The sequence below is a fragment of the Epinephelus lanceolatus genome, chromosome 18 (genome assembly GCF_041903045.1).
Source record: "Epinephelus lanceolatus isolate andai-2023 chromosome 18, ASM4190304v1, whole genome shotgun sequence".
NCBI lineage: Eukaryota > Metazoa > Chordata > Actinopteri > Perciformes > Serranidae > Epinephelus > Epinephelus lanceolatus.
The window spans coordinates 19,612,543-20,084,101 of record NC_135751.1 but is presented as its reverse complement, the minus strand read 5'-3'; the positions used below and the strand labels follow the sequence as shown (position 1 = coordinate 20,084,101).

The 471,559-nt window shown below is 41.1% G+C and overlaps 19 protein-coding genes and 2 long non-coding RNA genes across 49 annotated transcripts; 17 read left to right on the top strand and 4 right to left on the bottom strand.

Annotated features, from left to right (window-relative positions):
- Positions 1-18,423: 18,423 nt before the first annotated feature.
- On the top strand, positions 18,424-27,522 carry LOC144458688 (uncharacterized). Its single transcript, XR_013488069.1, has 4 exons — positions 18,424-18,907; positions 19,004-19,091; positions 24,931-25,057; positions 25,245-27,522. It is a non-coding gene; the product is annotated as an uncharacterized LOC144458688 (long non-coding RNA).
- A 28,606-nt stretch (positions 27,523-56,128) lies between these two features.
- ttyh2l (tweety homolog 2, like) lies at positions 56,129-92,915 on the top strand. Of its 2 annotated transcripts, XM_033643943.2 has the most exons (15): positions 56,129-56,707; positions 60,676-60,848; positions 67,236-67,347; positions 75,470-75,690; positions 79,818-79,913; positions 81,452-81,524; positions 83,770-83,839; positions 83,949-84,004; positions 85,564-85,656; positions 85,752-85,844; positions 87,724-87,866; positions 88,023-88,208; positions 88,289-88,367; positions 90,639-90,651; positions 91,795-92,915. In XM_033643943.2, the coding sequence occupies exons 1-15, from the start codon at positions 56,531-56,533 to the stop codon at positions 91,833-91,835; spliced, it is 1,626 nt and encodes a 541-aa protein (XP_033499834.1). In that variant the 5' UTR covers positions 56,129-56,530; the 3' UTR covers positions 91,836-92,915. The 2 variants fall into 2 exon arrangements, with proteins under 2 accessions (XP_033499834.1, XP_033499832.1); XM_033643941.2 differs by lacking the exon at positions 90,639-90,651 and having other exon boundaries at positions 56,130-56,707.
- Positions 92,916-94,843: 1,928 nt separating this feature from the next.
- LOC117268147 (charged multivesicular body protein 6-like) lies at positions 94,844-100,261 on the top strand. Its single transcript, XM_033644350.2, has 8 exons — positions 94,844-95,051; positions 95,584-95,693; positions 96,111-96,198; positions 96,611-96,697; positions 97,108-97,173; positions 98,739-98,819; positions 99,702-99,777; positions 99,882-100,261. Exons 1-8 carry the CDS (start codon positions 94,986-94,988, stop codon positions 99,929-99,931), a joined length of 624 nt encoding a protein of 207 aa, XP_033500241.1. The 5' UTR covers positions 94,844-94,985; the 3' UTR covers positions 99,932-100,261.
- A 2,394-nt stretch (positions 100,262-102,655) lies between these two features.
- Positions 102,656-177,585, top strand: baiap2a (BAR/IMD domain containing adaptor protein 2a). 7 transcript variants are annotated; one of them, XM_078161681.1, is made up of 15 exons: positions 102,656-102,910; positions 124,865-124,940; positions 128,931-129,017; positions 148,653-148,714; positions 150,744-150,815; positions 153,861-153,998; positions 162,838-162,990; positions 166,495-166,737; positions 168,381-168,612; positions 169,840-170,041; positions 170,168-170,236; positions 170,317-170,470; positions 170,724-170,761; positions 175,404-175,446; positions 175,991-177,585. In XM_078161681.1, the coding sequence occupies exons 1-14, from the start codon at positions 102,839-102,841 to the stop codon at positions 175,429-175,431; spliced, it is 1,626 nt and encodes a 541-aa protein (XP_078017807.1). In that variant the 5' UTR covers positions 102,656-102,838; the 3' UTR covers positions 175,432-175,446; positions 175,991-177,585. The 7 variants fall into 7 exon arrangements, with proteins under 7 accessions (XP_078017807.1, XP_033501475.1, XP_078017805.1 ...); XM_033645584.2 differs by lacking the exon at positions 175,404-175,446; XM_078161679.1 differs by lacking the exons at positions 175,404-175,446; positions 175,991-177,585 and adding an exon at positions 173,588-174,750.
- Positions 177,586-177,692: 107 nt separating this feature from the next.
- Positions 177,693-222,477, bottom strand: aatka (apoptosis-associated tyrosine kinase a). 3 transcript variants are annotated; one of them, XM_033645577.2, is made up of 15 exons: positions 222,339-222,477; positions 222,113-222,228; positions 203,733-203,866; positions 192,779-192,920; positions 189,467-189,546; positions 188,955-189,073; positions 188,716-188,803; positions 188,470-188,603; positions 187,449-187,533; positions 187,228-187,349; positions 186,188-186,337; positions 182,046-185,454; positions 181,763-181,943; positions 181,469-181,672; positions 177,693-179,817 (listed from the first exon to the last, which is right to left on the bottom strand). In XM_033645577.2, the coding sequence occupies exons 2-15, from the start codon at positions 222,192-222,194 to the stop codon at positions 179,789-179,791; spliced, it is 4,959 nt and encodes a 1,652-aa protein (XP_033501468.2). In that variant the 5' UTR covers positions 222,195-222,228; positions 222,339-222,477; the 3' UTR covers positions 177,693-179,788. The 3 variants fall into 3 exon arrangements, with proteins under 3 accessions (XP_033501468.2, XP_033501469.2, XP_033501470.2); XM_033645578.2 differs by having other exon boundaries at positions 222,296-222,413; XM_033645579.2 differs by lacking the exons at positions 192,779-192,920; positions 203,733-203,866; positions 222,113-222,228; positions 222,339-222,477 and adding an exon at positions 189,920-190,073.
- Positions 222,478-225,779: 3,302 nt separating this feature from the next.
- On the top strand, positions 225,780-232,968 carry LOC117267800 (immunoglobulin lambda-1 light chain-like). Its single transcript, XM_078161503.1, has 4 exons — positions 225,780-225,892; positions 227,827-228,153; positions 231,541-231,570; positions 232,439-232,968. Exons 1-4 carry the CDS (start codon positions 225,853-225,855, stop codon positions 232,765-232,767), a joined length of 726 nt encoding a protein of 241 aa, XP_078017629.1. The 5' UTR covers positions 225,780-225,852; the 3' UTR covers positions 232,768-232,968.
- A 4,099-nt stretch (positions 232,969-237,067) lies between these two features.
- Positions 237,068-249,317, top strand: LOC144458634 (immunoglobulin lambda-1 light chain-like). 5 transcript variants are annotated; one of them, XM_078161507.1, is made up of 3 exons: positions 237,068-237,394; positions 247,890-247,919; positions 248,788-249,317. In XM_078161507.1, exons 1-3 carry the CDS (start codon positions 237,136-237,138, stop codon positions 249,114-249,116), a joined length of 618 nt encoding a protein of 205 aa, XP_078017633.1. In that variant the 5' UTR covers positions 237,068-237,135; the 3' UTR covers positions 249,117-249,317. The 5 variants fall into 5 exon arrangements, 1 of the variants encoding a protein (XP_078017633.1); XR_013488026.1 differs by lacking the exon at positions 237,068-237,394 and adding an exon at positions 240,894-240,976 and having other exon boundaries at positions 247,253-247,919; positions 248,788-248,906; XR_013488027.1 differs by lacking the exon at positions 237,068-237,394 and adding an exon at positions 244,202-244,335 and having other exon boundaries at positions 247,253-247,919; positions 248,788-248,906.
- Positions 249,318-250,215: 898 nt separating this feature from the next.
- Positions 250,216-264,217, top strand: LOC144458701 (immunoglobulin lambda-1 light chain-like). Of its 3 annotated transcripts, none has more exons than XM_078161803.1 (4): positions 250,216-250,335; positions 253,429-253,758; positions 262,798-262,827; positions 263,688-264,217. In XM_078161803.1, the coding sequence occupies exons 1-4, from the start codon at positions 250,296-250,298 to the stop codon at positions 264,014-264,016; spliced, it is 729 nt and encodes a 242-aa protein (XP_078017929.1). In that variant the 5' UTR covers positions 250,216-250,295; the 3' UTR covers positions 264,017-264,217. The 3 variants fall into 3 exon arrangements, with proteins under 3 accessions (XP_078017929.1, XP_078017928.1, XP_078017927.1); XM_078161802.1 differs by lacking the exon at positions 253,429-253,758 and adding an exon at positions 250,428-250,757; XM_078161801.1 differs by lacking the exons at positions 250,216-250,335; positions 253,429-253,758 and adding exons at positions 261,971-262,063; positions 262,149-262,481.
- A 3,949-nt stretch (positions 264,218-268,166) lies between these two features.
- LOC144458703 (immunoglobulin lambda-1 light chain-like) lies at positions 268,167-274,377 on the top strand. Its single transcript, XM_078161807.1, has 4 exons — positions 268,167-268,221; positions 268,314-268,643; positions 272,959-272,988; positions 273,848-274,377. The coding sequence occupies exons 1-4, from the start codon at positions 268,182-268,184 to the stop codon at positions 274,174-274,176; spliced, it is 729 nt and encodes a 242-aa protein (XP_078017933.1). The 5' UTR covers positions 268,167-268,181; the 3' UTR covers positions 274,177-274,377.
- Positions 274,378-275,266: 889 nt separating this feature from the next.
- On the top strand, positions 275,267-284,547 carry LOC117268323 (immunoglobulin lambda-1 light chain-like). 3 transcript variants are annotated; one of them, XM_078161798.1, is made up of 4 exons: positions 275,267-275,394; positions 275,487-275,813; positions 283,127-283,156; positions 284,019-284,547. In XM_078161798.1, the coding sequence occupies exons 1-4, from the start codon at positions 275,355-275,357 to the stop codon at positions 284,345-284,347; spliced, it is 726 nt and encodes a 241-aa protein (XP_078017924.1). In that variant the 5' UTR covers positions 275,267-275,354; the 3' UTR covers positions 284,348-284,547. The 3 variants fall into 3 exon arrangements, with proteins under 3 accessions (XP_078017924.1, XP_078017922.1, XP_078017923.1); XM_078161796.1 differs by lacking the exons at positions 275,267-275,394; positions 275,487-275,813 and adding exons at positions 282,246-282,392; positions 282,478-282,806 and having other exon boundaries at positions 283,123-283,156; XM_078161797.1 differs by lacking the exons at positions 275,267-275,394; positions 275,487-275,813 and adding exons at positions 282,246-282,392; positions 282,478-282,810.
- An 830-nt stretch (positions 284,548-285,377) lies between these two features.
- Positions 285,378-295,431, top strand: LOC144458699 (immunoglobulin lambda-1 light chain-like). Of its 4 annotated transcripts, none has more exons than XM_078161792.1 (4): positions 285,378-285,545; positions 288,173-288,502; positions 294,008-294,037; positions 294,893-295,431. In XM_078161792.1, exons 1-4 carry the CDS (start codon positions 285,506-285,508, stop codon positions 295,228-295,230), a joined length of 738 nt encoding a protein of 245 aa, XP_078017918.1. In that variant the 5' UTR covers positions 285,378-285,505; the 3' UTR covers positions 295,231-295,431. The 4 variants fall into 4 exon arrangements, with proteins under 4 accessions (XP_078017918.1, XP_078017917.1, XP_078017919.1 ...); XM_078161791.1 differs by lacking the exon at positions 288,173-288,502 and adding an exon at positions 285,638-285,967 and having other exon boundaries at positions 285,379-285,545; XM_078161793.1 differs by lacking the exons at positions 285,378-285,545; positions 288,173-288,502 and adding exons at positions 290,912-291,005; positions 291,098-291,418.
- An 8,046-nt stretch (positions 295,432-303,477) lies between these two features.
- Positions 303,478-305,706, top strand: LOC144458700 (immunoglobulin lambda-1 light chain-like). 2 transcript variants are annotated; one of them, XM_078161799.1, is made up of 4 exons: positions 303,478-303,564; positions 303,650-303,978; positions 304,282-304,315; positions 305,178-305,706. In XM_078161799.1, the coding sequence occupies exons 1-4, from the start codon at positions 303,525-303,527 to the stop codon at positions 305,504-305,506; spliced, it is 732 nt and encodes a 243-aa protein (XP_078017925.1). In that variant the 5' UTR covers positions 303,478-303,524; the 3' UTR covers positions 305,507-305,706. The 2 variants fall into 2 exon arrangements, with proteins under 2 accessions (XP_078017925.1, XP_078017926.1); XM_078161800.1 differs by having other exon boundaries at positions 303,650-303,982; positions 304,286-304,315.
- Positions 305,707-306,603: 897 nt separating this feature from the next.
- Positions 306,604-313,710, top strand: LOC144458702 (immunoglobulin lambda-1 light chain-like). 3 transcript variants are annotated; one of them, XM_078161806.1, is made up of 4 exons: positions 306,604-306,717; positions 306,810-307,139; positions 312,561-312,590; positions 313,381-313,710. In XM_078161806.1, the coding sequence occupies exons 1-4, from the start codon at positions 306,678-306,680 to the stop codon at positions 313,707-313,709; spliced, it is 729 nt and encodes a 242-aa protein (XP_078017932.1). In that variant the 5' UTR covers positions 306,604-306,677; the 3' UTR covers position 313,710. The 3 variants fall into 3 exon arrangements, with proteins under 3 accessions (XP_078017932.1, XP_078017931.1, XP_078017930.1); XM_078161805.1 differs by lacking the exons at positions 306,604-306,717; positions 306,810-307,139 and adding exons at positions 309,658-309,712; positions 309,805-310,134; XM_078161804.1 differs by lacking the exons at positions 306,604-306,717; positions 306,810-307,139 and adding exons at positions 311,751-311,838; positions 311,924-312,256.
- Positions 313,711-314,845: 1,135 nt separating this feature from the next.
- LOC117268164 (immunoglobulin lambda-1 light chain-like) lies at positions 314,846-324,423 on the top strand. Of its 2 annotated transcripts, none has more exons than XM_078161795.1 (4): positions 314,846-314,900; positions 314,993-315,322; positions 323,030-323,059; positions 323,884-324,423. In XM_078161795.1, exons 1-4 carry the CDS (start codon positions 314,861-314,863, stop codon positions 324,219-324,221), a joined length of 738 nt encoding a protein of 245 aa, XP_078017921.1. In that variant the 5' UTR covers positions 314,846-314,860; the 3' UTR covers positions 324,222-324,423. The 2 variants fall into 2 exon arrangements, with proteins under 2 accessions (XP_078017921.1, XP_078017920.1); XM_078161794.1 differs by lacking the exons at positions 314,846-314,900; positions 314,993-315,322 and adding exons at positions 322,208-322,308; positions 322,394-322,726.
- Positions 324,424-325,997: 1,574 nt separating this feature from the next.
- cdip1 (cell death-inducing p53 target 1) lies at positions 325,998-335,417 on the top strand. 3 transcript variants are annotated; one of them, XM_033645316.2, is made up of 6 exons: positions 326,006-326,080; positions 327,036-327,076; positions 328,274-328,423; positions 330,186-330,326; positions 330,604-330,877; positions 333,753-335,417. In XM_033645316.2, the coding sequence occupies exons 3-6, from the start codon at positions 328,348-328,350 to the stop codon at positions 333,862-333,864; spliced, it is 603 nt and encodes a 200-aa protein (XP_033501207.1). In that variant the 5' UTR covers positions 326,006-326,080; positions 327,036-327,076; positions 328,274-328,347; the 3' UTR covers positions 333,865-335,417. The 3 variants fall into 3 exon arrangements, with proteins under 3 accessions (XP_033501206.1, XP_033501207.1, XP_033501205.1); XM_033645314.2 differs by having other exon boundaries at positions 330,601-330,877; XM_033645315.2 differs by lacking the exon at positions 327,036-327,076 and having other exon boundaries at positions 325,998-326,080; positions 330,601-330,877.
- Positions 335,418-335,449: 32 nt separating this feature from the next.
- On the bottom strand, positions 335,450-339,059 carry polr3k (polymerase (RNA) III (DNA directed) polypeptide K). Its single transcript, XM_033645317.2, has 3 exons — positions 338,799-339,059; positions 338,549-338,636; positions 335,450-335,829 (listed from the first exon to the last, which is right to left on the bottom strand). The coding sequence occupies exons 1-3, from the start codon at positions 338,907-338,909 to the stop codon at positions 335,702-335,704; spliced, it is 327 nt and encodes a 108-aa protein (XP_033501208.2). The 5' UTR covers positions 338,910-339,059; the 3' UTR covers positions 335,450-335,701.
- A 213-nt stretch (positions 339,060-339,272) lies between these two features.
- Positions 339,273-341,273, top strand: snrnp25 (small nuclear ribonucleoprotein 25). Its single transcript, XM_033645589.2, has 5 exons — positions 339,273-339,692; positions 340,410-340,500; positions 340,587-340,692; positions 340,780-340,854; positions 340,958-341,273. The coding sequence occupies exons 1-5, from the start codon at positions 339,477-339,479 to the stop codon at positions 341,013-341,015; spliced, it is 546 nt and encodes a 181-aa protein (XP_033501480.2). The 5' UTR covers positions 339,273-339,476; the 3' UTR covers positions 341,016-341,273.
- A 113-nt stretch (positions 341,274-341,386) lies between these two features.
- On the top strand, positions 341,387-346,934 carry LOC144458585 (uncharacterized). The gene is made up of 6 exons (XM_078161157.1): positions 341,387-341,470; positions 344,047-344,196; positions 344,341-344,475; positions 344,558-344,644; positions 345,963-346,110; positions 346,261-346,934. The coding sequence occupies exons 2-6, from the start codon at positions 344,055-344,057 to the stop codon at positions 346,367-346,369; spliced, it is 621 nt and encodes a 206-aa protein (XP_078017283.1). The 5' UTR covers positions 341,387-341,470; positions 344,047-344,054; the 3' UTR covers positions 346,370-346,934.
- Positions 346,935-348,467: 1,533 nt separating this feature from the next.
- Positions 348,468-366,096, bottom strand: mrtfbb (myocardin related transcription factor Bb). Of its 2 annotated transcripts, none has more exons than XM_033643983.2 (14): positions 365,867-366,096; positions 361,318-361,383; positions 357,936-357,991; positions 357,764-357,839; positions 357,350-357,508; positions 355,133-355,314; positions 354,620-354,760; positions 353,432-353,709; positions 352,962-353,097; positions 351,960-352,856; positions 351,034-351,144; positions 350,721-350,846; positions 350,568-350,628; positions 348,468-350,474 (listed from the first exon to the last, which is right to left on the bottom strand). In XM_033643983.2, the coding sequence occupies exons 1-14, from the start codon at positions 365,964-365,966 to the stop codon at positions 350,008-350,010; spliced, it is 2,856 nt and encodes a 951-aa protein (XP_033499874.2). In that variant the 5' UTR covers positions 365,967-366,096; the 3' UTR covers positions 348,468-350,007. The 2 variants fall into 2 exon arrangements, with proteins under 2 accessions (XP_033499874.2, XP_078017282.1); XM_078161156.1 differs by having other exon boundaries at positions 365,882-366,096.
- A 55,228-nt stretch (positions 366,097-421,324) lies between these two features.
- LOC144458623 (uncharacterized) lies at positions 421,325-424,542 on the bottom strand. The gene is made up of 2 exons (XR_013488016.1): positions 423,509-424,542; positions 421,325-423,416 (listed from the first exon to the last, which is right to left on the bottom strand). It is a non-coding gene; the product is annotated as an uncharacterized LOC144458623 (long non-coding RNA).
- A 6,744-nt stretch (positions 424,543-431,286) lies between these two features.
- On the top strand, positions 431,287-458,327 carry shisa9b (shisa family member 9b). Of its 2 annotated transcripts, none has more exons than XM_078161466.1 (4): positions 431,287-432,085; positions 435,925-436,031; positions 448,509-448,649; positions 452,446-458,327. In XM_078161466.1, exons 1-4 carry the CDS (start codon positions 431,577-431,579, stop codon positions 452,823-452,825), a joined length of 1,137 nt encoding a protein of 378 aa, XP_078017592.1. In that variant the 5' UTR covers positions 431,287-431,576; the 3' UTR covers positions 452,826-458,327. The 2 variants fall into 2 exon arrangements, with proteins under 2 accessions (XP_078017592.1, XP_033501586.2); XM_033645695.2 differs by having other exon boundaries at positions 452,443-458,327.
- The last annotated feature ends 13,232 nt before the right edge of the window (positions 458,328-471,559 follow it).

Sequence of the window (471,559 nt, the reverse complement as noted above, 5' to 3'; positions counted from 1 at the left end):
TGCACAAACACCGTTTTTCCTTTGCCCTGTTGTGTAGCCAAAAGTCTGACTTGATGTTTTCCACACCTATTATAACTACCACTGCTGCTACAACAGTGAGAACTGAACGCTGATGTGTACTGTGCCAGCAGTCCCTGGGAGTCAACTTATAGGCTGCAGCCTCTTACCTGCTGAAGGAATGGGACCATGTTATCAACAACAATATGACAGTGGGGAGTAGAGAGGTGGAAGGACGCTGAACTGGGGATTTAAAACCTGCATTTAAGTTCAACTAATAATGTTCTGTCAGGTCCGGGGTGGTTCACATCATTGCCTTTGGATCTTCACCTCATTTGTCAGTTCTCAGTAGGATCTATATCAGCAACGCTTGCACATTATAGATCAGTAAAGGCTATTTTATGTGTTCAGTGTCAATAATATTAATGCTCCATTCACCTGTAGTACCTCCATTAGAGGAGTTTTACACCTTAAAAGTAAATAAATAAATAATATGACTCATGTTGATAAGTTAAAAGAGGGCTGTGATTGAATACCTTTCCTCTTTAGTCTTATTCAGTACAAATTAGCTTTCCCAATCACCTACCTTTTTTTTTTAAATCAAGGACCTGCTCATTTCTCATTCATTTTTCAGTCCCTCTCCACCTCTCTGTTGTTCCAATTTCCTGTTTCCCCCCGTCTTCAATTTTCTCTCACATTCTCTATTTCAAATGTCAAGTAGCAGCTGCCAGTGCCTTGCCATTGCGGTCTGTGCTCATAAATCTGGGCTAATTCTCCACCTCTCTTCTATGCTGTATAAATCTTCTCACTCACAAGAGCACTGGTCATTTTGATGAATGAGCTCGAGCAAGAGCTGGATGCCAAAGCGAGCTTCAGTAATGTGCATAGTCCACACAAACAAAGACAGTGAAGTGTTAAAGTTAGCAGTAACGTGTCTGTTCGTCAATTTATGTGACAATTCTTAATACCTCTATTGTAGAAAACACTACAGAGGTGTTCACCTGCTGGAAAAGCTTTGCTTGTTTTATTTTTGGTTTGCTCTTTTGTAAGATGCTTTTTGTAATGTATCCCCTAACACCTGCATTATTTGACCCAATCACCAAAATAAATGTTGGCATTCAATCTGGGGTTGGCTTTCACTTGTACTTTTGCTGGCGATACTGTTTACAAAGATTAACCGACAATTCCAGCATAGTACCTTTACCAAGAGCTTTTTTTTCAATCAAAATGTTTTTCCACCCTTAACTAAGTGCTTATTATAAAGTAAGTCATTCCTTTCCCTAACCCTAAACCAAGTCATCCAAGTCGTCTTTCTGCTCAAGGATGGCCAAAGTTACTATATTTCATCTTCGTTGTGGAATTAATGTCTCTACCAAATGTCATGACAATTTATCCAATAGTTGCTGATCAGTTTCACTAAAAGGCAAAAATGTCAACTTCATCGCTGCTCTTTTTATAACTGTTTTTTTTTTTTGCAATTTATCCCCTAACACCTGCAATATTCAACACTGATCACCTGAATAAATGTTGGCTTTGTACATTTCTGCAAACCAAGGGCGGATATGCAACACTTGTGTGTCATTATGTAGTGGATATGTTGAGGTTAACATGTGGATATATTTAGGCACAAAAAACAAAATAATGGTGGCTAGAAATGTCGCCTATATCTTGCTAAAAACAACAACCGGTTTTGTTGTTTGCTGGTCTCCAACAGTGGTCTGCAGCTTGGCAGCCATCTAGGTGTCACACCATCAAGCATCCTCTGTTGTGGCAGTTCAACTCAGGACCCAAAATGCAAACATAACCAGGAAATGGAAAATGGCCAAAGGCAGTTCATTGCGGTTTGAAGAAGTAGAGCTGAAGACTTGAATGAAATGATGGCTGAGGTGGACAGGGAATGGCGAAGCAGAGCAGGCCAAATCTGGAGGCAGAAGATGAGAACGAGGCTGGACGTGGCGGGTTATAGTTGAAGCTGGCGTGGTGAACATAAGTGTGAATGAATGTTCAAAGTAAAAAAAAAGGACAAAGTGTCAAAGAAAAAAAACAGAAGTTGGACTTGAAGCATAGGAGACTGAATGATCTGGCAAAGTCTGTATGTCTGAGCTGGGGTTTTATACTGCATTGGCTTGATTGTAGATGTGGTTCATGTGTGCAGATTCAGCAGCTGAGGGAACCAGAAGGCCACGCCCAGTAAATACACAGACTGAATCCAAATGTCCGCACTTTATTGCACTTGAAGACTCACGGACTTTGCGGGCACATTCCCAGGAAATCTAGGAGTGCGTAGAGCTGTCCAAATCCACAATTCAACCAGTCCACCAGGGGCCTCAAGCAGATTTACTGCAGGCTACCAGAGAGTCCGCTTGGGGTGCAGACTTCACTGATTTATTAACCCACACTTCATTGCAATATGGACGTGATGTTGTGGGTTTTTCCCAAAAAAAACCTTAATGTGTAAAATAGCTATTGACAGTTACATCTATTAAAATGTTGCTTGAATTGTGTAGGCCAGAAATAATAACCACATCATGATACAGAGATATATAGAAGTATAGGCTGTAGAGGGACTGAAAATTATTTTTATTATTGCGACCTATCAAGCTTTGTAGCATAAAAGGATAAAAAATTGGCCAAAAAAACAATATGACAACAGCAATAGTTGAACAAGTAAAACAGTCTCGAGGGCTGTCTATGCAGTCTCTGCCCTCGCAGACTTTACGTGATGACAGTAAATACATCGCACTATGTACAACTGAACTGTCCACGAGGGCTCAGTCTGCAAGTCCACAGGCTGGACATTTGGACTATAAACAAACATGAGACATTAGGAAGGGGAAACAGGAAACACAAGGGAGAGGACAAGCTCAAACCCTAACATCCTCTCCACCTCCCGATGACAAAGTCAGCTCATATACATGTAATTAGAATTACTTCACTTTAGAAAACGTCGTATAATATGCATGAAACATACAAATGCAACATATCTGTGGTTTGCAGAGCTGGGCTTGATTATTGTATTGTGAATGTAAAAAAAAAAAAAAAGCTAGAATGTTGTGTTAAGAAGAGCCATTAAAGCTCATTTCAAGTAATTCACTGACTAAAAGAAGAAAAGAAGACAATGCTCTGAAGAACCAGCTCCTCAGAGAAGTGTTGAGGGTAGCATTCAAAGTCACAATCAGAGGCTGATGCTTGACTAAGCGTGACACTGGATCCTCTAATTGCTATAACAAAACGTGAGTCAGCGCTAGTTTGGTACAGGGGACTAGCTGGTTGCCACACAAGACACAGCCCTGAGTGGGTGTTATGCTTAATGAGAGGGAATAAGGATTTGCGCAGCCACTAGCTAACAAACAGTTGTTATTTTGTGCTTCATTAATGCCAGCTGCTCGAGTAGGCTCAGCTGATCTCCATGTCAACACATATTACCAAGTCAATCTTGCAGCTTGACTACTTGCTGAGAAACCAACCATAATCGATCTCCTTGCCTCACCATGGGCAAGAAAGAGATAGAAACACCCTGCGAGCTTGTCAAGTGCCAGAAACACTTCTTCAAAAAGACATCTTGATGACACGGTCCCTTGACACACTCTGGGCATTTGTCCATCACTTTGAACAGTAAATGAAAGTGCGACAGATGACATCAGTCATTATGAAAAGCCTGTCATGGCACCTTTCCATTGCAGCTCAGTATCAACTCCACCTGATACTTCACAGGTGATGATGGAAATGCTGTAGTCAGTCTCCAGCTGGCAAACATGGAGAGAAGTTTTTGCCTGAGCTGAGCTGATAAATGATGCATTAATGCACTGTATGCTTAAAAAGATATATGACTGTCTTAAACATTTGAAGTGCAAACACTCCCTGGTCAACAGACACTAAATTATCTTATCAGCAACTGCAGGATGAGTTCTGAAAAAAGATCCAAAGTCATGATGTCACACGTTGCAGCAGGGGTATCTGGAAAGCCTTCTTAGACATATAAGAATCTTAGATATAATATTTGTATTTTCCATGCTTTGTGATATTTCAATTAAAAAGCATAGTCATATCAACGTACCAGAGTAAAGGTGACAGTGAGGAAAGATGTGGCTCCAGAGATGGTGTAAATTGTTGACCTCTTGACACACACACCTCTGTGGACCCAATGGTCCAGTCTAAATCAGGATAGCCAAACAGAATGGGCCGTTTCATTTTTTCATATTAGTGGTGCTAGAGTCGCCACTGGCCCACAGGTCCTCCACAAATCCAGATGGCCAGTCTGTCCTTGAGTGGCAGGAGCATAAAAGTTAAAGAAGCAGCCCTCTGGATAGGCTGCTCATTCAAATCTAGGTCTACACGGGGAAGTAAATGAGAATATCACTCAACGACTTCCAAAAGGCACCATTTAATGAGGCACTTTACCCTCACCTGGTCTAATGTAGCTGCTCAGTGGTTGAAAAAGGCCAGAGAGGCTCATCTGCACGAAGGTGAGCGGTGTTTAAAATTGTGTTGATACTCAAAAAAGGCTAACCCCTGGATTCCACCAGGCGTGGTTGTGGCGCTTCCAGCAGTTCGAGGCCACCGGAGCTTATCGCGGCCACTACAGACAATGTTTGTTATTCCACCAGACACACTGCAGCACATTTCAGAAGCATCCTACTGTAGAAACAGCTCCACTCTGCTGTGCTAAACAAGGGTGTAGAATTTAAAAGGGATGGTAGGGATATGTCCCTACCAATATTCAGCGCCTACTGAATTGTCCCCAATGATTTTGATAAGAAAACTGGTACCAAATATCATGAATATGTATCCAGTAGTTGCACTTGAACGCAAAAATGTCAAATCAGATCAAAACAAATCAAATGTGATTGAGTGGAAGGCTATTCCAGAGCTTTGGAACAGCTACCGCAAAGGCACGATCTCCCTCATTAGCCAGCCTCGATCATGGGACACTTAAAAGACATTGCTCTGAAAGTTCGGGAGTTGAAGTAGCAGCAGAGAAGTTCAGCAATATCCTGGGGTGCCAGCCCATGTATGGCTTTAAAAACAAATAAAAGAAGCTTAAAATCAATCCTGTATTTAATAGGTAGCCAGTGCAGGGATGCTAGCACTGGTGTCAACCTCATCAAAGTCATTAGGAAATGTGGAACCATGAATGTCTATACAAAAAAAATTGTGCCAATCCATCAAGTAGAAAAACCTAGAGAAAACTTACCTGCTGGTGACACTAGACAAAAAATATGGATACCGTGGATATCTGTACAAAACCAAGTGGCAGTACACCTCTAACAGTAGTTCTAAGAATAACTAGAATAAATTCAGACATTGCTTTAACGATACCTACCAAGGCTCCTTCCTGCTAACATCTTTCCCCTCCTCTTTCCCTCTTTTTCTTTTCTCTGTCACCTCTGAATGTGACATGCTACCTGCCAATTAGATCTTGCTTCCCATCCAGTTGATAGGAGTGATGTAGAGATGCCGGGTGCTGGAGCAGAGCCCTTGGGTGATGGCTGGGGTAAAATATGAGTGTCTTGCCAATCCTGATGAAATGCTGGAGTTGCCCGTTATGCGGTATGCCCTCTCCGCCACCATATATCACGCAGCACTGCCATATCTTCTCTGACAGGTTCAGTAAATCTCTCAGTGTTTTTACTGTTTAAACTGTTACTCATTGCTTATCTTGAGTCATCCTCCGAAGGCAGGTTGTGGAGGAACACTGTGGTCATCATGACTGGTGCTGATGGGTGTAGTGCTGAAGTGATGGAACTTTAATTACAGCTCTCCAATGTGTGATTTCAAATGATACCCCTCATTCTGTAGAATATACAGATATGGATGATGGAACATAGCAAAGGTTTATTGAGAATGACTGCTTTCATACATATTTCAAATGTATGCATTTGTGCTGTGAGTAGCATTAAACTGACAGCAGAGTGTGAATTGCATTTACAGAGTGCTCGTGCACATGAATCCGCATCTTTATGCACGTGCATGCTTCAAATAATAAAATGGGGATCCACTCATAAAGACCTGGCTCCCCAGCAGTAAGTCTACTAGTGGTCAAAAACTCCATCTTAAAGGTCCAGTGTGAAGGATTTAGGAGGATAAATTGGCAGAGAAAATGTAATATTCATTACTATGTTTTCATTTGTGCATAATCACAATCAACTGTTATATTTTTGTTACCACAGAATAAGTCATTTATTTCTACATATGGAGTGGGTCCCAGGCCCCCACTAAGCACGCCAGGCTCTGAAGCCAATTTTTGGAGTGGACAATCTGTGAAATTACATCACTTTACATGATGCCATTGGGCCCAAAAAGACTTTTCCCCATAGACTTACATTGTGAAGAAGATAAATCGGTGTAAATCAGTGGATACATTTATTTGAGAGTCACAACCCCCCATAGTCTCACCACCAGACAGTCAGAGATCTCCGCCTTCTGATAGTCTGGGGACACTCCTTTCTTTTTTAAGATATTTTTTTGGGCATTTTAGCCTTTAATCGACAGGACAGACAAGTGTGAAGGGGGGAGAGAGAGGGGGAGTGACATGCAGGAAATGGCCACAGGCTGGAGTCGAACCCGGGCCCCTGCGGCAACAGCCTGCTCTATCCACTAAGCCACCGATGCCCCGGGACATTCCTTTCTAAAGTGTGTTTAACACACCGGAGAAAACGGCCAGCAACAAAGCAACGCCTCTTGCATTTTTGAAAATGACACGCCCTCCCAGAAATATACGCTCCCCCTTTTCTCGTCCACAAGGAAACAAACACACAGAGATCTTGAAAATGGATGCCGAGAGATTTAACTCCATTTTATCAAACGTGTGCTCAGCCCACGAGATTGTGGAAATGAAGGATTTACAGTGACTTGAGCCATTTTGTATCGCTGCACGTGTTTCTAGTCGGACTATGTTTACGAGCACAAGAGTTCAGCGAGCCACCGAAGCACCGCCCTGCGGATTTACTATTGGTTCTGCAACATAGGGAGTTTTTTTAAACTCTGAAATAGCTGGCTAGGCTGGTGGGAGTCTGTAGTGTGCTTGCGCCATGACCAATCATTTAGGTAATTGTAACCAAATTAGTTTTTGGCTTCATGTGCCACTGAGCAACGTACACAGGAAAGAATGGGGTCCTGCCTCCAATGCTATATCGAGTTCTTTTCATACATCCATGGCATGTCCTTTTTCCATTGAGTTTGCTATGTTATTTCTACAGTAGCCCAGAATGGACAAACCTAAAATTGGCTCTAGATTTTATTATAGATATTAGGGCCCATACACACGCTGCGTCTGTAACTGCCTGGAAGACGTGAGGTCAGACACTGGGCGCTATTTTGTGCCTTTTTTGAGCCAGCTTTCAAGAGCGTGGTGGCAGGTTGCTTCTGCGGTTGCTAAGCAACCTTAACAAGCACCATATCATAGCCTATTTACCTGAAATCCTGAGTGCAGAGCTGATCTTCTTCCAGGTGCTGTTTATAAGTGTGTGGGCCTAGCGTCCATGGGATGTATGAAAAGCTCTGGCATCACTGCACCTAAATGGTCAACTTTTCCGTAGTAACAACAGACTGATATTTACGGAAGAAGATTGAGATATCTGTCGGCTGTGATTGGTTGTTCCTCATCACATGACTTACGATGCATGCTGCTGCATTCCAAAAGTTGAACTTGGTTTATCTCGCGACAGCTGCGCCCTAAAAAGTAGGCGCTTGGGAATACATGCGCGCCATGACGGCATCACTTGGATGTTTGAGCACACCTGCATTGAAAAGAATGAATTTAAGGGCGCAAAAAACGTAGCATGTGTACGGCCCCCTTACTCAAGTGGCCCCGCATTTCAGTATGCATAATTTTAAGCCTTAATAAAATGTAAACCAGTGAGTTATAAAAATTCACCCCTGTACAGCATGAATGTTGGACATAGACCAAAACCATCTTTTGTACCAGGCTGTAAACATTAATTTCTGCTGTAAAGTCAGGCATTTTAACATGGGGGCCTATGGGAACTGTCTCGCTTCCAGAGCCAGCCTCTCAAGTGGCCATTCAAAGAACTGCGGTTCCTGCCACTGCGATGTTGGCTCCATTTTTCAGCTCCACAGGTTTTGTTTTTTTTTTTTTTTTTTTATCTTTATTTCGAACATAGATAAAATAGAACAAAATGTAGGTGATCAATAAGGTAATCAGTCATACAAGAAAAACAAAAAACAAACAAACAAAAAAAAACAATCATAGTAACAGTGGTAAATATTTAGCGTTCGAAAAGGAGTAGGTAGAAGTGATGCACTTATCTTGACCTACCCCTTATTTCAAGTAATGTTGCTACAAATAAATATAGATTCAGAGATGCATGTTAGTATGCATACATACATAATCAAAGAAATACAATCACAAATGCGAGTTGGAATACTTCTGGTTCTAACTATATGTAAGTGATATAAGAAAACCGAGTTGTAATGTGGATTGGATACCCATGGAAGGAAGGTACTTACTATGCCCGCTGTGCTTCATATTCATGCAATCTACTGTTTTTGAACATTCATTCATACATTCATTCATCTTCTAACCGCTTCATCCTCTTGAGGAGCCTCAAGAGGAGCCTTGAGGAGCCTATCCCAGCTGACATCGGGCGAGAGGCAGGGTACACCCTGGACAGGTCGCCAGACTATCGCAGGGCTGACACATAGAGACAGACAACCATTCACGCTCACATTCACACCTACGGACAATTTAGAGTTATCAGTTAACCTAGTCCCCAATCTGCATGTCTTTGGACTGTGGGAGGAAGCCGGAGTGCCTGTAAAGAACCCACGCTGACACGGGGAGAACATGCAAACTCCACACAGAAGGGCTCCCACACCTGGGATCGAACCGGCAGCCCTCTTGCTGTGAGGCGACAGTGCTAACCACCACCCTACCGTGCTGCCCTGTTTTTGAACAATCTTTTAAATTTGTTTAAAGTGTGGCTGTTTTTCATTTCGTCTGTACATTCATTCCATGTTTTGACTCCTTTGACTGTGATACTGTGATATTTGGAATTAGTTCTTACCAGGGGTTTATTGAACATGTCAGATCCTCTCAAGTTATGGTGCTTGTCTCTTGCTCGGAACAAATTCTGAATATTTTGTGGCAATGACTGATTTTTAGCTTTATACATAATCTGTGCAGTTTTGAGGTCGACTAAATCCTTAAATTTGAGTGTTTTTAGTTTGATAAAGAGTGGGTTTGACGGTTCACTGTAGGTAGTTTTGTTTACTATTCTTATCGCTTTTTTTTTGTAGTTGGTTGCCGCTTGTCCTGCACACTTGACAAATGGAAGAAGTTTTAGTTGGTTGCAATCTGCAACCTCACCACTAGATGCCACTAAATCATGCACACTAGACCTTTAAGTCAATAAAATGACATAATTTTATCAACATTTCTTAATTGTATTTAAACTAGTCTCACTTGTGTACCATTTATACAGTATGTCCATACATTTAAATGTATTGACAAGTCCCTTACACTGGCACAGTGTATGTTTGTGTGTGTATGTCAGCATGAGAGTGTATCTACAAGCTGGTGTCTGTGAGAAAAAAAGGTATCAGCAGCAGTAATCTAATTATCCTGACACTAAGTGAAGGGCACAAAGGGATTATGGAGGTTAAGTACTGCATTCCATTAGTGGTCTGACACTTATCACCCCTATCAATTCATTATCTATAATTATCCCCAATATCAGTTGAAAAGACCATCGAATTCTGCTGGAGTGTAAGAACCCGAAATTGTGCCGTGCTTTTAGCGTGTTGAATAGAAGATGCTCAAATCCTTGAAATAGCCTCATTTTCACACTTACAACAATTCACTAACAAGATGCACTGCAGCAGGAGAAGCTGGGGATTAAGCTGAATTGTCACCAGGGTTTGTATCATAGTGTGATCCGGGTATGAGAGTCAGAGTGAGTGGGAGGTGAAAAAAATGCAAGTCGCCCTCAGGTGCAGAGGGGTCTACTTAGCACATGAATAATGTAATGAAATAGCTGGTGATTTATTCTACAGTAAACACAAGGTTTTGACAGAATGTCTTCAGACGGCGAATGTTTGTAGGTTGTGTGTTTTGACACCTCCGTACATTACTTGCATGCCTGTGTGCACATCAGTGTCTGGATTCAGCCGTCTGGTTGCCACCGAATGCATGTTTAAGTGTGAACCCTGTGCGAGGTGCTGGCTGGGCTCATCACAGGTGAGGGCCGTGTGTGGGCTGCTGTCACCTGTCCTCCATCATTCCTCCTCCCCTACCTGTCCCCGAATCTCACCGCTGTTTCATGTCATTCATTAATAGATGCCCCAGGGCCAACAATAGCTCACTACCGCCTTTTATTACTGTCACTTCACTCTCAGAGCCGTCAAGGTCAAATCTGCTTCACTGTCGTTCACCTGTCACACTCAGCATGCTGACATTTGTGTTATGGGGAGCAAGAAGGAATGCGTGTGTGTCTTGAAAAGAGTGAGAGTGTGAAAGAGAGAAAGAGACAGAATGACGGAGAGGAGAAGGAAGGGATATAACAAACCGTCAGGAGAGCTGCCATGTGAACAGATGTAGTCTGTTCTCTGTCCTTGATTAACCGTGATGAGTATAGCTCCTGTGAGAATACAATATGTAAGTAAAAATATAAAGGCAATCTGTTTTCTAGGGAGATTTTTTAATCACAGGATCATTGGTTTTTGGAAAGAAGTGATCAGTTTTCAAAGACAGTTGAAGACTTAATAAAATTAAATGCTGCATCTGCCACAAACTGAAGGAGAGGTATTCTAACTTTGATCAATCAACTCCAGTATAATTTCCTGCAGGACGCATTTTGCATTGTAAATACTATAGAGAGCACTATACAATACTGAAGATGGATGTGTTCTATATGTTTTAATGATTCGAGGATTTAAAGCTTTATTTGTGATGTACACAAGCTATATGAGATATAAAATGCAATATGGTGTGCTCCTGAGGCTCTGCTCGAGGACTAGTGTGAATAATAAGAATTAGAAAAGAGAAATATGAAGGATAAAATGGAATATAAAAAGATCATTAACATTTGTAAAATAGTAAAATGTACATATGTTGAAAATTTAGTGTCCAATGTGTCGGATTTAGGGGCATAGAATATTCATTTACATTAGTTTATAATACCATGAAAATAAGAATTGTTGTGTTTTTGTAACCTACATACAGAGTCCACCATGTTGTTCTACAGTAGCCCAGAACGGACAAATCAAATGCTGGCTCTACTGTAGGTAGGGACATTCGCATTTTTCGCATTTTTGCATCAGCCACCATAGTTTCCCTACACGCTTTGCATACGGGAGAAGTTTCAGTTCACAAACACTAGATGCCACTAAATCCTACACACTGGACACCAAGCCGATGGTTGGCCTTCGGTCAAAGAAATACGTGAAATGACCACGACCTCTTAACACTGCATTCCGTGGTGGCAGCACGTAATGGGTTGAAATTACGTGCTGCCACCACGAAAACAATGCCAATGTAAAGTCAATTAGGGTCCTCTCCCGTGGTAGACACACGGATTCCCTGATTCAATCACGTCACGTCAACCTCGTTTTCCTCAATGATATCTTTAACATTCCTGTATACACACAAAAACGCGGAAGTGTTCTAGATATTAAAACGGCAAATACATTCCCCTGTTATAATTTCCCACCAATAATAATAATAATGATAATAACGTGATAGTTCTGCTGTTCTAGATATTTGTTATAGCCTATTCAAATATTCAATCACAAAAACGCCGTTTCTAGAGAACTTGCTAAAATATCTGAAATGAACCATCGTGCCTACTTTTTCTTAACATAATTCATCTAGGTGCAGTGTCATTACTAGTTCAGCTTTACTAGACATTTGATATACTCGGTAGATGTATCTTTTTACGACCCTGTTTTACAACAAGCCGCAAAAAACCTACCGTCCCAAAAACGCCGTTTTTAGAGTACTATCTAAAATAACTACGGTTAGCCAATATCCTTGCTTTTTTTCTTAACATTGTCCATTGTCCAGGTGCAGTGTAATAACTACTTCGGCTTTACTAGATATTAGATTTATTCAGTAGATCTAGCTTTTTACAACCCTATTTTACATGCCGCAAACGAACCTACTGTCCCAAAAACGCTGTTTCTAGTGTATTAGCTAAAATATCGAAAATTAGCGGACATCTTTACTTTTTCTTACCATAGTTCATCTAGGTGGAGTGTAATAACTCGTTCGGCTTTACTTGATATTAGATATATTCAGTAGATATATCTTTTTACAACCCTATTTAGAGCCCTACTTTGCAAATCAGAAGAACTACAACTATGTTGCTGATATGTATCAAACTGCATGGCGCGGTCCCAGGGAATTGTAGTTTTTTAAAAATCTAAGTGTTTTTCCCAGATTTGGAAGTTGTAAATATTGAATTGAGAGTACACTGTGGACTTTAAGGGGATGGTAAACACATTTGTGAAATCAGATTTTAAATATCTAATTTCTAAATGGGTGAAAATTAATTTTATCCATATTTTATCCATATCTGACAGCACCCACAGTTGTTGACTACACTCACATGATAGCTGAGGTCAAGAGCTCTCTATAACAGTTGGTCCCATGTCTGTACCCCCTTTAGTTGCTGAGTTATAAGCCCTCAAACATGCACTGAGGTCAAGGTTCAAAGGTCAATGGCTGAAAGCAGGAGCCATGTAGAATCTTCATACTGACATATGTCACTCTCCAGGTTGAGACCTTTCCAATGATGTATTTGGTTTAGCTCTACGACGAAGTTTAGATTTTTTCATTTTTTGGGCACAAGCCATGCCAGGTGTAGTTTCAGAGAGCATTTTGAAGGCCCCGTGTATAAAATGAGTTTTGTTTGTTTCTTTGCTTGTTTTTATCTTTTTTACTGTAGATAGTTACTAAAATGAGTCATCCTCAGACAATACAATACTACTAAAAAGTAAAACCAATAATAACAATAATGAAATAAGCAAAAATAATATTAAAATTATATTGAAATGTTAAAATCTATTTACAGAGTGGAATGGTAGCCTCATAGATAACTTAGATAATATTTATTATTGTTTAGACACTTTATTATTGCTTAGATACTATTTAGCCTATTACTGTATTTACTTTTAGCATGTTCTACTTTTGAGTAATTTCCGAGAAGTTATGATAAAAAAAATAAAAAATTACAGACTATAGGAGACAACCTCTTCAATGTCTCACGTCAATTAATTAACACGATTTGTCGGCTTTTTATAATGCCTTTTTTTTTTTTTTTTTGCTGCTGTCTCCAGTTGAGAGTGGTGATTTGCTAAATACATTCTACAATAATAATTAGATTAACATTTGGTCTATAATATTGTTGGCTATATTACGCATTTTAATTAAAAAAACGGAAGAATAAAAGAAATAAACACCGAAATAATTACTTTTTTTTATTGATACTCCTCTCTGACACACACACACACACACACACACACACACACACTGAAAACGCGATTGAATGAATGAATGAATGAATGAACATTGGAAGTGGTCCAGCCGCAGTCCCGCCGGCTGGCTCACATTGAGATTACATTTGTTTTTTATTACTAACAAAATGTTTTATATTGACCGTATGAATGGTTTCGTTTTCAAATAAATATTTGGAAACGAAAATATGCTTTGGTGTACTTTTACAGAGTTTTGCAATATGTATATAGCCTACCTGTATCAAAATGTATAATTTTCAGCAGCGGTTTGTGTGACAGCTGCCACGGTCGGACGTATAACCAGCGGGGCAGCCGCTGGTTCTGTGGCGCTAGCTTGGGGTCCACTCTCCCCTGGTGGAGTGGAGGGTGGCCGGGTTGCCAGGGGCAGACGGCTCCATGTGATGGTGTTTCCTCTCTGGTTCTTCCGTGCTCAGCCTTATTTTTATCTTCTTATTTATTTATTTATTACTGGCGTTTGGATTCAGTTACGGCAGACGGATGGCAATCTGAAATGGAATGAAGCCCACAGACGGCGGACAGCAGCTACAAAACAGTAGTGGAACGCGCCCCATCCGCCCACAGCACAATGCTCTTAAAGCCCTACACTATCAAAAGCTGGCAAAATACATTTATTTTATTTTATGGCCTTGACATTAACCTGTCATATTGTTGAGTTATCAAGGACACTTCCGCGTTTTTGTGTGTATACAGGAATGTTAAAGATATCATTGAGGAAAACGAGGTTGACGTGACGTGATTGAATCAGGGAATCCGTGTGTCCACCACGGGAGAGGACCCTAATTGACTTTACATTGGCATTGTTTTCGTGGTGGCAGCACGTAATTTCAACCCATTACGTGCTGCCACCACGGAATGCAGTGTTAAGAGGTCGTGGTCATTTCACGTATTTCTGTGAGATCAGGTTGCCTTCGGTCAATGTGAGGCTGTTGGTGAGCATCTGTTGCTCTAGTTTTTACAGCTCTTCCCATACCGTTGGCACAAGGCGGCCCTTGTCTGCACTTGTTGGCTTTTTTTGAGGCCAATTCTGGATGGTGAATCAGTGTCAGACCCTCAGAGCTTCTTGGTGAGTGAAATCACTGTAATTGGCAGTTCAGCTCAGTGCAGGAGGAAAAAGTGAGGGATGCAAACAACACCTAAGTCAAAAGGTGTGAGATTGAAACAAACTTTTCAAATTAGGTTTTTAGCCATTGAGCTAAGCAAAAACAGTTTGGAATTCTTTGTGTTATTGTTCACTACTTGTTTTGTTCCGTCAACAGCAGGTTGTGCTGTAAATGTGCTAACTGGCTAACTAGCATCTTGAATCTGTCATGTCTTCCAGTTTCCCTTTTTGAATGATGAATAGTTTATCATCACCTGCTGGTATAGGAAGTTATTTCCTCTCTTGCTGGCACAGAACGTATGTGCTAGTTGGCTATTGGCTGTTTTGCAGTATGGCCAAGACACAGGTGACATGGGGCTACGCAACCTTCGGCCTTTGTTTCTACAAGTTCTTTGATTAGGGTTTGGCATATTTGGGCCTTGAAGCAAGCTATAGACCCTTTTTAGTGATGACGTATTTGTGGGCGGAGCCAACTGGTGGCAGAAAGGAACAGTAGTGGTAAAAGGAATTAATAAGCAGACAGCGTTTGCTAGCTAGTTAAAAAGTTGTCTGTTACTTCCACATTCAATTATATCATATGGTGACGTTTTAAGTTTTAACCAAGGACATTAAGCCAAATCCATGCTTGACAAATGTGAGCTCTTACAATTCCTGATGATGATGAATTATCTTTCACCACGTCAGTTATTCTGTTTTTGTAAGCCAAACACACACTACTCTATGGAGTATCCAGCAGTATCCTGAATATCAAGGTTATAATTAACTAGAGACCAAGCTTTATTTTCTACCACAGTGTCCTCTGCGGTGGTTTTCTATAAAAATGAAGGTTATCTTAATCTGTATTCCTGTTCTGACATCCAACGGCTCAAGAGGACATTTTTATTCCAGGTGTGGCAACTGTGTCTCTCCGATGTCCACTGTTTTTCTGCAACCAGTATGCTGTGACGTAACTGATGTCCACTCAAAATTGGTCTATACAATTCAATTCTGAACATGCTTAATGTAACAACAGAACGCCTTTACTTGTTGTATTTATCCTTGTGATAAGAGGATAAATTAAGTGATGAATTATAGTGGTAAATTGAAATTGTAAGTAATTTGAAAACACACATTTGGTGTGCATTGAATTAAAAGGAATGCACACAGTATTTTTTCTGAAAGGTCTATTGGGTTAATTGTATTCTTGTGCGTTGGTTACCGTTTCTTTGTGTTGCAGTTTGTGAGCACATGGCTGTTCCACCTCAGTGTTCACCTGTGAATAGAAGTAGAATATGCACTGATTACTAATTCATTATAGCAGTAAATTATGTAGTTCAAAGGATAACGAGACTCGGCATGAGCAAACTGTTTTTGTATTAATTGTAGTTTCTTTATGAGCACAAACATACTGTAGCTCTGCCTGTCTTCCGGGGGGGGGACATACCAAGTAGGATGCAGGTAGAGGGGAGTTTCAGTTTCGTGTACATGTGTATATATTTAGGGTTTTTTATGTAATTGGATTTTGGTTTGTATATATTTATTGATAATGCATTTATGGTTCGGTAATGGTTTTATATAAATATTTACTGTATATTTATTCAGATGTGTTTCATTGTTAACCTTATTTTTGGTACATGCCAGAAAGGGATTATGGAGGCTCTGGTATAAAAGCTTGTCAGTCTATATCCACCTTGTTCCTGAGGGCACTACTGTAGAAATGATTATGTGCGCAACTCCCAGTGAGATAGCGGAAGTAGCAGTAAGCTAGTTTGTCCCATAGACTGTCTGTGGTTAGTCCCAGTGGCTACTCTTGGTGGCTAGTAAATGAATGAATGAATGAATTAATTAATTAATTTGGCAAATACTGATTTATTTTTTAACAAATATTTAACTGATGTTAACTTAACATTTTCTAAAATGTCTTTGCGGAGCTCTGCTACCTGTCTACCTGTCAGTGACTAACAACCAGTCGAAGCTAAATTTTTGTCTTCAGCAACTGTGTGTTGAACATGTAACCAGAACAAAAAGGGATTCTTCCTGTTGCCAAAGGCACCATTGATATGAGAAATAAAACCACAAGAGTTTCAAGAGACATAGCAAAAAAGTATTAAATCAGAATTTGCAGAAGAGAATGACACCTGGAATGACAGGTCCGTCACTCACATCAGTACATGATATCCCTCTCTTTCCCCATCTGACTTCATTCTCAACCTACATTAGAAAATTGCTTGTGATAAAATAAACTCAGCAACATACCTTGAAATATGTATTTAGTCATTAGGGCTGAGAATGTGTTACTGATTTACCGTACTGTATTTATATCATGTAAAAAAAAAATGAATGCCAAAAGTTATTTCTTTTAGTACTACTGTATATTACTATTACTGAAGTCTGCTGCTAAATTCAGCATCATGTTTCGCTCAGAACAGCTTTTAATATGTGACAAGAGGAGGATTAGCTAGGAGCCACAGTTAATACTGAATTATGTTAAATGTCTGCCGAATGTGTATCTCTTAATAAGTCATCATAAATCATCTATAGAAGGAGCAGATGTTTACCTTAAGCTAGCTTGGGCCATGTTAAAGTTAACAATATTTTAACGGAGCAAGGCAAGATAATAGCTAGCGTGCTCGGTTGAGAAGGAAAAACAAACAAACAATGTTTTGAGATGGCTGTCAGAGATGGCAGAGTTATGATCACATAATCCCGTTTGAGCTGCAACAGGTGGTGTGTTCCACGTTTTATTTCCCAGTTGCTCTTGGAAAGAAGAATATAGTACTGTTAACAAACTGTTACCATTGGAAATCACTGGTTTCAGTTCAACACCGGAAGTTGCACCCATAATTCACGCAAGGTGTCATGGGGGCTAGGAATATGGTGATTAGTATGGTGTGGTTGTTGGTGCTTGAGAACATGGAGCAGGAAAAATAAAGAAAAGACTTGCTGCATGTCACCTCCACTACTCGAGCCAGTTCACATTTAAGCACAAAAAATGCATATGTATATGTGTAGGACAGCTGACGGTACATCTGCATTGCTTTTCAAACTGTGGTTTCTTTACTTGTGCAGCACCGGCCTGTATACATCTTGCCAGCCATATGTTCTGGCATGAATGTGACTAGCTTCAGACTGATTGTTGTAGCAAATGATGATCATGTGCGATCAATGTGACATTGAGGTATGTGTTTTGCATGCACTGGGACGTTCAGGATTTCTTACCAGACTTCAGTGTGGAAAGTATGTGCTCTGTCTCTTCTTATTTTACGTCTCGTCTCTCCCAGTCTTTATTTGATGTAAAATGAGAATCATTACAATAAATCTGCACATTGTTTTCTCCCTTAAACATGTTTCTGAGAAAAAACAAAAAGCAATTTATAGCTTCAAATGGTTTCAAACATCTGGTATACTATTAGTATCTTTATTTTGTAACGAAACTTGGGTGGTTAGTGCTGTTTGAATTAAATAAGTTTCCCCTCATTCATGCTGCATAGCTCATTATCCTTGCTTTCCACCATCTCTGTTTTGAAGGCCCCATGACAAGTCGGCTTTAGAAAGAGCGTCTCTGTTGAATTTCATGCCAGGAACAGAAAAAAAAAAGATTACTTATTCGCTGTTATGAGCATGGGTTTGTGTTAACAGAGAATAACTCTGTTGGTAGTGATGTTTGAGGTTGTCACGGTTTTTTTTCCAGAGGGCAGATTTACTCTTCAGGCTGAGTTCACTCCTTGTCTCATGAACGGGGGAGTTAATGGGGCAGACTGGATTTAGGCCTCAGGGGGCAAAGTATGACATCAATCGTTATATCTAAAAGTTGGTCAAATTTGTTTGCATAGAACATCAGCAAATACTGCCAGAACTTTGGACTTAACTGGAGTTAACAGGGAACTTGTACAATGCTCAGGACAGGCTGACAGTCAATTATCAGCATCTTTCTCTCCGCAGAGCTCCTTTTTTGTATCTACATCCTCAATTCCAATTCCGGACTTGAAAGGGAGACCATTTTTCCAGACAGTGATTTCCTCCAATATCTCATCTCCCCGTGTCTGTGTGTGTTTTTAACAGGCAGACCCATGGGGTTACAGTCTTGCAAGCCTTGCAACTCCTGCCTGCAAAGTAAGGAGGAATGCAGACCGGCTGGTGGCTGCTCGTGTGTGTGTGACGACTGGAGATATTGCTCTGAACACTGCTGTGACATCTGCTGCCAGATGTGTGTGGACGTGTTCTCTGGCTTGTGTTCAGGAGACTGCAGCTACACCTTCTGTACCCTCTGCCTCAGCCTGGCACAGAACTGTGTCTCATTTTTTACCACCCAACAAACTGAAACATCACAGGCACAGTGTAAGTCTACTACTCATAATGCAACTATTATACTTATTACCTGCGCAATTACTTTAGCTAAACTAAATATAACCTGATTGTTTTTATCTGTTTTAGAGGCTATGATGGTCCCAAACCGGCGTACCAAGTGAGCATGAGACACACGTGACAAAACCCTGAAGATGCACTGATGTAAAGACACCAGGTAAATTTTGCCACGCAATATTTGTTGCATTAGCTCCAGAGTCTTCACATATGCTGTGGGATTTCAGTGAAACTGAGTCCTTTGTTTCAGCAAAGACGAGATTAATGCCAATTTCAGCTGCACTGTAACTAAATGAGAAGATTTTTCATTTTGAGCTATTTAATCCACACTGACCTCTAAAATTCCTGCCAAGCGTACTATGGAATAGATCCAGCCATTTGTATTGTTCGCTTCCAAGTGAATTTCAGTGATAGTATAAGTGCTAAAGAGCTCTTTGATCCCGGGACATGTTGGCAATACCAAAAGTCTCAATGCGTTTAACTAGAAAACAATAATCACCCTCTATCTTAAGGGTCAGAACCGCCCTGTGTGTATAAGTTATCATGAGCTGACCCATCGGTGGTAAATCTAATTTTCAACAAACAGGATTTTAAACCTTTCTATTACATTGCCAAGCGGAGGTGGGTTTTCTTTTCTTTCTTTCTTTTTATCCCATTTGCATTAAGTGCAAAATTGGTTTTGGTCTGATGGTGTGCCTGTTACTTTTTTTTTTTTTTTTTTTCCTCATACCTCTGGCAGAAAGAAAACCCAAATGCACATCTTGCTTGGTCTTGGAGTGCTTGTTAAAAGCCTGCAAATAGATTTTCTGGAGAAGTAAATACAAAATGGAATGGACGGAAGACAAATACTTAGGTGAAAAACCTGGAGAAGCCTCTGTTGCCGTGAAAGTAGGAGAAGTCTCAAATACTGAGAGCACCACAGTGAAGGAAACGGAAATAAATTCTGTACTATTTGTGACCATGAGCATGTTTGTCATGAGCTGTGCACTCGTCTAATGTACAGCAGAGCTTTTATGTTTTATTATTATAGTACTGGGTAAAGAAACAAGAGGAGACAGGTGGAGGTGGAGTACGTAGGTTCAAAGAGGGAAAGGTCTTGACCAGAACCATTAAAAGGGCAGAATGAACATCCCTTTAGATTTCTTAAAATGATGGTCTGGGGAGTGTTTGTGTTAACTGAGAACAAAATTCCAAGTAGAGAGGAATGGCACTGTGGTGTGAGATGGGGATGCAGAGGTCAGAGGGACGGAATGGATGCAGAGTGGATGTGGATCCGAGGGTGTGACCCTCTGCTGTGGCATGGGAAAGTAGACATGCCATGTGATGTTAGGACTGTAGTTGCTAACTTTTACATAAAGTAACTTCTGTTGTATTTGCTGAAACTGTCACTACAACAACTAAATGAGATGGATAACCTGTGAAAAAAATCACATACCTCTGCCTGGATGGGGTTACCACATGTATACTAAAACAGCCAATCATAGTGGATGAGTCTCTGATTCATCTATCATTTATGTCACTCACTGCTTGTGAACTGCAGTCAAACTGTCAAACTAAGCAGGTCTAATTAAATATAAATCAAGATTATGTTACTGCATTGCCCATTTCTCACCTCAGATGTTTTTAGAAACATATTTTAATGGACTCTTAACTATAAAATGAGAAGCTTGTCCAACCGGTGGGCGGTGCTGGTTCATGAACTTTCTCATTTTACAGCTAAACAGTACACTAAAATATGTTGCAGTAACAGAATCCTGATTTATATTTGATCAGCGCTGCCTAGTTTGGTAGTCTGACTGCAGTTCATGAGCTGTGAGTGACCTGATTGAACTGTGTTAGAGACTTCTCTTCTCAGCACTCATTGGTTGTTTTAGGTACCCCAAGGTCGACTCTAGTGAATGCCAGAAGAAGCAGTTAGAAGTGGAGGAGGGACATTTTTTTCACAAATTATCTGTGTCATGTACTTATTTTAGAACATAGTAATTGTGTCTGAAATCACTCACTACTCACTACATATGTAACCAGTGGACTCTAGTGTTGTCTGCGTTGTGTAGATATAAAGAGGCCCAGACTGTGGATATCTTCGCAGGCGATCTCCGTTTATTCCTTTCCTGACAGTGGCAAAACAAAATCCTTTGTCATACACAACCATACAAACTCCAGCCCCTACACAAATTAAGCAACACAAGATTATGTTAGCATACTTACTTACCTCTCCCATGGAGTACAACAGCAAAAGGGGAGAGGTAAGGCAGGAGACACCTCTTTATATATACCCCCAATATATACCCAGAAAAGTGTACGTATAGGTACAAAAACTTAGGATCAAACATTTCACATATTGAGTAGAGAGGCTTTAGCATGTCAGGTAATAACAACTGAATTACATTTTGTGGAATTATAGTAGCCTACTCAACAAATGTACATTTGACTTGTCACACATATTACTGCAGTATAACTGAACCTGTTACATATAGTCCACTATACAGTGAGTTCGCCATTTTGTAGTGCTGTCCGAATGTGTAGTGAGAATCATTATACCCTATATAGTGGACTCAAAGTATCCCACAATGCATCGGGAAAAGTAGTGCACAACTAATGGCCACTCACCAAGTAGGCTAATATATCCCATCATGCATTGCTTAAAAGGAACAGACGGACTATGTGGGATGGACACCGTGACGGATGAGGGAAAAGAGAGGAGCTCGATTACAACCTGCTGTACATGTTTAAATAATGACATGTTGTAGTTTGTACTACCAGTTTGCCATGTAATAAAATGTCTATTTAATGTGTAGTCGTCAGTCCCTGAAGAGATAAAAATAAATCAGCAACTAATTTTCTGTAGTGTTTATCAGTTACTGTACAGAGTAGAACTACAAAATGCAAGCTAATGTTAGCAAGCTAGGTCGCTACTAGCTCTAATTTGTGCAATAATGTCATAATGCATAATGTTATACAGTAAATTCCCAAATTATTTCGTGACTGACTGGTAAGACAAACTTTAACACAACCAAGATTAAACAGAAAGTTACTTACAATAGTAGGACAGGCTGAAATCGTGCTGCTCCATCTCCTCTTGCCTTCTGGAGTATAACATTATTAATATCTTTAATATGAGCAGAGCAGCGTATCTTAACACAACACAAACGGCAAATGTTATTTATTAATTTGGGGGGAATACGCTCAGTATAATTTCATGTTTGTATCACTAATATGCATGTCAGTATTTCTTATGGATGGTCCACCAGATGACGTTGATGTGACATGTTTTAATTGTGCAACAGAAATTATGTAATTAATAGTGCAGAGAAAATAACCTGAGTAGTGGCCAAAAGTGTTTTCTCATGTTGCTGGTGAGCTCGCATTGAACTCCCTACATAGTGAGTAGGGTAACGAATAAGTGAATGTTTCAGCAAACATGACACAAGGTTATTTTCATAAAAGTTACCAACTGCAGCTTTAAGTGAATAAGCCTTAGTCACCAAACCAGAAGCCAGCTGAGTGTTTAAGTGTGCTGAATGCTGAAGCCAACAAAAAGGTTTGTGATGTATTGCTGTTAAAGGGGCAATGCACACTGATATATGCTCCAGACATTCAGCAGAATTAGCAACCATAAATTAAAGTGTGCAATATAGAAACATGTAACGTATAAATCAGGCAAGTCATAGAGTACATGTAAAACAAGACATGCATTTAACTGAATTAATGTAACAATAAAACAAAGACTACAGTGAACAACACATGCAATTACAGCAGTGGTGGAACCAAAAGTCAGCACAGACAGGTCAGTGAGAAATGATGAGCATATGGCAGATCAATTAAGTTGAGGAAGCAGATTGGAGCCGCAAGGCAATTTAACAAGAGCAGAGTCGAAAAACGGAGGGCAGAGCTGACTGAAATGATGGTGATCAAACAGGCTGATGCAATGGATATGAATCAAACCCCAGTCTTCCAAGTGGCAGGTGAGAAATCTATAATTTTAATAAAAACCATAATTATTTCCCGTTTTTTATATTTATTTGATGACCGCCTTTTCTAAAACGGAAAATTATGTTGTGTGGTGGACCATGTTGGGGATTTTTTTTTCACTAGGTGACAACACATGCTATTTTTGGACTAGTTTGGTCTTGTGCCGCCTGTATGTCATGGCTGAGAAGACAGTTGGAATCCATGCTCCCCCTAGAGGCGTGGGGTCATAGTGCATATGGACACTGCCCATATGGGCAGATTATGAGACAAAGGGCCCCTGGGCACAGAGATGCAAAAGGCACCGCCACCAATCCTACATAGGAGCAACACACACTGACTTTGCAGTGGTCTTTTGCTTTTCTTAGTAGTTGTTATGTTTGTCTTTGAGGTAATTTGTGTATTGTTTTAGTCGTTCTGTGTGTCTTTGAGGTCATTTTGCGTATTTTTTTGGTCATTTTGTGTCCCTTTGAGGTCATTCTGTGTCTCTTTGAGGTCATCTCTAGTCTCTTTGAGGTCATTCTGTATAACTTTGAGGTCATTCTGTATATCTTTGAGGTCATCTTGTGTCTCTTTGAGGTCATTCTGTGTCTCGTGGAGGTCATTCTGAGTTTCTTTGATGTCATTTTGTGTCACTTTGAGGTCATTTTGCGATTATTTGAGGTAATTCTGTGTCTCATTGATGTCATTTTGTGTCACTTTGAGGTCGTTTTGTGGTTCTTTGAGGTCATTCTGTGTCTCTTTGAGGTCATTTTGTGTCACTTTGAGGTCGTTTTGTGGTTCTTTGAGGTCATCTTGTGTCTCTTTGAGATCATTCTGTGTCTCTTTGAGGTCATTCTGTGTCTCTTTGAGGTCGTTTTGTGTCTCTTTGAGGCCATTCTGTGTCTCTTTGAGGTCATTTTGTGTCTCTTTGAGGTCATTTTGTCTCTTTGAGGTTGTTTTGTTTTGTGGTTCTTTAAAGTCATTCTGTGTCTCTTTGAGGTAATTCTGTGTCTCTTTGAGGTCATTTTGTGTCTCTTTGAGGTAGTTTTGTGTCTCTTTGAGGTCGTTTTGTCTCTTTGAGGTTGTTTTGTTTTGTGGTTCTTTAAAGTCATTCTGTGTCTCTTTGAGGTAATTCTGTGTCTCTTTGAGGTCATTTTGTGTCTCTTTGAGGTCGTTTTGTGTCTCTTTGAGGTCGTTTTGTCTCTTTGAGGTTGTTTTGTTTTGTGGTTCTTTAAGGTCATTCTGTGTCTCTTTGTGGGCATTTTGTGTCTCTTTGAGGTCATTTTGTCTCTTTGAGCTCATTCTGTCTCTCTGAGGTCATTCTTTGTCTCTTTGAGGTCAGTTTGTGTTTCTTTGAGGTCATTCTGTGTCTCTTTTTGGTCTCTTTGTGTCTTTGTAGTCATTTTGACTATTATTACTATTAAATTAGAGTGACATTTTACAGGTGAGGGTCAAGCTTGTGCCCATCAGGCCCATCTAGTAATCCATTCATAACAGCTTTTGTTGTCACTGACTCACCAGGAACTTAATCTGCGGCAGTCCAGTTCAACAGCAGCACTAACCTAACCTCAGCAATGACCATAGAGTGATTAATAAAGGTCATTAACAAATATATGATTCATTGCAGGACTGTGCTATTGGATTTTATTGGACTGTACAGGTGTACCTAATAAATTGATGACTCACTATATGAACTGCCATGAATCTAACAAAGCCCTTTAAGTGATATGTTCCTTTATGCCCCAGATCATTTTGCTCTGTCACACAGGGCTTATATTCATTATCCAAGCATCATGCACCGCTTCACCACATTCATATACCCATGTTGTCTCAACAAAATATTGGCTGTTTTCTACAGGCAAAATAAAACACCTTTTATAGGGTGAATTTCAACTTACAAACAATAAGAGGGGCAGCATGAAATTCCACGGAGCTAGTCTGACCCACAGCACAACCTGCAGACAACAGCATGGTCAGAGAAATCTTGATATCTCCCAGATTGATTGACAAGTGAGTTTTGAAGAGAGTCTGGCTGCTTCCTTCCACAGCGGCTATGGAGCCAAGCTATATGCTGCTGTCTAATGAGGACGGAGATGAGAAGCACTCAGACTTTGACAACGGGTGTGAAAGAAGCTTGTCTGCAGAGCGGCAGTGTGTGCGTGCACATGTGGATTTGTAAGTTCAAAAAAGTCCATGCAATCTTTTGTGTGTGAAGACAAATAATGTATAATCGCTAATAGGGTATTGCAGAATAGGATATATGGAGTTTTGAGCGGAGTCATAAATAATGTATAAACATGATATTATGCTGATGGACTGCCAGAGGTGTTACAAGTTGTATTTGTATGTTTTCTATTTCCAGAACAATAATCTCAAGCTTATCGCCGCTATCGTGGCTGAGCAAAAGCTCTGTGAACAAAACAAGCCATCCTGGGTGACGACAGGGACTGCACCCTACTTAACCCTCGTGTCGCCACCTTTCCAGCCCAATGGTGCATCCTATTTCATGTGGATGGATTTCTTCCCTGTGCATCTGGATGTTTGTTTACAAGATGGACAGCTACTTTATTTGTGTTTTCCAGTACAGGACTCTTAAAGAGACAAACAGGATTCCCGAACATCAACCAGCGAAAGCATTGCACTTTTCACATCTGGAAGATTAAACTCAAGTGTAGAAATGGCCTCATCCCAGCATACAAGCAGTACTTCAAAGCACTCGTTAGATGTCTGCAAGATTGTTTTGCACTTTGAGGCAAACAAAAATATAATTTGGTTGCGTGCACAGTGTACAATCTGATATCTTTTTGTGAGATAAGGGTGCCCGAGGACACAAGGTGCTATTTGCTCCCACTGAATTAGACCTTTTTTATTATCCTCCATAAAATTGCAAGTTTATGGAAATTTTAATGATTGAGTGAGCCATGTCCCCGCATCAAAAGGCGCTTGGAATGAGGTCTTACGAGGAAAATCTAACAACACGGAGAGTGTGATGGGCTGCATTGTGCTCCCTGACTGTACCCATCTCTGCTACTGTTTTTTCCTCCTCTCAATCCCTCTGGACTCTGCGGAGCATTCAGTCTGTCTCAAATTCGAATCCCTTTCAAACTCAGAGGATACGCGTGGCCTAGTTCACTCCTTTAACTGACCTCATCCTCCCAGAAGTTTGTGTCTATATTTACTGTATCTGCAGTAAATCCTGGAGTGCAGAACTATTTGAATAAATTTCACACACCCCAATTGAGCGACTGAGTGTGGTTTCACTGTATAGATTTTTCAGCTTATTTGCTTGAAATATAAAAGAGTAGAGGATTGAAACTGTGAAGTCTAATCTCAGAGGTTCAGGAGGATCTCTGATGTGAATTGAAATACTGTCTACAAGTGTTGCAATAAGATGAGTAAAGATCAGGTATAATCGAATGACTGCACTATGAGTCAACATTGCTCCTGAACTGTTGGGTATGTGTACCTTTTTCCCTTCTGGGGATAAGAAAAGCACTCTTCGTATTTATTACTCAATACACACCATGGTGTTGACCTAATGTTGGTCTTTCTTTACTGTAGAAAGTTATGTGAGTTACTTCAGAGTGGCACGTAGCCTTACAGAGAACACATTAACAAAGGGACATTAGATTTGATCTTCTCTGGCAAACGATTATTCATGTCATTTTAAAAAGATGTCAACAACCAACCTAACCTATCTCTTTTTATTGTTACCAAGGATATAAGCAGGAAGCAACACAGATGTAACATTAGGCTACCCCCCTTTCGATGTGGCTATACATAAGCTAGCTAGGTAGCTTACATTTTGCTAACATTAGCTAACTTAAGATGTCATTATGTAGACTGAATCACCACGACATTGTCCTCACAAATGTCACTTCTGGGTGAAAAACAAAACAAAACTGGCAAATGTTTTGAATTGCGGAGACATGTGAAATCGGCAACTTGTTCATTCCTGTTATCATTTTCAGCTGTAACTGTAACTTTTAAAGATATACGGGGTGGTCCAACCTACTGCATTGCTTTATCATCATGTTCGATAAACCAAACCTACCAGCATGGAAGCTTAGTAATGTCATGCTGTGGGGGCAGCAGCAAAACGTGGTTTAGTCCCCTGAAAATATCAATATCGGTCTAAGTGTATACTGTGTTTGGAATATTTTCACTGCTTTTGTTTGCACAATAGCTCATTGAGGCATTGGTAGACTGGCAACTCCCTCGTTCTGTGAAGTAAAATAACTGTCAATAGAGTGTGGCGGCTTTGAGATAACGGCTTCAGTTCCCCTTCAAGAAGGGCCGTCTGACAACAAGGTAAAGCAGTGAAAATAGTCTATATACATTCTCGGAACCTATCGGCTGTATCGCCGTCTGACTTCTGGCAGACGGCGATACAGCCTCTGGGGGCAGACCCCCGATTTTTTGCCATTCCGGTTTGATTTGGGCGGAGGAGGCGAATTTCCGTTTCCGACTTCCGTTTATATATAAGTAAATATGCTGAACCACTGCGATGGATTCAGAGTTTGCAGTGACGCCAATTATGTTCCGCCTCGTTAGTTCACTGCACGGAGCGCTTAACCTGGCAACAACTGCAGCCGGCTCAAACATGATTGGTCAATATCACGCGGACTACAAACAGCCTACAACCGGAAACCAGGGCTCTTCTGCTCTTCTTCCGGAGGCCAGATCTCCGGGGTTTGTGAATGTAGAGTCTGTTTATAGAGACTAGTCTATACATAACATACAATAAGGGGCCTTTCACACCTGCACTGTTTGGTTCGGTTCAATTGAACTCAAGTTTGTTTGCCCCGAAGTGTGGTTTGTTTGGATAGGTGTGAACACAGCAATCGCACTGGGGTGCACACCAAAACAACCGGACCGAGACCGTCTTCAAGAGGTGGTCTCAGTCCAGTTACAAACAAACTCTAGTGCAGCTTGTTTGTGGTGAGAATGTGTTCCAACTGCAGTCCCATTACACATTGTTTGGGTTAATTAGTTTAGTTTATTAAGATCAATTAAACATGAGCATGTTACAGTCCTGGAGGATTATTAATGTGCACCTCCTCATGTACTGCCTTCCTATGCACATTCATCACATCCAATGCATCAAAACATTGTTTTCTAGTTGGAGCCGCGCCTCGTTTTCAAACTGTATGGTTTGACTAAAATGAACAATGACAGCAATATAGTCCACGATGAGCAGCACTAAAGTCAACCTGCGTAGTTGTCCCTCCGTTATGACATTAGAAAGTGTCGCATTTATCTTGCAAGTGTACTCTTCTTCAACATTTTGTTTACTTCCTGGATTTTTCCCACATGGAAATTCTGACCAATCAACAGCAGCTTTCTCATGCAAGGCATTTGATCTGGTCCGCTTGTAAATGCTGATGTGAGAACACGAACCAACTCTAGGCAGTTATACAACTTTGTAACAAATTAGTCCCTGATTCGGACCAAAGCAAGCAAACTCTAGGTCTGAAAGCACCCTTAAACTGGTTTTGATTTTTATAAATGGGCTTTTTGTAGGTGGCTTAATACTAACCAGTCGAGGCAGCATTTGTTCAGCACCATTTGATATTATGTACATGATGTGGGGGGTTTCTACCTAGAAGTTAGTGTAAATAAGCATTCTGATTCAGTCTAATGAATGAATGTATAAATGTTTCTATGAAGATTGTGACAGTCCCTCCGCCACATCCTTTAACCATCTTTGAATTTTGTTTTTCCTTTCAACATAGACGAGCCTGGCACATAGCATATCTATGTATAACAGTCAGTGGGGAAAGTCAAGGAGGTTCTGCTATGTTCCAAGTTCCTTAAGTGTTATTGGAGAACAGAGTGAGAAAGGGCGGGACTTATGAAGGGCTAATTGCTGCAAAAATGCTGTTGTATTTTGCTTCAGAAAACAGTGTGTAGTGAGTGTATGTATGAATGTATTTTTTTAACACTGAGTTGAGTTGTCTTCTTGTTCCGTGTGGACTTTCACAAATCAGTGACACCATCTTTAAATACTTTGTCTCATGGGGCTTGTCTTGAAAGATGTGTTCATTTACAACCAGCACAATGTGGGCACACACCATGGCAACAGTAATAGAAAGTCAGGGCGAAGTCCCAAATGACTTAGGATCTACCTCAAAAATGTGTAGTAAGAAGAACAAAATTTAAGATCTTGTGAGGATTTTTTTTCCCACCTTTGCTGTCTTTCATCTCCTTCCCTCTTTCTTATCTCTTTGTGGCTGAGTGCATTTCTCTCACCTCGCTCGCTGTCTGTGTTCTCCTCTCATGAATTGCATTGCTTTTACTGAATGTCTTCTGGTTAGGTGTGGAGAGAGGCATTGTGTGCTGCTGTCACTCAACTAGATTACAGCTCTGGAGGATCCTTATTGCTCACCCTCCAAAAATAAGTAGATGCCTCCTGACTTCGCCGGCCAGAAATATCTGAGGATGTCTGTTTTTCCAATTTCGGGAGGCTGTGTTACAAAAAACTCAACATGAGAGACAGAAATGGAAGACTAAATCTGAATTTGATTTAACAAAGCTGCTATCAGCGAATGCTCACACACTGCGTAACCCTGTCGATGCAAAGATCTAAAAAAGGCAGAAGACACGTATTATGCAAACGTTTAATCCTGTTTTTCATTGTATTTGTTTTGCAGCTATGTGTTTTTTTTTCCAACACCAGTTCCCTGTTCACCTGTCAACATTCCCACTGAGCTGTCAGCCTAGTTAGCTGTGGCCTTGTGAGGTTTATAGTGTTTTGATGGCTAAGAGATGCCTATTACTGCTGTGAGAGGCTTTGCTCCATCATTAGCACTACGGACACACAATGCTTACTGCATGGAAAGTGATCTCAGTGGACAGAGAGCGTGTTATTCCTCATCTGTCCAATTCAACCTGCTCGCCATCACAGAGCACGGTCTAAAAAAACACCCAGCATGAAGCCTCTTGAAGTGCCTTCCTCCTTTCTCTCCTAAAATTGTTTAGACCTTTTAAAAGTCTGGACTTGCAACTTTGAGCATTAGAAATTCTTTGGAGCACGGCTTCACCTGGTCCACTCTATCTATTATGATACGAAGCAAGCATTGGCTTTTAAAGTTAAGAAGAAAAAAAAAGGGCAATAATGCGTGTCCAATCTCAGCCGTGAGAGAGTTGGGGTGGGTTGGCGCGTGGTCCGTCTATTTTTGCCCTCCTGCTGCATGTCAGGTTTTGAGATTCTGGAGATGTGCAGGTGAGACCTGCAGAAGATGGGCAGGGACAGCTAGGAGGGCTGCGGTTTGGGGAGGTGGGGGGCAATTAGTTTTTTTGGTCGAAATTGGATTTTATTTTTGTCCACTCTGAGACCTCCATCTTATCCTGCAACCCAGTCCTCCCACTCAATTTCCATCTCACTGTGCGAAAATTGGAGTGATATAAAGATGTGAGTTTGAGATGGAGAAGACAGTCAGGGATGGTGAGAAAGGAGGGCAAGGGAATGGTAAAAGATGCAGACAGCGAGATATAGGGGAGAGGAGAGAGTGAGATGGAGGGCGGACAAGGTGGCAGCACACAGATTTCAGCGTTTCCAGAGCAGAGCAGCAAATGTCTTGACCAGATTTCTCATGATAGCTTTTACTCATGTGGAGAAACAAACTATGTAGCTATCACACCCCAGTAAATTACTTTCTTTAAACTGTTTCCTTCTAGTATCACAATATAAACTGCTAAAAACGAATGCATAAGAAACCAGCAGTTTGTAAAACTGGTATACAGGGTATTTGAGAGAAAATATTATAATCATAATATTGTAAATATATGAAACAATCATGTACCTAATATTTCTTTGGCCACTTAGTATTCAAAACGTGGGTGAAATGAAACAAAGTCAGCACTGCCCACTCTCCTCTCAGGTGGAAAGACAGAGACACTCATACATACATACATATAAATAGTGACAAAGACATTGCTCATCTTGGATGCATTACACATTATGATTTGATAACAGGGCGGTCAAACATAAACCTCTGTACTTCAAATGCATTCCAAATCCTCCTTTTTTGTCGAGTCTACAATGGAAAGTATTTAACAGATTCACCAGCGTGCATAAAAAGAGGAGAAAATCATTAGCTAAAAGTAAAAAGAGAAATCAATGAATAGAAAAAGGCTTTAATAGCGATTGTGGGATGGGTTGTGTTCAGTTGGTTTGCATTCATAATGTATAGGTCGACAGGCCATTAGACAGCGTTAAAAGGGAATCAGATTCTGGCCTTCCTCCAAAGCCATTAGGCGATGGGGTCAGACTGAAGACAAAGTGGTAATTGACCAATAGATTCAGGTAAATTGCAGGTAAATTGTCGGTCCCTGTGGGGAACAACAATTTTGTTAATTGCATTTTTAACAGTGGGTGAGGGGATCTTGGATTGCAGGTGTATAAAGGCAATGACAGGGCTGCAATGGGCCCAGCAATCCAACAGTTTTATTACTTCCAGTTCTGTAAACACATGTCCACCCAGCTCACAGTAATGCAGAATAAGTATGGTGCATCCAGGGATGTTGCATTGGGGGAAATTGAGAGCCAAGAAAGATATAAATAAAATCCCAGAGATATAGGTTTGTGCATGATTTGTAAGATAGAGAACAGGCGGTTATATGTTCTGCATGAATGAAGAGTCAGAGTTTGTTCAGCTAGACATAAACCAAAGTCCACCGAATACTAACACAACCTCAGGAGCCACCTATCAGTCACATAAATGGATGGTAACAATAGTAAGGTCAATGCTTTTTTTTTTTTTAAAGGTATGTATTTGTGTATAAGAATTTTAAAATTGTGTCTGCTACTAACTTGTTAAGTCTGAAATGATAGACATGCTCAACCACGAGGTCAAGCTTCCAGCAGATCATTTGATCGCATGTCAGTGATCAAGTGACATTCATTATCTTGCAAATGCATAGTCAAATAATATTCTTAGTATCAGCGTGCTTGTAAACAAATCATCTCTGTGAGTGTGGTGATTAATAAGCATTTTCTGCTAAACCCTTACAGGAAGAGAAAATCAAAATGACTGTAATTATAGATCTGAACAAACATGTCAATCAATGACGGGAAGTCTATAAGAGCTTCTATAGGAAAGTATAGGTGGGGTACCTCATTTACATGAACCATAACAAAGGATAAAGGGCTGTGTTTATTATAAGTTGGTAGATATTTAGCAATGCATTGTTTGTACATGCATCCACAAAAAGTGACCCACCAGAATTCGTACATCACCCACGTAATTGGGGAGGCTGTGATCATGTGACCAATGCGCTGACAGGATTAAAGAAAGAGAGTAGTATAAAAAGAGAAAGTCTGCATCAGGAGGTAGGTTCATGTGGTGGATGGTTCAAACAAACACATGACTTTCCCCCAACTCTCTCCCCTTTGAGTTAATTTAAGGTATATCACCATTTGGTGACGCCCAGGAAAGTTTGTTTCCATAACCTAACCTATGAAACTTTACTTGCCTAAAGCTAACCTACGTAACTTTACATTAAGTATGTAATGTGACGATGCCCCACCATGATTGTTTTCTGAAAAATAACCTATGTCACTTTACTTGCTTAAAGCTCACCTATGTAACTTTACATTAAGTACGTAACATGACACACCCCACCATGGTTGTTTTCCTAAACCTAATCTACATAGCTGTACTTGCCTTAACCGAACCCCTATAACTTAACGTTAAGTATGTAACCTGATGACACCCAACCATGATTTTTTTCTGAAACCTAACCTATGTAACTTTACGTACCTTAACTGAACCTATGTAGCTTTACATTAAGTATGTAACATAATGATGCCCGACCATAATTGTTTTCCTAAACCTAACCAATGTAACTTTACTGGCCTAAAACCAACCTAAGAAATTTTACATTAAGTACATAACATGATGATGCCCAATCATGATTGTTTTCTGAAACCTAACCTATGTAACTGTAATTACTACGTAACTTTACTTGCCTAAACTGAACCTATAGAACTTTACGTTGAGTATGTAACATGATGATACCCAACCATGATTGTTTTCCAATAACTCACCTACGAAACAGTACTTACCTAAACTTAACATATGTAACTATATGTACCTAAACTTAACATACTGTATGTAACTGTATGTACCTAAACCTAACCTATGTAAGTTTATATTATGTAACATAATGATGCCCAGCCATGATTGTTTTCCTTAACCTAACGTAAGCTAACTTAACTTGCCTAAAGCTAACCTACATAACTTTACGAAAGTAAGTACAAAACGTGATGATGCCCAACGTAATTGTTTTCCTATACCTAGCCTACATAACTGTACTTACCTAAACCTAATCTATATAACAAGTACGTAAAATGATGACGGCCAACCATGATTGTTTTCTGAAACCTAACCTATGTAACTGTACTTACCAAAACCGAACCTATATAACTTTATGTTGAGTATGTAACATGATGACACCCAAACCATGACTGTTTTCCGATAACTCACCGACGTAACTGTACTTACCTAATCTTAACATATGTAATTGTGCGTACCTAAACCTGACCTATGTAAGCTTACTTTATGTAACACAATGATGCCCAACCATGATTATTTTCCTTAACCTAATTTAAACTAACTTGCCTAAAGCTAACCTACATAACTTCACGAAAGTAAGTACGAAATGTGATGATGCCCAGCGTAATTGTTTTCCTAAACCTAACCTACCTACACCTAATCTATATAACAAGTATGTAACGTGATGGCTGCCATCCATGATTGTTTTCTGAAACCTGACCTATGTAACTGTACTTACCTAAACCAAACCTTTGTAAATTCACTTGCTTAAAGCTAACCTACATAATTCTATTTTGAGTATGTAACGTAATGATGCCCAACCATGATTGTTTTCCTTAACCTAACCTGTGTAGATTTACTTGACTAAAGCTAATCTATGTAACTTTATGTTAAGCACTTAACGTGATGATGCCCAACATAATTCTGTTTTCCTAAACCTAGCCGACATAACTGTACTTACCTGTTGCGTGCCAGACAAGGAAGCCAGGACCCAGTTGCAGAGTTAAGTTCAAAAACAGTTTATTTACCAAGTAGCAACAAAAAATCAGTTCACAGAAAAATACGAGCAAACAAAGTATCAACCAAAAACTCTTTCTGAGGGAAAAGTAACAACAGAAAAGGCTAAACAGAAAATCACCATTAACATGGGAAAAAGAGCAAGAACAAAAGTGCAACAAAAAGAGTGACAGGGCACAAAAACTCACTAAACCTGGAGACCAACACTGGAGTATAAACACGTGGCGGGAGGCAGGAGATCACTGAGAGCACGAGCGTAATGCTAGAGCAAAGAGAATAATCCAGCACTGGAGACAAAGAGAGTGTGGCTTAAGAAGCCGGCTAATTAGGCAGAACGAGCTGCAGGTGTGCCGGGAGCCCAGTGCTCCCGGAGATCGCCCCGCCCCTCAGCATTCACTCTGCAGGGAGAGGGAGAGAAGGATCAGATAGGAGCAAACACAATTGCACAGAAAATCAGGACCACAACACTTACCTAAACCTGATCTATATAACCAGTATGTAACATGATTGTTTTTTGAAACCTAACCTATGTAACTGTTCTTATATGGGGAAGCACCAACTCCCTCACTAACTATTGCTAAACCCCTTATTGTTAGGAAAGGTGGACAGACTCTCACACACATTTGTTTTTGTTTTCTTTATTTAATTTATGGCATTTTAATATTAATTGAGAAACTCAAACAATTGTACTAAGCATTAGAATCTTTAGATGCAAGTTTTGTGAGAATGCACTAAAGACATGCTGTAATCTATGCCATAACCTGTCGGAGCTTGGGTCCTTTGTGGAGGAGGAAATGTGCTTCAACAATAGCCCTTTTATAAGGTGTAGGAGTAGGCTCAGATTTGATTGGTCAAAGGATGTGTGATGATAATGACAGCTAATTAAGATAAATACTAACTGATGTACAAATGATTTGCTTACTTTGAATGTATAGCATTTATAATTACACATTGAAGAATGACATGAGGCTTTGTTGGTATGAGCAAACTAAGAAAAACACTGTATATTTGTTGTTAGCCTTGTCAACCCTCCATTCTACAGTGCTGACCTGATCGGCCAGTTTGAACTGGCAAGGCAGGCTCTGATGCTATATATGTGCATGCAATGAGTGAGAAAATGGACTGGTTAAAGAGGAGCAGCACCAGCACTGTTTGAGCTGTGTAATGAGCACAAAGTGTTCTTACTTAGTCATTCTTTTGTTTCATTTTGTTTTGGAGTCTGAAAATAAAAGTCTACATATATTTTCAGCATAACTCCCTGCCAGTGTGACATTTTTGTCCTAAAGTCTCACCATGCCTCCCTGCACCTCACCTTGCAACAACTTGCTTAAAGCTAACCTAACTTTATGTTAAGTACGTAATGTGATGATGACCAACCGTGATTGTTTTTTGAAACCTTATCTACATAACTTTAGTTGCCCAAACTTAACATACAGTACAGGCCAAAAGTTTGGACACACCTTCTCATTCAATGCGTTTTCTTTATTTTCATGACTATTTACATTGTAGATTCTCACTGAAGGCATCAAAACTATGAATGAACACATGTGGAGTTATGTACTTAACAAAAAAAGGTGAAATAACTGAAAACATGTTTTATATTCTAGTTTCTTCAAAATAGCCACCCTTTGCTCTGATTACTGCTTTGCACACTCTTGGCATTCTCTCCATGAGCTTCAAGAGGTAGTCACCTGAAATGGTTTTCCAACAGTCTTGAAGGAGTTCCCAGAGGTGTTTAGCACTTGTTGGCCCCTTTGCCTTCACTCTGTGGTCCAGCTCACCCCAAACCATCTCGATTGGGTTCAGGTCCGGTGACTGTGGAGGCCAGGTCATCTGCCGCAGCACTCCATCACTCTCCTTCTTGGTCAAATAGCCCTTACACAGCCTGGAGATGTGTTTGGGGTCATTGTCCTGTTGAAAAATAAATGATCGTCCAACTAAACGCAAACCGGATGGGATGGCATGTCGCTGCAGGATGCTGTGGTAGCCATGCTGGTTCAGTGTGCCTTCAATTTTGAATAAATCCCCAACAGTGTCACCAGCAAAACACCCCCACACCATCACACCTCCTCCTCCATGCTTCACAGTGGGAACCAGGCATGTGGAATCCATCCGTTCACCTTTTGTGCGTCTCACAAAGACGTTGGAGGCGGTTGGAACCAAAGATCTCAAATTTGGACTCATCAGACCAAAGCACAGATTTCCACTGGTCTAATGTCCATTCCTTGTGTTTCTTGGCCCAAACAAATCTCTTCTGCTTGTTGCCTCTCCTTAGCAGTGGTTTCCTAGCAGCTATTTGACCATGAAGGCCTGATTCGCACAGTCTCCTCTTAACAGTTGTTCTAGAGATGGGTCTGCTGCTAGAACTCTGTGTGGCATTCATCTGGTCTCTGATCTGAGCTGCTGTTAACTTGCGATTTCTGAGGCCGGTGCCTCGGATGAACTTATCCTCAGAAGCAGAGGTGACTCTTGGTCTTCCTTTCCTGGGTCGGTCCTCATGTGTGCCAGTTTCGTTGTAGCGCTTGATGGTTTTTGCGACTCCACTTGGGGACACATTTAAAGTTTTTGCAATTTTCCGGACTGACTGACCTTCATTTCTTAAAGTAATGATGGCCACTCGTTTTTCTTTAGTTAGCTGATTGGTTCTTGCCATAATATGAATTTTAACAGTTGTCCAATAGGGCTGTCGGCTGTGTATTAACCTGACTTCTGCACAACACAACTGATGGTCCCAACCCCATTGATAAAGCAAGAAATTCCACTAATTAACCCTGATAAGGCACACCTGTGAAGTGGAAACCATTTCAGGTGACTACCTCTTGAAGCTCATGGAGAGAATGCCAAGAGTGTGCAAAGCAGTAATCAGAGCAAAGGGTGGCTATTTTGAAGAAACTAGAATATAAAACATGTTTTCAGTTATTTCACCTTTTTTGTTAAGTACATAACTCCACATGTGTTCATTCATAGTTTTGATGCCTTCAGTGAGAATCTACAATGTAAATAGTCATGAAAATAAAGAAAACGCATTGAATGAGAAGGTGTGTCCAAACTTTTGGCCTGTACTGTATGTAATTGTATGGACCTAAATCTAACCTACGTAACTTTACATTACTGTATGGGATGACACCCAACCATGATTGTTTTCCGAAACCGAACCATCGTAACAGTACTTACCTAAACCTAACCTATGTAACTTCACTTGCTTAAAACTTACCTACGTAACTGTACATAAAGTATGTAATGTGACAACTAACTAACTGCACCTGCCCAAACCTAACCTATGTAACTTTTACATTAAGTACATACCTTTACTTTAAGTACATAATGTGTCGATGCAATTTGTGGGGCACTAATTTGTTAGATGTCAATACAAACCTTTGTATGAGGATATAAATGAGCAATAAAATTGCACAGGTTTCAATGAAATGGAAATACTGTAGCTTTCTTTCAGTCTGTGAAGGACAGTTAATATGCCGAACACATCCACTAACAGTTAGGGACAATGGTTGGCTGTTCACAACACAGTATCAGTCATGTTGCAAAGACTAAGTGAATTCCAGGCTTGGTGCCACAGAATTGAGTAGGAACTTGAGCTCTCAGTAAGATGCAGGCTTCAATTTGGTCAAGGTAAGAGAGCCCAGGCTAAACAATTACCGTGGGGAAATCTGATTCGCTGATAACGCACAGGCCTGTCTCCACCTCTCTGACCCTCTGTAGACAGACCCTCCTGGTCAAACATGAGGCAGCAGCCTGGTTGACGGGGGGGAAGAGGCGGAGGACGTGGGGGATGTGGACGTATAGACCCCTCGCCCTGCAGGTGTGACGTTCGACAGTTGGAAGAGACCCGCTGCTCAGTTACAGTGATGAACGACTTTGCCTACCCTCTGATAATTGCTCACTCAGGGGCAGAGAGAGGTCCATTAATCAAAATGAGCTGAGGTACTGCAGGACTCCTCCACCTATGGCAGACTCCAGCATGCCTCAACAACCCCGGGGCAGACCCGGAGGCATCGGCTTCAAAAGAATCTGGCTGGTCAGGACACTGTCATTCTGCGGTGACAGTCGGCGCATCCACCTGACGGGCTGCAATCTAACCTGCTGAACAGAACAGACACGGGTAGAAGAAGGGAGGGGTCTCCATTAAGTGGCTGCCAAATAGAACAGCCTCTCAAGCTAAACTTGAAGCAAACTGCACAATGCACCTATGGGATCGTCACACAGACTTTGTTGGCACATCTGAGAGGGAGAGAGACAAATGAATGTGAGAAAAAGACTAAGAGAAAAAAAAGAAGGAGATGGGGTGCACTCTTCCTTCTGCAATGACAAATTGAGGAAATACAGTGAGAGTAAAGGTCTGCGATTGATTTTTTGCAATAAGGCATCAGTTGGGATGTCTGTTCGTGGGTGGTGACAGAGTGTTTATGTTTTATATAAATAACAGAACGGATGCAGCCACATCACTTTGTCTCAAGAGTCAGATCCATTAGATCAAAGTAAAGTAATCTTGTTAAGGGATGATTCTGCTCCTTCAGTTAGATTGATGGGAAATCACAATCAAAGTCACAGTCTCATCTGGTTTGAAGTGTTTGCTGGTGAGCTATGATTTAACTGTTTTCCAAAAGGAAAACAATATGTCGGGCTTCAACAAATCCTCATACAAGAGTTGTTATGATATCGTAGAAAAATGCACACACAGTAGTTCATATGATATCACCCCCCGAATGTTTAACATAAAGTTATGTATTTAGGGTGAAGTTACCAAGGTCAGGTTTAAGCAAGTAAGATGACTTAGAATTAGGAAGAGGATCATAGCCGGATGTCTGTAGGTTAAGGTAAGTTAAAGGGAAATTTCGGAAGTAGTCTGTGTGATGAGGCAGGTTAGGGTGGTGGATGGGTCACAAAACACAGGACTTTCCCCTACGAGACCAGTGTTTGAAACCATTTCCATGTTTTTTTTTACCCCTAAACCTAACCTTCTTTACTTAAAGGGAAATTTCGGTTTATTTCAACCTGTCTCCTATCGTCCTAAATTTGTTTCAAGTGACTAGTGACATAAAAATAATAGTTAGCATGTTAGCCGTTAGCCTAGATACAGCCGGGGAGCATAGTAGCGTCAGACCTGTTAAAACGTTAAGTGAAAGGGCAACCTTCAAGTGCAAAGTTAGTCCACTAAACAAGCTTTTTTTCCACAAAGACCGCCTCATATCATTAGGATAAATGTCAGAGAACATATAGAAAACGACATGTAAACGTGTTGTCTTACCTTACCGGTGTGCTGCCATGTTTGTTTACCATTTAGCTCTGCTTTCCAAATCACGGTCGAAATATCGCGAGAACAAGCAGCGATCTCATAGCGTGTCTGAAATCTCGCGAGAACAAGCAGCAACAGCTGGAAGGCAGAACCGGACAGTAGCCTGAAAAGTTCATTGATTTATTTTATTAAAGATTTATAGAATAATGGCTGACTTTTTGCCAGACTTCGACTTTGTGGAGGAGGAATTTGATTTTGCAGAGTTTGATGGCCGCCCTCATTTATTTGAGCCAGAATACACTGATGAAGAGCTTCGTGAAATTGAAGAACAGAGGAGGAGAGAGAGGTGCAACAGGTAGAGGACGAGAGGGGAGGAATGGCTGCTGCAAGGCTGCATAGCTCTGGAGATTGGTGGTGTACCTGTGAATGCTATGCCCCAGTGCCCACAGAAAAGGAATGCCTATGTTGCAAGGAATGGGACCGGTTGCAGCCTTATTTTCAAGGTCTGGATGTGACCGAGGACGAGACACCTCTACCTGAAGTAGTATCCAGATGGTCTTTATCTAGAGCTCACGATATTTTGGCCGCGCTTTGGAAAGCAGCGCTAAATGGTAAACAAACATGGCAGCACACTGGTTAGGTAAGACAACACGTTTACATGTCATTTTCTATATGTTCTCTGACATTTATCCTAACGATATGACCCAGATAGCACACATACATCTGGCCGATGTCGGCCCGATGTATCAAGTTTAGATCGTTAAGACGTAGCAGGGAGAGCGTTTGCTCATTGCCAAGACGTCGCTGAGACGTCGGCCTTTAATTGAAAATGACCACCACGCGACGTTCAAACGATCAATAAAATAAGCTGCGCTCAGTAGGCGTTCCTTCATTAATATTCATATGCTTCGGTAACTACGACCTTTATTCATTTAGGTCGGACCTTTCAAACTACAAATATTTCACCATCCAATGTGAGAAATCAGTGCTAACATTCAAAAATAGCTGACTGTTACCCTATTTCATGTGTAAGTGTGCACAATGAAGAGACAAAAGTCAATTTGACAAACTTTATTTTCAAATTTCCACAAACAATATCTGACGGCCAGTCCGCTTCTCCTGGCAGCCTGCAAGACACAGAAAAGACGATGAGCACATAACTTCAAGAAACAAATCCCAACTTCACCACTGTATTTTTTTTTTTAGCATTTCAGCTGTCTTTTAGCCAGATTGAAGGCTTTGGGTCCGTCACTCTGATTAATTTAGTGTTGAAACGGTTAAATAACGGGATCCGTTAACTCCGTTAACTGTTAACAGCAGCTCAACAATCAGTCCTTCATCTCGGAAAAACTGTGGTTTCAAAAATGCTCTATTACCTGTAGCCACCGGGGCGGTTTGCTTTGCAGAGGAGGAGACCTTGACTGATAAATTGCCCATAAAATCACATTAACAACATACTGAAGGCATCCTTAAACTTCACTATTTCACCTCCGCGCTCCTGTCTGCTGGTCTCACCAACACTTCAGCACCCGTTCTGGGATACACAGTGTCGGCCCGCCCCGCCTGACCTCCATGCTCCTCTCCGCTCCTCTCCCAGACACTTGAGCACACGTCCAGGGCCCCGGAGGTCAGGCCGGGGGGCCGCGGGACCACGGGTGGCAGCTCCGGGCACTTCCACTTTAACCCAAAACGAGTGCTCACAACAACCAGATGAGCAGATAACGTCAACTAGGGAAAATAAAATGAAAACACCACAGTTGTAGCCTGTTAGCATAACATGAGCTAAACCGCTAAACTAGCTAACAGCTAATGAAAGATAATGTTAGTTGGTGGGGACATGTGCTAAGCTATATACACCCAGTCGTGCCTCGCCACTCACCAGGAACCTCTTTTAACGGTCACAGAAGAAACAACAAAGCTATTTTCTGCCAGTTTATTCCAGTTAGCTTACCTGAAACCAACTGCGATGAGATGCTGTGTGCTGCGAGCTCAGTTCCGAACAAACATCGCAGAGATGAAATCCCGCCTCTGTGGCGACTTCCGTATGTGGGCAGACATTTTACGGCACTGGGCCGACCCAAAGCCGACGTAACAGAGACGTTTGATGAGCTGGGACAAAAGAGTATTAAATTTAAAGATATCTGCCCATGTGGCCGACGCTTGTCAGACGTTATAAATTCAGGGCCGATGTGTCGTCCTCAGGCCGACGTCGGCCAGATGTATGTGTGCTATCTGGAGAGGCGGTCTTTGTGGAAAAAAAGCTTGTTTAGTGGACTAACTTTGCACTTGAAGGTTGCCCTTTCACTTAACGTTTTAACAGGTCTGACGCTACTATGCTCCCCGGCTGTATCTAGGCTAACGGCTAACATGCTAACTATTATTTTTATGTCACTAGTCACTTGAAACAAATTTAGGACGATAGGAGACAGGTTGAAATAAACCGAAATTTCCCTTTAAGTAAAGAAGGTTAGGTTTAGGGGTAAAAAAAAACATGGAAATGGTTTCAAACACTGGTCTCATAGGGAAAAGTCCTGTGTTTTGTGACCCATCCACCACCCTAACCTGCCTCATCACACAGACTACTTCCTTCTTTAATCCCATCAGAGCATTGGTCAGGTGACAGAAATTACTGGATCATATGTGAGATAACGTGAATTTTGGTGCATTACATTTTGTAGGTATATATATGAATAGAGCATGAGAACAGCCTGCAAGCATTGATGTCGATATTAATATGTGAACTATCCCATTAATGTTAATTTCTGCCATGACTTTATACTATTTCAATGGCAAATATGTTTCTTTAGGTGTGTTGGTTTTCATAGCAACTCTTCAATGCAAGGCAATGTCAGCAGAGATAAAAAATCCCAATCAGTTGTGTTACTGTATCAGTGGACCATTAATGAGCTCTTAAAAATATTATTATTAACATATTGACTAGTGATTGCCAGGCATGCTGTGCCTAGTAAGTTCAAGGATGTGTGAGTCTTTTGTGCCTTTTTTTATTATTATCATTTCAGTACACATCCTTGAGGGAAACATTTGCATTTCTGACTTCTGGGACTGTCTGACTATTTAGAATATTTAATACTGTCATGAGAAGCTACAATTTAGGAAATCTTTGTACTCCAGCATATTTATATCGCACCAGTGGACCATGGCTCTTAGGATTTTATTTAGGCAATGTAGAAAAAGACTGTAACCCCAGCCTCGACTTAAACCTTTAATGTTTTATATACAATAAAACCATGATGCGTCACACAAGAAGATTCAAAATTGCATTCTGAGCAATGCAGAAACCATTATTACAGTGAATTAATTGTTTCAATTGCAGGAGTTCAGTGGATGAAAAATAAGAAGGTCAGAATCATAATTAATGTCATTAAGCTGAAAATGATGAAAGTAAAATGCAGATTTAATGGAGAGTAATTCAATTGATTTTACTCGGAGTCGATTTGACCCTGTTGGAGAGTCTAAGACGTGCGAGGTCACACACAAGGTTAAAGGCATTTTAGGTTTAAAAAACAAAACAATTTCTACGTTAATCAGTTAGTGGCAGAATGGGTACAGAATCGCTGCACAATTATTTAACAGTTGGCATCAACATTTTTACAACAACGTGTCAAATGACAAGGTGAAAAACGTGGAACAATGTGAAAGGTGTCGGTTGTGGTGATGAGTCTAGACAGAGTTATCTGGTGCTCCCCTCGGCTTTACACAGCTTTAGAGTGAGTTTGCAGCCTATTGTCGTTATCAAGTCATCAAATACCACAGCTTTGTCAGTGAATTTGTGTTAGACACTGAACAAAAGTACTTTTTCAAAGCCAAACCCTGACATTTTTTCTAAACCTAACCACCGAGTTTTGCTGCCAAAATCTAACCACAAAGTTTTATAGTCTAGTAAAAGTGTTTCATAATGCTAAGGCTGTTTTTAAAACTGTGACTGTCATGCAACAACGTCATCATACAGAAACCTACGCCGGGTCATGTGGTAAAACATTGTCAGACAGACGGTAAAACACACATACTAGCCAAATATGAATGTTCAGATTTGAATGCATAAGCAACACAGAATAATAAAACAACCTCAAAATAATAGTACACGTCTTGTTTCTGCTGTCCCCAAGCGGCCAAACAAATCAGTCATCGCAGGTTTGATGAAAGACCAACACTGTATACTGATACCGTCGACATATGATGCCATAGTCTTTATAATATGCTGAGGGCTCATATATTGTGAATACATGGCGAGTTTGAATGGGAGCAGCAGATTTAAGGCCATCTATCAGCGGTGTGAGATCACTTCTTCACATGAAAGGCAGCTCCCACCAGTCTTCAGTGACAAATCTTACCATTCAAGTCAGCGGGAGCCAAATCTTATTATCCTTTCCCAGCTGAAGGTAGGCATACTGATCCTGGACCCTTTTTTTTTTTCTCTCCCCTCAGTGTGTGGATGCCTATGTTTTTAGATGGGTCTGTAGGAGTCCACATCACACAGCTGGTCATTAAATGAAAATCAGTTCCTCCAATCTCATCCTCACACACAATAAACTACCGTTCCTAGCCAACCTGCAGGCACCCCGTCTATTTCACGGTCCAGTTTATGTGCTGTGTGTGTCACTCCGGTCCTGTTCTGTCCCTCTATTCCACACATCTGCTATAATGAGAGGCAGGAGAGTGAGCCTTGGCTTCAGGGACTCACATGGGAGCCCACATTATTGTCCTTGCATTATATAGCCTATAGTGGTTTATCTCTGTATTAGCTCTGCCCATCACATTAGATTGGACATCAGCAGGGTGACTGAGACCTACGGAGTAAATGAGCAGTTATGGGCACCATGTTGAACGCTGAGAGAAATATACGGTGCTGATGTCACACTGCTGTGGAGACAGATCATACATATTGCTCCCAACTTTCATAAAAAAAGTATTCATTCCCCAGCTGTGCTTTCAGCCTATCCGTTGACACAGCTGTAAAGATGGAAGAACTGCATGCTCGCTCACATCACGAGCTCATCTTCCAGACAGTTGCATGGATTAATAGCAGACCTGGGGCTCACAGTGCCACCTGCTCTTCACTCAGAGTGGATACATGTACTGTTAGGCTGCTGGCACTCCAGGTCGAGGCTGTCTTCCCCCACCGGACATCATCAAGAAACTTCCACCAGGCATGTCCATCCAGCCTCTCCTGTGCTTTGAAGTCATTATATGAATCATACACTTCATCTCTCAAAGAGGAATTAAATCAGTGCCTTGTCAGCATCTGATTCAGCTGTTCCTTAAAGGGGAAGATCTCCCTTTAACAGCTCCAATTATCTATTTTTATTTCGATTTTGCCATCGTCACAATGATAATTCCACCCCAAGCTCTGCTTGACGCTGTGTTTGATGCTCCCCGGGATTGTAGAATCCAAATCAGTGATAGATCTTTTAGTAGTCTGCCAGATATGCCATGTGCTTCTCTGTCAGGCAGCAGTGCTTTGACCGGATGTACAGCCTGAACCTGAGAATTAGTCAAGAAGAGTGATGGCGTGTTCAAGGTGAAAACTAACTCTTTAGTGTATGCTCATCTATCTTGCTTCTCTCATTCACAGGATTGTGGCTCTCGGTGAAAACATGTTCTGCACTAACAGTGCCCGCCAAAAAAACAGCCGTGTAGTTTAAAACTAATGAAGATCCAGCTGGCTCAACTGTCCTCAAGCTGTAATAAAGCATTCAGTGGAACTCTCTGAAAAACCTCCTTTGTGCTGTACAGGGGCAAATGTTCAGGCTAACAAACTGCACAAACCCCTCATTATTCAGTGACAAAGGGACTCCATTAGGCAACACCAAGTGTTAACAGGTAGGTGTTGCTATTATTGACGATACAGAAAACACATTGTTGTTTTGTTTTTATTGTGTCTCGCTCTTTCTCTTGTTTATATATACACATACATATATACGTACATACAGTACAGGCCAAAAGTTTGGACACACCTTCTCATTCAATGCGTTTTCTTTATTTTCATGACTATTTACATTGTAGATTCTGACTGAAGGCATCAAAACTATGAATGAACACATGTGGAGTTATGTACTTAACAAAAAAAGGTGAAATAACTGAAAACATGTTTTATATTCTAGTTTCTTCAAAATAGCCACCCTTTGCTCTGATTACTGCTTTGCACACTCTTGGCATTCTCTCCATGAGCTTCAAGAGGTAGTCACCTGAAATGGTTTCCACTTCACAGGTGTGCCTTATCAGGGTTAATTAGTGGAATTTCTTGCTTTATCAATGGGGTTGGGACCATCAGTTGTGTTGTGCAGAAGTCAGGTTAATACACAGCCGACAGCCCTATTGGACAACTGTTAAAATTCATATTATGGCAAGAACCAATCAGCTAACTAAAGAAAAACCAGTGGCCATCATTACTTTAAGAAATGAAGGTCAGTCAGTCCGGAAAATTGCAAAAACTTTAAATGTGTCCCCAAGTGGAGTCGCAAAAACCATCAAGCGCTACAACCAAACTGGCACACATGAGGACCGACCCAGGAAAGGAAGACCAAGAGTCACCTCTGCTTCTGAGGATAAGTTCATCCGAGTCACCAGCCTCAGAAATCGCAAGTTAACAGCAGCTCAGATCAGAGACCAGATGAATGCCACACAGAGTTCTAGCAGCAGACCCATCTCTAGAACAACTGTTAAGAGGAGACTGCGCTAATCAGGCCTTCATGGTCAAATAGCTGCTAGGAAACCACTGCTAAGGAGAGGCAACAAGCAGAAGAGATTTGTTTGGGCCAAGAAACACAAGGAATGGACATTAGACCAGTGGAAATCTGTGCTTTGGTCTGATGAGTCCAAATTTGAGATCTTTGGTTCCAACCGCCGTGTCTTTGTGAGACGCAGAAAAGGTGAACGGATGGATTCCACATGCCTGGTTCCCACTGTGAAGCATGGAGGAGGAGGTGTGATGGTGTGGGGGTGTTTTGCTGGTGACACTGTTGGGGATTTATTCAAAATTGAAGGCACACTGAACCAGCATGGCTACCACAGCATCCTGCAGCGACATGCCATCCCATCCGGTTTGCGTTTAGTTGGACGATCATTTATTTTTCAACAGGACAATGACCCCAAACACACCTCCAGGCTGTGTAAGGGCTATTTGACCAAGAAGGAGAGTGATGGAGTGCTGCGGCAGATGACCTGGCCTCCACAGTCACCGGACCTGAACCCAATCGAGATGGTTTGGGGTGAGCTGGACCGCAGAGTGAAGGCAAAGGGGCCAACAAGTGCTAAACACCTCTGGGAACTCCTTCAAGACTGTTGGAAAAGCATTTCAGGTGACTACCTCTTGAAGCTCATGGAGAGAATGCCAAGAGTGTGCAAAGCAGTAATCAGAGCAAAGGGTAGCTATTTTGAAGAAACTAGAATATAAAACATGTTTTCAGTTATTTCACCTTTTTTTGTTAAGTACATAACTCCACATGTGTTCATTCATAGTTTTGATGCCTTCAGTGAGAATCTACAATGTAAATAGTCATGAAAATAAAGAAAACGCATTGAATGAGAAGGTGTGTCCAAACTTTTGGCCTGTACTGTATATATGGCCAGTATCTGCACATCAGTGAGGAAAGCAGAATGGTTATCATTACAGGCTCCTCTCATTTGCCACTGGCCGTGGATCTGTTCTCTGCAGCTGCTGTTTACAAGCACAACACACACATACACTCACACACACATATATACGTGTACATGCACACACCCGTGCACACATAAACAAGAAAAATTGATTACCACCTCTTCCTGATTGCAGCCCCTCTGTCTTCTAAATCTAAATTGCAACTCCAGACACAAAGGCAGCCCATGTAGCTGAAGCACACTAAATCAATCTCTCCTACTCTCCAGCTCCTTCACCGCCAAATAAAAAGTACAACCTTTGCAGAGAAGTGAAAAGCCCCAGAATGTAAAATATGCTATGTAGGACAACGCTGTCTGCTTTTTGTGACCTTGCACTTCATGTCTGATATCTTGACTAGTCGTCAAGATGTGCAGGGAGATTGAAATTACAGCTTTCACTGAATGCTCTTTGTTTATTGTCCTCGAATAAATTGGCATTTACTGTATTGTCTGCATACAGTGTTTAATTTCCCCAACCGTGGCTCCATATATTCCCTTCACATCCTAGAAACAATTGGACATTATTCCACCAGGAGCCCTATCTGTCTAATTACCCACTGACTTTACACTCCATTGATTTGCATTCTTAGCTATTCAAATGGTACAATACGGTGCATTTTAAACACTGACACAACTACTTAAAATTCAGTGATTAAACTCATTGAAGTATATCAGCAGTTTTGAGAGTACATATCTACCATGAAATACTTTGGATGCACACCACCAGCTTGTGGTACAGACTCAAGAGCTCCCACCAGCATCACCACTCCCTCCATTTATTACATTTATCTGGGATCAGCACCTTCACTTTCGCACTGCATTTCCTACTCTCAGTCCACTGGTATTGTTTGTTGCATGTATCGCAAACCAGTCTTTAATGAGTCCTTATCCGTCACTCAGACAAGGCACTTAACATGAGAATGAATCTGAGACCTTGTCCTTAGCAGGGGCCATTATGTGTAATGGTTGTCAGCTGTTTGGAATGCATTACCCATGTGCCACTGAAATGCTCTCATTTGTACCCTTGTCTAGTTAGGCATTCAAATGTACGAATGAGCACTCTTGGTTTTTCAATAGCAGATACTGAATAAGTCGGCCACCCAGTTGAGTCTCTGAAATTTTGCCAGTTCTTTAAAAAAAAATTAAAATACTCGCATTAAATGACTAAGGCTGAGAGGTGCCATTGACAGAAAGATAATTTTATTGTATGTGATAGCCCTCTCCAGTTAGCCTTGAATGAATTTGGCTAGGTTCCTTCTTGGAGGAGGACTCGTTGTCAGCGTCAACAAGGACAGAGCTTCTACCAGCAATCTAACATCACGTCCTCCGCCTACATAAAGTGGCAATTTCCACCTTTTTTTTTTTTTTTTTAATTAGCACACAACTCAACAAGCTGCGCCGAGAATGTGCTCTCATAAACAACATCAACCACATACATAAGACTCTTAGTACGTATCAATGTGGTATGAAGTCAATTTCGGTAACACTTTACAACAGGGTACACAGGCTCATGAGCAGTTAACTAATGAGCAAGGAGCTATGTGTAATGAATTAAGATGGATAAATCCTAACGCTGCTGCCCACTTGATATGCAGCATCAGGCCGAGACACATCAGCTATGCAGCAGATAATTATGAACTTAAGCATATTAAACTTACAAAAATTCGTAGCTCGGAGCAGATAATCTCTCTCTATGAAATGTTAAGTAGCATTGCTAAGCAGCAGATGACCATCAGTTCGTGGAAATAAGCTTAAGGTTTGCAATGAGTGCGGCTAAGAGTAGCAGTAGCTTAAACTGTAGAACAGGATCTCAGAACAGTTTAGATGTAATTATGATAGGAGGAATAGTAAAGCAAGCTGTCACATATTGCTTTGAATTGAAATAGTATGTCTCCAGTGCTTTGCTGAGTGTAAAGCGTGTGGAGAAAAGGTGAATGTGATCCAGTGGTGACAAAAGCCATTTATTAGCTGATATTAGAGGGAAATAATTATGCAAATGTGAAGAGTGCAAGATTTCCCTAGGGCCTGTGTACAATATAACCCTCTACGCCAGTTTGCAGGGATCCCTCTCAGTTGACTTCTGTATAAATCAACAATATCAAAGTATTATGTCAAACAACATAGGCATGCTGTGCGGGCCCACAGCGTGCCCACTGGGTGCCCACGTGGGGGCACACAGCTTCCGTTCCTCTGGTACTCTGTGGTGACACCTAGGAAAAAAATCTGTCAAATATCATGGTGCCTCTCGTACTCTGTTGTGACAAACTGGAATCAAACCAAGGACATCGCAATCACATAATCAGTCGGCTACCCAGACGCCGCACCCAAAGATTGTTGTGCTTCTGGTATTCTGGTAGATTTTTGCAGATGAAATCTCAATTGGTATTTTTTCTAAATCTTTAGTTGAGATGTTGCTGGATGCTGGCCTGGTCTCAGTAGAGACAGTACTAAGGCTTATTTATACTCCCTTTATGTCCGAAAAGAGATGCTTTCATTTTAAACCTTGTAAATGTCACTGCCCACATACTTATATGTGTCCTTTACGTTGGCATTAATACATCCACCTGATGGCACAGAAGGGCAGAGTCAAAAGTTTTTGACAACAACAAATAAGGCGACAGTAGAGGAAGTCATAATAACATACTTTTTAATGGAGGTAGTGCTGTAGACACCGGTGCACTGTGAGGACTTTAAATGCATCGCAACATGTGAGCGGATAATTCTTTTCACTATATCACCACTAAATGTCTTTTATATGTCCTACGGTTGTGTCTCACTTGGACCACACTACACTGCCCCAATGATTTCTTGTGGTACTACTCTGTTTCCTATGTAAGCTTTCAGAAAATGTGCACAAATAGGGACAAAATGAACCCAGAGTATGGACAGAAGGCTGCATACACATATCTAATGTTGAACATAAATGAGCCCTTAGGGGTCAGAGGTGAGGGTTAGGGGCCCTGGAGTTTGTTGGAGGGTGTTCCAGTGCTGTAGACAAAGTATCAGAGTTATTGGGTGAGGGTTAGAGGGCATGGGGCGGGGCCATTTATTTACTTTAACTGCACAGGGTAGCACCCTCTCCTTTTCCATGTGTGCTTTGTTTGTTTCCACTCTATGGAGCCACTATCAATACAATGCTGTTGCAATTATTACCATCAGCAACCATTCGGAATGATTGGATTTGCTCCAAAGGCTGAAAAATAGACTTAGGCTGTATCATACGGTCGACTTCGCACTGCTGTAAATCCGTAATTGGATAAATTGCATGCTAAGAAAGCCATTTTCCTGCAGGGGAATAAAAAAAGGGACAAATGTGCCAATGTCAGTTTAGTTTTTTCTCCTTACAAAAATCATTACTGCATGAAATAGCCCTTATAGCACCGGGCAGCTGTATGAAATAATAGTATAATCATGACATCAAAACTGCTGTCTCACACAGCTCCAATGTCTGAGTTCCTAATTTTAAATGCCTAACCACACAGAGAGTGGAAAACCCAAAATAATGGAGCAGATAGTCAACATGTGTGCGTCACTGGAGGGATACATCTCGGGGGGGGGGACATGCTGAATGCTTTGCACACCAAAGGTTTCCTTGGGCCCCAAGCATTCACACACTGAACAAGAATTTTACCCAGCAGAAAAAAATAAAGAGGCTAAGATTCAAGGCTGTCTTCTTGTCAGAAAGGAATTGAAGAAATGTACAGTAAGTAATAAACAATGTACATGTGATGGCCTTTGCAAAGCTGTAATATCACTGAGGAATTTACTTCCTCTCTTTCTTTACACCATCTTCTAATGTTCTGAGGTTACTAGTGGTTGTAGGTGTTTAAATTTAGCTGAAGGAGAGCACCTCCACACAAAGTGCTCACTGAGCCTTGGTCAGTTTATCACAGTTTGGAGATAGCAATCCATGTCAACAAGTAATCGCTGCAATTTTGCAAGCTATTGGAACAATAAAGTATGTTTATGATGTCTACAGGAGGTGAGACATTAAAATAAATAAAAGGAGTTTGTTTTGCAATGCTAACAGTCTTTAGGAAATAAATTCCAGGGTCTGTGTTCTATTTAATTTACTGTACGGACAAAGACAAATTGTATTCTGGTTATTCCCCTTGCTTTTATTTGTTTATTTTTAGGTCACCTGCACCGCTTTCACATTTCATTTTTTCCTCTCCGTCCAATCATTGATCAAATGAATTAAACATGGTGGCCGACTTTTCATTAATTTACCGCAGCAATCTCTCATATGAAACATTACTTAGACAAATCCCCTTGATCATAACATGCGGCTATAGCATCAGGGGGACACTGGGTGTTTCAAAGTGGCAATATCCCGAGGATTGCTGCATTGATATTACACTTTAATGCAATCTCAGGAGCCACTGAGCAGCCCAGTTTGATTGGATAATACCGGCACATTGAGCTCTCAGGCATGAATCTTCATTCCTATGTATAAATCACTCAAAATAGAGCAAGAGGATTTGAGTCACAAATCCAAAAAAAGCAATAACCATGAAGGAGGAAAAGTCCAATACAACACATTTTTACATTCCACTGAGCAGTAACTGTTATGGCTTGGAAGGAGCCCAGTAGTACATATAGGAAGAGGACATGAGGCACTTCAAAACAGTTTTAAATGAACCAATCATCCCTGTGATTGTTATGGAGACAGTCAATCAGGAGGTAAATCCAGCGCTTGTTGAGGACACTTGAGCACATGATGAGGAAGAAGCAACAACTGTATGACTACAAGGAGTGTGAAGAGTGTTTTTTCCTGCCTCCTTTTTTTTTTTTTCTTTTCCCATGAAAACAGCGCCTGCAAACCAATGCACACGGCCAAGTTGTGTCTGGGTGTGTCAAGGCATCTCATACATTTCTTATGAAAAAAGCAGGTTTATCGGAAAGTCCAATAGCACTTCTCTGTAATTCAAGTCAGGGCTGTGACATTATTCTCAAGGCAGTTCCAGTCAGCTCAGGGTGAAATGTGGCTGCCCATAGAAATCAAGGTCGGAGTATCACCTGCTCCTAAAGGAATATTTGGCCCAAGATTTAAAATTCAGCAGGTTTTTTTTCCCCACGTTCTGTAAAACATTCCAATAGAGCTGTTGGAGCAATACTGACCTTGAGACTTGTCGCTCAGTATATGACTTTATTCCTTCACTGCCCACTTTGAGGTGCGGTCTAAGTTACTTGACTTCAAAGTCCTCTTTGATATGTATTTCCTGTAACATCAATGCCCATACTGCTGCCCCCAGAGACTGTTCCAAGGGAGCAGTGGGTCTGATCTATCAGCCAGAGTTCATTAAGATAAGATCTCACTTTATGGACGGTATTATGCATAAAGGAGCTCTGCACAATGACGGGTTGAGATTGAGTTCGTCACAGATACACAACCAGAGGACACCACTTGGACAGTGTACAGTAGAAGCTCCAGGTTCAGCATTACTGAAAAGAGCTGGGCTGCCACCTAATGGCTCAGCGTCACTTTCTGCGTACTGTAGGGAAGTGTTGCATGAACATTTGAACCATTTCCCAAGAGGTGGTGGCTTTTATCCGAAGCACTTTAAGTTACCGCAACTGCGTACATTTATAGTAAATCCTCTACAGGAACCGAGCCCCAGCAGAGCTGCTGAAATATGTTGCACACTGATTTACAAAGGTGCACTCACACAGTTGGGTTTAATCAGACTCAAAACATGAACAGACCTGACTGCAAACAAGTATTAAGAAACAAAAGTACAGTGGTCTTTGTGGCTGAATTGCATACATCCTTAAAGTTCACACTGGCATCAGTGTGATTTGTGGGTCTGACATGTTTTGTCTGCCTTGAGACAACACGAATAAATGAACAGCAGGCAGGGAGGCTTGATACATGTGGCCTGTATTAAAGAGACACAGACAGAAGTGCTTTTATTCACGTCATTCCCTTTCTCCACATTGGTCCCTCGGTTTAAACACTGAAAGTGATTGGCACCGCAATCACCGGAGAGTTTCCTGGCACCAAATCCGGCTGTTTGTAAATGCAGAGCACAGTCAAGAATTCATATTCATACAGTGTATTTCAAGTGTCACCTACTCAGGGTGTTCAGACTCAGAGCACACTCTCTTGGCACTCTGGCTGTGGAGGTGCATCAAAGCATCCAAATAATTACAGCAGTAGCCATATGACATCAAGATGGTTAAGCTTGCAAGGAAAGTGCTCTGTACTCCGTGTAGATAAAACAACTCTACCTCGGGGCAAAATGTAAATGACATATTTTCGTCTTCCCTTTTATCTGCCAATGGAGATTTTTCTGCCAATGGACTTTTATTTCGTTTTATTTGGTTGATTATCCAAGGCTTGCTATCTACATTACTGAGTGATGGTACTGTAGCGGTCCGTTCTGTCTGTAACTATACATTGATTCTGCTGTATTTGCCGTGGGTCTCCTTTGTAAATAAGATTTAGAATCTCAATGTGGTTAAACAAAAGACAAGTACCATATACATAGTATATCTAATGCAGATATGCTGTAGGCAACTCTAGATGTATTGAACCTTTTCTTTTAAATAAATAAACAGAAAAATAAAGAGACCTACAGGAAATGCAGCATGAGTCAAAGCCAGAGGTAATGTCATCACACAGAAGCTGCCTACAGTCCTGGTCGCAAATGTGACTACTCATCCCCAAGCAATAGAAGGAACAGTCTTAAAATAAAATAAAATAAAATAAAATAAAATGGAATTAAATTAAATTAAATTAAATTAAATTAAAATGAATTAAATATTTACAGGAAGTTGGCAAAAATAGTGTTAAAATACAATTAATGTCTTCTGCAAATTTCTTTAAATAAAAGTCATAAAAAAAGAAAATTATTACAAAACTCACTGTCTCTTTTTATATAAAATACTGACATTAAAACTTCTCTGAATTGGACTAAAACAGGACAGAGTACATTACAGGACAGTCATGCATTACTTTCAAATGTCAAACATGCTTTATGAATTTGACTTTTGTTTGACAAACATTGTACTGTATTTGTAGAGATGGAAGGAGTACCAATATTTTAGGAAGGGAAAGGGTGTTTTGGAGCGGGGGATGGGGGGTACACACGAGTGGAACAAAATCAGCAGCATGACTCTTTATGTCCAAACCAACAGTAAATTCCATAGATGGCACTTTGCAGCCTGTACATACACGTGATTATCAATCAGATTTGTCTAACTAATTAGCAATGAGACAAAACTCGGACCAACATGACTGACAATGAATAAAAAGTCTATGAACTTAGGTGCAAAGAGCAATATAAAGACACACTAACTGAATATTTTTACACTTCTAATGGAATCAACAGCGGGATCCCAACAGGGTTCCAGGCGGCCTTCCAATTAGGCCTGCACAATCCAAATCACAATAAAGCCAAATGCAACATCCAAATCACAGGAGCTGCACTTTTTATTTTTTTTCATAAACGTAAAATGTGCCACAACAAAGCATTGTGGTGCTACAGAGATGCCCCGGTCTACAAATTATAGGTGAGGGGACAGGCTTGTTTGGTACAGACTTCAGCTAAAATCACATCATTAGCATTTTTTTTTTCAGTGAAAATGCAATGCAAAAATGACCAAATTGTCAATATAAACGGCATAGTGGTACAGTGGTTAGCATTGTCACTTCACAGCAAGAGGGTTCCTGGTTTGAACCCTTGGGTGGGGGAACCCCTTTTTCTCCCCGTGTCAGCGTGGGTTTTCTGCAGGTACTCCAGCTTCCTCCCGCAGTCCAAAGTCATGCAGGTTAATTGGTGACTCTAAATTGCTCGTAGGTGTGAATGTGAGTGTGAATGGTTGTCTGTCTCTATGTGTCAGCCCTGTGATAGTCTGGCGACCTGTCCAGGGTGTATCCTGCCTCTCGCCCAATGTCAGCTGGGATAGGCTCCAGCTAACAGGATAAACGCTTATGGAAAATGTATGAAGGAACTACAATTGCAACTCATATTAAAATTGTGATATCTGTATATCATTTTTTTGTACTTTTATATACACAAGGTGCCAGAGTGCATAAATCCCCAGGGACCCCTGATGGTGGCTAAGACCTAAACGTCCTCAAATCCTAGAAACAACCCTGCATTCATATGCTGGCTGCTGCGACTGGCCCCTGGCCTCCGGTCATTTTGCCAAAGAGGCCCCCGGGCAAAGCAAATTGAGTATTCCTGCTGTAGCTGCTGATTCATTGACTTTCTTTTGTTCCATTCTCACAATTTATCAGCACTTTTTTTATGCGACTTTTGTTTTTGTTCGACCTAAATTGTAGCAAAGTACAACATTTGTGATAAAAAGTACTTAAGTGAAAGGAAAATTCCTGATTATTATTTTGTTTGTTTTCTGAATTGAAAAAACACTGGTATCCATTGCCAGTTAAGGTCCATATAACCTAACTCCTATGCATTTCCCATGTATTACAGCATACCCAGTGCAGCTCTCTCATGCTGCAGTGTTAGGATCTCCACAGCTATAACCATCTGTATGTCTCACTGCCTGAATGGCCATAGTAATAAAATCATTTATTCATGCCCTTTAGTCATTTCCTGAGTTATTCTGTGACTCAATTGGGAGACATTTTCCAAAAGGGCTTTCTACTAGAAAGGGATCTCTTGGTTAAGATTAGGGGGAAAAGTCGTGGTTTGGGGTTTAAATTAATATATTTCTGTCAGAAAGGTCTTTCTAAGAGAAAACCTACAAGGACAACTTCTCCCATGTGCCTCTGTGACTCACCATGTGGCTATCCAAGTAGAACATGTCCTTGTCTCTCTGTTCAAGATAGTAAAATTAATTCCTGCACATTTACTACAGTTATTGTGGTGATTCTGATGCAGGTGTGAATACTGTACAACTTCTGCTGAATGAAAAAAGCCTCTCTCTGTAAATAAAAGCACAAAAAAGCCAATATGCTGCACCGCAGGCTGCAGCCTCTCATTACCATGCTCATTACTGTTCACCTCAGTGCGCCTCATTGTCCACAAGAGGTCAGACATTAACAGCACAAGTCATAAATAGTGCACTAAATACCCGTGCCTCTTTATGCCAAACACAGCGGCTGCAAGTGGAGGCCAGAGTGTAGAGCTTTTGCATGTTTTTATGCTGCTCAGTTTTATTGTGTAATCAACACTTTGAGCTGCCTCGTTAAAAACAGACAGATAATGTGGAGGAGTGGGCGCAGGCCACTGACATCCATCCGGAGCTGAGACCTGCAGGTGTCCTCGGTGTTTGATATTTTTTCTTTATGCTTGCAATCAACTTGAGAGATTCGCCTCCAATATTGTGCAGAAGGTGCGCGTATTAATGTTTACTTTTCATAATTTAAAGCACAGTGTTCACCATGGCCTGGCCCACTTAACTGAGAAGTGCTTGTCACGCCTTCTCTGTTTAAGGAGGCAGGTTTACATCGTCACTCGATCCCGTGTCTCGGATACAAACGCTCGGCCTGAATTGAGGCTGTATTTTTTAGTAGTGGCGCAACTCTAACAGTTCACACAGAACTATGGGAGCCGATGTGGGAAGTATTGATGTTGTGCCCTGCTCTGGAGATGTAATAGCAAAAGAAGAACTTCCTCTTTAGTGCTCTGTGGTGACTGTAACCTCCACTGAAGTGGCGTTTATTTATTTATTTTTGGGAATATCCGGGTGTTAATGTCAGAGAAGGACGCGTGGTTCGCCGGACTGACTTTTCAAGCAGGAATGGCCACAGCAAGACTCGAATACGTCGCTCCGTGGTGGACATACTGGCTGCACAATTTCCCTCACCTCAATTTCTTTTTCCAGTCAGTCGACAACACTTTCAAACCGGACGAGGCGAGCTATCAGCAGGTTGGTAACTGTACGTGTGCGTAAAAGCGCACGTAGTTTCAAAAGAATCTCAACAGAGAAAAGAAAATCAGAGCTGTGTTGGACAAAACAACAGATTTAAATGTGCATTTAAACAAAAAGTTGTTTTAGGCAAACTGCTGTGTTGAGTGATGAAGGCTATTTTTCTTCCATTTGTCACTGTGATGCATCAGTCACGCTCCCTGACGTGCTGGAAAGTGTTGGGTCCAAACTCAGTGAGAGCCCATACTGTACTGCAGCTCTCACATGATGACACATGACCTGTATTAGCTGGGCTATGAACTATTTCAGGTAGTAAACAAGATGTACTGTAACTATGTAGGCTAAAGTATGTCTATATCCCTGTGAGTTTGCACACACTGCTTAGACAGACAACAAATCCCAAACTGTAATTTGCAGGCAGTCTTGTTAGTATCAATAGCTAAGTAAAAAAATGAAGTGAATGACTGCCCATTCTCACACAATATACACACCCACTGTAAGAGATGGTTGTGTTCTCCTCTTTTCCCCAAAAACATAATTTTATTGTGAGAGAAATGGGATTGTATGGATATATATTTTCCCAGTGTAAAAAGATTATTTCTCAAATTAAGTATTTCAATTTCCCCACAGTACATTTATGGCCATTTGAGGCCATGTAAATGTCCCAAACTGTCATGTTTAGTGATGGCGACTGACTGTGGGCAGCAGGACCAGAGTCATTATGGACCAAATAGGCTGTGTGATGGAAAAAACAAATATGGGATGCTCATGCTCAGTTGTTGCCGTAGTTTTCCATCTGCACTCCATCACTTCATCATTACCGTTATGGACTTCAATCTCTTCTCTCTTTGTCTGTCCGACTCCATCGACAGTCTAGACTTGATTTGTTATTTGTCTGCAAATAACTTGGATTTACTCTCTCGCAGTGCATCACAATGCAAATAAGTCACATGATGTCACAACAGTGTTGTTTGACAGGCATGAATTTAATTAACAATCACTAATGAAGTTCATTTGAGCTAAACAATCAGCACTGCATTATTTGATTTATTCCGACAAAATAAAAGCCTTGTGTTAATTTGTTGCGTGACTGATAATACTGTTTCCAAATCTAATTTAAGAGAATGTGGACGTATTGGTTTACTGTACATGGATAACACTGCATACTGATCTCATTTTCAGCTTGGAAGGCCTTACAACACCCATTATTTCAAAAACACATCAACAACCCAGCGTATTCCCAAGAAATGTGAATGAATTTACAAGTGTGTGTCTGTGTGTAAGTGCACATCCATGTGGCACCTTTTTGCTCCAGGTCATTTATGAATATAGACGCCATTACAGAGAACCTCCCAGCTCTGACTTGTGTAATTCACTGTACTTCTCTCGTCGTGTACCGAGGTCCATGTGGGTCATTGAATCCCAGCAGTGTCACACTGGCTCAGCTGAGCTCCAGTCAGCGAGGAGTGAAGAGTGCCATGGTGGTGACACAGAGGCTGTTGGCAGTCTATGGGGCTCACACAGCCCCTCAAGCCTGAAAATAACTCATGTTCCTCATTTGACATGCTCGTCTGTTGTCTTTTGAGGAAAGCAGAGCAGCCACAGACACATTTTCCTAAGGCGCCTTGTTTACTGTTGAATTAAATTTGACATGCATACATACTGAAGCCTACTTCATACAAGCATCCTTTTGGGGAGATAAAAGATCAATGACCTTCCTGTCAATGACCGCAGACCTTGTAGTTGTTTTCTGTCTCTCTTTCTTCCTCCCTCGCATGCATCCTTCGCCTTGTTATGGCATTGCAGCCGCTGGAAATTGAAGTGCCTGCATGTCTAATTACAAAACAATGGAGTGGAAAATTAGAGGAGAGAGTGGAACTAGCAGTATTGTGCGTATGAAGGGCCTGAACTGAGTTATAGTGACAGGAAATCTAACCAGGGTTGAAGCCACCCTGAGACACTACACATTGTGATTCTTGGCTCATCAATGGTGTCCTCAGAAACCAATGATTAGCAAATCATTGGATTAAGGTTTTGGCCTGGGTGCCAGACAGTTAAGGCAGGGCATCTCCACTGGCACCGTTTCCGTATCGACCTATTTCATTTAAGGCCCGATTGTTGTTACATCACAGGGTGTAAGGTCTACTGTATTTTATTTTTTATTATTTGCAGTAAAAACTTTCCAGTTAAGCACAATTGGCATTTTTCTAAGGCCTCTTGGCTTGAAAAGCAATGTGCATCAGCATCCCAGAGATAAAGTGTTTATCACTGTGTGCTTGTTTTTATCCTGAGCGCTGTTTTATGTCAGTCTACCTCCGCCTGAATCGCTGATGGTCTCACATCTAATTGGAATATATTAATTACCAACCTACCTGATTAGTGAAACTAAGGGCAAAATACGCCTCGGCTCGACGTAACTTGAAACAGGGTTTGAACAATGAATGACTACGCACCGAATATGCAAAAGAATATCATTTAAATTCAGCCGCAGTGTCAATGTCATCCAAATGGAATAATTAGTCACAGACATTGTAGTCGAGGAAAAGCTCTGCTTAGTCAGCCAGACCCAGACTTTTTGAACTTGCGGGCACTAAAACTTGAGCGCTAATTATTTGCAAGTAAAATCAAGGTCAAGGTCTCTAAACAAACCGAGAGCTCAATGTTTTGAGTTTGAGCCCACTAAATTTAATGTTCCTAGAGATGATCAACGCCAGGGGGGCCCCAGATGGGATTTTGTAGTTTCAAAAACCAAACAGAAAGTATCAGCCAATACTAATGTTTGTGCAGCAGTGTAAACACTTTTTAAACGGTCGGGGATTTGCTTTATAATGCTGCTGTAAAGACAAACATATCAATTAGTGTGTCTCCAGCCTTTAGATAGCTAATGCAGTGGGAAATAAGGCACTGAAAAGTATAACTAAACGGCCATATGACGTGAAAACAAACAGGATTATAAACTGATTGGTGTAAAGCAAGAAAATATTCCCCCAAGTATAATCTGCTGCAGACATACACGATGCCATTTTTGTCTTCCCTGGAGCAAGCTGCCAATTCTGTATATATTTACTCACTATCTAGTGATAAATGTAACAGCTTTGCAGGACCGTGAGGATTTATCATGAAATAGTCTGAGTAAAAAAATGTTTTGTGTACAGAGTGTCCATTTACAGAGTGTTCCAATACAGTATTTCCTTCCTACCCTACAGTATTTCTCTCCATCCTTCAGGCTTGGAATATTTTGTACACTCAGAAATCACAAGACTGAACGAAAGCCATTGTGTCACATGATCCTCCCCTCCCACAGCCCTTGGATCATTTCTGTTTTCCTCTTAGCCACAGTCTGCAGCTGCAGAAAATCAACATTCTCCGTGGGCTGTCTTCACCCCCAAGACCTCAAACTTCTATGGTTCTATCCCCTTTGCTGCAGGCAGCAGCCAATAGTGATGATAGTGATCAATGGATGAGGTAGCTACACGCTAACCTCGAAAATATCTTTACGCGTGAGTGTTGTTAGATAGCGGTGGGTTGTTTTCACTCAAGCTGTCAACCTTTCAGGTGTCGGGTTCATCCAGCCTGACATTTCAGACCTCACAACAGTTGCCTGCCTCTTTAAAAATGTACTATGCAGGACTTTCCTAAAAATCAATGTATAGACTCAAACAGAAGTAATCTCTCCCCAATCGTGGCAGGTAGAGACAGACCTCTACCTGCAGTTTCTTATTTTCTCCTTAGTTTCTGTGTTTGGGATATTTATGGGCCACAGTGCTCAGGTGAGTTCAAGGCTTTGTAAAAAAAGTAGCAACTAAATGCCAGGCATCCAAGAGAGACAGCGCCAAAAAAACACAATTATAGTGAGGTGAAACGTCAAATGAGTGAATCTGTGGTTGACTTTAAAGATATTTTAGGATAATCTTTAACTAATATCATTTTAAATTTTTAAAAATCTGTTCTCCACTCTTTTGCCCCAGTCTCTGATATTTCTAGCATGTGTTGGTGCGGTGGGTCTGGGTCTGAGCCTGCTGGTTCTGGCATTATGTCTGGTCTGCCTGTGTTGCTGCCGAAGGGACATAGATGAAGACACCAAAAGACCTGAAACCTGCTGTCTCACCTGGTCTGCTGTCATCACGGGGCTCGTGATATGGTGAGTGCGAATGTCATTGTGTTTCTTGTTGTGCCACTAAACTCACAGACACACAGCGAGGGTAACTCTTCAACAGAGCAGGGGACTTTCAAAGGAAATGATGCTTAATTACAATTATGAGTCCAATGACTTGGCTCTAGCTGCTGTTTATTGCATGCAAAGTTTTACAGTATTTAAGGCTATAAAAGAGTGCTAATGTACAGCCTCATTGCTTGTAACCAAGATTTAACTCTCTCTTTCCAAAGAGCACATAATAAGGCAGGCTAAGCTTGTGTAACTCTGACAGGCCCCATCATCAACAGGGCCCCCGATCAGCTGACAGCTAGGTTATCCGACTGCTAAACCCCTCAGCTGACCGTTCAGCTGACCACACCCGCCAAAACTTTGATTGCTCAACTTGATTCATTTGCTCTCCCAGCTATAATGTTGCAGCCTTAGATTTGGGCTTTGAACATTGTGCTTTTAAAATATATTATCTTGTTAATTCCATGTACCAAAATCTGAAATGGCCCCAGGTTGTTTCCTCTAAGTGCCTTGGTTGCACTGCCAATTTATGCAAGCATGAGCAAGCAGTAAGCCTCCTTAAAAAAAACAACTTCCAGAGCCATGTTGCCAACCACAATTGTATTTTTGTTTATGATTTAATATACTTTGACAAAGATGATCCTGCCAAAAATTAAAGGGAACTAATTAGTCTCCAAAAACGGCTTGATTAAATTTGCGCACAGATCCGCTCAAACTTGTGACATTTATCTCAGTGTTGGTTTTTAACTTTGTTAGCTCTCTGTGCCCATACCAAAGTACTGCTCCAGCACACAAGGCCTGTTGTGTTGTTAAGTGACTGGGCATGATGCTATTTAGCAAAGAACTTCTTATGTCTAGTCTTTACTCAGAGCTCTCATCTCTCCCTGCTCAAGCTTGTTCCAAAGGACATTAATATATTCAGCTCAACAAATTAAAAAAAGAAACTATTGCTTTCAGCATCCACTTAGATCATCTTGCCATAAAGTAAATTAGAAGAAAATCTCAACAGGTTAGATTTTTAAGTATTGCCTGCTCCCTCTACATACGTGTACAAGTTTACCTAACAGCATTTTGTCTTTGGCTTGAGATTGTGAACATGTTTTTAATGTTTGGTATTAATTCCATGCATGGGCGGATTATGAGACAATGGACCCCTGGGCACAGATATGCAAAGAGCCCCACCACCTCTCCTACAAATGAATATGACACACAGACTTTGTGGTGGTTTTGAGTCTCTTTGTAGTTGTTATGCTCCTTTTGGTTTTGTGTCTCTTTGTGGTTGTTTTGTGTCTGTTTGAGGTAATTGTGTCATTTTGTGTCTGTTTGTAGTCGTTTTATGTCTCTTTGTTGTTGTTTTGTGTCTCTTCGAAGTGATTTTGTGTCTCTTTGAGGTAATTTTGTATTTGTTTGTAGTCATTTTTTGTCTCTGTGGTTGTTTTGTTTCTCTTTGATGTAATTTTGCATTTCTTGTTAGTCATTTTGTGTCTCTTTGAGGTAATTTTGTATTTGTTTGTAGTCATTTTTGTCTCTTTGTGGTTGTTTTGTTTCCCTTTAATGTAATTTTGCATTTCTTGTTAGTCATTTTGTGTCTCTTCGAAGCAATTTTGTGTCTCTTTGAGGTAATTTTGTATTTGTTTGTAGTCATTTTTGTCTCTTTGTGGTTGTTTTGTTTCTCTTTGATGTAATTTTGCATTTCTTTATGGTCATTTTGTGTCTCTTTGTGGCTGTTTTGTGTCTCTGAGGTCATTTTTTTGTCTCTTTGTGGCTGTTTTGTGTCTCTTTGATGTAATTTGTTTCTCTTTGAAGTAACATTGTGTTTCTTTGTTGTCATTTTGTGTCTCTGTAGTTGTTTTGTTTCTCTTTGATGTAATTTTGTGTCTCTTTGTTGTAATTTTGTGTCTCTTTGTGGTTGTTTTGTTTTTCTGATGTAATTTTGTATATTTTTTAGTAGTTTTGTGTTTCTTTCCAGTTGTTTTTCTGTCTCTTTGGGTTGTTTTGTGTTGTTTTGTAGTCATTTGCGTCTTTTTGAGGTAATTTTTTGTCTCTTTGAGGTTATTTTGTGTTTCTTTGCAGTCATTTTGTTTCTCTTTTTGGTTGTTTTAATTCTTTTTGATGTCATTTTGTGTTTCTTTGAAGTCATTTTGTGTCTCTTTGATGTAATTTGTGTTTCTTTGTAGGCATTTTGTTTCTCTTTGTGGTTGTTTTGTGTTTGTTTGAGGTGATTTTGTATCTTTTTAGTGGATTTGTGTTTCGTTGCAGTCATTTTGTGTCCCTTTGAGGTTACTTAATGTTGCTTTGTAGTCATTTTGTGGTTGTTTTGTGTGTCTTTGTAGTCATTTTTTGTCTCTTTGCAGTTGCTTTGCGCCTCTTTGTGGTCTTTTTGTTCCTCTTTGTGATCATTTTGAGTTTCTTCACGGTCGATCCTTGTTAATTTGAGCGACAATTTGCAAGTGAAGGCCAGGAGTCTCTCTGTCAATTTGGGCCCCTGGGCCTGTGCCCGGTAGGCTCACTCAGTAATCCATCCTTGATTCAATAGTGTTGCTATTGATGGGATTCTTGAGCTGTAGCAGCTTAATTGAAAATGTGCTTATTACTCATTTCTGATATATGCCAGACTGGAACAAAGAAGGCTTGTACAGAACACAAAGACATGCATATAAAGCAGAAATTATCATATATAATACAGCACTCAACTGTACATATTTTTTATTCTTTTATTGTGCTGGATCATGGGATTGCTATTAGCTAGAATAAGTAGAAGCATACTTTCATGTCATTTAAGAAAGACAGAATTATTTATCATGATCACCCCATCCACTTTTCCCAGCTTTTCATTCAGCATGATACTCAAGAAGAATTACAGCTCAGACGCACTGCAGAACCCAAATAGAAAAAAGGATTTAAGAGCCGCTGCACCTCTCCGGATGATTATTTCTGACCCCAGGAGAGTGAATGGGGGTAAATTAAGGTTAAAGACAGCAAACAAATCTAATATTCTAAAAATCCTTCCTGCCGGTGTCACTCTGTGTTAACCCTGATACGATTTATTATAGGAGCAATACACTGGTTTCCACCGAATCAAGGCATTTATCTGTTAATACTTGTTCATCCAGTGTGGCCATTTGTTCTGCTCACAACATGTTTTGAATACTAAGATGCAATTGTCCAGCCATTACGCAGTCTGTGAAGTGATTCATCCTCGGAGGAACACAGGCATCTTGGAGTGCACATATGCTCTAGCCCTATAGTTCATTGTATTGCTGCAGCCTTTTTCAAACCCAGAACAATACTATTGCTTCCCCGGAGGCTAAACCCGTGATGTCCTGTGTCATTACTGTTTCATTAGCGGGTCTTCCTTATCACTGACATGTCACTAGGTTGGCCACAGGGGTTAATGAAGAGCTCATTGTCCAGGTCGCTGCAGATCAACTGAAACAAAAATGTCTTGAAAAGCAAGATTGTTTAGTTTCCTCTAACCAGCTGGATGTAGTCATTTTCAAAAACCCCATCCATGCATTTGTGGTTGTGAGGATTTCTGTAATTGTATCTTTTATTTTCTTTTCTCAGGCATAATTGCATAAAGACTGCCCCCGGTGCTCCTAATCATAACCAGAGGGATCTAGTTTGATAGATGAGACGCAGGCAGTGGTTTTCATTATGCTTACAAGGTTACAGTGACAGGATGCAAATGGACACAAAACAAACACACACCTGTGCAAATAAGCCCTCACAGTGACATATTGCACACACCTTGACAGGATGTATTAAATTCTAAAATAAAACTCCACATCTTCTCTTTTCACATAACTAACCTTCTTCGTTGTCTTTGTCTCGCTGCAGAGGATGATGGTTTTAACCCAGCCATGTGTCTACCTGGCTGTTATGCATGATTTCTGTGGTTTTGCAGCACAGATGGTTTGAAAGTCCTCAACATATGAGTCACTGTGAGAATAAACAAGGATTTTAGTTTTCCTTTTTTCTCTCTGTTTGTCTGTACACGTGTTGTGCCGGAATCAACAATCCCGCTCTGACTTCCTGCTATCTGAAGCTTGATTGATGAGCTCCCTCGTCTAGCTTTGGAGAACGCAGTTGAAAGTGTTACTAACCTCTGACCTTCAGGGAGAGTGACCTTACTGCAATCAAGTATGATGAAATTGTATCATTGCTCATGTCACTGTAGGCTGCTAGCAGCAGGGGTGCACTGGCTCTAGGGACACTAATCCTCCCTATTACAGAGGCTCAGCACAATCTCAGGCTGCAGGAAGGTGAGGATCCCCTGAACTCCACTCAGATACATTTTCAGAAGTCAGACAGACTTCTGATGTGGTTTTAGCCATGAATGGGATAAGAAAATCAAAGATACTGCTGGAAATAGAGGTTTTGATAGCTCAGAATCTGTGTGTGAAAGAAATGGGTAAAACAGATGGAAGTAACAAAGGGTGGAGGAAGGAAGAAATATGACTACTATAAAATGTTTTCTATCATCACAGGTTTAGATGCAGCCCATGTGGGCATAGACTGTATTAAATAATGTGTACATTGCCACCATAACATTGCCCATTGGTTCGTGAACTCCCATTTTGAAACCTTGAGTTTGGCATTTTGGCTGTCACCATCTTGGATATTTGGAGCCAGAAGGGTGGAGCTAACCTTAACGCTAGCTGCAAGCTTGGTTAGCATGGTGCATTTACAACTTTGATTAACAGTGTTAATGTTAAAGCTGATGCTAAATTTCGGTAGTGAGAAACAGGCTTAAAACCATTACAACAAAATTTACTTACTGGAAAAACTAAACATCAGACACCTCAGAGGGTCTTGTAGTACAGCTAATGTGGGATTTATACTTTGGGATTTATCCTGGCTTCATATGAGAGGAGGAAATCTCTGCTTGCCGCTAGGCTAATTTATACAATGTTAAATGCCATAGGCTTGTGCTAATAATGTTAGCATGTTGTACTTGTTTGGAAAACGCGTTTATTATAAGACACTTGTTTTGCTCGTGAACCCTGTGACTTGTAATGGAGCTGAATTTAGTAACGTTACCTTTGTTAAATGTTGCTGTTGTCCCAGGTTTCATATGAGCAGAGGAAAAGTCTGTTAGCATGCATGCTAATTTAGACCATGTAAAATGCCTTTGGCTTGTGCTAAAAACATTGTCCAGCAAAAGAAAAACGCTTTGTCTGTGAACGCTGCGAGTTATAGTGAAGTCGATATGTGTATCTGTGTGTTAAAATGATGCTATTAAGCCATGTTTAACGTGTGTTTTGGGCATGTTTTGAATCAACTGAACTTCACAGCACTTCACAGAAACCCAGCCACTGACTAGTGTATTGGAGGTGTAACTGCAGCGTGACACAGACACACTACCGCACAAGTATAATTGCTCACAATGGCATAGGCCATGTGCATAGGCAAAAGCTTAGGCTTTGCATAGAAGTGACGCACAAGTACAAAAGCTTTCATGCTACTGAAAACACACTGAAATAGCATCAGTTATAACTACGCCTGTACTCTGTAAATCAGGGCTAACACCATGGTTACTTAACCAAAGTCTTTGCCATGGTAGCGACTTGTCAACTCACCCACTGGTTACTTACGGCAGCCACACCCTTAATTATGCATTACGTTAAGCCTTATAACATCTGAATGGGCGAGTTATATAAAAGTTCTCCCCCCCCCCCCCATACAGTTGTCATGTATGTTAGAATTAGCTATAGAAACCCAAACTGATTTTATGCCAGGCTGTAAACAGCTGTATTTCTGCTTTAAAGTTGAACATTTTCACATGGGAGTCTATGGAGATTGACTCGCTTCTGGAGCCAGCCTCAAGTGGCCATTTGAGGAACTGTAGTTTATGGTACTTTATCATTGGCTGCATATACACATATGGCAGCTAGGAGGAAGAGATGAGAAGAGGAAGCAGGTCAAAAGATGCTTTAAGGCTGCAAAATTAATATTAAATCTAATTAAGACATCCGAAGAATACAAAAGTAGGAGTAAAATGACTCTGAATCTTTTCTTTTTTTTTAATGACAACTCAGTGTATGTCTCACCAAACATGTCTTCATTTAGCCCTGAACTTGTTTAACATTTTTCAGTTCCCAGTAGCTTGTTTCAGTCCATGAATAAATAATAATAAGAGTAAGAAGAAGATTATTAAAAACAATACATAGCCTTCACTGGTATGATACATATTACCCCTAAAGCCACTACGCCTCCCCCTTTGGCAAATTATGAAGAATATGTCTTTATCATACTTGTCCTCTCATAACCTCATCAACAAGTACCAAGATGAAACAAACAGGGCATTAATTATGTTATTTATTTATTCATTAAATCTGACTCTGTCCTTTTTTTCCACAGTTCTGCTGTAGGAGTGGGTTTCTATGGAAACAGCGAGACCAATGATGGGGTGTACCAGCTGACCTACTCGCTCTACAATGCCAATCACACATTGGGTGGCATCAACAATCTGGTGAGAGACGCATGCCAAGCTCTCTTCAATCTGCAATCCTATCAGCGTCATAAATATTACATGTGGCCATTGAAATGATTTTTATTCATATCAGTCTCAATTTAATTATTTTTCGGTTGAATTACGGCGAGTTGACCAAGCAAGAAATATGTCAACGTTGTAAATAACATGGACATTCATCTTGCTGTGAACAATGTCTTGTCCCTTGCTGCGTATGTTGTGCCTTTTTTCAACATTTTTGATTGGCTGTGATGAAACAAAGCACCATATTTTCATGGCTCGCTTTACTTCAAAACAGTGATTCGCTAATAGACACCAGCACCCCTCCCCTGTTAATGGGATGTGCATCTGTGTCAAAGCTAGCACCTCGCTGCGGGGGGTCTGTATCCGCTTTTTGTCACAGTGAAGGAATTGAGGTGACTGCTGCCTCAGGATTTGTAAATGGGGATTCTTTCCATACAACTCCTGACCTGCATTCAGGGAAGTTATTTGGGAGGCTTATAGGGAGGGAGGGAGAGATAGGGAAGAGGAAGGAGAGCAACGGAGTCAGAACAAGGCCCTGAAAGAAGCAATAATCTCAATGAGGAAGAAGAGGATTAACTCCATCTGCAGTGCATTAATGGATGTTAAGCCTCTACTCTTTCCATCTATCTCAGCCTTACTATCTGGACTGTGTGTGTGTGTGGGTGTGTGTGTCTGCATGGCCATGACAGTATCGCATGGCCACATAAAGGCCTTGTATGTGCACATATTGTATTAATGTATGGACACAAACAGCTTTGTGTGTCATTGTGTATGCTTAAATTTAGATTTAATCCATTTGTAGCTCACACATTGATTTGTGTGACACGACAATTTGGGTCATGATGGATAAAGGGATACTGATGCAGTATACACGTATACACATACGCACCCCAGTTTATTAACACCCTGCAGTAAACACTACAGTCTAGGCTGTGTTTATAATAATACATATTCAGTATATCGATAAAAAAAATGTAAACAACGGCACAAAGAGGGCATTGGAAGGAGGAGATTCTTTGCTTTCCAATTATGTCAGTACTAGTCCATACCCATTGGTAGCTTTGTCACCTTCTACCTATGCCAATCCTCAATGCCTATGTGCAGTTTCACATAGATTGACCACGTCAGTGAGTAGAAAAACGTGGGACTGACAGAATGACTGACTGACAGAATGACACACTAACAGTTTCCGTGATTATGTACAGCATACCATACCATGACTAAGTCATACCAAATATTAGAAAAATATTCAAACATTGGGCCACAGGGGGAGCCACAGCGATCGGTCGCATTTTAGCCATTTTTAAGCATTTTTCTGTTGTTATAGCGCCACCCAGTTGCCAATTAGAGTTACATTTCTCCAGTCACCTTGAGGCATCCTGTTCTACATATCTACCAAGTTTAGTAAAAATCCATATGGCGGTTAGGAAATTAGCTCTCTAGCGCCCCCATTGTGTTTGATGGGGTCAATAATGGAGGGGTCCCCTCAGATTATGTGTGGTCATATGCCTACAAAGTTGCGTGGTGATCGGTGAAACCCTTGAGATGTTATACACCTTTATGTGATGAGCCACGCCCTCCGCAATATTCATTGCCTTATAGAAGCTCAGTTTTAGTAAGTTTTCCAACTTTTGCCAAAAGGGAACTTTAGATATTGGTCCCTAGATTATGTTCACCGAGTTTCATGCAGATCGGTCAAACTTCCTAGGAAGAGATCGATTTTAAGTGTTTTTCAAAAAATTCAAAATGGCAGAAAATCTATATAACCGGAAGTTATGGGTTCTTGAGGCAAATTTGTTCCTCATGAGGAGAGGCATCTCTGTGCAAAGTTTCATGTCTCTACGACATACGGGGCATGAGATATGCCCATTCAAAGTTTGCAATTTCAATCGGTTGCTATAGCGCCCCCCTTTGGTCAATTGATGTAATATTGCTTCATTCGCATCCTCCCATGATCCTCTACCACTGTGCCAAATTTCACATGGATTGACCAAGTCAGTGAGGAGAAAAACATGGAACAGACACACACACACACAGTTTTCGTCATTATATAGTAAGAAAGATTGTTTGTACTATTACGCAAATAATATTAAGCAAAATATGTCACATTACATAATGACTGACACAGAGCCATTATTTAGAGAAAAAGGCCTTCAAAGTTTGCATAGTGATGACAGCAAAGATCAAACAAAAGCCTAAAATTACCAAAAATTGAGATGTGTAAATTTCTGTTTATTCTTAAATGGGTTGAAGAATGAAATGGACCGGGGGTTAAGGGGAATGATCCATGCCTCCTGCTGAAAATAAACAAATCGTCTACTGAATAAACTCAACAAATAGGCAGTATTTTCAGTACTATGATGTAATGCAGCAGCGTATTCCGGCAGAAGCTGTTGCTCGACTGCTGTGGGTACAGTCAATGTCAAACACTGTGCTGTTCTTCTTTTATTACTTTCTAATGTATTAAAAGGTGGAGAACTAGAATGTAGTAGGAGTGTTACATAGACTATATCACTGTCAATGTCAATGGTATGTCATAAAAAAATGTCACAGTAGGCCTGGGCTACATTATGTCATAAAATTATCATTATAAATCCATAGTATAGTATCTCATAAAAAGTCACATTAAAATATGTCATAAAACTGTCATTAAAAAGTCATAGTGTGCGCACTTTTCCTGTGAGACCCTCAATCATATGCTGATTCCCTAATAACCACTGAGCTAGACTCATGTTTCAAGACGCTATAAAATTTTTAGTGTAGTTAAATAAAGTTAAATAGGTGATCTACGTGTTAATTCAACTTAATGCTCATTTTGGAAGCTCTGTTTACTCTCTGTGTTCAAATAAATTCACTGGATGAAATATTGGTATCATCCTGAGCAGCTTTGCAAACTACATCCTCCAAAATGAGCATAAAGGTGAATCAACGCCTCCTTAAAGCAGTTTCAGTTGTGCACTGGTTGAAGCTTGGTGTAACAAATAACCTGGAAAAGGGTTGTAGTTTGCAGCACAGCATTTTCTTTGCTCTGGGAGGAAGTGTACATGCAATCCAACTCTGATGAATTCACATCTTTGCTGCCGACTTTCTCTGCTGCTGTATCTTGGTATTGATTTGATCCTGTGCCATGATGTATGCCCCGGCTGCATGAGAAACATACGCTCCCCAAGGGAAATGAAGGCTTTCTCACTTGCAAGATCATAGCTGGATGTAACATACTCCACTTACAGAGCTGATGAGCTGGCTGGCCGTCCATCCCATAAAACCAAAGCTGCTTTAGTCTTGTGATTGAGAGAGTCATTTCTCCACTGATCTTTATTGGTTTACCAAATCCGTTCTTGGCCTTTCATGTGTATTTCTATTAAGTTGGTTCAAAAGTAATCACTTCAGTAGTTTAACGCCTTCAATACATTTTTCTTTGTTGGATTTTACACACCGGGATGATATCAGATTTGTCAAAGAAAATGCATCGCCACTAAAGCGACCCATTGTCTCTGATTCACGAGGCTCCTGTGAGGTTAGTGATTTACACTAGGAGTTGTTTGGTACCACTGAGGCTCCTCTCATCATAAAATATGTCCTCTCATACGTTGAAAGGGATCATCATGTGTCACAGACGGAAAGATTTGATCTGGAGGACCATTGTGTCTCTTGCTATTGAAGGGGGCTTTTGATTTTTCACAGACATCCTTTTATTAGAGCTTTATTTCCAGCGTTCAGCTCGCAATATTAAGAGCTCGTCAGCGCTGCCCGCAAATAACGGATGGGAAAACATGGCAATCACACTATATCAGAATGTGCGCTTCCAATTTACAAGCACGGTTTATATAGCTCTTCCTCTTTGAAAGTGAAAGCCGTGTTGTGATTCTTGGAACAAAATGATTACTCCTTTCTACACCATACATCAGTTCTCTCTGAATGTCTCTCCTCAGTGTCCTATTTCTTAGCGAATTACCCTGCTTGACTTTAATGTGATCATATATATATATATATATATATATTGTTTTATTGTCACGCTTAATACAGTAAATTTCAGATACATAAAATCACCGGGGGCAGAACAGTTCAGTCGCATGTGAATTTGCACTTGGAGGGAGTGCTGCTGCTGTGAGCCTTGAATCAGTCAGTTTCATTTAACAGGCGTGTCCAATATGGAGAAGCCTCCTTGTGACCTGCTTTCAGTAAAAGTGAGCTTTAATCCATTTTAAGAGAAGACGGGACGGTCCAGATTAGGGAAATGTGGATCACCCAGAGCAGCTAGCTGATGGATCCCATTTCTCACACTCAGGCACTCTGGCTTGCAGATAAGATTCAGGGCGTTGTGGCAGGAGCTGTGAGAGATGATGAACATAGAGGTGGGGAGTGAGAGCAGTTTACAGTTTACTGGCAATCACATATCCCCCCCTGGGAGTTCTGGAGTGGAGGATGGGCCTGTATCTTTGCCTCATCTCCTCAATGGATACTCTTTCTTGCTTACGAAACCATTAGAAGCATCCACTTTAGAATTTAATCAGGCTGTTTGAAATGTGACAGTGTCAACAAGACTGAGATATGTTTTTATCTCCATTGCAGTGAGTTTTTGTATCGTGGGAATGAACAGTCTTCTCCGAATACTTGAGTGTGTTAAAGAAGTCACCGGTATAATGGAGGAAAGATGATAGATAAAGAAAGTGGGACTGCCGCAGAGAGCTTCAGATTAGAGTACAGAAGCAACATCTGTTCAGAATTAGTGGAGCCTCCTACTTGGTGTAATGTGAAATGTACTGTTCTACAAAACTCATTGTGGTGTGGGTGGTGTGTCCTCTTAAAACTTAGGTCCTTTTTATAAAACCTTGTAGGTTTCAGAGGTCCCTAGCAGTGTATGTGCTCTTCCGATAACTAAACTTTTCTGGTTAGAAATTGTTTTATTGTAGAATCCCCACCCTTCAAGGAACAGATAAACATTTTATGCTTTCTAGCTGAAAAGCAAATTGAGAAGATCAACACTATTCTCACATCTGTCTGTTAATTACAAGGCTACAGCCAGCATGTGATTAGCTTGGTTTAGCACACTGACTGGAAACAATGGGAAACGGGTTGCCTGGTGTCATTTACTCTGGGGATGCTGGAGACATGTTCCCACCACTTTTTGAAAAGGCCAGTTTTTAAACCTTTTAAAAGCATAATTTGTTGAAAATGGTCTTGCAGTAAAAAAAAAAAAATGTTAACTATCAAATGAAAATGCTTTGAGAAAAGTTTATTTGCATAATAAGAAAACATACAATACAATGCTATTATATACTTGTATCCCTCTAGCCCACTTAAAGTGAACTCAGGGCATTGCTGTAAAAGAGCTTAATGCTCAGCCAATTTTCCCTGAATAAACAATGGGTTGAAATACAGGAGAAACAAATGTGCATTGTCCAAAAATGTAACTGAAACATGCATGCCCTGATCAGTGACTTAAACAAATTCTTAAGATTATTTTTGGGGCGGTTTTGCCTTTTAATGATAATACAGCTGAAGACTGACAGGCAAGGTGGGAGAGAGAGGGGGATGACATGCAGCCAAAGGCCGCAGGTTAGAATCGAACCTGGGATGCAGCCAAGGAATCAGGTGTGTTAGAGGTCACTCCAACTTTAGCAAATCCTTGACACAGTTCCCCCTTGTCCAAGTTTTCCATTTTCTCTCTTTGAACATCATAACACTTAAGTGCTAAAGTCCTGGGGTTTATAATTGAGATGAATAATGTGTCACTGACATGACATGCACATTTCAACGAGGTTTCCCAGCTACATCAGCTGATCTCAAACAGCCAATCAACTGATGGAGCAGCTAATTGATGACATGATTCCTTTTGATGAAACCAATTGGCAAATCTCATTCAGGGCAGCCTATTTAAACTGCTCTGGCCTGCCCACTGTTGCTGCTTCCTCTGCGAGCTGCACTGCAGCCCACCTCCACCCCAGCTCCTCCTTTTCATGCTGTATCTGACTTATCAGTGTCATTTCTGTTTGTCATTGATGCTTCTCTGTTCTGTTCCTGGGGGGTCTTTGCTGCCGCTCCTTACGCCTTAAGGCCAAAACACACCGGCGCTGTACGACGCGCGTCAAAACAGCCGTCCCCATTATTTTCTATTTACAAACCCACACCAGCGGTGGCTCGATGCGCGTCGACGTGCCACACCACGGCACTTTACGCTATTGTCCTATTTTTCCAGTGTCGTAGCCCTTGAAAAAGCACTATTTTGTACTTACCAGCATCCCGGACTGGAGTGTGCAATAGAAATCCGGTTTGTGTGTGTTGGGGGCGGCACTTGACTCGCGTCAATGATGCCGCCGTCATATGACGCCGCCGGTGTGTTTTGGCCTTTAGGCTTTCCATGTAGGCGCATGGAAGGGCAGAAAGGTGTGCTCTCTCTGCCAAAGTCATACCACCAAATGTAATACTGCAAATGGAAATAAAGTTTTCTTTGACTAAAGTGGTCCTGACTGATATATCTGAAAGCATTACAAAATGCCTAAGAGTCTTACTGTGTGATATTCCACTGTGGTTTCAAAGTTTGAATTGTCATCTGGCACCTGGATTTTGTGTTTTTCTTTACATAAATAAAGACATTTCTACCATAAATTGGTTCATAAAAGTTCATGCAGGAAATAAAGTGTTTGATGATCAGATTTTCTTGTGAAGGACACCCAGACACTTCCAATGTTATAATGAAATCTATGGCCTTAGTTGTATCTGAGGGGCATGCCCTTTTGAATGGCCGCTTTTTCCCAGCCCACTGTAATTATCTACTCTGACCTCATACTAACCCTTCCATTACATTGCCTAAAATTTGCACATCCTGAAGGCCATTCAAAAAATGTTCTTTTTTATTTGAGCCCTTATGTTGACACCGCTTTTCAACACAAAGTGACACCCTTGTCTAGTTCGGTGAGAATGTTATAAAACCTGCCTCCTTCGTTTGCACCTCTAAAGCTTACACATTCACACATTATGTCCTGTTTGTTTGATCTTTTCAGAAACATAAAAATGACAAGTGGCCGTTTTGCATTAGGTTGTGTCTTGGCTCTGAGCAGTAGCCAAGCAACCATCGGAGACTAACCTGCTTATTTTTTTGTAGAGATTAAAAATACAAGATGTAATGTGTCAAGTTGTGAGCTTAAGGACTGCTGGTAGGCTAATTTTGTGACAGTTGGGCAAGCTAGCTGTTTCCCCATTTCTAGTCTTTGTGCTAAGCTAAGCTAATAGGCTACTGGCTGTATTCTAATATAAAGAAGTAAGTGTATTTCCCAAAATGTTGCACTGTCCCTTTAAAAAAAAAAGGAGAAAGTGATTGTCATTCTGCAAACTACATAAACATGTTTTCACAAATATTAAACTCACTCTAAAAATCCTATCTGAGATTCAATTGTTTAGCGTTCGTCCATGTTTTGAAAGACATCAATCAATTTTGGAGTGACAGCAGGTTTCAAGCACATGTTTTCAGTTTGGATGGCAGGGTTACCATTTTGTTTACATTGACAGAATGGATTGCACCTTTATTGCCCTTTCTTAAAATATCTGTATAAATGGGACAAGCTATTGTGGCTGTGACTCTCTGTGAAATGCGGCTACGGCAGAGAAACAATTTCCCCCCGTCAGCATCGGGCTAAAATTGACCGGTTTCTGGTTCCATTGATGCTGTGAAAGTGCAGGCGTTTACTGCATCACATTGTTTTTGTTCAAACAGAAAAGTAAAATGTATTTACTCTACTCCGCCATGCCTCCTCCCACTCTATTCTCACTATCAAAGACCCCTGTGATAACAGGTCTCCCCGGTATTGTTATCAGTATTCCACTCTAACATTGTTTACCTGAATAAAACACACGGTTGAGGAGAAAAGTTAATCTTCTCTCGAGGGAGTGCTCCTTTGGTTCTTTCACCTTTCTCTATATTTTCAATCTTCCTTTTTTATGAATATTATGATTTTATTTATGTTCCTGTTTCTTCCTGACCCTCTTTTCTCTCTGACTCCTCTTTACCTCCCCTCCCTTTCTTATTCTGTTTCTACCATTTCCTGTTTACTTTTATTTCTTCCTTTCTCTTATCTTCTGTTTTTTTTTTATCTCCTAGGTTGGAGGATCTCTGGGCAATGTTCAAACTGGACTCAAGCAGCATCTGGAACGACTGGATGAGATCTTTGCCGCAAGGTCTGACTACCTGCAAGCTCTGCGCTTCATGCAGTTGATGGTCAACAACGTCATCCGCGAGATGACCACTCTGCCGGATATCAGCAAAGCTAATGTTGACTTGGCAGCAATTGCTGACCAAACAGCCTTTGTTGAGTATTACAGGTAGGTGGAGCCTTTGTTCCTCCCCTGGGGTGATTGACAGTGTTTTATTTCATCTGTGATTGGCTGAAGTAAACATGCCTCTCAGAATGGGACTATAAGTGATCCAGTCCAGACGCAGAGCAGATGGGATTTTATTGATCCTCCCTCCGGAACACAGACCGGAAAAGCTATTTTCTCCTGATTGCTAAATAAATGAAAGCTGAAATTGAGCTTATTGCCCACTGTGCAGTTTGAGCTTTAATACTTAGCTCTAACAGAATGTTATGCTGTTGCTATTAGACCATAAATGATCTTCTTACCCGCAGACCACTGCTCACATTGATTGTCATTATTATTTTGATGTGGTTTTCTCTTTCGAGAACTGTGTGCTTTTGAAGAGGGGGCTGTGGAAATGTATTGCAAGGCCAAAACTAAAATTCAATAAACAGGAAAATAAATAATAAACTCAATCAACAACAAAGTAGTCCAAATGAATAAAATATCCAGCATTAATTCAGGAGGGGAGTGTTAATTTATGAGGCTCCAAACGCTGCTGCTCCAAACTGTGAGTGTAATTTAATAGCGCCTATATTTCTCAGCACATAAAACTTCATAGTGCTGTTATGCTGTGAAGTTTCACATTTGCAACCTGTTCATTACAGTACTGTAGGAGTATTTTGGAGTAAATTGGAAGGAGAGACCGGCAGAGAACAGATTTAGGGTAGTACGGAGCCTTATGCAGAAGGATTTGTTTGATATACATTATAGACACAAAGTTAATCAGGGAACAGAGCTTATCTGGATGTATGTGTGAGCTAGTGCTATAGTGATTCCAAGTTGATGTCTTCTCATCAAATTCATCCCATAACTCCTGCCTGTCCCAGCAGGTTGCAGCTTTAGAGGACGTAAATTGCAAAGTGCAAAGCTCTCATTCTAAAAAACGCATTAAACACTGAAGTGCTATTAATTCTTCAGCTTGATTTCAAGGTTTGATTTTAAGGCAATTGTTAAAACACATGTTGAATCATATTTGTCACCTTTTATTGCATATTATAAAAGTGTCAATTCCGCAGTACACGCTGTTGAAATTACAATAAGCCTGTGCCCCCAAAAGTGACAAAATATGCAAGGCTCTCACTTATGTAACTGTGTGCAGCATGATGATTAACAGCACAGTTTATTGTTGTGTTTACTTGTTATGAAGCTCATCTCCCTGTGTCTACGGACAGTTGTGTTAGTCACCTAGCCCCTGGCTTAATACAAGATAGGCAGTCTTAAATAACCTCCACTGCAGCTCCATTTGTTTTACTTTCTGCCTAAACGGGCATTTCAAAGAAAGTGTTTTTTAAGTGTTTTTGCTTAATATTCATGCATATCTCCTTGACTGTTATAAATTAAATTCCATCCTTTGTTATGTTTGGTGTTTGTTAAAAGAAGATTTATAGTTTTCAACTGCATAACGAATGTGAAGGAGTTCTACAAATGCTGTAGCTTTAGAGGTGCAAAGATAGAATGGGTGTTCAAAGGGACTTCACTGTTGGCATCGAAGCGATCTAAGAAAGCAGATGATTCATGATTTATGACCTCAAGTGTCCATCTTGCTGGAGCAGACAGTAAGTGTGTGTCTGCACAATGATATAGCAAAAATGTCTGCAGAGCTCTTCAGGGTCTGAATCGGGCCTTTTATTTGTCTGTGATATAAACGATAAAGCCTGATTGGTTGATAAAATAAGCTGCTTAAGACTTTATTTGTTTAATCTATTTGTTTGATTTGAACATTTTGACTGGAAATGAGGAATCTTCATGTGTTTTCACTCGTCCTGTCCCATCCTGTTCTCATGAATGCGATATTTCAAGCCTTGGGAGAATTTCCCTCAGATTTGGCACAAACATTCTCTTGGACTCAAGGTTGAACTGATTAGATTTACATTTTCAAAGTTCAAGTTCACAAGTTCACAATCCTCTCATTGTTGTGAATGCAATATCTTAAGAACGCCTTGAGAGAATGTCCTCAAATTTGGCACAAACGTTCACTTGGATTCCAAGTTGAACTAATTAGATTTTCCCAAAAAATTCATATGAACGTCTAATAGGATAAAATGATGAGTGTTGACATTTTATATCCCAAAAGGTCAAAGGTCAGCTTCACTTTGACATCATATGCTCCGCAAAAACACATTTTAGGCCATTATTCAACACCATTACTTACATTTGGTCAGATACTGAATTGGTGACACTAATCTTGGGTGTCCACCTTGACTTTGACCCTTTGCATAGATCTTCTGTGCTGTAGGTTGAGAATGTGTTTGAAACATCCATGTTTTAGAGCAGTGATTCCCAACTGGTCCAGCCAAGAAGTCCAGATTTGTCCTCAGTCATTTGTTCAAGGTCCACAGAGTTCAGTGTATTCAGACTCATACTTGGGTTGTCATTGAGCTAGTTGGCTGTTTCTGTCATATAGCTCTCCATTGGTCACTCTCGCTACAGCAGGGAACGGCACTTCAAAGTAGAAGCTCTCGGCCGCAAATTCATTGTACTTCAAAATAAAGCAGTTTTTTTTTTCAAACTTGACATGTTTGCAAGTTGTGTCGGTGAAGATTCTCAGTCATCCAAGTCATGGTGATCAAAAGTGCTATATCGTAGGCAACTGGACTTGCTTGAGTTTCTTTAAGACATTTCAACTCTCATCCAAGAGGCTTCTTCAGTTCTAACATGTGAGCTCTTAGTTTCAGTGTCGTTAAGGTAACATGTTAGTCGTTGCCCCACCCGGCCATCTTGTGTGTCGTTTGCGAGTCACTTGCAGTCCATTCAGAATGGACCTAGGACCCTCTTTTGGACCACGATCCACTAGTTGGGAACTGCTGTTTTAGAATATGTAGCTTTTTTGCAGCAACATATTTGAAGCATTGTCTGCTGCCATGGCTACATATGATTCTGGACAGACATGGATGTAAACTGTAACTTCACTGGTTGGCGGAGGCACACAACCATGAGGTGATAACTCTTGTTGATATCTAACTTACATACGTGTCTATATTTTCTTCTGCGCTTCTCGTTGAGGCAACTGTAGAGATATTAAGTTCCTTTGACCAAGCACAAAAAACCACAGTTGCATCACTGATAGTGTCTTTTTACTGACATATTCCTATCATTAATTTCATGCATACATATTCCCATATGGTGTGTTGTTCTGTCCTTTCATGAGATCAGATCTTCTTTTGGACTACAGTCTCCACTTTGTGCATTCTGACACCAATCTCCTGGGTGTTGATTGAATTTCATGCAGCCATCGAGCTATGAACAGCCTGTGGCAGGGCTTTATTGATGAACAGCAAATGTTACGGCCAGGCCCAGTGTTATTCGAACAAGGGGAAAAATGACACCATTATGTTGTCCAATATTGTGTCCTCCCTTCCCCATTCTGTTTCTGAAATCATCCTGTCCCTGTGCTCAGGGAAACAATCTGTAGTTTATGCAGATGAAGTAAAGTGAGTTCTCTTTCAGTGTTTCTCTCCATCCATATGCCCTCCTCTGTGGGCAGAGGAAGAACCAGTCTGCAGTCTGTCAGTGTCTGTTTGGGTACATCCAGACTTTGTCACATAGCATGAATGAATCATATTCTCTAGTGACCTTTGGTATACAGATTTACTACAGTACTTCACAGTAAGTCCCTGTCCATATACAGCATCTTCAGAATTCACCTGTTTGTGTGACATCAAAGTCTGTTCTTTTTTCTTTGTCATTGCTAAAAGATTTATGATGCTACCACGTCTTTTGGAGTTAAGAATGAGTCATAAGCATTCCCACGTGGTTTCATTGGTCAGAACACACACACACGCACACACTATTCAAGTCCAAGCTGACTGTAGGCCATTCCTGTGAAGGACATTTTCAGAGCTTAAAAAATTAATGCCTATGGATTTGTGGTGTTGAATTATTAAGCCAACAGGCTGGAAATTACCTGAAACAGATGGGCTCTAACTAGAAGACAAGAATGCTGATATACAGCACACACAGATCTCACACATTCGGTCTCAAACATATGTTGGGCCAGCACTTCCCGAGGCTTGCGCATAAAGTATGCTGTCTGTGAGCGAAAGTGATCAATCAGGGTTGTTATGGTGATGCTTGGTTTTCCTGTCTCGTAGATGGCTGACCTATCTGCTGCTCCTGATCCTGGATCTGGTCATCTGCTTGGCTGTGTGCTTGGGAATGGCCAAGCAGTCTCGATGGCTGCTCATCACGTACGTACCCCGAGTGTGTATGTGTACGTACTTGCTTTTCATCTTGTTTTTCATCTTGTTTCTGAGGCTTTTTGTTTTCCCTTAGCAGTCCATATCTGTTCTCACAGGCCTCTGCCGGGATCAGAGACCGCAGACAGGCAGGGCACCAGTCAGCCTCTCTGGCACCATATAGGTCACTCCATTAACAACACCAACGATAGCATTACATCGTCAAATAGCACAGACAATGGCACTGCCCTTATGCCTCTCCTCAGTGACTTGCCTTGTATTTCCACCTACAATTAAGGCAACGTTATAGCGCTATGCTCAATAAAGCTGACCGATCAGTTTGCTGAATATAATTTTCAGATTTGACACTAAAATAGGTCAAAACCTTGTTGTTTATTCTCTGAACAATAAAAAAGAAGCTTCCAAAGCTCTGAAAGAAATGGGAAGATTAAGAGGAGGAACGTTTGATTTAGCAAATTGCAGCCATCCATTTAAACCAACACCGATGTCTGACAAGCAAATCCAGAGTCCAGACTTCCCATCCCATTTGGCCAATTTAGTGCAGCCTACGTGTCAGTGTTAGCGGATGATGCCCAGGATCCCTCTTCACATCTCTCTCTGATGGGCCTTACTAATGCCTATTGATTGCACGAGCAGGATGAGCCTGCTCCCTTAACTAATTATTAAGTGCTCTCAGGCTACTTTATTGGTGCTTTCAAGAAGGTCCGAGGAGTGAGTTGAGAATAGAAGCCCTCTGCAACCTCTTTACATCCATCAGGGAGCCATTCCTCCTCTTTTTACTGGTTTATATCCCTCTAATTTACAACACTTTCTCAAGCTTCTGCCAATGGTCACTAAGACATGCTGCTTAATCGTGGGAAGATTTTTTTTATGTTATTTTTTTTCATAAAACACCCCCACAGTGTGAAATGTGAAGACCCAGCTGAGCTCTTCACTCTTTCCCGACAAAAGAGGGCGTAAAAGACAAGAGGTCGACAAGCCAATACAAAGTGTGTGGCAGCCTTTGATTGACAGCGACATTGCACTGTGATTGACAGCCATGATCCACAGAGAGTGCAGCCAGTTAAGATGTTACTGGTGGGGTCCAGCAGAGCAGAAACGACAAAAGACAGAGATGGAAAGTCCACAGACCTCAAGTATTATCTTTGGTTATGGCCTTTTGAGACCTCTGTTGAACAATTTTCAACTTATATCTGAATAGAATTTTTTTTCTGCAGCTAACAAGTGAATTCAGCCAGGAGTCATGAGTTAATTTATCTTCATATCACTCCATAATAAATTGAATTTCAGCCGTATCGTCTAATCTACGATGCCCCAGTACAAAGTGCGAGCGAGGCCTGTGTCTTTAGGCGGAAGGAGAACAATTCCCGAGCAAACGCTGAAAAGAATAAATCAAATGAGAGAGAAAGAGCTGAAGATCATCGGTACAAAGATCCGCTAATTCATCTGCTTCTCCCCATGTGTCTTTGTCTTTGTCTGGATCTCTCCGTCATCCCCATCTCTCTTTCCCGTTTGCTGTTTTCCTCCAGGATCATGGCTTTTGTCGCGCTGTCTCTGATCCTGAGCTGGGCCTCACTGGGAGCAGGCACTGCTACAGCTGTGGTGAGAAAACACAGTATTTTCCCCCTCTTTCTTTAAAAGCTTTCCTCGCGTATTGTTTATGCATTTGTTTTTTAAACCCAGTTGGTTCTTTTTTAACCCACAGAGTTGAATCCACGGACATCCGGGTGGACAGTGGTTCTTGTATTTAGCTTCCCACCTCATGCAATTACTTCCCGAGGGTTTTACTGTCAATAAGCAGGGTGTGTTCTTGGACATCTCTCCTGGTTAAAGAGTGTCTGTATATGTTTGTTTAGTTTACGGCAAGGCGCTTTTCTGTGGTCGGTCATGCAGTAAAGCTGATTACAAGTCCCGAGCGTTTTAGGTTTATCAACCCTTAGCCCCTCCGTTGTAAACAAAGCTGTTTCTAGGATTAATTACGAGCTCTGCTTTCTTCAGAATCTCTTCTTTTGTTGTGTTCAGCTTTATCTGCCTTTCGGTCCCCCTTATTTCTGACAGATTGTTCCCTCTTCCTGTCTGTGCACCATGTGTTCGGCGCATCTGGGCTTAGGGTGTAATGGAGCTCGAATTAGGGGCACTGTCTGGGGTACACAGAGTATCCCCCTTACTCCCTGCCTTCCTTCAGACCAACTGTCTCCCCTCCCTGATCTCCTTGCCTCCCGCAGATTATCCCATCTGTGCATTATCCCACAGGAATTTACATGTGGACAGCTGTTTTCCGTGAGGCAGAGGGGGGAACAGAATGTTGCAGAGGTGGGGTTGACAGCTGATTTTAAGCTGAATTTAACAACACAGGTGTGAAATAGACATATCTTCCGGTTCTCTGTGATTGCAGAGCTTCTTTGCAGTTTTAAAGCCTGATTACCAATATCTGAGGCTTAGTTTAACCCATTATATTAGAAGACAACCCCATTAAAACCAAAATATGCATCTCTTCTGTCACTGTCAGTCAGTTCCATCACAGATGAGCTGAGGCATATTTGCTGAATAACTGTACCTGCCTGGTTATTAATAGGCTGGCTGTCCTCCATACAGAAGTGGATGCATCAAAGAACGTGGTCGTCAGTAAAAGAATTTGAATATGGGACAGTATGCAAAACAAGTAAACTTGTTGCACCTGTACATCATTACTCAAAAACTGTGCGGTTCGAAAACATGGTGCATCTTGAAAGGAAGGTAGATAGTGGTGGTGTCCTAGAAAATGCTCATAAATTTATACATATTTGATGAGACGGAGCATAAACAAAATGTCCCTGGTAGTATAATGAGATAGAGATGAAGGGTAACATCCTAGTAGTGCCTAACACACACACACACACATACCCACACACACACACACACACACACACACACACACACACACACACATTGCTGTACAGTTACCGCTGACAACAAATGTCATGTGATGGCAGTGGTGTTTAGAGATATATTGGTAACCTGAGGTGGAATAAGCGTAAAACTACAAAGCAGAAACGAAGGTTGTGTTTTGTTTCTTCCTGGATTTCATTAATCATCGCTTTGTGGAGTTGGTCGAGCTTTGCTTTACAACAGCAGTTTGTGGAAAGATACTTTCTGATTGGAGCTGACATGAAAAGCAGTGGACACAAGACTAGATTGGAAATAAATGGCACGAGGCTTTGATGTATGAGTCTGCGTCACAGCAGATTTCCTGACCCCTTTGAACTTGATCAATTTCAACAGCGGCCTGTTATTTCCTCTGTCTCTTAATTATGCATGTGCATGAGGAATTATTTAGTTACTTTTGTTATTTGCCCTTTTATTTGGTGCCTTCTTTTTCCTGCTCGAGGAAAGACTTAAGTGCACAGAGGCTGCGTGACCTTAACCCTTATTAGTTTATGCATGCACACATCCAGGTCTCCATGGATGAATGTGAGAGCATGGAAATATTTAGTAGATTTCACCCGTGGTCAGCAAAGCGAGTAATGCTGTACATGGTCAATATAGCCTGAGATCTGTTCCTTCATACCACACATTTTTCTTTGCGTGTGTGTTTTTTTAATGCATGTGTGTGTATCTATTTGTGTGTGTGTGTGTGTGTGTGTGTGTGTGCATGTCTGCGGGCACTTTCATTTGGCTCACAGTCAAACAAGGCTAAAAATCTTGTAAAGCAAATACTTTGTGTTGTTGAGAGATTGTCTAAAAGCGCTCAGTGCAAATTTAGTGTAGTTGCAGCACAAGAAATTGGATCTCGTTCATAAATAAATACTGCACTCTTTCTGGTTGTGCATACTTGCATAGATTACAGCATGCTGTTGTTTTCCTACAGGGCACCAGTGACTTTTGTGTTTCTCCAGACAAGTTTATTGTTAACCAAACCAAGGATTTCCTCAGTGCAGGTAATTTATCTCTACAAACAGAATTGCACAGACACAAGCTCTCTGTCACTGAATGTTTCGACACAATGCTAATCTCTCTCCCTGTCTCTCTATTTCTCTCCCCCTCCAGATGTTGCACACTATTATTTGTTCTGCAGCCCGAATCTACCAAACCCTTTCCAACAGGTATTGACGAAACGTCCAAAGTCTCAGCTGTCTGCTTACACGTGTAGTTGTTTACCGAGAGTCACAAACTGGAAAATGTATTGCTATTTTAAAATGAGTTTTTCCTTGTTAGACGCCAGGCTGCTTAGATCATTATCAGGCCCTAATCGCATCGGTTCTGAAAAATGATCCCCCCAACACTAATTTAATTACTTCAAGTGATAAACTTTGATCAAAGAATATTCCTTTTTTCATATGTGGGTCTCCAAAAATTAGCCGTATCTTTTACCCTGTGCATAATCTCAGCCTTGGGGTATTCTCACTGGCAGCATTTTTTAGTTATTTATTCAGTTTACTGTATATCATGCATAAAGGCAGCTAGTGTTTAAAGGCAACTGGAAAATCTTGAGGAAATAGGAAGAGGAATTAAGAATCCTGAATTATTTCTATGTATAAAGACATCTGCCCATCACTTTTTGCATTGATGCTTCAGCAAAGAAAGACCTAGATACTTCAGACATTCCAAAGAGGCCAATTATTGGTGCTTGAAATGCAGGTGCATTAAAAGTGGCTCAAAAATAACTGTAGAGATGATACAGTTGCACACAAAACCCTTGCAATGTGAGCATCACAGCCCCGGAATATAATTGATGGCTGCTATTCATGAAACACTTATTTCCGAGGCCTGCAGATTCAGCCATATAACCTTGTAAAATAAAGAAAACACTCCAGTTGTCTTTCATTGTATTTTTCACTTAGCATTGGTTTACACCTGTGTATCTTTTGCTGAAGCTGTTATGGCTCGGAAATAAATTTTGCATGAGGCAGTTAACAGTTAACGTCGACTTTGTGTACATGACCAGGTGCGCCACATGATAATGTGTTTAAATTCATGAACCGGATGATGAAGTCGGCCTCCGCGATCGCCTAATCTATCACTGAACCCAATGTGAAGTTGTGGAGCACAGAGGGTGAATTTATGGCCACTTACTAATGACAAGGCTTTCTGTCTTGAGTAATGCGCCACCTTCTCACCATGCACAGTTCAACACTTGCATGTTATCATGCAATTTATGATGGTGTGATCCTGCAGCTTCGTATTATTCATACACAGGATTCTTTCATGACTAGTACTGTAAATGTATGGCATGTATAAAGGGAATTTGTCAAGGATAAACCCATGACCAGTAATTATTAAAACCTGCATGCTTAGTTAACGTCGCCGCATCCATTTAGGGATTAAAATGACGCCTGTTAAGTAGGTAAGGATAATCTATTCCTCCGATGGCCTAGTTGATATAAATATTGCTCTTTTGTTTGTGCTTGCAATGTGGTTGGTGGGAATGGGAGGAGGGACAGTGACTGGTGGGCGAGACGGTTTGTGGCGAAGGATAATCTGGGCCCACGTATCAGTCTGGAAAGAAATGTGTCCTCTGTTAAGCGCGTTATAAAGCCTTCTTTGACACCAAATTACTTGTTGACATGCTGCTCCCCAACAATGCTCCCCTTAATGTGATCCTCTCTTTGTTTGTTGTGGATGTCTGTGCGTGTGATGTCGGTGGGCGATTATGTTTACGCAGTCTTTGACAATCTGCCAGCGTTCTTTGACCACCATGCAAATTCAGATCCAGGGCTTGCTGCAGTTCTCGGTACCCATCTTCCCCACAGCTGAGGTAAGTGTGGCTGGCAGACGGACTATTACACCAGACTGTGGAAAAATGTCTATCATTCTTTCGTCTCTTTTAAACCCTTTTTTTAATATATACAGAGAGACCTTTTGGGGATCCAGCGACTGCTGAACTCCACCGAGTTCAGTCTACACCAGTTAACAGCCTTGCTCGACTGCCGTGGGCTACATAAGGTAAGGTCAGATTCCGACCAGGACACTTTTTAATAAGTCTGCTTTGTAGCATAGCTCAAAGCTGCTTAGAGGACCAGCCTGACTGATTTTTCAACCATATCTCTAACATGTTTATACACTTTATTGCAATTGTCAATACACATTGTATCAGCCAGACCAGCTCTATTCACCACCCCCGGTTTTTCTCACTGTAAAATCTAACTTTACACCTGCAACTTTCAGATTGTCAGAGTTGTATCTGTAAAGGGAATAAGGCATCTCAGTGCTGAAATGAGTCTTTCTCGCTGCTGTGATTGCAACACAGGATGTAGGCTTTTTGATCAATAGAGCCTTTATATACACAGTATACAGCATGTGCTGCAGCTGTGTCATTCTTTTAAAAACGGAATAGAAATGAGGTTAGGTGGAGGGTGGGAGACTGTATTCAGAATATCAGCAGGGTGGTAACTTGGCCGCAAAACAGTTTGTATCATATCTTAGGAAAGATTCTGCACATGGTCCATATGATAGCTTATGTCAGGTCATGTTTAGTATAAGAACTGTGGTTGGGCATCCAGCGTGATGTGATGACGTGACGTTAAAATAACTTAACGCTGACTTTTGGTTTTACACGGAACACGAGCAGCAGGCTCCCGGGTCAAAGTCCTGTGTTTGTTTGACCCTCCCATCAACCCCAACCACCTCCCTCTGCAGCCTTTGCAACTCTTTATACTTTGTCACCTGACTTCCTCCTTTTCTCCTGTCATTTTGGGAGGACAGCCTGCAGCCTGATCACAGCCTCCTGCCTTACGATTGCGTGGGTTATAAACACATTATAGTGCAGTACTTTTTGGGTATAAAGCGGTGCAAAGATAATGTTTTTATTAGCATCGCCCTGGTTCCTGGTAAAAGCTAATGTTAATGTTAGGCTATAAATGAACTACACCATGGTAAGATGACTTTAAACCCACCACCACAACAAGGCTATTAAAGTCATGCCCGACATGATGATGTTCTCTAGTGTTATGTAGCCAATTGTAAGTGATTGCCTTTTCAAGACATGTAAAAGCGTCAAAAATTCATAAGTGGGGTATTTACTGACATACTTTGAGTCGTAAAACAAAAAGAGAAAGTCTCTTGAGCTTGTTTTAACCGCAGACCTTATTTCAGGCATCAAACCATAAAACCTATTCAAAAAACCCATTGACTTCGAGACGAGGGAACCAGAAGTGCAACTCATTTCTGAGGTTTTAGACTCATTCCTGCAGCACTCTATAAGTAAGAACAGTGAATAAGAACAGCCTGATTTGGTGGATGTCCAGTCAACATGAATGCCAGTCATGACATTTACATTAAAAGTGAGGATGTTCGAAGAGACCCAGTAACTCTGACAACACACACAACCAGGGCAACAAGCGAAACAAACAAAGAATGCATTTTAAACATGCATGTCATCAGAGTAACATGAGGGTCTCTGTGGAAAAAGACTACATTGTGTTTGTGTGTATAAAGTGCATGTGAAGGCATGGGCTGAGCATTTCTGTCACTGTGGACCGCCCCCCCCACAGACACATCGGCTACATTAAGAGAGACAGTAAGAGTTCACATTTCAAACAGCGATCTAATGTTGTTTAGAGTCCTAAGATAGACGTAATCTGCCTTTAAAATGAATTGCTTGACTGAAAGTGAATTCAATGTCCCCAAAAAGTGACATAAATAAACATGTTTTTGTCCATCAGTGTGCCCATGTCATGTTTGTCTGTAAATTCCATAACTCAAATCACCCTTTTTCAACCTGGAATAATACTGAGTTCTGATAAAAGGGACTGTATTTGTGAAAAGTAATGTTTTACGGGAAACTGTCAATAACCGACTGTACTTTGTGCGTCCATTCTTCTAGGACTACCTGGATGCCCTAATGGGTGTGTGCTATGATGGGGTGGAAGGGCTCCTCTACCTCTCTTTGTTTTCCCTTCTGGCTGCCTGCGCACTCTCTGCCATGCTGTGCGCGATTTTCAGAGTGTGGACACTAATGGGCAGCAGGTCAGAACCAAGCAACCCCCTTATCCCATTACGCACTGCCCACAGTGCACTCCTGGAAAGTGTTAACACATGCACTCTCTCTGTTCCTGTTTTTGTTTGTGTGTTACGTGTGTGTGTGTGTGTGTGTGTGTGTGTGTGTGCGCCACTTTCATCCAGGGACAAAGAGTATGACGACATAGATGAGGAGGACCCATTTAACCCCCAAGCCCGGCGGATATCCTACAACCCCAGAAGGTCCAACATCCACAGTTTCTGTAGCTATACCAGCAGCCTCGGCAGCCAGGCCAGCCTTCACCCGCCTCCGCAGTCTGCCTCTAATACCATACCACCTCCTGAATACATGTAAGCTGAATAGATGATGACAGCATGGTTGTGTTTGTGTGTTTCATTGCTTACTTCTCTTCTTTCCCTCTCCGTCACAGGAATCAGTCCATGCTGTTTGGAGGGAGTCCTCGGTATGAGAATGTGCCGCTCATAGGGAGAGGATCCCCACCCCCCTCGGTGCGTTGGCCCTATGAGGCTCTAGTGTCCCTTGTGTGATGACGATGATGATGGCACTACTGACCCCGACAATGCTGCAACACTCACAGAAAGCATGCATAGCAGCACCATGAACACAATACATATAAAATTGCACTGTGTCAACACTGACTGAGGAGAATAATGTGATGGAAGACTGCTCTCTGCTGGCCATAGACTGAAATGCATGCATTATTTTTAGCCTAGTGCCATCACATACTGTCACTACTAACCTCTGAACATATGCTCCTGTTTGCTTCACCACTGACTTGGATCTTATTTCTAATTCTTGCAAAGCATTTGTAAGACTATGCAATATGTCTGTGTGAAATAACCATGGCTTTTTGTCAGATAAAGAAAGTGCAGCTATCTAGTTTTAATAGTAGAACTCACAAGCTGCTTTTCAATCTAACACTAGAGATCTGTTTTGCGTTTCCACCGCAGACAGTACTCTAAAATGTAGACAGGATTGTTATTTGATAGTAGTTTTGTCACTGCTCCATCCAGCTTTTGCTGTATTTCCTCTTCAATGATGCAGAGGAACGTCTGCACCTTGCTTTTTGTCCATGGAACAGGAGTGCACGCCAACATTACAGAACAAAAAAGAGCAGGCTGAGGTGTTTGGAGCAGGGGTGTAGTGCTGCCGGAGCACACAGGAATGAGGCGCCGCCAAATGAGGGAATAGAATAAGTGCAGTGGACATAAACCGGGTGACATTCGTTTACATTTTTCAAGTGCTTGATGATCCAACTATTAGCTAAGCATATGTCATGCAAGAGAGCCAATGAAAACAAATGGCATGGACATCATGTTGAACGTAAGTTGTGTTAATTGAATAATAGTGTCAGCTCATGCATTGAGTAACATGCAGGAGATGGTGAATTACCTGATTGGTAACACTTTACTTGAAGGTATCTACATAAGGGTGACATGACACTGTCATAACTATGACATGACACTTTCATGAACATCATGTACATGTCATAAACATTTATGACTGCTGTCATTAAGTGTCATTCGGGTTTTGTAACGATAAGTTGACATTGTTTGGGTTGTCTTGATTATGACAACTTGATATTAATTAAAGTGACATTACCAGAAGATGTCTTTGTCATGACAAGTTGACATTAAATTGGTTTGGGATGTCCTTATAATGACAACTTGACATTAACATAAAGACGTCTTCTGGTAATGTCATCCTGGTTAATGTCAAGTTGTCATTATAAGGACATCCCAAACAAATTTAATGTCAACTTGTCATGACAAAGACAACTTCTGATAATGTCACTTTGATTAATGTCAAGTTGTCATAATCAAGACAACCCAAACAATGTCAACTTGTCATTACAAAAACTGAATGACACTTAATGACAGCAGTCATAAACGTTTATGACATGTACACAATGTTCATGACAGGTCCATGACTGTGTCATGTCATAGTTATGGCAGTGTCATGTCACTCTTATGTAGATAATTTCTTATCTTATAAAGATGACAGGCAGCAAAACATCCTTTCATTTTGTAGTTATAGCTGACTAATGTATGTAAACTTGCCACTATAGGAACAATGGTTATAGTCCACTGTAGTCTGACCTAGAGTGTTGATTCTCTGTTGACCAATCAACAGACTGCAGTGTTTCTAGCTCCACATTTTAGTATCAGATCACTGTGCTTAGTACCTCAACAAGGGAGTGACAGAAAAATAGGTCAGAATGAAGCGATCCTGTTGGTACATCCACAACTTTTGCAAAGTAAACACAAAAATAGCCATTCTAATGTGTAATGAACTGAACTGCTCGGTGGAAACGAGGCTTTAGTCTAAAAGCGTGTGGTGTGTCTCCAGAACTACATGATAGATGACGCTGGTAAATCCACAGTTAAGGTTTCTTTTCGTTCAAGTTTCTCCTCTGTTAAGTTTTCTGTGTGCGTGGCTGACTCAGTGCTTGAACTGCATTCACAGCGAACCAAAGACTTGAAAACACCTTCTGAGGCAAAGAAAAAGAGAGAATGTGGACCATTGTTTAAAATTTAAGTCTGCCTCCATGAGACACATCCTTAACAGGCACCTGTGTGTTTCATTTGTTTGTGTACCTGAGAGAACTTATTTATTTATTCATTTTTGTGAATCAGCTCTGCGATGCATTTTACTTTTGCTTTTATTTAAGCGGTTTTTCAAAAACAGGTATCTTAACTGCTGAATATTAACCAGTGTTTTATAACTAACCCTTTTGTTATTTTCATTCTTTTACTCAGACATTTAAAAACCGTAAGTTTTTTTTGTTGTTGTTGTCAAACTTCTTCCTGATTTGTTTGGTTTCATTTTCATTCCACTCCTTGACACAAAGTCTGGGCTTACGTGTGTAATGATGCTTGCTATGCAAAATGTTTTAACCAAAAAAAAAAAAAAAACCCTTAAAGCTCAGCTGTGTGACCTCTGACCTTCTGGCACTGTTTTGATGTGAGTGTAACTTATTCTGTGACCCCTGACTCGCCCTCTGTCTGCTCTTCACCTGCTCTTTAAAGGAACAGTGTGTAGGATTTAGTGGCATCTAGTGGTGAGAATTGCAGATTGCAACCAGCTGAAACTTCTCACATATGATTTCTTGTTTAGAATTCCTTCTTTATCCGCAGAGGTTTCTTCCTCTTCAAAACAAAGGGACCAGGTTATTAAAATTGGTCGCAACACTGAACAAAGCAGTTTCACGTTACAAATCAGTGTTTCTCTGATGCTGTTTAGCTCATCGCAGACATGCAGCTAGCCCAGCACCTGCTAATGTGTGCTCACCTTTTTTATCTGGTGACTTAAGATCCAGACGTTCAGGAGGTTTTTACCAGGAGCCAAATTATCTGCAGAGGTCTCTTTCCCTCCACAATAAACACAGCTGGTGATTTAAATTGGTTAAAACACTGAAATAAACGGTTTCACATTAAAATTCAGTGTTTTTCTAATGCTGTTCGGCTGCTTACTTTGGTGGCCGGCGCAAAAATGCAAATGGCCATGTTTAGAGCCAGTGTTTGGTTTGTCTGTTCAGGGCTACAGTAAGAACATGATGCTACAACATGGCAACCTCCGTAGACAAGGGCCTGCTCCCTACGTAGATATAAACGGCTCATTCTAAGCTAAAGAAAACAGTACGATTCCTATATCTGGGTGATTATACACCAAAGAAAACATACCTACTATAGTCCATTTCTGCCAATATATCCCCCTAAATTCTACACACTGGACCTTTAATTCCCCGGCAACATTAAAGTACCATCCCCAGATTCCACAACCTTTTAATGAAAGAACAGCTCATCCTCTGAGCTTGAATCAGATCATCATTTTAATGTTTAATTTGATTTGATTATAAAATGTTTTTCAAATGCAGATGTGCTAAATTTTGTTTTCCAATCATTTCCCTTGCAGTACTCGCCCAGTATGAGGACCACCTATCTATCTATGACTGACGCCCAGATCAGACACTTCGGGACTGACTTCCAGGTGTAGCCTGCAACCTACTGAATCCTTTTCAGAGAAACACTGTCTGACACTCTGGGCTCTCACCGAGGAGGCTGTCTTCATGGTGTACTCCTGTTTACTGGAGCTGCAGCTGCTGTCCCTCTTTGAGATGTGAAAGCAGGCCACACGAGGCATTGACCTCAGTAACTCACCAATGCAGTGCTGCAAAAGCCCAGCACGCAGTTGTTAACAGAGACGGCCTGTATGGGTTCAAGACTCAAGACTGCTGTTGATGTTGTCTTGTATGGAAACACTGTTACTCCAACATTAGCATTGATACGAGCCACATTAAGAGCCTGATTGGATGAAAAATGTTTGTCGCTTTTTCCTGTATTCTGATGGCCTGCATGGATACGATCATCGATACCGTCAGTATTTTTGATGTGACATAGGATGGCTGAATATGACCCATAGACCTGTCATCACGGCATTTTGATTTTTGCAAAATCCCCCTTGGCTGCAACTTAACTACTTCATTTTTTAGACCTTTGTGTGACTTTTAATGGTGTTAAGTACCTACCACACCATATTTTAAACCTTTTCTAAATGATAAGAAAAATGAAACCATATTATATGGTGTGGTTTTGTTGTGAAGAGCCAAAGATGCTACTAAGTTGATATCTGTGATCGGTTTTATCTTTCTAGATAACTGCCACAGGTTTAAGCATCTTATCTTTCTGTAGTCATGTATGACCTGCTGATCAGGGATGAGTCAAATAGTCGTAGCTGAGAGGTGTATTATTGTTTTGCTACATGTGGAGACCATAGCAGTTGCATGTGGGTAAAATCCCCGAGACAAAATAAGCACAACAGAATGGGATTTAATTCACCTCCAAGCATTTATCTCTGTGCTGTAGAGCAGTTGGTAAAATATAAACTGAATTTGTAGAAATTTGAGGTTTGCTCTCAGATCCATCTGCCCCCAGAGAAACTGTTTTCTTCAGCACTGGAGAAATCTGCTGTGTGCTGTTTGTTGTTTTGGATAATGTATCAAAGTAAACTCATGTTTGACCATAAATGCTGTATTCAGACATGTGTGTTATTGTGTCATTATTTTTGTACTTACTATTTGTGATTGCTCTTTTTTTTTACTCTCTAACAGCCCAATGATCAGTAGAAATGGGTTAAGGCTAATTAAGATTTTAAGTGTCCAGTATTTAAGGATGCCGCAACGGGCAGCGTCCTCAGCCAGTATCATACATCTCCACACCATAAAACATTTTACAAAAAGCTGTAAGAGAGATGTCAGCAATGACAGCAGGCTGGGCTCTGTCCTGGAGTACACCTGTGCATCGTCATCATTTCGCACACCTTACTAAAATGAGATTTTCAGTGAGTTTAAACAGGGTGGATTATGAGGCAATTAGCCGTGGGGCGCAGATATGCAAATGGCCCCAATGCTGTCATTTTGTGGTCATTGTCTGTCTCCCTTTGGTTGCTTTATGTCTCCTTTTGGTTGCTTTATATCTCTTTGTAGTTCTGTGTAGTGACTCTGTGGTTGTTTTGTGTTTCTTTGTGGTTGTTTTGCCTGATTTGTAGTCATGTAGTGTCTCTTTGTGGTTGTTTTGTGTCTTTGTGGTTGTTTTGCCTCATTTTGTAGTTATTTTGTGTTTCTCTGTGGTTGTTTTTGTCTCTTTTTGTAGTTGTTTTGTGTCTCTTTGTGGTTGTTTTGCCTCTGTTGCTAGTTACTTTATATCTCTTCGTGGTTATTTTGTGTCTTTTTGTGGTTGTTTTGCCTCATTTTGTAGTTATTTTGTGTGTCTTTGTGGTTGTTTTGTGTCTCTTGTAGTTATTTTGTGTTTCTCTGTGGTTGTTTTTGTCTCTTTTTGTAGTTGTTTTGTGTTTCTTTGTGGTTGTTTTGTGTTTCTTTGTGGTTGTTTTGTGTCTCTTTGTAGTTATTTTGTGTTTCTCTGGTTGTTTTTGTCTCTTTTTGTAGTTTTGTGTCTCTTTGTGGTTGTTTTGTGTTTCTTTGTGGTTGTTTTGTGTCTGTAGTTACTCTGTGTTTCTCTGTGGTTGTTTTTGTCTCTTTTTGTGGTTGTTTTGTGTCTCTTTGTGGTTGTTTTGTGTTTCTCTGTGGTTGTTTTGCCTCTGTTGGTACTTATTTTGTGTCTCTTTGTGGTTGTTTGTGTTTCTTTGTGGTCGTTTTGCCTGGTTTGTAGTCATTTTGTGTCTCTGTGGTTGTTTTGTGTCTATTTGTAGTCATTTTGTGTCTCTTTATGGTTGTTTTGTGTCTCTTTGTAGTCATTTTGTGTCTCTGGTTATTTTGTGTCTCTTTGTAGTCATTTTGTGTCTCTTTATGGTTGTTTTGTGTCTCTTTGTAGTTATTTTGTGTTGCTTTGCAGTTCATTTCCTTCCCTCTTGAGATCATCATGACTCTCTTCCTAGTTGTGTTCATTTGAGTGACATTTTGCAGATGGAGGCCAGAGTCACCCTGACACTTTGGACTCCTAAGCCTGTCCCCATAGTCCCTTCTCTTATCCTTCCATGAGTGTGCGATCCATCTTTACCCCACAGCACAGCAAAACCATACAAACACATTTTACAATCATAATATCTGTACAATTAAATTTGTTCAAATAGACCTGAGGATGTTTTTTTATAAACAATGGTAAGGTGGAAATTGTGCAAATGTAAATTATGTGTAGCTGTTTACCAGCACCCTCCTGTCTTCCTATCTGGCTCAGGTGGGTCCCTTTCAATAATGTCGTGGTCGCTGTCCAGGGTGCTGATCCTGGAGCCCCCTGGGGAGCCTGACGCTGTCCCCGGTACCCAGCCTGTAGGTCCTGCTGACGACCAGGGATGTGCTGCTATACGTGCTGCTGATATCAAATAATGTACCACAACAGTTGTGACATGGCTGCCTTATCACGCTGCTGCCACTAAGACATATTTCTCTGAGCTCCGCACTGACGTGAAGTCACAGCCGAGTTAATGTCCTGCCTCGCTTGCCGTAGGAAACACGGAAAAACTGTGGACATGATGGTAGTCAGTTAGCCTGCTAGCCATTTTCGGCTGTTTATTATCATGGTAACATGTTCGGCAGCAAGTGATAATTTGTCTGTTGACGAGGGAGGATGTGGAGGGGATGTGGCTGAATAATGGGAAACGTTTTTGGGAGAAAGAGCCGACCTTCACGTGTAACGGAACAAGACAAAGCCATTTTGGTGAGCTGACAGCGGTGGAAGCAGCGGATTAGTCCCGTTATAATAACAGGCTGCATAGCTCCGGTACAACATGGAGTAATGTTAGCTGATGTGTTTAGCTCGGTGTTATTCAACATTAGACAGGAGTCCTTTGTTGGGACAAGCTTAGTGTGTGTGTGTGTGTGTGTGTGTGTGTTGTGGTTAAGTCTAACACAGGGTGACAAATAGAAACCACTGTACATTGCACTGCAGCACAAAACAGACAAATGCTGAATATTATATTGGTGTAACTTAATTGTAATTGTTTTGATACATAATCAAATATGTGGTAATTAAATATAAGTATTTATTTTAGGTTATTAGCATTATATCCTATACTAAAATATTGCCAAACGTATGCACATCTGTAGTAGGTTATATTCTATTTTATTCAGACTTTTTTTTTTTTATTAATTATTTAAAGGATTCATATAGGTTGTTTTGTGCTGTGTAAAAAAAAAGTGTCTGAATTTGTGCTTTTTTTCCTTTTTTTTTTTTTTTTTTTTTTTTACAGCAATTGAAGCAGCAGAGAGATAAGCTGAAACAGTACCAAAAGAGGATCACCCTACAGCTGGAGAAAGAGCGACTCCTTGCAAAGCAGTTGCTAAAAGATGGCAGGAAAGAGTAAGCATTAAAAAAAAAAGATAGTAAACCCTTTTCAGGTCACATCTATCACCGTGTCCTCACACCACTGTGAAGGCAGGCAAAGGTCACAAAGGAAAAGGTTGCTGTTAATTGAAAATGACACATATGGTTGACGAAAGAGCAGCTGGGAAAACCTGTGTGTCCTACATTTAATTGTAATTAGGAACACTGTATGTAGATTTCTATTAAATAACAACACTGCGTGCATTACTTTGCAGATATTGACTTTTTGAAATCGACTAAGGTGTAGACTGCACCACAGACTCAGTGGCAACACCTGTAATCGGATTTATTCTGTAATGCAATACTACATACTGTATGAATACCTTAGAAAAAAGAAGTTGCAACAAACAAACTTTGCTGTATTATGTTTCTCCCTTTTATTTGCCGTTGCAGAAAAGCACTGCTGCTTCTTAAGAAGAAACGATATCAGGATCAGCTGCTAGACAAGACTGAAAATCAGATTTCAAACCTAGAGCGCATGGTAAGTTTTGTGAGATTTCATTATTTGATGGCATCGCGTTTTAAAAAGAACCAAGCCACGGCTCATAGGTGTATCAGGTTTATACTTTGTACAGTTGTTTTAAGGAGCAGAGAGAAGGGCTCAGTGTGATATGAAATACTATGATAAAAAATAAAATCTTCCAAAGTCTGCTTACTGATTTTCCTGCAAATCCGAGCTTAACCTGAGCTGCAAAAATGTGTGGAGTGAGAGGTGCTGTTATTTTTTGTACAATATATGGCTGTCTGAAATGTAATAGTCAGAACTTAGTGCTTGTGTGAGAGAATTAGAGCAGCATACAGTTTTATATCATATCTCTGATATTTGGGCCTTTGTTGTTTTTGTTTGTTTGTCTCGCATGTTTAATGTTTTCACGTGCTTATATTGTCAACAGGTTCAAGACATTGAGTTCATGCAAATTGAGATGAAAGTCATCGAGGGGCTTAAGGTTGGCAACGATTGTCTGAAGAGCATGCACGAGGTAGATATGCTTTCATGTTTACTCCTTTCCTTTTGTGTTCAGCAATGTGCCTCTCACATCCATGTGATAATAATACACCCTTAAGCTTTTGATATGTGAGTGTATACTTCAACAATGTCAAAGTTTCCACTGATAAGCGCACTTTATTTAATGTGATCCTTGGGTGAGGATTGAGCAGTGGAGGAAGCCTGTGGTTTGTGTTAGCATAGCTGGTGCACATTGTTTGAAGATTAAGGGATTAAGAAGCAAAGCCTTGACTACAGCAGTGTGACTGCTGCTGCACATCCTTGGATACAGTGTTCAGATCTTGCTCAGGAAATTCACAAGCCAGCCAGAATGTGTGGAGAACACTTTTCTTCCAAAAAACACTTTTCTCCTGTAATATGGGTTTCTTTTCTTGTTCGTGACAGATCATGTCAATTGAAGATGTGGAGAGAATCCTGGATGAGACCCAGGAATCAATTGAATATCAAAGGGTAAATGTCTCCTTGATGTCTTGGAAGAACACTTTTACAGTGCTATTCCTACTTTTCCAATAATTGTTTATTAAAACCAGTCCTGAATACACTTATATTAGTTCTAAGCATAAAGGTACAGTTCACCTCAAGATCAAAAATACATATTTTCCCTCTTACATGTAGCACTGAATATCCATCCAGACTGTTTTGGTATGAGTTGCCGAGCGTTGACGATATCAGCTGCAGAGATGTCTGCCTTCTCTTGAGTATAATGAAACTAGATGGCACTCAGCATGTGGTGCTCAAAGCACGGGAAAAAACTTTTGACAGCAGGTGTAGTTCAGTAGAAAGAAAATAGTTCCTACACGAAACTGCTCGCAGCAAGTTCTGTGGACTATCTTGAGTAATCAGGTCATGATTTCCGGAAAGAGAAATTGCTGTTGAGTTTTTCAAATGTATTTTTTGTGCTTTGAGCACCACAAGCTGAGTGCCATCTAGTTCCATTATATTCAAGAGAAGGCAGCTCCATGGCCGATATCTCTTGGCAACTGACACCAAAACAATCTAGACTGATGAATAGCACTACATTTTTAGGATGAACTGTCCCTTTGATATTAACTAACATGTCCGGTAAGAGTTCTGCTGGCAAACTTTTGGCTCCTGGCATTCATGTGGCATTCCACTTGACACGCAGCACCCACCCAAACACCGCTGTGGACCTAGTACACCCCCGCCCCCAATGGCAACAATGCACCTTGATGGCAGTGGCCTCCCAAGCGGAGCAAAGCGCCACGCCTCAATGCAAAAACTGCTCAGGAGTGGCCCGAAGAACGTGACAGAGAGCTCAGGGCATCGACCTGCCCTTCAAATTCCCCAGATCCCAATCTGATTGAGTATTCGTGGGACGTGCTGGTATCCCAGAGGTACCTCAAGGCATGGACACGGGACCTCTGGGGGTTTGCTTTGAAGTCTGGCACCTGGGCGTTGGCGGTGGATCCTTTGAGACCTGTCGGTTGTGAGGTGGGGTACTGGCACATCCCATGGATGCTCGATCAGATTGGGATCTGGGGAATTTGGAGGCCAGGTTGATGCCTTCACTCTTTGTTTCTTTTGTATTTTTTTTTCATTTTTATTTTTATATGTTCAGCACTTTGGTCAACATGAGTTGTTTTTAAATGTGCTTTATAAATAAAGTTGACTTGACTTGACTCTTTGTCATGTTCCTCAGGCAATTTCTGAGCATTGTTTGTGGTGGAGTGTTATTGCCATGAGGGGGGGACTTGGTCTGCAGCGGTGTTTGGATGAGTGAAGTGCTTGAAGTGGTATCCCCATGAATGCCAGGACCAAATGTTCCCAGTAGAGCATGGCATTGTAACAAGATGGTCAGTATTGTTCATGTCATCTGTCAGTGGTTTAATGTTGCAGCTGATCAGTGTAAACTACATGTTTCGAGGATGCAGACCGCCAAAATCTGAGCTCTCCCAGACATTATATGGATAACTGTCCATGTTTATAGTAAGTCAGCAAAAACACTGAGCTGTCACTGTGCTGTCAGCTAACACATTTTTTTCTGGCTCCCGCAGCAAATAGATGAAATGCTGGCTGGAGTCCTGACGCAGGAGGATGAGGACGCTGTTCTAGCAGAGCTGGAAGCTATCACTCAGGTGGGTGTCACGCTGAATGTTCAGCCTTTATTAACACTGAGACAGTTTGCTGACCATGCGTGTTGTTTCCCCAGTGACACCCTACTTCACATTTATAGTTACACATGCCGAGGCCTGGTGTAACTACAGGCTTCAGCTGTTTGCCACTCACTGTAGCGCTTCCACTGGAGCGGTGCTGTTGTTAAAGCTGTGATTCAGAGTTGAGTCAAGAGTGGATTTCGTGCCCAAACTGCATGTTGGTATTTTGACCAGATTTGTACAATATTTGTCTCTCAAGGAGAGGAATAAGCAAAGCCAGAAGCCAAAATATCATCATTTGTATGTAATAATAGGCTGTTTAATGAATGTGGTTGATTCCCCAATAATTAAAACCTCAGCAGATTTTGCCTCTTTTATGATGTGATTATTATTCCAAATGACACACACTCTCAAATTATAATGTTTCACACTTCAACACAGATTCAAATTCTTCTCAATTCAACAAAAGGGAGTGAGTAGTGTGATATTCCTTTCACCAGTTTGTCTACAAATGTTTTGAATGTGCCACGTTTGGGTTAAATAACTTGCCTCTGCTTAGATATGTGAATTGAAATAGAACATTTTAAAACGTAGCCTCAGTAATCCCCATAAGCAGATATTTGCATATCATCGTCAGACCAGCAGCCATTGGGTTCTGAGATTGCAGCCTAAGCGCTCAGTGGGAGGAGGTCAAAAGGTCAAAGATTCTGAATCCTGAAGCTTGTATCGCCAGAATATCAACTTCTTAGAGCCTGCAAACATTTTTAAACTCTGCAACTAAATATTTAAGTACTTTCCCAGTTGCGAAATGTAAAATTTATTGTTACAACTTTTATCGTTACTCTGTCTGCTCTCCTGAAACAGGGAGAAGATGTAGCACTTCCAGAGGTCCCCACTGAGCCACTACCCAAGGTCCCGGAGGTGGCAAAAGCTGAACCAGGTAAGATTGCTTCCCTTATTTCACATCACGAAGCATTCCTCGCACACTTGATGTATTTGTACAGTAATTGATGCCATTTGCTTTACTGTGATTTTCTTTTTTAGAGAGAAGAGAAGCAAAGAACAAGCCAGACAGGGAGATGTTGGCAGCCTGACAGGCCAAATTTGTGGTTGGGAGTTGGCCGTCTTTGTACCGATGGGCACTAATTTTAGTATTTCATCCTTAATTGTTAGTCGGTGAAGGTGGGACCTGCAGACATCAGTGCACCGTGACACATTTGAAAGAATCAGCACTGTGTCTGTACTCTGGCTCACTGCTCCCCTGAAGTATCTACATACAGGAAGTGTTTCTCTTTGTCTGACTCTGATAAGCTAAGCAGTGTTACTTTATAAATGTTCTGGTGTAACAGAATGAGAGGACACATTTTTAGATGTTTTACACGTAATTTCAGTTTTTTCCATATTAAATTGAGCTGTGGCAACAATATCTTTTCTTGGCTTTTCTTTCATAAACTTAACTGTTAAAACAAGTAAGGTTCTGTTGTCATGGGGTATCAGTATTTAGTTCGCATTTTCATGTCGTGTTTCATGCTTTCTCCAGAAGGGGGCACCCCTCGCTAGTTTTTTATTTCTATTTCTCTTGACTCAACAGCACACAGAACAGGTGTCTTCATTCCCATCCCCTGAGCAAAGTGTGTGTGCTTCTTGACAGTAAGTGGAAAGCTCATGTTGCTGATATGTGGGAGATGTTTAGACAAAGAAAGCCGGTATTATATTTACAACCCTACACTAAGTGGGCACTTGGACTCTAATTGGCATGTGCAACGAAACTAACACAAATTATCCACTGTGAGAAAAACATCACCCGTGGTGTTAGTGAAAACAGAGTATGACTTGCTTACAGACTTGTGCAATGAAACTGTATACATAAAATGTTCTTTTGTAAAGGCGAAGAAGAGGAACTTCATGGGAGCAACTTCTCTGTGCAGCATTTAGTAGGCAGCTCAGATGACAGCAGCAGTGTGTGCAAAGGCTTTAATGAGCACAAGCAGAAAAACAACAATATGCACCATGCTGGTATGGACACTGGTGGCAGGATACATACTGAAAATCTGTCTTTTAAAGTCTCTTCGGCTCAACTGCCTTTCATTCAGAGCAGTCAGCCTTTGCCCAAATGATGCATGAGGGAGACACAAACAGGTTTGATCTGCTCCTTTGCTCTCAAGGCAACATGCCTGTCCTCCTGTGCTTCATCACCTTGAGCAGCCTTTGCCTGTGGGCTAATTGTTTTAGATTGATGCTAATTTTAGTGTCTTTAGAGTTCACAACACACACCAGAAGTGCCAGTTTAAATAGGCAAATATGTATGGGTTTTTTAAGGGCAAGAACAGTATTTACATGTTGCATAGTATTTGTGGAGAAACAAATTTGCCTCTGTATAGTAGGTCCATATGAATGGTGGAGCTCAATTGGTCCCAAAATTTAGGGGGCGTGCACCAAATGTGCGCTCTGGTTAAGATAGTGCTGCGTTCTAATGCTGTGGGAAGTTTCGGTTTTAGGGTTTGAGCGAACAGTAGCCATGTCAGCGGGGAATATAACCTACTGAAACATCATTATAATATGGGCTTTGTTAAATGAGAGCCTTTATTATTAGATTCAGTGAGATTTCATCACTGCAATATCCTGAAGGATTATTAAAAACTTAGTTTTGTCGATTTTATTAATCACTCCAACCTTACACATAAATGTCTTCACCATCATTACTTAACACTTTCATAACTGGACTTCACTATACTGCAAATAACACTCCAAGTACATTACAAGGAAATTGCAGAATTAGACATAAGTGTAGTCTTCATTGTAGTCCCCCAATATTTAAGGCATATGCATTTCCCCCGAATAAAAACATGAAAGTAGCAGAGAACTTTTATTTTGGCAAAATTAAAGACATGTACTATGGATGCATGATACTGAATTTTCCCCCCATATCTGATATGCAGATATGTAACAACACATTTGACCAATAATCGACACCGATAACGATATATTCTTTTTTCCGTACCTAATTTCAGTGATCATCAAGTCTCTTTTGTAGTGGAATTAACATCACATTATGTATGCATACTCCTCGTGATTGCCCACCAGCAGATGGAGACATGAAATACAATACTGTTTAATGTATGTAATATTCATTTATTGTGCAAATTACGAAAAAAAGCATGTTGGCTGATTCAGATAGCTCATTTTAAGGCCGATTTTAACCGATACCGATGACGTACCGGTATTATCAGCATGTTGGACGATTCTGATATTTCATTTTAAACCCAATATCAACCACTACTGTTGAATTTTAGTTTAGTTTATTTACACATACATGTATAGAAAATGCAGGAAAAGGAAATTAAAGGTCAAAACATTGTGCAGGAGAGGTTAGAAGCCCAAAATGGCTTATGAAGACACCTCCCTTATTAATAACAATAATCATACTACAGAAGAAAAAGATAAAAACGAAGATTGCATAATTGTTAAGTTGTTAAAGTGCTGATATTATTGTGCATTCCCCTAACATTTAGACCATAAATTGAGGCAGTGAATGCATGAACTGAACATACATATATAAATAAGTAGATAGATAGATAGATAGATAGATAGATAGATAGTATTTCCGTTTTTTTTTTTTTTAATATTTGGTGGTCCATTATATTGCCTTGCACTGGTGCACTGTGTGTTTCTAGTTATAAGTATATGGTATTTTATATTTTGCAACCTTGTATAAATGTTACAGTGTCCTTTTTGTTGTTTCTGTGTATTTCTGACTGTAGCTTTGAACGCCTCTGTAACGCGTCTGAGAGAAACTGAGCCGCCGCGGAGTCCCTGAAGGCATCAGCGGGCTGTCAGCTGTGGAGAGGGAAGGTGTGTTTAGTTGGAGTGGGGTTTCGGGAGCGCTGCATCGTCTCACTCTCACGGGCGCGTTGCCTCGCCTTTTGTTTGATCCAACTCGTGTATTTAACCCTGTTTCCTCTCATTTTCCGCGGATACTCGTTTGAAGGAAAAAACCGTTTATGGTCCTGGCTGAAGATTTCACGATGTCTCGCACCGACGAGGTTCACCGCTTGACGGAAAATGTCTATAAGGTAAGGTTGAACTAATGAATAAAGTTTTGGAGCGCGTTTCATGATATGATCCCAGCTGTCAATGTAATACCACCATGAATCAGACTTATTATTTATCAGCCAAGACGCGTTCAAAGCCTTGTGTTTTTTGTCAGAGATAATCTCTTCAGGGAGAGGCGCAGCAGCTCACTTGCTTTTTTTTTTTATATTAGTTGACTCAAATGCTCTGTCCTCACCTTTACATAATTCTCCACGAGGCAACACCTCAGCTGAAACTGCCACCCCACCCCTGCTTAGAAAATCAAAGTCACTCACTCACTGTCTCTTCTACATGTAGGCCTGTCTTTTATTCACACAGTCCACCTACTGCTCTGATAGTAGTCAAGGCTATTCCTGAAATATTAGTGCATTTCTCTTGCAAAAATGGGGACATATTGCATTCCAGAAGTGTGTGTGTGACAGGCAGGGAAGGTTGGGCTTATCTGTTGCAACAAGTAAACATTTGCCCCATAGGGATTTCCACATTCAAACCTGTTCTGCCTTCAAAACCTGTGTGAACTTTGCCTGCAATAAGCTTCAATACTGGGGGAAAGACTCTCAGTGAAAGAAGAGTAGAGTGGATTGCTGCTGGTGCATTTAAGGATTTTTATTATTCGATCATTTTATCTATGAAATGGAAGGAAAAATGTCCATCACAATTTCTCGGTGCCAAAATGATGTCTTCAAATTGGTTTATTTAGTCCAACCAGCCGTCCAAAATAAGAATGCATTCAAACCAAGAGAAGCAGCTAATGGGGAGTTAATATGGGGATTTGTCATCTTTTAACGCTTTCCATTGTTGGCTGATACATGACTGGAGCATTTAATTAATAATGAAAATGGTTGCTGCGTAACTGTGGAGCAACCGATCCATTAATCGACAAATCATTCCAGCAGCATTTGCAATACCATTCATGAGAACTTTGCTTTGCTTCTGTGACTTTGTTTCCGGGTTGCAGGCACCTTACTGAAGGAATGTTCGCAGCACTTCACGCTATGAGAGCTCCACACCTGTGTGACCATTCCAAATTTCTGCTTTGATTAGAGCTCACCCACACTAGAGGAAGTCTCTTTCAATATATTCCTAGTAATTACTACTTTTAATGCCCCTGCACCCTAAGCCAGCTGTAGTCCCCCCAACAGAAGGCCAAGAATGGGCAGAGGGTTGCTGCTCGTCCTCCTGCAGGGAATAGACATCTATCAGAAAGGAGGTCAGATGAGCAGAGACCGACTGGAGCTTCTTTTAGAGCCAACAAGGGAGGCAAATGTTTCAGGTGGCTATTTCTGTCCCAAATTGGTCACGCAGCCTACAGTGTATCGTCCATTGTGAATTGTACGCCATGCTCTGTCGGGGTTTGTCCAAGTGTTTACACCTACTGATGTGGGTTAATCAACATAGACACACTGTAGGCGTCTGGATCATGAACACTTCGGGGAGGGGGGGGACAGGTCTCTTCATAGATGGTCTTGCTCGTTGGAGCGCAGAGCCGAGCAGTGGGGCTCTGTCTCTGGGGAGGAAAACACCCCGTCAGAGTCCTGACAGCCGGGAGCGCTGATAGGCGGGCGGAGTGGAGAGGCAGAGTCCCTCTTCTACTCTGGGGAGCTGACCTCGTGGCAAAAGCTAGTAGGTCATGGAGAGTGTCATATAGTCACTGCTTGTTTGGCACTCTTTTGCTTTCCTCACCAACCCTGCAGTGTATAAAAACATTTTTTTTTTTTTTTTTAAGCGTGCTTTAATATTTAAAGAGATGGGTTCAATCCGGCTCCCACCATATCTCAGTGATGAAAGCATCAGTCTTTCACAGTATACTGTGTGAGTTTACCTTGAAGTGATGCTATTTTTTATAGGGATAGGTGGGCATGTTTTGTCACTGAAATCTGTGGCTGTTAGTTTGGATGTAAAATGACACATCCTCATAGGTTGAAGTGCAGTCTCAACTTTAATTTCCCATGCTTGTCAGCCACATTGAGGGAAATGTAGGAGCTGCAAGGCTTGTTGCATAAGTATTAAAATTAGGAAAAAAAACCCTTATGTAAGTAAAGATGCAAAATTTATCCAAAATCTAAAAGTACACTGAAAACTGAGTTCACCCCATCATTAGTGGCACAGACAGCAGCGCGCACTGTTTGGATATTTTTTAACATAGTGCAGAGTGAGACTCAATATTGATGTTAAAGGTTAAAATAAAAAATAAAAAAATGTTCACAGCGTTTTACCTTTGTCTCTTTTTTCCGTTTTACCGTTTTAAAATGCAGATGCTAATTGATGATTATGAAGACTGTCATGCACCTTCAATTGTTGGAGAAGCTCCAACAGCAAGTCACCTAACAATAAGTTTGGGGGGAAAGCAAATGGGACTTCCGCAACACTGGCTGCCCGCTATAACCCTGCCCATTTCTCTCCTGGATACACATTTGAATGCCTCCGTAGACAGTAATTGTGTTTGTCTGCTTTGTATGCAAGCAGACCTCTCCTGAGGAAGAGGAGATGTAAAAACATACGGTGGCTGCAAAGTCTCTGCAGCCAGCAGCTGGGCAGATACTGAGTAATCGCAGGGGAGGAGAGGGGGGTAACTGCACGGCTGTGACTCATGTTAGCCCAGTTGAGCGTGTGTGTTTAACAGGGCTGGGACTGTAAGCACAGTGAGGGCGAGACTGGAGATTCAGCATCTTGCTGCAAGCCTTGTTCCCTTTTGGTAAAGGCCACAGGCACTCCTTAGTTTCTCGAGATGACTTTATCTTAATCAACAGGGGAGTCAACCCGGTAAAACCCAGCAATCCCAGCGTGATCCTCTCTGACTCATTTCAGTTCTCCTCCCTCACATAGACATGCAGTTCCAGACGTGACGATTGGCATCGAGTCATTCCTGCGCTGACGGGGTGAGACAGATACTTAAGACTGACACTCAGTGCTTGCGTTTTTGTGTGTGTGTGCGTGTGTGCGTGCACCACAGTCATTTCCACCAGCTGGCCTCGTCGCTGGGTGTCTGAGAGAGGTGGTGTCCCGGGTCAAGCCTCTTAACATGCCGATGGATAGAGTCTGAGCGCCGACCTGGCTTCTGGGGGGAGGACACACTGAAGAGAACAAACAGATTAATGAGACTAGAGGCTGAGGAAGAATGGGGCTGTGTGTTAAAGGCGCTGGATGCGACTCTGGACAAAGATAGTCGATTGTAGAGTCTCATTCCCAAGTCATCAAACACCAAATTTTTGGGTTGGTGGTTGCACCAAAGCACCAATCAGCTATCTTTCTCCAGAGTTTCATTCAGCACTTTTAAATCAGTCAATAATGAAACTTTTTAGTCGCTACCACGGTTTACACAGTAAACTTTAATCCCAAAGGTTTCGGAAACAGTTGAACACACCCTGTAGCACAATATAACTTTTACTTGTATTTATTCAAAGTCTTTGTCACAGACAGCCTTGTGTGTTTTGTGCTCGATACATGCAGTGCAGGTTCTGAACACACCCTAGCAGGTAAGGGCTAGAAGGGCGTGTCTGGTCTCTATCAGCCCTCAGGACAACACTCATTTTCCCATGCAGCGCCACTCCCTTATTGTCAACACAGCCTGGAAAACAGCGGATGCCATTTTCTCAAATGGCTGTTATGAAGAAGGCAAAATAGTTGTTTGATGTTACCCAGCTCAAGCGTGATACTCAATACTCTCTTGTTAAAGGATCCTCACTGTGTTGTGGGTCTGATGCTGCTGCAGTACGCTGTATGATAAAAAAATCACAGATCTAAAATCAGTTTTTCTGCCTAAAAGACGCCCTGTTATGTAATAGGTTTCTCTCTCAGTTGCAATATTGTCGTGACATTCACTACACTCGAATGAATGATATTCTGAAAATGATAAGAGGACTACAGTTTCACCACAATCTCATGTGGGAGATCTGAACAGGTGGTCTCTTAGCAACAACGTGCCATTATTCTTATGTGTTTCTGTCATATCATTGTGCTAAAAGACTTGCAGTTGGTGAAGGGCTGGAGAAGGCGAGTGAGAGGGAGGAAGAGCGATGGATTTTTGTTTCAGACAGAGATAAAAGTAAGATGTTGAACCTGTGGTAATTGGTGAAGAAGTGCTTCGTAAAAAGGCCATAAGGGGTCCAGAGTAAACCAGCCCTGTCTGCTGTATATATAGAGCTGTGTGGTCTCGCATCAAGAAGTCGTCTGGACTGGAGTCACTTGAAGGATGATGCCATCCATCACTTTATTTACCTTTTTTTTTTTTCTGGCAGCATATCACATCAGGCGCCACTTGCCTTATAATATGTGATTTAATGGAGTTTTAAATGACTTCAGCTCCTGAACATCTGCCTCCAGAATATAGTGTTTCAACAAGTTTATGCCTGCTGGTGCCCGGGGCCTTGAAAAGATTGCATTATGCACTGCAGGAGATATCATAACATTCATTGCCTGTGGAACAGCACATTTGTTCCCTGTGCCTTTGACTGCGATGCAGAGAGAGGACTATTGCTCCACACACCCACCTTCTCTGCACGTCCGGGGGCGGATGGTTTAGAGACATTCTCTCTTTTCTTTTACTCATCACTGTTTTTTTTTTTTTTTTTTTTTCAAGGACAGAGACTGGAGATGTTCAGTGCTGAATCCAAAGCTGCACTGTATTGACTGCAGAGAAGCTTCACAGCCAAACTGACAGGAAAGGTTGATTTTTGAAGTCACCTTGTTAACATGGCGATCGTCCAAAATATTACTTATCCGCCACGAAAAACAGCACACATAAGAATTTTCTTTGCTTTATAGGGAGCCTTAAAATGCTTTATTGTGGGGGTGGAAGACAGAAGGAGATGAAGAGAAGGAAAAATAGATGGAGACATTCCACATCCTTGTTGAAATAGTCCCTAATTACTGTGGAGGGTGAAGCTATAATTACACAGACTGAACGAGACACACAGAGGAGAAGACAGAACATTTCAGTTAGTGCTGAAGCAGTGGACAATGGCCTTACATTTACGGGTCACGGGCTACAGTTAAGATGCCTGTGGCCAGTGGTACTGTATGTCTCTGTGGCAGATGCTGCTACTTTCAGTAGCATTGGCCACACTCCACCCACTAGGCTCGCTGTGCAGGCAACCACAGCTTCTCTGAGACCCACACCAGTCATGTTATTGTGCCGAAAGCAGGAAATGTAGCTTGCATGCCCACATGGTTTGAATGTTCCTTTCGGTAAGGACATTTACACACTGCGAAACTTTGCCATTGGGATGTAAAATGACTAATTCAGCCGACACACTCAGTGTTACGGCAGCCTCCAACTTCCAGTTTCTTTATGGTTTTAATTCAAAATGCATTTATGTGATTTATGTGATTGCCCCTGCACAAAGTATCTATTAATTGACAATACTGCAGGATGTACATTTCTGTCACAAGCTCACTGAGATGCATTAGTATGAAATAAAAAAGACAATGAAAAACAGTGCCAACTTTACGTCACATTCAAATTGACTGAGCACTTAGAAAGTTCTGCACCTTGGGACACTTAAGCAGCAGATATAAATGTACTTTGAGTTTACATTTGTTAAGCACTAGATGTATTGTTGTCTATCTGTGTAGGGCTGTGTGGAAAGGAGGAGGTCAGCAGTGGGACCCTCACACAATACATCCATAATTCATATACAACCTTCCTGAAAGCTTTAAAGCTGGCATGCAAAATGTGAATTTGCTGATATCCTCTTCATCGAACCCACCCACACGGAAATGAAGTCCGTCATTGCACAATGTGTTGTTTATTTCATCTGATGGTCATTTAGACAAACAACAGCCTCAGCTGTCTGTTTATTACCTCCCTGCTTTCTGAGTCTTTCACAATTGATTAGGACAATATTTTGAGAGATTGCAGAGCAATGCATGTCTCTCCTCCGCCCAAAATGAATGGGTGTTTTGCTGGTCAAAGAACTAAAGCTAGCAAATAAGTCTGGGTCTTGGTTGCTGTGGTAACCAGCGCCTGTGTTGGGTTAGTTGAGTGGCTGATGGCGGGCTGAGTGGGGAGGGGGTCACACTGGCTGCAGATGACAGAAAAGCAAACAAACACAGTAAATAGTTGGTCTCTGGTGAGCAAATGATTTGTTGTGCGCTGGCAGAAGGAGACACTGCAGTTCGAAGGTGGGGGCAGGACAAGGAACCTGCATGAGAGGGAGCTTGGATTTTCCTCCTTTGCCCGAGACTTCTTGTAGATGATTGTGGGGTCATAAAACCTTACAGCTTGTCCAGTTGTGAATGAATTCACAAAATTGTGATGCTAATAATGTATCTGTTGGTGACAAATACGGAAGTCTAAGGAATGCTTTTTTTCTTGCATGGTGGGAGGCACCTTTGGCATGACTAAGCAGCTTACTTCCACATGACGTGGCGTGCATTGTTCTCCATGTGTTGTCGACTTGCAGGAAGTTTACAGATACAGCACACGTGAACAGTTGATATTTGCCTTCTGCGTTGCAAGCAGATGGAAGATTATCACAAATGATAGGCCTGTGCCTTTCTCCTCTACCCTTAGCTTTCACATGTCACACAGTTTTGCGTGTTAGCATGGCGGAAAAAGGAAAGAGCATGGAGCGTGACTAAAGATTCATGATGATGGAGATGCATCATTTTGCATGCATCCAACAGTTGAATTTCCTTGTTTAACATTTCACAATGTAAATCAGGTAGATTCAGAACCATTATTGGATAAGCAGAATCTTCTTCTATTGTTATATGTTCACATTTGCAAAAACAACATAATTACATAAGACGTAGAAGAACACCCCCCCCCCCCCCCCCCCCCAAAATTACAAACTTCAAAGGTAGGTTCTGTATTTTTCATTTGTTTCTGATTGACTAATCGGAACAACAACTTTTGAAACTGGTCCAGTATTGAGTGAGACCGCTGCAGCCAACAGCCCCGAAACAGGCTGCAATGAAACCACTCAGGGCTTGTTTACACCGTCAATTTACGTCCACTAAAAGCACTTATTTTTGCTACTGATGGGCTCGGATTGCTATTCTAATGGTCTGAAAATATATGAAAAAAGATCCCTACAAAGAAAGACCTTTTTGTTAAAGCGTAAGATCCTTTAAGCTTAACCAGAAACCGCCTTGAAATCACCCTCAGCAATTCCACCAGACTCCACTTAAATAAACAGTGATTTTAGCGTGAATAGAAGCAACATATTTCCACATCTAATTGGGTGAATTAAGGATTTATTTCAACCAAACCATAGCTGGTGATTGTTGGAACCGTGGAAAGACAAACCAAGAAAGATTTTGTACATTTTTTTTTGTTTCTGATGATTTTGAATGAAGTGTATTTTACGATAACAAAATTACTGATTATTTAAATGGAGTCTGGTGGCCTTGGCAAAAGTGATTTTGGCACTGTTTCTGGATAAACAAAAAGGATCTTACTCTTTAACAAAAAGGTCTATCTCAGTATGTAGGGATGCACCGATCCACATTTTTTTACTTCCAATACTACTTCCAAATCCCGATACCTGAATTTGGATATCTGCCGATACCGATACTATTCCGATACCAGAGCTCTGTTTGCTTTAATTTTATTATTATCATTATTGTTGATTTTATATGAGGCTGTAATAAACTCCTCTCTACAGGCAAGTATGACATGTACGTATGTATGCATGTCCCAAAAGGCAACTTGAGGTAAGTATAAGGTCAGAAAAGCAGGAAATCCTGTTCACAGGAAAAATCCCATCCTGAAAACAAATATGTAACTGTAAGGGTTTCAAATTGATTGTCAATATTTATTAAATTCCAAGACAATGTTAAACTACTAGTGCAGTATACACTATCAAAAAACAAAAAGTACCTGTCATATTAATCTGAACAGCACAGATACAAATCAAGTAGACACTACTATGTAGTAGTGTTGTCACGGTACCAAAATTGGGACCCACAGTACGATACCAGTGAAAGTATCATGGTTCTGAGTAGTATCATGACAGCGAAAATGAGACAGATGTGCCTTTTGTCATTTATAAAAAGATAAATCACTTTTCTATAATACATCAATGATATTTCAATGGAATAAATTACTTATTGACTTATTCATACTTCAGAAACAGCATCAATCCATTACACATGGTGTCCCACAGGGATCAGTGCTGGGACCGCTTCTATTCATCATATACATCCCCCCCCTTGGTGACATCCTCCGTCACTTTGGAATTCATTTTCACTGTTATGCCGATGACACACATTCTCCTCACATTCAAAGCTCTCCATAACCTGGCCCCCCAATACCTGTCAGACCCTCTCCACCCTTACACCCCCACCCGTGCTCTACGCTCCTCCTCAGCTGCTCTTCTGTCTGTCCCTAATTTCAAACTGACCACTATGGGTGGCAGAGCCTTCAGCTGCTCTGCACCCAGACTCTGGAACTCTCTGCCCCCCCATATCCGTCAGATTGACTCCATTGGACAATTTAAATCACAGCTTAAAACCCATCTGTTCAGACTTGCCTATCCGGTTTAATTTTCTGTCATGTATTTTATCTATTTTTAATGTTGTATTATTGGTATTTTTGTATGTTTTTATTGTAAGGTGTCCTTGGGTGCTCAGAAAGGCGCCAACAAATAAAATTTATTATTATTATTATTATTATTAACACAGGGGGATCAAAATAAAATAAATAAATGAAATAAAAATCAACCAGCCACCCTCCTCCCCTGACGGTCCCTTCATAAGTAAAGAACAGTCCCTAAAGTGTGGTGAGGTTTGTGGGCCATTACTGACACAAAGAGAGAAATGTGAATGGCTCGTCTCGCCTCTGACACGTCACATACCTGTGTGCTGCCATGGCGCGGCTGTCCAGATACTTTTGGGCAGTCATGACGCCAACAAGAGGACATTATTGGACTTGGAGTCGGACTTCTCTGTCGCCGGTAAACCGTTCTTGCGCCGCGCAGCACTATTAGCCTCCGCCATATTTGACAGGAATACATTCCCGTCTGTGTCTGTGACCCCCGTTTAACCCACAACCGGCAGGATTTGCCTTTAGTTTCTGCTGCTGGTTGAAATCTGTACTCGCACAGCATGCTGAATCATTTATTTTACTCACACAAAACTATTTGTAGTCGCAAATGTGAGTAAAATGCTCGCACCGTAGAGCTCTGTAGTGGAAAACAAATCACTGTAGCATATATAAACAAATCTAGCCTACAAGTAAAAATAAATTAATAATAACTTTCACTGCTTAAAGATACTCAATAGCTCAGTTCATACCTGAAATGTCACTGGATACAAACCACTGCAGCGGCATATCGAGTGCCAGGTGGACAGCGTGCGCCTTTATTGGACGCCGCATGGACACTCACCCTCTTGCAATTGGACTTTGATCTTATCCCACAGTAGTGGTACCTGAGGTACCGTAGTACTACAGTACTCCAACATTATGGTATCATATGTACCATCGTGTTTTAGTACCGCTGTCAGTGCAACACTACTATGTAGCAATCATCATAGGGCTTGAAGTTCTCCGGCACAGTGCCGGATTTCCAGCACAGGGATATTCTGGTGCAGGAATATTTTTTTCTCGGGAATATTTTATCATCTTGCCGTAGCAACAGTGATTTAACCAGTTGTTTTAAAGCAAAGCAAAGTGATAGTTCCAACTACCAATGGTGTATCACATTACTCAAGGTAAACAAGGACTTCTAGCCAATCAGAGGCAGAGTAGGGCAGGCCTTAAGTTTTCACAGTCTCTCATTCAGTCACGCCACGGACACACTGGACGCAGAACCGAAGCGCAGCGCCCAGCAGCAGAGGCAGTTTTCAGTCGGCGTCCATGTTAACCTATCTGACTGTCCACACAGGCCAGTGAGCAGAGCGGAGCGCCCACAGAGGCTCGCGCACTGCAGCGCTTCAGTTCGGCATCTGGTCTATTTTTCACACGAGTCGTGAGCGCCTCTGTCAAGTTGGATAGAGCGGATCATACCAAACAGGAAGTCGGACACAGAAAAGACGAGAGAATCCGGCCAATTTTCAAAATAAAATAAATTTAAAAAATAAAAGCCTGTTTAATTATGATGTTGCTTGTCTGTCTATAAATATTTGTTCAGTTTGGTCTAGACACGAGAGAGATGAAAACACACACACACACACAGAGAGAGAGAGAGAGAGAGAGAGAGAGAGAGAGAGAGAGAAATGGCTACAGGTTGGGGCTGCAATTCACACATACAGAAAGAGAAAGAGGCGGTGTGGTAGAGATAAGTGAAATAATTTGTGAAGCCACCAATGAGTTGTCACTTGCAAATTAGCTCAGTCAGATAGAAGATGCTCCTTGGTGTCAGAGGTTGTGAGTTCAAGCTTCAACTGATGTAAAACGTACATTTTAATGTGTTCTTGTTGTCTTCCTATTCTGCCACTTGTTGCTCAGAATTGCCTAAAATTGCCCGGCCCCAACCATTTTGTAGTAGCTGATGACCAAATTTTCCTTTTTTGGTGAACTGTTCATATTTCATTATTAAAAACCTTGAAATTGTTATTCTAGCTCCTTGATGTGATACTTGATTGATACTCTCAAAGTGCACCAGATTAATTCATTTAGATGTCAAATGCTCAAAATTTTATTCCGGGGGGGCATGCCCCCGGACCCCCCTAGTGCAGAAGGCCCTCTAAAAAAATTTCAGGCACAGGATTTTTTCTTGCTTCAAGCCCTGTCATCATATCATTCCAGCAGACAACGTGAAAGCACAGGCGCAGCTCGTGGATCGGAAATTTCTGATCCGTGAATTACGTTGGTATCGGAACCCGATACTGATACAGGATCGGATCAGCCCCATCCCTATCAGTATGGGTCCTTTCCATACTGTTGTCAGACACTGTGGTCAAAACAAGTACTTTTAGTGGATGTACTGTACACTAAAGGTGCATAATTGTCCAATGTCGTTACATTGCAGCCTGTTTTGCAGCTGCTGACTGCAGAGGTGTTGCTCAATACTGGAAAATAGGGGCCAGGTTGAGAAATACTGAAGTCGCAATTTAAAACAATTAAAAGAGTATTCTGACAGATTTGGGTTAATGAAACCTTTTTGCACTTGCTGAATTATTCCATCTTGAAATGAAGCAGACCAAAATTTGAGTGAACTGTGCTTAATGATGATTAAATAACAGTTTATTTTAATGGGGGATTCAGTGATAGTGAATTCTGGGCTGCTTCTGGTAAAAATAAAAATGCTCTTACTCTTTAACAAAAAGGTTTTCCTCTGTAGGGACCCTTTTCATAAAGTGGCACACGCTTAAATCAGTAATCTGAACATATCAATGGCAAAAACAGGCACTTGTGGTGGATGTAAATCAACAGTGCAAACATGCCTCGATTAGTTATATTGCAGCCTGTTTCGGGGCTGTTGGCTGCAGAGGTCTCACTCAATACTGGACCAATTTCATAAACTGTTGTTTCCAATGGTCACTTAGATTCAAAATTAAGGGACAAAAAGGCTCCAATGTGAAAATACCAAACTTACCCTTTAAACTGACAGTGGAGCACTGAGATACTTGTCTGGTTGTCTTTGAGATTCTGCTAGGTCATGAGTTGCAATACGACTTCAGTGGCTACAACCCATAATTGGATTTGAGCCACTAATAAGCTAACTGTAATAACTAGTGCTTAATGTTGTTTACTTGAGCTGGACAATGAGATCACAAGAGGCCAGCTTTTTATTTGCACTGTCTCTGACATTCTGGAGAAATGACTCTCATTTAGTTGTTTATCCAAGTCAGAGGAGACAAAACTTTCCCCAACTTTCCCAAGAGAAAGGAATTCCATTGAGTGCTGCTAAATTTAGGAAAGCTTTACAGATCATCGATCTGGCATGTTAGCATTACCCATTTTATTCAGTTTGTGTCTGCATGAAATAGGCAACATCATTATCTTCAGCAAGTGCTGAAACTGTCAGTATTTGCTGCATCAACAAACAAAGAATTGCCTGGCACTTTGTGGAGTTAGAAGAACGCCTATGGATTGCTGTCTGTGTTTGACATTACTGATGTGCAGTAACATACTCTGTACACTGCTGTAACAAAATAACACGAGAGCTTCTCTCAAACTGTGCCGACCCTCTTCTCTCAGCTCACGATGTTGAAAAGTTTGCTCTCCTCACTACAACTTGGAAAGGACACAGATATTCACGTGGTATTCTTGGATCTGATGTTCACACTGGCTTCTACTGAAAGCACATGCTTTGGCTACTGCAGTATTAGTAAGGCTTTAGGTATGCAAGAAGGACAAACTTCTTGGCATCTACTCATAGTGTATACCTGGACTTTGCTCTGGAACTAGCATGTGACAGTCAGTGTGTGGTTTCTGTATGGATGTGTGTACTTTAGAAGGTCCTCCAACGTGTCTTTAAACTGTGTTGCAGTAAGAAGTTGGCTGTGTTCCCTTCACTTGAACAGTAGCTCTGCGGTGAGTTTGTAGACTCCTTGTACCCAACATCCCCCGCTGTGTGGTCCCTTCGATAACTCATGAAAATGCCACTAATTTGCAGGGAACTGATGTTGATGTGCAAATCTAAGATTCAACTGAAGCTTGCCACTATCCCTTATGAGGAAAAGTCAAAACACTGACTTCAGTTTATTTTGAGCATGAACTTTAAATTAAATTGGCATTCTTCTGGCAAAATGTAATAAGATTTGTGTGGAATGCAAGCTCTCACAAGTGGCTGCTGTCTCTCCAATATAGCATATGAATCTGACATTCTCAGTTATGTGAACAATTTATGATGTGCTATGCTACTAAATTGACTCACTTGGGAGAAGAACCCTGAACCAGAAATAAACAACTGTAAATCCAGACTGGCCTTAAATACCCACACCTGCTCCACTCTGGTCAGTACACATAAAAGTTGAAACAGGGTAGCTTTAGGTTCTTAAATAGTCTTAAAATTCAGTTATATAAACATTAGGCCTTTAAAGTCATTAAGGTTGTCTTAAATTTGAATTGTAGGAGGCTGTAAATGCCACATACATTTTATGTAATTGTATTTATCCACCTTTAATTTATTTTTCTAAAAATGACTCAAGCTCTTCTCCGTAACAGTCCATATTTCAGCTGTTACAAATATTTAAACATACCACTGAACTCAGTGCTGTCTTTTTATTTTATACTTGCACTGTTGGCAAAATGTAGATTAACCTAACTCATGCTAATAACCATACTCTTACACAAAACCTACCATCTCCCTGTGACTACATATATCAGGGGTTGGAATCACCAGAGGATCTATGATACAATATTATCACGATACTTAAGTCGCTATACAATATTCTTGCAATTTTAAATATGTTGCGATATGCTAAGTATTGTGACAAAATATATTGCAAATTATTACCTTTTTTTCAACTGTAAATTATGTCCCCAAAAGGAAACTTTGTAATTTGCAGCAGCAAAATGTATCCAGTGGACTGAAAAAGCAATTGATTATATTACTCTAGTAGGCTACCTTAAGATTAATTTGTATCTGTCATATTAATCATTTATATAATAAAAAATCAATGCTTGGCACTGTGTGACGATATGATATTGCCGCACAAAAATATTGTGATACTATGCGATATCGATTTTTATCCCCCACCCCTAACATATATGTACCTTTATGCCTCGTTTCCACTTGTGTTCGTTTACGGAGATGAGGCAACCGGAAGTCCATTCCTTCCTATGGGAATATCTGACGTGCCTGTGAAACTCCTCCCCTCGTAATATTTTGGTCAGGATATTGCCTTGAGTACGTTCAAAAAATTTAACTTTTGCTGTGGATTTCGGAGAGACAGTATGACAGTGTGCTAGCTTAGCTAAGAGGCTGCTAACGAGCTAACAGACTATTTCCTTCAATATTTCCTGTTGATTGTCAAGTGGATTTTTCTGATTGAAAATAACTTGTTTATCTAGTTTGAACACACTGTTAATCTGAGTAATGTTAATCTGCTAAAATATGGTTATACATTATGTACAGTCAGATCGTCATTATGACTCGTTGAGCCATCTTTTTTGATGAAATATTTCACAAAACATGATACATAGATGGTAGGCCAGCATCTTCATTTATTTGTTACCATACAGTAGTGGTCCTGTATTTGTCCTGGTAATGTTCCATGTGATATTCTTAACTACTGGATGGTGAAAAACGGACAAAATTAGCCTCTTCCCCATGGCTATAGGTAGTTTCTATCAGGTTTCTATCCATCTGGAAAGAAATGCACTTCCTTGCGTTGGACACTAGAGGCACCATCTGTATATTCTGTGTACACCAGTCACATACATAAACGAGGCGAGGCGTTATATTTACAGTATCTGCAATGCTTGGGTGCTTTGATAAGAAAAAGATGACTTCTTTGTTTAAAAATGATCTTGGAAAGGTCATTAAAAAAAAGCTTCAATTTGACATCTGTAAACACCCTGTCAAAAACTGCTTATACACTTTGAATGCAATAATTAGGGTTGCAACAGTACACTGGTTTCTAGGGTATACCATGATATGAAAATTGACAGTTATTGTACTATGTACATTTGCTTATCTACGATATTGGGGGGAAAAAAAAGCAACTGGATAGAGTAACTCACCCTTATTTTATGTATTTTCAAAAGTGACATACATACTTCCATTACAAAAAATGGTTTCAAATGTTAATAAAAATAATAAAAGATTTGTTCAACCAAAAATAACCATTCTGTTTCGGTTCCTTTAAGGGTCATTCTGACTGATAATAATAATAATTCTGTATTATTGTGATACTGTGAAACCGCTATAATCTCTGAGACAATTATGGTACTGTGAAAATCTCATACTGCTGCAACCCTAGCAATAATACATTTAATTTATAGTTCAATATGTGGTGAACTTATACACTTAGTTTTTGAGAGCTTCTCTGTGCTCTTACCTTTTAACACAGCATTTCAGAAATCACAGACACTCCCAATTGTTCCTATCCATTGTTAATGGATAATTTGTTCCAACGTTTTCCTCTCCTAATTCTGATATTTCCGACATTCTCCTGAAAGCAGCGTGTATTTGACAGGCTGATCTGAGTACAATGGCAGTAACCAAATTATTCTGTTGAGTGGAAAGGTTTGGATGTTTCAGATGTGGTTAAAGACCCCAACCACAAATACTCATCTATATAGAGTACACTAGACAGTCTACTGCAGTGTAATCCAAATAAATAGCACTGAAGGTTTCCAAAATGTTTTCAATCGACTGACCTATGCAGTGTGGTAGATGCAGAGCAATAGATTTGCAATACCTTGCCTCGAGGCAAAACTAAGTGGTCGTAATTGTAACTTTATTTAATTGCAGATAATTACCTGTCCATGTTTGCATACTGCAAAGTTAATTTTTAAAACTGTTAACTGGACGAAAAATATAATAGTGTCTCCCAGACTTTTCCCCTGGCTTGCTGTGTTTCTTTACAGTAAACACTCTAGCCACTAGCTTTATCCTTTTAGCTTCACATAATGACATCAAAGCGTTATATGGCACAATTAGCAGTTTTTTCTTTAGACGATATGTTGCAGCCTGCTTCAGTGTGCTAATGTGTTAACGCAGGGTTTCCCCTAGGAAACCGCTCAGCCGAGGTGGTGAGACACTCAAATCTTGACATGTCTCTTCCTGGTCCATTCTTGTTCCTCATAGGTGGGGTCAACCAGGAAGGAGATTCCTCTGCAACCTGACTATTTTTTCTCTGGAAAGTAATTAGTTTATGCTCCAGGTCTCAGCCAGTCATCCTTATTAGGAAAGAAAAGACTGACTGTACGGTTGTCATAATTCCATCCGTACATTATCCTCTTTCTTTACATACCCCCCTGATTACATCATTAGGCCCAGCAGCCTCTGCTTCCTATCACCACACAACGTTGCCCCTACAGTCCTCTCAAATACAGTAATTGGTGGCTACAGTGCTCATCTGATCCTGGGCATTTTCAGGCCCGCGGCTGGTTGCCATGTAGAATAGGGAATGAGGAGGAAGGAGCACGGGGAAGGCGTGAAGGAACAGATGATGATGGCATCCTGGCTTCTGATTGCGCGTGATTCCCCCCGGTTCTAATCAGCTGGTGTTACTTTGAAATTACTCCCTTTGCATGTCATTACTGTTTGTGCGTGTGTGTGTGTGTGTGCGAGAGAGAGCAGAGTGAGCGGAGATGGATGCATAACCCCGTAGTTAAAATCAACAATCTATTTCATATGCACTCACTGACCTTGATTCAATTGCGACTTCCACGCCGAGGAGAAATTCATTTTAATCCCGTGTTGTCCCTTATCTGCGGCCTTTATGCTTGTGCTCCCCAAGTTCTCTACATTCTCCCTGTCACTCTCCACAGCACAAATTGGTGTCAAACAGATTTGATTCTTTTTGTAGGAAGACATTTCTCTGCCCGCTTTTTAATTGTCAACTTTAATTTTTGTGCCCTGAGTGCTGATAATGAATTCATTCAGTCCTCGTTCAGGCGTTTGCAAAATGGACAGCTTCTCTGTCTCTGGAAAGGGAACGATTACACTTCAGCCGTGACACATTTCCAATTTTATTATTTCTTTAAGTGAAAAATGATACAGAGGAGAGTTTAAATGGGAGGGGATACACGGTAAATGATTGCCTGTACACCTTTCCTTGTAATTCTTTAAGTATTCCATCCTCGCAGTTTTCTACTCAATCACTTGATTGATCTTTCTCTCTGTCTCTCTTTTGGTTTTCCTCTCTGACTCTCTCTCGGTTTCTCTCTTGCACTTCCTGTCACACAACTTCAAGTGCCTCCTGGCCCCATTTCCCAATTAGCTGCCACAATTAGGGTAACAATGTAGTACAAGAGAACTGGGATGACAAATTTAGCAACAATGGGAAGAGATGAAGGAAGAAACTACCTCACTGTTTTTTTTTTTTAATCTCTGTTCTTCCCCTCAGCTGCATGCCGCTGCAAATTATGCCTCTTATATAATATATCTGTAGCTAATCATCTAATGCTTTATGTTCTGTAACTGCATGTGTTTTCTGTGTGTTTATTCAGTGGCAGTGGGTCAGCGTGTGTGTGTGTGTGTGTGTGTGTGTACAGTACGTGTAAGAAAGGCGGTCGGCCCTGTGTCAGCTACCTTTGGCCTCCTCAGTGGGAGAGTGTGCCGTAATGATGCTGCACAGGGCTTAGCTTTGTTATGTAATCCTCCCACCAGTTTGAAACACCACCACTCTTTATTATGAAGCCTTGTATTAATGTAGGTGTGTGCACGAGTATGCGCCGATGCATGAATGTGTGCGCATGTGTGTGATTTGCACGCACTCATGTGACCCTACCCCCATCTATGAGATGCGTTTTACATCAGAATGAGGCAGAGCGAAGGAACATTTAGGTATAAACATTTCCTTAGCGAGGTCCTGAGGGATGTGTAAGTCTTTTATCTTCCCAGAGGCAGAGACAGCGGGGATACCTCTTTATACGAGCGCTGTGTGTGCTTGAAGATGGGATTCTCCCCAATTATGCTCCTATTCTTCTAGTATATTAGACTAACGGAGCCAGATGGTAAATAAAGGAAGCTGATTTAAACATGAGTTGCTGTTAGAGGGGTTTATGAAGCTCATTCCGCTGTCTCCTCGTCGTAGCGTTGGAATACGTTTGTGTAAAACAATACGCTGACACTGTGCCCTCTGTAAAAAGCAATCAGCTTTGTGTTCAAGATGCTGCAGTATTAGTGTGCTGTCTTTTTTTTCACGTTTTTATCCATCGGGAACAACTGTTGTGCTTTCAAAAGAAGTTTCTCTCCAGAATTTCACTGTGTTCCCGAGAGCTGCTGAGTCGGTGCGCAGCGGATTTGATGTGAGTCCATTTTGCTCCAGGGCTAGACCCAGTTAACAGACAGGAACTTAACAGGGAGGATGGGTGACCTTTGAGTTCAGCCAGCCAATAGCCATGGGAACCTGAATAACACCTCACCTGTATTTTTGCTTACTCTTGTTACTTATTTACATTTTCTGCCACAATGACCATTTCCAGAATTTAAAGGTATACAATGCAAGATGTTCCTAAAAAAACAATGTAGAAGTACAAAAGTAATCCTTCTCAATCATTGCTTATGGCCCACTAGAATTGTATGGCAGTGTATTTATATGCAGAGACTTCACCCTCTGCCTGTATATTCTTATTTTTTTTTTCTTATTTTGCTGTGTTCAAGGCATTCCTGGGCACAGCGCACAGGAGAGTTGGGGTCTTTATGAAATAGTAGCAACCAGGTGCCAGACTGTGAGCAGCACACATCCAAGAGGAAGCTACAAAAGTCATGGACACTGTGCCGAAAAAAATGCAAATATAGCAAAGGGAAATGCCAAGCAGACAAGGCTGGGGTTGGCTTTCACGTTTACCACCTTTACTGTTTGGAAACAGAAGCCTATTACTGCATTGTATACCTTCAAGGCGGAAACTATTAAGATGACAAGACAAGCTAATTTGGTAATTGAGTCACTGCAAAGCAAAAATATTTGCTGGTTCCAGCCTCTCAAATGTGGATTTGATGCTTTTTCTGTGCTATGTAATAGTGAACTGAATATCTTTAAGTTTCATTCATTCATTCATTCATTCATCTTCTAACCGCTTCATCCTCTTGAGGGTCGCGGGGGGGCTGGAGCCTATCCCAGCTGACATCGGGCGAGAGGCAGGGTACACCCTGGACAGGTCGGCAGACTATCGCAGGGCTGACACATAGAGACACACAACCATTCACGCTCACATTCACACCTATGGACAATTTAGAGTTACCAATTAACCTAGTCCCCAATCTGCATGTCTTTGGACTGTGGGAGGAAGCCGGAGTGCCCAGAGAGAACCCACGCTGACACGGGGAGAACATGCAAACTCCACACAGAAGGGCTCCCATGCCCGGGATCGAACCGGCAACCCTCTTGCTGTGAGGCGAGAGTGCTAACCACCACACCACCGTGCCGCCCTCTTTAAGTTTCAGCCATTGGTAAAAATAGAACAAGCTATCTAAGACTCTGTAGACAAAACAATTAATTAGTTTCATTTAGAAACTAATTGGGAGATTAAACAATACTGCAAAATAATGTTTAATTGCAGCCCTAGAGACAATCGCTTTATTCTCATTCTTGTGTTGATTAACAGACCTTTTAATCTGCAAGTAAAAACTCTTTACATAAGGTAAAGCTGCACCTTTTACAGTTGTAGTTCAGTCTGGAACACTTTCGTCAAAGAAAACTTCATTTCCATTTGTAGTATTATATTTGGCATTATGGCTCTGTTCTGGGGCCTCTCTGCCTTTCCTCATTTCCTGCGCAGAAAGCCTCTTCCACGTTCCTACATGGAAAGCCTAAAGCGGTGGGAGCACACCTCTCTGCCCTTCCATGTGTAAACAAGAAAAGCCTGAGGCAGAGAAAGCCAACCCCCCTGACCTTCCATGCGCCTACATGAAAAGCCTAAGGCAGGGAGAGCATTAGCAAAGTCTCCCAGGAACAGAGCCAGCATCAATGACAAACAGAAATGACATTGACAAGTCAGGCACAACATAAAAAGGAGGAGCTGGGGTGGGGACAGGTTGCAAAGCAGCTTGCAGAGAAAGCAGCAACAGTAGGCAGGCCAGAGCAGTTTAAATACAGGGCCCTGAATGAGATTCGCCAATTGGTTGCAAAGAGAGGAATCATGTGATCTATCAGCTGACTCCCTTCCATCAATCAGCTGCTCCATCAGTTGACTGGGCTGTTTGAGATCAACTGATGTAGTTGGGATGTGAGCGGAGCTTGGCATGGTGTCCTGCCTGAACTAACGCTATGCTCAATTTGGTGATGACTGACTTCAGCTTTTTTTCATTGTGTCCCTATTTTTATAATCCAGTCCAGTTTTTGTTGTACCGGCTTTAGATGCAAGCATAGTCACAGAGCTGCGTAGTAAAATAGTTACTGCTGGTAATGAAAGTATCATTGTTGTATGTCTGACTCACTGGTGCTTCTACTGTGGGTGGGTTGTTCTGCACTCAAGCCACTTGAACTTCGACTCCTGACGGGATACACATCACAGCAAGCACACACGCACACACACGTATACCATCCTATCCAAACCTTTGCTCTCATTAAAAACAAAAGACAGACAGCAAGATGAAGACAAAAGAAAAAACGCCAAGGCCTGACTGATGTTAAGAGGCATATGATTTTTAGGATGTGCTGCCAGGGTTGTTTCAGGTTGAGACTGGTGGCACATTGCCATATTATTCTGCCACAGTGTGAATCCAGACGAGAAGTAGATTATTAAGTGTTCTCCTGCAGTATTGATGGCTTATGTAGGGGCTGCTGCTGCAGCAGCAGTGTTGTGGTTGTCTCTCTGTCCCCTGGCTGTTCCTGACTAGCTGACTGGGGACCGGCTAATTGGAGGAAGCCCTGGAGGAGCACAGGAGGAGGAAGGAGAGGTAGAGGAGAAGTAGAGGAAACGATGGTGTCAGGCATCACGCATTGTCTGCATTTAAACCAACTCTGCCAGCAGTTTAGTGTGATACTGCGTCTTTTCAGTAATGCAGCATATTACAGCAGTCATAACAAAGAAAATCTGCTCAGTTTCTTCTTGTCATGATGAAAATGAGATTGTTGTTGTAAGGTACTTGCAGTATATAAATGCATATATTTTATAGCAGTATTTTTAAATCTAGGTAAGAGCTTGGCAATATCTCTATCATGATACGAGACTTGATATCGTCTTAGATTTTGGATATTGTCATATTGTAAGTGTTTTCTGGTTTAAAAGGCTGCATTAGAGTAAAGTGATGTAATTTTCTGAACTTACCATATTGTAGCTGTTCTTTGCCTTCACCCATGTATACTCTTATACCCTGTGTATATGGAGGTTATTAAATGTTGGAAAACCAGCAAAAATAGGTGATAGACTTCTTCCCCATTGCCAGTAGCTCTGCAGTAGATGAATATTCCTTTCTGCTTGTTCTCTGGTGTGTCACGTTAGGTGTCATGAACACTGCCGAAAACAGGTTAGTAAACAGTAGACGGCAGCATGGATCATTATGCTGACTAATGTGGAACAATGTTTGAGCGCTGCTTGGTTGAAGATGGATGGTGTGATAAGGGGTGAAAATTAGCGCATCAATCGAGGCGTGGTATTTCCATTACTGCCAGTCGGAGCTGATTGGAGCCAGAGCCGATAAATATTCGTGACCACTGCAGTCATTTGTTTTTGGAGTGAATGCTCGTTGTAGCCTTTCCCACTAAATACAAAAGCTAGATGTTAGTGGGTTTTTTGTCCAGTGGGAAAAGGGCTTTAGTCCTTATATCACCATTCCTGATGATTATTTATCAGAAATCTCATTGTCTAAAATTTTTGTGGAGTCAACTCCACAGTATTGTTGCAATGTTAATTTCGATGGTCAAATGTTTTGTGATATATATTTTTCATCATATCTCCCAGCCCTACAGCCAGATGCTTATGAATTATGGTCAGCAGCATTATATAGGCTATTATGTTCATCTGTAGAATCTGCTTTGTTCTCTGGCAGCCACAATGAGCCTTTGCGTTCATCATCTTAAGCTCTAGGATACATGCATTCCTGTCGGTGCAAATTTCACAGTCACTTTTCAGTCCACGAGTACCTCTCCCACTCCTCTGCCTCCGTCATCAACCCCCAGCCTCTTCCGCCTCATCCCACCTGTACTGTTTCGCACTGTAAGAGGGCAGGATGTGGGTGGAGGCTCACATTAACATTCAAGACAACCACTTACTGTGTCCAAAGATTCCGTCGATGGCTGTTCGCTCCGTGTGAGGCACATTTTGCATGGCTCAAGGAGGTTTGTGTATGTCGGAGAGAGAAAGAGAGCCAGAGGGAGACTGAATAGAGCAAGGTGCAAGTCTTTCTTCTCTGCCCTTGACCCCTGCTCTCTCTGCTGATAAGTGAAACCTCCACCTCCCATTTGTCTCTTGTTTTCTCTTTCAGACCATCATGGAGCAGTTCAACCCCTGCTTACGGAACTTCGTTGCCATGGGGAAGAACTATGAGAAGGCCCTTGCCAGTAAGTCCTTTTTTTTTTCCTCATTTATTTTCTCTGTGCTCCCTGTTTCGCTGCAGGTTTAGGCACACAGCCAAGCCAGCACTCTCTCTGTCTCTTTCTGTCTCTTACTTTCATGTGTATATCTACCTTTCTGAATATCTTTCTTTTTGCCTTGCCTAAAAAAGGACAGTATTTATGGTCTTGTCAAATGGGCAGGCCTTATCATGCGGTGCACAGCCTCTGACACCACTTGTATACTATTGTGGATGTGGATTCAGAGAAATACAAAAGGCCTTGAATCTGATGCACAAGTGAGGCTCATGGGTCACTGTCAGCAGTCAGATTCACAAAGGAAAACATGTGGATTTATGTTTGTCGCTGCTCAAACACTTACAGTGGTGCACCAGGATTTTTGACTCAATAACAATACCTCAAGACTTTCCCCCAAAATGCCCCTCAACCTTAACACAAGACCAAACCCCCTCAGTCAAACTAATCCAGCAATTAGTGCCCCCCTCACCCCCTCACCAAGCCTGTGTTTCTTTTCCCTGACACACACAGTAACTAATCCCAGCCTTGGTGTAGGTAGGAGACAGACTGGTAGGGACTCGCTGAGCCATTAAAGACCCACTTTGCAGGATTGGCTCGACCCAAGGGACTAAGAGGCTCTGATTTGCGGGGGCAGGGGAATGGGAGGACACACTTCCACCCATATGGTGCAATCACTGAAATTATTCAACACCAGAAATGCCAAAAGGGCTTCATGGGTAGGCCTGCTCGATCTGGATATGGACACGATCCAGCTTTTCCAACACAGCAGTGAGTTGAAAAATCTCACAGCGTTTGGTAAGTGTAAAAGCAACAGATGCATACAACTGAGTGACTCCAACTGCCTGCCAAACACAGCCTGGAACTTATTATACAACTCCCCTGACAGCATGATGAGGATGCTGTAGGTACAGGAAATGATCGTTGTCCTGATTAAGTGATGTAGGGTTCTTGCACCTCTTCTCTAGAGTGAGGTATGAGTGATGGATCAGTAGCTTTGAGACGTGCCCCTCCCTCTACCAGTTGTCTGTCTGCCTTGCAATCAGAGATCCGATAATCCTCTCCGTCTGTCTCTGTGAGCCCCTCGCCTCACATTTCATTAGACAGAAGTAAAGTATCTGTATAGATCCAGCTTATCTATTCAGCCACCCTTCAGCTGCACACACACACATACACTCTCTCACACGCTACAGCAGCAGCAGCATCGACAAGTAGAAAGAGTCTGTTGCTTGGAGATCGCTTTGAAAAATCTGCCGTAGCTCCCACTCGCTCCCACTCACGCAAGCCCCTACCGCACATGTGCAAACTCGCATATACACATTCATGCGCACTTTCCACATCAAGGCAGGCAGGGGGTCTGTTTGGCATAATGAGGAGAAATCAGCCGTGATGCTCTTGAGGCTCTGCTCTCAGTTCTCAGGTGTTTCCCCAGCAAGAGAGAGGAAGGAGGAAACGCATCTCGTCTTCTGCCATTGACTCAGCTGTAATTGGGATTAGCATTAGCATATGTCCCTCAGCCTCGGAGCGGAGCTGCAAGGCCTCCAGCATGGGAGACTTCCTCTATCGCAAGGGCTGCATTTGTCTGCTGGAATTAGCCTGCCCCTGCCAGGCTATTGTTGTAAATGTGTCTCTCACCTGGCAGCTGTCTGCAGGCACAGGGCCCATCTGTCACCTGGACTGCTGTTGAATTCACCTCTAAATGCAGCGGCCATTACTCACTGGAGATGGGCCGATTGGCAGGCTGTATGGCAGTCGGGCAGAAATCACTGGAAGCAGACTCTGCCCTGTGTGACCTTTTGTTGGCCAGCACAGCAGCAGTTAGAATAATAGGGACTGAGGTGGATATTGATCTGGGCAACCAGGAGTACTCTTGATCTTTATTCAGTCAGCATGAGAGAAGAGGAGATATGGCTGCTGATTAGGATTAACCTCACTGATTGTTTTTGTGTATCCTGAGGATCTAGAGCAGAGGTCAAGCGTTTTGTGTGTGCACGCTTGGATATGCACATCTGTGCATACATGTGGCATCTTTGAACCTTGAACTCTCTTGTAAGCGTGAAACCCTGTTTATTTGAGCAATTAGGTGAACCTGCTAGATTATAAAGGCAATTACAGTTACAATTACACCTTTTGTATAATGCTAGAGAGAAAGGCCCAATCCCAACACACCCCTTGCCCCTACCACTTAGCCCTTACCACTCCGTTTTGCGCGTTCACATCAAGGTGTGCAGTGTCCTGATTCTTGTTAGGATAGAGGGGTAGGGTTAGGGCTACATGGCCCCTACAAACAGGTTTTGGAAGACCATGGCGATTATGTACAAGCAACAAAAGACACCCACACAAAGATTTAATAATTGCAGTAACCATTGTATTATTTTAGTATAATGTCAGTTCAATGATTTATGGTCCTTTTCTTTATAACAACCATAACAATTTAACTGAAGCCCTGCTGCGAAGTTGTTGCACTTTTTACTGCTCCTCTAATATCAGTGCAGACAGGCAGGGTAGGAGCACATATTGCTAATGTTAGCATACAGAGCACAGCTAGTTGCCTGGTAATGAAGCAATGTTCTTTTTTATGCAAAGACTTGTTTGATCAATTGACCCTTCGCTAATTCCCACCCTTGGACGTAGACTGGCCAATCGTAACGTAGCATCGGACCGATGCAGACCAGGGTCCGACAACAACACAGCTGTGCTCCATTGACCGTAGACAACACAAGAGAAATCACCACTGCAGAAGAGGGCATATTCACAATGTCCGACAACACTTGTCTGTTTACGTAAACGCCAGCATACCGATGATGTATAAGGGTCTTACAGGTTGGTCCCATTTTATAGGGGAAGTTTTCAACCCCTGCCCCTTTTAACTCTGTTCCATGGAGCAAGGTGGCACTTGAGAAGCCCCGCTGCAGTGTCAGCCACAATACAGCACACCTGAAAGTGATGAACATCCAGTGTTGCAGAGGGAAACCCCAGCAGGTTGAAGCTTTGCCGATACAGGTTTGCTGACCATCCGCTCATCAGCAGTCTCCCTGAGTCACTGTGTCACCCTGCTGTCCAGTGTTCAGACCCATTGACAAAAAGATGAAATGGAATGGAAAGGCCAGTTGTGGGTAACGGCATGTGGTAAACAGCATGACATTGCTGTTTCCTTGGGGGGGGAACAACAATGTTTTCTCACAGCTGTTGGCTGCAAATATTGAATTTTAGTGGTCCATTTGGTCATAGATCAAAAAGACACCAAGGATGAAGGAAATGCCAGAATATCAACTCACATAATAGACATCATAAAATTAAACACATAAGCAAGCTGATTGATTCATTGTTGTCTATGCTGTGTGGTACTTATCATAGATGCAGCAAATGGACAAGCTGTTGAAAACATAAAATGTTTTTACAGTAGTTGTTATCTGGAAAAACAGATGCGTTCAGAGCGACATTAATTTAGGCTTCACTGGGTGTGAAGTGTAGGGGGGATTTACTTAGTGCCAAAAACCCTACTAAATTATTAAACTTGCTCACATTGGTTTTGCAATGATAATAAAACAACTTTCCTTGTCATTATAACACCAAGCAAGAGACAAAACATAACAGGAATCACATTTTTGTGCTTGTGTGGCTTCCCCATCAAGCACAGATTATCTGTCAGAAAGTAATTTCCTCCTTGCAATCAAGCACGCAGAATGCCAACAAGATGATGTCGAGTAATTACGTAGCAACATCAGTGTTGCTTATTTTCTGGTGGCGAGAAGCTGTGATTCACCGCTTCGGAAGCATCTGAGGAAAGCAGAGGTGGAAAGACAGAGTGCAAATGTATCGGCGTCACTGGCCAGACTGCTGACGACTTTGTTTACACAAAGGCACACTGTATTACAGTTTTGTGGAGACACACTGCAGTGTTACTTTGATCTAATAACCCCTCTTTGCTTTCTTTTTGTTCTTGCTTCTCTTCGTCTCCAGATGTGACATTTGCTGCCAAAGGCTACTTTGATGCGCTGGTTAGAATGGGTGAACTGGCCAGTGAGAGTCAAGGATCCAAAGATTTGGGTAAGTGGCTGACATACACCTGCTGACCTTTGTTTTTTTTCTGCCACTTTTGTTCTTTGTCTTTCTTCTTGTTGGCCGCACTGGCCCACAACAGAAGCACACATACGTCATCTGACATTAAAAAAAGTGGCAGTGGAGGCTACATTGCATTCAGAGAGACGTGTGGGTTGATACAGGTGGTGTTTTTTAATTAGAATTTTTTTACTGAATCATTTTAATGCTAAAGCAGTTTGTTGTTCGACTGTGTCCTGGAGGTAATAACTTTTTTTTTTTTTATGGGGCTTTTTTTGTCAAAATAATGTCATCAGAGTTTGAGAAAGGTAACAATAATGGATGCCGTACCGTCAGCTCAGCCAGGTGGGAGCTGAGCGTGATTTATTTACAGCATTATAGACCGATGGTAACATGTTTTCATCCAAGCTGAAGATTGTTTTTGGAAGGGTTTTATTTTATGTGACTGACTGGAGAGGAATTTATTGATTCTGTGTGGAAAAATTTATCAGTATACGAGATGTTAGAAGTGTTGCTCCTTGTGTGATGTGTGTATTTCATGTCAATTAGGTGTGCCTGCATCGCTGTTCTGGTTACACACATAGAGGTCAATTGGCAACGAACACCTGGTCCTCTCATAGTGAGACGTTTCCTAGGTGATGGGCATCTGTATTTGCTGTCGCCGGCCTATGGGAAATCAGCTCCTGTTTGAAGAGATTCCCTTCGCACTGATTGTGCTTTCGACTGCTTGATCTGCGTGGAAGTAGCTGTTGATTTGACAGGGCCTTTGTTGCGGTGGAGCTGAGATCTAGTTTTGGGTTTCCTCCAGCCCAGCCAACAGGGACTAACATGAAAGTGCTCTCAGGATGTTTTATTCAGTAAGCGGCCTTCTCTCTCTCCTCTCTTTCTCTCTATCTCCCTCTATCTCTGTGAGGTTTTCCATTGATACAGCAGTATCTTCCTGTTGAACTGAGCCTCACTTACAGTAGCAGGCTCTTCCAAGACAGGCATCCTCAGCTGAACTTGTCATAAAAGGGTGCTTCATGTACGTGATCGGACTGACAGCTGATCTTATCTCTTCTTGCACCACACAACACTGTGATTCTAACAGCAAGGGATTATTGTAAGGAATAGTTATTGTCAGAAACTTTTGAATTCTTACATTCCTGTATGTGCTGATGCTCCCTCGTTGTTACATATATTGCCACGGGACATTTGGAAATTGTGCATATGTGTGTGTGTGTGTGTGTGTGTGTGTGTGTGTGTGGAAGTATATCAACTTTCTCCCCTCTTTTGTCATAAGTATGTATGATGGAACAGAAAACGGATTCTGTTTTCAAAAGCCCTGCCTGAAGGACGATGTGCAAGGGACTGGATATTTGAAATGACTCATCCTCGCTGTCTTTATATCTGTGTGTTTTTGTCTGTGTTCATCGACTAAATCTATCTCTGCAGCTGAAAGTTGAAAAAGAAAGGCTGTGATGTAGCTAAAGATATTAGGCCCTGCTGTTCATTGCCAGTCTCCAGTACAATGCACCAGCATCCAACACTCCACCCTTCATGCCACCATGGATCCCGAGGGGAGGATCGGTGTGGTTTTATTTTCCAGCCACCTGCTCTCGACTTTTTGGAGTCCCCACCCTGAGGTCGGCGCCAGTGCCCTGACCTCCTGTCAAAACCGTGTGCAGGGATGAGTCCCAAAGCTCAAAGTTTCCTGTTTGACCGGTGGTGGAGCACAGAAATATCCACAGATTGGAGGAAAATAGAGCACTGGAGGTTAGACAAACAAACCACAGCTTGTGGGTTAAGGTTGACAACACATAGAATATAGAGGTGAGATACTACTTGAAGAGATCATTCTTGAACTTACTCAGCAATTAGCTTTTAGATCTCCATTTTGTAATTAATTTAGTCCTAATCTGATTCTTTTTAAGATATGTTGCCATCAGTGTTGGGCAAGCTACTCTCAATACGTAATATCACATGTCACTAGTTACCTTCATTTGAAAGTAATAAGGTACTCTACAATATTACTCTCTGTGTAGGGTGATAAGTTGCTTATTACACTACTTTTGTGTTACCTTCACCAAAGTGACCTCAGAAGAACTAAAAGGCATTTTGAATGGATGAGGGTCATGTTGTTTCACAGCAGGTAATCATAGCACAGAAGCTCCAGTGCTGCACAGGTCTGACCCATTCATGCATTCACATACAGTGGTTCACACTTTGTATTAAAATCCCCTGCTTATATTAATAATAGTGTGATGATATAAAAAGATTAAATAGCCTGGACCTTTTAAAATAAATGAACAGCCTTGGACAGAGGGAGCGTCCGGCAGAGGATCAAAGTCTGATAATAATGAGATATGGATGATCGTTTGTGGGCCTATGGTATAAAACACAACAAACAAATATTGAGGTTAGCACAGCAAACAGAATGGTGTGAGATTAAATCACTGTGACGAGTGCAAATTAACACATCGGAGCTGGAGGACCCACCTGCCTGTTCCCCGTGTGCTGGTCAGCTACAGCAACACCGGAGAAAGAGTTATTCATAAGAAGGGGACGGTGTGCTGCCGTTGCTCTGCGGTTGTAGGGAATGTGAATTGAAACACATCCAACTTACACTAACATCATTGGGATGAGAAACAAACTTGAGGCCAGCTCAATGTCCCCGCTGCTTTCAGGCAGCCTTAGGACACAAAAGCAGAACGGGATACAGTGTAGATGTATGAATGGAAACACACTGGCCATGATAACACACATGATCACTGTTTTCTGGTCGCGCACTGGTGGAAGTGACAGTTTATCTTGGCTGGTAATGTGCTGTGTGATATTGTAAATGTAATAATATTACCCGAAATACTGTTGGTAATGCGTCATACTTTTTACTGCTAAAAAGTAATATATTACTGTAACACTTTACCCCCCACTCTGGTTGCCATGCAAAGTATTTGAACATTTTCTCTTTAAATAATGTAAGTAAATAATAGGGCTGCCACGATTAGTCGACTAATCGATGACTAATTGACTATTAAAATAATCGGTGACTATTTTAGTAGTTGACTAATCGATTTGAGTCATTTTTCATAGAAAAGTACTATAAAAGTAGCCCAAAATACTCTTATTGCAGCTTCTTACGCTCAAATTTTGGCAGCTTTACACACCCTCCCGTGACAGTGAACTAAAACCCTTTGGCGTGAGTATGAAACAAGACATTAGATGACATAATTTTGGGGTTTGGGCGAGACAGACCGACATTTTTCAACATTTTTACACATTTTTCGATGAAATGATTATTCGACTAATCGAAGAAATAATCGACAGATTAGTCGACAATGAAAATAATCGTTAGTGGCAGCCCTAGTAAATAAGTTATTTCCCCCTACAGTGACTTCAAGAGTTCAATAATAATTCCACCCATTTGTAATACGGGTATTGATGGAGATTTAAATAAAAACACTAAGGGGATATTAATGGTCAAGTGTGTAAGATTTAGCTGAATTTAGCAGCATGTAGTGCTGAGGATTGCACATCGCAACCAGTTATGACTTCCTCTTTCCTCCTGGTTACAATTTCTTCAGTGTTCTTTGTTCAGGAAGTTTCCACCGGGAGCTGAATTATCCGCAAAGGTCTCCTCCAGGTGATTAAAACCGGTAAAAACACTGAATATAGCAGTTTCACGTTACAAATCGCTGTTTCTCAGACACTGCTTGGCATGTCACAAACGGGCAACTCGCCCACCACATGCTAAAATGTGTGCTCAACTTTTTCTCCTGATAGCTTGCAGATGCAGATGTTCAGGAGGTTTTAACCAGGAGCAGAATTATCTGCAGATGTCTTTTTTGGCTGCAAAACAAACATGACCACTAAAACACTGAATAAAACAGTTTTATGTTACAAATCAGTGTTTTTTTCGATGCTGCAGATTGGCTTGTGACTAAAGTGGTCAATGTGAAAACACAAAAACGTGAATTGCCTTATCTAGAGCCAGTGTTTGGTGGATCCGATCTGGGTTACTGAAACATAGTGGTGAAAGTGGCATAAACTAGGATTTTCAGGTGATTATACGCTAAAGAAAATATGTTATTTTCCATATCTGCCAATATACACCCCTAAGCCCTACACACTGGACTTGTAAGGCTTGAAGACAGGTATATTTTGGATCTCCCAGGCCATCAGATAAAGTTATGGGCTCACAGGCGCCATTATGTTGTTGTTGATTTGAAATTTATGGCCCCAGTAGCTGATACAACTCACACTTCAAAGCATCATGTTCTGTATCTGAGTATAAACACTACATCCTTGATTTCCCACAGTCTGATCAGTCACATGATAAGTGGGCTTCATGTTAACGTTGCTTGTTTGAAGAGTTGATTGAGTTCATTGGCTGCCTGAAAGATAAATCGCTTTTTCCACGGCCTTTTCTGTATTTGCGCATGCTCACAGAATCATATGTGCGTATGCGTTTGAGCTCTTGTTGCGCCTCTTTAAAGCCTGTTAATTCCATCGAGGCTCAGTAAGAGACGGGTTGCAAATGGTCCCACCTACACACCTAAGAGTCGGCAGCTGCTCTCCATCTCTTTCTTCCTCCCTCCTCCCCCTTTTCTCCTCCCGTCTTTCACACACATAAACATTATGCTTAAGTGGGGAATGAAATTACCTTGTGAAATAATGCCCTCTGTTGTTGTTTTTGTTACTGACAAATCAACACGCGCTGTAGCCTGGCTGTAATTCATTCCTTTGGAACACAGTGTGTTCCCACAGGGATCCACCCTTGTTCTTTATGTTCATGCATGTGTTCATGCCTATTATATTTACATGGCTGTGTGCATTTTATGTGCAAAAATCCCCAGTCGTTCCTGTGTGTTTATACAATATGAGTGCTCTTTTAATCCACTTGTGTATATCTCTGCCTAAAGAGACAGAGTCTCTCTCTCGCCAGCCCCACTACTCCCACACGCTCCCTCCCACATATCCTCCTCTGGTTCGGCTAATCATCGCCTGTCACTTTGCCACCCACACACACATGCATGCACACACACATGCTAACAGTGAGCACTTATTACCTCAGTGACATGTGTGGCTTTCCAGGTCTCCTTGGGAAAAACAGGAAATGTAGACATTGTGGGGCTGGATACATTTACGACAGTTTTAAATGACCAGCTCTCCTCCATTGTGTTTATATTCCTCTGAACTAAGAGGCTTGTGATTTACAACTGGACCCGGAGCCAAAAAGGCAGTCCACAGACTTTAACTCCTCCTGTAATTCCGAGTATTTGGATTCGTCATCACTCCGAGAGCTCCTTTATCTTTGTTGTAACTGACAGAAGTCAAACAAATCAGCCACCTTTGCCTTTTCACAAAAAGCTTCTGAATGGGTCAAAAGTCAGGTGACGCCACCTTCATTCAAGTGTTTGCACATTGTAGAAAAGTCCCAAGTTACTGTGGTGAGAATCAAGCAAGCCAAGTCGAATCCCTGCTATAGGTTAAGCAAGACAAGTGACGCGATTGCTCAGGTCAGCGAGATACTTGCATTTTGCATCGATAACGTACTTTTTGCGATGTACGTTGTTCTTGTTTCGTAGTGACAGATGAAGTTGGATGTTGTGGTGGTCATCTTACTGATGTTTGACCTTAAAACGTGGCATACTTTTGTTCTCTCCTTACTACCATCATCAACAACATCATCCTTTGAATCCACATTTTATTATTTTTGGACTAGCCTTGACGATAATTGCCTCATGCATTGGTCTCCGCATCCTAGTACGTTGTCAGGTTTGCTCACACTACACTAAAAATCATTTGTTTGTTCATTATCAGACTGACATCGCTCTTCTCTCCTAAGTTTGCATTTGCAAAGAGAAGAACAATAACCTGGTTAATCTGACCCATTGCATGCCACACTGCCTTATCAGTTGACAGCATGTTTGGGAACACTGCCCGCTGGAGTATGGCAGGGTCTGTTATGCCTACTGCAAAATTTTTCATTTAAACAAATGGTTTTAGATCTAATTTTCCTATGTTCAAAAGGTGTTTTGAATTTTGGATAACAGTGACAGCCCTACAGCACTGCTGTCATGAAAACAGTTGGTGACGTAATCTGCACTACCGCTAGTTTATAATACCCAATTTTATGTATATATTACCTTTTTCCTCACTTAAATGCACAAAATAGTGGTTTCTACTGTATTAGGTACAGTATCAGACTTTCACCACATGATTATCACGGCCAAACGAGTTCACAAGAGAGAGATTATCGTAATACATGTAGGAAATTTAAAGAAAAAGTATAATTAAATGAATAAATTATCATTATTATTATTTAGAGCTGCACCTGACTAAGAATTTTCCAAGTCCGCCAATAGTCGTCATTTAGGGCCATTAGTCGACTAGTCGCCTGCATGTTTACGATATTAATTTAATTATTACATTATATATTTTGGCCGGGGCAACACAATGGTTTGAGTTCAAGGTGTGAGAAAGAATAGTATCAGTAACATTATTAACACTGTGCTACATTACAGAGAAATACAAAACCGTATAATAATGAACCTTCATTAATATAGGCCTATATTTTATCTACAAGTGCACGTCACACACTAGGGCTGTCAAAATTGCTCAAAAATGACGTTCAAATATTCCTTCTAAAAATAACTCATAGGTTCGAACCATTCAATTTTTTTTTTTTCCGAATTATGTCCACAAGAGGGCAAACTAATACAAGGAAACATACTTGTATATGTATTAATACAAGGAAACATAACTACTTGTAGGTATTTTTATCTCAACATAAACGTCTTTGAAAACATTTACATACCTACACATTAAAACATAAAACAACAGCTGGGAGCAGAACCGCTTGTCGACCAGCATGGAGAAATGCGCATCTGATGCCAACGCCCACTCGCAAAGAGGACAGCTGCGGTGGTGTTTTTTTTTTTTTTTTTCTCCACAATCGAATATCAATTTTCACGTTCAAAGGTCCATTTTTTTTTTTTCAAATTTAAATTCAAATTTAGAATATTCGTTGACAGCCCTATCACACACTGAGCGAGCCGCCTGTTAATGACGCTGTCAGCAAAGCAGTAATGATTGTGCTAAGTGGCTAATGGGCATGTAGCTACTGACATGTTTCAGATGATACGTCATGTTTGTAGTCGACCAATGAAGATGAGTTTACATATCACCTTGGGTTCGTCCTTCACCTTCTCAAAATGATCCCACACTTTGGATTTCCTGCCCGACATGTTATTAACTAGCCTGTGGAATAACCACAGGTGCCAGCCCTGGAAATTAACGGCTGTACACATGCTGCGTCTTTAACCTACCTGGAAAACATGAAGTCAGGCTCTAGGTGCTACTCTTATGTCTTTTCTGTAGCAGCTTTCAAGAGCGTGGTGGCAGGTTTTGTCTGAGGTTGCTAAGCAACCTTAACAAGCACCATATAGTCTATTTACCTGAAATCCTGAGAGCAGAGCTGATCTTGTTCCAGGCGCTGTTTATAAGTGTGTAGGCCTATCGTCAGTGGGACAGAAGTAAAGCTCTGGGTAGCCCTGCACTAACATAATCAACTTTTCCATATTTATCAGACTGAATATTTATAGAATAAGGGAAATATATCTGTCAGCTGTGACTGGTTTGTAATGTGACTCCAGTCTGACTGCTGAGCGTGGCCTCTTCCTGTGTCTGTCCTTTCAAATTAAATTCCCACTCAAAAAGGTTTTGATTTATCTTGACAAGGCACAGCTCCTAATAGAGTTTCGAGTTTTGTTTTGTTTGTTTTTTCTGCGACTAAGCAACCAATGAAATCTTGCATCTGGCATTTTGTCTCTTTTTTATTGGCAAATTAATTACCCTCAAAATACAAGTGAAAGGAAGTGGAGAGAACGTCTGTGACCATAACTGTGCAAAAGCGTACAAAAAGTGCAGTACTGTCATATCGTGACACCCCTACTTCTGAATATTTGAAATGTCTCAGTTCTCATTACTATACAGTCAGTCTGCTGTTCTCTGCTACCAGCCAAGAGAAGAAAAGTTGTTGTCGTGATATGGCCTTTCTATATTCAGCTTTTAATAAAAACTTAAATTCTATGCCCTCACTGTCAGTTGTTCCCTGTGGTATTGAAAATGGTATCAAATATCGACTTTTTTCAGAGTAGAAAGTTAGATAAAAGTTTGAAATTCCAGTTTCGTGACACAGTATATATGCAGAAGGAAGTAGGTTTCTGGCTATAGGCCTGTTTACGACACGCCAGCATGGTCAGCCTGATCTTTTAGTGCCCTCAGGTGAAGAGTTGAGAACTCCTCTGTGCTGGGCTGGGTGTGTTCCACTGTGCTGTCCTACATCGCTAGTGTTTCACTGTTGGAAGTGTGTAGAAGTCAGACCACAAACTGAGCGCTAGCCTAATTCTAGAAAATCCATGTAGCACAGATAAGTAGTTTATATATTTGCTGTGGCTTTCCTTCATCCTGTCTTCTGGTTCACAATTAAAAAATAAACTCCCTCTCAGTTCGGCTGATGAGTCTGTTTTCAAGAACCCTGAGCAGGAATGTGAAGTGCTTACAGTTCAGCCTCCAGAGCTGGAGCAAATCAAATATGTTTCTCCCCTCTTATCAACTTCTGTAACCTTGCCAATTACCACGTTTTAATAACACATATGTGTGATTCAGCACAAAGACTGTGTCTTTTGGGAAATTACATGCATTAGAGAAAAAAGGGGGTCATATTGTAATCAACCAATGGATTGCTGAGGTTGCTGCTGGGGAGAGAGAGCCCGTAATAAAAAAACAAAAACACAAAAACCTCAAAGCCGTCCTAGTAATTACTTGAGAGAGATAAAAAAAAAAAAAAGTCTCACACAGGGAAAATGGGGCTGCAAACTGTTGTAGTATAATTGTCTTTTTTAGGTTAATGGATCTGGGACATAAGCATTAAATTTCTGCTCGTAAATGGATGCCATCTTAAAGGTTAAAAAACATGTCTGTTGCGGAGAGCAGAGGTTAGCGGTGGCGGGTGAGGCGTTAACTCTGACATGAATGAGCACCTGCGATTACACATGCTGTACTGTATACACGCAATTCTTTCTCTCTCTGTTTCCCCTCTCTGTCTTTAGTCTGGCCTACCTCTCTCCTCCTCCAGCACCTGTCCCTGTTTAAATGAGAGCAGAGGAGCTCTTTTCTTAGCTCTGTCCCACCATCCCAGGGGTCCCTGCCTTCTACTGCTCTATTTCTGAGATGCGCACTGCATGATGGGAAGCCAGTGGCCCCCACGCTCTCCGTCGACATGCATTTGCATTGCCCTTCATTTGTTCGTGGCAGTGACATGTACAGAAGGTGAGCCTAGGTAGAGCTGGGATGGACATAGACAAAACTGTACAAACAGCTCTCCCCGTCTGTCTCTCTCTGTGTTTCCTTTACACACTTACTCCACTCGACACTTGTTTGTAATGGATCCATTTCCATTCTGCGCTTGTAAGGCTGGCATGCAACAACGCAAAACACAACAGTGTGATCAAAACCAGTGCGTGCACAGTTTCAGTGCTGTGATGTGTGCAAATCTGCATCGTGTAGGTGTGTGGGTTTTAGATGTTGTCTGTCATGATTATGCAAGAGCGCCTGAAGTATCTCAGAAGTATAGAAATGTCATGATTTCATAATATCAAGCATAATTTGTGCTGCGTTTTGCACATGTCCATGGCTTTCAAAGAATCTGTGTGTGTGTGTGCCGAACTCACCCTGAACTCAAGTGTAATAGTAGGTAGCAGCAGTAATGTTTCTTTTTATTACCCTGCACTTTCAGCATCCTTTATCCCACTTCTGAATGAGTTAAAATATTAATTACATGCCTACCGTTGTTTCCTCTCACTAGTAAATAGTCGGACTTGAATACATTCTTTGTAGACCTTTATTGACCCTGGTTACTTCAGGCGTTCTGGCTGGATCGAATACACACAGCCACTCACTCAGCCCCTCCTTGAATCTCCATATCTCAACAGGTAGACGCATGACTCTGCTCTTTTTCTCATTGCCTCCACTCCAGTGCCCCAGCCTTGGAGAGAGCAGCCCTGTTATTAAGGCTCAAAATGGTGTGCAAGTTCACATCAGGTTCTTGTCTGTTACATTTAAGGTACCACTTGTTATTGTTGCATTCTTGAGGGATTTTCCCCATCACTTCACTTCTTGCTCCACTATCTCCGTCTGCCTAAATTGCCCCAGTCTGTTTCTCTTTCATGTAACGCTTTCTTCACTTTGAACTTCATATTTTGATTCTTCGAGGACTTTGTCGCAAACAGGGAAGAGACAAAAACACCCCAGATCTTTTAAAGGATTCCGCACCAACCCATAAACACACACACACACACACACACACACACACACGCACAGGCACAGTAATCTGTATGTCACAGTCAGAGTGACTGTTGCTGCTCTTAATCTGCCATCTTTTTTTTTACTCGTCTCTATTATTTAACTTTCTTTCTCCCTCCTTTGTCACCCAGCTATCCTCCAGAGTTTGTCAGATCAATCAGAGTGCGATTAAATTCATCACTTGTGCTTTCAGCAACAAGAAAAAGCAGATATGTTATCAGAAGGGGGTTTTGCTGCGGCAGTAATCAAAGTTTCTCTCCGGGGACATACTTTTTTTTATGTGAGTTTAAGTCACAGATTTCTTTTGCAGCCTTGTAGTTTTCTGTCAAGTCACTGAACGTACACTGTAAAACATTATTTAAATCAATCAGGCAATGTAAAGCAGAGGATATGTGATGATGAAAGTTTTTTTTCATGATGGATATCACACAAGTCAGGTTTTGTCATGAGATTTTTATGAGGTGTACCCCTAACCTTGTACAGTCAGATAAAATTTATGACCTTAGCAGTATGATAAATGAACCAGCCCACTGGGATGTTCTGGACCATCAGTGACTCTGTAAAGGGTAACACGGAGCAGGTTAAGACATATCAGCTATGCAGTGCAACACTGTTAGGCTAGCTTGTGCATATTAAGAGTGGAATTCATGGACTGGAGAGCAGACATGTTAGAAAATGTTAGTTTTATGTAGGGCTGCACGGTATATGCGGTAGACCGTAGAAATGATATAAATTTGGCCCACGGTAGAGATTTGCGCTCTACCGTCCTATCGTCGATGACGTCATCGCACCTGCCTCAGTGTGAAAATGGCTGCGAGCACAGAGACAGCGGAGCAAGAGGAGGAGAAGTTCACGTCCGTGATTTAGCGTAGCACGTGCAACATGTGTTGCTGGAGAACTTGTGAGTGAATGAGTTAATGTTTTATGAACAGCCCCGGACTTCTCAGACTCTTTTAGCGACTTACCGCTCAGAGGGAACTCATTCAGCGTCTCCTCTGGCAGCAGCACAGTGTCTCTCCCTCTCCCTCTAGTTGTGGTATCATAACAGCCTGTCACAGGTTACAGCGTGATGATTAGAGGAGAAATGGCAGAGCATAAATGTCCAGGTGGAAAAAACACAACTCAGTCATTTAGGATTTTGCTAAAAGAAGGAAATTACCTTTTGATATAGATCCCAGGGGACATTTTGCACCATAGAGTGCTGGGTTTTAATTTTGAGTTTTGAGATCTGCATTCTGCACAATAAATGCTCTAAAAAATACATTATATCTTTGCTTTTGTTGTTGTTGTTGTTGTTGTTGTTTTTTATCAATTTAGCTTTGCTAAGGGACTACAAAACCCATTCAGAAACACTTCTATTATAACTTTTACACTTAAATTTATACCGCGATATATACCGTTACCGTGAAGGGATTTGATTTATACCATGATATAAATTTTAGGTCATACCGCCCAGCCCTAGTTTTATGTTATATGTTAGCTTCAGCCCGACATGGCTACTTTTTTCACCGGGTATTACCTGACTGTATAAAATAATGAACGCAGTCACAATGACATCACCCATTGTTTGTGGACTCCTGTTTTGAAGCCTCAAGTTTGGCATTTTGGCAGTTGCAGTGTTGGATTTTTGGAGCCAGAAGTGACCATATTTGGACAAAAGGGTGGAGCTTACCGTAACACCAGCTGCTAGCTTGGTTATCGTGGTCCATCTGCAGTTACGGTTAACTGTGATAATGCTAATGCTAATTTTTGCTAGTAAAAAACAGGCTGAAAATCACTAATACAATGTACTTACTATAAACAATGAACAGGCAAACCTTAGAGGGTGTTTTCAGTACAAACACTGAATAAAACCTTTTCATGTGACCAAAACATTAAATTAATTTCCATGAACTGAAAACACACTGAAATAGAGACATTGTGCCTATACTCTCTCAGTTTTTGTTTTTTTCTTGTACCAGGTTTTAAACACGTGTATTTCTGCTGTGAAGTCGGGCATTTTAACATAGGACTGAGTCGCCTCTGGAGTCAGCCTCAAGTGGCCATTTGAGGAACTGCAGTTTTCGGCACTTCCGCTTTGGCTTCATTTTTTTTAGCCTTGGAGGTTGCTGCTTGGTTTTGTGTCCCTAAGGTGATTCGGTAATTTGTACTAGTCACTTAAAGTAGTTAATGTAGCTTATTGTAAAATTCCACCAAGTTTAAACGCCACAGAATTAGAAGCTATGTGTGGAGGTAGCTGACGACGACAGGGTGGAGTTGGGCGGGTTCTTGTATGTCTCTCTGTCCCCCTGTATAATTCTGTGCCCCCTCTCTAAGTTCAAAGGTTTTGTCATTGCTGGTTTTGTCATTGAAATCCGTGAACACAGTACAGGCGGACCTCTTCACAAGTTAATATTTTTCCTTCAGCAGCAGTTTGTGGAGTTTGAGCCATGGGCTGGATAACTAATCCGTAGATTCGATCAGAGCTGATCAAATCAGATGATGTTGATGACATTATCCCACTGCCCCATTATAGTTGCCACTTAAGATCAGATGATGAATGAGAAGAGCAGCTGCTGCAGAAGCAAGTGAACGCCAGGTTTTAGACCCAGCACAATGATAGTTTCACTTTCACTGCGCCTGACATTCTGCTGCTCCGTCTGTGCCCAGAATACGCTCTGTGCTCCATCTGTGGTGCAATGAATAACAGAATGGTATCTCTGTTCCAGCAGCCCTCCTAAAGGGCAGTCCAGCTCCAAAAATACAAAATCAATATGTTGTGGCAGTTGTTGTTATCATTGTGAACTGCCACAAATTATGCATAGCATTAGTTTAGATGGGATGCGATGTAAAGCTCCGCTCACATCCCAGCTACATCAGCTGATCTCAAACAGCCCAACTGATTGATGAAAGGGAGTCAGCTGATAGATCATGATTCCTCTCTATGCAACCAATTGCCAAATCTCATTCAGGGTGCCCTATTTAAACTGCTCTGGCCTGCCTACTGTTGCTGCTTCCTCTGCAAGCCGCTTTGCAACGCGCCTCCACCCAAGCTCCTCCTTTTCATGCTGTGTCTGACTTATCAATGGCATTTCTGTTTGTCATTGATGCAGCTCTGTTCTGTTCCTGAGTGGTCTTTGCTGCTGCTCTCCCTGCCTTAGGCTTTCCATGTAGGCGCATGGAAGGGTAGGGGGGTTTCTTTCTCTGCCTCAGGCTTTCCGCATAAATGCATGGAAGTGTGGAGAGGTGTACTGTCTCCGCCTTAGGCTTTCCATGTAGGAGCATGGAAGAGGTTTTCTGTGTAGGCCTAGGAAAGGCAGAGGGGCCCCAGAACAGAGCCATACTGCCAAATATAATACTTCAAATGGAAATAAACTTTTCTTTGACTAAAATGTTCCTGACTGAAATAATTGAATATGTGGGGAAACCCTGTCATCTTTTTTTTAGCATTCAAAAATTACAGCTCCCTTGAGGCTTTGACATCCATCCTGTGACTCAAGACTCAAGAATTTTTAGATTAGCTCAAAATAAACTAGTATTTAAATAGATATTGTGCTATCCTTGTTAGAATGGCGATATTGCTCTGTTGTGTTCCAGTTTTTTGCTGTTAAAAAAAGTGTAAAATGTGTTGCTGAGGCTGGTGGAACTGCAGCTTAAAAAGAGGCCAGGGTTTTGGCTTGCTGATACCAGATGGTTTGGCTTTGCTACATACTGTCTTATCCAGTAGACAATGCACGACAACCTACCTGAGACCTTCTTGGAGTAAATGCAAAGATTACTTGCCACTGTGCTCTGGCCCACTTGTCTTTGACAGGCTTACATGTCTGCTGTTAAGCCTTCATTGTGGCCTAAATGCATGACACCATTGCTGGACAAACTTATATTGGGCTAGTAGGTTGAACAGCTGCGATGACTGAGCTTCCAATTTTAGCAACATGTCATATATACTGTATATCAGTAGTTTTCGCCTGTAAATGAGTTTATCATCCCACTCTCAAAACTACAAAATGAGTGTGTGGGAAAAACAGAGAGAGCAAGGGATGGATGAACTGTAAGCATAAACTGCCCCCCTCCCAGATTGTGTTTAGATGTTGCGGTTTCACAGGGAGTGTACACAAACACACACGCACACACTCACATGGCCACCCAGACTCTCAGTTATTATCTGCGTCTGGCACGTTATCCCACTGCCCCATTATAGTTGCCACTTGTTTGTTTCCCATGTGACTTGGCATTCGAGATAGGCAGGTATTAACATCACTGTACTGTTTAGCCACACACACTGTGCACACACACACACACACACACACACACACACACACACACACACATGCACGCACACACACATACTGTACACAGACTCTCCAGGTGGGATCACTCCAGTTTCCTCCCCAGGGAAGTGTCGATGTTGATGTAACGATAGCTGATAGTAAGGGTGGAGATCTTTGAACAGTGTTTTGTAACACAGCACTTTGCAGCCGCTGGCCCTCATCTTGCAACTTCTCCCATGGCAACGACCCTAGCATTATCCTGCTTCCATGACAACCCGTAGTGAATCCGACTTGACCTTCACCAGTGATTCAGTTTCTCTCCATCCACCTCCATTCTCTCCCTCCCTCCATCTCTGTCTCTCTTGTTCTCTCTGTTCAACATTGCAAACTTCCACTTTTTTTTTCTTTCTGCACCGTAGCCCACATTCTGTTATTCTGTATTTTTTTTTCCTTTTCTCTACCTGTGTGGGTGTATCATTGCTTCTGTTACACAAGCAGTCAATACATCTACACAGGCTGATGTCACACTTCAGGGGACAGTCTGTTCATATGCACCCAAAGTCCTGCGTCCATGCTTCCTTCTCTGACTCAGTGATTTAAGCTAGCAGGCATGCGGCTGCTTGTTGCTGTGCTGCAGGTGCAGATCAACCTGAGCTCACCTCCCCACAAAGGAGCCATTGTTTCCTCTCAGTCAGGGACACAAGCAGAGTTGAAGTCAGCTTGGAAATATTGATACAGGAATGACAAGTCTGTGAGAGTTTATTTGCTAGTGTGTGTGTGTGTGTGTGTGTGTGTGTGTCTGTGTGTTCATATGGACATTCTGTGCACATTCATAGGTTTGTTACAGTGGCAATCGACCTGTCTGTCATGTCGATCTTAGCTGGTATGCGGATATCCTTATCAGGCTGGCAGCTTACACTTGGTCTCGCAGGTTGTGTCACGCCTGCCGGATAATTTCTGCACAAAACAATAATGTTGCACAACACATTCAGATTTTCCACATTATGCCTCTTTATTGATTCTTGATTGAATTCTCGGCTGTTAACTGCCCCTGAAGGTTTCAGTCCAATTTTCTGTGTTGTTGTGTGATATGATATCGAAGTTGCCATGGTAACTGTTTGCATATCCAAAGTGTGGATTTTTTTTGTTCCTTCTATGCTGTAGCATCATGCAGTTATGAAACTGCAGATGACAAGATGAGATCTCTCACAGATTCATTCATTCTTTACCTTTCTGGCTTCTTGCAAACACCCTGTCCTACTGCCAGTTAACTTGACGCGCGTGCGTGTGTATGTGTGTGTGCATGTGTGTCTGCGGCACGGCAATGGCTGCTCATTTGTTAATTGATCCAGCTAGTTGAAGCCGCCAGCAGAATGCCAGGGTTTCTAAGCCTGAAGGGCTGTGATCAGGGATGAGTATCTGTAAGCTGCTTAGCGAGCCTGCTGGGAACTGACGGGATGCTTTGGCCTGCTTCTGTGCTCCTGTGAGGCACAAGATCAGCGGGTTGCACCATGGGCAAGAGGCCTGGCTATCTTGGGTATACAGAAGTTGTAGGGCCAGTGGTTGCCCTGAATTTAGCATGTAATAAGAAAAACATCTTCTGAACTCTTACTGTTTGCTTTGCTGCACACACGTACACTTTTCTAGTGATGAGCAGGTCAACAAGATGGTTGAAATAGAATTTGACTAATTAGTAGGTCATTACTTATATCAGAGTTGAACCACTGTTCAAAAAGGTCCATGATTGTGCAGAATGTTGAGCTCATGTGGCTCTTCAGGAATCCATCTAATGCTGTTGTAACTGACGTCACTGTAACTCTTTAATTTATGTCTCCCTATGTAGCATTTGTAAGCAGCGTGTAAACACTTAACAAAACATACAATCATGTAGTTTAAGCAGATGAGGCTGTGTTTGAAATCATATACTAACATACTATTAATACTAACTGTGAGGTAATAGTATGAGATGTGAGCTGACTGCACATACTCAGCTGCCTCACAGTGCATTGTGTCTCTTCAGACTGCGCATTTGTGCAATGGCTGGCAATGGTGGAGATTTTGAGACAGGCTAAAAGCTGTTATATGTCACTTTATTAAGTTTGAATGGCTTTTTGAGGTGAGGAGTTACCTATTAATGGCCAATTTATCAAAAAAGAAAAACAACTGTTTGAGAATTTCTTGTGATGCTTTCGATGTGAGAGCTGCTGGCCGGGTAAGTCTGGCCGTCAGTCATGTGATACTTGAGGATACCTAAGTGTAAACAGTCTACAGGTAGCAGGTACTATATCGTTCACTAATAGGCAGTATGCAGTACTAGGGGTGTAAATCACCATACTGTCATTTTTTTCTAAAACTTCAACTTTCTGGCTTAAAATCCTGAACAGCCATTAAACATATTTTTTGCTAGTGACCCATTATAAGCTTTAGCATGTTTACAATGTATAAATTAGCTTAGCGGCTAGCAGACTTTTTCCTCTACTTCTAGCTTAACAAATCCCCTGTGGCGTTATTATTTTTCTTACTGACAGAACAGCTCTGTCAAATATCAACCTGCATGCACGTTATGTCAGCCCAACATTGTTGATACAGAGCAGCTAATGTTGCTGTAGCGAGAAGTTAGTGGAGTGAGATGGCCATCCAGGCAGGTCACATTACATCGTGTTTATCTTGTAACGGCATTGTTTACATACGGCATGTGTTCTGTCTTTTGACACCTTTTGTCTTCAAGATCCAAATTCTTTCCACACTGCTGATGTATTCCTAAGTAAATAAACACTATCATCATTGTCTTTCTCTTGACTGCTTACCGTCTGCCTGCTGCTGTTTGATGGTGACACAGACTTTCAAAATAAAAGCCTATGCTAAAGATTAGAGATGCACCGATCCAGCTTTTTCAGTTTTGATATCGATCCCGATGCTGTGGCTTTGAGCATCAGCCGATATCCGATAGCAATCCGATACCATGGTTGACCTAAAAAGCTACATGTAGAACAGAAAAGACTAGAGGCCTCAGGCATTAATGACTACACAGTTCTTTCCTAAGATAAAATGAAACAAGATGAAACAGATTAATGCAATGATGAACTATTTATTTTTAACAAAAATAAAGAATTGTGAAACAGCAGTTGAAATAGTGTGAAATACCTCCACACAGCAGATCCTCTCCTTTGCTCCCTGACGTATGACGTAGCTCCCGTCGCAATAGATTTAAAGGGAAAGGATCGCCTGAGGTATACGTTGCATTTTCCGATACCCGATCCATCTATTTTGATGTTATCGTGGCTGATATTCGATCCAGATATCGGATCGATGCATCCCTACTAAAGATGACGATACGGATCAATGTTTTCACTTTGCATACATGATACTGGATCGCTGATCATTGAATCAGTATATCGATCCAGATTGATGGATCATTACACCCCTATGCAGAACATACATATTGTATGTTGAGTATGTAGTCAGCAGCACAGTAGTATGTGAATCCAAACACAACAATAATGACAATACTGTCCATTGATAAGAAAAGATGTGCCTGTGTTGGCTCACAAGTATCTTACAGTGTGTTGTAACCATTTATTAAATGTTTATATACAGCTTATAAATGCTACAGTAAACAGGGGGACCTAAAGTGTTACTCACTTAACTACAAGAAAATAAAACTAAACGTTTTGCAGAATATTAATTACATGTTGTATTTCTTTGTCCCTCATACAGTCTAACGCTCCAACCTGCTTCACTGTCTGTCTGTAGCTATTCGCATTGTACGTGCTATCTGTTGAGACGAAGACCACTCCAAAGCCCTTTAGTGAAGACCAAAGTTTGCACTGAAACCACGTCAGCACAAGTTCTGATTTCACCTACGAAGCATTTTGAGATCGGTCGAGATGCTTACAGGTCTGCCTTTAAAAGAGGAAACAGCAGGGGAGTGTGAGATTGAAAAAATCTGATGTGCTCCAAATGTTGCACTTGAGTGTGCAGCTCCTACTCAGCCACAAATGTCCAATATTTATTTTTAATTTCTGCAGTAAGACAGAGTTGAATAATATTTTACTGCAGTTTGGCTATTTTATTTTTTTAATAAATGCTATTTTGATTTTCATACTGACCTGTCATAATATTTTTGCTAATTTTGATTTTTTTCTCACTAAAATCAATATGCAATCATCCAAATTAAATGGAAGTATGTTTCCTGAATAATTGATATAAACCATTATTAATACTAGCTGATATCACATGTTTTCACTAGGTAAATATGTAATACGTCAGACGGAGGTGAAGCTAAGGGGCTTTGGACTTTTTGGTCATGGAAATGTACGTGTGTCTCATTTTCCTGTACATGCAGATCTCACACTGTCTTTCCACCAGGTCTCTATATGTATATGTGTCTCTCGCTCAATGTAGCTCTTTGTGTTCCTTTTCTTGACAATGCACTGCATATTCAGAAGAGGCAGCCTGTAGGTATATGAAAATAAAACACTCTCACTAGCTGCATGACCCTTCTTATCTCTTCCCTTTTGGTTATTTCCTTTTCTTTCTTTTTTTTAAACTCCTTTCTGTGTGGAGACTTTAACCTTTCTTTGAGGTGTTGTTTTGTCGTCCTAGAAATTGCCTGATGTTAAAATTAATCAAAGAAAGAAAGGCAAAATGTTTGATCTCCACGAGACATCAGCACTCACACGCTTGAAGAACCAGACTTTGATTTTAAGCATTTTGTTTCCCCCATTTTTCATATTCGACATCACAACACTGTTTCATATTCTCTGTTTTCTGTTACCTTGTACCAAAAAAAACAAACTTCCATCACGTTCTTCGTTGTTCCAAGTCACGTTGTCCTGTACGTTTGTGTATCTTGTACTACTGCATGAGCTTTGCACGCCGGGGTCTCTCTCTTGCTTTTCCTGTTTCTTCCCTTTTCCTCTCTAGATTCCTACACCTCTCTCCTTTCTGTTTCTCTGCTCTAGGAATGCTTGTGCTGTTCAGTGTTGTTCATGAGTTCCCTGTCTCCCTCTTTCTCTCTGTGCAGGGGATGTGCTGTTCCAGATGGCCGAGGTCCACAGACAGATCCAAGTGCAGCTAGAGGAGATGGTTGGTATTCTAAGCTCAAAGGGTTTTTTAGCAGCACTCTCTATAAAACTCTGGCAATGTGAAAGGTCTCATAATGTAATAATTTAACAATAGTTCAGACACGATTCGTCCCTGAGCTCTCAAGTCCCTGTGGGCAGCACATGGAATACATGATAATTAAATGAACATGAACTCGTGTTGAATGAACAAAAATGCTGAACTCGTATAAATCCAAGGTGAGAATACAGGAGGTGGCTGGGGAGTGAAGTGAGGTAATTGAACTGTGTGGCATTGAGAGTATAATAAGCTTGTATGATGATGACGTCATGATTTATCCACAACTTGTCAACCTCAAGTTCATTACTGTGTCCAGTGTGGAGGAAACCTTGAGCATAGGTGCTCATCATGTGGATGCCCTGGGGCTTTTAATGTCTATCTGCCCCTTTGCCCTCACTGTCCATCAGTCTGTAATCCATCTTCTTCTCCATACTGATCCTCCAGTATTAACTCCTTTGCATGAGTCCAAACTGAGAACTCTGCAAAAATGCTTGCAGCCACTTTGAGCTGAAATAGCAAAATCAAAAGATTATTTTCCCCAAATGTGAAGCTTCTGGGGAAATTTTAGTTCATGCAGAAGCACAGAAGTAATCTGTAATCAGCTGACACTTAGCTGATTGGATCATTGTTTCTTATCAGTTACACAGCGATTACAGGCAGTCAGTTTAAATATGGCTTCCTACTCACTGATCCCTGCTACACCAATGCTGCCACACACCACTGCCGCGGCTGCTGGCAAAGGTTTACCCCCACCACCCCAGCCTCCGCCTTTCTAATTCAGAGTCCAAACATGGCTGTAATGTTTAATGGTATTATATTTCTTGCTTGGGCCCACTCTTGTATACCTGTGGGGGTTTTCTGCATTGTGCTCCCCGTTTTGGCATAGCATGCAGGGAGCACCTCATGAGCGGTGCCCTCAGTGCCAAACATAACTGTATTTCCATTTGTTGAAATAAATGGTTAAATCTATGACAATAGAGTTCCTGACTGAACCTATTTAAAATGCTGGGATTCCAGGGATTCAAGAGGAATTGAAGCCAATACTTATGCTCTTCAAAGCCACCAGACTCCAGAACGGTCTGGTGGCAGTAATTTTATCTTTCATAACATGGAACATGCTCATCTGCCGCTTCCTCTATTGATTTGTGGTATTGTGTGACGTTGGTGTTTTAGAGGGTTAGTTCAGATTCACCAGAGTCACACAGTAACACAAACAAACTGACTGACTGAGACAGCGGTAGACTAGCAGCTCCGTGGTCAGCTAGCTAAAAGTACTGTTTTTGTTGAAGGAGTTTGGTGGCTTAGATGGATAAAACCATCAGAAACGGATGATTGACAGCAAAGTGAAGCAGCAAAAATATTCAAAGTATAGCATACACTTAAACTTATATGCATTTTTTAGGTGGCTAAAATTTGTTTTGCTGCCACCCTTGTCCACAGCAGTACATTGCATAGCTTCTGTGGTGGTAATCTGCCTGCTTCTCCAAACTCGAGGCATGCTGACCACCATCTACTGTAGGTAATACACTGACTCTTGATAAGTAGCTCCTACAACCCCACTTCAAAAAATCTGCACTATCCCTTTAAGCTATGCTCACACAGTATACTGCTGATTTTTCATTTTTTTATGGAAAATGTGAAAAAGAAATGAATGTCAGAAGAGCAGAGATAAAACATTTTATTCTGACTTGGTAGCCGGTTCTCCAGGCAGGTCAGTTTACAATCTAGTGACTAAATATTGTGTCCGATAGCACTGAGTCAGTGAGAGTGACGGTGATTTGCATGAGCGAGTCTTCACAGGCCGGGACTTTGTTGATAAAACATTTATTCAGTGACTGAGTAAATGAAGATAACATGTATTTTAATAGCTTATTCATGTATTGTATATAACTTTATGTGGACAACTTGGTCTTGTCTTCGACCTTCACATGCAGCCTCCATGAATGATTCAATCGCTGACTTTTATTGAACTGTTTTTGTGCTTTCTCCGCAGTTGAAATCCTTCCACAACGAGCTGCTCTCGGAGCTGGAGAAGAAGGTGGATCTGGATGCTCGTTATCTGACTGTGAGTATCTGATTGGCTGGCTCTCCCACAGCCCGAGGACAGCCTCGATCCAATAAATGCACTCCATATTTTAGCTCATTTTTAGTGCTCCATATTGCATTACATCAATTCTGTCAAAGCCTAATTTGACCGAAGTGATAACAGAGACGGGGGTGAAGTTGTGTTTGAACATCCGGATCAAAGGCTGTCTCTGAAACAATTAGAGGATATGTGTGTGTTTAAAAAGATGATTTTAAATAACATTTCAGGCCCACTCACCTGTCAAGGGTAGACTGATTAGAATAACCCCCCCTATAGTGTGTGTGTGTGTGTGTCTGTGTGTGTGTGTGTGTGTGAGTGAGTGAGAGAGTGTGTGCAAGCACTGTGGAGCTGGTCTACATGTGATATCTTTAGAATGAGTGGGTTGCAGCCTGAGTGTAGAGCAGCAGTGCTGCGCGTTGTTTTGGGGGATGGGATAATGTTGCCATTATTGTATTGTATTGTTGGAAGGACCACGTTACGAGCTGCTTGGGCTCACAGCCACCAACTCACTCACACACACTTAATATAATATTGCTCCTAAAATGAAATGGAAAGAGTGCTTGTTTGTTGGCTTCTATCCTCTTGACTGAACAGGGATGTCATGTTGAGTTGAAGTGCAAACCACAAGTGTTGTGATTCTATCTCCAAGTAATCTGTGAATCCACACACATCTGTCAGATTTATGTTAGCTGTCTAAACTGATAAGGGAAAAGATATTAAAATGTCTCATGCTTCTTATAGTAGTTCAGATGCATCGACCATTTTAGACTTTTCTACCGTGGTGTTTCCCTGAGGTTTTAACATCCATTACTTCTAATGAATTTCCTACAGATCTGCTGCGGTGATAATTGCAGTCATTTTGCTGCAGACTTTGTGAATTAATCATCAGAAATTTTGACTTCAAAAAGGCAAAAAAAAAGAAAGCTCTGTTTTCTGGGACTGAAGTGTGTGTGAGTGTGCTGTTCCCAGCGGTGCATCTCTCTTTGCTCTCCCTCCGTCTCTGTCTCTCTGTCTCTTGTCTCGCGTAATGGCTTACACGCCGTACAACACCGAGGTCAGAATATGGGCACAAACGTAAAGTGCAAAAAAAAAAAAAAAACAGCCTATAGATTTCCAATAAAGAGGAGCATGCAAGCTGCAAGAGACAAGGGTCTAAATCTCCAGGTGTACCAAAGTTCATTTACTGTCCACTCTGTTTCTAATCAGATTTAATCACGCTAATTATCTGTCCGCATTAAGTAGCCAGTGATTGAGAGCTGGGGTTGCAGGCACTGGAAGCAGAAGTCAACAGGCTTCTGTTTTGTTAATGAGGTGGAACATACCGGCTCAATGAGGCAGATGCTATAAGAATATTATCTTGTTTATCCTGCAGACTAAAAGCTAACTTTTCACAATACCCAATTGTGTCTTCCCTAATCATTAGTACTCTCTATTATCTATGTGCTGGGGGTTTACCACTAGGGAGCCACGGCTTCTGGGAGTTTGAGATATGAATAGCAGAGCAACCTATATCTGTTGTACTGATTTACCTCAAAGACTAAGAGGGAATGAAAGGATGAATCATTCGTTGTTATTGGGCTACAAAGACAACACCAGTGCAAATGCCTTTTGTGCAGAATGAATACACATTTCAGAGAAGCAACACTAGATAAAGTTAAAAATGTGAAATCCCACCAATTTTTCAGCTCATTGTTGTGCGGTCACTAATTGTGTAGAGCTTTCCAGTCCAGCTCACATCTACAGAGCTAATATCCCCCCGTCTCTGCCATGAAATCCAAACACTGCATGTGTCATACTTCCAGTCTGAGTGACAACAGCACCTTCTTTAAGGCTGCCTTTACAGCCGAACAATACCGAGACAATACCTACGTCCTCTGTGTCTTGCAGTATGCAAATGTGGGTGTTGAACCCTTGTGCGTGAGCTCTGCTCAGCCAATTTTGCCTCGTACAGAAACCACATAAGCTTTGTCACACCAGACACAGTTACTATAGCAACAGAGCTGGTTCAGCCCGGAAACAAAGTTGTTATTCTCAATAAATAAATAATTAAATATGCAAATTAAATGAATTAAATAAATACACTCAGGCTGTAAAACGACTGGGCCAGCCGTTTTGCTTGTTTACACAAATCACACGTTGGGTTTTGCCTTTTCAGCTGCCCTTGATTTCTGTTACTATGCAAAGAGAATCAACTTGAAATGTGCTTGAGTAGGGTAATGATTTACAGTGGATGTTTAATGAGACACAATCAAGAGATGTGTTGTTGTAAAATCAAACTTGGAAAACAAAAAATAAAAGGAATGTGGATCTTGTAAAGGATCTTGTGAATTTGCTTGTTTCCTTAATTAAAATAGATTGCTTCCAGATGTCAGAGCCTTCTTGAACACACCAACAAGGAGGTTTCATAACAATCCCTGTTTGCATCTGCAGTGGCACACAGAAATAATGTGAACTGATGATGAAATTACATAACTGAAGTAGGGCTGTGCAGTTTATCTTTGTTTGATCATCATTGCATTGTCAGCTGCTCAATAAACGCATCACGAAACACTGCGATTTTGCACTCAAGGACTGTTTAAGGTAGTTGGAAGAGAGTATCAGTACAAAACTGCACTTTAAAATGCAACTATTGGCCATCTGTGTTCAGTCTAATTTGTTCAATGAAAAAATGTTAAATTCAACAAGCAATTTGTGTTATTTTCGCACTATATTGACAACAACAGAAAGACAAAACGTTCACTCCAGTATATCCTTATTGCAACAGTCATATCGCATATATATTGCATATTTTCCTTAGATTGTGCTGCCCTATTCTAAAGCAAGGTGAGATGATTTTTCTTACAGTAGAGAATTGAGTTGATTCCAGTGGCTTGTTTGTAAGGCAGGAATTAGTCGAAAAACTTTCAGAAATCTGTTGGCAGTACTGTCACGTATTTGCTCATCTATGTCGCCCCGTCTGTCACCCAGGCGTTTTAATTTGCGGTCCTAATTTTGTGTTTGTGCTCTGCCTGTTGCCCCACGTAGGCTGCCCTGAAGAAATACCAGATGGAACACAAGAGCAAAGGGGAGAGTCTGGAGAAGTGCCAGGCTGAACTGAAGAAGCTGCGCAGGAAGAGCCAGGGCAGCAAGAACCCCTCCAAGTATGGGGAGAAGGAAATGCAGGTGAGCCTCTTGCTGTGTCAGAATGAAGATGCATCATAAAACCATTAAAATGTAAATCAGATTTCTTCCACTGTTGTGAAGGGCTACTGTAAGACAAGAAAAAAGGACAAAATACCCAAGAAAATTTGAAGCCAGTTTGCGCTGCTGTACTTTTAGCAGAGTTTGCATTTATGTGGGTGACTGTTGGATCAAAGATTTTTAAGTCTTGGTGCAAACTAATGACTTTATTTTTCATAAAGTAAAGAGAACTCACAAAACAGCAAGGATGGGGGTGGAGGCAGTGGCGACGAGGTGCCCTGAGTGGGAAGGCAGATAGTGGAGGTTTGATTATGAATTGTGTGCCCTCCCCAATCTTTCACACATCTAAACACATACAGCAGGCACATAAAAACAGCAAGAAAAAGATAATGGTATAAGTGACACTAATTGACGTGCTGGAGGAGTACGCAATTCCTTCAGCCGATGTGTTTCTGCTCATGGCTTTGATCAGGGTTTTAACAGAATGAGTGAAAGCACAGCTTGAATATACACCACAAGACAGCTGACTCAATCATCCTCTAAGGATGATGTACCTCAAACACAGACATTTCATAATAAAAGCTTAAAGCAGAATGCTATTATTCACAAAGGTTTCTACATTTTGCCATTTTTTAAATAATTCTTTTAAATAAAGTAGTTTATATTATATCCTCTTAAAAATCTTAAAATGTATATTCAAGCAGTATCACACAAGGGGGAGTATTGTTGTACTGAATATCATCATGGCTCGGTTGTAGGCATGAGGCCACAAGCGACAACAGATTATGATTTGTTGGTTTATTTAATAATTTATTTGGCTCCACCAACACAAAAAGTTCCGCGGCTGATGTGACCAAACTGTTGCCTAGCACGCATAAGTCACTTTACCATTAGCAAGCTACTTTGCGTAAGCTAGGTCGATAGTAAAGCCTGATTTATCGTAGGTTGCTACACACTTTTGATAAGTGTCATTTTTAAATGTATGCCCCCAGATTTTTTTACACCCCAAATCTATTTCTGTTGTGTATGGTGAAGTATAATGTGGACACGCAGCTGTTTAAATCAAACAAATATCCCTCTGTTTACCCTTTTAACTTACTATCTGTATCTACACTGATTGATCGGCTCCCCGTCTGCCTGTGAGCGGCAGATTCCCCTCACTCACTAAGGTGGGCCTGGAAATAACATCAGTGACTCAAAAAATAAAAATACTGTTGATTTATTCCCATGTAGCTGACATGAAAACCTTTTATTCAGTAATGACTGCTGTCAGTCGGCCTGGTGAAGGCAGTTTGGCCGTCCGCTGTCCTCCCAGCTCCCTTGTTTCCAGGCCTTGAAGGGGACACTGAAACAGTCATGTCATGTGAAATATATTACGCTGGTAGAATTTGCTGCACATATGGATTGATTTGTTTGGGAGTATCATTCTGTTTTAAATGGGCTTTATGCGAAATTGAGAGCGTTAGAGTTGTCTGGACACATGGAGGTGGCTGAGTCGGAGGCTAGCAGCTAGCAGTGCTATAACAGCGCTTTAACAATGGCAACAGTGCTCACAGAGCTAAAGGTGTTACCCAGTGGAGAATGATTGGGTGGGTGCTACACTTTTGTGACAGTATCCGCCATATGAGCACAGTCCAAAACTGTGGCAATAAGCTAGCCAGTGATATACCCACATGCACTAACGTGCACTTTCAACCAGGTAGCGTGACTTCATTCTCTGCTCAAGACACAATGACTCCACTATATCTTCACATAGCAAATAGTTGTTTGCTGCTATATTAATGTTCTGAATGCTGCATACAGATCCTCTAAAGAGAGTGTGAAAGTGTCTTATTTTGGTAAAGGTGATATTTAACCGCTACATGTGGATAACACGCTGAAAACATTATTATTATAGAGTATTTTTTTGTAACAGTGTCAGTCTCCATGACTAAGACAGCAGGCATTATCAACTTGTCAAGATAGTTATATGTCAAACAAGCAGTTGCGTGAACAAAGCAATGTTTGCTTTGGGCTTCATCATTCGTGTGATTATTTCTAAATCAAAGCGTCCTGAAACTGAGCAGCTCAGGTGAAATGAATTTTAATGAGTTGAAACTAACCCTCGGTGTTGGACATGACTTAATTAGTTATCTGTCACACACAGTTTTCCGTCTCTTAACTGCCTACTTTGAAGGGGAAGTAGTGACAGGGTTCTTTTCCCACATAGACATACACGTGCCTACAAAGATGCGCTATTAAACCCTGACTGTAGGCCTTCACTGTGGTGGTGTTTACAAGTCATTTATTGGTTTAGTTCTGCAGCCAACTGAGAGAAATGACGCTGCAGAAAACTGCAACACCATGACAGCTGTTCCTTCAAAAGGATTTCACAAGAAGCTTGAAGTTTGATTGCCTGGAGGGGTGGGAACAAAAATCTCTAACAGGTCAAGGCTTGCCAGGTAATAACTGAGCTGCCGTTGATCTTGCTGTGTGAAGTGTGGTCGTCCATGACAGAATGAGATCAATAGCTGGACTAGAAACATGATTCTACCAGCACTTACGGATACAATGTTTTGTAGAGTTTATTGAGTGTGAAAACTTTGCTCTATGCTACCCACTTTGTAGAAACAACCCCTTCTCTATCCAGGGCTTTGAGTGTATACAGTCTCACACACACACAAACATATGCCCTTTCCTGTCTAGAATGGTATAGCAGTGCTGGATTGATCTGACTGCTGTGTCACATTGAGTTTGTTCCACTGTGTCAAGACTGCCATGAGGAGATGTTGACTGTAGTGCCATCTCAAGGCGTTGTAGTTGTGTGCAGCAGCCCAGTTTTGCTCTCAGCAGGGCTTGGGATGGGAGGGGTTTTTGAGCACACTAAGCCAGTAAATCTCAGTGAAGAATAGCATGTTGTTACATGTTCCTGACTGCCTTGTGTGTTTGATAATTAGGCCTCTGTAAGGTGAGGTGAAGCACAATTGGGCGAAAAGAAACAAGAATGCGGAATCTTTTATTGCAAGAGAATTAGATTAAATAGAAAAACACAAGCCTGAATCCGTATCAGCAGCCCATAGAGGCTGTAATGTTCATTAAAACCCAGGACACAAATGCAGTATGTTGGACTTATTGACAGTTTTGCATTTGTCTGAGGCCTATGAGGAGTGGTGCTAATTTAGAGTTTGTCTTTAAAGGCCTCAGGGGCATTAGAAATAAAACAGTTCATTCTCTGAGGAGTAGCCTACAAATCTGCTCAGCTAATACAAAATATCTTCTGTGCATCGTGGCATTTCTTGGCAATCCTCTCAATAGACTTTAGTATTTGTTCTAATTGGAAGTTTAGCTGGATTGTAACAGCAGAAGAAAGGTCAGGGGTTCACTAAAAACTTTCGGATACACCCTCCGAGTACAGTAATGCCATATTTCATTGGCAGTAGTTTTAACTGTGTGATACAGTAACTTACTACTTACTTACTAGTCTCACGTAATCAGACCTATCTTCGAAGCTCTGTGGCAGAGCTAGAGAAAGGTCTAGAATCACTGATCATCTATCTGCTATAGTGGGGAAAAAACACTGGCTTGTTTTTGTTTCTTTAAACCAATCACAGTCATCTTCATCATCATCGGGCGGTGATAAGCCCAGGATGCAGCAACGGTGCTCTTGCAAAATAGTGTCAGGGGTCAACTTGTTTTGGTGGAACATTTGCACACGGGGACATTAACAGCTGTATGTCACTGTGATTCAACTTTCACTGGTAAAGAAGACAAACATAATTTAATAGGTGCCCTAAAAGTGAAGCATGACTATGCTTAAGCTCTGGTGGAACTCACTGGACCCGTTCAAACCCCAGATGATTTGCTGTTTGTATGTGGCTCTAGCAGAGCATTATTATGAGATTATCAAAGAAGCTTGTGTAAAGGGGACCGGATTGGAACATCAGTGAAGTCACTGTCACTGGTGCATGCCTCTACTGAAGTTAAAAGACGTGGCAAATCAATTCCAACTGGTCATGTCACACAACAGATCAGCTTCTGTCCTGGGTTTTCCTTTCCAGCTGTTTCCATGTCAGCCTATGGCCTTTGGGTTCCATCTAAGGGCCTGCCTGATAATCCTAGCATTGTGTTTTGGGAAGGTGTGACCGATCCATCCTCATCTTCTTCTTCTCTGCCAGAGAGCATTGTTGCTGATGGTATCTGGCCAGTGGAGGCTCAAGATCCACCTCAGGCACCCGTCAATGAATGTTTGTACTTTCGTCATTGTGGTTGGTCGTCCTCCATGACTCTGATCCATGGGGTAATAAAGGCTTCAGATCCAAATGTTGTTCAGTTGCGTGAATAAAGCCCTTGCTATGCTGATTCTGGCTCAGTATGTTGCTGTGGACTAAAGTTGATGTGGCAACTAGCATAGCATAGCATAGCATGGCAAACATTACATCTTGGTGCATATTGGACACAGAGAGCAGACACAAACTTTCCGTGAGTCTGTATGACTGATCAATTGGGCCCATCTGCGCAGAGGAGGGAGCTCATCAGGCTCTGGACTCATAACGTACAGTCAGTTAGCTGAGGAGAAGAAAATCAATCTCCCTTTTTCACTCATTTTCAGTCTGCTCATTTTCGCTGATAATATCACGGCTTGTGGGCGTATGAGAGAAAAGTCAACTCGTTTGTGGCAGAGTGCCTCAGGCAGGACGGCACACAGAGAGGAAGAGAGCCCTTAAGACCCTGTGTTTAACAATGACACCCACCTAGAGAGGCTAAGATAGTGTCCACTACAAACAAGTCATCTAAGAGCATTCAGTTTAATTTGTGCGGGCAGAGATGGGTTCCCTTTAGGCAATACGAGGAAGTCGAGAAAGTACAAGTAAAAGTTGCTAAGGCAAGATCAACATTTTCTCATCCTCCTCCTCGTCCTCCTCCACCACATCTGTGTTATTCTAGCAGATAAGAGGCACTAAGTTTTCTTTTTTATCTCCTCGCTTTTCATTAAAAAGTAAAGTATGTCTAAGCGCAGTCTGGCAGCGGCCACAGATGGCGGCCGCATTTCATTGATCGCTCTCTCCCTCCTTCTCTCCATCGCACACTCTTCGCTGTTGTCTCTCCCACTTCTCTGTCTGTCTCTTTGTCTGTCGTTCCTCCACTTCCTGCTCTCTCCTGCCTTCAGACACTTTCACTGTGCCATTTCATCAATGGGTAAAGCCCCTGCCAAAATGCTAATCAGCTCATTATGTAGTTCAATGGAGTGGTCCAAGGTGCGGATAGAAAGGGGTTTCATCTAGATAAACTCCTTTGCACCGTATCGGCTGTTAATAAGAGCCCAGACAGAGATAGAGAGGCAGAGTTCAGGATTCAGAATGAATGTCTCGAAATGTTTGATAAGCTCGGAGTTTCTTCAGCTTGGTGTCATAAAATTGAAAAGTGATTCCAACCTGGAATTGTGGTTTCGTACAGATGCAGAAAAAAGGTGTTGTTGGCGTGCAAGTGCAGTAGATAAGCACTGATAAACAAACACACAGCAGATTGAAGCAGGTACTGTAGGTGTAGGTACTTTCTGTTGTGCCCTGGAGCCTTTAATACAATCCTTTTGAATCCAAAGAGTGCTGATGATGAAGGAACAGAAGAGCAGACCTAAGCAGCTCTTAACTATGCAGGAAAAATGCTTTTGAATCCCCACAGGAAGGAAATGAGTATAAACAGTTTTGTTGTTGTGAATCGTACTGTATGCTGCACTTCTAAAAGGGTGTGAATCCTGCCCTTCCCAGTTCTTGTAATCACTGGAAGCTGTATCCATGCAATAGAGTGTATAATGTCACAACTTGTCAGGATTTTGTCCTGAATATGTCAGTGTAAGGGGAACAAAAAGGAGGGCGGCAATGCTGATCAGTTAGAACCTGAATGTAAGAACTGCAGTGACGTATTGCAGGTTTCATTTATGTTCATAACCTCTGCAAAACAAGTCTTTCCAGCTATGATGTAACCCGAGGTCGCTCAGATATAATAGTTGCTGGTGTCTGCCTTGGCTTCTCCCACTGCTCTCATTGTCTTGGGTTACTTTGGTGACCTTTTGAATGGCTGGAGAATTGGGCCATGTGGATTTGACAAGAGGAGTGAGCCCTTTACCTTGTTGAGGTGACGCTCATCCCTTTAACTGAGGGCTGTGCCTGTAAAGAAATACAGCAACTAACTGAACCAGTTTCAAAGCACTTAATTTGAGCTTAAGGTGTACAGAAAGAACAGAATAAGGTCAGGCTGCTCTCGGGAGAAAAATGCGTTCATCATCCTTTCATCCCTGCCTTGCTTGATTTGACAACTTGTGCTCTGTGGATTTGTGTAATGGCGTAAGTGGATTTTTTTCCACTGCTAATGCAAAAGGCCATTCCTCAAAAATGTTTGTGCTCATTGTGTGTCATTTAGTCACCCAAAATAATCCTGCGCTCTTGGAAATCCAAAGAACTAACCTTGTGGCTGTTGGCAGTGGGGAAGTAGTGTGCTCTGGTGATTGCTAAATGAGATACATCTGCGCTGTGCGATGGCACCACAGGATCTTACATTTGGCTGCAGGGAGGAACTCCAACTTAACGAACTTCATTAGCCTTTTTTATCTTCCGTCTTTGTGGAATATGATGTAAAACTTTCTAAAATGCACTCTAGTGCTTTGAGAATACCGAACTTGAGGAATTATGACAATTCTTCTCCCCTACGGCTAAGAGTGAAATGACAAAAATAGCATCCACAGAGTTGATGCAGTGTTTGTCTACACCATTTCCTAACATGGAAGGGCGTTGGAGTCATGTGTCAACAAACAAGTTGGATGTTCAGGACAAAATGTATTTGGTGATGATTACCCATGACATGCTAGCTTTATCTGTGTACAGAAAGAAACACATTTGTACATCAGTGACGCCCCCAGGAATTCTTCATAGGGGTAGCCAGATGGGGCCACTGAAAATCATGGGGTGGCAAACCAAAACCAAAAGCTATAAATAAGTGCAAGAAGTTTGATTATGCTGTTTAGGTATACAGGCTCGTTGATACCTATATAAATATGGAGAGATTAGAAAATAAGGGATTGCTGATGTACTTTGGTTTCTTATTTTACAGTTACTAGTACTAATTATCTGATGTGCGTACTGCATAGACTAATACCGCTACAGTTAACATGTTTTAATGTGTTTTGTATCTATACATGTTAGACGCTTCATTGTTCTTCAAAGAAGCTGGTTGTCCTTTTCTTTAAAAAGACATGATCAGCTTAAATATAAACGAGTGCATTGATTGTAAAGAGCAAAACATTTACTGGGAAGAAGCCATATCAAGTTTAGGGGAGACTTGTGAGTACCCCTAGAACCCATTTTCATTCAGATATCTTGAGAGCTCAAGGGACCCCTTGGAAATGGCCATGCCCAGTGGTGTAATGGAGGGTATATGCAGGTAGAGACGGTATACCTGTGTCTTTTTTTCTGGCCGCTTACAGTATACCCACCTATTAGCTAAAAAACATTGGAATATATAGGAGAGTATACCCACTTTGTCCTTGGTAGCCAACCCACCTATCTAGTTGTAAATTAGCCCTCTTTCTGGCAAGCTATACCGACATGATTGGTACCAATGGATGCCTTACGTCATCTAGTTTCACAAGATACCACTATCTAGCTTCAAAAAGTGAGTGTGCCACAGCCTCTTTAAAGCAGTAATGCAGCCTTCAGTTGTTTTCGCTGGAGGCAGGGGTTATGGCCCCTCTTGACCCCCCCTTGGGGGCACCACTGCTGTGTATGTGTTTTTGATTTCCGTTATATATGAGAAACATACCCCATGGCAAACTTCAACCCAGTCAATACCCCAAAGAAAGGTTCAGTCTAGGTCAAATCATTGCAAGTAAATATAACCCTCTCTTCTAGGTCAGTATTAATCAGCAGATGTTACAGTATGAAAGCCATGAAACTGGACACAGTCGACCTACTTCGAAAACTACAGTATTGAAAACTTGAAGCTACCAACATGCAAACTCTGCCGTTTGTAAATGTCTGATGTGTGTCCACATGGTCACAAAACACCTAAATACAATCTACCTTTCAAAATAAGACTCCTTGCACTGTAGCTCCTCAGCACTGTTTCTGACCATTTGGTGTGTGGTCAGTGAACTCTATGACATGTTCCATTTCTATAGAGCTCATGCTGAGACAAAGTGACACACCAGGTCTCCCCCCTTTTCTGTCTCTGTTACTCACTTTTATGCATACATTAGCACACCTGTTGGCTGACACGTAAAAATGGATTAGAGGGTCTTTGTGAGCAATCCCTCCTCCACACTGCAGGATCTTCAGTCATAATTGCCTTGCCTCTGTAGCATTCGGCAGGGAAATTCTGGCCTGAGAAAGTTACTGACTAAGGCTCTCTACTTGCACAACTATTAGCGCCATGGTGCACTTAACCCCTAATTGCTCCACTGGAACTGTGCAGTGATTGGCAGTACAAGCCTGAGCTGCACTGAGCTGCTGTGTGAATGCATGTAATTGTGTTGAAGTGAAACATGGTGTTATTAAAACAAAAAGTGCTTAGATGTCAGCTAGCTGCTTGGACCATTTCCCCGTCAGTCCTTCTGACCATGGGCTTTACCTTCTGAATATGAAAATGGCTCCTGGCATTAAGCTGTGAAGAACCTGCAGTACATTAGTAACCAGAATTTGTAAAACCTTTAACGGCAATAATAAGGCATATGAAAGAAAAGAAAATATTCAGTGCCCACATTGTTGCTAACACCAGCATGTTGTTACTTTTGTGCACAATTGTGTAGATATTATATCCCATGTTCATGTGTCATTGTGTGTTTTCCCACCAGTTTGTGGAGACCATCAGCAGTAAGCAGACTGAGCTGGACACTTTTATTGCAGAGGGTTACAAGACCGCCTTGTCTGAAGAGCGTCGCAGGTACTGCTTCCTGGTGGACCGCCAATGTGCCGTGGCCAAGAACAGCAGCGCCTATCACGGCAAGGTAAGTGTCACTTGACCACCAAGAAGACTTTTTACAATCAAACAGTGTCAAGGAGAAACATTAAAACCTTAAAATAAGAATAGATAAGGACATGTTTCAGTCATGGTCTACATTCTCAAGAGGACAGCTGTTTCAGTCAATACTGCCACTTTAAAGCCCTATTACAGCCACTGTTACTTCCAGTTTTTTGGTTAACATTCTTTCTCAAACAGAAGATGGGTGTGTGGTTAAAAGTTGGACATACTCCATTGAGCATGACAATGAGATTGACATCTAGCATACGTTTCAAAGCGATAGGATCAATATTAGCATGGGTCATGGTAGCGGTAGCTCCAGCATAACAGGGTGTAGGATTTTTCTCCACTATTTTCACCTGCAGGAAACGCAGCCGAAATTCACTTCTGAATGACGAACATTCATCTTAACTATTTAACCAACTGTTAATATGGGCATCTAGTGTGTTTGCTAGTGTCCATAATGGACCCAATGGCATTTGTTTTGCAGGTACCAACTGGCAGTTGCAAAAACTTTACTTTACCCTTATGTAGCTGACTGTACTCTGTAAATGTTAAATTGTTAACTTGCTCATGTTGAGCAAACATTAGGAGTCGAAAATCTAATGAAACAATCCCAAAATGAAAGCTTACCTTCTTGTTTTGCCAGTGACTCATACAACCCTATGCCGTATGTGCCCTGCAGATGTAGCTAGTAAAAAGGTACATCCTGTGGTACATCCACTCTGCAAACAGCTTTATCTGTTACGTCTTTAACGTAGGCAAAATACAAGACAAGCTGACTTGCTAGCTCACAACAAGATTTTAGTGTTGCTACTGAGATGCAAAGATGCATGATGTATGACCTGCAGCTTCTACTGTAGTCATACATCATCCTCCCATTCTAGCAACAACCTTTTGTTTTTCACTTGTAGCACGGTAGGTAGAAAAAGATTTCTGCACACTTAGTACTTCACGTTATTGTTGAGCTTACGGTCTATAAGACCTTCATCAAAGCATACATGAGGCAACAATGGACAGGCTGGTAAAAGTAACCAATCTCAGTCTAATCACTGGCTGTATGCAATACACCTGTGTGCAACCCTGGTGGTAGGAGCTCCACCTTCTGGGAGTTGTAGTTTTTTTAATGCTGGATGGCAAACTGAAAGGCATACAAATTGAAGCCATATTTGTCTTGTCGGACAGAACCAAAATATAAAACAAGGGTGGAACACAGTGAAAACTTTAACTTTTAGCACAAAAATTAAGCGATTTGTCAAAAATATGTTCAAGATTCAAGTTTATTGTCATAGCGGTTTACACCTTACAATGAAATTCTTTATTACCAGTCTCCCTTTACACTAAACAAAAATAAAGGTAGAACTAAAGTTAGATTTAAGAAAAATAGCTAAATGAATAAGCAGAAACAAAGAAATAAGTTTAAAAGTAAAGTGCAGCATGCCTCATGGAAACAGTTAGTGAGGGTGGTGCAAACTGTGAGGCTGATCCTGACAATGTTGAAATATAAAAGTGGCAAAATATACTAAAGGGAAGCTAATACAAATCCTAAGAAAACAATCTCATTTAAAGTTCAGAGAAAAATAAAATCTATAGGCGTTATTTTATTTAGAGTTTTCCTCAAAAACTATTCTGCCTCATTAGGACTGCGCGGGTGTTGTTTTGACCACATTTGATTGACAGTGATGGCAACACAAGCAAACAACAACTCAGCTGTCATCGTATTTTGAAACGTTACTAAACTCTGATTGGTGCACAGAAACGCATTACATCACTTTTTCCCAGCTGAGCCCTGCCCACTTAAAATGAGCGAGAAAGGAAGGGAGGAAGAGGCAAATATCCAGTGTCTCATTTGATTTAACCATGTGTCACTGAAAGCAAGAAGCTGATCGAGAAAGTTGTTTTTCATCCTTCAATAAAGGCTGTGCACAGATATGAGTTTATTGTCACCTTGAACTAGTGTTTCCTTGAATAATTTGTACACTCATCAGCACTTTTCTGTGGCAGTTTCTCACTAACTAGTGGTTCAGAACTTTTGATCTTTCAACTAATCAGGAACAAAAGTGTCTGTCCCTCATGTTGAAAAAGGCAGAGCTTGTTAGATCAATTTATAAAACTTAGCTTATTCCCTTCCTGCTATTGTGTTGATTCTAGCCAACTTCTCCCCATCTGTCATCTGTGTTTTATTTGAAGACTCACCTGCTGTAGACCATTGTTCAGCAAAAAGAGCAAACGAGGAGATATATAATTCAAAGTCGCATTAGCTTTGACCACTCACAGGGGCCTCCTCATTTTAAAAATTCATTAAGACGGTAGACAATGCCCAGCTGACAGGCATATCTGAAGCCGTAATCCATCATTGCACCTTCGCACGTCTGGCCACCTTTTCGGATGGAGAGCTTCCTCGCTTGTTCAGTTCATGAAAGACTTCAGTGGGGAAAATAAGCGTTGAATGTAGATAAAGATGGACTGGAATCAAAGCTCAGTGCAACAAACGGGACAAGAGTGGCAAACAGTTTCTTACGCATTTTGTTTACAGCAGTCATTAGAGAGTTTTGTAATACCTGCTTGTTGTTTTCACATCGCTGCTGACATTTGAAGCTAAGAACCTTTGAATCCAAACAGATCCCCCCCTCTTTATCATAACATCAAAGGTAATGGAGCGATATTAACAAGGCTTTAGTTTTTTATGCTTGCTGTTTTGTCCATTATCCAAGAATTTGATATTCTTCGGTAATGAAGTATATCAGTCTCTGGGGATTACTGGTGGGTGTCAGCTGCCAGCCTGAAGATGTGGCTGGAGGAGGACTGTGTGTGTGTGTGTGTGTGTGTGTGTGTGTGTGTGTGTGTGTGGACTGTGCTGCCGCCTCTTTTTGCAACATGGAGTCTAGTCATTAATCAGGATGGGGCTGTGCGTAGGAAGAGGTTACCTTCAGCAGACTGAAGAACCCTCTCCCAGAGGGTTCCTAGTGTGTGTTTGTCTTTGTGCAAGATGGAGTGTGTGTGTGTGCGTGTGTATGAAAGAGGGAGAAAGAGATGGTAGGAGCTGCAACTTACTACGTACAAAGAGACAAAACTGTCCATGTCTTCCACACGTGTGTGCATGTATGTATACCATATAGTCACACACAGTGTGGATTTCAGTCTGTTCATTAAACTCTACTTCTGTGGTTGTAGAAAGAACAGCCGTGTCCACAGGCTGTGAGATGCTGCAGTGGGCAGCATGGTTGTATGTCTGTCCATCCCACAGCCTCACCCACGCAGCACATTACCATAGCTGTGCAAAGGGCAGTGGTCAAGGCTACAGAGTGAGAACAAACCTCTGAGAACTAAATGCTTTTTTTGTAAGAGAGAGAAAATAGGGAGAAAATTGAAGGTTTAGCAAAGAAAATGCTTAACTGAGCTTTTTCTCTGGTCACGTTGCCGCTACATCAATATCATATTTTTATGTTTGTGTGTGTGTGTTTCTCCAATCTTTCCTCCCTGCTTCCAGGGTAAAGACCTTCTGACCCAGAAGATCCCAGTGTGGCAACAGGCTTGCTCAGACCCTAACAAGCTGCCAGAGAGGGCCATGCTCCTGGCCCAGCAGATGGGCTCTGCCGCCCTCGGGGGCACGAGCCCCCTGCATACCTCCAAATCCAACTTGGTCATCTCAGACCCTATCCCCGGGGCCCAGCCTCTTCCTGTGCCCCCAGAGTTGGCTGTTTTCATGGGCAGTGGCATGGGACACCCAGCAGTGAGTTTGTTTTCTGTTTCTATTTATTTTTTATTTGTCCTCTCTTCATAAGGCAAAGCGGTTTTGGTAAAAGAAACTTTAAAGGTCCCATATTATGCTGATTTTCAGGTTCATATTAAGATCTGGGGTTTCCATTAGAACATGTTTACATGCTTTAATGTTGAAAAAATACTTGACTTTCCGTTTACAGTCTGTGCTCACTCTCTGTCTGAAACGCTCCGTTTTAGCGCCTGTCTCTTTAAGCCCCCCCTCCTGATTGGTCATTGTTTCCAGGTCTTCCACATCTGTGCTTTCAGCTTCTCTGCACTGCCATTTCAGCAAGGGAATGACTGTAAAGTCACTGTAACAGCACGTTCTACCTTTACATAGTAGAGTTGTGACATCACAACTTCACAGAAGTCCTGATGGCTTGCTTAAAGGCACAGTTCCTGAATACGGACTGCCTGCATTTCTCTGTGATACTTTCACATGGGGCTGGGCGATATGGAGAAAATCACATATCTCAATATTTTTTACCACATCGTAATGTCGATATTGCGACAGCATTTACACAATGGGATTTTTGATAGATCATCATTAGTAATGCAGCTCTATCACTTTACTTAAATATGGCCTTTAAAACCAAGAAGAGACAGCACCTATGATATTACGATATCAATAATGTATATGGTATCTAGTGTCATATCAAGATATCAGTATATTGCCCAGTCATACAACACATGGCAGTGGACTAATTAATATACACAAAGAGAATTTGGTTGAAAATGTCTCATTAGATTCTTCATCACCCCAAAGCAGAAAGCACATGCTAAAGGGAGAGGCTCCCAAGTGCTGGAAATTGTGCAGGAGCCAGGATGCAAATCACTGGCATCTGTCTTGGGAGTGTCCTGTAATAAGACAGTTTCGGTCTGAGGTGCACAAAATACTAGAGGGCATTTTTAACATAAAAATACCTTTCCTATTTAAAAGTTTTATTTAGGAAAAGCTGACTTGCAACCTGAGTACTTAATTGATGTTTTGATATCCGCTGGTAAGAAAGCCATCACAAGACATTGACTTCCTTCTTCTCTAAAAAAAAAAAAAAAAAAGACATGGAAATATGGAAATCTGACTTTCTACAATATGGGACCTTTATGCCAGAGCAATTTGAATTCTGATGATGTACTATAGACTTAGATATGATGTCACAGACTTATTAAAATGTATGGCCATTTATACAGACATTGTCCTTGTGTTTCTTAAGAGAACTGAATTACTTAACTGGAATCATTTCAAATCCATTTCCTTACCACTGTGAAGGAGCTAACAGTTCTCGCCTAATATAAGCCTGCCCACCTTTGGCCCTCCATAAAGATGCAAATCAGACGAGCATCTCTTTAGTCTCTTTCTGAGGATGGCACTGGGGTTAATGAGCTGTTTAGAGTCTGGATTTCCAGCTGGGCAGCTGCTAAAAGACTTTGATGAACTCTCACTAGACTTCGGGTCAACTCCAAACTTATAAAGAAGCTTTTTTATTCAAGTTTAATTGTGAAGTGTTATTACTTCAGCTTAATCTAAAGTTATTGCTACTGTAGTTCTGCACAGGTTAAGCCACCACCAAGATTTTTGGATCTATATATACTATATCTGCTTTTTTATTCCAGAGGCTGATGGGCCCCGATGGTATGTCCATGGTAAATGGGACAACAGGAGTCCACGGGGAGGAATACTGGACGGATGGAGGGACTTTATCCGTGTCCCAAGTCAGGCCTTCATCCCCTCAGACCCAGGCGCAGGGCCAGTCCCAGGCTCAGCCCCAGAGACAGGTCAGCGATGTCTACTCCAACACCCTCCCTGTCCGCAGGCCTGCCCCCGCCAAGAATAAGAACCCCGTGGGTAAGATATCCAAACACTGCTGGAGTTAATGAACAGAAGATCACAAACAGAATATGTGATCGAGTCCTAAATCCTGTTCCTTTCATTTTACTCAGAGGTACACAGAGGAGCATTTTAACATCACATAAATAGTTGAGATCACAATAAGATTATCACCTGCTGGTTTTAATTATTATTTGATTTTATTTTATTCCTACTTCTTTTATTGCTTTGAAGTGATGTGTCTATTATTTTTTATTGGTCAGCTGTTGGTCTTCATTATTGTTTTATTTTATTTTGTTCTCACTTTTTAAATGGTTTGGTCGGTTGTTGATCTTAATTCTCTTAATTTTTATTCCTACTTCATTATGGTTTTATTTCACATTTATTACTTAGGTGTCTGTTTTAACTTTTTACTTGTCTAATGTTTATGGCTGCAACTTCAGTGGTAGCTTCCACCTGAAATAAAATGTCCTATATATTCATTTATTCTTATTTATTTTGGTGTCAAGCCTTTGGCCCGTCTCACATGGGATTATAAAACGACCATCTTTCAGTCATGTGGCAAGGAAAAGAAGCACAAACAAGCAAACAAACTAACCAAAAAACAATAGTCTAAATGAACTGCTCACGCTTCTTTTCTCCTCTCTCAGGCCGTGTCCAGATAACTGGCCAATCAATATGTCTCAAATGGGAACAGCCATCTCAGTCTCTGCTTTCCTTGTTTACAAAATCGATATCCATCCTTATCCCACCAAACAGTACACAATAAAAAGGACAGTAGGAAACAAAATGGAACTCGTTTTCAATATCTTTGAAACAACACATTGGACACATCTGCTTTTCTTCTTCTAGATTAACATCACATTCAATTTCTGTCATCTGGACATCTGGTCTGTAATGAAAAAAATATTCTAGTCCAGTTTGCTTGCTTATCTACCGGCACTTCGGGTTGAGAACTGCTGCTTTACAGTGTCACAGAGAACCTGGAAGGAGAAGTAGCAACATAAACTTAGAAATCGGATTTATAGGAAATGTTGGCATGAGACAGTCTACCTTTCATCTCCGCTATAATCTAATTTGTATGTGGTGATTATCAGTTAATCTGACAGTGACTCATCTGCCTGGTTGCTGACTGCGCCTCAGTAGACTCAAATGTTACCTTTAGTTACTCCAGAGCATCTGGTACTCTGAACTCTTAATGAACTTCCTGTCACTGAGCATTGTCTCCCTCTGCAAACACCGCAGGAGAGACACGAACCCTGCCCAGGTCCAGTTCCATGGCGGCAGGCCTCGAAAAGAACGGGCGCTCCCGTGTCCAGGCCATCTTCTCCCATGCTGCGGGCGACAACAGCACCCTGCTCAGCTTCTCCGAGGGAGATGTAATCACCCTGCTAGTGCCCGAGGCCCGCGACGGCTGGCACTATGGGGAGAATGAGAAGAACAAGATGTAAGTGATGTATTCATTTATTCCATTTTGCCTGGATCCATACTGTGAGACTGGGGGAACATTCGCCTCACATTTAGGTACAGTAAACGTCGAATGTAAGTTTAACAAGGTGTTCACTTTTCTTAGGCGTGGCTGGTTCCCGTTCTCCTACACACGTGTGCTGCCTGAAAGCGACAGCGACAAGCTCAAAGTGAAGTATGTAGCGTTTCTCTATCGCAAGCTGTGTCGACTTTATGAACCGATGTCTAAGACCTTTTGTTTTCTTGCCTTCCCAGCCTGCATCATGGGAAAAGTAGCAGCACAGGGAACTTGTTGGAGAGTGATGCATCACTGCCCACACCTGACTATGGCCTGACTGCCCGACTGCTGGCACAGAGCCTAGCACAGACCCGCCCACGTCCCTACAGCATGGCAGGCTTTGGCACACAGGTAGGTACAATTGAACATGTGTAGTATCCATGAACAACATACAAACACTTGTTACTCCTGCTCACTTAATTTGTAGCCCCCGTCTGGTTTGGCCTCGTGTTGCATAATTGGATATGAGTAATCCTGCAGTAACTGGAGAGGGGACTTTTCCTCAGTGTCTGCTCCCACCTAGTGTTTGCATGCGAGTACAACATATGCTTCAATCCCAGGTATACAAGCACACAAAGTAAAATAGTTTCTTTTATCTTTTCAGCCTGCTATTGAGGATTATGACGGCCGCTTTGCCACAAGGTAAGTGCCTTTTCTGCCCTGTCCTCTAAGTAACGACATGTCCTCTTAAGATATGACTGCTGCTGCTGCCATCTGAATTGCTTAACTTGGGTTGTTTTGGAAGTAGTGACCCATTAGAAGAAGCAGATCACCTTAAAAAGATTTCACCTGAGTTACTACATGCTCAAGAGACAGCAAGGCAACTACTTAACATACGCAGTGTCCCAATTTAATGCTACATACACATTCTAAGCTGGTGTGGAGTACATTGTGTAGTGGACAAAATTTAGTTTGCACAAAAAATGTCAGTATAGACAGTTAAAAGTGCTTTATATTTGAGTGTGCTGTTCATGTACACTATTGTCTCATAATGCAATAAACACAAGAACCAGTGGAGCCAATCACAGTTGCAAAACATTAAGACAAATAGTAGAAAGTGGTGAGGCAGCTCAAGGAAGTTTTGCAAAACAAATCATTTAGCATAAGGATATGCATTTCAAACTCATGTTTCGATTGATGTTTGTCAGCAAATAGTGCATTATTTTGTGTTAGTACAAAATTGTGAGGTACAAAGATTATTTTCCGACAGTTACTATATAGTACATACAGTAATACACTGTATGGGATCAGGTGGTGGACTACAGCTCCACGCAGTGTCTGAAACTAACATTTACATAGTTTAGATTACACATAGTCTATTTTATCTTTTTTAATTATTTGTTAAAGCGATACTTCACTTGCAGAATGACCGTTTGTAATCAGTTAGTCATGCCATGTTACCTTGGATTTGTGAAGAACACATAGTTTTTCCCACATGCCTGCAAGAAAAATGGCAAATGTACTGATTTATGGGGACCACGTTTAACAACAGTAAAATTATAGCAGGACAGGCCGCCCCATAGCTCACCTGGTAGAGCAGGCGCACCATGCTCAAAGGCTGTGTCCTTGCTGCAGTGGCTATAGGTTCGAGTACAACTCACATCCCGTTGCTGTATGTCATTACCACTCTCTATCCCCTCCTTTCACACTACAGCTGTCCTATGAAATAGAGGCAAAAAATATCTTTAAAAAAAATTGTTTATGATCAGTACCTCCCAAACAAAGCAGCATGCATGTGTTTTGGAAGTACTGAGCACACAACTGGGTTATGTGAGAGCCTGGAAACGGATGTTTTGATGTAGTTTCGGTGTTGTTAAATGTGGTTTGCTGTTTTCCGTGGAGGTATATGAGATAAAATGAGGTTTTCTTTATGAATTCAAGGTGACATGGCACAACGTATAGGTACACAAATAGTCATTTTTTGGGAGAAGAGCTCCTTTAAGTCTGTAAAATGTCAGGAAATGGTAACAAATGTCAATCACAATTTTCGAGAGCCATTTTCAGATTATTTGTTTTGTCTAAACCAATAGTGCAAAACCCAAATATATCTAATTTACAGTAATATAAAACAGGAGAAAGCAATAGATAGACAATTGTTTTGTTTTTTGGCTTTGACAGTTGATTACACGGATAAAAAGTAATCAAAAAGTGGGCCGTTATTTTTATTTTTTTGGAGGCTTCAACAGCAAGTGAGGAACATCGTTAGCCTTAAGCAGTAGATTAGATTTTGCTGCAGTGAGATGTCAATGCAGTGTTTCCTCTGAACATTTTTTACTGTCTTCTTTGTCCTTTCCTCTGTGCTCCTGCTTATTTTACTTTATTATTTTTTTAAAGTAGCTCTTTAAAGTAATGAATGCAGTCCGGCGGGGTCAGTGTCTCAGTTTATTGTCAGCATACTCTTGGCCCAGCATATTTTCACTGTAATCCTATCAAGTCCTTGCTGACTCACCAGGGTGGTGTGAGGTTAGGGTTAGGAATGATGCCTGTTTCTGTCCAATCAGGGGGTACATCCGTGTGTACATGTATATAAATGTGTGTTTGTGTGTGTGTTTGTATGTGTGTGTGAGAAGGAAAGAGAGAGGGAGTGAAATGACCTGAGTGCTCTCGTTTTTGGTGGAGTACGTGTTGTGACAGTAGACATCATGCTGACCTCATCTCAGTCATCACTGCTTGTCAGCCTGGGGCTTTGGGCACCAGTGTCAAGCTGTTGTACATACTGTCTGCTCTGAATGTGTTTTTTTTTTCTGTATCAGTATTTTGAGACAACACTGTGCTGCAGGGTGTATTCACCCCCAACAGACTAATCTAACACTACATCCCTCCAGCTAAGGAGATGACTTGATTTTCTCATCAACAGTCTGGGGTTTGTCTACTTCCCAGTGACAGACGGAGGCAAATATTCAATAAAACTGCTTGATATGGGCGATAATGTCAAACCAGCAAACATATCTGGATTTAAAAAAGTGTTGATGAGGGAATTGGAAGTCCAATCTTCCTGATCACGGCAGGTGTGTTTGGAGTTGTAGCTGTAGGTGGGGCAACGTAGATTTTTATGACCCCACCTACGCCTCTCCAAATCTCTACCCTGCCTCCTTGTGCCTGTCTTGTCTTTCTCCATTTCTCTCTGAGTGTGTCCGACCTGGCAAGCTTCCTTCTCTCTTTGTTCCACAGTGACAGTCCTGATGGCAAATTGATTTCGACTGTGTGAGAACAGACATACAGACAGACACAGACAGCTCCGGATAGCACAGGGGCCTCTTCCTCCCCATCTTTTCCCTCCTCTTAGCCTCCCCTCCTCCTGTCCACTTATCTCCACCTCTCCTCCTCTGCCTCCACACACACCCCTTCTCCAAGTGGAAGAGGCCAGTTTCATCCCTCCTTTCTGTCCTCTCTTCCTCCTCGGGTCCCTCCTTTCCTCCTTCCGTCCGTCCTGGGTGCTGCTGCTGGCGGTGTCGGTGTGGACAGTAGCGGTTGGTGGGTGGAGGATTGCATTGAGCGAGAGAGCCAGAGCGGGGCCTACCTGCTCGGCATGCAGCGATATGGACTCTGAATACTCTATCTCTGATCACAGTCCACCATCACGGACTGATCTCTCAAGAGACTGCCTTTGCTACTGCTTGTCTTTTCATGCATGTACATGGTTGTGTCATTTTGTCAAACTGAAGGACATGTTCATGTACTGTACAAGTGCCAAAAGACTTCAATGTCGTTGTACTAAAAGCCACCGGCTGAATGGCCTTTTTAAGCACACGTGGGCCCAGTATTATCGAGTTCCCACCCAACACACACATGCTCAAAAAAAAAAAAAATAAGCTTTGTTCCAAGTAAGGCTGTGCAGCAGATTACTATGTTTCTGTTCTGAGAGATCCCGTAGGTCGCGCTGTGCTTCCTTGTGTCAGTGCTATAGACTTGATTTCCCGTCCAGAGGGTGTGTGTCATATTTGCCTTACTTTGCTTCTTTTGTTTTTTTCTATTAAACACTTTATGTGCAATGGAGCAAATTTTCAAATTGAGCTTCAAGAATATACAGTATATATATATCTATACATATATATAAATTGTTTCCGTCAGTCCACCAGATTGCACTGTATCATGATCATTGCAAAAAAAAAACATTTACAATTAAACTTTCCACCATCAGCCCCACAGAAACTTGTCTTTTTGCCGCCAGAATTGTCGCTAAAAATGGGGGAAAAAAAGTCCGATTACCTTCAGTTTGATCTTATTTCTGAAGCTACAGTGAGTTTGAAAGGGGTTCTTTGATCATCTGTCGAGTATCCTCAATTAACGGCTGTGAATTAGTTTTTAGGTTAAATGACAAACCACGGCTTTTGCAGCTCTCAGTGTTATTTATGATTGTATTCCCTGAGTGGCTATGTAGTTTTTTTGGTCTTTTCTTTTAAAAAAAAAAACAAAAACAGAACATTATTGTCCTTGTAAAAACAAACAAACCAACAAAAAAAAAAAAAAAAAGATTTCAAGAAACATTGAGAAACTACTGATTAGTTGAAGTGTTTATCTTATGCATGCTGTGGAGGGAAACCAGAAAATGTGATACTACAAATTGACCTTGAATGTATGGTGACTTTTTACAAAGGTATTCTAAATAAAACATATCTCTATATATTAATAAACAGTCTGGTCTGACGAGAAATCTTTTCTGTCACTGTCGATGGCGTTTTCAGTTTTATTGAACTTTTTTTGTGTCTTAAATGTTTCAATAATTCCTTTTTAAAAAAAAAAAACAAAAAAAAACCTGCCACCCTGATGTGAATCATTTCAGGCCACAGCTGTGTCCCAAGCATGCAGTTTCATCCTAACCCCTCCCCCCAGGAACACCCATAGCATCCGTGGTGCTCTCTGTGTCACTTAAAAAAAGACTGTGTGTATGTGGTGTGTACAGTGTGTGTATTGTGAGTGTCTGAACTTTGCCTGCTTATCTTTTGGTTGTATGTCATGTATTTTTGGCTTGTGTTTGAGTTGTATTTGGGTGACAGAATTTGGGTGATAGACAGCCTGTTGATTGCATTGCACTTGCAGTAATGTCCAAGGCGAGCTGCACACCCCCCCCCTGAGTTTAGCAGCATACAGTAATACAGCATGTTGAGCATGAAGTGTGTACTTTTGTTTCCCATCCCTCATTTCAGTTACGGTTAATATTATTATCAACCCTATGGTATGTTCATCTTGCACCAGACTAACCAGCAGTGTCGTTACAAAATGTCAGCCATGCATGATCTGAGAGATGAGCCATTCAAACCCAAAGGTTCTCTTTACCTTCCAGTTTGGGTCCAGAATTGTCCCGGTTCTGAGGGAACAGGACCTCCGTAAGTCACCAGCCTCCATTGCCCTTTCAGCCAATCACTTCTTTTTTTTTACCCTCTCTCTATTACTGCCTGGTTCTCTCTCTCTCTCTCTCTCTCTCTCTCTCTCTCTCTCTCTCTGCTGTCATTGGCTGTCTGGCTGCAGTAGGAAGCTGGGAATCACTGGTCTTTTCTGTCCTCTGGCCCTCGTGGACGTGGCAGCGTTTGGTTCTGTCAGTCCAGAAGGCTTTGGGTTGTAAAAGAATTCCTTTTTTTTTTTTTTTTTAATGTGTGTATGACAGTATGAAACAGAGAAGACTAACCCTGCACGCATGCCTAATGCAAGCTGTTTTTGTTCCTTTTGTTTCCACCATGTTTTCCTTGAGTTTTCTCATTACATGCTTGCTACAACTCACAGTAGATACTCACTGTAAGAAAAAAAAAAGCTACGGGAAGGCAGATTTCTTTGGGTGTGGTTACATAGCTGACCATGTAGCTCTCTCTAAGCTGTGTCATGTGTTCAACCTAACTGTCACTGTTCCTTGTCTCACCCTTCCTCTCCCCACAGTGACCGTACCCTGGAGGTCTACCTCCGGCCCACCTTCACTGATGACCGATCTGCACCCATCTTCTACTAGCGGCCTGCTGCCCCCCCTCCTTTTGTCCACTAATGGGCCCTTTTTTTTAAAGGGGATAGAGAGTGTTTGAGTTGTGTGATGTTATCACAGGAGGGGCCCTGTAGTGTGTTACACTGCTAATTTAGGTTCTTTGCCATGGAAATTCACCCGCAGAATTTCCAGTTAATCCTTGTGATTTTTTTTTTTTTTTTTTAATCTCAAACGCTTCCACAAACATTGAATGTCTCAGCCTGAACATTCAATCGCATGTGTGAGAGTAGATTTTATTAGTTATTTAGAATCGCTCCAGTTGTGGATAAGGTATGGCTAATAGGTTTTTACTAGTAATGCAGTCACATTATTATTTATCTGCACTTCTACTATGGGATGTTTTTTTGTTCCTCAACACTATACACTGTAAATTTCATTTGAGGATTATTTGCATTAACGAGCAGTGGAGGCACACTCTGCATTAGTTCTTTAAACGAGGCTTGAGGGGGATTAAGATTGTCTAACAGTTTTCAGTGCATCACTGTAATACGCACATTGAAGTGTTGATCAGATATCAGATAGCTAGAACCGGACAGCTGGTGAGTAAAGTACGATTCTGCTTAAAGTATGATTCTGCTTTTTGTTAAGTGATACAGTATAGCACTATATATTTGCTAGTTGTGATACAGTATGCCCATATTTTCAATGTGGGAACTGTGCCTTCTACTTTTTTTTTAACCATATGCTTCATGCGGCATTGACCCAATCATTCTGTAAACTGGTTTGAGGGCATAAGCATCACAGTTCAACTTGTGTTTTTTATACTCCTGAAAACATAAGTGGGATTATTTCCCTTTTTGTTTTGTTTGCTTGTAGTGTCAGAATTTTTTTTTGTTGTGTTGATTTTTTTTTTTTTTTTTTTTTTTTTATTTGCTTTGCGAGCTCCAGTACAGTGCATTCATCCAAACTGGTACAAGAATATTTTCGCTATTCTTTCCTTCTCTTTAAATTTCAGTAATATCTAAGCTGCCAGATAGCCAAGAGATGAAATACAGTGCATACATAAAGGGTCTTTTTAAAATATATATATATCTTTAGCTTTGAGGGAGTGGTAGCTTATCAGATAATGTACAGTATTATCATAGCTTTTGATCATTCTCAGTATTATACACTCATCGGGGAGAAGAGCTTAGAGCGGAGGCGTTTATCTATGGTATGATGTGTGGGAATTGAAGTGGAAGTGCATGTGATGAAAAGGCAATAACGTGTACGGTTGTGTGAATGAGCTAAAATGCCTCTTCAACTGCGAGAAATCATCGTGATAAGTCAATTTTTCCATGGATGAGTCCTTTACACTGAGTAACATGATCAGGCTTTTATTACACAGCTCATTTGGGCAGCGAGTTTCAAATGCTTTTTTTTTTTTTTTTTTACTTTTATATAGCTTTCATTGTGTCCATTTCTCACTCTTGTCCCTGTTTGTATTATATCTGTACTGTACAGAAAGTGCATATAAATTATCTTGTCCAATAAATCTAAATGGGCAGAAACGTCATTCTTTTATGTGTCGTGTTGTGTCGTGTTTTCATGTGTTCTTGTTTTGTAGGAAACCGCACTCCTTCCACATCGACGCAGATAAATACATCACAGACACAAGAAGGGAAAAAAAAGTATTTGGATTTATTTGTTTGGGATAGTACAATAGCAATGAGTGAGGAGGGGGGGCGGGGAATGGAAACAGCAATGATGTTACTACCGGTGCACAGAACAACCCACCTCACCTTCTCCAAAGGTGTCTGCCACTTTAGCCAATAGGCTTTGTAATATCTCTTTGGCAAATTTTAGAGACCGTCATCCTGGATTGCATCTTTTCAAATCGTACAAAAATACTAGCGACATTTTCTCTTCTTGCAGAACTTAAAAGGCAAGGTGAGAGGAAACTGAATTGGCACTTTGAGCTACAGAAGGATAGAGACAGGGAGGCAGCTGTCTGTACAGCAGTAGTAATTCAAGTCAAGCTACCTGCTACATGTTGATAAAACATTCATACAATATGTGAGATATGTCATATTTTTGAATGTCTCTTTTTTTTGTACACCTCAGACCCTGGGCATTCAGCACAAATGCAATAAAATGCATCATGTATGAGACTATGGACGATACGTAGACGTAGAAAAGATGCATAAAGATGACATTCGACATTTATGACTGGCATACCGACATGACACCGCTCAGCTGTGTTGCAACACGGCTCCATCCCTTTGGTGTCACTCTATTGCTGATGAAATGTCATATAAACAAAGCTAAAATGCCACAAAATAAAGTGAACCTGTAGCTGGCACTGTGGACACAAACAAGGAACCTCACATGTTTAGCTATTTCATTCCAGGATGGGGAGATGAAGAGCAACAGAGCCATCACTTCTACAAATAAAGACCCAGTTTGGCTATACAAAGTGCTTCAGACAGATATGGTAGAAATATACTGTAGGTCATCATAAACCAGAGTGAGTGGTGGTGACAATTAGGGAGCGACAACACCTTGATTTCTTTTATTATGTTTCTATTAACACACTGAATCCACCACCAATATGATTTGGATATGACTTGGATTAAGGGACAAAATAAGTTTCAGCACCTCCGTCTTCAAATACCATCACCACCACCCACGGCTGTTAAATAAAAAGTCTGATTTTGTGTTTGGAAACCCACCACAAATATAGTCGAGCATTGTTCTCTGGCTCCAGCAATGAGAGCTGCAACAGTCTTTAAAAATGCCAGATCAATGGTTAGCAGATGGACCAAGGCAGCCAATGAGGGGAGCAGCTATGCTTTTTTAATTCATCTTTTTTTTATCCATTTTCTTTTAAATTCACAAAATAAATTACCTGTAAAGTAGGGCTGCACAATGAATCGTCTTTTTTCCCTATCATAATGTCAACTTCTGTGATGAACACATCCTGAAAGACTGCAATATTGCACTGTGAATAGAGTAACAAAGTATTAAATGACTTTCTGTCTTTGGGTCATATTCTGATACACACCATGCTGTTAACTCTCTGGCCAATCAGACAATCCTCGCCTTTAGGCATTGTCTGATTGGTCAGAATTTGTACGCATGCACTTGAGGTTTATCGAACCAGTGCTGCCGTACCATTCTACATGGTTGGAGAAAAGTGCGACAAGCTGAGTGCAGACAAAGTGCGAATGCCGAAGAGTAACTAAAAAAATAGCACATGAGCCAACTGGCAATATTTGGATACAGGAGAGACGGCGTGGCACAGGCACAGGTACTGTGCAAATCTAAGTCAAGAGCTGAACACAGTTTTATATCTGTTTATTCATCGCAATATTCAACAATATCACATATTTACCTCATTGTGCAGCCCTACTGTGAGGTCAACAACAAAAACCAATGCTGCACTGAGCAAAGATCGTCATATACTGTATTTTAAACTAATATTCTGATGATTTCTATCTCTGCAAACAATATGATCTGATTTTATATTCACTCTCCAGGTTGCCTTACCAGCAGCTATTTCTTTCTTCACAAAATAATATTAAAAAAAGGTGCAAATCATTGAGGGTCTTTCACTACAATATGAGGCACTGTCTCATAAAGGGTCACCAGGGTCAGATGACCCAAACGTTGATAAAAATAAAACTCTGTAAAACATCTAGATATAATAATAATGCTGCTTTTCTGTGTTGAGAAGGACCAGGACTCATCCTCCTCCAGTCAGGTCCATGGTGGGGAACTCAGTCTTGTGGGTTATCTTCACTGTTCCCTGTTGGGAAATAATTAATTGAAAATAAGTGTTGCAGCTTTAATTTTAAGACAGATAATCATACATCTTACAGTGATACTCCACTCACAACCAAGTTTTTGTGTCAAATACTTACCTGCTTGTGGGTTTGAAAGATTAGAAGTTTGAATAATGAAAATGCAATAGATTCCAATCGAGACATGTTTTAACAGCAGGAAGAAAAATCATAACTTTCGTAACTCCTCCAGTCAGCATCTTTTGATTCACTGTGCTGCAATCTTTCAAATATTTATCAAAATATATCTTAATAAACTTATTATGCTTTGTGTCATATGTGTTATGTTGTTTGTTTACAAAACCCAAGTTTTCATGTCGCACAAAAGCTACAAAAAAAGGAGGACAAACCTATAGAGGGCTGCTCTTTCACACTAAAAGGTTTGTTGGTGGAGTTCCACAAAGACAATATGAGCACCAAATTTTAGACTTTTTTCTTTTTTTTTTTTTTAATTTACTCCAACTGAAATTCCATTTCAGTCAGGAAACCTTGAGTCAAAGAAAACTTTATTTGCATTTGCAGTATTATATTTGGTGGTATGGCTCTGTTCTGGGGCCTCTCTGCCTTTCCTTGGGCCTACGCAGAAAGCCTGAGGTAGAGAAGCAAACCCTCCTGCCCTTCCATGCGCCTACATGGAAAGCCTAAGCCAGGGAGAGCAGCAGCAGAGACCCCCAGAAACAGAACAGAGCAGCAGCAATGACAAACAGAAATGACACTGATAAGTCAGATATAGCATGGAAAGGAGGAGCTGGGATGGAGGTGGGTTGCAAAGCAGCTTGCAGAGGAAGCAGCAACAGTAGGCAGGCCAGAGCAGTTTAAATAGGGCACCCTGAATGAGATTGGCCAGTTGGTTACATGCAAATGAATAATGTGATCTATCACTTGACTCCATCAGTTGATTGGGCTGATTGGGATCAGCTGATGTTGCTGGAATGTGAGCTAAGCTGCCCAAGCTAACGCTATGCTCAATTTTGTCATCTAAGTATTGTCAGTGTTATTATCAATCTTTTTTTTTTTTTAGAAAAAATAAAAGGAAGAAACAAAAGTTTGGGGGTAAATATCCATCTGGGGAATGAAGAAGAAGTACAAACACTTGTAGCTTATAATGGACACACGTGTTGTTAGCAGTGGCATTGCAGGGTCAGAGCCACACCAGCGTCTAACCAGACAGAAGTGATATCAGCAGGTACCTTTACATGCTGTTACAGCTAATTAGCTTTCTACCCTCTAATCCGATGTTAGCAGTGCACTTTTCCCCACCAAGCTAAGGTGAAGGGCAAGACTTGTATCCATGTTTGCTAATTTAGATAAGAAGACTTTAGCAGGAAAGCTAATGTGGGTTATTGTCCAAAGACTGCAGCTCTTGTGTTGTTTAGCAGGCTGCTGTGTGGTTGTTGTCAGTGTAACTATCTATGATAGGACAGTAGCATTACTGCTTTATACAAATATAATTTAAGATAAGGTAATCTGAAAAAAAAAATCTCTTTTGGTTTCAAACATGCAATTTAATTTCAGTTGGACTTAAAAAAATATTGGGTGGTTGCGAATTTGAGATTTCAGAGGTTGTCTTATTTTCAGAGCAAATAAATGAACATTACACAACATTCAAATACAGACCTGTTGCTGAGCCCACGTGGGGGTCGGAAACATGTGTGATAGAGAATCGTGAGACCATAAAACGGTTAAGTGCTACAGCTGCAGGTTTAGGAGCCTCGGGACTGTTGGAGGTGGATGTTGGTGAGGACTGGGGCTCAGGGATGGTGTCAGGTGAGGACGGGCGGGGTTCGAACGAGAGGTCATCTTCCCATTCATAACACCCACCTGAGTGCACACAGACAAGTCACAATTCGTTATTGTGTACAATCCAGGATAAATCAACTGGGATTATTCTGAGTAGCATTTTGTGTTCACCCTCTTCTGAGTTGTTCCCCTCTGTTTCTTTAGAAACACAGAATGTTTCGCAGGATTGAGCTTCAAGTTCAGGGTCAGGCTGCAGCTGGTGGTCAGGGTTTTTTTCTTCTGGAGATTCTTGCCCACTGGACTCTGTTCCTGTGGAGAAGGTGAAGTCAGCCAGCTCTCCTGTGGGGCTCTCCTGGAAACCATGAACAAAAAGATCACACTCATACTCCTAAGTAATGAAGTAATTTACTCAACAATACACATTGAACAACTTTGACCTTTTAATGTGTTGTACCTGGTCAAAAAGGAACACTGTAACATCATCAAAAAAGGACACCGCTTTTTTCTTCCTCTCCAACTCGTCGCAGAAGGACTGGGTGAGCAGCGTGGGCATCTTCAGAAGGCTGCGAAGGTGTCTGGCCCTGCTGCAGTCGCTTACCACCACTGGCACTGAGCTGAAATCCTCCTCACTCTCCTCGCTGTCTTCATCTTGGATGTTGTAGGTCCTCAACTCTTCATCAGACTCGCTGTCATCTGAGTCATCCTCATCCTCCGCCTCCTCCAGCGGAGCTCTTACGTTCTCTCCGCACAGCTCCAACAATGATGAGGAAGAGGACAGGTCGACAGGACCGTTGGACTCTTCACACAGGCTGTCCTGTGAGTCACATTCCTCTGCGTCTATGTCCTCAAAGTCCTCCTCATTTATTCTCGCGCCCTCCCTTCTTTCCTCCGTCTCCTCCTTGATGTGATTGAATTCAGGCAGCTCCTCCTCTGTGGATCCTTCACTGTTTTCATTTTCTTTGGGAGCCTCATCTCTGTAGTCAGTTATGGTTGAGTCAGAATGCAAAGATGGGACAGGGGAACAATCTTCTGCTCCTCCGTTTCCGTCCTCATGGTTTCCTGAGGCCTCCTGGACAGTGGAAGAGGCTTCTGACCCAATAGAGGAGCTGAGCTCTGAGGACGGGTCCTCTCCTGAGTGCTCGGTCTCCAACCCGAGATCGTCATCATTTGCAGGGGCAGACTCTTTAGTCAGGCAGCCGCCCATCTGAGGAGGAAATGGTGACAGCATGGACAACCCAGGGGTGGGAAGAGGATGGTGTGAACTAGGGTCAGCCACTGAGAGATTCACCAAAACACAACTTTTGACGTGTCTCAGATTTGTTAAATGTTCCTCGTTGCTGAATTGCATTTTGACAGGATCGTCATCTCTGAAAGAGCTCAATTTCTCAGCAAGAAAGCTGCGGTTGTTTGGACCTGAAAAGAACTTACTGCCTTCCTCTTGAGGACTCCTCTCATTTTCAGCATCATAGTCAGAGAAATAGGCTGAGTCCCTGTATGGGTTCTTATCAGTCAGGCCCTTTAACTGTAGCTCTGATGTGCTTGTCGAAGTGCAGATACCTTGGCCCAAACCAACCTGCAGAACTAGCTCAGGTTCTCCACCCAGCCTAGGGCTCCTCTCCCCAGCCCGGGGATCTCCAAGCTCCTTGAAGAGAAACTCTGGAGATTCATTGTTCTCTGTGTCATAGCCACTGTCCAGGGATTTTGGTAGGACGGGGGTGTTGAAGGGATCAGGACTGAAAGCCTGATCACAGGGGCTTGCCATCGACAAGGACAGATTAAGGGTGTCCACAGAGTCAGGAGTTCCCTCTGGATGCTTCAATGGGCTCAACTCTTCCTCCTCTACCTCAGCAAAGTCCAGGTTGAAGTCGGCAAAGATCCCTGACGTAATATCTGTGATATCGTCATCATCATCTTCACTGTAGTCACCAAGCTCAACCAAGCTAACGCTGGAGTCTCTGACCCCGACTCCACTGTCCAATGCTCTGCTACTTTCTGATGTCTCTGAATAGTTCATCCTCTTGTCTCCCAGACCAACTGAGATTCCTGTTGAAACCCCCTCCCACATATTCCCTCGCTGCTTGTCTGACAAGCCTCCTGTTTGACCAGTCTGTTCCTTGAAAGAGGATGGGGACTTTATATAGCTCGCCTCAGGTATCATCTTAGGCTCAGAGAACAGTCTCTCTCCATTAAGCAACAATTGCTTTTCATAATTCCCCTCCATTTTTCCACCCTCTGTACCTCTGGCATTAGTACTTAAGCTGGTAAGAGAATCAGTACTTCTTAGATTTTCAGTAGTTAAGTTCCTTTCCACTTGAGAAGCAGCATCCTCCCTTTCTTTGTGACACAAGTGAATGTATGAACCTAATTCAGTGGGCCTGCTAGCAGCATTACAACCAGAGTCTCCTTCATCTGCCTCCAAGGTGCCACTAGACCTGGAGCTGTGGAAGGTTCTTGTGGTGGCCTTGGTTAAAGACCATAAATCTGTTGTGTTAGAGTGAGTAGTATATTGAAGGTCCAGATAGCCATCATGTCCACTGCCTGTCTGCCTGCTGTCAAAGCTCAGGCTATTATTGTTTGCTGAATGGTTTGAGGTCCAATTAGTGGCTTCTCCCTCAGAGAAAAGGTCATCCTCAATGTCATCGCCTCTCTGCTGGCCCACCAGCAGGCCATCGTCTGTCCCTACATCAATGCTAATGTGGTTAACAATGGGTAATGTCTTTCTGAGGGGACCCATCATATTATGGCAGCTTTCATTAACGGTGCTACGACCTGTGCTCGCTTCAAGGTAGGGATCACAGAATCCTAAGCTAGGGCTGCTGACTGCTTGTGACAAACTGCGTGGGTTTTCTAAACGCCCTACTGGATGGACAAGATTTGATCTGGACTCTGGTGATGTATCCAGTTCAGACAGGCATGATTGGCGTGCCTTGTATGCTGATGACTGTTCACAGTAGAGCATGTCATCCTGACTGGATGAGAAGCAGTTGTGTGAGTGGCCTGGCTTCACAGGGCTGGTGCTGGATGACTGTCTCAGCAGTGGCTCCATGGTCAGTTGGACAGTGGGGCTGGAATCAGAGTCATAGGCAGTAGACTTGTTGTCAGTTGACCAGTAAGCACTGGGCTGTGCCATGGACGAACCAGTCCGACTCTCAGATGACAACCTGCTGCCACTGGCCTCCAGTCCTGGGCTGTAGTCCACCACGCTGTCATCCAGGTTAATGTTACACTCTACTGGCTCCTCTATGCGAATGTAGTACTCGCTGCTGACTGAGGGGCTGTGGGCACTCAACACTGGGACCACACCCGGGTGTTCTGGTTCATAGTAGGATGGAGATATGCCTGAGATCAGGCTGTCAGTCTTGCATCCCCCTGAGGTGCTTCCTTTACTTGAGTAGTAGATATCCTGGTAATATGGATTGCCCTGGCCTAGTGGCCCACTGGTGGAGGAGGAGCAGTAGGGCTGCTCAGCTCGGGCCTGCTCCCACTTGTACTCAAAGTTAAGACCGTGGCTGGTCTCTGTGACGGTAAGCAGGTCGTCCCCAGTGTCAGAGTGGAAGCTGTCGGAGAAGTGCTCCAGCAGGGGGAAGGAGGACGAGGCAGAGGAGGCCAGCTCCACTGCCTGAGTTTGGTCTGGACTGGGGACATCAGCTGAGGCGGGCGTAGGGGTCAGGACTAGGGCTGTGGATGTAGCTGTGTGGGAGGTGCTGCCAAGCAGGTTGGGTCTCAAGGCATTCCAACGTTGTTCGAAGTCTTCCTCGGCCTCACTGGAGCCTTTGGCACACAAGTATGTAACCAGAAGGTGGACTTCCTCACTGCTGGGTCTCAGCTCTGGCTGCAGCCAGCAGAACTGCATCACCTCATACCTGAAATGAAATAGAGGAAAGAATCAGAGGCAAAAGAGAGTTATAACTGTGTTACCCTATTTCCGTGTGCAACTCAGTTAGCCCAGAAGAACAAATTAATATCTTTAAAATATTGATTTTTACAGGAGAGAAATTAGCAAAAGTTAAACAATTGATTCTAGACTTACAACAAGGCAATATGAAAGAACATTTTTGAAGTCAGCACTTTCTAGCAACCCCTAGTATTTGTTGAAGACGTATAGTATATGAAGGAGGTGCAGTGCAGATGCTGACATGGTTAAAAGATGTTTACATTCCTCTGTGTGTGTGTGTGTGTGTGTGTGTGTGTGTGTGTGTGGCTCCTCAGTGGAGCACATTTAATTTAGTGAAGAACAATTTTGAAAAATAAATAAAAACAATATTTGGCCGGCATCCCAGGTAAAGATGAATGAGGTGATTCAACTCTGGTCGATGCCAAGGGCGATCATAAAGAATAGGGGAAGTATTGATCATCTGCCCTTGCTAGCAAAGAGAAATATTGCTACAGTGGACTGGTGCAGCACCATGAGCAGAAACCGATTTTAAAAACAAGACACACTGACTTGTTAAAAATTAATTGGTCAGCGAGGCCTGAAGGCTATGCAGTGTTTAAAACGTATGTGTTATCAAGATATATAACATTCTGAGTGTTAGACTGTGTATGTGTATGTACAGTATGTCTCCCCAAGTGTGTGGGCACGCGGCTATGTCTCACCAGCGCTCAGCCAGGGGGAACTGAAGCAGGGGCTTTGGTAGTTTGAGCTGCTGTTCCTTCACGGCATATGTCAGCACCTGTCTGTCAGAGTAGTGTCTGTACGGCTGGTTTCCCAGCTCAAACAGCTCCCACACAGTCACCCCCAGTGACCTGGAACGGCAGAGAAATCATTAAGCGTGTTCACCACTCATATCCCAGATATGGCCATGTTCCAAACAAGCTGTTCATTTAATCCTCTAACCTTCTTTATGTTATCCACAAGTACATTTGTGCTGTAAACATAAGCTGCGCTTCCACCAAACACTTTCGGTACAGTACCCTTAGAACACCTAACCTGTATGAACATGTACCTACTCTAGATTTGTTCACTGCAGACAGTACTCTTAAATGTAGGCGGGGTCGTGCTATCACTATATTTTCTCTTCACAGGCGATACAGAGGAACGTCTACATCTCACTGATCATCCATGGAAAGATGTTGCATGCTGACATTTTCAGACCAAAAAAAAAAAAAAAGCCTAGCATGTTTACAGTCTCTGTTGCAATCAATGGCATATTTAAAAAAAAAACGGGTTTGTGCATTAAATCCTTGTATAGCAAGAGTGACAATTTTCTCTTGACCAATCAACAGACTGCAGTGTTTCTAGCTCCACCCTTTTAGTATCAGATCAGTGTGACAAGTACCTCAGCGGAGGGGACGGTATGGTGTGGTTTTATTGGTACCATCCTGAACTTTTGACGAGGGAAAAGCAAATACAGCTGTTGTAATGTGTAACAAACTGAACTGAACCGGACTGCTTGGTGGAAATGAAGCTATATTTCAGAGAGTTTCACAATAAAAGATCACAGGAAATCATACAAAGCAGAGCATCCAGGGTAACATTCTAGAAATATAGTCTGTGTTAAATCAGAGCATTTTCTTCCTATTTTTATACACACACAAAAAAATGTTAAACCGTTTCTATAATTCGATGCAGGTGGTGATGTTATTGCACTGTTATCTTATTAAACCTGCAACAATATCCTGTCTAAGTATCTCACCATATATTGCTGGATTTTGTTTGGTCAACGATAAGCAGGTTTCCGTGGACCTCGTCTATGAGCTCAGGTGCAATCCAGCGCAGGGGCACCCAAATCTGGTCTTGTGTCACATAATAGTCATCCTACAGAAACAACAACAACACAACACCTTCTTTAGTGCTGGTAGAGCAATAAGATAAAAAGCAATCACTAAATATGGCATTAACAAAAGACAGTCTGACCTTGTATCGGCTGTGGGAGAGGCCATAGTCTCCGATCTTAACTGACATTTCTGAAGTTAGCAGGCAGTTTCGCAAGGCCAGGTCACTGTCAAAACAGAGGAGACTGTTATCTTATACAGTAAAGCCGCACTGCATAAACATACCCATATTCATTTATCTTCTTTAGAGGCCCCAAAAACCTTTTTTCAATCTGAATCTGCCAAAAACCACTAGTTTTCTGTAGCTTTGTTTTGACTTTAACATTGGTTTGAAGTGGGCGGGGCTACGCTGGAAAAAAGGTGATGTCACATACTTCCATTTACCAATTGTAATTCAGCAACATCTGAAGCAAAATGTGACGGCATTTTTGGAATTGTTTGTTTATTTTGCCAGGCCACTCAGTCAAACTTGATCAAACCACACAATCCTGAGTTTGTGAGAGTTATTTATTCATAAACATTAAATGTTACAGTATAGATATAAACCAGGTTTTCAGGGGATTTAAATTATTGCTAATACTTTAAAGTTTTTACCACTTTTAATCCCATGTCAGTATATTATGGGAAGTTTCCTTTAGTTGTACATGCATATCAGTGTTATATAACATATTACATGTGACATATTGTCAATGAATTTGTTTCACATCTTTATGATCATCCTAATTAGCCACAGCATTAAATAAATCACATAATGTGCAGTATCATGCACTGTTTCTTCTCACCTGAACATGTAAAGACAAAGACTAAACTAAGTCACTTTGTTTAATCTCACCTCCTCCACAAACAGTCAGCTCTTTCGCGTGGCAGCCACTGATTGGTTGCCATGGCAGCCACCACATGGCTGAGGCAGAGCGAGAGGGGCTCGCCCCCGGCAACAAAATCACTGATGCTGGAGTTTGTGACAACTACTCAGGCAGCACCAGGATGTTGTTGCAGGGAGAGGCCAGCAGGGGGCGCACGCAGAGCACTCAGGTTCCTTTCTGGGCCATTGCTATTCAGGCTGATGAAGTTAAATAGAGCTGGACTGACTTGACATACTGCACCTGTGTATAAAGTTGTATTTGTGGAGTTGCAGGAGCCCTGAGGCAATGTCACACGCCATTCGCTGGAGGATCAAAGGGTCAGGAGTCTCCGAGTCAGCCACCCGACAACTGCGCAGGTAGCTCTTCAGATCACCCTGAGAGGAGACAGGAAATTAGGTTATTAGTGGCTCCGACCGAGAAAAGGGAATAATGAGGTATGTGGGACAAGCTGAATATACAGAATTTGGTCATTAAAGTGTGTCCCACCAGAGGGCAAAACTCCATGACCAGCAGATAAGGAGTGACCTCTGAGCATTGTGCCAGGCACTGCAGGAGGGCAGGGTGCTGGAGGGTTCTGGCAGAGGAAACATGATTTAGGTATGTAAAGAGACTATACGTACAACAAATAATCAGATCATAATTTGTACGTTGTTTCATTGCTACATGGTGCTATTCATTGGCTGCAGGGCTTTGTTGTGGGATCTCTGATGTTTCAGTGAACTGACCGGTATGGCTGCACCTCCTCCAGGAACTGCATCTGATCCTGGACACTGGCACTGGCCTTCAGCTCCTTTACCACCACCTGGGTGGTGCTGAGGCCCGCATTGACCTCGCCCAGCAGAACCTAAGAAGAATACATCATTTTATATACCAGTGCAAAGCGTAATTTCCCACAAACACCATTAAGATGCAGTTACAAAGTGAGAAAGTGTGAGAAGAAAAAGTAGATGAGAATGGTGTTACAGAGCCATAAACTGTATGGTATATTGTGAGGAATTTACTGTGACTCCTCTCCTTAACTCAAGTGCCAAAGATTAGCCTCGCTAGAATGAGATCATCATCACATTACCCTCGCATTCCTCACACAGTAGAACCCACATTGTAGCGCAGTTAACAGAGTAAAGACAGAGGCAGTTGAAACAGTTAAAGCAAGTAATGATGAGTGCAAATGTGCTGTCTCTGGACACACAAAAAAACCCACTTGTATGTTTTAAGGACAAAAAAAAGCATGTTTCACCTTGCCGAACCAACCATGACCAATCTCCTTTAGATAGAGCAGACTATGGCGGCCAAGGTCTGATGATTTCAGCAGCTGGACTGGAAAGGAAGTGTAAGAAAGACATGAGATTACTTTACGACAGGGGACAAAGAGAGTTGTAGCTGGAAATAAACAATAAAGAGAAAAGAAACATGCGAGATTTTGGAAAAGACAGGTTTTCAATAAGAAAAGTCAACTTAAAAATTAGAATTTTAGGTCTCAAACAGAAATGGAGCCCTACGGCAAAGGGAAACATTACACGGTTAAGAGGAGAACAAATAGCAGCTCCCCCCAGCCAAACAATAAATGTACATTTTCCTAAATAAAAAGACACATCAGCTGAAAAAGAGAGATAGCCTGAAGGCAAAGAAAACCTCACAGCTACAAATACATGGAAGCTGCAGCCAGCAAGTTGTACACAAATTCAGATACCTCCATGGATCCTCATAATTCAAGAATGGAGATGATGATGATGATGATGGTGAGTGGAAAGATGATGATGACGGAGCAATGGAGCGGCCAGCCACTCTGAGCACCGTGACAGGGACTAAGTCCGAGTCCCAGGCGGGGATGAAGTTCTGGTTCAGAGTGTGAGAACCAAAAGCCCGTGGCCCCAGCCCCAACCCCAGGCGTCTTAGCCTCATTGTGTGTATTTGAGAAAGAGTCCACGGTCGCAGTGTGTGTGTGAGAGAGCCTCGGCAGGATTTAACCCTCCGAGCCCTCGCACAGCTGAACAAGCTCGCCACGCTGCCTCTCCCAGTCTGCACCCAGCTCATCCTCCAACTGGGACACAGAAAAACACACATACTGTCCTCGTCTGGAGCTCTCCAGCTGTCGAGCAAACACCGAAATCCTTGGTTCCTATACAGACACTGCGTTTAAATCTACAGTAAGCTGTGCGCGATAGACATGTATCAAGGCTTCGAGTCAGTGGACCAATCTGCCAGCGGTTCCACGCAGGAGAATTTCTGCCCCAGGCGCTGAGATTTTCTGGTCATGTATCACGCCTGATGTGACCGTCACGCATGTTGGTAGTGTGCCGTCTGACGCACCAGCTCTGTGTGCAGCTTCAAGACACCCAGTAGTGACATAAGGCCCACATAATGCCCCCCTGTCACCCTGGACAGCAGCATTCCTCAGCCAAACAAGACACAAACACTGCTCTGTCAGATGCAGAAAAGACCTCTGTCATACACACTCACCACCCCTATCTCAAGCCTCCCCTCCCCACTCTTAGGTCCTGGTGCATGCCACCACCCTTCCCCTGTCTCTCCTCATTCTGTCACAGACCCCTCACTGTATTCTGCCCATAATGCCAGTCCTCCACTGGTGCGTTCCACGGACGTTTCAGCCCGGCCTTATGCTCACCCACTGCCCAGCCAGCCTAAATCGGGGCCATTGTTTGGCTCGCTCACTCACACGCTCATGCTGCGTCTCCTGGTACCCAGTGGACCAAACACACACACACACACACACACACACACACACACACGCACACAAACACTCATGTGCAGACACACACAAGGCCCATTCTCCAGTGGAACGCTGGGCAGAGGTTGTCACGGTGATAACAGACCCACACTTTTCCACCCCAGCCCCCCGAGCCTCCACCGCCCCTCCCTGATGGAGAGAAATTAAGAAGTGGTATTATTCCAAATGTGGAATGTGTGAGCGTGAGTGTGCATTCCCGTCCCACCGGTGGCATTCCCAGAGAGGATGGTGGGGTCCAGTGAGGCTGTGGGATCGGTGGGCCCTGTGGAATGATACGCACACAATCGCCTTACACACTCACTTTGATGCATCAAGCCTCTGTTGTGGGTTTGAAGGCTTTACACGACCTCTTGAATAAAAGATTAGACCAACAAGTGAAAAGCAGGACTGTCAGATCAATGACAAACGTTGTTCTGTGTGTTCATACAGATGTATAAGTGATATATAGAATATGCCATTCATGGCTAGAGTATGAACTAGTCTTTCTGTTCAGCTTGCAGTTACTAAGCTCATTTTCAGTGTGGGGGTGGATACTTTCTGACATGTGCATGATGTTAATATGCACGGAGGGGCCTGTTCTGTCCTTGACCTGCCACTTATTGATGTAATGCTTTTGAATCTTTAGAAATGTTCGCCCGCCTCCGTCAATTTGTCAGATATTAAAGCAATGAAGATGACGCAAAAATGATGCATTTCCAATATTTTCAATGCACAATGCGCACATGTGAAAACCTTAATATCAGAGAATGTGTTTTTTTTGTCTTGATATAAAGAAAGGAGAAACGCCTTAGACAGCATTCCCTCTCTGACTCAGTGAAAGGAGACATTCTACCTCTTTTCACAATCTCTTCTCCTTTCGCCATCTATCCATTCCTCGCCCTGCAACACCTGGTCCAATCATACAGCAGTAGCTATGGAGGACAGAGGGGAGACTAGTGATTGGCTGCGAGCCTGAGGCTGCCTTGTCCAATCGTCGCTGGAGCTCACATCCTGGGATGCTGAGCCCCAACTCACCTCCCTTCTGGCTGAGCACAGTGCAGCGCAGACAGCCAGTGAGTCATGCAGGGAGAGGCACCCAGGATCTGGCTTACACTGAGATTCACACGCACACACACACTCCACACACATACACATTTTAACAGGCTGCACTTGAGGCGGAATGACCTGAGGAAAAGCAAACAGGCTGTGACGTTGCTCAGGAAGACGATGGTGCTGAAGCACTGACGTCAGGTTATGTAAGATTCAAGTAAAATACCAACAAATGTCATATTAGATGCAGCATGTATTTACAAACACACACAGAAACCCCAGAAATGATGCAAACTGTGGTGAGGTCAGATTCCTTCCTCTCCAGTGGGCTGCAGTTTTCACATACAGTATGTAACACTGCAGTAGGTCCGTTTCTAAATGCATTACACAATGGACAGATGTCTGTCCCTTGTTGCGAGAGAGGGCAAGAAGGAAGAGACATTTAAAACAAGATAACAAATTGAAGGAGGCCACATGTGCTCTAACTAAGGTAGACAAAATGTACTCTCAATAGAGTTGGTAAGATGTTACATAATTTACTTGCGCTATGCTCCAGAGAAGTAACAACCTTTTTAATAGTCTGTTAGAGCAGCACAAAATCTCTCTTTCTAAAGAGCTGGGGATTAATAATGACTACAGTGATGCAGAAAAGACAGAAGATGAGAGACAGAAAGAATGAAAAAAAAACCCACCAGGAAGCAAAAGCTGAACTAAAAAACAGGTCATTAAAAGTGCCAGGCAGATAAATGATGTGTCGATGGTGTTTCTTACTCGATCTGCCAGGCTGTTTGGAGACAGGCAGGGAGACCTCAGTGAGGGGAAGGATGTAGACCTCGGGGCCATTCTGGGAGGAAGGCGAGGCCAGGGCGGAGAGATCTGCCTGGTACTCCTCTCCCTCAGTGTTTTCAAACTCCTGGTGCAAAGACACATGCTGGAATTAGTCATCCACTCTCAGCCATCCTACCACTGAGATAGTGGGAGACAATGGTTCAACTGTGAGGGCATTCAAATGCACTGAGGCACGCCCACAGAGCTATATACATAAGTCATGTACATTGTGGGGTGTATTGTGTGGGTCGCGACAAAGACACTGTAGGGGGAACACACTAATGCATGTGTTCAAACTGTATACACAAAGCCCGTCTTTATTTCGTTCTTCCTCACACTCACGTATACAAACCAAGGCTCCTATCATGAAAAAACTAAAACCTCAACACCAAGAAATTGTCTTTACGTACTGCCAATACTGTAAGTTCAAAAATTAATAAAACAATATGACTCCATATTTACAGTTATAGCTTATGTTTGTGGAATTAAAGAGTAAAAAGTACATTTTAGCATGTATTTTCACCTATGGGGAGTTGGAGGATTTGCTAGTTTTGGAAACAGCATTACCATCTAAATAATGTCATAAATTAATGTTAGGAAACACCATTGTCCTGATTATTTTGAGCTACATGCTGTTACATGTATACTTATCGTAAGTTTCCCCAACTTCAAGCTTTTTAAAGACTGAAAAGTACAATTTATTAAACAGTAATGTTGCAAAAATACACAAAATACCTGTTAAATTAATTACTACACCAAAAGTTTCTGTTGAGTGTTTGCCCTCATATCACCTTGTGACTACAAAATCCTGAATTGCAAAAACAAAAACACATTTACGATACAATGGTTAAAAGGACAGTTCACTCAAAAATCAAAAATATATTGTTCCTGTTACATGTAGTGCTATTTATCAGTCTACATTATTTTCGTGTGAGCTGCCAACTGTTGGACATGTTGACCGTTGAGATGTCTGCCTTCACTCAAATGTAATGGAACTAGATGGCATTCAACCTGTGGTGCCCACAGCGCCAAAAACCACATCTGAAAAACCCCACAGCAATGTCTCTTTCCAGAAATCATGACCTGGTTACTCTAGATCAGTGGTTTTCAAACTTTTTGTGCCCAAGGGGCAAGACGAAATCTCAAGGCACACCTGTAATAGCTTCTATAATGTGTGTTATCACTCTCATCACGACATAAGACAATAAAAAAATAAGACCAAAAAAAAGAGACAGGTAGCTTTCGTTATACTGGGTAGTCTTTGTTGGTGCTTTGTTGTAATTTGCTCCGAACAATAGAGCAATCCATTGTCACTCACGGCTTTCTCTTTTTACATGTTACCATCTCTCACACTGGCTGCCAATCAGTGCTTTTGATGTGTCACACACTTATTCCCATGCATGTACGGTGACAAATAGGGTTCCCCGTGAAGGTTTTTTTAAAAATTAAATTACATTTTTAAGCTAGAGTTTGCCTCTTTTTATAGGACAAGATTGCACACAACACTGATACAATCTATTAAAAACTCATTCATAACTTTGTTTATAATTATTGCAGTAATTATGAGTGGTTATCCCAAAATCCCACGGCACACCTGGACTTGCATTGCGGCACACCATTTGAGAAACATTGCTCTACATAATCTACAGACCTTGTTGTGAAGTTTCACGCAGGAACTACTTTCCTTCTACTTAACTACACCACGCAGAAGGAAAGGTGCATCTGCTCACCTGAGCTAGCTAACATTATAGGTCAGGCATCACAGCTCACACTGTCATGAGTATGAGCCTCTTGTCCATGAGTAGATGCATGATTCCTTGCGGTGATACGGCTGGTGGGTGTTGTTCAGTAGAGAGAATCCACAAGCTGAGTGCCATCTAGTTCTTTTGTGTTTAAGAGAAGAAAGACATCTCTGCAGTCAGTATCTCAAATACTCATCATCTCCCACCAAAACTATTTAGCCTGATAAAGAGCACTACAGGTAAGAGAAAAAAATGTGTTTTTGATTAGGGGGTGAACTGTCACTTTTAGTGTCCAGAGACACTTGAGAAGGGAGAAGGAGAGAGTGGGGACTATCATCAACTATGTTAGGAAAAAAAACTCTGGTCCCTTTACTGCAGAATCACCCCCCCCCCCACACCCCCCCACCTCCATGCTAAGATGGATGAGGATGAGAGGGAGTGGAAAACAATGACCCTCTCTCTTTCCGTCCCTGTACACCATATCCCACATCCTCTGCTCTGTCTGTCTGCTTTACCCCTGCTTCCCTCCTTTCTGCCCCTATCCGTTATCACTCCCTGGTCTACTGCAGTGTCCTTGCTCTCTAATTGTTATAGTGTGTCCCTATAGAAACCCCCATACACTATAGTCACAGTGCTGACATACTGCAAAGCAGGAAGGTGATATATTTGATACTTTGCACATATATAGCAGAGAGAAATCCTGCATTGTCCTTTTCATTTTCTCTCCTTTTCCTCTTCTACATATAGCTTCAAAATCTGATCCGTCTTTACTCAACTGAGTAGCTATTATTTTGTACTTTCAACACATAGACATGGATCTACCTTTCAGCTATGAAGAAAAAACAGAGTGGTGGAAAATGCCAAAAGAAACAGTACAGTAAAGTAGACACACTGCATATTCTGCAGCATGAGGGAGATCACAGGGCAGATGAGCATTGTGTTGTCAGGGTGAGTCAAGGTATGAAACTTTAAAGGGAAACTTTGATATTTTTCAAACTGAACACTGTTTTCCCATGTATTTTGTGTCTGAGTGACTAATGAAGACAACAGTTTTTGAAAGTGATCCAGCATTGAGAGAGACCACTCCAGCTGCAGCAGCGAAACAGGCTCCAATGTAATCCCTATGGGGCAATTGTGTACCGTCAGTTTACATCCACTAAAAGTGCTTGTTTTTACCACTGGCAGGCTCAGATTGTTATTCTAAGTGTCTGACAAAATTACAGAAAAGACCCTGCGGAGAAATGAAATGTTTTTCCTTACCTTTCCCAGGTATGTTATTGTGACAAAGTCTTACTTGGGGAGAAGTCTTGTTTAGTGAATTTAGTGAAAGGTGGCTTATTGCAGGAGAAACAATGATAAGTGAGAGTTGGAGAGAGCAGTGCCAGCAAGAGTTTGTTGTGTTGAAAGACAGAAAGTGTAGTTTAGTGTTATCTACAAGATTTTCAATGTCATAGCTGAAAATTTAGCTGATTTTGACAATGTGGAAAAGTCTGTCAGATTTCGTAATAAGACCTCTCCTCGAGCAAGGCTTCACTACACACATGGTCAAACAGAACAGATCAGCAAAAGGTCTATAATGTGGTCAGACACAATTTGAGCCTGTCAATGACAAAAACAAGTACTTTTAATGGGACATAAATTGGTACATCCTTAGGGAGCCTGTTTCGCTGCTATCGCTAAATACTGGGTCAATTTCTAATACAGTTGTCTCCATTAGTCACTCAAACACAAGAGCATGGAAAAACATGGTCCACGTTCAGAAAGACTAATGTTTCCCTTTAAGATTCCTACCTGTTTAACCCTATGGGCCCGAACGACGCATAGTGCGTCCAAATTCACAAAGAGAAGGGTATATCACGGGTATACCACGCATATCCCATGAAACAGCGGAATTGTAGCTTTCCGAGAAGGCCAAGCACTTGTCGGTAGTCCAATGTTTTCACAGCAATAAAAAATGATAAAGTTACACTAAAATCATGTATAACAGAGCTTTCATACAGCTTTGCACACACGTTACTCTTGGATGGATTACTCACGAACGCAGGCTCGCACAGAAATGTCACACATATCACATGAAAGTGCAGGAGCAGAGCTTTCCAATGATACCACACACATCATTGTGCTGTCATCCCATCATGCTGTAAATCCAGATTGATGTCTACAAAATAAAAACCTGACGAATTTCTTTACAATCCATTATACAGATCTTGTTATCAGTCACTTCATATAGTGAGGAATATCGTATCTTACCACGTCTTAGGCTTGCGTGTGTTTCTCCCTGTCTATCCACATTTGTAGTTCAGCTTTCAAGATGCAAATATCTCCATATTGTCCAGTTGACACTCCATCAAACTTTGTATGATAAAACCAGCCACTTCACCCAGACAACTGTAGCCTAATTATGCATGCATGACAGGGCCGTAGTCACCATATACATTGAGGGGGACATGTGTCCCCCTCAATGCCCAAAATGCCCCCTCAATATATAACTGAAACTGAGAAACAACAACAAACTTTGTTTACTGTAAACAAAGTGGCAAATATTATCTTAGAGGACATCATTGCATTTGGTTGACTATTTTTCTATGATCTTAGATGTAAATATTGCATGTTTCTTTCAGATAAAACACATTTTTGACTTGTGAATGAGTCAATGGAATTTCTTGCAATAATGAAAAAATACTGGCAATCATGTCCGCCTGGCACAAACCACATGTTTTGGACAGCTGTGAAGTGACAGAATGTCCCAGCATCATGGTTCTTATATTGCCAGATTCCAGAGAGTCTCCCCTCTTCATATATGGCAGAATATGTCAACTTCCAACTTGCTATGGTGAGATACATGTAAAAATGTAAGAATTTAGTCATACAGATTTGTTTTTTTCATTGATATAAAAATTAATATAAAATACAGGCACATAGAAGGACATGAAATGATGGCAAATCTGGTTAGCCCAGATTGTCCTGAAAAAAAACAAGATATAGCATGTGTATGTAGCCTTTAGAATGACTGTGATATGAGTTTAAAAGTAAAGGCAGTAAAAATACCCCAAAAATGCCTAGGGCCCATAGGGTTAATTATAATTGCATTATTATTACATATCATTACGCGCCTTAAAGTTGTTGTCTGTTTTGAAACAGAGCAACTTATGTTCAGGAGAGGCCTTTACTCCTGTTACTGTCTTGGCTTTAATTGTGTTAATTGAGATCCCAGTATTTGCTGAGAATTCCCATCAAAATTTCTCTTTTCCTGGAGAAAGAAAGGCCACATTATTAGCATACAGTTTATGCTTGTGCATATGTGCTAAATCATCATGCCTAAACTGCTGTATGTGGCAGATTTTACTTTCCTACCGCCTCAGTTCAGCACTTAAGATGGTCTCACACTCCCATGTAGTCAATGTATTAAAGATGATTTTAGAATAATTGCACAACAGAGGATCACATGATGCTACATTGTGGTAAAGTACCAACAATTATTGCCCTATTAAAAACCAAATCATCAAATACGGTATAATAATAACATCAGAAAATTAGAATAAATGCTGTTTTATTACTGTCTGCGGTTCCAATTCAAAAATTAATCTTAAATATTTGTTAAAAATTCTGTTGTTGTTTTTTTTAAAAAAAATAAATAAAAATACATACTTAGCTTAGCTTAAAATGCATTTTTTTTTAAAATCTTAGGAATACAAGGCAATAATGATCGTGTAGCACACCAGACTTCACTCTCCTGTGATTCACACAGACTCTTATTATCATCACAATCCATCCCTTTTGAAAAACAGCAGGTGCAAACACAAATTAATGTGAGGTACGGGGCACAAATCCACAACCTAAATGTCACACCTCTACAAAAACTTTAATAGCAGTGCAGTTAAAGTAATACAATTTTAAAATACAAAATAATAACTTGGTTTATTCCAACTATAGGCTATAGAGAAGCAAAGTCCCTCCCCTTCTGGTGGACCACCATGGGACTTGTTTTGTGTTTTGAAAAAAATGTACGCAAGAGGCATATCATTTTTTGATCCTGTTTGAATTGTGTTATGAATCACACATGTGATGTTTGTCAATTCAAAAGACAATTTTTCAATTTAAAGAAAGTCGAAGTTTGTCGTAAAACTGTTGAGGTATAACACGGTAAAAATACATACTTAGAAAGACACAGAATCAATGTCATAACATTCTCTCTTGCTGAAGTGAGGACACCTTTGTGTTTTGTACCCAGGTATACTCTCATGAGTAACGGGTCTTGCTTGTTCTTTTATTTCCCAGCAGATAATAAAGACCAGGAGTTGCTGGGTAAAATGCATCAGATGAAAGATGTAGTTCACACAAACTGTGACTTTCTTGACTTACAAAATTATCTTTTAAATTGACAAACATCACACAGATAATTCATGGCACATTTCAAACTGTGATTAAAAACGATTTCTCTCACTGCTGCTGACTACATATTTCCCCCAAAATAAGGTCCCATGGGGCAAACTGAATAGGGAGGGACTTTGCCTCTCTATATACTCTACCTATCTGCTTTGCTTCATTGTGCGACATAATGCAGGGTTGAGGCAAACCTACAGACACTGAAGTAAGCAGGATTACACAAGCACTGCCTCCATTTAACTAAATTGCTGCAATTAAAATGATTTCTTTGTCTGTGTCATCATTTGTAGGTAATACTTAAACCCTTTATCCATTTGATATTATCAGAAAGCCCCTCATGCTGCTGTCCTAACCGTGTCACATGAAGCAACATCCTACAATGATTTAAGTCAATCTTGCTGAGTCTACTCTGGTCCAAACTAGTCTACTTTCCAAGACTGTGGCTATGTCGGGAAACCAGGCTGGCATTAGTGCTCTGTTCACAAGCACTGAGCCATCCATGCATGCACAGGTTAATGAATTGTTAACCATAACAAGCCAATCTCCCACTTGCAGCAACCACTGAGGTAGAGAGCAATGAAAAGGTGAAAAGGAAACAGGAGGAAATGAGAAAGGAGACGAGCAGAAGAGTGTGGTGCAGGATGGACGAATATGAAATATTTGAATGGCTCTTTGTGTGTTTGTGTGTATTTACAGGTGTCCTAAAACACCAGTGTGTGTGTGTGTGTGTGTGTGTGTGTGTGTGTGTGTGTGTGTGTGTGTATGTAGAAATGCGTGTTTCTCATTCAAGAGAACCATCTGCCACTCTCCTCAGAGCGAAGTGTGAAAGCGAGCACCTGGCTGTGAGTCAGCGTTGCATAGCTCCCCAGAGAGCCTTCAGTTTAGAAAGCACTTAATACCCTGCCTCACACTACGTGCTCCAGTAAGAGCACCGCGATGGAGAGGAATAATGAGGCTTTTTGCACGGCGCAGCGGTGCGATTTTTGCAGTCCCACACGAATGCACACCTTACAAGTGAGCTGCTGAGTGACGAGCCGGTGCCAAAGAGAGGGGAAAAGAGTGAGAACTGTTGAACCATTGTGTCACGTTTGCTGCCCAACTGAGAAAGCATGATGAAGGTTTGATAGATTTGTCTTGTTTGGAATTACGATGAATTACAATCAAGAAAACAAACATATGTTTATTCACTGAAGTCACAAGATGTTGATTTGTATTGGTTTACCATAACCCAAATTAATTAAAATATTTTTAATTTAAAGGTAGGGGTTGGGACATAATAAAAAAATAGAGAAAAGTGCCACACTGTAAGCAACATGCATCCAAGAAGAAGCTACTAAAATTGCAGACACAATGATGAAAGACAGAGCCCGGTCTCACTTCGAAGTTGTCAAAATTTGGCACTTGGGCAGTGACTTGCGGCGTCAGAAACCAACGAAAAAAGGCGTCCTTTAACGTCGCCATGACACTAGGCCTGTTGTGGTTATAGTTTAACGGTGGCCGGACGCACTAGGGGAAACACGGCAGGACAAGGATGATAGTTAAGGTGGCGAAAGTCCAAATGGTGGTGGATGGGTCCAACAAACACCGACTTTCACCCAAGAGCGCGGTGTTCACATTCCGTAAGATTCTAAAGCCAAACCCTGTTCTTTTATCCAACCATGTGTGTTTGTTGTTGAAGGGAAAAACGTCATTTCGCGGTGCGTATTTTGAAAGAGACTGTATGTAACCGTTAAATTTCCTGTGAAAACAGAAGTGTATCTTGAAAGAAGACAATGCATGTAAACAACCGTCAACCCACGGTACCCAGGGTACCTTGCACGTCGTATCTGGATGTGGGAGGTCCATTACAAACAGTAGCTTACAGTTCCTGCGTAGTATACCTTTAAATTACTGGAGAACTTAAAGTCTTGCTCCTCTGAGTAATTGCAGCTCCAGCACAATGTGCTTTCTTGTTGTCCCTTCATGTATCTTTGTTAACCTTTCATTGCCTTTTTTTTCAATTGTGATCCACCACACTTAATATTTGCAATGATTCCTCATCTCAGAAAAGCTCCACTTGAATATTCAGACTTCCTGAGCTCAAATGAAAGCTGTTGTTCAGGAAAACTATCCAGCTATTCCTTTGGACAACTTCTGCATAACATTAAGAAGAGAAGCAGTGAATGAGCTAATAAACTTCACGTCTATAAAGGAAACTCATGCCTGCGACTGTAACATTGTCCAATGATTTTTAGTGTTGCATGGCAAGATGCCCGTCTCAGAGCTATTCTCACCCCTTCTCTGTATATTTATTTTAAGCATGGGTGCTAAAACAACATAGTCATGATGGCATAGCTGCCCTGCTGAAGTGTCCTTGAGCACATCAGGGGCAACTGTACTGTAGCTAAACTTTCACCCTGAACTCTCTGATGACAGGGTGCTATAAGACAATACCTCTGCAAGAATCAATAGTATCGTATTGGTGTATCGACCAGGCTCAAGGTGGGGCCATGGTAGGTGGTGGTCATGACAAAACCAATCGACTATTGCTGTTTTGCCATCCTTCTGTCATGAGTCTGTTCACGCTAAAAAGCAGGTCGATGGAGGGCAGACACAGACCGAGGCTCCCACTGTTCCTACAGGTTATTAAAATACGCGTTCTCATAATGAGGAAGAGGCGGTCTGGCATGGGGCAGACGTGGGCACATACACACACACAAGAAAAGTCCAGAAGTTGTTAATGGTGCCTCTCTATGCTGTGCTCATTAGTGACACTGTTATCCCTGCAGCATCTACCTACCGCAGGCTGCTGCCACTGTTTAGTGTGAATGCTGAAGCCCAGACCCGACTCTCTCCAAGAAACAAGCAACTCTGCTCTCATCCTCTCTCCTTTCCTCTCCTCTGCTTTCTCCAAGCCCAAATGGTTTTTATCCCCTCTTTCCCTACCCCCATAACACATGCAAGGAAGCGATGTGGATTTAAATTGCAAAATGATTTGCATAAGTGATCTTAACAGAAGGTTGTTCAGTCTGGGGCTGTAATTTATCCTTCCTTCAGCTAAAAGAGTTGCAAGCATTAAAATGCATGACCAACAATTAAAATATGTTTTGATGCCCATGCCATAACACAGCCAGAAAGTTAATGAGGAAACTTGTAACGTCAATGAGTAGCCAGAACAGCAACTCTAGGGTTTCTCCTCCCTCTCCCTCTCCCTCTCCCTCTCCCTCTCCAGATGCCCCCTGCCTGTGTCAGCCTCTGTTGGCTCTCATCAGCCGCTCAGCTCAGCGCTGATGTTTGACACAGCGTGGCTGAGTCATGCTGGCAGCTGAGGGCATCACAGAGACAATGTGTGCCAGCCTGGGATGGGCAAGGGTACTTGTTGCATCACTTGCATACAATGAGGCAAAAGTCCTTCAGCATGTACAGTAAATGTAGGTTAGAGTGTTGGGCAGATCTGTGCTGCAGTATCAATATGATCATGAGCCTGACACCCTCTGAGGATCAGTTCTGATGTAAAATATTAACACAGCACCAAGTGTCGTCGCTGACAAATTAGCTGCAGTGATGGGTTGGTGTTCTGATATACTACTGCAGCTGTTTTTCACACTGTTTTCTAAATTTTTATAAGGAAAGCACTTGATCTGTTAATTAAGAATATAATCTGCAGATTAATTCATAACCAAAAGAATCATTAGTTAAAGCCCTACATTTTATTATATTTTTTTAATGAAACTGAACATGTATCTCTTGCCAAAAAAAGTTTCAGGTTATTTTATTATTATTATTTTATTTTATTTATTTATTTATTTTTTATTATTATTATTTTTAATTTTTTTTTTTTTAATTGGCACTCAAACATGGGGCAATTTTATTTTAGAGCTGAAAAAAATCAATTGATTAGACAGGAAAACAAGAGGCAACACATCGCTAATTAAAGTAATTTAAAGGTCCAGTGTGTAGGATATAAGGGGGATATATATTTATAATCATGTTTTCATTAGTGTATAAGCATCTGAAATTAAGGATTGTCATGTTTCGTTATCTTAGAAAGAGCTATTTATATCTTCATATGGAGTGGGTCCTCTTTCACAAAGTCCATTATGTTTCTACAGTAGCCCAGAATGGACAAACCAAACACTTGCTCTAGACAGGGCCATTCACATTTTCGCATTGTACAAGAGAGTTCTCCGACATGCTTGGAACTCATAGAAGTTTCAGTAGGTTGCAATCTGCAACCTCACTGTTAAATACCACTAAGTCCTACACAGTGGACCTTTAATCAAACTAATAAATAAATAAATAAATATTTGCTAGTTTCATGATACTTTTCTCTATTCATCCATGTAAATGGAATATTTTTGAGTATTAGATTGTTGGTTAGGCATAGGAGACATCTGAAGAGATCTTGTGATGGGCATTATTATTATTATTAATATTATTTTTTTTTCTACTGTTGTTGACATTTCACAGTCATTAAATACAGAAACAATCAACAGATTACTCGACAATAAAATAATATTTAGCTGCAAGCCTATTTTATTTTAGTCTCATTTCAGCCTTTACTTAGTGGCAGACTAAAAAGAGGTTGAATGTCAGTTTATTAGAATATATCTAAGGATTTTGTTTTTTTTTTGCTCATGTCTGTACAGTATTTGTTATTACTACTAATGTGCACAGTTGAAAACTTTAAAGTGTTTCTTTTGTGCAATTTTTAGAAGTAACACTTCCACTGTGCTCTCACAGTTTGTGCGTTCCTTTCCACTCCCAGCAGGGGGAGGCAGTGAGCTCACCTTGAAGCCTATATCACCCTTCTTGCAGCAGAGGCAGGCCAGCATGAGGAAGACGAAGGTGAAGAGGCCAGAGAAGGAGACAGCCACCACAGCCAGGGATGAAGGCCACGACAGCTCGCTCAGTGGAGCCCCATCTGCAACATGAGAGCATAATGCCGGTGTTAACAGGGCGGAGCTGTCCTGAGATCAGATGGCAAGCTGCGGAGTCATACAGGAAATTAAAGGCTAAATAGAGATAAAGGTGATTTGTATACGCGCAGATGATTTGTGGCCATATTATTTGCAGCTTGAAGAAAGAAGCATGTGACTCATAATTATCACTCTCTCCTGATTCCTATTCATCTCTGGATTCTGTGACTCTGAATAGGAACCAGGTCCCTGTGGCTTAATTACAGTAGTTACTATGCACAATGAGTCATGGAGGCTAAAAGTTTCATACCACCCACAGACACAATGACTCCCCCTGGATAATAATTTAATAAAGCAGCAGCAGAGTAGGTGTAGAGGCCCATTCTGTCTCGGTGTAAACAGCTGATGAATGAAAAAGCTGTGAATCTATAATCTGCTTTTCATTCTCCGATGTCCCCTGCAAAATCACCCTAAAAGCCACAAATCAAAACACACCCCATAATTTATTTAATTGGAGTAACTACTTTCCAGAACAATGCGCACAATGCTATTAAAACATACAATGAAACATAGTTATGTTTGAGTGCACAACATTTTAAAATTTAACCACAGCGTGTCAAAGAAATGTTTTGTGTGGGTCTGTGACCAATAAACACAGAGCACACACATGCTCATTGGTAACTGCGTGCAATTATTTCTCCTAAGCGTGAGTTATTCGCCATCTGTCACTGTCTTCCTGTGTGCGTATGTGCAGCGCACATGTGTCACTTTGTCTTTTAGACTCCAGTGGCTGAAGACATCCATATAATCTGATTTACAGTTTGAAAGCTCCTGCCAAAACGGATGAAAGAGACGAGAGGAAGAAAAGAATGAGAGAGGAGGGCAGGAGAGACGGGGAGATTGAAACCTTCACTGAACACACTAACTCCCTAAACCATCAAATGCTTAACACTTTGATATTTTTAAATTTTAAATTAATCTGAGCTACTTTATGAAAAACACTCCCTATCTTCATGACTTTTATTTAATACCCACAAGGCCCACTCAAAGCAAACATTTGCACACCTGTTGAGGGATTCAACCTCAATCAATGGCGTCCTGACACACTGGTTATTTTACTACATCACCGAACTACTGCCTGCATTAGCCTTCAGCTGTAGCCCCCATTTTATATCCATACCATCTGACCTTCAGTCATATTTAATGCTTTCAAATGAGCTAATGGAGCATTGATTTTCTCCTTCACCTGTTGTATTATTTAGGGTCCCATTCTATTATAACAGTTCCTTCACACTTTTTAAAAGTATACTAAGCAGTCAGTTAGTGTTTGTAAAAAGTATCACCAGCAAAAGTGAAAGTGAAAGCCAACCCAAAGTCACTGTCATTCACTGTATTTGTGTGTTTGGGCGCTGTGTCCACTATTTTCATAGCTTTCTCTTGGATGCATTCTGCTTACGGTGTGGCACCTGGTTGTTTCCTTTATATAAAGTGGAGGAAGTGGAGGATTGTTGGAGGAAACAGAGGAAAAGGGCTGTGGCATTCACTTTTGCTCAAGAGGAAGAAAACCTACAACTACCAGAATGCACTGCACTGCACCAGACCAATGAATGCCCCCTGCTGGTGGGTGATATGGGTGCGTTCCGAATCGCATAGTTCTTCTTTTTATTTTTGAATCTGTTTATACGTCAACGATTTTAACCGAAAATGGTAAACTTTAGTTGCGTTTTGGCCGATTGTTTATATAACAGTGGCGTTTTGGGTGCCTGAAAATGCGGCGTTTTGAAAACGGGTTCAAGAGTGCAATTTTTTGAAAACAGCACCGTCTCCGTTGTCATGTAAAATTGCAATATGCCGTTCCTCTGTTGATGGAGACTTTTCGCACATGCCCATTATGGTTCCAGTCACGAGGCATGCGCGAGAAAGTCAACCATCACAACAACAACATCTGTTTGTGCTGCTCACCCTATTTATCAATGCGTTTTCAGCAAAGTGTAGATTTACTGTAGCAACTGCACCTCGTCCTCAGACCAGACAAATGTTAATGCGGCTGCCATTTTGTTTGTTTCTTCATCACCAAGGCTATTCAAGAGAAGGCTGAGACACGGGGTCAAACATGGGGGGATTGCACATGCGCAGTAAAATCTGGTCTGCACTTCCTCAAAGGCTCAGTAGATGGCGTGAGACCACGGAATAAGGGGGATGTACATGCATGTCATTTTCACAGCTTATTACTGGACTGTCACTGGTGGCCTGCGTTGTGGGTGAGAATGACAGAGATGCAATTCGGACAACTTCAGGCAGCCGCCATCCAAAAGTCCAAGCAGACCGCACCAAGCGCACTCCTTGATCGCCTGAGCGGATCCTACGCTTTTTATCTAGTGCCCCTGCTGTCACCCTCCAGCATCGCAGCTCAAGTTACACTGCGCATGTGCAATCCCCCCATGTTTGACCCCGTGTCTCAGCCTTCTCTTGAATAGCCTTGTACATCACTGCTCTGTAGAAGGAAGTGCATGTGCGCAGGTGTGTGTTGTTTCATTACAAAGTCACACCGCTAACTACTGGCCTGGCATGTATACTACAGTGTTTTTGGTCATTTTTGCGGATCCGTTTGCATGGCGATTGTTTTCAAAACTTTGTCGTCTGAAAGCGGAACTTTTTTCAGAATAAAAATGAGAAACAATTCCGTTTTCATCGGATCGTTTTCGTGTAAACATGGCCTTAGTAGGTTCTGCAGCTGCCCTTAGAAAGTATGCACACAATCAGAACATACTACTGTCTCATAACATTACGCCCTGAACTTTGACCCTCTTGCTTTTACTTCTGTTACCATGGAGATAAAACAGACGCCACTCACCGTGTTCGCCAGAGATAGAGATCAACCCAGAGAGCTCAGCTGTTGTTACTTTGTGATGTATGTAGTTTAACTTTAAAGTTATAACTGCACAGATTGTAGATTGTTTCATGTTTGCAACAATGAAATTACATCTGCAGTTCTCCATCAGTTATTTTCATAGTTATGTCCTTTTGTTGTTTGCAATATTTCTGATGATTCAGTTCACTTAACAATGAATATTCCTACTATTACTATTCGACTGGTCATCAGTTACTTGAATGCACTATCATCCTTCATTGCGACTTCTGAGAGCCGTCAATCAGCTGTCAAACAGCTGTCTGTGGCTCAGTCGATGTGACATATTGTCCGCTGTGCAGAGGATTATGGATCAGAACAGCCAGAAAAGCATGCTGGCTTGCATACAGCAAAATCAGACTTGATGTAGTAGAACATCCTGGTATTTTTGCCATACTATCTATTAGGATGTACTAAATCTTTTTCTGGCATACTATATAGTATGGTAGTATGGGCATTGGAATACACGGATAATGCAAGCTTGGCCATTTTTCCACAGGAAACAATATGGCAGTTGGCTGGTAACAAAAAATCTCGAACTACAGTTAAACAGTGGACTAAAATATGTTTCTTTAAACATTTTGGTGAGACATAGGCAGAACAGTAACAGAATCTTGGTTCATATTTTACCAGTAGTGCTTGGTTTTACCATTTTATCTTGATACTTTCAGCCTTTAGTTTTATAATACAAGAAAAAGTGTGGTGACAACTCCTGGTTCACAAATTCTCATATTACAGCTAAACAGTACACTAAAATATGTTTCTGATAACATTTTCGGTGAGAAATAGGCAGAAGAGTAACAGAATCTTGGTTTACATTTGTTCAGCACTGCCTAGATCTGAATTTTGAGCTTGAGAGAGTGAGAAGATGGTCTCTCCCTTTGCGTCCATGATGGCAGGCATATGATGAAGAGGAAGTAAAATCTCTAGTTTGGGCAACAGCCCGAGAGCCAGAAAATCATGCAGCTGGATTTGAGCTGAGAGATGAGAAGGGAGATGTGGGTGATGGCAAGATGGAGAGAGGTTCACCACAGTTTATTTACACATACTACCCACATTGTTATGATACATAAAACCATTACTAATGAAAATAACCCTGCTGACATCACTATGACATCATCAGTTACCTTCTCAAACTTAACAGAGTTCCCTTTCTCTACCACTGTATTTCCAGTCATGACCTGGTCTTCATGTGTTAAATCGGTCCTTATTAAGACGTTATGGTTTTGTTAATACAGTGTTACATTTGTTCAACTTTGTGGTTACTTCCCCAAATTAAGCTCACACACATCTTAAGGAAATGTTTTGGTGGTTGGAAATTCCAGGCTAAGAGCTTTCCGTTTTCATAGACAGCAGATCCATTATTTTCTTATTTTCACATGTTGTTTACATGAACGTTATTTGTGCATCTCTGTTCTGAGGTCTCACTCTTGAACCATTTTTCTCACGTTTTCCTCAAGAATAGAAAACAAATATTTTGAACTCCTCTTTTATTGTAAGCACTAAACCCGCAAGTAAACTTAACTAGCCGACCGCAGCAATCTGGCAGAGCTCTCCCATCTGTCAGCACGCCACATTATGCAAACATGTCTGCTTTCCAGACCTGCAGTTAACCACGTGGATGCCATGTTTACGCCCTTTATATGTGTGCTGTAAATCTATCTATCGATCTATTACAGCATATTAAAGAATAGGACTGTCATATGTCCTCACTCCTGTGCCCATTGGGTCGACGAGGAGCTTTGGTGTGTGACGCTTGTGTGTGCTTACTTTTCCAGCTCACTGACTGAGACTCAGCGGTCCTGACCCATTTGGCTGTGGGGAACACACTGTTCCAGACCTGACAGCTCCTGTGGCCCAAACAGCACTGCTCCAACCAAAGCCTGACCCTGAGGTCATGGCCACAAAGCCTACACTCACACTCGCACAGGCAGACACACACGGGCAGACAATGAAAACAGACAGGCACTATGCATCCAGGTTTCTGCTTAAAGCAAGGTTTGAAGATTACAGCATGTATGCGTATATGGGCACCGACCCACCAACACATCACCATGGTAACAACCTTGCTGGCTTATTAGTTGATTGCTGTTTATGTGCGGTAAACCTCACCTCAACCTTTTTACCTCCCCACTTTTGGAAGATACACAACATTTCTGCTGATGCCTCGTACACCGACGCTCCCTCCCGTCTGTATCCCTGTGTTATGTGTGACAGATTGTGTCTGTGTCTCCATGTGGAAGTGGAAAAGAAGGAACCCGAGCAGTGCCCTTTCTGGATCCACCACACATACCACAACACACAGCCTGAGTGGGTGGTGAGAGGATGCATTGTGTAGAGGCTGATAGGGGAAACAGAGATGAATACTCACATCTAAGAAGAATCAAAACAAACTTTTATAAACATGCATTCTTTCTCTCTCCCACGATACATCTCGACTACCATCCCTTTTTTAAAGAAGCTTCGGCACTTTATAACGGTGAAATTCATCAATTAAGTTTATAAGAATTTTTTAAAATACGCTGCACATCAGTTACCTTGGCAAAGGTGCATGCTGAATCTATGGATGTATAGATAGATGGATGGATGTGAGGGAGGAGCATGCTGTGCAGATGGTGCCAGAAAGAATGATGACACATGCTGAATCAGAGGGAGTGGTGACTCAGGGCACACTGAAGGACACGACATAGAACATACATACGCATGTTGTTATTTCTATCAAGTCGGCTGCCATGATGTGCCAGCCCAGTGCCGCTCATGGCATTATTACACACCATCTTTCTATTTTTGTCTCACATTAAAGTTGAAGGCAACAATATGTATCTTTTCACCTTGAGGCAGGAAGTGTACGATCTCGTCAGCATTCTCCTTAGTTGGTCGCGTTCCCACAGGAAACCTCATTCATCTTGATAAGCTGTCTACCTTGAAAAGCGATCTAACCCGAGGCTGAGGTAACTGGCCACTGTCGGCCTCTACAGGCACTGATGAGGCAGAAGGTGACAGAGGGGTGGAACGGTGGACAAACCTTTTACTCTTTCACAAATAATGGAGGAATCATGGAAAGTGGCAACCCACTCTGAATTTGTTTTGTGAGTCAAATGACTGTGTTTCTTGTACAATAGTAAGAGAGGGCCCTTTGTCCTTTTGCATTTTGAGCAAGAGCTATGTTTGCATTCATAAGACCCCCACTGAGCCGACTCAGCGGTCCCATTAAAATGAATAAGGGGAGTGCTTTTGTCATGCAGTGCTGTTGTCTGTCTAAATAAAGCCTGAAGTCTGAAACCATGGCTCTCTTCTGAAAAATGTGACAGAACATTCAATCCAGGTAAGGGGCAAGCAGCTGCAATTAACAAGCAATGGCAAAATGCCTTGTGGTTGTATACCTCTGCCAACAAGTTGCACAAAGTTTACATCCATATCTGTCCAGACTCATATGTAGCCATGACAATAGGCAATACTTCAAATATGGATGTAGCTGCAGACAAACATCTTCAATCCAGCAGCACAGAATCAGCACAGTTTCAAGGTGGGCACCTTAGATTAGTATCACCAATTTTAATACCTGGACAAATGTCTCCCCTTCTGTTCCTGAGATATGGCGTTGAATACTGGCCATTAAAGTATTTATGCAGAACACTATGATGTCACAGTAAAGTTGACCTTTGAGCTTTTGGATATAAAATGTCATCATTTTTATCTTTTCAGACATTTGTGTGAAATTTGATCATAATTAGCATGTGAATTCTTGAATGAAGGCCAAAAACGTGTTCTGTGAGATGTCGGTGAAGATTCTCAGTTATCCATGTCATGATGAGCGTGAGTGCTATACCATTGGCTACTGGACTTGAGTTTCTTGAGGATGTTTCACCTCTCATCTAAGAGGCTTCCTCAGTTCTAGTATGGGTGTGGACCTTTACAGAGTTGTTAAGGTCACATGTGTCATTGACCCTCCCGGCCATCTTGTGTGTCATTAGGATAAGTTGGGACTACTTTGTAGGTGGGTGATAAGTGGTGTGGTAGGCTACCTCCTCTGTGTAACGATGGTTGTCTAGTTGGATGTAGATGGCTTCTTTCACGCCTCTTTGGTTGACAGACAAGACAGATGGATTGAAAGAGGCATGAAAGAAGCCATCGATATAGCACTTGTGTTTTGTGAGGTCACAGTGACCTTGACCTTAGCAGGTGGCACCAAAATGGCCACCAAAATCTAATTAGTCCATCCTTGAGTCCAGGTCCAAATTTGAGGACATTCCCTCAAGGTGTTCACAAGATTGCGACGGGCGGACAACCTGAAAATGTAATGCCTCGGACCTCGGAGGTCAGCATGTCAGACCATGACAGTGAAGAGAAAACTGTAATGGACCTGCACTTGTATGGCGCCTTTCAAGTCAAGCGCTTTTGACACTTCGAGTCACATTCACCTTTTCACACACACATTCAGGCTACCATACATGGTGCCACCTGCTACTGGGTTTTGAACACACTTACACACACCAATGGAACAGCCATCGGGAGCTCGAGGATACTTCGACATGCCAACTGGAGGAGCAGGGGATCGGACCCCTGATCTTCAGATCAGTTCAGTGAACAACCCGCTCTACCTCCTGAGCCACAGCTGCCCATGAGATATGAAACAAAGCTCTCAACCTACTGGTCAACCTTCTTTTCAAGCCTCACCCATAGCCATAAGGTTTGGGAAGTGATTTGGTAGTCATTTTGATACAAGCAGCTGACTTAAAGTTTTTTTCCCAATAATTCCAACCTCAAGCCACTGCTACTTTGAATAGAGGGTGTAAAAGTACCTTGTCAGAACGTTACACGTATTTATAACGAGCTGGAAGTAGCCTACACTCCAGGGCAGACATACCCCCAGAGATTTGGAGAAAGTTGCAGAAGCAAATGATTCTCATCCTCTCACAATCATGACTCTAGCACTGAAAATCCTCATTATTTAGCTTCACAGTTCTTGGTTGCTTTGTGCATTATGTAATTGTTGGTATACCTTTGATTTCACTGTGTCAGCTCGGCTTATAAAGTGTTATATTTGCACACTGTAGTTTTTACCACAACACACGGATCATCATTTATAAGGCCTAAGTCCTCATTCACCACCAGAAAGTCTAATATGTCCATCCAGAGTAAAATCAGTGGCTCTATTTTCATAAAGCGACATTTGAAGAATTTATCTCCTACTCTCTCTGAAGAGCTGTGAGAGAGCGACGACCCCGGGTCCTCCATAAATATTTGAGAAGCACACATTACTTCACCAGCTGCACGGCGAAATGAAAATAAAGCACTTAAAGCCGGGCTCATACCAGCTTTATTAAAAAGCTGTCTTCAGGACTGGAGGAAGATGAGCCATGTCCTGACAAACGGGAGGGGAGAGTGATGGAGGCACCATGCCACCTCCACAATTCAGGCCGATGATGGGGAGGACGTGGTGGTATGAAGGGAGGGAGGAAAGAGCGAGAAATGAGTGGGTGTAAAGAGGATGAATGAATGAGGAGCCCATTGCTGTTGTTGTGAGACTTAATCGATAAAAATCTTGCTTTATTAAACGTGACTTTGAACTCCTGCTCCGGATCAGTTTTACATAGCTAAACTGTGACTAGGAATATCATGATTCTCCAAATCTACGATTCGATTCGACTTTTGATTTTAAGGTCACAATTCGATTGAATTTTCGTTTTTAAGGTTTCTTTGTTTTTTCAGGACTGAAATCTATGCTTTTGTCAGACTATCGAGTCAACTATCAGTTACATTTTCAAATTCTTATGGAAAAAGACAGGCTTCATGGTGTCAATTGTGATATAACAGCCACCACATTCGTACTTTCGCTTCACTAGCATAGCCTACAAACTGTAATTTTTCTGTGAACGATGCATTCGTCATTCACATAACTCGAGGGGAAGGCAAAATGTTGCCACACCAATGACTTCAATCAAACAGGAGAATTTTACAGCAGTGGACACAGTGTCTGGAAAAGTGTAATCTTTTAATCTTTGGATGTGTGGGTGGAGAGAAAAAAAATCTTGCCTTTGAGTTTAATGATCAAAATCAAAAGCTCATCACGATCAATTTTCAACTTAGAATCAATATCCTGACAGCTCTTCCTGTGACTCCCTCAGCTTGGATTAATGAAGCCTGGCTTACGCTATCAGATTACGGGCACGCAATTTAATACCAGGCTGAGCAGAGGGATGCACATTTCAAGCCATCAGTGGCAGCAGCGAATTATTAGTGTCCTTCACAGTCACAGAGCAACAGCCTGTAATGCATGTTTCTAAACATGCACCTAAATAATAGGCATAAAATGTCTGCTGCTGAAATGGCAGGCACGCTGACAGAAAGTAATAAACAGCAAGAGAGAAATATATAGACGTGTGCAGAGACAGAGGCCGTAGGAGGGAGCAGGAAAAGCTAAGGAATGCTTTACTGAATGATGCGTGTGTGTTCATGCGTATATGTACGAGATGAGAATGTAGTGTGTTAAGCACAGTCACCAAGCTTTTCATGGTAGATCATAAATAAAGCATGCGGCAGTGAGGTAGGGCTTTCTGTTGCCGTGCAGCTGTGGCAGGCAGCTGAAGCAACTGAATGCCAGTTCTACAGCTGCTGGAATATTCACTATGTGTAAGTACCTGGTATACACGATAGAGCTCATCCTGCATTCAGCAAATCTGTTCCGAATGGACACGTGTAGGAGAGGGTGAGAGGACAAACACTGTAAGGAGGGCTTTAAAGACAAAATGGGGATTTTATTCAAGGCAGAGTGAGGCATGTACAACGCCTCCCACACTCGTATCAAGGCCAGAGCCGCGCCGTGTGTTCGTATTCACACACGAGCACAAGAACAGCGACCCACATAGAAAGTCAATTGGTGTTGCACCGGACTGTGTAAGGTAACTTTGAAGTTTCCGTGGTAACTGAGAGCACTGGGCTGTTGTTTCTGCTCCTGATAGCAGCAACTCCAAGTCCATGAGGAGGAACTCGAACACAGCACTGAAAAAAATGTTGCACGCTTTGACTCAGCCATGCAGAACAGAAGTCTCCCTCCCTGTGAGACGCTGCGCTCCCATCCTCCCTCTTTCTATTTCTTGTTAGTATGGTTGCTATGCATGCACAAATGCACACACACCGCTTCTTGTTTTTGACCAAGAGACCAAGTAATGACAGTGCTGCAGGGTGGGCAGTGTGCCAAACTACACACCACTGCAATCAAATCGTCTTGAGAACGAAGTGAGGGGGAGACAAAGAGGGGGGGACGAGAGGCTGAGATACAGTTTCAACTGCAGTTGGTATTCAGTAGACTGGAAACGAACAGGGACATACATTATACAGCCATTGTGTTATGTAAATGTCTCCATTTGATGTGCGGTCAGTGGCCACAGACTGAGCTTTGTGTCCGTCAGGAAGGCAACATTGGCTAGAAACATGTCCAGGTGGCACTAATGACCAAGCTGCACGCAATATACTGCAAAAAGACTGTGGGAAGTCTGTGGAGGCTGGAGTCACCGTATGCAACAGGAGGCTAGCTGCCGCCATTATTCAGCCACTTAACTGCCCCTCCACCTCCCCTCAATGCTTCCTAATGGGTAAACATCACACAGAGAAAGAGAGCACAGAGAGACCCAAATCTCTCTGAGCATGCGTTTAAATTCAGGACAGTGCTACAGGGGCAAACAAGCTCCTCCATCTGCCCTGCCTGGCCTGCACCAAGTGGCGTCCAACAAAAACACACACACTCAGGAACACACTAACAAAAAAAATGCAGTGGTGTGGTTGGGAAGAATTGTGGGTTAGGATACAGCAGACAGGATAGATAGAGACAGGAGGGAAGTGTGACCTTTAGGTTTAGATTTACAGGTCAGTTAGGAGGCAGCAGGAGGAGAGCAGTGCAACCCAGGTTGATGCGATGTTGCGATCGGAAAAATGGATGCAACTTCAACCAATCCCAGTGAATTCTGTTTGTCCAGTCACAACTTTTCAGTAAATTTGACCAATCATTATAGCTTTCCATGAGTTTCACCAATCAAAGCACTCACCAAACTCTCTTGTTACTGGTCGTGACGATGCAGACATGCGACACAAAGGTCTCACATTTACCGCCAAAAATAACTGCTGAAGACCGTGCAAGGCATGTCCCTGATGTGGTGCACAAAAGCAGGGGAGAACTGCTTTGCACCGTGTTAAATATTTTGGTGAAACGAATGAAAATCAAGGATTAACACACACTTTTCGACCCCAACCAGAGAAAACGTGTACAACAGATAAGTCAAATCATCATGGTGAAGGCTGTCGCATCCAGATCTGGTGCACGTGCTGACAAAATCAAGGGGACTTAGATAAATATGCATGGTTAGCGGTAACGTAAAGCATTGCACTCTTTTAGAAAAGCTGCAATTTTTGGCTCAACAATCCCAAAAGAAGCCTTCAAAATCCTGAGGAACAGAGCATAAAAATCAACATACATACACACACAAGCAGAAAACTACAGTGATGTTTGACTAGAAGTTGCTGGATGAGGTGCTGCCCACCAAAGAACTGCATCGAAAACAATCAGCTCACAGTTGCAGGTAACAGACAGAGCTGCCTTCCTGTATATACGCCAAGCTAAACATTGATTCACCACTGCTTTTGTGCATGTGTAAATAGAACGCATAAAGACGATCGTTAGGGATCAATTTCTGGCTCAAGCGGTTAGCTCATCTTTGGTGTCAAGATGCAACTTGAGCACCTGCTTTAAAAGACTGGCTCTATATGTATCAGCGTCTGGGGATGCAGAGTGGCCAGAGTTAGCCCTCCTCTTCACTCCGCTGCATTGTTAAGAGAAGTGAGCTCTGCTCCGACACAGCCCAGGTTTCCAAGAGAGACAGACGCCCGACAGCAGCCCTCTGTTACAGCTGCATGAAGAGGGGGGAGATCATGAGGTAGGACAGAGGGAGGGAGAGAAAGTGCTCTGGAGAGTGGAGGAGAAGGAGAGCAGAAGCAAAAGTATAGAGCAGGGAGCATCGGACTGCAGAGGAGGAAGCATTCTGCAAACATGCACACACACACACACACACACACACACACACTGGTCTCTAGCTGACAGCAAAAAGAGCAGCATGGCACGATTAATGGCAGGGTACTGTATCCTCCACCCATTTGCATCCTGTCTGCCATTCTCTAGTCATGCTCTGTGAATGACTGCAGATGGCAGAGGGACGCGCTGGTCTGCAGAGAGCCATGATAACTGTCATTAACTGGGAGTGAGAGCCCAGGAGGACCACCATGGATCAGCATTACAGCCCTGTCATGTCCGTCCCCTGACAGCCCCAGCAAGGGCACACTGCTGGAGGGGAAAGGGTCTGAATATCAACTCTGTCTCTAGTGGACAGACTTTTTGGGTAAATTTCACAGGTTGACTACTGTTTATCATCAATAATGCATTCATTTGAGACATTATTATAATTAATGTGACAGATCATTGCAGAGGAGACTGGCATCTGTTCTGCATTTTGCAGTGTGGGCTGCTGGGTCAAATTATGAAGGAAATGTGCTGAATTGGGTGATTATTATGCAGCAGAAAAAGAATCAGCGCTACTGTTTCTTCTGCACAAATGGAACAAAAGTTGCTCACAGTTTATCGCACAGGAAAACACACAGCTGAATGAATGAATGGAATGAAAATATGTTTATCCTCTTGAGTCAAGTAGAGGAGGGAACTTTACCAAGGATTCGGGGATCCTCTTTACAACAGGAAGCGACACAGTTTATGGGAAATGTACATTTTCCCGCAATATTTACAAACAGTGACATAATAATCATCACAATTAATTTACCAATGACAGAAAATGCTACACAAAGCACCTTTAACATACAGATCAACCACTTGTAAAAGAGTAGCACAAGCACTAGCAGAGGTTTTACTGTCATACATAAACTGGATGTAATACACAGGCAACACTGGGAAAGAGAATGTGCTAATGAAGGACACAAACATGCATCTCTGCCCACAGCAATATAAGACTGAGTGGAGTTTTCTTTTAATCATTACCACCATTTTAAAATATGTAGGTCTTAAAATCACATTGTAAAAAGTTCAATTTGTGGTTATCCCAATGGGATTCTTTGCTTTCTTTGCCTGGTAAACTTTGCTGCAATGTTTAATCACACATTTGGACACGAGTGGTGAACTTCCTTATCAGTCGGTTACATGGATAGACAATAAATACTGTGTTTCATTAAAGCTTGTTAAAGATTTAGCAGTAATCAAGGGTGAAGGTTTCCTTTCAACACTGACACATTTTGAGTTTGTAAAAAGAAAATACTCTGCTATGATAATTTGGTTTGACATGGTTTTCTTGCATAAATAAAAAGCCCTAAAAGGAGCTGTGACTGGTGCAAGTCCCCCATTGAGAAATTCTTGAGCTGGAGTCCGCCCCGCCAGCCACCTTTTTTGTGCTAGGTTGATCAGTAAAGGAGTCGTTAGCATTAGCATTAGAGGAAATATTGGAGAGATTCAGCCATACATGTTCGAGCCTCAGTCAGACCCAGACCAGAGTCCTGTATTGGTCTGATTTTCAAGACCCGTTCCCGAACCGGAACTTGCATACTGCACCTGTCCTGCCACCCCCACATATGACCAATAAGTCCCACAACCCGACCTGACTTGACAACACAAGATCCATGGCCTGACCCCAAACTGCAAATCCTATAATAACCATGTGATGTTCAATTTTTTTTTAAAGTGACCATTTTGGGACATTTCATACATGTGAAACTCAGATAATGTAATTTAAAATGAAGGTAGTTCAGGGAATATTTTTTTTGCTTATTTCTCATAACATTGAGCAGCACATCCCTGCAATTAAAGGCCTGTTAATAACACACCTGATTGAAGTGGCACTCATATTTTAGCTGGCACAAAAGACAGAGCCGACACACAATCAGCAGTCAGAAGAAAAACATTAAAACATCAAATTAAATGATTACTATTCTCATGTCATTTTAATATTTTTATCATCCAACACCTGCAATGCGACCCACTTTATTCATCCAGTAGCAAACTCAAAAATAAATTAAGCCAAAATACCACCCACAAATCACCTTTTTCGCAGGTCACCAACCAGGTACCCCTGGGTAACTGACCTGATGTAGGACTCTAACCAAAAGTCAGCTGAGGAGTCTGTTGTGCACCAGAATCTAGCAGATGTACCAGAACGCTAAGTGTAGTTAGCATCTTTTGTTTGTTTATGCTGTTTGCAGGCTAGCTGGCACAGGGTTATATATCAGATGTCTAATTAAAGTTTGCGGAAAGATATTCTGTCCGGCTGAGAATTTAAGACACTAAAGCTTAAGCTTAGTTAAAGATGTGTGCAATGTATGCAAAGCTTAGTTAAAGCTTTGCACACATACAAGTAAGAATAGTCAAGGTCAGACATTTTAAGTTTAAGTTTAATATATCCAGCGTCATGCTTGCATTTGGCCATGCTGTTGAGCTAGTTTGCTGTCTCTGTCAAGTAGCTCTCCATTCACTTATTCTACAGCAGGAAATGGCACTTCAAAATAAAAGCTATGCGCCAGAAATTCCCCGTACTTCAAAATTAAGTGTGTTTTTGACAAACATTTTAGGGGACTAAAATGTTCAGATAATGATGGCTTTGTAGCAATCCAAAGTGTATAAAGACACTATATACAATGAAATATATGTTACCTGTAATAGTATCATCTTAACTAAAGCATTTGCAAACAGACCTGACAGAACACAGCTCTGTGCACACACACTCCAGGAAGACGTGACCGGGCCCTCTCCTCTAGGCCTCTGCCTGATAAATACAAATGAGATGCATGTGCAAACCATATGCAGACAAAGAAATATGCACTTGGAATGACATTTCAGTCTCCAGTCTCATGATGCAAACAAAGGCAGTGTGTGTGTGTACATTTGTGTGGATATGTGCATGCCTGTGTGGAGAAAAACAAACATACCTGAGCAAAATAAGTTAGTGTGAGTTATGCTGGCTGCCATGCACCCATTATTCCTCCCATATTCCTCTGGTTTCCTGATGCTATTGTTAAGCACATGCTCCCACTCTGACACACAGGCAGTGAATTCACATTGCACACGGCCGCACTTTTCACCCAAATGTCTCCCACCTGTCCAACCAATTTGAAGCAGTCCTTTTGAGTGCAAGGTCGCACACGTGTGCTGCTTTATCACCAACCTAAAACTTCCCTAAAATCAGTCCACCACACCTCAACCTTGCTTCATAACTAGCATACGTCTCCACTTCCATCCACCACTTTGTGACGATATAACTAAATGGCTCTCGGGGTGCACCAGCATTTAAATTCAACAGCCAGAATTGATACTTGGTGAAGAATTAAATACTGCATGAAACCCATTAAGTATGCAATTGCGCACACACACACACACACACACACACACACACACACACACACAGGCCTTCGACGAGTATGACTCCAAGAAAACCCACATCCCCCACATCATCACACAGAGAGCACATAGAGGAGACAGAGATGGTTCCCCTTGACTGCTTAAATCCACTTCATTCTTATTCTAGTTCCCCCAGAGGCTGACTTATGTAACTAAAGTGCTTGGTTACACATGGAGAGATGAATAATCAAACAGTCAGCCATGGCTGGCTTGTAGTGACCGAGTCAGTGGGAGGAGCTGAGAGAAAGTCAAGACACCATTTTTAACATCTTTCTTCCCTTGGTTATAGCCTGCAGTCGTGTGTCCATGTGTGCGCGAGGGCACGTGCAAAGCTTTCCTGCATGTGGTATGTGCATTATGCATTATGCTGTAAAGTGTGTGTGAGTGACAGTGTGTGCTCTTTGGCGTCTACACCAAGATACCGTCGGTAGCGCGCACTCTAGCTGCCACTGCCACCTCCAGGCTCTAGAGGAGACTGCTGAAAGACAGTCTGCCACAGTTGCTGCATTGTCAGCTTGTTGGTGTATCGTTGCTGCCTTCCAGGTCAGTCTGTCTTCTCTTTGCCCCGACGGTAAAGCGATGCATATTAATTCTGTTCGTAGGGCACAGCCAGGTTTTCAAATAGCTACCCTTCACACGCACACATTCGCCTCCTCTCCTGACGGGAGAGCTCTCCGAGGTGCTGAAGCAGTGGTAAGCCAGGTGCAAGCTGCAGTTGTCGCTGGTGCAGAATGCCACACATTGGCCCTCACATGCCCCAGCTTGTGAGGGCCGATGTGGTCTGGAGATCAGAAAAATCCTGCTCTGGTGTTTGTCCGTCCATGCTGATGGCTTGTATAGTGCCTTGCAATGTGACGACTGACCTGGCCACATAGCTGTTCTCCTCTGTCCAGGTGTGTGTTTGTGCATTACTGACTGTTTGTGTGAGCGTGTGCAGAGGTAGAGAACACTGAATTCTTACATAGCCCCGGGCCTAGGGAGGAAGTGCAGCTGTGGAGGGAGGCTCGAGCGGTGCTACAGTTCAAACGCTGGATTTTGTGTTTTTAAATGTGTGTTTTATTAATCTGCTCCTCAGCCTCACAGAAAGCACATTCCAACTACAGCTGATTGAATGCTGCTGTGTGTCCCTCCCCTTTAGCGTTTCTCTGTCCCTTGCACTGGCCATGAAAATGACTGGCTCCTCCTCACACGCCCCCTTCCATCGCCTTGGTAACATTGATTTTCAGCGCAATTACTAGGAAGGAACAGGGCCGCTTCTGAGGTGCCACTCTAATGAGAAATGTAGATCATTATGACAGGGGAGTGATGATCCAGACCCTGTCCTCAACTCAAGCTACATACAAGCTACATGTACACTCATGCCCCGCGTACACTTCTCCTTAAACCAACCAATCCCAATGCATGTGCTGATTCCACCCTGACCTGTCACTAAGGCTATTCACTCAGCTGAAGAAAGAAAATATGAACGTTTCATTGCACATTCCTGAGGAGGAATTTTCAAAATCTGAGCTCTCCTCCAGGAAAAAAATGATAATACCAAGACAATTAAATTAGAAGATGCCCCAGAAGAGCTGCAGTTAGTAGGCATTTTACCCATAATTCAGCTGGGAACCATTTATCCTGCTTCAAATGAAAAGATTGCACTCCTCCGGTCGGTTTGTATCATATTTCACTGCACAGAACCAGGGGTAGCCAGCTCAGCACCCACTACACATTCCACACGAGAAGTGCTTTTGTCATGGTTTCCCAAATATCTAAACACTAAACCACTCTGTGATTCTCGGTGCAGCGTGTTTAAAAGCAAAGCAGAATATTATCTGGGACAGGTCAGCCATTATTTATGAAATCTGTGATGCCACATGAATGTACTATGTATTAGTCTTTTATTATCTGTGTTTTAGAGATGTATCCGCTGATCTAACTCATCTCTCAAATCTTACATTTTGCATCCACAATGCGTTATGTGATGGTGATGCCTTCTCATCACTTGTCTTGCTATGGTGCTTGTGTTTGTTGACAGTCAGACAGCCATTGCAAGCAGTGACACTTCCCAAATGCCAACATGAAGGAGCATTTTAGTGTCACATTCTGAGGGAGAGGTGCAAAGAGTGAGAGCTGTAGAGTCACAGCAAGGTATATGAGGGTGGTATAATTGGACAAAGAGGGATCACTGAGTGTGTGCAGTTTGTGGAGGACAGATAGATCCTGAAACTTGAGAGCCACTGGACTCGCCGTCATTTGTATGCTCAGCACACTGCGCTCAGTGCAGGGGACTCTCTCAGTCCTGTTTACACTCGCACACGGCTATTTATTCTGCTCTAATTCAAGCCCTCACATGGGACAGCCATGACTTCCTGCTCGGTGGTCCCGTAGCACTGCAGCAGCACCTGGGTTCTCCTTCCCATTACCCCAGACACCCAGGGGGGATGATTAAACGCTGCATCCAAACGGGCAAAGAAGAAGCGCAACCTCCGGCAGTACAGCCACACACCTCTGTCAGCGGGTCACCTCTGTAATGTTGGAGTCGGTTAGCACGCACACACCCTGATCATAGCGCACAGTACACACATGCACGCACGCAGCTGCAGGGATGTATGTGTAGGGCTATGCAGAATCTGTGCAGGCACAACTTTTAACCCTCTTGTCACCAAGCTGTAAGGGGCCGATTGAATGTAAAACATCTGAGCTAATCTTGTGATGTTTGGGCGCACTGTGGTGATGATGATGATGTTATGGCAAGAAAACGTTGTATACAATGATGTAGCGTCAGGACACAGTGTATGGCCTTGCATCAAACACCAGATTCACTCAGCTTCATCATAAAAAGACATACATCTAAAGCAGGTCTGCAGCAAATGGCCAAACGCTCTCATTCAAGCCACCCATCAGTTTGACCCTTACCTGTATCAAAGTGGGAGCTGAAGGCAAAACTGGGATTGAAAAACGCCGAAGACATGACAATCACATGTAGGGCACAGACCATCCTCCTCGTTGCGTTGCAGAAGACAGCAAAAAGCCTAAACACAAAAAAAAGGGTCAAGAATAAATTCCCGACTCAGGTGCGTTTTTTGAGATTCAAGTAACCTGTGGTCGGAGCGGTGATGCGCAGCATTTTATTCCATCACACCTCACAGAGAGCCCCCCGAAAATCCTGCTCCACCTTCAGCTCGAGCAGATTTGGAGACAGATGTTGACAGTCAGTTCCATTTCACCACATCTGTTAGTGTACTTGCTTGACAACAAAACCCCGTCTCGCGCTGTCTTTCATTTGACTGCTATTCTGGACAGGTTCGGTGTACCTACTCGGTCACCCGTTATTTACACCAATTTTTGACACTGCAGAATCTTGGCTGCTCCAAACATTTGGTGATCTCCCATTTGTCTTCCTTTCAGAATAAACCTCTGGTTGCTCCTTGTCCAGCACTATATGTAACATGCCGTTTTTAGGGAGAGCAGCTGGTTCTTTTTTAAAAAGATGCGTCGGTCAGCGATGCGCATTTGGGTTTCAGCTTCGGTACAGAAAGAATGCGCGACATCTTGCACCAGTGTCAAGTCACACAAAGTATACAAGTACTTCCGTTTACATCTTTCAAAATAAAACGTATGTATGCGTCATAAGACTGATGTTTGTCTTTTATTTTGAAGACAAACCCACGCAGTGCTCCGGCTTTCTCTGTCACGCTTGACGCAGCCATTTCCAGAGGAATCCTGGTTGGTGAGCGTGCGCGCGCGCGTGCGTAGGCTATGTGTTTAAAGTTGTTTTAAACAGAACATATTACTAAAATACTCTCGTATGTTTGGGGAGCACACAGGGACCACAGTACCTTCTGTCCTGGCATCCCACCAGGTCTCAACAACACCAGGTCCAGCAGGCGATGATGATGGGCACAGAGGGCCAGCGTCCAGCCCACAAACAGCCCATTTTGGGAACAGCATTGCCTGCAGAGACTCTAGTGAGTCCATCATAGCCAGATTGCTCTTTCGTAGTTGTTAAGTTTTATTTCTAAGCACAGTTTGGAGACGCAGTGGGAAGCTTACTGGTGGAGACATGCAGGTTGACAGCTGTGTAGGAAGGTGGCCAATGGACAGGTGACTGGCAGAGGCGGGAAAATTAAACACTGCGACTAGTGGACAGGTGAGGAAAGGCAGGCAGCATAGGCATCACCAAACATGACTTTGACAAAATGATTTGTCAAACATTGCCCAAATTATCTGTGCTGCATCAGTCAGCATGGATAATTTTGCAATCCACATATTTATGGTACTATATGCACACTTTCAAATGATCTAGGGCAGGGGTGTCAAACGTATTGTAGTCCATAGGCCACATTCAGCCCAATTTGATCTCAGATGGGCCGGACCAATAAAACTATAGCATAATAACCTATAAGTAACATCAGCTCCAATATTTTCCCTTGTGTAAAGAATTACAAGCACATTTTGTAGACATTTATCCTTTTTACAAAACAGATGAACAGCGTGAGATGTCTTAAGAAAAGTAAGTGCAATGTCAACAGTATGTCTCAGTTTTTGACACAGATGCAGACATCCTGATACAGATTCTCTTGAACTGAAGCTGCTGATTGAATATTTTGCACAATGTTTAATATCTTTAAACATGGTCACAGTAAGTATACATTGTTATATCAGCGAACCGATCTTGTCAGGGTCAAAAAGCCTCTGAAGCAGAATTTCACTTGGATTAGGCAACGCATTGTTTAACTTGCCCCTGAAACCTGGCACCTCTTGAGCAAGGTCTCACCCCAAAGTCTTCGAAAGTGACTTGCAGCGTCAGAAACCAACGAAAAAAGGTGTCCTCTAACGTCGGCATGATACACAGCTGGTTACCGTTAGAGTTTAATGGCACCCGCTGGTGTTGGGGGAAACACAGTGGGACAAGGACAAAAGTCTGAGTGGGGTGGGAGAGAGGTGTGGTGGATGGGTCCTATAAACATCGGCCTTCACCCGAGAGAGCAGCATTTGTGTCCCGTAAGATTCTAAAGCCAAACCCCATTCTTTTTTTCCCTAAACCTAACGATGTGTTTGTTGAAGGAAAAAAAAAACACGTCAATTCAGGGTGTTTTACTGACATAGTGCATTTATTTTGAAAGAGACTGTATGTAAACAGCAAATTTCCTGTGAAAACAGAAGTATATCTTGAATAAAGAGAACTTGACACGGTATCCCAGAACATCAACAACCATCGCACCCAGGGTACCTTGCACTTCTTGTGCTGCATTTGCTGTAGCCAATCTCACACTGACTTGTGTTCTGTGAAACTTGACTATTTATTTGGATGGATTTTCTGTTTCAGTAGATTAATGCAAACTTTTTGTCAATCATTCAAACTGACTCCAAATATAATAAGAGACCACAAATATGTTAGATCATGTCTGCATTCTTTAGACAGAAATTTAAGCTAAACTAATTTAGAGTGAGTGTTGCCTATGTTATGTTGCATTAAAACCTAAATTCCTCCTCCCCACTCACTCTCTCTCTCTCTCTCTCTCTCCCTCTCTCTCACACACACACACACACACACACACACACACACACACACACACAAATGCTTCCTATTAGCCCTCTGCTGGTTGTCAGCAGTAAGACACAGACAAAGTGTCAAGCATCAAAGTAAAAAATTACAATTCCCAAGTACTACTATAGTATATACTATATATACTATAGATAGTTCACATGTACCATTCAACCATGTATGTCTTGCAGATTGATTAATTTGAGGAATATATAAATGTATTCAAATTCTTGATTGATGACCTAACTGCATAAAATGAAGTAGTCTTTGAGACAATATTTGCCCGCATGTCTTTTGACAAATGATACATGTCTTAGTTTGACTTTGTGTGGTTGAATCTGCAAAACCTGATAACAACAAATAAAGAAAAATACAGGGAATTGTTATTCTGTTGAATGCCCACTAGAGTGCAGCACTCGCTTACTATTAGAAGGCACAGAGGGCACTGTAACTGATTCAAATAGTTTTTTTTTCTTTTTTGAACACACATAAAAAAAGAAAAAAAGAGGGAAAAGTAGCAGGTCTAGATTTCACTTCAGCAGGATGCACCTGCAGGCCTCCTGTCTTTATTTAGCTGCATGTAAATGAGATAAGAGGTTAGAAAAACCGCCCTTGACTGGAAACACAACGGAAATGAAAATATGAAATGTGAATTAAAATATTATGTATTTGTTTGTTTGTTTACAGTTTTACATGTGCATTGGTGTTTCACATTTTCTCCTTTGAAAAAAACTTGTGAATCAGGTAAAGATAGTTTGTGTAAAGCAAGCAAGAACATATAAAGATTCAAAGTTGATCCAAACTTGAATACATGTCATGAATATCAATTAATGGGAAGTGGACAAAGTAACAATTCTATTCCATTAAAACTGCAAGAAAATAATTTTTGATCCTGGCATTATAGCACATGGATAATGAAACAGGAGGCAAATGTGAGAAAGCATGCAGACTGAAGCAAAGCTCCTCCTCCTGTCAGTCACTCTCAGTTTCAGTGTGCTATTAAATTGCTCCTCCAGCACCTCCTCTCCTCATCCTCCAAAGCCTCTGATCTGTCAGCAGTAAGCTGACTTTCCAAGTTACAAGACCATTCTCAGCACACACTGACAACATGCTGGGGACCCTCTGCACTCTCATCACTGCTCTAACATGTAAGGAGGCTGACTTACTGCAGCTTTGACCTCATGTTGGATTAATCAGTCTGTGTGTTTCTCTTGACTCCATGTCATCTTGTTGTTTCCAGGTGTGAGTGGTGTGACGGTGGTGACACAGAAGCCTCCTGTTGTGACGCTGAGGACAGGAGAGACAGCCACCATGGACTGTAACCTGGGGACTGTTACTGATCAGTCAGCTTTCTGGTATAAACAGATTCCAGGAGGAGTTCCTCAGTACTTGTTATATTTTTATCACACCTGGAGCTCTCCAGGCTATGGCTCTGGTTTCTCCTCTCCCAACTCATCAGTCAAAATCAGATTATCGTTTGATCATCAACAATGTGGAGGAGGGAGACTCAGCAGTCTATTACTGTAACACATGGGATGACTCTGCTAAAGAGAACGTATCACAGTGATTTACACTGTGACAAAAACCTCCTCACTAACTACTTCTGCTTTTTGACCTGCTGATACATCTTGACTGGCAGTGAAGCCATCAGTCAATGCTTCTTGTAACTTCCCCACATAGATATTAAAATTATGTTTCAAACTTTGAAACCCTTTTATTTTACTCACGTAAATCTTCAGATCTTTCCTTATGATTGTCATATACAGTATGTCATGGGTACATGCTGACACAAAACAGACAACATGCTCACTCGACATGTTATAGAAAGTTTGCTGATCTTAATTCAGATAATGTCGCACAGGTTGTGATAATTGTTACACAAACATTTGTTTGGATTTAATCTAACACATATATCCAAAGTTAAAAGATCACCTGGCTGCAGAAAGTTACAAAAACTTACGTGATGTCTTGTGCAGCTGAAACACAACAAATGAAAATGCTTCATTCACCTGACAACATGTCATATAGATTTAGGGATTCAAGATTTGTTTCCAACAAATGAAACACACACCACACCCTGCTTATTATATAATACTGTTTGCACATACTGTAAAATACAGTTATTATAAATCTGAGCAGATCAGCAAGACATTTGGAGTCCCCCAGGGTTCCATTCTTGGGCTGCTGTTATTTAACCTGTACATGCTCCTCTAGATCCAACCATACATGACAATAACATTTGCTATCACAGCTACACAGATTTATTTAGATCTTCCACCAAGTGACCATGATGTTGTTGACTCATCTGATGAATGCTTAGAGAAAATAAAAAACTGGATGCAGTTAAATCAATTGAATTAAAGACCAAAACCTCAGTTCGAAATTTAGGTGTTTTAATAGACTCAGATCTGAGCTTCAGCAGACACATCAAGGCAATAATTGTAACTGAATCAGTATTTTTTCATCTTAAACAATGAGGATGAAGTAGAGAAGGTGTAGTAAACATAAACATTTGGAATTAAACCATGTCTTCCCAAAGATTTATTCATGTTTGCTGCATTTATTTAGAACCTGACAAGTCACATTTAACATTAAACGAAAGCCATGAAGGAGTATTTATTTGGTGTGATCAGTCCTTTATGGAAACTACCAGAAGACACAATTAATTTGATACCACAGCTGGATTTAGTATTTAAAGAACATAAAAAGATTTCTTAAAGCAATATGAAGACGTGTTTAACAACAGAAGTGATGAAAAAGTTTATGATGTAGATCCCATACATGCTGTAGTTGATTTATGAGCTAAGGAAACTGTTGAGTGAAACTCCTCCTCCTCCACTTCTCCTCTCCTCAGTGTCTTTATAAGCTTCTGTCTCTCTTCTCCTCACACTCCAACCCTGCTCACCTCTCAGCTGGACAGTAAGGGACGTTTACACCACACACTGACAACATGCTGGGGACCCTCTGCACTCTCATCACTGCTCTAACATGTAAGGAGGCTGACTTACTGCAGCTTTGACCTCATGTTGGATTCATCAGTCTGTGTGTTTCTCTTGACTCCATGTCATCTTGTTGTTTCCAGGTGTGAGTGGTGTGACGGTGGTGACACAGAAGCCTCCTGTTGTGACGCTGAGGAAAGGAGAGACAGCCACCATGGACTGTAACCTGGGGACTGTCACTGATGCTGCTCTCTGGTATAAACAGATTCCAGGAGGAGTTCCTCAGTATATACTGAAGTTTTATCACAGCTGGAGCTCTCCAGGCTATGGCTCTGGTTTCTCCTCTCCCAAATTCACATCTACTCATCAGTCAACATCAGATTATCGTTTGATCATCAACAACGTGGAGGAGGGAGACTCAGCAGTCTATTACTGTCAAACATGGGACAACTCTGCTACAGAGCACGTATCACAGTGATTTACACTGTGACAAAAACCTCCTCACTAACTACTTCTGCTTTTTGACCTGCTGATACATCTTGACTGGCAGTGAAGCCATCAGTCAATGCTTCTTGTAACTTCCTCACTTATACATTTAAAATATATTTTAAATGTTGTAACACTTCAATTTGATTCCAACATAAATAGTTAGAAGAATCTTTGTATTATTAGCCTATTACACATATACACAGTATCAACACAAGTAAAGTTACGATCCATAACCCTGTTGGGAAATTTGCAACTGTTTTTCTTTTTCTTTTTTGTCACAGAATAAAAAAACCCTTGTTGAGAGAAATCTGGTGCACATAGTGGTGATTATTGTTTAGTCGCAGTGAATATTAATCCAACTACATTGTTTCTACTTCCTTCTTCTTCTTCTTTCGGCTGTTCCCTTTAGGGGTCACCACAGCGAATCATCTGCCTCCATCTAACCCTATCCTCTGTATCCTCTTCTCTCACACCAACTGACTTCATGTCCTCTTTCACTACATCCATAAATCTCCTCCTTGGTCTTCCTCTAGGCCTCTTGCCTGGAAGTTTCCAACCTCAGCATCCTTCTACTGATATATTCACTATCCCTCCTCTGAACATGTCCAAACCATCTCAGTCTGGCCTCTCTGGCTTTATCTCCAAAACATCTAACATGAGCTGTCCCTCTGATGCACTCATTCCTGATCCTATCCATCCTCGTCACTCCCAAAGAGAACCCCAGCATCTTCATCTCTGCTACCTCCAGCTCTGCCTCCTGTCTTTTCCTCAGTGCCACTGTCTCTAAACCAAACAACATCACTGGTCTCACCACCGTCTTGTACACCTCTCCTTTTAGTCTTGCTGGTACTCTTCTATCACACATCACTCCTGACGCTTTTCTCCACCCGTTCCAACGTGCTTGCACACACTCTCCGCTGCTCTGGACTGTTGACCCCAAGTACTTAAAATCCTCCACCTTCTTTATTTCTACTCCCTGTGACCTCACCGTTCCACCTGGGTCCTTCTCATTCAAGACACATGTATTCTGTCTCGCTACGACTAACCTTCATTCCTCTCCTTTCCAGGTTATACCGCCACCTCTCTAGATTTTCCTGCACCTGCTCCCTGCTCTCACTACACATCACAGTGTCATCTGCAAACATCATAGTCCATGGAGATTCCTGTCTAACCTCATCTGTCAGCCTGTCCATCACCATAGCAAACAAGAAGGGGCTCAGAGCTGATCCTTGATGCACTTCCACCTTAAACTCCTCTGTCACACCTACAGCACACCTCACCACTGTCCAGCAGCTCTCATACATGTCCTGCACCCCTCTGACATACTTCTCTGCCACTCCAGACTTCCTCATTTAATACCACATCTCCTCTCTTGGCACCCTGTCATATGCTTTCTCTAGATCTACAAAGACACAATGCAGTTCCCTCTGACCTTCTCTGTACTTCTCCATCAACATCCCCAAAGCAAATACTGCATCTGTAGTACTTTCTCTTTGCATGAAACCATACTGCTGCTCACAGATGCTCACCTCTGCTCTTAGTCTAGCTTCCACTACTCTTTCCCATAGCTTCATTGTATGGCTCATCAACTGTGTCCCTCTGTAGTTGCCACAACTCTGCACGTCTCTCTTCTTCTTAAAAATCGGCACCAGCACACTTCTCCTCCACTCCTCAGGCATCCTCTCACTCTCTAAGACCTTGCCGCCTCTCCTAGACACTTCCATACCTCCACAGGTATAGCATCAGGACCAACTGCCTTTCCACTCTTCATCCTCTTCAATGCCCTCCTCACTTCATCCTTACTAATCTTTGCTACGTCCTGCTCCACAATGGTCACCTCTTCTACTCTTTGTTCTCTCTCATTTTCCTCATTCATCAACTCTTCCAAGTACTCTTTCCATCTTCCCATCTCTATCTCTCTGCCTCGCCAACCTGTATAAATCAGTCTGTCCCTCCTTACTGTCCAACCTATCATACAAGTTGTTGTACGCCCTTTGTTTGGCCTTCTTCTGAGCTAACCTCTTTCTCTGTATACACTCCTGCACTTCCTCATTCCACCACCAGGTCTCCTTATCTCCTTTCCTTCCAGATGACACACCAAGCACTCTCCTACCTGGGCACAAAGTTGATCTGGCTGACAAAAGTTGCAAAAACACAAACACAAAAACGTTTGTTATTAAAGAGAAGATAAAAGACAATCAAATGAAAATGCAACATTGATCTTCTAACATCTACATGCACAGATTAAAGTGCTGTTATTTACAATTGTAAGAAAACATGAAGCTGGAAAACATTAAAACTATATTAGCATGTCATCATATTTACTTTATTTTTTGCAAATTAAACATATAAGCACTTTTTACTTTTCTACCACCCTTGACATTACTAACACTGATGTAAAAGATGTGACATGGAAACATAAAAAAAGTTATTTATTTATTATTGACTGAAAACAGTGTTGAGTGAAACTCCTCCTCCTCCACTTCTCCTCTCGTCAGTGTCTTTATAAGCTTCAGTCTCTCTTCTCCTCACACTCCAACCCTGCTCACCTCTCAGCTGGACAGTAAGGGACGTTTACACCACACACTGACAACATGCTGGGGACCCTCTGCACTCTCATCACTGCTCTAACATGTAAGATATTCTTCTCAGTCCTTTTATAGCCCATATTTTCACACACAAACCTTTGACTCATGTATTTTTCTCTGTATGTTGACAGATGTTGATGCAGTCAAAGTGCTGACCCAGATGCCTGCTGTCCACACAGTTTCTACAGGACAAGAGGCTGTTCTCAACTGCAACATTCAGAGAGATGAAAATTATTATGTTTATTGGTATAAACAGGTTCCTGGTGAAACTCCTCAGTTTGTCCTGAGATTTCACCATTCTCAAAGTTCACCAGACAAATTTGGATCAGGATTCTCCTCAGACCGATTCAACTCTAAATCCTCATCAAACATAGATTACCAGTTCATCATAAAGCGGACAGAGACAGGAGACTCTGCTGTCCATTACTGTCAGACATGGGACAATTCTACCATGAAGTGGGTATCACAGTGATTCACACCATGACAGAAACCTCAGTGAGAGAGTCACCACATATTTTATAAATTCTGACCAAAATGAATGAATTTAAATATATAAACATGTAACAAAACAAGAACGGACAATAAATGAACTCCAGTAAAGACAAATGAGTGGTTTGAAACAAGTCCAGCAGTGTTTTGGAATATAATGAGACTGATGAAGTGAAAAGACGTTGACAGTGAAAGTTGGTCTCAACAGGATGTTTCAGTTCCACTCCCCTCATTAGTGAGAGTCAGGAGGTTTTTGTACAGCCATGTGTACAAACTGAATCACTGTGGTATTCGGACAAGGCACCAAGCTGATTGTGACAAGTAAGTACTTTTTAACTCATCATAAAACAGGACAGATTTTATGTTTCTGATACATGTCAAGAGAAAATCATCCATTTAATATGTTGCTCATTGTTTAGAATATTCAGCAGTTTTTGTGAATAATATATTGACTTTTTTCATTTACATCTCCTTTGATACCAGACTGTGTGTTTGACGGCAAAGGAAAGATCTGCGAATGATCACAATATTTTAAATATTTTCTACAAATATTCTACAGTTTGTAAATAGTGAAGGATTTTTTTTTCAGATGGGCAACATTAACAAGATTGTGTGTATTTATTTTTACAACTTACTACAAGTTCTGACATCGGGGAAAAAACCCAACGTTAAAAAAATCTGTCAGAAATATTTAATTTTCCCATGTCAGCAATAAATACTGTACTTGTAGTGATTATTTACTAAACTTAATAGGTTTAGCGATAATTTTGAATTTACCTGAATATCATTGTGGCTGTTTGAAATTAAAATTATTTTTATTTCATGGTCAAAATTGTGAAATAAAGATGAAAACTGATTTACTGTCATTTCGTAATGTAAAAAGTGACTGAAATGATGATATTGAACTTCAAATACCATTTTGCAAGACACAGAATTTATGAATATTTTTACAAGATAAAAATTATACTGAACTAAAACAAATATTTTTATATTTCTTATATATGTGTTGTGTTGTAAAAAGGAACACTTAATATTTCAGTTGATGATTTCTATATGTTTTAAATTGCTTTATTTCTTCAGCGTATTTGTTATATTGTCATCAGAACTAATAATGAATCTGTTACTGTCATGCTTTGTATTAATGATTTGACTCCTGGTTATCTGATGAATGTCCTTTGTGTATCTTCAGGCTCCAGCCTCCCTCCTCCTGTCCTGACAGTCTTCCCTCCGTCCAGTGCTGAGCTCCAGTCCAACAAAGCCTCTCTGGTCTGTCTGTCCAGTCAGTCTGTGCCTTTTGCAGATGTGAGCTGGTTGCTTGGTGGGAGTCCAGTGAGCAGTGGGATCTCTACCAGCACCGCTGTTCAGCAAGCAGACCAGACCTTCCAAATCAGCAGCTATCTGGCCGTCCAGACGTCAGACTGGAACATGGATAAGGTTTACACATGTAAAGTGTCTTTGGGCTCCCAGACTGCAGAGAAAAACATCAACAAGTCACACTGTCCCACTGAAGAACAGTAGAGGAGCAGAATGAGCATTTAACATCTGCTTCTTTACTCTTTGTGCTGTTTGCTCATTACAAGGTTTACATGTTAGAAAAGATGTGTCTGCATGCTTGTAATAAATGTTGTGACAGTTAGGTGGAGGTGTTGTATCAGCTTTGCAAATGCTGCGTTTTTCAACAATCATTCAATAAAAGAAGAAAAAAAACTGTTGGAAAAAGTTTGTGTTTATTTGTACTCATGAAAACATCATTTAAAATGATAATGTGCTATAAAATGTGTAACCTTCATGAGATTTGATTTTTCTCCTGATGCTCATCTCACTGATAATTCAGACACAAAGATAACAGACATATTTCTTTCTTGAATATTCATGTTACATTTCATAAAGCAACATTTTTATTCGGTGTTAATTCACAATAAAAGCACAACAGACAAATTAATGTGACTTTGCCTGGTTTTAGTCGCTTGCAGTCGTTAAGACAATCAGATAAAATGAGCAAATGAAACTGAGTTTTCATCCTCCATCAGTGAAGCATCACCTCTCTACTCCTCCCTCTGGTCCTTCCCAGGATGCACCTGCAGGCCTCCTCTCCTTATTTATAGCTCCATGTAAATGAAGAGGTCAAGTGTCAGCTCTCTGTAAAATCAGAGGGAACTGTCTCTGACTGGAAACACACTGATAGTTTCATGATGAACATGTTGTTGATAAAATACAGTTGAGGTGTGTTAATTACAGTATGTACATGTGTGCAGAGACAAAGTTTCTATCTTGCAGAAGATGTCTGCTGTTGACTCATGAAAAACTTGTAAGCAAAATGATTGACAAATGATAAAACTCTCATGCATGAATTCCATCTATTAGGAAGTGAAAGTAGTAAGAAATCCATATATACTGTGGGCTTCTTTACATCATGACATCATTGTATTTTGTCAATGAAAGTTTTCAGCTAAATTGACAATAATGAATACAGTAAAGACATTTCCCTCCACAGAGGATCTGAGGTCAACAAATGTGAGAAAGCATGCAGACTGAAGCAAAGCTCCTCCTCCTGTCAGTCACTCTCAGTTTCAGTGTGCTATTAAATTGCTCCTCCAGCACCTCCTCTCCTCATCCTCCAAAGCCTCTGATCTGTCAGCAGTAAGCTGACTTTCCAAGTTACAAGACCATTCTCAGCACACACTGACAACATGCTGGGGACCCTCTGCACTCTCATCACTGCTCTAACATGTAAGGAGGCTGACTTACTGCAGCTTTGACCTCATGTTGGATTCATCAGTCTGTGTGTTTCTCTTGACTCCATGTCATCTTGTTGTTTCCAGGTGTGAGTGGTGTGACGGTGGTGACACAGAAGCCTCCTGTTGTGACGCTGAGGAAAGGAGAGACAGTCACCATGGACTGTAACCTGGGGACTGTGACTAATCGATCAGCTCGCTGGTATAAACAGATTCCAGGAGGAGTCTCTCAGTTTGTGTTGAAGTTTTATCACAGCTCAAGCTCCCCAAGCTATGGCTCTGGTTTCTCCTCTCCCAAATTCACATCTACTCATCAGTCAACATCAGATTATCGTTTGATCATCAACAATGTGGAGGAGGGAGACTCAGCAGTCTATTACTGTCACACATGGGACAGCTCTGCTAAAGAGAACGTATCACAGTGATTTACACTGTGACAAAAACCTCCTCACTAACTACTTCTGCTTTTTGACCTGCTGATACATCTTGACTGGCAGTGAAGCCATCAGTCAATGCTTCTTGTAACTTCCCCACATAGATATTAAAATCATGTTTCAAACTTCTAAACCCTTTTATTTTACTCACATAAATCTTCAGATCTTTCCTAATGATAGTCATATACAGTATGTCATGTGTCCATGCTGACACAAAACAGACAACATGCTCACTCGACATGTTATAGAAAGTTTGCAGCAGATTCTCATTCACTGATCTCAGTTCAGATTAATGTCATAAATCTTTCTAGATATAAATCCTCTGGTTCACAGGTAGAAATGATGGTTATACAAACACTTTTTGCATTTAATAGTTATCAAATCCAACCATTCTGGGATATTGTAGGTCCAGAAAGGCAAAAGCATTATCTACACTGAGTGCATTCTCTGTTGCTGACTGTACAGTTTGCAAGAGTTGGTTTAAGCTCAGTTCACACTACACAACTTGTCTTGTAATTGGGAGTCTTGAAGATATTGTGGTTTCACACTACATGACTGAGCAGCACCAAAGGGGTCACGCAGTATAAGATCTATCACCAGGAGGAATCCCTAAGGAACAGGCTCATGTCTTGTGATGTGTGTGTCAACTCGTGGTGCTTACAAATATCATAGGTAATTAATAACTTACAGAAACTTAACAGATTATTATACATTGTATACAATAGTCCACCTTCTCTGTCTCTCTCTGTTACTCTTTCCAAAGATACTCTATAACAAAAGATACCACATTACAAGCTCTGCCAGTGGTATGAATTTGAAGTGTAGTGAATGTCGTGTGGATGGATAAAAGCAGATTCAAAACATTACAACACAAAATGCAGTCCAAACTTTATGTTTGTTCCTTATTTTGCTGCTCGTTTTATCTACTAGCTCAATGTCTGCTATCAACCCAGTGAGAGATCAGTCAGTCAGTTGATGCCAGATCTTGCCAGAACATGTTGCTAAAGGAGAGACATGTCTCGATCAAAGTCAATTTTCTCCTCATCAGTCAGACTGAAAAATACCATTTTAGTGTCAGTATGCTTAGAAGGGGCGGGGCTTGTGAAAAATGGGTCCAGTACTTACTTCAGTGACTATGAGGTGAAAGAATTGGGCATAATCTGTACTCATGTTCACTTTTCCCATTGGAGTGAACAGACTCAGGACTGCTGCTCGTCTCCTAAAGGGGCAGAGCAGTGGTGAAACCCACGTGACACAGATACAGAGGGGAAAAAGCACCACAGGGCTCAGATCTTGTCTCTGTTCTCAACCTGTGTCTTGGGCTCTCATCAGCTGTAGCTCACCGACAGAGTCTCTGACAGGTCCAGATGTTTAGCATGCTGAATATCTGGAGTGTGTCTGCATTGCATTGGTGACTTCTCACCTCACACTTTTGAACAGTTAGTGTTTGAGCACCAATTTTGTGAGTGTGGAGCCATCACTGATTTGTATCTTCTCTGGGGCCTCTGGTGGGAAGATCCAAAAAATATTTTAAACGATTTTAAGTTAGTGGCAAATCAGGGCTGAAGTCATGTAGTGTTACCTAGGCATAACGTAACATGGTTCAAGATCTTCCTTAAAGCTGAGGATGACATCGTTGAAGCTCTGAGGATGCTTTCAGATCATTAAAGAGTAACGGAGGAACAACAGAAACGCTTGACGAGGTTTGTGTGTGCTTCCTATTACTCAAAAGGAATCACAATAAGAAACATTCCAGAGCTGAGATGGCACATTTTGACCAGTATAAGGCAGAGAGTAACGAGCTACCACCTACAGAGGATGTGCTGAAGCAGCTTATTGATGGGGGAGCTACATGTGCAAGCTGGAGTTTGGGGCCAGGCAAGCATTCCTCTGCAAAATGGCTACTACATGGATGATAAAGGCCAGTTGAGACCCACTACCACTGATGTACTACCAGCTCCTCAGGGCACCATTGAAATGGTGAGATGCCACTGCAAAGGACATTATTCAACACTAAGATGTTCCTGTAGGTCAAGAGACTGATGATGCGCTGACCTTTGTTTTTGCAGTAAACAGTGTGTGTGATATGATGTTTAATCATGTTCACTGCATTTAATTACAACCTGAGAAGTCACATTTAACATTAAACTAAGGCCATGAGGGAGTATTAATTTGGTGTGATCAGTCCTTCATGGAAAAATACTACAAGACACTGTTAATGTGTTAATAATGTGATACCACAGCAGGATTTCATATTTAAAGAACATAAACAGACTTCTAAAATCAATATGAAGACATGTTTAACAACAGAAGTGATGAAAAAGTTTATGATGTAGATCCCATACATGCTGTAGTTGATTTGTAAACCAAAAAAACTGTTGAGTGAAACTCCTCCTCCTCCACTTCTCCTCTCCTCAGTGTCTTTATAAGCTTCAGTCTCTCTTCTCCTCACACTCCAACCCTGCTCACCTCTCAGCTGGACAGTAAGGGACGTTTACACCACACACTGACAACATGCTGGGGACCCTCTGCACTCTCATCACTGCTCTAACATGTAAGGAGGCTGACTTACTGCAGCTTTGACCTCATGTTGGATTCATCAGTCTGTGTGTTTCTCTTGACTCCATGTCATCTTGTTGTTTCCAGGTGTGAGTGGTGTGACGGTGGTGACACAGAAGCCTTCTGTTGTGGCACTGAGGAAAGGAGAGACAGCCACCATGGACTGTAACCTGGGGACTGTCACTGGAAGTGGTGCTCGCTGGTATAAACAGATTCCAGGAGGAGTTCCTCAGTTTGTGTTATATTTTTATCACAGCTGGAGCTCTCCAACCTATGGCTCTGGTTTCTCCTCTCCCAAATTCACATCTACTCATCAGTCAACATCAGATTATCGTTTGATCATCAACAATGTGGAGGAGGGAGACTCAGCAGTCTATTACTGTCACACATGGGACAGCTCTGCTAAAGAGAACGTATCACAGTGATTTACACTGTGACAAAAACCTCCTCACTAACTACTTCTGCTTTTTGACCTGCTGATACATCTTGACTGGCAGTGAAGCCATCAGTCAATGCTTCTTGTAACTTCCCCACATAGATATTAAAATTATGTTTCAAACTTCTAAACCCTTTTATTTTACTCACGTAAATTTTCAGATCTTTCCTAATGATAGTAATATACAGTATGTCATGTGTACATGCTGACACAAAACAGACAACATGCAGCAGATTCCCATTTGCTGATCTCAGTTCAGATTAATGTCATAAATCTTTAGATATAAATCCTCTGGTGCACAGGTAGTAATGATGGTTACACAAACACTTTTTGCATTTAATAGTTATCTATTTTCATTTTTCCATCTTCATGAACCAGTCTAAACTGGCCGCAGAGTTACAAAAACTAAAGTGATGTCTTTGCAGCTAAAACACAACAAATGAAAATGCTTCATTCACCTGACAACATGTCATATAGATTTAGCGATTCAAGATTTGTTTCCAACAAATGAAACACACACCACACCCTGTTTATTATATAATACTATTTGCACATACTGTAAAATATAGTTATTATAAATCTGTGCAAATCAGCAAGACATTTGGAGTCCCCTAGGGTTCCATTCTTGAGCTGCTATTATTCAACCTGTACATGCTCCCTCCAGGTCAAATCATACATAACAATAACATTTGTTATCACAGCTACACAGACGACACTCAGATTTATTTAGATCTTCCACCAAGTGACCATGATGCCTTTGACTCACTTGATCAATGTTTAGAGCAAATAAATAGTTGGATGTGATAAATCAATTAAATTAAATTAAGATAAGACAAGATAGAAACCACTGTCTGTGGCAACACGGAGAGATGAGTGAAAGATATTGCTCACTTTGACTCCAGAGTTATAAAGACTAAAACCACTGGTAGAAATTTTGGGTGTTTGATTATTTCATTTGCAATGAAACCATGTCTTCCTGAAGATTTTATCATGTTTACTGCATTTATTTACAACCTGAGAAGTCACATTTAACATTAATCTAAAGCCATGAGGGAGTATTAATTTGGTGTGATCAGTCCTTTCTGGAAAAATACAATGAGACACAATTAATGTGATACCACAGCTGGATTTAGTATAGAACATAAAACTACTTCCAAAACTAGTATGAAGACATGTTTAACAACAGAAGTGATGAAAAAGTTTATGATGTAGATCCCATACATGCTGTAGTTGATTCATGAAGTTAAAACAAAAAACTGTTGAGTGCTGAAACTCCTCCTCCTCCACTTCTCCTCTCCTCAGAGTCTTTATAAGCTTCAGTCTCTCTTCTCCTCACACTCCAACCCTGCTCACCTCTCAGCTGGACAGTAAGGGACGTTTACACCACACACTGACAACATGCTGGGGACCCTCTGCACTCTCATCACTGCTCTAACATGTAAGGAGGCTGACTTACTGCAGCTTTGACCTCATATTGGATTCATCAGTCTGTGTGTTTCTCTTGACTCCATGTCATCTTGTTGTTTCCAGGTGTGAGTGGTGTGACGGTGGTGACACAGAAGCCTCCTGTTGTGACGCTGAGGAAAGGAGAGACAGCCACCATGGACTGTAACCTGGGGACTGTGACTGATGCTGGTGCTTACTGGTATAAACAGATTCCAGGGGGAGTCCCTCAATATGTAATATTTTTTTATCATGGTGATAGCTCTCCATTTTATGGCTCTGGTTTCTCTTCATCCAAATTCGCATCTACTCATCAGTCAACATCAGATTATCGTTTGATCATCAACAATGTGGAGGAGGGAGACTCAGCAGTCTATTACTGTCAAACATGGGACAGCTCTGCTAAAGAGAATGTATCACAGTGATTTACACTGTGACAAAAACCTCCTCACTAACTACTTCTGCTTTTTGACCTGCTGATACATCTTGACTGGCAGTGAAGCCATCAGTCAATGCTTCTTGTCACTTCCCCACTTATACATTTAAAGGATAATTTCAAATGCCAGAATCCATTAATTTGATTCTCTTATAAATTATCATAGTGTTACATGCCTATTATACAAACTATTTTTATCCAGGAAAAGTCAAGTCATGATTTTTTACACTGTTGAAAACAAAATAATTTACAAAAAATATTATCTCTTGCTGCTCATCACAAAAGATTAGAAAGTGTGCAACAGTTTCTTGTTAAAAGAATAAAATCCTTGTTAAGACAATTCCTCTGTTGCACATGCAGTGATGATTATTATAGTTATGCTGCTGCAGTAAATATGACTCCAACTGTAGTGTTTCCACTTCCTTTGTAGCTACAAAGTTCATCTGGCAGACGGAAGATGAAAAAACAAAACAGTTTATCAAAGAGCGACTAAAATAAAACCAAGTGAAGATGCTACATTTATCTGATAACATACCATCTATATTCACAGATTATTCATATGTTTTTAATAAACTAATCACAGGAGTCATTATCAATATGGAGCGTGTAATGACACTGATATAGGAGATAAGCTGTGTGAAGATAGAGCCACTTAACTTCTTTTTCATAGAAAGTTACAGAGGCTGTTCTGTTCCCCAACATGTGATATTTGTGAGATACACAGGTTGTGATGATTGTTACACACCCATACAAAGTCAGTCTGTATCAGTCATGCTCACACACTTCATTAATGTGCAGCTAAAACACAAGCATGTGAAAATATTGTATTCCTTTACAGGTCATGTAGATAAAGACATTTGTGATTAGTTAGAGATGAGAAGTAAACTTTTACATTCTGTCCAGATTGCTATGTCTTTACACGATAAGGGTATATCGCAGCCACCGCACTTGGCAGGAGTTAGCTCCTGCACCTTATGTGGGGTGGTTGGCATAGAAATCGCTCCCTTCAGACGTCTTCAACTGAGAGCAGAGCTTTATGTTTCAGACCTTGTGACCTCACTGGGTTTTCAAGTGGGCACCCCACCTCACTGGTGTTTAGTCAACTAGCCCACAACACCTCAGTGGGGCTTCACAGTAGAACCAGCGTCCTGGAACTGCTCCCTCGGCCTTTCAGGTCTTCACCAATAAGCTCTGCCCCCCGTCCCCTCTCCTCTGCCAGCCTGGTTTAGCCACCGCTCGCTTCTCTTTAGCCACAGCCATCTGGATGCCATCTCTGCTTGTTTCCAGATGTTATTCACCAGGTTCTTGCGGGTTGCCCCTCTGACCCCAAGCGTCCCCATGGTTTGATATGACAATTGGAGTAGATAAATCTCACTTTATACTATCAAACCCTTTTTCCTTTCAGATACATTTTTCAGACCAACACAAGTTATCAAATATATGTTGTTTCACAAGACATTATGTGATATGAAACCCACACACATGCTGTCATTGAATTATGAGTGTGGAGTGTTGAAACTCCTCCTCCTCCACTTCTCCTCTCGTCAGTGTCTTTATAAGCTTCAGTCTCTCTTCTCCTCACACTCCAACCCTGCTCACCTCTCAGCTGGACAGTAAGGGACGTTTACAACACACACTGACAACATGCTGGGGACCCTCTGCACTCTCATCACTGCTCTAACATGTAAGGAGGCTGACTTACTGCAGCTTTGACCTCATGTTGGATTCATCAGTCTGTGTGTTTCTCTTGACTCCATGTCATCTTGTTGTTTCCAGGTGTGAGTGGTGTGAAGGTGGTGACACAGAAGCCTCCTGTTGTGACGCTGAGGAAAGGAGAGACAGTCACCATGGACTGTAACCTGGGGACTGTCACTGATGCTGCTCTCTGGTATAAACAGATTCCAGGAGGAGTTCCTCAGTTTGTGTTATATTTTTATCACAGCTGGAGCTCTCCAACCTATGGCTCTGGTTTCTCCTCTCCCAAATTCACATCTACTCATCAGTCAACATCAGATTATCGTTTGATCATCAACAATGTGGAGGAGGGAGACTCAGCAGTCTATTACTGTAACACATGGGACAACTCTGCTAGTGAGCTCGTATCACAGTGATTTACACTGTGACAAAAACCTCCTCACTAACTACTTCTGCTTTTTGACCTGCTGATACATCTTGACTGGCAGTGAAGCCATCAGTCAATGCTTCTTGTAACTTCCTCACTTATACATTTAAAATATATTTTAAATGTTGTAACACTTCAATTTGATTCCAACATAAATAGTTAGAAGAATCTTTGTATTATTAGCCTATTACACATATACACAGTATCAACACAAGTAAAGTTACGATCCATAACCCTGTTGGGAAAAAAAATCATTGTTTACCAAAACTATTGTCTCTTGCAACTCATCACAAAATATTAGAAATTTGCAAGTATTTTTCTTTTTTTTTCTCACAGAAAAAAAAAAAATCCGTGTTGAGAGAAATCTGGTGCACATAGTGGTGATTATTGTTTAGTCACAGTGAATATTAATCCAACTGCATTGTTTCCACTTCCTTCTTCTTCTTCTTTCGGCTGTTCCCTTTAGGGGTCACCACAGCGAATCATCTGCCTCCATCTAACCCTATCCTCTGTATCCTCTTCTCTCACACCAACTGACTTCATGTCCTCTTTCACTACATCCATAAATCTCCTCCTTGGTCTTCCTCTAGGCCTCTTGCCTGGAAGTTTCCAACCTCAGCATCCTTCTACTGATATATTCACTATCCCTCCTCTGAACATGTCCAAACCATCTCAGTCTGGCCTCTCTGGCTTTATCTCCAAAACATCTAACATGAGCTGTCCCTCTGATGCACTCATTCCTGATCCTATCCATCCTCGTCACTCCCAAAGAGAACCCCAGCATCTTCATCTCTGCTACCTCCAGCTCTGCCTCCTGTCTGTTCCTCAGTGCCAATGTCTCTAAAGCAAACAATGTTGTTGGTCTCACCACCGTCTTGTACACCTCTCCTTTTAGTCTTGCTGGTACTCTTCTATCACACATCACTCCTGACGCTTTTCTCCACCCGTTCCAACCTACTTGCACACACTCTCCGCTGCTCTGGACTGTTGACCCCAAGTACTTAAAATCCTCCACCTTCTTTATTTCTACTCCCTGTGACCTCACCGTTCCACCTGGGTCCTTCTCATTCACACACATGTATTCTGTCTCGCTACGACTAACCTTCATTCCTCTCCTTTCCAGGGCATACCTCCACCTCTCTAGATTTTCCTCCACCTGCTCCCTGCTCTCACTACACATCACAGTGTCATCTGCAAACATCATAGTCCATGGAGATTCCTGTCTAACCTCATCTGTCAGCCTGTCCATCACCATAGCAAACAAGAAGGGGCTCAGAGCTGATCCTTGATGCACTTCCACCTTAAACTCCTCTGTCACACCTACAGCACACCTCACCACTGTCCGGCAGCTCTCATACATGTCCTGCACCCCTCTGACATACTTCTCTGCCACTCCAGACTTCCTCATTTAATACCACATCTCCTCTCTTGGCACCCTGTCATATGCTTTCTCTAGATCTACAAAGACACAATGCAGTTCCCTCTGACCTTCTCTGTACTTCTCCATCAACATCCCCAAAGCAAATACTGCATCTGTAGTACTTTCTCTTTGCATGAAACCATACTGCTGCCCACAGATGCTCACCTCTGCTCTTAGTCTCGCTTCCACTACTCTTTCCCATAGCTTCATTGTATGGCTCATCAACTGTGTCCCTCTGTAGTTGCCACAACTCTGCACGTCTCTCTTGTTGTTAAAAATCGGCACCAGCACACTTCTCTACTCCTCAGGCATCCTCTCACTCTCTAAGACCTTGCTGCCTCTCCTAGACACTTCCATACCTCCACAGGTGTAGCATCAGGACCAACTGCCTTTCCACTCTTCATCCTCTTCAATGCCCTCCTCACTTCATCCTTACTAATCTTTGCTACGTCCTACTCCACAATGGTCACCTCTTCTACTCTTTGTTCTCTCTCATTTTCCTCATTCATCAACTCTTCCAAGTACTCTTTCCATCTTCCCATCTCTATCTCTCTGCCTCGCCAACCTGTATAAATCAGTCTCTCCCTCCTTACTGTCCAACCTATCATACAAGTTGTTGTACGCCCTTTGTTTGGCCTTCTTCTGAGCTAACCTCTTTCTCTGTATACACTCCTGCACTTCCTCATTCCACCACCAGGTCTCCTTATCTCCTTTCCTTCCAGATGACACACCAAGCACTCTCCTACCTGGGCACAAAGTTGATCTGGCTGACAAAAGTTGCAAAAACACAAACACAAAAACATTTGTTATTAAAGAGAAGATAAAAGACGATCAAATGAAAATGCAACATTGATCTTCTAACATCTACATGCACAGATTAAAGTGCTGTAATTTACAATTGTAAGAAAACATGAAGCTGGAAAACATTAAAACTATATTAGCATGTCATCATATTTACTTTATTTTCTGCAAATTAAACATATAAGCACTTTTTACTTTTCTACCACCCTTGACATTACTAACACTGATGTAAAAGATGTGACATGGAAACATAAAAAAAGTTATTTATTTATTATTGACTGAAAACAGTGTTGAGTGAAACTCCTCCTCCTCCACTTCTCCTCTCGTCAGTGTCTTTATAAGCTTCAGTCTCTCTTCTCCTCACACGCCAACCCTGCTCACCTCTCAGCTGGACAGTAAGGGACGTTTACACCACACACTGACAACATGCTGGGGACCCTCTGCACTCTCATCACTGCTCTAACATGTAAGGAGGCTGACTTACTGCAGCTTTGACCTCATGTTGGATTCATCAGTCTGTGTGTTTCTCTTGACTCCATGTCATCTTGTTGTTTCCAGGTGTGAGTGGTGTGACGGTGGTGACACAGAAGCCTCCTGTTGTGACGCTGAGGAAAGGAGAGACAGCCACCATGGACTGTAACCTGGGGACTGTCACTGATGCTGCTCGCTGGTATAAACAGATTCCAGGAGGAGTTCCTCAGTTTGTGTTATATTTTTATCACAGCTTAAGCTCTCCAACCTATGGCTCTGGTTTCTCCTCTCCCAAATTCACATCTACTCATCAGTCAACAACAGATTATCGTTTGATCATCAACAATGTGGAGGAGGGAGACTCAGCAGTCTATTACTGTCAAACATGGGACAACTCTGCTACAGAGCACGTATCACAGTGATTTACACTGTGACAAAAACCTCCTCACTAACTACTTCTGCTTTTTGACCTGCTGATACATCTTGACTGGCAGTGAAGCCATCAGTCAATGCTTCTTGTAACTTCCTCACTCATGCATTTAAAATATATTTTAAATGTTGTAAAACTTCAATTTGATTCCAACATAAATAGTTAGAAGTATCTTTGTATTATTAGCCTATTACAAATACACAGTATCAACACAAGTAAAGTTATGATCCATAACCCTGTTGGGAAATTTGCAACTGTTTTTCTTTTTCTTTTTTGTCACAGAATAAAAAAACCCTTGTTGAGAGAAATCTGGTGCACATAGTGGTGATTATTGTTTAGTCGCAGTGAATATTAATCCAACTACATTGTTTCTACTTCCTTCTTCTTCTTCTTTCGGCTGTTCCCTTTAGGGGTCACCACAGCGAATCATCTGCCTCCATCTAACCCTATCCTCTGTATCCTCTTCTCTCACACCAACTGACTTCATGTCCTCTTTCACTACATCCATAAATCTCCTCCTTGGTCTTCCTCTAGGCCTCTTGCCTGGAAGTTTCCAACCTCAGCATCCTTCTACTGATATATTCACTATCCCTCCTCTGAACATGTCCAAACCATCTCAGTCTGGCCTCTCTGGCTTTATCTCCAAAACATCTAACATGAGCTGTCCCTCTGATGCACTCATTCCTGATCCTATCCATCCTCGTCACTCCCAAAGAGAACCCCAGCATCTTCATCTCTGCTACCTCCAGCTCTGCCTCCTGTCTTTTCCTCAGTGCCAATGTCTCTAAACCAAACAACATCACTGGTCTCACCACCGTCTTGTACACCTCTCCTTTTAGTCTTCCTGGTACTCTTCTATCACACATCACTCCTGACGCTTTTCTCCACCCGTTCCAACGTGCTTGCACACACTCTCCGCTGCTCTGGACTGTTGACCCCAAGTACTTAAAATCCTCCACCTTCTTTATTTCTACTCCCTGTGACCTCACCGTTCCACCTGGGTCCTTCTCATTCACACACATGTATTCTGTCTCGCTACGACTAACCTTCATTCCTCTCCTTTCCAGGGCATACCTCCACCTCTCTAGATTTTCCTCCACCTGCTCCCTGCTCTCACTACACATCACAGTGTCATCTGCAAACATCATAGTCCATGGAGATTCCTGTCTAACCTCATCTGTCAGCCTGTCCATCACCATAGCAAACAAGAAGGGGCTCAGAGCTGATCCTTGATGCACTTCCACCTTAAACTCCTCTGTCACACCTACAGCACACCTCACCACTGTCCGGCAGCTCTCATACATGTCCTGCACCCCTCTGACATACTTCTCTGCCACTCCAGACTTCCTCATTTAATACCACATCTCCTCTCTTGGCACCCTGTCATATGCTTTCTCTAGATCTACAAAGACACAATGCAGTTCCCTCTGACCTTCTCTGTACTTCTCCATCAACATCCCCAAAGCAAATACTGCATCTGTAGTACTTTCTCTTTGCATGAAACCATACTGCTGCTCACAGATGCTCACCTCTGCTCTTAGTCTCGCTTCCACTACTCTTTCCCATAGCTTCATTGTATGGCTCATCAACTGTGTCCCTCTGTAGTTGCCACAACTCTGCACGTCTCTCTTGTTGTTAAAAATCGGCACCAGCACACTTCTCTACTCCTCAGGCATCCTCTCACTCTCTAAGACCTTGCTGCCTCTCCTAGACACTTCCATACCTCCACAGGTGTAGCATCAGGACCAACTGCCTTTCCACTCTTCATCCTCTTCGATGCCCTCCTCACTTCATCCTTACTAATCTTTGCTACGTCCTGCTCCACAATGGTCACCTCTTCTACTCTTTATTCTCTCTCATTTTCCTCATTCATCAACTCTTCCAAGTACTCTTTCCATCTTCCCATCTCTATCTCTCTGCCTCGCCAACCTGTATAAATCAGTCTGTCCCTCCTTCCTGTCCAACCTATCATACAAGTTGTTGTACGCCCTTTGTTTGGCCTTCTTCTGAGCTAACCTCTTTCTCTGTATACACTCCTGCACTTCCTCATTCCACCACCAGGTCTCCTTATCTCCTTTCCTTCCAGATGACACATCAAGCACTCTCCTACCTGGGCACAAAGTTGATCTGGCTGACAAAAGTTGCAAAAACACAAACACAAAAACATTTGTTATGAAAGAGAAGATAAAAGACAATCAAATGAAAATGCAACATTGATCTTCTAACATCTACATGCACAGATTAAAGTACTGTTATTTACAATTGTAAGAAAACATGAAGCTGGAAAACATTAAAACTATATTAGCATGTCATCATATTTACTTTATTTTTTGCAAATTAAACATATAAGCACTTTTTACTTTTCTACCACCCTTGGCATTACTAACACTGATGTAAAAGATGTGACATGGAAACATAAAAAAAGTTATTTATTTATTATTGACTGAAAACAGTGTTGAGTGAAACTCCTCCTCCTCCACTTCTCCTCTCGTCAGTGTCTTTATAAGCTTCAGTCTCTCTTCTCCTCACACTCCAACCCTGCTCACCTCTCAGCTGGACAGTAAGGGACGTTTACACCACACACTGACAACATGCTGGGGACCCTCTGCACTCTCATCACTGCTCTAACATGTAAGATACTCTTCTCAGTCCTTTTATAGCCCATATTTTCACACACAAACCTTTGACTCATGTATTTTTCTCTGTATGTTGACAGATGTTGATGCAGCCAAAGTGCTGACCCAGACGCCTGCTGTCCACACAGTTTCTACAGGACAAGAGGCTGTTCTCAACTGCAACATTCAGAGAGATGATAATTATTATGTTTATTGGTATAAACAGGTTCCTGGTGAAACTCCTCAGTTTGTCCTGAGATTTCACCATTCTCACAGTTCACCAGACAGATATGGATCAGGATTCTCCTCAGACCGATTCAACTCTAAATCCTCATCAAACATAGATTACCAGTTCATCATAAAGAGGACAGAGGCAGGAGACTCTGCTGTCTATTAATGTCTCACAACGGACAAACCTACCAATGAGATTGTATCACAGTGATTCACACCATGACAAAAACCTCAGTGAGACAGTCACAACAGATTTTAGGAATTCTGAGCAAAATCATTGAATTAAAAATTAGTAAACATGTAACAAAACAAGAACAGACATTAAATAAAGTCCTTTTCAGAGACAAGGGTGTTTGGAGTGTTTTGGAATATAATGAGACTGATGAAGTGAAGAGATGTTGACAGTGAAAGTTGGTCTCAACAGGATGTTTGAGTTCCACTCCCCTCATTAGTGAGAGTCAGGAGGTTTCTGTACAGCCATGTGTACAAACTGAATCACTGTGGTATTCGGACAAGGCACCAAGCTGATTGTGACAAGTAAGTACTTTTTAACTCATCATAAAACAGGACAGATTTTATGTTTCTGATACATGTCAAGAGAAAATCATCCATTTAATATGTTGCTCGTTGTTTAGAATATTCAGCAGTTTTTGTGAACGATATATTGACTTTTTTCTTTTCCATCTCCTTTGATACCAGACTGTGTGTTTGACGGCAAAGGAAAGATCTGCAAATGATCACAATATTTTAAATATTTTCTACAAATATTCTACAGTTTGTAAATAGTTAAGGATTTTTTTTTCAGATGGGCAACATTAACAAGATTGTGTGTATTTATTTTTACAACTTACTACAAGTTCTGACATCGGGGAAAAAACCCAACGTTAAAAAAATCTGTCAGAAATATTTTATTTTCCCATGTCAGCAATAAATACTGTACTTGTAGTGATTATTTACTAAACTTAATAGGTTTAGCGATAATTTTGAATTTACCTGAATATCATTGTGGCTGTTTGAAATTAAAATAATTTTTATTTCATGGTCGAAATTGTGAAATAAAAATGAAAACTGATTTACTGTCATTTCGTAATGTAAAAAGTGACTGAAATGATGATATTGAACTTCAAATACCATTTTGCAAGACACAGAATTTATGAATATTTTTCCAAGATAAAAATTATACTGAACTAAAACAAATATTTTTATATTTCTTATATATGTGTTGTGTTGTAAAAAGGAACACTTAATATTTCAGTTGATGATTTCTATATGTTTTAAATTGCTTTATTTCTTCAGCGTATTTGTTATATTGTCAACAGAACTAATAATGAATCTGTTACTGTCATGCTTTGTATTAATGATTTGACTCCTGGTTATCTGATGAATGTCCTTTGTGTATCTTCAGGCTCCAGCCTCCCTCCTCCTGTCCTGACAGTCTTCCCTCCGTCCAGTGCTGAGCTCCAGTCCAACAAAGCCTCTCTGGTCTGTCTGTCCAGTCAGTCTGTGCCTTTTGCAGATGTGAGCTGGTTGCTTGGTGGGAGTCCAGTGAGCAGTGGGATCTCTACCAGCACTGCTGTTCAGCAAGCAGACCAGACCTTCCAAATCAGCAGCTATCTGGCCGTCCAGACGTCAGACTGGAACATGGATAAGGTTTACACATGTAAAGTGTCTTTGGGCTCCCAGACTGCAGAGAAAAATATCAACAAGTCACACTGTCCCACTGAAGAACAGTAGAGGAGCAGAATGAGCATTTAACATCTGCTTCTTTACTCTTTGTGCTGTTTGCTCATTACAAGGTTTACATGTTAGAAAAGATGTGTCTGCATGCTTGTAATAAATGTTGTGACAGTTAGGTGGAGGTGTTGTATCAGCTTTGCAAATGCTGCGTTTTTCAACAATCATTCAATAAAAGAAGAAAAAAAACTGTTGGAAAAAGTTTGTGTTTATTTGTACTCATGAAAACATCATTTAAAATGATAATGTGCTATAAAATGTGTAACCTTCATGAGATTTGATTTTTCTCCTGATGCTCATCTCACTGATAATTCAGACACAAAGATAACAGACATATTTCTTTCTTGAATATTTATGTTACATTTCATAAAGCAACATTTTTATTAGGTGTTAATTCACAATAAAAGCTCAACAGAGAGATTAATGTGACTTTGCCTGGTTTTAGTTGCTTGCAGTCGTTAAGACAATCAGATAAAATGAGCAAATGAAACAGAGTTTTCATCCTCCATCAGTGAAGCATCACCTCTCTACTCCTCCCTCTGGTCCTTCCCAGGATGCACCTGCAGGCCTCCTCTCCTTATTTATAGCTCCATGTAAATGAAGAGGTCAAGTGTCAGCTCTCTGTAAAATCAGAGGGAACTGTCTCTGACTGGAAACACACTGATAGTTTCATGACGAACATGTTGTTGATAAAATACAGTTGAGCTCTTAGGTGTGTTAATTACAGTATGTACATGTGTGCAGAGACAAAGTTTCTATCTTGCAGAAGATGTCTGCTGTTGACTCATGAAAAACTTGTAAGCAAAATGATTGACAAATGATAAAACTCTCATGCATGAATTCCATCTATTAGGAAGTGAAAGTAGTAAGAAATCCATATATACTGTGGGCTTCTGTACATCATGACATCATTGTATTTTGTCAATGAAAGTTTTCAGCTAAATTGACAATAATGAATAAAGTAAAGACATTTCCCTCCACAGAGGATCTGAGGTCAACAAATGTAAGAAAGCATGCAGACTGAAGCAAAGCTCCTCCTCCTGTCAGTCACTCTCAGTTTCAGTGTGCTATTAAATTGCTCCTCCAGCACCTCCTCTCCTCATCCTCCAAAGCCTCTGATCTGTCAGCAGTAAGCTGACTTTCCAAGTTACAAGGCCATTCTCAGCACACACTGACAACATGCTGGGGACCCTCTGCACTCTCATCACTGCTCTAACATGTAAGGAGGCTGACTTACTGCAGCTTTGACCTCATGTTGGATTCATCAGTCTGTGTGTTTCTCTTGACTCCATGTCATCTTGTTGTTTCCAGGTGTGAGTGGTGTGACGGTGGTGACACAGAAGCCTCCTGTTGTGACACTGAGGAAAGGAGAGACAGCCACCATGGACTGTAACCTGGGGACTGTGACTAACAGTGAGGCTCGCTGGTATAAACAGATTCCAGGAGGAGTTCCTCTGTATATACTGAGGTTTTATCACAGCTGGAGCTCTCCATCCTATGGCTCTGGTTTCTCCTCTCCCAAATTCACATCTACTCATCAGTCAACATCAGATTATCGTTTGATCATCAACAATGTGGAGGAGGGAGACTCAGCAGTCTATTACTGTCACACATGGGACAGCTCTGCTAAAGAGCACGTATCACAGTGATTTACACTGTGACAAAAACCTCCTCACTAGCTACTTCTGCTTTTTGACCTGCTGATACATCTTGACTGGCAGTGAAGCCATCAGTCAATGCTTCTTGTAACTTCCCCACATAGATATTAAAATTATGTTTCAAACTTCTAAACCCTTTTACTTTACTCACATAAATCTTCAGATCTTTCCTAATGATAGTCATATACAGTATGTCATGTGTACATGCTGACACAAAACAGACAACATGCTCACTCAACATGTTATAGAAAGTTTGCAGCAGATTCTCATTTGCTGATCTCAATTCAGATTAATGTCATAAATCTTTCTAGATAATAAAATATAAATCCTCTGCTGCACAGGTGGTGATAATTTTAACACAAATACTTTTTGCATTTAATAGTTATCCAGTTTCATTTTTGCGTCTTCATGAAGCGGCCGAAAGATCATCTGGCCTTAGAGTTACAAAAACTAAAGTCATGTCTTGTGTGAAAGCAGATTCAAAACATTACAACACAAAATGCAGTACAAACTTCACCTTTGCTGATCATTTTATCTACTAGCTCCTGGGTCTTCAACAGGGGGTCCGTGACCCCTAGGGTGTCCTCACAGTTACTATAGGTGGGCCACCAAATGACCTCTAAATAATCTGAATAACTAATGAAAGTTTTAGTAAGCAAAATGTGTCTTAAAATCCACATTAACATGAATCTAACATATTATTAGCCAAGATAAATCAGCCTATTCATAAAACCTATTAGTTAACAGTACACAACATTTTTGACAGGCTGACTGTTACCTTGGAATCGTTTCATTTCATTTCATTTCATTTCATTTATTTATTTATTTGTACAGGGACAGTGCATATTAATGAACACTTCTGTAAATGTGCCAGTTTTAGCTGAGTAGCTAGTTTCCAACTGCAGTCCCCAGGCAAGGTGTTAAATGCCAGCTAAACATTACAATAGACATTTTGTAATAACAGTAAAATATACAGCATGTATGAAAGCACATGGATCAGAATAGAAGGCATAACCCACACAGTAAAAGACAAGAAGTGGCACATGAATCACAATTGAAAGCACATCAAGCACATTAAAAAACAGGAAAATAAGCTTCAGCCAGCAGGTAGGCTACATCAGGCAAACAGACAAACATAGTAGCCATGCAACATATTGGCAGGACACCAGGAGCAAAACAATACAGAACAATGCAAAACAAAATGGGTCCATGTCATTGGTTCGACAGCCCATTGGTTCATCATCCCATTAGTCCGACTGTCCACAGTGCTGAACGGCTCGCGGCGGACGTATGGTGCGCAACGACCGGCTTGAGGCGGAGCAGGCTCACGGCTTATGTGTTTGTCACTTTCTTTTTCATTTTAACCCACACCATGATCTTTTCCTGACCCTAACCAAGTGGTTTTTGTGCCTAAACCTAACCAGACCTTAACCACAGGGCATCATGATGATTTTGGATCGGACTTCGGAACAATGAGTTTAATGTGGTAGAACAATGGGATGTTGAATCAATGGGCTGTCGAACCAATGGGCAGTTCCCAACAAAACGCAATGCACATTTAAGCTACATGTCAGCAAGCAAAACAGACAAGCAGATAGGCAGTCAGGCAGGCAACATGGAGGCAGAGATTATGACAGCATGTGAGCTAGCTAACGCTACATCACTGTGCGGCACCTGTAATTATTTTTGCATATTAGCTAGTTAGCTGTAGAGTACTTTGATTACTTTTTGGAGTAACATGTAACCTAACGCGTTAGTTTGCTGTTTGAGTAATCAAGTACTTGAGTACATTTTCTACGAGCCATCAGTTACTTCTGTTACTTTTAGAACGCTGGTCCTTCAGCTCCGAAACAGCAACAACTGTCTTTTGGTTCTAATAACGGAGATAACGTTAAACCTATCAGTCTGAAAGAAGCCACAGAGCTTGTGGCTCGCTATGTGGTCGGAGAAATGCTGCCGTTGTCTACGGTGGAGTCTAAAAAAAGGTGGAGGAGGACTCGCTGACAGACAGGTCAGACTCAGGACTTGTATTATGCCTGGTACACACTATACGACTTTTCTGCCCATTCTGAAAGTCACTATGTCACATTACACGATTGTGAAGTCATAAAATCGTGTAGTGAAAACAAAAGTAAATACATAAAGATACATTACATCATTACAACCTGAGAAATCACATTTAACATTAAACTAAAGTCATGAAGGAGTATTCATTTGGAGTGCACAGTCCTTTATGGAAAATACTGCAAGACACTATTAATGTGTTAATAATGTGATACCACAGCTGGATTTCATATTTTAAGAACATAAACAGACTAAAAAAGTTTATGATGTAGATCCCATACATGCTGTAGCTGATTCATGAAGTTAAAACAAAAAACTGTTGAGTGTTGAAACTCCTCCTCCTCCACTTCTCCTCTCCTCAGTGTCTTTATAAGCTTCAGTCTCTCTTCTCCTCACACTCCAACCCTGCTCACCTCTCAGCTGGACAGTAAGGGACGTTTACACCACACACTGACAACATGCTGGGGACCCTCTGCACTCTCATCACTGCTCTAACATGTAAGGAGGCTGACTTACTGCAGCTTTGACCTCATGTTGGATTCATCAGTCTGTGTGTTTCTCTTGACTCCATGTCATCTTGTTGTTTCCAGGTGTGAGTGGTGTGACGGTGGTGACACAGAAGCCTCCTGTTGTGACGCTGAGGAAAGGAGAGACAGCCACCATGGACTGTAACCTGGGGACTGTTACTGATCATTACGCTCACTGGTATAAACAGATTCCAGGAGGAGTTCCTCAGTTTATGCTGAGTTTTTATCATGGCCATAGCTCCCCAAGCTATGGCTCTGGTTTCTCCTCTCCCAAATTCACATCTACTCATCAGTCAACATCAGATTATCGTTTGATCATCAACAATGTGGAGGAGGGAGACTCAGCAGTCTATTACTGTCAAACATGGGACAGCTCTGCTAAAGAGAACGTATCACAGTGATTTACACTGTGACAAAAACCTCCTCACTAACTACTTCTGCTTTTTGACCTGCTGATACATCTTGACTGGCAGTGAAGCCATCAGTCAATGCTTCTTGTAACTTCCCCACATAGATATTAAAATCATGTTTCAAACTTCTAAACCCTTTTACTTTATTGACATAAATCTTCAGATCTTTCCTAATGATAGTCATATACAGTATGTCATGTGTACATGCTGACACAAAACAGACAACATGCTCACTCGACATGTTATAGAAAGTTTGCAGCAGATTCTCATTTGCTGATCTCAGTTCAGATTAATGTCATAAATCTTTCTAGATATAAATCCTCTGGTTCACAGGTAGTAATGATGGTTACACAAACACTTTTTGCATTTAATAGTCATCAAATCCAACCATTCTGGGATATTGTAGGTCCAGAAAGGCAAAAGCATTATCTACACTGAGTGCATTTTCTGTTGCTGACTGTACAGTTTGCAAGAGTTGGTTTAAGCTCAGTTCACACTACACAACTTGTCTTGTAATTGGGAGTCTTGAAGATATTGTGGTTTCACACTACATGACTGAGCAGCACCAAAGGGGTCACGCAGTATAAGATCTATTACCAGGAGGAATCCCTAAGGAACAGGCTCATGTCTTGTGATGTGTGTGTCAACTCGTGGTGCTTACAAATATCATAGGCAATTAATAACTTACAGAAACATGACAGATTATTATACATTGTATACAATAGTCCACCTTCTCTGTCTCTCTCTGTTACTCTTTCCAAAGATACTCTATAACAAAAGATACCAAATTACAAGCTCTGCCAATGGTATGAATCTGAAGTGTAGTGAATGTCGTGTGGATGGATAAAAGCAGATTCAAAACATTACAACACAAAATGCAGTCCAAACTTTATGTTTGTTCCTTATTTTGCTGCTCGTTTTATCTACTAGCTCAATGTCTGCATTGCATTGGTGACTTCTCACCTCACACTTTTGAACAGTTAGTGTTAGAGCACCAATTTTGTGAGTGTGGAGCCATCACTGAGTTGTATCTTATCTGGGGCCTCTGGTGGGAAGATCCAAAAAATATTTCAAATGATTTTAAATTAGTGGCAAATCAGGGCTGAAGTCATGTAGTGTTACCTAGGCATAATGTAACATGGTTCAAGATCTTCCTTAAAGCTGAGGATGACATCGTTGAAGCTGTGAGGATGCTTTCAGATCATTAAAGAGTAACGGAGGAACAACAGAAACACTTGACGAGGTTTGTGTGTGCTTCCTATTACTCAAAAGGAATCGCAATAAGAAACATTCCAGAGCTGAGATGGCACATTTTGACCAGTATAAGGCAGAGAGTAACGAGCTACCACCTACAGAGGATGTGCTGAAGCAGCTTATTGATGGGGGAGCTACATGTGCAAGCTGGAGTTTGGGGCCAGGCAAGCATTCCTCTGCAAAATGGCTACTACATGGATGATAAAGGCCAGTTGAGACCCACTACCACTGATGTACTACCAGCTCCTCAGGGCACCATTGAAATGGTGAGATGCCACTGCAAAGGACATTGTTCAACACTAAGATGTTCCTGTAGGTCAAGAGACTGATGATGCGCTGACCTTTGTTGTTGCAGGAAACAGTGTTTGTGATATGATGTTTAATCATGTTCACTGCATTTAATTACAACCTGAGAAGTCACATTTACCATTAAACTAAAGCTAAGAAGGAGTATTTATTGGGTGTGATCAGTCCTTTATGGAAAAATACTACCAGACACTATTAATGTGTTAATAATGTGATACCACAGCTGGATTTCATATTTAAAGAACATAAAAAGACTTCTAAAATCAATATGAAGACGTGTTTAACAACAGAAGTGATGAAAAAGTTTATGATGTAGATCCCATACATGCTGTAGTTGATTTGTAAACCAAAAAAACTGTTGAGTGAAACTCCTCCTCCTCCACTTCTCCTCTCCTCAGTGTCTTTATAAGCTTCAGTCTCTCTTCTCCTCACACTCCAACCCTGCTCACCTCTCAGCTGGACAGTAAGGGACGTTTACACCACACACTGACAACATGCTGGGGACCCTCTGCACTCTCATCACTGCTCTAACATGTAAGGAGGCTGACTTACTGCAGCTTTGACCTCATGTTGGATTCATCAGTCTGTGTGTTTCTCTTGACTCCATGTCATCTTGTTGTTTCCAGGTGTGAGTGGTGTGACGGTGGTGACACAGAAGCCTCCTGTTGTGACGCTGAGGAAAGGAGAGACAGCCACCATGGACTGTAACCTGGGGACTGTTACTAATGCTGCTGCTTACTGGTATAAACAGATTCCAGGAGGAGTTCCTCAGTATATACTGAAGTTTTATCACAGCTCAAGCTCCCCAACCTATGGCTCTGGTTTCTCCTCTCCCAAATTCACATCTACTCATCAGTCAACATCAGATTATCGTTTGATCATCAACAATGTGGAGGAGGGAGACTCAGCAGTCTATTACTGTAACACATGGGACAGCTCTGCTACAGAGATCGTATCACAGTGATTTACACTGTGACAAAAACCTCCTCACGAACTACTTCTGCTTTTTGACCTGCTGATACATCTTGACTGGCAGTGAAGCCATCAGTCAATGCTTCTTGTAACTTCCTCACTTATACATTTAAAATATATTTTAAATGTTGTAACACTTCAATTTGATTCCAACATAAATAGTTAAGAATCTTTGTATTATTAGCCTATTACAAATACACAGTATCAACACAAGTAAAGTTATGATCCATAACCCTGTTGGGAAAAAAATCATTGTTTACCAAAACTATTGTCTCTTGCAACTCATCACAAAATATTAGAAATTTGCAACTGTTTTTCTTTTTCTTTTTGGTCACAGAATAAAGAAAATCCGTGTTGAGAGAAATCCTCTGGTTCACATAGTGGTGATTATTGTTTAGTCACAGTGAATATTAATCCAACTGCATTGTTTCCACTTCCTTCTTCTTCTTTCGGCTGTTCCCTTTAGGGGTCACCACAGCGAATCATCTGCCTCCATCTAACCCTATCCTCTGTATCCTCTTCTCTCACACCAACTGACTTCATGTCCTCTTTCACTACATCCATAAATCTCCTCCTTGGTCTTCCTCTAGGCCTCTTGCCTGGAAGTTTCCAACCTCAGCATCCTTCTACTGATATATTCACTATCCCTCCTCTGAACATGTCCAAACCATCTCAGTCTGGCCTCTCTGGCTTTATCTCCAAAACATCTAACATGAGCTGTCCCTCTGATGCACTCATTCCTGATCCTATCCATCCTCGTCACTCCCAAAGAGAACCCCAGCATCTTCATCTCTGCTACCTCCAGCTCTGCCTCCTGTCTGTTCCTCAGTGCCAATGTCTCTAAAGCAAACAATGTTGTTGGTCTCACCACCGTCTTGTACACCTCTCCTTTTAGTCTTCCTGGTACTCTTCTATCACACATCACTCCTGACGCTTTTCTCCACCCGTTCCAACCTACTTGCACACACTCTCCGCTGCTCTGGACTGTTGACCCCAAGTACTTAAAATCCTCCACCTTCTTTATTTCTACTCCCTGTGACCTCACCGTTCCACCTGGGTCCTTCTCATTCACACACATGTATTCTGTCTCGCTACGACTAACCTTCATTCCTCTCCTTTCCAGGGCATACCTCCACCTCTCTAGATTTTCCTCCACCTGCTCCCTGCTCTCACTACACATCACAGTGTCATCTGCAAACATCATAGTCCATGGAGATTCCTGTCTAACCTCATCTGTCAGCCTGTCCATCACCATAGCAAACAAGAAGGGGCTCAGAGCTGATCCTTGATGCACTTCCACCTTAAACTCCTCTGTCACACCTACAGCACACCTCACCACTGTCCGGCAGCTCTCATACATGTCCTGCACCCCTCTAACATACTTCTCTGCCACTCCAGACTTCCTCATTTAATACCACATCTCCTCTCTTGGCACCCTGTCATATGCTTTCTCTAGATCTACAAAGACACAATGCAGTTCCCTCTGACCTTCTCTGTACTTCTCCATCAACATCCCCAAAGCAAATACTGCATCTGTAGTACTTTCTCTTTGCATGAAACCATACTGCTGCCCACAGATGCTCACCTCTGCTCTTAGTCTCGCTTCCACTACTCTTTCCCATAGCTTCATTGTATGGCTCATCAACTGTGTCCCTCTGTAGTTGCCACAACTCTGCACGTCTCTCTTGTTGTTAAAAATCGGCACCAGCACACTTCTCTACTCCTCAGGCATCCTCTCACTCTCTAAGACCTTGCTGCCTCTCCTAGACACTTCCATACCTCCACAGGTGTAGCATCAGGACCAACTGCCTTTCCACTCTTCATCCTCTTCAATGCCCTCCTCACTTCATCCTTACTAATCTTTGCTACGTCCTACTCCACAATGGTCACCTCTTCTACTCTTTGTTCTCTCTCATTTTCCTCATTCATCAACTCTTCCAAGTACTCTTTCCATCTTCCCATCTCTATCTCTCTGCCTCGCCAACCTGTATAAATCAGTCTCTCCCTCCTTACTGTCCAACCTATCATACAAGTTGTTGTACGCCCTTTGTTTGGCCTTCTTCTGAGCTAACCTCTTTCTCTGTATACACTCCTGCACTTCCTCATTCCACCACCAGGTCTCCTTATCTCCTTTCCTTCCAGATGACACACCAAGCACTCTCCTACCTGGGCACAAAGTTGATCTGGCTGACAAAAGTTGCAAAAACACAAACACAAAAACATTTGTTATTAAAGAGAAGATAAAAGACGATCAAATGAAAAGGCAACATTGATCTTCTAACATCTACATGCACAGATTAAAGTGCTGTAATTTACAATTGTAAGAAAACATGAAGCTGGAAAACATTAAAACTATATTAGCATGTCATCATATTTACTTTATTTTCTGCAAATTAAACATATAAGCACTTTTTACTTTTCTACCACCCTTGACATTACTAACACTGATGTAAAAGATGTGACATGGAAACATAAAAAAAGTTATTTATTTATTATTGACTGAAAACAGTGTTGAGTGAAACTCCTCCTCCTCCACTTCTCCTCTCGTCAGTGTCTTTATAAGCTTCAGTCTCTCTTCTCCTCACACGCCAACCCTGCTCACCTCTCAGCTGGACAGTAAGGGACGTTTACACCACACACTGACAACATGCTGGGGACCCTCTGCACTCTCATCACTGCTCTAACATGTAAGGAGGCTGACTTACTGCAGCTTTGACCTCATGTTGGATTCATCAGTCTGTGTGTTTCTCTTGACTCCATGTCATCTTGTTGTTTCCAGGTGTGAGTGGTGTGACGGTGGTGACACAGAAGCCTCCTGTTGTGACGCTGAGGAAAGGAGAGACAGCCACCATGGACTGTAACCTGGGGACTGTCACTGATGCTGCTCGCTGGTATAAACAGATTCCAGGAGGAGTTCCTCAGTTTGTGTTATATTTTTATCACAGCTTAAGCTCTCCAACCTATGGCTCTGGTTTCTCCTCTCCCAAATTCACATCTACTCATCAGTCAACAACAGATTATCGTTTGATCATCAACAATGTGGAGGAGGGAGACTCAGCAGTCTATTACTGTCAAACATGGGACAACTCTGCTACAGAGCACGTATCACAGTGATTTACACTGTGACAAAAACCTCCTCACTAACTACTTCTGCTTTTTGACCTGCTGATACATCTTGACTGGCAGTGAAGCCATCAGTCAATGCTTCTTGTAACTTCCTCACTTATACATTTAAAATATATTTTAAATGTTGTAAAACTTCAATTTGATTCCAACATAAATAGTTAGAAGTATCTTTGTATTATTAGCCTATTACAAATACACAGTATCAACACAAGTAAAGTTATGATCCATAACCCTGTTGGGAAATTTGCAACTGTTTTTCTTTTTCTTTTTTGTCACAGAATAAAAAAACCCTTGTTGAGAGAAATCTGGTGCACATAGTGGTGATTATTGTTTAGTCGCAGTGAATATTAATCCAACTACATTGTTTCTACTTCCTTCTTCTTCTTCTTTCGGCTGTTCCCTTTAGGGGTCACCACAGCGAATCATCTGCCTCCATCTAACCCTATCCTCTGTATCCTCTTCTCTCACACCAACTGACTTCATGTCCTCTTTCACTACATCCATAAATCTCCTCCTTGGTCTTCCTCTAGGCCTCTTGCCTGGAAGTTTCCAACCTCAGCATCCTTCTACTGATATATTCACTATCCCTCCTCTGAACATGTCCAAACCATCTCAGTCTGGCCTCTCTGGCTTTATCTCCAAAACATCTAACATGAGCTGTCCCTCTGATGCACTCATTCCTGATCCTATCCATCCTCGTCACTCCCAAAGAGAACCCCAGCATCTTCATCTCTGCTACCTCCAGCTCTGCCTCCTGTCTTTTCCTCAGTGCCAATGTCTCTAAACCAAACAACATCACTGGTCTCACCACCGTCTTGTACACCTCTCCTTTTAGTCTTCCTGGTACTCTTCTATCACACATCACTCCTGTCGCTTTTCTCCACCCGTTCCAACGTGCTTGCACACACTCTCCGCTGCTCTGGACTGTTGACCCCAAGTACTTAAAATCCTCCACCTTCTTTATTTCTACTCCCTGTGACCTCACCGTTCCACCTGGGTCCTTCTCATTCACACACATGTATTCTGTCTCGCTACGACTAACCTTCATTCCTCTCCTTTCCAGGGCATACCTCCACCTCTCTAGATTTTCCTCCACCTGCTCCCTGCTCTCACTACACATCACAGTGTCATCTGCAAACATCATAGTCCATGGAGATTCCTGTCTAACCTCATCTGTCAGCCTGTCCATCACCATAGCAAACAAGAAGGGGCTCAGAGCTGATCCTTGATGCACTTCCACCTTAAACTCCTCTGTCACACCTACAGCACACCTCACCACTGTCCGGCAGCTCTCATACATGTCCTGCACCCCTCTGACATACTTCTCTGCCACTCCAGACTTCCTCATTTAATACCACATCTCCTCTCTTGGCACCCTGTCATATGCTTTCTCTAGATCTACAAAGACACAATGCAGTTCCCTCTGACCTTCTCTGTACTTCTCCATCAACATCCCCAAAGCAAATACTGCATCTGTAGTACTTTCTCTTTGCATGAAACCATACTGCTGCTCACAGATGCTCACCTCTGCTCTTAGTCTCGCTTCCACTACTCTTTCCCATAGCTTCATTGTATGGCTCATCAACTGTGTCCCTCTGTAGTTGCCACAACTCTGCACGTCTCTCTTGTTGTTAAAAATCGGCACCAGCACACTTCTCCTCCACTCCTCAGGCATCCTCTCACTCTCTAAGACCTTGCCGCCTCTCCTAGACACTTCCATACCTCCACAGGTATAGCATCAGGACCAACTGCCTTTCCACTCTTCATCCTCTTCAATGCCCTCCTCACTTCATCCTTACTAATCTTTGCTACGTCCTACTCCACAATGGTCACCTCTTCTACTCTTTATTCTCTCTCATTTTCCTCATTCATCAACTCTTCCAAGTACTCTTTCCATCTTCCCATCTCTATCTCTCTGCCTCGCCAACCTGTATAAATCAGTCTCTCCCTCCTTACTGTCCAACCTATCATACAAGTTGTTGTACGCCCTTTGTTTGGCCTTCTTCTTCCCTAACCTCTTTCTCTGTATACACTCCTGCACTTCCTCATTCCACCACCAGGTCTCCTTATCTCCTTTCCTTCCAGATGACACACCAAGCACTCTCCTACCTGGGCACAAAGTTGATCTGGCTGACAAAAGTTGCAAAAACACAAACACAAAAACATTTGTTATGAAAGAGAAGATAAAAGACAATCAAATGAAAATGCAACATTGATCTTCTAACATCTACATGCACAGATTAAAGTGCTGTTATTTACAATTGTAAGAAAACATGAAGCTGGAAAACATTAAAACTATATTAGCATGTCATCATATTTACTTTATTTTTTGCAAATTAAACATATAAGCACTTTTTACATTTCTACCACCCTTGACATTACTAACACTGATGTAAAAGATGTGACATGGAAACATAAAAAAAGTTATTTATTTATTATTGACTGAAGACAGTGTTGAGTGAAACTCCTCCTCCTCCACTTCTCCTCTCGTCAGTGTCTTTATAAGCTTCAGTCTCTCTTCTCCTCACACTCCAACCCTGCTCACCTCTCAGCTGGACAGTAAGGGACGTTTACACCACACACTGACAACATGCTGGGGACCCTCTGCACTCTCATCACTGCTCTAACATGTAAGATATTCTTCTCAGTCCTTTTATAGCCCATATTTTCACACACAAACCTTTGACTCATGTATTTTTCTCTGTATGTTGACAGATGTTGATGCAGTCAAAGTGCTGACCCAGACGCCTGCTGTCCACACAGTTTCTACAGGACAAGAGGCTGTTCTCAACTGCAACATTCAGAGAGATGAAAATTATTATGTTTATTGGTATAAACAGGTTCCTGGTGAAACTCCTCAGTTTGTTCTGAGATTTCACCATTCTCAAAGTTCACCAGACAAATTTGGATCAGGATTCTCCTCAGACCGATTCAACTCTAAATCCTCATCAAACATAGATTACCAGTTCATCATAAAGAGGACAGAGACAGGAGACTCTGCTGTCTATTACTGTAACACATGGGATGACTCTGCTAAAGAGAGGGTATCACAGTGATTCACACCATGACAAAAACCTCAGTGAGAGAGTCACCACATATTTTATAAATTCTGACCAAAATGAATGAATTTAAATATATAAACATGTAACAAAACAAGAACGGACAATAAATGAACTCCAATAAAGACAAATGAGTGGTTTGAAACAAGTCCAGCAGTGTTTTGGAATATAATGAGACTGATGAAGTGAAGAGACGTTGACAGTGAAAGTTGGTCTCAACAGGATGTGTCAGTTCCACTCCCCTCATTAGTGAGAGTCAGGAGGTTTTTGTACAGCCATGTGTTCAAACTAAATCACTGTGGTATTCGGACAAGGCACCAAGCTGATTGTGACAAGTAAGTACTTTTTAACTCATCATAAAACAGGACAGATTTTATGTTTCTGATACATGTCAAGAGAAAATCATCCATTTAATATGTTGCTCATTGTTTAGAATATTCAGCAGTTTTTGTGAACGATATATTGACTTTTTTCTTTTCCATCTCCTTTGATACCAGACTGTGTGTTTGACGGCAAAGGAAAGATCTGCAAATGATCACAATATTTTAAGTATTTTCTGCAAATATTCTACAGTTTATAAATAGTAAAGGAATTATTTTACAGATGGGCAACATTTACAAGATTGTGTGTATTTATTTTTACAACTTACTACAAGTGTTGAAATTGGAAAAAACCCAACGTTATAAAAATCTGTCAGAAATATTTTATTTTCTCATGTCAGTAATAAATACTGTGCTTGCAATGATTATTTACTAAACTTAAAAGGTTTATCGATAATTTTGAATTTACCTGAATATCATTGTGGCTGTTTGAAATTAAAATTATTTTTATTTCATGGTAGACATCATGAAAGAAAAATGAAAACTGATTTACTGTAATTTCATAATGTAAAAAGTGACTCAAATGATTATATTGAACTTCAAATACCATTTTGAAAGTCACAGACTTTATGAATTTTATTCCAAGATGAAAATTATACTGAACTAATGAAAACATTTCTGATTTATGTGATGTGTTTTAAGAAACTGAACACTTAATATTTCAGTTGATGATTTCTATATGTTCTAAATTGCTTTATTCCTTCAGCGTATTTGTTATATTGTCAACAGAACTAATAATGAATCTGTTACTGTCATGCTTTGTATTAATGATTTGACTCCTGGTTATCTGATGAATGTCCTTTGTGTATCTTCAGGCTCCAGCCTCCCTCCTCCTGTCCTGACAGTCTTCCCTCCGTCCAGTGCTGAGCTCCAGTCCAACAAAGCCTCTCTGGTCTGTCTGTCCAGTCAGTCTGTGCCTTTTGCAGATGTGAGCTGGTTGCTTGGTGGGAGTCCAGTGAGCAGTGGGATCTCTACCAGCACCGCTGTTCAGCAAGCAGACCAGACCTTCCAAATCAGCAGCTATCTGGCCGTCCAGACGTCAGACTGGAACATGGATAAGGTTTACACATGTAAAGTGTCTTTGGGCTCCCAGACTGCAGAGAAAAACATCAACAAGTCACACTGTCCCACTGAAGAACAGTAGAGGAGCAGAATGAGCATTTAACATCTGCTTCTTTACTCTTTGTGCTGTTTGCTCATTACAAGGTTTACATGTTAGAAAAGATGTGTCTGCATGCTTGTAATAAATGTTGTGACAGTTAGGTGGAGGTGTTGTATCAGCTTTGCAAATGCTGCGTTTTTCAACAATCATTCAATAAAAGAAGAAAAAAAACTGTTGGAAAAAGTTTGTGTTTATTTGTACTCATGAAAACATCATTTAAAATGATAATGTGCTACAAAATGTGTAACCTTCATGAGATTTGATTTTTCTCCTGATGCTCATCTCACTGATAATTCAGACACAAAGATAACAGACATATTTCTTTCTTGAATATTCATGTTACATTTCATAAAGCAACATTTTTATTCGGAGTTAATTCACAATAAAAGCACAACAGACAAATTAATGTGACTTTGCCTGGTTTTAGTCGCTTGCAGTCGTTAAGACAATCAGATAAAATGAGCAAATGAAACTGAGTTTTCATCCTCCATCAGTGAAGCATCACCTCTCTACTCCTCCCTCTGGTCCTTCCCAGGATGCACCTGCAGGCCTCATCTCCTTATTTATAGCTCCATGTAAATGAAGAGGTCAAGTGTCAGCTCTGTGTAAAATCAGAGGGAACTGTCTCTGACTGGAAACACACTGATAGTTTCATGACGAACATGTTGTTGATAAAATACAGTTGAGGTGTGTTAATTACAGTATGTACATGTGTGCAGAGACAAAGTTTCTATCTTGCAGAAGATGTCTGCTGTTGACTCATGAAAAACTTGTAAGCAAAATGATTGACAAATGATAAAACTCTCATGCATGAATTCCATCTATTAGGAAGTGAAAGTAGCAAGAAATCCATATATACTGTGGGCTTCTTTACATCATGACATCATTGTATTTTGTCAATGAAAGTTTTCAGCTAAATTGACAATAATGAATAAAGTAAAGACATTTCCCTCCAAAGAGGATCTGAGGTCAACAAATGTGAGAAAGCATGCAGACTGAAGCAAAGCTCCTCCTCCTGTCAGTCACTCTCAGTTTCAGTGTGCTATTAAATTGCTCCTCCAGCACCTCCTCTCCTCATCCTCCAAAGCCTCTGATCTGTCAGCAGTAAGCTGACTTTCCAAGTTACAAGGCCATTCTCAGCACACACTGACAACATGCTGGGGACCCTCTGCACTCTCATCACTGCTCTAACATGTAAGGAGGCTGACTTACTGCAGCTTTGACCTCATGTTGGATTCATCAGTCTGTGTGTTTCTCTTGACTCCATGTCATCTTGTTGTTTCCAGGTGTGAGTGGTGTGACGGTGGTGACACAGAAGCCTCCTGTTGTGACGCTGAGGAAAGGAGAGACAGCCACCATGGACTGTAACCTGGGGACTGTGACTAATCGATCAGCTCGCTGGTATAAACAGATTCCAGGAGGAGTCTCTCAGTTTGTGTTGAAGTTTTATCACAGCTCAAGCTCCCCAAGCTATGGCTCTGGTTTCTCCTCTCCCAAATTCACATCTACTCATCAGTCAATATCAGATTATCGTTTGATCATCAACAATGTGGAGGAGGGAGACTCAGCAGTCTATTACTGTAACACATGGGACAGCTCTGCTAAAGAGAACGTATCACAGTGATTTACACTGTGACAAAAACCTCCTCACGAACTACTTCTGCTTTTTGACCTGCTGATACATCTTGACTGGCAGTGAAGCCATCAGTCAATGCTTCTTGTAACTTCCCCACATAGATATTAAAATTATGTTTCAAACTTCTAAACCCTTTTATTTTACTCACATAAATCTTCAGATCTTTCCTAATGATAGTCATATACAGTATGTCATGTGTCCATGCTGACACAAAACAGACAACATGCTCACTCAACATGTTATAGAAAGTTTGCAGCAGATTCTCATTCACTGATCTCAGTTCAGATTAATGTCATAAATCTTTCTAGATATAAATCCTCTGGTTCACAGGTAGTAATGATGGTTACACAAACACTTTTTGCATTTAATAGTTATCAAATCCAACCATTCTGGGATATTGTAGGTCCAGAAAGGCAAAAGCATTATCTACACTGAGTGCATTCTCTGTTGCTGACTGTACAGTTTGCAAGAGTTGGTTTAAGCTCAGTTCACACTACACAACTTGTCTTGTAATTGGGAGTCTTGAAGATATTGTGGTTTCACACTACATGACTGAGCAGCACCAAAGGGGTCACGCAGTATAAGATCTATCACCAGGAGGAATCCCTAAGGAACAGGCTCATGTCTTGTGATGTGTGTGTCAACTCGTGGTGCTTACAAATATCATAGGTAATTAATAACTTACAGAAACTTAACAGATTATTATACATTGTATACAATAGTCCACCTTCTCTGTCTCTCTCTGTTACTCTTTCCAAAGATACTCTATAACAAAACATACCACATTACAAGCTCTGCCAATGGTATGAATCTGAAGTGTAGTGAATGTCGTGTGGATGGATAAAAGCAGATTCAAAACATTACAACACAAAATGCAGTCCAAACTTTATGTTTGTTCCTTATTTAGCTGCTCGTTTTATCTACTAGCTCAATGTCTGATATCAACCCAGTGAGAGATCAGTCAGTCAGTTGATGCCAGATCTTGCCAGAGTGTGTTGCTAAAGGAGAGACATGTCTCGATCAAAGTCAATTTTCTCCTCATCAGTCAGTCTGAAAAATACCATTTTAGTGTCAGTATGCTTAGAAGGGGCGGGGCTTGTGAAAAATGGGTCCAGTACTTACTTCAGTGACTATGAGGTGAAAGAATTGGGCATAATCTGTACTCATGTTCACTTTTCCCATTGGAGTGAACAGACTCAGGACTGCTGCTCGTCTCCTAAAGGGGCAGAGCAGTGGTGAAACCCACGTGACACAGATACAGAGGGGAAAAACCACCACAGGGCTCAGATCTTGTCTCTGTTCTCAACCTGTGTCTTGGGCTCTCATCAGCTGTAGCTCGCCGACAGAGTCTCTGACAGGTCCAGATGTTTAGCATGCTGAGTATCTGGAGTGTGTCTGCATTGCATTGGTGACTTCTCACCTCACACTTTTGAACAGTTAGTGTTAGAGCACCAATTTTGTGAGTGTGGAGCCATCACTGATTTGTATCTTATCTGGGGCCTCTGGTGGGAAGATCCAAAAAATATTTTAAACGATTTTAAGTTAGTGGCAAATCAGGGCTGAAGTCATGTAGTGTTACCTAGGCATAACGTAACATGGTTCAAGATCTTCCTTAAAGCTGAGGATGACATCGTTGAAGCTGTGAGGATGCTTTCAGATCATTAAAGAGTAACGGAGGAACAACAGAAACGCTTGACGAGGTTTGTGTGTGCTTCCTATTACTGAAAAGGAATCACAATAAGAAACATTCCAGAGCTGAGATGGCACATTTTGACCAGTATAAGGCAGAGAGTAACGAGCTACCACCTACAGAGGATGTGCTGAAGCAGCTTATTGATGGGGGAGCTACATGTGCAAGCTGGAGTTTGGGGCCAGGCAAGCATTCCTCTGCAAAATGGCTATTACATGGATGATAAAGGCCAGTTGAGACCCACTACCACTGATGTACTACCAGCTCCTCAGGGCACCATTGAAATGGTGAGATGCCACTGCAAAGGACATTATTCAACACTAAGATGTTCCTGTAGGTCAAGAGACTGATGATGCGCTGACCTTTGTTTTTGCAGTAAACAGTGTGTGTGATATGATGTTTAATCATGTTCACTGCATTTAATTACAACCTGAGAAGTCACATTTAACATTAAACTAAAGCCATGAGGGAGTATTAATTTGGTGTGATCAGTCCTTCATGGAAAAATACTACAAGACACTGTTAATGTGTTAATAATGTGATACCACAGCAGGATTTCATATTTAAAGAACATAAACAGACTTCTAAAATCAATATGAAGACATGTTTAACAACAGAAGTGATGAAAAAGTTTATGATGTAGATCCCATACATGCTGTAGTTGATTTGTAAACCAAAAAAACTGTTGAGTGAAACTCCTCCTCCTCCACTTCTCCTCTCCTCAGTGTCTTTATAAGCTTCAGTCTCTCTTCTCCTCACACTCCAACCCTGCTCACCTCTCAGCTGGACAGTAAGGGACGTTTACACCACACACTGACAACATGCTGGGGACCCTCTGCATTCTCATCACTGCTCTAACATGTAAGGAGGCTGACTTACTGCAGCTTTGACCTCATGTTGGATTCATCAGTCTGTGTGTTTCTCTTGACTCCATGTCATCTTGTTGTTTCCAGGTGTGAGTGGTGTGACGGTGGTGACACAGAAGCCTTCTGTTGTGGCACTGAGGAAAGGAGAGACAGCCACCATGGACTGTAACCTGGGGACTGTCACTGGAAGTGGTGCTCGCTGGTATAAACAGATTCCAGGAGGAGTTCCTCAGTTTGTGTTATATTTTTATCACAGCTATAGCTCTCCAACCTATGGCTCTGGTTTCTCCTCTCCCAAATTCACATCTACTCATCAGTCAACATCAGATTATCGTTTGATCATCAACAATGTGGAGGAGGGAGACTCAGCAGTCTATTACTGTCACACATGGGACAGCTCTGCTAAAGAGAACGTATCACAGTGATTTACACTGTGACAAAAACCTCCTCACTAACTACTTCTGCTTTTTGACCTGCTGATACATCTTGACTGGCAGTGAAGCCATCAGTCAATGCTTCTTGTAACTTCCCCACATAGATATTAAAATTATGTTTCAAACTTCTAAACCCTTTTATTTTACTCACGTAAATTTTCAGATCTTTCCTAATGATAGTAATATACAGTATGTCATGTGTACATGCTGACACAAAACAGACAACATGCAGCAGATTCCCATTTGCTGATCTCAGTTCAGATTAATGTCATAAATCTTTAGATATAAATCCTCTGGTGCACAGGTAGTAATGATGGTTACACAAACACTTTTTGCATTTAATAGTTATCTATTTTCATTTTTCCATCTTCATGAACCAGTCTAAACTGGCCGCAGAGTTACAAAAACTAAAGTGATGTCTTTGCAGCTAAAACACAACAAATGAAAATGCTTCATTCACCTGACAACATGTCATATAGATTTAGCGATTCAAGATTTGTTTCCAACAAATGAAACACACACCACACCCTGCTTATTATATAATACTGTTTGCACATACTGTAAAATATAGTTATTATAAATCTGTGCAAATCAGCAAGACATTTGGAGTCCCCTAGGGTTCCATTCTTGAGCTGCTATTATTCAACCTGTACATGCTCCCTCCAGATCAAATCATACATAACAATAACATTTGTTATCACAGCTACACAGACGACACTCAGATTTATTTAGATCTTCCACCAAGTGACCATGATGCCTTTGACTCACTTGATCAATGTTTAGAGCAAATAAATAGTTGGATGTGATAAATCAATTAAATTAAATTAAGATAAGACAAGATAGAAACCACTGTCTGTGGCAACACGGAGAGATGAGTGAAAGATATTGCTCACTTTGACTCCAGAGTTATAAAGACTAAAACCACTGGTAGAAATTTTGGGTGTTTGATTATTTCATTTGCAATGAAACCATGTCTTCCTGAAGATTTTATCATGTTTACTGCATTTATTTACAACCTGAGAAGTCACATTTAACATTAATCTAAAGCCATGAGGGAGTATTAATTTGGTGTGATCAGTCCTTTCTGGAAAAATACAATGAGACACAATTAATGTGATACCACAGCTGGATTTAGTATAGAACATAAAACTACTTCCAAAACTAGTATGAAGACATGTTTAACAACAGAAGTGATGAAAAAGTTTATGATGTAGATCCCATACATGCTGTAGTTGATTCATGAAGTTAAAACAAAAAACTGTTGAGTGCTGAAACTCCTCCTCCTCCACTTCTCCTCTCCTCAGAGTCTTTATAAGCTTCAGTCTCTCTTCTCCTCACACTCCAACCCTGCTCACCTCTCAGCTGGACAGTAAGGGACGTTTACACCACACACTGACAACATGCTGGGGACCCTCTGCACTCTCATCACTGCTCTAACATGTAAGGAGGCTGACTTACTGCAGCTTTGACCTCATATTGGATTCATCAGTCTGTGTGTTTCTCTTGACTCCATGTCATCTTGTTGTTTCCAGGTGTGAGTGGTGTGACGGTGGTGACACAGAAGCCTCCTGTTGTGACGCTGAGGAAAGGAGAGACAGCCACCATGGACTGTAACCTGGGGACTGTGACTGATGCTGGTGCTTACTGGTATAAACAGATTCCAGGGGGAGTCCCTCAATATGTAATATTTTTTTATCATGGTGATAGCTCTCCATTTTATGGCTCTGGTTTCTCTTCATCCAAATTCGCATCTACTCATCAGTCAACATCAGATTATCGTTTGATCATCAACAATGTGGAGGAGGGAGACTCAGCAGTCTATTACTGTCAAACATGGGACAGCTCTGCTAAAGAGAATGTATCACAGTGATTTACACTGTGACAAAAACCTCCTCACTAACTACTTCTGCTTTTTGACCTGCTGATACATCTTGACTGGCAGTGAAGCCATCAGTCAATGCTTCTTGTCACTTCCCCACTTATACATTTAAAGGATAATTTCAAATGCCAGAATCCATTAATTTGATTCTCTTATAAATTATCATAGTGTTACATGCCTATTATACAAACTATTTTTATCCAGGAAAAGTCAAGTCATGATTTTTTACACTGTTGAAAACAAAATAATTTACAAAAAATATTATCTCTTGCTGCTCATCACAAAAGATTAGAAAGTGTGCAACAGTTTCTTGTTAAAAGAATAAAATCCTTGTTAAGACAATTCCTCTGTTGCACATGCAGTGATGATTATTATAGTTATGCTGCTGCAGTAAATATGACTCCAACTGTAGTGTTTCCACTTCCTTTGTAGCTACAAAGTTCATCTGGCAGACGGAAGATGAAAAAACAAAACAGTTTATCAAAGAGCGACTAAAATAAAACCAAGTGAAGATGCTACATTTATCTGATAACATACCATCTATATTCACAGATTATTCATATGTTTTTAATAAACTAATCACAGGAGTCATTATCAATATGGAGCGTGTAATGACACTGATATAGGAGATAAGCTGTGTGAAGATAGAGCCACTTAACTTCTTTTTCATAGAAAGTTACAGAGGCTGTTCTGTTCCCCAACATGTGATATTTGTGAGATACACAGGTTGTGATGATTGTTACACACCCATACAAAGTCAGTCTGTATCAGTCATGCTCACACACTTCATTAATGTGCAGCTAAAACACAAGCATGTGAAAATATTGTATTCCTTTACAGGTCATGTAGATAAAGACATTTGTGATTAGTTAGAGATGAGAAGTAAACTTTTACATTCTGTCCAGATTGCTATGTCTTTACACGATAAGGGTATATCGCAGCCACCGCACTTGGCAGGAGTTAGCTCCTGCACCTTATGTGGGGTGGTTGGCATAGAAATCGCTCCCTTCAGACGTCTTCAACTGAGAGCAGAGCTTTATGTTTCAGACCTTGTGACCTCACTGGGTTTTCAAGTGGGCACCCCACCTCACTGGTGTTTAGTCAACTAGCCCACAACACCTCAGTGGGGCTTCACAGTAGAACCAGCGTCCTGGAACTGCTCCCTCGGCCTTTCAGGTCTTCACCAATAAGCTCTGCCCCCCGCCCCCTCTCCTCTGCCAGCCTGGTTTAGCCACCGCACGCTTCTCTTCAGCCACAGCCATCTGGATGCCATCTCTGCTTGTTTCCAGATGTTATTCACCAGGTTCTTGCGGGTTGCCCCTCTGACCCCAAGCGTCCCCATGGTTTGATATGACAATTGGAGTAGATAAATCTCACTTTATACTATCAAACCCTTTTTCCTTTCAGATACATTTTTCAGACCAACACAAGTTATCAAATATATGTTGTTTCACAAGACATTATGTGATATGAAACCCACACACATGCTGTCATTGAATTATGAGTGTGGAGTGTTGAAACTCCTCCTCCTCCACTTCTCCTCTCGTCAGTGTCTTTATAAGCTTCAGTCTCTCTTCTCCTCACACTCCAACCCTGCTCACCTCTCAGCTGGACAGTAAGGGACGTTTACAACACACACTGACAACATGCTGGGGACCCTCTGCACTCTCATCACTGCTCTAACATGTAAGATATTCTTCTCAGTCCTTTTATAGCCCATATTTTCACACACAAACCTTTGACTCATGTATTTTTCTCTGTATGTTGACAGATGTTGATGCAGTCAAAGTGCTGACCCAGACGCCTGCTGTCCACACAGTTTCTACAGGACAAGAGGCTGTTCTCAACTGTAACATTCAGAGAGATGAAAATTATTATGTCAACTGGTATAAACAGGTTCATGGTGAAGCTCCTCAGTTTGTTCTGAGATTTCACCATTCTCACAGTTCACCAAACAGCTATGGATCAGGATTCTCCTCAGACTGATTCAACTCTAAATCCTCATCAAACATAGATTACCAGTTCATCATAAAGCGAACAGAGACAGGAGACTCTGCTGTCTATTAATGTCAGACATGGGACAATTCTACCATGGAGTGGGTATCACAGTGATTCACACCATGACAGAAACCTCAGTGAGAGAGTCACCACAGATTTTGTGAATTCTGACTAAAATCAGTGGATTGAAATCAGTAAACTTTGAACAAAACAAGAACATATATTGAATAAATTCCTCTTCAGAGTCAGGAGTGTTTGAAACAAGTCCAGCAGTGTTTTGGAATATAATGAGACTGATGAAGTGAAGAGACGTTGACAGTGAAAGTTGGTCTCAACAGGATGTGTCAGTTCCACTCCCCTCATTAGTGAGAGTCAGGAGGTTTTTGTACAGCCATGTGTACAAACTGAATCACTGTGGTATTCGGACAAGGCACCAAGCTGATTGTGACAAGTAAGTACTTTTTAACTCATCATAAAACAGGACAGATTTTATGTTTCTGATACATGTCAAGAGAAAATCATCCATTTAATATGTTGCTCATTGTTTAGAATATTCAGCAGTTTTTGTGAATGATATATTGACTTTTTTCCTTTACATCTCCTTTGATACCAGACTGTGTGTTTGACGGCAAAGGAAAGATCTGCAAATGATCACAATATTTTAAATATTTTCTGCAAATATTCTACAGTTTGTAAATAGTTAAGGAATTTTTTTTCAGATGGGCAACATTAACAAGATTGTGTGTATTTATTTTTACAACTTACTAAAAGTTCTGATATCGGGGAAAAAACCCAACGTTAAAAAAATCTGTCAGAAATATTTAATTTTCCCATGTCAGCAATAAATACTGTACTTGTAGTGATTATTTACTAAACTTAATAGGTTTAGCGATAATTTTGAATTTACCTGAATATCATTGTGGCTGTTTGAAATTAAAATTATTTTTATTTCATGGTCGAAATTGTGAAATAAAAATGAAAACTGATTTACTGTCATTTCGTAATGTAAAAAGTGACTGAAATGATGATATTGAACTTCAAATACCATTTTGAAAGACAAAGACTTTATGAATATTTTTCCAAAATGAAAGTTATACTAAACTTTTGAAAACATTTCTGATTTATGTGTTGTGTTTCAAAATGGACACTGAATATTTCAGTTGATGATTTCTATATGTTCTAAATTGCTTTATTCCTTCAGCGTATTTGTTATATTGTCAACAGAACTAATAATGAATCTGTTACTGTCATGCTTTGTATTAATGATTTGACTCCTGGTTATCTGATGAATGTCCTTTGTGTATCTTCAGGCTCCAGCCTCCCTCCTCCTGTCCTGACAGTCTTCCCTCCATCCAGTGCTGAGCTCCAGTCCAACAAAGCCTCTCTGGTCTGTCTGTCCAGTCAGTCTGTGCCTTTTGCAGATGTGAGCTGGTTGCTTGGTGGGAGTCCAGTGAGCAGTGGGATCTCTACCAGCACCGCTGTTCAGCAAGCAGACCAGACCTTCCAAATCAGCAGCTATCTGGCCGTCCAGACGTCAGACTGGAACATGGATAAGGTTTACACATGTAAAGTGTCTTTGGGCTCCCAGACTGCAGAGAAAAACATCAACAAGTCACACTGTCCCACTGAAGAACAGTAGAGGAGCAGAATGAGCATTTAACATCTGCTTCTTTACTCTTTGTGCTGTTTGCTCATTACAAGGTTTACATGTTAGAAAAGATGTGTCTGCATGCTTGTAATAAATGTTGTGACAGTTAGGTGGAGATGTTGTATCAGCTTTGCAAATACTGCGTTTTTCAACAATCATTCAATAAAAGAAGAAAAAAAACTGTTGGAAAAAGTTTGTGTTTATTTGTACTCATGAAAACATCATTTAAAATGATAATGTGCTACAAAATGTGTAACCTTCATGAGATTTGATTTTTCTCCTGATGCTCATCTCACTGATAATTCAGACACAAAGATAACAGACATATTTCTTTCCTGAATATTTATGTTACATTTCATAAAGCAACATTTTTATTAGGTGTTAATTCACAAAAAAGCTCAACAGAGAGATTAATGTGACTTTGCCTGGTTTTAGTTGCTTGCAGTCGTTAAGACAATCAGACAAAATGAGCAAATGAAACAGAGTTTTCATCCTCCATCAGTGAAGCATCACCTCTCTACTCCTCCCTCTGGTCCTTCCCAGGATGCACCTGCAGGCCTCCTCTCCTTATTTATAGCTCCATGTAAATGAAGAGGTCAAGTGTCAGCTCTCTGTAAAATCAGAGGGAACTGTCTCTGACTGGAAACACACTGATAGTTTCATGATGAACATGTTGTTGATAAAATACACTTGAGCTCTTAGGTGTGTTGATTACAGTATGTACATGTGTGCAGAGACAAAGTTTCTATCTTGCAGAAGATGTCTGCTGTTGACTCATGAAAAACTTGTAAGCAAAATGATTGACAAATGATAAAACTCTCATGCATGAATTCCATCTATTAGGAAGTGAAAGTAGTAAGAAATCCATATATACTGTGGGCTTCTTTACATCATGACATCATTGTATTTTGTCAATGAAAGTTTTCAGCTAAATTGACAATAATGAATAAAGTAAAGACATTTCCCTCCACAGAGGATCTGAGGTCAACAAATGTGAGAAAGCATGCAGACTGAAGCAAAGCTCCTCCTCCTGTCAGTCACTCTCAGTTTCAGTGTGCTATTAAATTGCTCCTCCAGCACCTCCTCTCCTCATCCTCCAAAGCCTCTGATCTGTCAGCAGTAAGCTGACTTTCCAAGTTACAAGGCCATTCTCAGCACACACTGACAACATGCTGGGGACCCTCTGCACTCTCATCACTGCTCTAACATGTAAGGAGGCTGACTTACTGCAGCTTTGACCTCATGTTGGATTCATCAGTCTGTGTGTTTCTCTTGACTCCATGTCATCTTGTTGTTTCCAGGTGTGAGTGGTGTGACGGTGGTGACACAGAAGCCTCCTGTTGTGACGCTGAGGAAAGGAGAGACAGCCACCATGGACTGTAACCTGGGGACTGTTGTAAACACTGCTTACTGGTATAAACAGATTCCAGGAGGAGTTCCTCAGTTTGTGTTATATTTTTATCACAGCTATAGCTCTCCAACCTATGGCTCTGGTTTCTCCTCTCCCAAATTCACATCTACTCATCAGTCAACATCAGATTATCGTTTGATCATCAACAATGTGGAGGAGGGAGACTCAGCAGTCTATTACTGTCAAACATGGGACAGCTCTGCTAAAGAGCACGTATCACAGTGATTTACACTGTGACAAAAACCTCCTCACTAACTACTTCTGCTTTTTGATCTGCTGATACATCTTGACTGGCAGTGAAGCCATCAGTCAATGCTTCTTGTAACTTCCCCACTTATACATTTAAAGTATATTTTCAAATGCCAAAAACCAACCAATTTTATTCTCTTATAAATTATCATGGTGTTACATGCCTATCATACAAACTCTTTTTATCCAAGTAAAGTCAAGTCATGATTTTTTACACTGTTGAAAACAAAATCACTTAAAAAAAATATTATCTCTTGCTGCTCATCACAAAAGATTAGAAAGTGTGCAACAGTTTCTTGTTAAAAGAATAAAATCCTTGTTAAGACAATTCCTCTGTTGCACATGCAGTGATGATTATTATAGTTATGCTGCTGCAGTAAATATGACTCCAGCTGTAGTGTTTCCACTTCCTTGGTAGCTACAAAGTTCATCTGGCAGACGGAAGATGAAAAAACAAAACAGTTTGTCAAAGTGCAGCTAAAATAAAACCAAGTGAAGATGCTACATTTATCTGAAAACATACCATCTATATTCACAGATTATTCATATGTTTTTAATAAACTAATCACAGGAGTCATTATCAATATGGAGCGTGTAATGACGCTGATATAGGAGATAAGCTGTGTGAAGATAGAGCCACTTAACTTCTTTTTCATAGAAAGTTACAGAGGCTGTTCTGTTCCCCAAAATGTGATATTTGTGAGATACACAGGTTGTGATGATTGTTACACACCCATACAAAGTCAGTCTGTATCAGTCATGCTCACACACTTCATTAATGTGCAGCTAAAACACAAGCATGTGAAAATATTGTATTCATTTACAGGTCATGTAGATAAAGACATTTGCGATTAGTTTTTTGAAGAATTATTTACAACAATTTTCATTAATAACAAACATGTTTTCTTGCTGAGAGAAAAAATACTGCGATTAGAAGTAAACTTATACACTCTGTCCAGATTGCTATTTACAAAGAGTACATGTCTTTACACAATAAGGGTATATCACAGCCACCGCACTTGGCAGGAGTTAGCTCCTGCGCCTTATGTGGGGTGGTTGGCATAGAAATTGCTCCCTTCAGACGTCTTCAACTGATGCGCACGGCAGGCGCACATCCACACACGCACAGATAGTGAACTTATGTTGGGACAGCAGGCAGGAACAGTCCTTACACACTGTGGCAGGATCAGAACCTCTTACAAATAAGAGGAGTTAAGTGTTATAGTTTAGGTTAAGTGTTGTAGCTGTGTGCTGCAACAGAGCTCCAAATCTCTCCACCTCTGTCACTCTGCTGCAGATCCAACCTCCGCCTCCACCCGCTGACAGCAGCTTTTACCACCCAACTGCTGCCCCATGCTCCACCTGCAAATTCTGTTTGACAGTTAAAGAAACACCTCCACCAGCTGCCTCTCACTGCCACCTTCAGGTTTAAACTCTGCCACCTCCAGCTTCTGCCAGCAACCTGCAGCTGCCGCCTCCAGCTGCAGATTCTGGCAGACAGCTGCAGCCAAACCATCTATCGCCTCCTTAGTGTCCAGCTCCATCCTACACCGAAACAGCTACGGCCAAACCTCCACCTCCAGCCTCTGCCAGCAACCTGCAGCTGCCGCCTCCACCTGCAGATTCTGGCAGACCGCTGCAGTCAACCCTCCATCTACAGCCTCTGCCAGCAACCTGCACCACTACCTCCAACTGCAGGTTCTAGCAGACAGCTGCAGTCAAACCTCCACCTCCAGCCTCTGCCAGCAACCTGCAGCCGCCGCCTCCACCTGCCGGTTCTAGTACACAGCTGCGGCCAAACTTCAGCCTACAGCCTCTGCCAATAACCTGCAGCCGCCGCCTCCACCTGCCGGTTCTAGTACACAGCTGCGGCCAAACTTCAGCCTACAGCCTCTGCCAATAACCTGCAGCCGCCGCCTCCACCTGCCGGTTCTAGTAGACAGCTGCGGCCAAACTTCAGCCTACAGCCTCTGCCAATAACCTGCAGCCGCCGCCTCCACCTGCAGGTTGTGACCAAACCTCTATCTCCAGCCTCCTCCAGCCTCCTGCCCCCATGTGAAGACCTCAGTTTAACAGAAGGGACCAGAGATACACATGTAAATATAACTTTGCAGATAAAACACAAAACCAAAGCTTTGTAATAACAGCATGGCTGGCCTGATAAATTAAACTCACCTCTCTGTTAACTATCTGTTTACATCATCTTTCTCTCCTCACATGTATTTCAGAGACACTGTGTGAAAGAAGAGCACACCTGTCAGCATGAACCTGGCTGAACTTCATCTACCAGAGACAGCTCCTCTTCCTCTACTCATCTGAACTCAAGGTAGTGTGGAGCAGGCTGGTGGCAAAGAAGACCGGAGATGATTATGCCTCCTCCCCATTCTCTCTCCCTCCCACTCTCCCCCTCCCTTCAACCCTCCCTCACTCTAACTCCCACACTCAGTGCACCCTTCTCTCCCTCCATCCCTCCCTCCTCTGTCACCACCTCCAACCCAACCGGTCGAGGCAGATGGCCGCCCACCATAGAGCCTGGTTCTGCTCGAGGTTTCTGCCTGTTAAAAGGCAGTTTTTCCTCGCCGCCGTTGCCAAAGTGCTTGCTTATGGTGGGAATTTGTTGGGTCTCTGTTAACTAAAGAGTATAGTCTAGACCTGCTCTATATGAAATATAAATAAACTTGACTTGATTTGGCTTTAAAATGCTTGTGTGTGTCTTTCACTTTCTCATAAGTCATCATGCCCACAGTTAGAAATGTCAGTATGCCATAAAATACAGTCTAATAGTCTAAATACAAACAGTCGCAATGAAGCAACACATAACGCTCAGTGATGGTAAAACGTACAGAGTCTACCTGATCACATGAATTTTGATGGATGTTTTAAAATGTATTTAAACTCAATATACATGTTGGCACCTCTGAGACAGATTAAATTAAAATGAGGAATACTCTGTGAACAGTGTGTAATACAGTAAATGAGGTCGCTCTGTGAAATAGCTGCAAACCCCCATAAGTAGGCCTGTTCATAAGTCTGAAATCAAACTACGAGCAGACAATATGAGTGAGGACACAGTCAGGTGTGTAGGCTACATTTATACATAGTTAGATATGGACTTGATTTCAGGTGTTTTGCAGGCTGATTGGATCAAACTATAGATGAAGTGAAAATCACCACAGTGACAAACTTTAGGGTACACAAAAAGGGTAGGTAATGATTAAGGAATAGTTGGGTGCTTATTAGTTCCTCAGTAACTAGTCCTCTTAAATTTGATCAGGGGTTACTGAAGAACTGACCATTAACTAATAGTTAGGTCATCATTAGTTCCTCAGTAACTACTCATTAGTTCCTCATTAGTTCCTCAGTAACTCCTCTAATGTTCTGTACCTTATTGTAAAGTGTTACCCTTTGCCGTATAGGATCCCTGATCATCCGTCCTCCTTGGCTGCCTTCTCCGCAGGCCTGAGAAAGCTGATGAAGCGGGGGCCTTTGGCTTGGGCCTTTCAGGCTTTCCGCTTCCTCTCCTTCTCCAGTCCATCGGCCAGTTGCACCAGCACATGATCATGGCGCCATCTGAACCTCCCGTCGGTCAGGCTTACTCGACAGAATGTGCTCCAGGTTTGCTGGTCTCTTGCACTGCACGCAGGAGGGATCCTCTGTCAATCTCCACCTTTGGAGGTTTGTTGGTGTTGGCAGTACATCATACACGGAACTAAGGAGGAACATTATTTACAACTTAGTGAGAATTTTAAAACACAAACTTAAAAAATCAATGACAATATATTTATACTGTGTTCTTCTATGATATTGAAAAAAAAGAACATAAATGCTTTGATATGACAATTGGAGTAGATAAATCTCACTTTATACTATCAAACCCTTTTTCCTTTCAGATACATTTTTTCTGACCAACACAAGTTATCAAATATATGTTGTTTCACAAGACATTATGTGATATGAAACCCACACATATGCTGTCACTGAATTATGAGTGTTGAGTGTTGAAACTCCTCCTCCTCCACTTCTCCTCTCCTCAGTGTCTTTATAAGCTTCAGTCTCTCTTCTCCTCACACTCCAACCCTGCTCACCTCTCAGCTGGACAGTAAGGGACGTTTACACCACACACTGACAACATGCTGGGGACCCTCTGCACTCTCATCACTGCTCTAACATGTGAGGAGGCTGACTTACTGCAGCTTTGACCTCATGTTGGATTCATCAGTCTGTGTGTTTCTCTTGACTCCATGTCATCTTGTTGTTTCCAGGTGTGAGTGGTGTGACGGTGGTGACACAGAAGCCTCCTGTTGTGATGCTGAGGAAAGGAGAGACAGCTAACTTGGAGTGTAACGCTCCTTTAGATGGTGCTCGCTGGTATAAACAGATTCCAGGAGGAGTCCCTCAATTGTCCTGAATTTTGACCGTAGTTGGAGCTCTCCAAAGTATGGCTCTGGTCTCTCCTCTCCTAAGTTCACATCTACTAGTCAGTCAACATCAGGTTATCGTTTGATTATCAGTAATGTGGAGGAGGGAGACTCAGCAGTCTATTACTGTCACCGATGGGACGACTCTGCTCAGGAGGTTGTATCACAGTGATTTACACTGTGACAAAAACCTCATTAGTTCCTCTTTCTGAGTCTCTGGTACATCATGATTCACAAATCCACATCCTTCAGTTGAAAAGTGTAACTCTTTCCTTTCATTTTTCCACACAAAAATTGACTGCATCTCATCTACAGCAACCTGTCCTCTCCCCCAGCCCCCACTCTCTTCACCCCTCCACCTGTCTCTCCCCAGTTCACCACTCAGCCTCTCACTTTCTCCCCCATCTCCCCAGTGGAGTTGCCCAAGTTGATGTCTGGAATGAAAACCTCCACCTGTGCTCTCGACCCCATCCCATCCAAACTTGTTAAAGACTGCCTCCCTGCCATCTCCTCTATCATCACAGAAAAATCAACTCATCCTTCAGTTCCGGTTCAGTCCCTCAAACTGTCAAACTGGCTGCTGTCACCCCTATTCTCAAAAAAACCTGGACTAGATCCTGACGACATGAATAAATTCCGATCCATCTCAAATCTCCCCTTTCTGTCAAAAATACTAGAATGTGCTGTTGCCTCTCAACTTAAAGCCCACCTCTCCTCCAACAGTGTGTTTGAACCATTTCAACCTGCCTTCCGCTCACAGCACAGCACAGAAACCGCCCTCCTCAAAATCACCAATGATCTCCTCCTCTCCTCAGACTCTGGACACCTCTCAGTTCTCATCCCTCTTGTCCTCAAAGCAGCCTTTGACACAATCAACCACACAATTCTCATTTCCCGTCTCGAATCTTCCCTCAGCATCACTGGTACTGCCCTCTCCTGGCTAAGGTCATACCTCACAAACCGACATCTGTTCATCAGCATTAACAACTGCACTTCTTCCCTTACCCCTCTGTCCCAAGGCATCCCCCAGGGTTCGGTACTTGGCCCCCCTCCTATTCATCCTTTACATGTTCTCCCTTGGCAAACTCATTGGCAGCCATAGTCTCAACTTCCACTACTACGGTGATGACGTCCAGCTCTACATCTCCACTACATCTATCACCACTGAAACTCAGACACTCTGACCACCTGCCTCAACGACATCAAGTCCTGGATGCAAGCAAACTTTCTTAAACTGAACTGTGAAAAATTAGACATGATCATCATCGGTCCCATATCCCTCACCAAAACCTCTCACAACTTCTGCCTCACCACTGACAATTCCACTCTGCATTCCTCTCCACACATCTGCAACCTCTGAGTCATTTTCGACAACAATCTCTCATTTGAAAAACACATCAATCACATCACCAGTACCACCTTCTTCCACCTATCCACCCATCACTCTCCCCCACTGCTGCTGAAACTCTCATCCATGCCTTTGTCACATCCAGAATTGACCACTGTAACAGCATTCTTTATGGTGCACCATCCTACCCTCTAAACAAACCCCAACACATCCAGAACTCTGCTGCCCATCTGCTCATCCATTCCAGAACCCGCGATCACCTCACACCTGTCCTCCAAAACCTCCACTGGCTCCCTGTCCCACAACGCATCCAATACAAAGTCATTCACCTCACTTATAAAGCCCTCCATAACCAGCACTGAGCTCACACTGTGCAGATCAACAGGAAACAGGAAAATATTTAAACAGTAATACAGCAATTATTTTCACTATTTAGTACATTTAACTGTGCAAGCAACACGAAGCAGAAAACTGTTCATAAGCAAGCAACATCAGTAATAGACATCTTGTTGACAAATGCAGACATGCAAAACAGCAATAAACAGGAAGTGACAAATAAAATACTACTATTATAATCAAAAGACCAAACAGACAATCACGTTGAAATCTGGGAAACTCCTCCTCCTCCACTTCTCCTCTCCTCAGTGTCTTTATAAGCTTCAGTCTCTCTTCTCCTCACACTCCAACCCTGCTCACCTCTCAGCTGGACAGTAAGGGACGTTTACACCACACACTGACAACATGCTGGGGACCCTCTGCACTCTCATCACTGCTCTAACATGTAAGATATTCTTCTCAGTCCTTTTATAGCCCATATTTTCACACACAAACCTTTGACTCATGTATTTTTCTCTGTATGTTGACAGATGTTGATGCAGCCAAAGTGCTGACCCAGACGCCTGCTGTCCACACAGTTTCTACAGGACAAGAGGCTGTTCTCAACTGCAACATTCAGAGAGATGATGGACAGTATGTTAGCTGGTATAAACAGGTTCCTGGTGAAGCTCCTCAGTTTGTTCTGAGATTTCACCATTCTCACAGTTCACCAGACAGCTATGGATCAGGATTCTCCTCAGACCGATTCAACTCTAAATCCTCATCAAACATAGATTACCAGTTCATCATAAAGCGGACAGAGACAGAAGACTCTGCTGTCTATTACTGTCTAACATGGGATAACTCTGCCAAGGAGTACATATCACAGTGATTCACACCATGACAAAAACCTCAGTGAGAGAGTCACCACATATTTTATAAATTCTGACCAAAATGAAAGAATTTTAATATATAAACATGTAACAAAACAAGAACAGACAATGAATGAAATCCAATAAAGACAAATGAGTGGTTTGAAACAAGTCCAGCAGTGTTTTGGAATATAATGAGACTGATGAAGTGAAGAGACGTTGACAGTGAAAGTTGGTCTCAACAGGATGTGTCAGTTCCACTCCCCTCATTAGTGAGAGTCAGGAGGTTTTTGTACAGCCATGTGTACAAACTGAATCACTGTGGTATTCGGACAAGGCACCAAGCTGATTGTGACAAGTAAGTACTTTTTAACTCATCATAAAACAGGACAGATTTTATGTTTCTGATACATGTCAAGAGAAAATCATCCATTTAATATGTTGCTCATTGTTTAGAATATTCAGCAGTTTTTGTGAATGATATATTGACTTTTTTCCTTTCCATCTCCTTTGATACCAGACTGTGTGTTTGACGGCAAAGGAAGGATCTGCAAACGATCACAATATTTTAAATATTTTCAACAAATATTATAAAGTTTTTAAATAGTTTAGGAATTATTTTACAGATGGGCAACATTAAGAAGATTATGTGTATTTAATTTTACAACTTATAAGTTCTGATATCGGGGGGAAAAAACCAATGTTAAAAAAATCTGTCAAGAATATTTTATTTTCTCATGTCAGTAATAAATCCTGTGCTTGCAATGATTATTTACTAAACTTTAAAAGTTTAGCGATAATTTTGAATTTACCTGAATATCATTGTGGCTGTTTGAAATTATAATTATTTTTATTTCATGGTAGACATCATGAAAGAAAAATGAAAACTGATTTACTGTCATTTTGTAATGTAAAAAGTGACTGAAATGATTATACTGAACTTCAAATACCATTTTATAAGACACAGAATTCATGAATATTTTTCCAAGATAAAAATTATACTAAACTAAATACTTTCTACATTTCTGATTTATGTGTTGTGTTGTAAAAAGGAAACACTTAATATTTCAGTTGATGATTTCTATATGTTTTAAATTGCTTTATTTCTTCAGCGTATTTGTTATATTGTCAACAGAACTAATAATGAATCTGTTACTGTCATGCTTTGTATTAATGATTTGACTCCTGGTTATCTGATGAATGTCCTTGTGTATCTTCAGGCTCCAGCCTCCCTCCTCCTGTCCTGACAGTCTTCCCTCCGTCCAGTGCTGAGCTCCAGTCCAACAAAGCCTCTCTGGTCTGTCTGTCCAGTCAGTCTGTGCCTTTTGTAGATGTGAGCTGGTTGCTTGGTGGGAGTCCAGTGAGCAGTGGGATCTCTACCAGCACCGCTGTTCAGCAAGCAGACCAGACCTTCCAAATCAGCAGCTATCTGGCCGTCCAGACGTCAGACTGGAACATGGATAAGGTTTACACATGTAAAGTGTCTTTGGGCTCCCAGACTGCAGAGAAAAACATCAACAAGTCACACTGTCCCACTGAAGAACAGTAGAGGAGCAGAATGAGCATTTAACATCTGCTTCTTTACTCTTTGTGCTGTTTGCTCATTACAAGGTTTACATGTTAGAAAAGATGTGTCTGCATGCTTGTAATAAATGTTGTGACAGTTAGGTGGAGGTGTTGTATCAGCTTTGCAAATGCTGCGTTTTTCAACAATCATTCAATAAAAGAAGAAAAAAAACTGTTGAAAAAGTTTGTGTTTATTTGTACTCATGAAAACATCATTTAAAATTATAATGTGCTACAAAATGTGTAACCTTCATGAGATTTGATTTTTCTCCTGATGCTCATCTCACTGATAATTCAGACACAAACATAGCGGGCATTTATTACTTTAATATCTAGGTTCAAATTAATAAAGCAGGTGTTAATTCACAATAAAAGCTCAACAGAGAGATTAACATGACTTTGTCTGGTTGCTTGCAGTCGTTAAGACAATCAGATAAAATGAGCAAATGAAACTGAGTTTTCATCCTCCATCAGTGAAGCATCACCTCTCTACTCCTCCCTCTGGTCCTTCCCAGGATGCACCTGCAGGCCTCCTCTCCTTATTTATAGCTCCATGTAAATGAAGAGGTCAAGTGTCAGCTCTCTGTAAAATCAGAGGGAACTGTCTCTGACTGGAAACACACTGATAGTTTCATGATGAACATGTTGTTGATAAAATACACTTGAGCTCTTAGGTGTGTTAATTACAGTATGTACATGTGTGCAGAGACAAAGTTTCTATCTTGCAGAAGATGTCTGCTGTTGACTCATGAAAAACTTGTAAGCAAAATGATTGACAAATGATAAAACTCTCATGCATGAATTCCATCTATTAGGAAGTGAAAGTAGTAAGAAATCCATATATACTGTGGGCTTCTTTACATCATGACATCATTGTATTTTGTCAATGAAAGTTTTCAGCTAAATTGACAATAATGAATAAAGTAAAGACATTTCCCTCCACAGAGGATCTGAGGTCAACAAATGTGAGAAAGCATGCAGACTGAAGCAAAGCTCCTCCTCCTGTCAGTCACTCTCAGTTTCAGTGTGCTATTAAATTGCTCCTCCAGCACCTCCTCTCCTCATCCTCCAAAGCCTCTGATCTGTCAGCAGTAAGCTGACTTTCCAAGTTACAAGGCCATTCTCAGCACACACTGACAACATGCTGGGGACCCTCTGCACTCTCATCACTGCTCTAACATGTAAGGAGGCTGACTTACTGCAGCTTTGACCTCATGTTGGATTCATCAGTCTGTGTGTTTCTCTTGACTCCATGTCATCTTGTTGTTTCCAGGTGTGAGTGGTGTGACGGTGGTGACACAGAAGCCTCCTGTTGTGACGCTGAGGAAAGGAGAGACAGCCACCATGGACTGTAACCTGGGGACTGTTACTGTTCATTACATTTACTGGTATAAACAGATTCCAGGAGGAGTTCCTCAGTTTGTGTTATATTTTTATCACAGCTTAAGCTCTCCAGGCTATGGCTCTGGTTTCTCCTCTCCCAAATTCACATCTACTCATCAGTCAACATCAGATTATCGTTTGATCATCAACAATGTGGAGGAGGGAGACTCAGCAGTCTATTACTGTCACACATGGGACAACTCTGCTAAAGAGCACGTATCACAGTGATTTACACTGTGACAAAAACCTCCTCACTAACTACTTCTGCTTTTTGACCTGCTGATACATCTTGACTGGCAGTGAAGCCATCAGTCAATGCTTCTTGTAACTTCCCCACATAGATATTAAAATCATGTTTCAAACTTCTAAACCCTTTTATTTTACTCACATAAATCTTCAGATCTTTCCTAATGATAGTCATATACAGTATGTCATGTGTACATGCTGACACAAAACAGACAACATGCTCACTCGACATGTTATAGAAAGTTTGCAGCAGATTCTCATTTGCTGATCTCAGTTCAGATTAATGTCATAAATCTTTCTAGATATAAATCCTCTGGTTCACAGGTAGTAGTGATGGTTACACAAACACTTTTTGCATTTAATAGTTGTCAAATCCAACCATTCTGGGATATTGTAGGTCCAGAAAGGCAAAAGCATTATCTACACCGAGTGCATTCTCTGTTGCTGACTGTACAGTTTGCAAGAGTTGGTTTAAGCTCAGTTCACACTACACAACTTGTCTTGTAATTGGGAGTCTTGAAGATATTGTGGTTTCACACTACATGACTGAGCAGCACCAAAGGGGTCACGCAGTATAAGATCTATCACCAGGAGGAATCCCTAAGGAACAGGCTCATGTCTTGTGATGTGTGTGTCAACTCGTGGTGCTTACAAATATCATAGGTAATTAATAACTTACAGAAACATTACAGATTATTATACATTGTATACAATAGTCCACCTTCTCTGTCTCTCTCTGTTACTCTTTCCAAAGATACTCTATAACAAAAGATACCACATTACAAGCTCTGCCAATGGTATGAATCTGAAGTGTAGTGAATGTCGTGTGGATGGATAAAAGCAGATTCAAAACATTACAACACAAAATGCAGTCCAAACTTTATGTTTGTTCCTTATTTTGCTGCTCGTTTTATCTACTAGCTCAATGTCTGCATTGCATTGGTGACTTCTCACCTCACACTTTTGAACAGTTTGTGTTAGAGCACCAATTTTGTGAGTGTGGAGCCATCACTGATTTGCATTTTATCTGGGGCCTCTGGTGGGAAGATCAAAAAAATATTTTAAATGATTTTAAATTAGTGGCAAATCAGGACTTAAGTCATGTAGTGTTACCTAGGCATAAGGTAACATGGTTCAAGATCTTCCTTAAAGCTGAGGATGACATCGTTGAAGCTGTGAGGATGCTTTCAGATCATTAAAGAGTAACGGAGGAACAACAGAAACGCTTGACGAGGTTTGTGTGTGCTTCCTATTACTCAAAAGGAATCGCAATAAGAAACATTCCAGAGCTGAGATGGCACATTTTGACCAGTATAAGGCAGAGAGTAACGAGCTACCACCTACAGAGGATGTGCTGAAGCAGCTTATTGATGGGGGAGCTACATGTGCAAGCTGGAGTTTGGGGCCAGGCAAGCATTCCTCTGCAAAATGGCTACTACATGGATGATAAAGGCCAGTTGAGACCCACTACCACTGATGTACTACCAGCTCCTCAGGGCATCATTGAAATGGTGAGATGCCACTGCAAAGGACATTGTTCAACACTAAGATGTTCCTGTAGGTCAAGAGACTGATGATGCACTGACCTTTGTTGTTGCAGTAAACAGTGTTTGTGATATGATGTTTAATTATGTTCACTGCATTTAATTACAACCTGAGAAGTCACATTTAACATTAAACTAAAGCTAAGAAGGAGTATTTATTGGGTGTGATCAGTCCTTTATGAAAAAATACTACAAGACACTATTAATGTGTTAATAATGTGATACCATAGCAGGATTTCATATTTTAAGAACAAAAACAGACTAAAATCAACATGAAGACGTGTTTAACAACAGAAGTGATGAAAAAGTTTATGATGTAGATCCCATACATGCTGTAGTTGATTCATGAAGTTAAAACAAAAAAGTGTTGAGTGAAACTCCTCCTCCTCCACTTCTCTTCTCCTCAGTGTCTTTATAAGCTTCAGTCTCTCTTCTCCTCACACTCCAACCCTGCTCACCTCTCAGCTGGACAGTAAGGGACGTTTACACCACACACTGACAACATGCTGGGGACCCTCTGCACTCTCATCACTGCTCTAACATGTAAGGAGGCTGACTTACTGCAGCTTTGACCTCATGTTGGATTCATCAGTCTGTGTGTTTCTCTTGACTCCATGTTATCTTGTTGTTTCCAGGTGTGAGTGGTGTGACGGTGGTGACACAGAAGCCTCCTGTTGTGGCGCTGAGGAAAGGAGAGACAGCCACCATGGACTGTAACCTGGGGACTGTCACTGATGCTAGTGCTCGCTGGTATAAACAGATTCCAGGAGGAGTTCCTCAGTTTGTGTTGAAGTTTTATCACAGCTCAAGCTCCCCAAGCTATGGCTCTGGTTTCTCCTCTCCCAAATTCACATCTACTCATCAGTCAACATCAGATTATCGTTTGATCATCAACAATGTGGAGGAGGGAGACTCAGCAGTCTATTACTGTGAAACATGGGACAGCTCTGCTAAAGAGAACGTATCACAGTGATTTACACTGTGACAAAAACCTCCTCACTAACTACTTCTGCTTTTTGACCTGCTGATACATCTTGACTGGCAGTGAAGCCATCAGTCAATGCTTCTTGTAACTTCCCCACATAGATATTAAAATTATGTTTCAAACTTCTAAACCCTTTTATTTTACTCACATAAATCTTCAGATCTTTCCTAATGATAGTCATATACAGTATGTCATGTGTACATGCTGACACAAAACAGACAACATGCTCACTCGACAAGTTATGGACAGTTAGCAACAGATTCTCATTCGCTGGTCTCAATTTAGATTAATGTCATAAATCTTTCTAGATTACTAAATTTAAATCCTCTGGTGCACAGGCAGTGATAATTGTAACACAAATACTTCTTGCATTTAATAGTTATCCAGTTTCAGTTTTCAGTCTTCACGAAGAGGTCAAAAGATCATCTGGCCTCAGAGTTACAAAAACTAAAGTGATGTCTTGTGCACCTGAAACACAAACAAATGAAAATGCTTCATTCACCTGACAACATGTCATATAGATTTAGGGATTGAAGATTTGTTTCCAACAAATGAAACACACACCACACCCTGCTTATCATATAATACTGTTTGCACATACTGTAAAATACAGTAATTATAAATCTGAGCAGATCAGCAAGACATTTGGAGTCCCCCAGGGTTCCATTCTTGAGCTGCTATTATTCAACCTGTACATGCTCCCTCCAGGTCAAATCATAAATGATAAGGCTTGGCTTCAAGGCTCCATCTTAGGTCCTACTCTCTTTTCATTGTACATGCTTCCTCTCAGCCAAATTATTAAAAAAACATAACTCCTCGTAACATATCTCCGTCCACTCCTATGCTGACGACACACAGCTGTGTCTCCCTGTCAGCCTAACCACAAGTCCAGTGTTGCCAGTCTCATAAACTGCCTCGAGGACATGAAGAGCTGGATGGCACAGAACTTCCTCCAGCTGAATGAGGGCAAATAATAAGCTGCCTCTTTGCCCCCCCGACTCCATTAGAGAGATTCCTGACCAGCTCGGTAGCCTCTCTAACTATGTTAAACCCCATGTCAAAATCTTGGCATGATATTTGACTCCACCTTTAAATTTGAGAAACAAATTCCTAACTCCGCACCATTGCCAAAATAAAACCATTTTTCTCCCTCAAAGAGCTGCAGATAGTCACCCATGCTCTCATCTCCTCCTGTTTGGACTACTGTAACTCTCTGTACACTGGTATCAGTCAGTCCTCTTTGTCCCACCTCCAGCTGGTTCAGTAGCCGCTGCTTGGCTCCTCAAAGGTAACCGGAGGAGAGACCATATCACACCTGTTTTGGCCTCCATCCACTGGCTGCCAGTAAAGTTCAAAACTGACTTTAAGGTTCTCCTGTTTGTGTACAAGGTCCTTGATGGTCTAGCCCCATCCTACACCTCAGACCTTCTAACCCCTATTCTACACCCAGGTCCCTCCCTGTCTGTCTCACACTCCAGACTTAAACTCAGGTTGATCTTGCCTTTACTGTGTCTGCCCCAGAACTGTGGAACAGCATCCCCCTCCCAATCAGATCTGCCCCCACCACTGACTGTTTTAAGTCCAGACTCAAAACCTACTTTTATTCATTAACGTTTGAGTCCCCTTGATGTGGTTCTCCCTGATGCATGGCTGTGTGTGTTGAGTCTCTATTGTGTGAGCTGTGTACCTGACAGTTATTTTGCCCCTATGTATTCATTTCTTTAGCATTCTATTCCTTTTGTACAGCACTTTGGTCAACGTGAGTTGTTTGTTAAATGTTCTAAATAAATGTGAGTTGAATTGAGTTGAGTTAAGTAGAGCAGATAAATAGCTGGATGCAATTAAATCAATGAAATGAAACTAAGATAAGACAAGATAGAAGCCATTGTCTGTGGCAACAAGGAGAGAAGAGTGAAAATTATTGCTCAGTTTAACTCCAGAGTTATAAAGGTAGAAATTTGGGTGTTTTAAAAGACTCAGATCTGAGCTCCAGCAGTCACATCAAGGCAATAATTGTGATTAAATCAGTATTTTATCATCTTAAACAATGGGGAAAAATTAGAGGTCTCATTGTAAGGTTTAATAAACATAAACATTTGGAATTAAGTCAAGAAGATTGAATCATATACTGCATTTATGTACAAGACATAATTCATGTGATACCACAGCTGGAATAAATATTTAAAGCACATCAGCTGACTTCCAAAAGCAATATGAAGATGAGTTTAACAACAGAAGTGATGAAAAAGAGTTTATGATGTAGATCCCATATATGCTGTAGTTGATTTATGAACTAAAAAAAGACTGTTGAGTGAAACTCCTCCTCCTCCACTTCTCCTCTCCTCAGTGTCTTTATAAGCTTCAGTCTCTCTTCTCCTCACACTCCAACCCTGCTCACCTCTCAGCTGGACAGTAAGGGACGTTTACACCACACACTGACAACATGCTGGGGACCCTCTGCACTCTCATCACTGCTCTAACATGTGAGGAGGCTGACTTACTGCAGCTTTGACCTCATGTTGGATTCATCAGTCTGTGTGTTTCTCTTGACTCCATGTCATCTTGTTGTTTCCAGGTGTGAGTGGTGTGACGGTGGTGACACAGAAGCCTCCTGCTGTGACGCTGAGGAAAGGAGAGACAGCCAACTTCGAGTGTAATGCTCCTTTAGATGGTGCTCGCTGGTATAAACAGATTCCAGGAGGAGTCCCTCAATTTGTCCTGATTTTTGATCGTAGTTGGAGCTCTCCAAAGTATGGCTCTGGTTTCTCCTCTCCCAAGTTCACATCTACTAGTCATTCAACATCAGATTATCGTTTGATCATCAGTAATGTGGAGGAGGGAGACTCAGCAGTCTATTACTGTCACCGATGGGACGACTCTGCTCAGGAGGTTGTATCACAGTGATTTACACTGTGACAAAAACCTCCTCACTTATTAGTTCCTCTTTCTGAGTCTCTGGTACATCATGATTCACAACTCCACATCCTTCACAGTTGAAAAGTGTAACTCTTTCCTTTCATTTTTCCTCACAAAAATTGACTGCATCTCATCTACAGCAACCTGTCCTCCACCCCCGCCCCGACTCTCTTCACCCCTCCACCTGTCTCTCCCCAGTTCACCACTCAGCCTCTCACTTTCTCCCCCATCTCCCCAGTGGAGTTGCCCAAGTTGATGGCTGGAATGAAGACCTCCACCTGTGCTCTTGACCCCATCCCATCCAAACTTGTTAAAGACTGCCTCCCTGCCATCTCCTCTATCATCACAGGAAAATCAACTCATTCTTCAGTTCCGGTTCAGTCCCTCAAACTCTCAAACTGGCTGCTGTCACCCCTATTCTCAAAGAAACCTGGACTAGATCCTGACGACATGAATAAATTCCGACCCATCTCAAATCTCCCCTTTCTGTCAAAAATACTAGAACGTGCTGTTGCCTCTCAACTTAAAGCCCACCTCTCCTCCAACAGTGTGTTTGAACCATTTCAACCTGCCTTCCGCTCACAGCACAGCACAGAAACCGCCCTCCTCAAAGTCACCAATGATCTCCTCCTCTCCTCAGACTCTGGACACCTCTCACTTCTCATCCTTCTTGACCTCACAGCAGCCTTTGACACAATCAACTACGCAATTCTCATTTCCCGTCTCGAATCTTCCCTCAGCATCACTGGTACTGCCCTCTCCTGGCTAAGGTCATACCTCACAAACCGACATCTGTTCATCAGTATTAACAACTCCACTTCTTCCCTTGCCCCTCTGTCCCAAGGCGTCCCCCAGGGTTCGGTGCTTGGTCCCCTCCTATTCATCCTTTACATGTTCTCCCTTGGCAAACTCATTGGCAGCCATAGTCTCAACTTCCACTACTACGGTGATGACGTCCAGCTCTACATCTCCACTACATCTATCACCACTGAAACTCAGACACTCTGACTACCTGCCTCAACAACATCAAGTCCTGGATGCAAGCAAACTTTCCTCTCCACACATCAGCAACCTCTGAGTCATTTTCGACAACAATCTCTCTTTTGAAAAACACGTCAATCACATCACCAGTACCACCTTCTTCCACCTATCCACCCATCACTCTCCCCCATTGCTGCTGAAACTCTCATCCATGCCTTTGTCACATCCAGAATTGACCACTGACCATTCTTTATGGTGCACCATCCTAACTTCTAAACAAACCCCAACACATCCAGAACTCTGCTGCCCATCTGCTCACCCATTCCAGATCCTGCGATCACCTCACACCTGTCCTCCAGAACCTCCACTGGCTGCCTGGCCCACAAGGCATCCAATACAAAGTCATTCCTCTCACTTATAAAGCCCTCCATAACCAGCACAGTGCTCACACTGTGCAGATCAACAAGAAAAATAAAAATATTTGAACAGTAATGCAGCAATTATTTTCACTATTTAGTGCATTTCACTGTGCAAGCAACACGAAGCACAAAAAAGTTGATAAGGAAGCAACATCAATAAAAGACATCTTCTTGACAAATGCAGACATGCAAAACAGCAACAAAAAGGGAGTCACAAATAAAATACTACTATTATAATCAAAAGACCAAACAGACAATCACGTTGAGATCTGGGAAACTCCTCCTCCTCCACTTCTCCTCTCCTCAGTGTCTTTATAAGCTTCAGTCTCTCTTCTCCTCACACTCCAACCCTGCTCACCTCTCAGCTGGACAGTAAGGGACGTTTACACCACACACTGACAACATGCTGGGGACCCTCTGCACTCTCATCACTGCTCTAACATGTAAGATATTTTTCTCAGTCCTTTTATAGCCCATATTTTCACACACAAACCTTTGACTCATGTATTTTTTCTCTGTATGTTGACAGATGTTGATGCAGTCAAAGTGCTGACCCAGACACCTGCTGTCCACACAGTTTCTACAGGACAAGAGGCTGTTCTCAACTGTAACATTCAGAGGGATGAAAATAAATATGTTTTTTGGTTGAAACAGGTTCCTGGTGAAGCTCCTCAGTTTGTTCTGAGATTTTATCATTCTCACAGTTCACCAAACAGCTATGGATCAGGATTCTCCTCAGACCGATTCAACTCTAAATCCTCATCAAACATAGATTACCAGTTCATCATAAAGAGGACAGAGACAGGAGACTCTGCTGTCTATTATTGTTTAACATGGGATGATTCAACCAAGGAGAACGTATCACAGTGATTCACACCATGACAAAAACCTCAGTGAGAGACACACTATAGATTTTTTTTTTTTATTCTGACCAAAATGAATGAATTTTAACGTATAAACATGTAACGAAACAAGAACAGACATTAAATAAATTCCTCTACAGACACAAGGGTGTTTGGAGTGTTTTGGAATATAATGAGACTGATGAAGTGAAGAGACGTTGACAGTGAAAGTTGGTCTCAACAGGATGATTCAGTTCCACTCCCCTCATTAGTGAGAGTCAGGAGGTTTTTGTACAGCCATGTGTACAAACTGAATCACTGTGGTATTCGGACAAGGCACCAAGCTGATTGTGACAAGTAAGTACTTTTTAACTCATCATAAAACAGGACAGATTTTATGTTTCTGATACATGTCAAGAGAAAATCATCCATTTAATATGTTGCTCATTGTTTAGAATATTCAGCATTTTTTTTGTGAATGATATATTGACTTTTTTCCTTTCCATCTCCTTTGATACCAGACTGTGTGTTTGACGGCAAAGGAAAGATCTGCAAATGATCACAATATTTTAAATATTTTCTACAAATATTATAAAGTTTTTAAATAGTTAAGGATTTTTTCAGATGGGCAACATTAACAAGATTGTGTGTATTTAATTTTACAACTTACTACAAGTTCTGATATTGTGGAAAAAAAAACCCCAAAAAATCTGTCAAAAATATTTTATTTTCTCATGTCAGCAATAAATACTGTGCTTGTAATGATTATTTACTAAACTTAAAAGGTTTAGCGATAATTTTGAATTTACCTGAATATCATTGTGGCTGTTTGAAATTAAAATTATTTTTATTTCATGGTAGAAATTGTGAAATAAAATTGAAAACTGATTTACTGTCATTTCGTAATGTAAAAAGTGACTGAAATGATTATATTGAACTTCAAATACCATTTTGAAAGACACAGACTTTATGAATATTTTTCCAAAATGAAAATTATACTAAACTCATGAAAACATTTCTGATTTATGTGTTGTGTTTCAAAATGGACACTGAATATTTCAGTTGATGATTTCTATATGTTCTAAATTGCTTTATTTCTTCAGCGTATTTGTTATATTGTCAACAGAACTAATAATGAATCTGTTACTGTCATGCTTTGTATTAATGATTTGACTCCTGGTTATCTGATGAATGTCCTTTGTGTATTTTAAGGTTGCAGCCTCCCTCCTCCTGTCCTGACAGTCTTCCCTCCATCCAGTGCTGAGCTCCAGTCCAACAAAGCCTCTATCATCTGTATTTCCATTTTGCCCAGTGAGTCTAAGGGTTTTGCAGATGTGAGCTGGTTGCTTGGTGGGAGTCCAGTGAGCAGTGGGATCTCTACCAGCACTGCTGTTCAGCAAGCAGACCAGACCTTCCAAATCAGCAGCTATCTGGCCGTCCAGACGTCAGACTGGAACATGGATAAGGTTTACACATGTAAAGTGTCTTTGGGCTCCCAGACTGCAGAGAAAAACATCAACAAGTCACACTGTCCCACTGAAGAACAGTAGAGGAGCAGAATGAGCATTTAACATCTGCTTCTTTACTCTTTGTGCTGTTTGCTCATTACAAGGTTTACATGTTAGAAAAGATGTGTCTGCATGCTTGTAATAAATGTTGTGACAGTTAGGTGGAGGTGTTGTATCAGCTTTGCAAATGCTGCGTTTTTCAACAATCATTCAATAAAAGAAGAAAAAAAAACTGTTGAAAAAGTTTGTGTTTATTTGTACTCATGAAAACATCATTTAAAATGATAATGTGCTACAAAATGTGTAACCTTCATGAGATTTGATTTTTCTCCTGATGCTCATCTCACTGATAATTCAGACACAAAGATAACAGACATATTTCTTTCTTGAATATTTATGTTACATTTCATAAAGCAACATTTTTATTAGGTGTTAATTTGCAATAAAAGCTCAACAGAGAGATTAATGTGACTTTGCCTGGTTTTAGTTGCTTGCAGTCGTTAAGACAATCAGACAAAATGAGCAAATGAAACTGAGTTTTCATCCTCCATCAGTGAAGCATCACCTCTCTACTCCTCCCTCTGGTCCTTCCCAGGATGCACCTGCAGGCCTCCTCTCCTTATTTATAACTCCATGTAAATGAAGAAGTCAAGTGTCAGCTCTCTGTAAAATCAGAGGGAACTGTCTCTGACTGCAAACACACTGATAGTTTCATGACGAACATGTTGTTGATAAAATACACTTGAGCTCTTAGGTGTGTTAATTACAGTATGTACATGTGTGCAGAGACAAAGTTTCTATCTTGCAGAAGATGTCTGCTGTTGACTCATGAAAAACTTGTAAGCAAAATGATTGACAAATGATAAAACTCTCATGCATGAATTCCATCTATTAGGAAGTGAAAGTAGTAAGAAATCCATATATACTGTGGGCTTCTTTACATCATGACATCATTGTATTTTGTCAATGAAAGTTTTCAGCTAAATTGACAATAATGAATAAAGTAAAGACATTTCCCTCCACAGAGGATCTGAGGTCAACAAATGTGAGAAAGCATGCAGTCTGAAGCAAAGCTCCTCCTCCTGTCAGTCACTCTCAGTTTCAGTGTGCTATTAAATTGCTCCTCCAGCACCTCCTCTCCTCATCCTCCAAAGCCTCTGATCTGTCAGCAGTAAGCTGACTTTCCAAGTTACAAGGCCATTCTCAGCACACACTGACAACATGCTGGGGACCCTCTGCACTCTCATCACTGCTCTAACATGTAAGGAGGCTGACTTACTGCAGCTTTGACCTCATGTTGGATTCATCAGTCTGTGTGTTTCTCTTGACTCCATGTCATCTTGTTGTTTCCAGGTGTGAGTGGTGTGACGGTGGTGACACAGAAGCCTCCTGTTGTGACGCTGAGGACAGGAGAGACAGCCACCATGGACTGTAACCTGGGGACTGTTACTGATCAGTAACAGTCCCCAGGTTACAGTCCATGGTGGCTGTAACCTGGGGACTGTTACTGATCAGTCAGCTTTCTGGTATAAACAGATTCCAGGAGGAGTTCCTCAGCATGTACTGAGGTTTTATCACAGCTGGAGCTCCCCATCCTATGGCTCTGGTTTCTCCTCTCCCAAATTCACATCTACTCATCAGTCAACATCAGATTATCGTTTGATCATCAACAATGTGGAGGAGGGAGACTCAGCAGTCTATTACTGTAACACATGGGACAGCTCTGCTAAAGAGAACGTATCACAGTGATTTACACTGTGACAAAAACCTCCTCACTAACTACTTCTGCTTTTTGACCTGCTGATACATCTTGACTGGCAGTGAAGCCATCAGTCAATGCTTCTTGTAACTTCCCCACATAGATATTAAAATTATGTTTCAAACTTCTAAACCCTTTTACTTTACTCACATAAATCTTCAGATCTTTCCTAATGATAGTCATATACAGTATGTCATGTGTACATGCTGACACAAAACAGACAACATGCTCACTCGACATGTTATAGAAAGTTTGCAGCAGATTCTCATTTACTGATCTCAATTCAGATTAATGTCATAAATCTTTCTAGATAATAAAATATAAATCCTCTGCTGCACAGGTGGTGATAATTGTAACACAAATACTTTTTGCATTTAATAGTTATCCAGTTTCATTTTTGCGTCTTCATGAAGCGGCCGAAAGATCATCTGGCCTTAGAGTTACAAAAACTAAAGTCATGTCTTGTGTGAAAGCAGATTCAAAACATTACAACACAAAATGCAGTACAAACTTCACCTTTGCTGATCATTTTATCTACTAGCTCCTGGGTCTTCAACAGGGGGTCCGTGACCCCTAGGGTGTCCTCAGAGTTACTATAGGAGGGCCACCAAATGACCTCTAAATAATCTGATTAACTAATGAAAGTTTTAGTAAGCAAAATGTGTCTTAAAATCCACATTAACATGAATCTAACATATTATTAGCCAAGATAAATCAGCCTATTCATAAAACCTATTAGTTAACAGTACACAACATTTTTGACAGGCTGACTCTTACAAAGGAATCGTTTCATTTCATTTCATTTCATTTATTTATTTATTTGTACAGGGACAGTGCATATTAATGAACACTTCTGTAAATGTGCCAGTTTTAGCTGAGTAGCTAGTTTCCAACTGCAGTCCCCAGGCAAGGTGTTAAATGCCAGCTAAACATTACAATAGACATTGTGTAATAACAGTAAAATATACAGCACGTATGAAAGCACATGGATCAGAATAGAAGGCATAACCCACACAGTAAAAGACAAGAAGTGGCACATGAATCACAATTGAAAGCACATCAAGCACATTAAAAAACAGGAAAATAAGCTTCAGCCAGCAGGTAGGCTACATCAGGCAAACAGACAAACATAGTAGCCATGCAACATATTGGCAGGACACCAGGAGCAAAACAATACAGAACAATGCAAAACAAAATGGGTCCATGTCATTGGTTCGACAGCCCATTGGTTCATCATCCCATTAGTCCGACTGTCCACAGTGCTGAACGGCTCGCGGCGGGCGTATGGTGCGCAACGACCGGCTTGAGGCGGAGCAGGCTCACAGCTTATGTGTTTGTCACTTTCTTTTTCATTTTAACCCACACCATGATCTTTTCCTGACCCTAACCAAGTGGTTTTTGTGCCTAAACCTAACCAGACCTTAACCACAGGGCATCATGATGATTTTGGAACGGACTTCGGAACAATGAGTTTAATGTGGTAGAACAATGGGATGTCGAATCAATGAGCTGTCGAACCAATGGGCAGTTCACAACAAAACGCAATGCACATTTAAGCTACATGTCATCAAGCAAAACAGACAAGCAGATAGGCAGTCAGGCAGGCAACATGGAGGCAGAGATTATGACAGCATGTGAGCTAGCTAACGCTACATCACTGTGCGGCACCTGTAATTATTTTTGCATATTAGCTAGTTAGCTGCAGAGTACTTTGATTACTTTTTGGAGTAACGAGTAACCTAACGCGTTAGTTTGCTGTTTGAGTAATCAAGTACTTGAGTACTTGATTTTCTACAAGCCATCAGTTACTTCTGTTACTTTTAGAACGCTGGTCCTTCAGCTCCGAAACAGCAACAGCTGTCTTTTGGTTCTAATAACGGAGATAACGTTAAACCTATCAGTCTGAAAGAAGCCACAGAGCTTGTGGCTCGCTATGTGGTCGGAGAAATGCTGCCATTGTCTACAGTGGAGTCTAAAAAAAGGTGGAGGAGGACTCGCTGACAGACAGGTCAGACTCAGGACTTGTATTATGCCTGGTACACACTATACGACTTTTCTGCCCATTCTGAAAGTCACTATGTCACATTACACGATTGTGAAGTCATAAAATCGTGTCGTGAAAAAAAAAAGTAAATACATAAAGATACATTACATCATTACAATCTGAGAAGTCACATTTAACATTAAACTAAAGTCATGAAGGAGTATTTATTTGGTGTGATCAGTATTTTATGGAAAATACTACAAGACACTATTAATGTGTTAATAATGTGATACCACAGCTGGATTTCATATTTTAAGAACATAAACAGACTAAAATCAACATGAAGACATGTTTAACAACAGAAGTGATGAAAAAATTCATGATTTGGATCCCATACATGCTGTAGCTGATTCATGAATTAAAAAAAAAACTGCTGAGTGTTGAAACTCCTCCTCCTCCACTTCTCCTCTCGTCAGTGTCTTTATAAGCTTCAGTCTCTCTTCTCCTCACACTCCAACCCTGCTCACCTCTCAGCTGGACAGTAAGGGACGTTTACACCACACACTGACAACATGCTGGGGACCCTCTGCACTCTCATCACTGCTCTAACATGTAAGGAGGCTGACTTACTGCAGCTTTGACCTCATGTTGGATTCATCAGTCTGTGTGTTTCTCTTGACTCCATGTCATCTTGTTGTTTCCAGGTGTGAGTGGTGTGACGGTGGTGACACAGAAGCCTCCTGTTGTGATGCTGAGGAAAGGAGAGATAGCTAACTTGGAGTGTAACGCTCCTTTAGATGGTGCTCGCTGGTATAAAAAGGTTCCAGGAAGAGTCCCTCAGTTTGTCCTGATTTTTGATCGTAGTTGGAGCTGAATATTAAAATGTATAAATGACAGATTGTGATTTAGTGATATTTTCACAGACTATTTACTCACCATATCAATAAACACCTTAGACCTCCACAGCAGCAATACTCAGCACAGCAACACAGAATATTTCCTCAAACATGGAAACCTTTAAAAAGTGAAAGGAGACAGAGAGAGAAAGGTGAGAAATAATGACACTTGATAGACTTGCTTAGATGATCACAGTGCTGGTATTTTTATTCCAGAAACATAGTTGCATCATGTATTCTATATAGTACTCACTTAGAGGAATCCAAAAGGCTGCTTGGTCTAGTGAACCTCCTGAACAATGAACAACGTATGATGGGATCCTGAAAATTGGGCAGTGAGGAATAGAGGTGAGACATGATGACTGATGAATATTAAAATGAATAAATGACAGATTTAGTGATATTTTCATAGACTATGTACTCACCACATCAATAAACAGCACAGCAACACATAATACTTCCTCAAACATGGCAACCTTTAAAAAGTGAAGGGATATTTTAAATTGAACGGAAACATGCCCACAATAAAAAAAATACAGGTAATTATTGTCCACAAGAGTTTGCTGTTAAATGTCAGTAAAAAAAACAACAAGATAAAAACACAACTTATCTAGAATAAAGAGGATATTTATGTATAAAAGACAAATACATTTAAGTAGTTACTTTCAACTCCAAGCCACTTTTATGTTAATGTGCAGCATCACATCTCCTGGCAAATCCTAATTTGATTCAATCTAAATTATATCTGCAAGTGTAGAGGGTTTATGATGAATACTAGCCTAATCATTTGGTTTTACATGAACATTTTTGCTCTGTTGAGCTTTAGCTGTTTCAGAGTAAAGAATTACTGCATAGTGCACTTATATCAATTAATAGACACTGAAATATTTTATTACCTAACTAATAAAGACTATACTTAACTAACTAAATGAATAAAATAAAGTTACTGAAACACTAAGATCACCATTACTAGTATAACATCACACAAACAGCCCAGCAGTAGAGAAACCCCGTCATGCTGCTCAACAGCCAGCTAAATTGTTAAATGGCCTACACATAACTATGCTGTGTTAAGAGTTAGCAAGCACAACGAAAATAAACTATCAACCAAACTTGATTCATATCTGACCCAGGTAGACTGCAGTTCATCACTTCTTACCTGAAGTTCAAATTCCCCTCCAGTCGCACCGACTGTGCCGTCGTCATATAATGGGTCGGGGGCCACGGGTCTCTCCTCCTCCTGCCTCCCCTTCACCTCATCCACCTGCTGACGGCCACCTCCGCCATCATTACCTGCTGCGGCTGCTTTGGATGCCAGTGTGGGTGCGGTCACTGATGCTGCCGCTGAAGAAGCTCCGCCATAGCCAGCAAACATCTGTGTTATTTTAACACATTTGGCAGCATCTTCCTAAAGGGCTTGTCTCTTTTTCTCTCTTATTTTTTCCGCGCCTCCTTTGAGTTTCTTCTCAATTTTGTCAATCTCCTCTCTCTCTCTGTATGATTGATTGATTGGCAGCCGAGGCCCAAGTGGGAGGGGGCATCGGCCTTCGGTTGTAATTGGTTCAGCCCAGAATCAATCATGACTAATGGGCCGATCTACCAGTTTTGTGTACCAATAGGTATCGACATGACTAAAAAAAAAAAAAAAAGGCACGGCCCAAAATTACCATTGGCCCACTGGGCAAATGCCCGGTATGCCCGATGGCCAGTCCAGCCCTGGGAGAGACACTCAGCAGTCTATTACTGTCACTGATGGGACGACTCTGCTCAGGAGGTTGTATCACAGTGATTTACACTGTGACAAAAACCTCCTCACTTAATAGCTCTATTTTCTGAGTCTTTGGTACATCATGATTCACAACTCCACATCCTTCACAGTTGAAAAGTGTAACTCTTTCCTTTCATTTTTCCTCACAAAAATTGACTGCATCTCATCTACAGCAACCTGTCCTCTCCCCCAGCCCCCTCCACCTGTCTCTCCCCAGTTCACCACTCAGCCTCTCACTTTCTCCCCCATCTCCCCAGTGGAGTTGCCCAAGTTGATGGCTGGAATGGAAACCTCCACCTGTGCTCTCGACCCCATCCCATCCAAACTTGTTAAAGACTGCCTCCCTGCCATCTCCTCTATCATCACAGAAAAATCAACTCATCCTTCAGTTCCGGTTCAGTCACTCAAACTGTCAAACTGGCTGCTGTCACCCCTATTCTCAAAAAAACCTGGACTAGATCCTGACGACATGAATAAATTCCGACCCATCTCAAATCTCCCCTTTCTGTCAAAAATACTAGAACGTGCTGTTGCCTCTCAACTTAAAGCCCACCTCTCCTCCAACAGTGTGTTTGAACCATTTCAACCTGCCTTCCGCTCACAGCACAGCACAGAAACCGCCCTCCTCAAAGTCACCAATGATCTCCTCCTCTCCTCAGACTCTGGACACCTCTCAGTTCTCATCCTTCTTGACCTCACAGCAGCCTTTGACACGATCAACCACGCAATTCTCATTTCCCGTCTCAAATCTTCCCTCAGCATCACTGGTACTGCCCTCTCCTGGCTAAGGTCATACCTCACAAACCGACATCTGTTCATCAGTATTAACAACTGCACTTCCTCCCTTGCCCCTCTGTCCCAAGGCGTCCCCCAGGGTTCGATGCTTGGTCCCCGTCCTATTCATCCTTTACATGTTCCTCCTTGGCAAAATCATTCGCAGCCATGGTCTCAACTTCCACTGCTACGCTGATGACATCCAGCTCTACATCTCCACTACATCTATCACCACTGAAACTCAGACACTCTGACCACCTGCCTCGACGACATCAAGTCCTGGATGCAAGCAAACTTTCTCAGACTGAACTGTGAAATATTAGACATGATCATCATCGGTCCCATATCCCTCACCAAAACCTCTCACAACTTCTGCCTCACCATTGACAATTCCACTCTGCATTCCTCTCCACACATACACAACCTCTGAGTCATTTTCGACAACAATCTCTCTTTTGAAAAACACGTCAATCACATCACCAGTACCACCTTCTTCCACCTATCCACCCATCACTCTCCCCCATTGCTGCCGAAACTCTCATCTATGCCTTTGTCACATCCAGAATTGACCACTGACTATTCTATATGGTGCACCATCCTAACTTCTAAATACATCCCAACACATCCAGAACTCTGCTGCCCATCTGCTCACCCATTCCAGATCCCACGATCACCTCACACCTGTCCTCCAGAACCTCCACTGGCTCCCTGTCCCAAAACGCATCCAATACAACGTCCTTCACCTCACTTATAAAGCCCTCCATAACCAGCACTGAGCTCACACTGTGCAGATCAACAGGAAACAGGAAAATATTTAAACAGTAATACAGCAATTATTTTCACTATTTAGTGCATTTAACTGTGCAAGCAACACGAAGCAGCAAAAAGTTGATAAGTAAGCAACATCAGTAATAGACATCTTCTTGACAAATGCAGACATGCAAAACAGCAACAAAAAGGGAGTCACAAATAAAATACTACTATTATAATCAAAAGACCAAACAGACAATCACGTTGAGATCTGGGAAACTCCTCCTCCTCCACTTCTCCTCTCCTCAGTGTCTTTATAAGCTTCAGTCTCTCTTCTCCTCACACTCCAACCCTGCTCACCTCTCAGCTGGACAGTAAGGGACGTTTACACCACACACTGACAACATGCTGGGGACCCTCTGCACTCTCATCACTGCTCTAACATGTAAGATATTCTTCTCAGTCCTTTTATAGCCCATATTTTCACACACAAACCTTTGACTCATGTATTTTTCTCTGTATGTTGACAGATGTTGATGCAGCCAAAGTGGTGACCCAGACGCCTGCTGTCCACACAGTTTCTACAGGACAACAAGTTGTTCTCAACTGCAACATTCAGAGAGATGAAAATAAATATGTTTTTTGGTTGAAACAGGTTCCTGGTGAAGCTCCTCAGTTTGTTCTGAAATTTTACCATTCTCACAGTTCACCAAACAGCTATGGATCAGGATTCTCCTCAGACCGATTCAACTCTAAATCCTCATCAAACATAGATTACCAGTTCATCATAAAGCGGACAGAGACAGGAGACTCTGCTGTCCATTACTGTTTAACATGGGATGATTCAGCCAAGGAGTACATATCACAGTGATTCACATCATGACAAAAACCTCAGTGAGAGAGTCACTACAGATTTTAGGAATTTTGCCCAAAATTATTGAATTTTAATAAATCAACATGTAACAAAACAAGAACAGACATGAAATGAATTCCTCTACAGAGACAAGGGTGTTTGGAGTGTTTTGGAATATAATGAGACTGATGAAGTGAAGAGACGTTGACAGTGAAAGTTGGTCTCAACAGGATGTTTCAGTTCCACTCCCCTCATTAGTGAGAGTCAGGAGGTTTTTGTACAGCCATGTGTACAAACTGAATCACTGTGGTATTCGGACAAGGCACCAAGCTGATTGTGACAAGTAAGTACTTTTTAACTCATCATAAAACAGGACAGATTTTATGTTTCTGATACATGTCAAGAGAAAATCATCCATTTAATATGTTGCTCATTGTTTAGAATATTCAGCAGTTTTTGTGAATGATATATTGACTTTTTTCCTTTCCATCTCCTTTGATACCAGACTGTGTGTTTGACGGCAAAGGAAAGATCTGCAAATGATCACAATATTTTAAATATTTTCTATAAAAATATTCTACAGTTTGTAAATAGTTAAAGAATTTTTTTTCAGATGGGCAACATTTACAAGATTGTGTGTATTTATTTTTACAACTTACTACAAGTTCTGATATCGGGGAAAAAAAACGTTAAAAAAATCTGTCAAGAGTATTTTGTATTGTCATATCAGTAATAAATACTGTGCTTGTAATGATTATTTACTAAACTTAATAGGTTTATCGATAATTTTGAATTTACTTGAATATCATTGTGGCTGTTAGGAATTATAATTTTTATTTCATGGTAGACATCATGAAAGAAAAATGAAAACTGATTTACTGTCATTTTGTAATGTAAAAGGTGACTGAAATGATTATATTGAACTTCAAATACCATTTTGAAAGACAGAGACTTTATGAATTTTATTCTAAGATGAAAATTATACTGAACTAATGAAAACATTTCTGATTTATGTGTTGTGTTTTAAGAAACTGAACATATATTATAATATTTCAGTTGATGATTTCTATGTGTTTTAAATTGCTTTATTCCTTCAGCGTATTTGTTATATTGTCAACAGAACTAATAATGAATCTGTTACTGTCATGCTTTGTATTAATGATTTGACTCCTGGTTATCTGATGAATGTCCTTGTGTATCTTCAGGCTCCAGCCTCCCTCCTCCTGTCCTGACAGTCTTCCCTCCGTCCAGTGCTGAGCTCCAGTCCAACAAAGCCTCTCTGGTCTGTCTGTCCAGTCAGTCTGTGCCTTTTGCAGATGTGAGCTGGTTGCTTGGTGGGAGTCCAGTGAGCAGTGGGATCTCTACCAGCACCGCTGTTCAGCAAGCAGACCAGACCTTCCAAATCAGCAGCTATCTGGCCGTCCAGACGTCAGACTGGAACATGGATAAGGTTTACACATGTAAAGTGTCTTTGGGCTCCCAGACTGCAGAGAAAAACATCAACAAGTCACACTGTCCCACTGAAGAACAGTAGAGGAGCACAATGAGCATTTAACATCTGCTTCTTTACTCTTTGTGCTGTTTGCTCATTACAAGGTTTACATGTTAGAAAAGATGTGTCTGCATGCTTGTAATAAATGTTGTGACAGTTAGGTGGAGGTGTTGTATCAGCTTTGCAAATGCTGTGTTTTTCAACAATCATTCAATAAAAGAAGAAAAAAAACTGTTGAAAAACTTTGTGTTTATTTGTACTCATGAAAACATCATTTAAAATGATAATGTGCTACAAAATGTGTAACCTTCATGAGATTTGATTTTTCTCCTGATGCTCATCTCACTGATAATTCAGACACAAAGATAACAGACATATTTCTTTCGAGAATATTTATGTTACATTTCATAAAGCAACATTTTTATTAATTCACAATAAAAGCACAACAGAGAGATTAATGTGACTTTGCCTGGTTTTAGTTGCTTGCAGTCGTTAAGACAATCAGATAAAATGAGCAAATGAAACAGAGTTTTCATCCTCCATCAGTGAAGCATCACCTCTCTACTCCTCCCTCTGGTCCTTCCCAGGATGCACCTGCAGGCCTCCTCTCCTTATTTATAGCTCCATGTAAATGAAGAGGTCAAGTGTCAGCTCTCTGTAAAATCAGAGGGAACTGTCTCTGACTGCAAACACACTGATAGTTTCATGATGAACATGTTGTTGATAAAATACACTTGAGCTCTTAGGTGTGTTGATTACAGTATGTACATGTGTGCAGAGACAAAGTTTCTATCTTGCAGAAGATGTCTGCTGTTGACTCATGAAAAACTTGTAAGCAAAATGATTGACAAATGATAAAACTCTCATGCATGAATTCCATCTATTAGGAAGTGAAAGTAGTAAGAAATCCATATATACTGTGGGCTTCTGTACATCATGACATCATTGTATTTTGTCAATGAAAGTTTTCAGCTAAATTGACAATAATGAATAAAGTAAAGACATTTCCCTCCACAGAGGATCTGAGGTCAACAAATGTGAGAAAGCATGCAGACTGAAGCAAAGCTCCTCCTCCTGTCAGTCACTCTCAGTTTCAGTGTGCTATTAAATTGCTCCTCCAGCACCTCCTCTCCTCATCCTCCAAAGCCTCTGATCTGTCAGCAGTAAGCTGACTTTCCAAGTTACAAGACCATTCTCAGCACACACTGACAACATGCTGGGGACCCTCTGCACTCTCATCACTGCTCTAACATGTAAGGAGGCTGACTTACTGCAGCTTTGACCTCATGTTGGATTCATCAGTCTGTGTGTTTCTCTTGACTCCATGTCATCTTGTTGTTTCCAGGTGTGAGTGGTGTGACGGTGGTGACACAGAAGCCTCCTGTTGTGACGCTGAGGAAAGGAGAGACAGCCACCATGGACTGTAACCTGGGGACTGTTACTGACAGTGGTGCTCGCTGGTATAAACAGATTCCAGGAGGAGTTCCTCAATATGTAATATTTTTTTATCACGGTGATAGTTCTCCATTTTATGGCTCTGGTTTCTCTTCATCCAAATTCACATCTACTCATCAGTCAAAGTCAGATTATCGTTTGATCATCAACAATGTGGAGGAGGGAGACTCAGCAGTCTATTACTGTAAAACATGGGACAGCTCTGCTAAAGAGAACGTATCACAGTGATTTACACTGTGACAAAAACCTCCTCACTAACTACTTCTGCTTTTTGACCTGCTGATACATCTTGACTGGCAGTGAAGCCATCAGTCAATGCTTCTTGTCACTTCCCCACATAGATATTAAAATTATGTTTCGAACTTCTAAACCCTTTTATTGTACTCACATAAATCTTCAGATCTTTCCTAATGATAGTCATATACAGTATGTCATGTGTACATGCTGACACAAAACAGACAACATGCTCACTCGACATGTTATAGAAAGTTTGCAGCAGATTCTCATTCACTGATCTCAGTTCAGATTAATGTCATAAATCTTTCTAGATATAAATCCTCTGGTTCACAGGTAGTAGTGATGGTTACACAAACACTTTTTGCATTTAATAGTCATCAAATCCAACCATTCTGGGATATTGTAGGTCCAGAAAGGCAAAAGCATTATCTACACTGAGTGCATTCTCTGTTGCTGACTGTACAGTTTGCAAGAGTTGGTTTAAGCTCAGTTCACACTACACAACTTGTCTTGTAATTGGGAGTCTTGAAGATATTGTGGTTTCACACTACATGACTGAGCAGCACCAAAGGGGTCACGCAGTATAAGATCTATCACCAGGAGGAATCCCTAAGGAACAGGCTCATGTCTTGTGATGGGTGTGTCAACTCGTGGTGCTTACAAATATCATAGGTAATTAATAATTTACAGAAACTTAACAGATTATTATACATTGTATACAATAGTCCACCTTCTCTGTCTCTCTCTGTGTTACTCTTTCCAAAGATACTCTATAACAAAACATACCACATTACAAGCTCTGCCAATGGTATGAATCTGAAGTGTAGTGAATGTCGTGTGGATGGATAAAAGCAGATTCAAAACATTACAACACAAAATGCAGTCCAAACTTTATGTTTGTTCCTTATTTTGCTGCTCGTTTTATCTACTAGCTCAATGTCTGATATCAACCCAGTGAGAGATCAGTCAGTCAGTTGTTGCCAGATCTTGCCAGAACATGTTGCTAAAGGAGAGACATGTCTCGATCAAAGTCAATTTTCTCCTCATCAGTCAGTCTGAAAAATACCATTTTAGTGTCAGTATGCTTAGAAGGGGCGGGGCTTGTGAAAAATGGGTCCAGTACTTACTTCAGTGACTGTGAGGTGAAAGAATTGGGCATAATCTGTACTCATGTTCACTTTTCCCATTGGAGTGAACAGACTCAGGACTGCTGCTAGTCTCCTAAAGGGGCAGAGCAGTGGTGAAACCCACGTGACACAGATACAGAGGGGAAAAAGCACCACAGGGCTCAGATCTTGTCTCTGTTCTCAACCTGTGTCTTGGGCTCTCATCAGCTGTAGCTCACCGACAGAGTCTCTGACAGGTCCAGATGTTTAGCATGCTGAATATCTGGAGTGTGTCTGCATTGCATTGGTGACTTCTCACCTCACACTTTTGAACAGTTAGTGTTAAAGGACCAATTTTGTGAGTGTGGAGCCATCACTGATTTGCATCTTATCTGGGGCCTCTGGTGGGAAGATCAAAAAAATATTTTAAATGATTTTAAATTAGTGGCAAATCAGGACTTAAGTCATGTAGTGTTACCTAGGCATAAGGTAACATGGTTCAAGATCTTCCTTAAAGCTGAGGATGACATCGTTGAAGCTGTGAGGATGCTTTCAGATCATTAAAGAGTAACGGAGGAACAACAGAAACGCTTGACGAGGTTTGTGTGTGCTTCCTATTACTCAAAAGGAATCGCAATAAGAAACATTCCAGAGCTGAGATGGCACATTTTGACCAGTATAAGGCAGAGAGTAACGAGCTACCACCTACAGAGGATGTGCTGAAGCAGCTTATTGATGGGGGAGCTACATGTGCAAGCTGGAGTTTGGGGCCAGGCAAGCATTCCTCTGCAAAATGGCTACTACATGGATGATAAAGGCCAGTTGAGACCCACTACCACTGATGTACTACCAGCTCCTCAGGGCATCATTGAAATGGTGAGATGCCACTGCAAAGTACATTGTTCAACACTAAGATGTTCCTGTAGGTCAAGAGACTGATGATGCGCTGACCTTTGTTTTTGCAGTAAACAGTGTTTGTGATATGATGTTTAATCATGTTCACTGCATTTAATTACAACCTGAGAAGTCACATTTAACATTAATCTAAGGCCATGAGGGAGTATTAATTTGTTGTGATCAGTCCTTTATGGAAAAATACTACAAGACACTATTAATGTGTTAATAATGTGATACCACAGCTGGATTTCATATTTAAAGAACATAAACAGACTTCTAAAATCAATATGAAGACGTGTTTAACAACAGAAGTGATGAAAAAGTTTATGATGTAGATCCCATACATGCTGTAGTTGATTTGTAAACCAAAAAAACTGTTGAGTGAAACTCCTCCTCCTCCACTTCTCCTCTCGTCAGTGTCTTTATAAGCTTCAGTCTCTCTTCTCCTCACACTCCAACCCTGCTCACCTCTCAGCTGGACAGTAAGGGACGTTTACACCACACACTGACAACATGCTGGGGACCCTCTGCACTCTCATCACTGCTCTAACATGTAAGGAGGCTGACTTACTGCAGCTTTGACCTCATGTTGGATTCATCAGTCTGTGTGTTTCTCTTGACTCCATGTCATCTTGTTGTTTCCAGGTGTGAGTGGTGTGACGGTGGTGACACAGAAGCCTTCTGTTGTGGCACTGATCAAAGGAGAGACAGTCACCATGGACTGTAACCTGGGGACTGTCACTGGAAGTGGTGCTCGCTGGTATAAACAGATTCCAGGAGGAGTTCCTCAGTTTGTGTTATATTTTCATCACAGCTCAAGCTCTCCAACCTATGGCTCTGGTTTCTCCTCTCCCAAATTCACATCTACTCATCAGTCAACATCAGATTATCGTTTGATCATCAACAATGTGGAGGAGGGAGACTCAGCAGTCTATTACTGTAAAACATGGGACAACTCTGTGAATGAGTACGTATCACAGTGATTTACACTGTGACAAAAACCTCCTCACTAACTACTTCTGCTTTTTGACCTGCTGATACATCTTGACTGGCAGTGAAGCCATCAGTCAATGCTTCTTGTCACTTCCCCATTTATACATTTAAAGGATAATTTCAAATGCCAGAATCCATTAATTTGATTCTCTTATAAATTATCATGGTGGTACATGCCTATTATACAAACTATTTTTATCCAGGAAAAGTCAAGTCATGATTTTTTACACTGTTGAAAACAAAATCATTTACAAAAAATATTATCTCTTGCTGCTCATCACAAAAGATTAGAAAGTGTGCAACAGTTTCTTGTTAAAAGAATAAAATCCTTGTTAAGACAATTCCTCTGTTGCATATGCAGTGATGATTATTATAGTTATGCTGCTGCAGTAAATATGACTCCAACTATAGTGTTTCCACTTTCTTGGTAGCTACAAAGTTCATCTGGCAGACAGAAGATGAAAAAACAAAACAGTTTATCAAAGAGCGACTAAAATAAAACCAAGTGAAGATGCTACATTTATCTGATAACATACCATCTATATTCACAGATTATTCATATGTTTTTAATAAACTAATCACAGGAGTCATTATCAATATGGAGCGTGTAATGACACTGATATAGGAGATAAGCTGTGTGAAGATAGAGCCACTTAACTTCTTTTTCACTGAAAGTTTACAGAGGCTGTTCTGTTCCCCAAAATGTGATATTTGTGAGATACACAGGTTGTGATGATTGTTACACACCCATACAAAGTCAGTCTGTATCAGTCATGCTCACACACTTCATTAATGTGCAGCTAAAACACAAGCATGTGAAAATATTGTATTCCTTTACAGGTCATGTAGATAAAGACATTTGTGATTAGTTAGAGATGAGAAGTAAACTTTTACATTCTGTCCAGATTGCTATGTCTTTACACGATAAGGGTATATCGCAGCCACCGCACTTGGCAGGAGTTAGCTCCTGCACCTTATGTGGGGTGGTTGGCATAGAAATCGCTCCCTTCAGACGTCTTCAACTGAGAGCAGAGCTTTATGTTTCAGACCTTGTGACCTCACTGGGTTTTCAAGTGGGCACCCCACCTCACTGGTGTTTAGTCAACTAGCCCACAACACCTCAGTGGGGCTTCACAGTAGAACCAGCGTCCTGGAACTGCTCCCTCGGCCTTTCAGGTCTTCACCAATCAGCTCTGCCCCCCGCCCCCTCTCCTCTGCCAGCCTGGTTTAGCCACCGCACGCTTCTCTTCAGCCACAGCCATCTGGACGCCATCTCTGCTTGTTTCCAGATGTTATTCACCAGGTTCTTGCGGGTTGCCCCTCTGACCCCAAGCGTCCCCATGGTTTGATATGACAATTGGAGTAGATAAATCTCACTTTATACTATCAAACCCTTTTTCCTTTCAGATACATTTTTCTGACCAACACAAGTTATCAAATATATGTTGTTTCACAAGACATTATGTGATATGAAACCCACACATATGCTGTCATTGAATTATGAGTGTGGAGTGTTGAAACTCCTCCTCCTCCACTTCTCCTCTCCTCAGTGTCTTTATAAGCTTCAGTCTCTCTTCTCCTCACACTCCAACCCTGCTCACCTCTCAGCTGGACAGTAAGGGACGTTTACACCACACACTGACAACATGCTGGGGACCCTCTGCACTCTCATCACTGCTCTAACATGTAAGATATTCTTCTCAGTCCTTTTATAGCCCATATTTTCACACACAAACCTTTGACTCATGTATTTTTCTCTGTATGTTGACAGATGTTGATGCAGTCAAAGTGCTGACCCAGACGCCTGCTGTCCACACAGTTTCTACAGGACAAGAGGCTGTTCTCAACTGTAACATTCAGAGAGATGATAATTATTATGTGGAGTGGTATAAACAGGTTCCCAGTAAAACTCCTCAGTTTGTTCTGAGATTTTATCATTCTCACAGTTCACCAGACAGATATGGATCAGGATTCTCCTCAGACCGATTCAACTCTAAATCCTCATCAGACATAAATTACCAGTTCATCATAAAGAGGACAGAGACAGGAGACTCTGCTGTCTATTACTGTCTCACAACGGACAAACCTACCAATGAGAACGTATCACAGTGATTCACACCATGACAAAAACCTCAGTGAGAGAGTCACAACAGATTTTAGGAATTCTGAGCAAAATCATTGAATTAAAAATTAGTAAACATGTAACAAAACAAGAACAGACATTAAATAAATTCCTTTACAGAGACAAGGGTGTTTGGAGTGTTTTGGAATATAATGAGACTGATGAAGTGAAGAGACGTTGACAGTGAAAGTTGGTCTCAACAGGATGTGTCAGTTCCACTCCCCTCATTAGTGAGAGTCAGGAGGTTTTTGTACAGCCATGTGTACAAACTGAATCACTGTGGTATTCGGACAAGGCACCAAGCTGATTGTGACAAGTAAGTACTTTTTAACTCATCATAAAACAGGACAGATTTTATGTTTCTGATACATGTCAAGAGAAAATCATCCATTTAATATGTTGCTCATTGTTTAGAATATTCAGCAGTTTTTGTGAATGATATATTGACTTTTTTCCTTTCCATCTCCTTTGATACCAGACTGTGTGTTTGACGGCAAAGGAAAGATCTGCAAATGATCACAATATTTTAAATATTTTCTACAAATGTTCTACAGTTTTTAAATAGTAAAGGAATTATTTTACAGATGGGCAACATTAACAAGATTGTGTGTATTTATTTTTACAACTTAGTAAAAGTTTTCACATTGGAAATAAACCCGGTGTTAAATAATCTGTTAAGAGTATTTTATTTTCCCATATCAGTAATAAATCTTGTGCTTGTAATGATTGTTTACTAACCTTATAAAGTTCAGGGCTGATTTTTAGTTTACCTGAATATCATTGTGGCTGTTTGAATTCATATTTGTTTCATATGATGGTAGACACCACCGAAAAAAAGTGATTTACTGTAATTTTTCGAAGTGCCTGAACTGATTATGTTAAACTTCGAATACAGTTTTACAAGACACAGAAAAACTGTATTATTATGTTTTAAAAAGGAACACTTAATATTTCAGTTGATGATTTTTATATGTTTTAAATTGCTTTATTTCTTCAGCGTATTTGTTATATTGTCAACAGAACTAATAATGAATCTGTTACTGTCATGCTTTGTATTAATGATTTGACTCCTGGTTATCTGATGAATGTCCTTTGTGTATCTTCAGGCTCCAGCCTCCCTCCTCCTGTCCTGACAGTCTTCCCTCCGTCCAGTGCTGAGCTCCAGTCCAACAAAGCCTCTCTGGTCTGTCTGTCCAGTCAGTCTGTGCCTTTTGCAGATGTGAGCTGGTTGCTTGGTGGGAGTCCAGTGAGCAGTGGGATCTCTACCAGCACCGCTGTTCAGCAAGCAGACCAGACCTTCCAAATCAGCAGCTATCTGGCCGTCCAGACGTCAGACTGGAACATGGATAAGGTTTACACATGTAAAGTGTCTTTGGGCTCCCAGACTGCAGAGAAAAACATCAACAAGTCACACTGTCCCACTGAAGAACAGTAGAGGAGCAGAATGAGCATTTAACATCTGCTTCTTTACTCTTTGTGCTGTTTGCTCATTACAAGGTTTACATGTTAGAAAAGATGTGTCTGCATGCTTGTAATAAATGTTGTGACAGTTAGGTGGAGGTGTTGTATCAGCTTTGCAAATGCTGCGTTTTTCAACAATCATTCAATAAAAGAAGAAAAAAAACTGTTTGTGTTTATTTGTACTCATGAAAACATCATTTAAAATGTGTAACCTTCATGAGATTTGATTTTTCTCCTGATGCTCATTTCACTGATAATTCAGACACAAAGATAACAGACATATTTCTTTCTTGAATATTTATGTCCAAATTCAACAAGCAACATTTTTATTAAGTGTTAATTTGCAATAAAAGCACAACAGCGAGATTAATGTGACTTTGCCTGGTTTTAGTTGCTTGCAGTCGTTAAGACAATCAGATAAAATGCGCAAATGAAACTGAGTTTTCATCCTCCATCAGTGAAGCATCACCTCTCTACTCCTCCCTCTGGTCCTTCCCAGGATGCACCTGCAGGCCTCCTCTCCTTATTTATAGCTCCATGTAAATGAAGAGGTCAAGTGTCAGCTCTCTGTAAAATCAGAGGGAACTGTCTCTGACTGCAAACACACTGATAGTTTCATGACGAACATGTTGTTGATAAAATACAGTTGAGCTCTTAGGTGTGTTAATTACAGTATGTACATGTGTGCAGAGACAAAGTTTCTATCTTGCAGAAGATGTCTGCTGTTGACTCATGAAAAACTTGTAAGCAAAATGATTGACAAATGATAAAACTCTCATGCATGAATTCCATCTATTAGGAAGTGAAAGTAGTAAGAAATCCATATATACTGTGGGCTTCTTTACATCATGACATCATTGTATTTTGTCAATGAAAGTTTTCAGCTAAATTGACAATAATGAATAAAGTAAAGACATTTCCCTCCACAGAGGATCTGAGGTCAACAAATGTGAGAAAGCATGCAGACTGAAGCAAAGCTCCTCCTCCTGTCAGTCACTCTCAGTTTCAGTGTGCTATTAAATTGCTCCTCCAGCACCTCCTCTCCTCATCCTCCAAAGCCTCTGATCTGTCAGCAGTAAGCTGACTTTCCAAGTTACAAGACCATTCTCAGCACACACTGACAACATGCTGGGGACCCTCTGCACTCTCATCACTGCTCTAACATGTAAGGAGGCTGACTTACTGCAGCTTTGACCTCATGTTGGATTCATCAGTCTGTGTGTTTCTCTTGACTCCATGTCATCTTGTTGTTTCCAGGTGTGAGTGGTGTGACGGTGGTGACACAGAAGCCTCCTGTTGTGACGCTTAGGAAAGGAGAGACAGCCACCATGGACTGTAACCTGGGGACTGTTACTGATCGATCAGCTCGCTGGTATAAACAGATTCCAGGAGGAGTTCCTCAGCATGTACTGAGGTTTTATCACAGCTGGAGCTCTCCAGGCTATGGCTCTGGTTTCTCCTCTCCCAAATTCACATCTACTCATCAGTCAACATCAGATTATCGTTTGATCATCAACAATGTGGAGGAGGGAGACTCAGCAGTCTATTACTGTAACACATGGGATGACTCTGCTAAAGAGTACGTATCACAGTGATTTACACTGTGACAAAAACCTCCTCACTAACTACTTCTGCTTTTTGACCTGCTGATACATCTTGACTGGCAGTGAAGCCATCAGTCAATGCTTCTTGTAACTTCCCCACATAGATATTAAAATTATGTTTCAAACTTCTAAACCCTTTTACTTTACTCACATAAATCTTCAGATCTTTCCTAATGATAGTCATATACAGTATGTCATGTGTACATGCTGACACAAAACAGACAACATGCTCACTCGACATGTTATAGAAAGTTTGCAGCAGATTCTCATTTACTGATCTCAATTCAGATTAATGTCATAAATCTTTCTAGATAATAAAATATAAATCCTCTGCTGCACAGCTGGTGATAATTTTAACACAAATACTTTTTGCATTTAATAGTTATCCAGTTTCATTTTTGCGTCTTCATGAAGCGGCCGAAAGATCATCTGGCCTTAGAGTTACAAAAACTAAAGTCATGTCTTGTGTGAAAGCAGATTCAAAACATTACAACACAAAATGCAGTACAAACTTCACCTTTGCTGATCATTTTATCTACTAGCTCCTGGGTCTTCAACAGGGGGTCCGTGATCCCTAGGGTGTCCTCAGAGTTACTATAGGAGGGCCACCAAATGACCTCTAAATAATCTGATTAACTAATGAAAGTTTTAGTAAGCAAAATGTGTCTTAAAATCCACATTAACATGAATCTAACATATTATTAGCCAAGATAAATCAGCCTATTCATAAAACCTATTAGTTAACAGTACACAACATTTTTGACAGGCTGACTCTTACAAAGGAATCGTTTCATTTCATTTCATTTCATTTATTTACTTATTTGTACAGGGACAGTGCATATTAATGAACACTTCTGTAAATGTGCCAGTTTTAGCTGAGTAGCTAGTTTTCAACTGCAGTCCCCAGGCAAGGTGTTAAATGCCAGCTAAACATTACAATAGACATTGTGTAATAACAGTAAAATATACAGCACGTATGAAAGCACATGGATCAGAATAGAAGGCATAACCCACACAGTAAAAGACAAGAAGTGGCACATGAATCACAATTGAAAGCACATCAAGCACATTAAAAAACAGGAAAATAAGCTTCAGCCAGCAGGTAGGCTACATCAGGCAAACAGACAAACATAGTAGACATGCAACATATTGGCAGGACACCAGGAGCAAAACAATACAGAACAATGCAAAACAAAATGGGTCCATGTCATTGGTTCGACAGCCCATTGGTTCATCATCCCATTAGTCCGACTGTCCACAGTGCTGAACGGCTCGCGGCGGGCGTATGGTGCGCAACGACCGGCTTGAGGCGGAGCAGGCTCACGGCTTATGTGTTTGTCACTTTCTTTTTCATTTTAACCCACACCATGATCTTTTCCTGACCCTAACCAAGTGGTTTTTGTGCCTAAACCTAACCAGACCTTAACCACAGGGCATCATGATGATTTTGGAACGGACTTCGGAACAATGAGTTTAATGTGGTAGAACAATGGGATGTCGAATCAATGGGCTGTCGAACCAATGGGCAGTTCCCAACAAAACGCAATGCACATTTAAGCTACATGTCAGCAAGCAAAACAGACAAGCAGATAGGCAGTCAGGCAGGCAACATGGAGGCAGAGATTATGACAGCATGTGAGCTAGCTAACGCTACATCACTGTGCGGCACCTGTAATTATTTTTGCATATTAGCTAGTTAGCTGCAGAGTACTTTGATTACTTTTTGGAGTAACGAGTAACCTAACGCGTTAGTTTGCTGTTTGAGTAATCAAGTACTTGAGTGCTTGATTTTCTACAAGCCATCAGTTACTTCTGTTACTTTTAGAATGCTGGTCCTTCAGCTCCGAAACAGCAACAGCTGTCTTTTGGTTCTAATAACGGAGATAACGTTAAACCTATCAGTCTGAAAGAAGCCACAGAGCTTGTGGCTCGCTACGTGGTCGGAGAAATGCTGCCATTGTCTACAGTGGAGTCTAAAAAAAGGTGGAGGAGGACTCGCTGACAGACAGGTCAGACTCAGGACTTGTATTATGCCTGGTACACACTATACGACTTTTCTGCCCATTCTGAAAGTCACTATGTCACATTACACGATTGTGAAGTCATAAAATCGTGTCGTGAAAAAAAAAAGTAAATACATAAAGATACATTACATCATTACAATCTGAGAAGTCACATTTAACATTAAACTAAAGTCATGAAGGAGTATTTATTTGGTGTGATCAGTATTTTATGGAAAATACTACAAGACACTATTAATGTGTTAATAATGTGATACCACAGCTGGATTTCATATTTTAAGAACATAAACAGACTAAAATCAACATGAAGACATGTTTAACAACAGAAGTGATGAAAAAATTCATGATGTAGATCCCATACATGCTGTAGCTGATTTATGAATTTAAAAAAAACTGTTGAGTGTTGAAACTCCTCCTCCTCCACTTCTCCTCTCCTCAGTGTCTTTATAAGCTTCAGTCTCTCTTCTCCTCACACTCCAACCCTGCTCACCTCTCAGCTGGACAGTAAGGGACGTTTACACCACACACTGACAACATGCTGGGGACCCTCTGCACTCTCATCACTGCTCTAACATGTAAGGAGGCTGACTTACTGCAGCTTTGACCTCATGTTGGATTCATCAGTCTGTGTGTTTCTCTTGACTCCATGTCATCTTGTTGTTTCCAGGTGTGAGTGGTGTGACGGTGGTGACACAGAAGCCTCCTGTTGTGGCGCTGAGGAAAGGAGAGACAGCTAACTTGGAGTGTAACGCTCCTTTAGATGGTGCTCGCTGGTATAGAAAGGTTCCAGGAAGAGTCCCTCAGTTTGTCCTGATTTTTGATCGTAGTTGGAGCTCTCCAAGGTATGGCTCTGATTTCTCCTCTCCTAAGTTCACATCTACTAGTCAGTCAACATCAGATTATCGTTTGATTATCAGTAATGTGGAGGAGGGAGCAGGGCTGGACTGGGACAAAAAATCGGCCCGGGCATTTTGAGCCTAGACCGGCCCACCAGGTATTGATGGAAAGACAATGAAGCCTATGAATGAAGACAAACTTTCTTGTGACACTGCTTGTAGCTACACTGTCTTGTTGGTGTTTATGTACTTCTCTAATTAATTTAAACCTACACCATCCTTCCAGTCCCATTATTCTATACAATACTTACTTAGACGAACCCAAATAGCTGCTTGGTCTAGTGAACCTCCTGAACAATGTACAACGTATGATGGGATCCTGAAAATAGGACAGAGAGGAACAGAGATGAGATGAATATTAAAATGTATAAATGACAGATTGTGATTTAGTGATATTTTCACAGACTATTTACTCACCATATCAATAAACACCTTAGACCTCCACAGCAGCAATACTCAGCACAGCAACACAGAATATTTCCTCAAACATGGAAACCTTTAAAAAGTGAAAGGAGACAGAGAGAGAAAGGTGAGAAATAATGACACTTGATAGACTTGCTTAGATGATCACAGTGCTGGTATTTTTATTCTAGAAACATAGTTGCATCATGTATTCTATATAGTACTCACTTAGAGGAATCCAAAAGGCTGCTTGGTCTAGTGAACCTCCTGAACAATGAACAACGTATGATGGGATCCTGAAAATTGGGCAGTGAGGAATAGAGGTGAGACATGATGACTGATGAATATTAAAATGAATAAATGACAGATTTAGTGATATTTTCATAGACTATGTACTCACCACATCAATAAACAGCACAGCAACACATAATACTTCCTCAAACATGGCAACCTTTAAAAAGTGAAGGGATATTTTAAATTGAACGGAAACATGCCCACAATAAAAAAAATACAGGTAATTATTGTCCACAAGAGTTTGCTGTTAAATGTCAGTAAAAAAAACAACAAGATAAAAACACAACTTATCTAGAATAAAGAGGATATTTATGTATAAAAGACAAATACATTTAAGTAGTTACTTTCAACTCCAAGCCACTTTTATGTTAATGTGCAGCATCACATCTCCTGGCAAATCCTAATTTGATTCAATCTAAATTATATCTGCAAGTGTAGAGGGTTTATGATGAATACTAGCCTAATCATTTGGTTTTACATGAACATTTTTGCTCTGTTGAGCTTTCGCTGTTTCAGAGTAAAGAATTACTGCATAGTGCACTTATATCAATTAATAGACACTGAAATATTTTATTACCTAACTAATAAAGACTATACTTAACTAACTAAATGAATAAAATAAAGTTACTGAAACACTAAGATCACCATTACTAGTATAACATCACACAAACAGCCCAGCAGTAGAGAAACCCCGTCATGCTGCTCAACAGCCAGCTAAATTGTTAAATGGCCTACACATAACTATGCTGTGTTAAGAGTTAGCAAGCACAACGAAAATAAACTATCAACCAAACTTGATTCATATCTGACCCAGGTAGACTGCAGTTCATCACTTCTTACCTGAAGTTCGCCACCTCCGCCATCATTACCTGCTGCGGCTGCTTTGGATGCCAGTGTGGGTGCGGTCACTGATGCTGCCGCTGAAGAAGCTCCGCCATAGCCAGCAAACATCTGTGTTATTTTAACACATTTGGCAGCATCTTCCTAAAGGGCTTGTCTCTTTTTCTCTCTTATTTTTTCCGCGCCTCCTTTGAGTTTCTTCTCAATTTTGTCAATCTCCTCTCTCTCTCTGTATGATTGATTGATTGGCAGCCGAGGCCCAAGTGGGAGGGGGCATCGGCCTTCGGTTGTAATTGGTTCAGCCCAGAATCAATCATGACTAATGGGCCGATCTACCAGTTTTGTGTACCAATAGGTATCGACATGACTAAAAAAAAAAAAAAAGGCACGGCCCAAAATTACCATTGGCCCACTGGGCAAATGCCCGGTATGCCCGATGGCCAGTCCAGTCCAGGGCTGGACTGGCCATCGGGCATACCGATGGCCAGTCCAGCCCTGGGAGAGACACTCAGCAGTCTATTACTGTCACCGATGGGACGACTCTGCTCAGGAGGTTGTATCACAGTGATTTACACTGTGACAAAAACCTCCTCACTTAATAGCTCTATTTTCTGAGTCTCTGGTACATCATGATTCACAACTCCACATCCTTCACAGTTGAAAAGTGTAACTCTTTCCTTTCATTTTTCCTCACAAAAATTGACTGCATCTCATCTACAGCAACCTGTCCTCTCCCCCAGCCCCCTCCACCTGTCTCTCCCCAGTTCACCACTCAGCCTCTCACTTTCTCCCCCATCTCCCCAGTGGAGTTGCCCAAGTTGATGGCTGGAATGGAAACCTCCACCTGTGCTCTCGACCCCATCCCATCCAAACTTGTTAAAGACTGCCTCCCTGCCATCTCCTCTATCATCACAGAAAAATCAACTCATCCTTCAGTTCCGGTTCAGTCACTCAAACTGTCAAACTGGCTGCTGTCACCCCTATTCTCAAAAAAACCTGGACTAGATCCTGACGACATGAATAAATTCCGACTCATCTCAAATCTCCCCTTTCTGTCAAAAATACTAGAACGTGCTGTTGCCTCTCAACTTAAAGCCCACCTCTCCTCCAACAGTGTGTTTGAACCATTTCAACCTGCCTTCCGCCCACAGCACAGCACAGAAACTGCCCTCCTCAAAGTCACCAATGATCTCCTCCTCTCCTCAGACTCTGGACACCTCTCAGTTCTCATCCTTCTTGACCTCACAGCAGCCTTTGACACGATCAACCACGCAATTCTCATTTCCCGTCTCAAATCTTCCCTCAGCATCACTGGTACTGCCCTCTCCTGGCTAAGGTCATACCTCACAAACCGACATCTGTTCATCAGTATTAACAACTGCACTTCCTCCCTTGCCCCTCTGTCCCAAGGCGTCCCCCAGGGTTCGATGCTTGGTCCCCGTCCTATTCATCCTTTACATGTTCCTCCTTGGCAAAATCATTCGCAGCCATGGTCTCAACTTCCACTGCTACGCTGATGACATCCAGCTCTACATCTCCACTACATCTATCACCACTGAAACTCAGACACTCTGACCACCTGCCTCAACAACATCAAGTCCTGGATGCAAGCAAACTTTCTCAGACTGAACTGTGAAAAATTAGACATGATCATCATCGGTCCCATATCCCTCACCAAAACCTCTCACAACTTCTGCCTCACCATTGACAATTCCACTCTGCATTCCTCTCCACACATACACAACCTCTGAGTCATTTTCGACAACAATCTCTCTTTTGAAAAACACGTCAATCACATCACCAGTACCACCTTCTTCCACCTATCCACCCATCACTCTCCCCCATTGCTGCCGAAACTCTCATCTATGCCTTTGTCACATCCAGAATTGACCACTGACTATTCTATATGGTGCACCATCCTAACTTCTAAATACATCCCAACACATCCAGAACTCTGCTGCCCATCTGCTCACCCATTCCAGATCCCACGATCACATCACCCCTGTCCTCCAGAACCTCCACTGGCTCCCTGTCCCAAAACGCATCCAATACAACGTCCTTCACCTCACTTATAAAGCCCTCCATAACCAGCACTGAGCTCACACTGTGCAGATCAACAGGAAACAGGAAAATATTTAAACAGTAATACAGCAATTATTTTCACTATTTAGTGCATTTAACTGTGCAAGCAACACGAAGCAGCAAAAAGTTGATAAGTAAGCAACATCAGTAATAGACATCTTCTTGACAAATGCAGACATGCAAAACAGCAACAAAAAGGGAGTCACAAATAAAATACTACTATTATAATCAAAAGACCAAACAGACAATCACGTTGAGATCTGGGAAACTCCTCCTCCTCCACTTCTCCTCTTGTCAGTGTCTTTATAAGCTTCAGTCTCTCTTCTCCTCACACTCCAACCCTGCTCACCTCTCAGCTGGACAGTAAGGGACGTTTACACCACACACTGACAACATGCTGGGGACCCTCTGCACTCTCATCACTGCTCTAACATGTAAGATATTCTTCTCAGTCCTTTTATAGCCCATATTTTCACACACAAACCTTTGACTCATGTATTTTTTTCTGTATGTTGACAGATGTTGATGCAGCCAAAGTGGTGACCCAGACGCCTGCTGTCCACACAGTTTCTACAGGACAAGAGGCTGTTCTCAACTGCAACATTCAGAGAGATGAAAATAAATATGTTTTTTGGTTGAAACAGGTTCCTGGTGAAGCTCCTCAGTTTGTTCTGAAATTTTACCATTCTCACAGTTCACCAAACAGCTATGGATCAGGATTCTCCTCAGACCGATTCAACTCTAAATCCTCATCAAACATAGATTACCAGTTCATCATAAAGCGGACAGAGACAGGAGACTCTGCTGTCCATTACTGTTTAACATGGGATGATTCAGCCAAGGAGTACATATCACAGTGATTCACATCATGACAAAAACCTCAGTGAGAGAGTCACTACAGATTTTAGGAATTTTGCCCAAAATTATTGAATTTTAATAAATCAACATGTAACAAAACAAGAACAGACATGAAATGAATTCCTCTACAGACACAAGGGTGTTTGGAGTGTTTTGGAATATAATGAGACTGATGAAGTGAAGAGACGTTGACAGTGAAAGTTGGTCTCAACAGGATGTTTCAGTTCCACTCCCCTCATTAGTGAGAGTCAGGAGGTTTTTGTACAGCCATGTGTACAAACTGAATCACTGTGGTATTCGGACAAGGCACCAAGCTGATTGTGACAAGTAAGTACTTTTTAACTCATCATAAAACAGGACAGATTTTATGTTTCTGATACATGTCAAGAGAAATTCATCCATTTAATATGTTGCTCATTGTTTAGAATATTCAGCAGTTTTTGTGAATGATATATTGACTTTTTTCCTTTCCATCTCCTTTGATACCAGACTGTGTGTTTGACAGCAAAGGAAAGATCTGCAAATGATCACAATATTTTAAATATTTTCTATAAAAATATTCTACAGTTTGTAAATAGTTAAAGAATTTTTTTTCAGATGGGCAACATTAACAAGATTGTGTGTATTTATTTTTACAACTTACTACAAGTTCTGATATCGGGGAAAAAAAACAATGTTAAAAAAATCTGTCAAGAGTATTTTATGTTGTCATATCAGTAATAAATACTGTGCTTGCAATGATTATTTACTAACCTCATAAAGTTTAGGGATAATTTTAAATTTACCTGAATATCATTGTGGCTGTTTGAATTTATTATTATTTTATTTGACAGTAGATAGACACCACGAAAGAAAAGAGATAATTACATTAAACCTTTAAAACAATTTTGGAAGACACAGCCTTAACTGATTTTTATTGTAAGGTAAAAATTGCAATTCATCATTTAAGATATTTCTACATTTCTGAATTATATTTTAAAAAGGAACACTTAATATTTCAGTTGATGATTTCTATGTGTTTTAAATTACTTTATTTCTTCAGCGTATTTGTTATATTGTGAACAGAACTAATAATGAATCTGTTACTGTCATGTTCTGTGTTAATGATTTGACTCCTGGTTATCTGATGAATGTCCTTTGTGTATTTTAAGGTTGCAGCCTCCCTCCTCCTGTCCTGACAGTCTTCCCTCCATCCAGTGCTGAGCTCCAGTCCAACAAAGCCTCTATCATCTGTATTTCCATTTTGCCCAGTGAGTCTAAGGGTTTTGCAGATGTGAGCTGGTTGCTTGGTGGGAGTCCAGTGAGCAGTGGGATCTCTACCAGCACCGCTGTTCAGCAAGCAGACCAGACCTTCCAAATCAGCAGCTATCTGGCCGTCCAGACGTCAGACTGGAACATGGATAAGGTTTACACATGTAAAGTGTCTTTGGGCTCCCAGACTGCAGAGAAAAACATCAACAAGTCACACTGTCCCACTGAAGAACAGTAGAGGAGCACAATGAGCATTTAACATCTGCTTCTTTACTCTTTGTGCTGTTTGCTCATTACAAGGTTTACATGTTAGAAAAAATGTGTCTGCATGCTTGTAATAAATGTTGTGACAGTTAGGTGGAGGTGTTGTATCAGCTTTGCAAATGCTGCGTTTTTCAACAATCATTCAATAAAAGAAGAAAAAAAAAACTGTTGAAAAAGTTTGTGTTTATTTGTACTCATGAAAACATCATTTAAAATGATAATGACATTTGAGAGATTTAGTTGCTTGCAGTCGTTAAGACAATCAGATAAAATGAGCAAATGAAACTGAGTTTTCATCCTCCATCAGTGAAGCATCACCTCTCTACTCCTCCCTCTGGTCCTTCCCAGGATGCACCTGCAGGCCTCCTCTCCTTATTTATAGCTCCATGTAAATGAAGAGGTCAAGTGTCAGCTCTCTGTAAAATCAGAGGGAACTGTCTCTGACTGGAAACACACTGATAGTTTATTATTAGTCATCTTGATTCAAGAGCTATAACGAAGAAAACCAGGTTTCAACAGAGTTAGATCTGAGCTTCAGCAGCCACAACAAGGCGCTAACTGAATCAGCATTTTACCATCTTAAACAAAGAGCAGGAATTAGAGGTCTCATATCCAGATGACATTTAGAGCGACTCATTCATGCTTTTATTTTCAGCAGGTTGGACTGTAATGACCACCTCTGTGGTTCACCCCAAAAAGACCATCAGACAACTTCAGCTCATTCAGACTGCTGTGCCAAACTTCTAATAAGAACCAAGGGCACTGAGCATATTACGCCTGTGAATACCAAAGAACAAAGGCTCCTTTGTAAACGGTTCTTCCACCATCTGCTGGTGACAATCTGCATGTACAAATATATTTTCTCTGAGAGAAAACTGATGTTGAATCAGTCTGTTTCATTTCCTAGTTTTATTAGACTTCTTGCTTGTTCATGCTTAGTAGCCTACCCTTGTTGAATGTCTGGCACCATATGTATTTCCTTTCCACAATAATAGATGATGCCCTATTATCACGCAGTTAATTTTGTGTAGGCCTAATGTTGTCCCTCAGATCATGCCTGGTAACCTTGGAGAACATGGAGACGTTTCTTCTTTCCCAGCAGACTGTCAGGGTGTATGGTCCCTCCATTTAACCACCAGAGGGCAGCAAATCGTCTCCTCTATTATCTTGTGGTAAATGGTGGACTGATTACCACTAAACTATCCCCAACACAGTCTATGTGTTAGTTAGTGGGCAAAATAGCTCTATCACAGTTTTATTTTTCCATTAATATGCATAATTCATAAATTACTGTTTACCCCGTGTCTGCTTTGACCCTAGGACAGTTGACCCCAAAGTGTTGCGGTGTTGCTGGAAACTCATTTTTCCGATTATTCTGACACCACACGAATGCAATATAACATTGATATGGAAATAATTGTCATAAATATATATTTGTAAAACTCATTATTGGCGTGATCATTACAGGACTCGGTGTACTGATGCGTTTAAGAGTGTAGTACTGGAAACTACCTGCTGTTGAAGCGTCAAGCCCGATACACTTCCGGTGTTTACTTTCAAAATAAAATAAAACGTCTTTTGTTTTTTGTTTTTCTTTATTTTATTATGGGTGCATTTTAAATTTGACTCACACACACACTCAAAAAGGAGTAAATAATGATACAAATGTGTCGCTTGTCACTTTTTGTAAATTCCCTGCTTGTGAAAAACAATTAATGACGCCTGGTGTAAATCCGTCTCAGCGGATGTTGACCCTCATCAGCAGGATCAGAGCTGCTAACGCCAACCAACATCAGTTACACCGCGGACAGGTTGCGTGTCTCACAAAACCAGGTAAATTGTCTGTCAGCACACTGACAGCTGCATCATCACATTCTCGACCATACACAATGTTTCACAGTGCTCTGGACGTTTTGTCCATTCACTAGCATGGTTCTGGTTTTATCTTTAGCCTGTTGTTTCTGTGCCTTAGAATGGTGACGCTAGCTAACGTTAGCTAACGACAGCTAGCAAACATGCTTTGCTCTGGCTAAACAAACACACCCTTGTCTTCCAAGTTACCTAACCAGCTGAGTACTAACAAACACTCGCTCTTTAACATCTTTATAAAAACCAGATAGGGTAAATTATCTGCTGCCTGCCTGGCTAGCTAGCCAATGCTAGTAGCGTTAGCACAACTCCGGGTTATCTCCGTAGCTACCGTGTCAATCAACGTAAATGCTAATGTGAGATATATTTGTACAAGATACGTGCCCCAGTTCAAGTTAACACCAGTCCTGGTTTCTAACCTCTATTATGTAACTAAGTTATTCATGGTTAGCTGTGCAAGTAGCTTTGAGCTGGATTATCTGGGGAAGGATCACATCCATGGGAAGGATTTAAAAAACACCAGCGAACTAGCTAGTTGGTTAGCTTAGGAGCGGTCACACCACTGTAAGAAAATGTTTCCTGTCAAACTTTAATGAGGGTTATTTATTAGCTAATAAACACCTAATGTTGCACAAAGAGTTGTTATTGCGGTGGTGTTTCACTTTTATTTTGCTTTTTTGTTTTTGACGTCACTACATGAGCAAAGATGGGGGCAGATCTGCTGATGCTAACAAAGGTCTACATTTTGGGCACCACAGCCACTAATGTGATGGTATTTAATGTTGGAAAACTACAAAATTAACCCCACTAGATTGTCAGAAATTAATCCTGTGCATTGTAGTCATTGCATTTGTTCTGGTGTTGCCCATCTTTGCAGATGTACCTTATTAAAGTAACTTGTATTGTCGTCATATTGCAGGTTGTGGCACAGTTCTTACATCTTTCTTAACCCAGTAGCAGGTAAAATATTTGTTTTCCTTGTTAGCCAGTTATTTGTGACCGTGTTGACAGTTGCAGACATCTGTCAAGGACCATTTCACAATTGCATGTTTTAAACTGTGCAAGACGTGCAGATTGTTCCCATACCATACATAGCTTCGATAATAATCAGGGAGAAGCAGCAACACCGCACTGACACCGTCACAGTTTCACATATGTAGTATTTGTTTCACAGCTGTTGTATTGTGCAGGTCTTATTCTGTAACTGAACCCTTGTGTTTTTTGTTTTAGCCACACAAGACATGAAATAGCACAGTGTTCTATTTTGTTGTGTTGAAATGTGCCATGCAGCCCCCCACAGTTACAGCATTGTAGTAAAATAAGCTCAGGCTCATTGTAAAAACACCAAAATAAATAATCCAGAACTCTAAGAAGTGTTTTGCATTCAGCCACAGCATGCATTGTTAAGCTTGAGAGAAAATCATGCTTCCTACTGAAACTCGAGCTCCGAGACACGGCTGGGGAGCTCTCACTTGTGTGGTTTTTCTCTGTCTTCATTTCATTCAGACCTCAAAAGTTGGTACATTTTTTATCTTGAAAATCCTTTTATTAATGTTTTCTTTACTGTTCTGATAATCATTAGGGCACTCAATCATAACACTGGATTGTCAGCTGCTTTTAAATCCTGCTCCAATGGCCAAAAAAAACAAAATTCATACTACCACTAACTTCTTTGCATTAATTAATAACCAAGCTTCCACAGAAACAGGTCATGGAAGGGTGCATTTCACTTACAAGTGGGAGTAAGCTATCAGGACACGAACATATTTATCTACTTAAAATTTTACTAATAACTGTGGATTTTGGTAAAGCTCACTTAATCAAACATATTTGTTTGTTGTCTTAATTTTAGCATTTTACAAGAGCAGTTTTTAAAAGCTTTAAACTATTTTGATCACTTGGTAACATCAGGCGCTGCTCCAATAAACCAGAGGTCACTGCTCTCCATCATAAAGTTGATTAAAACTTCACTGCATTTTACTCAGATGTTGTGAAACTTGTGGTACATGTGCAGACTGACGTCGGCAGTTACACAAAGTACTTAATTAGCCTCTCTGACTGTTGTTGGGACATTTTAAGGCTTGGGAGAAGTCGGTGTCAGAGAGTAATTAGCCATGGGACTCAAATTGTGCAAAAAAAAATTTCTCTCTCTCACAGAATAAAAGTCCTCAGGAGAGATTTGAAGGGAGCTCTGTGCCCAACCCCTTTCCCTATACAGACTTCCGGCCAGTATGTCCAGTGATCCTCCTCCTCCGTACCCTGGAGGTCCCAGCGCCCCACTTATTGAGGAGAAGAATGGACAACCTGGTAATAAAACCACACATGGAGGGCTGTTGTGATTGTTAACAGGCACTCACAGACGGAGACAGAGTGTGTGTGACCTGATTTTAATTATTGTGGCTTGAGTAAACTGTCACCATGGAGACTTAAAAATAGTCCATCTGTTTGTTTAGAAAGTGATTCACTAACCTAGATACATTCACGAAGGAGAAAATGTTTTTAACGCACTGTGATAATCAAGCAGCGCCAGCTGACCAGTGGCTGCAGTTTGTTTTCATGTTGATTTGAGAATGAAACTTTAATGTGAGAAGATCCAGGCACACAGGACAGCACTGATCTCAGAGACAGGCTCCAGTGACATGAATGTTAAACTTGCTGATGTCATGAAGCAGCTTCAATGTGTGTTAAAGGTATACTATGCAGGACCTGTAGAAAAACGTAACTTTCAAACTAGGGCTGCAACGATTAGTCGACTAATCGATGACTAATCAACTATTAAAATAATTGGTGACTATTTTTGTAGTCGACTTATCAGTTTGAGTCATTGTACTATGAAAATACCCCAAAATACTCTTATTGCAGCTTCTTATATTCAAATATTGGCAGCTTTACACACTCTCCCATGATGGTGAACTAAAACGTGAGTGTCATGAGTACGAAACAAGACATTAGATGACATAATTTTGGGTTTGTGAGACCAACATTTTTCAGCATTTTACCACATTTTTCAATAAAAATCATTAGTCAACTAATCGAAGAAATAATCGTCAGTGAAAATAATTGTTAGTTGCAGTCCTATTTCAAACTTGGCCCCTACTCCTTACACTGCTTGTACGACACTGCAGGCTGTTGTTTCACTGTAGTAACATCACATTTGTTGTAATGGAAAAGCCGACACTTGAGCAAACTAGCTAAGCTAACGACTGGCACCTCCCTGGTCAACAGAGAACAGGCCAAGCGTGCATCCCCATCCTCTCCTTCAGCCCTCTTCAGTGAAAGTAAGAGGGGAAGCCAACTCCTTTAGCTCCACTATATTTGTGTTTTTGTAGTGCTAGTAGCAGTAGTGGTTACGGTACCTGGAATTTGGTACCTTTTTTTCTGAACTGTCTCTTTAATATCAAAAATGTAACTTCTGAACAAGCTGCAGGGGTGAAGAAGTAGACTAAAAAGCAGTTCTGCTCCTCTGCTCTTTTATTATCACACAGAGAGCTAATTATCTGTCTCTGTTTGTCTGTCTGCTTGTGTGTGTGCAATCGTCTAATAGGGATACCAGGCTAGGAATAATATAGAAAAGAAAAGAAGCTGAAACTATCTTGGCAGATCGGCACTGCAGCGATTATTTTGGCTTGCTAGGAACCCAGTGGAGCAGCTGACGGGTTGCTAGCCCCAGTGCTCTGTGGCCGGCTTCCGGGATTCTGGGCACTTAGCGGCACTTTTTCCTCTCTTCTAAACCTGGCATTGTCACTCAGATGCGCTCACAGGTACCGAAATTTGGCGCAGATGGTTTTAACGAGAATTGGTACTCGGTAACCCTGGTTGTGAGTGACGATTGAGAAGGACACCTACTTTTGTATGAATCTTTATAGGAAAATCCTGCATAGTATACCTTTAACCTCGCCACCTGTCAATATACCAAGAACTGTAAACATGTAAATAGAGGGTGAAGTCGTATAATATTTGCTTGTAAGATGGAATCTTGCAGTATGAAATCTTTGCTTCTGTTGACTTTGACTCAAACCTGTGCACACCTGTGTTTAATGCCATTTCTTTTCTGTGTGTCATCTTACAGTAAGAAATGTTCCAATACAGGGACAGCCCTTGCCTCCAGACTACGGTCCTCCACCTTATGAGGCCCCACAGCCAGGCTTTCTTCCCCCACATGTACCTGGAGAAGGGCCCATGCCCATGCCAATGCCTCCACCACCACAAGGTGCTGCAGACACTTTGCATATATTAACACATAAAACCACTTCTTGTGATGTAATTCCAATATTTATTCAATTTTTATGTCTGTGCAGTCCAGTCCAGGTTCTGTCCTCACCTCAGCACAGCATCTGGCTTGCTAATGTCCTTCGCAAACACTCGTTAATAGAGTATAGAATGACTAAAAGCTGCATATGTAAATTCTCAGTGGGTTTGGCAGTACTATTGAATTCAATGTTTTCACCAGTACACTATATTAAGTGTCATTTCCTTCTGCACAGGAGGCCCCTACCCACCTCCGCCCGGTCACTATCCTCACCCAATGCCAGGACAGATGGGCCCTGGTCCCAGTCACTTTGTCCACATGGGAGGTCACACAGCGACCGTCCTGGCTCCTCCAGGAGCAGCCACCACTGTGACCGTACTGCAGGGGGAAATGTTCCAGACCTCACCAGTGCAGACCGTGTGTCCGCACTGTCAGCAGGCAATCGTCACCCGCATCTCCCACGATGTCGGCCTCATGAACACACTCTTCTGCCTCTTCTGCTTCTTCGTAGGGTGAGTAACACACTGATTGAGGTCACCTAGCAGTTGTTCGCGGTGGGTTTTGTCAGCCCTGCACCCTCTAATTTATAAACATGTATTACACACGTAAGACTTGAAGAAGTGACACCATTTCTGAAAGACACAGGGCTCATTTACCCAGGTGGAAGAATTTAGATTTTTAAAGCTGGGCCTGTGCATATGCAATTCTCTGAAGGGGTCATCCATAAATTATCAGGATGTTTTTCTGTCTCAAGAATGGTTAAACAGTTAATAGATTCATATCACTTAGACTTAACCTCATCCAGAACTTTATGGCTGGCATTTATAGACATGTTCATTCCAAGTCATTTTAAGTCACTGAAGAGAGCTCCTTGTGCGTTCGATAGATGTAACATTTTTGTTGGTGCTGTGTGCAGCATTTTAAGTGTAGGTCTGGTATTTATTAACCTGGACCGAGTCTTCCCATGTTTTTGTTTGTAAGTGATTAACTGCAACAATAATTTATGAAATTGGTCCATTATTGAGCAAGATGTTGCAACCGGCAGCAGTGAAGTAGGCTGCAATAAAATCACTCGGGGCATGTTTTCCTGTCAATTTACATCTATTGAAAGGACTTATTTTTGCCACTGACAGGCTCAGATTATTACTTTAAGTAGGGCTGGGCGGTATGACAACATTTTCATATCACTTTTTTTTTTTTTTTTTAAATCATATCGGTTTCACAGTATTTGACGGTATTTTGCTTGGGTTTGGCCCACTTGACATGCTGCTGTGTTGTGCTATGGCCTATTCAAGTGCTGGAATTTGTTATTTACGTGACAACGCCTGAACGCAACGCAGGCTCAGCTCCATTAGTGCCGTGCTAAATTATAATTGTCTGTCTGTGTGAGTGAGTGAGAGATTCATTTTTTTCATTTTCCATTTTTATACAGTGTATGGTTTCACCCCGATGCACGCGCGCTCATCGGGGTGAAACTCTGCCGTGCGAGATACAGAGAGCAGAGGAGAATTGTGAATGCGCGACCATGTAGAGATAGAAATGACATGCCGTGGTGTAAACAAGATAAATAACATAAGGATATTTATCTTGTTTAATAACAGGACAAGGTATAGACCTGTTCTATAGGCCTGGATATGAAGCGTCCGTAGTGCCAAATGATATAACGGTAGTTGAATAAAGAGCTAGAGCTAAAAAAAAAAAAATCAGCAGCAGCGGTGTGCTGCTGCTAGTTGCATATAGGGGAAACACTGCTCTTTTTGATTTGAGTTCTTCTGGGTCATCGTGTTCTTCTTCAGCAACGTGTGCAGTTGCTTTGCTTTCAGGACTCTCTCCAGCAGCCATTCTCGCCTCTAAACTTTTCTCTAAGCTCTCACTCTCGCCAGCTCTAGCACGCCTGTGGTGTGCAGTGGTGAAATGGGTCCCCACTGAAACACTTTCCCACCGCTCATGTTCCGGAAGTTGTTTGGGCTTTTCACCGGTATTGCGGTATATGAAAAATTCATATCATAATGAAAATAAATACCGGTTTTTGGTACAAACCGGTATACCGCGCAAAGTGTCTGAAAATGTATAGAAAGCCTTTTTGTGAAATAATAAGGTCATCTTTGTTTCACAAGAAACAGCCCTAAAATTGCCACTACCAAACCTACCTGACTGATTAACTTAGTTTTAGCATTTATAGAGGCAGCATATTTTCATATCTAACTGAGTGAATTACTGGGTTAATGTCAACCAAACCAGAGATGGCAATTGCTGGAACAGTGGAAAGACAATCCAAGACTGTTTTTGTGAGTTTTATTTTGTTTCCGTTGACTTTGAATGAAGTGTGCATTACAATTAAAAAAAAATACTGTTTATTTAAATGGAGTTTGGTGGGTTTGACGGTAGTGGCAGGTAGGTTTGGAACCGTTTCTGGGGAAACAAAAAGGATCTCACTCTAACAAAAACACCTGTCTCTGTTGGGATACTTTCGAAATGTTGTCAAACACTTCCAATAGTAATTTGAACATGTCAGTGGCAAACACAAGCACTTCTACTGTACATAAATTGATGAGCGAACATGCCTAAAATGGTAACATTGCAGCCTGTTTAGCCGCTTTTGTCCACAGCGGTCTTGCTCAATACTCGGAAAAAAATCAGAAGTTGTTGTCCTTAGTCATTCGAGCACAAAAACATGAGAAAAACGGCTCCATGTTGAAAATGCCAAACTTACCCTTAATTTCATTATTACGTCATTATCTAACAGTAGATGTTCATTAAAATTCCAACCATCAATACAGTCTGAAAGGTTTGATCAATCCAACACATCCTACCCTCCATTCAAGAATAAAATAAAACAAATAAACAAAATAGAAAGTTACAAAAAACAAAAAAAAGGGATTATCCTTTGATGAATCCTCAGATTTCAATATATTAAAATCTGTGTACAAAAAATACTGTCAGAAAACGAAACTCAAGCACGTAGTCGTGCCTTTTAACTGTTCTCAGTGGCCTGTATATGCAAAGCAGGTGCACCAGTTTATGGTTTGACACATAAGGAAGACAGAATATGCAGACGTGCTCTTGATTCAGTTGGCGTGGTTAGCTATTTTGTGTTATGCATCGTCACAGAGCTATCTCTGACATCTGTCTGAATAGTGTGTCTGTAACTATTGGTCTTCACTTCACCCAAATCCGGTTGAACGGGTAGATGTTGCCTGTCCCCAGGCATGCAGAGAATGCATGGGCTATAACATTGTTACTTTAGTCTGCATGCTCAGACTGAAGTGTCGTTTCTTCTACTTGACTTTCACTTCTTATTTTCTGGGCACTTACTGTACTGTCTGTTACCACATGCAGGTGTTTGCATTTTTTAATTAGTTTTTTGTGTCTTTTCCTCGTTTTCAGGTGTGATCTCGGCTGCTGCTTGATTCCCTGTCTGATTGACGACCTCAAGGATGTGACACACACCTGCCCTTTTTGCAAGGGCTATATCTACACATACAAGCGTATATGCTAACCACCGACAGCTGTATGCTACAGAGACGTGTACATGCACACACATAAAACTCACAGTTCCTCCTGCTGGTAGTGACAGGCTTTTTTCCTCCCATTTTTGCAAAGTGTCGTGTAGCCCTCTTAAATTGTAAGTGCAGTTTTTTCTCATTAGTTCACGGAATATTTACTGTATATATCTTCCAGCATAATTCTTTCATGTGTAAACATGCATTTGAAATGTACAAATCTCACTGAACTACAGAAGACGTAGGGCACAAAAAAAAACATCCACAGAGATGGATAGGCAGCTTGCACGCAGGTGCATCTGATCCGGTATGGAAACTCTGAGACAAGACCTGTGATGTTATGCATGATAAAGGTCAAAAAAATAATCTGGATAGACAGCCTCAGTAGGAGAAAGCTGTGAAAATGGTCAGTTTATTTATTTGAATCATCTGTGAATCTTGCTGAGAAGCAGCGTATTGAAGACAAACATGCTGGGTTAGCTTTGTTTTGTTTTTTTCTCATATTTATTTCAGATATTTTATCCATTATTTTAACAAGTTAATATTGAGAACTGTGAACATTTTTGTCCATGTATGATCATTTTGGTTCTAACAGATCTAGTTTTTCCTTTTATCATTATCCCTTTTCGAATGTGAGCAAACTAACGAACCATTCGCAGCTCGATAGACCGACGTATTTGCTTGTTTGGCGAACGCCCGAGATTGGTGTTACTTGCTATATTTATTAATCTTCAGGGCTTCAGTCAGTAGTCACAAAATGCCGAGTGATGAACAGTTACCGCCCTCTGTCTATGATGTACTTATTTTGATGATAAAGCCAAGATATGCACTTTAAGTTGGAATTCAGTCCCCCAGCCCCCCCCTCTGATGCATTCATGAAAACTCTCAACCTCAGCTGTCTGAACTCTTAGCAATCACATGTCCTCTCTCTAGTTAAGGATGTTGGCAAACAAACTACAGTGGTGGCACCACCATCATCACAACATTGTTTAGCCTGTGACCCTCCTAATGCGGCATCAGACCTTTAAGATTACCCGCATTGCTCAGATGCATGTTAGATGATAAATACTGATGTCTTTTGACTAATATCAAATAGTGACCTCCGCTAGGAAATAAGCTTCAAATAAATGATTGTATCAGACATCCTACAAAACAACATTGTGATTCCATAGAGATTACTACTAACAACGAAGGAGCATTTTATGGCCACCACAGCATGCCCGACCTGCCGTTCACCTTCACTCACTAAGTGCAGTTTGTCTGCATGAGCCACACATCCAAACAAATAATTCTCACCGGCTAGTTCCTTGACTCTATGTGCATTTGATTTTGTTTTTTCTTCTTGAGGCTAGCTAAGCTGTGCAAGAAAGTGAATTTTGAGTTGAAGGATTGCATTGAACTTTTAATACGAAGTACTGTATGCCATTGTTGTGGATAATGCTGGTCTGCATTGCTCTCTAAATGTCCGTGATATGTATAACTATGTAAGTCAAAATTTGTTTGACTGTTGTATACAGGTACTATTTTATCAATAAAAATCAGAACATGATTTTTTTTTTTCACTCATTTTAATGTTACTTAGAAAATGAACCATGTCTGGAAAGTGAGTTCTATAAGTAAATATCTGCAAACACAAAAAGAAAATGTAAGTTTCTTCAGCTGTGTCAACACACAGAAGATGAACTGCACTGAGTGGAAATCATCAGAAGCCGAAAAAAAAAAATCTACCAGAGCCTATTTACGAAGCTCAAAAATGAAGGACAGGGTATAAGGGTCACATCTGTGCCACATAAGCATTAAATATATTTTACAATTTTCAAAGTGCACAAGGTTTCAGTCTCTCCATCTGTGTCCACACTGGGCATTGCAGCATTTGTAGAAAGTCGTCATCGGCTCGTCGGCTGATCTGGTCTGAATCTGCATGAAATACGCCCGAGGATGCTCGCACTTCGGACAGGTTTCTGTGAACATACGGCAAGTACAGAGTGTCAGTGTGGAATCACCACAACTGCCGGAGTTACCATACATGGTTTCTACTGTGTAAAGGAGAGGACATCATGTATGAGACAACGCAGCTGTAAAAGCTCACCTGATTAATATTCACACTGATACCAGGATCGTCTCCAAGAAAAACAAATCTGTGTGTGCGTGCAGCCTTAATGTATTCTTATGAAGCTTTGCTTGAAAAACAGAACAGCTCTACCAACTATAACAGACCCTCGAGGAATGAGGTTTTCCTAAAAAGGTCACCAGTGCTATATAGTGCAAAGAAAAAAAAACAGACACCCCATGATTTTTGGTATTTTTGTGTGCATAAAATGATCCTAAATAGAAGAAATTTTATTTATTTTTTTTTAGTTTGGGTCCACAAACTTAAAGTTTAAAAATAATTTCAAAATAAAGAAACTGCACATTTGTAGCTATATAAAAATAAGTTGCAATGAACCAAAATAGGACATGCAGAGTAATGCACGCCCTTTTTTGCACCAGTGTTTGGGATAGCGAGAATTATTTTGTTGTATGTTTAAAAAAAAAAAAAAAGATCTTTTAAATGTAAAACCTGATAATGGATCTCAACAAATTTTAGGGGAGTAAGATGCGTGCAATATTCTTCAGTATCCTGATGTATTCTTACCAACACCACTCTTTAATGTATATTTATCATATGATGCACCTATTTTTGTTTCTATTTATGTATATATTGTGTTGTACATTGTAGTATAATCCATGTATTTTTATATTTGTAAATGTTCCATACTAGTTTTATACACTGTAATGTAACATAAGGCACATCTTTTATATTATTTTCACACTTTACATACTATAAATATTTATATTTTTATGTGTGATACATACCAGTGTTTAGCATTGGAGCATATTGCATATATTTTATTTTTAAATTTGACATATTTCATACTTTTATACTCCTTATTTTTACTTCTACAACTCTATGCTTGACATCAGAGTGATTGACCTATTACAGTGTCCCCCTGGGGATCAACAAAGCATTTCTGATTCTGATTCTGAAGACAGTTTAAAGTCAGAAATATGAGATTATTATTACAGGTGTGTTGATATTATCACAATCTTTTGCCCTTGACAGCAATATAGTTTGACAACACAGTAATTCTGTAACTGTAAAACACACACCTGATGTCCTCTCTGTGTAACTAAGGGATGATTATCTAATGAATTTACTCACATTTTAAAGCCTTATTACTTCCACAGAATCTTATAGGCAGCTGATAGCAGACTCTGTGTACCCACATGCACATACAGGTGTAATAAAGCACATAATAAAACACGGCATTCTTAACTTATGGGTTGTTCAATTTCAATATCAAACATCTATAAAACAGCAGAAGGCTGAGCTGCTCAGATGTCTAACTCAGGCTGTAATTTTAATCTCTTAAAGTGAGACACAACAGGTGAATAGGGTAAAATGTTAAAATAATAGATATCATCATGAAACTTCCCCAGTTGATTAAGTACAATAGTATGAAAAAAATGTATTACAAGTTTTTACAATTTTAATGTTTAATTATGCAAATTAGACATTACATCATTAAATATGTGCTAATTTGCATATATTTTAGCATCTGATAAAGCCACGTGCAAAATTATTTTTTCATTTTGTTTACATATAACATGAAAAAAAGGGATTTAAGGATATCTGCTTTTATTACCTAGAAAATCAAAATATACCGTCCATAGCCTTAAAAAAAAATTTTCGCCATATTTTTGGGAATAAAATGTCACATAAATCAGGCTAGGAATGATTTATTAACAAATCCCTCTGTAAATATCTTCAGAATATAGCTAGGTGTATAACTGGAAAGTTTGGTGTACATAGGTGCTACAGAGGCTGCGATGCTCGACTTGGGAGTTTGACAAAAAACTCATTTTGAGAAAATGGCATAGGGGAATTTAATACATTTCTATTGGAAACAATTGCTCACAAACAGAATAAATGTTCAGGCCCTTAGTAATAACAATGTAGTATATTTCAAGCTCATAAAAATTGATCATTTAATAACATGACAGGCATATAAGGCCTACAACTGTTGTAACCCAACTAATAAACATACTGGCCTACACTGCACAATGCTAACTTCTTGCCGCAAGTAGATTAAATGTATTAAAATAAACGTCTAAATGTATCATTTGAATGTTTTCTTTATAGCAGTTTGAAAGAATACATATTCAAGGAGTAAACTAGCCCAAAATCTCAAAATTGACCACTGCATGCCATGTCTTGCCTTAATAAATACAATTTACTTATTACTATTGTATTAATTAAAAAAACACACTGTATAGATCTCAAATAAATATGAACAGCTTGTAATAATTTTAACATTTTAATTTAGTAGCACAACAGATGGTGAAAAACATCAAAGGGGTTATTATTTTGCAGAGTACTTTACGTCATGTGTCAAAGTAAACATGCATAACAAGGTAAAGTAAACGGTGTTGTTGTGGACAAGTGGGGGTGAACACCAGTGCAAAAATTCTGGGTGATAATATAAACCACATGCAGTATATAACAGAGACCATGGAGGATTTCTGACATGACAGAAAACACTTGCTTCAGTTTTATCAAGGCAAAAAGACCCAGGATCACTGGCCTATGATGCAGTGATAAACTGAAGCCTGCACACCATTAATTTAAATGTCACTTACCAGCAGTTGAGTCCACGTTTTCCCAAGCTGCAGCTCCACCCAGAACATCATCCACCTCTTTCATCTTGGGATACTTCCTGTTGTTTACCTGCAGGAACAAAAATATAGATATATATGTCAAACACAGACACGATAGCCACATCCTGTGAGCCAAGGAGCAGCATCTTTTTTTGACCAAAATACAAAATGTTAGACAGTAATACTTATTAATAATACGACTTTGAAGTGAAGTGATAACAACATAACTCACCTTTCTTGTGATGTTGTGGACATAGGGACAGGTGTTACAGGCGAACCTCATACACCTCTGTCCTTCCTCGACTATTAAAACATTTCCGCAGGTTGGACAAAAAAGCAGCATGTTAGCCGGTAATAAATATTTATCTAACAACTACAAACTAAATAACAGACTGAATATGAGCGCTATATTTTACACAGCTAGCAAAATATTCAAGTTTCCCTGCTGTACACAGTTTGGTCCATGTGAAGCAGCGGAAGTGGCTGCCGGAAGTAGGTGCTACTGTTTTTACCGCTCGTCGGGAAACGAAATATAAGAAGAGGATGTGGTTATATATTCATTTTACGACCACTCCAGAAATAGTATCTACGACGAATAATGTATAATAATATAATACACATGTTTACCCAATAAAATAATTAAGTGGGGTCTGAATTTACGTTCACGAAGCGGAACCATTTGCTTTGAGCTACGGTTGCCTTCAGGTATGCGATTTTTACCGTACACAGTGTTTGTTTACTTCATGGCTCCTTTCAGCGAACAGTTTTCAGTAAAGAAATGTTTGTCAGCTGCATTAGTTGACCCAGAGTCTCGCTAAAATGTTTTAGTATTTTTCACTCGTGTTTATTTATATCTTTATTTATTTATTTTAAGTAGTTTTGACATTTCCCACGTGACAAACCGGGCTCAATGATGGAGGAGCAGAGTCGGGACACCTGCGTCGGAGGTGTGGAGACGTCTGTAAAGGTTGAAGAGGTGGAAGAAGAGAAGCTGACAGAGATGGCAGCTTTAGACGCAGAGGAGGAAGATGAGGAGGCTCTTCCTCACTCAGAGATCCTAGATATTTTCGAGGAGGGACTGGCTCGACTGGTGCAGGATCCTTTACTCTGTGATCTGCCAATCCAGGTTGGTTTGATCTGTCCGTGATGCACTTGTGCTGTGATTAAAACACAGAAATATCACCATGCAGTATGCATACACACCCACACACACACACACACACACACACACACACACACACACACACTCCTGGTTGAAAAACATCCTGATTCCTTTAATCTTTCTTGCAATGTCTCTAAACTTGTTTGGAGTCCCTTAGTTTCAGTTTCATTTTGCTGGTAATGCTCAAACGTGGTAAAACATAGTTCCCACTCCACATTGAACGTCTAAGACAGCAGTAAATGGATAAATCATTTAGTCTATCAAACATGTTAAATAAATTCACAGAGCCCAGGGTGACAATGATTAGTTCCTTATCAAAATGACTGGCAGTTAGCTCTCTGTCTAACAACCAATCAAATGCTTGAATAAGTGTATTAGAGCGATTAAGTGTGATATAGAAAGATTATTTACAGCAGGTCAACTTTTTCATTTAGTCCATGGCTTAGGGTCATATTCTGTGACAAATTGTGTTTAAGCCGACTACTTAGAAAGGTTAGCGTTCAGGGTAAAATACAGACCAGCACCTCAGCTGCTCTGCACTCACTTTTATGTGATCAAATTTGTATTTTTCCAGTACTGGAGGTTAGACGTATAACAAATGAGGACAAGGGCCCTCATTTGTCCTTCCAGTCCTCAAAAACTTGGTCATGAACATTATCAATATATCATCTTTATCTTTAGGTGACTCTGGAGGAGGTGAATTCTCAGATTGCATTGGAGTACGGCCAGGCGATGACTGTGAGGGTTTTAAAGGCAGATGGCGAGATAATGCGTAAGTGTTGAGATGGTTTGTTGTTTCATGTTGAAGCATATTATCATAGCATGTTGTATTCATAATAATTTATTTTATAAATATAGCCATTGTGGTGGTGCAAAATGCCACTGTGCTTGACCTGAAGAAAGCCATTCGCAGATTCATGGAGCTGAAACAACAGCGTGAAGGCGGAGTGAAACATGTCAGCTGGTAAACAAACAAACACACTCAACAAACACTAGAAAATAAAAGGGATTTAGGATTCTTATGTGAATGTTTGCTTCCTTTCTTTCACAGGAGATATGTTTGGAGAACTTATCAGTTGGTGTTTCAGGGGGAAAAGCTTGAGGACGACAAGATGAGGATTAAAGAGTAAGTGTGGGAAATAATCACCTTGTTTACCTGTGGTGGTGGTGATGATGTTATCATCAGCGCCGTTTGATTTTATTTCCTCGTCCTCTCTGTATTTCTCCAGCTACGGGATCAGGAACAGAGATGAAGTGACATTCATGAAGAGACTCAGGAAAAAGTGAAATATCACAGTAAAAAAAAACCACCCGGTTCCTGCAGTGGTGCTACCTGACTGGCGGACTTGAAATTATTTTCAGTATTCATGATTGCAAGACTTTTTATTTCAAGTGTTTTGGCAGTCTTGTGACATTGCTGTGGACATTACAAGCTGAGCTGCTTCTCCATGAGGCTGCGTGTAAATATGATATCTGGAGCTTTTTTACTGCCAGTGTGCAGTGATTTTGTACGGCTGTGTTTAAACATTAAACTATATTACGGTATTTTGTTTTTATTTCTGTTGTGTGTGTTTGTGTTTTGCTTGCATCTCAACAAGAGCATCCTGACACATTTTCCAGAGAGGGCAGTTGTAACCTGAGAATTTGAATATTCCCTGGTATGACTGAACAATACCTGCCCTTGTTGACTTAGTTTGAATGTTACCTGGACAGGAGACGCTGAGAGCGGCTGAGGATATACGGTAACACACACTCTCTTTATATAATTTTATTTCTAATACAGGACTTTGTTCGGTTAGTTGGGATGATTAAGTAATGTTTTTAACTTATTATAGTGTAGTAGTGAGCACGGTGCAGTTACAGCTGGAAATTTGTGTGGAAATGTGTTCTTTGAAAATGAAAGTCTAAATTATTTTTTTGGTACTTTTGCCCACTCATATTAGAAGTTGTTTTATAAGGTCTATGTCAACTGTCTCTTTATTATTCATTATCTTTTGATAAAACAGTGCTCAATATTTAGTAAGTTTTCTAACCAGCCACCTTAAAATGCCATTGAGGAGTCTTTTAATTATGAATTCAACCTAAGACTTGATATAAAATGCACTAAAGGTACAGTGGACAGTGTGTGAGCACTTTTTTGTTTCATTTATAGATTTAGGCCATTTTTATTTTTGTATTATGCAAATAGTTATGCCTAGCCCGTGTGGGCTTACCAGACAACATAAAATAAAACAAGCCGGCACCAGAGTCCAACATACTTACTGTCTTAGAATACTGAGAAAAAAGAAAATGGAAATATAAATTTGTTCTTCATGGCAGACAATTTGGAGATGCACTACCACACTGTCGACCACCCACTCACTGTTTTTGTTATTCCTCCTCAGCCATAAATGGATAACATGACAGGCATCATGACAAAGAGTCTTTTTATTACATACTTTTAGTCTGCCTTTTTTTAATTGTGAAATGTGTCCATGTTCCATATTACAGATAAGAGAGAAATATGCAAACGGAACCTGGGAATCGATTTGCCTATATAGATTTAACAATGTTTTCATTTGAGAAGATTAACCCAATGCTGTCTGCAGAGTTATATATTATACCTCCACTGTACAGTATTGTGTTAATTTCACATTGAACAAATTATGCTGAAGAAGCCTGCTAAGTCTCATAATATGATAATGCACCCATTTTGAATTTTATCACTTCATTAAATGGGCGTTAATAGTGGATTTTAGCAGGGTCCTGCTACACCAGCTACTAAGTTCAGAACGCTGTTATCAGCCCATAAGGTGCCAAGCGGCAACCTCTGGGGCTGAAAAATGAAGCCAACACAGAAGTGCTAAAAACTGCAGTTCCTAAAATGGCCACTTGAGGCTGGTGCCAGAAGCGAGGCAATCCCCTTAGACCCCCATGTTAAAATGCCCAGCTTTACAGCAAGAATAAACATGTTTACAGCCTGGTACAAAATAGTTTTGGTCTCTATACCTAATGTCAGCATTCATGTCAACTGTACAGGGGTGAATCTTTATATAACTCACTTGTTTATGTTTTATTAAGGCCCAAAGTAATGCATAATTAAGGATGGGCCGCTTTGAGTAACAGGCTGTCTGCTGATAGTTTACTTGGCCTCTTAGTCAGATCCAGCCCTCGCTCCTGTGCTACCCTTTTGCCCAAATATAGTCACTTCTGGCTCCAAAAAACTAAATGGTTATGGCTGAATTGCTGAACTTGATGCTTTAAAACAGGAGTCCACAAACCAATGGGTGATGTCACAGTAACAACAATCATTATTTTTAGTCTTTGTTAAGTGGGAGGTCTAGGTACCGACATTGTGTGGTTGGGTTTAGAAAAATCAATTAAAATACCTATGCTTTTTACTAATGTAATGTTACATGATATCCGTTATATAGGTAAAATAAGTCAATGTTGACTATTGGTTTCACACAGGACATGAACCTTAATCTCCTGGGTGAAAGTCCTGTGTTTGTTTGACCCATCCACTACCATGTACAACTCCCTCCAGAGGTGGACTTTCTCACTCTTTCTCACTCTATACCAACATTACATCACCTGACTTCCTACGTCAACGCATAAGTTTATATGTACTCCCTTTTTGTGGGGAAATAGATACATCCATTTAAAATGTAACTGTGACTACCCTTATGCTCCCTCTGTGTTGGCATGGATACATCCACCAGGGGGCTGCACAACTTTTACCTCACCACTGTTCACCTCTATTTCCTGTCCAATTTCTTCGAAGCTGTTCCATAGTTACTGTTTGTCTTTGTGCCCGAGCAAAGTAACATCACACAGATGTTAAAATTTTTTGACCAACTCACATAACTGCTCTACAAAAAGTTCTGCCATTTTTAAAAAGTCTTCGTCATGTCCGGTGGTCTGGTCTCGCTTGAATTATTGGCTACACTGCCCCCACAATTTCCAGTGGTATTGCACTGTTTCATCAGTATCCTTAAGCTCTCAAATGAGGTACACAAATATAGACGAGTCAGCATGACATGAACGCAGAGTATGGACTTGTCTGCATACGTATCGAACCTTAACAATGCCTTAAGGGTAAACACGGCCATTAATAGGCTGATAATGGCCTTCTGAACCGACTAGCTGGAGTAGCAGGACCCTTTTAACCCTGTCTATGAGACTGGTAACCACTAATAATGCCTATATAATTGGCACATTCAGACGTAACTGCATCAGTACTGAACATTTTGCACCCTAAACATGTATAAACATACAGTAACCCAAATATCAGACCTATAATCTAACAGCAATCCACTCATTCGCTGTGTCTCTTCAGCATCCATCATGACTTCCCAAGACAACAAGCTGGAAATGATAGCTACAGAGCTGAAATCTCTTTCAATCAAGAGACAAGAACTTCTAGAAAGGAGAAAAATGAACTCCATTTTTCAGGAATTGAGGAATCGGATCGAATTCAAACAAACAGGTGAAGTATGAACGAAAGTCTCAAGAATGAGACAGATGTTTGCAACATGAAAATGAAGTGGCTATCTCAAGTCTTTTGCATATTTTTGTTTTGTTTTTTTGCCTCCGCTGTCTCACATGTATGAGTATGTAATTATTCTGCCAGAGGGCGCAGCGACATATGATCATGAGATTGACAGCATTGATGCTGACCTGAAACACCTAACAGAAAAGAAGCGAAAGCTCCAAGAATGTCAAGAGAACATCCTCAATGCCAAAGATGAAAAATATTCCAAGAAAGGTGAGACCAACTTTACTGCGGCAAATTATTACTCATCATCATAGTTTGGTTTTGTAACTTTTTTTTTTTTCTGTTTTGTTAGAGGCCAGTTTCACCCCCAGTGAGATCACTGTGCCTACTGAGCCTGAACCCAAAATATTCTATGTTGAGCCTCCACCTAATGTCCCTGGTGAGTCAATGACATACAGATGCTCCATTTGACTGTTCAATTTGCCTGTCACACTTGTAGTTGTCACATCTAGTGAGAACGGATTTTAGTTGAGAAAAGCAGATCATTATTATTTAGTTAAAGTGAAGTTAGTTGATTTTGAACATCATTTTACATTTGGAATAACAGTATGTAGGGTTGACAACAGAGCACATGAGGATGTTACATGTCTGTCTCCTTCAAAAATGACTGTCAGAGTGCCTCTACCCCCTTTCAGAGTGACATTTTGAATCATAATGTTTACCATGGCACACATGAACTCAGTTAATAGTTCCAACTGTGCAGTTTTCACTGGCAGAATTGGAGGCTTTTGACTATGGCCCCTAGGACCCCAATACATTGGTACTTTTAAAAAGCACTAATTAAAACAGAAACAGAAAAAAAATATAACACAATGTTGTTCGGTCACTCGTTCTGTCACACCTGGAGTACTGCCGAGTCATCTGGTGAAATGCTGCTCAAAAACACCTTAAAAGGCTTCAAATTACACAGAACAGGCAGCCAGGTCAGTTCTTTGTTGGTCTTTTCGTGCCAATGTGTGTGAGATGTATGATAGACCATCTTGGCTGACTGTGGAGGCTAAACTAATATTTAGTCTTTTGTTATTCATGCATACTGGCACCTCAGTTTTTTGGTAAACTAGTATATAGTGTTTTTGTCATGGGTATGTGACACATCAAGTGAGCACTGGTCTTCTGGTGGCACTATTTTTTTTTTAAATAACAATTTATGTTACGACACATTCTCACTCCGACCTTGTCACACATCACGATTGGTCACGGACTTTCCACGTCCACATTCGTGCAAGGTACCCTGGGTGCGCTGGCTTGTGACGTTCTGCCTGTTACATGCATTGTCTTCTTTCAAAATTTATTTCCGTTTTCACAGGAAATTTAACATTTACATACAGTCTCAAAATAAATAAATTTAAGTTTTTTCCCCTTCAACAACAAACTCACATGGTTGGGTGAAAGTCAGTATTTTGTTGCACCCATCCACTGACCATGGGAAACCTCGCCGCCTTAATTTTTGTCCTTTTTCCGCCATGTTTCCCCCTTATGCTAGCAGGTGCTGTTAAACTATAATGGCAGCTAGCCACGTATCATGCAGATGTTTTTCGGCCACTTCGGAATGAGACCAGGCTCTACCATGTTTTTTAATTGCTACTAAAGGGTACTCACATTATTCTAAGTGCCCTTTTCATTCTGGAAGGTTTAGAGAAATAATGAACAAGATGTTTGATGGGAAAACTAACATGAATTATCCCTGTTCTTTACAGCCCCTACAGTGATTCTGGACATGGAAAAACTTCCACCATGTCCATGCAGGACGCAGTGTCCAGAGTGCAAAAAGTTCATCATAACAGAGACCTCTACCTCTGTCAGCTCTGTCACCTGGCTGGTGTGTTTCATGACAGCTCTGATGGGGTATAAAGCCATTCCTTCATCCTGGTGAAATATTAATAAGAAAACAAATCACAACTTGTTTGGCCTGTTTCTGTTTGTGTAGCTGGTGTTATGGTCGTACGTTTCCAGGTTTGTTGACATTTTATTTTGTTCCTCTTCCTTCTTTTGCAGCTGCGTGGCTGGCTGTTGCCTCATTCCCTTCTGCGTCGATAGGTGCAAATCTACCATACACAAATGTCCCAACTGTCGAACGTCAATCCGAGTTGTTAAACAACTCTGAGAGGGAAGCAGCTGGTGAGAACTTGAACATCGACCTAATGGTGATGTAATGTTTCAGCATTACAGAGGTTATCTGACTGAATATCAGTGGCTGAGGATGTTTGTCAGCTTAAACATTCAGGTGCAATGACTTTGGTTTAATGGAGCACATGTCAGAAGGAACATGCAGTGGTGAGGTGACTAAAGTCTGCCTGTATGTAAATGTATATTACATTAGATTTTCAGGATGTATCTGTATATTCAAACTGATCTTTTACTGAACTAGAATATCAGATCAATACTATCAATGACTGTAAATATACTGTAGTACTTCCTGTAGTAAATCATGTAAACCTCCAGTCATCTCTTAAGGCTTACAGATGTGGTGAGCTGTTTGTTTCTTCAGCAAAACTACAAAATTTAAGTCTTCTTGTATGTATATTTATTTATTAGAAGCACAAAAGGGGAAATGGCATAATGTGGTTGGTCATAGACTTGTGGTGAAATCCAAAATAATCTCTGTATTTACAAAATGACTAACATAAAAACACTGTGTGTAAAACTCATACAAAGTCAAGTCGATTTTATCTATACAGCCCAATATCACAAATCTGCTTCAGGGGGCTTTACAATATGTACAACATTATGATAGCCTCTGTCCTTAGACCCTCGATTCAAATAAGGCAAAACTTCCTCCAAAAAATCTTTAATGGGGAAAATAATGGAAGAAGCAGTGGGGAGAGAGAACCAAAGACAGCACGCACACATGGGGTAAAGAGAGACAAGAGGTGAGGCTGAATAAAGACCATCCAAAACATCTGGAATGTGGCACAAGCGGCCAGGACAGAGAGAGAAGTCCCAGGATGGCTAATGATCCAGCACGGAGAAGCCTGAGTGAAAAAAGGAGGAGAAACTAGGCAGAGAGTTCGGCATATGGCGTGAATTCTTATGTAATTCTGGCAACAAACAAACAGACGGTTAGAGAGATGAGAGAGAGTTTTCAGTGAGTTTACTGTATCCCCGTCGGCAGGACAAACATAGATTCACTGAGACTTGGACTGACCTGCCAGGAGGATAATGGTAACAGGTACTAGTCCTGAAATCAATTACTCATGCCGTGTTACCTGGAATTTGTAAAGAAAATGTTTTTCTCACATGCCTCTGCTGAACGAAGACTCAAAAAACGGCAAATGTTGATTAATTGACGTAAACAGTGACCACCTTTAACAACAGCAAAACTATATCAAAACATTTGTTCCCAAACCCTCACACTAGTCTCATGGATCCAGTCGTATGCTCAATGCTTTCTGAAGATGTTGCACTGCCTTGCCTTCAGCCCTTTCTGACAGGGACTGAAACTGAAAGGTTGTTTTCCCAGGGTGTGGTTTCTTAAGAGAAAGTTGCTAACACTTTACTCATAGGTATATAAGAGTGACATGACACTGTCATAACTATGACATGACACTGTCATGAACCTGTCATGAACATTATGTACATGTCATAAACGTTTATGACTGCTGTCATTAAGTGTCATTCGTTTTTTGTAATGACAAGTTGACATTGTTTGGGTTGTCTTGATTATGACAACTTGACATTAATCAAAGCGACATTATCAGAAGCTGTCTTTGTCATGACAAGCTGACATTAAATTTGTTTGGGATGTCCTTATAATGACAACTTGACATTAACCAGGATGACATTACCAGAAGATGTCTTTATGTTAATGTCATGTTGTCATTATAAGGACATCCCAAACCAATCTAATGTCAACTTGTCATGACAAAGACATCTTCTGGTATTGTCACTTTAATTGATGTCAAGTTGTCATAATCAAGACAACCCAAACAATGTCAACTTGTCGTTACAAAAAACGAATGACACTTAATGACAGCAGTCATAAACATTTATGACGTGTACACAATGTTTATGACAAGTTCATGACAGTGCCATGTCACCCTTATGTAGAGTGTTACCAGAAAGTAAAACCACAACAGTCTTAAAGCTAGTGGGGACACTGTCAGTTAGAAGGGACAGTGTCAAAAACAATATTCAGCTTGTAGGTTCCAGGAATGACCAGAGACCACCAGTTAAGATAATATTTAAAAAAAGATCACTCAATACAAAATTGTTTCGTTTTACTAGTATAGTAAAGGCAAAAATATTTCTCATTCCAGCACATAATCCCCTGACAGGATGACATTTGGATTGCCTCATGAGGCACGAATGTGCTGACAGGAGAAAAAAAAAAGAAAAGGCTTTTAAGTCCTTTTCACAAAAAATCCCTCAACATTCAGATGAGTTTGTCTGCACTGGATAACCTGCAGAGCCAGACAGTTAATTCTTAATAGTAGCGACTTTTATGCTCAAACACACACACAACCCACTGCCCACAAACTATCCTGCTGTGGTGCATCATGTTGTGTAAAATGGCTACTTTGACACCAAATACTATTTTCTTCATACCAGAAGTCATCTTTTGCCATTTGCTATGATAAAAAAGAAATAAGTAAAAACCATTCAGACAGCAGACTTTACTTGCTCGAGCTGATTAGATTCAGATGTGGCCAGCAGATGTCACTACAGTACAACTCGAGTGCAATGTATTCTTATTTCTATGTGAGGTGACTGAATAACTAAAATGAGAAGTTGTTCATACTGATGATGGATATTGTTATTTTTCTGTAAGATGTGTCTGTACTGCATGTATGTTGTTAGATTGTGATGCTGCACAGAGATTACTGTCTGGTATGTCCTGCCATTTCTACACTTAATAATAAACTACCTAAACAAAAACCGAGTTGACCTTAACTCAATTAATCATTTCGAACCCTTTAAGAGTCAGTGAATGATGTCGCAAGAACATTTTATCATGATTCATTTAGATACAGTCTTTACAGGGCCCGGTAAATTGCTCATAAGTGGTCGTAAGGATTCTACCTTTTAAGCTCGTAGGACTGTTGGCTGTACAAAAAAGCATGTGCAGTATATTTTACACAATGTACAGATGCACACTGAACATTCAGAAGCAGTAAATACTTGGTTGGTCATGCTGGTTTGGTCAGTGTGTGCAGTGGTACATCTGGCGTATGCTTCACAATCAACATATACACAAGGAACATGTGTGTTTACAATGTGTTGTGATAGAGGTTATCATTCCAAGACAAGAGTGAAGTGAACTACATGACATGGCAGCCCCCAGCTACATGCAGCGTTCGTCTGTTAGTTATTGAACCAGCATTAGGACTGATTCCTGCTCCTTCAGTTATTATGTCAGACGACTTAACACTGTACATTCATTATGATCAGACGACGAAGAGAAAGCAATAACATGAGAACAGATTGATAACAAATCTGTGGCATAATTTAAGATTGAAATTTTAAAAGCTACTTCCACTGTCAGTTCAGTCTGCCAGTACCAGTCATACTTTATGTCAGTCTACAATCAGAGACCTCAAAAAGAGCAACGCAGGAATTTCCAAACTGATGCAGCACAATTAGATTATTACTGAGCTGATGTATACGACCAGAAGGCAAAGCAGAGCTGCCCCAACCTCTGAAAGCTCTTTTTTCCATACAGGAAACAAAAGCTTTTGTCCTTTGCGTAAAAAAAAAAAATATCTGAAACTGTCTGATGGGTGTAAGAATTCTCCTTGACATCAGTCAGACCCAGTTCAAGTGCAGTTCATGTGAGTCCAGGAAGTCAGAGGAGAAGACGCCCACTGGCGTTGACATGTCCAAAGGGTTGGCCCCCTCTGCTGGCACAGACAGTGTAAAGTCCAGCCAATCCATATTGTCCATATTGGAGCTGTGCAAGTTCAAAGCAGAGGGTGATGTGCTTTTATTAAAGTCCACCTCCATGGTATCCACAGGTGAGTGTAGCTCCTCCATCAGCTTTAGCGAGCTCTGCGGCTCGGTGTGAGCGCCCAGGAGGGTTTCCAGCTGGGCGTCGGAGGTCAAGGCTGCCAGGCTGGCCGAGGGGTTGAGCTGCGTCGAGGGCAGCTGGGCCACTTGGACCACGGGTGGAGGGCGGGATAACACTGTGTTGATGGGAAGGGTGGTTACACTGGCTGTCACAGGGAGAGGCTTGTCTAGGCTGGGAGGATCCTGTCTGATGAACGGGGAGATCTCTATAAAAACAAGTAGAAAGTTAGGTGTGAGAATCAAATAATCAAAAGTACTTTGCGCCTTATTTTAAAAAGAAAAGTTGCAGTATCTCTCACCACCGCTCTCAATTAACACATCAAACAAGTCGTCCATCTGCTGGCTGGCTGCAGTGGGCCCCTGCAGAGATATAAAAACACCAGTAAATGTTTGAACGGCTATGGCAACAATTTCACAGATATTCTGTACCAAACTGTGCATTTATTTGTCACCTGAACAGCTGTTAGCATGCTGCGTGTCTGTTTAACTGCATCCTCATAGCGGGGCGGGTCTTTACACTTTGACACGTGGTTTGTGAATTTTGGCAAGATCAAACTTGGCTGGCTGGTACAGGGAGACTGTTCAACAGGAAAAGACAACAGTCCTTTACACCATATGAAAAACAGGATACATCTGATACAAATCATCATTCAAATGAAGCTCACACTGTGCAAATAAGCAAATAAACCAGGGCCTCTTAAAAGGCTTTAGACGAAAGATAACGAAAAACAAAGCGAAAGCAGGAGAGACTAAAGGACCCTGTACCTTAGTTGCAGGATCTTTAGGACCGGCTTGGCTAGAGGAGGCTCCCGCAGGACATCCACTCACTGGGAATGTGTTGAGTAAGCTTTGTGCTGTGCTGCCCATCCTCCAAGTCTGCAGAGAAATGTAGACAGGTCAGCATGGAGGCATACATTAGGGAATGATTTAATGCCATCAGTGTGGTGTAATGCTCTCTCCTGCATGCACGGAAAAGTAGTGCATACAATGCCAATTATCTTTGTAGGAGCAATAAACATTTGTGTTGTAGTAACCAAGCTCTCTGGAGGGATAAATACTGGGAATTACATGCAACCTAAATGCTATTTTAGCAACGTTATTTGATTTTCATTGGACCCTCTTCAGTTGAAGCATCGCCACCTTTTACCCCACTACTGACTGTTTGCAAAGTTCTCATGAGTGTTCTCCTCGGTTAGCATTGAGTTGTGGTTTCTGTTGCTAATTCTGGCTTGGTAAGCGCAGAGAGACGACAGAGGGCATTCGGGGCACTACTGTCAGCCGTCACTCAGCGGCTGCTCCACTAACCCAAGTTTCCACAAGCCTTCTTTTGATATGAAAAGGGAAGGATTTCACCACCCAGCTGAGGCCTGTTATTACTGCGGCAACACGAAAGATGCATTACCCATGATAGAGCGTCAACAATGTAAAAAAAAACAAACTGATGTGTGACCAGCCAGTGCCAATAAAAACACTGACGCAGATGTTTGATGTGCAACCTAATCTGAATTTACTGCATTGCAAACAGAATTTATGACTTCAGGTGCACACACGTAGCTACAGATGTTCACATACAACTCTAGTCTTCATATTTCAAAGAAATCCAAAACTACAAATAAAAAATCACAGCTGACAGTGATGACTAATAAAGACATGGGCCGAGGCAGCCCGTGCAAGCATTCGTGTGTTCTCACCTTTGTCGGAGGCTGAGTCTGATTGCTGCATTGCTGTTGTAATGCTGCTGAGGCCTCTATTTTCTGTGGCACCTGTCCAGAGGTCTGGATGAGGCCTGGGGCTGCGCTGCTAACAGTAGTGTGTAATTTAATGCTGTTGGCAGGGAGCTGGATAGTGACTGCTGAGGCAGGACAGGATGCAGGCAGGAGGATCTGAGCTCCAGCCTGGACTGGCTGCAGGCTTTCGGGCTGCTTGATAGCCTGGTGGCTGATGATGAACTGATTGTGAGCAGCCAAATGGCACTGATCTGCCACCTCCTCTTGTTTGATCAACACTGGCAGACTGGGAGAGCTACAGGACGCTGAGCAGGTCGATGAGGTCCGATTTTCCTCTTTGACCTGGATGGGAGCAAGAGGGCTGAGCTGAGGTGGAGAATCTCCTTGCTGGCTCCTCTTCTCCACCTCCAGCTGCATCTTCAGCTCCTCCACCAGCTTCTGCTCCTGCTCCAGCTTCCTCATCAGCTCCTTGATCTGACGCTCCTTCTCGTGGAGACGCTTGTCTTTCTCAGAGTCCTTCGCATAGGACCTTGTTTCAGTGGGACACTCCTCCTGTGGAGCTCTCTGTGGTGAGTTCACACAGGGAGCAGTGTGAGTTGGAGACAGAGCATCTGAATGCTTGGTGGGACTGTCCGCCATACTGCTATCCTCTATGCCCAGACTGGACACTTTGGAGGCGATAGGGGACACAGGAGGTGTTAACTTTGTGTTTTCTGACTGTGAGGCTGCTGTGACGGCTGTTGCCTCAATAGTCTGGATGTTAGAGTTCTCCTGATACAGCTTCAGCCTCTCTATCAGATCTGTCTTAGTCCCAGAAACAGGCAAAGATCTGAGTTTTAGTTCCATCTTCAGCTCGGCAACCTGTAAAGATAACAGAGTATTATAAAACACCTCTTAAAGTTAGCTTGTTCTCCTCTGCAGCATGCATGCATATAGTCAGACTGTGTGCAAACGGCGACGTGTCACCTTCATCTCATCCAGATTAGCTGGTAAATGATCCGGCTTGCGGTTCGTCTGAGTGTGCCGGGCCTGCACAGGAGCAGACGCAGTGTTTCCATTTAGAACAACAGTGGAACAGCTGGTTTGTACCTCAGTTGTTGGTCTGTTGTAATAAAAAAAAAAGATGGGAAGAAAAAAGGGAGTACATATTAGAGAGGGAATCTGAACTATGATCCATTTTTCACAATCAACAGCTTCTGTGTAGGAAGCCGTGGGCAGGAAATGTAAAGTATTTGAGACGGACAGCAGCTGTGGTCAAACAGTTATTACTCTGTGTAAAACTGGGTGTTAACTTTTGATTCAGTTTGTGAAAGGAAACATTTATACTTTAGCAGTGTCTCATCAGATTAAGTAATGAACTCAACACAGGAAGGTTAACTTTATGGGTGAACCCAATCCTATCTCTGGCTGTGATGTGTTAATAAATGGAGCCATACTTGAGTGTGGTGGGCAGGACGGCCTGGTAGCTGTACTGCTGCTGCTGCTGCTGCTGCTGCTGCTGCTGCTGCTGCTGCTGATTTAGGATCTGAAGCTGCAGGAACTGCTGCTGCTGCTGCAGGAGGCGAGCGTAAGCCGAGTCCATCAGCACTTCATTGAGCTCCTGCTTTTGGTCCGGGGGGATGTACTGATGGTACTTTAACTTTTTCACCCGTGGTTTGGGCTCTTTGCTCTTTTTGCTGCGGCTTTTATCGCCGGCTGGCTTGGGCAGGCTTTGCTGCAGAACACAACACAGAAAAGGGGCAAGTTAAAAGCTAAGAGGACCATCTGGTAGATATTTGATCCCTGTGACTGATCTCAGTCCAGTTTATCGGGGAATACAGTTAGCGTTGCCAGTACCAACACTGCACGACTTGGAAGTGATGCTGGACTTTTATAGTTTGAGGCATTAAGGTAGAACATTGTTCTGACACCCGATGAGAACTGCAGGATGAGGAAACGGGTAGTGGAAATGTGACCTTTATTGTTTTACCACCTGCAGTTACAGGATACACATGAAAACGGTTTGGCATAAGAGCAGCAGGTTATAGCTATGTAACCAGAAACTCAAGCTGGGTTGAGCACGCACACACCCTCTGATTTGTTAAACGCATTCTCCTATTGTACTCCGAGGGAGGGAGAGTTCATCTTATGCTCAGAGGATAACTGGATTATGATAAATGCATAAGTTATTGCTTCACTCCCGTCCTTTGATTTTTGGCTTTTACACAGGCCGAACGAGGAAGGCCAGCCTGTCACTTAACCCTAATTGAAGACAAACTGTAGCTGGCGCAGATTTCGGCACAAGGATTTGTGAAGTGACTTTAAACCCTGTCGTTCTTTGAACTGCATTTAGCTTGGCTGAATGCTGACATTCAGTTCACCCTAAAACTGATATGGTTCTCAGAGTGACAAAACACAGACTCGGTGTCTTCTGACACTGCGTCTCTCGACACATTTCCAAAAGAAACAAAACACAAACACAGTCAATAAATCAGAGAGACAGAGGGCTCAGTACCAGAGGTCAATTTCATGTCAGCTGGTTATAAACATTAGAGAGCTGATAAAATGAACTAAACTCTTCTCAATAACTTTTAAAAGACTTTAAAATGACTTCGGTAAGACTGAAAGAAACACAACAAGCTCACCTTCACCAGAAGTGGCCCCAGTGTGACACTGGGGACAACAGTGGTGACTGGCTGAGGTGTAGATGCTTGTTGCTTGCTTTGTTGCTCACAGATGAGGCTGACCACGTCTGATGTGGACTGTGTGTTAGGTGTTGGGGAGTGCTAAAAAAAGCAGAGACAAAGAGAGATGATCTGTAAGGAGAACAGTGAGGCCGCTACGCCTGTTAATCATCATCCCACGCAAGGAAAGAAAAGAAAAGCACCTCAGCTGGAATCATAGAACCAAAACCAGGTTAATAAACACAAAATGTTTCTACACATGATAAATACATTATACAGTACATGGTTATACGCTGTGTGTACATACAGTAAATCAACTGACCTACCAGTGTGCAACCATCCTGAAATTATGATAAGTTACTTCATTCTATTTAAAGAACTGCATAAGCTTAACTTGTCAAGAAGGCTGTTTTTTTCTGCTGATATTAACAGTTCATGTTACATAAGTTTTACCAGTTTAAGGTATTGGTGTACCTGTATGGGGGAGTTTAAGTTAGAGGAAGTAGAAGTGGTCTCAGTCGCTCCAGACTCCCTTGGAGAGGCGGAGGTAGAGCTGGGAGATTGTTGGCTGGCAGGCTGTTGTGGTGATAAGACATCACTGCTGTCTTCATCGAAGTTGTAAATATCTGGAGGCTTAGAGCGTTTTGACTCTTCACCTGTGGGACCAGGATCAAACTGAATTTTTAGAATTTCTGACAATTTAGACATGAGCTGAATGCTATCTGTGCACATACAACATACATACCATTTTTGATTACAGAAGAAAAACTCAAGGTTTTCAGTGACTACAGAGTCAAGAAGCTGTCACATGAATGTACATATGACAACACAGTAGACATGTAACAATACAAAGAGTCTACAGTCATGTTAACAGCTCTGTGAGGTTGTACTTGCTAAATTGAGCGTAGCTTTAGTTCAGGCAGGACACTATGTCAAGCTCAGCTCACATCCCAGCTACATCAGCTGATCTCAAACAGCCAGTCAACTGATGGAGCAGCTGATTGATGGAAGGGAGTCAGCTGATAGATCACATGATTCCTGTCTATGCAACCGACTGGCAAATCTCATTCAGGGCACCCTATTTAAACTGCCCTGGCCTGCGAGTCGCTTTGCAACCCGCCTCCACCCCAGCTCCCCCTTTTCACACTGTGTCTGACTTATCAGTGTCATTTCTGTTTGTCATTGTTGCTGGCTCTGTTCTGTTTCCGAGGGATCTTTGCTTCTACTCTTCCTGCCTTAGGCTTTCCATGTAGGCGCATGGATGGGCAGGGAGGTTTGCTCTGTCTCTACCTCAGGCTTTGCTTGTTTGCACATGGAAGGGCAGGGAGGTTTGCTCTCTACCTCAGGCTTTCCTCGTTTGTACATGGAAGGGCAGGGAGGTTTGCTCTGTCTCTACCTCAGGCTTTGCTCATTTGCACATGGAAGGGCAGGGAGGTTTGCTCTGTCTCTACCTCAGGCTTTCCTCGTTTGCACATGGAAGGGCAGGGAGGTATGCTCTGTCCATGTAGGTGCATGGAAGAAGCTTTTTGCATAGGAAAGGAGGAAAGGCAGAGAGGCCCCAGAACAGACCCATACCGCCGAATATAATACTGCAAATGTTGCAAAAGTTTTCTTTGACTTAAGTGTTAACTGAACTACAGTTATCATGCTGATGCGAAGCAGGTATATAACAAGTTTTACAATCTTAGTTTAGTGTGTAAGAGCGCTAACATTTGCTAATTAGCATTTAACACAAAGAAAAGCTGAGGCTAATGGGATGTAAATGGTTTTGCAGGTATTTGCTCATAAACCAAAGTATTGGATAAACTGATATTTTCACTTGATGATGGTGCTAGACAAAAAGTCAGAGGATCACCAAAGTGATTACAGTTAATCCTGAGAGTGACGTGAATATCTGTACCAAATTTCACGAGATAGTTCACTAAAAAACAAAAAATTCAACTGTTAAATTTGTATGTTTTGATAAGTTGAAACTTTACATTTCTTTACATTTAAAATTTCAGTTTTATGTTGTGACAATGCTGTGGTTAATGTGTGGTTAGGTATTTGCACAAAATAGCATGATTAGAGTTAGGAAAAGACCATGTTTGGGCATAAAATACCTCTTTTGTTGCTACAAACATGGCTGGAAATGTTCGGATTTGTCGTTAAAAATACCCGTTTTTGTTGTTTGTCTGATGACCACCAACAGTGGTCTGCTGATGACTGCTGCCCACTGGACAAGCCATCCACCATTCCCTTCTCGTCTTGATGAAAGACTCAGCTCATAAACATGTAATTGGAACTATGTCACTTTAGAAATGTTGTTATGATAAATATGAAATGTAAAAATGTATATCTGTAGTTCTGTGCAATGCCAACATTTTATCTTGGTGTCTGGGCTGAGGAAAAGTCAGGGTATCACCAATGTCAGTAGGCCTCATCCACCAGGCTCCATGAATGTGTGTAAACAATTTAATGGTTGACATATTTCATTGTGGACAGTCAAACACAGGTGTTATGACATCAATAATGGATAAAACGTGACTGATGTGCTGCAATGCTAGCTTGAGTAAACTCCCTAGCTGTCACACTAAGTGGTCCACTGCTAGTGGCGAATGTGATACCAAAGTAGGTTAAAACAAAACTTTTGAATGGCTCAAAAGTTTGTCTTCTGACAGTAAAAGTATAATAGCTTTATTAAGTATTTACCATCGTCTTCTTTTACAACAGAGTCCACAGGCAGGATGTTCTTCTCCACCAGCTCCATGGGTCCAGGCCGCTGGGAGATCTTCTCATTGAGATCATCAGCCAGTCTGGCCCTCTTCAGCTTCATCTGTGTGGCCTGCAGGGAGGGTTCGGCCTGCGTCTCTGATAAATACACAGAGGGTGATTAGCTGTGATACGAGCGGCAGCAGTCGGCCTCCTCACTGCTTTTTCAGGGTGACTCAGTGCAGGCTCAGCTAGACCTCACAAACTTATGTCAACCTCCAAGATATTCATCTGCTTCCAACTTTGTAAAACAAATTTAAACAGGCAATAAGTGCGACTGGATGAATAAGCGCCTCATTCATCTCTCTTATCTAGACGCCATTACCCAGAAAGAACACACAGGAGGGAGATTACCTTGTAGGATGTGCATACGGACGAGCTCAGAGCGCTCAGGCCTGCTGCAGAGTTTGTGCTTTAAGAAGCTCCCAGTCTGTTAAAAAACAATTATATTAAACATCTTCTGGGGGCATAATCTAGATTTAGATGATTCAGATCATGAGCTGCAGTGTGATGGCATCAGTCTTACCCTGGCTCTCTCCAGGCTGCGGATCTGCTCATGAAAGGCAGCAGGCGTTTTCAGGGCTGTGAAAAGGTGAATCAACAAAATCCATAAATTTTTCTGTTCATCCATGAGCTTCATTCCAGCATTTATTTTTATGTCTTTGTCTTTGTTCTCCTGCATGAGTGCACTAATCTCTGTGCTTGAGTCAAACAGGAAGCCCCAGCTTTACTGACTCAAGCACAGAGATTGCACCATGCAGAGAGTTCCTCCTTGATCTCGCAGAATAAACTCATCCTGCTTTAATCGAGGTTTGGCTCACTGACTAGTCACCTCTGTTATGACGAGCACTGTTTGGTTTGAGAACACACTGGCCGGTTGGTGGGGGCGGTCTAAGGAGTGTGTCAGAGGGGCAAAGCAAAACATTCCTGCTCGTCACCTAAACCTCACTGCATACCTACCATAAGCCTTTAACTGTGGGAGCAGCAGAGTGCTTTGGTGGAGAGTAGCCGGGAAGGTTTATGCACAGGCCACGCTTGGTCAAGCCACTGACCTCCACTGAAGGCTCAGTCGCTGACTCATGTGGCTGTGTGGAGCCAGAGAGGAGCTGAAAGCCCGACTGCAGGAGGCTTCTCAGCAGAGAACAGGACAAAGAGAAAGAGCCTTTTTCTCTTTCTACCTCTCCACCAATGTTATCCGCATAATTCTGTCACCTACTGCGCTCATCTTTTATTAGGTGTAGCACAGGGACTGGGTCTGCTCTATTTTGGTCACATCAAAGGATGGATGGTGTAAAGTAGGAGCTACTTCTTTCTGTTATGGCACTGGTGTGCTGCCTGATGGTGTGGGTTGGGAGCAACGATCGAGACAGAGTAGTATGGCGAGCTAAGAATCATTATTTTATTGCATAAATTATTAACACTGCAAATACAAATTAAACTTTTGGTAGCCTACTAGAATAATAAAATCAATTGTTTTTTTAGTCCACTATATCCTCCTGAGACCCGAACTTTTGTTTAGTATGCATTTTTCATTTCTCCTAGCTATTTGGGATCAGTAGGACCTGATAAGTAAAAAAACTAAACATCAACAATAATTAAGTCCCAATGTCCTCAAACGAGACGATAATAAATTCCCAATAAACCAATGTTGGTCAAATTTGTTGCCATATCAAACTACAAACATTATTAATCATAAATAAACAAGTTTCAAACATAAAATGTGATCAGGTTTTGGACCTTGTCCACTTTTGTGTCGGGATTGGCTGCAGACTGACTTGGCAGAGATGGCTGCCATCTTGTTTTTGCATGAACTAGTGTACTGTGCTCTCCCTGCCACTAGATGGCACAAAAAAGTGTCCAAGAACAAGGACAACAGGTCTAACTTAAGTAGAATGAAGTATAAGGTCAAGTAAACCCAAAATGTGATGTCCTCATATGAGGACGCAGGGTCTCAGGAGGATATACATTTGGCTGCAAAAAAAATGACTAAGATGAGAGATGAGATGATGAAACTGAAAATATTATCTTATTAGATAAGACATATGTTGACAAAGCTTTTCTCTGGGGACATTATTTGCAGTTAAAAAAGAGTAATACATCAATATATCAAGGTATATGCTGTTGCAATGCTCAGCATATTGCAAAAAAAGTTTAAAAAAGCAATAATATTGGATTGGGACTTAAGTATTATGATAATATTGTATCACAGGGCCTCCACTCCCACCCCTAACTCATGGCTTATCTGTGTTGAAGAAATACTTCACTGCCAGAAAGACAGTCTCTCCATAATACTTAGTCTGAGTGGGCGGAAGTTCACTGCATAGACCAGCCTCTCATTGGGCGGAACGAGCCACCCGCTGAAGTCCCGCCCTACCACCTCCGGTTGTGTAGCAGTTTTCAACACGTCCTTTACTAACTTTTGCGGTGTTTTATCTTGCGGGGATGTAGCCATTTTTCTGCCATGGTTCGCGTTCTGTAGGTGATATTTTTGTGGGCGTATTACACCAAAACCTGTTTCCCCCCGGCAATATTTTTGCAAGCGCACGGTTGCTGTGGCACCACCAAGAACAATTGTGATTGGTTGAAAGAAATACAAGCAGCCGGGGCGTTTTTTTCTCCAATCTTAAAGTGAGAGTCGGCGCAGCCAGACCTTTCTTTTCTTGAGAAAGGTCTGGTGAGCGAGACAACATAATACTAGACAGTCTATGCAGGAGAAAGATGCACATATTTTTCACATCGGTGCTACATGACTAGAGGAAACAGAGCAAAAGGGCTGTGGCATTCACTATTGCCCAAGAGGTAGAAAACCTACAACTACCAGAATGCGCTGTGCCGCACATGACCAGAAAATGCTCCTACTGGTGGGTGAGGTAATGCCAGCTAGTCTGTTTTTCCACAGGAAACAATATGGCAGGCAGGTGCAACAAACTAACTCATTTTACAGTTAAATGGTGAGCTAACATATGTTTCTGAAAACATTTGAGAGGAGACAGGCAACACAGTGACAGAATCTTGGTTCATATTTGATCAGCACTGCTTGGATTTACCTGTTTTTGTTTGGAAACAGTATGGTGCCCACTTCCTGTTCACAAAATCTCACATTACAGCCAAACAGTGCACTAAAATATGTTTCTTAATACATTTTAGGCAGGAAATAGGCAATACAGTTACATAATATCGTTTTATTTTTGATCAGCACTGCCTAGTTTTACAGTTGAAGTTTAAGAGAATGGCTCTCTTTCAGCTTCTCTCTGTGTCTGTCGTGGCTTCCCACACTGTTATGCTACAAAGCTGCTCTAAAACCGGTGAAGTATCCCTTTAAATGAGTCATTTTCATCAGAGACTATGTGTACATGAGCACAATTACGCATGTATTAGCAACAGTCTGAGCAGGGCAATGAACTTCACACTGTCTAGAATAAAGCAATTAATTCATGTGCAGACACACGCGATGACATGAAGTCATTTACACAACTCCTTAAAATAAAACTTCCATTAGTAAAGCAATTGGTGTGAAAAAAAAAAAAAAAACCTTAGACGTATCAGTATAAGCTCCAACATTAATTACACAGATGCAACGTGATCACCTTATACAAATCCACTAAAAGTGCATTATCACAAATTGAAAAATAATGTTGTTTACACTGGTCTCGCCTTTGGCACTGCAAATATGCCCTCCACAAGCCATGAAGATGCTGTGCTTGAGTTAGATGTTAGAAAAATGCTTCTATATGTGTGTATATGTATATGCTTATAATAGCAACAAGATAATGTAAGTGATAAAAAAAAGTAGAATATGTGAGATAACAGGTAACATTGGTCACTTTCTTCTTGACGTACTGAATTAACCTTCATTTATTTCAAAGCAAAAGGTGCAAGTTATGTTTTCGTGCGATGTGAATACTCACGCGGCATGATGCCTTGCTCCACAAGCTGCTCCCGACTTCTTCTCTGCTGCAGACAGAGCTGGAGGACTGTGAGAGAGCAGAGACACGGAGGTCAGGGTTGAACTTTTACCATTACAGAGCCAAGTCCGCTGAGTCAACCAACAACCATCTCTGGCTTTAACTGTGAAACCTGCCAGACTTCAAATAAAACAAAGTACTTATTATTTCCCCAATTGATACTCTACCCCAAAGGCCCAACAGAAAACCCTGTTCACCACCACAGACATCCTATTCACTTCCTGTATGGTTTTAACTAGGGTTGTTAGGAGTACCACAAGTTTTATAACAGTTATACTTGAACATGATTGGCTAAGAGCCTCCCCAATGAGAGTCAATATCTCTGTGTGGGATGCAAATACACAGAAGAGTTTAACAACATAACTACAGTACAGAACAAAAAAAACGATAAGAGATTAATGTTAGGGCTGCAGTCACATGACACCAGCAAAAGCCAAGTGAGTCATGCGTATTTAATAAACTGTTTTTAATATGTAATCTTGCTTTGGGTGGATAAGCAGTGATCAGTTATGTTACTGTGACACATCAAAGACACGACTATCTTCCAGCAGAAATTGTTGAGTCTTGCACGCGGGCCCCACATACAGTCCTTGGATGCTCCTCAGTGTTATTTTCCCATCAGTATAAACTGTAGTAAGATCCCAGTTTAAACATTTACAAACAAGTGAGCGTGGACATGTTATTTCAGTGGAATAACACCACTCCATGGAGAAGAGAAAAAAAGAAGATTGAAGAGGAAGGTAATGGGTGATGGTGAGGAATTAGGCGGCGGTGCGTGAGGTACACGAGACGCTGATTGTTGCCGTTGTAGTGAAGTGAAGCCGGCTTTGCTAGGGCTACTCTGTGGCTCGGGGGAAACTGCTACTCCCACTCACACACACGCACAAATACACACTCACAGACCTGCTCAACTCTCCTGGGAAAGGCGCTGCGTCTGAACAAGCCTCTGTGACTCACTCTAGCAAAAATAAACTGGGCAGCTGTGAGAACAAGGCCTGGGAACCATGAAATTTAGGGGTAGTTAAGGGGGTGGGGTCTCCAGTCGTATGCAGAGCTGAGGGGACGTTCACGGGCTTCCACTGGTGGGCAAGGGAACACAGAGTGACAAGTGCTGAGGCAAAGGGTGGGAGGCCGAGTCTACTCTCACAGCAGCCCATCAACTCTGGGGCAGAGAACACAGTGTGCCTGCCCCGCCTGCTGTGTTTCCTATTACAAACCCAGGCCAGGGGGTTTTGGTCAGCCTGAGACAGATCATACCAGGAGATTGTAAAAAAAAAAAATGCCATTGGTTCCTCTCAATATTCATATCCACTGTGACTTGGAGGAAAAAATAAAAGCCACAGGCAAAGAAATTTATGAGTGCATTTTGCAGCATATCAATAACATCAAAAGCTGCCTTCCAGCGCCACGACAGAATAAAGAGTTTAATTTGAGCATCAGTATGGGGGTACACCTCATGCCTGGGGTCCTCCTCACTTTGTGTCATCTTGTGTTCAACCTGAACCCTGGCTAACCTCTCCATGATGCAAACTGGCTCCGCTCTCCTGCTCACCAGCAGAGCGTAAACAGAGGTTGTGGAGGAACACAGAGAGAGAGAGAGAGAGAGAGAGAGAGAGAGAGAGAGAGAGAGAGAGAGGGCTCGGCTGAAATCCCTGTCTACTGATGTAATCTCTAATCTCAGACCCATGTTGTTCTCAGCAAATCATCCCTGGAGGTCTCCCAACAGAACTTTTATTTTATTTGACTTTTTTTGTTTTTTTAAAGAAACGGTACAAAAAAAAAAAAAAAAAAAGATAGTCTTTGCCCAGACAAAGCTGACTTTAGTTTAAAAACAGACTGACACTGGGTTATGTTGACTTTACTGTTATAAATACCAAAGACTCTAAACAGAATCCCATTTTAGCAAAGATCCAGGCATCTATAACCAGGGACAGACTAAACCATGAAAATACAGATCACACTGGTTTATCAAAAAAGACTTGTGTGTGTGCAGTACCTGGTTCAGATGATGGAGAAAATCAAATATCATGATGTATTTGTGACTTTTGTTGACTTTTTTGGACTATTTGGGGCTTTCACAAAATATTAACACAATGAGATGTTTAATAAATAATCATCAGTTATATGGATATCGCTACTAACAGCTAGAACAGTCCAGTTAATTCAGAGCTTACGTCACTTCACTGTAATGCAGCCTTTAAAACCAGGAAAAGACAACACTTACACTACTATGATATCCAAAATCGAAGGCAATATCTCATCTCATATCACTATATCGATATAATATCAATATATAGCCCAGGCCCAGTTCACAACCTGCACTCATGTGCAGCAAAAAGTACGTATGAATTCCACTGAACTGACAGACTTTGTCTTGTATCGTTAGAAACCTGGAAAAAATAAAGTATTGTATAATCAGCTTGTGATTACCGAAAGGGTCTGTAAACATATCGGCTGACATGTTCTAAAATTAAACTTTACCATTACTCATTTTATCCTGAATCAGTTCAGCAAAGCAGAAACGTATCAGCAAGGCCTACACAGTATAAATTAGGTGATTGTTACATAATGATGGAGACTGTGTAGAAGGCAAAATGCGGCTGAACACTGGATCTAACTTGAAAATAAATGATGCTAGTTAATAACTTAAAGATAATTTGTAACCACATCCTAGTGGTGTGTTTTTATTCCAAAGTAAAAGAGCCTAAAATGAAGCCTGACTCAAAGAGACAAGAAAATACACTGGTTTCCTTCCCCATGAGTGGGCATGTCCTGTGTCTCTGTGTTGGCAAACTGGTCTGGGTTTGGTTAAGATGAGTTTTATATATAGACAGGTCATGAATAATAATTTATTGACATGGAATTTAAATAAAATGTTGAACCTGCAAATCTTGCATGATGGCTGGGACAGAAAAGAACTTATGTTTGATTACTTCTTGCATGCTATAGCCACATATCCAATACTAGAAAAGCACTCCACCAAGTAGGTGATATTCCCTCCCCCTCTGCATCCGATTTTGCAGCCTGCATCACAATTAGGATATTTGCATCACTATCATTATTAGGTTATATATGCCTTCACCATGGAGACACTGTGGTGTATTTATTTCATTTTTATTTTGTACCAACACAGAATATAATATGTTTTTTTGTATTTTTCATTTTCTTTTTTTCCAACACAGAACATTAATTTCAACTTTAGAATTACAGCAATATTTAGCAAGTAGAACAAGACGTGCTTTCCGGCCACCAGATGGCGCTATTTTCACCGTCTTTAAAAATTGGAATTGCTGCTGAGGCTGTCAGATGATAGACTTTTTTATTATTTTATCCACTTTGCTTCAACCGATCACCACCAAAATTTTAGCATCTGTTCCTTGTCCCATTATCCACCTTTCCTGCAAATTTCATCAAAATCCGTTCATAACTTTTTGAGTTATTTTGCAGACAAACAAACAAACAGACCAACGCTGGTGAAAACATAACCTACTTGGCGGAGATAATTATACACTTTTGCTGAGCTTGTTGATATGCATCTTACTCTGTCTCAAAATGCACCCTAGACAGCACATTAACATATGTGGTTGGCAAATATTTTTCAAATGTGATTTCACAGCTAACTATAATCTGGAAGACAACCGAAACACTGGTAACACTGGTTTTACTATAGAGCTGCAGATTAACTGATTAGTTGTCAACTATTAAATCAATCGCCAGCTAATGTGATAATCGATTAATTGGCTCGAGTAATGCTTTTAAGATATAAAAAAAAGTCAAAATTCTTTCTTGCCAGCATCTTAAATGTTACTATTTCCTGAATTCTTTACTCCCCTATGACAGCAAACTGAATATCTGTGGGCTGTTAACAAAACAAGACATTTATGGACATCCTCTTAGACTTTGGGAAACATTGATCGACACTTTTCAACATTTTATAGACCAAACAACAAATCTATCAATTGAGAAACTAATCAACAGATTAATCAGCGATGAAAAACCCACAAAACCACAGCTCTGTTGTGTTTTAAACAAAAAAGAGTCGACTTTACTGAAGGCCTGCTCCAATCAAACAAAATCTTGATCAGCAGCATATCTGGTTAATACATCTGAATGAAAGTCATTGTATTTATACTCCCATTATAGGTGTGAATTCATTATGTAATAGAAAACCATGGTAGTGTTTCAACAGAGTGCCAATACAAACAGTATAAACTGGGTTTTAGACTCTGGCTCTTTTCTGAGGCAACTTTGATTTATGATCCACCCGAGCACAATAGTCTCTCCTGTAAGATTGATGCTTGGCTTGAGTCACCGTGATGAGCTCTACTGTTTCCCTGTCATTTCCTGTTGAGGCTGCGTCTACGTCACTACAGACCTCCTGCCAGTTCTGCCAGCATCAGCAAACATTAAAACGAAGAAAAAAAAACTTTACGTGGATAAACAAACAACATAATGAAATGCAGGCAGGTTAGAAAAGGAAAAGAAGAAGCACCTGATTTGAATTTACCCCTGCAGATGGAAGGGGTCTCCACATCAAGGCAGGCCATAGAGGACAGAGGTGGTTTGCTTGGCGGCCAGGTCTGGAGTCCCATGGAGTGATGAGGCCAGTGGAAAACGAGGGAGTCAGGGAGAGAATAGACGCAGCTCTGAGCGAACGACAGCTGGCTCTCAGAGCTGCAAACAGTCCCTCCTCTCTGGCTCTGTGCTGGCCTCAGTGGAGAAAGTGTGTGTGTGTGTCAGAGTGTGTGTGTGTGTGTCAGAGTGTGTGTTAGTGCTCAGTCAATGTCAGGAGGAGGGAACACAGTGCTGCACATGTTAACCCTCTCTGGGTAATTTCTCTCTACTCACAGAGGGCTCATCATCGTACTACAGCGCAAAACCCCGGGGAACTTTTCACATTATCTTTTGAATTATCAGCTGGGGACCAAGTTGCGCACTGGTAACCAATACATGGTTGATCAAAACAAGCTGTTGGGAACTTTTGAGTGGGCACATCTCCATGAGAAACAGCATGAGTTTGTTTTTTTCTTTTTCTCCAGGAATCTTCGTAGCACTAAATAACAATGACACATGCAAACACATTGGGTCCTCGGGGACATGGAGGCTTATCTCTGAACATTTTTTAACAGTTACTTAAGAGTTTAATGTGACATTTGTAGTGATCATTGATGTCAATGTTGTTTTCCATTGCAACACCATTGATTTATAGCAGCAAATGTCAGTGTCATCTTAGCTAATGTGTTAAAGGGATACTTTGCCAGTTTTCAACCAGCTTTATGTCATAACAATGTGAGCAGTATGTGTAAATAAATTGTGCTATACTTTCCTCCATCTCACATTTTGTGTCATTCAGTGAAGTTCTGATGGCTCTCAGGCTGTTGCTCGGACTGCAGATTGTACTTCTTCATTCCTGTTTACTCGTGGTCGCCACGGACACAAAGAGTATAGAGCTAACCCCCCGAAAACTCAGATCAAACTGTAAAACTATGCAGTGCTGATCAACTACAATCAAAGATTATGTTAGTGTATTGCTCATTTCTCGCTTAAAATGTTTTCAGGAATATATTTTAACTTAGTGTTTGCCTGTAATTCCAGATTGTTTGTTACCTACCAGCCAGACGCCATATTGTGTATCCTTGAGCCAAACTTTGGGTATGTATTTTTGATTTCTCAAGTACTTCGTAATCACCAGCATCTTAGCTTATTACTGTTGCTAAAATTGGTCAAATCTGTTGCCATATCAAACTACAAACTTTATTTATCATAAATAAACATGTTTCAACCATAGAATGTGATCAGGTTTTGTACCTTGTCCACTTTTGTGTCGGGATCGGCTGACTTGGCAGAGATGGCTGCCATCTTGTTTGTACATGGATTAGTGTACTGTGGTCTCACTACCACTAGATGGCACAAAAAAGTGTCCACAAATGAGGACATCAGGTCTAAGTAAAGCAGAATAAAGTATATGGAGCAAAAGACCAGAAATGTGATGTCCTCATATGAGGACGCAGCGTCTCAGGAGAATATTGTAAGGCGTGTGTAGCTGCAGCATTGATGTATAAAGAGACCTGGATACAGCATTGGAGGCAGGACTCTGGCCATTCGTATGAAAGTTGTTCATTGGCGCATGAAGCCAAAAATGTTCAACTGCTGCGTATAAAATTACCCGCACTGCTTTTGCATCACTGGGCGTATAGAGCAAGGACACTACAGACTGCAACTGACCAAGCAGGTTACTTCCGGTTTAACACTCCGCTAATTTGAATGGGATAAAATGATTTACTCTTGCGGCTCTTCTAGACTTTCCAAATGTTAGCAAACCAAATGGATCGAATTCTGATGGTGGACTGGCTCATTTCATGGAGGTTGTGGCCCTAAAAAATGTATCCACTGATTTACAGATGTCTCTTTCAAAAAGTCTATGGGAAGTCTTTTTGGGCCCGACTCTATCACACGATGAGCTCGGAAATTGTAATTCCACTGCTTGGCTTCAAAGCCTTGCGCACATCCTGGGGGCCTGAGCTGCCGCCATATTCCGTTTGAGCCTACAGGACACGCCCCCACACAGACCCACCAACACAATGGTTAGAACCATGATTCACCTTATAAGTAACAAGATGTAACCCTTACCCTTACCCTAACCTTAACTGCTTCTCTTTGAACCTAATATTTCATGGCTATAGCTAAATGCTAATGTAGCTTTTTCTTCAGGGCTTCCACTTCCTGACTGAGGAGCAAAGGGAACTGAGTGTAGGTATGGTGGGCAGCCATGTAGCTGGTGGGTGGATCACATAGCTGCTCCAGTTGCAGCATTACTTACTTTGTTAAAACAGCCAAGCTCGCATTAAGTCAGCCAGTAGTGGAATTGTAATAGGCTCGGGGTGGCATAGTGCATTAGAGCAAAGGCGTTTTCTCTGGTCATATAGCACCAATTTCAACAATATCTGTGTCTTTCTACTGCATAAACAGCCCAGTTTTGTGAAAAGGCCATTCTTCCAGCTGTGAAATACTCATTTATTCCCAGCAATTTCAAATTGCATGTGACCAGTCATTCAAAAAATGTCATGAGAAAACATTAAAATAAACAGAAGAGGAGTACAAAATTCACAGAGGGGACAAAGGGGAGCAAATGCAGGGGCTCACATAAAAAAATGTGCTTATTCGTGGCTTACAGCCATGTTCAGACGCAATCCATGACTATAACACACGAACAGGAAAGGAGATAAAAAGGGAATTACACTAATTGTGATGAGTTCCCGTATGTCAGGAAGGAAGGTAAGAAAACACTTAAAGCTAAAGAGCAGGCGTCCGATCCCACAGAGGATCTGATGTCAGGGTGAAGCTACAGAGACGCAGGATGCTCTCAGTCCTCCGGCTGCTCCTGTGATATTGACTGAGCAGGACAATGCATGCTGGGGAGGACCAGACTGCTGTGTTCTGGATTAATAATCAACAGCATGGGACAGGGGACACATAGAGTTGATAAAGTAAATGGGACTGGTACAGTCAGGCACAATATGTTATGACAGGTCACCGCTGGGACTGAATAATGGTGTACAAGACCATAAAAAATACAGGAGAGTAGCTGGAGCGCTTTAGTATGTGGAAAAACATCTTTCTGCATGTCACTCTGTCCGTAAATACGCAGAATTCTTTTGTAAATTTCCATTTCGCAAGAGTGTTGGCCACAGAAACAAAACAACAGATTTTATGAATGCCTCATACACCTGTTTTTCCCACAATCAAAACCCCTCTCCTGCATCAGAGACAGCTAGGGGCCTTAACATTCCAATCACAGCCCAGAGTAATACTGCTTCTTCAGTGATAATTTAAAAGTCTAATTCCCCGTCTTATACCACAAGGTGTATTAATTCAAGATGTTTTACATTTAACACAAAAACAGATTTGAAAAAAAACCCCTTTGTTTTCAGATCAATTACATTAATATCTTTTTACCACTACAACAATGTCACCGCACTGACTGTTATTAATAGCCATACATCCATCTGTTTCCCACTGGCCAGCTGTTTTTCATTCTCGTCCACCATCATGATTGCTCTTTTAGAACAGAGCGAAAACATACGAGTTTACAGGTGCAGTCACTAAGCAGCGTTTGATTCATGATGCAGCTCTGCGTTAAAGAAAGATGAAATTCTTCTCCCTCACAACAAATCACATAGCTGTCTGAAATGTCCCAACATGTATGAAAAGATTAAGGGTGCTTTCACACCTGTAGCTCTGTTTATTCTGTTTGGACCAAAGAAAGAGATCATACATCACTGCTTTGAAGTTCTGGTCCGGTTCATGTTCATACTGATTTAGTACAAACAAACCAAGAGCTGTAAATAACAAATTCACACAGAGAAGACCAAGCAGCAACCTCCGGGGATGACGAGTGAAGCCAATGCGGAAGTGCCAAAAACTGCAGTTCATTGAATGGCCACTTGAGGCTGGCTCCAGAAGCGAGTCAATCCTACAGTACAGGTCCTACAGTCGATGAGACAAACTCATTTGCTCATTTGCATGGACTCATATGGACTCATATCAAAGCCAGGAGACTTAAATTGTGACTGCTGCTTTTCCACTAACTTTTTAATAAGCAACTGTCAATACACGGAGCAGGGCACTATAACCAGATGGATTAAATAGTCAATGATTGAATGATCGAAGGTTTCTTTTTCTTTAAGAGCACCAGAATTTGTTAATTTTCTTTTTGAGCAGGATTAAACCGTATTTTTAAATCATGCTAAATTTGCTTATTTACTATTGTAAAATTCTGTGGTTGGCCCATTTTGCTTTCACACACCAAATGAACCACACAGCAGAGACCCTCCTTTTACGGCGGTCTTGGTTGTTTACTCCCTACTACAGTCTGATTGTGCAGCAGGACTTTGGTTTGGTTTTATTTCGTCATAAACCCAACCAACCAATTATACACAACACACTGACGCCAGCCTAAACAAACCAATATAACAAGACAAACATGCCCGAGTTCCTTTATACCGAACCAAAAAGGGTAAGAAGCAAGAAGACAAGAAAGAAAAGGGTAAAGCTGATATTATAGTGCACAAATTATGGTGTAGTTTTAAACATATGTGGTACAATACCCATAAAATACTTACAATAGAAGGGCTGGAGGGAAAACAATGTATTTAAGTGAGGCAGAGAACAGAAAGATTAGACTAACTGACGATAATAATAATTATTATCAATAATGCTGGGGTACAATGATGTTGTTTTCAAGTAGGCAGTAAGCTTTAAATTGTGTTTTATCACCACTGAAGAACAAAAAGTCTCCCAAATAGCTAATTGCAGAACAACACAACTAATTTTCCAACTGGAAAACGTGTTAGTCGTGCTTGTTCTGCCTTATCGGCTCCCTGAAGACAGCTAAAAAGCATACTATACAGTTTTATCACGAGAAATGACGCCACCATAATTAGTCAACTAATTCCACAGAATGTCACTGATGTTTCCCCTCATTTATGTGTCATCAACAGTCCAATGTATTTATTCATCCCTCATACACACAGACATGACCCTCCCTGTTGCATAAGTGTTGTCTTCTTCCTGTGTACCTACATATTTGTACCAGCCGTCACCCACAGGTATTTTATTTGGTATCCCATGTGTACAAAGCAACACCATAAATTCCAAGCCGTATAATTACTAAGGAGTAAGCTGTGTCACGTCAAGTCACTCTTAGCAGTTAATAAACAAATTTAAAAGCCTCCATGAAATGCACATGCCACAAAGAGCAACATAGACAACTACATGTCTATGTGCCACTTAGAAATGCCTCAAAGAAGCTCAGTGAGAACCAGGAAATGCAAACTTTTCTTCAAATTTTTCTGCCTTGTGGAGGTATGAAGTACAGAAAAAAGTACTTATAAATACTTGTAACATTCAATCAAAGGTGAAATGTTTCAATGACGCGATAAAGCAAAATAGCTTCGCTGTAAACACATAACAAACCCATGTTCCCAGGGAAAAACTTTGATTTCAGTAAGTACTTGAGCTGCGATTATGCGTCTGCGCCCAAAAGCAATTCTGATCTAACTCCCAACGTCATTCCATAAACAAATCATTGAAAAGAGTTTGTTTTCCCAGAGTGGCCTTGCTCTTAAATGGTCAATTTAAAGTATGCGTTACCAAATTCTGTTGGTTTGGTCACTCATTCGGTCCGCTCACTGATCTTGCACTGGTTGAGGCGGCAGTGGCTGTGGCTGGGGCACCTTATGTAGTTGTGCAGGAGGAGCAGGATCCTCTTGCATGTTAGTGAAACACAACTCCTGATCACTGAGGAACAGAAATCAATATTATTTATTGATACTGCATCATATATTGATGTCTCTATTTATGTGAATCACCCATATAAAGTTGCGTATGGAAAAACAAAGTCATCAAATCCTTAAATTACAATTTAACTGTTTTTAGTTTTGGCAGAATCTTCCAAATCTACATGTCCATTACAAACTATTATCCACTGTATGCACTTAGAGTATAATATAACTCACTAGCTTGTTTTGTGTTCATGTGAAAAACTTAGACGCAGTGACAGTGGGATGAGTAATTTCTATGACACAGGGCCAAACATTGCTGAGTTTGACTCTTGGCCTCCCCCCTAGATATGAATCTCTGTAATTAGAAGCTGCACATTCCCCAAGGGTGGACAACGCCATTCTCATCTCTCCTATTACAACAGTGCAACAATTTCTCAACAAGTAACCAGCTGTGTTACATGGTTATGATGACCACTCCTTCAAATGATGAGACGGTAAGCTGAAGTTTGGCAGTATTAAGGAAGTATGGCAGAAGACATGGTCTGGCATTAGGGAGCAATAACTAAAAATAAGGAAAAGAGGCTGATATGTTGGCGTACAATGCAGAGTCGTTGCTATTGTAAGGCAATTTGTAACATAAGTCTTGACTCTCAGCATGTGCTGTCCATGTTAAATCCAACGCCCTTCATCATCAAGCCTATTATACCAGGGCCTGAAAGGAATATTGATTACCGTATGATTGCTTCCTGCGTGTCCATTAATTTCTCTGAAGGTAAATAATAACTGCAGCAGCAATTTTATTCACTGCTTTACATCATTATTTCACCTTAGACGCAGCATCAATGACAGAAACCACACCAACTGTCACACTACAGCCACAGCGAATATCCAAGACTCAATAAAGTCTGTACAAATGAATCTGTGTCAGATTGTTAAAGTGGGCCGAATATAAAACCTCAGGCATATTACTTATTATATTATATTATTCATTCTACTTTACATTTTATATGGAAAAAACACCAGCACTTCTGGCCTTTTATTCTGGTATTCTGGTATTCTTCTGGTATTTTGATCCAAATGGTTGTTGTTTTTTCCACATTAAAGAAATGTAAAGAAGTAAGAGTGTGCTCCAGTGATGTGATTCTTTTAGATTTAAGTTGCACTTCGTATCTATAAAGTAACAGCTGATGTATTTTTAGCGCATACGTACTTCACTCATTCCTGCAAGATGAGGAGATTTCTTGTGGTGTTGCTTAATGTGTATGTCGGCCCCAACGCTAACAACTACAACAAATGGGTTCTTAAGAAGATTATATGCTGTCTGTGTGATCACAGATTGATCAGGGAGGTCGGGTTACTGTTCCCCGGGCAGACTACAGGAACTAAGTGGAGTAAAACAATCACAAACCTAATGTTATTGACTTTGGAAAGGTTGAGTCAACACGATACAACTCTTTGACATTCTTCTGAATTGATGGCCTTCATCGGCTGCGATGATGTGTTGTTAAACTGCTTCAGTTTCTGGATTCTGTTCTTGAAGTTTTATTTTCAAGATTTTTTTATTTTTAGTTTTATTTTGACATAAATGGGCAAAAATCCCGTAATAACCTTTCAGCATATTGCAGCTCGAGTGTTCTGAGATAACACTAAACACACAGTTCAGAGAGAGCGTTTCTATTGGCTGTTCTACAAATGGGCTTATCAAAAAGAGAGTCTGACAATAAACGGAATAACGTGTCTATACCGGTGAAGGGTATTGTTGCTAATAGTTTAGCCTTCTGCTAACCATAGCCAAAAGCTAATGGCTGCGGCTAATTCAAGTACACATTTATGTAGCTAGTAGAGCCTTGAATCACAGTATTGGGCCTTTTCCACTGTCACTTTTGGCCATGTCGAGTCAAGCCATGCCACGCCGATTTGCAATTTCATTAGCAGCTAAGACACGCCGTGACATGCCGAACCGTGCCACACTGAGCCCTACATGAGATGGACATTCTCAAGAGTAGATTCAAAACCCAGCTGCCGGCCTCCAAGCGGGTAGCGGTGACGTCTTTGCAACAGGTTTTTTTTCCTCACTGAAAAAAGCCATCTGTGTGTTCATCTCTCAGTTGTTTTGCAGCTTCTAACTGAATCTCTGTGGCCTGGAGTTTAGTTTCTTTCCTGCTTTATTTTACTGTTTCATGTTCGCTATCAGCCGCATGAGTCATGTTAAGTTACTGCTGATAAAAACTCAACATTTCCTGATTTTGCAGCTTCACAATAAAAGCCTCTGCATAACAAAATAACAGGGGACTTTTATTGTGAAGAATCTATGGGAAATGAGATGAGTTTATCACTGAATTAGCAGAACTTTGTTAGCGGCTTTTCTTGAATAAAATCAAGTCTACCACAGGGAGGAAGACTAAAAGCAGAAACAGCCACAGTGAGGTGTTAGATGCTGAGTTGCAGACAACAGGCTCTTACTGCACCTCTTCAACAGACAAACTTCATTTTACCTGCCAAAATAAGATTAGATAACTTTATTAGCCATTTGTACACCTGCAAGCAATCTAGGTACATAGGAATTCTTGTGCAAAAAACAGTCAGAGTCAAGTCAGAAATAGACAAGTGATAAATAGTAAAAGATAAAGTGTACACAGCAAGGTATAAAAAGTATAATAAATACAAGAATGTAAACTCCACCTACAGGGCATTCAGAAGGGCATTTCACATTATGGGGGTATATATAACAGGAGCTTAATTCATGGATCAGTCCACTACTTTTAAATGTCACCTAGACAAGCTGCCATCAAATAAAGACACCTTAAAGCAGGTAGCCTTGCTGTAATGGAGACGCATATCCTTGCTGTGCTGGGCTGATGGGACGAACCAAACCAAACCAAGACATCACATGACTGTTGGAAAGGAGTATATGTCATCTCAAAGGGCTTTACAGGCACAGACCTTCAGTCACCGACTGTTGCAAATCGAATTTAGGGAGCGGAAACCCAAGCAGCATCAGAGCTGCTGCACCCTCTCCTCTCGGCAATGTAGACTATAGTGGCAGGGAGTGAAGCGGAGGAAACTTGGGCTGTGCAGACTGGCTAATTCTTATCTTAGTTGTGGTCTGATAAACAGAGAGCGGGGCAAGGAGGGGTTGGATGAATGTGCTGAGCACAGTTGTATAATGAAATAAGGTTTAATGAATTCATGTATGAGAGACACCGGGTTGCTATATGAAGCACATGTATGGTCATTTAGTGGGAGGGGCTTAGGATAGAGAGGGGACAGCCACAGGGGCAGGGCGTATTTTCAAATTCTGTTTTAATTAATTAATTAATTAATTAATTAATTAATTAATTAATTAATTAGGAATCTGCCTATCCCAACTTTAAAACCAGTGTCAGAAAGGTTGATGAGTGGCCCTTAAAATGTTTTGTTTTTTCTCCCTTTCTATAACAACAATGTGTGTTCCTTTTGCTTTGCAGTATATTTAATATTAACTGCTATAATGATTCTTAGACACTACATTGGAGCAATTATGACTCACACATCCTGCTTTAATCATCCACCTATATTTGCTACTTTTGTCATGACAGCTCACTGAAATAGAGATGATTACTACGTGTTGTTCCCTTTGTGTAGTGAAGGGTAAAAAGTACAGCAAATGAGACAAACAAAAGCCCATTACTATTCATCAGTCCACAGTGTTTCCTGTACTTATTTTATTTTTAACCCAGTGATGTCAGAGAGTTTGTGCTCTTGTGCTGTCATGCTGTTGTCCTGGTGAGAAAGTGCACTCCAACTCCATCACCGTGATCCCGACAATCTCATTAGACTCTTGACCCTCGGTGCCAAAGTATTCTTCAGAGCCAAAATCCACACGTTTTTTTTTTCCCCCCAGATAAAGTTTCTTTGAACATCAAAGCACTCATTAACATCAAGTCCCATGTGGGGATTTCAAACTAACGTACATAGTTAGATTTACAAAATCATGCTCAGCTTATTTTTGCTCACAGTACAGCACAGTGCAGTGTCAAGGTCAAACTCAATTGTGACAAACGCTGTGTTTAACTTCCATCAAGAAGAACAACACTACTTGAGCTGACCACTTAAAGGCTTTGGGAGTAACCCTGTCCTTTTCTGATGGTGCCTGCTGATGGGCACACTGTAATCAAGTTCAGGTGTACTGCGATGAGGGAGTCATCTATACAGCCCCTTTCAGCTCACATAGGTATTTCCTATAAAACCCAGACTGCGTCAGATTCCTTGTGGATTTTCACTGGGGTGGTTCCAGAAAGAATCCCAGTGAAGGTCTGGGTAAGACGCACGTTTGGAGTAATTTAGGTGCAGGTATGCAAAGCAGACAGCTCCTTCCATAGCACACAGCTCATTTCTGGCCCTCCGAGCCAAGCCGTCAGGTTGAATAAGATCGATTCGAGTTTAGCAAGCACATAGTTGAGCATGTGCTGCTACACCAAACACAGATGTTCAGTTTAATCAAACTATGAATCTGTTAATCAAACTACTTCTCAAAGTATCAGGTGTTGGGTCATGCGTGATTGATTGCAGGGTTATAAAACACTGACATTTCAAGCCCTAGAGTAGAGTTATTTATCATGGTGGTGAGAAGTCTGCGGCTGCCATGGCATTATCTTCAGTAAAGGCATCAGGTGTATTATATTACACCTAGAGCTAAATTTAGTCAAAGACAATAAACCAAGAATGTGCTTTAATGACGGGATGCAAATCAAAATGTTCTGTCTGCTCGCCAGCACCCGAACATCAGCCTGTAAATGGATATAAAAATATGTGATGTAAAATCATAAATATGGACATATGTAATTATGTCAAGAGAGACCGCGTGTGCTGGACGAGTTTGCAGTAAGAAGTGGACATTCATTTTCACAGGGGGAGTCTCCACAACACCCACTAGCATCACATCCCATGAAGGCCTCTACAGATGGTGGGAAAGCCAGAAGAAATCCCTGTAGGCCTTCAGGCTCCTTTGAAGCTGCGCTACATGCAGCTGCCACGAGAGGCTAAAAACAGCAGGCCTGTGGCAGCTTGGGCCACATTAACATCATCACCAAAAACAACTAATTGCACACACTTACCAAAAAATAAACACACTCACAGCTGCCAAAAGGCAAACTGTAATTACATACAAGCATGCACATCAACACACACACAACATATATCATTTGTATTCGCTCTTTTGGATGAACCATGGGCAATCAAAGACATTCCTTCCCACGCTTTAACATTGGCAAGTACTGATAGTGCCAACTGTTCCACCATGATTACTAATCAGTTAATATTTACAACAATTAATTAATTAATTAAGAAACTGAAGCTTGCAAAGAAAAAAGAAACTGTTTTTCTATGATATCCAAATGCCATGGAAATTCACTGGGCTGATTTACCATAATTATGACTAAAACGCAATGGCGCAATACACCCGGACAATAAAACTGAGTCATGTCACAGCATCAGATGGATGCATTTATTTCATTATCTGGCATTGTTTGAGAAACATCCCAAAACAGTTACGTGTGGTTGATTTCCCATCTGTATGTGTATACTTTCGCATTTAAGACTTAAGTATGGAAGCCCTGAGAGGCAAGTGAGAAAAAACTATTTGGTGATCAATTTTCTAAGTCTGAAAATGAAGTATTTTCTCTTCTGTGTTTATGACGTAAAGAAGTATTTCACTGCTGAAAGATGGTCTTTTCATGACACTAGGCTGTCCATGCAGCATACTTTCGAAATTGGTGCTATAGGCTATGACCAGAAAAAAAAACAGAGAAAAAGGGCTGTGATATTCACTTTTGCTTAAGATTTAGGAAACCTACAACTATCAGAATGAACTGCAACACACTGGACAGATAAATGCTCCTGCTGGTGGGTGATGTAATGCAGCTCACTCATTTTTCCACAGGAAACAAGATGGTGGCCGGCTGGTGACAAATGATCTGGAATCGTAGTGTACATTACACTAAAATATGTGTTTGAACATTTCAGGGGAAAAATATGTGATGTGATAATGGAATCTTGGATCATATTTTATCAGCACTGCTTAGTTTCACCGTTTGGTCTCACTATTTTCAACCTCTGTTTTTTTTTACAATACATGAAACAGTATGGCCAGAGCACTAAAATATGTTTCTTAAGACATATTAGCTGAGAAATAGGCAATATGGTCTTCTATGCTCATAATGTCCATGGTGGTGGGCATATGAAAATGTGGAAGTACAATCTGTAGTTCAAACAACAGCCCTAGAACCAGCAAAAAGATTTCGGCTGAGAGGTGAGCAGAGTGATCTGAGCGCTGGTAAGATTAAGTTACCATAGTTCATTTACATATACTACCCGCACTGTTATGATATAAAGCTGGTTGAAACCAGCAGTGTTCCCTTTACCATGACACCAAAAGTATTCAAATAGACCTTGTGGTTGCAGACATATATTCATTTCATTATGGATATGCAATTTTCGAGCAGAGGCCTATAAAATAGGCTTAGGGTTTAAAAGGTTAAGATCATTTGTTTCAAGTGTTTGTTGTTGTTATACTCATTCTGGCCACAAGGAGCTTAATACCACTACCCCGTGTTCTAAATAGCATTAATATTAATATTTTTATTCAAGGTGAGTTTTAATAATTTCTCCACATACTCTAAAAACAAGATACATATTGTATGTTACCAAATTATCTAAGAAGTTTCACAGATGAAAAAAACTTAAGTAACATCAAAAGATTATCCTGAATGGCAAAACCTTTTTTTCCCACCAGCTCACCTAAGTGATAAACTCAGATCAGACTTTGAAAATGCCTCTTAGGGCTTCCATACTTAAGTAATTAAAACTTATGGATTTTATCTCCCAACTTTTTATCTAAAGCCGCTATATCCTTAACCAAGTATTGTAATGCTTATTTTATAATAACAATCTGGAGCCTACTGTAGCTTATGTTAAGACTTGAGATCATTTGATCCCATGTGCCATGTGCCATGTAACCCTAATCCCTAACCCTCCGTCAACTCAGATTGTCTTAAAATGCATCTTGAGCTTTTGGCCCCTGGGGTCCCTGAGGCCCACCTGGGGCAATTGGGACCCCTTAAAATGCATCTCAAGCCTTGGGTTTCTAGAGCCCCCTGGGGCCACAAATTAGTATAATCCAGGTCTCATAGTGACACTCTGGGTGCCTATAGAGAGTATGGATCTGGGGGCCTCTAGGGGCCCCTGCAGCTCACCATGTTCCCGTGGCACCCCTGGCAGATATTTCAGATTGCCCCAAGTAAGCATAATAAGGGTCTCATAGTGACACACTGGGTTCCTACTGGTAATATGGATCCACTGGGTCTGGCCTAGCGCCTCTAAGAAAAGCTATAGCAGTCTTATTACAGAGTAAATGGATCCTGGGCCTGGAATGCTGGGTTATACAGCTTTCTTGTGATGTTTGACACAATACACATACATTGATGTCACCCAGAGAAAAAATGATGTTGGGCTTTGATGACAGTATCTAAGTATAACCATTGTACTTTGAACCCCTAACCCCTAACCCCTAACCCTCTACCTGTACATACATAAATCGGCTAATAATGACTATGTATACTTGAATATGATGTGAGTTGGAATGAGTATATTGTGGACAAAGATGCAAAGAAAGTGTGTCTATGATAATGTGTCTGCCTTTGAGGCAGCCTGACTCAGCCATCAGACAGCTCATCTGGTTTCAGGTTGGAACAAGGGGACAATAAAAGATAACAGTTGCTTTAAAACGGGTTGACAAGGCAACATGAGGAAACATTTCAAAAGGTGTTGAGAGAGTGACGTGTGCACATGGCTATAAAGAAAAAAAAGATGCACAAAACCTCAGCGTGAAAAAAACCCGTCCCACATTAACAAGCGATTAACTCAGCACTATAAAGCAGGCGCAGACTATGTTGCTAAAAATAGCCGATCGTATAGCCAGAACAAGCAGCTGGATGAAGTGGGGGGAGAAAAAAAGATGTTTTCCGTTTCTGTGTGTGTCTGGAGTATGACAGCGTCCCCCACAATCTGGACATCATGTAAGAAAACAAAATATTACAACTACTGCGATGGGCGGGCAACTCCTTCACACTTCCCCTCAAACATTCCCTGATTTCAACAAGCATTACTTTCCCATAAGTCTAATTAACCCTCCAGTGGCTGTTACTCAGAGCAGTTACACACAACACGAGCCCTCCTCTCTCTCCTCCTGGTGGGACTCAGCCAGCAGAGAAGCTTGGCAGGGGGTCCGTTAGGGGTCGACCACAGACAGAAATAGCCCCTTGTTTGCTCGCTGGCATGCTGCAACTCGTGGTGTTGTTCTGGGAGCCAGACAGGGCCTCTGTGTTTTTATCTAGTATCATAGTGGATCCTGAAACCCAGTGATAGTGCTGATGTGTGGGTGGCAGCTTCAAGAAAACACCTACTTTCACAATTTTATTTATGGCTGCAAAAGGCTTGAACTGAGTCAAAACAAACCTCTCTCTGAATGATTATGCTGCACGGACTTGGTTGTTTATGTCGCTGTTAACTGTTCACATCTGAGGGGAAAAAAGCTGGCTAGGACTAACAGATCCATTCCTACAAGTCATTTTAAAAATTCTTTTTTTGACGAGATAAAAATAAAGCAGCTTCTCAAAGCTCCTCTAAGATGATCTTTGCATTAGAATAGTCGCACTGCTGCTAAGTGGACAGCTATACTTTATGTAACACCATCACAGGTCTCCATCTCTGCTGACTCAAAGGGAAAAGCTACAGTTTTCACATTGCATTAGATGTATGTGCTTTTAATTCTAATGACATTAGCAGAAGCCTGGCAGTCTAGCGTTTGGCATAGTCTCAGACTGATGTGATGATATCATCAGAAAAACAGAGCCGTGGAGTTCCTGACGTGTGAAAAAAAAAAAAAAAGTCATTAATCCAAATTACACTTAATGCACCGGACTTACACGGAGGCAAGGTGCCAGCGTTTGGCACCACATAACTTTTCCATGCCTGAGCGGAAAACCTCTTCGGTCTGTGATATTAGGACTCAATTTTGTTGTGTAACTAAAACGCTCTGGATCTCGAGCAGATCTTAAATTCAGCAGCTATAATCCTGTGTGCAGATGCCTTCTGCTGTTTTCTGAATCCTAAATTTGAACACTTTCTTCCCAAACTCTCCAACAAGTAATCTCCATCAACACAGCCGAGTGGTGCGCATACCATTTTTGCGTCCCCAGAAAAAGATCAGGAATAACATTTGCTCATTGGAATAACAGGTAACAATAACAGTGTAACCATGGCCTCAGCCTCGGGAGGGACGGACAGTCAGAACACAGTCCAGACCACAAGGGAAGCATTAACTGCTCTATAAAAGCCAGGAATATAAAGTGTGCTGTGTTGTTTTCAAATGGGCAATGTAGCCTATAATGCAGCCTATAAACTAAAGGCAGCACGAGGTCACGTTGATCGTCAAACAAAGGTACGTCTCCCAATGTGAGATAACGTCCAATTTATGATGCATATCAGAATAAAATTGCTGCATTTTGCGTAAGACCTAAGACCTCTCCTTTTTCTGTCCAGATCCACTATTCTCCCTCTATTCATACTGTCATCTCCCTGCAACCGATCTACTTCCTGCCCCAGCTATGGGAAACAGTTAAGTTACCCTGATTACAGACATTTCCTTCCTCCACCATTCACAGCAATGCCTGGAATGGCTGCAGTATTTACTCAGGCCTGAAGCGGTAAACTGCAGATCCCACACCCACATGGCACATGCATCATGGGCTGCAAAGGCCAAGGGGTTCCTGGGAGAGTAGTTCACTTTAATCCAGACAGAAACAAAAATGATGTTCTTCAGCAAGAGACATGATGACATTGGATAATCTGATCAAGATGGTTGGTATTTTAAAAGTTTCTGCACATCTTGTAGCCATGAGTGCTTCTGTGGGGCCTCTGATGAGACCCAAGACTGGATTTGCATGTCTGAGCACATTGCCTGTCTGGGTGCCCCCCTCTAGATTTGGGCCCCCTGAAACTCCCCCACATTTTCCCCCAACTAACTTCAACTATGTCTTTTTTTTTCATGCCCACTTCTGGTGGTTTCAAACTTGAAAAACTGGCTGTTTTAAAACGTCTCTGTGATTTCTGGACATTATAATACTGTTCCACCACTATTGATGCTGAACTTGCCCAAACAAAACAAAAAAATAACTCTTTCTATTATGTGCCTTAAATTTAGGCTGCACTTACCAGGCAAAATAAAAGACCTGGCACATACCAGGACAGATATTTTTCATGTTTGGACATTTTGAAATGTCACAAATAATCAAGCACATTCTCCCACTGCAGGAACATGGAGCAGCTTCTATTGCTGGACATTGTTGAATGGATTTTTGCACAGTACACCAAGAGAGTGCCCAGTGTATATTTAACTATGTCCAGCACCACAAACCCACATTCCATATTGGAGTCTCACCAGAGGGGGGCACTAAGAGCTTGTGTTGGTTATTTGTGAGGCAGTCCAATATGATCAGGTTTATATTATATACAGGAGGGCATACCTGTACCTGACTAATCCATATTCTTCTCAGGTTGGGTAGGACTTATCCTTACAGCCATAAGTCTTAGGACTTATCTGATGAATTTATTAACATAATTACAGTGGAGTGATGTCTCTGAGGAGACATTCGTTGTATTAAGTGACACATTTTGCTTTTAAAACTATAAAACAATTCCTAATTTTACACCTCCTGGAGCCCTGGCCTCCAATTATGGCACAGCTTTTCTACCACAACCACAACAAATATCCCACCCTCTCTTGCGCCTTTTTACATCAATGAAAAACTTAAGATAACAGCATGTGGCAGAAGGTGAATCTTAGCAGCACAAAATGGTTACTATTTTTTGCTGTGTGGTCATGAAATTAAGGTTAAAATGTGATTAAATATTACTTACAGATTTATTTACAGCCCTGCATATATAGTTAAAGCCGCCCTTAGTTGAATTTACATGAAGTAAACAAAACAATCTATTATGCCACGATAATATCCTCTGGAGATGCAGGCAAGTTTGAATATTGGTGCCAAGTGGGAACACTACAGATAAGCGTTCTGTGCCTGTGTGGGTTTCCTCCGAATCTCTGGCTTCCTCTCACAGGAAAAGACATGGAAGTTAAGTTAACTGGCAACTCTAAATTGCCCATAAGTGTGAATGGTTGTCTTTCTCCCGCCTCTCACCCAGTGTCAACTGGGACTGGCTCCAGCCTCCCAGCTAATAGATGGATGGATTACACTGCCATCTAGTGTAATAAAAGGGGACAATTAGAGGTGCCTTTATCCATTTTTCCAGTGTAGTGTAAACCCATAGGTGCCTTGTATTTATTCCAAACAGTGACAGGAGGAGCTGTCATATTTGGCCAATTTTAACTCAAGATACATAAATCACCTCCTCGGAGACACATAATGACGGAGGCTACAGCAAACTGTGATGCTGTTCTGCAGAATTTAGTGAGGACCAAAAACCAAAAGCAGCTGCAGCCTATTAGCTGCTCTGCCCATCAGAGAGACGATAACCGCAAGAGCCAGCAAGTGGCCAAGCACATTTTTCATTTTGTTATTTAAATTAGGATGATAGACAATCATGTCTTATCACCTGCAGTGTGGAGGAAAACATCAGATAAACTCTGCACTCTCTAAGATGGAGCCATAAATTACCAGCTGTGGTGTTTCTGTCTGCTGAGCATGTTGGCCAAATTGCACTCCAAACTTCTGCACAAGTGTCATCCAGTGCTCAAACAGGCACGTCTGGCCAAGATGGGCTGCGAGACAGTCTGCACACTGAATAAATGGCTCTAGTAGTTATGGATCTAGTAGAATTCTTAACATCTAGGACGCAACTAAACTCTATAAACGGCATATGTCTGCAGAATCTGGTTTCTATTTGTAGTCCGGGGAGTATTGACCAATCACATTGGCCAAAATGCAATCTTGGCTATTATCTCACTGTCTGGACTAATGAAACTGTAAACAATGACTGGCAAACAGTAGAGGACGTCTTGCCCTGGATATCTGCTGGCTACACTGGCATCCCTGAAATATTGGCTGTTGCCCCCAGAGGATTTATCGTCATCAGATCTATAGCCCATGGCACTGTGAAACCGAGACCAAGTCATGACCAAGACCAGAGTGTTTTGAGACCCATACTTTGACAGGTGGACCAAAACCAAGGCAGGACAAGACTGTGTCAAGACTAAGTCCAGACCAGTGCCAGTCCCACACTGCAGGACACACTTTACAGATGTAGGAGATCCACATTTCCCTTAAAAGCACCTACAGAAGTAAATTAGTACTTGAACGTTCACGTTGAAATTATATCCATTTGTGGTTATTCTAAGTATGAATGTATACATCCTTTTCTATGTGAATGTTAATTTGTGTGTATAGCCTATGTAAATGTACATGTTTATGTTTATTTATTTTCTTGTGTTCATTTTATTTGACATGTTCATTTATTTTTTTTATAGGTAATACAAGAGAGAGGCTAGGAAAAAAGCTTAAGTGTTTACCAACAATTTTTTTTTCTCAAATAAAAATATGTTTAAAAAAAAAACACCCACGGAAAACAAATGAATCTCCCTTCATTCACCTCTTTTATTGCTATACTGTTTACAGTATGTGTGTATGTATTAGTGTACCATTCAAATGTCTTGATAAAATAATCAGAAGGCATTACAGAGGTGAGTTTTTACATGTGGGAATTTTCTCAAGGCAATTGAATCGAACGCAACTGGACTTGGTTTTGTCTTAGAAGACGTTTCACCTCTTATCCAAGAGGCTTCATCAGTTCATGCTTGTCTGACTAGGCTGGAACTAGTCTGACAAACTGGTGTGGAAGCACCCAGGTATTTAACCTCTGGGGAGGTCTTCACAAGGCCAATGATGTCACTGGTTCGTTAGTGCTCCAATGGTGTGTCAACAACAGTCGTTGAAACTCCTGCTGCAACGGTTGTCACTGGACTCGTTAGAGTCACATGAGGCCATTTGTGAACGACCGTTGTTTTTAGAGGTTAAGTTGTTAAGCCTCCTGGGCAAGGACGAAAGGACAGCATTATAGGTGGGGGATAGGTGGTGTCGCAGACCTCCTCCTCTACTGAGAGATGGCTTTTCCAATTTCACATAGATGGCTTCTTTTACACCTCTTTCAAACCATCGCATGGCCCAACATAGAAGGGCTAATTCGTCAGGGCAAGACTCAGCTGTCTATCTACACCTCAAGGAGAAAGTACACTCCTTCGAAGACAGCAATGTGCACATTTTGGACAGGGAAGACCGATGGTTTGAAAGAGGTGTAAAAGAAGCCATCTATGTGAAATTGGAAAAGCCATCTCTCAATAGAGGAGGAGGTCTGCGACACCACCTATCCCCCACCTATAATGCTGTCCTTTCGTCCTTGCCCAGGAGGCTTAACAACTTAACCTCTAAAAACAACGGTCGTTCACAAATGGCCTCATGTGACTCTAACGAGTCCAGTGACAACCGTTGCAGCAGGAGTTTCAACGACTGTCGTTGACACACCATTGGAGCACTAACGAACCAGTGACATCATTGGCCTCGTGAAGACCTCCCCAGAGGTTAAATACCTGGGTGCTTCCACACCAGTTTGTCAGACTAGTTCCAGCCTAGTCAGACAAGCATGAACTGATGAAGCCTCTTGGATAAGAGGTGAAACGTCTTCTAAGACAAAACCAAGTCCAGTTGCGTTCGATTCAATTGCCTTGAGATAACTATGACCTGGATGAATGAGAATATCCACAGGCATGTGGGAATTTTCCTTTGTTTTCTATGAGCACATAAATACAAACAAACAATGAGGAGCTGAAATGAACTTAACTATTTTTATGCAACACTCCTTTTTTGCACGGGGAATTTAGCGATATCCCAGCAGCTGTGGTATTGACAGGTGTCGAAATAGGAAGTCCCCTTTGTCCAAGACTGAGACAAGATTGAGTACAAATGTGATCAGGCCCGAAATCGACTGAGGCCTTCAAAAAGTGGTCTTGTGACCAGCCTTAACACTGAGTGAGACCCATCTTAACTTCAACAACACTGGCTGTTGGCTTCCAAGATTGAAAAACAAGCAATAAGAACATGCAGGAGTAGGGGTAAAATACTTTACAACATTATACTTTTCTTTGTGTACAAGACTGCCAAAATAAACACCTTGTTCTTTTACAGAGGATTTTTCTGAAGAGTATTCACAAATGAAATCAGGAGACTGGGAGGATGAATACAGTAGGCTATATACCTAGAGGATTGGTAGTGTGACAATGACGGTGTGGAGGAGTAATCTTTTAATATTCACAAAACAAACCCTATTCTAACTTAAAAGCTGCTTTGCTTAGACAAACCATCAGACAAAAATGAAATAAACAACCTTTATACCTCCTTATCCTTTTACAGAAGGGACCAGACACTGTTCTGAATGTAATCCCAGACACAAGGGGGCACTGAAGTCTTTATGAGACGCAGCTCGTCAGTTGGCTCCTTTGAATCTGGGAGGTTAAAATTATATCTGAAGTGTTGCTTCAGTACCACACAGTGATAATTTTAAAATCTTTTCAGTCCATATGCCCTCCATCAGCTCTGTCCAAATATAGAGCTAAGTACGAAGCTACAAGAGTGTGATAATATTAGTCAGTGATTCTCTTCCTTGGAGGCGAATCGTTGGGAGTGAATCCATCATGATTCTGCAGGACGTTATCTCCACTCAGATGTCCAACTGTATTAAAATAATGGTTGCTGAGGTACCCATGATCAGGATAACTGTATTTTAATTTACATTCACATTTCACTCATTTCAGTATATTATCTTAATGAAGTGTGAGGGGGAAGGATAAAAAGTTTTCCTTAAGTACTATTTGAGTGAGTGCTTTTCAAGGGGAATTTATGAAGTGGGGATGGACGTTGTCGGCTTCTTTTTCACTACGTTAAACACAAAGCCAAAGCTCATAAATCTGCACTACACAAAACTGCTCTTTCCATGACCTCCTGGGGCTCTATAAGCACCTTGGGGCCCCAACGGCATTTTAAAAATTAAAGTGTGGTTATACTGGGGCTTTGTTTTAAGATGGACTGTGCAAATTTTCAGCCGAGTTACTGTTATCTGCTATCTCAATTTATCATGGAGATGTGGTGCAACTTGGAAGCAAAATAACAAAATAAGAAATAAAATCAACTTTGCTTGTTGAGAGAAGATATGGGGTGCCGTTTGTAAAGTGTCTTACGCTGAAAATAACATCAACATTTTGCCACATTTAGCTTCAAACAATGTTTAAAAAAGTATTGTGAATTTTTTAACATCACCTTTTACCACATTTACAGCAATATTTGTTAACTTAGAAATATATTAAATAGTTAAATCTAAATATTAAATGTGGCACCTAAATGTTAAATCTAAATATTAAATCTAAATCTAAATGCTAAATGCTAAATGCTAAATCTAAATGTTAAATCTAAATATAAATCTAAATGTTAAATGTTAAATCTAAATGTTCTGGGTGAAACTAAATATTTAGCTAATATGCAAATTCACACTGCCGGTCACCGGAAGTAACAAAATAAAAGCTCGAGATGGTCAGACTGTTTATAGAATAAAATAACAAATTAAAACCAACTTATCGGGGGAAATGAACACTTGAACATACATTAGCGTGATAATAACTACCTAAAATAACAAGAAACATGTTTGGAGAAATTTTATTTGACGTGTACTTTGAGTTGTTAGTGTCCCTTCGGAGGGACTATCAACCTAAGCTAAGCTAACAACCGTTAGCTCTTAGCACCGTTAGCAGTGTCTGTAATGACTCATTAACTCTTAAACAGTCCGTGAAAAAAATATGTTTTTTCAGCGGATGTCTTAGTTACAACATGATTGAGCTAGCAAAGCAGTTTTGTGTTGCGATGTGTGGTATTTATTCAGTTTTGTCTAGAATGCATCAGTGGCTGCAGCAGCAGCAAAGCTAACATCAGGACGTCATCTGTTAAAAGTCTCCCGTTGTCGGATACGACATGAAACTACTCCAGTTAGCTCAATCATGTTGTAACTAAGACATCCGCTGGAAAAAAATATTTTTTTTCACGGACTGTTTAGAGTTAATGAGTCATTGCAGACACCGCTAATGGGGCTAACAGCTAACGGTTAGCCCAGCTAATCTACGATAACCATGTTATTAATTTCAGAACATGATAGTAATGTTTGATCAATCATTGTGTTTATAGACTTTACAAACACCAGATTAGTCTAAACGGTGATATAGTGACGTGAAAAATGTGAGATATGCATATATATATGTAGCTAAACTCTGCTGGTTTTCTACCGGGAAGTATTTGTAAACAACAAGGTGATTCCCTCCGAAGGGACACTAACAACTCAAAGTACACATCAAATAAAATTTCTCCAAACACGTTTCTTGTTATTTTAGGTAGTTGTTATCACGCTAATGTATGTTCAAGTGTCCATTTCCCCCAATAAGTTGGTTTTAATTCGTTATTTGATTCTATAAACACAGTCTGACCATCTCAAGCTTTTATTTTGGTACTTCCGGTGACCGGCAGTGTGAATTTGCATATTAGCTAAATATTTAGTTTCACCCAGAACATTTAGATTTAACATTTATATTTATATTTAGCATTTAGATTTAACATTTAGATTTATATTTAATATTTAGATTTAACATTTATATTTATATTTATATTTACCATTTATATTTACCATTTATATTTAGATTTAATATTTAGATTTAACTATTTAATATATTTCTAAGTTAACAAATATTGCTGTAAATGTGGTAAAAGGTGACGTTAAAAAATTCACAACACTTTTTTAAACATTGTTTGAAGCTAAATGTGGCAAAATGTTGATGTTATTTTCAGCGTGAGCCACTTTACAAACCGCACCCCATAAGAAGAAGCCACTACTACAAGAATTTGGCAGCCAATTGGAAAATAATGTGTGTGTGCTCAAAATATTGAATGGAATTTGCTCAATTACTAAGAAAAAAAAAAAAAAAAAAAAAAGATAAAATAAAATAAATTATAAAATAAATTTAATTAAAATAAAATCTGAAAATTGGCATGATATTTTTATAGTTGGACACATGATACAGTCTGGCTTGGACAAATATAAAAGATTAAACATGTTTCTCGGTAAGTGGCCTCAACTTTCGTCAAATCTAACTTAGATAATTATGTAAATTTGATTTTGAGATATTGTAAAAACAAAGAGGCAAATAAACATAAACAGTTACTGGTTACTTGTTGCTTTGCCCAAAGTTCTACCATCATCAGTGGTGTAAGGTAGTTGCGACAGGCCCCAGTGCATGCCATTATGATGGGCCTTAGTGCATGCTATTGTGCACATATCGTCTCGTCACATAATCAGAGACTTGACATTGGATAACATCAGCATGCATAAAACCCAACAATCATCATTGTATATGTGTATGACAAAAAATACCAAAGCAAATAAGAAATAATTTAATTTAACCATTTTAAATGTGTATTTTAAAAACGTAAAATAATCATAATAATCATGGTTTTAATTTAATAAGAGTTCTTCTTTAAATTCAGGCATATTTCCAAGTTGGCAATCTCTCATAAGGACCCTTCTCCACCCAACACATTGTTGTAGGGCCCACTCCCTCATGGGCCCAGGTGCAACCCATTGCCTGTACTATCTATAGAGCCCAGTATCACTCCGAAGTCGTCAAACTCCGATGCTTGGGCAGTAAATTGCGGCATCAGACACCAACCAAAAAAGGCGTCCTTTAACATCGGCATGATACATAGCCGGTTGCTGTTATAGTTTATTGGCGCCCAGCAGCGTCATGAGGAAATGTAGTGGGACAAGGACGAAAGTTAAGGCAGCAAAAGTCCAAGTGCAGCGGTTGGGAGCAGTGCTGGAAGGATCCAACAAACACCGACCTTCACTCGAGAGAGCGGTGTTCGTGTCACATAAGATTATAAAGCCAAACGCTGCTCATTTTTCCTGAACCCAACCATGTGTGTTAGTTTATGAAAGGAAAAAAACATCAATTTTGCATCGTTGTACCGACGTAGTGCATTTATTTTGAAAGAGGGTGTACGTAAAGGATAAATTTCATCTGAAAACGATAGCGTATCTTGAAAGAAGACTTGACACGGCATCTCAGGACGTCAACAACCTACGCATCCTTGCATGTTGTATGTGGACGTGGAAGGTCCATGACCAAAACATCAATATGTGACGAGATCTGAGTGACAATGTGTTGGTCTATATTTACGCCCCTGGCCCTCACCCTTTTCTTTTAACAGCCCAATTGTCTTATCAGCCCAAGTGCCCTATTTCCTCCATCTTATTTCAGTAAAGAAATATGACAACACTTCAAAGCCATGCAAAAAAAAAAAAAAAAAAAAAAAAAAACAGCCCAATTGCCACAATAAATGCTGGCATTGATGGTTTCTGCAAAACACAGACATGTAACCTTTCTATTTTTGGCTTAAAGTGCCTGGTTTTCATGGAAATGCTGCTAATGTCTCACTAAAGACACCCCATTATGGTGACACAATCACAGCTGGAAATGCTGCCAATGTCTTGCTTTAATACAAATGGTTTTACTGTTTGTTCATCTGAAACAGCGGTCAGTACTTGGCAGCTGTCTCACCAAGGTGTCATGCCATCCACCATCCTGGCCACCTCCTTATAGGTATCTCAGCTCACACACATATGGTCAGAACTACGTCACTTTCGAAATGTTGCTATTGACATGTATGAGATGTATAAATGTAACATGTGACTGAGAGGGACACATGTGCAAAGGCACGTTGTAGTTTTAGTTTTTGCCAAGCACCTAGAGTAAATAAACGTGACACATGACTGATATCGCAGTATCCCTTTATATTGCAAAATTCATTAAGCATTAGAAAAGTCAACCTCCAACAGGCAGTCATTGGTTGTTTAGTTTTCTTCAAGCAATCTATGCTGAACTCTTAATTAAACGAGTGACTCGATTACTCATGAGTCATTTCCAAACAGTATGTTGCTCTCTGTGTGACTCCAGTTAAGTCCTCAGCATCTGCAGCAGTGATTAAGGCCTATACAATAAAGTAGCCTCGACTTGACTCTCACTGAATGTAAATGTCAGGACAATTTGAGAGGTGGAACACTTTCATTTGGCAAAAGCTTTACTGGAGCCACCGAGATTTCTGAGCGCTATCATCTGGAAAAGCATGACATTTGTTTTAAATAGATAAGAGTAGAGGGGTTGATTTGAAATTCCCCTGGGTACAGTAGCTGAAAAGCTCATTAGCCTTTTCATTTTTTTCCCATCTATAGCATTTAGTTTATAGCTGTTCATTAGTGTTTCCACAATAACCCAACTTTGAGGCAACAGAACACATTAGCTTTGTAACTGAACCGCTATTTGTTTAAAGGGTGTTTGGCAGATTGCAATAGCTTTTCTCTGTGTCATTTGCTTTTGCTCAGTGGAAGTCTGTACTGAATTTAATTCAATTATTTGCCACCATAATTAGTATCAATACCACTTTCTGAGGAGGGTACAAATGTATATTAACATCAGCACAAACAACTGTAATTAAAAGTAGGCCTGCAGCTAACCATTCTTCTTTAGTATCAATCATTTTGCCATTTCTTTTCTTGATAAATCAGTCAAAAATAGTCAATTATATTACCCAGAGGCCAACGTGATAATTGTAGAACTCAATCATTTAGGCATTTTTGCTTTAAAAATTACTTTAACGATGAATCAATTATCAAAGTATTCCATCAATTGATTAAAGTTTCAATTAAAAAGGGTATCAAATTATGTTATGCTGCTCTGTTTTGTCCAGGTGAGTGCACTGGTGCCCAGATTCAAGTTCACTTTTGAAAGTGTAGAAATTATTCTGCAAATGATCTCCTTGTTGAGTTGTCTTACTGATTCAGACTCAGGATCAGAATGCCTTTTATTGTCATTGTATCATTAAAAAACACAACAAAATTAGGAGTGCTAAAACCAATAAAAGTCAATCACTTTTGGAATCTTTCGCCTACTTTGAATCTTGGTTATAGCATCATTGATATGGGTTAGAGGGGGCCAGCTACACCTACTGGTAGGTGGTGACCTCTAGTGGTTGTGATAATTATGACAGGAGCAAAGGTGGAAGTTAGAGTAATGTTAGTATGAGGGGCGGGAAAGGGAGAAAGTCGAGATGATGGATGTTTCAAATAAACACAGGACTTCCACTCACGCCAACATGCTTTCAGTGACTTGCGGTGTCAGACACTGACGAAAAAAGCCGTCCTTTAACGTCAGCATGATATGCAGCTGGTCGCTGTTATAGTTCAGCGCATTGTGGCGTCGGGGGGAAATGTGGTGGGACAAGAACAAAAGTTAAGGCGGCGAAAGTTCGAGTAGGGGATGCTGGAAGGGGTGATACATAGTTCCAACAAACACCAACCCTCACCTTCACAAACGCCGGCCTTCACCCAGGAGAGCGGTGTTGCCTGTAAGCCTGTAAGATTATAAAGCCAAACCCTGTTCTTTTCTCCAGCTACTACTTTTGATGCCACGTGCGTTAGTGGTTGGAGGAAAATAAAACATCAATTGGCATTACTGTAATGATGTAGCACGTTTATTTTGAAATTTCCTGTGAAAACAGAAGTGTATTTTGAAAGAAGACAATGCAGGCAGAACTTTACACGGCATCCCAGAACATCAACATCCAACGCACCCAGCGTACCTTTCACGTCATATGTGGACGTGGAAAATCCATGACCAAATGACGATATGTGATGAGGTCGGAGTGAGAAGTTGTTGCCCAGGAGACTGGGGTTTGTGTCCTGTGTAGAACCCAAAATCAACACTGACTTTTTTTAAATGATGTACTCAAGTTCAACACGTCACATTATGTAATAAAAATACGTATTTTAACACAAACCATGATCCATAAAGCCTAATCTAATATTACTAGTGTCTAGACCTAATGAAAGCAAAAGTAAACCTAATGAAACTGCTCCAGATGACAAGTGATAACGGCCATTTGATGGACTGATAACAGCCTTTTGAAGCTGCTTTTAGATGTAGCCTCTTTTTAACAGCCAGTCAATCAAGTGATAATGTTCAAAATGGGTGAATCTTTATATGGCTAAAAACAGATATATCATCTTTAGTACGTCAGGTTATATTGCAGTTAAACAAAATGGAATAAAACTGATAATGAGTTTGTAATTTATAGTTACAGAAAGACTTATATTTGATTACCAGTTCTGTTTTGTTTTTTAAAATTTGCATATGTTGCTTGAGTGTGATAGCAAATAAATGTGAGACTGTAAGAAAACAAGTTCCATAAAAACAAAATTTATAGCCTTGATGCCGACAGTTGTCACTTTCAATTCAACTCCACCAAACGGCTTAAGCAATAAAGCTGTGAAAACATTGGGCTGACGGAACAGCGTGGAGAGATTTACGACTTGGGGAAAGTAAATTTGCAGAGAGAAAGTGAACAGCAGCAATAAATGTCCATCCCGGGCGCGGTGACGTACAGCTCTGACAGGAGCTCAGGCGAATAAAAGCACAATTTGTCATAAATGGAAAAGTCTTCTGGCCCTCACACAAATTGGGCAGCTTGATCATGTTGTCAAAATATTCCCAAACCGTGCTTTGAAATGTAGTGGCAGCATCACCAGCTCATTAAAACAAGCTAATGTACTTTAACTCGACACGACAATGTACATTCTTGATGTATGAACGATGCAGAGGCAATTTTTATCTCATGATTGTCCTCAAACTGTTACTTCCACTGATTATGCAAACTGAGAGGACAAGGAGAGAAATAAACACAGAGCATATCAGCTCATTGTGAGTTTGTGTGACTGGATGATTTCACAATTGCAGAAGATGATGGGCAGGGCAGACCTGAGACTTTCCCTCAAAGGTCAAATTTAGCCCCAATTTCATTTGAGTAACCCAGTCAAGTGTCTGCTCTATGTGTGTGTGTGTATCTGTGTGTGTTTGAGAGACACACAGAGAGAGAGATTGCGCACTCCTGCCAGTCCTCCCAGAGTGCATGTCAGGGAGATCAGCTTTGCTCCAGTAAAATGTGTGGGCTGAAAATAGGCCTGATCGAAGAATAGTGTTTCATATTACATTGCGCAGGAGACCCGTGCAGCTAAAGCTCTTACTGATGTCCTCTTCACTCTTCTAGACTGAGGTCTCCACTTCTCCTGAGCAGCACACAGTAGACTCTAACAGGACAGCAGTCAAGGTCACATTATCAACACAGTGAAGTAGTAGAGGCCAACCACAGTGGAATATGCAAATATTAAACATTTTGTCAATGAGAATCTCAGTTTATAGTTTATTTTAAAATTATTGTTATTGTTTTGCTCCTAGGCTTAGTACTGTATTATCATTATTATTATTATTATTATTATTATTATTATTATTATTAATACATATTTCTATTTTTTGCTGATTTATTTTTTTCTTTCTTTTCTATTTTTTTTATTTATTTATTTAGTTTGGCATCCTTGAGTATCCTGAAAAGCGCTAAATTAACCTAATGTATTATTATTATTATTATCATTATTATTATTATGGAATTGTAACATATGTCTATGTTTTCTGCTGATTTAGTTCCTAAATAATTTATTGTTTATTGTTATTGTTTTGCTCCTGGTATTAGTACTGTATTATTATTATTACTACTATTTTTTCACAATTTTTTTATTTTTTATTTTAATTTTTATTGTTTTTTTTTTTATTGCTGTTGTTGTTCTCTGTACAGCATATTTGAGTATCCCAAATAATACTAAATAAATCCAATATATTATTGTCATTATGGAATTATAACATATTTCTATGTTTTTTGCTGATTTAGTTACTAAATATTTTTTCTGTTATTTTTCTTTACTTTAATTGTTTACATGAAAGTTATGAGTTTATTATCACTCAGCTTGCAATTGTGACTCATAAACATCTCGGTCCCTTGAGCAATGCAGCTCCTCTTCTTTATTTATTTTATTTTTTTCCTGTGACAATATTGTTTTCTTTTCATATCAAAATGTTTTGAGCATGACTTTGCTCGTTTTGTTTGTGCTTTTAAAAACCACTAAAATAATCAAAGAAGCCACAAGCTATGTAAAAATAGTAATGGGCATTTTGTGGGTTGGCTCACCTGGGAGCGGACTGGACGGACATTCAAACATCAGTGCTACAGTTGAGTCACAATTCTCTGGGATGTGTGCCAAGGCTGGCAGCCCAATTCTGGATATCTCTGCTGTGGCAGGTCCACAGTTTTTTTTTTCCCCCTCCGAGCAGCTAATGTTCCCAGCACCAAAAGCATTACGGCCCCCCCACAGACCCACATATCTGGGTCTCTCACACATAATGCATCGCCTGCAGCAAGAGTGTTTTTGAAAGGCAAGGTGAATACTCAATGACATCTGAAAATAACCACCTAAAGCGGTGATTCTTGAAATGGAAGAAAAATTCTCCACAGTAAAGCTATGATTGTACATCTTTTTGTTCTGCTGAACTTTTAAATGGGTGGCAGCAGGGTGTCCTGGGTTAGTGGTTTAGGGCAAACAACAAAAACTGTTACTTTGATGTCACAGGTTTGAATCCAGTAAGCCATTCCCATCATCTGTCTCCCTGTAATGTACTGTCTAATACAATAACAAAGTGTGCAAGTCTCCTTCTTTCACTATATTTCATAACGTTTAAAGGAATAGTTTGACTTTTTTGAAATACAATTATTATTCACTTTGTGGTGGAGAGTTAGATGACAAGATTCATTCCACTCACATCTGTCTGTTAGCCTTAATATGAAGCAACAGCCAGCAACCCATTAGCTTAGCTTAGGAAATAGGGAAACAGCTAACACATTATATCTTGTTTGTTTAATCTGTAAAGAAAGAGGTTGTTACATGTGACCAACTATATCTTGGCTGCTACCAGTGACTTTCTGGAGTTTCTGCTGCTTGGAGCCAAGAAACAGTTCAGCACCACCTGTAAAACAGCGAATGTCCTTTTAGCACTATGGTTTTAACCAAAACATTATGGAGCTTTCAAGGTGCTTGTAGGCCAATGTTTTAGACAGTGAGACTTCAGAGCTAGACAAGCTGTTTCCCTGTTTCCACTTTTAATTCTAAGCTAAGATGACGGGATGCTGGCTGTACTAGAGTGGTATCAATCATTTAATCTCCCTGTTAGAAAGTGAATATGCATATTCCCCAAAATGTCAAACTTTTGCTATAAGACAAACTACACTGTAATCAAATTACGTGCAATCAAGGTATTATATCCTCCCGAGACCCTGTGTCCTCATATGTGGACATCACATTTTGAGTTTACTTGACCTTATACTTTAGTCTATGTTACTTAGAGGCCGTTTACACGTCGCCGGCTATTTTCATAAACGGACATTTCACCATCTCCGTTTTCAAAAAGATCTTCGTTTACACTTACCCGTGTATATATACACAAGAGCATGCCAAACCTGTAGGTGGCAGTGTAACGAGAGGCTCAAGCCTTCCATGTATCCATTGTCACCATAGCAACATAGGTCGCACTTTTGACACAGGCGCAAGTTCCGGCGCATACTGTGACGTCGGCTGCCTATAACTCCGTTTATCTCCGTTTATCTCAGTTTACATGCAAACGCGCAACCAGAGTTTTCCAAAATCTCCACTCTGGCCGGAGTTTTAAGAAAGACTCGTTTTCAGAGGAGAAATCTCCGTTTGCGTGTAAACGAAGGGCACAAACGAAGGAAGATGTCTCCGTTTATCAAAATCACCGTGTACGTGTAAACGGCCTCTTAGATGTGTTGTCCTTGTTCATGGACACTTTTTTGTGCCATCTAGTGGTAGTGAGAGCACAATACACTAATCCATGTAAAAACAAGATAGCAGCCATCTCTGCCAAGTTAGTCTGCAGCTGATCCCGACACAAAAGTGGATAAGGTTCGAAACCTGATCACATTTAATGGCTGAAACTTGTTTATTTATGATTATAATGTTTGTAGTTTGATATGGCAACAAATTTGACCAATTTTAGCAACATTAACAAGCTAAAACACTGTTAAGTACCCATTCACAGAAATTTGGACTTTATTGTCGTCTCGTTTGAGGACATTGGGACTTAACTATCGTTGACAACGTTAAGGTTTTTATACTTATCAGGTTCTACTGATCCCAAATAGCTAGGAGAAATTAAAAATGCATACCACACAAAAGTTTGGGTCTCAGGAGAATAAACTGTCATATTGTGACAGTCACATATGACATACAGTACATACTTGAAAGCTATAAAACTAGCAAGTTAGAGCTCAGGTTGTCAATTTAATTTTGCAAAAGCCCCATAATAAACTTAGCATATTGTCACTCGAGTGGTCTGAGAGAACACTAGACTTTTGCACCTCTGCGTGGCTCTGTTTTCAGGCTTTAGAAAATTTTGCTCATGACAGGAGTCCTTGGCCATTTTCAGAGAGACCAGCTGTTAATCATATGGGGCGGCAATGGCTCAGGAGGTAGAGAGGGTTGTCCAACAACTGGAAGATCAGTCGTTTGATACCCGTGTCTTTCAGATTGCATGTCAAAGTAGCAGTGAGTTGCAGCCCCAGCTGCTCAAAGTTTGTTGCCCGGTCACCATGCTGACAACAGTTGAGCCAACACAAAGTGCCGTCCACTGGCCGGAGCAGATTTTTCATTTTACAGCTCAACAATACACTAAAATATGTTTCTGAAAACATCAGAGGCAAGAAATAGGCAATGCAGTAGCATCAGCTTGATTCATATTTGATCAGCACTGCTTTGTGTTCATGAGCAGTGACTGACATGACTGACAGCTGTGTTGGAGGATCCTCAGCTCTGACTGCTTGTTTTCATAATTCTGAGTGCGCTGGCTGACATGCAGTCTCAGGATCCAGTTGGCTGATGATTTAGCTTTTTATTACCTTTTTTTCTAATTTATCTGCATTCATATGCAGATATCTGTTTATAGAGATTAGCCCAAATGTTATCTGGATCTGTCTCAAGTTGCTAATCAAAGTGTAAACAATGACCAGTGCACTAAATGGAAGTCTTGGTCTTGGGATAGCCCCTGCTTACACTAGATCTCCTGAATCATTGGCAGTTACCCTCAGAGGCTTATCACTGTCAGACGTTAGCTGATAGGGTCCAAGACTGAGTGCGATTTGCAATTTGACACGCACCATAAAATATAATAATCGAATTCAGGAGAGCATGAGGGGAAGCAGCGAGGAGCGAATCTGCCCCGCTAGACGTAGCCAAACTGAAGCAGCCAGACAAGCGTTTACTCCCAGTGGTCAGGAGGCTCATTATCCCCTGTGAAGCTCACACAGTTAGAGAAGAAGTGAACTCTCATCCTGCTATAATGAGCCTGGCATTCCACTAGAGACTCTGGCATGAAGCTGGCCAACTTGGAGCGACGCAGCCACCCTGTTGCTCCGCAGCTGACAGAGGAAAATGAAAGGAGCCTCTGAAGGGGTCCTGAATGGGCTGTTAGGTATCTACTGTCAGGCATCACTGCTTCCAGTGCTCTCCGTGGAGCAGGATGACCTGACGTTACATGCACTTTTCTTGTAAGGCTTCTTCTCTGACTACTGCTGGGCAGCTGTTGAATCTTGCAGTTTGTGAGAAGAAGAGGGAACTAATAAAATTATCTCTGTTGCCACCTTGATGCTGTTCTTTTTGTTTTAATTCCATGTTACTCCTCACGCATTTGTAATCCATATGCTACTTCTTATGTATCAGTCCAGTCACCATTGTACATTGTACATTTCTGCAAACCATGAATATGTTACATTTGTATGTTCCATCTGTATCATAAAGTTTGTAAAGTGTAATGATGTGATAATTTTGTCATCAGGAGGTGGAGGGGATGGTGAATGGCTCGTCACCTAGACAGTTGCAAAGCTGCAGACCACTCTTCGCAACAAACAAACAACAAAACCTTTTGTGTTTTGGTGAGTCATTGCTGTGTTTGCATTGGTTTTAGAGGCTCCAAGACTGGGTGTATAGTAGCGACCCGTCTGTGTTACCCCAGCGAAGGTAGTGCCACAAAAAGCATTGCTTTTTTTTTTTTTTTTTTTTCAACAAGACATCAAACCTTTCCAAACCATAACAAAGTGGTTTTTGTGCCTTAAACTAAAAACATATTAACCACAGCATTGTTGAAACGTATCTGCTACATAATGTGTATAAAAGTAATGTGTCTGTGGTTTGCAGAAATGTACAGTGCCAACATTTATTCTGGCGATTGGGTTGTTTGTATAGTGTGTCTTTAGAAGGACTTTTAGACTATAGGTCAAATTTCCTACAAACGTCAGCCTTACTTGATTTTTTTTTTTTTTGTGTAAAATTATCTTTTTTTTTATTTTTATTTTATTTTGGAGCAAGGGATAAGGGATAGTATGTTCCATATTTTTGTAAGTTAAGCTTTTCCTTTATGCACTTAAATGCTTTAAATTATATTGAGATAGTGCCAGTCTTAGGGGTTGGAATCATTTGTCATTAGAGTGTTTCTCACTTGTGTTTTCCAACACTTCAGTCACCATAAAACTTCAATTAAATTAATTAAATTACTTTTCTTTGTTTAGGTTAAAATGCTATCAATAAGCTGATGGCACACTAAAATGTAAGTGAATTCTACCAGAGATAAAAAGTAACTGTACCATTCATATATGTTTCTATGAACACCCCCCCCAACACAACAAATAGGCCAGTAACAGGATATGTGGATATAAACTAGTAACAGGGATACTTGTGGATATAAACTCACATGACAGACAAATGTAGACCACTGCTTCCACCTCCAGCCGCTCCAACAGGGATATCAGTTGGCAAAAGAAAGAATACTGCAGAAAAAGCTAACACTAAGTGAGAACTCGATGCTGGAAGAGCCAAAATTCGGGTCAACATCGGCTCTGCTTTTGAGCGATGGCGAACACTGAGCTAAAAAGGGACGAGGTGGTTGCAGAGTTGCTGCTGGACAGGTATTTTTAGTTTGCCTCTAATGTAACATAGGCTATAACGTATGACAACACAGCATCCAGTTGCTAATGGCTAACCTTAGCCTACTGTAGCGTAGCCTCTGAAACATTAACGTTATCTCCCTTGTGTGTTTCCACTTACTAGTAAGGTTAACGCTACTATCTAATGTTAGCACTGTAACCTTATTCTAAAACTCATCAGTCATCACTGACTCCAGTTGAGTTTTAAAACTCTGGGGTTACGTTTGACTGTCTTGGTTGTAACGTTACACTCGCTCTCCTCTTCCGTGTATTTGCAGGAGGAGGGGGATGGGACTATGGAGGAAGGAGGGAGTTGTGGATGTTCAATTTTTTTCTAAGTGCTGTGTGAAATGCAAGAAAGGTAAAAGTTGCTTTAATGGCCATTATATGCTCAAATCACTGAAATCAAAGGGCCTATTTTGGACAGGCGTCTATACGGGACAGGCATTTAATTCCTCTCAAACAAAACTGCTGCTCAGTTGCTCATGGTGGTGTGTCCTCCTCAAGCTTGGGTGCTCTACCAGAGGCCTGGGAGTCTGAGAGTTCTGCGCCGTATCTTAGCTGTTCCTAGGACTGCACTCTTCTGGACAGACACCTCAGATGTTGTACCTGGAATCTACTGTAGCCACTCTCCCAGTTTGTGGGTCACAGCCTGGAGTGCTCCGATTACCTCTGGCACCACTGTTGCCTTTACTCCCTACATCTTTCCTTGCTCCTCTTTCAGCCCTTGGTATTTTTTGCGCTTCTCGTGTTCCTTCTTCCTGATGTTGCTGTCGCATGGGATTGCTACATCTATCACCACTGCCTTCTTCTGTTGTTTGTCAATTGACACCATGTCCAGTTGGTTAGCCATCACCAGTTTGTCAGTCTGGATCTGGAAGTCTGACAGGATCTTAGCTCAGTCATTCTCAACCACCTTACAGTCTTTACAGTATAATTTGTTAAATGTTAAAAAGAGAAATCAAACATGATTGATATGTGATTAGTGAGTATTTTCTGCAAAGCTCTATCAATACGCTTTGCTGTTATTATTAGTGTGTCTGAGACTTGTCCTGTTTGCATCACTGATGTCTTTTCTGTGAGAGATTTGACCACAGTAGCAGAAATACATCAACGTACAGATAAAACACTGAATAACTGAAGAGGAGAGAACAGACATGTTTCTAAAATAGCCATTTTTACAAAAATAACAAGTTTCTCACACTCACACTTTTTAATAACAGCTTTAAACTCAGGAGGAGTTTGAAGTCTTTCCGGTGGCTATTTCCAGCTATAGAGGAGTCAGATACTATGAAGTCTTTCTTACTCGTCATTGTCAGAATAATAAGACAAACCTGCAGGTATGTCAGTGAATACTTCAGCAAAGTTCAACTGTTGGACAGAGCAGCCTCCTAATAGGACTGGGAGTGACCGAGGCTTTGGTTTGTGTGACAATAACATTTTTAAAGAGCTGAAGAGAGAGTGAGAAATATACCAATTACAGCATCTGAAACATGATGAGAGGTTAAACACTAATCTGCTTCTGATAACATGCATTAAATACTTCAAAGTTCTGTGCTACTCCTGCTATATGAGTACGTTTTCAAAAGATCCTCTTTCTCATGACTAGACCATGCATCATCGAACTACAAAAGTCCACGTCATCTCAAAGCCTCGCAGTTGGGCGCCTAACTAATCTGATTTCGTTCAGCTTCTTTCTGCTTTGAAAAGACACTCAAATTTTACACGCTCAATTTCCAAAGTTTGTCTCGGCCACAGAAAGCTATCAGTGATAAATCTGAAAAATGCTTTGGACCATTGTGAGCTGCCAGTCCCTTTAGTGGTTGGTTTGGACCACACAAAATCCAAGTTATGCATTTTTTTTCCTCAGCCAGTTTGAACTCAATTTCCAGAAGACACATTGGAAACACAAGAAGAAATAAGCAATTTGGGAAATAGGCCACTTTGACAGCAGCGACTTCAGTGAAGACGAACCAAGCCTAGAATTATGTTGCCTTGCCAAACAGGCATTTAACTGCTTGAGCAAAATTGAAATTTATTAACAACACATCTCAGGGCAGCGATAATCTTCAAAAAGCCAATATGCAATAGAGTTGAGGGGGCTGTGACCTTGAAGCTCATACTACTGTCTCACTTCAGCATCTTTTTCATCTGTAGGAAATCTCAAAGTAATATCCTGCAGTTGCAGCACTGGGTCATGAAATACTTTGCACAGTACAGTGTGTTATCAGGTCTGTCTCACTCATGGTCATCCTGGCTATTTTTTTCTGTTACCATGACAACATTTCTCTGCACTCCTCAGCCTCTTGATTGTGTGGAAAATGAACAAGAAGACAAAGGGAAAAATGTCAGACACTGAGAGGCAGCAATTGAACACGACGTACAGTCACCACTGACTGGCCTCTACTCCGACTACAAATCACTTAAAGGCTCGGCTTGATGCGTTTGAGATGTTGCATATCTCACCAAGTCTCAGTGTTCTCAGCTATCTTTAGTCATGGAAAAGTGTGTCGCTCCATCTTGCAGGCCAATCCTTCACTGTCATTCTACATTAATAAAACCAGTCGCACGGTGTCAATCTCTGTTCTGATTTTGGCGGTACCACAAACCCCAGATATCTCATACAGTGGCGTACTGTCAGCTTCACTTTATGGAGCAGCCCTGAAAGTTTGGCCAGAATAGTTGGATGTCATTTTTCCCCGTAGTATCTGCTGTAACTAGGGCAAAAATAAAATAAACACAAGTGCACTGGCCGTTCACCAAGGCTTACTCTGAGCCCAAAATCCCAAAAGGAGGGCTTATAACCTATTTGACCCAATATGACTTGTCCTCAGAAACTGCTAGGAAGGGGGAAGGAGGAAAACTTGAGTATGGAGGCCTGGACACGTATTTATGAAGCATCTCTGAATCATTAGACAAATTACACTGAAAGAAGCACTAAAAACGCTACTCAAATGACCCTTCCCTTAGTCCCGCCCTTCAAATGCAGACTAGACTGACCAATCAGAGTGTAGCACTGGCCAGCACAAACAAGGGTTTGACAAGTACACGGCTGTGCTCCATAGACTCTCATGCATTTGGAATTTTCTTCATTTTCAACCTGGTCTTGTGGATTTTGAGCTGAACTCTGTGCATGGAGCACATGTAATAATGATAGTTATTACCTGGAGAGGTTGGAAAAAGATATACATTTCTTCCCTGTTCCAAAACCAAAATCAAACCCTGAAAAGTGTAGGGTTAGCTAGCTAGCTACTGAAGATATAGCCTACTGAATGTATACACATGCTGCCTTTCTATTCTAACCTGGAACTCCAGATGCCCCGCCCCTAGTAAATTCAAATTTGCTCTGCACGGGGATCTGGCTCCGACGAGTAGAGCCTGTTGAATCACCTATCGGACCAATCGGATCAATCTATCTGACAGAGGCGGGCTCTGAGCGGGCGTAATATGATGAAGACAGTGCTGCGCCGTAGGAGTCGAAAAGTAAACAGCCAAGATGGCAGCTGCCGAAGGACCATGTCTATTTAGTTTAGCTTTGGAAGAAACGCTAAGCCAAGTACACTTAACTTTTTCCTTGAGAGAGGAACAGAAGACTGTCCTAGAAGCCTTCGCTTCCAGGAAGGACGTTTTTGCTGTTTTGCTGACGGGATATGGCAAAAGCATAATATATCAGTTAGCCCCACTGTTCAGCAAACCAATGGGGCTAACTGCAATGAATACGTCACCTTATTTTCTGCTCTGATTGGCTATCCTGCTATCCAATTGCGTGCGGCGGCATTTGAAATACCTCAGTTAGTGCCACCCCTTGGGTAGGAAGGGTGTATTGGTGAGGGCCAGACTCAAAATCTTTCTAGATTTGAGTCTGGATTTCCAGGCTATTTCTATTCATGATTGGAACAGTGAATAAAGACCTACCCTGCTTTACAGGAACAGTAGGGTGAGACAGGGAAACCTTTTCGATTTTAAACCAGCCATGTGTCTTTGTAGTGTTTGCAGCTGAAAGGTGTTTGCTTCAATCGTATCACCACACAGAAGGAAGTGTGCATCTACTCATGAACGTGAGATTTGTGCTTGTAAACATTAATGGCGTCCTCCTTGGCTGAGCTGTAATGTTAGCTGGCTCTGTGGTGCTAGGTGAGCTAGCAGTAGATGCACGATCCTTTCTGCACTGTGATACGGTTGGTGGGTGTAGTTTGGTAGAAAGAATATAGTTCCTACGTGAAACTGCTCACAACAAGGTCTGTGGATTATCTCAGGTAACTGGGTCATGATTTCTGGAAAGACACATTGCTGTTGAGTTTTCCATATGTATTTTTTTGGCACTTTGAGCACCACAAGCTGAGTGCCATCTAGTTCCATTATATCAGAGAGAAGGCAGACATCTCTACGGCTGATATCTCCACCACTCAGCAAATCACACCAAAACAATCTAGACTGATAGATAGGATACAGGAGTTTGGGGTGAACTGTTGATTCAAGAGTTGCAAAGTTGCAGGTGCAACTTTTAATACAAAAGCAGCAGAGCCTGTATCTGTTTTAATCAACTTACAATTTAGTTTGATCCATGCAACATAAAGCTCCACACTGTTAAGATATCAATAATTGGATATTTTCTGCTTATTCACTTTCTTGCCAAGAGTTAGATGATAAGATGTTACCACTCTCAACTCTGTATGGGAAATACAAGGCTACTGCCTGACAGACCGCCAGACCAGACAGCTTAGCATTAAGAGTGCAAACATGGGGAACAGTTAGCCTTGCACTGCCTAAAGGTAATAAAATCCCCTTTCAGTACTTCTACAGCTCAATAATTAAAATGTTATACCTTGTTTATTTAATCTGTACAACACACTGTGGTTTTATGTGGGGGCTATTTCTTGGCACGTTCTGGAGTCTCAGCTGGCTGCAACCTCACTTTGATGACAAGAATTTGGTGAAGTCTACCCTAATGGTTCCAATCAGTCCTTTCTGTGCAAGAAGACTGTACCCTTTTCTCTGGCTTGATAACAAAGTGTTCTGCCTCTAAGAGTCCTCCTCCACCTTGCCTCGTTTCAGAACAATGAGCAGCACATACAGTATCAAGAGAACCTGAGGATGAAAAGAAGCCACAGTTAAGAAATACAAAGCAGAAGGTCTTGTCTATTTTTGTGTGTCACTGTGAGGCAGAGCTTCAAGCCACAGCATCATGAGTAACTCCTCCAGCTGTGAGCAGAAGCCGTAACACTGGGCTCACATGACAAACGACTGCATGATAATTCTCCTTTATAGTACTTTTCAAGCATTTTCCATATTAACTCTGTTGAAATGTAGCTGTAAACATTGAACTGTTGTGACCTAAATCTTGAATACAACAAATATGGGTCACTTTTATTGTAAAAATGACTTAAATGTCGAATTAGTCACAGATTTAAGTAAATGGCAGTATGTTATCTGATGATCAAAATAACACCTAATGAAGGCAAAGTAGCTTACATAACTCAACAACATTTTATCATGAAGTGTCCTCCTAAAGCCCCCTTTCAAACATTGGGAAAATAGAGCATGATGCAGCGATGAACGCTGATATTTCTGAATGGGAAAGGTCAGCGTGCTAACAGCAAGACTTCCCCAAAGAAATATTGGCAGCTATTAGATAAAACCCTTATATTTATGTTGGATATTTATGTTTTGACATAAATTAAAGCATTTTTGTGGGTGATTATCTAAGGATTTACAACACATTTTACTTGTTTTATTTTTACTTTGATCTTCAGTGAAATCCTCATGGTGCTGTTCACAGAAATCAGATAATTATACATTATGTCTTGGATATCAGGATTATGTATTTATATTGGAGGAAGAAAATGTGATTTTACTTGTCAAGTGAAAATATTCTGGAGAGTATTGAAATCTGATTCCTTTCAACCTGTTCAAAGAACTGATGTTAAAATGACATGTAGAAGCAATTGCTGAAAAGGAACAGATAAATATAGAGCCCTAATGAGCAGGATTAGACCAGACTGGACTTAAAAAAAGAACACGGGCAGACAGAACAGATGTAACAGGAGCAATTCAATTGTAGATCAAAACTTTTGTCACAGAAAAGTTTAAGTATGAGTATGCAGCTTTTTCCACTTTTAAGAAGCAACATCAAAACCTCTATAGTTTATTGTCACACTGCTGCTGACACTCTGTTAAAACATTAACTTCATATATAACTGATTATAAAGCTTTAGACGACCTACTTTAAAGAATACAATAGGGAGAAAATGCCCCATCTTTAGCCATCTTAAAAAGTGTATATCCAGCCTTTTAGAAAAATGTCAATGTACTTAAAGGCATACTATGCAGGATTTCCTAATAAAAAATGTATAGAATGATAGAAATTAATATCTTTCAATCATCACCTATGACCCACTTACGACGGAGTATTAGGGCCACATTGAAGAAAAAAAAAATCGGAGATTTGAGAATAAAGTCGAAATATTATGAGATTAAAGTCGTAATTTAACGAGATTAAAGTGATAATATTTATTTTTTATTTTAATATTTATTTAAGGAAATAACCAACAACAAACAGAATATCAGATTGTCTTTCATGCCGTTGTAAGTAGCCTACTTAATTAGGTTCGGGAACCGGTACCGTGCCGGTTCTGTGTCAGTCGAAACTCCGGGCCCAGCTCTGCCACTGATTGGCCAGTCTGACATTCTTCATATATTGTCAGACTCGTTCTGTATGTATTATGAAGAATGTCAGACTGGCCAATCAGTGACACTGAACCGGCACGGTGCCGGTTCCCGAACCTAATTAAGTAGGCTACTTACAACGGCATGAAAGACAATCTGATATTCTGTTTGTTGCTGGTTATTTCCTTAAAAACTACGACTTTATTCTCGTAATATTATGACTTTAATCTCATAATATTTCGACTTTATTTTCGAAATATTATGACTTTTTCTCAGTTATGACTTTATTCTCTAAATATTACGAGTTTTTTCTCGTAATATTTCGACTTTATTCTCGAAATCTCTGATTTTTTTTTTCTTTAGTGTGGCCCTAATACTCCGTCGTACCCACTAGAAGTGTGTGGTGGTGTTTTTATCTGTAGGGACCCTGCCCTCTGCCTCGATTTTCCTCTTATTTTGCTCTGTTCCTGACATTAATAGGTTGCAACCTTTGAGCCCCCCCAGCTAGTAACAGCATGCAGGTTAGGCTTGAGTGGTATCTTCATACCTTCCTGAAATTCCACCAGGGGAACCCGGTCTCACTTGGAAGTCATCCAAATACGGCACATGGGCAGTGTCTTGCAGCATCAGAAACCAATGAAAAAAGGCAACCTTTAACGCTGGCATGATAGGTTACCTTTATAGTTAAACAACAGCGTCAGGGGGAAACGCAGCGGGACAAGGACAAAAGTTAAGGCAGCAAAAGTCCGAGTGGAGAGGCAGGAGGGGTGATGGATGGGTCCAACAAACACCAACCTTAACTGGAGAGAGCAGTGATCGCAAGCCAAACCCTGTTCTTTTTTCCTAAACCTAACCACTTCCTTTTGTTGCCTAAACCCAACCGTGTGTGTTTGTTGTTGAAGGAAAAAAAAAGTCAATTTGCTGTGTTGTACCGACGAAGTGCATTTATTCTGAAAGAGACAATTGAAAAATTTCCTTTGAAAACGGTAATCTTGAAACGAAAATTTGATACAGTGTCCTAGAATGTCAACAATCAACGCACTCAGGGTACTTTCCACGTCATATGTGGACGTGGAAAGTCCATGACCAAAATGTCAATATGTGACAAGGTCGGACTGAGAATGTGTTGACCGGAGTATTCCTTCTATGACAATATTTGTGTGCAAGGCTATGCCCCGACACTGGCCAACTGCTTGTAGGCCTCTAGCATTATCCCCAGTCACCATAAGTAGTATATAGGGACCAGCTTTGCGCGTGCACGTGAAATGCGCGTGCGTGCGCGTGCACGTGAACCGCGCGTGCGTGTGTGCACGCGAAACGTGCGTGCGTTGCCCCCCCCCCCCCCCCCCCACACACACACACACACGCCCCTCCCCCAATCCCCTCCCCCACAAACGTCATATGAAATCCTGCTCTCATTGGTTAAACATAGCGCCTCCTTCTGGGGGTGGTTCCGAATGAAACCGTAGCTATTGGCTAATCAAAAGCCCCTCCTTGCGGCCGGATGTAGGTGGTGTGCATATATATACAAGGGATTTTCTCAGCAGGACATCCTCAACTTCTCGGACGGCGAAGCTACGGCGGGAGGAACTCTGATTTTTTTTTTTCTTCAACGATCGCCTGTATTCTGCAAGACGTTTCTGCAACCATGTCTTCCTGCACCAGCAACAGTGGCATCGGGTCAAGCGACCGCCCAGGTATGTCTAATGACCCGGCGACGGTTGTGGATGCTCGGGCCCCTTACAAGAAAAGGAGACGTGTAGGAAGTGGTCTCGTTACTCCGGAGAATCGTGAATTTGAGCTAGAGCTGGAGGGGGTTAATGGGTATGTTTACAATGTTAAATATCAGGACTCTGTCGTTACACTCAGTGCGGCCACCGGTCGCAGTGTGGTTCCAGGCGTTGAAACATGGACGGTCAGTTTGATGCATAGAGATTGGAAATTGTTTTGGTCAGAGGTCTGCCCTGACCTAGACCAACCCGGTTTCCCAGAGAGTATTTATGTCTCGCAGTGGGTCAGCAAAACGGGCCCCGAGATGTACCGCGTCGAGACGGATCGTTTTAACAAACGGCGGGAGGACTTTATTTTTCTCAGTGTGTGCAAAGATCGAGAATCTGTGATCGCGAGCAGAGGCCGCGACGCATGGGGACAACAACCCTACCCTCTTACACTTCAAGAGCGTGACGAGTGGTTTAAAACTGTTTTCTTTATTCAGTGGTGCGACTGGAGATCTCTGCAGAAATTGTTTGACGAAGCTGACAAGGGCATCAGAAGAGACAGGATCCTCTCTTCTTATCAGAGTGTTAGAAAACGTCTTCTTTTCGATGATGCGCAGGCTAATGCGCGGGGTAGTCACCTTCCTTCCCTGTGCCGCCCGAAAATCATCAGACACGTCGACTACTGATAAAGCCTAAGTTAGCATAACTTTTGTATTTTTTGTCATTTTAAATTATGATAAACGGTGTATAAGATTTTAATGTTTTTTGTTTTGTTTTTTTTTTTACAGGTAGTGTCCTTATCAACACCTGTGACGACGATGATACTAGAGGGTGTTGGGAAAACGATTGCGGTGGTGTGGAACCCTGCACACCTCATATGAAGTCGCATGAGGCGCTGCTTGTGAAGAAGAAGGAGAAGAAGAAGGAGGAGAAGGGACATGTCTCGACACTGTCCCTGACAAAAGACGACGTGGACACGATCAAAGACTTTCTATCACGCTGCCAGTATCACGCAGGGTGGGAAAAAACAAAAGCTCTCTGCAGCGGGTGTAAAATCAGCCACCCGAGTCAGCGTCATCACTCATGCTTGTTTGAATTTGATCAGATCAGATGTATGTATTTTGACCAGATTCTGGACTCTGTATTCAAGCAGTCTCTAGGAAAAGCTCTACATTACCTGTTTGCGCAGATATCACCGGGGGCTTTCTCACAAGACAGGCTTTTAGGAGCGGCCGAGACTCTGAGACACTATCTCAGACCCGGATGTGACGGAATATCTGCCAACGAGGAAATGGAGACGATGGAGGACCACAAGCATGAGACCGCTTTACGCAACGCCTTCACCGTGTGGACCAAGTGCTGCTGCTGCTGCATATCGACAGATTTGTAATATTTACCACAGAAAAAATGATGTTGTTGTTTGGGATCACAATAGCCACGTATCTTTTGTCGTGGAAAAGACGCCATGCCATGAACAGACTGACATCACTTCTGTACGGGGTAATTACCGGTGACTGTGTCCCACGCGACTGTGTTACATTCAACAACCATTTAAACGATATAAGGACAAATGTTATAAATTGGAATGATACCGTGTGTGCGGCAGCACACAGTTCATCAGCGGTTAAAGATGTGGTAACAGCATATTTCACAAACTGTAATGAGTCTGAGGCGTTTGCAACAGGCCACGTTATTTGTCTTTGTGCATTTCTTTGTGATGCGTGTGTTTTGATGATTAAAAATGGTGTGCCATTAGATGTTTGTGATGCAGTTCAGCACCTAGTGCGACACATGATAGACAGAGATGTGACGGTGTGTGTAAAATACCTAAACATGTTGAAAAACCATAAATAAATAAATAAAAGACGGTGTGTCGACCTCATTTTGGCCACTTGTGTTGTTGACTGAATATGGAGCGCACGCTAGACAAGATTTACCACGACCCCGCACACCCAGGGGGTCTTGGAGGTGTACAAAAACTTTGCGACGCTGTTAGAAAATGCACTGGGGAGGCTCCGGGGATGCCTGAAGTAAAGCGTTACTTGCAGGGGCAAGATGTGTATACCCTCCACGCTAGAGCAGCTGTACACTTCCCTAGAAATAGGGTGTTGGTTAGCGGTATTGACAAACAGTTCCAGGCCGATCTGGTGGACATGAGTGAATATTCAGCAGAAAATGACAATGTGCGCTACCTGCTGACATGTATCGATGTATTTTCTAAATATGCATGGGTTAGGTGTCTTAAAAACAAGACCGGTACATCTGTTGCAAAGGCGTTTGAAGACATTTTGAACGAAGGCCGCATACCTGTAAAACTCCAAACCGATCAGGGGACAGAGTTTTATAACAAACAGTTTCAACACCTAATGGAGGTGTATAAAATTAAACATTTCTCTACCTCAAACGAGACTAAGGCTAGCACGGTTGAACGTTTCAACAGAACATTTAAGACCCGCATGTGGAGATATCTAACGTCTGTTAATTCGCGTAGATATGTTGATGTCGTCCAGGACCTCGTCAACGCTTACAACAAGTCTCACCACAGATCGATAAAGATGGCCCCATCCGATGTAAACAAAGACAACGAGAAGCTCGTCTTTAACACGCTGTACAAGGAGAAGAAGAAACCGCAGAGGATCGTATCGTTCAAATATAATGTAGGGGACACTGTGAGAATATCAAAACTCCGAGGGGTGTTTAGAAAAGGTTATGAACAAACATATACAGACGAGTTTTTTACAATAACTAGGCGCATAGCCCGTGACCAGCCTGTGTATAGAATATCAGATTGCTCGGGTGATGAGGTAAAAGGCGCATTTTACGAGCCTGAGCTACAGCCGGTAATCATTGACAAAAACAAGGTGTTTAAAATAGAGAAAATAATATCCAGAAAAACTATAGGCCGGAAAAAGATGGCGCTTGTGAAATGGTTGGGGTGGCCTGAGAAATTTAACTCGTGGGTCTCTGAAAAGGACATCGTTGACGTGTAATATATATATATATATATATATATATATATATATATCACGGGGCGTTATCTGTTTACACAGCCACTTTGGAATTGTCGCACGTCCCAACAACATCAAGAAGATGGAGAACAAGAACGGATTTTATGTCACGTTACCGAGTAATGCATCGCTACACGTGTATCCTAATAACAAGATATGGCGCTACCGAACAAAATTAGCAAAACCGATCGTTCTGAGCGAACCGTACGAGGTGGGGGTTATTGAACTTCAGTACCCTAGGGTGTGGTCAACGTTCCCTGCTTCTGACGCGGACGTGTTAATATACGACAGTAAAACCAACCAGACAGCCACTATAACACTGTTTGCAGGGTTTTACGACTCCATTCCCAGAATACTAAAAGAATTTAATGCTAAATGCAACGGCAACCCGATAACATCGCGCTTAGGTCTTCAATATAACAACATTACAAATCATGTTTATTTTTCGGGAGGAGAAGGATATAAGGTGACGTTCCGCGGGTTTTAAGCCCGGTGAGCCGTTTGAGATACCGGTGACCCCTATTTTTAAGAAAATCTACGCCAGTCCTCACCCCGCAGATATTTTTGGGGGAGTTTATAATATATACGTTTACAGCGATATCGTTGATTATCAGCTAGTGGGAGACAGCCACGCGCCGCTCCTCCGATGTATAAATATAACGCCGGAGGTAGGTCGTATGCCCACTCTGACATATGACAAGCCACACTATACATCGCTCTCCAAATCTGTCATTGACGATATCGAGATATCGTTAAAAAACGATCAAAACCAGTATATACCATTCACGTACGGAAAAGTGATTGTTAAACTACACTTTAGACCTGTGAAGCAGTATTTCTAGACCTGAGAAAATGGCCTACACACCATATGTGCGTGACGATGCCCGATATATGACATATTACATGAACCAAGCGGGTGGCGAATTACCCGGATTTATAGGTTCAAGTACACAATACGGTAACGGTTTAGGCGGCATATTTCGAGGCTTGCTTAGAATGGCTGTACCGTTATTTAAAAAAGGATTCAGCATCGCCAAGCCACATTTAAAAAACGCAGCTGTAAACATTGTAGGGGATATGGCGTCCAACATTGCCAGAAGCGCTGTATCGAGACGACAGGAAGGAAACGGGTTGATGGTGATCAGAAAAAGATTGTCCAAAAGACCCCCCTCGTCGAGGGGTCGCAGCTCCGGCAGGTCCAAAAAGCGTAAAACGACCGTCAAAGTGACACGACGCATCAGAAAGAAGTCGGCCGCCAAGAGAAGCGCAACTTCCAAAAGACGCTCGGTGATTCTGCGTAAAGACATATTCTAGTCTGAGAAGAGAAAACAACAGCACCGGCCATGGCTCTCATACACAACCAGTCGGAAGAATGTGTGAAGACGGAGCTGGATCTGTTCACAGTGCCGTACACACAGACATCCATTGAAAAATCTACATTTGTCGAAATACCCCCGGTTTCGGCATTACGGGATGCCGGGCCTCTGGAATTTTTTATATCGGCCTGCGGCGAGGATTACATTGATCTAAACGATACCTACCTGTACATGCGCGCGAGAATCACGAACCCCGATGGTACCGATTTGGCCCAAGCCGCAGATGTGGGTTTTGTCAACTACCCCGGGTGTACGTTATTCTCGCAGGTGGATATCATGTTAGGAGACAGGCTTATAACCCAATCTTCCAACACATACCCGTACCGTGGGATAATCGAGTGTTTAATCAACTACGGAAAGGACACCTTGGATACACAGTTTAGCAGCGGCCTGTTTTGTAAAGACACAGCAGACCACATGAATGTTGCCTCCATAGCCGGAGATAACGAAGGCCTAGCCGAAAGAGGGCGATACACTGTCAACAGCCGCACTGTGGAATTAATAGCACCAATACACTCCGATTTGTTTTTTCAGGAAAAGTTATTGTTAAACGGTATAGACATTTCCCTAAAATTTATTCGATCAAAGGACGAGTTTGCCTTAATGACTGCGCAAAATAATCAATACGCCGTGAAGATCGTATCGGCTAGCTTATTTGTGAAAAAGGTGGCCGTGGCACCTGCCGTTAGATTGGCGCATAGCAGGGCACTGCAGCACACTAACGCTAAATACGCTATTGACAGAGTGGCTCTGAAAACATTTTCCATACCTGCAGGAACAAGAGTGTGCAACCAGGAAAATCTTTACATGGGACAAATCCCCAAATTCGTCATCATAGGCTTTGTTGACCATGAGGCATATTCGGGGAGCTATAACCGGAACCCCTTCTGTTTTCAGCATTACGATACAGAGTTTATTAGCCTGTACGCAGACGGGCAGTCTCACCCTGCAAAGCCCTTTCAGCCACTATTTCAGAGAGGCCAGTATGTGAGAGAGTATTTCCAGCTGGTACAAACTACAGGACGTCATTTAAAAGACAGGTCTCTGGCCATATCACGTAATGATTTCGGGAATGGTTACACGTTATTCTGCTTCAATCTGGAACCGGACGACGGTCGTGCAGGGAACGTATCACTGATTAAAAGTGGTAATGTGAGGTTGGAAGTCCGTTTCAGAGTACCTCTACAGCGCACCGTTAACCTCGTGTGTTATGCTGTTTACGATTCTGTTATCGAAATATCAAACAAGAGACAAGTACTTTTGGATTATTACTAAAAAGAAGAAGAAGCGGTATCAGCCATGAACACTATAGAGCTGACCGGCATCCTCAATAAAAGAATCATTAACGGGACAAATTTTTTAGGAGTCCTGGCATGCGACCAGCTGTCAAACCATAAAGGCACAGCGTTCCCAGCCATGCTGGTTGTGAATACACATCCCTCTAACATGCCCGGTGAACACTGGCTCGCTATTTATATTACGAAACAGAAGCATGGATATTTTTTCGACAGTTTTGGAAACCCTCCCAACAGCGACAAATTTCCATCGGAGATATACAGATACCTCGTTGAAAACTGTGCAGGCGTGTATTATTCCCAGAGGCAGGTTCAGAACAACTACTCTACAACCTGTGGACAGCATTGTGTCTTTTTTCTGTGTCATATACAAAGAGGAATTCCTTTTACAAGAATATTAAACATGTATAGTGCTAATCTGGCACGCAATGATGCTATGGTGTGCAAGTTTGTAAACAAAATACAGCCCTCTGTATGCCGTGGATATAATTTCACATGTGTACAGTGCAGCAACATGCAGTGTGACTGTGAATAATTCTAATAAATAAAAGAGAGAGAAAGCATGATCCGCAGTTCAGACATTCCATTTATTTAACACATTTGTAGAATACATTCATTTGGTCAAGAATTTAATAATAGTAATAATGTAAATAATAAAAAATACATTCAAGTGGTCAAAAGTTAAAACAAAAATACATTAAATTGGTCAAGAATTTAAAATGAAAAAATACATTCAAGTGGTCAAGAATTTAAAATGAAAATACATTCAAGAATTTAATAATAGTAATAATGAAAAATAAAAATACATTCAATTGGGCAAGAGTTAAAAACAAAAATACATTAAATTGGTTAAGAATTTAATAATAGTAATAATGAAAAATAAAAATACATTCAAACGGCATTCAAAAGTAAATATTAAAAAAAGATAAAGAAATCAGAACAACTGTAACAAAATTACACACATCCTTTTATTATTAAAAATCCTCCCACTGTGAAGTGTTTAGTCTGTGAGGTAGTGAACGTGTTGAAGCAGGTGTCCTTAGTGGGGTGCTAAAGTACCCCGGTGAGTCTATTACCGACCGTTTTTTCCCCTTGCTTTTATGGGCTGAAAAACTAGGGGCGTCTCCGATTCTTTTATACTCAGCTATATCGCCACGCACCTGTTTGTTAGGGATGGCCATTAAAGGTATGTTTAAATGGGCTAGGGTTTTTAGGAACACGTCCCACCCCAGTGGTCTAGAAATGTCTGAAATGTTGTGTGATGCAGTGACACTTTTCACCAGGTCATACAAATGAGTACCGTGGAGGGGACGACCGTTAACAACAATTTCAGCGTTGTCTGTCCAGGATAAAACATGCTTTGAGCGGGTAATTGCATCTAGAATGTATTCAGCATTTCTCTGACTTCTTTTGGGAATGTGTTTTAACACACCCTCTAAAACCGTGTCCTTTTTATGCCCATCATCATCATCATCGTCAGGTCTGCGGTCCTCGGGTCTAATTTCGGTATCAGGCATTGACAGGGTCAGTACAGTTTTTTCACGCTCACCCTGTCTCACCAATGCCAAATAACGCTGCAGTACTTGAGAGTATTTTTTGGCCTTTTCATATATGTCTGTATCCGGTAGTTTCAAAATGTCAGACATGGCTCGGTCAAGATCGTTTTGTACTACCTGTCTTATGCTTGCAGTGTTTTGGTCCTGATACTGCTGCTGCTGCTGCTGCTGCTGTTGTTGCTGTTTTAACATGTCAAGCTGATGCTGAGGAACCAAAAACATCTTCTGCGCATGCTCCATATTCTTCTTTCTTAACCTCTGCTTATCAGGCTTGTAATAAATGGTATAGCTGCTCCAAGTAGTGGTAGTAAAAACCCGCCGCTCTGGTTAATCGTCTTTTTCTTCTTTAAATGTTTAACATTTTTGTCCGCAACCAGTCTGATGATGCCTCTCTTCTTTTTTAACTGAGCGTACTGTTTTTCTGTCAAAGGGATGTTACCTCTCAACACATTTAAAGCTATTTCACAGAGTGCATCGATAAAGTCTGCGCTAGCGCCACACACAATGACCCTTCTCATGCTGGCAGCCTTTATATGACCAACTCCTTAAATTAAGAGACATCAACTTTGTTAAAGGGTTACCCGATTCCCTGTGTGACGATGAGTTATTACCCCCGGACAAGACTAATCTACTCGTCATAGACGATTTAATGAATGACGCCAGTAACAATATAGAAGTTCAGAATGTATTCACCAAATATGTCCACCATAGAAATCTCAGCTGTATATATCTGGTTCAAAATTTGTTTATACAAGGCAAGGCTAGCAGAACCATTAGTTTAAACACAAACTACCTTGTCTTGTTCAAAAACCCTAGGGATAAATATCAGGTTACACTTCTGGGCAAACAGATGTTTCCTGGAAACACTAAATATTTTTTAGAGGCGTTTAATGACGCCACTAGTTCTGCATACGGGTATCTCCTCATAGATTATAAAGCTGCCACTCCAGACCACTTGAGGCTCAGAACCGCTTTGTTATCAAATCAGCACGTTGTTTATATGCCTAAAAAACAAAGGGCTAAATAATGTCGTCACGCGTGCAGAGGAATCTAGCCATGTTGGAGTTGTTATATAAAGCAACGCCGGGTATGAGAAGGGTCATTGTGTGTGGCGCTAGCGCAGACTTTATCGATGCACTCTGTGAAATAGCTTTAAATGTGTTGAGAGGTAACATCCCTTTGACAGAAAAACAGTACGCTCAGTTAAAAAAGAAGAGAGGCATCATCAGACTGGTTGCGGACAAAAATGTTAAACATTTAAAGAAGAAAAAGACGATTAACCAGAGCGGCGGGTTTTTACTACCACTACTTGGAGCAGCTATACCATTTATTACAAGCCTGATAAGCAGAGGTTAAGAAAGAAGAATATGGAGCATGCACAGAAGATGTTTTTGGTTCCTCAGCATCAGCTTGACATGTTAAAACAGCAACAACAGCAGCAGCAGCAGCAGCAGCAGTATCAGGACCAAAACACTGCAAGCATAAGACAGGTAGTACAAAACGATCTTGACCGAGCCATGTCTGACATTTTGAAACTACCGGACACAGACATATATGAAAAGGCCAAAAAATACTCTCAAGTACTGCAGCGTTATTTGGCATTGGTGAGACAGGGTGAGCGTGAAAAAACTGTACTGACCCTGTCAATGCCTGATACCGAAATTAGACCCGAGGACCGCAGACCTGACGATGATGATGATGATGGGCATAAAAAGGACACGGTTTTAGAGGGTGTGTTAAAACACATTCCCAAAAGAAGTCAGAGAAATGCTGAATACATTCTAGATGCAATTACCCGCTCAAAGCATGTTTTATCCTGGACAGACAACGCTGAAATTGTTGTTAACGGTCGTCCCCTCCACGGTACTCATTTGTATGACCTGGTGAAAAGTGTCACTGCATCACACAACATTTCAGACATTTCTAGACCACTGGGGTGGGACGTGTTCCTAAAAACCCTAGCCCATTTAAACATACCTTTAATGGCCATCCCTAACAAACAGGTGCGTGGCGATATAGCTGAGTATAAAAGAATCGGAGACGCCCCTAGTTTTTCAGCCCATAAAAGCAAGGGGAAAAAACGGTCGGTAATAGACTCACCGGGGTACTTTAGCACCCCACTAAGGACACCTGCTTCAACACGTTCACTACCTCACAGACTAAACACTTCACAGTGGGAGGATTTTTAATAATAAAAGGATGTGTGTAATTTTGTTACAGTTGTTCTGATTTCTTTATCTTTTTTTAATATTTACTTTTGAATGCCGTTTGAATGTATTTTTATTTTTCATTATTACTATTATTAAATTCTTAACCAATTTAATGTATTTTTGTTTTTAACTCTTGCCCAATTGAATGTATTTTTATTTTTCATTATTACTATTATTAAATTCTTGAATGTATTTTCATTTTAAATTCTTGACCACTTGAATGTATTTTTTCATTTTAAATTCTTGACCAATTTAATGTATTTTTGTTTTAACTTTTGACCACTTGAATGTATTTTTTATTATTTACATTATTACTATTATTAAATTCTTGACCAAATGAATGTATTCTACAAATGTGTTAAATAAATGGAATGTCTGAACTGCGGATCATGCTTTCTCTCTCTTTTATTTATTAGAATTATTCACAGTCACACTGCATGTTGCTGCACTGTACACATGTGAAATTATATCCACGGCATACAGAGGGCTGTATTTTGTTTACAAACTTGCACACCATAGCATCATTGCGTGCCAGATTAGCACTATACATGTTTAATATTCTTGTAAAAGGAATTCCTCTTTGTATATGACACAGAAAAAAGACACAATGCTGTCCACAGGTTGTAGAGTAGTTGTTCTGAACCTGCCTCTGGGAATAATACACGCCTGCACAGTTTTCAACGAGGTATCTGTATATCTCCGATGGAAATTTGTCGCTGTTGGGAGGGTTTCCAAAACTGTCGAAAAAATATCCATGCTTCTGTTTCGTAATATAAATAGCGAGCCAGTGTTCACCGGGCATGTTAGAGGGATGTGTATTCACAACCAGCATGGCTGGGAACGCTGTGCCTTTATGGTTTGACAGCTGGTCGCATGCCAGGACTCCTAAAAAATTTGTCCCGTTAATGATTCTTTTATTGAGGATGCCGGTCAGCTCTATAGTGTTCATGGCTGATACCGCTTCTTCTTCTTTTTAGTAATAATCCAAAAGTACTTGTCTCTTGTTTGATATTTCGATAACAGAATCGTAAACAGCATAACACACGAGGTTAACGGTGCGCTGTAGAGGTACTCTGAAACGGACTTCCAACCTCACATTACCACTTTTAATCAGTGATACGTTCCCTGCACGACCGTCGTCCGGTTCCAGATTGAAGCAGAATAACGTGTAACCATTCCCGAAATCATTACGTGATATGGCCAGAGACCTGTCTTTTAAATGACGTCCTGTAGTTTGTACCAGCTGGAAATACTCTCTCACATACTGGCCTCTCTGAAATAGTGGCTGAAAGGGCTTTGCAGGGTGAGACTGCCCGTCTGCGTACAGGCTAATAAACTCTGTATCGTAATGCTGAAAACAGAAGGGGTTCCGGTTATAGCTCCCCGAATATGCCTCATGGTCAACAAAGCCTATGATGACGAATTTGGGGATTTGTCCCATGTAAAGATTTTCCTGGTTGCACACTCTTGTTCCTGCAGGTATGGAAAATGTTTTCAGAGCCACTCTGTCAATAGCGTATTTAGCGTTAGTGTGCTGCAGTGCCCTGCTATGCGCCAATCTAACGGCAGGTGCCACGGCCACCTTTTTCACAAATAAGCTAGCCGATACGATCTTCACGGCGTATTGATTATTTTGCGCAGTCATTAAGGCAAACTCGTCCTTTGATCGAATAAATTTTAGGGAAATGTCTATACCGTTTAACAATAACTTTTCCTGAAAAAACAAATCGGAGTGTATTGGTGCTATTAATTCCACAGTGCGGCTGTTGACAGTGTATCGCCCTCTTTCGGCTAGGCCTTCGTTATCTCCGGCTATGGAGGCAACATTCATGTGGTCTGCTGTGTCTTTACAAAACAGGCCGCTGCTAAACTGTGTATCCAAGGTGTCCTTTCCGTAGTTGATTAAACACTCGATTATCCCACGGTACGGGTATGTGTTGGAAGATTGGGTTATAAGCCTGTCTCCTAACATGATATCCACCTGCGAGAATAACGTACACCCGGGGTAGTTGACAAAACCCACATCTGCGGCTTGGGCCAAATCGGTACCATCGGGGTTCGTGATTCTCGCGCGCATGTACAGGTAGGTATCGTTTAGATCAATGTAATCCTCGCCGCAGGCCGATATAAAAAATTCCAGAGGCCCGGCATCCCGTAATGCCGAAACCGGGGGTATTTCGACAAATGTAGATTTTTCAATGGATGTCTGTGTGTACGGCACTGTGAACAGATCCAGCTCCGTCTTCACACATTCTTCCGACTGGTTGTGTATGAGAGCCATGGCCGGTGCTGTTGTTTTCTCTTCTCAGACTAGAATATGTCTTTACGCAGAATCACCGAGCGTCTTTTGGAAGTTGCGCTTCTCTTGGCGGCCGACTTCTTTCTGATGCGTCGTGTCACTTTGACGGTCGTTTTACGCTTTTTGGACCTGCCGGAGCTGCGACCCCTCGACGAGGGGGGTCTTTTGGACAATCTTTTTCTGATCACCATCAACCCGTTTCCTTCCTGTCGTCTCGATACAGCGCTTCTGGCAATGTTGGACGCCATATCCCCTACAATGTTTACAGCTGCGTTTTTTAAATGTGGCTTGGCGATGCTGAATCCTTTTTTAAATAACGGTACAGCCATTCTAAGCAAGCCCCGAAATATGCCGCCTAAACCGTTACCGTATTGTGTACTTGAACCTATAAATCCGGGTAATTCGCCACCCGCTTGGTTCATGTAATATGTCATATATCGGGCATCGTCACGCACATATGGTGTGTAGGCCATTTTCTCAGGTCTAGAAATACTGCTTCACAGGTCTAAAGTGTAGTTTAACAATCACTTTTCCGTACGTGAATGGTATATACTGGTTTTGATCGTTTTTTAACGATATCTCGATATCGTCAATGACAGATTTGGAGAGCGATGTATAGTGTGGCTTGTCATATGTCAGAGTGGGCATACGACCTACCTCCGGCGTTATATTTATACATCGGAGGAGCGGCGCATGGCTGTCTCCCACTAGCTGATAATCAACGATATCGCTGTAAACGTATATATTATAAACTCCCCCAAAAATATCTGCGGGGTGAGGACTGGCGTAGATTTTCTTAAAAATAGGGGTCACCGGTATCTCAAACGGCTCACCGGGCTTAAAACCCGCGGAACGTCACCTTATATCCTTCTCCTCCCGAAAAATAAACATGATTTGTAATGTTGTTATATTGAAGACCTAAGCGCGATGTTATCGGGTTGCCGTTGCATTTAGCATTAAATTCTTTTAGTATTCTGGGAATGGAGTCGTAAAACCCTGCAAACAGTGTTATAGTGGCTGTCTGGTTGGTTTTACTGTCGTATATTAACACGTCCGCGTCAGAAGCAGGGAACGTTGACCACACCCTAGGGTACTGAAGTTCAATAACCCCCACCTCGTACGGTTCGCTCAGAACGATCGGTTTTGCTAATTTTGTTCGGTAGCGCCATATCTTGTTATTAGGATACACGTGTAGCGATGCATTACTCGGTAACGTGACATAAAATCCGTTCTTGTTCTCCATCTTCTTGATGTTGTTGGGACGTGCGACAATTCCAAAGTGGCTGTGTAAACAGATAACGCCCCGTGATATATATATATATATATGTATATATATATATATATATATATATATATATATTACACGTCAACGATGTCCTTTTCAGAGACCCACGAGTTAAATTTCTCAGGCCACCCCAACCATTTCACAAGCGCCATCTTTTTCCGGCCTATAGTTTTTCTGGATATTATTTTCTCTATTTTAAACACCTTGTTTTTGTCAATGATTACCGGCTGTAGCTCAGGCTCGTAAAATGCGCCTTTTACCTCATCACCCGAGCAATCTGATATTCTATACACAGGCTGGTCACGGGCTATGCGCCTAGTTATTGTAAAAAACTCGTCTGTATATGTTTGTTCATAACCTTTTCTAAACACCCCTCGGAGTTTTGATATTCTCACAGTGTCCCCTACATTATATTTGAACGATACGATCCTCGGCGGTTTCTTCTTCTCCTTGTACAGCGTGTTAAAGACGAGCTTCTCGTTGTCTTTGTTTACATCGGATGGGGCCATCTTTATCGATCTGTGGTGAGACTTGTTGTAAGCGTTGACGAGGTCCTGGACGACATCAACATATCTACGCGAATTAACAGACGTTAGATATCTCCACATGCGGGTCTTAAATGTTCTGTTGAAACGTTCAACCGTGCTAGCCTTAGTCTCGTTTGAGGTAGAGAAATGTTTAATTTTATACACCTCCATTAGGTGTTGAAACTGTTTGTTATAAAACTCTGTCCCCTGATCGGTTTGGAGTTTTACAGGTATGCGGCCTTCGTTCAAAATGTCTTCAAACGCCTTTGCAACAGATGTACCGGTCTTGTTTTTAAGACACCTAACCCATGCATATTTAGAAAATACATCGATACATGTCAGCAGGTAGCGCACATTGTCATTTTCTGCTGAATATTCACTCATGTCCACCAGATCGGCCTGGAACTGTTTGTCAATACCGCTAACCAACACCCTATTTCTAGGGAAGTGTACAGCTGCTCTAGCGTGGAGGGTATACACATCTTGCCCCTGCAAGTAACGCTTTACTTCAGGCATCCCCGGAGCCTCCCCAGTGCATTTTCTAACAGCGTCGCAAAGTTTTTGTACACCTCCAAGACCCCCTGGGTGTGCGGGGTCGTGGTAAATCTTGTCTAGCGTGCGCTCCATATTCAGTCAACAACACAAGTGGCCAAAATGAGGTCGACACACCGTCTTTTATTTATTTATTTATGGTTTTTCAACATGTTTAGGTATTTTACACACACCGTCACATCTCTGTCTATCATGTGTCGCACTAGGTGCTGAACTGCATCACAAACATCTAATGGCACACCATTTTTAATCATCAAAACACACGCATCACAAAGAAATGCACAAAGACAAATAACGTGGCCTGTTGCAAACGCCTCAGACTCATTACAGTTTGTGAAATATGCTGTTACCACATCTTTAACCGCTGATGAACTGTGTGCTGCCGCACACACGGTATCATTCCAATTTATAACATTTGTCCTTATATCGTTTAAATGGTTGTTGAATGTAACACAGTCGCGTGGGACACAGTCACCGGTAATTACCCCGTACAGAAGTGATGTCAGTCTGTTCATGGCATGGCGTCTTTTCCACGACAAAAGATACGTGGCTATTGTGATCCCAAACAACAACATCATTTTTTCTGTGGTAAATATTACAAATCTGTCGATATGCAGCAGCAGCAGCACTTGGTCCACACGGTGAAGGCGTTGCGTAAAGCGGTCTCGTGCTTGTGGTCCTCCATCGTCTCCATTTCCTCGTTGGCAGATATTCCGTCACATCCGGGTCTGAGATAGTGTCTCAGAGTCTCGGCCGCTCCTAAAAGCCTGTCTTGTGAGAAAGCCCCCGGTGATATCTGCGCAAACAGGTAATGTAGAGCTTTTCCTAGAGACTGCTTGAATACAGAGTCCAGAATCTGGTCAAAATACATACATCTGATCTGATCAAATTCAAACAAGCATGAGTGATGACGCTGACTCGGGTGGCTGATTTTACACCCGCTGCAGAGAGCTTTTGTTTTTTCCCACCCTGCGTGATACTGGCAGCGTGATAGAAAGTCTTTGATCGTGTCCACGTCGTCTTTTGTCAGGGACAGTGTCGAGACATGTCCCTTCTCCTCCTTCTTCTTCTCCTTCTTCTTCACAAGCAGCGCCTCATGCGACTTCATATGAGGTGTGCAGGGTTCCACACCACCGCAATCGTTTTCCCAACACCCACTAGTATCATCGTCGTCACAGGTGTTGATAAGGACACTACCTGTAAAAAAAAACAAAAAAAAAAAAACATTAAAATCTTATACACCGTTTATCATAATTTAAAATGACAAAAAATACAAAAGTTATGCTAACCTAGGCTTTATCAGTAGTCGACGTGTCTGATGATTTTCGGGCGGCACAGGGAAGGAAGGTGACTACCCCGCGCATTAGCCTGCGCATCATCGAAAAGAAGACGTTTTCTAACACTCTGATAAGAAGAGAGGATCCTGTCTCTTCTGATGCCCTTGTCAGCTTCGTCAAACAATTTCTGCAGAGATCTCCAGTCGCACCACTGAATAAAGAAAACAGTTTTAAACCACTCGTCACGCTCTTGAAGTGTAAGAGGGTAGGGTTGTTGTCCCCATGCGTCGCGGCCTCTGCTCGCGATCACAGATTCTCGATCTTTGCACACACTGAGAAAAATAAAGTCCTCCCGCCGTTTGTTAAAACGATCCGTCTCGACGCGGTACATCTCGGGGCCCGTTTTGCTGACCCACTGCGAGACATAAATACTCTCTGGGAAACCGGGTTGGTCTAGGTCAGGGCAGACCTCTGACCAAAACAATTTCCAATCTCTATGCATCAAACTGACCGTCCATGTTTCAACGCCTGGAACCACACTGCGACCGGTGGCCGCACTGAGTGTAACGACAGAGTCCTGATATTTAACATTGTAAACATACCCATTAACCCCCTCCAGCTCTAGCTCAAATTCACGATTCTCCGGAGTAACGAGACCACTTCCTACACGTCTCCTTTTCTTGTAAGGGGCCCGAGCATCCACAACCGTCGCCGGGTCATTAGACATACCTGGGCGGTCGCTTGACCCGATGCCACTGTTGCTGGTGCAGGAAGACATGGTTGCAGAAACGTCTTGCAGAATACAGGCGATCGTTGAAGAAAAAAAAAATCAGAGTTCCTCCCGCCGTAGCTTCGCCGTCCGAGAAGTTGAGGATGTCCTGCTGAGAAAATCCCTTGTATATATATGCACACCACCTACATCCGGCCGCAAGGAGGGGCTTTTGATTAGCCAATAGCTACGGTTTCATTCGGAACCACCCCCAGAAGGAGGCGCTATGTTTAACCAATGAGAGCAGGATTTCATATGACGTTTGTGGGGGAGGGGATTGGGGGAGGGGCGTGTGTGAGGGGGGGGGGGGGCACGCACGTTTCGCGTGCACACACGCACGCGCGGTTCACGTGCACGCGCAAAGCTGGTCCCTATATACTACTACCATATCTGTCAGCTCAGCTGCCTGCTCCACTGAGACTGACCTCTAGTGGCACAAGGTGTGCACTACAAACAATATATCACAATACAACATCTATATGAGTTTAATACAAAGATGAGCATCTGTATTTTTGATGGTACTGAAAATCATACCATCAGGATTTGTAAATACCCTGGTATACCATAACACAATCCAAGCCTAATACAGGCCAGGTAAGGACTTTAAAAAAGGTAGCGACCAGGTAGTAGCAACATCCAAGCAGAAGTTAGTCAGTTACTTTAGTGAGGTGAGACAACATAGTTTGTTTTCAAAATAAGAGTAAATCTGGAGTTTGCTTTCACTTTCACTTTCGCTGGCGAACAGGTAGATGCCAGCCATTAGCTTGGTTAGCTTGCTTAAATATTGGCTCGTTCATTACAACAAATGTAAAGGCCAGGTTAAAGTGGGAAGAAGCAGCGGGTTTGTCGGTTTGTCAACTGACACAGGGCGGCGTGAGGCGACGTAGACGACGCAATAGTTGGCTTTCGTTGCCGCTAGTTCTTTGATGTCGGTTTGGTGTGTCCGCACCTTAAGACACTGATGTCACAGTATTCATACAGGTGTATTATAGGTTCCTTTCGGGGCAGACCCCCCTCCAACACCCTGGAACTGTCTCAGACCTGAGCCGATCCATGCAACAGTCGCATTGCTCAAATTTAACAGTGAGGGATTACATTCAAATTCTCCACTGTGTGAGCATTTAATCAGACTCTCTCCATGTCTGAGGAGAATTACAACACTCTCGCCTTCCCACCTGCTCCCACCCCCAAAGCCTGGCATAGAATAACTTGCACCACTACGTTTTTGGCAAAGAGGTGCCTGAAAGAGTCATGCAGTTGTCATGCGGCAGCCCAATAGCACAAACCGTTGAAATGTACGCTTGTTTATGTTTGATTGCTGTAGTCTCAGAGGAGTCCTGCTGAAATATGTGTTTCTGTTTCGAAAACATGACCCCCAACAGATGGGGTAAACAGTATTTTTCATTATCTACTCAGATATATTGTCAGACTCGAAATGTCAAACTTGGTGCCTCATGCGTAAGAACAATAGCTGTAATATAAGAGATACAGAATAACTGTCTTACTCAGACAGACACAAATGAAGGAACAAATCAACAGCAAGCTTCGGCAACTACAAAAAGCTGAAAATACGATGAGAGGTAATTGGGACTACTTTTCAATTCTGATTTTGTTGTTTTTGTGCAAGGTGTATAAAAAAAAGTTTTTTTAACTTCACTATGATTCATAATAATATAAAAATAGTGACTCATGCTTCAGAGGGTGTTAATGACACCGAGCAGCCCCACATTGTGAGCACCAACTGGTGGAGGGTATAAACAGCAATCAAACTGTAGCGCGTTTGGATTACTCGGCAGTCATTCATTATTTTTACAATCAAGCGTTTAAATAAAATGTCATCGTCTGGAGTTTATCTGGTCCTAATAAAGCTGTGGTGTTTTCACTTTAAAGGAACTCTGAAGTTGCATCTGCGGAGATTGTGCAAACTATTTATAGGGAACTTTAAAGAAGCACAAAGACGAGAGAAAAGCAAAAACTCCCCTGACGATTGTAAATAAAAGTAGCCTCCCATGGCTAAGACGATTCAACATCAAACAAAAAAAGAGTGAGATTTCTCAAGTGGCAGATGGTGAGCTTCCTTCCACTAATCATAATTTTAGATAAAAAGGTTTCTCTAAAAATAAATAGCCAACTAGCTTTTTTTTTTGTAGCTCTGTGCTTGTCAGGGCGCCTTCATCATCTGTTACTGTTTGTAAGTGATCAGTAATTAATAGCTAAGGGTGCATGGTTGATACATTGGCTGCAGCATTAAATGAACAGTGGAACAAAGTGCTGTGCGTATGATTACAGTGAATTTGAGAAGAGGGTTGTAAGGTTAATCAAACTCTGATCCAGATCATAATGACCATATTTTAATTTCTTGAACGTTTTCCTTGGACAAACACGATTCAATAATCTTGCATGTTGTGCTTATGTTCTGGTTATTTAATTTGACCCCTCTAAGAATTGCAAAGATGAATCCTCCACAGAAGTGCATCCCTGTTGGAGTTTTCTTACATGATCACTTGTGTTACAACTGTGTGGGAGAGGTGATAATAACAGAGGCCAGAAGGGTTACAGTTTTAATTTAAACTGTTATAATTATCATATTCTCATTATATTTACTGCTAGGAAGTGATAACTTGTGAAGTTTATTTGTTCTTCGTTTTGCTGGAAAGAAATATATGCTGCTATTACAGTATATTTAAGTCACTATCCTTCCTAATTTCATACGTTTTTAAGATGCGTTTGTCATTGATTAAAATACAAAAGATGAGCAGGAGGGAAAAAAATACTACAAGTAAAAGTCCTGAATTCAGCATTAGCAGCAAAATGTACTTAAAGGTCCAGTGTGTACGATTTAGGGGGATATATTGGCAAAACTATTACACACTCAGATAAATCAGTCAAAATAAATAATATATTAAAAAAAATAATAAATAAACATATTAACTAACTGCGTGAGTGTGTAAGTGGGAAAGGGATCAGTCATGTAGGAAGTGTGTGGATGAGAGAAAATATGGTGTAATGTGTGTTGGCTGCTGCAGCAAACCAAACAAAGAATGGAGGCTAAGGAGCATGCAGCAGACCCAGCTAAGAGAGAGTGACTGACCAGAGAGGGCAGTGCAGGTACAACCAGACGACCCTCCCAGCTCCACCTACCAGCCAACTCCCAGCATCTGCGAACTCAACAGCAGAGTAAGATAACTGACAGGCAGAGTTGGAGGGGTCATCACAATCTCCTACTACAGCTGCAGTGGTAAATGTATGTTTCAAGCTATGCCATGGTATGAAAATTGACAGTTATCGTACCATGCACATTTGATTATCTATGGTATTGAAAAAAATTGCAAGTGGATGGAGATCTCACTTTGATTTATCTTCAAAATGGAGACTTTTTAAACTTTAAAATGTTTCAATTTTCAATTAAAGCGTTTGGTCAACCCAAAAAACCCTTCTGTTTTCAGTCCTTGAGTCATTGTGCCGTGCAACTGTGACATTTTCTGAGAACATTATCCTACCTTGAAAGTCTCACACCTTTACAACCATATCTCCAATACGTTCTCATTCCAGCTCGTCAAATATCACCCTTGGTCAGGGGACTTTCATGTCTATGACGGGCTTGATGTCCTCCAACATCAGTTGTTGGTGTTCCTGTACACCATGTCAACTTACGCTTGTTACAATGTTAAAATACACTTCAGTTTTGACAGGAAATGTACAATTTTTGGTCGTTAGATGCATACAGTCTTTTTCAAAATAAACTTCGGTAAAACACCTCATATTTATGTCTATTTCATTGTGCTACAAAAGCATGTGGTTTAGGTTTAGATAAAAAAAAAACATCATGGTTTGGCTTAACATTCACACAGGAAGTGAACAACGGCCTCCCAGGTGAAAGTTTAAGGTTTGCTGAACCCATCCATCTCCCCTGCCTGCCCTACAGCTCCTTATATGACATTGTTTCCAGCGCCATTACAAACTGGCACTGTCTGGTGGCGTTACAAACTGATGCACCTTTTGCAGCAGTATGGTGGTCCTCGGTGGCATTATGAATTGATGCCACCTTGCAGTGTATTCATACCGCTGCAAAGGTGCTTTTGTCTAACACAAAACAGTGACATCAGTGGTCAAATTCTAGATTGCAGGGCTCACTCGCTCACCCCTCCCGTCGGGTAAATGACGGCGGCCTCATAGGGACAAAAAGCCTTGCGCATGAGTTTTACAGGAGTAGGTCTATCTAGCGACGAGGTGAATATTTATTTAGAAATCTAAACCATGTCACAATATTGTAATGAATCCCTCACGAGCAGGAGACCAGAGGAGCGTTCGGGGAAAAAAGCCAGTTTATTTCAGCACTCCAGAAACTCCGGTAACACTCCAGGGGGTAAAAGACTCCGTCCCAAACTCTGACTCTTCTAGCGTAACACACACACACTTCATACACACATACTCGTTTACCATCCTAAGTGGGGACCCCCCTCCCCTCTCTGCTCCACCGATCTCCAGCCCGCACACTGACTGACAGCGTAGCCTCTAAACAGAGCTTAGCTGTTTATTTAGCCTAGCAATATCTCTGGACTATAGTAGCTGCAATGGACGACTTTGAACGCGATTTTGAAGAGTTTCTTGTAGCGGACACAGATCCAGAGCCATACCTGTTTGAGCCGGAGCACACAGATGAGGAACTCCATGTGTTTGATGCTGAGCGGGCGAGAAGAGAGGCTGAATGCACAGAATGGGATTCGGTGCTACTATCGTTGGGGAGATATATCATCAGGAGGAAAAGCGCCACAGAGAGTGCATCACAAGGAGTGAAGTTGCGTTTTCTTTTCCTCGCAGATGACGGTTTGGGTTCATTCTCTCCTGTTGCGTGGAAAGTGTGGTCCATTCGCAAACTTTATAACTAAAAAAACTTTTCACTACTCTCTATCGACGAACTACTAACACTCTCTGCTGTTTCCTCCTCCTTCTTCCTTCCTTCCGCTGTCTTCCTTGGTTCATTTATACACGCGAAACGCGTTCTCTGGCTGGCTGGATTGTCCACTCGGTCTGCCGTACATACATGGCGGCGCAAGATGGCGACCTCTCTAAAGCAAGGCCCTTGCTATATATATATTCATTCATTCATTCATTCATTCATCTTCTAACCGCTTCATCCTCTTGAGGGTCACGGGGGGGCTGGAGCCTATCCCAGCTGACATCGGGTGAGAGGCAGGGTACACCCTGGACAGGTCGCCAGACTATCGCAGGGCTGACACATAGAGACAAACAACCATTCACGCTCACATTCACACCTACGGACAATTTAGAGTTATCAATTAACCTAGTCCCCAATCTGCATGTCTTTGGACTGTGGGAGGAAGCCGGAGTGTCCGGAGAGAACCCACGCTGACACGGGGAGAACATGCAAACTCCGCACAGAAGGGCTCCCACGCCCGGGATCAAACCGGCAACCCTCTTGCTGTGAGGCGAGAGTGCTAACCACCACAGCTCCATGCCGCCCGCTATATATATATATATAAAAGCATAATTATAAGGCTACGAAAACCAAACAAATTTTATTTTATAGCGATTATACACTTATATAAACATATTAATGGGTAGAATATTCATATTCAGATTCAGATTGACAATAAACCATGCCAAATATTACACACTGGCCCTTTAAAGTATCAAAAGTAAACATACCCAATACGCAGAATGGTTCCTTTTAAAGTGTTATATGATTATACACATTTTATGTCACTGACACATACATGTAAGACCATTTTAATACTGCACCATATCATAAAACATGTCATATGCTTTTTAATGTAAAACTAAGAACTATTAGTGTCAATAAAAGTAGTGCAGCAAAAAGTATTATATTTCCCTCTGAATTGTAGTGGAGTAGAGGTTTAAAGTACCATTGAAAAACTCAAGTAAAGCAGAAAAAAATACATGAGACAGGCCTTTCTTAAATTCCTTTCACACAAAACTGTTGCTCAGCAAAGATCAGGACATACAATCAAATTGCTTATTTAAACCAGTATGAATATTACTTGTATAAAAATTAGGCTTCGAATAATAAATCAATTCTGAATCATTCACTTGATCTAGCTCCAGCATACAGCACATCTGAAAGACAGTGACTTACGACACTTGAGGATTACAGCACTCGGCAAACCGACACAACACCACTGTTAAACAATTCTCACAACTTGGATTCATTTTTATGAAAAACTCTTGATTCTTTTGATCTGAGGACCCTTACAGACTAAAGAAATATGAAAGACTTACAGGATAATTGGAATTGACACATAATTTGAAGTAGCCACAACCCACTTTCATACATCCAAAGAACTTCTATAAAAATGAACTGCTTGGCAACCAGACCAGGCCTCTAATTAGGACAGGCCTTTATTTGTCAAAATGTGTAGCCACACCAGGCCAGTAAAAGGACCTAGGCTTTTAATTGAAGTTCAGCACAGAAATCATCATCACTTTCCTTAAGCCCAAGCAGGCATGAAAACACAGAATATATTTGAATAATAATAACAGACACATCAATGTCTTGTCATGAGCCATCTGTGCATTTAACCTGCATAAATGTTCATTTGTGCAGGTGGACTTTTACCTTAAAAAACAGCATTTTGTGTTTTGTGTATGTCTTTACTCCCATGCAAAAACAAATGTTTAAACATATCATCAATAACTTGGACTTCAGTGTGTCTATCAAGCGCCTGCATCACAGCACTTTAAATCACTTATGAAGTGACTGCAGCTTCCAGTTCTGTGTTTTGAATTTTGGTGTTGGGGTGATCTGGATCGCGGATTGTGCCATTACAGACAATTTTAAGACTCCACACAATAATGACTGGCTGTAAGGATTGTAATTAGAGCTACTGCGCACAGCTCTCTCCCTCTCATTGGCTCTTTCCTTTCTCTCCCGCTGATTCACTCACTCATCGGGTCTCTTCTACTTTGCGATGGCTCTCACCCTAACCCTCTCTCCCTCTCTCTCTCTCTCTGTGTATCTGTGACCGGCTCTGTGGAGTGAAGCAGCCTAAGAGGTGTCTGACACCCTCCAGCACAGTCAGGTGCACCGCTTCAGTGATGCTGCCCCTCTCCAACTGTTCACTACAGTAGGCTGCCCCTTTGGAAAGAGCTTGAACTGTCTTTGTTCAATAACAAGGAGAGAAAAGTACAGGGGCGCACTGTGCTTTTACGCATGGAAGTTGGAATCAGCCTAAACACATTTACGCATGGCTGTGTCTCGTCTCCTCGGAAGATGCGTCCGGGCTTGTGAGCTTCTCAGCGCGTCAAGTGCGGGATAAAAAGTGAGCAACGATGCGGGGCACGGAGCTGCTGCTCGGGTACTTTCTGGTGAAAGTTATGGTGTGCGATGCAGAGGGCGAGCCGGGTCAGACCGTCGACGACTTCATGCTGGTGACCGGGTTTAACGACTCAAAGGATGGGGAGATCGCAGTCACGGAGACCCCGCACATGGAGGACAAGTGCCGCGGTTACTACGACGTGATGGGCCAGTGGGATCCGCCGTTCGTGTGCAGGACGGGCAGCTACCTGTACTGCTGCGGCACCTGTGGCTTCAGGTTCTGCTGCGCGTTTAAAAGCTCCCGGCTGGACCAGACCACCTGTAAGAACTACGACACCCCGCCGTGGATGATGACAGGAGGAACGCCGCCAAAAGTGGACGTGGCACTGGACGCCGCCAAGGATAAAACCAATCTGATTGTGTATGTCATATGCGGGGTCGTGGCCATAATGGCACTGATAGGAATTTTCACCAAGCTCGGTTTGGAAAAGACGCACCGTCCGCACCGAGAAAATATGTCAAGGTAGGTCATCAGTTTACAATTTTTCACTCTCGTTTCAGAGAGTTATTTGCTCCTCACACTCCCCTCTGTGTGTGAAACACTACAATTTTATCAAAAAGTCACAAAGCAACAAGTTATTTTGTAATTAAAACTGTAACACATTGGAAAAGGCGTTCAAATTTATATCAGCCAGGGATTAGGGAAATTGATTCAGTTCAATTTGACATCAATTTCTCCAGAGACAAGTCTGATGACACTCAACCTCGTTACTGTCTACATAACAGTAAATCACAAGCACATTTTGTCAGTGTTACAAATAAAAGTGTCTTTTTATGTTTATTACATTGCCCTTGGCCTCAGGCTTTAATTTAAAAAGAATTGTGATATGCATGTGTATCTGCTCAGGAGACAACTGAATTTTCTGCCCGAATATAACTCAGAAAGTGATGGTTGACACAAAAAAGCTTGAATCTATTGTGGTTTGGCAAAAAAATATGTCTATTTCTTTTCAGTATGTCACAATTGAGCCCAGGCACAAGGTCCACTGTGTTGCACCATTTTGGTAAAAACATCTTTTTCTTTTTTAAATCTCCAGATCAAATTCTGTAACACATCAAAACCATCTGCAACATGTACATCCACAGTTTGTCATAAAGGCACCACTTTTGTTTTTAAAATGTACTACAGTGTTTGGAAAAGTGCCCAAATCTGCATACGGCAGACATGCTTGAGCATCAAACACTCACAGATAGTTAGTACACACACAGACACACTCTTTCACTCTCTCTCTTTCTCTAAATCTTTCCTCAAACACACTTCACATACGTACACAAAGAGGCTTATTACTCTTGCAGCCTACTCAAGAGACTGATTTTGGGCTGAACAATGTCTGCACTGAGGAGAGTGTGTCGTCATTGTCATTGTGTGAAAGAGTATCAGCCTGTAGCAGCCCAGTTTCCATCCTTTAAAACGAATAGGCTAAAATGACACTAAAGCATGAGGCAATTATACTACAGATATATTTTTTCTTGAATGTTGTTGAACATGTATAATGAGTTAACTTGTAGGCTACACCCTAATTTACATGGATTTTGATGGAGCATAGAATTTTAAATATAGACTATAGTACTTGTGCTGAACTTGTACCATAAAGATTTTGAAGTAAACAGGCCCTGGACATAGTGTTCAGTGCACTTACAGTTTTCGAAGGTTAATTCAGAAAAGCGGTTTCCAAGTGACTTAAAAAAAATGGACACCAGTTGACAGTCTGTTTTTGCTGACATCCAGTGGTTAAAGTTCTCACCTGTCTGCGCTCGAAGTACACTCAGGGTTTGGGTTGGCACTCTTTGACGTCACTGTTGGCTGACAGTAGGTGTACGTGTGACACAGCACACTTTTGGTCACCCCCAACCGCACCTAACAGCATTGCCGGCAGTTATTAGTACACTAGAAAATTTGCCAAATGTTGGGTAAGCATTCCTATGGAGGCCCAGTATTCATGTTGAATTATGTTTTCACCGTTCATTAGGCCCTGCAGTGGGTATCAGGCTGCCATAAAACTACTGAGCCTTCTGACAGGCAACGCCTTCATCTATCCCTGACATAACATACAGAAAGCTGCCTTTAAATCCTACAATCCCCCCGAGCAAAGAGCAGATACTGGACGGTATGACCCAGCCTTATATCTACAGCACACCGTATCTGCTCGGGTTAAACTGCAGTGGCTGGCCCAACTGACTTGGTATGCAACCTCATCTGAATACCATGGTTTGCTCAGTTTTCCAGCCACCATCGCTGTTACAGGCTTACCAACAGCCACTAGCAACCCCTCTGGTATAAGAAACTATTCAGTAATTATGTCCCCTGACATCTCTTACCCAAGAAAATAACATGGTTTCAATATGAATGTGTGTGTGAGTGCAAGAGTGCAGGCAGGTCTAGAGTCAAGCTTTTGAAGGAGCATTCACGAGGAGTGTCACTCAGCAGGCTGTGGAAACACTTTGTATAATGTTTGCTGTGGCTTTGGAGGGAGCTGCGTCCTGCAGTCTGAAAAATGTTGAACTGGGGCTGATACATTTTTTTAACAGAAATCCTGTCTTATGAACTTGAGATGCATAAATCAAGGGTCGTTGCAAGGGGGGTTGCATTATGGGAAATGTAGGATCCAGTGTTATTGGAGTTTGACCCATACTGACAGGCCTTTATACACTTGGGGCTTTTGTTTTTTTACGATTAATTTGCATATCAATATATATTTTTTTTTATTAAACAGTTGTTTCTGTTATGAGTACTTTCACAAAGAAGGCAAATATTGCGCTGCGAAAAAGCAACGTAAGTTTGAGTTTTCTGAGTTTCCGCACTGCAAATAGAGGCATTAACCAATCACACTGCACTTGTGAATTAGGAAACCACAACACGGAGGCTCAGTAGTCTGAACCAAGACAGAAAACTTATAATTCATTTCAACCTTAACAGGCAGTGCATCTCAGGCCAGCGTTCTTACCTTTTGCCGGTAACTCAAATTCACTCAGAGCTTTCCACTAAAACAAAACTCGATAAAATAACTAATACTGCAACTTACCTCACAAAGACTGCCAGTCGCAGCTCGAGGTTAATACAGTCTCGGTATTGTCGCAAATTTGCATCGCTGCCAGCAAATTTATTCACTCTCAAATCTTCTCGTGAACAAGTGTTGCAACTATTCCAAATTCACAATGCTGCCAGTTTGAATAGTCTTGATGCAAAATATTAATATGCGAGTATTTGGCATTTTCGTGTCATTTACTTGTAACGCTCCTAATGTGTAAAGGCCTTAAGGACTAAGTGTCAGGATGTTGCAGCATTTGCTACTTTAATTCTAACCAACCTAAACCACTGACTGCCTTACGCCCTGATCACACAGACGCGTTTTAGCTGCTGGAGGCGACATTTGTAATTGTTTTTAATGAGAATGAAGCTTTTTGCTCACTGTTTTTGTATTGCGAAGCGCCTCGCTTTTCTGCGCTCTAGGTGCATGGCGTTTTTGCCGGAGCGCTCTGAACTCCTGGAGTTGAAAAAACTTCAACTCAGAGTTGAAACGCTCCATGTCATCTCTTTTTCCATCAACTTTTTTCCCATTATCCAATCAGATGATTTGAGAGGCGGGCCTTCTGTGGTGGTCATGACAACAAGTTTACAGTTGGTAAACAATGGAGGAGAAACTGGTGGTAGTGATTGCTGGATACCCAGAGCTATACAACCCAATGGTAACCAATAGGTTGTCAAACCGCTTCAGAATAGCCTAAAATGTGCCTGAAAACGGCCATCATGGAGGAGAAGCTCCTGGACCAACTGGCGGTACTCCCCATGATCCAGCCTCTTTTTTAGGGTCTCATGTACCCACACAGATCTCCGTTTCCCTGTGCCTGACAAACTATTTGCTTATAGCCTCTCACCCTCAACCAGAGCTGGAGCAAGTACCCTCTGCCTGTCCATTTTGGTAACTAGATACTGATTACTGCCTCACGTTTAGCAACCTGCAAAATGCTTTCTGTGTGATCGGGCCTTACGAAGCATGTGACTCTGACACCAGAGACCACATTTTGTTTTCTTGTCTCCTAAAAACAGTCAGAGTTGTATTCTGTTTACCATGAAGGTTATCTTTCCTAACCTTAACCAAATACACCTCTGTAAACTTTGAGGTGGCAGATAAAAAAAAAGCTCCTTTTTGTTTTTCAAACTGTCACATGGGTTATTTCAGAGGACACAAACGCTTTACTTTGTCATTTAGGAAGGCTTGTTAGCGAACGCTGGAGTGCACAGAATCTGTAGTTGTTATTTACTGAAAATGTCCTCTCTAAGATTGTTCTTCATCTTTCCAGAGCTCTTGCACATGTTATCCGCCATCCTGCCTCAGAACATACGGATGACATTGGACTTGGCCAGCACTACGAGAACATACAAACCAGAGTCACAGTAAACAGTCTCCGTAAGTACTGTGACATCAGCAGCACACAGCGATACACCTACATACACACTTGGTTCCATATTCATTAATGCTGCTGCCATCTGCTTTTGCTGATTAAAATCGCACCACCACAAAAAAATCTAATCATGAACTCCCTAGATTTTTTTTTTTTTTAAACAAATATGCACCTAAAATTGTGAGGCCTGTTATTTGCTTGCCTTTTCCTGAATTAACTATAGAACTTGAAGTGGTGGAAGGAAAAAGGTCCATCAACAATCCTGCGAGCTGGTGAAGCAATTAGCCATGCCCTCAGCAATCACTTAACATATACACTAATTACCACCGACAACCTCGAGCCCTGCTTCTAAGCCAATGCTTATTGTATGCAATGGCCTCACACATTATATCGCACTCTCATTCTCTTGTTCATCAACACCAACGCCTACACACACCCACACAGACATGCACCGACAGAAGAAGTTCTTATTAATGCTCACCTGCTCCAGTCAATAAAGGTCTCCCCCCTTCCCTCCCTCCCCTTGCAAGCTGGATAATTATGGCAAATGGCATCTCATATTAGAGGAAAGTTTAACAGACCCAGTCAAGCAGCACTTTTATGTAGGTATTCTTCATTTACAAGTACCTGCTCTGGCTGAATCACTGACTTTTAAAGAGGAAATAAAATCTTTGGTTGCACTGAGGATATACTCTCCTGATACTGATTAGGTCCAATGCAGTTTATAGTGAAAGAATGACACCTCATATCCTGTACAGTCGAAGTAAGAATCAGTAAAATAAGGAATCAAACCTCATTATGACCTAGTGTAAGTAATTACAAACCAAATGAATCCCATTAAGTCATACACTGAATTCCTTTCAGCTAGCTGCTTCTCAAGACATTTTGTTGATCACATCACTATCTGTGATTATTCATTAGCTGTGGAAGACCAGCAGTTTGCTTGTTCTCATTACAGTTGAGGAGTACAGCAGGTGATCTCCATGATTAGTTTGGGAGGTTTGCTAATTAGTGAAAACACCTGGTGTAATCTGTGGCTGGAATGAAAACCCGCCTGTTCTTGGCACACATTGCAGCTGAATGCCGATCTCAAATTACCTCATCATACAGTGCATAGCGAGGCTTTAGTTACACAAATATTAATGCATTATCAGTGAGCAGACTGTGGCAGCAAGTAATTGAAACTCATCTCGTCGAATGCATAATTTTAGTTTAAATCAAGATAGTAAACTCCAAAATGTTTAATTGTTAAAACAGTGACAATTACTGTATGTCAGATTTTGCAAAGTTTAAGTAGAGTAATTCTACGCACACTACATAGGTGCAAGGTTCAGAAAATGGCAGAAATGAAGGCAAGATATAATATAACAGTGTGAGAGAAAAATTAAGATATATTTTTGATATTTTGAAGTATGGCTTTGATTTACTTTTTTTTATACTTCTGCACTGGCGATAACCGTGGCTGGAGGCATTATGTTTTTGGTGTTGTCCATCAGTTCATCTGTACGTACCACTCTTGTGAACGCTGTATCTCAAGAACACCTTGAGGGAATTTCTTCAAATTTGGCACAAACATCCACTTGGACTCAACGATGAATTGGATATAGGTGGTCAAAGGTCACTGTGACCTTCTGTCCATGTCATTGTCATCAATGTGATATCTCAAGAATGCCTTGATGGAACTTCCCTTAAATTTGGCAGAAACAGCCACGGACAAAATGACAATTTTTGGTAGTTTAAGGTCAAAGATCAAGGTCAATATGACCTCGCATCTGTCTTATTTTCATTAACACGACTTCTCACAACACCTTGAGGGAATTCCTTCAAATTTGGCTCGAATGTCCCCTTGGACTCAACAATGAACTGATTAGATATTGGTAGTCAATGGTTAAAGCGCAAGGTCACTGTGACCTTCTGTCCAAGTCATTCTTCTCAACGCGATATCTCAAGAACAACTCAATGGAACTCCCTCAAATTTGGCAAAATCATCCACTTGGACTAAACGATGAATTGATTAGAATTTGGTGGTCAAAAGCCAAAGATCAAGGTCACTGTGACCTCACAAAACATGTTTTTGGCCATGACTGAAGAATCATTAATTTGGACGTAATTTGACACAAATGTTTAACGGAATAAAATGATGAATCAGTGACATTTTATATCCAAAAGGCCAAAGATCAACTTTACTGTGACATCATAAGAAACTCTTGTCAGGCCAGTATTTAACACCATATCTCAGGAACAGAATGGGAGATGTTGGACACATACTGAACTGGTGACACTAATCTTGGGTGTCCACCTTGAAACTGTACTAAATGTTTAGATCTTCTGAGTTGCCGGGTTGAAGATGTGTGTGAAGCATCCATGTTTTACTATATGCAGCTTTGTTGCAGCAACATTTGAAGCATTGTCAGCTGTCATGGCTGCTATGCTATCTATTGTGTTATCGCCCTGGGCAGTTTGGATGTTTAACTACACCTAACATCATAGAGCTTGTCAGCTTATAGGTGTGCATTAGGAATATGGTTTCCACTTTTCAAACATTCTAACAGTGTCTTTATTAAACTTTTGTGGCGACAATTGTGCGTGCAGGCTTTGAGGTTCTTGATGACTGATCCCCAACAAACAATCCAGGAAATGTGCATTACGTGGTTGCAGAACAGTTTTGTAATAACAACCCAGTTAATGACAGGATACAGACGGTTAAGGTTTTCTTGTGTGTGTGTCTTTAAACACAAATGTGATCTATTACATGGCTGCCACAAGGCCACTGTGTTTTATGTCACCTCATAACTTTGTATTCACATTTTACCATCCTATCATAATTACTATAAATATTACTGAAGTGGGAAATGCAGTTAAACTTCAAACTAACCCCAGGAAGTGAAAGGAATTCTATTTTAAGAGCGAGATGTCTTTTTTGTTTCAGCTGAGCTTTTTTTTTCTCCTCGAGGTGAGATGTCAGCACTGACATGGTAATAATTAATCATTGCGCTTTCTGTCTTACCTTGCCTTCTCACAGAATAATTATCAGTTCATTAAAAATCAGCCAACACGTTAGGACTGATCTTCTGAGAGAGATACTATATTCTTCCTTTAATATTCTATGTACAGTATTATTCTTTTTTTTAATCAGGTATTGTAGTGTAAGATGCAGCATGAGTCAATGAAACAATGCATTGATGATTTACTTGCTAAATACATATTTTATAGTTACTCTGTCTCATAAGTGTGAAGTTCAATACTGTGGTTCATCAATTAAATTGTTTGTATTCACCTTTTTGAAAGCAGTAGCTGTGTTAACATGTTGCAGTGAGCACTCTTACATTACAGAGACTGTAGGTGAGAAACTTCTGTCCTGATTTAAAATCCCAGTTTTTCTTCCAGTCCCTGGAGTAAATGAAAGAAACTGATCAATGATGTGAGATAACAGGACATCAGCGTACTGAAAAAAAAAGTGTAGTCACTACAGACACTTAAAGGTCATGTCACTTTTGTAACAAAAAATGACAATTGAATTGCTTTGAAAAATTTGCAGGTGACTGACCCTACCTGCCTCCCTCTTTGAGTCAGAAAACAGTGTTACACCTGATGATCATTATATATTTATATTTAGTTTTACTGTAAGTCTGTCATCCAGATTATAACAGGAGGCTTCTTGTCTATAGCAGTGTTAAGGCAACTGTTGCATTCTCGTGATACTGTACACACACTAAATTTGCATTCACCCTATCCACACATTGTAGGTTTTCAGGTGGTTAACTGGTTTATCAAAATAAGACAAGCCACAAGCCAGAAGCTCTAGTTGCTGTGGAGCACCTTCGACAAACAATTTTGTGGTTTAAATGTTAAAAAATACTTAAATTTTATAAGCATGGGATAATATGATAATTTCATGTTACCATTATCCTGGACAAAATACTTGCAATTCACAATATTATCTTGGTAATCATCAAGATATGCTTAAGACCCTTTAAATGGCACTAAAACACACTTGGATCCCTTTAATTTAACTTTAATTAAAAGATAAATATTTTTATTGCATCACATGTTGGACACATCTTATTTTAGTAAACATCAGAGCTGGGAAATATATCAGTATCATATTGACATTGTGACACCAGATATCATTTTAGATTTTATAAATGGTAATATTGTAAGTATTTTTTTTCTGGGTTTAAGGACATTACAGTAAAGTGATGTAATTTTCTGAATTTACCAAACTGTTATTCAGGTCCTTAAAAAGTCTTAAATGTCTCAAGTTCAATGTTACAAGTAAGCCTTAATAATAGGCATTAAACACCAATAAATAGTCTTAAATTTGAATGTTTGAGGTTTTAACTACCACAAACATTTCATCTATCCATTTTTAAATATATTTTTATGAAAATGAGTGAAGCCTTTCTATGTTTAAATCCATATTTCTAATGTTACAATTTTTCAAAAAACTATAATACTGTCATTTTCCCTACTTACCTGTTGGCAAAACGTAGATTGACTTAATTCACTATAATAACTCTCATATTCCTACATAACACATAACTCTGCACAAGACCACATATATACAACTTGCCTTCATTGCTTACCTGCAATGTTTGAATAAGTAAAGCATGATTTGTCCAAAATTCTGTCCTAAATTTGGTTAGGTGTCTTTAGAAAGCATTAAATTTAACCGTCTGATACCTGTGGACACCCTGTTATTTGCCTTTGGCCACTTAGTGATCATATCTACAGTACTGACAATTATTTATCAAAAATCTACTGTGTCAAATTTTTTGAAGCACCAATAGTCAACCCTACAGTGTCACACACCTATAGTCACAAAAATGTTGTGATATATCTGACACGATGTTCACAATTTTTCTGATAATGGAAATTCACCACAATCAACTTGTGTTTTTTATCCCAATAATAAAGTTGTGTATTGCCCCATCCCTAATTCAGATTAAATGTTGCTATACAAATCATACATTACGACAGAGAAGAAAAGAAAGCTGTAACTCTTCATTTGAGAGGTGACCTTGGACACAGGGAGCTGGGTCACAGCTGTACGGAGGGATGTACTGGAGGGATTCTGTGTAATAGAGTTGGCAGCAGCACAGGCATGATTGTTGCTTTCTTGACAGCAATCCTTCCAAGGTTGCAAGAGGTGAAGTGATATTCTTTGCCACATGGATCCGTCCTGTACTTGTCCTCTCCTGCTGTGCTCTCTGGCAGCAGGTGTGACTGTGCTCCAGCTGTAACAGTCACTATATATTACAGACAGTGGTGCAAAGCGATGATTGAAATGCCCCAGAAAGGAGCCCCATGTTCCTCATGTGTTAAGATAACAAAAAGAATCTTGTAGACTGTGCTATGAGCTCTCATTCTCTTCAAGATGCTAGCAATGCAGATTTTGTGAGTTGGGCTTCTTTGGCTACCCGTGCTATCATGCTCATGTCCTGCTGGCCATATGCGCACGGGGCAATTGTGAAGTGTGGCCTCTTTTTACTCCAGGCAGTCAGCCAGAGAGAACAAAGTCTCCGCTCACTGCCAACACTCCACTGGTGCATGACAGTCCATTTCCTCACTGCCAGATAGAAATGTATTTTAGCAGCATTACCTCTGACAGCAGCTGAGAAATTGCTACCAAATGTAGAGCCTACCTATGGTTCTATTTTCCACCTGCCACGTACTCTACTCTGAACTGTATGCCGAAGCCTCAAATCTTTAAGGAGATAATTACCGACTGACAAAAGTGAGAGCTCTAAAATGGATGGAGACTGATGGGTTATTTCACTCTTAATAGTGAAATGAGAAACGTACAGATTTTTAGCTTCAGTTTTCACCATGCTGACCGCTGCCACCACAGATACAGTGGGACCATCGACCACTGAAACTTATTTTTAATCAGTTTTCCAACATTTCACCAAGTGTAAAAACACAATTTGTCTGCTCACTTTAATGTTGGTTTAATGTTGGTGTGAAGACAAAATGTATATGAGTCATTATTGCTTTCTAATTCCCCTCTCTATTTTGAGTGGTGCACCTCCAGCCGTTACTATTAAATGCAACTGATGAAAGGGAAGTCTCAGCTTAAGTTTATTTTAATAGTGCAGGGAAAAAAATAGCTTTCTACACCAACCTGACTGTCATATCCCAAAGCTCCAGCTGCACCATGCATTACTAACAAAATTAGACAGTAATTTAAATAAGGCTGTTCCAGAGCATCATAGGCTATTTCACAAAAGTTGTGCACCTAAATAGTTTGAGGTATTATTAGTAAAAATTGTTAAATATTTGTTTTCTATGCAGGAGCTCAAGAAAGGAAGTCAGGGTTATATCAGTCAAGCTGAACTAATATGAAATGCTTTGAAGTAAGGCCGAGTGATGGCTCTAGGACACAGTACTGATAAAAAGTAATGTTATGTAATAGGGCTGCATAATTAGTTGACGCATTATCGAAATTGCAAAATGGCCAAGTGCAATATCCAAATCACAGGAGCTGAAATTTTTTTAAAAAGGTAAACTGTGTCACAACATACTATTTTAAAAGGAGCGTTGTGGTGCAACAGAGGTTCTCCAGTCTCCAAATCATATTTCAGATGTAAGGGAACATGCTTGTTTGGTAGCGGTCCCAGCAAAAATCCCATCATTATTATTTTCATATTTTTTTCAGTGAAAATGAAATGCAAAAATTACCATTCCCACTGAAATTGCAACTTATATTGCAACTGTAATATCTTTCAATCATAATACTGTAACATAAGGGTGTAAATCACAAGTTTCATCACAATACAATATCATATCAGTTCTCTGGACAACGATATTACAAAGTCTGCCACGATACAATTTCAGTTTGATGCAATTTAGGGGCCTGCAATCGATATGAGACAATATTATCTGCCCATTTAACACATTCTGTCACAGAGGAAGCTGCAACCCCTTTATTTTTGCTTTTGTATGATAACACAAATAATGTAAATAACTGTAAAGTTCACTTTAAACTGACTCCACTAACACATATAAAACAGCACATGGGATATGTTAACCTTCAGAGCTTTCTATCAGAAAATCCTTTCTGAAAGAAATCTTTTCATTTTAACCCAAACCATCATCTTTTTCAAAAAATTCCAGGTCTATCTGGTTTAAAACCCTGATGGCAAACTTCATCCAACAGCAATAAAACATGGATTAACAACATCATTTAACATAAGTATCAAAACAATTGTTTTTGCTAGTGACCCATTATTAGCTTTAGTATGTTTACATTGCATAAATTAGCCTAGCGGCTAGCAGACTTTTTCCTCTACTTATAGTTTATCAGACTACATGTAACGTTATTTTTTTTCTTACTCACTGTTGGTTTAAGTCACTGCATCTCCTAACAGAACAGCTCAGTTTAATATCAGTCTGCATGCACGTTTTTTCATTGCTGAAACAGAGCAGCTAATGTTGCTGTAGTGAGAAGTTAGCAGAATGAGATGGCCGTCCAGGCGGGTAACCTTACGTCATTTTATTTCTCATAACAGCATTACTTACATAGCTATGTGCTCTGTCTGTTGACCTGTATTTTCACGGAAATCCGAAATATTTCCACTCTACTGATGTATTCCCGATTAAATAAACGTTATCCTCATCGTCTTTCTCTCAACTGTTTGACGGTGACACAGACTTTCAAAATAAAAGCATATCCCAAAGATAACAATATGGATCGATGTTTTCACTTTGCATCGATGACATTGGATCGTTGATCATTTAACTGAAATATTGATCCAGATCGATCATTACACCCCTATAACATACATTTGCTAAATAGGGCTCATGCAGTGTGCAATACTTTGGACTTGCCATTCAAAAATGGTTATGAATACTGTGATGTTTGGAGCTCATGTGTAGCAGCAGTGTTATAAATGTGAAGGTGCATGTTTTCCTCTCACTAATGTCTAATCATCTATATCAGATTGTATCAGGCTACAGGCATAAATGCAGCTGAATTTGTCTCTTTTAGATAATTAAGATATTTTGACTGATACTTTTAATTTGCTTTGGGATAATAAGCTTTTGGTCAGGAAATGTGTCTGGTCTTCACAATTAATAAAGAAAAATGAGCCTTTGTATAAACTTGTTAATGCTTCATGAACAAACTATCAGTTTTCAAACAGCATGAATGACTTTGTCAAGCTAATGATTAACTTATTAAAGAACTGTGTACTCTGATTGCTTTATATTAACAGCATCACACCAAAATAAAGTATTTTATGTATTGTCTTTTTACACACTTCCAACATGCTTTATACATCTTGATTTTGTACGACATAATGGAACACATAAGAGCCTGTCCACGAATTACTCAAAACAGTTCTTACATAATCAGTAAGTAGGTTAATTCATTGTCCATAAAGGTGTTTTATCAAACAGTGTACACATTCGTAGTACTTAGGTAAACTAACAGTTACAAATAATGCTCTCATACAAAGTTTCTGGAGTCTGACAGAAGTGGAGAGATATTGACTCTCAGATAATAGAATATTTTCACCACTAACTTGAAAGTAGGCTGCCTGTAAATAAGAGCGCCCTTCTCCTTGCACCATTTATTTCGGGGCACACAGCTCCCAAAATACTCTCTTAAATCTTTTATGAGTTCCGGGGTGGTGTCTGTGTCTGGAGTGTTAACTCGCTTATTTCCCGCAACAACCATGGAGTCTTTAACCTTACAAGTCTCCAGAAGTGGCCTACTTTCTTCCAGCAGCAGGCATAAAAGCTGTGACTCTGACAACAGTACAAGCACAAACGACACTCGGTTATCACAAAGTCAGATAAACATTAAAGGGGGAGATAAACAAGGACATGAACCACCCCTCGGTTTAAATTGGGCTTGGCATCCTGAAAATAGGAAAGTTGCAGCAGACGTTTACAAAAAGCACTGTCCTCATTTAAGAGATGTAGTGAAATCTATTATCATCTTAAGACTATATATAGAGGACATTTGAGACATTCAGACGCACTCAAAAAATAAAGTTTCTGAATATACTGGGATACAAAACAGTTTGGCCGAAGCATTCAGTGTACATCGATCATCATTTGAATTATTTACTGTCTGTGGCTTCTGCCTTTAAAGGGGATACCCTGACCCTGACCTTGACTGGAGGATCAGATGAGCACAATGGTCAGGTGACCACTCAAACGCTTTAGTTTACAAAGTTGCTCCAGAGTGGATCGTTCGGCTAATATAAGAATAGTTGTCCATGGTTGAATGAGATTATCTGAAAGAAAACATGTGTTTAACATACTGTATGTTCCCAGGATGTCCTAAAAAGCAGTTATCCTTTGTGAGGTACGTGCAATGTATTCTATGGAAGCAGATCATCTAATGTGACTTTTAGCTTAAAGAAGATCACACTGAATGAGAGCCTGTGTGCATGGCCCACTTATGGTGAATTATATGAAACTGAAACAGGTCAACAAGCCCAGAAAGGAACCCGACAAGATAACACAGACAGATTTGATGCAGGGAAGTAAAGCATTTGGAAATTTTGGTTTATTAAGACCGACCCATTACTGAGCTTAATAAGTTACCTGTACACGTGAACGCACTGTGCAGCCTTTCTCAAGGCCTACAGTTTTTAATAAGGCTTCCAATAAGGCTGGATAACACAGGAGCTTGTTATAAAGACAGCCTTATCATAAAGAGAACACCGTGACACCATCAGTCTTTTGCTACCTTACATGACCTCGAAATCTGATTTTACTCGTCACCCCACCCCCTTGTTGAGGTTCGGTGGAGTGAAAAGGATTGTCAAAGCCGTCCTCTGTATCATTTCATGAGACAGCATTGATAATTTGAGACTTTCAGAAATTAATTAGCACAGTAATAAAGTTTCTTGCTGACCAGTGGGGAATAAGAGCCTAATTAACCTATTTTCTGTATTAATGATCTGTTTTTATCAGACACATTCTAGACCAAGGACTAGTGGACTCCCCACAATTTATAAAGTTTGTAAACTTTAACCATTAGCAAGGGCAATCATGAGTTGATGGTTATTTTTGTAAGGTTCATATTGAAGTTATTGGTGCTGGACTCATAGTGGATTAATAGTGCTAATTCCTGTGAGTCAGGTTACCTTTTACATCAACAGGAGTGCTGATTCACAGCCTGCAGGATATTTAAAGGGGACCTATTACGCTCATTTTCAGTGTCATTCTTATCTTCTACTAGAACATGTTTACACGCTTTAAATGCTCAAGACATTATTTCCCTCACACTGTCTGTGCTGGAGCAACTGTATTTCCATTTTAGCTCTGTATGCCCCCCTCCTGAAAAAGCCCAGTCTGCTCTGATTGATAGGCTTTCAGGGTCTTCCCTATCTGCAATCTTGGAGTCTCTAAACCATCACTGTGAACAGGGGAATGACTAGAACGGAATATAGCAACACTTTTTGCCCTGAGAACTCACCAATAAATGGTTCTAATCAAAAATCTTCACAACTGGTCCTAGCAGGAATTTGATCTGAAATCAGGAAGAAGTCAACAATAACAGCAACCAACATAACATGTTTCCCTGACATTAGCATGTTGCTACATGTAGTAGTGTACTTGAAGTCAAGGAATGACTGTAAATGAGTATAGCGGCATCCTCCACAGTGGAAAATCACCAATAGAAGCTTTTAAATCAAAATCTTCACAACTGGACATGTTACAGCAGGCATATGATCCAAAATCAAGGCAAAATGAACAACATCAGCAACCAAGATTATACATTTCCCTGATGTTAGCATGTCGCTACATGTAGCAGTGCACTTGAAATCGAGTAATGACTTTAAATGAGTATAGTGGCTCTATTACCTCTATCCCACTTGCAACAAAAGACAATACAACATGGCATGGCTGTGGCAAAAATGAATATTTAACTCTGGAAAACTGAGGATGTGCCTTCTTTTAAAACCTGGTTGGCAGAAATCACCAACTTGTTACACATGGAGAAAGTTAGATACAGTGTTTACCTCAGCTCTCTAATCTTTGATAAAACATGGCAACCATTTATGTCCTATTTATCAAGAATGGCCTCAAGTGTTTGCATGTATGTGTAGATACTTGTTCATAATGGGTTGGACAAACAACATTTGTGTACTTGCACTATATGCATATGTACAGACATCCATTCTGTAGTTGGTGCTGAATTTCTTGCTGGTCATACTACCTAAAGGAGACTTTTTCTTTTTTTCTTTTTATACCAATAAAAGCTTCTAGACCAAAATCTTCACAACCAGACATGTTACAGCAGGAATATGATCCAAAATCAAGGCAAAATTAACTACATCAGCAACCAACATTATATGTTTCCCTTACATTAGTATGTTGCTACATGTAGCAGTGTACTTGAAGTTGAGGAATGATTGCTAATGAGTGTAGCAGTGCTTTCTACCATGGAAAATCACAGATAAAACCAACATCTTCACAACCAGACCTGTTACAGCAGGAATATGATCCAAAATCAAGGTCACATTAACAACATCAGCAACCAAGATTATATGTTTTCCTGACATTAGCATGTGGCTACATGTAGCAGTGTAGGCTACATAATGCAAACACAGCAGAATACTCCATAAAAATCCCTCAAGAGCTAATGTGAGCTTGTCTCAAAGGTAGAAAAAACTGAAACAGAGATCAGTAAAGTTTAATCTCAATTGATATGTTAAAATTACATCATTTATTTGATTATATTTTGTGTTATTAATCTGAGACTGCAAAGTATGTAAATTATTACCACATTTAATATGATCAACCAATATTGTATCATTATATCTCTGACAGGAAATAAGGAAAAGCATAAAAGCCCCCCTTTAATATAACCAACCGTCACTGTGATTTAGTAAGTAATCAATGCACAAATCTATCAGTATCGCGTGTTATATAAACATGTTGATATCTCTTCTCAGATATATATAACACACAGCACATGCAGCATTCTTCAAACCGCTGCCTGTGAATTGTTACGTTCCACTAATCTCCTCCAGAGAAGACACTCTGAACATCTGTTTGCTCTGTCATGCCAGTAGGCAGGGGGCCAGTCTCTTTGCTGTGAACCCCTTAATTTACCAGATGTCTACTGTAGGATTAGTACAGTTTCACAAAGAGCAGTCATGACTCTCCAGCTGGGTCCCCAGAAAAGTCTACTTAAGGCAAAGTGACACTACCCGGTTAGAGAAACAATTATTCTATATTCACATCCATCCATCCAGCTGATTTATATCCTCGGCTCATGCAACAGTCACATCCAGGAAACCAAGCCAGTTTAAACAGTTTTACATTTACTACTGTATGTACTTCAACATACAATATTAAATGTATTTTTAATCACATTTTGTAATAGCTAAAGCAAACGGTATATACACACTTGATTTGAACATACTGTATTACCACATCGATCAAAAGGAATTTTGTCGCTATAAACAACATACACTGAATTTCTGCATTAACAGCGTGTGTTTTCCCTCCTTTAGATAGCAACCAGATGAACAACGTGGTTCAAGCATCGACTTTGATAGCTCAGCCTTACCCGCTCGTGGGACAGATCACCAGCCCCTACGAACAACAGAAGCCTGTCAAGGATCTCAACAAGTACGCCACGCTTAAGGCTGTGGGTAAGAAATTGTTTAAGATGTGCCGTCATGATGAACCAGACGTTGCCATTCATCATTTGATCTGATTAAACAGCCCATTACATCCTTTATAAATAAAACAGGCATAATTAATCAGGGTCTTATAAGGAGAAGAGTTTAGGTTTAATTGAGTGAACCGGAAACAACTGAACCTGTAATCTGAGTAATCATGAGGATGCGTTTGTAAGTTCATGAGGCAGAAAATTCATCTGTAACGCTTCATAAAATGTTTCATGGAATCCCAATTGTGGTTAATTCTGTTTTAAACATTAATTGTCTCAACAGACAAAAACTATGTTATTAAAATGTTCTGCTAGTTGCAGTTATTAGTAAAGCTTCACTGCCATCTCTCTCAAAGTGGCCATTTTTCAGTCTTTTATTTCGTATCTTCAGGTGCAGCAAGAATCCTGTTTACACAACACGTGTTGTCATATATGTGCTTCGAAATGACACGTACGTCTTTGTTTAAATAGGAGTTGATTCAAATTTCCATCAAGTCTCCCGCTTACAGAAAATCCTTGTCAGTTAATCCGTAGTCCGTCAATGCCAGCAGAGAGGGGGACTGGAAGTTTATTTATAGACGCAAGTTTGTTGTTCTTCTCATGTGCTAATTTTGGAAAGTCTGCAGACAGTGCCTGGACAAGCAGCATTTGAGACAAGAAATAATAGCAAATACCAAAATAGTATCAATCAGCGAGACGATGCCAAAGTGTTTAGGTCTTGAAGAAAAACACGTTTGTAGTGTCAAAGGATGGAAGTGAAAATAAATTAATGCAAATCATAAAATAAAATGAAATAATCATTTTAGGTTCATTATGAAAATAGTATGTGTTTATGCTGATATGAAAATACCATAACAGCCAATGGGTGAGTATAGTCAGGCATACTTGATAACCAAGTACCATCACTGGTGATCAATTGCTAGATCATTTTACCACTAAATTTTACACTATGTGCAAACTTTAAAACCAAATTCCATCATTTAGAGGTCCCTTTGGTAATATTTAAACTTAAAGATTTGATTTGTCTCATAATTTTAAAAAACAAGAATTTAGCCGTATTTTAAATACATTATATTCCACTGCCTTTCATATTGATTTTGGTTGTATTTCAAAGAACAAGCAGTCTTAAATTTCACTGACTCCACTCTGACCGACAGTCGTTTTTTTGCCTGTACGCCTTGCTTTGAAAATTTAGTGGAGAAAAAATAAATGAAAAAAAATCTGCAGGATCAAAGTATGGAGTGAAGGTATTTGTGGATCTGTATTTGATGCCATTTAGCGCTGCGAAACGGGAGTCTCTTTTAATAGATGAATCAATTAGCTGTATTTGACAGACGTGGCCACAGAGGGGACGGCAGCTACCAGCATGCGTGTAGTAGGTCCAATCACATAAAACGGCCCTTTGTGATCCACGCTAGCAGCTGAAGCTTCTCCGCTGCTAATACGCCGAAGCGCTGTCAAACAAACTGATCATTAGGGAAAATAAAAATAGAGCAAATCTTAGATAATGAGACTGGGGACAGGAGACAATCAGGAGCAATCAAAACACAGATGAGTTGGGGAGTGGTGATGAGATGCATCTATACTGTACACGGTGAGCCACATGAGCCTCTGTGGTACTAATATATATATATATATATATATATATATGTGTGTGTGTGTGTGTGTGTGTGTGTGTTCATCTACCAGCACTGATGTGGGTTTACTGAAGCTGCTGCTGTCTTTACTACATCTCTTTCCTGTACCATGAAATGAGACCCAGAGCACAGCTACAGCTTGCTACTGATGAAGAGACCACATTAAAGGTTATCTGGGAAACATTTCATTAAAAAAAAAAAAAAAAAAAGTCAGAAATGTTACAGTAGAAAAGGCTATTGCTGGAGCTTGGTGTGCTCAGGCTCAATTAGTGCTCAAGTGAGTGCTGTTTTCATACATTGTCTGCACCTGATTGGAGACATAAAATCACACTGCAGTTGTTTTATGAGCAAATTACAGCAGCTGATTAAGGCAAGACAAATGTCATAAGACAAGATATACTATGCAGCGATCTACTTGCACGCCACCTCAGCTGGAGTTGTACTAAAATAATCCCATATACTGGAATATCAACAAATACTCAATGTAGTTGGAGCTTAATTATTAACTGACCTCTCACACAATATATTTGCAGTCTTTTAATTAATAAGGCTGACAGGAAATGTTAAAAAAAAAATATGTAGAGAGGTCTATTTTTGACTTCCTGTAACAGTTTGTTTAAAGCTACCACAACTTACACAACACTATTAGGATTCCACACTACATTACTGTGCACCAAGGGCATAATTTCCACTGGGGATGACATGTCATGTCATTACGTTGTGACGTGTTAATGAGTGGTGCAGGCCCTGGGCACCCATGCCCTGGGTTTCGCCCCAGACTGCCCTGTAACTGGTTGATGGAGGCTGTTAGGGCTGTATGCAACCCGAAATGAATGCCTGCAGACATTTGCGGGGCTGATGAAATGCATAAAAAAAATCATTTAATCTATATTTTGATTTACTGTTAATATTATCCTCATAAAACAGTTGAGTAACACATCAAAGATAAGGCAGTAATAGACAGAGTTCCTTGCAAAGATGCAAATACAACATTATCTATCATCTCTATTATTTCAAGTAAAGTAAACAAGATTTTCTGTTATAAACAGTTTTATTGTTATTTCTTTCTTTTAGATTTAACGTACATTTAACAAGGGAAAATCAGATAGGAAAAACACAGGAATAGCAATTAACAGAACAACTGTTTCAAAAGTGTAAGGACAGTGTCCCAGTGGTCTTCCAGCCCCTTTTCAAAGTCTTTTAACAGGCAGGCTGCCTGTTCCATGTTTAGTAAGTCCAGATATTCCTTCAGCCAAGAGTCCCTTGTGAAGCAGGCTGCTTTACGCTTCTTCTAGTTTAAAAGAATTAGTCTCTTAGTAGATAGGCAAGCCAGTGTCTAGGTAGGTAGGTAAGATTTTAAGTCTTGTTAGTTGAAGGTCCAAACAGTCTCAGCGTCATACTTATGTTTGGCCATGTTGTTGAGCTAGTTTGCTGTCTCTTGGTGTATAGACAGCTAGTGTATACTGGTGTATACTCCGTGGAAGTGTACTACCGGAAGTATGCGATTTGAGACACAGCATCTGTTAAGTGGCTATATGTTATTTACTCTCTACAGCAGGATATGGCACTTCAGAACAAAAGCTCTGTGCCGTAAATTATCTGTACTTATAAATAAAGTGTGTTTTTTACTAACTTGACACATTTTCAAGTTAATTGTGGTCCATTTAGAATGGACCCGCGACCCACTTTTGGACTGAGACCCATCAGTTGGGAACAACTGACAGGATTTCTAGAATTCATAGGATTTAGTGCTCGACTCATTATAGCAGTAACTAAAAATATAGGTTTACAATGGATTTATAATGAATAAAGGCTGGATTTCATCTCTAAGTTTATATATTCCGCTTCTCCTTTTTTTTTTTTTTTTTTTTTTTATGTGTAACGTTATGCACATTTACAGCATGTGTATAAAATGATCAATGTGAGTTAGTTGATGCCTGATGATGTGAGGTTGGACTACTTGTCCCCTCTCTTTGTTTTTTGTTGTTTTTTTTTTTACTTATTTTTGAACAAAATTTAACTTCAGATCTATTTTTTATCTGCCTGTGTAGCTCTGCACTCAGCACACAATGCAATGGCTCATGAAAGAAAAAGAAATGACAAAGACCTATCATATTGTTTATCTGTATTTGTTAGCAGAGAAAGCTAATGACAGCTTCTACAGCAACCGGCGGCAAGTGATTGAGATGACAACCAAGGGCAGCCTTCCCATGGAAGCTGTGGACATGGAGCCGGAGCCGAGCAATCCTTACAGCCCGCCCAGACAGCTGTCGTCAAAACAGAATGGACACAAGTACAAGAGCCCCAAGAGCCGCAGCGCCCAGTCGCTGTGCTACGGCTCCAACACTGCCGTCAGCCCGGGGGTGCTAAGATCCTGGGAGAGCAAGGACATGCTGGGCCTCCGACACAGCTATGGCCCAAAGAAACTCTGCATCATAGAGAAGGAGCTGCACACCACTCGTTACTTGCCTCCGCAACCGTACTTTGTCACCAACAGCAAGACAGAAGTGACAGTATGAGGGAATGTCTGAGCACCAGGCTTAAAAAGGAGTCTGCGTCAAAGGGAGGCAGGAGCTGCTGACTGTGGGTGGTGTTGTCAGACATCAGCATGGACTGTACGTGCAGCTGTGCGTGTGATGGGCAGCATTTAAGATGCCACCTAAAGGTGAAGTGTACTATCAAAGGACTCAGTATCAATTACCGTTCTGCAGGAGGGCACAGTGATGAATATGTTCCATCGGTATTCGTATAATCCAACTGCTAAAACAAAAAACAAAACATAACTCATATAACACAGACATGACACATACAGTACTGTTGTCAGTATTTACTGAGATATCAATGGACCTAAACATTAAAGCATATTGTATAATTTTGTTGTCTAAAGGAGAAAACCTTTCTTATTTATCCAATCAAGGTTGAGTGGTTACATTTTACCGGAAAATGTACAAATACTGTTGATAATTAAAATATTTGGCAATGTGAGGTGTTGGATCAAGTGCATCATCCAGGGTTGTTAAATTTGGGGAAATGACCAGAATAATTTTAACCAACTCAAATTCTAGCTGTTTTGTTGATGTATTTATTTGAAACAAAAGATCTATTAGTCCTCAGTTTATTACACAAGTTAATCGGGAAGAACGCAGAGGATAACTGACTTTGCTAAACTTGATTATCAGAACAAAATGTCTACAGTCCACCTTGAAAACATGAGCAATATCAGTTGGTCAAACACAATATTAATGACCATGACTGTCACTGATCTAAATAAGAATTGTTTTCATATAAGAAACAGACTTTGACACATAAGTGTTGTCCAAAATTTAGTTATTCAGGTTTCCAAAATGCTTTACATCCATTTTGGAGAGGTTCATAAGCTAAGTTTATCATTGCGTATTTCTAAAGAAAATAACAAATATATAGATAAATGAGTCTGTGAAAGTGTTGCTGTTAACCTAAATGACTAAAGACTTCAGTTTGTGAATGTAATGTCACTTTTTAAAGTTGTAGATGTCTCATTTTGAAGGACAAATGCATTCGAACCAAGTCACTGCCAACAGACATCCTACTGATATGTTTCCATGATTACTTCTGTAGGAGAAGTAGCAGCAGAGTGTTGAACCAGTGTCGTATTGGTGTAATAGTGCCTCTCATCAGTACCAGCATGTGTGTGGTTATCCTGCTGTAGAACAAACTGTAGTTGAAGCCCCAGTATTAGAACAGTGATTGGTCTTAGTTATACATTACACCCCCAACAAAAGTCTTGTCAGTGTAAAGATTGAGGCGTAGAGTTTGCATCATAGTTAAAGCTCTCAGCTTTTATTAAAATGTGTATGGTTTAATTCCAAATCTCACACTTATTGAATGTATCTGGACTGGACAGTCTGAAACTAGTGGTACAGTAACAGTTTCCAGTGTTGGAGGATAACAGTTAATGAACTTCTGTCATGAGGATAAGTGTAAAAATGTTAAGTATAGTAAAGGTTTTTTTGTGTGTTATTACTCAAATAAATGGGTCAACTTAAGACATATGAAACGTTTTTTGTTTGATCAACCCTATACTATACTTTACTATAACAATATTTACCTGCTGTAGTGATGTTTTAGTTAACTATTGAAGATATATGTTTTAATATTGGTCACAACTAATTATCTTAGCAAGGGCTGGGTGATATTAAAAAAATCAAGTATCATGATATTTCTGACCAAATAACGCAATATCAATATTGCAACAATATCGTAGTGTTGACTGTTGGTGCTTTCACAAAATATTTACACACAGGGCTGGGCAATACGTTGATATTATATATGATATGATATACTGCTCAAAAAAATGAAGGGAACACTTATCATCACAGTATAACACCAAGTCAGATAAACTTCAGGGATATCAATCTGTCCATTTAGGAATCACAAGTGATTGTGAATCAGTTTCAGCTGCTTTGGTGCAAATTAAAGTGACAACAGGTGCAATGGAGAGGCAAAAGCAAGGCAACCCCCAAAAAGGGAATGGTTTTACATGACAGTTGCTCTCTCCTTATCCTTCCTGACTGATTCCTCTCTAGTTTTGTGTTCTGCTGGTGTCCTTGTCACTACTTGAAGCATGAGGTGGTACCTGCAGCCTAATCAGGTTGCACAGGTAGTCCAGCTCCTCCAGGATGGCACATCCATACCTGTGGTGGCAAGGAGGTTTGCTATGTCTCCCAGTCTCAAGAACATGGAGGACATACCAGGAGACTGTTACATGAAGAGAGCTGAAAAGGGCCACAGAAGGGCATCAGCCCAGCAACAGAACCGGTATGTGCTCCTTTGTGCAAGAAGGAACAGGAGGAGCACTGCCAAAACCCTACAAAATGACCTCCAGCAGGCTACTGGTGTGCATGTTTCTGACCAAACTGTCAGAAACAGTTTCCATGAGGGTGGCATGAGGGCCTGATGTCCTCTAGTGGTCCTCTAGCAACATGCAGCCCAATTGGCATTCGCCAGAGAACACCAGAATTAGCAGGTCTGCCACTGGTGCCCCGCTCTCTTCACAGATGAGAGCATGTTCACACCACGCACATGTGACAGGTGTGAAAGAGTCTGGAGATGCCGTGGTTACCATTATACTGCCTGTAACATCATCCAGCATGACTGGTTTGGCAGTGGGTCAGTGATGGTCTGGGGAGGCATATCGTTGGAGGGTCGCACAGACCTCCATGTCATAGCCAATGGTACTCAGCTTGCTGTTAGGTATCAGGATGAAATCCTCAGAACAATCGTCAGACCAGGTGCAGTGAGCCTTGGGTTCCTCCTGGTGCAGGACAATGCCCGGCCTCACGTGTCCAGAGTGTGTAGGCAGCTCCTGGATGATGAAGGCATTGATGCCATTGACTGGCATTCTTGTTCCCCTGACGTTAATCTAATTGAGCACCTATGGGACATCATGCATCGTGCATCCGATGCCACCAAGTACCACCACAGGCTGTCGAGGAGCTCACTGATTCCCTGATCCAGGTGTGGGAGGAGATCCCCCAGGATACCATCCACTGACTCATCAGGAGCATGCCTAAATATTGTCAGGACTGCATACAGGCACGCGAGGGCCGTACACACGACTGAGTCACATTATGAGTTGCTGTGATAAAATTAACATAAGTTGGATCAGCCTTTGATTTGAGTTTTTTCACTTTGATTTTCAGCGTGATTTTGAATCCAGCCCTCAGTGGGCTGATGATTTTGGTTTCTATTGACCGTTGTTCCGTCATTTTGTTCTCAATAAATTACACAATGCACATCAGTAAAGATTTTCAACTTGAATAATTAGTTCATCAAGATCAATGTGTGATTTAAGTGTTCCCTTCATTTATTTGAACAGTGTATATAATATATGATATTATATGAGGCTATACAGCATCTAAAATTTTCAATATCGTAATTTTTGTATCTTCTAGCTGCTCTATTATTTGCTTTTACCCACTAAGTGCTCCACAGTACTGATGATTATCAAAAAATCTCACTTGCAAATATTTTGTGAAAGCACCAATAGTCAACCTTACAAAATCATCGCAATATCAATATCAAGACATGTGGTCAAAATGTGGACATAATGACTAAGTGAGTAAATGCAAATAAGAGAACACCAGAACAGTCTGGTAAGTTCAGAAAATTGCATCACTTTACTGTAATTCAGCCTTTAAAACCACAAAGAGAATTCTCACGATACTGCAATAGCCAAAATCTAAGACAACATCTAATCTCATATCACAATAGCCATATACTATAAATATATTGCCCAGCCTTAATCTCAGCTGAAGCACCGTACCGAGAACTCATTAACAAAGGACATTCGCGCTGCGCTTGGCAAAATGTTTTTAATTAAAAAGTTTCTCAGGTGCAATTTGTCATCTGTTGCACTGATTCTCCAGCCAAGCAATATAAAAAGATGCTCATGCCTGCCTGCAAGTCTTACTCACGCGGTCGACTATTTCAAGCAGCCGAAGACAAGGCTGCACACATAGGTGCGCTCATAGCTCATACACAAGTGGGAAGTGGGAACTGCTGGGACAGTATAATGGTGTGTTTATGTATTCTCAAGTCCAAATCGTAGCTGTTAATATTCTCACAGACTTCCAACCAAACTGTCTTTTCCAAAATATGTTGATCTAGTGCACTGAACTGTTCTTTCACTTAACTGTTTAAGTGTTTCACTGTTATACGAAATCTGTTATTCACACTATTCAAACGCAACTATTAATTCAGCTGAGATTTTTATTTATTTATTTATTTATTTATGCAACCAATGCTGTATAGTTATCACCATTGAATGCTATTGTTTTGTGAGTGCACTCTTTTTTTTTCCCGAAGATACTGAAATCACTGTTATTAAGCTACAGAACACCATATTTACACATGAAGATCTACTGTTATACTGCCAGTTAAACACATTATGTGTGTATCTGTTTGCTTTGCAACACCCAGAAAGAAGATCACTACAGCAATGTTGTATTTTGGTAAAGCTTAAAGGAAAGTCCCCATGATCAAAGTTCTAATAATACAGCTCATTATGATGACTACCAGGTCTTTGTATCACTGTTAGCTCATTATCAGAATATGCATTTGACTGACTTATTGCTCTAATGAATGTTGTTATGTGTCTTTATGTACAAAGATACCTTGGTTCAAGATGCCCTGTTAAATATACACACAACCTCTGTATTCGACTGTTCACATCCTCCAGTTATTGGAAAATTACTGAGCATTAAAATGTTTTCCATACATTGTTTGTGCAGTAAAATATAATCCCCATGTTGCCAGTGTCCTGCAAAAACCTTAAACGTCTAAAAGAAAAATGCTTTTGTTATATTGAATTATATAAAATAACATTAAAACTAGTAATGCAGTTTTATTGTGGTATTTTTGAAACTAATTCAGAAGAGTCCAAGGTTCATGAAACATTTCTAAATGTGGAAAACCTTCATGACTGCCTTTTATGGGGGATACTGCAAGACAGTGCACGCCAACGATGTCAACTTATTAGATTTACCAAGTGTAGCATACCTTGTACAAAGGAAACAGTCATTGGCAATGAGCAACTGTAGCACAATGTTAGGGGACTCCATTTACCTGTCAGTGAAGCTACTTCAGCTCTGAGCATTTTGTAATTGGTTTGTTCAACTGACTTACCTCTTTCTTTTTAACTAAAAGGAAAACAAATATTTGGCCGGTGGTAGGGTTTAGTGTGCCAGCAGCAAAAGAAAAAACAGATGCAAATAATCACAAACAGATTTCTACAGAGGTAAATTGTCTGTAGCATTTTTGGTGCTTAATTTTTGTAATTGTGATTCTAGCTGACTCCATTGGCTGCCCCCTCAACACCACACCAGATGGTATCATAAAAACATGGAGGAGCACTTGAGTGCAGCCAAAGGACCTCTTCTGTATGATATACTACAGTTTATGGGACTTTCTGTTTTAGCGTGCTCCAGCTGTAACAAGTGAAGTGTCATTATACTGTCTACATTAAAATTATTTTTTAATAACTCTGTGTCTTCTCTAGATGTTCTTACAGCCTTGTCTTTATTTGTCCTTGTATATAACTTGACCAGAGGGCTGTACCACAAAGCAAATTCAACTCTTTGCCTGAGCTGACTTGACAAACCCTAAAGCCTCAGTCAGAGATAATGGGTACCACGAAGGTGGTTATCAACTTGCTCTGTTAATTCAGGCTTTCTTCTTCAGGCTCTGTGCGTGTTCACATAAAACAAGTCAAATAACGCATTCAGCATGTCATGTGACACTTAAAAATGATCAAATGAGAGAGGAGTGCTGGCAGGAAATCAGTAATTGTGTGAACTCACAAGTTGATATCTTTATTTTACCAAACTGTTTATTTCTAAGGTGACAGCTATATACTCTATAGCTCTGAAACTTTAAATATGATGCAGCAGATTTAAATGTTACACTCAAGAACTGCATTTACATACACTGACATAATGAAGGAGATGTGGAAATCACTTAAGTTTTTTGGTAAATCAAAGTGAAATGAATTTAACTGATTGAATATTATCCATTCATCCATTTTCAACTGCTTATCCAGACTGGGTCGTGGGGCCAGCAGGCCGAGCACAGCGTTCCAGACATCCCTCTCCCATGAGATATGTAATCCCTCCAGTGTATTCTGGGTCTGCCCCTGGGGCCTCCTTCCAGTGGGATGTGCCTGGAACACCTCTAAAGGGAGGCTCCTAGGAGGCATCCTGATCAGATGCCCGAACCACCTCAACTGACCCCTTTCAACGTGAAGGAGCAGCTGCTCTTCTCAGAGCTCCCACCAGATGTCAGATCTCCTTCCCCTATCTCTAAGGCTGAGCCCAGCCACCCTTCTGAGTTAACTCATTTCGGCTGCTCATGACAATAGATGAGAGTTGGGACATAGATGGACAGGTAAATCGAAAGCTTTGCCTTTCATTTTAGCTCTCTCTTCACCACGACGGTCCGGCACAGTCGCATCACCGCAGATGCTGTGCCAAGGCAGTAACTCACTCCTAACCCAGAGGGGGCAATCCACAGGTTGCCAGTAATCCACGCCAGTGCATGCTGGTGGTCACAAGGTGATGAAGCCAACAGAACCACATCATCTGCAAAAAGCAGAGATGCAATTCTGAGGTCCCCAAACCAGATCCCTTGCATCTCGAGATCCTGTCCATAAATATCACAAACAGAATCTGAGAGAGGGGACAACCCTGGCGGAGGCCAACGCCCATTGAGAACATGTTTGATTTTGTGCCAAGTACACGGACACAACTCTCACTTTGGTTATTCAAGGACAGGATGGCTTGTAGCAGCGAGCCTGGTACCCCATATTTCCACAGTGCCCCAAACAAGATCGCCCTTGGGACGCAAGTCCACAAAGCACATGTAGACTGGATGGACAAACTCCCACGACCCCTCTAGCAGCCCTGCAAAGGTAAAGCGCACCAGACTATCACAGGGCTAACACATAGAGACAGACACATTCACGCTCACATTCATACCTAAGGACACGTAACCTGCATGTCTTGGGACTGTGGGAGGAAGCCAGAGAACCTAGAGAAAACTCATGCTCACCCCACACACAGGGAGAACATGCAAACTCAAACTGGGGACCCTCTTGCTGTGAGGTGACAATGCTAACCACCACTGTGCCACCACCACAGAGAGCAGTCAACCCTTAATCAATGGGGCTTTCAGAAAGGCAGCAAAACATAAACATAACAGTCGACAGCAAGACTGTACGACGGCAGTTAAACATGTTAATGAATTAAAATAACCTCACCAGTTATCTGATTTATTGATCTCAGCATGCCCTTGTTTAAAGGGCCAGTGTGTAAAATGGGTTGAAAACCATTGAAAACAGTGACATCAGTGGTCAAATTCTAGATTGCAGGGCTCACTCGCTCACCCCTCCCATCGGGTAAATGATGGTGGCCTCGTAGGGACAAAAAGCCTTGCGCAGACACAAGTTTCTCAGGAGTAGGTCTATCTAGCGACGAGGTGAATGTTTATTTAGAAATCTAAACCATGTTACGATATTGTAATGAATCCCTCACGAGCAGGAGACCAGAGGAGCGTTCGGGAAAAAGGCCTGTTTATTTGAGCACTCCAAAAACTCCGGTAACACTCCAGGGGGTAAAAGACTCTGTCCCAAACACTGACTCTTCTAGCGTAACACACACACTTCATACACGCATACTCACTTACAGTACCTAGCGTGGCCCCCCTCCCCTCTCTGCTCCACCAATCTCCAGCCCGCACACTGACTGACAGCTTAGCCTGTAAACAAAACTCAGCTGTTTATTTAGCCTAGCAATATCTCCGGACTATAGTAGCTGCAATGGACGACTTTGAAAGCGATTTTGAAGAGTTTCTTGTAGCGGACACAGATCCAGAGCCATACCTGTTTGAGCCGGAGTACACAGATGAGGAACTCCATGTGTTGGATGCTGAGCGGGTGAGAAGAGAGGCTGAATCCTCCGCTCCCATTTTGCTGCACAGAATGGGATTCGGTGCTACTATCGTTGGGGAGATATATCATCAGGAGGAAAAGCGCCGCAGAGAGTGCATCACAAGGAGTGAAGCTGCGTCTTCTTTTCCTCGCAGATGACGGTTCGGGTTCATTCTCTCCTGTTGTGTGGTAAGTGTGGTCCATTCGCAAACTTTATAACTAAAAAAACTTTTCACTGCTCTCTATCGACGAACTACTAACACTCTCTGCTGTTTCCTCCTCCTTCTTCCTTCCTTCCGCTGTCTTTGTTGGTTTATTTATACACGCGAAACGCGTTCTCTGGCTGGCTGGATTGTCCGCTTGGGCTGCCGTACATACATGGCGGCGCAAGATGGCGACCTCTCTAAAGCAAGGCCCTTGATATATATATATATATATATATATATATATATATATATATATATATATATATATAAGCATAATTATAAGGCTCCGAAAACTAAACAAATTTTATTTTATAGCAATTATACACTTATATAAACATATTAATGGGTACAAGATTCAGATTCAGATTCAGATTGACAATAAACCATGGCAAATATTACACACTGGCCCTTTAAAATAACACTGACTACCAACACATTGTGGCATTTTATGGGTATTGCAACATATGCATCTCCAGTCCATAGATATTTATATATATGTGCGTCTTTCTCTCTCTCTCTCTCTCTCTCGCATATTTTCATACTGTGCAGTCATTGCGAAAGTTTTGTCCATTTGACTTTTGCAGATCAATCTATATTTTATAGTGTTTTATCAATAAATAAGTTATTTTGAGCTGAATCTCTGTTACAGTGAAGTGGAAAAAATACCAGTTTTCATACAACAGCTCATGTTGTAGTGGTTGTTCAAGTGCTTTGACACAATAACAATAGCAGGCTACAACCTCACATTCCCACTCATTCAGTCCAAGCACTGGCAACTTTGCACATTGATTTCCCCATTGTAGCCTCACCACAGATGTACCAATGAGAGGCATTTCTTGAAGTCACTGCCACTCTTGTGTGAAACGTTCAATACATGCTTATCTGTCAAGGCTGGATAAATATAGGAGCTGCATCGATTCAGCCAAGTGCTAATGCCTCGAGGAGTTCGCCAAACTCCATGGAGAGTCTGTCTCTTGTGGATAAGTAATTAAATAAAAGTACAATAACAGTGGAATTGCACAATAATGAGGGAGAAGAAGCCATAATATGTTTTTGCTATCAGAAACAAAAGCTTTTATGTGTTCTGTATAATAGTCTTGGACTGAAATTACAATACATACTTTTAGGAAAAAGATGGAAACATTCCTGAAACACTTTAACCACAGGACATTCCATGTTAAATCCAAACAGTAGCACCTCTCTTGCATTTTAAATTTGCACACACTCACACACAATTTCATCACCAAATCCTCTTTTGTAGTTCCACAGGCAGTAACCAGGAACGTATCACCCTAATACAACAACTGACTGAGGGCATTCTTGAATCACTTTGCTTTTCACCATATTTTTGCACTTGTTGAAGAATTCAATCCATTTTGGACTTGTTACTGCAGATTACTCCTGTTTACAGCCATGCTTTCTATCAGAACTTCACTTTTAACAAGCCTCTGGGAGCACTGTCATTTTCTTGAAAACGCCAGGAGACATTCTTGTTAATTAGCAAATGATGTTTCCTACCACCAGGGTGGTTCCCTCTGGAAATTAAATCAGCACAATAACCTAATTCAGTCAGACAGTGGGGCACAGCCATAGTTCTGGTGTGTGAAAAATCTTGATCCTACAGCAATGACATAAGAAAAAAAAAAAAAAAGCTGTGTGCTTTTTCGAACATGAAATAAGGCAGGATTGTACTGTTCACATGAACTAACAAACAGCCAACTCTTAAGGGGGAAACAAATGCATTGGAGTAAAAAATTGAATGTGCCACAGGTTTAAATTCAGAGTCTGCTGGGATTGGACAACTTCATGGCAGCAACTACATGCATTTACTGTTTTCCTTACATGATAGTTTCTAAAATGTGTTCGGACAGAATTCTTATTTTCAAATAGCAATTATTTACACTGACAAGATGCACAACAGTGTAACCACAATCCCTGGGAAATCTCTTGCTCCACAATACAGTTGTGGTTCCCCAGTGGCTTTTGCTCCCTGGCCCCAATGTGGTTTGTCTTCATTGTGCTGAACACATGAAAGATGAATGTTACGGTTCATTCACTGGCGATCTACTATGGAAATGTCTTTAAAATGATAAACAACAATCTACATATATCCTCAAAAATCAGCCACAACATTAAAACTAAAAATAACATTGATCATCTTGATACAGTGCAATGTTCCACTGGGAGATCTTGGGTCCTGGCATTCATGTGGATACCTCCTGACATGCACCACCCATCTAAACACCACTGCAGACCAAGTACGCACCTCATGGCAAAGGCACTCCCTGATGGCAATGGTCGGCCCAGCAGGAGAATGTGCCATGCCACACCACAAAAACTGGTCAGGAATGACCTGAGGAATGTGACAAAGAGCTAAAGATATTGACCTTGTCTCCAAATTTTCCAGATCCTAATCTAATTGAGCATCTGTAGAACATGCTGGTACCCCACCTCAGAACCCACAGGACTCAAAGGATCTGCCACCAACACTCTGGTGCCAGGAACCATGGGGGTCCCACAATGCGACTTCTGACACTACAAGACACTGAGGCCTCACAGTGGATCAGACATGGCTCTGGCCTGTTGAGTCATGGACACTGTACCCTCAAGTCCTTTGGATGCTCAGTTGGATTGGGATCTGGGAAGTTTGAAGGCAAGGGCGACATCTTAAGCTCTTTGTCACATTCCTCCAGCCATTCCTGAGCAACTTTTTTTCTAGTGTGCTATGGCACATTTTCCAGCTGGGGGGGGGTGGGTACATGATGAAATCGTTGAATACCAGTGCTCGGGCAGTGACGTCTGGTGTCAGACACTGATATAAAAAGCTTCTTTTCAAGGCAGCATGATACATGGCTGGTCACCTTTATTGTGTATTGGTGCCCAGTCATGTCAGGGGATAGCTTGGCTGGACAATAACATGAGTTAAGTGGTCCAGGTAGGGCGGGGAGTGGTGGTAGTGGTGGTGGTGTTAATTTAAAGTGATTAAGGTAATAGAGCTCATGTATATAAAAAGAAACTTCAGCATGAGATGTGATGAGAATGAGACATTTAGCTTGACAGGAGAATGGGAGAGACATTTGCTTTTAATTTCAGTTTGACATTAATGACATCTACCCAGGTTTTAAATGACTTTTACATATTTATAGAAATACTTGTTGATGTGCATTGACTATGACAGGGTTCAACTAAAATGTTTCTTTTTCACTCACTTGGTCAGGCAAATAGGTCAGAAATCTACTTGCCCAAAGTCAGTTTTCACTTACTCCTTTACAAATTGTCTTATTTATTAGATGTTATCAGATAACAACAAACACTAAAGTTAATTGTCATGTTTCATACGAGCACCAGCAAGGCACCAGAGAAGGGGTTGTTGGCAGCTCTTTTAGCTGCCCTGCAACTAAGATGCTGTTGGCCATTGTTGTGGCACTCCAGTGACGTTTTCGAGAAAGATGATGTGCTTTTGGAAAACGACCCTGTTTTATAGGCCTTGCTCTTAAACTTGCAACAAACTGCGCAGTACGTACTTGCAGTTTCACCCATATCCTCTCACGTCACCCATCTCAACTCCTGTTCCCAGGATTATTGAAATGCTCACTTGCACTTCAGCTCTTTAACTTTGTCTTCACCTACCGCCATTTACTCGCAAGTGCCCGATCAGTCTAGTGCATGTGCAACCCTCAACAGATATAAGAATAAAGTGAGATGGTTCACTCAGCTACTTTCAACATCAGCTCCAGCAAATGCTATGTGTTTAAATCTTTCTTAACACTTGTCCAATTTAGTAGCCTGACATGGCATTTTACTTGTCCAAGGCTATCGGGCAATGCTTATTGTTGAGCCCTGCAAGACAAAATAAGTAAATTCATGTTATCAAGTTATCAGCTGCAGGGTGTCATAAAGCCTTTTCAGACATATTGAGCAGTGAATTCTGGCATCCTAGAAACATTCTCCTGTCTCATAAATGATCACACCAAAGCTCATCTATCTATCTGCCCCTAACCCTACCCTTAACCATCACAAGTAAATGCCTAACCCTTCCCCTGTCTTAACCCTCAAACAGGCCTTTGACAAAATGAGAACCGGCCAAAATGTCCTCACTTTGCAAAAATGTCCTCACTCTGTCACTAAAATCTGTTTTGTGGTCCTCACTGTGTAGCATGTACAAGTACACACACACACACACACACACACACACACACACACACAATCTAGACTGAGACTGCAGTCCTTTTCTTCAACATCATACCCAGTAATTTCCAACCTCACCATCAATCTCACAAACAACAGGCTAATAGAAAAGCTGACTGCTGGTTCGAAACAGAGCCACTTAGAAGCTCAGGTTGGATTTATCAGCAAACAGATCAGTTAATTTTATGCACATAATTACGCCATGAAATATGGATAGTGTATGACAAGTCATCTGTGCTACCACAGCTACCGACGAGGATGCAATTTTAGAGGTGTATCACGAGTAATATCACACAATTAAATTACGTACTAATTTAAATCCTGACTCCAGAATTCACATGCAGTCATACATGCCTTTCATGTATACACTCAACAAACGACGATGCCAAGTGTTTTCCATGACTGCAATAAATATAGGAACTCAGTGAGAAGCTTCGAATGACAAGCTGCCGAGATCCCTCAGTCCCTGACATGAAAAAAAAAAAAAAAAGGACTGTGACAGTCTGCAGTACAGAGGCATTCCCCATTAGCTGCTGCTTATTAAAAAAAACAAGTAATAACTTCCCCACTAAATATGAGTTATTGCCGGAGATAATGAGGGACATTTTAGCATCTTAATGGAAAACTGCTGTTGTGTGGTTACGGTATACCCGGTGTCGTGTGAGTGCAGTCATGATGTTCTTCAGTGTGCCAAGAAATTTTAAGATATGTTGTGTTTTAATTCAGTTTTTATCTGTGAGCTGAGGTTTAGTTTCCACAGCTTCATGATTTAGTTATTATTTCTCTTTCTGTGTTGCTTTTCATGCACTCCAACACTTGCAACTACCAACGTAGTGAACACATACACTAATCTACAAACACTGGTGTATCCTCTCTAATGAAAAGGAACAATAATTAAGGAATACAAAACTAAAACCTACAGGGATCTATGCCCATTTTCAAAAAGGGAGAAGACATCAATGGCTATAATTTCCACTGTACTGCAGTCAAGCTAGATTGTTAATAAGGGAGCGATTCCCTTCACATAAATCGACACCAGCAGGGCCAGAATAGGCTGTCAATGCTCCAAATTAATCCATTCTCCAAGCCAGTGCAGAGTAACGTAGCCCAGATCACTGTGCCGCTACAAAAGCAAGCGAAGCAGCTTGGAGCAAAATCTGAGAGTTTCTGAAAGGAGGCACACAGAGATTAGGAATGTGCAGCTCCTCAGAGAGATGCCTCCACAGCAGACAAAGACACTAGGAAGACTTTCCTCCTGCTCGAGGCACAAAGAAAGGTCATGTTATTTTGGGATGGGGCTGCTTTCCTGGGTTAAAAGTCTGTGATACTCTGATTACCTTCACAGAGTCATCACTGCAAAACTCTCACTTTTAGAGTGTTCGTATCAGCTTGGGGTTAAATATATTCACACCATATTAATATGACTCATCCCTCACATCTTTGGTCATTGTATTCCTTTAGCTTAAGTTTTGGTATAACCTACACTTTGCTATCTCCTGCTCTATTTGTGAGGCGGAGATCAGACAGATGCCTCTCTAACAGAGATCACATAAACAGAAAGAAATATTAGAGGTCCATGGGGAATTCTCTGCTCCAACTTCAAGGGTAGTTTGAAGAAAAACAGTGCTGCCTAGCAGGGAGGAATCCTGAGCATCTCTGTTTCTGTTTGTTTGTATGTATGCATGTTTTTGTTAAGGAAAGTCGAGACTGACTTCAGTGTCAAGGTGCAAATATTATTTTGAAGTTTCAATTTTTTGTCCAAACAAATTATGTGTCACATCAAAGCACGTTATGCACTTCGGTCCTGCCTCTACAATCTCAATAACGTTGCCCTTTTCTTTGCTAAAAGATAATAATACAGTTAATGTCATTAAATAATTTCAAACTGGCCTTCTAAGAAACTTATTAGCTTCCTTTATATTACAAGAGCAGAATGTTTTCTCAGTTCATTCCTGCAAAACTGTACCCTGGAAATCCAGAGTTCTCGCGAGAGCACAATTTGAATTTGCTCAGCGAGTCACTCTGGCAATCAGTATTGATGCTCATTACCCATGTCGTTGGAGCCAAGCTGCACCAATCACATCAGTGTATCTGATATAGGCGGGCCAGAAGCAAGCTGAACAGATGACGACAGCGCTGCGACGACAAAGTCCAGAATCAGTCAGTAGGAATTTTGTAAATTTAATATATTAGCACTCTGTTATTAAAATGGCATTACATCTGTTGAAGGGCACGCTATGACTTCTGTTATCAAAGTTTAGGACTCGGGTCTTGATTTGGACTTGTCTGTCTTGATTTGGGACTTGACTTGGGACTTAAGTGCAAAGACATGAGACTTACTTGTGACTTGCGAAACAATGACTTGGTCCCACAGAGATCACATAAACAGAAAGAAATATTAGAGGTCCATGGGGAATTCTCTGCTCCAACTTTAAGGGTAGTTTGAAGAAAAACAGTGCTGCCTAGCAGGGAGGAATCCTGAGCATCTCTGTTTCTGTTTGTTTGTATGTATGCATGTTTTTGTTAAGGAAAGTCGAGACTGACTTCAGTGTCAAGGTGCAAATATTATTTTGAAGTTTCAATTTTTTGTCCAAACAAATTATGCGTCACATCAAAGCACGTTATGCACTTCGGTCCTGCCCCTACAATCTCAACAACGTTGCCCTTTTCTTTGCTCAAAGATAATAATACAGTTAATATCATTAAATAATTTCAATCTGGCCTTCTAAGAAACTTATTAGCTTCCTTTATATTACAAGAACAGAATGTTTTCTCAGTTTGTTCCTGCAAAACTGTACCCTGGAAATCCAGAGTTCTCACGAGAGCACAATTTGAATTTGCTCAGCGAGTCACTCTGACAATCAGTATTGATGCTCATTACCCATGTCGTTGGAGCCGAGCTGCACCAATCACATCAGTGTATCTGATATAGGCGGGCCAGAAGCAAGCTGAACAGATGACGACAGCGCTGCGACGACAAAGTCCAGAATCAGTCAGTAAACATCGCAAGATGGCTACGGATGAACACCAGTTGTTTGAAACGGCTTTGGCCACTGCAATGAACGAGTTAGACTTGGCTTTTTCTCTAAAAGAGGAACAGAAGACGGCGCTCGAATCTTTCCTTTGCAAGAAGGACGTTTTTGCTGTTTTGTTGACCAGATACAGCAAGAGTCTAATCTACCAGTTAGCTCAGCTGGTAGTGCTCTGGATACGTCACCCCGTGTATTGTTCTGATTGGTCGTAGTGTTATCCAATTGCGTGCAGTGATATTTTCAAATGCATGCCTGGTGCCCCCCCCTCGAGTTGGGCCATTTGCATTACTCATAGCCAGACCCTAAATCTTTCTAGATTTGGGTCTGGATTTCCAGGCTAGCAAAACTGTCTAATTTTGTACATTAATTCAATGGAAATTGCTTGAAAAAAATCATGTTACATACAATGTAAGATGCAAAATACAAAATGTTTACAGTATTTAAAATATTGCCTCAAATGTATGTAATAAAGTTTATTTATGTTAAACGGCCACATGTAGAACTACAAGCTTCCAATATTCTGTTTTTTGTTTTTTTCTGTATTCATTGTTAATTTGTATGAAGCTTGACAACCTTTTCTCATGTCACAAAACAATATTAGGGTACCGGTAATTTCTGTCAGTATTATCTTTGATGAAATAAGTCTAATTTCAGTCAGTCCTCAATCTCAAAACCTATAAACTATCATTCTGATGATGATAAGCCTCTGTAGGTAATGACCAATATTTCAGGAGATCTGATGTAGCCAGTGGATATCTGGGCCAAGACTTCCTCTTCCCTACAAGGTCACTGTGTCTCATCTCTATAAACAGGTATCTGCAAAACACCATGTCCTAATTGCCCACAAGCAACGCAGCATGATGTGGCACGCAACAAAACTTTGGATGCTCCATTTCTATTTTATTCCTGTCACTGGCATTAAACGTGCTGCAATGGACGAGGAATGGCTGATTCACAAAGTTGAATTGAGGAATTATTGATATAATACCTTCTCATTTCACTACAAATACCTAAATAAGTTGGCATCTGGCTGAGGGGAGAACACCAGGGAGCTGAATGTTTCTGGCAAGTGTTGTTGTGTGGGGTGCTCAGAAGAGCTTGCCAGCAAGGTAGCTTGTCTTACAAAATGGAGATGGTGGCATGATATTGCACGGTAGCTACAATGATATCTATAAGTTACCTGCGATTGTGTTGGATAGTAATATTGTGAATATGAATAATAAGGAAGTACGTACTCACATCTCTTCAGTGGTTACTCTGAGACAACAGGTTTGTTCACAACAAGTGGTAAAGTGTCATATCAAAGGGATTAGAACGTCCGATGTAACACGATGTGGCGCAATAGTCAGACGCTTGCTTGCTGTTATGACATGGTGTAAGAATGCAGATATATTTTCCAGGTTCCAAGGCTGCATTTTGGCCAAGGCATCCTGTCTCCTCACACGGACTATGTAACTGCAGCTGAAATGTGATGGGTCAATACTACTAAAGTCACATAACTTGGACTTGAGTCAGGCTTTTAAGTCACACCTTTGATAGACCAACTTTGAAGACCAATGACTCGTGACTTCACTTGGACCTGAGCCTTTTGACTTGAAAATAACAAATATGAATACCTTCCTCCAAGCCAGTTTGGGAGGGGAACGTTCTAAACATTTTTCTAATATTAGATGAGTTATATACAACAAGAATGGGCAAAAAAAACATACAAAATTCATCCTGTTGTGGTGAACAGTGATTTACACAATGATAGTGCAATATCAGCAATACTTCTTTTATAATAAAGCTCAGTCACAAAATTTTTTTCATAAATAAATATAAAATTTTAAATGCATTTAGGATTTTTGTAAATTTAATATATTAGCACTCTGTTATTAAAATGGCATTACATCTGTTCTTGATTTGGGACTTGACTTGGGACTTGGGAAGTGCAAAGACAATGAGACTTACTTGTGACTTGCGAAACAATGACTTGGTCCCACCTCTGCTACTCGGACTACAAACGGAAACCAGTATGCTTCCATTACCAAAATCATGTCCTGCTGCCTACAGATTCTACAGTACATATGTACATAAGCAGATATCTGTTTATACAGAGAAGTCTGTCCTAAAAGTAAAGTGTGAGCTTTGGCTGTTTGAGATGGTGAGGCCATTTTCTTAATTAGCAGTGACACTGCTTAAGTGTCTCAAATTCTTATTAACCAGCTCAGCGAGATGGCAATTTTGCCAGGTGGGTCATGCCTCCACAGTGACTATTTTATTTCCCAAATCTCTTCTCCAGTGTGGCTTTGGGTCCCACCATCAGACACCAACAGACGTGATTAAATTTTCAATTAAATTGTCAGTACATCTTGTTGCTAACATTGTAACACAAGTCAGCACCAGAAAGTTCCTCAGAGGCTAACTGCTGCAGCACACAGCAAGTAGAAACGTTCCACATATGGAGGATGAGAGTAAATGTAAATATGAAAACATACCATAAAATGCTGCAAGAGGAGCATCACTAAGGGATACTCTACAGTTTGAAACTTAAAATGAACTCAGATGAGTCAGATACTGGTGACAAACTGTGTAAAGAGTTCTAAGTTTGACCACAGTTAATCAAGAAATGTCAGGGAAAGGGTGAGCGAGTGCAGAGAGCGAGCTGATGACATGTAAAATCAGGTTTAGTTTAATAAAGCACGGGGATTTTTAAATATGTGTTTGAGAACCTCTTGGGTCATGAGGAATTAAAGTGGATCCAAAATTATTCTGGAAATCTCAGTGACTTGAAAAAGGGCTACAGAGCCTGTTTTATATTAGTTTATAAGTTTTCTTTTAACTTGTGTCTTACTACTCCTTTCTGTTCAACACTGCATGCTTTTGGTTAAATCACTATCAGTACAAACAAGCAAACTGTGAGATAACAGGTCCCCGAATGGACTCAAAAGAGTCATATAATGTGTTAATTTAATTCCCGCTTCATTCTCTCGGCAGTTTCTGCCTTCTATTCACTGAGTGATGACAGTCATTCAAGTCACAGACATGGCTCATAATTTTTCGGTGTCTTTGTCCTTTCAGACTGGTTGCACCTCTTTATCTCAGTTCTTTCTTTCACATCCATTCAACAAATGGCCTTTCACCTTTGGTTTTCCAGCTCCGCAAAAGCCCTCTGGAGACCAGGTTTAGTCGCAAAGTCAGAGCAGACACTGACCAATATAAAGACCTTTCTATAAAGCTACAGTTGGTAACTTTTATAAAAATCCTCTGTGACGTATTTGCTGAAACTTTCACCACATCCACAGCATGCAACATGAGACAGTCAGTGAAAGACTCTGCCTCCTCGTGGCATTTGCTAGAATCTAACGTGGCTGTTGGAAAACAGC

Excerpts from the sequence above, each read along its gene's own strand:
- LOC117268147 (XM_033644350.2), top strand. The coding sequence starts at position 94,986 with ATGGGAAACGTTTTTGGGAGAAAGAGCCGACCTTCACGTGTAACGGAA. Across the intron at positions 95,694-96,110 it reads CTAAAAGATGGCAGGAAAGA|AAAAGCACTGCTGCTTCTTA; the intron begins GTAAGCATTAAA and ends TTGCCGTTGCAG. Across the intron at positions 96,199-96,610 it reads TTTCAAACCTAGAGCGCATG|GTTCAAGACATTGAGTTCAT; the intron begins GTAAGTTTTGTG and ends TATTGTCAACAG.
- ttyh2l (XM_033643941.2), top strand. The coding sequence starts at position 56,531 with ATGTCAGAGAAGGACGCGTGGTTCGCCGGACTGACTTTTCAAGCAGGA. Across the intron at positions 81,525-83,769 it reads CAGGCACTGCTACAGCTGTG|GGCACCAGTGACTTTTGTGT; the intron begins GTGAGAAAACAC and ends GTTTTCCTACAG. Across the intron at positions 88,209-88,288 it reads ATACCACCTCCTGAATACAT|GAATCAGTCCATGCTGTTTG; the intron begins GTAAGCTGAATA and ends TCTCCGTCACAG.
- LOC144458634 (XM_078161507.1), top strand. The coding sequence starts at position 237,136 with ATGGACTGTAACCTGGGGACTGTCACTGGAAGTGGTGCTCGCTGGTAT. Across the intron at positions 237,395-247,889 it reads CTCTGCTAAAGAGAACGTAT|TCGGACAAGGCACCAAGCTG; the intron begins CACAGTGATTTA and ends TCACTGTGGTAT. Across the intron at positions 247,920-248,787 it reads CACCAAGCTGATTGTGACAA|GCTCCAGCCTCCCTCCTCCT; the intron begins GTAAGTACTTTT and ends GTGTATCTTCAG.
- snrnp25 (XM_033645589.2), top strand. The coding sequence starts at position 339,477 with ATGATGGAGGAGCAGAGTCGGGACACCTGCGTCGGAGGTGTGGAGACG. Across the intron at positions 339,693-340,409 it reads TCTGTGATCTGCCAATCCAG|GTGACTCTGGAGGAGGTGAA; the intron begins GTTGGTTTGATC and ends CTTTATCTTTAG. Across the intron at positions 340,501-340,586 it reads GGCAGATGGCGAGATAATGC|CCATTGTGGTGGTGCAAAAT; the intron begins GTAAGTGTTGAG and ends TTATAAATATAG.
- LOC117267800 (XM_078161503.1), top strand. The coding sequence starts at position 225,853 with ATGCTGGGGACCCTCTGCACTCTCATCACTGCTCTAACAT. Across the intron at positions 228,154-231,540 it reads CTCTGCTACAGAGCACGTAT|TCGGACAAGGCACCAAGCTG; the intron begins CACAGTGATTTA and ends TCACTGTGGTAT. Across the intron at positions 231,571-232,438 it reads CACCAAGCTGATTGTGACAA|GCTCCAGCCTCCCTCCTCCT; the intron begins GTAAGTACTTTT and ends GTGTATCTTCAG.
- mrtfbb (XM_033643983.2), bottom strand. The coding sequence starts at position 365,966 with ATGGGACTCCAGACCTGGCCGCCAAGCAAACCACCTCTGTCCTCTATG. Across the intron at positions 351,145-351,959 it reads AGACTCAGCCTCCGACAAAG|ACTTGGAGGATGGGCAGCAC; the intron begins GTGAGAACACAC and ends ATTTCTCTGCAG. Across the intron at positions 350,475-350,567 it reads TGTGTTAATTGAGAGCGGTG|AGATCTCCCCGTTCATCAGA; the intron begins GTGAGAGATACT and ends TTGTTTTTATAG.
- baiap2a (XM_033645582.2), top strand. The coding sequence starts at position 102,839 with ATGGTCCTGGCTGAAGATTTCACGATGTCTCGCACCGACGAGGTTCAC. Across the intron at positions 153,999-162,837 it reads ATGGGGAGAAGGAAATGCAG|TTTGTGGAGACCATCAGCAG; the intron begins GTGAGCCTCTTG and ends TTTTCCCACCAG. Across the intron at positions 168,613-169,839 it reads CAAGAATAAGAACCCCGTGG|GAGAGACACGAACCCTGCCC; the intron begins GTAAGATATCCA and ends CAAACACCGCAG.
- LOC144458699 (XM_078161789.1), top strand. The coding sequence starts at position 293,242 with ATGCTGGGGACCCTCTGCACTCTCATCACTGCTCTAACAT. Across the intron at positions 293,701-294,007 it reads TTCAACCAAGGAGAACGTAT|TCGGACAAGGCACCAAGCTG; the intron begins CACAGTGATTCA and ends TCACTGTGGTAT. Across the intron at positions 294,038-294,892 it reads CACCAAGCTGATTGTGACAA|GTTGCAGCCTCCCTCCTCCT; the intron begins GTAAGTACTTTT and ends GTGTATTTTAAG.
- aatka (XM_033645577.2), bottom strand. The coding sequence starts at position 222,194 with ATGGTCTGTGCCCTACATGTGATTGTCATGTCTTCGGCGTTTTTCAAT. Across the intron at positions 192,921-203,732 it reads AGGGTGATATAGGCTTCAAG|GAGTTTGAAAACACTGAGGG; the intron begins GTGAGCTCACTG and ends TCTTTGCACCAG. Across the intron at positions 185,455-186,187 it reads TTCCCCCTGGCTGAGCGCTG|GTATGAGGTGATGCAGTTCT; the intron begins GTGAGACATAGC and ends ATTTCATTTCAG.
- LOC144458585 (XM_078161157.1), top strand. The coding sequence starts at position 344,055 with ATGACTTCCCAAGACAACAAGCTGGAAATGATAGCTACAGAGCTGAAA. Across the intron at positions 344,645-345,962 it reads GCCTCCACCTAATGTCCCTG|CCCCTACAGTGATTCTGGAC; the intron begins GTGAGTCAATGA and ends TGTTCTTTACAG. Across the intron at positions 346,111-346,260 it reads TTCATGACAGCTCTGATGGG|CTGCGTGGCTGGCTGTTGCC; the intron begins GTATAAAGCCAT and ends CTTCTTTTGCAG.
- cdip1 (XM_033645315.2), top strand. The coding sequence starts at position 328,348 with ATGTCCAGTGATCCTCCTCCTCCGTACCCTGGAGGTCCCAGCGCCCCA. Across the intron at positions 328,424-330,185 it reads GGAGAAGAATGGACAACCTG|TAAGAAATGTTCCAATACAG; the intron begins GTAATAAAACCA and ends GTCATCTTACAG. Across the intron at positions 330,327-330,600 it reads AATGCCTCCACCACCACAAG|GAGGCCCCTACCCACCTCCG; the intron begins GTGCTGCAGACA and ends CCTTCTGCACAG.
- LOC117268323 (XM_078161796.1), top strand. The coding sequence starts at position 282,353 with ATGCTGGGGACCCTCTGCACTCTCATCACTGCTCTAACAT. Across the intron at positions 282,393-282,477 it reads TCTCATCACTGCTCTAACAT|ATGTTGATGCAGCCAAAGTG; the intron begins GTAAGATATTCT and ends GTATGTTGACAG. Across the intron at positions 283,157-284,018 it reads CACCAAGCTGATTGTGACAA|GCTCCAGCCTCCCTCCTCCT; the intron begins GTAAGTACTTTT and ends GTGTATCTTCAG.
- LOC144458702 (XM_078161804.1), top strand. The coding sequence starts at position 311,799 with ATGCTGGGGACCCTCTGCACTCTCATCACTGCTCTAACAT. Across the intron at positions 312,257-312,560 it reads ACCTACCAATGAGAACGTAT|TCGGACAAGGCACCAAGCTG; the intron begins CACAGTGATTCA and ends TCACTGTGGTAT. Across the intron at positions 312,591-313,380 it reads CACCAAGCTGATTGTGACAA|GCTCCAGCCTCCCTCCTCCT; the intron begins GTAAGTACTTTT and ends GTGTATCTTCAG.
- LOC144458703 (XM_078161807.1), top strand. The coding sequence starts at position 268,182 with ATGCTGGGGACCCTCTGCATTCTCATCACTGCTCTAACAT. Across the intron at positions 268,222-268,313 it reads TCTCATCACTGCTCTAACAT|GTGTGAGTGGTGTGACGGTG; the intron begins GTAAGGAGGCTG and ends TGTTGTTTCCAG. Across the intron at positions 272,989-273,847 it reads CACCAAGCTGATTGTGACAA|GCTCCAGCCTCCCTCCTCCT; the intron begins GTAAGTACTTTT and ends GTGTATCTTCAG.
- shisa9b (XM_033645695.2), top strand. The coding sequence starts at position 431,577 with ATGCGGGGCACGGAGCTGCTGCTCGGGTACTTTCTGGTGAAAGTTATG. Across the intron at positions 432,086-435,924 it reads CACCGAGAAAATATGTCAAG|AGCTCTTGCACATGTTATCC; the intron begins GTAGGTCATCAG and ends TCATCTTTCCAG. Across the intron at positions 436,032-448,508 it reads AGTCACAGTAAACAGTCTCC|ATAGCAACCAGATGAACAAC; the intron begins GTAAGTACTGTG and ends TCCCTCCTTTAG.
- LOC144458700 (XM_078161799.1), top strand. The coding sequence starts at position 303,525 with ATGCTGGGGACCCTCTGCACTCTCATCACTGCTCTAACAT. Across the intron at positions 303,565-303,649 it reads TCTCATCACTGCTCTAACAT|ATGTTGATGCAGCCAAAGTG; the intron begins GTAAGATATTCT and ends GTATGTTGACAG. Across the intron at positions 303,979-304,281 it reads ATGATTCAGCCAAGGAGTAC|GTATTCGGACAAGGCACCAA; the intron begins ATATCACAGTGA and ends TGAATCACTGTG.
- LOC144458701 (XM_078161801.1), top strand. The coding sequence starts at position 262,024 with ATGCTGGGGACCCTCTGCACTCTCATCACTGCTCTAACAT. Across the intron at positions 262,482-262,797 it reads CTCTGCTAAAGAGAGGGTAT|TCGGACAAGGCACCAAGCTG; the intron begins CACAGTGATTCA and ends TCACTGTGGTAT. Across the intron at positions 262,828-263,687 it reads CACCAAGCTGATTGTGACAA|GCTCCAGCCTCCCTCCTCCT; the intron begins GTAAGTACTTTT and ends GTGTATCTTCAG.
- polr3k (XM_033645317.2), bottom strand. The coding sequence starts at position 338,909 with ATGCTGCTTTTTTGTCCAACCTGCGGAAATGTTTTAATAGTCGAGGAA. Across the intron at positions 338,637-338,798 it reads TCCACAACATCACAAGAAAG|GTAAACAACAGGAAGTATCC; the intron begins GTGAGTTATGTT and ends TTGTTCCTGCAG. Across the intron at positions 335,830-338,548 it reads AAACGTGGACTCAACTGCTG|AAACCTGTCCGAAGTGCGAG; the intron begins GTAAGTGACATT and ends GTATGTTCACAG.
- LOC117268164 (XM_078161794.1), top strand. The coding sequence starts at position 322,269 with ATGCTGGGGACCCTCTGCACTCTCATCACTGCTCTAACAT. Across the intron at positions 322,309-322,393 it reads TCTCATCACTGCTCTAACAT|ATGTTGATGCAGCCAAAGTG; the intron begins GTAAGATATTCT and ends GTATGTTGACAG. Across the intron at positions 322,727-323,029 it reads TTCAGCCAAGGAGTACATAT|TCGGACAAGGCACCAAGCTG; the intron begins CACAGTGATTCA and ends TCACTGTGGTAT.